The sequence below is a fragment of the Toxorhynchites rutilus genome, chromosome 1, assembly GCF_029784135.1.
Source record: "Toxorhynchites rutilus septentrionalis strain SRP chromosome 1, ASM2978413v1, whole genome shotgun sequence".
Taxonomy (NCBI): domain Eukaryota; kingdom Metazoa; phylum Arthropoda; class Insecta; order Diptera; family Culicidae; genus Toxorhynchites; species Toxorhynchites rutilus.
The window spans coordinates 108,459,102-109,035,817 of NC_073744.1; the positions used below are offsets into that span (position 1 = coordinate 108,459,102).

Here is a 576,716-nt window from a genome sequence, read left to right on the forward strand (position 1 = left end):
TGGAAAATTAACACAACATCAAACTCTTTTATTAACCATGATAGGAAACAAATATTGATTGATGAAGATATTGTGAAACAGTTACAAATTTATTAAAACTAGTTTTGTACTAAATTTATTTTCAAATGGCTCAGCAACATTAAGTAACAATGAGCCGTGTTTATGAATAGGGAAAAGCCTCTTTGAGTAGAACAATGCCAATGTTCTTTCTCAAAAAGGCATAAAAACCCTATTATCTTTTCGAAAATGTTACGCATGTCAAATCACCATATGATAAACATAAAAATCCTTCGAGCGCGCCCTCTGTTTGTTTCGTCGCATGTTCATAAATATTAAATCAAAATGAGAAATGATGTTCATAATGAATAAAGTATCTGTGACGGGGTCTCGTTGGTCTAATGTTTATGCAAGAGATTTTTCGTTAAAGAAACCCTTCTGACTTGCACTGTAGTCACGCGTATTCTAGAGCTTGCCACTCCAGAATACATTCATGGCGTATTGTTCGTCATAGAAATCTCAACTATTTAATAATAAAAATGATGCAAGTAGTACTACGTTGAGAAGGCAAACCTTGGGAACGTTAGTGCCATTGAAGAAGAACATAGCGAGGGTCGTATGAACGGTGTGTGTCAACGATGAATTACAGATTATTGTTTTTTTAGAAAATAGACGACTGCACTATTTTCCGATAAGTGCCGATCATTTCGAGCAGTACGAAATTACTCTACTGTCGTAACATTGTTACAATATAAAAGGGCGCGGCATCCATGATACCGGATCTCAGTATTTGAATGTCCAACTAACAATTGGCGCACGGCCGGCCATCATTTTGAATAGTAGAATAAGACATAGTTTTTAGTAGAATAAATGTAGTGCTAATCGTCTAATAAAGAGTTTGTGTAAATGTAACGAGTAATAAAGTTTGAAATGTTGTACTATAATTAGTGTGATCGCGTGCAATAATTAAGCTCCAATAGAAAGAAGCTTTGGAGCTGCTTTATATCAAAGTCCACGCAACAAATAAAGGGAGAGCGCGATTTAATCACCCCGGGAATCTAATACGCGTCGGGAATTGGAAAGACCACTATTTTTCGGAGGTCACAACATTGGTGCCGTGACCAGGATAGTGGTTCTTCGGAAACGTATCGACGCAGAGACGCCATTGGGTCTTTGGACAATTGAATTGGCGCCATTTTCACTCGTTACACAATCACGAGGCGCCATCACGATCAATGTGAATTCACTGGGCGCTGCGATCACGGATTTTGGAATCAGGATTAAGGAGAGATTGAAATAGGCTCATTAGACAGGCCTTCAAGGTGAGGACCTGTCCAACTATTTACATTCCGCTTTCATCTCTACCTGGTCGTTTTCTTGGTCCTTCATTTCAATCTACTTCGACGGAGTTCTTGGTGGCCGGATACTAAAACGGTTCTTACGCGTTAATTGGACTACTGGAGGACTCGTAAGGACACTTCTAATACAGCTTGGTGGACGTTAGACGATATCGAGTGTTTGAGAGCTTCTGGACTGACTGGGGAGTGCAAAATTCAAATTTGGACACCAGACGACGAAGGGAAAAGCAGAGACAACTTTTTTAATTTAATACAAGGCCTATTTGACAGGCTCACCAGGTGAGTTCCTGTCCAACGAACAATATTCTCTTCTGGGAGGTACTCTGCTGGTTTCTTTGCTTCACAGTTCTTGCTTGTTATTCATGAATTCTATCCGGTGCCAGCAGCATGTCAACGTCGAGGAAGTACAAGGCCTTGATACGCAGCAGGGACTGCGTCATCAACTTCGTGGAACGGATGGACCACTTCCTGAAAACAACACAAGAATTCGATGAGCAAGCGGTCAAGATTCGTTTGGAGAAGCTCGATCAAAAATATCAGGAGTTCGAGGATCTCCAGAGCGATATCGAAGGCATGGAGGACAACGAAGAAAGCTTAGTGGATTACCAACAGTCGAGGGCCGATTTCGAGGATAAATATTTCGAGGTAAGGGCAGGGTTGGTGAGAAAATTAACTACAGAACATGTGACACCAAATACTGCGACTACACACACAAACAACGTCCCTCATGTACATGCTTCCGTGCGACTTCCTCAAATAAACCTACCAGAGTTTGATGGCAATTTCCAAAATTGGATTCCGTTTCACGACACTTACGTGGCTTTAATCGACTCCTCGGTGGAACTAACCGACATACAAAAGTTCCATTATTTGCGTGCTTCTCTGAAGGGCGATGCTTTGAAGTTGATCGATTCTTATGCGATGAGTGAGGCTAATTACAGGGTGGCTTGGGATAGTCTGGTTGATCGGTTCTCCAACAAACACCTCCTCAAGAAACGTCATTTGAACGCCTTGTTCGAATATACTAGAATCAAGAGGGAATCAGCGACTGGCCTGCATGAACTCATCGACTGTTTCGAACGTAACACGAAGATCCTGGATCAATTAGGGGAGAAGACGAATGTATGGGGAGCGATGCTGGTGCATCTAATGGTCTCGAAGCTGGACGAGGTCATTCAGAAGCGTTGGGAGGAAAATGTCACACCGGATAGAGAACCGTCGTACACTTCATTGGTCGAATTCCTCAAGAGGCAAACTCGGGTGCTGGATGCTGTCTCTGTCGATCAGCAGATGTTCTCCACGTCTTCGTCGTCATCCAGTGGTAGCAAATTCCGTTCAACTAAAGTTTCGGTTAACTCGACGCTGAGAACTCGCTCCCAAGCTGCTTCGCCTGCAGTGAGAAGCATTGGATTACTCGGTGCCCAACTTTCGCTAGTTTTCCGGTGGATAAACGGCTGCAGCTTACAAACTCCAAGCGGCTCTGCAGCAACTGCCTGGGTCGGAATCATTTAGCGAGAGATTGTACGTCTACATTTCGATGCAAAACGTGCTCCAAAAAACATCATTCGTTGCTGCATCCTGGTTTCCCTGGTTCTGGATCTAGTTCTGCTCCTATCCCCACTCCAGCGAATGAAAACGGTAACACTTCTGCTCCATCAATTTCCGGCGGCGCTTCGAACTCTGGTCAATTGGTTTCTAGTTCGGTAGCATCAGTTTCAACCAACATGGCGATGGGGCAGCCAAGGTCATACTCATTTCTACTCACGGTTTTGCTAAACGTGAAGGACGTATGGGGAAGGGCCCACCACGCAAGGGCACTTTTGGATTCTGGTTCCCAAGTCAACCTGATGTAGGAAAATCTCTGCAAGCTGCTTCAATTATCACGGCGGGATAGGAAGGTGGAAATAACTGGAATAGGACGATCACGAAGCCGCACGGCTTTCGAAGTTTCCACCACAGTTTCTTCTCGGGTGCAGAATTTCTCGACGTCATTGGACTTTCTGGTTCTGGGGCAGGTCACCGACGACCAGCCATCTGTCTCGCTTCCACAAACGCAACGGAAAATTCCACCCGATATGGTTCTAGCCGATCCTGAATTCAACATCTCTGGTCCGATCGATTTGGTATTGGGTGCACAGTACTTTTACGATTTCCATGTACGCGATGGTGGCCGGTTGCAAATTCGCAAGGTCGACGATACGCTTCCAGTATTTGTCAATACGGTGTTCGGATGGGTGGCAGCCGGCGAAGCAAAACGCATGGATGAATCAACACGGGTCAGCTGTCACGTTGCCAAGGTAGAATCTCTGGACAAGGCAATCGAAAAATTCTGGACGGTTGAAGAGTTGACGATCAAAACGCCACGGTCACAGGAAGAGGAGGACTGCGAGACGCACTTCGTGAACACATTCACACGCGATGACACCGGCAGATATATCGTGCGATATCCCAAACGCATGAACTTCAGCAGCATGGTTGGCGAATCGAAGCAGACGGCTCTGCGACGATTTCTTCAGACAGAGAAACGATTGGAACGAGACCCAAACCTACGATCGCAGTACGTGGATTTCATGAAGGAATACATCAAGCTGGGCCACATGAAATACATCGGTGAAGCAGACGATTCTCGCTTGGATAAAGATAAAACGGTCTGCTACCTTCCCCACCACCCGGTATTTAAGGAATCTAGTTCCACCACAAAGGTACGGATAGTCTTCGATGGATCGGCGAAAACGTCCACAAATCATTCGCTGAACGAAGCTCTACTCACCGGCCCTACGATTCAGGATGAACTCTTGGATCTGATGCTCCGCTTCCGGAAACATCTTATCGCTTTGGTCGCTGATGTCACGAAAATGTACCGGCAAGTCTTAATCCACCTCGACGACATTCCCCTTCAACGAATCCTGTGGCGATGTGATCCATCAGAACCAATTCAGGTGTACGAGCTGCTAACCGTCACGTACGGCTTGTCCCCATCGTCATTTCTCGCCACACGTGTGCTGAAGCAACTGGCTTTGGATTCCGCTCAGAAGTACGAACTTGCAGCACGGACCGTACAAGAAGATTTTTACATGGATGACTTTCTCTCGGGAGCAAACACAGTAGAAGAAGTCATAAAACTCCAGAAGGAAGTCCAATCACTACTGGCCGAAGGGGGCCTCGAGCTGCGTAAATGGAGCTCCAATAGTCCAGAAGTCCTGGAGAACTTACCCATCGGAGCGCTTGGAGGAGAAACAATGCTGCACTTCGAAGCGGACCAGAAAATTAAAACGCTAGGAGTGGGGTGGGAAACTGGAACAGATCAGCTTTGCATCGAAGTACAACCATCTACGAACGAAGGCATTTGGACAAAACGCAAAATTTTCTCGGCAATTGCGAAACTCTACGACCCACTCGGATTGGTCTCACCGGTTGTGGCATGGGCCAAGATAAAGATGCAACAACTTTGGCTGTCAACTTTTGACTGGGATGATCCTATATCTGACGATATCGCCCGGAAATGGGAGGAATTCGCGGCCCAATTAACCCTTCTGAAAGGCTACAAGGTTCCTCGGTTCGTCTTTCTGGACGATTCGATCTCCACACAATTTCACATCTTCACCGATGCGTCCGAAGTTGGGTATGGTGCCTGCCTTTACACACGTTCAACCGGCAAGGGAGGTCAAATTAAAACCGAGCTCGTCGCGGCAAAATCACGGGTTGCCCCTCTCAAACGGCTTAGTCTGCCGCGGCTCGAGCTCTGTGCTGCACTTTTGGGGGCGAAACTATACGCCAAGGTTTCAGCAGCGCTGCGGATGGAGGGTATTCCTTGCTGGTTCTGGTCGGACTCAACGGTCACACTCCACTGGATACAGGCACCACCCAATACTTGGCAAACGTTTGTTGGGAACCGAACGTCTGAAATTCAACAGCTAACTCACGGCCATAGCTGGAATCACGTGAAGGGAACAGAAAACCCGGCGGACCACGTTTCTCGCGGAATGCTTCCCCAGGAATTCGTATCTAACACCATCTGGCGACACGGTCCTTCCTGGCTAGCGAAATCGGATGAATATTGGCCTAAACACATAACTGGTACTCCACCGGAAGATCTACTAGAACGGCGAAAAACGGTACTTGTGATACATCAACCACAGGAGCATTCTTTCCTATTTTACCGGTACTCATCATTCTGGCGTTTGGTTCGGATCATCGCTTTAGTTCTTCGTTTTCTGAATCGTTGTCGTCGCAAACCTAACCCCTATCCTCACCAACTCGCATCAGTAGGGGAGCTAGAGCACGCCAAAGAAACGCTTACGAAGATTGCACAGCAGGAGATGTTCACTGAAGAGTTGAAGGAGCTCGTTAAAACTCGATCCGTTTCCAACAAATCATCGTTGAGGTTACTTAATTAAATGATGATGGTCCCACCTCATTCCCCTACAAAGGTTTGAGCGGGACGAGTTATCTTATTGATAATTATTATATTACGGTATTTATATTTTTCATTAACTAACCAGTATGCAAATTGAAATTGAAAGGAAAACGGACTGGTTATCTTGCAGACATAGATTACTAATCGAAAGAACAATATAAGCCATTATCTGATCGTATTTATTCCATGGCATGTCGAGAGAATTTCCAACCCGGGAAGACCCTAGACCGATCGGGAATTGAACCCAATACCTATGTCAATATTAGCCACAAATTTACAAGGGAATTCCCGCTTTATCAGATCCCCGGCCACGATTCTATCGTTTCCGAGTTCAATCAGCTGAGCAAACCCAAGCCTAATTCTAGCCGATACTTCAGGCCCACTACTTATCCCAAGGCATGTCAAGAAAGTTTCCAACCCGAAAAAATCCTTGACCGATCAGGAATTGAACCCAATACCTATGTCAGTATTAGCCTTGAATTTACAAAGGAATTTCTGCTTCACTGGATACCCGAAAACGGTCTGTTAATCGTTTTCGAGACCAGACAGTTGAGCAAACCTAAGCCTTATTCCAGCCGATACTTCAGGTCCTACATTCAACATGGAGTATAAACGTATCAACCTGAAGTCTGCAATGAGATCCGCCACAACACAGAAAAATCTCGTTATAATTATCTGTTGAAAAGATGAATTTACGAGTATTCCGTTTGAGCTATCCCTAGCTTCATTCCGATTTCCACATACAACCCCTTGGAATGCTTTTATTTTATTCGCGATAAACTACTTTTGCTTATGCCCGATCTCAAGTATTTCTATGTTTGACAACGCGCGCGGGCTCAAACTATTACAGACTTCACAATTATTTTATTTTTTTAAATTGAATTGAAAAATTGAATTTGAATAAAAAAAAAAACAAAACAATTAATACCATCATCATCAGTCTTAAGATAAAATGAGTAATAAAAAAGGATACACTCACACACAAAAGACAATACATAATTCATTATATGAAATCATGATGATGGTCCGCTTACAAAAGTTTGAGCTGAACAAGCTCTTGTTGATAATTATATTTATATTAAAATTTATTGTACTATACAACTAACCAGTTAAAATATTGAATAAAAAAAAACAAGAAAGAGATGAACTGGTTATATCACAGGCATAGATTCCTAATCGAAAGAACTACTTAAATCATCATTTTGACACATTTATTCCATGGCATGTCGAGAGAATTTCCAACCCGGGAAGACCCTAGACCGATCGGGAATTGAACCCAATACCTATGTCAGTATTAGCCACGAATTTACAAGGGAATTCCCGCTTTATGAGATCCCCGGCCACGATGCTATCGTTTCCGAGTTCAAGCAGCTGAGCAAACCCAAGCCTAATTCTAGCCGATACTTCAGGCCCATTACTTATCCCAAGGCATGTCAAGAAAGTTTTCAACCCGAAAAAAAATCCTTGACCGATCAGGAATTGAACCCAATACCTATGTCAGTATTAGCCTTGAATTTACAAAGGAATTTCTGCTTCACTGGATACCCGAAAACGGTCTGTTAATCGTTTTCGAGACCAGACAGCTGAGCAAACCTAAGCCTAATTCCAGCCGATACTTCAGGTCCTACATTCAACATGGAGTATAAACGTATCCACCTGAAATCTGCAATGAGATCCGCCACAACACAGAAAAATCTCGTTATCTGTTGAAAAGATGAATCTACGAGTATTCCAGTTGAGCTATCCCTAGCTTCAATCCGGTTTCCACATTAAACCCGTTGGAACGTTTTTATCTGATTCGAGAAAAATTTGTTCATGTTAAATCTCATACTTCTCTATGTGTGTAAACGCGCGCGGGCTCAAACTATTGTTTAAAATTAAATTTATATGTACGACTAAAGAAAAAAAAAATACGACTTAAGTTCCGCAAACAATTAACATACCATCATCATCATAGTCATAAGTTTTTTTTTGAATGGCGTTAACGTTCCCTGTGGAACTTTTGCCGTCTCAACGTATGCATTAATTAGCGTCATTTATTAATACTTAGTTGAGATTTCTTAAGCCAAATAACACGCCTTGAATGTATTCCGAGGGGCAAGCTCTTGAATACGCGTGACCACAGTGCAAGTCGAAGGAAATTTCTTTGACGAAAAATCCTCCGGCCAGAACGGGAATCGAACCCGAACACCCGGCATGACAATGTGAGACGCTAACCACTCGGCCACGGGTGCACTACTCATAATCATAAGTCATAAGTTAAGAAACACAAATATCCGTTATAACTTCGTTATCTTACATGCTAACATTGATTAACATTGATTCTATACTGGGTTACAAATCCAAATCATGCTTCAAAAACTCTTTACAAATACTACGGAACCTTCGAAGATTTGTTGCTGCCTTTGCTTCATTTGGTAATGTATTGTAAAGTCGATATCCTCTGTAAAAAAGCGAATTTTGGGTACAAGACATTCGAAAGTTCATGGTTCTGAGGTCACTTGCTTGTCTTGTGTTATATCGGTGCATATCTCTCCCATACGTTATCGTGTTTTGTAGATAATTCGGTGTCATACCGTTAGTCATCTTATATATGAACGTAAGCGTGCAGTACTTAATACGCTGACTCACTGACATCCATTGCAGGCATTCGAGCATAAATCTTCGTGGAGTTAGTCGATCACATCTCAATATAAGGCGCATCGCCTTGTTTTGCACAATTTGCATTCTTTGCATTTGCCTCTTATTTGCAAGAAATAGCACAGATGCACAATAATCAAAATGTGGAGCAATTAGTGCCTTATAGATAGTGATTTTACTTTCAAAAGTCAAGAATCGATTAATTCTACAGAGCACTCCATATTTTTGAGCTGCCTTCTTTATAGTATAGTTTATATGTTCGTCGAAGTGCAGCATTTCGTCAAGAATAACGCCAAGATATTTGATCGATGATGCTCTTTCCACCGTTTGCCCATCAATAGTTATATTTAGACCTTCATTGTCAAGATTTCGTGTAGATACTACCATATACTTCGTTTTGTTTATGTTTAACTTGAGTTTCTTCCATTTCAACCATTCGTCTAAGTTTAGCAGTTCATGGTTCATCTTTATGTAGCAATCTTGCAATGTATCAGCTACAACGAAAATAACAGTGTCGTCAGCAAATAAGTTTACGTCACTGCCATTTAACACCTGTTTGATATCATTGATATAAAGCAAGAAAAGCAGCGGCCCCAGAACACTTCCTTGAGGCACACCCAGATCCACTGGTACCGCCGATGATTTACTGTCCCTATAAATAGTGATTTGTGTTCGCCCTTCCAGGTAACTTCCAAACCAGTTCAATACAGGTCCAGTTACATTATAATTGGAAAGCAAGTTTAGTAACTTATGTCGATCTATAGTTTCAAAACTTGGTCCACTTGGTCCATTCCTCGACGAAAAAGGTATCATCCGACTCGGTGGCAGACTTGAACACTCTTCAGAGAACTATCAGACCAAGCACCCTATGATCCTACCTAAAATACACCCACTCACACGCCTCATCACCAAACACTATCACGAACTCTGCATGCACTCTGGTCCTCGCATGACTTTAGCCACGATGAGGCAAGAATTCTGGCCGGTGAACGGTAAAGCCATCGTCAATCTTGTGTGTCGCAAGTGTCCGCAATGCTTCCGTCAAAACCCTGTCCCTGTCACGCAACCCGTTGGTCAACTACCGCAGCCTCGTACAGAACCTAGCAGAGCCTTCACTGTGGTCGGAGTGGACTACTGTGGACCCGTGTACACGAAACCAGCGCACCGACGAGCAGCACCACGAAAGGCATACATCGCCGTGTTTGTCTGCTTTACATCCAAGGCTATACATCTCGAACTGGTCTGTGATCTGTCCACGGAAGCCTTTATCGCAGCTCTACGTCGCTTCATCGCTCATCACGGAATGCCAACTGAGATTCACTCGGACAACGGTACGAATTTCCAAGGGGCAAACAACACACTCGCCGAACTGTACCGTCTCTTCGAAAATAAACGCACCCGGGAAGCAATTGTCAGCGAATGCAGCAAACATCGGATCCAGTGGCACTTTATACCGCCGAGAGCACCGTCCTTTGGTGGCCTATGGGAGGCTGCTGTAAAATCTGCGAAGACATCTCTGGTGAAAACACTCGGCAACACCCAGCTTTCCTTTGAAGAATATGCGACTGTGCTGGCCCAGATTGAGCTCCAACAGAGCTGGATGTCCTCACTCCCGGGCACTTTCTCATCGGGTCGCCGCTTATCAGCCTGCCGGATCCGAACTACACCCACGTACCAACCAACCGACTCAATCGCTATCAGCAGCTGCAGAAACTCATCCAACAACACTGGGACCGATGGAGAAGGGAATATCGGACCGAATTGAACCACCAGCGGGAGAAATCCTCGCTTCCGATGGATATCCGAGTCGGACAAACGGTCCTAGTCCAGGAAGACGGAAAATCGTCCGTTTCTTGGCCACTTGCACGCATCGAACAAATTCATCCCGGAGCAGATAGAGTGGTACGAGTCGCGACATTGAGAACTGCCAGTGGAACCTACAAGCGTCCTATTTCGCGAATTTTTCCACTTCCTTATGACAACGAACCGAACGACACTCTAGGAACACAAATAGCTAAAAAGGGAGAAGATTAGTTAGTAATTTTGATCAAAAATTGCATTCCTCGGTGAAATTGTTGCTCCGTGCATGTCATGCCTTTTGTTTTTGTAAATTTGAGCTGTCAAATTTAGGTGGCCGGCTATGTATGATACGAAACAGACTATAGTAGTCATAGCAGTAGTGTAGTAGGTAGTCTAAAAAGCTTCACGGTAGTCGTAGTCGAAAAGCTCCACTGTAGTGAATACACGACTGCACTATTTTCCGATAGGTGCCGATCATTTCGAGCAGTACGAAATTACTCTACTGTCGTAACATTGTTACAATATAAAAGGGCGCGGCATCCATGATACCGGATCTCAGTATTTGAATGTCCAACTAACAATTGGCGCACGGCCGGCCATCATTTTGAATAGTAGAATAAGACATAGTTTTTAGTAGAATAAATGTAGTGCTAATCGTCTAATAAAGAGTTGTGTAAATGTAACGAGTAATAAAGTTTTAAATGTTGTACTATAATTAGTGTGATCGTGTGCAATAATTAAGCTCCAATAGAAAGAAGCTTTGGAGCTGCTTTATATCAAAGTCCACGCAACAAATAAAGGGAGAGCGCGATTTAATCACCCCGGGAATCTAATACGCGTCGGGAATTGGAAAGACCACTATTTTTCGGAGGTCACAACAAGCAATTTTCCTCTTCCTGACTCTTCCTGTGATTACTGGATCAAATTGAGAATCCGAATCATCATCCTCTGATAAAACAGAGAAAGCATTTTCTGAAGCCTCGGGTACCTGAGGTGAAGCTGCCTTGAGCATATCAGCGAAGGATCGATTAGAACGATCCTTAAGTGATTGCTTGAGTTTCATCGAACGTAATTTGTATTTCGGACAATCCTTAATTGTATGAGGAACATCTCCACAAAAAATACATTTATCAGCATCTTTGTTACAAGTGACTTCGTCATGGTCGTCACCACATTTTGAGCATTTCGTTTTATTACAACAGTAGGTTTTAGTGTGACCTAACTGATTGCAATTTAAGCAAGTCATTATTTTAGGGGTATATAACCGAACTGGAAGACGAAGTTTGTCGATAAGCACATAATTTGGAAGTGCTGTGCCTTCGAAGGAAATTCTAAAGGAGCCAGATGGATAATACTTTTTTTCTGTACCCTCAGATATCAAAGAGTTCAGAGATCTCACCTCCAAAACTTTAATATGTGGAATATTTGCATTGTGAAAGATACCCTTAGCTTTTACAAAATCTTGAAGTTGAAGAGATTTTTCCGTAACTACACCATCGATTTCAACAATGTGAGCCGGAATATAAACTCTATATTCATTAGTGAACAAAGAGTTTTTCACTATCGCGTTAGCATCTTTGTAATTCGAGAGCACAACACGAAGTTTATCTTTATTGACTTTCGTCATTTCTAAGACACCTGAGTAGTTAGACGTCAGGTCTTTGCAAATTTGAGATACTCTTAGAGGTTTCCCTTTGGGACGGAAGAATACCACCCAACGGTTTTTCGATGATGCCGGGGCGTTCTGGTATTGTCTAATACGTGGAAGTTGAGCAGAATCAGGCAGAGATTGTGTCGAAGAGCGGAGAACAGAGTCACTATTTGGTACAGACGAAGAGTTTGACTGCGATTGTTTTTGTTTTTTTCCTGGAGAAACCGTAAAACCATCTGGAGGAGGGTCTGAGACCCTCATTTCAGCATCGGAGGGTTCATTACCCTCCATTTTTCAAAAAAAAAGTCGTAAAAATGAGAGAGAAGATTTTTTAGAACACGCAAATATTAAATGATAAAATAAAACAAAAATAAAAAAATAAATAAATAAAATAAAATGAAATATGTGTATGTATATGTATATGTATATGTATGCGTGAAAGAAAAATAAAACAAAAACTTATCTTAAATGTATCTAGATGAATGTCAGAGAACTTCTAAAATACTTGAAGTCCAATGGAAGCTTCACACTCCAAAAAACACTTGAAAAATAATTCCGACTTCAAGAAAAATCCTTTCTTTTCAGTATATCGTCCCGGCTTCTTTCGAAATTCCGTCAAAAAAAGTTTTGAATTTTGATTTTCCAGAGACAGATTTAGAGATTTTATTCCACGGCTTGCTGATGTATATGAAAAAAAAAAACTAGTTTTAAGCATCAAATTTGTGAAAATCGAAAATTATTCTACGGATATAAGTTTATTTATAGAAACAATTGGTAGGAGGGGATCTGGCGTAGTGGTAAAATCCATACCTCTCACGCTAAAGGTCACGAGTCCAATTCTCACTCCCGACATTCTTCCGAAAATGGAAGTAAAAAGCGACGAACCAGCCAAAATATGTTGAAAGTCACTATAATAGAGAAAAAAAAGAAAAAGACGGGTGGGTAATGTCGGGGACATAACCGGAGTGACGTAGGACTATGCAAAGGGGACAGCTTTTGTTAAATATATATTTTAAATATATTGTTTTATTTTCTTCACCTACGTGAATACCTACCTATCTACCTGAAAAATGGATTAGTTTACTGTTTACTCTTTATGAATATGTTAATGGTTCTGAAAAGAACCTTTGGTGTTGTGTTTTTGTTATCACTCGATATTCCCATCTTGTTCGGCTAAACCTTCCTATTTAGCGATTTGTTGTCACTCGCCACAGCTTTCACAGTTGGAAAATTTCTTCCCATCCAGCTTGTGACATATTTTACAGTAAATTACATTCAATGGCACGTCGCATTACCACCACTCAGTGCCGGATTGGAGGTAATTTTAACCTGTAATTGAACATTTGCGATGACAGTGGTACAGTGTCGACTTTCAATGTGGGATCATAATTTGGATCTCTATGTTTACAAAAATGTCCAACTAAATAAGTCACATTACATGTCCGTCCAATTAGCTAAATGTCGAACTAATTGTAGATTACTGTACTTTCAATCTGGAAACAATTTAAGAATTGGTGGAAATTGAATAATCAGGAAAGTCCCCAACTATCAATAAGCTCAGAACAACTGCCAAATTCACATACTCATCAAATCCTGGCAAACAAATTATGAAAACATCAATTTGTGTTTTATTATTATTTTGGATAATGTTTTAGAAAGCATTGAACTTTATTTCCTAAACTCTTTTTTGGAAGGTTTAATGGCCCTGAAAAGCGCCTTGTTTTATGGAATGGTTCCAATTTAGAAAACTTAGTACTCGTGGTTTTGAAAACAACCATTTCGAACGCCCTCGATGTCGCCTTGTTCTGGATTTGCCACCAAAGCAGTTTGTATAAAGAACAAACTTTTTTCTTCTGCTACCTGATGCCGTTTTGCGATTGCGTTTGCCACTCGCCATTCGCTGCAATTGCCTGTTGTCTTGATGGCCGCCGAACCGAATGTGTTATGTTCCGAATGCAGGTTTTCTTATCGTCGCGAGCAGCTTTGCCAGCCAACTCGATCACTCCGGCGGCCGAAACTATATAACGCCGGCTAGGTGGACTGGTACACAGGTACTAACGCGCTCGACCTAGCTACCTTTTCCGGTGCAACTGGCGGATACACCTACGGGAAATTGCAGACCACCACGGTTCGAGCGGGATTTTGCCTTTCCCTTCACTTTTCCTCCTTTGCCATATCCAACCATGGCTGCTTGTGTTGGTTTGTTGATGTGAGGTGATGCGAAACGATGTGGTGTACGGTTCGGATGAGAATGATCGTTACGGCAGCGGAGAGGGGATTTTTAAGCTGACTGGCTGGCTCGAGAATTACGCATGTGTGAGACTGCGACCAATGTTTCCCTCATTTTTTTCTTTTTCCTTTCCAAGGATATCATTCTATTTCGCTGCTGCTCTGGTTGCCCGTTTTGGTCGGTACGATTTGAGGAGCACAAAATGGACCAATCAAAAATGGGCACATAGTGTATTTGGACAATGCTTGATATTTCACAATTATTCAATTATTTATCTCAAGAAAAATGAAAGTTATTCGTTATGATAGATGCGTAGATATATTTCCTATCAATTGATGCAAAAACCTTTGCGATCTATTGAGAAATGCTCGAGTTATAAGCGTTCCAAATCTTGCATTTTTTCCTACTTGTTCAGTGCCTAGATTTCCATTTCACCCCCTATATCTTCCGGTTAGACGTAGTCCTACGTCAACAATTGGCAATACATACAGTTTTCTAACACATACCTTGAGGCTCACTTATAACAATACTTGCAAAACTATAACTAAACGAAAAATAGGCAACCAATCACCACTAGTTATGTTTAACTATATAAATTTCAGCCAACATCGTTCGTCGCCCTGTAGTTCGCTTTATTTGTTCTTTTCCTTAGCAAAGTGGCTAACAACATTTGTAACTGGTAGATGTAAATTGTGTTTGAATTAAGTGTATTTTTTAATTCATATAATAATATAACATGTTACGGTTACGGTTCGCTAGGTACCACCTAAGACGGCTGCAGGAGTCGAACGTTGCTGCAACATCTCGCAGCGTCTTGAAGCAGCGTTACCGGTAGACGCATGCTGGAACACCTTGAAAACAGCGATTAGCAGCACAGCAGAGACAACGAGGACAACGGAACGAATGGTTTGATGACGAGTGCCGAGCGCTCCTGAACAAGAAGAAGAAGCATGCGTAGCCATGCTGCAACGAGCAACTCGTCAAAAGGTGGAAAGATATACCCCCTTATTTCACACGGCGAGTGACGTTTAATAGCATTGTTTCTCGCTTCATTGTGCAAGCTACCTTACTTTTCAACTTCTTTTTGATAACCGAGTCGAAAACATATGAGGACACGACTTCAAATCTCACCTAGTGACAAACTATAGTCACGCCATTCACCTACGGGAATGCAGTGACCTGAGCAATCTCACCTCATTCGCCGCGTTGAATAAAGGGAATAGACTACAGCGAAGGTAGCAAACACATCTCTTTCCGGTAAAAAAGCGCCGCCTGGAAGAGAAAGAATGTGAGGGGATAGAGCTGCTTAACCGTTTTCGAGAATCGTTGAAGTTCTCCAAGAAACTAAACGCCTCGCACAAAGGCTTTGTGCCGCGAGCCGAAATGTGCCGGAACTAGGAAGGAGGCATCTCGACGAACGAACGCGAGGTGATCGAAAGGTGGAGACAGCACTACGATGAATACCTGCACAACGCGTAGACAGCAGACCAAGACAGCGTTGATGAGGACTACAACGGTGCAGTGAACAACGGCCACGTACCACTTCCGACGATGGGTGAAGTTAAGGAGGCCAAATCTGAGTCATGCCCGATTGCTCGGCGGCAGATCCTCCAAAAGTGCCGCGAGTATCAGGTCTCTACGCACCACATCTTCGTTGATTTCAAGGCCGCATATGATACAATCGACCGACGACAGCTATGGAGAACCATGGACGAACACGTGTGCGGAATCGTTTGAGACTCACAGGGGGTTTCGACAAGACGATGGACTCTCCTGTCTGCTTTTCAACGTGACACTGAAAACTGTTATGCGGAGAGCGGGCTACAACATGCGGGGCACGATTTTCAACAAGTCTAGTCAGTTTATCTGCTTCGCCGAAGACGTGGACATAATCGGAAGACCACATGCGACGGTAGCCGACTTCTATACCGAACTGAAACACAAAGCAGGACTGATTGGGCTTGGCACCAATGCGTCTAAGACTAAGTACATGCTCAGATCAATATACGGTGGTGTACAGGTAAACGGAATATGGAGAAGAAGAATGAACCACGAACTAGCCCAACTCTAAGGCGAACCCAGCACCCAGAAAGTCACCAAGATTGAACGAGTGTGATGGACAGGGCATGTTGCAAGATTGTCGGTCAGCAGCTTTGCAAAGATGGTGTTCGCATCGAATCCGGTAGGAACAAGAAGGAGAGGAACCCAGCGAGCGAGGTGATTGGACCAGATGGAGCAGGACTTGGCAATAATCGGTGCCGTCAAGATTATTGGCGAAAAATTGTGAAGAAGATCTAATCTTTCCATGGGATGTAGTACCATTATAAATAAAAAATACGGTTCGCTAGCGAAACCGGAACAAAAAAGCCACTAAATTCGATAAACTGGAATGCAGTGTTTGACAAATGATCGATTCACTGAAAAAATCGCTTTCGTTCGTTCAAATATGATCATACACAAATCATTTCCCCCAGCGGCATTCTTTTGTTGTTATGTGCTGCAAATCACGACACAAAAGAGAACGAGACAACTCTGCATCGGTTCGCACTTCATGATACACCGCCACACAAGCAGAACCATCATATACGATTTCGGTGCAGAAAGTTTATTTTCTTCTTTGCCTCTAACATATGTATATCGACCTCTCCATGCATCATGAAACAGCACGATCATACGGACTACGCAAAGCGAATAATTCATATTCAGCTAATGTAGCAGATCCTCATTTTTAAGTTTCAGAGAGCGCAAACTATATAATTATTTAGCTGGATAGAGGATAAGGGAAGGGTAGTCAGATTATATATTCCATTTATAACGCTGCTGTCCCTAGAAATATATATATTTTTTTTAATTAATTCGTTTATTTTTACAGGCTCAGTTACTTAAGTTTAAAGGAGCCGAATTCTTAAATATAATTTTAAAACTATATATATATAAACAATTTTCTTACATCTATGGTTAGTAAGGTGGAAAACCGATTACTCGCGGTGTACTCGAGTTTAGAAGGGTGACATATTGACGTAGGACTACGTCTTTCATTTCTATACCGGGGTGTAAAATCAAAGTTTCGAAAAAGAAAGCGTTACGCCGGAGACCGAGATTTTGAGCGTTAATAGCTCCTAAACAACTGAACGAAATGGTATGATAAACACTTCATTCGAAAGATAAAATGTCTACGCGTTGTATACTTGTTACATTTTGATCCAAAAACTTGTTTCAATAGTCTTAAAATTGCTATCAAAACAGGCTTTTGAAAACACCAATCGGTATATAAGCGAGCACCGCTCGGAAATCCACTCAGTTCTAATTGAACAGCGATTGGAGCATGTTGTCGCTGTTGTGGTGAAGCTCTTCGTTTATCATGAAAGCGCGGATGAACGCTGTCACCAAGAGCCTGTTTGTGCACCTTAGGCCAGAAGGGAATCCATCAGGAGGAGAGTGATGCCACAAACGGTTCCCCGGGACGACATCGGAGCAGCCGCCACACACATACACGCGAGGAACTCTTCGTTTGGATGCCATTCAGCATCGAGAAAATTCCGGAAAGATCTAATCATTGCTGAAAAATAATCTGCCAGTTCCCCTGGGAATGAGAGCACATGTGGAGTCCCCCCACAATATGGACCCTTATGCTCAGGCGCACTGCAAGATTCGCCCACATGTTGCTCTCCGCAAGTTGCACAGCGCTCCTTGTTGCCACAATAAGCTGAAGTGTGGCCGACTGACTTGCATTTTTGGCAAGTCATGGGCTTTGGCACGAAGAGTCGCACCGGTAGCCTCAATTTGTCCACCATAACGTAGTCCGGGAGAGCGGTACCAGCAAAAGTTACTCTAAACGAGTCGGACGGCGTGAATTTTGTTATTTCCTTTTCTTGGGAGACTTTACCGAGTTGGCGACAGTCCAAGATTATGACTTCCGCCGAAGGGAGCTTCTTGAACTTGCCAACTCCTTCACTTCTAATTTTTTCGCACGTCAGACCCGTTTCAGTTATCACCCCCATTTCTACGTCATTGGAGGGAATCCATACGCGATATTCGAGGATGAAATGCTTATCAGCAACAATCTCGTTTGCATCCTTCCGTTCAGACACGACAACTCGTAATTTGTTCGGTCTGACCTTGAAAATTTCTTCTACGGAAGTGTATCTGGTCAGATCTTTCATGATCTGAACCACGTTAAGGCCTTTTCCATTTGGTTTTGGCCGGAAGAAAACAACCCACGGGCCAGTTCCAGGTGCATCTTCTGGATAGACTCTGATACGTGGAGCGGAGACAACAGAGGGAGAAGACGAGGACGAGGATTGAGTTGTAACGGTAATATCAGAAGGAGGAAGCGAAACCGAGGAAGGGGGAGGGAGAGTGGGAGTATTGGAGGGCTGGGGAGGGAGAGTGGGAGAATCGGAAAGTTGGGGAGGGAGACTTGCGAGTTTTTTCGAGGGGGGCTTAGTAGGGTGAGTTGACTCGTCCCCGGAAGAGTTATCGCGTTTGAGTGCTCTTCCTGTTTCCTTTTTCATACATAAGGAGGAGTCACTTGTTTCCATGTCGGAGATCTCCATATAAGGAGACTCCCCACCACCCTCTGCCATTACGTGGAACTTTAATTCTAAATTTGCACACAGTGCGTATGATTCAATGACTGCTTCCGCTGACCACGCTATCCACACTATCGTCAGTGTATTGGTGTCGAACGGGCAATCAATGCCGATGCACGAACAAAAGATGACAGCGCTCGCTGTGGAATAATTTCTCCTCTCGTTGACTTATTCACGGATGTGGTCCGGTGCACGCAGTCGGGGCGCGTTTTCGCTTTCGTGTACGGAACGCACCACTGGCTAACTCAATTCACCAACTCAATTGTTCGAACACAGTCTGATGCGAAAGAAAAGAAACCACAACAAAAGAAACCACTTCGACTTATGAAAGAACGATGATGGACGTTTTCGTTCTAACCACCGCAGGAGCTATGAATAAATACATCCGATCCGAATGACTACCGATTACCGAATAGAAATATATATATATATATATATATATATATATATATATATATATATATATATATATATATATATATTTGTGCAGTGGGTTTCGCTATAGTAGAGCGGGACGATATATGCGGTTCAAACTTGTATGCAGGCTTCGAAAATGGTTTGCGATGTTTGATACAGCTCGAATATGCAAATAACAGTCTTCGTTCCTCACTTGGTTTAATCACTTAGTGTAACACAAGTGATTACTGTCATTCATACAAGTATCTGAATGGTCCTCATATATTTGGTTATATGTTCGTGAGAGGTTACTTGCATGACACATCGTGTATCATTCGATTTTGATCGAAATCCAAACACTGCTGGAATGAGAAAAGAAGCTGTAAGTTGAAATAAATATGAACCAATACTTACCCAATAATTATCCATACCTGCCTGTACGGCGATGCATGCTGTCAACATACTTGTGAAATTAACCAGAAGTACTACTAGCGCGCGTTGTTGATAGAGCTATGATGTCAGGACGATTTTCCACCGACTGTTCCCGTCGGTTCAGGACACGGTCGAAAGGAATTGTATTGTATTATGGGAACTGAATGACTCCTTTGCGGTTTCCGGTTGGCTCGTCTGTTTGTATCGATCAAATGATGCCTCTTCTCTGTTCCACAGTTACACTCGCTAGAACTCGCGGAACTACAATGAAGGCGAATCCCGACAAACTAGTCAAATGAAGATGTCGATTAACGTGTTGACTCGTTCACGGCTCAATCCAAAAGGCTTAGTCACTCGTCACGTATCCACCATTTGGGCTTTCGCCGAGGAGAGTCATTTCACAAATGGTAGCCGATGTAGGAATAGGACTGTGAATTTTGGTTCAGGGAATATAAGAATAAGGATAAGGATATTTTTTTTCTTCAAAATATATATTGTTCATTGCTCTTGTTGAATGATCATTGGTTTGCACAATCTACGGCCCATGTATCTGTAAAGAGTGTGTATGGGTATTGCCGTGACTAAGTAAAAGTTCATCGATCGAATAGGAGGGATATGATACAGTGATACATCGGAGGAAATATTAAACGTTGACATCGGCGTTTCTGAGGAACAGGTATACGAGAGCTACATGATAAGTACTTAGCCTACAAAAAAACAAAAATTCTGGAAAAGTGGCGATTTATTTCTCAACATAGTACTTACCTTTTAGCTCGATATTTGACCCAGAGATGCTCTAATTTCTTTAATCCGTCATTTCTTTAATCTGTTGTTGAGTGTTGTTCCGGGCGTGCTGAAGATCCCTGGTTGGTAGAAGGACCACGTAAACCAGGAAGTACTTGCTTCGGTCTATTCTCAGCACGTTGAGTTCTAGGTTTCATTCCAACTTGGGAAGTTTCGTTCTTCTTTCTGGGGAGTGATGGAAAAGAAGTAATTTTTCCTTTCCTCATGGCACCCTGCGATGTACCGGAACTTCCTGCATTGAGAGCGTCAGCAACAGGCTCGTCGTTCTACAGAATAGAGTAGAGTCCTGTAACAACGGAAATGATAGACATATAATGGTAAATAATGGGATTTCGAAAAGTCCTTTCTAGAGCATATTTAGGGTTTCTCCCTTAACTTCAGAAATATGATGAAAAAAATTCGATTTTTTCCAAATTTCTAGGCTAGAATACTGACTTAATGGTTCTGCCATAAACAACATTGAATGAGAATGTTCAGTTCAATGAGTTGTTTGAACATTGAATAATATTTTCTACACAAAACAAAGTATAAGCTGAATCGAAACGGAAGTGAATGGACCACAGTTCAATTTTCTTCTGATACCTGTTGATTAGCATTATGAACGGACATGCGCATATTGTCCCTTTATAGCTGGAAGGCCGAAGTTTTTCCAGTGCTATTCGTAACCGTTCGTGATTCTATCCCACCACATACTGCACTTCGGTGGTTAATAAAGGAAACTTAGTCAGTTGAAGAGTTCCGTCAAACTCATTTCTTACAATCTGTAGAACCAACAGAGTAATATTGCAAAAAATATTCTAAAACGGTCAGTTATCAAATCTACATAATCATAAATTTACTATTTACCATATTCATTGTAAATTGATACAAGTACGATTAGAAAAAATATTGTAAAAGTTTTTATACCAAAAAAAGTATTGAAAGTGTGAAGGAGTACTTTTCCGATATTGCTTAGAGATTATATAAATAATGCTGCACACTGTTGCGTATTCGCTCCGTGATATCCAGTGACGAGAACCTTTGGAGCAATCGAATATCACACAAAACAGCAATAAAAGGGGCTGCATTTGATTATTTGTTTCTGGAATAACATGCACTCGGATATCATTGAGGTACGGAGTAAGTACACAATTAATTGTTGCTCGATAAGCTGTGCAAAGTTTTATTCATCATTTTTTTCGCATATATTTAACACACATTAATTACACATTTTCATGGTAATTTAATTGGAGATCAATCAAATTTAGTATTTTACAATCGAATGTGGTCATAACACAATTGCGTATGGAGATGAAACCCTGAAAACGCTTCAATGTTAGGAAGCCTTAGAGATATTTACTGCTATATATTTGTTCATATGCAGCTGTTTGAAAAAAAAACGTAAAGGGGTTGAGTATCACATTGTGACCACAGTTTTTCTTCAGCCATGCTCCCATGAAGTTCAGAACAAATATTTACAATTATACTCGGTATTTTGGCGGAATCGGTGTAGTGTATTATGTGTTGTTATATTCGAACGAAACAAACCTAGGCGATCGATATCGAACGCGATTCATGTGTTTGAGCCACTAGAATGAGAATTTTGTAGCAAAACAATACATGATCTCATTTCGTGAAATTGGTCAACACTTATTTGGAAGGAAGTTCTACATCTGCTCGCGTCCCATGTATTTAGGATTATTGAATGCGCGCGATAACTGTTATTTCGAACAACTATAATTGCAAACCATTTCAATATTGGTAACAATGAAGTGCATATTATATCATATAATGTTTACAGTATAAACACATTTTCTTTTATTTTCTTAATTTGTTCTCCTATGTTTCGTATTCCGGATGATGATTCGCTGATGTTTTGGAGAATTTGTTATATAGATTTTGAATTTGTTACGAGAATATATCTTTCTCTGTCTGTTCTGTGTGATGATGATGTTGGATTAAAGAGGCTTTAAACTTTGCAGTTCATTCGCCTCTAAAAAGTTCCGTGTATTTGGCAAACTGTACGAAAAGCTATCATATGCTTTCATTTAAATGTGTCTCCTGTTTCGCTCGCTCATATTGGCTCTAGCATATATATTATACAAATGATATACATGTTTTGTGAAGTAGAACATTTTCTGTTATTTTTCAGCTCATTTAATGTAATAAATTGGGATGCCATAACATGTGCTAAAAATTAACTTTGGGTGTAGCAAAACGACGGAAATGACATGCTGTCCTCAGTGGCTTTTAAAATCGATCTTGATTCCAGCTACCTCAGCCATTTTTCTTATGGAAAGCACGGGAATGAGCGAAAATTTCTTCTTGATCCCGGAAGCAGCTTTTTTCGTTTGTGTTGACCTCAGGCGACCCGAGGAGATAGTTGTCCTCTCTTTTCTAAATCCAAAACTCTTCTTACAGTCCACCGGGACACTTTAACAGCAGCCTTAATTCCGTTTTGCGGCATTTGCGATCGGAATAAATAACGGATACGCAGCCACTTTACCATGGATCGAAATAACGATTGCAAAAATTTACGATTTCTGTTTACGTTTTGGATTCATTAGAACGAATAGAGTCCATTTCCGAACTGGGAGTAACCATTGACGCCAAAGTAAGGTTCAACGAACACGTAGTAATCACGTCCGCCAAATCTTCCTATGTTCTTGGATTCATCCGTCTGCATGGTTCCGCCTTCACCGTCTTTCTTTCCTCCCTACTGTCAACTTTGCTCCCTGCTCCAATCGTTGCTTCACCGCCTTCTTTTCCTCCCTGCAGGTGATCTAAACGCTCACAACCAGAGATGCCAACCTTCCTGATTTTTCAGGATTTCCCGGACTTTTTAGCACACTCCCTGATATCCAAACGAACACTCAATTTATCCTGATTTTTCTGGAATGATCCTGATTTTTCCTGATTTTTGTACTCTTTACATTATTCGTAATAAACATACTGGTTTCCATGTCAACGTTTTCTGTCTGACAGTTTTACGGTTCGCACTTGTATATATCTTACATTAAGTTAAATTCTCTAGACGCAAAGCTGTACTTGAAGCACTGGTTCTTCCTTTTTTTCCTTTCCAGTTAGAACATACATACTTAATTTTTTTTATCTCTTTTATTTATCAGATTGTCTGATGAATTTATGAAATTACAACGAGATTCAGTTTGAGGAACAACATTGCTTTCTTGAGGATAATGTGTATGTAGATGTATCCCAGAGTTATTAGCGTAGGAATACATTTCAGAGCGTAATATTACTCAAGTGAAAATGTTTAAATATACAGTCAATATAAATCAATAGTCAATATAAAAAGATTTTATATGTTATTTGTTCGTCTGAATTAAAGTAGAGTCAACTTTAATGATGGAACTATGGTAAACATATATATATAACCGTACTAAATATCATAAAAACAAGGAAAAATACAACAAGTCTTCCACTGCTGATAAGCTTTCCTCATTCATTCCAAAGCATGGATGATGAATTTAGTGAAAATTTCAATATTGATTTTTTTGCAATTGACTGTAGTGATGCTGTAGGTTTTTTAGGAATTAATATAAACGATCAAAAGATTAGACGAAACACTAGCATTTCCGTTTATGCGAGGATTTATACCATGCTTATTAATTCTTTTACATAGCTGGTCTTCGCCCGAAGGAAGATATACTCTGTTTCTGGTGGGATTTGGAATGGATTCTGTATTATGAGCTACAACCAAGCAACCTGTTTCTCACATGTATGGCTCGCAGCAGTTTTCGACGAGGAAGCAAACATGTTCTGGGAGGAAAGAATATCTAAGTTGTGTGAAAGATGACGAAAGATCGTGGAACTAAACCATGGATATAAAATAAAATTATAATGCTTTGATTGAAAATTATGTTTTTGTTTTCCCAAAAATCGACATTAACTATTCGGACAACCCATTATGAGCTATCCTGATTTATCCTGATATTTATTTTCTTTCTTCCTGATTTTTTAAAATTATAGTTGGCAACCCTGCTCACAACCATGTTATAAAGACAATCAACGGCGAAACTTGAACGAGACCATCTTGACAAAGGACTTCGAGGCTGGTCACTACAATATTTTAACGCTGGACAACTCAACAAGAGTTTCCAGATCTGGGATTCACTCGATTTTTGATATTATTGATATTATTGACAACGTGACTGTACCAAGTAGATTCAATTGTATACGATGACTTGTCATCTGATCACTGCCCGGTAGTGTTGAAATTGGGTGCCACTGCTGATTTGTAATTTGTCGTCCTCGGCGGGAATATCACCGTGATAACTAGGTCGTGCTTGAAAGGATTGTTGATAGCAGCATTAACTTCGATCTACCTCTGTACGAGAATGGATCGTTTCACTTTGAGATCGCTGAGGATGATCGATCGGACAACTTAGCTTCGGAGGAGACGTGGGTCACGCTAAGCTGATAGGTCGTATCAAAAGTTTTAGGTTTCGGGAGCATTAGAATGAGTGCTCCCTTGGCCGAGTGGTTAGCGTCATAACTAACATGCCGGGTGTTCGGGTTCGATTCCCGTTCTGGTCGGGGGAATTTTTCGTCAAAGAAATTTCCTCCGACTTGCACTGTGATCACGCGTATTCTAGAGCTTGCCACTCAGAATGCATTCAAGGCGTGTTATTTGGCATAGAAATCTCAACTAAGTACTAATAAAAATGACGCAAGTAATACTATGTTGAGACGGCGAAGTTCCTCTAGGAACGTTAGTGGCATTGAAGCATTAGAATGAATTAGAATGAGCACCTATTTTATGGGAGGTTGATACGCTCGTGCGAGCGGCTTTGGCTGGTGGAGATTCTTGAGAGCCGTCCAGCGTCTGACTGGAACAGCAGTTAACGAGACGAACAGCGACGGGTCTTGCGTAATGCCACGGTCCTTGATCGGTAGCAGTGAACATTTTGTATTTCTGATGCGACAAGTTTTGCACGTCTATCAAATACGGTAGCAAAATAGAAATTTATGTTGATAGATTGTGTGTTGAATTTTAAGGTATTAATTAAGGTATTTAATTGTTTACAATTCATTCGCTTCTAGAATTGAGAAGGGCCAATTTATAAAACTTAATCTAAATTCTCGGCCTTGAAAAAAGCCATTTTGGACGCTCTCGCCGTTGACTGGATGGCTGCCGAAACGTAATTGGTTGAGTTGTTGTTGTTGTCTTTAGAGGTTTCTGGAATTTTAGAGGTTTCTTCAGTTCACTCGCCTCTAGCTGCTAAGGCTATTTGGAAAACTTAACCTAAACTCTCATCTCGCGACCCTCAAAAAGTCTATTTGAAAGCCCTCATCGCCGCTAGTTGTTGCAATATTTATACTTTGTGTCTTCTTTTACCTTTTTCTTTGGATAAAATGATACTTTGTTGAATACCTACGAGTAGGGGGTCTTCGTAGCCATATTAGTTGCGCGTCCGGTTAGTGAGCGATCGATCATGAACTCAAAACTCAGGGCTCTACTTGTGTTGTTACAGAATAACTACCTTCACGATTATCAGTTATGGAGATCGATCCACGGTCGAATGAAGATCGATTCATCCAGATGTTCTGCTCTGCAAAAAGCATCGGGCTGCTGTTCTATTAACACTCTTATACTCGCGCGGAAAATCGTGATTTGTGTACTCTCGCCTGTGCGTGATATTGCTATTGCGTATTTTTAGGCGTTATTAGAATCAAAGAAAAAATATAATTCAAAGAAAAAGATAAAAATAAAGAAAAAGATTCAAAGAAAAAAGATATAATCAAAGAAAAATATATTATTAAGTGGAAAAACTCCAGAAATTTTTTTGTTCTTTAACTTCATTCAGTTTTAAAAGTCATTGAATTCAGCCACCTCATAGATGATCGGTCTGTCAGACCTATTCGCGAGTATAGGAAGGTTAATAACACATTAATAATCATATAAACTATCTCCGCTGTCCGGTGTTCTAACTGGACAATGGACAATTATATAGAAGGAATACTCATACGCCGAAAAATGGCAACTGTGTAATGTGCTATTTATTGGTATTTATCATTTATCATGTGACATGTACACGATTAAAATTCGACTCTGTTACTGCTAAAATGCTAATTAGCCTAAATAAAAAACCAGCCAACCATTATTTTAAAAAATGAGAAAGAATGAAAATAAAAATCATATTAAGTTGCCCGGAAAATTCGTGCCGATTTTTTGGGAAAATAAAAGCTTCAGTTCATAGGCAGACATGCATTCATGCACAGTTTCATTCCACAATCATTCGCTATCTTTCACGTAGTGTAAAAACAGGAAGTGGGTTATATCTATGGTATAACCGCAAGGGTGACGTAGGACTATCGTTGATTTAGAGATCATTTCTCGCGTAATTTTTGATAAGGTCCTATGTAACATTCACATCAACTCGAGAAAAACGAAGTTGAAGATCGGAACATTGTTCCGCGAATTGTTTCAAAAGGAATCGATCTTTATCACTACTTTTACCACTAGCAGTCAATAATAACTCTGCGAAACCAATCGTATCTGTTGTTATGTGATTTTAGTTTGATATTGAAACCTACGAGCGAAAAATGTTACATTGGACGTTTGTACGAAGCGGTCAGACATTGGACAAATTACGTTGTACGATGACAATTTGCAAATAACTACTGAACAACGCTTCAAATACTTGCATTTCGTGCTAAAAGCAGATCATTATTGTTATAACTCGTTGAATTGCACTAAAAACGATATCAACACCCGAAAATAACAAAAACTCAAAATGTCCGAAGTGCGACTTCGTGTTGTTTTGATTGCTTTGTTACTTCGGACGTATCGAGCGTCAGAGGAAAGAGGCGTCCGAAATAATAGTCGAGTGCTTAAAATTCGAATCTGTACATTGGACATTTTTTGTATCGGTAATAAAAAGGTGAAAAGGATAGATACTTGAACGGTTGTTTTCGCATTGCATTCAATGATTGAGCACTAATAGTATGCATCCATTAACTCGATTTGTTTACATTTGTTACTTAGGACCTTTTCAAAAGTTACGCGAGATTTGTTTGAAGTTAAATCTAAATCCATTCTGAATGAATGAATAAATGTATATTTGGGGGACTTCGAAAACGAGAGCGTTACGTTGGAGGCACAAGGTTTTATGCACCCAATATAGGATACGAAAAACCTTGTTCTGAAGAATAATCTTCAGAAGCTAACCTAACTGTACTTGATTGACAAATGACAAACCCAAATGTATTATATGGATATTTTATGGATAGAAAACATTAAAATAAACTCTTTTGCTTGAATGTAATTTTCAATTCCAAGGAACTGGCAGATTATTTTCCAGCAACGATTAGATATTTCCACATTTTCCTCGATACTGGAAGCCCTCCAGTGGTTAATACTAACTCGATAACCACCTGTTAATAGTACTTGATTTAAAAATATTTGGTCACAGTGTTACATGGATAGAAAACATTCAAATAAACTCTTTCACATGAATATATTTTTAAATTCCCAGAGGAACTGCCAGATTATTTTCCAGCAATGATTAGATCTTTCCGGAACTTTCTCGATGCTGAATGGCATTCAATTGGAAAGAATTCTGCGCGTGTATGTGTCGATCCTTCGCCGTCCACCTTCTCCAGCACGTTAGGTAACGATGTTGTCTTGTTGTCGATGTCCTCACGAAAAATGAATGTGTCTCACCACCAGAATATCGCTTAACTATGCTTTTTGTGTGTGATTGAATCGAGAGAAGGTGTGGTTTACGATGGCAATTTGGAAGGTAAACTAGAGGGGGAATGAACTCTCTGAGCTCGGAACTTTCGGCGACTGAGCAATAATCGATTGCGGGCGCATACAATATTGGATACGGAAATATCCTACTGATGGGGAAGAATAATCTTCAGAAGCTATCCTGTTAATTGCGATTGATTGAAAAATCACAAAACCAAATGTATTTGGTCACAGTGTTACATGGATAGAAAACATTCAAATAAACTCTTTCACATGAATGTATTTTTAAATTCCCAGAGGAACTGGCAGATTATTTTCAGTAACGATTAGATATTTCCACATTTTCCTCGATACTGGAAGTTCACCAGTGGTTAATACTAACTCGATAACCACCTGTTAATAGCACTTCATTGAAACATATTTGGTCACAGTGTTACATGGATAGAAAACATTAAAATAAACTCTTTCGCTTGAATGTAATTTTCAATTCCAAGGGGAACTGGCAGATTATTTTCCAGCAACGATTAGATATTTCCACATTTTCCTCGATACTGGAAGCCCACCAGTGGTTAATACTAACTCGATAACCACCTGTTAATAGTACTTGATTGAAAAATATTTGGTCACAGTGTTACATGGATAGAAAACATTCAAATAAACTCTTTCACATGAATGTATTTTTAAATTCCCAGAGGAACTGGCAGATTATTTTCCAGCAATGATTAGATCTTTCCGGAACTTTCTCGATGCTGAATGGCATCCAAACGGAAATAATTCTGCGCGTGTATGTGTGTGTAGCGATGTCTTCCCGGGGAACCGTTTGTGGCATCACTCTCCTCCTGATGGATTCCCTTCTGGCCTAGGGTGCACAAACAGGCTCTTGGTGACACCGTTCATCCGCGCTTTCATGATAAACGAAGAGCTTCACCACAACAGCGACAACATGCTCCAATCGCTGTTCAATTAGAACTGAGTGGATTTCCGAGCGGCGCTCGCTTATATACCGATTGGTGATTTCAAAAGCCTGTTTTGAAAGCAATTTTAAGACTATTGAAACAAGTTTTTGGATCAAAAAGTAACAAGTATAGAACGCGTAGACATTTTATCTTTCGAATGAAGTGTTTATCATACCATTTCGTTCAGTTGTTTAGGAGCTATTAACGCTCAAAATCTCGGTCTCCGGTGTAACGCTTTCGTTTTCGAAACTTTGATTTTACACCCCGTTATAGAAATGAAAGACATAGTCCTACGTCAAAATTCTATCCTTCCTGAACATGTTTGCTTTTACGTCAAAGTTTTTTTATTTTGTCCATAGAATCCAAGTATTGCCCTTGAGAGAATTTAGCAGGGACCTGTACCTGTCATAATCTGATGGTGCAATATCCGGTATAGCACCAGCCAGATTCCAAAATGATCAGTTGTATTGTCAAAATGACATAGAGTTTGGCGTTGCCCTGATGATATATGACGCCTATCATATTGACTAATTACGGAAGTTTGTTCTGGATCGCTGACTTTAATTAGACCAGTTGTGAGCAGTGTTTGTGAGAACATATCGTTCGATTGCTTAGTGTGAGCACATAATGCAGAATTCCTTTCTAATCCACCTTACATTTAGTTTAGTATATATTCAAAAGCATAGGAAGAGCATGATGCTGTGACAAACACATTTCATTACAAAAAGCGAGGACAATCACTTATAGTAAAGTAGCGAGAGACAAATTTTCTCCTGTGATAATTTGTGCACCTCAGTTCTACAGGGTGGGCCATTTAAAGTGGAAGCATCTGGCAACCCCATAACTTTTGACAGAGATGTCAGATTAACAAATGTCATACCGCGTTGGAAGCGTCATTTCAGTACAATTTTAACCATGGAACAATACACACCTAAACAACGCGCTGAAATTGTTCAGCTGTACATTCAAAATAACTTCTCAATTGTGTTAACTAAACGTGCGTGGAAAAATAAAAATAAAGTTAAAACATCGCCTGGAGACAACACTATACGTCGATTATATGCCAAATTTATATCGTCTGGTAGTGTTGGTAATGCCAGTCATCTGTCCAGGCAACGACCAAGACGTTTCGACGAGAATATTGATGCCGTTCGAGCCAGTGTTGCAGAGACTCCATCGAGCAACGGTAACCGTGAATGGGGAGCGTTATCGGACAATGATAACCGATTTTTTATTGCCATTTGTTCGTGAGAATGAATTGGACAATTACTGGTTCCAACAGGACGGCGCTACATGCCATACAGCGGCTGCCACGACCAAATTATTGCGCGAAATGTTCCCCGGAAGATTAATATCGAAAAACGGCGATTATGACTGGCCACCGAGATCACCTGATTTGACGCCTCCTGACTTTTTTTTATGGGGATATTTAAAATCCAAGGTATACCTGGTAAACCAAGGACCCTGGCTGCGCTGAAAGACAATATCCGACAAGAAATTGCTGCCATATCGGCCGAAACATTGGGCAAAGTGATGGAAAATGCCGAAAAAAGGGCACATTTTGCGGTCAAGGCCAGAGGCGGTCATTTACGAGATATCATAATCAAAAAGTAGTTAGAACAAATCTCCTTGGACCAAAATAAATGAATTTCAAAAAAAAAATTATAAAATTCCACTTCTTTACTTTGCTATTGCAAAAACAAATCCTTCCACTTTAAATGGCCCACCCTGTATATCCAAGCATATTTCTCGTGTATGGGATTTTGTCCTCACTGAGTAAACTTGTTACTAATTTTTGTAAAGTCATTGAGTCGGTGACAACTTCGAATGAATTGTAAAAACAATCCTAGATTGTGAGAGAGTAATCTTCCCATAAGACGGTCGGTTGACTCGTCAAATTAATCTTAGCAGTTTGGAGATGAGCTATCGGGTCTTCTTGGTACCCTTCGCCGACTACATTACAAATGATAGAAGTTACCTAAGTTCGTGCAAACTCGATTTCTTCGCAATAGCTGTATTGGGGCATGAGAGAAGCAAATTTTTCAATATTGTTAGCAGACTTATTGCGCGACGTACCTCAAGCAATCGTAAACTGTTCGATGCTCTTCGTGGATCATTTCATTCTACGGATGCGCATAAGTCGGCGTGCTTTATCGAGTCCTTGATACCTTCGGAAATGTTAACGTCCTTCTTACGTCAAAATCCGATACAACGGTCTGCACTCAGAGCCATCCAATATAATTGCTTGTCTCACTCTCTGGAAAATTTCGGACCAGTGGAGTTCAGTATGCTCATCCTAATCAAATTTATGGAAACTGGGATGAAAGACGAGTGGTTAAGCTCCCACAATCCATAACTTAATTTAGTTTGTTAAATTTCTATACATTGTCGGACCTGGGCGTAATGTCCAAAAGCAGTATGCATTTTCTATCGTTTCATGAATATGATATTCATTATATAACATTGATCATGTCTCGAAAACGGTTAGTCCTAGGATAAAACGTGATACATAGCTTTTCATGTAGAATCACATGTAGATTCCATTAACCATTACTTTTCTTAAATTGTTATGATTTCTTAAAATATTGTAATTTCATAAATTCATATTTCCATTTTGGAGAGTCCGACACCGCATCATACCAAAATTTGTTGAATTGAAAGAGTTTTCTAACGAAAATATAATTACAAATTTCGAAGGGTGGGTCTTTTAAGTTATAAAAGTTTTCAACATTCAATTCAATTTTTTGTAATATTTTTAATAGTGTACTTAAAATATTATTTTTCCTGAATATTCCAATGATTTTCAATGATTTTTCAATGCGTCATATATTAATCAGACATCTTGATTTCAAGTTATAATTTTTTGAAAAAGAAGTTCCATTTTCTGCAAACGCCCTTATAAAAAATCAGTCGTAATTAAAATTGGTTATTTCAGAAATTCATGTCTCCATTTTGGAGAGTCCGACACCGCATCACTATATATCAAAACTTGTTTAATTGAAAGAGTTTTCTAATAAAAATATAATTACAAATATGGAAGGTGGGTATTTTAAGATATTAAGAGTATTTAAGATTCAATACAATTTTTGTGTAATATTTTTAATAGTGTATTTAAAATATTGTTTTCCCGAATAACGGGTGTTAAATAAAAAAATTAGGTTTTTTTTCAATACCTTTCAGTAACTCAAATAAAGAGCGTAAAATTTTCTTTCTCCAAGAAAATTGCTCTTTGGGCTCCCTAGAAGAGTAGGCGTGTTTGGTTTTGCTAGTTTGAATTTAGTCAAAGCAAAGATGGCGTCGAAACAGCACGTGTTCCGCGAACGCATTGTACGGTTCTACGAAACGCATTTCCAGCAAGGAAAAAGTTCACGGTGGCACATTTTAAGGAAGAAAATGTACCTGTCAGTACGGTAAATCGTATCCTGGGTTCCATGAACGTAGAGCGGAAGGTCGGAAGTGGTCGTCCGGTGACGATAATGACGAAGCAGAGGAAAACATCGTTAAAGAAGCTGTTTGACAATAAGGACGCAACCAGCCTGCGTGACGCCGGTCGGAAATATGGCTGCTCCCACGTATTGATCCATCGGACCCTCAAGATGGAATGAATCGTCTGCAGGAAGAAGACGAGGTCGCCGGAGTACACGGAGGGGCAGATTGAGACGTTTAAATCACAGTGTCGGTGGATGACCAAAAAATACCGCGGGACGTCGTTCTGGACGACGAAAGCTACTTTCCGCTGTCCAAAACGCATATTCCAGGAAATGATAATTACTACTCCAGCGACAAGTCATCCACACCGCCTGAAGTGAAATACAAGTTCAAGCACAAGTTTGAAGAAAAGGTTATGTTGTACATCGCCTTTTCCGACCGGGGCATTTCAAAGCCTTGGTTTAAGCCGAGCGGTCTGGCAATCAACCAACAAATCAATCGAGAAGAGTGCCTCGATAAAATCCTGCTGCCGTTCCTGAACGTTATTTAATATTAACACATCCAGTTGTTCGACCATAACTTTTAATAAAGCAAAAAATTGTCACAAGGAACGGTTTAAACAATGTTTTCTCCAGGCATATAATTTGTTGAATGACCAATTGAAAATGCTGGAAACATCCGTAAACAAACACAATTTTGGTTTTTATCCATTTTCGAAACCTTATAATTATTGTAAACTATTTTTTTTCGGAGAAATCTTCGCCTTTGAAGACTGCGAATGCGAATGCTCAATTCTTGAGAACGCCGTGCAATTGACTGATTTGGATAATTTCGGATGGATTCACTACTTGCGGCTGCGATGTTTTTGTGCTTCGTGCGGGGTGGCTTCTCATTGACACGAGAACATCCAACAGCGAAAATGTAGATTAAAATTTGGTCACTAAACTAAAACCTGCCGGCTGTGACGATTATTACGGCCAAAAATTGGAGTAAGCGCTCTAAAAAGTTGCACCAACCAATTTTGGTAGTAATTTTTAACAATTATGAGGCGTTGCTCGTACGTGTACTTAACCAAGATGGAAGTGTTAATTTTGACTAACGTTTTGACTTTGATAAATCATTACAATGTTTTCTGGGTCGTTCACACGAAGACACAAAACTATCAAGTCGCTAAAAGATGACCCTTTACTTCTAGGTAATTCAGGAAAAAAATAATCATCTCTGATGTATTTTAACGGAGAATAATTGACTTGCATGTTCATAATTGACGATATTCCTAAAAAAAATCCACGATATTGATTGATGATACTTTACAGAAAATAAAGATAAGTATTACTATCAATTATTTAGTAACGGGTAATTATTTTTATTTTATAAAATAATTTATCTTTGAATATGTATGACCTATGTTTTTCCTTTGATCAACCCATCCTCTCACAGTCTCGGTCGCATAGACTCAATAATTTTGTTTTGAGGAGGCTGACATGACTATGATAAACTGAATGAAGATGAAAAAATATTCTGGAGTTTTTTCATTTAATTATTTATTTTTTTTTTACTTTAACGTACAAAATTGCAAAATTACAGAGCCACGCACAGTCTGTTACATAAGAGTTATAATTTAGCGCGCGAGTACAATAGGGTTAAAACTATGTTTTATTGTCTAGTACTACATTCTTTTTCTAATGAGTTCTCGATACAGTCAATGTTGGTAGATCGCGGGCTAAGATTTGAACAATTAGTCGCCCGTACTGACCAAATTTTTGGCCACCCCTGCTCTATAACGATGTGAATTTGCCTTCGGGCGCATGATTTCGATAAATGTTCATATTATACCTTCGATCAGGGCCCGAAATCTTCGAAGATGAAAAATGAGAATCGACTCTCGTCTCAGTAGCTTCGCTTCGACTAGTCGGCATTCGTCGTCAACATAATTTGAATTGACTAGAAAATGAATTGACGAGCGTTGAGAGTGAGGATGACTGTTGAACTATTCTAGTCAATGATTATTCTAATTGACGAGACTAATGAATACAAATCTGCCTCTTCATTCACTCTGACTTCAATCCACAGTTCTACTCCCCCTGATATGAATCTTGTTACCCGCGTACACTTATTTATTTTTACGCCCATATAAAGCGAAACGAAAACTTATTTTCTGATGCAAAAAAGTAGTTACAACATTGATGGGCGGTTTATTGTCTACCCACCATAAACAGAAACCAACGAACTTAGACAGTTATCAGGTATGCTTTGAAGGTGCACTCGTTGGTATTTGTAAATAGCGTGCAAAATTGCGTGCATTTTGGGAGGAATTTTAACACAATTATCTCTGAGTTAAATTTTGAGGAAAAAACTGCAAAAAAACGAGTTTCTATCTACAAAACTCACAAAATTGTTCATGTTTCTGAACACAACACTGCACGCTATTAATTTTCGTGTACGACAAAAAAAATCTAGCTCACCTGTAGTATATGTTAAATCACGTTGAAATCAAACATCGATACATGCATACATGATACATGAGAGAGAGAGGAACTAATTGATTTTGGGGGAAGTTACTTCAATATGCATTGAAGTCCATTTGATGGGGAAGAATGAAATGCGATAGCCGAGTTGTAGAGTAGATAGCAACTAAACGCCCGAATTACTGTACAGTCTTGTTGCCAGAGAAACTGCTGGTAGAAGCCAAAACTCATTTCCAATTGAATACGAAGACGACTTTCTTCATAGTCCGCTGACTATCCTCAGTTGAGCCCTGCCTTCGATAAGCATTATACAAGTGTGAACCGGAGAGCTTTCCAATATTTTATGACTCATTTCCAACCAGCAATACTTTCTCAGAAATCTTAGTCTATTCCATATGGATCATTTTTTCTGATAAATAATCAGGAAAAATCGGAATCATTTTATAAAAATCAGGCAATTGAATGTTTGGAAGGGTATCAGGGAACATACCAAAAACTTTGGGAAATCCTGAAAAAAAAAACAGGAAGGTTGGGTATCTGGCTATGAGTGTTTTTGCAATGATATGGATACATTCAAATTGTACTTGACTACTCCTTGATTCTTGATAACATGTAACCATGCAGTCTGATTCGAAGTGCCGACTTCGAGACGTTACACAAATTATAACGTTAATATTAGTGCTATATTTATAATAACCATGTTGTTTTAGAACTACAAACCATGTATTTCGTTAAATTTCGTTAAATATTCAAATTCATGAAATCAAACTCAACATAAAACAATAATTTGTCCTAGATTGAAGTATATTCCTGTTATCATATATTGCACATAAAGATTGTAGCTAAATAATTAATTTCTTGTTATTGTTGATGACAAGGTCTTCCCAATAGGGTAGTTTATTTTCAGGCATCAAGGAACAAAGCTTCTTGACGATGTTTCCTTTCCTTGTCTGCTCAATTCTTCTTTCGGATAAATTGAAGCTGAGTGTTGATTGAAGGGTGATTGTCGGTTTCTGCACTTCATTCACATGCGATTTGATGAACAGCTGCACTCTCCTCAATTCTCTATTAAAACGCGTCTTGTAGCAAAACTTAAAACATCCTCGCGTGAATTGTATCTGCTCAGCATTGAATAATTAAAAGTGTACGCGTATACTGATTATACATGCAATTTAATTAAAAGTCTCGTACTGAATATTCTCCTCTCTGGCGTTTAGGTCAAGATGCGAGATTACAGCAGTTTAGGACACACACGAGGAAGCGGGGTGTAAATTTTGCACCAATTTAGCATAAACCATTGCATTTGTCATGTCATTTAACTGAATATTTTGCCTTTGTTCCATACAAGTTGTGTGACAATGTTGTACACAAAGCGAACGGTAAACTTTGTTTTGCCAGCAAGCATATGAAAGTTCAAGCAGGAACCCATATTTATAGATTTTTGTGATTTGAAACTACATCGTAGTGTAGAAATGATAGATGTCCTACGTCAAAATAACTTTTCCCACTGGAAAGGCAAAATATTCTTCATCAAAACAATGGGACGTTTCCGAACTTCGAGATGGTTAACCCTGTACGTTGAGGGTGAGAACAAATGCGTTCTTGCATACTGAACAATCTTCTAGTTCGCTACCTTTACAGTTGATATCGATAATCAATATGGGGTATACTTAAATTGTAGGGGTATCTAAAAATAATACCACTTGCTCGTTTTCGGTCAAAACGCATGATGAAGGTTGATGTTCATTTGATGCTGATCTGAGTGTATGTTGTGATGTAATAATCTTTGATTCATTGAAGTGGATATCAGGAATTCTATCACGAATAAAATTTCACTTTTTTGTCCGGACACATAAAACATTTATTTTTTTGTTATCGAATGCAAAATTATGAAAGTCTTAAAAACGTATCCTATTTCAAGGGCTTTTTGATTAATGGTGAATTACTACAGGAATTATCACATGCTAATAATATTCAATATCACTATCATTCGCTAATTGGTTCATATCACATACTGGAAAAGGAAAAAAAACCTAAAGGAACCATGTTGTACGCGGTGAACGATGTCTCGTTTTTTGCTCCTGTGTTCGTAATAGTTTCATTAGTGTCCTGTATAGGCCTCAACCTTGAATAACATTGTGGGTGCAAACATAGCCCATTTATGTACACTTGGAACACACACGAAACACGAGGCGGTTCTGTATCATTTTTACATATATTGTACATAGAAAGCACTCTTTCATAGGAACGCGTTAGCATCATGAATTAATTAAAACCTTCCTTCCGGAGCTACCGTTGTTCTAACATCTGATCGAAAAAAATGTTGAAAGAATTGAGTCAAATATAATTGAAATATTTGACACAATTCCTTCAACATTTTAGAGTCAGTCTCGCTGAAAATATTTTCCTTTTTTATAATGTGTTCTCCACCCATTGGAAGAATACAAGAGAGCAGATTGATATGAACGTTTTGTCGATGTTCCGAACTATAAGCTTCCGAAGCTCCGGTGTCACTTTTTGTGTTAGCTTCAGTATGGTGTCGTTTCTTTGATATGAATCAATGATTTTGTTCCAGTTGACTTAACACTTGGTTACACGATTATAAATCATACAGACGGTTGGTACGGTGGCTTTGCTCAAATCATTGAACAAAGCCACATAATCTAAGGCATTTTCCGGTGTTGGACATATGACGATATGTGCTGAGTTTGAGGGTGGAATGTCAAATATCCAATGTTCGATACTTTTTTTCCCTGAATGAAATCACTTATCTAAAGCACTCCCGACATTGAACTTTGCTGAACCAATATTATACGCATAATATTACACAATTAACTACAATTTGGAGAGAAAGTCCGCCGGGGTGCTGATATTGAAACTAGTAAAGCGGAAGCAGCTAAAAGCGTAGCAGTGACCTAAAAATCTAATCACGGATAGAAGGTTCCGCGAACAATCATTATTTGTTATCGTGGAAACAAACATGGAAACATGAAGGGTGATTGTTATCTAGTGAAATACTAGTAGTAAGCCTACAAACAACCGAGTGGCTCAGCCGGGAAGGAGACAAAGTATGCATCGAAGGACAATAGTGCTTTTAACCCTTTTTAGTCGTATGCCTGCTCTCAGCCAGTTGAAGCATGTTTTCGCTGTTGTGGTGAAACTAACTTCGTTCATCATGAAGGCGCTGATGAACGGTGTCACCAAGAGCCTGTTTGTACACCTTAGGCCAGAAGGGAATCCATCAGGAGGAGAGTGATGCCAGGGAAAAGGTGACCAAGAAAGTACCAGCATCGAAAATTGGTTCCGCCTGAGGCATCGGAGCAGCCGCCATACATACATACACGCGCGCAACTCTTTCGCTTGGTTGATATCCAGAATCGAGAAGAATCCGGAAAGATGTCATCGTTGCTGAAAAATAATCTGCCAGTTTCCCTTGGAATTGAATAATACATTCAAGCGAAAGAGTCTATTTTAATGTTTTCTATCCATATAACATTGCGACCAAATACATTTGGTTTTGTGATTTTTCAATCAAGTGCAACTAGCAGGGAAGCTTCTGAAGATTATTCTTCTCCATCAGTAGGATATTTTCGTATCCAATATCAGATGCGCGCGCAATGGAAAATTTTTCGCATAGCGAAAATCGTATAATTTTCAATCGATTATTGCTCAGTCGCTGAAAGTTTCAAACTCAGAGAGTTCATTCGCCTCTAGTTTGCCTTCCAAATTGCCATCGTAAACCACACCTTCTCTGGATTCAATCACGGACAAAAAGCATACTTGAGCGATATTCTGGTGGTGAAACGCATTCATTTTTCATGAGGACACCGACTGGACAACATCGTTGCTGGACGAGCTGGATGGCGAGGGATCGAGTGATTCATTACCTGACCTGAAACGCATTCAGTTTGTTTTGAACTATGAGGGAGCGCAGAAGAGCCGATACTTCAGGAGGAGAAAAGAAGGCGACCAAGAGAGTATAAGCATCGAAAAACGGTTCCGCTTGAGACATTGGAGCAGCCGCCACACACACAAACATACACGCGCGGAACACTTTGCGTTTTGTTGCCAGTTCCCCTTGAAATTGAATAATACATTCAAGCGAAAGGGTTTTTTTTAAATGTTTTCAATTCATATAATACTGCGACCAAATACATTTGGTTTTGTGATTTTTCAATCAAGTGCGATCAACAGACAGTAAGTCAGTCAGTCAGACAGTCTCAGCTCAATAGAGGCAATCCGCTCAATGAAAGTTGATTAACGCTCATCTTATTTCCTAACAAGAATAAGACATCTATAGAGTGTTTTGGTCGAAAAATTATTCAAGATTACCTTAGCATGGGCTCCCTCTCATTGCTAGATTCCGGGGAATGAGAATGCGGGCTCGCTAGCGGAGGTGGGTGCTTCAGACGACACACTTTTTGAAAGGCAAATTGCTTATAATGAATTTTTCCACATTCCTCGTCAGCACACACTCGTAAGTTGGCAGCGCATATGGAGTGAAGATGAGTTCGGTCGTTGGTTACACATTATTATTCCTAAGGTCTCGACGAGTTGGTTCGCATGGTTCAAGGGATTGAATATAGGTCATGATTTCACGTGATATCTCGGCTTATGTTCAATCACTACAACCTAAACGCGCATCTTTATCGCATTGGGCTCGCAGCAAACAATATTTGTGATTGTGGCGAAGGCTACCACGACAACGAGCATGTTGTCTGGCCGTGTATCCGGTTCCATGTTGCCCGCTCTCAGCTCTCTAGAGCATTGAGGGCACAAGGCAGACAATCGGATATCCCTGTCCGGGATATCTTAGGTAGCCGTTATCCTGATCTTCTGATACCTGATACCTGTTCCTCAGAAACGCCGATGTCGTATCCCTGTATGCTTGTATTGCTCGTATTGTGATATGATTTGTATTCCATTTTCAATCGACAAAATATCTGTTGCATCAAATCAGTCTACATAATTTTTGCGTTCGCTCATCCTTTCTCACAACACCCATTTCTCGTTTGAGAAATTGTTGAGTAAATATCGTTTGCCAGTGCGCGTAGTGCGGGCATTTCTTCATTGCACCTCCAATAAATTGCCGAAAAACGTGGTCTTACGTTTTTTGTTTTTATCCAAAATATATATCTTTATTAAGGCTCATGTGGTGTCAGCCTTACAGGGCCGGGAGATCAATATTTCGACAATGTTTGCCTTACAACTATGTTAGTAATATGTAACCGATTACTCGCGGTTGACTCGAGGTTAGTATTACAAGTGTTCTCATAATTGGGATGTTGCAGTCTTTAATGCTTTGTACTTGTGCCCGACACGGGATACTTCCTATTGGGATGCAGCTGACCATTAATCAGCAACGCCCCCCTAGTCCGTACCCCATATCTAGCGTGGTGCGTATGTCTCGACTCGAGAAATCCAGGAATGAATGGTCACTAACCGGCAGAATCATCAGCTCGTGTAGAGTTGTCATGAGCGGTACAACCTTTGGCTCTTGTTAAATGATCGGTGGACTGCACAACCTTCGGCCTGTGTATCTGTAAAGAATGTGTGTATGTATTGCCGCGACTAAGTAAAAGTTTATAGATCGGATAGGAGGGATATGAAACAGGGACACAACGAAAGAAACATGATTAAACGTTGACATCGGAGTTTCTGAGGAACAGATACAGATGAAGCAGAAGATCAGGATCACGGCTGTTGTATGTGTAAAAGAAGCCTCTACTGTAGCCTATACTCTGTATCTGAATTACTGATAAAGCAGTTGAGTTTGTACAAGCATATTGAATACACGCTCTCTACTACCGTTCCGTAAGACATCACAACATGGCGCAGCCGGTTGTTGAGTAATGAAAATCGAAAAGGAACGGACGAACTCGGATAAGTTTGATCTTCGGATAATGTTGAAGTGGAAAATGTTGCCGTCCGGAAGCTATCTGGATAAGTTCAGAGTCGAACAGAGTGCGCGGATAGCAACGCTGCGGGAATTTGGAAAACCTCGAGGAACATTGATTTCAACATCAGAAGAGTCCGTTGGAAAGTGGTGAGGTTTAAGCTAGATACTGGATCTGACGTAAATTTTATCCCATGTGAATATCTCACTTCTTAACTAGGCGAACCTAGCCAGAATTTTCACCTGCCCCCGGGCTTCTGAATGCCAAAGGGGGACTAGGCTCTGCGGAATGCACGTATCTGTATGCTCGTGCTGTTTTAGTCCTGACCGAGGAATTGTCGGACAATCGCGCAGGTGCTAAGGATGACCGACTTTTGGATGCCGGCCAATTCCTTCTCGATGTTCAACACCTTTAGCGCTTCCAGAAGTGTCTTCGGGATAATTCCAGTTCCAGAGAGAACGACTGGAACAATTCTTGGGACCTCCCTTAGCCCCCACAGTTCCTTGAGCTCCACGGCCAATGGTCGGTACTTGCAGATTTTGCGACCGTGGGTCTCCTCCAGATTCTGGTTCAGTGGAATAGCGACATCGATGATGGTGACTTTGCGGTCGCTCTTGTCGTAAACCATTATATCTGGGCGGTTGTGGTGGATCGAGAGGTCGGTCAGAACAGTGCGATCCCAGTACAGCTTGAAACGGTCATTTTCCAGGACAGGTGCAGGCAGGTACCGGTAGTTTGGTACGTTGTCTTCCAGTAGAGCACATTGGAGCGCCAGTTGTCGATGAACAATACGTGCCACGTTGTTGTGGCGCTCGGTGTAGGCTGCGTTGGCCAAAACGGGACAGCCTCCCATAATGTGCTCTATGTTTTCACCTGGTTGATGGCACATCCGGCAAATGTCATCAACGTCTTGATGCCAGACGTACCGCCTGCAGTTTCTCGTCGGCATTATCCTGTCCTGGATGGCTATCATGTCGGCTTCTACTACTGAAGAGAGTTCACCACGCGTTAGCCACAGATTAGATGCGGCCTTGTCGACGTGTGGCCGGTCCAGTTGATGGGGGTGGGCACCATGCACTGCCTTCTGCTTCCAAGCTGCAATCTTCTCCTCCACTGTCTGCAGATTGCAGTTGAGTTGGTACTCCGCTTGCGCCAAGTGCAGAGCGCTGTATCCTCTGTCGGCGGCGCAGACAGCCCGGTATAGCGCGTTTTGGTTGGCGCGTTCTGCGAAGTACTCGCGCAGTTGTCGTACCTGGGCAACACACAGTGCAGATATGTCGACGATTTCAAGTCCCCCTTCTTTGCGTGGTAGTGAAACTCTCTCCAGTGCCGATTGAGGATGGTGCATTCCGGCCTCTTTGAATGCTTTCCTCATCCTCCTCTCAAGGTCCTCTAGGTCAGTTTTGCTCCATTTGACTACACCAAAACTGAAGGTCAGCAGGGGAACCGCGAATGTGTTGATCGCGCGTACCTTGTTCCCCGCGTTGAGGAAAGTCCTCAGGACACAGTTCACTCGACTCAAGAACTTGTCTCGCAGCTCCGTCTTGATGTCGGAGTGGCGAATCCCGGTGAGCTGTCGGAATCCAAGATATTTATAGGATTCGCCACGAACCATCTCTCTTATAAACTCGCCGTCATAGACCTCGTAGCCTCCGGATTCGGTAAGTTGTCCTTTCAGTAGGTGGACACAGCGACACTTGTCGAGGCCGAACTCCATACAGATGTCCCTGCTTATGTCTTCGACAACCCGGATAGCTACACCTAGACGCTGACGTGAATCAGCGTAGACCTTGAGATCGTCCATGTAAAAGGTATGGGTCACTTCTTCGTGGGCGCCGTCGCCATACCTTATTTTATAGCCATGACCGTTTCTATTGAGCGTCCTACTGAGGGGGTTCAGTGCCAGACAAAACCAAAGCGGGCTGAAAGAGTCGCCTTGGAATATCCCCCTCTTTATCTGCAGCGTTCTAGACTGCAACACATTTTCCCCATCACTAAGGTGCAGAGACGTGCTCCACTGCCTCATCGCATGCTGCAGGAACCTAACGACGACGGGATCAATTTTGTAGAGCTCCAATACCCGGACGAGAAACGAGTGAGGTATGGAGTCATAAGCCTTCCTGTAATTGATATAGGCCATGCTTAGGTTCCGCTGATTATAAACCGCCTGGCCGACTATGGTTGCGTCGATGATGGCCTGGTCTTTGCAGCCATGCGTATTTTTTCTGCATCCTTTCTGCTCTTCTGCGATGATATGGTGTTGTTCGCAGTGGGCAGAAACTTTGGCGGTTATGATGCTGCTTAATATCTTGTACAGACTCGATAGGCACGTTATCGGCCTGTACTTTGATGGGTTCAATGTGTTGCTGTCTTTCGGGAGGAGGAATGTGACGCCACGGGTGGCGAATTCAGGGAGGTTGTGTGGGTCACGTAGCACCTTGTTGAAGCACTCAGCTATCTTTTGATGTGCGACGGTCAGCTTCTTGTGCCAGAAGTTCTGAACACCATCGGGGCCCGGTGCTGCCCAGTTCCTCAGGTACCGCGAGGCTTCGCGGACATCGTTCTCTTCGACGATGATAGCTGGCATCTCTCCAATTTCACCACAACTCTCCTCCTCCCGTCTTAACCACATTTGCCCGTCGCGATGTTGTACTGGGGTCTCCCAAATACCAGCCCAGAAGTTCGTCACATCGCTAATATCTGGCAAACCTTCGCGGTAGTCGGGCTTCTCGTCGCTAATGTGGTCGTAGAACGCTTTTTCGTTATCTCTGAACATCCGATTTTGTTCCTGGCGCTTTGCAGAGTCAGAGTAACGTTTCAGCCGTTTAGTTAGGACGCTCAATTGCTGTACCAGTGTGTCGAGTTTTTCCGTCAGCTGGTGAGCTCCCAGCTGGCGAAGTTCAGTAGGCCGCACGATCACAGCAACTTGGCGACATAATTTCGCCGATCTGCTGCCTCTTTTGTACGCCATCAGTCTTCCAATTGCGGCGCGCTTGTTTAGGATCCGTTGCTCCAATCTCCTTCGCCATGGAGGCTCACGCCTTTCACGGACTTAAACTTTTGGCGGTCGCCACAGCAGCACAGTAAACTTTCAGTTGCAGCTCCTCCATGTTCTCAGCATCAACCAAGTGCAGCGGAAGAACGTGCTCGTTCATGAGCTTTACTGCACTTGTCAGCCTGCGGGAATGCTGCAACTTCGGGATCCTGGGGCGCGACAATGGGTCTGTGTCGCGGAACTGTGAGATCGCCTCGTCGTAGTGGAAAACCAGATCGCGTAGTAGTTGTTGATCTGGCTGTGGGTCTTCCGGCTCAGGGGGTTGTAGTACTGTGGCCTCCACTGGTGCTGATTCGCGTGCCCCACTCGCGAATGAATTGCTCAGCCGTACTGAACTTCGTCTCGACACATCGCTTGCTCTGTTGTTCCTGGAGCTTATTTCTCTCTGCACCTGCTGCTTGATCTCGTCGATTTGCGTTTGGGAGAGCATGTTGTTGCGTACTATCGCTCTACGCCTCGCGTTCATCGCGTTCTGATCAAGCCTCCCGACGAACTCTGGATACGCTTCCTCGAACATTGTTAGTATTCGAGGGCGACCGCTCATGTCCGTCTCCAAAGCAGTGCAGATGTAATAGGCGCGGATCACGAATTCATTCATTTCGTGTGTCCACATGATCCGGCGCCTAGTGGTACCCACAAGTGTGGACGACTGTCGTCTGGCAGTCGCAACACGTCTCGTAGGCGCAGCGTTTCTTGGGTGATGTCGATGGCTGCTGTTTCCGTGTGGCGGTAGCTCTTCGGGTTGAACCCGGCTGGTGGCCCGCTCTTGCACATCGCCCTCCAGCCGCTGGCCGCTCGCTCTTACGCCCGTTCCAGGACCAGCTCCAGTTCGGGGACCCTCCTCGGGTGATCGCATTCTAATTACTCTTCGTGAACGTAGCTCCATTTTCTGGGTGTATCTCCTTTGCCCGGGAGACAGCGGGTTGGCAAGGCCTCCATGACCCGGGAGGCCTTCCCCGGGAGAGATATAGCGCTCTGACTCGCTCGCACCCCCTCACTTAGCCACTTTCGACACCCGTTCTCGGAGCCAAGACCAGGTGTGTGTTTCCAGTTCACGCCCGATCTAAAAATGTCGTCATATGATCTTCGTGGAGGCGTGAGATAGGAACATTTGAGACCAACAGGCAGGCTCCTACCCTATGTTGATCCCCATTTGAGAACCTCCCATGTGACGTTTTTTTTTTTTTTTTTTTTTTATAGAGGTGAGGAACGCTCGACCAGCCTTATCTGGGAAGGGTTAACCCAGACGTCGAGTGGGGATCGCACCCACAAAAACCAAGCCCTCTACTCGTTGCCTCATTCCCCCTGGGACCACATCTAGGCGACTACTTCAGGGGGCGGCTGTGCTCATGCACTCTTCGAGTTTTCAACGCTGACTAGCGTTGTCCTTCCCTTTTTCTCAACATTTTTTCTCTCTATTCGCTTTTCATTCCACTGCGCTTATGTCCTCTTTGAGGCATCCATTTACCCGTCGAGACGTGTACCGATTAGGAATTGCCCTTAAACTTGACGCGCAACCTGTCACAGTCACCCTCGCGGGATTTCTCACCTGTCGAGACGTGGTTTCATCCTTGATGCTCGCTCCTTCGAGCGTTCGCGGTGTTCTTCCATCCAGGCCACGATCAGGCGTTGTCAGGCAAGCATTTTTCAGTCATTCGCGGCAGTATTCGATTACCTGTCGAGACGTGCACCGATTAGGAAGCGCCCTCCAACTTGACGCGCGCCCCGTCACAGTCACCCTCGCAGGATTTCTCTTCCCAGCGGAGCGCCGATTAGATAGTGCCCTCCAACATGACGCGCACTCCGTCACAGCTACTCTCGTGGGGTATGCACCATTTTGATCATGGTTTCATCCTTGATGCTCGCTCCTTCGAAACGTTCGCAGTGTTTCTCCATCCAGGCCACGATCAGGCGTTGCCAGGCAGGCATTTTTGCTCTTCTCCGTGGCAGTATCCGGTTACCTGTCGAGACGTGCACCGATTAGGAAGCGCCCTCCAACTTGACGCGACCTAGCCATCGACTCCGCCCTCATTAGCTTCCGGATTCCTCTGGTTCCCCTCCTCCTATAGCACTCGCTGTCCTCCGTCAAGATGATGTCTATGGGGACCAACCTGGCTATGACGTAGACCGCTTCTGTTGACACGGTTCTGTACGCACTCGCGACTCGCATCGCCATGAGCCGGTACGTACTATTCAGCCTCTTCGTATTCCGCTGAGTTTCTAACGCCGCGATCCAGGCTGGACCACCGTAACGTAGTGTCGATGAGGAGACACTAGCCAAGAGGTGCCTCTTGCTGCTGCTTGGGCCAAAGTTGTTGGGCATGATTCGTGTCAGTGCATTGATTGCCTTCGTTGCTTTTTTACAAGCGTAGTCACGTGACTGTTGAAGTTCAGTCGATCGTCGATCTGCACACCCAGGTATTTTAGGTCTCGCTTCGAGGTTATCGAGTGCTCTCCAATTGTGATTTCTGCACGTTGCACCGCCCTGCGGTTGCTGACAATCAACATTTCCGTCTTGTGGTGGGCTATCTGCAGTTTCACACTTTGCATCCACCTTCCGATCATGTCTATCGACTCGGTCGCGAGCATTTCGACCCGTTCCAAAGATTCCCCTGTCGCGAGAATAACGATGTCATCCGCGAAGCCAATGATCTCCACACCTCTGGGCAGATTCAGTTTTAGTACACCATCGTACATACTGTTCCAGAGCGATGGGCCCAGGATAGAGCCCTGCGGAACTCCCGCCGTAGTTTTAATCTGCGCCTGGCCCGTGTTTGTCTCGTACACCAGCACACGGTTCTCGAAGTAGCTTCTCAGAATTCTACACAGGTAGTCTGGGACTTTCATCGAGGACTTTCATCGAGCGCAGTCGCGATGGCCTCCCAGCTGGCACTATTGAACGCGTTCTTAACGTAGATCGTTATCACTGCGCAGTATCGATTTCCTCTGAGCTTCTGTTTGGATGCTCTGTTGGCTCTTTCGACCACTATGCGAATGGCATCTACCGTGGATCTCCCTTTCCGAAATCCGAATGGTTTATGGGACAGTCCACGAACTCCCTCCGTGCATTCCGTCAGCCTATTAAGGATGATTCTCTCCAAAAGTTTCCCAAGAGTGTCCAACAGGCATATGGGTCTATACGATTCTGGACCACCCGGCGTCTTTCCTGGCTTGGGCAGTAGTACTAGCTGTTGTACCTTCCATCGATCCGGAAAGTAGCATTCGTCTAGACACTTCTGCATGGCTGTCCTGAACATATCAGGGAATGCTAGGACTGCCGCTTTCAAAGCTATGTTGGGGATTCCATCTGGGCCAGGCGCTTTCTTCGTTTTTAGGCGTTTGATAGCTGCAACTAGCTCATCGTTCGTCACATCTCTGCGTTCGATGCTATCCTCATCCTCTCCATATGGCGTGGGTGGCCAGGTCGTTGGGTCGTGCTGCGGAAATAACCCTTCCACGATAATTTTTAATTTTTCGGGACACATTTCGGAAGGTGTCGTTGGGCCCCTGAGCTTCGCCATCACCATTCGGTAAGCATTGCCCCATGGATTGACGTCCACGTCCCGACATAACTCCCTGAAGCAATTAGATTTGCTCCGCTTAATCGCCCGTTTAAGAGTGGATCTAGCCTCTCTGAATTCCACTCTCCGCTCTTCTCTGGTGTCTATGCTTGACCGTTGGAAACGTCTTCTGGCGCTAAGGCAGTTGGCCCGAAGCACGCCAAGTGCCTCGCTCCACCAATAGGCTGGAGGTCGCTTCTCCACCAATAGGCTGGAGGTCACTTATACCTGGGTTCCCTTTTTCTTGGCATTGTTATATCACATGCTGTTGCTAGCGTTTCCGTCAGTTCATCCGCGTTCATGTTCAAGACGTCGCTTTCCACGCGTAGTGCTTCGATGAAAAGGTCTTTGTCAAAGGTTTTTGTCTTCCACCTGCGCGGGCATGTCCTATTTATCCGTACTGCCCGGAGTTTCGTTGGCCAATGGTATAACGGATGGCTTGATGATCACTGTGGGTGTATCCTTCACATACCCTCCACCTCATTTTCGTCATTAACGACGGACTGCAGAAAGTCAAGTCGATGATGGACTCTCGACCCTCTCGGCGGAAGGTACTAGTGGTGCCCTCGTTGCACAGGGTAACATCCAACTTGGCTAGAGCTTCTAGTAAACTAGTCCCTCTCGCGTTGGTGCATCTGCTTCCCCACTCTACTGCCCAAGCATTGAAATCCCCTCCTATAACGACTGGTTTTCGTTCGGCGAGCTCCTCGGTGAGGACATCCAGCATATAGTGGAACTGGTCCATCGTCCATCTGGGAGGTGCGTAGCAACTGCAGATATAAATTCCGTTGATCTTTGTGATCACGAAACCTTCGCGAGATCTCGAGACTACGAGACTCCTGAATGGGATATCGGCCCATGACCTGGATGGCGGCCATTCGCACTTTATCCGTCACCCAATTGCCGTTACCGGGGGGAACGCGATACGGCTCCGCGATAATTGCGACCAAGGATGGCTCCAATCGTATCAACGAGCGCTCGTTCAATTCTCTTATTTGATTCATTCAACGCACACAATAATATGTTTTAAATCACTCATGAAACAGAAAACTGATGTGTCAACGAAAACACTGAATGAACACAGCGTGAGAGTCATCGTTTGGTATTTGTGCGCGTGTTCATCGATGCTTGCTTGTATCATTTTATGATTCGTTCGTTAGTTTCTGCCGTCGCTTTACTTTCGTTTCCTGATCCGATTGGGTGCTTAGGCTTGGAGCTTTGGATCGAATCGCTTTGTGATAGAGTGGTGTCGCTCTCAGAAAAGAATTGAATCGCAAGGCAAAAATGCGATGCGATGAAAATATAACTTTTCGATGTGCTAATGCTCGCAGGTGCGCACCTAACAGTTGTGGTCTAATAATTTTTAAAAGGAAAGCCAATAGGGTTCAGTTTGCTCACTAAATAGTAACTATATATAACCTTCGAAACGCAATCTATAAATGCTTCGAGTTTTGCTTGTCCAATATTGATTATAATACAAATTGTCAAAAGCGGATTTTTGTCCAATAGTGGAGGCACAAGTTCGCAGCCTATGGGGCAAACGATCGCACTTATTGAAATAAGCTTTTGAGATAACTTGTATCAAAAATCAATGATTTATCATTGGTAGCGTGTGAAAAAATCATTAATAGCGTGTGTAGGCATCATCCAAGAGGGGATGGGTAGTTGATTACTTGCTGGCTAGACTGATTTGTTGTAAATTTCGAAAAGGCATACGATGCATCCTCATGAAGCTAGATCTCGTCCCTCTAGTTTTGTAACCTGGTTGTATCCGCGCTGAACTTTGATGGCTTTCGCAAAAACACCAAATCTTTGAAGAAATCATTTTGTCCAATGGTCTGCAATGGATGATCAGTTTCTCAGACTGCTCTCGGTAAACGTAAAATAACTATGATTTGCACTGACTTATTTGTACAAAGCAGTATCTTATCCACAAATTGACTAGCGTCCCATGGGGGAGGAATAATGTTTTGAAATTCGAAAAAAAACATTGCCTTGTTACAGCTCATGAACCAAAATATTATTCAAATGATCAAGTCCAAATACATGCAAAAGCTTGGCATCGAGGAGCCAAGGAGAGTTCGATGAAATGGTGAGGCGAATCAACATTAAGGATGCTATGTTTTGGGTGGCCGAGGCTTGGGACGAGGTACCGAATGATTCCATTGATCCTGTTGTCGGCTGTAAAAGAACGCATGAACGCATGAACGGTGATTCTATGGTTTTCGGAAAAATCAAACTTTGGCGTGTATACGACAACAGTAAGTAAAGTCTGAATGAGCTAAAATGTTGTATAGTGTATTTTTTCGAGGTAATCATTTTTTTTTCAGGAAGTCCCATTCGTAAATTTGAGATGACCATTCTCATTGGCACTCTAATGCACTCATGAATTTATTTTTAAACCAAAATAAATAATAATTTGCAAGAAAAAAATTAAATTAATTTAAATCTATTCTGCGATAATATCGTAACATATGAAGATGCGAAATAGACATCTTTTGAGAATCCAATAAATCAAAGGACTATCCAAGCGGATTCAAAGATTAATCACTTATTTTGTATTCTTTGCAACAATCTCAACACTCCTACCCCAACTTTTCCTTTTCCTTACTACATCCATGATTATTCGAAAGATCAAATGATGCACTGTTGATAACCGAATTAAAACATACTAAACAGACACTGCTCATCCTAACTACATCCATGTTTCATTAAATTATCATATTAGGTATGTTTAAATATTAAATCGATGTATTCATTTAAATTTGGAATTGCCAACGTATATAAATTTACTGCAGATAATCGAAACTAGTTGTATAGACCAACCCCTTTTCCAGCTCTCTTCTCTATCTAGCTTCGTACAAAATTTGTTCAAATAATCATATTTATAAAGTATATTAACAAATTGTTCAAAACATTCGATCAAAAAAAAATTAAAACCAAAATACTCCGGATGATCGAGTCTAAAATTCCGGATGATCAAGCCTCCGGATGTTTAAGCCCCCTTTTGTACAACTTCTATGTAAACGACATCGACAATTGCCTTACACAAAATTGCAGCCTAAGACAACTTGCAGATGATGGAGTGGTGTCTGTCGTAGGATCAAACGAATCCGACCTGCAAGGACCCTTACAAGATACTTTGAACAATTTTTCAACCTGGGCCATTGGGCTAGGGATCGAATTCTCCACGGAGAAAACAGAGATGGTGGTTTTTTCTAGGAAGCATAGACCAGCAAAACCAAAGCTTCAACTTTTGGGTAAACCGATCACTCATGCTATGTCATTCAAGTATCTTGGGGTCTGGTTCGACTCCAAATGTACTTGGGGGGCCCATATTAGGTATCTGAGTAAAAAATGCCAACAAAGAATAAACTTTCTCCGTACAATTACCGGCACCTGGTGGGGAGCCCACCCAGAAGATCTTATAATGTTGTATCGAACAACTATTCTCTCAGTGATGGAGTATGGTAGTTTCTGTTTTCAATCAGCTGCCAAAACACACCTCATTAAACTCGAGCGAATTCAGTATCTTTGTCTCCGTATCGCGTTGGGATGTATGCCCTCAACGCATACCATGAGTCTCGAGGTTTTGGCAGGCCTACTCCCACTAAAAGATCGCTTCAATTTATTATCTCTTCGGTTCTTCATCCGGTGTAAGGTCATGAACCCATTGGTGATCGGAAATTTTGAGCAGCTGATCGAGCTAAATTTTCACTCCGGATTCATATTCATATCATGAATTCATCTCCATGCAGGTTGATCCTTCTTCGTATATTCCCAACCGTGTTTGTTTCCCTGACTACATCAATTCCTCTGTGCATTTTGATCTGTCCATGAAGCAAGATTTCCATGGATATTCAGATTACCAACGATCGAGGATCGCTCCAACGATCTTCGATGAAAAGTATGGGGGTATCAATTGTGATAATATGTACTTTACTGATGGGTCCACTATAAACGAGTCCACAGGATTTGGAGTGTTCAACGAATTTTTTAGCACCTCACACAGTCTTCAGAATCCTTGCTCAGTGTATATTGCTGAATTGGCAGCAATTCATTGGGCGCTGGACAGCGTCGCCTCACGACCTGTTGAACACTATTACATTGTAACGGATAGTCTTAGCTCTGTCGAAGCTATCCGTTCAGTGAGGCCGGAAAAGCACTCGCCGTACTTCCTTGAGAGAATACGAGAAATTTTGAGTGCTTTATCCAGACGCTGTTATGTCATTACCTTTATCTGGGTCCCTTCACATTGCTCCATTCCGGGTAATGAGAGGGCTGACTCATTAGCAAAGGTAGGTGCAATTGAAGGCGATATTTATCAGCGTCAAATCGCCTTCAATGAATTTTATTTTTTAGTCCGCAAAAATACCATCGCTAACTGGCAACACAAGTGGAATGAAGATGAATTGGGCCGGTGGTTTCACTCGATTATCCCTAAGGTTAGCCTCAAACCGTGGTTCAAAAGTCTGGACTTGAGTCGGGACTTTATTCGCACCTCCTCCCGACTCATGTCCAATCACTGTTCGTTAGATGCACTACTCTTCCGTTTCAATCTTGCCAGCAGCAATCTCTGCGTTTGTGGCCAAGGTTATCACGACATCGAGCACATTGTTTGGTCGTGCGAGGTGTATCTGGTCGCCAGATCGAATTTAAAAAACTCCCTTCGGGCCCGAGGAAGACAGCCCAATGTGCCGGTGAGAGATGTGTTGGCTCGGTTAGACCTTGATTACATGTTCCATATATATGTTTTCCTTAAAGCTATAGATCTTCGTGTGTGATTGCCCCTACATCCTTATACCCTCCTTTCCTTCCTTTGCGGGTAATTCGTCCCCTTGCTACAAATAGTAGAATAAGTTGAAATGTAAATACACTATAGATATACGAATAGATTTATAAATTGAGTGTTCATCAACATTGTTACAATTTCCTTATATCCCATCCTTCTCCTAAAAATATGTCACCCTCCTAAACTCGAGTACACCGCGAGTAATCGGTTTTCCACCTTACTAACCATAGATGTAAGAAAATATATAGTTCCACCTTACTAACCATAGATGTAATATATATAGTTTTAAAATTATATTTAAGAATTCGGCTCCTTTAAACATAAGTAACTGAGCCTGTAAAAATAAACGAATTAAAAAAAAAAGAAAAAAAAATAGCCTCCGGATAATCTGGTCCGACCTGTACTTACTCTTTCTTAACTTATATTAAAATTATTTCAATATAACCCCAAAAAATCATAATTGTAACCTTTTCTGTTATTAAGTTCTTAACAGAAGAAAAGCTGTTCAATATTCCTTGCAGCATACGTGATAATCTATTAATATGTGTTCTTCGCCTTAACTCAGTTTTTAAAGTGATTTAATTCATTCTCTTTAAAACAAAATTATTGATTGTCGGTCTGGGAGACCATTTGCGCGAGTATATTAGGGTTAAAAACAGGTTAAAAACGTTTTGTTGGGAGAAGAAATGGATACAATCTGGAACGTAACGTTATTTGATGGTGTGAAAAGTTCTTTCGGATTCACATTAGAACTTCATTTCTTTCCTGAAGAAACATTCCGCAAAAACTGAAATATGTATATTCGGAAGATTACTGTATCGTATTTATTTTCCATCGATTGGTGAAACGTTATACTCCATGCGAAAACTGGTAAATATTGACCATCCGGATAACATAAAAATTCTTGCTATCAATGTCATATCATATCTGTGTGTATATTCTCATGCATCAGCCTTTTTTATTCGATGTTTTCATCTTTACGTTACCGGTGGTCCTGTTTTTTTGGACGTTAAAAGTTACTTGCTGGTGGTTTTCCAATGTCCTTTATGCTGCTATTCTTCGGAAGCAAACTAACATAAGCATTTACAAATCATAACATCTTTTATCGCATATACAATTAACCCACATTAATCTAAAATATGTATTACCCCTGATAAATTTAAAGAATAAGTAGGGGACATTCAAAAACAACTGATCGAATAAAAATCGCCGCTTTGTTCCCTGCTTATAAATATTTGTACGGTATGCATCACAATATACAGACATTTGCTGCATTGGCCCTTAAAACGCTTGCTGTCGGTATGATAATTGTTCAAATGAGTACAATCACGGGAAAATTATCGCTTGGCGAACCTTCTCTGTCTCATCCGCACACAAATCCGTTCGAAGGAGAGTGAATCATTGGTCGACAGAGCTGCTGTTCTTTCTACTTACGAGACAGAATGAACTTGTCTACTACATGTTTGGATTCGCTCACTCACTGAGTGGTATCGTATGATGCGAGACGAACACATTGATTGAAGAAGTTGTTTTCACATGCTGAAAAAAGTTGGATGCTTTCGTCGATTCTCTCGTCAATCACCAACATTGATTGCGACATCACATTTTGTTTCTGTTGTTGACTGCCACAACAGTTGCTGTGCGATGTCACAATGGTTGAGATTAATTTGGGTTATCTCCATCACTGTTGGCTTGCCCTCGCCTGTTTGTACACAGGGCAATTAAAGCCTCCCGTCATATGGTCATTACTGTCCTCTTTTTCGCAGAGCATACACCTTGGTTTTCCCTTGCAGTCGCTGGCAAAGTGTCCCTCTATTCCGCATTTCCTGCACAGTTTGGATCTATCTGGCCCCAAGCAGCCTTTCGCCAGGTGGCCGAAGTTTAAACACTTGAAACATCGCTCCAGTTGCTTGGGAACTGGCGGAATGATTCTAAAACGACCCACAGCCCAGCAGACGTTTATACTCTCTAACTTCAGCAACTTGTTCGCTGCGTCCGTTGAGAGACGAATCGTTGCGGTCTGCGTCCCGCGATACGCCTTTCGTAGTCGGATTTTCATCGGAACTTTGCCCAGAATGTTTTCCTCCTCCAACTTCTGACGTAGGTCTATCTCGGTGGTGAACAGACTGAGGTTCCTGCATTCTATCGATGCCTCGGAGGATAAGGCCCTTACGTTCGCTCCATCGCCGAGAACCCTTTCTACAAGATCCTTGAATGCTGAGCTCCTGATTTCTGGGTCTCTCTTAAGCTCGAACAGCATTTCGCCGTTCTGGGTGCGCCTGGACTTCACCACGCTCTCCTCCAGTTTCTTGAGGCCAGGGTCCTCTCGCATTTTTTTAAAGAGATCAGCGTATGATACGTTGCCCTTCGCTTCGACGAGGAGTGCATCGCCTTTGTCTCTCGCCCGCCGAGGATTAGGCTTCTTGTCTTTTGGCCCCTGCCACTTTTCATTCTCTTTCTTATTTTTTTCCACTATTTTCACTTTTCTCTCCCTCTCTTTTTCTTCGTTCCTTTGTTTTTTCTTGTTTCTTTTCGTAACCGTGCTCCAGTCGTTTCTCTTGCTATCGGTGATGATCTGGTCATCGCTGTCACCCAGCTCTTCGCTGTCGCCCTGGGCGGCACTATCGTCTTGATCATCGTTGTCGTGATCGTCCTTGCGTTTCTTGAGCATTTCTTCTTCTGCTGGTGAATCCTTTTTTCTTTTTTCCGAACGGTTTCGACGAATCTTTGGCGTCACCTGTCCAGCTGCAGCTCTTTGCAACGCTTCTGCGAGTGCCTTCTCGGCGGTTTTCGTCCTTTCGACGAGTCCATCGTGCTCCTTCAAAGCTCGTCCCAAAAGAGATCTTATACCCGACATCCTGGTCTTGAGCTCCTTATGCACGTTGGGTTTGTCCTGCACGAAGGTGTCGAGTTCTTTGACCCTCAACATGATCGTGCTCAGGATGCTATCTCCAGTCAGCCCTCCTTCCTGGGTTAAACTACCGCTGGACTTTGGCAGGAACAGGGGATTGATCCCCCGACACGCGTTGGCTTGGTCACCTGTATCCATCATACTCTCTCTTCGTTCTTCGTTGGTTTTGTAGGTTGTCTCCATTTTGGTTGGGTCCCAACTTCGGGCCGCTATCTCCGCTCGTTGTACATAGTCGCCTTTTTGTGATCCCATGGTTATCTATGCAAGCAGTGAGGCCATGCAGGGGTTGACACGGTCCTTCATGGGGACCGTGTTCAGAGCCGGATCAGCGCAAGTCAGGAATGTGACATCTGATGCCTAGTACCTAGTGCCAAGGCCTAGACGAGCATCGAACGTACCCGAAGACTTGCCAAGTTGTTACCGGGGCGGGGGCAACCGTACTATTAACCCACACGCCATTTCAGGTAGGTGTCACCCTTCCTCAGGGAGCAGAATAGCACGACTGTCGGCTTTTAGCATCGCATGTTATCCGTTTTCGTGTCTTGTCCGTTTTCCATGTCATACCAGTATGTCGTAATCAGGATCTTACTGGCGTCGATCCTGATGTGCTCGGCACTCCTCTCGTTGCTCCTGTACACGGTATTTCCCCCGTGCATTCTCCATAGGCTTTACCGCGCCCTTACTCGCGTTGTCACCCGATTAGTCGCCTTCTACGACAGGGACAGGGACGTAGACCCGAAGTGCTATTCTAGGCCGGCAGCTCCACGGCTTATCCCATGTGACGTGTTTGACAAGATGTGTTTGACTGTCAAATCTGCTTGACTGTCAAAACCTTTAATGACTTTTCGTATATATGGTGGTGTAGCTTATAAACCCAAAGCAATTGTTGAATTGAGATTTTATCACAATGGACAAGAACTAAGAGACGAATGAAAAAAGCATCGCAGCGCTTTTGAAGGAGTAGGGAAATTTAATCAACTCTGTCATCTTTCGCTCAAACCGGATGCTGTTCCTGTTTAACATCCTCCACGACGAGTGGCGCTAGCATTAAAAGAGAAACTCAAGAACAAGTTGAAGGAGATGGAGAGGTCGCAGATTATCAGTCGAGTGGATACGCCGAAAGAATGGGTTCATCATGTAACAATTGTGGAGAAAACAAATGGAGCAATTCGAGTATGCTTAGATCCATCTGAGCTCAATGCAGCATTGAGGAGAAATTTCTACCAGATTCCAACTCTGGAAGACTTGGCTTCAGCATTGAGTGGCGCTGAGGAATCGAGTGATATATGCAGTTCCAGTACACCTTTCGGTATTTTCAAATTCCTGCGACTACCGTTTGGATTAAACGTATCAGCTGAAATATTTCAAAAATGGAACGAGCACTTCTTCGGAGATCTGGATGGCGTAAAGATTTATATTGATGACATATTGATATTCGGACGAACTTGGGAGGAACACGACCGTCGATTAAATACAGTTTTACGTCGAGCTTCTGAGGTAAATGCCAAATTCAACGCAATGAAAATTCAGCTCAGGGAGCGAAAAGTGAGGTATATGGACCACTTATTTTCAGCGAAAGGAATGGAACCGCATCCAGAGCAGACAAAAGCGATTGTGGAAATGGAAATGTCGACGATGAGGTAGATTTCTTTTATGCGTTGTTAGAATATAATAACACTCCAGCAGCTGGATTAAGCGAATCACCCGCGGAGATTTTGATGGGTTGGAATTTACGGTCGAAGTTGCCAATAGCGGAGAAAGAACTGAAAGGAATTAAGGATAACATCGTCAAAATACAATTGGAAGAGAATCAGCGGAGGTATAAGCAGAACTACGATAGAACAGCACACACAAGACCTGACTTCAATGAAGGTGATTTGGTGCTTACGCAAGATCCAACAACGAAAAGATGGGTGAGGGGAGAAATATTGAGGAAATTAGCTGAACCTAGATCGTATGTTGTGAGAACCAATTCGGCAGCTTACAGGTGAAACTCTAGATTCATTAGGAAGAAAAATACTTGAAGAGGGGAGGTGTTGTATGTGTACAAGAAGCCTCTACTGAAGACCTGAATAATTGAAATAATTGAATAATTTTTCGACCAAAACACTCAATAGATGTCTTATTATTGTTAGAAAATAAGATAAGCATTTATCAACTTTCATTGAGCGGATTGCCTCTATTGAGCTGAGCATGTCTGAAAAAATTAAATAATGTTCGATGGGCAGTGTTTTAATGATCTTTTTAATTTTTAATGATCCCTAGTGTGTAATATATTGTACCCAGTTCAGCGAATCTTTGATTTGAAAGAGGCACTGGAATTTTCGTTGAAGGTGCCGAAGCCAGTGGACCCCTTTATGTATGAACCGTCAGTAAAGAACATTCTATCAGATCATTCTTTTCGATATCTTACCGAAAATAACTGCGGAGTAAAATCGAAGCGTAGATTATCTGGGATTCCATGGGTTTTTTGTCGCATGGACAGATAAAAAATGACAGAGGAATTGCAAAAGTATGGGAAGCAAACTTGGTTGGAGATGCCCGGTGAAGGGTGCACTTCATGGTATATAGACATAAAACTTGACTGAGGAGTCAGTTGGAGTAGATTTTCGAAGTTATCAATTACCAATGGATTCATGATCTTGCAACGGATGAGAAATCTGAAATCAGCGAAGAGTAAGCTGAGATACTTCTGCCAAGACTTCGAGACTCATCGTATGTGTCGAATGCAAACACCCCATGGCTATACGTAACAAACGATATTGTATCCTCTCCATCTTGAGAATATGAATCCTGGCAGCTGATCAGAAGCAAAAACTACCATATTCTAACACTGATAATATCGTTGTTTTGTACAACTGAATGAGGTCTCCTGGATGGGCACCCCACCATGTTCCGGTTGTTGTTTGCAAAAAATTGATTCTTTGCTGGCGTTTTAGTTTCAGATACGCAATGTATCTCCCCGAGGTACATTTCGAATCAAAATATACACCCAGGTATATGAAAAACATAAAGTGCTGGATCGTTTTGCCGCATAGGTGAAGCTGGAATTGGGTGGGTTCGTGCTTCCTAGAAAAAACGGGGTTAACACCCGATTTTTACAGAACGACGGGGTTAGCACCCAAGATGGAAATAACTCCATCGTCTGCAAGTTGTCTCAGCGTGCAGTCTCTAGTTAGACAATCATCCATATCATTGACGTAAAACTGTACAAGAGGGGGCTTAGGCAAAAGCCTTGCGGTAGGTCCATAAAATTGTAACGAGAAGATTTCGAGCTGCCATGAGAGAAAATCATGTGCTTTTCTGACAGTAAATTGTACAGGAAATTATTGAGAATTGGTGAAAGTACACGATTATGAAGCTTCCCTGAGAGAATTTCCATTGAAACTGAATCAAATGCCCCTTTGATATCAAAAAAAAAATAGGAGCCATTGTTCTTCACGAGCAAATGCTATTTGGATTCCAGAAGATAGCAGCGCGAGATAATCATTCGTCCCTTTACCCCGGCGAATGCCAAATTTCGTATTTGACAGCAAATTGTTCGTTTCAATCCACTTGTCCAAACGAAGTAGAATCATTTTCTCTGACAATTTACGGATACAGGATAACATTGCAATCGGCCTATATGAATTGTGAACGCAAGCCGGCTTGTTGGGATTTCGTATTTGAAGATAGACCATTGAACACTCCTTATTCCATGACCCCCCAAGTGATGGAGGACGACGTCGGGCTTCAAGTGCGCTATCGTAAATCAAACTTGATATAACTTGATTTTCAAGGGAAAAAGCTTCTACAACGAATATATATATATATATATATATATATATATATATATATATATATATATATATATATATATATATATATATATATATATATATATATATATATATATATATATATATATATATATATATATATATATATATATATATATATATATATATATATATATATATGATGAAGAAGCTTTTTCCCTTGAAAATCAAGTTATATCAAGTTTGATTTACGATAGCGCACTTGAAGCCCGACGTCGTCCTCCATCACTTGGGGGGTCATGGAATAAGGAGTGTTCAATGGTCTATCTTCTAAAATCATTCGCTTTCAAAAAATTCAGGATAATTGGATTAGTGGAATGGTACCAAGATCTAGAAATCGAACTAGAAGGTTTGATTAAAGCAAAAAAAGTGTGGATATTGGCGGAAATTCGTCAATGGTTTGTCAAGGGAGACCGCTATGAGCACTCTTTGGAATACGGCAAGGAGAATGCGTGGCTCGAACCATACAAATGAAAGTGAGGAATACTTTGACCGTTGGATTTTCAAATTTGCAAGAAAGGTTCGTACCGATTCCGTTCCTGCACAAAGCGTCGTACGCGACATTCCGCTCCAATGCGATCAAGAGAATTTTTCGATGGTAGAATTTCAATTTCCCTCCTCTCATGTAACAATTCAGCTCCGGGGTCGGACAAGATTGAATTCAACTTGTTGAAGAATCTTCCCGACTTGGCAAAACAGCGTTTGCTGAACTTGTTCAACAAGTTTCTGGAGCTGAATATTGTTCCGCATGACTGGAGACAAGTGAGAGTGATAGCTATACGCTTGCGTTCACAATTCATATAGGCCGATTGCAATGTTATCCTGTATCCGTAAATTGTCAGAGAAAATGATTCTACTTCGTTTGGACAAGTGGATTGAAACGAACAATTTGCTGTCAAATACGAAATTTGGCATTCGCCGGGGTAAAGGGACGAATGATTATCTCGCGCTGCTATCTTCTGGAATCCAAATAGCATTTGCTCGTGAAGAACAATGGCTCCTATTTTTTTTTGATATCAAAGGGGCATTTGATTCAGTTTCCATGGAAATTCTCTCAGGGAAGCTTCATAATCGTGTACTTTCACCAATTCTCAATAATTTCCTGTACAATTTACTGTCAGAAAAGCACATGATTTTCTCTCATGGCAGCTCGAAATCTTCTCGTTACAATTTTATGGACCTACCGCAAGGCTTTTGCCTAAGCCCCCTCTTGTACAGTTTTACGTCAATGATATGGATGATTGTCTAACTAGAGACTGCACGCTGAGACAACTTGCAGACGATGGAGTTATTTCCATCTCGGGTGCTAACCCCGTCGTTCTGTAAAAATCGGGTGTTAACCCCGTTTTTTCTAGGAAGCACGAACCCACCCAATTCCAGCTTCACCTATCCGGCAAAACGATCCAGCACTTTATGTTTTTCAAATACCTGGGTGTATATTTTGATTCTGAATGTACCTGGGGGAGATACATTGCGTATCTGAAACTAAAACGCCAGCAAAGAATCAATTTTTTGCAAACAACAACCGGAACATGGTGGGGTGCCCATCCAGGAGACCTCATTCAGTTGTACAAACCAACGATATTATCAGTGTTAGAATATGGCAGTTTTTGCTTCTGATCAGCTGCCAGGATTCATATTCTCAAGATGGAGAGGATACAATATCGTTTGTTACGTATAGCCGTGAGGTGTTTGCATTTGACACATACGATGAGTCTCGAAGTCTTGGCAGAAGTATCTCAGCTTACTCTTCGCTGATTTCAGATTTCTCATCCGTTGCAAGATCATGAATCCATTGGTAATTGATAACTTCGAAAATCTACTCCAACTGACTCCTCAGTCAAGTTTTATGTCTATATACCATGAAGTGCACCCTTCACCGGGCATCTCCAACCAAGTTTGCTTCCCATACTTTTGCATTTCCTCTGTCATTTTTTATCTGTCCATGCGACAAAAAACCCATGGAATCCCAGATCATCTACGCTTCGATTTTACTCCGCAGTTATTTTCGGTAAGATATCGAAAAGAAAGATCTGATAGAATGTTCTTTACTGACGGTTCATACATAAAGGGGTCCACTGGCTTCGGCATCTTCAACGAAAATTCCAGTGCCTCTTTCAAATCAAAGATTCGCTGAACTGGGTACAATATATTACACACTAGGGATCATTGAAACACTGCCCATCGAACATTATTTAATTTTTTCAGACATGCTCAGCTCAATAGAGGCAATCCGCTCAATGAAAGTTGATAAATGCTTATCTTATTTTCTAACAATAATAAGACATCTATTGAGTGTTTTGGTCGAAAAATTATTCAATTATTTCAATTATTCAGGTCTTCAGTAGAGGCTTCTTGTACACATACAACACCTCCCCTCTTCAAGTATTTTTCTTCCTAATGAATCTAGAGTTTCACCTGTAAGCTGACGAATTGGTTCTCACAACATACGATCTAGGTTCAGCTAATTTCCTCAATATTTCTCCCCTCACCCATCTTTTTTATATTTATATATATATGTATATATATATATATATATATATATATATATATATATATATATATATATATATATATATATATATATATATATATATATATATATGTACATGTATATATATATATATATATATATATATATATATATATATATATATAGATATATATATATATATATATATATATATATATATATATATATATAAGTTATAAGCGAAACCAGGCTTAACCTTCAAAACCATCAACACAGAGCACGTGTTGTCGAGCGGGTAGTCATTGAACGAGGGTAATGATTTAAAGCATGGTAGTTGAAAGTGTAGTCAACGGGTAGATTAGTCAAGTTCTCGCTGGATATAAAATATGGAGCAATGTCAAAATAAAGTAGTTCTAGCCTAGAGGTCAACCATCCAACATGTTCTTGTTCAACCATCTTTCAGAACCTTAGGTGATTATAACTGGCGCAGCTGGTAGGATCTCGTTGGTTGTTTCCTAGTGCTGGTGAGTGGAGCCTGTTCGCGACCGGAAAAAAGTGAGCATAACTTCAGGGAAGGAAGCGTCGCTAAGGGAATATTAGCGATTTGAAGCCGTTCCCCACGGGCACCGAGGGCAGCAACCGACGGGACCAACATTCTGTTTACGAGAATATCGATCTTATCATACCCGGAGAAACTTACGATTGGCACCCGGCGAAAATCGTCACCTTCTTCCAAATCCTGCAGCATACATCAGAAATCGGAACGAGACGTTCCTCGCTTGAAGAGGGAGTAGTTATAAGCGAAACCAGGCTTAACCTTCAAAACCATCAACACAGAGCACGTGTTGTCGAGCGGGTAGTCATTGAACGAGGGTAATGATTTAAAGCAGGGTAGTTGAAAGTGTAGTCAACGGGTAGATTAGTCAAGTTCTCGCTGGATATAAAATATGGAGCAATGTCAAAATAAAGTAGTTCTAGCCTAGAGCTCAACCATCCAACATGTTCTTGTTCAACCATCTTTCAGAACCTTAGGTGATTATATAACTTTTATATATATATATATATATATATATATATATATATATATATATATATATATATATATATATATATATATATATATATATATATATATATATAGTTACGCACCAGTCCCATCTAATTCGCGCCAACATCAAACCAAGCCAAGCCAAGCTACCCTTAGGAGACGCCACCATCAAGCCACGCCATCGTCATGGCGCGCATCGACCAAGCCACGCCATCATAATCAATACCAAGCCGTATCATCACCCACGCATACACCAAGCCACGCCGTCATCACCGACACACCACCACCAACCCGCCCAGAGTAAAAAGAACAAGGAAAGCAAGCTTAGGTAAAGAAGTAGGGATAAAGCTAGCATCAGTCTTAATCATAAACGCGATCGGACAAGTTGAATAAAGGATAGTTATCCTAAACGAGTTTTTTATTTCCTTTTTATTCCTTTTTTGATGATTCACCTTAAGTGAATCATGTAATTGGCGCAGCCGTACGGAGTCGGCTGAAGTGAGTGACAGTGTAAAATAGTGGAAAACAAGTGACTAGTAATCTCTTGTGAAGTGATTCCGCCGGAAAGCATCTACGACATCGAAGGCTAGGTAAAAGCCGTCAAGGAGTTGAGGATCCCCCCGCTGCACCACCTGGAGCACCAGCAGCGTCAGCCCGACCACGCTACAACACGACAGCACAAACCGTGAGTAATTTTCTGTTATTCCAACGACTTATTGCGAATTAACACAAACCGAAAGCGCACTACCAGATAGACGCATCGGAGAGCGGGTAATAAGTGCTAGGTAAACAGAATTTCTTACGTCCTCAGTAAAGTGCTACCAGATAGGCTTTCTGAGTAGAGAAGCGAACCAACACTTTTTAGTGTGCTTCTAGAAAATTTCGCACTACCAGATAGGCGATTTTTTTTCTCCTTCTTGTTCTTTTCCTTTTTATAACCCCAAGTGCGGCAGACTGGTTATCCAAATTAGATGCCAAAGTTTAACGCACTGAGAAGAGTAAGGCGAGCACTGAAATCGGCTGAATTAAAAATCGCTGATAGTAGCTCCGACTCGGATACACAAAGTATCGACTCAGGGGATTTTTCACACATTCCTGTGAGCGAGGTTCCAGCTGTAGAAAATTTATCTATAAGCGACAATATGGAACAACTGACAGCCCAAATTACAGAGCTAACGCAAGTGCTGAATGGCATGCGAGAGCAGCAAAATCAGCAGCAACGCTTACTCGATGCTTTGTCGCTGGGTAATGCGAGCACGTCTTCAGTGCAACAAACCATATGCAACGCAGTAAATGTCGATCAGCTTTTTAAGATTCCCGATCCGATCAAATCAATACCACGGTTCGATGGGAATCGCAAACAACTCTCAGGGTGGCTTTCCACCGCCGAGTACACCTTGGGTGTTTTTAAAGACTTGGTCCCGTTGAATCAATACAACATTTTCGTGACCGCTGTCATAAACAAAATAGAGGGCAAAGCAAAAGATATTATCTGCCTTGCTGGAAATCCCCAAACATTCGAGGAGGTAAAGGAAATCCTCATTAACGCTCTTGGCGATCGTCAAGAGCTAACTTATTATAAAAGCCTACTTTGGCAAACAAAAATGACAGATAATATGTCTGTCCATAAATATTACAATAGATGCAAAGAAATAATTCAAAACATCAAAACTCTAGCTAGACAAAAAGAGAAATATAGAAACCATTGGGAGGCAATCAATTCATTCATTGAAGAAGACGCATTGGCAGCGTTTATAGCAGGATTAAAAGAACCATATTTTGGATATGCACAGGCTGCCAGACCCGAGGATATGGAATCGGCATACGCTTTTGTGTGCAAATTCAGATCAAAAGAAGCCATCATCCCCCGTCCTGGAGCAATCCATAAAATGAACACAAACTTTAAATCTTACAACTATCCTGTACAAAATTGTTCAAATACTGAACAAAATAATCGCAATAACGTATTATTCAACAATAAATCACCATTTAATAATAACCACAAAGATAACGTACAACCCATGGAAATAGGTTCAACGAATTCGAGATTGACGTTGAACCGTAAACAGCTCTACAATACGGAAATAAACGACAAAATCCCCGACTCAGAAAACGAAGAAGACCTAGACTTAAATTTTTGCTGGGATCCAACGAATCAGAACGAGACCTAAATTTTTTACCCTACATTATGTGCAAAAACTCTCAAACTAAGCAAATTATTAGACTTCTAATTGACACAGGTGCAAATAAAAATATAATTCGCCCGGGAGTCTTAACAAACACGGTCTTAACAAAAAACACAAAAATTAAAAACATAGCTGGTAACTACCACATTAACAAAAAAGGAAAAGCCAATTTATTGAGCGTGGACGTTCCACCACAAGATTATTATGAATTGAAGTTCCACGATTTTTTCGATGGCATTCTGGGATCAGAATCCCTCGCGAGAAGCAAAGCCAAAATAGATTACGAAAATGAAGTCGTTATTTTTAGCAACGCCCCAATACCATTCAAGAAATATTTCCCTTCCAAGAAATTATCATGTCATACTATTGAAATTCATACATTAACAGATGGAGATTGGCTCGTACCAACCTATCAAAAAATATGTAAATCTATCGTTATTGAACCCGGTTTGTATAATTCAAAAAATAAAAAATCTACCATTAAGGTCATAACCAATAAAAACATACCTCCACTTTTAGAAGGACAATTGAAACTAAAAGTCAATAATTTCGAGACGATCACCCCTATCCCCATAAAATCGAATTCACCGATAGACAAAGAAGAGTTATCGAAAATCATTCGCACGGACCACTTGTCTAAAATGGGAAAAGATCGTCTCTTCGATATAATTCTAGACAACCAAAGTGTGCTTCTGAAACTGGAAGAAAAATTGACCGCTACCCCTGTCATAAAACACAAAATCACGACAACCGACAACGTACCCGTCTATACTAAATCATACAGATATCCCCACGCATTTAAACAAGATGTAGAGGAACAAATAAGGGAATTACTGGAGAACGGAATAATACATCCGTCTGCCAGCCCATATTCATCCCCCATTTGGGTGGTGCCCAAAAAACCCGATGCATCAGGTAAACGTAAAATCCGAGTTGTTAGAGACTACCGAAAGCTGAATGACAAAACCATCAGCGATAAATTCCCGATTCCGCAAATCGAGGAAATCCTAGAAAACCTAGGCAAATCCGTCTATTTCACTACAATCGACCTCAAATCTGGATTCCATCAAATCAAAATGGATCCCGAAGACCAACAGAAAACAGCTTTTTCCACCGGTTTGGGACACTTTGAATTTTCCAGAATGCCTTTTGGTCTAAAGAATGCACCAGCCACATTTCAGCGTGCAATGAATAACATTCTAAATGACTACATCGGTAGCATTTGTTTTGTATACCTGGACGATATCATTATTATCGGTAAAGATTTGAATTCACACTTAACCAACCTCTCAAAGATCCTAAAAAGACTCGGTACCTTCAACTTAAAAATACAATTGGACAAATGCGAATTCATGCGCAGAGAGACCCATTTCTTAGGCCATATAATCACACAAGAAGGTATCAAACCAGACCCTGAAAAAATCAAAAAGATCCTCGATTGGAAATTACCAGAAACCCCTAAACAAATTAAACAATTTTTAGGCTTATCAGGATACTACAGACGATTCATAAAAGACTATTCCAAACTCGTAAAGCCAATGACAAAATTCTTAAAAAAAGGACAGACAGTCAACATAAACGATGAAAGTTACAAAGCAGCTTTTCAAAAATTGAAAAACGTAATCGCGTCAGACCAAATTCTTGCTTATCCTAATTTTCAACTCCCATTCTTACTAACAACAGACGCTAGCAATTATGCTATAGGCGCAGTCCTATCGCAAATCGAAAACCAAATAGAAAGACCAATAGCATTCGCTAGCAGAACACTAACGAAATGCGAGATAAACTATAGCACTATCGAGAAAGAAGCACTTGCCATTATATGGGGAGTGAACAAATTCAAACCATATCTCTATGGCAATAAGTTTACACTCATCACAGATCACCAGATCAGTATATCAAAAATTGCAATAAAAATTCAAAAATTTTAAATTGGAGAATTGAACTCGAAAACTACGATTACACGATAATTTATAAGCAAGGCAAAACGAACGTAGTTGCCGACGCTTTGAGTAGGAAAATTGAAGAGAATGCAGAAATAAACCATAATAATGTTGATTCCCCCATTACAGGTAATAACCCACAGGCGGATCAAATTGATTCATTAGGTCAGGAAGAGAGCGATGGCGAAACCATCCACTCGGCAGATACTTCGGACAACTACTTCATCCATTTCACGGAACGACCAATTAACTATTACCGAAACCAAATCATTCTCAAGGTTTCCAACATTAACACAGACGTAAACGAAACACCGTTTCCAAATTTTCAACGAACAGTAATATACAGAAATAAATACGATGTCGGGAACATTACAGAATTATTGAAACAGTACCACAATAATAAACAGACAGCCATTATGGCACCAGAAAACGTAATACCAATGATTCAAGAATCATACCGACAACACTTTAACGAAAATGGTCATTTTGTATTGACACAATTCCAAGTGGAAGAAGTAACGAGTGATGAAAGACAAGACGCTATAATTAACAAAGAACACGAACGCGCACATCGTGGGATCACAGAAGTAGAAAACCAATTGAAAAGAAGCTATTATTTCCCCAGAATGGCAGCGAAAATTAGAATACTCATCAAAACATGCAAAATCTGTAATATGCATAAGTATGAAAGAAAGCCATATAACATAAAACTTTCCCCAAGACCCACTACAGATAAACCATTCGATAGAGTCCACATGGACATTTTCCAAATCCATAAACAGAACTTCCTGTCATTAGTCGATGCATTTTCAAAGCACGCCCAGCTGATACCTATGGAGACTAAAAATCTCGTTGATGTTAAAGATGCATTGGCCAAGTACTTTACCAACTTCGGCATACCGAAACAAATAGTAACAGATCACGAGACCACCTTTAGGTCTATACAACTGAAACATTATTTAAATAATCTAGACATCGAATTGAGCTATGCTTCTTGCTCTGAGTCTAACGGCCAAGTAGAAAAAACCCATTCTACAATAATAGAAACATTAAATACGAATAAACATAAATTCCCCGACTTAGAAATCAAAGCACTTGTCTTATTAGCAGTGTCCCTTTATAACACCTCTGTACATTCAGCAACTCAGTTCACCCCAAATGAAACTGTATTTAACAATAGTAATATCATTTGCCCAAACCAAAAACAAGTCGAATCCAAGAAATTATTTACAAAAATTAAGGCAAACTTAGAAATAGCTAAAAATGTTCAACAAAAAAGAAACGAAAATAAGGAAAACGCACCAATATTACAAGAAAACCAAGTTGTATACATTCTTCCAAATATAAGGAAAAAACTAGATCCAAGGGCTAAACCCGCACAAATTCAAAACGTCACAGAGAAAACATTCGAAAACAGTAGAAAAATTAAAAGACATAAACGAAAAATCAAACGTTTAGGAAAATAGTCTGCATATCTAATATACCCTTTTGTAATGCCAGATGCATCAACCAACATCAATCCTTGCAATAATACTGCTCACAGCACTGGTGAAATCACAACATTTAGAGATAAGGAACCTGTTAGAAGACCCAATCTTATTACTAAAAACAAGAAATTGTAGACTACAGACAGGAGCCATCAAAATTATACATCCAATAAACATTACCATTTTAGAAAACAATGTTCTCCAATTCACCACGTTAGCCAGGCAAATAAATAAAGAGCTTCCAATTTCTGAACTCGTTCGGCGGAAAAGTAGAGATTTAGTCAACAACTTACGTCAAATAAAACCAATGTCACCCAGGAGAACTAAACGATGGGACGCGATTGGCACCGCATGGAAATGGATAGCCGGATCGCCAGATGCTGAGGACTTAAGAATCATCAATTGCACGCTCAATGACCTGATCGATCAAAACAACCGACAGATCCAGGTCAACAACGCGATCAACACTAGAATCGACGAGATACTAGCCACCGTCAATAAGATTATCGAAAATCAATCCTTTGCGAATAAAAACCTATCGGAGGAAATGGATGCAATAACACTCTTGCTGTACATGAGCACGATAAACGACATTCTAGAGGAGATAGAAGACACAATCCTGAGGACTCGAATAGAACTCGTCAACAATAAGATACTCTCACTGAAAGAAATTCTCACTATAGAAACCCTGGTAAACGAACAAGGCATTCATACACAATCCCCCGAAGAAGCTCTAAATTTTGCCACACCGAAAATTGCCACCAGAGGCGACCTAATGTTCTACATTCTACAAATCCCCAAAATAGGAAGGAATTGTGATACTCTCGAACTAATACCTTTAACAGTCAATGACACGATTATAAGCAACCTTCCATCTCACGTTATACGAAACGGAAACGACTTATTCGAAACGAACAACCCATCAAGCATAATCCAGAGAGAATCATTTCTAAAACCACTGAAAAATAACTGTTCTACACAGATTATACTAGGCAGAGAGAGCCACTGCGATGCACATTTCGACAATAGCACGGCAATTATACTTCTAGACAACAATAAAATTTTAGTTAACAACGCCAAAGGATCGCAAATGAATTCAAATTGCGGACCACATAACCGTACACTTTATGGAAACTTTGTCATCACCTTCATCAACTGTAACGTAGAGATAAATGATAAAACCTACACGTCAGCGGAGCTCTTCAGCGACATCAAGGAGATTCAAGGCGCCTTCTCAAACCTCGCGATAAGACGGAAAATCAAGAAACAACACGACATCCCCCTTATTCATAATCAGACAATTCTGAACAGAATAGAATTAGAGCACATAAAATTGAAACAATTCGAACATCAGAAAATGTTACTACTAACAATCGGAGGATTTTCGTCAACAACGGTAATTGCAATAATCATGGTAGCAATCTGTCTTTCTAGAAAGAAAGTTATCATAAAAATGGGAAAGAAAAACCCCACTCGAAGTAATAACAAAAGTACGAGGACGTCCTTGATTCTGCCCCCGGAGGAGTTACGCACCAGTCCCATCTAATTCGCGCCAACATCAAACCAAGCCAAGCCAAGCCAAGCTACCCTTAGGAGACGCCACCATCAAGCCACGCCATCGTCATGGCGCGCATCGACCAAGCCACGCCATCATAATCAATACCAAGCCGTATCATCACCCACGCATACACCAAGCCACGCCGTCATCACCGACACACCACCACCAACCCGCCCAGAGTAAAAAGAACAAGGAAAGCAAGCTTAGGTAAAGAAGTAGGGATAAAGCTAGCATCAGTCTTAATCATAAACGCGATCGGACAAGTTGAATAAAGGATAGTTATCCTAAACGAGTTTTTTATTTCCTTTTTATTCCTTTTTTGATGATTCACCTTAAGTGAATCATGTAATTATATATATATATATATATATATATATATATATATATATATATATATATATATATATATATATATATATATATATATATATATATATATATATATATATATATATATATATATATATATATATATATATATATATATATATATATATATATATATATATATAAGTCTCGAAGTCTTGGCAGAAGTATCTCAGCTTACTCTTCGCTGATTTCAGATTTCTCATCCGTTGCAAGATCATGAATCCATTGGTAATTGATAACTTCGAAAATCTACTCCAACTGACTCCTCAGTCAAGTTTTATGTCTATATACCATGAAGTGCACCCTTCACCGGGCATCTCCAACCAAGTTTGCTTCCCATACTTTTGCATTTCCTCTGTCATTTTTTATCTGTCCATGCGACAAAAAACCCATGGAATCCCAGATCATCTACGCTTCGATTTTACTCCGCAGTTATTTTCGGTAAGATATCGAAAAGAAAGATCTGATAGAATGTTCTTTACTGACGGTTCATACATAAAGGGGTCCACTGGCTTCGGCATCTTCAACGAAAATTCCAGTGCCTCTTTCAAATCAAAGATTCGCTGAACTGGGTACAATATATTACACACTAGGGATCATTGAAACACTGCCCATCGAACATTATTTAATTTTTTCAGACATGCTCAGCTCAATAGAGGCAATCCGCTCAATGAAAGTTGATAAATGCTTATCTTATTTTCTAACAATAATAAGACATCTATTGAGTGTTTTGGTCGAAAAATTATTCAATTATTTCAATTATTTTATTATATATATATATATATATATATATATATATATATATATATATATAAGTTAACTACGAGACCAACCTTAACCCCCGAAGTGTCAACCCTGGGATGAACACGACTCCAAATTTACCTGAAGATAAGCAGTGCCCGCTCGAACAACTCAGAGCCCTACAACAGATACAACAACAACAAGCAGTTGCTCTCGAACTTTTAGAAAAAAAGGAAACGATCCTAAATAAACAATGACAATGTTTGCCACACCGTAGTTAGACAGTAAAGATAAGCAACGAACAATAAGGACCGAAATAGCAATAAACGATTTAGATCATTAGCAGTATCTCACATTCAGGGAAAACACAACACAATGCCGATAATAGCAGCAATAAAAAGGATCGAAGGATCGATAGGGAAATATAGAACAAACAGGTAGAAATAGGAAGTTAGGAGTAAAATGTAATGATGAATAAAAATCAGTTGGTATTTTAGCTTCAAGAGAACAACATCTCTTTTATTTCAAATATATCACCTCCCGAACGTAAGTTATGTAACTGGCACAGTCGAAAGCCCGGGGAGAGCGATAAATCGGTAAAAGTGTTAGTGCATCGGAAAATCGAAGTGTGTGGTTCGCGACTCAGTGCAAATCGGAAGAATTTCGCCGCGAGTGAAGTGAACAAACGCAGCGATCAGGACGGAGCAACGTCGGACGAGAGATTTATTGCCACACCCGGAGCGAGCAACCTACCTGGACGCACCCGCTCGTAAGCACCACTGGCGGAACACCAGTTGGTTCGAGGTGAGTCACCCAAAGGGTTTTCTTACAAATCTTTCGCTTCCCTCTTTTCTATCCGGCTACCTGGCAAAGGTACGCCATCCGCTATAGATAATAATTTCATTCCAACTAACACTAGGATAAGAAACAAAAAGTTGAATTCCGACCATAAATAAGAGTAACAAGAGAAGAAAAAGTGATTCTCTCTAGCTAAATTGAATACCGGTCGTGAATAAGTGCGTAAAAACGTAATTAGTGCCAACCAATTAGTTTATGATTACAAGAAAAATGGCCGACGAAATCCAGAAAAGGATTGACGAGCTTCTAGCTCAACTGGAACTTCAGAGAACAAAAATCGCCGGGTTGGAGGCAATCACTGCTTCAACTGGCGGAAATAATGGCCAATCGCCCCCTACTAGCTCATTAGGGATGATTATGGCAACAAAATTTGATGGATCCCGAGTACCGGACGCGATCAAGATGATCCCCTCCTACAACGGCGACCTTTCATCCTGGCTCAATTCAGTAGATAGCAAACTCGAGTTTGCTAAAAAAACTGTGTCCCACGCCAGAAGAGCAGAATAGAGCTTTACCCTTATGGTACAGCATTATTCGAGATAAAGTTGTTGATAAAGCCAATGACGTGTTGGTGCAGAACCACACATCCACTGATTGGCTTGAAATAAAACAAACACTCGAAGAATACTTTGGAGATAAAAGGGACTTAAGCACCCTAACCACCAAAATAAATTATTTGCAACAAAATTCAAAAACTATAGAGGAATTTTATAATGAATGTCGAGAGCTACTAGCCGACATCACTGCAAAAATATTGTTGCATCAGGAAATGCGCATTTGCGCTAGAACCCTGACAGAAAATTACGAATGTATGATAACTAATGCATTCGTGGACGGGTTAAGAGAACCGTATTCGACACTCGTTAGAGTGTCGCGTCCAGGAAATTTGAACGAAGCACGTCAAAGTGCTACCGAACAATTTAACGCGGCTCAACGAAAAAAGGAAAGGAACAATAAAACAGTAGTAGCACCACAAAAAACAGCTTTTAGACCAACAATGCCGCAGTATAACACTTGGCAAAATAATAAATACCCAGCCCCACTCCACTTTTCCCAACCATCATTCAAAAGGCAACCCTCTCAGAATCTACAATACCAGAAACCTTCTTTTCAAAACACACAATTCCAAAGGTCATTCCATCCAAATCCCCAGTTTCAAAAACAAACAATTCCATATATTAAATCTGATCCATCAGGACAGCCCAAACAACAAGTACCTTTTCAAAAGTGGGGAGCTCAATTAAACAATTGCGAAACTACGCAATATAAAAATTACGAACAGCGTCATGAGCACTCGCAAGAGCACTGTGCTTCAGAACAAAATTACGAAACAATTGTGATGCCAATCAATACAAATGAATACGAGAACACTCCAGAAAACATAGAACCAGATATGACGGAAGAATTAAATTTTCATTCAGCCTTCGACCACCAGACAGGAAACTAGCAAACAATTTTCTTCCTTTTCTTGAGATAAGTCTTAAGAATCGGAAACCGCTCCGATTACTGATTGATACGGGAGCAAATCAAAACTATATCACCCCAAATATTGTCCCAAAACCAATCAGCAATTACGAGAAATTTCTACTTCCCTCGAATGAGAGACAGGATACAGAAATTTATCAACTTTTGTGTCACCTGTCTTGAATGTAAGTACGAAAGAAATCCCTACAAAATAACCTTTTCAGATACCCCAATTCCACAAAAACCTTTAGACATCCTTCATGTTGATATCTACATTTCCTCTCCGAATCTTTTTATAACAGCCATTGACAAATTGTCAAGATACGCTATCCTTATACCTCTAAAATCCCGCTCTATACCCGATGTTAAAAAAGGCATTACCAAACTTCTCACTACTTACGGAACCCCTAAAATGATAGTCTATGATAATGAGGTTGCTTTCAAATCCCCAGAAATTCAAGGACTTCTCCAAAGACTGAATGTTGAATAAATTTTACACCTTCTGGACATAGTGAGGTGAATGGTATCGTAGAACGATTTCATTCAACTCTTACCGAAATCTTTTTATGCATGAAACAAAAATATACCGATATGTCAGCAAAAGATTTGTACAAAATAGCAACTGCATTATACAATAGCACGATTCATTCAGCAACAAAGTTGAAACCAATCGAGATCTTTTTTGGTATCAAAGATGGCGATGAACGCCCATTGAACATAGATAGAATCTTAGAAAACAGAAATCAAATTTTCGACGAAGTCATGAATAAAATTCAACAATATCAAGAAAAAACAAGAGAAAGACACAATTTAAAAAGAGAGGAAGAACCTGTCCTAAACGAAAATGAAATAGTTTACCAAAAAGCACAAGGCATAAAATCTAAACGAAAACCAAAATATAGAAAACAAAAGGTCAAGCGAAATTATAGGAAAACATTCACAGACTATAGAAACATTAAAATTCATAAAAGTAAAATTAAAAGAAGAAGAAAACGTTAGTGATTATTTTTTCAATAGATGACACTTAATATAGCAAAATATCGACATTTATCAAATTTTCTAGCCTTTCCAGAAAATGTGGTACTACATTTTGATGTTTCTTGTAACAGTCAACGCACATCATCTGGCGATCGAAAACTTGCGAGACAACCCCCTGTTATTAATAAAAGAGAGAGAATGTAAGGTCCAAGTAGGAATAATCAAGATCATCCATCCAATTAATTTAACTACAATCGAAAATACGATTGATACATTAAGTAGTACTTCATATCAAAGATTAACCAATACAAATCCACTTGCAAACATCATCAAGTACAAAGTTCAGCAACTGTACACAACGTTCTACGGATTGAAATCCAGAAAACCTCGAAACAGACGTTGGGACATCATTGGCACACTATTCAAATTCATCGCAGGAACACCTGATGCAGAGGATCTGAGAATAATTAATTGTACAATGAACGAACTGATCAACCAAAACAATGAACAGCTCAAGATTAATTTTCAAATAAGCGAAAGAGTTTCACAAATTACCAACACTATCAATAAAATCGTGGAGAATTCTTTCACAAACAAACTTATATTGGACGAAATTGAAACGATAACAACAATATTAAACATCGATAACATCAACCATCTTCTTGACAGTATCCAGGATGCAGTAACTTTATCAAAAAGCTCGCTTGTTAGCAACAAAATACTATCTTTGAGAGAAATAAACGCTATAAGGACACTGTTGCAAGATCAAGGCGTCACAGTAAATTTTCCGGATGAGGCTCTACAATTTGTAATCCCGAAATTGGCGCTGAGAGACGATATACTTTTATATATACTTAATGTTCCCCAGCTGGAAAATACAACATCAGACATCATTAGAATTTACCCATTGGTAAACAACAACCGTATCTTACACCAGAATCCAACCTACATAATTAAAAGGAACAACAATCTTTACACAACAACAAAACCCGAAGATTTTGTCCAGAAATCATCATTCCTGAACGAGTTACGCGATGAATGCGTAGCTTCGTTGATTCACGGAAGACAGGCTACATGTAGCTATGTAATGCAAAACAAGACGACCCAGAAACTTATCACGGAAAATTCGATCCTGATTTCTAACGCAAAAAACCAAATCCTACAAACGACATGTGGACCAGATAATAGAACCCTGAATGGAAACTTCCTCATTTCATTTGGAAACTGCACGATATTGTTTAACAATCAACGTTTCAAGAATGCCGAGATAATAAGCGAAGCAAACGTCATCCAAAGAGCGTTTCACAATCTCAAAATCAACTGGAAACACCATAAAAACTACGAATTAGAAAAAATCAACAATGAAACTATCAGCAACAGAAATAAACTGGAGCATGTTTACCTCAAGCAAGTTCACATTAATTTTAAACTCTGGAGTCTTTTCGGCGGATTTTCTCTCATGCAAATTACATGCTTCATTGTAATCAGTTTCATTATTTACAACAAGTTGTCGCCCACAAGAACTTATTCAAAAGCATCAGATATCGAAACGGGACGTTCCTCACTCGAAGGGGGAGTAGTTAACTACGAGACCAACCTTAACCCCCGAAGTGTCAACCCTGGGATGAACACGACTCCAAATTTACCTGAAGATAAGCAGTGCCCGCTCGAACAACTCAGAGCCCTACAACAGATACAACAACAACAAGCAGTTGCTCTCGAACTTTTAGAAAATAAGGAAACGATCCTAAATAAACAATGACAATGTTTGCCACACCGTAGTTAGACAGTAAAGATAAGCAACGAACAATAAGGACCGAAATAGCAATAAACGATTTAGATCATTAGCAGTATCTCCCATTCAGGGAAAACACAACACAATGCCGATAATAGCAGCAATAAAAAGGATCGAAGGATCGATAGGGAAATATAGAACAAACAGGTAGAAATAGGAAGTTAGGAGTAAAATGTAATGATGAATAAAAATCAGTTGGTATTTTAGCTTCAAGAGAACAACATCTCTTTTATTTCAAATATATCACCTCCCGAACGTAAGTTATGTAACTTATATATATATATATATATATATATATATATATATATATATATATATATATATATATATATATATATATATATATATATATATATATATATATATATATATATATATATATATATATATATATATATATATATATATATATATATATATATATAAGGCTGTCAAAAAAGTCCTGCGGTATTTTTTTTGAATTTTCATTTGTTCATAAAATTAGTTACAATCATCTGTTTTAAGTCAAATATGCGCCGTTTTGTTCGATGACTTGTTCCCAACGCGATGCCAACTTCATAATAGCCAATTTTCACAGGCCTCTTTTGTGGCTAACTTCTGACTACCTAGCTCGTTCGCCATGGATAAAAACATGTAGTAGTCACTTGGTGCAAGGTCCGGACTATACGGCGGATGCAAAAGAACCTCCCATCCGAGCTCCCGGAGCTTCTGGCGCATCACCAAAGAAGTGTGTGGCCTGGCGTTGTCCTGATGGAAGACAATGCGGCCTCTGTTTATCAAAGATGGCTCTTCTTCATGAGTGCTACCTTCAAGCGGTCCAGTTGTTGACAGTACAGGTCCGAATTGAGCGTTTGGCCATAGGGAAGCAGCTCATAATAGATTATTCCTTGACAATCCCACCAAACACACAGCAGAATCTTCCTGGCCGTTAATGAGGGCTTGGCCACCGTCTGAGCCGCTTCAGCGGGCTTCGACCACGACCGTTTGCGCTTCACGTTGTCGTAAGTGACCCACTTTTCATCGCCAGTCACCATTCGCTTCAGAAACGGGTCGATTTTGTTGCGATTCAGCAGCGATTCACATGTGTCGACACGGTCAAAGATGTTTTTTTGCGTCAACGTGTGTGGCACCCATACATCGAGCTTCTTTGTGAATCCAAGCTTCTTCAAACGGTTAATAACGGTTTGATGACTTATCCCCAGCTCTTGGCCGATGCTACGGCTGCTACTATGCCGGTCTTTCTCGACTAATTCAGCGATTTTGTCGCAATTTTCGACGACAGGCCTTCTGGAGCGTGGCGCATCTTCGACGACCTCTACACCAGAACGAAAACGTTGAAACCATCGTTGTGCGGTGGAAATGGAAACTGTATCGGGTCCATAAACTGCACAAATTTTATTGGCAGCTTGAGATGCATTTTTGCCTTTGTCATAGTAGTACTGTAATATATGTCGGATTTTCTCTTTATTTTGCTCCATATTTGCGACACTATAACTCACGAACGACTTAACCAAACAAAACACTGTCAAGGACTATATTATAGCGCGCAGAAATACCTTTCCAACAAGCTATAGTATATATATATACTATATACTCAAAATACTTGGTAGGTATGAGAACAGGTTGTAAACTATATATTTTATTTTTTTTATCATATGGTGATTTGACATGGTCAAGAAACGCCAATTCAAGATATCGTAAGCTGTGCCAACAATTTACGGTCGCATATACGCGAAGGTAGAGATTGAACGACTGCAATTCTCACTACACAATCAACAAAAGCGGTGCGAGGAGTAATACATTCACTTGCGAGACACTATCATGAGCAACGCCGACACAGCTTTAGTTATAGCCAAGCCAAAGGGCAATGCATTGTCATGACATTGCGCGTGTGTTCAAACACAAAATGAAGTTCGATCATATTCGTCCCCACATATTGTTGGTTGTATACTGTTGAATGGAAAAAGCGCAATTTTGCATTCTGTTCAAGCTCAAGTCCAATCGAGTTGAGCAAATGTGACAATCTTGCCACGCAATTCGACGTGAACAACATTGATCTCCATGTTCCATTTCTATGAAGCAAAAATAGTAATGGTTTTTCGGGTGGAATAAACACGCAAAATTTAGCATTCAAACACATTCAAAACAAATTTAGCATCCAAACGAAATCGAATAATAATTTTCATTCAAATTTCAACAATTTAGAATTATTTCCGGAATTATGCCGATCAGATAGAGAGTAAATTGAACCACAAATACGGATGACTTATTTCGACCATTGTTTCGCGACAAGGCGAACGAATTTAAGAGTGTAAAAGTCGATTTCGATCGAATTGTAAAATCCGATCACTCATATGCATATGTGAATATATGGCTGTGTTTCAAACTAAGATTACCGATGTGAATACTCCTCGATTGAATGACAACGATAAAATAACGCGATTCCAAACAGGCCGATTAATCAGATCCATTGAAGTTAGCTGGCGTATCGCTGTTTTCCAATTTATGAACGAGACCAAGCTGTTATAAACTAAGCCATGTTGAAAGTCACATGCATTTATTTTCTAACAAGGAGACAGCAATAAATATTAATTTTCTATATTTATTTTTTTCTACTTTACGACAAACTTATATTACTTTTTTCAGTTGACGTTTAACTTTTAAGAGATCAAACATGTCAGTTACGTTAATGAAATACAGCAAAAATCTTATATAACCTTTGGTTCAAATCATTTTTTTCGTTTTTTTATCGGTCACATTCGATTTATTTTAAAGATCGATAAAATTATTGGTAGGTGATCACTGCTGTGGGGATCTTGGATTACCTTCCGTGTGCAATCCAGGGATAATGAAGAAGAGCAGAGATATCTAGCATGTTTGCCCGTGCAGGAGGGTTGGCTGGCTATCCTAGTTGCTTCCCCAGTATTTAAAACTTTCATGTTGAAGTTGTTGCACAGATCATAAATCAACGTGGCACGTTTGTCATCGTAGAGAGACCCCCCTTGCTGTTCAATGAGAGTGGAAGTCACCTAAGATTAACCGCGACTCCGGCAATGCCTCGATGATATCAAAGAACTGATGGTGGCCTACCATAGTTCTGGGTGGAATATATATGGGGGCATTGCCATTGATTTGTGTCTGGCAAGCGACAACTTCAATGCCTGTAATCGATGGGATAGTGACTCTATAGAAGGGTGACGTTTTTTGATCCCCAATAGTACGCCACCAAACGAGTCGTTACGATCGAGGCGAATAATGTTGAAATCTAGAAAATTCAGCTCGTTGTCTGAACAAAGCCATGTTTCACAGAGAGAAAATAAATCACAGTTAGAACTGTGAACTAAAAATTTAAATCGGTCTAGTTTAGGGATGATGCTTCTGCAATTCCATTGTATGACAGTGGTCAAAATGCTGCATAGATATAGTTATTATATTATAACACAAAGATGGCCAATTGAGGGCCTTGAGTATTGGACTCACAATTGATCACTTGATCACCTTCCCTCATAAATATGTACATGTGGTGTGTAGACTGGGATCTCACAAACAGAATACAATTGAGGCGGGTTTTGGATTCAAAGGTTCTTCTTCTTCTTTCTTCTTAATGGCTCTAACGTTCCTAGATGAACTTCGCTGTCTCAACGTTGTATTACTTGCGTCTTTTTTTATTAGTACTCAGTTGAGATTTCTATGCCAGACGCCTTGAGCAGTGTTCTGAGTGGCAATCTCTTGAATACGCGTGACCACAGTGCAAGTCGGAGAATATTTCTTTGGCGCAAAATTTTTTTTACACTTTTTTCGCTACCTTTTAACTCGGTTTGCTGATGACTTATTCCGATAGAAAAGCATGTCCGAGTAAGAAACTATTGAGAACTAGAGCAGAGGGTTCAAAACCCCCAAGAAGGACGGTTATAATAGCTACCATGCATGATTTTTACGCGAAGAAATAAATGGCTAAGCCCCTGCCAAGGAGTGATGTGATCCGTACCGAGGGATTAATGATCGGGGGGTTTAATTAAATACCCAGCCACTAACGGCGCCTATGAACCGTCGCGATAGAAGTTCGATAGGCGTACGCGCGATATTGAACGGAACATACCGACGGAAAGATTATTTCAGGTTTCCAAAAGATTACCTCCTCGGGTGTCCCACAGTTAATTCTCGCCGTCGGGAGTGGATTTCCATAAAAAGTATATGCGATTCATAATTAAATATATAACCGATTATCTCTGCCGCGTGTTTCAACAAATAAGATTTTCCGATTCGCGTGTCGTCGAGTGGTCGATAGTTCGCGTTTATACAATCACATCACTTACCTCAGTGAATTTTGATTCTTATCTCCCCCCACTAACAACTACCCCTATGATGATCGCAATGGAACCACGCTATAGAGGTGATGCTCCTAACCACGAATATCATACTAACGTTCCTTTCCTCCCGGTGACTGTAAGCACGTGGCCGCCGTCGTTACAATGATCATGGCTTGCTACTCCCGAGCATTTGTTAGTGTATTTTCCGTGCAGTTTCGTTGAGTCAGTGTACCTAGCTCAAGCTCAAGCTGGTCACTTTTACGGTACACTGTTGTGTACAAAACTCCCAAATGTGTTGTATTGAAAGGTTTTGATTCCACGTAAAAGTACATTCTCGTCGTTGCTGCAGCTTCCGGATTTCAATTTCTCTTTTTCTAGATGACTTCCTAGATAAACGTTTCCTCATCACTTTATTTATGTTTGTTACAGCTGATTTGACTACATTCAACTGTTTTTTCGTGATGACTTGGGTTTTGGCGTTGCTCGAGGTAAATTTCCAATTTTTACTCCTTTTGCTTGGACGTCATTCTGGGAACTGGGAACCAAACATCGAAAACAAATTTTTCATTCATACACCAACAAAATGAGGGATGTTCAGGTTTTGTGAATGCACACTCAAAAGAAATATGTCAAATTTAACTCGAACAAATTTGGATCGTTCCACCCTTTTACATGCCTGAATCTTTTACGGTTTTTGGAGAATTGAGAACTAGTTCAGGAATATCAACTATTTCGACCGATGGAACGATTTCTCCGATCTTCTAATTGCCTTTTCCATCAATATCGTAAAAAAATATACCGTGAGAAGCTGAGAATGTAAAGAGAAGAAGTTGAACGGTCCGAAACTAAATTGTGTACGAAAAAAATTAAGTTTCTTGCCAAATTTCCTGTTTATTTAGAGCAGGGATAAGTCCAATTTGATATTTGATCCTCTAATTGGACATTTTTGTAAACATCCTTTGTGCAAGTTTCAACCATATTCTAAACATTTCACTAGATTATGTGTTTTGTGTACTTTTCTAATGGTTATTTGTTAGATTATCAACGATTTTCCTGTTTTAATTTGTTTTTCACATCGTGTGGTGTTTGTTGATATATCCAATTACAGGTCACAATCGCCTATAATGCGACACTGAGTACAATTAGAGTACAATTAGAGGCAAATCACTGTACCACATTTAATCTGTTAAAAAGTATCAAATATTTTACTTCCGGTCACACAGTGTACTTCATCTCAATGTAAATCAATGTTTGATGAAATTAGATTTGCCCTAGGCAACATTTTTGTGGTCAGGATAACTCATGTCATGTCGAGAGATCTATCTAAGAAGAAATTTCGTTAAACTTGCACTGGTGCACCCGATTTCTCGAATTTGTCATTCATAATGCAATCAACAGAACAGTTTAAGTAAGCAAAAAGCTCACCTATTGTGATGTTATGTATGATTTTTATATCGCTGTCGTCAAATCAGTGTATGGGGAATAAATTTGGTTCTATGGAATGTGCGATTTATGATGTATATATAGATGTATATAGAGCAACATTTGTATAATTTGAGCTTTTAGATGTAGATCCATATTGTTTTTTGGCGATATACTTATAGCATGCATGGGAAGTAAAGTTCAATATAATTATCTCGAACAGCTTAGGCCCGCTTTCAAAAAAGGATGAAGTGATGGAACAAAAGGTATAAGGTAAAATATTCTTCTGCTGAGCCTGAGTATGTTACTAATGATTGCTCACTGTTGAGATTTCCACCAACAGCAACACAATCAAATGGTTATCTTTAGAATGCTAATAATAATAAATATCACTTTTGGCTGAGAATGCCTCTACTTGTAATCATACGAAGGTTTCTTCTTCTTCTTCTTTTTGGCTTAAGAGGGTTTAAACTTTTTAGTTCATTCGCCTCTAGATACGAAGGTTTGTTTGAACGTGATTTTCATAGACCGATGCATTAGTTTGGGGAAAAATCTATTTTGACACAATTAGAATATTGGAACTTATATCAAATATATGCACTGTTTAATACAAAAAAAGTTCTTCGAGAGAAACTTTATTATGCCTCTTGTATAAAATCTTATGGGCACCTTACACGATCAAAATGATTGACAATAAGTGTCTTCAATATCGTGACAGCTAGGCTTTCGACATCCGATCTAACCTCAATCAATATTTTGCCACCTTACACGGTCAATATCGCCCTCAACCGGAGACAACGAAAATATCCGCGGTGTCTAGTGGCGACATTCGAGTTTGGGATCCAAACTATTCTCCATCAGATTAGAAGGCTAAAAGGCAATTTTAAATTGGTAAAATTTTAATGAGAATATCTACTTGGTATTATTTAATTAGTTGAAGCGCGTAGTCCTAACCCTAACCCTAACCCTGAATTTTCAGATATTTCTACTAAAATTTAATATTATAATATAACGTCAATTTCGGACACAATTTTTGTATGGAATTTTCTCACCACTTGGAAAAAAATGGTTTGCATTCACATAGAAAACTAATTTGAAAGTTAATTTTCATTCATAATTTACATTTTGAAACTCATTTTTCCTTCTCAAAAACACATCATAATACTCGCTTGACAAATACAGATTGTTCCCTTCAGTTTAAGAGATGCCAGATTATTTTAGTTTGCGAAAATATATGCAAGTTATATTATCTGCAAGCAAATGTTTTTATTCCATAAATAAGACTATGACAGTAGAACCCCGATTATCCGCGAGCGGGTGATCCTTCTTCTTCTTCTTCAATGGCACTAACGTTACTAGAGGAACTTCGTCGTCTCAACGTAGTATTACTTGCGTCATTTTTATTAGTACTTAGTTGAGATTTCTATGCCAAATAACACGCCTCGAATGCATTCTGAGTGGCAAGCTCTAGAATACGCGTGATCACAGTGCAAGTCGGAGGAAATTTCTTTGACGAAAAATTCCCCCGACCAGAACGGGAATCGAACCCGAACACCCGGCATGTTAGTTATGACGCTAACCACTCGGCCAAAGAAGCACTGGTGATCCGCCGTGCGGATTATTCGCGACTGCGAGTTCCATAGTAAAACAAAAGGCCTTTCCGGAATTTGTTAGAGAGTGGTAGGCTCATAATCTTTTGTTGTGGTCATGGCTTTTACATTATATAGCCACTGGCATACACGACCTTATAGATGAATAGTTTAATGATTTCTGTATTGATAAAACATAGTTTTTATGTTGAAACATCTTTTTTAGTGTTTACATTTCTTTTTTGGTTCTTTAAAGGGTCATCCGCGATTTTCGTTATTCGCGGTGAGTTTACCCGACTATTCCACGGATAATCGGGATTCTGTTGTAACTTGAATTAACACGTGATGTTTTTTCACCTGTGATTTTCCCAGATCTTCTTATTCTCCAAATTTTATAGCGGAGTGTGAAGAAACACACAACTTAGACTGAAGTGCATTCGCTAGCACAAAGAATGACCGAGTCCAACGTTAAAAAATTCCTAAGACGTTGTTAATTTTCATTCACTCTCTCACCATCACATTGTCAGTTTACTTTGAGATTTTGATTTGTATCGTGAAAAGTACCGTACTTTGCTATTTAAAGTACAGTAATTTACATTTAATGCGATAGTTTTCTAATTGGACAGACCTGTAATGCTTTCATTTATGATTCCTACAATTTCAGAAGTTTATAAATTTTAATTGCAATCGCAAAAAAGACTAACAAAAATTAAATGTCCGCTTGCAAATCTGGCAACTCAGTCTCGAAGTCCGTGAGGTAAACCGTCAACATCATGCATCCATGTGAAATGTCACGATATTGTTGCCCGAAAATCGGAAAATCCGGATTTCTGCGTTGTCGGCCATGTTCAGCTGTCATTATGCTCTCAAATGTCATCATATTGTCAATAAAGTTGACCGTGTAAGGTCCGCTCTAAATGTTAAATGTCGATCGCTCAACTGGTTGCAAAATGTTTGCAAGCAATGAGAATGGTTCAAAAAGCCTAGTAAATGAATTTCAAATTATGCAAATGCATATGTTATGAGAATCGGAAACGCAATTGAGCTCAGATGACTCTAGATGGAGTCAGACCGATAGAGTCAAAAATGTTCATTCATCAGATGGGTTTTGTGCACTATAAATTGACGAAACCATTAATGTAAATAGAAATTAAAATCCTATGCAAGTTGAATTACTCAGCTTTCATCGTCATACAGGCACATTGTTCAACGCAAAAATAGAGTTAATCAACTGCAATTTCCTGTTTCATCGTGTTTCCTTTTTCTTCTATACTTTCAGTGAAAGACAATTGAAAAACCTGCACTATGAAACGAATGGAATGTTACCATTAAGCTTGGAAATAATTTCTGTCACCTCCGTTTTGATAGGAATTATTGTAAACGGCTATATACTACTGATAGTTACCTTGACAAAGCAAGTAAGTATTGGATTGTAAGATTTTGTATATGTATATAAGATCGTTATTCTCTCAATTATATTTTTTATTTGTCCAAATTGTGTTAGTGCCTAGAGCCCAATTTAAATAGAGACAAGGTAATACATACATAATAACACGTATACTCGCGCATGGTGTCACAGACCGAAAATCCCGGTTCTTACGTTTCTGGGCGTTCCTTGGCTTTCCTCAATACTCTAAGGGGCCGCACTTAGGCTCCCGATTTTTAAACGTCGCCATCCCTTTTGCCCATAAAACAGTGTCACCTAGAGGTGAGTATTCGGGCCTTCGGTTAGCGCATGGGGAGTGTAGCGTCATGTTGCTTCACCTGTTATACATTGATATAAGCGCTTTGGTTTTCACCACAGAACCGAATCATGTCAAGTTGCTGTGACCAAGGGATTGCTAAGATGGCCACCTTTTTGTAGCCAGCATAGAAAATCATGAGCATAGAAATCATAACCTGAAATTAAAAATTAAGCGCTCCGCGCGATTCTCCAGCAGTGATTTTAATTGCAAATCGCCAAGAAAGCTTCCGGATGGGTATCCAAACATCAAAAACTATCCAACTTAATCAAATATTAACATATACGACTTCAAACAGTGAACAATACGTGAGCCCCCTAAGCGCGAGCCTGTTTTATGCTGCCTACGCTCAATTTGCATTGGTTGGGATAGGGTTGCCAGAGCCCCGGCTGTGACGGACCCGATTATTAAGCATGAAATTCACCAGTTTGTTATGCAAATTACGATCGCTCTTGACGAATTTACGCAAAGCTGAATCAGCTCATGCGACATCTACAGTAGAGCTCAGAACCACAAAAGTGAGGGTGTTTGTTTATTTTACGCACTGAAAAGCAAGATTCGGTTGTGATTATTCATTTTATTTCAATTTAGATTCATTTCAGCCATGAAATGTCGTCAGTATATGGTAAGAAAGTTGGAGTTTTGTATATTTACGATGGTTTCAACACGCGATTTGACCAAAGTCATGGATAATCTTCGAAAATTTTAAGTTTGATGATGCATACCTAGGTAGTGCGGACTGAATCAAAACGGCTGTCAAAAAAGATCCAATTGAAATGTCAAAAGAGATCCAACGATCAGGAGTGTTATTTTTCTTATGATAATCAACACTATAAAAGAGGTATTGTTGTCAAGGGCAAAAATAATTAGAATTATAAAATGAACGAGCTACATTTTTCCGTCAATTGTTTAATTAACCATTGCATCTCTGAAAGAGCATCTCAACCTTTCACTGAGCAACGCATTTTTAATCTCCCCTCCCTTTGACATAACGTTTTTTCCGAACGAAATAAAAACAAACGAAGTCAGAGTCACGTAAATGTTTACTCCTGCGATTTGAAAATATTCGATAAAAAGTGGAAGGAAGAGATGCCAGATGATTTTTGAAAAAAGTCTGTAAAAACATGTGAATGTCTGTTAAAAATGTGGAAAAGTCTGTAAAAGTGTACAGATCTATAGAAATGTTTTTTAACGTTAATTTTCACATATTCATTAATACTTTGTACATCGCGATGCACGTAAGATTGTATTTTGTATATATATACAGCCATTCCATGCCAAACCAATATAGTGATTCTCAGATCTTCGTCAAAAGTGGTAATTTTGTTCTTTATCGCAAAACATTAAACTCGTATTTTTTTATTTTTTCATTAGGGTGCCCATTTCCATTTTAGGGTGATCCAAAAAATAATTTTTTTCCACTTTTTCAAAAATGACTTTTTTCAAAAATTTATAACTTTCGAACCACTTAACCGATTTAGATGATCGACATATCAAATTCAAGCCAATGAGCTTTAATTGAGAAATATTGAAATTGCAGGTAATATGGATCCTATTTTCGCAATTATTGATTGTAGTCGTTTTTCAATGTATTCATGGCTTTGGACTAGGGGGCGCTTTTTTTCTATATTTTTAATTGAAAGCTGAGAATTTTTACATAAAATATCTCGATATCAAAGATGCTTTTTTTTCGTTTTTGAAATATGATTTTTCAGAACTAATCGATGGTTCGAAAACAATTTTTCCTCATTTTTCCCACTACAAAAAGTCATAACTTTTGAACTATTGGACCGATTCCTATCATCGACATATCAAATTGAAGCTTATGAGTTATTTTTCTATGGAAAAATTTTACTTTTGCGAAAAAATTGAATTTTTCATTTTTGTAATTATTGATTCAGTTAGTTTTTCATAGTTTTCTGGGTTAAAGATAGGAGCGCTATAATTTTTTATATTTTTCATGGAAAGCTGAGGATTATTTACCTAGCATATCTCGATATCAGAGATGCTATAATTCTCATTTTTAAGTTATAACTTTGTAAATTTAACATGTTTTAAGTCTTCGATCAATATTCCCGCTTCTAGAATCCAAACTTCCCGCAAGTGTGATATTTTTTCAAATTTTGCTTATTGGCTTCCATTTAATATATCGATCATCTAAATCGGTTCAGTAGTTAAAATGTTATGATTTTTTGCAGAATGTTATTTTTGGACAAAGGGGGAAAAATGATTTTTGAACCACCGGTTAACTTTGAAAAATCATATCTAAAAAACGAAAAAAATAGCATCTCTGATATCGATATATGTTATGTAAAAAATTCTCAGCTTTCAAGAAAAAATATAAAAAAATATGGCGCCCTCTAGTCCAAAGTCATAAAAAAATAAAAATACGATTACAATCAATAATTACTAAAACATAATCATTTTTTTCGCAAGTTAAATATTTTTCACTAAAAGGCTAGGTCATTAGTTCAATTTTATATGTCGATCTTCTAAATCAGTGATTCAAAAGTTATTAATTTTCATTTGTCATTTTTGGGAATAAGTGGAAAAAATTGATTTTTCGGGCCACTTAATAACTTATGTGTTGTAAGTGTGTTTAAATGTTTCAACAATCTACACATACATACATACACATATATACGCGTTGTTAATTTTTATAAAAATCAGTATTTCTTCGTTGATATATTGGACATCCACCAAGGCTTGCGGTCTTGTCGTTGATGAAATTTATAAGAAAATGCAGTGAATATTTTCCATCCGCCATGCAAGGCTATACAAGTTTTAGATCACCACACGGCCATGAACCATGTCTGTGGTAACAATATCGAACAGTAACCCATATTTCGTCATAAGCAGACCCGAAAGCGAATGTAAGTTGTTGAAAATAGAATGAAAATTTTTATTCGATGTTGTTTAAATACTTAGAAGACATAGTCCTGACCCTAACTTAACTATTCTTCAATAAATCTCCTTGCATTTCAGCAAAACAATCTTATCTAGAACAGAAAATAATTATCAGAGACAATTTTCATTCAAGATTTTTCCTTTCCTGCAGAGAATGCAATTTTTCATTAATTGTGAATAACCGTATTCTCTCTTTCGTCTGCAATGATGTCATGGCAAAAGTACGAGTTTCAAACTTTATACACACCAGATTGGCCAACCAGAAAGACTGCCGGGCCGCAGGTTGAGTATCGCTGGTCTAACGTCATGTGTATTGATATAAACTAAATATAATAACTTTTCTGTATTAAAACTATGGAAAAATGTCATATGGTGAGTCGAATATCTTTGATGTGATGAATAAAGCCTCTTATTTTTCAAAAACCTGTGAAATATTTTTGTATCCAAAAAGTCTACAACAAAAATGAAAAGTGTTTTACAGATGTCTGTAAATTTACAAACATATTTGTAAATCTGGCATCCCTGGTGGTCTGAGAATTTATTGCAAGAAATCGCTTGAAAACATGCATGAATTTGCTTGAAAATGAAGTGGATTGAGTCCGCACCACTTAGATGCATACCGGTTATTGATACTATGGATAATTGCGATGAAATCGATATCATATCAAATTGGCTGATATAATTGATTATGTAGAGCCGATACGAGAAGGATTTGCAGTATTTTTAGCGTAAAACACGCTATTCATCGTTTACTTAGTTGAAAAAAATTAAAGTTACAATACTTATAACAATCCATTCCTCGTAATACACATACCACATTGTAAAATGATGATTTTCTAACCTTTTCAGCGTGGAAAGAATACTTGAATTCGGAAAATTGTTTCACTTTACTTGCTGCGCCATCTGGTTGTAAATCTAACGTAAATTCGTCAATTGCTACACTGCGCGAAATGGTATTTGGGAGCAGGGATGCCAGGGGATTTTTTCAAATGTCTTCACATGATACGAAAAAATGTCTTCAAATGTCTTCACCATCATATCGGAGGAAAGTTCTTCCACAAAAACGGAACTGTGATAATTCAATTTGTTTATTTCAGCCATAAAACTTATTATTAAAACGGTATGTAACCGAAAACCCTTCGATTTGTGAAGTAGTCGTTTGAAGGATCTAGGTTAATCTATTGTATAGTATAGGCTCAAAATAATAGAAGTGTAATGTCACAATAATTCGAATTCTCGGGTGCAAATGAACTAATGTCTACTAGAGACAATATGTATTCAGACCGCTTGAAGTTCTCCAGTATTTGAAGTAAAAGTGAAGAATTCATTCTATATGCGGATTTTCTGTTTGGAATGTGAATGACTCCGAGAGAAAAGTTTGCGTTGTTTACTAAGAACAAACATAAACCAGTGACACAAAAGCCCTACTTCATTTGACGATATTTTCGGCCAATAGTTAGAATCTCATGTAAATAATATCTCTCAAAAACCTACGTAGGCTATGATACTGAAATGGCTTCACATATTTCATAATGTCTTCAAAAAATCAAATGTCTTCACAGTAAGTCAAATGTCTTCAAAATGAAGACATGTCTTCAAACTTGGCATCTCTGGTTGGGAGTTCCAGAAGGCACTTAAATCTCAACTTAATGGATGGGACGTTGGTAAAGGAAGCACTAAGGTGTGTTTCGTGGAATGACATCTTCATATCGTCAGATGATTTTGAACGTGATGAAGAAACACATAAGCAACACGCCACATCAATGTTTGAGTTCCTTAACTCATTCGATGTTTTTCACTGCGGACTCGAATGTTCTACCGTTGTATGCAACAGTACCGACAGTACTTCAACGTTATGTCGCTGTATATCGTGCTGTTCACAATTTTCGCAAGATTTGCCCCTTTTTGTAGAGATAACTCGTGATCGACAACCTCGTACTCAGAATGGTTCTCATTGGTTCTCATTCGAGTTCCTAAGAAAAACGTAAGACGCTGAAAAAAATGCATAAGAATCGAACCCCGGAAAATGTTGCTTCTTTCAAACAACTACTGCGATAGTTCAAAGAGTTACACAGAGAAGCGTATCAAGTCTACATCACTGGGATCCAGGATGGAATAAAGGAAAACCCGAAATCTTTTTGGAAGTTCGTGAATAGTAGACGAAAAAATAGTGGAGTTCCGGAGGTGATACGTTACGGTAACCGATCTTCGACGTGTGGACAGGAGACGGCCGATCTCTTTGCGGAGTATTTTAATAGCGTTTATAAAAACGACCACCCAAGTATCGTCAACTCTTCGATCGACAGGACCGCTGACTTGTTGGATCTCTCGCATCGTGAAGTGAAACAAGGTCTATCGGATCTGGATTCGGGTAAGTCAGCAGGACCAGATAAACTCCCCGCAAAACATCTGAAGGAGTTCAAGGATGAACTTGTTGAACCCCTGACTACTCTATTCAATTCCTCGCTCTCGTCCGGTTATTTCCCGCCCCTGTGAAAAATTTCGCACATTATTCTAATCTATAACGCATACCGAAAACTACCGGGGGTTGCAATCCAGTCTGCGATGCCAAAATTATTCGAACAAATTGTTTTCTCCCACCTTTACGAACGGATTATTGGTCGTGTTTCAGCAACACAACATGGGTTCTTAAAAGGACTTGTGACGAGCCTATGCGAATTTTGCTGTACCGTCACGCTGTACTATCCAAAGGTTATCAGGTGGACTGTATTTATACAGACATGAGCAAGGCTTTCGATGTGGTAGAAATAGATAGTATTGACGGAAATAAATTTCGGCATTGACCGAAAAATGTTCGAACGGATCTAGACGTATTTGGAGAGCAGAACACAGTATGTGCAAGTGCACAACAATGCATCTAGGTCCTTTGGTGTTAATTCAGGAGTTCCGTAAGGTAGTCATATGGGGTCTATTCTGTTTGTCGTGGTCATGAATAAATTACCATCATGTTTACATCATGTATACGCGGAAGATGTGAAGACTTTCCTGCATCTCTCTTGCATTTCATCCTCTTTCCACATCGATGATTGTCATCGGCTTCAACAAGACTTAATCAATTTTGGGAGATTAGTCGAGAGCAACGGACTGGGTGTAAACCCCAGCAAATGCTCCGTCATTACTCACACCAGGTAAGCTCAGCCGATAACTTTCGACTATAGGCTGGGAGGTACGGATCTTCAACGAGTGGAGCATGTTCGAGACTTAGGCGTGACGATGGATCGATCCCTCACGTTTAACTTCCACCTAGAACGAATAGTCAAGGAAGTGTTGCAACTATTGGCTCTCACCCGTCGCTTTGGGCATGAATTCACTGATCTCCATGTAATTCTGAGGATCTATACCAGCCTTGTACGGTCCAAACTAGACTTTGCGAGTGTGGTATGGCGACCGCAATACGATCTGCATATCCAAAGATTAGAGAATGCACAAAAGAAGTTCCTGAAGTTGCGCTGAGGAATCTAGCATGGAGAGGAGAACACCTGCCAGCAAACGAAGATCTCTGCTGTTTTGTAGACTTAGATACTGTTAGAAACAGACACAGAATCGCGGATATCACATTCTTCTGTTCATTGTTGAACCGACGGATAAGAAGTTCGTGTCTCTACGAACGGATCAATTTTAATACCAGCTCCGTTTCTCTTCGCTGCCGGAGGGTGTTTGATCCACCCATGAGGTCCAGAAATTATACCCAGCACGAACCTACAACTAGATTCATGCGTGAGTTTAACATGCTGCAAGAAGTGATTTCTATAAATATGACACCAGAAGAAATTCGAAGAAGACTAAGATTATTTTCAAGAGGACAACTGAATGTATAAGTAGATATCTGTTTTTTATGTTTCAATGTTTAGTTTTTAAGCTGAATTTTATTCCGTTGTTACCTTGTTTAGGATTTAAGAAGGATAACGTGCTTGCAGTCTATAGTCTTATAAACATCACATCACTGAATGTCACGATGTAAAAATCTGGTCCGTCGTTCAGCAACCGGGCATGAATCCGGCCTGATAACCTCCCAAAAATTTGTTTTATATCGGCGATAGACGGCTACAGAAGATCTTAAGCAGAATTTTGTAGGAGTAGGTATGCCTCCTTCACCTTGCGATCACCTCGCGTTCGTTCGTCAAGATGCCTCCTTCCTTGTTCCTACACATTTCGGCCCGCGACACATAGCCTTTGTGCAAGATATTTAGTTTCTTGAAGAACTTCCGCGATTCTCTAGAACGATAAAGCAGCTCCATCTCCTCACATTCTTTCTCTTCCATGTGGCGCTTCTTCCGAAAGAGATATATTTGCTGCCTTCGCATCAGTCGGCATCGTTCCACGTTTTGTTGAATCGCTCAGAAACACTCGGCACTCGGCGCTATTATAAAAATTGGCTTTTTGGCAGTTTTTGAGACCTTTTACCTACATTGACTATCAACATTTAAGAAAAAGTTAGTTCTACGAATCCCTTTAATGGGGTTTCAAAATATCGTATGGTTGAAAAACCCCCATAAGTTCACGTTTCCAATTATCACCACGAGCGGCACTGCGATAGATATACAATTTCATTAATTGTTTACCGATGCCGTAAGAGCATGCGCAACTCAACGTAATCGGAATGTCTGGATTATGATTGTATTGTTTGAATGTATGATTGTATTGTTTGTATGTATGTACAGAGCGGTAATAGCGGTAATCAAAAGAGCAAAAATCATTGGAACGGCATACATAAATTGGAAGGGGAAAAGTTCGAATCATGCCACTGTCTAACGTCTTTTTGGAGTTGGAAATTTATTCGATAGCGTATCGTTGTGCTTACCCTGTCACACAATGCAAGAGTGGATGCCGCGAAAAGACCATACAAACTATTCCGGAAATCGAGCCTAAGGAAATCACGATGACGTAGGGTGCGTTCTGGAGCATAAATGTTTAGATTAGCTAGCAAGAAAGGGGAGTCAATCTCGTTCCACAGCAGCATCGCAACAAACATGGCTTGTGCTGCAGATCGCCTGTTTTCCAGAGTATCAATTCACAGCAGTTTACAGCGTTCCTCGTAAGGACGAAATTCCCTTGGGTTCCGCCATGGAAGATTCCTCAAAGCACGACGTACGAACTTTCTTTGTACAGATTCAATACGCGCTTTCCAAATGCTGGGGAAAGGGCACCATACGACAGAAGCAAATTCCAGGATAGAACGAACCAGCGCACAGTATAGAAATTTCAAGCTATGCGAGTCCTTAAATCCATTGGTGACCTTCAAAATAAAACCGAGCTGTTTGTTTGCCTTGGAGATGATGTCGTTGTAGTTGTTGATGAAAGTGAACTCCTTGTCAAGCATTACACCCAAGTCGTGAACTCGTTGAACCCGCTCGATGGCTTTGCCGAATAACATGTAGGAGAAAATGATGGGATTCCGCTTTCTGGTGAACGATATAACTTGGCATTTCTGGACGCTCAACGTCATACAATTTCGTACACACCACGTCTCAAAAATGTTCAGCAAGCTTTGAAGATGATGACAATCATTTATGTCTTCGACAATAACGTAGACCTTAGAATCATCAGCATAGAAGAGTATCATTCCACGTGGCAGGATGAAGGACACGTCGTTTATAAACAATGCGAAAAGTAAGGGGCCTAACTTGCTCCCCTGTGGCACTCCAGATATGTTTGTGAACGACTCGGACTCATGTGACCCTATTCTCACACACAAAGCTCGATTCTTCAGGTATGACTCGAACCACTCGACAAACCCAAGGGTTACGCCACATTTCGCTAGTTTTTCGAGAAGGATTTGATGATCAACCCGGTCGAAAGCTGCCTCAAGTCCAAGTAGACGGCATCCAATTGGTTACCAGCATCCATGGCGCGAATAAAATGCGATGAGATCTGAACTAGATTGGTGCTCACGGATCTTTGTGGATAAAAACCATGCTGATTCGTTGAGATGTACTGCTTGCAACTAGCAAAAAGCGATCCATTCATAATTATCTTAAACAGCTTCGAGCAGGTGCAAAGAGAAGTAATGCCGCGACAATTTTTAGCATCTCGTTTATTTCCTTTCTTGTGGATGGGGAATAGGTACGATTTTTTTCCAGCTCGAGGGAAACACAGTGATCGCAGGGAAACTGCAGTGATCGATTAAAAAGTTTCGTCAGCGGAGAGACCAGTGCAGAACTGCATTTTTTCAACACTGCAGGTGAAATTCCATCCGGGCCTGGAGCATACGAGAATTTAAGCTTTCAAATTGCTTTGACTACATTCTGTTCAGATATTTCAAACAGTTCAACGCTACATACATCACGAAGAGGTTGAGCTGTATAGCCGTTGAAAGCGCGTTTGAACTGTCGTGCAAACAACATTTTCCTTGTAACAGTGCTCTTTTTACAATGTATGAGCCTTGTTGATAGTTGTATAGACTATTAATATAATTTTCTTCAGAATTTAATAAATTTCAATTTTGAAAATAATTTTTTTCAGCGTAATTTATATAATTTTTTCTGTATTTTTTATGAAAGATTAAATTATTTCCTATCTTTCATTCTATTGCTAAAATTTGCAATATTGCGTAGTTCTATGTTAATGGTTTTCATTGAAAGCTAAAAATAACTAAAATAGCTAAATTTAAACAAAACCGCATTGTTGACGTAGAACTAAGCTGTAGTTTAATTCTAGTCGCTTGTTTATAACTGCGGATATTATTTTATAATGCTACGAAAATTTGGAAAAACCATTCTACCAGTTTGGTCGTCCTGAAATGTTTTTTTTTATTGTAGAATCAACTGTCATCCTTAGTGAAGAAAGTTTTGAAAGCCTTTATGATGACAGAAAACAAACAATGTTAACTGCTTGGGAAAAGGCTGAATATTTGGCTGAAAAGAGATTCATTACTAATACCCTTGTAACCGTTGGTTTCAAGCGCCATTTGAGCTCCACCCAAATCCAGAAAACAGGAAATAATTTACATTGAGTCCTAATTGCCGGTTACTTGTGAGTATTCAACCCTTTTACAAATGGTTTGAGTCCTGGGTAAGCAATACCCACCGCGTTAAACTGTCCAGTTGACCTACCGTCATCAAACGGGGTTGCCAACTGGGCAGAGAAAAAGAAATCGATTGTTTCCCCACACAAAAAGCTGGAAAAGAAAAAGCTCGGTAAATGACCACTGCCGGCAAACGACTTAAAACATTTGAGGAAGTTAGAAGTGCGCGCCGGAACAAATCAAATTTTAAATTTTGAAGCTAGTGATAAGAAGTGGTGAAGGATTACTGATAGATGAAATAGTAGGTTAATTGAAATATGAAAGTGGAAAAAGTTAGTAACATATGGTTTTGTTTCACAGTAAAGTATACAAGAGAAAGAAAGATCAGAGGAAAAAAGAAAGAGAAGGAAAAAAGAAGCAAAAAAAAGGTAACTTGTGGTTTGGTGTCTCTTTAAACCTAGCTCGTATCTTAATACGCTGGACAGGTCCGTCCAGCGGGCCTTTTTTTTATGCGGTTTATTTCGTAGCTGTTTAGCTGCAGCAGTCATCGGCTACCAGAGGCACACGCGGACCCCACCATCTTTGTCCTGTTCGCCTACAGTATCCGCCATTGCGGGGAAACGCTGGCGAAAACCTGCAGAAGGTGTAACATCTGTAGTCTGTTCACGAGACAGCTGCACCGTTAAACCCATACCCCTAGGGATACACTGAGAGCCCACACCACAGCTACCGCAAGTATCATGCATGATCGAATGTGACGTCACGTATAAAATAAATTAAAGAAAGATAGGAAATAATGAGGAAATAGTAAAAATAGGAAGAGAAAGAGTGGGGTGGAAGAATAAAATAAATTTAAGGTTGTATAGTCTGAGAAAAAACTATAATTGTTTTCCTCCACTACGACTATCCTGTGAACCTTGTCGTCCTCCGGACTCAAAAGGAGTCGCCAGCCCTCGTCCTCATTTAGTTGGAAGTAGGTGTGCTGACACTGCATAGCCTTTGAGCTAGAGCGGCTTGTGGGCTTAGCAGGTGGCTTCTTTGGTGCGTGAGGTGGCCTGGCAGTGCGAGACGATAGAGGAGAGCTCCTATTTGTGAGAGGTGAATGTATTTACCAACAACCGGCTAATGAATAAGCGACCCTGAGAACCCTATCCCAAATCCTAAGAGTTACAAATTGGCGCCCAACTAAACTGTGAAAACAGTCGGTTACTTAAATTTCCACCTCCTGTTCGAGGGGGGAAAATAAATTCATATATTTATATCTTCTTAAATTCGTTCTCCAAACGAATGGAATTAGAATTTATTATAATTGGTAAACAAAATAACAAAATAGTTTTGTATATACAAGACTTGTGTTGGTTTTCTAGTGATAAGGAGGTTATGTAATTCTTTATTATATGAGTTTAATTCTCATTATTTACAATTATACTTACTTTGATGGAATATGAAATAAAAAAAATGTGATTTTTTTCGAAAAATATTAGAAGATCGCTGGAAGGCGATTGCGATTGCGATACGATTTTTGTAAGTTTCTGGAAACAGATTTACGCCTGAGAACCAAGCAGTTGTTTTCAAATCTTCCGGGAGTTAAGTTCTTTTGGAACATTGACTGAGAACGGTCAGTACGATTGGAAATCAGAGTGAGTCTGAAGAGGCCAGACGTCTAACTGTAATTGGTTAAAATTTGTTTCACTGATTTTTAGAAAAATCGTTATCGGTTCAGGTCGGAAAATGGACATGGAATTTCAAATGCAGTACAAGAGCCTTTTGGTTCACCATTTAGAGCGACATGAAATTGAATACGAACTGAAAATTAGAGCAGTTCAATTCGAATTATCAGATAGTCGTTCTGCATTACAACGTAAGTTGTGGGATCGATTGAAAGACGAAAGAGAGAAGAATCAATTTGATATTGATATCACGCGATGTGATATTACTATAGATGAGGAAGTAAGAATAATAGATAGAAATATTAAAATAATCAGAGAGTTTTTAGAAGGTGTGGTAAGGTTTGAAGGATTGAAAGACAGTCTGAAAACAAGATTAGTCCATTACTTCTCGCGAGCAAGAAGAGTGCAGGAATTTTCCGATATAGAAAATGACCTCACAGACTTAAATGAAATCATCAGTACCATTAGAGGGTTAATGAATACGTATTTTTCGCAATTTTCTGCTCTGCAAGAAATACGCGAAGAAATAACACAGCAAATTATACAATCGATATCGAACCTGGAATTATCAGTGCGTCGGAATCTAACTGAAACCAATTCGGAAGATAATAGACGAGAATCCGCAAATACTCGCGAGAAAGTAAACCCAACAAATGATGAAAATTCTGAAGTTGAGATGCAGGGGACATCTGCTCCACCTTTAGTAAGAAGAAAATTAGAATCAGTACGCGAAACAAGAGACTTATCAATTGCGGGTGGTTCTCGTTATATATTACCTCAGTTCAAAAGTAAAAACCGGGTCAGTAATGACACGATCAATAAAGAAAAGTATGTTCGTAGAATCACGCTAGAATCCAAAAATAAGGGAAAACTAGAATCTGCTATATGATGGAAGGGATGATGGACAAGGGCTAATGAGATTTATAAAGGAAATAGATTTTTATGCTAAATCAGAAAAGGTTTCTGATAGAGAATTGTTTCGCTCCGCTATTCATTTGTTCTAAGGGCAAGCAAAAATATGGTATATGACCCGTTACGAAAACGGATATTTTAGGTCCTGGAAGGAACTCGTGCAAGAATTGAAACGAGAATTTCTTAGTCCAGATCATAATCATGTAAATGAAATACGCGCCATTTTACGAAAACAAGGTTCTATAGAACGCTTTCAGGATTATCTCAACGAAATGCAAGAGATATTCAATGCTTTAACGAAACCAATCTCAGAAAGCAAGAAATTCGAGATTGTATTTCGAAACTTACGATCGGATTATAAGGGACATGCGGTGGCATCCAACATTGACAACTTAGCAGATCTCAAAAGATTGTCGAAAACTTGACGCGACATTTTGGTACAAATACTCATCAAGTTCGTACGAGACGCCCACTTCGCGAAATCGGCCTCAAATCAACGAGGTGAATTTAAGATCGAATTACAACCAAAACCCTTCTGTAAATGACGGTAAATTCAATTTCAAATCTAGGAATTTTTACCGTTCGTCAAAACCGGATGAGAAAGGGACCAGAAAACAGTTAAATATTGATCCAAGAAATAATGCACAGCCCAAAGAAAACAGAAACGAAGAGAATTTCCAAGGATTGCAAACTTTGCTGGAATATTACCAACCCCCTAAACCAGGAATTTGTTATAACTGTAAGTTACCTGGGCTCACATGAGCGAATGCGAACGCCCACGTCATAAATTTTGTTTGAAATGTGGATTTCATCAGGTAGAAACAAAAAGTTGTCCATATTGTGCAAAAAACGCAGAAGAGTCGGCTTGAAGGGGCAAGTCCGCACGTTTTCAGCTTCAAATCCCCATCAGAATCAGAGCATTAAAAATAAATTATTTCGAAGAGGTTTTCGAAAATTAAAAATCAAGGATCATATCGACCACACAGACGCAGAGGTGGAGGAACTTTTCGTGTATTTGAATCACAATGATCGACCATTTGTTCAAATCAGAATATTTGATATAGTTATCCTTGGTCTATTGGATAGTGGAGCTCACCGTACTATTCTGGGTACAGGTGCTTCTCAGCTAATCGACAGGTGCAAATTAAAAATGTTTTCTTCGAATGTACAATGAACTACAGCCAGTGGTCAAATATCAGCAGTAGAAGGATACGTAAACCTCCCAATATCGTTCAACAATACAGTAAAAATATTATCTGTATTAGTAGTACCAGAACTGCCCCGAGAACTTATACTAGGGTCAGACTTCTGGAGGGCTTTTGGAATCGTACCTTCAGTGGTGTCCGCCTCAGTCGAAGAAATGGAAATCAGTCTCAGAAGTCCTAGTTTGACAGAATCTCAAATGGGAGCATTAGAACAAACAATAACCAACTTTAAAGCAGTAGTTGAAGGTCGATTAGATGCTACACAGCTGATAAGTCATCGCATCGAATTAAACGAAGAAGCGCGGAAACAGGGTCCAGTACGCATAAACCCATTCCCTACTTCGCGCAAAAGGCAGGAGCAAATCAATGTAGAACTAAACAAAATGCTAGCGGCAGGGGTAATCGAACGGTCCTATAGCGATTGGGCGTTACGTCTCGTTCCCGTTGATAAGTCTGATGGCACTGTTAGATTATGCTTAGATGCACGCAAATTGAATGAAAAAACACTCCGAGATTCGTATCCATTGCCACATGCTGATCGAATTTTGAGCAGGCTGGGTCCTTGCAAATATATTTCCAAATCAAAAAAATACACGGCATTTTCTGTGTTAGGTAGAGAGCTATTCCAGTTCACCCGGATGCCATTTGGTCTAGCAAATAGCCCGGCTACTTTGTCCAGATTAATGGATCGTGTGCTGGGTTCAGGTGAACTGGAACCACAGGTATTTGTTTACCTAGACGACATAATTGTCATCAGCAATTCTTTCAACGAACATTTGAGTTTACTTCAAGAAGTAGCAAGGCGGCTCAAGACAGCCAACTTATCGATCAACTTATCAAAATCTCACTTTTGTGTCAAAGAAGTTCCATATCATGGGTATATTTTGACTGAGAATGGTTTACACCCCAATCCTGATCGTGTCGAAGCGATACTTAACATCGAAAAGCCACGATCACTAAGGGCATTACGACGGTTTTTAGGTAAGTGTAATTACTATCGGAAGTTCATATCTAATTATAGCGAAGTAGTGCATTCATTAACTGAGTTGCTCAAAGGCAAATCAAGAATAGTGAAATGGAACGAAAGGGCTGATGAGTCCTTCGTGAGGATCAAAGAGCGATTGATCACCGCTCCGATTCTAACGAATCCAGATTTTAGTAAGCCGTTCTACATCCGCTGTGATGCTAGTGACACAGCCATTGCAGGAGTGCTCACACAAAATCACGAAGGAATTGATAAACCAAATGCTTATTTTTCCCAGAAATTGAGTGTCACCCAGCAAAGATACTTCGCAACTGAAAAGAAAGCTCTCGCTGTATTGAGCTCGATCAGGAAATTTCGATGTTACGTTGAGGGAACATCTTTCACCGTTTATACAGATGACTCAGCATTGACCTACATTCTTCGGAGCAGCTGGAGAACTTCATCGAGATTGTGTCGATGGAGCCTAGAACTTCAAAGAAATGATATGATTATCAAACATCGTCGTGGAATTGACAATGTGGTGCCGGACACCCTATCACGATCGATTGAAGTTCTGGATATCCAGGAGAACAGTCGAAACGGAGACTGGTACTGCAGCCTACTCGGAAGGGTCAAGAAGGAACCTGAGAAGTATAAAGATTTCCGCATAGATAAGGGAATTTTAAAGAAGTTCGTATCCACAAAAATGAATCTGTTTGATTATCGTTTTGAGTGGAAAGTGTGTGTACCAATTGGTGGAGGAGCATGATGACTCTCTCCATTTGGGAGTAGAAAAAACCATAGCCCGACTACGGAAGAAATATTATTGGCCAGGGCTTTCAAATGACGTAAGAACATACATTCGTAGATGTTCGATCTGTCAACAAAGTAAGCCGGCAAACCGATCTTTACATCCGGAAGTAGGCAAACAACGGATAACCACCAAACCCTTCCAAATTGTTGCAATTGATTTCATACAATCTCTCCCCAGAAGCAAAGCTGGCAACTCACATTTGATGGTTATTATGGATTTTTTCTCCAAATATTGTTTGCTCATTCCGCTTCGGAAAATAGGAGCCGATAAGGTCGGTAGGATCGTTGAAGAGTGCTGGTTCAGACGATTTTCAGCACCGGAATATATAGTGACAGATAATGCTACAACGTTTCTGTCCAAAAGATTCAAGGAACTGTTACTGAAGTATCGGGTTCAACACTGGACTAACGCGAGACACCATAGTCAGTCTAACCCAGTAGAAAGACTAAATCGCACGATCAATGCTTGTGTACACACGTACGTTCGATCAGGAAAGATTGTGGGATACTCGCATATCGGAGGTTGAACATGTGTTAAATAATTCTCCTCACAGTACAACTGGTTTCAGCCCATACAGAATACTATACGGTCACGAAATCGTGACTAGGGGTGATGAACATCGCTTAGATCTCGATGACCTGGATATTTCGGAAAAGGAAAGAATGAAAACCAAAAACGCCATCGATCAGTTTATTTACGACCTGGTTCGAAGAAACCTAGAAAAGGGATACGAAAAAAATAGAAAATATTATAACTTAAGGTGAAGGTGGAAGCTAGCCATTGTAGTAGTATAGGTAAACCCTCGTGTAAAAATGGGGTAATAGTGTTTGTGAGAGAAGAGCAAAGCACACGTAAATAGATCAATTCACTTATCAGACTGTGTGGCGCTTCATTGACACGAGTCTTTGTATACATTTGAAAAAAAAACAAATAACAATTCAATACTAAAGTAAAATGTATGAACGATATGTTCCGATGAACAATTGCAAATATAAATATATATAGAAGGTGCATTTGCATATGATTCTGATTATACGCGAGCGTAACATGAACAAATTTATAACACATGCGAATTAGGGCTCTTTTGGTATGAACAAGTTCTTCCGCATAGTAACTCGATGTTGATAATTCCTTAATATTTTCCTTCGTTGATCGTATTGTTTTCACATATTCACGTTGGAAAGCCTTAACCCTTCTCTTCGTTGGCCGAGGCATTTAGATTGAATTTAATACTTTTCCGTTTACTGTTTTTGAAAGCATAGGCAGTGTTCCGAGCTCTGCAATACAATTTTCTTACCCAATGTTAAAGTTGCTAGAACTTACATTATAGACCCATTAAACGTAAAATAATAATTGTATTGATATCAACACAATTTTATTCTATTGATTTTCATGACATGGGACGCTATGACTCCGGAATAACATTCTATTGAGTGGTTTTATAGCTGTTTCGATGATGTTGTTTGGCATCAGTGTCGAAAAAATAACGATGCTTCCACCAATACAAACAAAACCATTGCTGAAGATTGAAAAACGAAAATTTAACTTTCAGAGCACTTGCTCGAGTTTTCCGACGTTCTTCACTATACGGTGCGAAAGCAGATGAAAATTTAATATCTTGTGAGTAATCGATTAAAGTTTGGTTGATATTACTTGATGGGAAGTGTGCAAAAACGATCATTTTCTTCACACTGTTTCGCAAAATTATTGATTTTCTGGCGAGGGGTGAGGGAGGGAGATGAAAGAAATGAGCGCCAGTGTAGCAGCCATTTGTGGCTAGCTTCCACCTTCACCTTAAGGTATAATACCCACGCACCTTCATACTCAGTGGGACAGAAAGTTCTCAAGAGAAATTTTAGACAATCGTCAGCGCCAAGTAACTACAATGCGAAATTAGGTCCTTGTTACGTTCCATGCACAGTAATCGCGCGGGTTGGCACAAATTGTTATGATTTGAAAGATGAGTGGGGTAAATCCATAGGTATTTTCTCTGCGGCAGATTTGAAGCCGGCAGACACCTGAAAAATAAGTTCATTTAGGTGATATATGATCCAGAATATTATTAGTTATATTTGTCCGTTTTGCTCATATTCCGCCGAAGTTAAGAGAGAGAATGGACCACTGAGAAAGGAAGAAACAGTAATTAGAGTTACAAACGAAAATGCCGTTACCCAATTAATAAAATTAACTTACCATGATTATTCCGAATAGGATTGATACCTCCGATGTTTCCCTAGTTGGTTCTAATAGAGCAAAAAAAAACGAATAATGATTAAGAAAACAACAAAAAAAAAAGACGGGTGGGTAATGTCGGGGACATAACCGGAGTGACGTAGGACTATACAATGGGGATAGCTTTTGTTAAATATATTTTAAATATATTGTTTTATTTTCTTCTCCTACGTGAATACCTACCTATCTACCTGAAAAATGGATTAGTTTACTGTTTACTCTTTATGAATATGTTGATGGTTCTGAAAAGAACCTTTGGTGTTGTGTTTTTGTTATCACTCGATATTCCCATCTTGTTCGGTTAAACCTTCCTGTTTAGCTATTGCGTTTGCCACTCGCCACAGCTTTCACAGTTGGAAAATTTCTTCCCATCCAGCTTGTGACATGTTGTTCAGTAAATTACATTTAATGCGACGTGCCGGAGAAACACTTTGCCACTCACTGAAACTAATTGTTGCCTTGATGAGCGCCGAACCGAAGCTGCTCTGTTCTTGATGTGGGTTTTCTAATTGTCGTGAGCAGCTTTGCAAGCCAACTCGAGCACTCCGATGGCCGAAACTCTATAATCGCTGTTAGGTATACTGGTGCTCCGGCACCAATCCGTTCGGCCTAGTTACCCTTGCGGAGCAATCAGTGAATGCGACCAACAGGGAACTGGAGACCTGCACGGTTCGAGTGAGACTTTGCCTTTCCCTTAACTTGTCCTCCTTTGTTACGTCCACGATGCCGATGCCGTACAACCACACGGGTTTACGGTTTGAAAGAAAATAAGATATTTTTTTGGGGTCCGCGTGTTTTATACTCTAGCGGTACTCACATGATGGAGACAAATCGGCAGACTCAGCCAGAGGGGCGAGTCCAACGAGACGAACGAATGAGCGTTAAAAGGGAGCGATGGCAAAAAAATACATTCATTACGATTTGTTCGCTCGTTGGATTCACATGCAGGCTAAAAAAGGTCCTTTTCAGGATCACAAAATTATCTTCAATCTAAAGAGTTTATTGTTTTGTTATCACTCGATATCCCCATCTTGTTCGGCTAAAACTTTCTGTTTATCGATTGCATTTGCCATTTGCTTTCACAGTTGGAAAATTTCTTCCCATCTAGCTTGTGACATATTTTACAGTAAATTACATTCAATGGCACGTCGCATTACCACCACTCAGTATCGGATTGGAGGTAATTTTAACCTGTAATTGAACATTTGCGATGACAGTGGTACAGTGTCGACTTTCAATGTGGGGTCATAATTTGGACCCCGAACTCTATGTTTACAAAAATGTTCAACTAAATATGTCGCATTACAGGTCCGTCCAATTAGCTAAATGTCGAGATAAGTGTAAATTACTGTACTTTCAATCTAGAAGCAATTTAAGAATTGGTGAAAATCATAAGCTCAGAACAACTGCCAAATTCACATACTCATCAGATCCTGGCAAACAAATTATGAAAAAATCAATTTGTGTTTTATTATTATTTTGGATAATGTTTTAGAAAGCATTGAACAGTATTTCCTAAACTCTTTTTTGGAAGGTTTAATGGCCCTGAAAAGCGCCTTGTTATGGTTCCAATTTAGAAAACTTAGCACTCGTAGTTTTGAAAAAAACCATTTCGAACGCCCTCGATGCCGCATTGTTCTGGATTTGCCACCAAAGCAGTTTGTATAAAGAACAAACTTTTTTCTTCTGCTACCTGATGCCGTTTTGCGATTGCGTTTTTGCCACTCGCCACTCGCTGCAACTGCCTGTTGTCTTGATTCGGTGGACCGTGTGTTCTGAATGTGAATGTGTTCTGTTCCGAATGCGGGTTTTCTTATCGTCGCGAGCAGCTTTGCCAGCTAACTCGATCACTTCGGCGGCCGAAACTATATAACGCCGGCTAGGTGGACTGGTACTAACGTGCTCGGCCTAGCTACCCTTGCGGGGAACTCCAGATCAACATGGTTCGAGCGGGATTTTGCCTTTCCCTTCATTTTCCTCCTTTACCATGTCCAGACATGGCTGCTTGGGTTGGTTTGTTGATGTGTTCTGATGCGAAACGATGTGGTGTACGGCTTGAATGAGAATGATCGTTACGGCAGCGGAGCGGGGATTTTTAAGCTGACTGGCTGGCTCGAGAATTACGCATGTGTGAGACTGCGACCAATGTTTCGTTCATTGTTTTCTTTTTCCTTTCCAATCGTGCTTCATTCTATTTCGCTGCTGCTCTGGTTGCCCGTTTTGGTCGGTACGATTTGAGGAGCACAAAATGGACCAATAAAAAATGGGCACATAGTGCATTTTGACAATGCTTGATATTTCACAATTATTCAATTATTTATCTCAAGTAAAATGAAATGTTATATGTTAAAGATTTCCGCATAGATAAGGGAATTTTAAAGAAGTTCGTATCCACAAAAATGAATCTGTTTGATTATCGTTTTGAGTGGAAAGTGTGTGTACCAACCAATATGCGAGAGAAGATATTGGTGGAGGAGCATGATGACTCTCTCCATTTGGGAGTAGAAAAAACCATAGCCCGACTACGGAAGAAATATTATTGGCCAGGGCTTTCAAATGACGTAAGAACATACATTCGTAGATGTTCGATCTGTCAACAAAGTAAGCCGGCAAACCGATCTTTACATCCGGAAGTAGGCAAACAACGGATAACCACCAAACCCTTCCAAATTGTTGCAATTGATTTCATACAATCTCTCCCCAGAAGCAAAGCTGGCAACTCACATTTGATGGTTATTATGGATTTTTTCTCCAAATATTGTTTGCTCATTTCGCTTCGGAAAATAGGAGCCGATAAGGTCGGTAGGATCGTTGAAGAGTGCTGGTTCAGACGATTTTCAGCACCGGAATATATAGTGACAGATAATGCTACAACGTTTCTGTCCAAAAGATTCAAGGAACTGTTACTGAAGTATCGGGTTCAACACTGGACTAACGCGAGACACCATAGTCAGTCTAACCCAGTAGAAAGACTAAATCGCACGATCAATGCTTGTGTACACACGTACGTTCGATCAGGAAAGATTGTGGGATACTCGCATATCGGAGGTTGAACATGTGTTAAATAATTCTCCTCACAGTACAACTGGTTTCAGCCCATACAGAATACTATACGGTCACGAAATCGTGACTAGGGGTGATGAACATCGCTTAGATCTCGATGACCTGGATATTTCGGAAAAGGAAAGAATGAAAACCAAAAACGCCATCGATCAGTTTATTTACGACCTGGTTCGAAGAAACCTAGAAAAGGGATACGAAAAAAATAGAAAATATTATAACTTAAGGTGAAGGTGGAAGCTAGCCATTGTAGTAGTATAGGTAAACCCTCGTGTAAAAATGGGGTAATAGTGTTTGTGAGAGAAGAGCAAAGCACACGTAAATAGATCAATTCACTTATCAGACTGTGTGGCGCTTCATTGACACGAGTCTTTGTATACATTTGAAAAAAAAAACAAATAACAATTCAATACTAAAGTAAAATGTATGAACGATATGTTCCGATGAACAATTGCAAATATAAATATATATAGAAGGTGCATTTGCATATGATTCTGATTATACGCGAGCGTAACATGAACAAATTTATAACACATGCGAATTAGGGCTCTTTTGGTATGAACAAGTTCTTCCGCATAGTAACTCGATGTTGATAATTCCTTAATATTTTCCTTCGTTGATCGTATTGTTTTCACATATTCACGTTGGAAAGCCTTAACCCTTCTCTTCGTTGGCCGAGGCATTTAGATTGAATTTAATACTTTTCCGTTTACTGTTTTTGAAAGCATAGGCAGTGTTCCGAGCTCTGCAATACAATTTTCTTACCCAATGTTAAAGTTGCTAGAACTTACATTATAGACCCATTAAACGTAAAAATAATAATTGTATTGATATCAACACAATTTTATTCTATTGATTTTCATGACATGGGACGCTATGACTCCGGAATAACATTTTATTGAGTGGTTTTATAGCTGTTTCGATGATGTTGTTTGGCATCAGTGTCGAAAAAATAACGATGCTTCCACCAATACAAACAAAACCATTGCTGAAGATTGAAAAACGAAAATTTAACTTTCAGAGCACTTGCTCGAGTTTTCCGACGTTCTTCACTATACGGTGCGAAAGCAGATGAAAATTTAATATCTTGTGAGTAATCGATTAAAGTTTGGTTGATATTACTTGATGGGAAGTGTGCAAAAACGATCATTTTCTTCACACTGTTTCGCAAAATTATTGATTTTCTGGCGAGGGGTGAGGGAGGGAGATGAAAGAAATGAGCGCCATTGTAGCAGTCATTTGTGGCTAGCTTCCACCTTCACCTTAAGGTATAATACCCACGCACCTTCATACTCAGTGGGACAGAAAGTTCTCAAGAGAAATTTTAGACAATCGTCAGCGCCAAGTAACTACAATGCGAAATTAGGTCCTTGTTACGTTCCATGCACAGTAATCGCGCGGGTTGGCACAAATTGTTATGATTTGAAAGATGAGTGGGGTAAATCCATAGGTATTTTCTCTGCGGCAGATTTGAAGCCGGCAGACACCTGAAAAATAAGTTCATTTAGGTGATATATGATCCAGAATAATTTTAGTTATATTTGTCCGTTTTGCTCATATTCCGCCGAAGTTAAGAGAGAGAATGGACCACTGAGAAAGGAAGAAACAGTAATTAGAGTTACAAACGAAAATGCCGTTACCCAATTAATAAAATTAACTTACCATGATTATTCCGAATAGGATTGATACCTCCGATGTTTCCCTAGTTGGTTCTAATAGAGCAAAAAAAAAACGAATAATGATTAAGAAAACAACAAAAAAAAAGACGGGTGGGTAATGTCGGGGACATAACCGGAGTGACGTAGGACTATACAATGGGGACAGCTTTTGTTAAATATATTTTAAATATATTGTTTTATTTTCTTCTCCTACGTGAATACCTACCTATCTACCTGAAAAATGGATTAGTTTACTGTTTACTCTTTATGAATATGTTGATGGTTCTGAAAAGAACCTTTGGTGTTGTGTTTTTGTTATCACTCGATATTCCCATCTTGTTCGGTTAAACCTTCCTGTTTAGATATTGCGTTTGCCACTCGCCACAGCTTTCACAGTTGGAAAATTTCTTCCCATCCAGCTTGTGACATGTTGTTCAGTAAATTACATTTAATGCGACGTGCCGGAGAAACACTTTGCCACTCACTGAAACTAATTGTTGCCTTGATGAGCGCCGTACCGAAGCTGCTCTGTTCTTGATGTGGGTTTTCTAATTGTCGTGAGCAGCTTTGCAAGCCAACTCGAGCACTCCGATGGCCGAAACTCTATAATCGCTGTTAGGTATACTGGTGCTCCGGCACCAATCCGTTCGGCCTAGTTACCCTTGCGGAGCAATCAGTGAATGCGACCAACAGGGAACTGGAGACCTGCACGGTTCGAGTGAGACTTTGCCTTTCCCTTAACTTGTCCTCCTTTGTTACGTCCACGATGCCGATGCCGTACAACCACACGGGTTTACGGTTTGAAAGAAAATAAGATATTTTTTTGGGGTCCGCGTGTTTTATACTCTAGCGGTACACACTCACAGGATGGAGACAAATTGGCAGATTCAGCCAGAGGGGCGAGTCCAACGAGACGAACGAATGAGCGTTAAAAGGGAGCGATGGCAAAAAAATACATTCATTACGATTTGTTCGCTCGTTGGATTCACATGCAGGCTAAAAAAGGTCCTTTTCAGGATCACAAAATTATCTTCAATCTAAAGAGTTTATTGTTTTGTTATCACTCGATATCCCCATCTTGTTCGGCTAAAACTTTCTGTTTATCGATTGCATTTGCCATTTGCTTTCACAGTTGGAAAATTTCTTCCCATCCAGCTTGTGACATATTTTACAGTAAATTACATTCAATGGCACGTCGCATTACCACCACTCAGTATCGGATTGGAGGTAATTTTAACCTGTAATTGAACATTTGCGATGACAGTGGTACAGTGTCGACTTTCAATGTGGGGTCATAATTTGGACCCCGAACTCTATGTTTACAAAAATGTTCAACTAAATATGTCGCATTACAGGTCCGTCCAATTAGCTAAATGTCGAGATAAGTGTAAATTACTGTACTTTCAATCTAGAAGCAATTTAAGAATTGGTGAAAATCATAAGCTCAGAACAACTGCCAAATTCACATACTCATCAGATCCTGGCAAACAAATTATGAAAAAATCAATTTGTGTTTTATTATTATTTTGGATAATGTTTTAGAAAGCATTGAACAGTATTTCCTAAACTCTTTTTTGGAAGGTTTAATGGCCCTGAAAAGCGCCTTGTTATGGTTCCAATTTAGAAAACTTAGCACTCGTAGTTTTGAAAAACAGGAAGTGGGTTATATCTATGGTATAACCGCAAGGGTGACGTAGGACTATCGTTGATTTAGAGATCATTTGTTTGAAGTTGAATCTGAATTCATTCTGAATGAAAGAATATTTGGAGAACTTCGAAAACGAGAGCGTTACGTTGGAGGCACAAGGTTTTATGCATCCAATATTGGATACGGAAATATCCTACTGATGGGGAAGAATAATCTTCAGAAGCTATCCTGTTGATTGCGATTGATTGAAAAATCACAAAACCTAATGTATTTGGTCATAGTGTTACATGGATAGAAAACATTAAAATAAACTCTTTCATATGAATTTAATTTTAAATTCCCAGAGGAACTGGCAGATTATTTTCAGTAACGACTAGATATTTCCACATTTTCCTCGATACTGAAAGCCCACCAGTGGTTAATGCTAACTCGATAACCATCTCTTAATAGCACTTGATTGGAACATATTTGGTCACAGTGTGACATGGATAGAAAACATTCAAATAAACTCTTTCACATGAATGTATTTTTAAATTCCTAGAGGAACTGGCAGATTATTTTCCGGATCTTTCTCGATGCTGAACGGCATCCAAACGGAAAGAATTCCGTGTGTGTATGTATGTGTGCAGCGGCTGCTTCGATGGTCATCTTCTCTTCTCCTGAAGGATCGGCTTCTCTGTGCTCCTTCACAGTTTCAAACAAACTGCTTGCGTTTCACGGCAGATCTCGATCCTTCGCCGTCCAGCACCTTCAGCAACGATGTTGTTTTGTCGATGTCCTCCCGAAAAATGAATGCATCTTACCACCAGAATATCGCTTAAGTATGCTTTTTGTGCGTGATTGAATCGAAAGAAGGCGTGGTTTACGATGACAATTTGGAAGGCAAACTAGAGGGGAATGAACTCTCTGAGCTCGGAACTTTCGGCGACTGAGCAATAGTCGATTGCGGGCGCATACAATATTGGATACGGAAATATCCTACTGATGGGGAAGAATAATCTTCAGAAGCTATCCTGTTAATTTCGATTGATTGAAAAATCACAAAACTAAATGTATTTGGTCACAGTGTTACATGGATAGAAAACATTAAAATAAACTCTTTCACATGAATGTAATTTTAAATTCCCAGAAGAACTGGCAGATTATTTTCAGTAACGATTGGATATTTCTACATTTTCCTCGATACTGGAAGCCCACCAGTGGTTTATGCTACCTCGGTAACCATCTGTTAATAGCACTTGATTGAAACACATTTGGTCACAGTGTTACATGGATAGAAAACTTTCAAATAAACTCTTTCACATGAATGTATTTTTAAATTCCCAGAGGAACTGGCAGATTATTTTCCGGATCTTTCTCGATGCTGAATGGCATCCAAACGGAAAGAATTCCGCGCGTGTATGTGTGTGTGTGTGTGTAGCGGCTGCTTCGAGATCTTCCCGGGGAACCGTTTGTGGCATCACTCTCCTCCTGATGGATTCCCTTCTGGCCTAAGGTTCAAAAAAAGGCTCTTGGTGACACCGTTCATCCGCGTTTTCTAGAGGCGAATGAACTGAAAAGCCTCTTTAATCCAACATCATCATCATCATGATCCGCGCTTTCATGATAAATGAAGAGCTTCACCACAACAGCGACAACATGCTCCAATCGCTGTTCAATTAGAACTGAGTGGATTTCCGAGTGGCGCTCGCTTATATACCGATTGGTGATTTCAATAGCCTGTTTTGAAAGCAAATTTAAGACTATTGAAACAAGTTTTTGGATCAGAAAGTAACAAGTATAGACGCGTAGACATTTTATCTTTCGAATGAAGTGTTTATCATACCATTTCGTTCAGTTGTTTAGGAGCTATTAACGCTCAAAATCTCGGTCTCCGGCGTAACGCTTTCGTTTTCGAAACTTTGATTTTACACCCCAGTATAGAAATGAAAGACGTAGTCCTACGTCAAAAAACCATTTCGAACGCCCTCGATGCCGCATTGTTCTGGATTTGCCACCAAAGCAGTTTGTATAAAGAACAAACTTTTTTCTTCTGCTACCTGATGCCGTTTTGCGATTGCGTTTTTGCCACTCGCCACTCGCTGCAACTGCCTGTTGTCTTGATTGTCCACCGAACCGAATGTGTTCTGTTCCGAATGCGGGTTTTCTTATCGTCGCGAGCAGCTTTGCCAGCTAACTCGATCACTTCGGCGGCCGAAACTATATAACGCCGGCTAGGTGGACTGGTACTAACGTGCTCGGCCTAGCTACCCTTGCGGGGAACTCCAGATCAACACGGTTCGAGCGGGATTTTGCCTTTCCCTTCATTTTCCTCCTTTACCATGGCCAGACATGGCTGCTTGGGTTGGTTTGTTGATGTGTTCTGATGCGAAACGATGTGGTGTACGGCTTGAATGAGAATGATCGTTACGGCAGCGGAGCGGGGATTTTTAAGCTGACTGGCTGGCTCGAGAATTACGCATGTGTGAGACTGCGACCAATGTTTCGTTCATTGTTTTCTTTTTCCTTTCCAATCGTGCTTCATTCTATTTCGCTGCTGCTCTGGTTGCCCGTTTTGGTCGGTACGATTTGAGGAGCACAAAATGGACCAATAAAAAATGGGCACATAGTGCATTTTGACAATGCTTGATATTTCACAATTATTCAATTATTTATCTCAAGTAAAATGAAATGTTATTCGTTATGATAGATGCGTAGATATATTTCCTATCAATTGATGCAAAAACCTTTGCGATCTATTGAGAAATGCTCGAGTTATAAGCGTTCCAAATGTTGCATTTTTCCTACTTGTTCAGTGCCTAGATTTCCATTTCACCCCCTATATCTTCCGGTTAGACGTAGTCCTACGTCAAAAGCATATAATGAAAACATTGGAAGGTATCGACCCGGTTAAGCCAGTTAGTCATCAACCTTTTCACTACAACCATGCTAAAATATTGACAGTTATCTACTTTAGTAACTTCGTTTGGCAAGTGTTGGCACTGCTGATGTGTCATGGAGGAAAAATTTTGCAATTAGAACTTAATTTCTAGAGATTGCTGTTCCATTTACAATATTTTCAAATTAGAGAATTGAACTTACTTACGGATAGAGAAAATAATTTTCATTTATTTTCTACCTATGCGGAGGGGTAATGTAACCGTTGGTTCCAAGCGCCATTTGAGCTCCACCCAAATCCAGAAAACAGGAAATAATTTACATTGAGTCCTAATTGTCGGTTACTTGTGAGTATTCAACCCTTTTACAAATGGTTTGAGTCCTGGGTAAGCAATACCCACCGCGTTAAACTGTCCAGTTGACCTACCGTCATCAAACGGGGTTGCCAACTGGGCAGAGAAAAAGAAATCGATTGTTTCCCCACACAAAAAGCTGGAAAAGAAAAAGCTCGGTAAATGACCAGTGCCGGCAAACGACTTAAAACATTTGAGGAAGTTAGAAGTGCGCGCCGGAACAAATCAAATTTTAAATTTTGAAGCTAGTGATAAGAAGTGGTGAAGGATTACTGATAGATGAAATAGTAGGTTAATTGAAATATGAAAGTGGAAAAAGTTAGTAACATTTGGTTTTGTTTCACAGTAAATTATACAAGAGAAAGAAAGATCAGAGGAAAAAAGAAAGAGAAGGAAAAAAGAAGCAAAAAAAAGGTAACTTGTGGTTTGGTGTCTCTTTAAACCTAGCTCGTATCTTAATACGCTGGACAGGTCCGTCCAGCGGGCCTTTTTTTATGCGGTTTATTTCGTAGCTGTTTAGCTGCAGCAGTCATCGGCTACCAGAGGCACACGCGGACCCCACCATCTTTGTCCTGTTCGCCTACAGTATCCGCCATTGCGGGGAAACGCTGGCGAAAACCTGCAGATGGTGTAACATCTGTAGTCTGTTCACGAGACAGCTGCACCGTTAAACCCATACCCCTAGGGATACACTGAGAGCCCACACCACAGTTACCGCAAGTATCATGCATGATCGAATGTGACGTCACGTATAAAATAAATTAAAGAAAGATAGGAAATAATGAGGAAATAGTAAAAACAGGAAGAGAAAGAGTGGGGTGGAAGAATAAAATAAATTTAAGGTTGTATAGTCTGAGAAAAAACTATAATTGTTTTCCTTCACTACGACTATCCCGTGAACCTTGTCGTCCTCCAGACTCAAAAGGAGTCGCCAGCCCTCGTCCTCATTTAGTTGGAAGTAGGTGTGCTGACATTGCATAGCCTTTGAGCTAGAGCGGCTTGTGGGCTTAGCAGGTGGCTTCTTTGGTGCGTGAGGTGGCCTGGCAGTGCGAGACGATAGAGGAGAGCTCCTATTTGTGAGAGGTGAAGTATTTACCAGCAACCGGCTAATGAATAAGCGACCCTGAGAACCCTATCCCAATTCCTAAGAGTTACACCCTAGCGCAAATATTTCCCTCCCGATATCTTCCCTTCTTGTTTATATTTATCATTACGGCTGTATAATTTGCAAACCCAAAACAATCGTCATTCATAGCATTTGAAAAATAAGACGATGTTGCATCGTTACAGGTCCAATGTACACGGGAGCAGATACAAATGCGGTTTCAGCGTAGCGAAGATGCACTATTTTTACGCACGGGTTATGAAGCACGCACGTACGCACACAAATATCCATATATCAATTGCTTGAAGCAACACACTTATCTACGTTTTGCGCTCTTCTCAACAGAAGCCCTTTCTGTTGATATTGCCAGTCTAGATTAGGCTAGCTGTCATCCTTTGTGGAGAGAGTTTTCCTACCGTCATGCGAAACCAAATCACTGATAAAACTCCAGAACATTTATTTTCTGGGTGCGCTGACCATAGCCTAGCTTGATGATTCCCCACACAATTGTGTAGCTCAGAACCTCAGAATGATTGCAATGCCAGAAACATCAGCGAGTGAGTAATTTGATCGCGTCCACAGCTCAATCCGAAACGAAGACATGTGATGACGCAAAATAAGGAAGAACATGCGATATTCATTGCTTTGAATACAGAACGAAACTGAAAGTTTGCCTTCTTTTCTTGCTTGTTGAATTAGAGAGACTTTAAACTTATTCAGTTCATTCGTCTCTAACCTTCAAAAAAGCCCTTGGAAAACTTAACTTCATCCATCATACTACTCCTCCACCCCCATTGCCTTGAGAAAGAATTCGATCCATTGCCGTCCAGCTCGCCCAGCGACGATGTTGTTCAGTCGATTTCCTCACGAAGAATGAACTCGAGGCAACTTTATGCTCGAGGCAAATATTCCCATTCGTTCTTCTTCTTTTCCTTTGTTCACGAAGACTTTACATCTTACGGTTTCCCCTTCGTTGCTCGTCGATAAGTTGCTCGTTATTGACAGCTCTGTTCGGGAAAACACACAAATGGACAGAACAAATGTATGAGGAAATGGGAATGCTTTCAATTTTCATCAATTCAAACCATATACAGGATTGTAATGTATAGCATATCAAACAAATCTTAGGGAATTTCCAATTTGTTTTGTTTGTAAATCGCCAAAAGCCAAAATCCATTCGCAGCAAAAATAGTTATCAACATTAACTTTATTTCATAAAAACGTGACCTGTTTTCTGATTTGACACCCTGAATGAAAGACGTAGTTCTACGTCAAAAATCCAATTAAAAAACTATAAGAACTACGTAATTTTTGTCAGATAATAAAATATAGGACATTGTTCAAGCTTTCATTAAAAATAGCAAACTAATTTTCAAAAAAATTAAATCAACGTCAACAATCAGCAGTCCGTTTGTGGCCGAGGTTACCACGACATCGAACACGTTGTTTGGTCGTGTGAGGTGTATCTTGTTACCAGATCGAATTTAGAGAACTCCCTTCGGGCTAGAGGAAGGCAGCCCAATGTGCCGGTGAGAGATGTGTTGGCTCGGTTAGACCTTGATTACATGTCCCAAATATATGTTTTCCTTAAATCTATCGATGTTCGTGTGTGATTATCCTTATATCCTTATACCCTCCATTTCTTCCTTTATGAGTAATTGGTCCGCTTGCTATAAACAGGAGAATGAAATGTAAATTCACAATAGATGTACGAATAGATTTAAGAATTGAGTGTGTGTGATTATCAACATTGTAATAATTTCCTTATACCCCATCCTTTTCCTGAGAAAAATATGTCACCCTTCTAATCTCGAGTTCACCGCGAGTAATCGGTTTCCCACATTACTAACCATAGATTTAAGAAAATTGTTCATATATATAGTTTTAAAAATATATTTAAGATTTCGGCTCCTTTTAACTTATGCAACTGAGCCTGTAAAAATAAACGAATTTATAAAAAAAAATCAGCAGTCAACGAGTTAAGACTGCCACGTCAGTCAGGGGCTGTCCACATACCACGTGGACAACTTTAGGGGGGGTAGGGGTTACGAAAATGTCCACGCTTGTCCATGGTGAGGGGGGAGGGGGTATAGATAATGTCCACGTGGACAAGTTAAATACATAAGTTGAAAAAAAATCACATCTTTTTCCAGCAGTAAATCAAATTTATTCTGTATTTCCGAGAAATTTATCGGTATTTATCAATAAAAAGATTGAGCTGGCTGATAGTGCTTACCGGACGAAAATCCATATATTTCATATCGTTGAACTTTTTTTTCTAAAATGTGTATCCTGATAGTAACGTACATCAACCGAGAGTAATCGATTTATTTTCATTGGTTTAAGAGGTTAAGGATGACAGGATGAAGACATCTTCAAAGCATGTTAGAATGTTGTAATATCAGAAATACACGACATTGTTTTCCTATATTGGGATTTTGGTTCAACACCCGCTCTTGATGTAAAAACCGTTTAGATTTCATATTTTGAAAACTTCCAAGGCGAAAATGGAATACAAACAACAAACTCTTTTATGGACGCACGAACTGTATCTCTCGAGAAGTGTACTTAGCAGCGATGCTTTGGGTGTAAAAAAACAAATTGTAGAGCGGCTAGAGAGCTTTAATTTAATTGACAGGAACAATCAAGTTTAACCCTCACGGATTCACGGATTCTCTTTTCGGATTATTCAGACATTATTTTCAATGTTCAACCCCACTAGAACGTCCTTAGAATATTTTCATCTATCACACATACACATTGGTTTTATGCTGTCAGCTTTCTGCTAGGAGTATTTTATGTTGAAAGTCGTAAGTTCGAGATAAAAGTGGAATAGGTTTTTTTAGATAAATAAAAAATATGAGTCTTAGAGGGTTAATATCAATTTTTAGGATAAAATTAATAATAACACATTAAACATTAGTAACATTTAAGTTTTCACTTCTAAAATGTTATTAAAATCAATTAATTTAGATGTTTCATTTCAATATTCTGTACACAATTTTCTCATCCTTCAAATAGAAGCAACAGAATCGTTTTCCGTAGCGCACCTTTTAATGTAGAGCCAGTTTGAGGTAACTGAGTCCGAAATAGAAAAAAAAGTTCTACAACTGTGTCATTGCTGAAATTCGAACATATGCGTAGAAGGATATTTTTCATCAAATATGATAGTTTATCACCACCTGAGGGATTCTGGATAAATCTATTTTCTTAATGTAAGAAAGGTATTATCTGATTTAAGGGGATGAATCAAAAATTAAATTTTTCTTTTATATTCAAAAATTGATAAATATATGCACAACAAACGAATTAAAAACAAATTCTTTGTTGACTCGATTATATACAGGATTCGATTACATACAGTGAAAAGAAATCGGAAACTGTATATAGTCGAGTCCGCGCTTTAATGATAATCAAATCGAGACGCTGATCATGAATCCTCAGCTCACGACACACGAATTAGAAGCTTCTTTACAAATACAGTAGAACTCCGATTATCCGCGAAATAGTTTGGCAAGCTCATCGCGAATAACGAAAATCGCTAATAACGCGATAATAGACTAAAAATGGGATACAAAAACGAAATAAAACTATTTTAACATGAGAACTATGTTTTATCCATCTACAAAATCATTAACTAATTTTAGGTCAAGTATTCGAAAAATCGAACAGCACTTTGATAATTTCTCATGGCTTTGGAAAGCATCCATATGGTAAGATTTTGCCATCAAATAATAGTTTAGTCTATTAGCCACTACCTACTATCTATTTTATCGAATTTTGTATGACTTTATCGGGGTATAAATTCGGTATAAAGCAACTATATGCGGAAAGTGCACAACAATACATAACCTAACAAAAAACAAAACCTTTCAAAAAATAATTTCAAAAATATGTAATTTTTTCTTCAGTATTATTTTGATAATAGATCACACATCACACAAAAACATTGGACTGAACCTCCAACAGGAATAAATGTAGGATTTAGCCAATGTTTTTGTTTGACGGTTTTCCAATTTTTTGTCATTTTTCGAAAAACGGAAGGACGGAAAAAATAATTCTTAAAGATTGGGGTTTCTGTATAAATAACTTCACGGGCAATGTTTGGAAACAAATAAAAAATAGAGTACAAACCGCTACTATTGATGAACTGTTAATAAACTTTTTTATCAATGTAAAAACATAGCATAGAAAATAGAAACGAACTAGAAATGGAATTTACACGCAATTCTTTTACTTTCCCGATTTGTTTCAAAAATATGGAGAAATGTCCACGTGGACAACAGGGGGAGGGGTATAGAAAATGTCCACGCTTGACCACGGAGGGGAAGGGGGGTGTCTGGAATCGTACTTTTTCTGTTCACGTGGTATGTGGACAGCCCCTCACCGGTTACTGACACCTAGTTTTCGCTCAGGCTGCGTCAGTCACCGGTGACTGACAGTATAACATATGATAATAAAGCTAACTAATGTAAGCATATAAGCTTATAAGCAATCCCTTACGAACAAAAATACCATCCACTACGATAAGAAACGTTGACCCTAATACGTTTGAAAATTTCCATAGAGTCGCTATAAAACCGTAACATTCAACGTGTTAAACAATTTTTTCAAATTAAAATTTGTTTTTCTCAATAACATCGTATACGTACCCTGTTGCAACGTTGAAATAGACGGTGTAATAAACGAAAAGGGTTTGACTCGAAAAGAGATACTCGATGGTGTTGGTCGCTTCAAGAACTCTTCACTTAAAAGTGTGAAGATTCTTGCATGCGATCGACTGAAATCTGTGTCACTTAAAAATGACAAAAGAGTTCTCATTCGGACAAACTCTTTTCGTGTGACATTTGAGGGTTCCGCTCTTCCAAACTACGTTGCAATAGGTGCACTTCGTTTACCTGTTCGGTTGTTTGTACCCCGGGTAATGAAATGCAACAAATGTATGCAACTCGGTCACACGGCCGCCTATTGTTGCAACAAAAAACGTTGCGCAGATTGTGGAGAGAGCCATGATGAGAATCCTTGCCCGAAAGAGCGCAAGTGTCTTCATTGCGGCGGGACTCCTCATGATCTTACTCAATGCCCGGTGTACATACAACGAGGGGAAAAAATCAAGCGTTCCTTAAAAGAACGTTCCAAGCGGACTTATGCAGAAATGCTTAAGAGTCCCGTTCCAACGACTCAGGACAATCCCTACTCCATTCTGCAGAACGACGAGCCTGTTGCTGACGCTCCCAATGCAGGAAGTTCCGGTACATCGCAGGGTGCCATCAGGAAAAGAAAAATTACTTCATTTCCATCACTCCCCAGAAAGAAAACCGAAACTTCCCAAGTTGGAATGAAAACTCGAATCGAACGTGCTGAGAATAGACCGAAGCAAGTACCTCCTGGCTTAAGCGGTTCTTCTACGCACCAGGGGTCCTCAGCACTTCCCGGTGCAGCACCCAACACGTCTGCTCCTTTTTCGCGGTCGAGGCAACATCCACAATCTGGCTTGCTTGCGCTCTCTGACCTGGTGGACAACATTTTAAATGCTTTAAATATAAACGACCCTCTTAAAAGCATAGTATTATGTTTGCTTCCTATTGTGAGAACATTTTTGAAAGAAAAATGTGGTTTTTTGGCAGCGTTCATTTCTCTCGATGCCTGATTCAGTGCAAGAGGTCAAGGATTTGACCACTGTAATACAGTGGAATTGCAGAAGCATCATTCCTAAACTAGATCAGTTTAAATATTTAGTTCACAGCTCTAACTGTGATGTATTTTCTCTCTGTGAAACATGGCTTTCTTCAGCCGATGAGCTGAATTTCCACGATTTCAACATTATTCGCCTCGATCGAAATGACTCGTTTGGTGGCGTACTATTGGGGATTAAAAAATGTCACTCCTTCTATAGAGTCACTCTCCCATCGATGACAGGCATTGAAGTTGTTGCTTGCCAGACACAAATCAATGGCAAAGACCTCTGCATTGCTTCGATATATATATCTCTCCCAGAACTACGGTAGGCCGCCATCAGTTCTTTGAGCCGCGGGTAATATTAGGTGATTTTAACTCCCATGGAACAGCATGGGGATTACTCTATGATGACAACCGTGCCACTTTGATTTATGATCTGTGCGACAACTTCAAATTGACAGTTTTGAATACTGGGGAAGCAACCAGAATAGCCAACCCTCCTGCACGGGCAAGCATGCTAGACATATCTCTATGCTCTTCTTCGTTATCCCTGGATTGCATGTGGAAGGTAATCCAAGATCCCCACGGTAGTGATCACCTACCAATAATTTTATCGATCGCTAGTGAATCAAGCTCTCGTGAGTCAGTCAATATTTTGTATGACCTCACGAAGAATATTGACTGGAGAACATTTGCGGAAATAATATCTGAAGCAATTGTTTCAATGCATGAACTTCCTCCACTCGAAGAGTATAACTTTATATCGAGTTTGATTTACGAAAGCGCACTTCAAGCTCAAAAGAAACGTGTACCGGCTACCACTTTCCGACGTCGACCTCCATCACTTTGGTGATGATTTTCACCAAACATGATTTTCATGATTTTCTCTCATGGCAGCTCGAAATCTTCTCGTTACAGTTTTATGGGCCTACCACAAGGATTGTTCAGGGTATCTTGCAAAGTCGTTGCAAGATACCTTGAACAATCTGTTCACGTGGGCCCTCAAGCTGGGTATCGAATTCTCTACGGAGAAAACTGAAATGGTCGTTTTTTCTAGGAAGCACGAACCCGCCCAATTCCAGCTTCACCTATCCGGCAAAACGATCCAACACTCTATGTTTTTCAAATACCTGGGTGTATATTTTGCTTCTAAGTGTACCTGGGGAAGACACATTGCGTATTTGAAACAGAAATGCCAGCAAAGAATCAATTTTCTACAAACAATTACCGGAACATGGTGGGGTGCCCATCCAGGAGACTTCATTCAGTTGTACAAAACAACGATATTATCAGTGTTAGAATATGGCAGTCTCTGCTTCCGATCAGCTGCCAGGATTCATATTCTCAAGCTGGAGAGAATACAATATCGTTGCTTGCGTATAGCCATGGAGTGTTTGCATTCGACACGTACGATGAGTCTCGAAGTTTTGGCAGGAGTACCCCCGCTTACTCTTCGGTTCACAGAATTATCCTACAGATTTCTCATCCGTTGCAAGATCATGAATCCATTGGTGATTGATAACTTCGAAAATCTACTCCAACTGACTCCTCAGTCAAGTTTTAGGTCTTTATACCATGAGTACCTTACCCACGACGTGCACCCTTCACCAGGCATCTCCAACCAAGTTTGCTTCCCATACTTCTGCAATTCCTCTGTCACTTTTGATCTGTCCATGCGACAAAAAATCCATGGAATCCCAGATCACCTACGCTCCGATTCTATTCCGCCGATATTTTCGGCAGAATATGGGAAAGTTAGATCTGATAAAATGTTCTTTACTGACGGTTCATTCATAAACGGGTCCACTGGCTTCGGCATCTTCAATGAAAATTCCAGTGCCTCTTTCAAACTCAAAGATCCTTGTTCCGTGTATGTCGCTGAACTGGGTGCGATATATTACGCATTAGGGATCATTGAAACATTGCCCGTCGACCACTATTTTATTTTTTCAGACAGTCTCAGCTCAATAGAGGCAATCCGCTCAATGAAAGTTGATAAATGCTCATCTTATTTCCTAACAAGAATAAGACAACTATTGAGTGTTTTGGTCGAAAAATTATTCAAGATTACCTTAGCATGGGTTCCCTCTCATTGCTCGATTCCGGGGAATGAGAAAGCGGACTCGCTAGCTAAGATGGGCGCTTTAGAAGGCACACTTTTTGAAAGGCAAATTGCTTATAATGAATTTTTCCACATTCCTCGTCAGTATACGCTCGTAAGTTGGCAGAGCATGTGGAGTGGTGATGAGTTCGGTCGTTGGTTACACACGATTATCCCTAAGGTCTCGACGAGTGCATGGTTCAAGGGATTCAATGTAGGTCGTGATTTCATTCGCGTGATATCTCGGCTTATATCCAATCACTACAACCTAAACGCGCATCTCTATCGCATTGGGCTCGCAGCAAACAATCTTTGTGATTGTGGCGATGGCTACCACGACATCGAGCATGTTGTCTGGTCGTGTATCCGGTTCCATGCTGCTCGTTCTCAGCTCTCTAGAGCACTGAGAGCACAAGGCAGACAATCGGATATCCCCGTGCGGGATATCTTAGGTAGCCGGGATCCTGATCTTCTGCTTCATCTATACCTGTTCCTCAGAAACGCCGATGTCAACGTTTAATGATGTTTCCTTCGTTATGTCCCCGTTTCATATCCCTCCTATCCGATCGATAAACTTTTACTTAGTCGCGGCAATACATACACACACTCTTTACAGATGCACGGGCCGAAGGTTGTGCAGTCCACTGATCATTCAACAAGAGCCAAAGGTTGTACCGCTCATGACAACTCTACACGAACTGATGATTGCGCCGGCTAGTGACCATTCTATCCTGGATTCCTCGAGTCGAGAAAGACGCACCACGCTAGATATGGGGTACAGACTAGGGGGGCGTTGCTGATTAATGGTCAGCTGCATCCCAATAGGAAGTATCCCGTGTCGGGCACACGTACAGAGCATCGAAGACTGCGACATACCAATTATGAAAACACTTGTAATACTAACCTCGAATCAACCGCGTGTAATCGGTTACATATTACTAACATAGTTGTAAGCAAACATTGTCAAAATATTGAACTCCCGGCCCCGTTAGGCTGACGCCATATGAGCCTTAATAAAATATATATTGTGGATAAAAATGAGTGGGTTATATCTATGATATAACCGCAAGGTTCACGTGGAACTACCTTAGCTTAGCAATCATTCGTTTGTATTGATTAAATTCTTGATTGAATGAAACAGTTTCCAAATTCAATTGAGTTCAATATATTTGCTCTGTGAGTGAAAAAAATGAACAAATGCAGTGTAAAGTCAATTCATTTATTGTGATTGATTGTTCTTCGTTACAAGTAAATTTAATGACGGACCTTTTACGTTTGGTATGATGACTAGAACAAAATATATGTACGGAAGAATTATCAAACGTTTGATGAACCAGCCTAAGGCTGAAAATCTTTCCAATAAAGACCAAAAAAAAAATTATCAAACGATTATTTTATTTTACATTTCCCTCTGAAGTTTACATCCCAAAAGTGTACATACTTCTCGAATCTCGAATTTGCTTGAAACTGGGAAGTTCATTCGCTTCTAGTGGCTGCACGATTTTCCCAGGTTCCTAAGTTTAGAAGATCATGTTAGGACAGACATATTCCACTCTGCACAAAGGCAAGCGAGGACAAAAGTACTCGCAGTTTGCATTTATTTGCAGAGCCGATTTCCCCAGAAACCTTGGTTTTGAAGTCTGTGTTAGGGAAACACATTTCAATCGGAACAAAAATACCCCCGATTTGTATGAATTCGCAATGCCGATTTCCCCACGCTTCATGGATTTGAAGTCTGTGTTAGGGAAACACATTCCAGTCGGAACAAAAATACCCCCGACTTGCATGAATTTGAAATACCGATTTCTCCAGGCACCTTGGTTTAGAAATCTCTATTAGGGAACACATTTCGGTGGGAACAAAAGCTCCCTCTACTTTCATGTGTTCTTTTTCTTCTTTTTGGCTTTAAGAGGGTTTAAACTTTTCAGTTCACTCGCCTCTAGGCTCTTTCGTGTGTTTGCAATGCCGATTTCGCTGCTTGGTTTTAAAGTCTGTGTTAGGGAACATTTTTCGATGAGAACAAAAGTCCCCCTACTTTCATGTATTTGCAATGCCGATTTCCCCAAGGCTGCTTGGTTTTGATGGCTGTGTTAGGGAAACCGTAAATCGGGCCAATCAAAACGATGCAGTTAGGGCGTTTAGATAACGCTTAATATTTTACAGTTATTCAATTGTTTATCTAATGAAAAACAACATTTTGTTAGTTGCGATAGATGCGTAGAAATATTCCCTATCAAGTGATGCAAACATCTCTCCTATCCAGTACGAAATGTTCGAGCTATAAGCATTCGAAATCTTTCATTTTTTCCTGCATGTTCTGTGTTTAGGTTTTCATTTTACCCTCCATATATTCCGGTTAGACGTAGTCCCACGTCAAAAAAAAAATAACATCATTAATAAATGAATATTCCATCCAACTACCAACAAGTCTCCCATACATTGGAGAAAGAGCAGAGTTATATTGATACATTTTATGAGAATTTAAAAAAAAATACTTTTCGAGAAAAAATAATTTCAATCTTCAAAATATCTGTTTTTTCAGTGTAATTTTATTTATGTATTTTTTAACTTGAAATTTTTTTAACATTTTTCTACATTTCATTTTTTGACCAAAACTTTTTAAGTATTTTTATTTTGGAGTTAATAATTTTTGTAAAAAATGGGAAAAGAAACTTTGGCCGTATCCAAAAACTAGTTTAATTATTTTTTGTTAAATCTCCAATGTTGCGAAGTTGCTCAAATGACTTTACACCCATAACGTTTCACTGCAAACTGAGATGGTCCGGATTCGTCCATTGAAAATGTGTACGTTATATCGAATGACGTTATATCGAAGTTTCCCTGTATATCCACGTTTACCACAAGTAACAAAAAAAAGAACAGTGGATTGGACATTTCATTTTCGCTGATCGTCAGATCGACCTTCTGCCGTTCAGCACCAAGTAGGTCTCGTCAACCATTATGAACATGACGTCGCGCTTTGTCAGTGAGATGTTTTTCACCTGCACCTTCAACCGCAGTCACCGAGAGCCTGCTCAGACATGGCCGGTCTCGACTGAGGCTTCAGCTTCACCTTTTAGACGGATGCTCCGACCTCCCGGCTCTAGGCTTGGAACGATGGTGCCACCTTGCTCTCAGTCTTCCTCTTCGACTCCTGCTGCACTTTACGCTCGGGCTGCTGGAACCTGGTTTCTATCCGACGTTCTCGCCATTCACTGGAGGGGAGATAATGTTGTAAATGCCGGATCGGCTATATCTGGCAGATATGAAGTGTCACTCAATGTCCAACACAATGTACAATGTAATGGAAAAGCATCGAGCGTTGCTGTGAATCAACTCAACAAAAATAGGAACCTTTGATGGACAATTTTTCTTAATTGTCTGTAATTGTCACGGATCGTCTTCAATGTCTTCTCTACTACTGTCACTGTTATATCTGGCCAATTCATATTATTTGGGAAGTTACTGTGACAATTTTACATTGTACGTTTGAGCTTTGATCCACCGAGTCTCGTTGGACGACCTGTTTGTTGAGTTACAAATTTCTTTCCTGATTAAGGGGAAACATATTTTAGGAGCTATGCTCCTCTTTTATTTCGAGATCACTTAAGACTAAATACAAGTTCGTTCTTATGCTAAGATGAAACCTCGCTCGCTGGGTGGCTGATGTTTATAAACCGCTATCTTCGCTGAGCGCGCATTCTCGGGATCGGATGGTATTTTTGCTGACCGATCGTCCGCTAGCAAAATCGTTGTTTAGATCGACTCGCATTATTTTATCGCTACGTCTGGTGCTAACTCTTCCCCTTTCGAATTACTTTGTCCTCGAAGTTTTTCAACGTAATGACCGAAGTTGTGTTGGTGTGTTGAGGAATGTCTCGATCTCTCGTTTCCTTTCTTCTGATAATTCCTCAGGTTGCTTTATTTCTGACAAAATAATTTCATCGCTGACTTTTTAAGATTTCGTTATACTTAGTTGAATATTGGTGTTTGTTTTTCTGAAATGATAGCAGAAAGCAGCAATGGCAATGGCAAACATAATTACCGATGTAATTCCAAACGATCCAAAAATATGAAGTTTCCATTTCAAAGAGTTGTTCTGTAGATGAAGAGTTTCTAATTTATCTCGGTGTTCCAGAGTTAAGTTTTGAAGATATTCCACTGGTGGTTGATCGATGGTACTAATTTCATGGACCAGCAATCCTGTTGTAGGTTGGTAAATTTTACCTGGAACTGTGACTTCAAAGTTGGTGTAGAGCTCTCCATTGATACGAAGGTTACAGCTATCGAATTGTACCAAAAATGATCCATTAAGAAATTGATTCGAATTGCTACAGTTTGAGGAAATTTCTATTAAAGCGTCATTGATAAAGAACCTCGTTGTTGATTCGTTGGATGAGTCCTCTTGAATAAACCTTTTCGTATATGCAGGTAGAATGTCTTCCTTTGATTAGCTGGTCAATGCAGGGTGTAGTAGATTCTAGATTGGTGCTCTCACAAATAAAATATTGTCCTTGTTCCTCACATGGTTGTTTTAATGCATAAATATGTGTAGCATTTCTTAGAATATGGTTCTGTTTGATAGTTATTCGTTTCTGGTTTTTGATAACAGAGTCAACGTAACTGTAATCGAATGTGACTGATGAGGAACCTTTAAGATATATATATATATATATAATATGCGTATTGTTGATCGCAACTTGTGGCTTTGATTGCGACAAGAGGTGCTCGAAGGAAGAAACATGTATGTCTTGATGATCCAAAAATGCAGCAATCGAGTTGAAGTCTTGAAAAGATAACAGTTTACTACTAGGAATGCCATGATTTGCTAATAAAACTGCTTCTTCAATCGTTTCTATTTGACTTTGGAGCGAATCCAAATTCGAAAGAATAATCAGTTGATTTATCTCCATAGAGTGTCCTACGATCTTTAATGCAAAGTATGGGCGTATCAATTGCGATAATATGTACTTTACTGATGGGTCCTCTATGAATGAGTCCACAGGATTTGGAGTGTTCAACGTATTTTTTAGCACCTCACACAGTCTTCAGTATCCTTGCTCAGTGTATATTGCTGAATTGGCAGCAATACACTGGGCGCTGGACAGCGTCGCCTCACGACCTGTTGAACACTATTACATTGTAACGGATAGTCTTAGCTCTGTCGAAGCTATCCGTTCAGTGAGGCCGGAAAAGCACTCGCCGTATTTCCTTGAGAGAATACGAGAAGTTTTGAGTGCTTTAACCAGACGCTGTTATGTCATTACCTTTGTCTGGGTCCCTTCTCATTGCTCAATTCCGGGTAATGAGAGGGCTGACTCATTAGCAAAGGTAGGTGCGATTGAAGGCGATATTTATCAGCGTCAAATCGCCTTCAATGAATTTTATTCTTTAGTCCGTAAAAATACCATCGCTAATTGGCAACGCAAATGGAACGAAGATGAATTGGGCCGGTGGCTCCACTCAATTATCCCTAAGGTTAGCTTCAAACCATGGTTCAAAAGTCTGGACTTGAGTCGAGACTTTATTCGCACCTTCTCCCGACTCATGTCCAACCACTGTTCGTTAGACGCGCTACTCTTTCGTATTAATCTTGCCGACAGCAATCTTTGTGTTTGTGGCCACGGTTACCACGACATCGAGCACGTTGTTTGGTCGTGCGAGTTGTATCTTGTCGCCAGATCGAATTTAGAAAACTCCCTCAGGGCTAGAGGAAGACAGCCCAATGTGCCGGTGAGAGATGTGTTGGCTCGGTTAGACCTTGATTACATGTCCCAAATCTATATTTTCCTTAAAGCTATCGATGTTCGTGTGTGATTATCCTTATATCCTTATATCCTTTGCGTGCAATTGGTCCCCTTGCTACAAACAGTAGAATAAGTTGAAATGTAAATACACAATAGATATACGAATATATTTAAGAATTGAGTGTGTGAGATTATCATTATTGTAACAATTTCCTTATATCCCATCCTTTTCCTGAACAAATATGTCACTACTAAACTCGAGTAGACCGCGAGTAATCGGTTTTCTACCTTACTTACCTTAGATTTAGAAAATGTTTATGTATAGTAATAAAAATATAATTAAGAATTCGGCTCCTTTAAACTTATGTAACTGAGCCTGTAAAAATAAACGAATTTAATAAAAAAAAAAAATCTCCATAGAGTGGTTTTTCAGTCTTTCCGACTCAAGAGTTAGTACTTGGTTTGCGATATTCGATATTTCGAGTAAACGATTCCTAATTTTCTCGTTGATTAGAATTTGTTTGTTATTCTGATGAATGAGGGAATTCAGTGAAGAGTTTATCAAACGAAGGTCATCAGCATCGGGATTCCCGGCGATCCACTTCCAAATGGTTCCTACTGTATCCCATCTCCGGTGTCTTCTGAGCGATTTCAGCTTAAGATACGTTTCTTTTAATTTATAATTTTTTATATCAATTAATTCATATAGTGGGTTTACAAAAGGATTATTCTGTATTTCGTAATTGACTTTTTCAATAGTAGTTCCAATTTGATCTATGTTTATAGGATGCATTATTCTCACATAGCCTGTTTTTATTTTAGCTACACCTAATGGTATAATGGCAAGCGAATTATTTGTTAAGTCATGAATCTGGAGGTGTGATCGTGCTACTGACACGAACAGGGCCAATCTGAAAATGGAATTAAAGATTTGGATTGATTCTTAAGTTTGTTTTATGAATTTTTCTTCTTGTGTATCAATAACATACGTATTATAATCTTCTCTGTAATTGTGATTTTTTTGTATCCAAAAGTAGATAGTAGAAATATCATATGTCTTTTCAAAGGCTGTTGAGTTTGAAGTGTAACTTCTATAATGTTTTTCTGGTATTTTTTCTGCATTATTTTTGTGTATGTTTTGAATCCTTTCCAAATTCTTTTCTCTTGCTTTAAGGAAATCTTCTCTTGGAAGTGCGTTAACATTAATAGCTTGGTATACATTTCGAGGTGTGTCTTCTATTACTGAATGAACTGAATTATTATACCTATGTGCGGTCAGTTGCATTAAATCATTGATTGAAATATCTGTATGTTCATGTCGTATACATCTTGTTATTTCTCTAATTGTCGAATGGCAGCGTTCAACCTGACCATTCGTTTCAGACCTGTGAACAGGTGTCTTGAAAATTGTGATTCCGAGATTTTTAATTTGTTGTTCTATTGTATTAGACACAAAAGTGCTTTCGTTGTCAATTACTATATTAGCTGGAACGTCCCAGTCATATATCAATTGCATTAGAACCTCTTTTACATCAACTATAGATTTTGATTTTATAGGTCTTATTTTAAGGAATTTGGAAAATTTGTCTAATGATGATATAAACAAGAAGTTTTGGTTGTACATAAATATGTCGATATGAACTATATCAGCGGGATATGTTGGTACAGGAGTTTTGACGGGTATAAATTTTTGAGGATTTCTGGCATATTTCTCGGTTTTGCAAATTTCACATGTCGATACATATTGCCTTATCATTTTCTTCATTCCAGGGAAATAATATTTTTTTTATCATTTGTAATGAATTTTCATTCGCATTCCTATGAGCAAATTCATGAAATTTTATAACTTTTTCTAATTGATCTTCTTCGTCATTTAAATCTTCAACTTGAATTTGTGAAAATCTAGCTCTAACTAGTTTTGGATTGTAATTTTCTTTATAAATCTCTTGGATAATAGCCATAACTGGTTCATCTGTCAATATCCCATTGAGAATGCCAGGGATTAAAAATTGTTGTAGTTTCCTAGTTAAAAACTCCTTTGAAAATTGAGGTTCTGTGAATTTATGTCTTTCGTATTTTTCAAATGGTATAATTAATTCATATGAGGGAGTATTTCCAATTTTGAAAATTAACTGATTCTTAAAAACATTGATTGGAGCTTCTGTACTCGGAATGTAGGATGAATCATCATCATCAGATGAATGTTGGGTAGGAGTAAGGGAATAAATTTGAATACGGGAAAGCGCGTCGGCTACAATGTTGGATTTGCCAGGCTTGTACAGCATTTCATGATCGTGTTCTTCGATAAAGGCCTTCCATCGTTTCAGCTTAGCGTTGTTATTTTTGGGGGATAGGGTGAAGGTTAAATGTAAGTGATCCGTGTAAATTTTTATCTTAGAGCCATAAATGAAGTTGCGCAGGGTACTCAACGCCCATACGACTGCTAAGAGTTCCTTTTCATTGGTCGCATAATTTTCTTCCGATTTTGATAAAGTACGTGATATGAAAGTAATTGGCCTTTCCCCTGCAGGGAATTATTGAGATAGTACTGCACCTAACGCTATATTGGATGCGTCAGTTGTAAGAATGAAGGGTTTTTCGAAGTCGGGAAATGCTAAGACATCTTCAGAAGAAAGAACGTCTTTCAAAGTTTGAAATGCTTTTATGGCTTCTTCATCGAATTTAATTGGGAAATTTTTAGATTGCGTTTTAGGAATCTGGCGCTAGCCATCTTCCCCTCTTAAGAATTTTGTTAAGGGTTTTGCAGTTTTTGCATAATTCTTAACAAAACGTCTGTAATACCCAGAGAGACATAAGAATGCACGAAGATCTCTCAAATTCTTGGGCTGTGGATAATTCTGAATGCACTCTACCTTTTTCATATTCGGTTTTAGACCATTCTTTGAAATAATGAATCCTAAAAATTCCACTTCGGTATTCAGAAATTCAAGATTCGTATTAATCTTGCCGACAGCAATCTTTGTGTTTGTGGCCACGGTTACCACGACATCGAGCACGTTGTTTGGTCGTGCGAGTTGTATCTTGTCGCCAGATCGAATTTAGAAAACTCCCTCAGGGCTAGAGGAAGACAGCCCAATGTGCCGGTGAGAGATGTGTTGGCTCGGTTAGACCTTGATTACATGTCCCAAATCTATATTTTCCTTAAAGCTATCGATGTTCGTGTGTGATTATCCTTATATCCTTATATCCTTTGCGTGCAATTGGTCCCCTTGCTACAAACAGTAGAATAAGTTGAAATGTAAATACACAATAGATATACGAATATATTTAAGAATTGAGTGTGTGAGATTATCATTATTGTAACAATTTCCTTATATCCCATCCTTTTCCTGAACAAATATGTCACTACTAAACTCGAGTAGACCGCGAGTAATCGGTTTTCTACCTTACTTACCTTAGATTTAGAAAATGTTTATGTATAGTAATAAAAATATAATTAAGAATTCGGCTCCTTTAAACTTATGTAACTGAGCCTGTAAAAATAAACGAATTTAATAAAAAAAAAAATCTCCATAGAGTGGTTTTTCAGTCTTTCCGACTCAAGAGTTAGTACTTGGTTTGCGATATTCGATATTTCGAGTAAACGATTCCTAATTTTCTCGTTGATTAGAATTTGTTTGTTATTCTGATGAATGAGGGAATTCAGTGAAGAGTTTATCAAACGAAGGTCATCAGCATCGGGATTCCCGGCGATCCACTTCCAAATGGTTCCTACTGTATCCCATCTCCGGTGTCTTCTGAGCGATTTCAGCTTAAGATACGTTTCTTTTAATTTATAATTTTTTATATCAATTAATTCATATAGTGGGTTTACAAAAGGATTATTCTGTATTTCGTAATTGACTTTTTCAATAGTAGTTCCAATTTGATCTATGTTTATAGGATGCATTATTCTCACATAGCCTGTTTTTATTTTAGCTACACCTAATGGTATAATGGCAAGCGAATTATTTGTTAAGTCATGAATCTGGAGGTGTGATCGTGCTACTGACACGAACAGGGCCAATCTGAAAATGGAATTAAAGATTTGGATTGATTCTTAAGTTTGTTTTATGAATTTTTCTTCTTGTGTATCAATAACATACGTATTATAATCTTCTCTGTAATTGTGATTTTTTTGTATCCAAAAGTAGATAGTAGAAATATCATATGTCTTTTCAAAGGCTGTTGAGTTTGAAGTGTAACTTCTATAATGTTTTTCTGGTATTTTTTCTGCATTATTTTTGTGTATGTTTTGAATCCTTTCCAAATTCTTTTCTCTTGCTTTAAGGAAATCTTCTCTTGGAAGTGCGTTAACATTAATAGCTTGGTATACATTTCGAGGTGTGTCTTCTATTACTGAATGAACTGAATTATTATACCTATGTGCGGTCAGTTGCATTAAATCATTGATTGAAATATCTGTATGTTCATGTCGTATACATCTTGTTATTTCTCTAATTGTCGAATGGCAGCGTTCAACCTGACCATTCGTTTCAGACCTGTGAACAGGTGTCTTGAAAATTGTGATTCCGAGATTTTTAATTTGTTGTTCTATTGTATTAGACACAAAAGTGCTTTCGTTGTCAATTACTATATTAGCTGGAACGTCCCAGTCATATATCAATTGCATTAGAACCTCTTTTACATCAACTATAGATTTTGATTTTATAGGTCTTATTTTAAGGAATTTGGAAAATTTGTCTAATGATGATATAAACAAGAAGTTTTGGTTGTACATAAATATGTCGATATGAACTATATCAGCGGGATATGTTGGTACAGGAGTTTTGACGGGTATAAATTTTTGAGGATTTCTGGCATATTTCTCGGTTTTGCAAATTTCACATGTCGATACATATTGCCTTATCATTTTCTTCATTCCAGGGAAATAATATTTTTTTTATCATTTGTAATGAATTTTCATTCGCATTCCTATGAGCAAATTCATGAAATTTTATAACTTTTTCTAATTGATCTTCTTCGTCATTTAAATCTTCAACTTGAATTTGTGAAAATCTAGCTCTAACTAGTTTTGGATTGTAATTTTCTTTATAAATCTCTTGGATAATAGCCATAACTGGTTCATCTGTCAATATCCCATTGAGAATGCCAGGGATTAAAAATTGTTGTAGTTTCCTAGTTAAAAACTCCTTTGAAAATTGAGGTTCTGTGAATTTATGTCTTTCGTATTTTTCAAATGGTATAATTAATTCATATGAGGGAGTATTTCCAATTTTGAAAATTAACTGATTCTTAAAAACATTGATTGGAGCTTCTGTACTCGGAATGTAGGATGAATCATCATCATCAGATGAATGTTGGGTAGGAGTAAGGGAATAAATTTGAATACGGGAAAGCGCGTCGGCTACAATGTTGGATTTGCCAGGCTTGTACAGCATTTCATGATCGTGTTCTTCGATAAAGGCCTTCCATCGTTTCAGCTTAGCGTTGTTATTTTTGGGGGATAGGGTGAAGGTTAAATGTAAGTGATCCGTGTAAATTTTTATCTTAGAGCCATAAATGAAGTTGCGCAGGGTACTCAACGCCCATACGACTGCTAAGAGTTCCTTTTCATTGGTCGCATAATTTTCTTCCGATTTTGATAAAGTACGTGATATGAAAGTAATTGGCCTTTCCCCTGCAGGGAATTATTGAGATAGTACTGCACCTAACGCTATATTGGATGCGTCAGTTGTAAGAATGAAGGGTTTTTCGAAGTCGGGAAATGCTAAGACATCTTCAGAAGAAAGAACGTCTTTCAAAGTTTGAAATGCTTTTATGGCTTCTTCATCGAATTTAATTGGGAAATTTTTAGATTGCGTTTTAGGAATCTGGCGCTAGCCATCTTCCCCTCTTAAGAATTTTGTTAAGGGTTTTGCAGTTTTTGCATAATTCTTAACAAAACGTCTGTAATACCCAGAGAGACATAAGAATGCACGAAGATCTCTCAAATTCTTGGGCTGTGGATAATTCTGAATGCACTCTACCTTTTTCATATTCGGTTTTAGACCATTCTTTGAAATAATGAATCCTAAAAATTCCACTTCGGTATTCAGAAATTCAGATTTATCTGGGTTGATTTTAAAATTAGCATTGCGCAAAACATCCAATATGGTTTTCAAATTACCTAAATGCTCTTCAAGAGTTTTTTCAAAGATGATAATATCACCAATGTAAACATAGCAAATTTTGCCAATATGTTCACGTAGAACATCATCCATTACCCTTTGGAAAATGCTGGGAGCATTTTTTAAACAAAATGGCGAACGAATAAACTCGTATTTCCCATTGTTTATTGAAAATGCAGTTTTATCAATATCATTCTTTGACATTAGAATCTGGTGGAAACCAGACGCTAGGTCTAAAGTTGTAAAATAGGTATTGTGACCCAAATTTGCCAAAACAACCGAAGTATCGGGAATAGGATACCTATCGCTGATTGTCTTTGAATTCAGCTCACAGTAATCTATCACCATTCTTTACTTTTTTCACCAGAAGCGTCAAGCTTCTTTGGAACAATCCATACGGGTGAATTGTATGGAGATTTGGATGGTCTCATAATACCATCTTTAAGTAATTTATCTATTTCTTTGTTAACTTCATTTTTCAAGGCTTGTGGATAAAGGTAGGATTTAGAATAAATAGGGTTTTCGTCAGTTGTTCTAATTTTCGTTTCAATTTTAGTTGTAAAGGGAAGTTTTTTGTCCGGAGGCTGAAAAATATCCTGATATTTGTTCAACAAGGTCCATAATTTTGATTTTTGGTCAGTTTCCAAGTGATTATCTCGAACATGAATTTTGTTAACTTGTGTAAATGTATGCTGTAATAGCGAAATAGTAAAACCTTTTGGAAAAATTATTTTTTCTGCTTTAAGTTGTTTCAACGTGTCATGGCCTATGACGGCGTCAAATGTCTTCAATTCTTTCATATGATAAAAACGTACATCAATACATGCTGTAAGGCCAAACAAATGTACAGCGTGAAAATCTGTCAATTGTGATGTTACCTCTTACTGATGAAACGCTAAATGGTTTTTTCAATTTGTGAAATTTTTTTGTGTATTTCGGGTGAATATAATTTTTATTCGACCCAGTGTCAGCTAATACTTTGATTGGTTTCAGTGGATTGCCGTAGTATAAAAAGTACGGCAATGTAGATTTAACCTAAAAAATTAAACTCTGTATTGTCTTCATTAAAAGCTGTGTCTTCGTCATTATGTTGGTCATATTCTCTGATGTATCTCTCGTAAGAAGAATCATTGTATACACCATCCAAAATTTCTTCTTCATATTCTTCGGTGACATCGTCTTGTTTCTCATCTTCGGGTGGAGGATTATGATTGATGTTAAACAACCTTGGTCGTTTGACAGCGTGTTGATAAGAGTTTGAGGGCCTGTTGCCATAATTTACCTGTCTTGTTTGAATAGACGGGTCAACACCCATTGGTTCCGGTCGATTTTGTTGCTGAAATGGATTTCTTGGTGGAGGTTGTGGATGATTTCTTTCTTGAAACACAGGACCATTGAGAATTGCTATTGGATTCCTCGGAGGAACTGGTGGCTTCTGATAATATTGGTTCCTAAAATTTTGATTATAGTTATTATATGGTAAATTTCTATTCATCGGTGGAAGTAAACGGGGGGCCGGTTAGGGTGGTAGACTAGGAATAAGATTCCTTGGTCTATTAGTTGAATCCGGAATATTGTTACCTGTAATATTCTTTCTGTACTCAATATCCTGAAATGTGATACAGTATTAATAAGCATTAGCCAACGAATCTGGCTCGTAATTTTTAAAAAATCTGCCTACATCGGCCATCCAAACCACGGATAAATGCATCAATGGCTTTTCTGTTGTAAGTATAAATCATAGCCTTAGTGGCTTCGGGATGTGAAAATCTTGAATCTGTTCTAATAGAATTTGCAATTAATGAAAGAATTTTATTAACATGATCATAATAGTTTTCGAGAGATTTTCCTTTTTGGAGACTATTCATTAACTGATAGTCCAAAGTTTCCAAATCACGCTTTTCACCGTAGTACGTAATGAGTATTTTTTTAATCATGTTCCAACTGATGTGAACGTTAGATGCAACAAGAGCATCGTTCGCCTCACCTTTTATTTTACGCCTAATTGATTTACACACTACGTGAAACTTGTTTTTTTCGTCAATTGAACTTCTAGCATTCGGAGAGTTGAGCTGCACAATAGCTTCTGCATCTTGAATGAAAAAACTAAGTTCGTTGGGATCATAGTAGCAAAATCTCACACTCATTTTACTGACAACGCGAGATATTGAGACAACATCAAATTCAATCACCAATGCCCCTGCAGTTCATGACAAATGACCCGATTTTAATTACATGCAGCCGACACTCCGTCACGTGGAACATTTGGTTTTTGAATTCCCCACACTCATTCGTTTCACTGTCTCACTGACAATGAACACCCGAAATATTCATACGCATCTTCGATCAGCTGACAGTGGAAGAGAACAAATATCCATCCAGAGAAATATCATCTCACTGACACGCGTCAGACGTTTAAACGCGTGTTCGTGTGTATGTTTTCCTGGTATGTTTCTAGCCCCGGTCCCATTTTTGTGCCGCTTATTGCACACACATCGATGGGCAACGGCGCATTCGAGTGCTGAGTTTATGGGTGTATGACCAACGAAAATTTCACCAGGACACAATGAAAGGTGATATTTTCGGTTTTGGCATTCACTGACATCGAGAATGGACTGATATTTCTGCCGATGGAACGAAAACTGTATCAAAACAAACGTGATGGTGATCCAGCAGTCATAGGCACCGCGGCACCGCGATAGAAAGAAGAAAAGAGTGTCGGTGGAGATATTTTGCACTGATCAAAATTACTTTTCGATTTCAACAAGTTCTTTCGAAATTTTGCATCCTTGGTTGGGATCACCAGAAAAATTTGGTAATCCTTTCACCAAGTCAGGTATATCCTCGGTGGAATCTGGGCTAACTGCAGACCCATCAGCATCTCGAGAACGCGTGTCCAGTTGATAAATCCTATTACTTCTCTACCAGCAAAGTGTTTCCAATCGTTCCAGTGTAGTGGTGGATTTCCCTTTTGTCCGGCGCTGCGGTGACTCGGGCACTCTGCTACACGTCTGCGTTGATGCGGTCGAATTGGGTTTCGGATTGTTTGAAATGTTCACTATACTTTAACGTTGTGAATCACTTTCAATTTCCTACTTACACTTCACTGGTCCCTATTCGGGCGCCAGTTACAAATTTCTCTCCTGATTAAGGGAAAACATATATTTTAGGAGCTATGCTCCTCTTTTATTTCAAGATCACTTAAGACTAAATACAAGTTCGTTCTTATGCTAAGATGAAACCTCGCTCGCTGGGTGGCTGATGTTTATAAACCGCTATCTTCGCTGAGCGCGCATTCTCGGGATCTGATGGTATTTATGCTGACCGATCGTCCGCTAGAAAAATCGTTGTTTAGATCGACTCGCATAATTTTATCGCTACGTCTGGTGCTAACTGTTGTCTTGCCCTCAATGATATTTGAGGGGCTCAAAATGAAAGGGGTGTAAGTGACATCATCGATTTCTCTGCATCGACTATCTCTGTTGGTTATAATATAGCTGCAAACACATTCTCAACTGTATTTGACATTCTAGAAGATACGTCAGAACATCATCTATCTGATTCTATAGCAAACTCAAATTGAAACGTTTTTGCAGTTGAGTTATTAAGTAAAGAAAAAGATGAAGCGAAATTGATCAAATCACTTACACCCCTCTCCTTCTAAGTCCCTCATTTGTTTTTGCTACTTACGTTACGGAAGTCGAATTGTGGCACTACGTACCTAATGCACTAACTCAAGAACATTAGCTTTACTTAAAAATCAGCCATCTTCTCCATGGCCGCACTGTATATAACAAAACTTTTTTTGATTATGTGTATAGTAATAATAGTACAGTAGAACCCCAATTATCCGCGGAATAGAGTGGCAAAGCCATCACGGGTAGCGCAATAAAGGTTTAAAATGAGGTGCAAACATGAAAACAAGATATTTCAGCTTTAAAACTATGTTCTTTTAATATCAAAATCATTAAACTATCAATCTGTAAGGTGGTGTACATCGCAGGTCAGATAATGTGAAAGCCATGGCCAAAACAACATATCAAGAGCCTACAACTCACTGGCAAATTTCGGGAAGGCCTATAGAAAAACTATAGAAATCGCTTTCGTGAATTATCTGCACCGTGAATCATCTGCTCGCGGATAATCGAGGTTCTTCTGTAATAACATATATTTCAATAACTAAGTATTGTTCGGAAAGCTGAAACTATATTTCTGAAATTTTCTATTAAACTATATTAATTGACAATTTTCATATATATATATATATATTAACGTGATTTTACTTGAATTATTTGTTTTCAGATTGCCTTTGTTAATAAGATTTTACTTTTACATTTGGGTGTAGTTAACACGTTAATATGTTTCACGTACCTAACTTTCAACGCCATGCGCTTGCTGAATTCACTCGTTTTGGTGGAAGTCGCATGCATTCTGTTTGGTTTGAGCTTTAATGTTATGCATTCGGTTGCATTATGGAATCTGTGCGCATTGAACTTTGACAGGTACTTTGCGATTGCCTCGCCTTTGCACTACGGAGCATTGATCAATACGCGCAAGGTAAGTAGTCCTCCATCGGTATTTGAAAATTGACTAAAATAGATATTCGTATATTTTCCAAAAACCAACCTGAACTAGAAATGACACTGTATGATGTACTCTACCGCAATGTCCCATAAGTATTGAACAAAACCTTATATTTCTTTGATCATGCTTTCCCACTTTTTATATCGCATTTTCCTCTTTCGCTTGCATTATATGTATAACTTTTTTTTTCTCGACATAAGTATTTGAATGTTTGTTTCGTTTTTCGATCATCTTGGGTCACATCATTATGTGTCATCACATTTAGCTACAAAGTATACAGGATTATATAAACAAAAATGGTTTATTATATCAAATTTTGTCGTGTTTTTCAGTCGTATACCTAGTATAGCCATAAGTTCTGTAAGTCTTTTGAAAAATCATTACTCGAGAAAAAAATGTGATTGAAAAGTTTTAAAGTTTTTATTGAAAAAATAGTAGGTATTCAAAATGGTCCCCCTCTTCTTCACGCAGAGTCGTAAATGCTTGGGCCAATTGTCAATCGCTGCACGGATTGTTTCAAGTAGAAGCTCGCAAGCTACCTTTTCAATACAATTCTTCAATAATTGCAAATTTCGATGAGGAAGGTATACAAACGCGCTCATCCAAATTGGTCAAAGTATATAATCCAGTGGATTGAATTATGTGCGTTATGTGAGTCAAGTTATATTCGGATGACCAATAATTTGCGGAGATGAAGTCTAACGTAGTTATTTCAGCAGTTTTTGGGTTTTTTTGCATCGTATTTATTTTAATCTGCGCGTTAATAATCACATAATCACATCGTATGTACGCACTAAGCTGTAAATGTTTATGCAAAATAAAACTTACGGTGCACTTGGAAACGTTCATTCCGACTTCTAGACGCTTTTGTTTGAGAAGTGGAATGCGTTCACGAACGGCATGGGTAACATTGTACAGCCGTACCGACCTGGGACGCTCCTCTCTGAGAGTGTCTGGTCCTTTATTCCTTTATAGAATACTGAAAACTAATCATTCATTGGTAGAAAGCGATTTGAGCATCATTTTTCCGCACTCAAATAACGCGACAGTTGCCACACGCTTCTAATACAGACCTAACTTCATCGTTGATAAAGACTGGTAAAAATTGGTCGACAAAAAATCATTTCTTCCAGTCAAAATTCATAATACAAAAATCTTCTTATTTTTCAATTGATACATGTAAAAAAATGTTCGTTTATTTTTCTGGTTTGCCAAATCCGAACTGCCGTACTTTCCGCTTAACCCCTTCCATTAAATTTTGCACAGTGGTCTCATCGACCTTATCCGCCGCCGAACGCCAGTTAGATTTAAACTGCTGCTCGTTTTCCATGGATTTATTAGAGATTTGAGATTCCGTTTGATCAAGGTATAACTTTTCTTTCTTAGTATGGGAGACAATGACCTTGCTAGCGACGTCCTGGATGGAGAGATTAGGAATCTTATATTCCGCCGTCACCTTCTTCGTCGGCGCTGCCACTTGCGGATTACGATTGCCGCCGCTTCCAGACTTCCTAGTGATCGACATACGCTCCCCGAACACTTTTAAAACGTTTCTCACGGTCGATTTGTTATTTTTTTGGGCAGATCCAGAAATTGTTCCAACTAGGCGTGCGACAATGTCGGATTCTCTCGCTTCGCGGGCAAAAATTTGACACGTTGCTCGTCTTGCTTGGACGTTATTTTGAAAACTGGAAAACTGGATTGTAAATACACTCAAATACAAAATGCTGCATTTCATGTTTTAAACGCAAATTTCAGGTTAAAACCAATTTGAAGTCGACCAATTTTTGCGCGTTACAGTCTTTAGGAAGCCAAACAAATACTGATGGGACCGTGAATCTTTCTGAGAGTGAAATAGGATCACGGAACTACACTACACCACTGTTACCACCTTTTTCCGCTTCTAATTTGGCATTTAACAGAACTCATGGTTATACTAGGCAATTAAAACTAATTGACATCTCTTAACAATAATGAAAATACGACCATTCCGTCATGAGGCGAGTTCCCCACTGACAGTTCTGCTTGAGATTCTTCTAACGATATAACATTTTCAAATTTCACATCTTTGCATCATTCATAACAGAGCCGTGATTTCTCCACATAAAAGCTGAAAGAAAATACCGGAAAACGACTTCAACCGCATAAAGAAGTCAGAAGTGCACGACGGAAAATTAAATCAAAAGTTTGAAAAAATTATAGGAGGTTGTGTTCAAGACAGGACCGCATTGTTGACGTAGAACTACGCTGTGGTTTAATTCAAATCGCTTGTTCATATCTTCGGATATTACTTTATAATGCAACGGAAATTTCTAAATAACCATTTTACCAGTTTGGTCGCCCTGAAATGTTTTTTTTATTGTAGAATTATTTGACGATAATTGTTTGATGATTCATTCTTGTGCTCACAGAACAGTACTTACTCGAGATAAGCGCAGCTGTCATCCTTAGTGGAGAAAGTTTTGCTACTAACAAGCGAAACCAAATCACATACAAAATTTCAGAACAACATTTACTTTCTTGGTGACTAAATAAACGAAACAAACTCTATCTGTTAATCTCAACAACCTCGAAAAGAGTAGCACTCCTTCATTATGATCAAGATTAGCGCAAATGTAATCCTAGTTGAGAGCAGTTTTGCAACTGTCACGCTAGCCCAAATACATTAATAACTTAATATAACTTATTGAATAACTTGGTATTCTCCAAATAATTTTTTGGTGCACAACCTGAACACCTGCTATGCCGTAGCCTCAGTTGAATGCATTGAGGACAGAAAACAAACAATGTTAACTGCTTGGAAAAAGACTGAATATTTGCCTCCATTACCAAATACCCAAGCGTAAATATTTCCCTCCCGATATCTCCCCTCCTTGTTTATATTTATCATTACGACTAAAGTTTCAGCGTAGCAAAGATGCACTATTTTTACGTACGGGTTATGAAGCACGCACGTACGCACACAAATATACATAAATCGATGGCTTGGAGATATATCGATGGCTTGAAGAAACTAAATATACACACACTTATCTCCGTTTTGCGCTCAGAAGCCTTTTCTGTTAATATTGCCAGTCTAGATTAGCTTAGCTGTCATCCTTTGTGGAGCGAGTTTTCCTACCGTCATGCGAAACCAAATCACTGACAAAATTCCAGAACATTCATTTTCTTGGTGAGCCGTCAATAGCCTAGTGATTGTCATTGCTTTGAATACAGAACGATACTGAAAGTTTGGCTTCCTTGCTTGAGACTTTAAACTTCTTCAGTTCATTCGTCTCTAACCTTCAAAAAGGCCCTTGGAAAACTTTTTTTTCCATCATATTACTCCTCCACCACGCCTTGAGAGAGGCATTCGATCCCTCGCCGTCCAGCTCGTCCAACTCACCCAGCAACGATGTTGTTCAGTCGATTTCCTCAGGAAGAATGAAAGTTTGCCTCAGCGAGATCCACTATTTATACTCTAGGCAAATATTCCCCTTCCTTTTTCTTCTTTTCCTTTGTTCACGGAGACTTAACATCTTACGATTTCCCCTTCGTTGCTCATCGATAAGTTGCTCGTTATTGACATCTCTGTTCGGGAAAGCACTCAAATGGACAGAACAAATGTATGGAGAAATGGGAATGGTTCCAATTTTCATCAATTTAAACCATATATAGACTATGGAGTTGTAATGTATAGCATATAAAACAAATCTTAGGGAATTTTCGATTCGTTTAGTATGTAAATAGCCAAAATCCGTTCGCGGCAAAAATAGTTAATAACGTTGACTTTATTTCATAAAAACGTGACCTGTTTTCTGATTTGGCACCCTTAATGAAAGACGTAGTTCTACGTCAAAAGATACAAATTGTGAATAAAAGTAGTAGAGGAAAAACGACAGAAGAAGTATAATAAAACAGGATAATAGAACAAAAGATAAGAGGAAAGAGGAGAGAAGGAGAAGAAGAAAAAAAGATCTGTTAAGCGGTCTTTTTTTCACATATTGCGTTCTTCCTAGCTTTAAAAATTGTTCAGCTTCATCAGCCATTTTGTCTGCATTCAATCGAAATCGGAATCGAAGAGGGCTTGATGCGCTGAAACAGATATTATGTTCGGAAGACAGCTTACCTGGACACAGGAAAAGAGAACAAGAAGAAATGTGACGTCAAAAAAGGATTATTAATTAATTTAAGGAAAGGAAAATAGGGATAGTTGAAAGAAAACAGGGACAGGTGAAAAGACAATAAGAAGAGAATAAAAGAATAAAGTGAGAAGAAACGTTGTATGTAATAAATAAAACATAAATGTGTTCTTCTTCTACCACCATCCTTTTTTTTGCTCTAAAGGAATCGTCAACCCTCGCTCTCAATCAGTCGGAAGTGCTAGTACTGCACCGCCTTTGATCGCATCTAGTGTGTGGGCCTAGTAGGTGGCTTCTGAGGTGCGAGAGGTTCCCTGGAGGTACAAAATATTTGAAAGGGCTCCTGCTTGAGAGAAGACGGATTTCACGCCAACTCGTCTTAGGAGTTGGCAGCACTATATCAGATTGCAGTGAAACGTTTTGGGTGTGAAGATATTGGTCATTTAAGCAACTTTGCATACTTGAAATGTTCCAAAAATAATTGAACCACTTTTTGAAAAGGGCCAAAGTTTTTTTAAATTTTTTTTTCAAAAATTTCTATCTCAAAATCTATAAGACTTACAACATTTTGATCAAAGAAGAAATTGTAGGAAATTGTTCAAATTTTCATAAGAAAATATTTAAAAATTTATGGTTTTTAAATTACACTAAAAAAAATTTTTTCCAAAAACTAAAGTTCAATTTTCTCAAAAACGAATTTTTTTTGAAATTCTCAAAAAAATTGTGTGAATAGCCTGTACAATTAACAACAAGTCGTCCATACATTCAAAGATGGGCACTTTTGCAGGAAAAAAGTTTTTCTAACAACAACTTTTTTATATTTTCTTTGAAAAATATACAACTTATCCTAATTTTGTTTAAAGTCATGATAGCAATATAGTTTAATCGACAAAGTTTTAGATCTTGTTAAAATATAAACTTTTGTCGAAGACGTCAACTTTCCATCTTTTATAGTTTGAAGAATATAAGTCAGTTTTGTATGAAGACTCCTGAAAAAAATAATGTTTCGCTCGAAACATTTTTGTGTGTAAATTCTCATGTTTAACATGCTCTTGACATGTTTCTAAATAGAGAAAAGTTTGCAGAGCATTCAAAATGCGATAATTTATACATAAAAATGTAACAAATTGAACATTAGTAGCATTTTTTCGAAAAAAACATGAACAAGTTTTTGTTTGAAAAACTTTTTCCATGTAAATGTGCCCATCGTCCGATGTATGGAAAACTTGTTGGAAATTTTAAGGGCTATTTATATCTATTTTTTTCAGAATTTTAAAAGCATATGTTTGCGAAAAAAATTAATTTTAATTCTCAAAATATTTTTTTTCAATGAAATTTTTTTTCTCAAAAAATTCTTTGATAATTTTTAAAGAAAACCAAAATAATTTCCTACATTTCATTCTTTGACTAAAATTTTGTAGGTCTGATCGATTTTTTTTTTGTAGTTTTTCGAACAAAAACTTGTTCATGTTTTTTTCGAAAAAATGCTACTAATGTTCAAGTTTTTACATTTTTATGTATAAATTACCGCATTTTGAATGCTCTGCAAACTTTTCTCTATTTAGAAACATGTCAAGAACATGTCAAACATGAGAATTTACACACAAAAATGTTTCAAGCAAAACATTATTTTTTTCAGGAGTCTTCATACAAAACTGACTTATATTCTACAAACTATAAAAGATAGAAAGTTGACGTCTTCGACAAAAGTTTATATTTTAACAAGATCTAAAACTTTGTCGATTAAACTATATTGCTATCATGACTTTAAACAAAATTAGGATAAGTTGTATTTTTTTCAAAGAAAATATAAAAAAGTTGTTGTTAGAAAAACTTTTTTCCTGCAAAAGTGCCCATCTTTGAATGTATGGACGACTTGTTGTTAATTATACGGGCTATTCACACAATTTTTTTTGAGAATTTAAAAAAAATACGTTTTTGAGAAAATTGAACTTTAGTTTTTGGAAAAAAAAATTTTTAGTGTAATTTAAAAACAATAAATTTTTAAATATTTTTTTATGAAAATTTGAACGATTTCCTATAAATTCTTCTTTGACCAAAATATTGTAAGTCTTATACTTTTTAAGATATTAATTTTTGAAAAAAAATTAAAAAAAACTTTGGCCCTTTTAAAAAAGTAGTCTAATTATTTTTGGAATATTTCAAGTATACAAAGTTGCTTAAATGACCAATATCTTTACACCCAAAACGTTTCACTGCAATCTGAAATGGTACTGCCCATGACCAGTTGAGTTGGCGTGAAATCCGTCAGAAGTGAAAATTTCTCAGGTAGCCAGCTAAGGAATAAACGACTCTGAAAAATTATCCTCGAATTCTGCTTGCTTAAAATATTTTAATTTTTGCATTGCGCCCTTATATAATCTATATAGATGTTGTCACTAGAAAATATTGTTTTATTCGTTGCATTACACGTATTCCTATTTGCTTTATTCACTCTACTTATTACTCTTCCAATAGTTAACGGTGTACTATTTACGATTGATGGATGTGAGAAAATATGAACAGTCAGATCCGGGCGGAAGCACTAACTTACAGATTTTGTGAAATTCTATTTCCAGGTACTGATTGGCCTCGGATGCAGTTGGATCATATCAATCCTGTTCAGTTTACCACAGCTGCTTCAATTCTCGTCATACCGTTATGATGAGTACTATGGAATCTGTCTACCCAATTTTGAGGCCACCGGATCATTATTATATAACACAAGTCTAACAGCAGTTACCATATTTCTTCCAATCATTCTCATATTTGGGTGTAATATGAAGGTGAGTTGACAACATATGAGAGTATAAATAGAAGAATGTATCTCTGAATGACTTTTTTCAAAAATTCAGAGCTTTTGAACAACTGGACTGATTCAGATGATCAACATACACTGCGTTTCACAACTATAGAACCCCTATATTTTTCTGAGTTTCCAGAGATATGTAAGAATCGGTTGGATTGAAGTACACTCTTTCCAACTTCTATAAGATCACCCTGATTACATTTCGTTGCAACACAAGCAGTTAAAATTTCAACAATATACATTCATACATTGTAGAATGCTTAGAATAGAGTATATTTAAAGTCAATTACACCGCTTTGCCTCATTGTAGATTCTGCGTACAAGGATCCCCCTAAAATTTCCAATAGGATTCAAGTCTGGAGAGCGAGTCGGCCAGTCCAAAAAATGAAGTTTTTGGTCCTTAATCCTTAGTTTCTTTGCTGATATGAATAGTAGCATTGATTTGCTGGAATGGAATTTTTTGTGATATTCACGCAAAAACGGTAGGAGAGAGGATTCCAGAACATGTATGTAATCCTTGAATGATGTGAAAGCTATCTTGAGCTTCTCGGTTACTCAGAATTCTGCCCAAACCATGCACGAGCCTCCGCCAAAATTCCTGGTTGAAAAATACTGTCTCTCCTTCCGTAAATCACGCCATCAGGACCATCCAAATTGAACTTCTTTTCGTCAGTGAAGATAACCGATACATTGAAGAACTTTTCGTTATGGTATAAAGCAAAATGTATTCTTTTGGAAACATCTTTGTCATAACACACCATGCCCCACTGTCGGTTCATGTGAGCTTTGGCAAATCTCAGACATCTTCCGATGTGAGATGGTGTAAGATTAGCAGCTTTAACCTTTTAAGCCCTCTTTATGTGAGGACTTTTTACCAAAACTTGACGAGAAACATTTAAATTCAAATGTTGCTTTATTTTCGTAATTTTTTGACGTAGGACTACGTCTAACCGGAAGATATAGGGGTGAAATGGAAATCTAGGCACTGAACAAGTAGGAAAAAATGCAAGATTTGGAACGCTTATAACTCGAGCATTTCTCAATAGATCGCAAAGGTTTTTGCATCAATAGATAGGAAATATATCTACGCATCTATCATAATGAATTTCTTGAGATAAATAATTGAATAATTGTGAAATATCAAGCATTGTCCAAATGCACTATGTGCCCATTTTTGATTGGTCCATTCTGTGCTCCTCAAATCGTACCGACCAAAACGGGCAACCAGAGCAGCAGCGAAATAGAATGAAGCACGATTGGAAAGGAAAAAGAAAAAAATGAACGAAACATTGGTCGCAGTCTCACACATGCGTAATTCTCGAGCCAGCCAGTCAGCTTAAAAATCCCCGCTCCGCTGCCGTAACGATCGTTCATTCTTTGTGTGGACACCGACTGGACAACATCGTTGCTGGACGAGCTGGACGGCGAGGGATCGAGTGCCTTTCTCAAGGCAAGAGGGCGGAGGTGGTAGCGCTGGAGTAGAGTAGTAGAGTAGAGTAGAGTTTTCAAAGGCCTTTCTCAAGGCTAGAGACGAATGAACTGCAAAAGTTTAAAGTCTCTATAATACAAGACCTTCCTTCCTTCCGTAACGATCATGCTCATCGAAACCGTACACCACATCATTTCGCATCACATCACATTAACAAACCAACACAAGCAGCCATGTCTGGATATGACAAAGGAGGAAAAGTGAAGGGAAAGGCAAAATACCGCTCGAACCGTGTTAGCCTGCGATTCCCCGTAGGTGCATTCGCCAATTACTCCGCAAGGGTAGCTAGGCCGAGCGCGTTAGTTCCAGTACACCAGTCCACCTACCGTTATAAAGTTTCGGCCGCCGAAGCGATCGAGTTGGCTGGCAAAGCTGCTCGCGACGATAAGAAAACCCGCATTCAGAACAGAACACATTCGGTTCGGTGGAAATCACGACAACAGGCAGTTGCAGCGAGTGGTGAGTGGCAAACGCAATCGCAAAACGGCAGCAGGTAGCAGAAGAAAAAAGTTTGTTCTTTATACAATCTGCTTTGGTGGCAAATCCAGAACAAGGCGGCATCGAGTGCGTTCGAAATGGTTTTTTTCAAAACCACGAGTACTAAGTTTTCTAAAATTCCATAAAACACGGCGCTTATCAGGGCCATTAAACCTTTCAAAAAAGAGTTTACGAAATATAGTTCAATGCTTTCTATAATAATATCCAAAATAATAATAAAACACAAATTGATTTTTTCATAATTTGTTTGCCAGGATCTGATGAGTTTGTGGATTTGGCAGTTGTTGTGAGCTTGTTGATAGTTGGGGACTTTCCTGATTATTCAATTTTCACCAATTCTTAAATTGTTTCCAGATTGAAAATACAGTAATTTACAATTAGTTCGACATTTAGCTAATTGGTCGGTCATGTAATGCGACATATTTAGTTGGACATTTTTGTAAACATAGATCCAAATCATGACCCCACATTGAAAGTCGACACTGTACCACTGTCATCGCAAATGTTCAATTGCAGGTTAAAATCGCCTCCATTGCGACAATGAGTGGTGTTTCGTCACGTCGCATTAAATATAATTTACTGTACAACATGTCACAAGCTGGATGGGAAGAAATTTTCCAACTGTGAAAGCTGTGGCGAGTGGCAAACACAATCGCTCAACAGGAAGGTTTAGCCGAACAAGATGGGGATATCGAGTGATAACAAAACAATAAACTCTTTAGATTAAAGATAATTTTGTGATCCTGAAAAGGACCCTTTTTAGCCTGCATGTGAATCCAACGAGCGAACAAATCGTAATGAATGTATTTTTTTTGCCATCGCTGCCTTTTAACGCTCATTCGTTCGTCTCGTTGGACTCGCCCCTTTGGCTGAGTCTGCCGATTTGTCTCTATCCTATGAGCGTGTACCGCTAGAGTACAAAAGGCGCGGATCCGCTGAAAAATATATCATTCTCTTTCAAACCGTAAATCAGTGTGGTTGTATGGCATCGTTTCACATCACATCGCATCAACGAATTTGTGCCGGAGCACCAGTATACCTAATAGCGGTTAAAGAATTTCGGCCGCCGGAGTGCTCGAGTTGGCTTGCAAAGCTGCTCACAACAATAAGAAAACCCGCCTACAGAACAGAGCACATTCGGTTCGGAGGCAACAACTAGTTTCAGCAAGTGGCAAACGCAATCGCAAAACGGAAGCAGGTAGAAGAAGGAAAAAGTTTGTTTATACAGACTGCTTTGGTGGCAAAACCAGCCACCGTAAAACACGGCGCTTTTCAGGGCCATTAAACCTTTCAAAGAAGAGTTATTGAAAGTTTTTCACAATACCAATGCATTCAAAGGGACATAATATGACATATAATATAAACTGATTTATTTTGTTTATGCTTGATCTTGAACTTATTGGTGGTTGGGGTGTTTTAATATGATCATTCAGTTTACACAAACCCATGCATGGTTCCCGAATTGAAAGTGGCTTCAAATTACAACACATTGTATGCATGATGGCATTCACGAATTTTCTCGGTAGCAAGAACTGCTTTCTTTGGTTGATAACTGATGTTGAAAATTGACTGACGTTACATCTGCATTGTGTAGGAACATAACTAAGGAGCAACATGATGAGCTATGTATTTCCTGCTGCTCTGTTCTTATTTTAAAGGACTTTAATCCGAAGGTCATCCGTCCCTGTATTTACTGTTGGTTTTTCAGAAAGCTTATAGCTCGCTTATTTCTCGACGGATCGTAGAGTTCGTCTCCAAAACCTCGGTTCTTTTTCATGTTTTATTTACTTTGTTTGCGGAAACTACAAATCTTACAATTCATTGAGAAAGTTTGTAAAAAAAACGCAAAAACACAACACCAAAGATTCTTTTCAGAACCCCCAACATGTTCATAAAGAGTAAACAGTAAACTAATCCATTTTTCAGGTAGATAGGTAGGTATTCACGTAGGTGAAGAAAATAAAACAATATATTTAAAATATATATTTAGCAAAAGCTGTCCCTTTTGTACAGTCCTACGTCACTCCGGTTATGTCCCCGACATTACCCACCCGTCTTTTTATTTTCGGATTTTGAGGCATTCGAAGCTGTTCTAACTATTTCCAAATTATTCCGTTCAGAGAGCTTCGATTTACGTGGAGCTCTCTCCTTGTAACGGTATCATAGAGGGTTCACTAAATAATTCAGCACTACTTGATGGGATCGTCCAACTGACGAGCAATTTTTCTGACACCAACATTTTCTTGATGAAATGCATCGATTTCTCTTTTTTCTCTCTCCGTGAGCACTTTTCCCTTCGGCGTTTTCCAGATCTATTGATCAAAACAACTAAAACTACGGAAAATGTAAATGAAAATGTAACTGGTCTTATACTCTGTGAAACTGTATCACTCTCCCTTACACTACTGCCCGTATGAGAATGAGCTCTGCTAGGTGCGGCCCAACTGAGTGTGCGAGCCCGGAGATAGTAAGGCACCAAGTTTGTGATGAGATGTTTCAATAAAATTTAACGGATGTTATCGATATAATCATGAAGCACCACACATCCCCCTCCATCAAAAAAAAAAAATGGACGAAAGACGTCATACGTAAAACACGGTTACAATTATCTTTCGTTTGACGATCATTCAACGATTTTATATAAGACTAGCTGACCCGGCAAACTTTGTCCCGCCCAAATTTTGTTTTTTGTTATCAATACTTTCAAACATTCACGTTTTCTTACTATGAGCAAGTTCATGGGTCCAATCGCAGAACTGTTCATTGTCTTTTAATAGACCCCGTTTAATTTTGTATGGCAGCTCCCCCTTAGAGAGGGAGGTGGAGTGTCTAACCACCGTAAAAACATTTATTGTACCCTAAAACTTCCACATGCCAAATTTGGTTTGATTTTCTTGATTGATTCTCGAGTTATGCAGAAATTTGTGTTTCATTTGTATGGCAGCTCCCCCTTAGAAAGGGGAGTGGAGTGTCTAACCATCATAGAATCATTTATTGCGCCCTAAAACCTCAATATGCCTAATTTGGTTTCATTTGCTTGATTAATTCTCGCGTAATTCAGAAATTTGTGTTTCATTTGTATGACAGCATGCACTATTTTTCCATGTAATTGCAAAAGTAATTAAAGGTATGTCCCTGAGTGTCCGTGGGATTATCGGAGACCGCCCGAAACCAAACGGTGACTGCCTATTGATAAGATGGCGGAGAATGTGCCGAGAGCCCAGTCCACTTGATCGCTAAGCTGACGATGCTCGTGTTGCCAGAACTGGGCATGTCACAGATCTTCTCTCTTCTCCGAAAAAAAGAATTGAATAAAAAAAGACGAAAAGAATGTAGAGCTGATTGATGACATTTAACTAACAAAATATCGTGTCAAGTTCTGTGGTCTTCCCGAGCCCGTACTTGTTCTGCGTGGTTGTCTCGATTCGCAAATAATTTTACATTCATTTTTACACAACATGATCGACTCTTATCATTATAATTTTTTTCTTACGATCGTCCCGATCCGCAAATATTTTTACTCCTATTTTTACACAGCACGGTCGTCTCGATCCGCACTCTTATCACTATAATTTTTTCATACGGTCGTCCCGATCCGCAAATAGTTTTACTTCTATTTTTATACAGCACTGTCGTCCCGATCCGTAAATAATTTTACTTCTATTTTTATACAGCACGGTCGTCCCGATCCGCAAATAATGTTACTTCTATTTTTACACAGCACGGTCGTCCCGATCCGCACTCTTGTCATTATATTTTTTTCATGCGGTCGTCCTGAGCCGCACTTGTTCTGCGCACTTCTCGTTCCGCTATCAGCAAATTCCAGCGCGGTCATCCCGATCCGCTATCGACAAATTTCATCGCGGTCATCCTGATCCGCTATCGATGAAATTCCACGCGGTCGTCCTGAGACGCTACCGAGATAATCCTACGCGGTCATCATACTCCCAATTCTAAACAACAACAATGTTCCGCTAAGATCGACCGTTCTTAGTGGATTCTGGTGATCTCCTCGCTGATGGTTTCAACTCTACTAAAATTGATCGGATCGGAAACGAGTCGACACAGGATGAATTAATGAATATTTTCCAGACTAAACTTCTCAGTCCTCCGAATGATGACAAACGACTGTCATATGGGGGAACCATCTCTTGGTACTGTGGAGAAGCATCCAACTCAGTTTCTTCTTCAGTGAAGACATTCGAAAAAAAGACCAAACCATTTCCAATATGGAACCACAATGATACGAAATTACACTTACAAAAAAATCCTCGGTAGAAAACTACATTTGGTATTGCAAACATTAGTAGAATGTTATATTTTCAAATTATTTCTCTAAGTGTATGCGAACGAAGCAAAAACAGACGGGAAAACGCAAACTGTTCGAAAGGAAAAAAAATATGATAAATGCGATGCAGCATTTTGCCCACACATCATCCAGAAGCTACTCAAAATTCATATCTTCCGGCGGAAGGCCGCTTCCGCCGCTGTAGAGAACTGTCAATTTATTCGGCTTGATTGTAAATATACATACGATAGGTCGGCAGCCATTTTTTTCCGTTCCGGATAATCACCCCTATTCTGCATTCCGTCGGATTTGCATTTCGTTCGAAACTGCGATCTCGAACGAGTTATAATTTTGCTTTCCCTATTTCGAACGTATTGCTCATTTCGATCGAATTATTTCAAACTGTTCGAAAGAAATTCGAACAGTTCGCGTTGACGACTCACCGATACTGCCACCTGCAATCAATTGCTCTGTTTGTGGGATTGCTGTGAACTATTTAAATTACTATGGCAAAAGATTGTTTTCAATTCAAAAGTGGTCAGTGAAAACTGTTACCATATGTGTTTTAAATGATTGCAATATGCATTGCCATTCCTTTACATCTATTTCATATACAATATAATCGAAATGAAAAGAAAAGTTTATATTAATATTAGGAACCATCATAAATCGCTATTTATGCAAAATTTTATTCCACTTGTTCGTAAAGAACTTGTCAAACTATAGTGTAAAATACATTTTTAATACAGCCAACTCAATTTTCTTTCATAATTTTTGTTTCGATAATTTATATTCATTACGAATGCATCATTTTGTTCAGCATAAAAATGGTCACCTTACGCAACTATCCTATATGTTTAGACATAATTAGCATTGGAGAAGATTACCCTTTCGTTTGATACTTACTTTTATTATTTGTATCACCAAAATCATACAAAACTGCACGATACAAAAGTATCGATTTTCATATATGTTTTCCTCACAAATACCAAACGTCAAAACTCAATGTCGTCGAATGGCAAAATAAGCAAAATAAACTTAAAAGACAGTTGTGCCGGGTGCTGAAATTAAAATTTATTTGAATTGTTCTTCGGTGTGAATAGAAAATAAGTGAGAAAATAAATTAGCCAAATGGATTCCGCCTTATTGTCGGTATTGGCAGTGTATGAAGAAATCGGAATACTTCGTTATAATCGACGGAATCTGCGCACATCCGGTAATTTAATGGAGCTTTCAGACGATGCGTAAGTAAAATTTATTTGTCTCTGAATTTCTTAGATTTTGACGTAGGACTACGTCTTTCATTTCTATACCGGGGGGTAAAATTAAAGTTTCGAAAACGAAAACGTTACGCCGGAGACCGAGATTTTGAGCGTTAATAGCTCCTAAACAACTGAACGAAATGGTATGATAAACACTTCATTCGAAAGATAAAATGTCTACGCGTTATATACTTGTTACTTTTTGATCCAAAAACTTGTTTCAATAGTCTTAAAATTGCTTTCAAAACAGGCTATTGAAATCACCAATCGGTATATAAGCGAGCGGCGCTCGGAAATCCACTCAGTTCAAATTGAACAGCGATTGGAGCATGTTGTCGCTGTTGCGGTGAAGCTCTTTATTTATCATGAAAGCGCGGATGAACGGTGTCACCAAGAGCCTGTTTGTGCACCCTAGGCCAGAAAGGAATCTATCAGGAGGAGAGTGATGCCACAAACGGTTCCCTGGGAAGACATCGCTACACACACATACACGCGCGGCTATTAACAGGTGGTTATCGAGTTGGCATTAACCACTGGTGGGCTTCCAGTATCGAGGAAAATGTGGAAATATCTAATCGTTACTGAAAATAATCTGCCAGTTCCTCTGGGAATTTTCAAAATATATTCATGTGAAAGAGTTTAATTGAATGTTTTCTATCCATGTTACACTGTGACCAAATATGTTTCAATCAAGTGCTATTAACAGGTGGTTATCGAGTTGGCATTAACCAATGGTGGGCTTCCAGTATCGAGGAAAATGTGGAAATATCTAATCGTTACTGAAAATAATCTGCCAGTTCCTTTGGGAATTTTCAAAATATATTCATGTGAAAGAGTTTAATTGAATGTTTTCTATCCATGTAACACTGTGACCAAATACATTTGGTTTTGTGGTTTTTCAATCAATCGCAATTAACAGGATAGCTTCATAAGATTATTCTTCCCCATCAGTAGGATATTTCCGTATCCAATATTGTATGCGCCCGCAATCGATTATTGCTCAGTCGCCGAAAGTTCCGAGCTCAGAGAGTTCATTCCCCTCTAGTTTGCCTTCCAAATTGCCATCGTAAACCACACCTTCTCTCGATTCAATCACACACAAAAAGCATACTTAAGCGATATTCTGGTGGTGAGACACATTCATTTTTCGTGAGGACATCGACAAGACAACATCGTTGCCTAACGTGCTGGAGGAGGTGGACGGCGAAGGATCGACACATACACGCGCAGAACTCTTTCCGTTAGGATGCCATTCAGCATCGAGAAAGTTCCGGAAAGATCTAATCATTGCTGGAAAATAATCTGCCAGTTCCTTTGGGAATTTTCAAAATATATTCATGTGAAAGAGTTTAATTGAATGTTTTCTATCCATGTAACACTGTGACCAAATATGTTTCAATCAAGTGCTATTAACAGGTGGTTATCGAGTTGGTATTAACCACTGGTGGGCTTCCAGTATCGAGGAAAATGTGGAAATAACTAATCGTTACTGAAAATAATCTGCCAGTTCCTCTGGGAATTTGCAAAATATATTCATGTGAAAGAGTTTAATTGAATGTTTTCTATCCATGCAACACTGTGACCAAATACATTTGGTTTTGTGGTTTTTCAATCAATCGCAATTAACAGGATAGCTTCAGAAGATTATTCTTCCCCATCAGTAGGATATTTCCGTATCCAATATTGTATGCGCCCGCAATCGATTATTGCTCAGTCGCCGAAAGTTCCGAGCTCAGAGAGTTCATTCCCCTCTAGTTTGCCTTCCAAATTTCCATCGTAAACCACACCTTCTCTCGATTCAATCACACACAAAAAGCATACTTAAGCGATATTCTGGTGGTGAGACACATTCTTTTTTCGTGAGGACATCGACAAGACAACATCGTTGCCTAACGTGCTGGAGGAGGTGGACGGCGAAGGATCGACACATACACGCGCAGAACTCTTTCCGTTAGGATGCCATTCAGCATCGAGAAAGTTCCGGAAAGATCTAATCATTGCTGGAAAATAATCTGCCAGTTCCTTTGGGAATTTTCAAAATATATTCATGTGAAAGAGTTTAATTGAATGTTTTCTATCCATGTAACACTGTGACCAAATATGTTTCAATCAAGTGCTATTAACAGGTGGTTATCGAGTTGGCATTAACCACTGGTGGGCTTCCAGTATCGAGGAAAATGTGGAAATAACTAATCGTTACTGAAAATAATCTGCCAGTTCCTCTGGGAATTTTCAAAATATATTCATGTGAAAGAGTTTAATTGAATGTTTTCTATCCATGTAACACTGTGACCAAATATGTTCCAATCAAGTGCTATTAACAGGTGGTTATCGAGTTGGTATTAACCACTGGTGGGCTTCCAGTATCGAGGAAAATGTGGAAATATCTAATCGTTACTGAAAATAATCTGCCAGTTCCTTTGGGAATTTTCAAAATATATTCATGTGAAAGAGTTTAATTGAATGTTTTCTATCCATGTAACACTGTGACCAAATATGTTTCAATCAAGTGCTATTAACAGGTGGTTATCGAGTTGGCATTAACCACTGGTGGGCTTCCAGTATCGAGGAAAATGTGGAAATAACTAATCGTTACTGAAAATAATCTGCCAGTTCCTCTGGGAATTTTCAAAATATATTCATGTGAAAGAGTTTAATTGAATGTTTTCTATCCATGTAACACTGTGACCAAATATGTTCCAATCAAGTGCTATTAACAGGTGGTTATCGAGTTGGTATTAACCACTGGTGGGCTTCCAGTATCGAGGAAAATGTGGAAATATCTAATCGTTACTGAAAATAATCTGCCAGTTCCTTTGGGAATTTTCAAAATATATTCATGTGAAAGAATTTAATTGAATGTTTTCTATCCATGTAACACTGTGACCAAATATGTTCCAATCAAGTGCTATTAACAGGTGGTTATCGAGTTGGTATTAACCACTGGTGGGCTTCCAGTATCGAGGAAAATGTGGAAATATCTAATCGTTACTGAAAATAATCTGCCAGTTCCTTTGGGAATTTTCAAAATATATTCATGTGAAAGAGTTTAATTGAATGTTTTCTATCCATGTAACACTGTGACCAAATACATTTGGTTTTGTGGTTTTTCAATCAATCGCAATCAACAGGGTAGCTTCTGAAGATTATTCTTCCCCATCAGTAGGATATTTCCGTATCCAATATTGGATGCATAAAACCTTGTGCCTCCAACGTAACGCTCTCGTTTTCGAAGTTCTCCATATATTCATTCATTCAGAAGGAATCAGATTCAACTTCATACAAATGATCTCTAAATCAACGATAGTCCTACGTCACCCTTGCGGTTATACCATAGATATAACCCACTTCCTGTTTTTTATTATAGATTTTCCTCTACTATGCAGATTCATTAAAAGCTTTCGTTTGAATAAAGAGGCATTCCGATACGTTTTGGGGGAAATTGAACACGATTTTTCCAACACAAAGAAAAGTGGCATTCATGTTAAGGAAAAGCTGGCGGCGTGTTTGAGATTTTTCGCTGAGGGAAACTACCAGCTTGGAGCGGGAAAAGATTTCCATATTGCGATGGCACAGTCCACTTTTTCTAAGGTGTTATCTGAAATGCTGAACATACTGGAGCGAAGATTATGTTCTAAGTGGATATCATTGGAAATGTCGGAAAATGAACAGCGACGTGCCAAGCTTTATTTCTATGAGAAATCTGGAATTCCAGGAATAATCATGTGTGTTGATGGAACACATATAAAAATAATCCCCCCTAATCAGAATCGAAATTTATTTTATAATCGAAAGGGGTTCTACAGTCTGAACGTTCTCATTGTAAGTACAGCATGCATTAAATAAAAAAATTGTATTTAATTTTTTTTTTTGCATTATAGATTTGTGACGATCAGCAGAGGATCCGTTTCGTTGATCCTAGCTTTCACGGATCTAATCACGATGCCCGTATATAGCGAATGAGCCCTGTACGAACGTATTTCGAGCAGATGCATCGAAACGGCGGAACACAAACTAAAATACTGGGTAAACAAAATTGTTTAAATTTCCTAGATGTGCATGATAAAATTGTTTCCCACAGGTGATGCAGGCTACCCATCGGAATCATGGCTGGTAACGCCATTCAGAGCTCCGGAAGAAGGCAGTTTGGAAAGCGATTTCAACCAGAGGCATGCTTTAGGTCGAGGCATAGTCGAACGAACAATCGGTGTTCTTAAAAATCGTTTTAGATGTTTACTTGGAACGCGACAACTACATTATACTCCTACAAAATGTGCTCAAATTGTGAATGTGTGCTGTGCACTTCATAATATATGTTTGGAATACGGATGCTCTCAGTAGGGGGCATATTTTGATGAGTCATATCAATAAATTTTTATTTTCTCCAACACTAGCAACTATCATCTATTTTCACTTTTTGTATGCGATAAATAAAATAATACGATTTGGTGATCTAATGTCTAAATCTTGTGTTTATTTTTATAATGCAATATTTGAATGTTCGGAAAAGTGTGTTCTATTTGCATTTCTAATATTCATTTTTTAACCTCCAGCTTCTCTCGAGCGATTTTTCCATTTCGCGGTTATGTCGATTTTGTTCTTTCAACATTTTTTTGAGACCAGTATCTATTGAGTTGATTGCTTTGGCGAATTGGCGTTGGTAATGTATCATATCATTGAGGTTTTTGTTTGAGGTACCCAGCAGCGATTCCATTTCCGAGTGAAATTTCTGTTGTTGTTCAATTTGTATTTGAACTAAATTGAGGGCAGATAGCCTAGGTCTCTTTGGTTGGGAGCATTGAGGAATAGCCGTATCATTCGCATCGTCGGACTCGTCAATTGGATCGCAACTTACATCTGCATTAACCTCGTTGTTTTTTCCCTTAGGTGTTCCTTGTGAAGAACAACCTGGTATTCCTTCTACGGTTTCCAACAGTCCAGTTAACTGAACCGCTTGCTCCTCTAGCTCAGACAAATGTATCGTTCTGTTGGGTCCTCCTCCAGTTGCCCTTTGTTCTCTTTTGTTGTGAGAGAGTTTGCGCTTCAACGCTGATTTATAATCCGCCCACACCTGCCGGACATTAAAAGTGAAATACATATGTATTATTTCGGAATAGTTTCAGTAAATACCTTTTTCCATCCAGACCCGTCACGGATGGGTGGTCCCAAACTGTTTAATTCAGCAGCACAATCGTTCGAAACATTCAAAAAACTAAAATTCCAGTGTTTTTAACTATATAACCAGATGGAAAAACTCTCACTCCTTCACAAAATTAACGTCAATTTCACATGAATTTCAATGAATTTCTAATTCGTAGGTCATCTTTAGTTTTCAATCAGTTCAAATAACTCATTCGGGGTCGTTTCGACCAAGCTGCGCCATGTTGTAGTGTGTATCTCGTTCTACGCAAAGAATACTAAATTATCACGGTGTTTTTCTACAAACTGGACTGGACATGTCAACTTGTTTGTCAAATCAAAACCCTGTCAAGAGCATATGAGGAGTGATCGTACGAATACACTGCGTTTCACAAGTTATTTGAAGAGCTTAAACGAGCAGTATCCTTTGCGTAGAACGAGATACACACTACAACATGGCGCAGCTTGGTCGAAACCACCCCGAATGGTTTATTTGAATTAATTGATAACTAAATATGACCTACGAATTAGAAACTCATTGTAATTCATATGAAATTGACGTTAAGTTTTTAAGGAGTGAGAGTTTTCCCATCTGGTTCTATAGTTATGAAACACTGGAATTTTAGTTTTTTGAATGTTTCGCGCCTGAACACAACAATAAAGTTCAAATGACCAGTCTTATAAATGAATATAGTGATTGTACTCTACACTATATACTTCAATTCATCCGTCTTCTTACATATCTTTGGAAACTCAGAAAAATGGAGTGGTTCTATAGTTATGAAACGAAACAGTAATTTGAAATGAGGTCTCAAAACAAACACAGCGGCATGGCACCGATTCTTCAGTCTGCGTCAATAATGCGGTCTTAGACACAAGCCTCTGTATATTTTTGGAAACACTTTACACCTCACTAATCAAAAATACTCCTTCCTTTTTCAAAATTAACGGCAGTTTTAGTTACAGGTAGTACATCTTTTTAAACTTAATGTTCTTATATTTGAAAGATCAATAATCGATATGAACCAGCACAACAATACAACTTTTTTTTCTTTATACTCAAAATACGGTACAAATTGATAAAAAGAAGGGACAATCAAAAACGATCGTAAAAACGGTACTGCAGCGCTCCCGATCAAAACGATACATTTGGTTAGCCTACCGAATTTCCAACCCCGTTACGTATAATTCTCTAGAAGGCGCTCACCATAACTCTAGTAATTGTCCATTCACGATTAGATTGTATAACATTATTTGTAAATCGATGTCAGATATCCATGAATTACTATTGATTTATAACCATATAAATGAATATATTTTAATATGAATACCTCACAAAAACCGCTTCAATCTTTTGTCATGACAGGTGCTAATGATCGCTCGCTATCAGCGTCATCGAATTGCGTCGGCTATATTGGAAGTGACACTATCAGCTCAATTAACAATCACCCATCAACGGAATCCGTTCTTCATACCGAGCATTAATAACAACAGTCAAACCCCTGCCACACTGAAAATCCACACACACAGTCCATTGTCCAATACATTTCAGCTGGTTGGTTCTGTTGTATTTATCTATTGTCCTTACTACATGTGCAATCTGTGGAACAACATAATCGAAGTTGTGCGTGGAGGAACCAGTATTGAAGGAGCATTAAAACAGAACATAGAGACTGATTTATCAATACCAAAGATTGTTCTTCAAATATCAGCAGCTTTACTATTTATAACTCCATTCGTCAATGCGTTATTTTATGGGATTAAGGATAAAATTGTAAGGAAATCGTTCCAAAACTTTTGGAGAAAACAGAGGTCTAAAATAGAAGTTCACTATGAAATACAAGCACGCACGCCATCTACTTGTGGCTCCAGGAGACCATCAATAAACGGAACGAACTCGGCACAACCCCTCCTACATAGACAACTGTCAGAAACGTTTCTGGATATTAGCAAAGCTGATATTAACATTATACAATCAGATATTAAACTCAGATCGGAATCGTTGTGGTCCTCAAATTCAAAACTATCAAGCTACTCAGTACTGAATAGTCCAACTGGAGTTTCGACAACAGCAAGTATGATACCATTGGTATCTATAAATGAGCCAAGGTTCGTTTATTCAAATTCAGGTCCAACATGTACGCCGGCATCGTTGACACTAATATCAAGTGTTATGAGTAATAGTAGTAATAGTAGCAATAGTAGTTCCAAAGTAGCATATAACATGAAGAGCGCTGTTAGACTGTACTCAAAGCCAAAGATTAGGATAACGAAAACTTCATCAGAAGAAAATCAAGCCTCACCTAACCATGAGGTCAAAAATGTAGCGAATATTACACGTAGTAATACAAAATCATTGTTTAACATAGAAAAAGCGGATGACAATCTTTTGGTAGAAAATACCGAGCCTAATCGTAAAAATGATACAATCAACAAACATAATACGCCTCAAACAATCATCTCTTCTCCGTGTAATAAATATTCATCACTACAAGAGTTATCAATTACTAGTACGACTGCTACAATTTGTGACATCCTAAAAAATTACTAAACAATCTGAAGCTATCTTTTACGAGGAAAGGACGGAATTATATTGATACACTGTAAAACTTGTTAAAATGATCAATAACTGTTGAGCAACACTAGATTTAAGCACAATGGATCCCAGCAAATGAGTAGATATCGCGTGAGTGTTATGTCCTGGCACAACTTCAACCCGTTCTGCTTTGGATGATCGTATTTGATGATGAATGTTGAAACCATGTTCAAAGGACACAAACTAAAAGTATATCAGCTTCATACACGATAGAGCATTAACAACACGTTATTTTTATTGTTATGTAGGAACTTTTGACAAAAATGCAGAAATAGATGTATATTACATGTCCCATTTTGTGGTGTGTGTGTGTGTGTGTTTCCTTGCATCGATTGTGTATCGAACTGTCGTCACATAATAATTCGAACGTATCCATTTTATCCATCTTGTTTTCAGGCTTATCAATGCACCAGTACTACACCAAACGAAATGTATGCAATGAACTCTGTCGCGGTCGGTATTGGTAGACGTCCATCATGTGTCTCAACTTGTTAATTAATCCATGCTTATCACTAATTCTTGAAATGAACGAATATATTTCGATTAACGCTGTATACGCGTGACGTGATATTACGTAATGCGTTGAAATGGGCAAAAAATCCCAAAAACTTTCTGAGCTTATTCCATGCGTAATTCAGTTCAGTTCTTCTCAAATTCTCGCTACAGCGCTACTTCACAAGCGATTCTCCACCGCGTGTCTTTTATCGGTGCGGCGATCTGTTGTCCAACTTAGTGAGTGGTGAAGAGACTGTTTATTTTTGAATTAGTGCCTTTATATCTACTACCGACAGGTCCAAGCGAAATCGAAGCGCAGTGGGTGAACACATTCTGATCAGTTATGATAGTACAGGCACATCAAGATTTGTTTGAGCACTGATAAAAGAATTTCTCACGCTAGAAGCAGTTGGAAGAAAATGACGAGGTAAATAAAATGTGTTGTTACTTTTGGTAGCAGTTCAAAGTGCAGTCAAATATCCATATATCCTATTCACAAATGTACGAAAGTAATCGCGAAGTCATATCCCGTAATATAATACTTTTGAGTTGTGAAATGTTTTGTACTGAACTAATATCGTTTCTACTCGACCAATTCACTGAGTAACCTGAAGGTTTTGTATTGACTAGATTGGATTTTTTCCTGTCATTGGCAATGAAAAAGTTATCAGTAAAGTATGAGATAATGGTTTGTTCTCAAAGTGCTTCATTATCTCGGATCTACACTGCGTTTCACAACTATAGAACCACTATTTTTTCTGAGTTTCCAGAGATATGTAAGAAGTTGGTTGAATTGAAGTATGTAGTGTTGGATATAATAACTATCTTCATTTAAAAGACTGGCCATTTGAATTGTATTGTTGTATTCAGGTGCGATATAATAAAAAAAAAAATTCAAGTGTTTCATAACTATAGAACCAGTTGGAAAAACTGTCACTCCTTCACAAAATTAACTTCAATTTCACATTGATTACAATAGGTTTCTTATTCGTAAGTCATCTTTAGTTCTCAATCAGTTCAAATAAACCATTGTTGTGACTGGGAGGGAATCCAAGCGAGACAATTTTTCACCAAACCAAACAAAATTTGAACAAGTACAAACGTGCTTGCATTGTTCGGGAAAAAGCGGGAGTAAAAATAAACCTAACCTTCGTTGTGCGGTGATCGAACTAGAACCGATTTTATTCTAACATGGGAGGGGGAAACTTGTACATTTTGCTCCTCTTGTGTATGTGTTGGTGACAGCGGATGCTAGCAAACGCACTAGAAATTTCCAGACGCAAGTGCAGCACGAATACAAGGGTAGGCCATTAAGTGGGGGTAACACTGAACGCAACATAATACCGGCCACCTTGAAATTAACAATTTCAATGTCTGTCTCTAACGATCCCTAACTCTTAAGACTAACATAGATTTTATAACGTATACAGTTTGTGTAGTTCTTCTTTGTTGATTTATTGGCTGGTTCAGGGTCATTGATCTCCAGGAGGGTCCTGTTGCTGCAGGTAGTCAACATCATCATCTTCTTCGCACGATGGCAGTGGGCAGATTTTCGATACTGCTCGCTTGAAGATTCCACTAGTAGTGCGTAGAGTAGCAACACGGGTTACACCGTCTTTCCCTGGGTGGATTTCTAGCACTCGCGCCAGTGGCCATTTCAATGGGGGCGACAGTTCGTCCTTCAAGATAACAATACTGCCAATTTTGATGGAACTCTGCTTTGGGTTAACACATGTCAAGTGATTTAGTTGTCGTAGATATTCTGACCATCTATGCCAGAAATGCTGCACCTTCTTTTGAATTCGCTGGTACCTATCAAGCCGATTTACAGGTACATTCCTTACGTCGGGGTCCGGTACTGATTGTGGAGAGTATCCAAGCAAAAAATGCGAAGGAGTCAGTACCAACGAATCATTGGGATCATCTGTAAGCGCTATTAGTGGGCGAGAGTTCATGCACCCTTCTATTTGGGTCAGTACAGTGGCCATATCTTCGTACGTTAGTGATGCGTTCCCAATTTGACGAACAAGATGTTTCTTCGCCACTTTCACAGCAGCTTCCCAGAGTCCACCGAAGTTGGGCGACTTAGGGGGAATAAGATGCCATTGAATATCCATTGTGGCAGTACTAGCAGCAATCAATTCAGAATCGGGACCAGGTTGCAGCATACGATACAATCGATTGAGTTCATTATTTGCACCGATGAACGTTTTTGCGTTGTCCGAATAAATGTGTTCTGGTTTTCCACGTCGCGCCACAAAGCGACGTAGAGCGGATATGAATGTCGGTGTTGTCAGATCACCGACAAGCTCGATATGTACTGCCTTGGTACTAAAGCACACGAATATTGCTATATAAGCCTTCGTAGGGGTTGTCTTGCGTTGAGTTGAACGAATGTATACTGGGCCACAGGAATCTATACCCGTACTAGAAAACGGTCGACTGGGAATAACACGAGAGCGTGGAAGTTGTCCAGTTGGTTGCTGAAATGGTTTTGGATCCACACGAGCACAACTGTGACATTTCCTTATGATGGATTGCACAGCACGTCTTCCGTGGACGAGCCAGAAATGATCCCGAATTACTGCGAGAGTTAGATTCGTTCCTCCATGCTTGAGAGACCGATGATAAGAGAGGATAAGCAGCTTGCTGAAAGGATGAAACCCGGGCAACAACATCGGATGTTTGGTTGAATATAACTCGTCTGACAGCCTCAACCGGCCACCCACGCGAATTACATCTTCAGAGTTGATGAAAGGATTCAGCAGCTTCAGATTCGATTTCCTGGATACTATAGCGGATTTTTGCAGTTCTTTCAAATCATCTCTAAAAGATTCAGCTTGGACTAATTTCACTAATGCTGTCCTAGCGCCAGTTAGCTCCTTCACTAAGGGAACTCTAGAGTAAATTCGCCCAGTTTTGGTTCGAGTATTGTGCAAAAATCGAAGGCAATAGGCCGTGATGGTTATAAGCTTGTGACAGCACGAATAGCGAGTGAATATTTCATTTATCTTTGGAGATGTTGCTTCAATGGCAAGAACAATCCGTTTCCGCTCGAGGATCTCGTCTTTTGGCCTGGCAACACTTTGCATCGGCCAACACTCTCTTCCTACCGCCAACCATTTGGGTCCATGAAACCACCTCTCGTTCGTAACTAAATCTCTGGGAGATACTCCGCGGGAAACCATATCAGCAGGATTATCAGTTCCAGCAACGTGCAGCCACCTACATCCATGGGTTATCGATTGTATTTCCGATGTCCGGTTTGCTACGACAGTTTTCCAATTGTGGGGAGAGGACTTCAACCATTCCAAAACCACTGTGGAGTCGGACCAGAATACAGTGGAAGTGAAAACCATGTTAATTGCTGCAGCTATTCTTTCATATAAACGAGCAGCCAGTAGAGCATCACATAATTCCAATCTGGGTAGTGTTATACGCTTCAGAGGAGCTACGCGCGATTTTGAAGCAAGCAAACTAATTTTAACTTTCCCATCTGGAGTCTCTGATCGGGCGTAGATACAGGCTCCAAAGGCTGCTTCCGAGGCGTCAGAAAAGCAGTGTAACTCTACGCCGATGAATCCGTGAATGAAGGTGAATCGATCGATGCGCAACGTAACCAGACTTGAAAGTTGTTCACAAAATACCAGCCACCTTTGCTCAATTTCATTTGGGACCGGGTCATCCCAATCCAGGGACATGCTCCATATTTGTTGCATCATTACCTTGGCTAATATTACAACCGGTGCTATCAGTCCAAGTGGATCATACAACTGAGCTATTCGCGAAAGAATATTCCGTTTCGTCGTTGGTTTGATACCTGTCTCCAAATTTATGTCGTAGCCGAAGCGATCTGTGACAGGCTCCCAGCAAATACCTAACGTTTTAATCGTTTTTTCAGGATCGAATTTCAACAGCGCTTGTGTTGCAAGTAGTTCTGCGGGTAGACCGGCTAAAACATCAGTTGAATTCGAACACCATTTACGCAAGCGAAATCCTCCCTTTGTCATTTTTTCATCCAACTCGTGGCGTAGTTGAATCGTCCGTTCTACCGAATCTTCTCCTCGAATGAAGTCATCCACGTAGAAATCATTACAAATTGCGAGGCTACCGAGGGGGTACTCCTTTCCCTCATCCTCGGCCAGCTGATGTAGCGTTCTGGTTGCCAAAAACGAAGATGATGAAATACCATATGTAACTGTGCTTAATTCGTATGTCCTAACAGGTTCAGAAGAATCGAATCGCCAAAGGATACGTTGCAAACAGCGTTCGTCAGGTGAAATGAGTATTTGGCGGTACATCTTCTCGATGTCCGCCACCAACGCCACGGGATATTTCCGGAATCGAAGTATAATATCTAAGAGCTCATCCTGAATTACTGGGCCAACGAGGAGGGTATCATTCAAGGAGTGTCCACTGCTCATTTTTGCCGAACCATCGAAAACAACACGGACCTTTGTAGTGCTGCTTTTATCTTTGAAAACAGGGTGGTGTGGCAAATAATAAGTAGCTCTAGCGTCATCAACCGTCTCTTCAACTGCTTGCATATGCCCTAACGATATGTACTCCTGCATGAAAGCATTATACTGCAAACGCAGATCGGGATTTTTCTCCAATTTCCTTTCTAGTGACTCGAAACGTCGAAGAGCACTGAATTTAGACTCACCAAACATTTGTTGAAATTCCTCGTGCTTCGGATAACGGACGATATAGCGTCCTTCACTGTTCCGGGTAGTTGAAGTTTGATAAAATTCCTCACACTATTGATTATTTCGTGATGGTCGAGTGCTATGAACGTCTTCGATTAGCCAAAATCATTCCAGTTTTTCATCTAGGGATTCCATGGTTGTAGCAGAGCAGATGACACTCGGATTAGATGTGTCGATGTCCGCCATGCCAGAAACTACCCAACCAAAATCACTTTCGATAAGCGATGGTAGTTTATCCCCAAGATTAATTCGTCCATTCTTTAAAAAATTATAGTAGTGTTCCGCTCCTATTATTATGTCAACTTCGCAACTTCGATTAAAATCAGGATCAGCCAATTCCAGATTCCTCGGAATTTCCCAATGATCGATGGGAACAGTTGCAGACGGGAGATTTCCTGTTACCTTGTTCACCACCAAAAAATCGATTGACAAAGACACCTCATGTACTCGAGAGCGCACATCCGTGGTAACATAATGCTTCACACGCGTAGTAGCTTTATCAACACCGCAGATTTCTATGTTGACCTTCTTCCCCGCCAGGCGCAGGGTTTGACGTAGTTTCTCGCTCATTAAATTGACTTGTGATGCACAATCTAACAAAGCCCGTGCAAGATGCTCCTTGCCAAAAGTATCCACCACAATAACAACCACAGTGGAGAGAAATACGATGGCATTCCGTGTAGCAGCATTCACTTGAAACATAGGCACTTCAAAGTTTTCACGTGGAAACATGGCAACCGAACAATTTGTTGGAATCACACTGAATGAACTTTCATTGGGCGAAGAATTCGAATTCACCTGCTGGCTGTGGGATGAAGGCGCAAATCCAGGATGTACCAATGTGTGGTGACGTTTGTTGCATACTCTGCAGCTGTATTTCGACTGGCGGCGACGTGCAAAGTGATCGCTCCTGAAGCAGTTGCTACACACCTTTTTTGTGTTTACCAATTCCAGTTTGTCCTTTAGTGGCATCTTGTCGAAGATGGTGCATTTTAATAGGGAGTGCTTTTGAGAGCAAGCAATACATTCAGGATAAGTTTTTTCAGTAGTCGCATGAAAAACTGTCCGTGATTGTGCAGGCTTCTTTGTCGGTTGCTGATGTTTGTCGAAGGAGGGATGCTGATAATTCGCCGATAGTGATTCTAAGACTCTTGCTCTGCGCTGTAAGAATTCCACCATTTTCGTGTACGTATGGTTTTCCTCCATAGAAGCGAAATCTTCCCAAGCCTTTAGTGTGATACCATCTAAACGGGAATTCATCAGCTCCACCAGAATAGAGCTCCAATGCTGAACAGGTTCACCGAGCTGCTGCAAGACTTTGATGTGCCGTTCGAAACAATCCAAAAGCACGCGAAGATCAGTTGTTGACTCTTTCTTAACGCGAGGGCACTCGAATAGTGCCTGAATGTGTTTTTTACGGAGGATGTATTTGTTTGAATATCGGCTACAGAGAAGTTCCCATGCAATGACGTAATTATCTGCGGTGACGGAGAGCGTCTCTATAAGTTTCGCTGGTTCCTCTCCGAGAGCTGCGCGAAGATAATGCAGTTTTTGCACCGATGTTGGCTCCGTGGATGTGTGAATGAGCGCTTGAAATGTGTCGTGGAATGATAGCCAGTCGTCAAATTTTCCATTGAACTCTGGTAAATTTATGGTTGGTAATTTGATTCCAGTCAAACCAGATTGTGGGCTAGGGCGTGAACTGGAAGAGGATTGCTCGGTTACCACTGGCAATTTCCCCATTAAAGCTGCTTTGGTGCGAAAGTATTGCTCCTCGAATTTCGCACGCATGTCCAAATTAATATTGACGAATTCATCCGCGTCGTCTAATTCTGCAAATACGATTTCAAGCGTTTCGAAAGTCTCCATGTAATGCTCCAATCGGTCCAATCGAAGCTACACTTCACCAAAATGTTGCTGAGGATCATAATTCATCACGAAATCCTCGATGCGAACCACTGCGGCCATGACATTTCACCTTGCAGCTTCAATTTTTCGCATTTTCTTCTCCTTCCGCTCCGCCATGATGTGCAATCGATGACGAACGATGCAGCCGATGTGACGCTGTGGGGTCGAAAAAGATTCCGGGAGCACCAAAAAACCGACAGTAATTTTATTGGAATGGTACTCACCTGGTACCTATTCGCAATAGGCCTTGTATTTTCTAAAATACGTAAATCTCACCAAACAGGATCTGGAATTTTCCAGATTTATAGTCTATTTTTCGAAACACTTTCGGGGCCAATATGCTTGGATCCTGGTCACGGCACCAATGTTGTGACTGGGACGGAATCCAAGCGGGACAATTTTTCACCAAACCAAACAAAATTTGAACAAGTACAAACGTGCTTGCACTGTTCGGGAAAAAGCGGGAGTAAAAATAAACCTAACCTTCGTTGTGCGGTGATCGAACTAGAACCGATTTTATTCTAACATGGGAGGGGGAAACTTGTACATTTTGCTCCTCTTGTGTATGTGTTGGTGACAGCGGATGCTAGCAAACGCACTAGAAATTTCCAGACGCAAGTGCAGCACGAATGCAAGGGTAGGCCATTAAGTGGGGGTAACACTGAACGCAACAACCATTTTGGGTGGTTTTTACCAAGCTGCGCCATGTTGTAGTGTGTATCTCGTTCTACGCAGAGGATACTGCTCGTTTAAGCTCTTCAAATCACTCATACTGCTTGTAAGCTGCATCTACTATTCGTACGATCACTCCTCATAAGTTCTTGATAGGGTTTTGATCTGGTAAAAAAAGCTGAATCTAAAGCCCCTATTGATTAAACCATGTCATATCCTTCCGGATTTTATGTATTGATGCCAAATTATCCAATTAATATGGTGTTTTCGATGGAAAAACAGTGGTAAACTATTCTGAAGTACTTCATTGCACTTCTGACTGTACATTTTTTTTCCAATTTATTTATTTGTAAGGCTCAATCGCATGAGCTTTGCGGAGCCTCTAATTCATGATTTGTTTTTACAGAATTTCAACTTAAATCTATGTTTAGTAGGTTTCGACCGATTACTCGCGGTTTACTCGAGGTTAGAGGGGCAACAATTTTTGTGGGACGGGTCAGGTTAGGGATATGGATATGAGGTATCGTTGTCTCAACCGAGAGTTGCCACACACACTGTTTTTTTTTTGTTTTTTTTTTTTATAGAGGTGAGGAACGCTCTTCCAGCCTTATCTGGGAAGGGATAACCCAGACGTCGAGTGGGGATCGCACCCACAAAAACCAAGCCCTCTACTCGTAGCTTCATTCCCCCCGGGACCACATCTAGGCGACTACTTCAGGGGGCGACTGTGCTCATGCACTTCACGAGTTTTCAACGCTAACTAGCGTTGATCCTTCCCTTTTTCTCTGTATATCTCATTTACGAATCCGTTGTACTCCGCCACGCACATCCGTTGCACAGGATTCCTTTTACCCGTCGAGACGTGTACCGATTATGAATTGCCCTCCAACTTGACGCGCAACCCGTCACAGCCACCCTCGCGGGGTTTCTCACCTGTCGAGACGTGAACCGATTAGGAAGCGCCCTCCAACTTGACGCGCGCCCCGTCACAGCCACCCTCGCAGGATTTCTCTTCCCAACGGAGCGCCGATTAGGCAGTGCCCTCCAACATAACGCGCACTCCGTCACAGCAGCTCTCGTGGGGTACACACCGATTTGATGACGCCCTCCTAGGCGCTCGCTCCGTCGAAACGACCCTCGCAGTGTTCCTCCTTCCAATCCACCAACAGGCATTGCCAGCCTTTTGTTGTCCTGCTCTCCAGATTCCGCTTACCCGTCGAGACGTGTACCGATTAGGAATTGCCCTCCAGCTTGACGCGCAACCCGTCACAGCCACCCTCGCGGGGTTTCTCACCTGTCGAGACGTGAACCGATTAGGAAGCGCCCTCCAACTTGACGCGCGCCCCGTCACAGCCACCCTCGCAGGATTTCTCTTCCCAACGGAGCGCCGATTAGGCAGTGCCCTCCAACATAACGCGCACTCCGTCACAGCGACTCTCGTGGGGTACAGTCCATTGCAGTCAGGGGTTATTACCACGCTGGTCGACCCTCCACTTCCGCTGTAGCTCGGACATGATGTGCACGATTACACTGTTCACAGCGTTCCAGGTGCCCTCCTCGCGACACATTTCCTCCACTATGTTCCCGGCATGAATGGCAGGCAGCCCCTCGCGTCTTGCGGTGAACCTGGGACACTCGAATACCACGTGTTCTGGTGTTTCCTCCACGTCTTCACACTCCGGACAGAGTGGCGACGTTGCGTGCCCGAACCGGTGCAAATATTGCCTGAAGCAGCCATGTCCAGACAGGAACTGTGTCAGATGAAAATTCACCTCCCCGTGCTTCCTGTTCAGCCAGGTCGATAGTACCGGTATGAGCCCATACGTCCACCTACCTTTCTCCGCCGTGTCCCATTCCTGCTGCCACTTCAAGAGTGATTCTACTCTCGCTGTTTTCCGGATACCTCTGATTTCCTTCAGTCTGTAGCACTCTCCGTCTTCCGCCAGAGTGATGCCAATCGGGATCATGCCGGCGATAACGCAGACTGCTTCCAACGAGATCGTCCTATACTCGCTCGCAACTCGCATCGCCATGAGCCGATACGTACGGTCCAGTTTTCTACGATTCCGGTGGGTTTCGAGAGCCGCAGACCAGGCTGGTGCTCCATACCGCAGTATGGACGAGGATACAGCAGCCAGAAGACGTCTTTTGCTACTGCAAGGTCCTGCGTTATTCGGCATTACTCTCGCTATCGCGCTAATGGACTTCTACGCTTTCTCGCAGACGTGGTCGACGTGGTTGTTGAAATTCAGCCGGTCGTCGATCATAACTCCCAAGTATTTCAAACTACGCTTAGAAGTTATCACGTGTTCCCCGACTGTGATTTCCGCTCGCTGCACGGCTTTGCAGTTACTCACCAACAATACTTCCGTTTTATTATGAGCAATCTGCAATTTCACTGCTTGCATCCAGTTCCCTACTGAGACGATGGACTCGGTTGCAAGCATCTTCACCTCTTCGAGTGTCTCGCCTGCCACTGTGAGAGCGATATCATCCGCGAAGCCCACGACCTCCACGCCTTTGGGAAGCTTCAGATTCAGTACACCGTTATACATTACGTTCCAGAGCGTTGGGCCCAGGATAGAGCCTTGTGGTACTCCGGCCGTTATATTCAACGTTGTCCGCCCCATGCTCGTCTCGTAGACTAGGACGCGATTCTGAAAGTAGCTTCCTAGAATTCTGCACAGGTACCCAGGAACCTTCATACGGTGTAGGGACTCGGCGATGGCTTCCCAGCTAGCGCTGTTGAAAGCATTCCTCACGTCGATCGTTACTACAGCACAGTGTCGGTCGCCCCTCCGCTTTTGCTGTGATGCCTTCTCTGCTTTTTCAACCACTGTCCGGATAGCATCAACGGTGGACCTGCCTTTCCGGAATCCAAACTGCATCTTTGACAGACCATGGTCACTCTCCGTACATTTCGTCAGTCTGTTGAGGATAATCCTTTCCAAGAGTTTCCCGAGCGTATCCAGCAGGCATATATGCCTATAGGATGTTGGAACCCCCGGGGGCTTTCCTGGTTTTGGCAGTAACACTAACTTTTGGATCTTCCATTTCTTAGGAAAGTGACCATCATCCAGGCATTTCTGTAGCACTGTCCCGAAGATGTCCGGGAACGCCTGAATCGCCGTTTTCAAGGCCGCGTTGGGGATTCCGTCGGGGCCGGGCGCTTTCTTTACCTGCAGTCTCTTCGCCACTGCGACCAGTTCTTCATTGGAAACTTGAGAACGTTCGGTAGCTATTTCGGCGTACGGTGTCGGTGGCCATATCGTAGGATCATGCATCGGAAATAAACCCTCCACAATGACCTTCAGCTTCTCGGGACACGATTCGACGGGCGTCACAGGTCCTCTGATCTTCGCCATCACGACTCGATACGCATTGCCCCATGGGTTGGCATCTGCCTCTCGGCACAGCTCCTTGAAACAGTTCGCTTTGCTCAGTGCAATTTCCCGTTTCAAGGCGGCTCTAGCTGCTCGGTACACCATATTACGTTCCTCTCTATCAGCACTGTTTCGTGCTCTCTGAACGCGTCTTCAGGCTCGAAGACAGCTAGCGCGAAGGTTGCGGAGAGAGTCGTTCCACCAGTAAGCTGGGTGTCTTCCATTTTTTGGTGCAACTTTCCTCGGCATGGTAGTGTCGCATGCTCTCACCAGTAGATCTGTCAACTTTTCTGCGTTCCAATCTGAAGCTCCGCTAGCTAGACGAAGTGCTTCGACGAAAAGGTCCTTGTCGAAAGCATTCGTCTTCCACTTCCGCTCACAGCTTGTTGTCCTCCGAACTAGCACGTGGTTTCGTTGACCGATTCTGTACCGGATCGCCTGGTGATCACTGTGCGTATACGACTCGCACACTTTCCACTCCGTACTCGCCAACAGCGACGGACTGCAAAAAGTAACGTCGATGATGGATTCGCGCCCATCTTTCCGGAAAGTGCTGGTGGTACCTTCGTTCAGTAACGTTACTTCCAGCTTTGCTAGAGCTTCCAGTAGACTGTACCCTCTAATGTTGGTGCATCTACTTCCCCACTCCACCGCCCAGGCGTTGAAGTCGCCTCCAATGACGATCGGTGATCTACCGATCACACACTGTAGCATTGTGCGTAATGACCAGGGATAGCATCTGGTGTTCGACTATCTGTCGAGGGTGGGCGACGGTGAGATGAGGGGACAATACAAACAAACTAATAACGAAAAAGAAAAAAACACACATGTTGCCGAGACCCCTCGTCGCGGCGAAAAGATGGTGAACCAACCTGAACCATCGCGAGCGAGTCGGGCGAAACGGGTCTAGAAACTTCCGTATCCATAGTTACGCCATTTTGTTATTTTCACTCCTCAACATTGTACTAGTTATTCGGTTCACGTTCGGAAGTGTTCATTTGCATTATAAAACATACTGTACGCTTCAATTTGCCCCGCAGAAAGTGGACAATTTAATTGAATTCAGGTATTTGAGAAGCATTATTTAATAGTAATTTTATATCCTAACATGAACTCTTGCTGTAGTAGTTTTTCTGGAATTAACCCTTCTGGTTGAAAAGTGGCGGAGAAAATCTGAAAACGGAAGAAAATACCGATAATGTAAGAGATTAATTATACTTACCTTTATAATGTTCACTAAATACCTAAAAATAAATTATAGCTTGTAGCTGCTTAGTAACGCAACTGAAGAACGGTGTTTGTTCTGACTTCGAGAACATTCTACAAGATTATCGTCCTGAGTTGGATGATATCTAGCCCGTCCGTTGCCTGCCAAGAAGAGGAATAAATCAACCTACAGTTGAAGACGCAAACCGAGCCACACCGGATTTAAACGATAGCACCGAGGCGACAGAGGTCGCAGAAAATAAAGTCGGGGCCCAGTTTATTCATTACTTGAGCCGGTCGAGAGCTGCCAGTCATTACAGTAGTTATTAAATTAATTATTAGTGTGTTGATTAACCCATTAGGGTAATCATTTTGATTCTATTATGCCGAACAAATCCGGGAAGAATAACACCCCCGCGAGCAATGCAAGAAATTGCTACAAATGTAGTCGAGCTGATAGTGAAGATGATATGGTGTGTTGCGATTTGTGCGAGCGATGGGAACACTTCCAGTGCGCGGGTGTAAGCGAGTCGATTGCAGAACCAGATAGGAGTTTCAAGTGTAATGATTGCATGGAGAATTCTGATGGTGCATCGAAGTCTGATGCATCATTCAACGAATCGTCCGTTAGCAAGAGCAGTCAAAAGTCTCATAAACTGCAGCTCAGTCTACAACTTCTCGAGGAGCCACGAAATCTGAGGAAGAAGCGGATTGAAGAGGAAGAAGAGTACTTGTGGCAAAGATACCAGTTGTTGATGCAGGCTGAAGATGGAAAGGATTCGTCGAGCAGGAAAAGCGAAGTTAGCGTGAAAAGTAAGCGTGAACAGATGGAGAAATGGCTCACCAAGAATGCTCATGTGGAGGGAAAAGGACAATCGAAGCATCCGATGGCGGGAGTGAAGGCTACCCAGTCGGTCTCAGTCGTCAGTCAGGCGAACCCGGGGATTCTGGTGCCATCATCGATCACGGTTTCTTCAAGCGAAGGAACGTTCAGTCAACCCGTGTTGAATCAAGAAGTACTAACAAATTTCGATTCCTGTGGCAGTTGTAACAACAGTTGGTGAAAGATTAGTCACGTCAGTTGGCACAGCCCCGATGATCTCTTCGTCAGTAGTCTCGAGTATGCCAATCGTGTCAACGATTTCGAATTTGCCATTGACAGTAAATCTAAATCCTTCTATTTATCCGGGCACTGCACCGGTTTACTCGTATCCCGGAACGAACACGATAAAATCCAGTGCACCTAGGATGATTCCGGCAATCCCATACGAATCGAGTAGTATCTATAGAAATCCACAACAGCATTTGGCTCAAACCAGTGTTAGTCCGTCGACGTGTTTGCAGAATTCAGCAACATCCAATCAAGTAGCTGCAGTTCCAGGGAATGTTCTTGGTCCATTTACGTCTGGTTCGTTCCAGTTACCGACTGTCACTAGCGGCAGTCTATTCGGGTATTCAACATCAATCGCTGCTGAAACACCAGTTGCGTTTCCAGCAACATCAGTAGCACCACCACTGATACCAGTCGGTGGGATTAGGATCAACTCTTCAACCCATTCGATCGGACCAACTAGTGCTCAGTTGGCAGCGCGGCAGGTCATGCCACGGGAATTACCAAAGTTCAACGGGGATTCCGAGGAGTGGCCAATTTTCTACAGCTCGTTCAAAAATACGACGGAGGTTTGCGGATATTCGGATGCTGAGAATCTGGCCCGGCTACAACGATGTTTGGGAGGATCAGCACTGGCATCAGTGAGAAGTCGTCTGCTTCTACCCGCAGCAGTTCCGTACGTGATTGAAACGCTACATAAGCTCTATGGAAGACCGGAGATACTCATCAGTTCGCTTTTGAAGAAGGTTAGAAACGCTCCGCCTCCGAAATCAGACAATTTAAATACCATCATCGCTTATGGATTGGTAATTAAAAATCTCGTTGATCATATCGTCTTGGCCGATCAACAAGCTCACTTGTCGAATCCGATGCTAATCCAGGAGTTGGTCGATAAGTTACCCACCTCGCTGAAGATGCAGTGGGGGACTTTCAAGCAAGGGTTCTCTCACGTCAACCTGGCGACGTTCAATAGTTTCATGTCGGGGCTAGTGAATTTGGCTTCTGAGTTGTGTATCGGTGTAGACTTAGAGCAAATCAATCAAAGGCAGCTTAGGGTGGAGAAAACTAAGCAGAAGGAGAAGCTGTTCACTCACGCTAATGAATCGTCAACTATTTCAAACAAACGAAGTGCAACTGCAGTCGAAGAATCTTCGTCGAAAGCGTGTTCCTAATGCGACGACGATGGGCACCAGATACGCAACTGTTCTAGCTTCAAGTCGTTGGACATTGGAGGCCGTTGGAAGGCAATGCGACAGAAGAATTTGTGTCGATTGTGCTTGATACCCCATCGTAAATGGCCGTGTCGTTCTAAGAAAGAGTTTGGAGTGGATGGATGTCGCATTCGTCATCATATACAGTATCCGAAATGACGCGTGCGATGACTCCAAATCTAGGGAGACCGTTCACAATAATCATCACCACACGAAATCGTTTTCGCTGTTTCGGTACCTGCCTGTGACGCTGTACGGAAATGGGAAGCAAGTTGAAAACTTCGTGTTCCTGGACGATGGATCATCATCAACGTTGCTCGAAGAGGGGATCGCATCACAATTAGGCATTGAAGGTGAACCAGACAACCTGTTCCTGAGTTGGACCGGAAAGATTAGCAGACACGAGAAGACTTCCAAGCGATTGAGTGTGAAGATATCTGGTTCTGGTAAAAAGGAATTGTTCCAGCTGAGCAACGTTCGAACCGTGCGTGAATTGGGACTTCCAATCCAGACGATAGATTACGCAGAGTTGGCAAAAGCGTACCCGCATCTTCAGGGTCTTCCCGTAGCCAGTTACGCAGATGCCAAGCTGGGCATAATTGTTGGTCTAGAACACGTTCAGCTGCTTACTAGTTTAAAAACTCGTGAAGGTGGTAACAGTGAACCGGTCGCAACTAAGACCCGGCTAGGCTGGTGCATATATGGGAGAAATTCCGGTAACGAAGGATCCATCGTACAGTTACACGTTCATGCCTGCGAAGAAATGACCAATAACGATCTACACGATTCGATGAGAAAGTTTTTCGCGGTAGAGGATGCCGCAGTAACAAAACAGCTTGAAGCGGAGGAAGATAAGCGAGCACGAAGCATTCTGGAAGCCACGACTGTACGAAAGGGAAGTCGTATGGAGACGGGTTTGCTTTTCCGAACAGATGTTGTGAACTTCCCGGACAGCTTTCCAATGGCGCTCAGCAGAATGAAAGGTTTAGAGAAACGGCTGGCTAAAGATCCTGAACTGCGTAGAAGAGTGAACGAGCAAATGGAGAACTACGAACAGAAGCAGTATATCTGTAAAGTATCCCCGGAAGATTTGAAAAAGATTAATCCACAGCGGGTGTGGTATCTCCCGTTAGGAGTGGTTATAAATCCCAAGAAACTCAACAAAATACGAATGGTGTGGGATGCTGCAGCGAAGGCAGGTGGTGTCTCATTCAACGATATGCTACTCAAGGGTCTACTCGTGTCTCTCGTAGAAGTTTTGCTATGTTTCAGGGAAGGCAAGATTGCGGTATGTTCCGACATCCGCGAAATGTTCCTGAGGATTCTTATTCGGGACGCAGACAAATGGTCGCAGTGTTTCCTATGGCGTACCAGCTTGGAGGATGACATCCAAGTCTACGTCATAAATGTCGCGATGTTCGGGGCAACCAGTTCGCCATGCACGGCACAATTTGTAAAGAACAAAAATGCTTATGATTACGTGAAATTGTTTCCCAGAGCAGTAGAGGCAATAGTTAAGAATCATTATGTTCATGATTTTCTCGATAGCGTCAACTCGGTCGAGGAAGCTGTCCAGCTTGTCCAGCAAGTACGGTTAATTCACGCAGCAGCAGGATTCGAATTCGGGAAAATTCTTTCCAACTCGCAAGAGGTGCTCGACCTTCTAGGTGAAACTGAGTCATTGAGCAGCAAGTCCATGAACCTAGAGAAAGATTCTATGTACGAGCGTGTTTTAGGTGTGATGTGGGTCCCTACAGCAGATCACTTCACTTTCGATCAGACAGGGTTGGAAAGCGTCTCAAACAATGGTGGAGTGGTCCCAACAAAGCGACAAGTCCTACGAACCGTGATGAAGTTGTACGATCCACTGGGATTTGTGGCGCATTTCGTGGTGCAAGGCAAAATATTGATGCAGGAGATATGGCGCACAGGAACTAATTGGGATGAACCCATAGCGGAGCAGTTACATGATCTATGGGCCAGATGGATGGAACTCTATACGAAAACGAACGAAGTGAAAGTCCCTCGAAGCTTTCTCGGAAACTACCTTCCGCAGGAGATTAACGAAATCGAAATCCACGTGTTCACAGATGCAAGCGTTGCCGCCTGCGCGTGTGTAGTCTATTTGAGGATATCGTACTATGGAGGAACCTGGTGTTCGTTTGTCGCAGCAAAAACGAAAGTGTCCCCACTTCGAACGCTGTCAATCCCTCGTCTGGAGCTTCAGGCTGCCATGGTGGGAGCACGTCTGCTGCAAAACGTTTGTTCAGCACTAACACTCAAACTTAAGAGACGCTTCCTATGGACCGATTCAGCAACAGTTTTGGCATGGCTTCGATCGGATAGCCGTCGATATCACCAGTTCGTTTCATTCCGTGTGGGTGAAATTCTTTCATTAACCAACGTTGACGAATGGCATTACGTTTCCTCTAAGCTCAACGTGGCTGACGATGCCACCAAGTGGAATTCAGGACCATCGTTTGACCCAGAAAGTCGTTGGTTCAAAGGCCCACCGTTTCTATGGGGCCCGAAGAAGCAGTGGCCGAAGCAATCAACAGCAATTATTGAATCGGAAGTGAATGCGGCGTGTGAAGAACTTCGCATGGTGGCCGTACACCGAACGGCTGAAGAAGTAATCAAAGTTGAACGATTCTCGAATTGGAATCGGTTGATTCGAACAATGACCTATGTTCACCGGGCAGTGAAAACCTTCAAGGGAATTCTGCGTGAGGAAAATTTGCAGCATGGATTAAGCCAGGAAGATTTCGCGAAAGCCGAGCAGGTACTATGGCGCCAGGCTCAATCACAGGTTTATACAAAGGAAATTCACGATCTGAGTAACGGCAGCAGCGTTGACAGAAGCAGTTCATTGTATTCACTGGTTCCGTTCATGGATGAATTCGGAGTTATTCGAGTTGGAAGCCGGATCGGAAACGCACCAAACATTCCATATGCAACGAAATATCCGGTTGTGATGCCTAGGGATCATCATATTACCCTTCTTTTGGTACATTCCTTTCACCAACGGTTTCTACACGCTAATGGCGAAACAGTCTGCAACGAACTGCAGCAGCAATTCTACATACCCAAGCTTCGAGTGCTAGTACGGAAAGTTGGCCGAAACTGTCAGCATTGCAAAATAAAGAAGGCAGTCCCCAAGGCACCGCAAATGGGACCACTGCCCAGAGTGCGCCTAACACCCTTCATCCGACCGTTCACGTACGTCGGCGTAGATTACATGGGGCCGTTCGAAGTTAAAGTCGGGCGCAGTGTTGTGAAGAGGTGGATCTGTCTGTTCACCTGTCTTACGGTACGGGCTGTCCATCTCGAGCTAGCCCACAGTCTGTCGTCGACTGCCTGCGTGATGGCATTCAGGAGATTTGTGGCCAGAAGAGGTGCACCATTGGAAGTATTTTCGGACAATGGTACGAATTTCGTGGGAGCCAATCGCCAGTTGTCTGAAGAGAAACAGAAAATCCAGGAAATCATCGAGGACTGCGCCGCCACTTTTACAAATGCGAATACCCAGTGGCACTTCAACGTTCCGGCAGCTCCGCACATGGGAGGACCATGGGAGCGTATGGTGAAGTCCGTGAAGACAGCAATGAAGGCGATATCGGATAGTCCACGACGTCCTAGTGATGAGGTATTGGAAACTATCATGTTGGAGGCTGAGGCTATTATCAACTCGCGACCTTTAACGTACGTTCCTTTGGAGGCACCCGAGGCAGAGGCACTCACGCCGAACCACTTCCTCCTGTACGGGTCGACCGGAATCAAACAACCAAGTACTGATCAGGTGAACGGAAACATGTTACAAGATAGCTGGAAACTTGCGCAACACATCAGGGACGAGTTTTGGCGTAGATGGTGTGAAATGTGGCATTACCACGGAAGAGTGTCCTGTAGCCAGCCATCTTGTACTTCACCAGAAAGCTTTACACAGAGAGACGATCACTAGATGAGAACCTACCTCTCGTGTTCCGCGTGTAAAACTGGCTGTGGCACAAAGGAAGTCAATTAACATTGCGTCAAAGCAGTGTTCCCGAATACATTGTGTAACATCTATTTGAGGGGAAAGGATAATGGAGTTAAGTCCAGTGTACATCTCACATCCTCCCTCTTCTCTAAAAAAAATATTGAAATTTCTTTCCTATAATATTTGGTTACCTTTTTTTCAATTGGATTGGGACCAATTTCATGCACTCAGATTGGAACGATTTATCATGCAAACATCACCAATATTTTCCCTAGTGTTAAATTCAGTTCAATTACACCTAGGTGGCAGATTTGATGGACTCATCAATTGCTATTATGAGTAGTTCACGTAACAAATACTAGGTGGCATGACATGCTTTGACAGCTGATAGATTGTTTACGAAATCAAAACGGAAATATTTTGCAGCTAGGAAATTTCCACTTTCCACAATAGCTGCATAGGAGGACGATGCCAAAATACTACGTTAATTATTCCCAGAGACGCAATTTGGTTCAAAATTACAAATAGTTCTTCAATAAAACGCGAAAACGTGGGAAAACGCTCATGTCAACTAAATACATATATAATCGACTTTATTAATGACGTTTCTATTTTCTTTCAGTTTGTCTCACGTATTCCGACAAATGGGTCGGTGGTCTTGTATCTCTTTTAGGACGCATGGATTCTGGAGCCGTAGTGGTCATATCATTAGATGTTCCCGTCGTCCTAGGTTCCGAGGTTCTCCATACGTGCACCCGTTTAGTCTGAGTGACATGACGACGTACCAGATGACCATTTTCGTCGCTGAGAAGTAAGCTTCCGTTGTTTACTTTTATCACTGTGTGCCGATTAGTGCCGAATCTAGCCTCCCCTTTTCCTCTTGATTGCCGTTCTATTATGACCGCATCCCCAGGACGAATTTCGCATGGTTTGGCACCCCGTCGAGCATCCTCGTGAATCTTTGAGTACAGTTTTGCCTCGGCATCTCTCGCATCTAATAACTGCTCGTCGATATTGGCCTTACCTCTGTGGACCAGTGGTAATCCCCGGCGGATCTTCCTTCCGAACAAGACTTCTTCCGGAGCCATCTTAGTTACAGTATGAGCAGAGCAATTATGGGCGTTCACAGCCGCCTGCAATTCATCGTTGAAGTTTTTTCCAGATGGTGGAGCAGTAGACATAGCTTTGTTTATTATTTTCATAAAATTCTCTACTAATCCATTCTGTTGAGGGAAAAACGGTGTAGAGAAAATTGTTTGGATGCCCCTTTCAGAACAATAGTTCTTGTACTCTTCACCATTGAATGGTGGACCATTGTCTGACTTGATTGCCTTAGGAAACCCTTCCTTATTGAAGACGTCATCCAGGATCCTTTTCGTGTTCTCGAAGGAAGTCGTTTTAACCGGTCTAGCTATCGCATACCTTGATCTGTAGTCAATGATGACCAGTATCGAAATTCCTCCAAATTTCGCATACGGCCCGTTAAAATCGATAGCTATTGTCTCCCATGCTGACTCTGGGGCGAACATGCGATGCATAGGAGTTGGTTTTTCTGGCCTCCCATTGATAGCACAGGTCTCGCACGATTTTACCCACTCTTCGGCTTCCGTAGCCATCCCGGGCCACCAGACGCGCTCGCGTAATATGCTCTTTAGCTTTGCTGACAGTGGGTGCCCATTATGAGCAACTTCCAGAGTTTTACGTCGCAACTTTTCAGGTATTACAACGCACCCAAGTTTTATCAACAAACCATCTCTCGTGCACAGGTCGCTTGCCACTTTTTGGAACATACGTAAATGTTTTGGCCATACACCAGACTCCAGTGCTTCTATAACCTGTTGAAGTGTTATATCTTGTTCGGTAAATTTCTTAACTTCCTCTTCGGTTAGAAAACTACTCGTATTCACCTCAAGGGCGGCCACTTCCCAAGGGCTCGAGGTCTCATCGAAAGGCTCGTCGCTTCCTTGATACAACCGAGAAGATGGGTCCGCTATGTTGTCTCCGCCTCTAACATACTCGATAGTATAATTATATGGACTCAGCCTCAACGCCCATCCATCGGCTCTGGTTAAAGCTCGTTTCGTGTTTTCACGGGAACGGTTGAATATGAAAGCGACACCCGTTGCATCGGTGCGTAGTTTGAAACGTCTTCCCAACAAGAAGTAAGAAAAATGCTCAACCGCCCATACAGCGCCGAGGGCTTCTCGTTGATTTTGAGCATATCTCTTTTCGGTCTCTGTCAACGCTTTCGAGGCGAAGCTTATAATACGAGAGTTCTTATTAGGGCTTTCCTGAACCAAAACTGCTCCAAGGGCATTTGGAGAAGCATCAGTGTAAAGAACAGTGTTCTCATGTTCTGAGAAATAACCCAAGGTAACAGTGCAACGAATAATTTGCTCCTTGAGATCGTTAAATGCTTTTTCCTGATTATCCGTCCAGCTCCATTGTTTCGATCTGACAATGGACCATAGAGGGTTTGATATATGAGCAAAATTACGAATGTAAGGACTTACATATGACGCCAGACCCAAAAAACAGGAAGTGGGTTATATCTATGGTATAACCGCAAGGGTGACGTAGGACTATCGTTGATTTAGAGATCATTTGTTTGAAGTTGAATCTGAATTCATTCTGAATGAATGGATATTTGGGCGACTTCGAAAACGAGAGCGTTACGTTGGAAGCACAAGGTTTTATGCATCCAATATTGGATACGGAAATATCCTACTGATGGGGAAGAATAATCTTCAGAACCTATCCTGTTAATTGCGATTGATTGAAAAACCACAAAACCAAATGTATTTGATCACAGTGTTACATGGAAAGAAAACATTCAAATAAACTCTTTAACATGAATATATTTTGAAAATTCCCAAAGGAACTGACAGATTATTTTCAGTAACGATTAGATATTTCCACATTTTCCTCGATACTGGAAGCCCACCAGTGGTTAATGCCAACTCGATAACCACCTGTTAATAGCACTTGATTGAAACATATTTGGTCACAGTGTTACATGGATAGAAAACATTCAATTAAACTCTTTCACATGAATATATTTTGAAAATTCCCAGAGGAACTAGCAGATTATTTTCAGTAACGATTAGATATTTCCACATTTTCCTCGATACTGGAAGCCCACCAGTGGTTAATACCAACTCGATAACCACCTGTTAATAGCACTTGATTGAAACATATTTGGTCACAGTGTAACATTGATGGAAAACATTCAATTAAACTCTTTCACATGAATATATTTTGAAAATTCCCAAAGGAACTGGCAGATTATTTTCCAGCAATGATTAGATCTTTCCGGAACTTTCTCGATGCTGAATGGCATCCTAACGGAAAGAGTTCTGCGCGTGTATGTGCCGATCCTTCGCCGTCCACCTCCTCCAGCACGTTAGGCAACGATGTTGTCTTGTCGATGTCCTCACGAAAAATGAATGTGTCTCACCACCAGAATATCGCTTAAGTATGCTTTTTGTGTGTGATTGAATCGAGAGAAGGTGTGGTTTACGATGTGCTCCCTTGGCCGAGTGGTTAGCGTCATAACTAACATGCCGGGTGTTCGGGTTCGATTCCCGTTCTGGTCGGGGGAATTTTTCGTCAAAGAAATTTCCTCCGACTTGCACTGTGATCACGCGTATTCTAGAGCTTGCCACTCAGAATGCATTCAAGGCGTGTTATTTGGCATAGAAATCTCAACTAAGTACAAATAAAAAAAAATGACGCAAGTAATACTACGTTGAGACGGCGAAGATCCTCTAGGAACGTTAGTGCCATTGAAGAAGAAGAAGAAGAAGAAGTGGTTTACGATAGCAATTTGGAAGGCAAACTAGAGGGGAATGAACTCTCTGAGCTCGGAACTTTAGGCGACTGAGCAATAATCGATTGCGGGCGCATACAATATTGGATACGGAAATATCCTACTGATGGGGAAGAATAATCTTCTGAAGCTATCCTGTTAATTGCGATTGATTGAAAAACCACAAAACCAAATGTATTTGATCACAGTGTTACATGGAAAGAAAACATTCTAATAAACTCTTTTACATGAATATATTTTGAAAATTCCCAAAGGAACTGGCAGATTATTTTCAGTAACGATTAGATATTTCCACATTTTCCTCGATACTGGAAGCCCACCAGTGGTTAATGCCAACTCGATAACCACCTGTTAATAGCACTTGATTGAAACATATTTAGTCACAGTGTTACATGGATAGAAAACATTCAATTAAACTCTTTCACATGAATATATTTTGAAAATTCCCAAAGGAACTGGCAGATTATTTTCAGTAACGATTAGTTATTTCCACATTTTCCCCGATACTGGAAGCCCACCAGTGGTTAATACCAACTCGATAACCACCTGTTAATAGCACTTGATTGAAACATATTTGGTCACAGTGTTACATGGATAGAAAACATTCAATTAAACTCTTTCACATGAATATATTTTGAAAATTCCCGAAGGAACTGGCAGATTATTTTCAGTAACGATTAGATATTTCCTCATTTTCCTCGATACTGGAAGCCCACCAGTGGTTAATGCCAACTCGATAACCACCTGTTAATAGCACTTGATTGAAATATATTTGGTCACAGTGTTACATGGATAGAAAACATTCAATTAAACTCTTTCACATGAATATATTTTGAAAATTCCCAAAGGAACTGGCAGATTATTTTCCAGCAATGATTAGATCTTTCCGGAACTTTCTCGATGCTGAATGGCATCCTAACGGAAAGAGTTCTGCGCGTGTTTGTGTCGATCCTTCGCCGTCCACCTCCTCCAGCACGTTAGGCAACAATGTTGTCTTGTCGATGTCCTCACGAAAAATGAATGTGTCTCACCACCAGAATATCGCTTAAGTATGCTTTTTGTGTGTGATTGAATCGAGAGATGGTGTGGTTTACGATGGCAATTTGGAAGGCAAACTAGAGGGGAATGATCTCTCTGAGCTCGAAACTTTCGGCGACTGAGCAATAATCGGTTGCGGGCGCATACAATATTGGATACGGAAATATCCTACTGATGGGGAAGAATAATCTTCTGAAGCTAACCTGTTAATTGCGATTGATTGAAAAACCACAAAACCAAATGTATTTGGTCACAGTGTTACATGGATAGAAAACATTCAATTAAACTCTTTCACATGAATATATTTTGAAAATTCCCAAAGGAACTGGCAGATTATTTTCAGTAACAATTAGATATTTCCACATTTTCCTCGATACTGGAAGCCCACCAGTGGTTAATACCAACTCCATAACCACCTGTTAATAGCACTTGATTGAAACATATTTGGTCACAGTGTTACATGGATAGAAAACATTCAATTAAACTCTTTCACATGAATATATTTTGAAAATTCCCAAAGGAACTGGCAGATTATTTTCAGTAACGATTAGATATTTCCACATTTTCCTCGATACTGGAAGCCCACCAGTGGTTAATGCCAACTCGATAACCACCTGTTAATAGCACTTGATTGAAACATATTTGGTCACAGTGTTACATGGATAGAAAACATTCAATTAAACTCTTTCACATGAATATATTTTGAAAATTCCCAGAGGAACTGGCAGATTATTTTCAGTAACGATTAGATATTTCCACATTTTCCTCGATACTGGAAGCCCACCAGTGGTTAATGCCAACTCGATAACCACCTGTTAATAGCCGCGCGTGTATGTGTGTGTAGCGATGTCTTCCCAGGGAACCGTTTGTGGCATCACTCTCCTCCTGATAGATTCCCTTCTGGCCTAGGGTGCACAAACAGGCTCTTGGTGACACCGTTCATCCGCGCTTTCATGATAAATAAAGAGCTTCACCGCAACAGCGACAACATGCTCCAATCGCTGTTCAATTAGAGCTGAGTGGTTTTCCGAGCGCCGCTCGCTTATATACCGATTGGTGATTTCAATAGCCTGTTTTGAAAGCAATTTTAAGACTATTGAAACAAGTTTTTGGATCAAAAAGTAACAAGTATATAACGCGTAGACATTTTATCTTTCGAATGAAGTGTTTATCATACCATTTCGTTCAGTTGTTTAGGAGCTATTAACGCTCAAAATCTCGGTCTCCGGCGTAACGCTTTCGGTTTCGAAACTTTGATTTTACACCCCGGTATAGAAATGAAAGACGTAGTCCTACGTCAAAACTACGCAACTCAGAGGCAGTGGCAGGCCTACGAAATTTTTTAATTGCACTGATATTCGCTTCTTCAATATTGAAACCGTTTTCATCTAGCATATGTCCCAAGAACAAGATTTGGGTTTTGTCATATTCACACTTATCATTATTGAGGGTTAAGTTGTTCTTTCTTAAAACCTCAACTACTTCGGCGACAGTTATGTGCAACTCCTCCAGACTATTCGCAAACAATAGAATGTCGTCTATATATACTAGTTTGTTTTCAACATCCTCCAGAATACGACTCATTTCACGTTGAAAAATTTCCGGTGCGCAGTTTACACCAAACATAAGTCGAGTAAATCTGAACATACCATTCTCCGCTAAAAATGTCGTCAAATCTCGGGACGCCTCGCTTAGCTCAAGATGGTAATACGCATTTTTCAAGTCGAGCTTGGTAAAATATTTGGCCCCGTGAAGTTTTGTCTTCATTTCTTCCACAATTGGCAACCGAAAGTATTCACGTTTGATTGCTCGGTTCGGAGCCCTCATGTTTACAACGAGTCTGAAATCATTCTTCCCTTTCGCCACCGCAGACATCCCACTTATCCATTCGGGTGCTGTTGTAACTTTCTCGATAATTCCACTAGATTCCATTTCCAACAATCTACGTCGAGCGCCTTCACGATAAGCCGCCGGAATATTATAGTAGGCATTCCTGGTGGGTGGGATACTTTTGTCTATGCTAAATTTGATTCTAACACCAGGCATTCGTGGAAAAGTTTTGTCTGCGGTCATTTCACAGTCGTTTACTTGCACTCCTACAATTAGTAATTTCAAGTCACTGGCCGTTGACCTGCCGAGCAAAGATCGTTTCCCTTCTTTTACGACAAGGAAAATTGCTTCCACTGAATTTGTCGACCCAACCGCTTGTACATTCGCTCTGAAAGCGCACGCTACATTCATTGGTGTTGTACACGCATACGCTCGCAACCCTTTGTCAGCGGGTAATTTGATGAACTCCAACCTTACTGACCCCGAAACATATTCTTTCTCCAACTTAATCCAATCATCTCCGCCAATTACGTTGACATCTGCTCCCGAATCAATAAGAAATTGAATGGAGCAAGATGATCCCAGATGGCACTCGATTAACACATCCTTAAGACTTAGTGCGTTGAGCTGCGTGAAATAAGGTAAGAAAAGAATTCCAAAAAATAAATATTTAATGTTTATTACTTCATAGATACACTTCAAAAAATTCATTTCACCTCATTTTGCTTCATTTCAGGTTTCGTGTCAGAAATTCGATCACGGTTGCTTGTCTCGATTGCATTTGCACGGTTTCTTCGGCAAACTACGGCAAAATGACCCTTTTTACCGCACTCGTTACATTTAAGCTCCAAAGCCGGACAAGGACGATATCGATGCATCCATTTATTGCATCTTGAACATCGCTCACGCCGGCTGCTCGCAGGCTTCTTGTCGAGATATGGTTGTTTGTTCTGCGAATTTCCTGCAGGATTGGTACTATTGCTGCGTTTGTAGGGAACACTCTGTCTAAGTTCACGCACATGATTAAGCGCTCCATCATAGGTATGAGATGATTGCACCGTTTCCATTTGATATGCTTCATCTCGCGTCGCCGACTGTACTATGAAATTCGTTTCGTGCCCGAACGTTCGTGCTGCTTTTGCCAACTCACGGTTGACCATACCTTTGAGTAACTGGGCGCGTACAAAACGGTCCTGGTCACTTGGACTGTAACGGCATAGCCGTACCTTCTCAATTAGCCTAGCATGGAATCCAACCACAGTCTCCCCTTTTCCTTGCTCCATACGGGAAAAGGCTTCGTGTTCTGCTGACGCGTCGGTCATGGAACGAAGATGCTGCTTGATGTTGTTTATAAAGATGGTGTAACAATCCCTATGGTTCAGGTTAGATCTCAACTTAGCAGCGCGAACGACTCCCTGTAGTTCTTCTCCTATTGAGATGAAGAGCCATTGCGATCGACGCGCGGGGTCAGTGATGTTGGATAACGATGCAGCGATTTCAAAGTACTCGATATATTTAGTCCACTCCTCCCACAATTTGTTAGCGGGCACGTTCTTAGGAAACGGTCTGATGTGGTCCCATTGGATAGGTGGGGCGTTTCCTTCTGCTGGCAACAATGGCGAATTGCGGAAGCAGTTCCAGCTTTCCTCCGCATCGTTAGCACCAACGTCATGATGGTGAGTACTCTTTCTCCCAGCGGAAAGTTCATCGATCACCTTCTGCATATCAGCGAGTTGTTTTTTTAAGATTTCATTCTCTCGGTTCGAGTCAACTTGAACGTAGTAGGCGCCATGTTCATGTCACTCTGACCTTGGCAATCCAGATCGACATCCTCGGAAGCAGGCGCACGGACAAACCTACCAACATCCTGACATCCGCTCGACTCCAAATCGGAATGATCGATACCGTCATCATTAGAGCGGTGATTTAAACGCACGTATTTGCCTTCTGACATTCTCTTTACTTTATGTAGATTTTTTTCTTTTTTCACGGGTGTCTGTAATTAACGTGGAAAAGAAAAAAAAAATACAATACCAATTTAGGGGTTTACTATTAAATTTCACCCTCCCGTTGGCGGTTTTCTTTACACACCACAAATTTCGACCCCAGCTGTTGCCTCAACGACTATTTCACTTGATTCGCCAAAAACAGCAATGGTTTCCTTTACGCACCTTTCACATTTCGGATCGTTTTCTTTACGCATCTCGAAATTATCAATGGCGGTTGTCTCGACTCGCCAAAAACAGCAATTTAGGTGGTTTTCTTTACGCACCCTTCACATTTCGGATCGTTTTCTTTACGCATCTCGAAATTATCAATGGCGGTTGTCTCGACACGCCAAAATCAATTCAGGTGGTTTTCTTTACGCACCCTAAAATTTAAGTTGCTGTCCTTAAGGTCAATTTCACATTTCGGATCGTTTTCATTACGCATCTCGAAATTATTAAATGGTAGTTGTCCCAACACACCAAAAACTTTAACTTAGGCGGTTTTCCTTACGCGCCATTTTTGTTGTCATAGATTTGTTTTATCGTTCTATGATTCACATCTGTTTCCGCGTAACGTCGCACAATGGCACTACTTTTTCTTTGCAAGTCCCCCTGTGTAAAGTGTCTTTCTCCTGGCAGGATCGCCAATGTGAAATGTGGCATTACCACGGAAGAGTGTCCTGTAGCCAGCCATCTTGTACTTCACCAGAAAGCTTTACACAGAGAGACGATCACTAGATGAGAACCTACCTCTCGTGTTCCGCGTGTAAAACTGGCTGTGGCACAAAGGAAGTCAATTAACATTGCGTCAAAGCAGTGTTCCCGAATACATTGTGTAACATCTATTTGAGGGGAAAGGATAATGGAGTTAAGTCCAGTGTACATCTCACAGATGGGTACGCGAATATCTTCCGACTCTAACAAGACGCACGAAGTGGTTCGAAGCAACTAAGCCGCTGGAACCTGGAGATCTGGTGATAATCATCGATGAGCAGGCGAGGAGTCGTTGGGAACGAGGACGAATATTGAAGACCTTTCCGGATACATCTGGGCAAGTGAGGCGTGCTATTGTGCAAACTGCCAGGGGAATGTTCGCAAGGCCGGCGGTGAAACTTGCAGTTTTGGACGTACGAGGAAATTAAGGGAGTCCGGAAAACGTCGCTCCGGATACAGAAGTGGTTCACGGGTCGGGGAATGTTGCCGAGACCCCTCGTCGCGGCGAAAAGATGGTGAACCAACCTGAACCATCGCGAGCGAGTCGGGCGAAACGGGTCTAGAAACTTCCGTATCCATAGTTACGCCATTTTGTCATTTTCACTCCTCAACATTGTACTAGTTATTCGGTTCACGTTCGGAGGTGTTCATTTGCATTATAATACATACTGTACGCTTCAATTTGCCCCGCAGAAAGTGGACAATTTAATTGAATTCAGGTATTTAAGAAGCATTATTTAATAGTAATTTTATATCCTAACATGAACTCTTGCTGTAGTAGTTTTTCTGGAATTAACCCTTCTGGGTGAAAAGTGGCGGAGAAAATCTGAAAACGGAAGAAAATACCGATAATGTAAGAGATTAATTATACTTACCTTTATAATGTTCACTAAATACCTAAAAATAAATTATAGCTTGTAGCTGCTTAGTAACGCAACTGAAGAACGGTGTTTGTTCTGACTTCGAGAACAACACAAAAGCATTAAATTCTTATACTAGACCGTTTCACAAACATATAGATCAACTGCATATGGCAGATGTCGCGAGTTCCCAACACGTCTCTAACAGGAACATAGGGTTGTCTTCCTTGGGCCCTAAGGGCATTCAAAAGGTACTCTCTGGCTGCGTAGTTATCCGTACATTGCCAAACTGCGTGATCGATGTCATCGTAACCGTTTCCACACCGACAGACATTGCTTTGAACAAGATTTATTCTGTGGTGATGCACACCTAGCGAGTAGTGGTTGGACATAAGTCTACTCATTACACGAATGGAGTCACGACTTATGTCCAAACCTTTGAACCACGCTCTCGAAGAAACATTTGGAATAATTGAATATAACCACCGCCCAAGACTTCCAGTGTCCCAATCGGTTTGCCAACTCAAGAGGGAACCCTGACGCAGTAATTGGAAAAATTCATCGTATGAAATCTGTCTATCAAACAATTCGCCTTCCTGGGCACCCACCTTTGCGAGAGTGTTCGCTTTCTCATTGCCAGGAATTGAGCAATGAGAGGGGACCCATACAAAGGTTAACTTATAAGATCTTTCGATCAGTGCACTCATCTGCTGCCTCACTTTTGTGAGGAAATAAGATGGGTGCCTACTAGTTTTCATCGACTGGAGATCTGACTGTACATTGATGTTGATGAAAAGCTGTCTGAACCAGGCCGTTTTGTAAATATTTGCCTCATACCATCAAACTGCTACGCGTTGAAAAATTACATGGCAAGTTCCGTAAGTCCTTCCAGTATGAAGCCATTCTATTCAAGTTGGATTTATTTTCATCATAGAAGTTATCCTGAAACAGTGAAACCCATGGCATTAGCTTCCACATTAGTTTTTGGACCCGCAGCTTTGGAGATGTGGTTTTATGGTTTGGAGAGAATTTTCTCAAAATGGCCTGGTTTAGGTAGCTTACCATCAACACGAATGAACAGTCAGAAGTGCAACGAAGTACTTCAGAATCATTTACTGCTGTTTTTACATAAAAAACAATGTGATAAATGGGTAATTTGGCATCAATTCATAAAATCTGGAAGGTCGTGGCATGGTGTGATGAATAAGGGCTTCAGATTCTGGACTGGTCAGCTTGTATACCAGATCAAAACCCTATCAAGAACTTATGAGGAGTGATCGTACAAATAGTAGATGCAGCTTACAAGCAGTATGAGTGATTTGAAGAGCCTCAACGAGCAGTATCCTCTGCGTAGAACGAGATATACACTACAACATGGCGCAACTTGGTCAAAACCCCCAGAATGGGTTATTTGAACTGATTGAGAACTAAAGATGTCCTACGAATTAGAAACTTATTGTAATTCACGTGACATTGACGTTAATTTTTTAAAGGAGTGAGAGTTTTTCCATTTGGTTCTTTAGTCATGAAACACTGGAATTTTAGTTTTTTAAATGTTTCGCGCCTGAGCAAAACAATAAAGTTCAAATGCCCAGTCTTTTAAATGAGATAGTTATTATATCCTACACTATATACTTCAATTCAACCGACTTCATACATATCTCTCGAGACTCATAAAAAATGAGAAGTTCTATAGTTGTGAACTGCGTTTCACAACTATAGTATTAAAATATTGGGTTGGGGAGAAAGAAATGTCGTATGCTGTCAATATATGGCAACACTTAAACATATCTTGTGTTGTACTTATCGCATCGGGTCATACTATACGGCTATTCAAAGACGACAATCTGTGCTACAACTGTCGTTTTGACAGTTTTGTGATTGTCCTTTTCGGTCTCAAGTTATAGCGCGTCAAAGATGGAGTCCACCAAGCAAGTAATTCGCCATATTTTACGTTTTTACTACCTGCGAGTTAAAACTGCAACGAAGGCGGCCGATGAAATTCGTGTAGTTTATGGACCCGATACTGTACGATTCGCACAGCACAGCGTTGGTTTGATCGATTTCGTTCTGGTGTAGTGGCTGTCGAAGATACACCCCGTACTGGTACTGGTACAATCGTCGTAGAAACCGATAGAATCGTTGGAATCATCCAAGTTGACCGGCATGTGAGCACTCGCTCGATTGGCCAGGAACTGGGTATAGACCATAAAACCGTTTGAAACCATTTGCAGAATATTGGATTCCAAAATTTGGATTCTGCTGAAACAGAACAAACTCGACCCATTTTTGAAGAAGATGGTGACTGGTGATGAAAAGAGGATCACGTGCGACAACCTAAAGTACAGAACCGATTTAAATGGTCGTTATATCTAATTGAAGCCAATAAGCTAGCCTTCATAAAAAATGGATTCTATTCTCGTAATTATTGATTGTAGTCGTTTATTATTGTTTTCATGGTTTTGGACTGGAGGGCGGTATTTTTTTTATATTTTGTCTTGAAAGCTGAGTATTTTTTACATAACATATCTCGATTTCAGAGATGCTATTTTTTCGTTTTTGAGATATAATTTTCCAAAGTTAACCGATGGTTCGAAAAAACAATTTTCCCTTCGTTTTCCCACTAAAAAAATTCATAACTTTTGAACAACTGAACCGATTCAGATGAACAACATTCAAACCGGGGTAACTACTTTTTTGCATCAGAAATCAAGTTTTCGTTCCTCTCTACGAGGGCCGTCCGATAAGTACGTAGCCTACAAAAAAAAAGCATAAATTTTGGAAAAGTGGCGATTTATTTTTCACCATAGTCTCTTTTTAGCTCGATGCACTTGACCCAGCGATGCTCCAATTTCTTTAATCCATCTGAAAAATACGTTTTCTCGAGGTCTGCAAAGTAGGTATCCGTGGCGACGATAACCTCCTCATTCGATAAAAATTTTTGCCCGGTGATTGACTTTTCCAAGTTTGGATACAAAAAAAAAGTCACACGAGGCCAAATATGGAGAATACGGTGGATGGGGCAGCAATTCGTAGTGCAATCCGACTAATTTGGCCATGGCGATGGCGGAATTTCCATTTTTCTAATATCCGCGAACACACCCGCTTCCACACACAAACTTCCACTACAAAATTACAAGTCCGATTCGGCTGAAATTTTGGCAGTAGCCGTTTACGAGAATGTACTACACGATAAGTACACCCAGGTTTTTTTACGCGTTTTTTTTTGCGTGGTTCTTTTTGCGAGGTTTTTTTACGCGGATTTTCCAATAACCGCGGTTTTTTTACGCGGATTCTCCAATTAACGTAAAAAAAGGCCAGTGCAATATCACATCTCCCTCTCAGCTCACATTTTTCTCTTATGTTTCCTCAGAGCATATTACGGTAAATAGTGCTTGTAACGGAGCTTAGCGCTTATGAAAGAAATTAGTGCTGCACCTTATCACGATTCTTACGTGGATTTTAGGTGTTAGGTAACGAATAGCTCAGCGGGCTGTACAACGGGGCGGGGTTTTTACGGGCAGCGATTCGTCAATGGATTTCCCTATCTACTCAGCTCTGGACGGCCCAACAGCGGTACTGCACGTGCCTCGGCAGTAGAGTGTACACATCACAAAGGAATCTTCTAGCAACAGCAGATGTCCTCATTCGTGAGGAAAACCGAACTATAGCTACCAGTAACCAACGAAATTGCAGGAAAAAACTACGCGTTTTCGGAAGCGAGTAACAATCGACTTTTTACTTCCGTTCTAGCTAAGGATAGTCCCATTTGATATCTATCATCAGGTGACATGGTTTTTTTTCACGCGGATTTTCCAATTAACGCGGTTTTTTTCTACGCGGATTTTCGAATTAACGCGGTTTTCTTTTTACGCGGATTTTCCAATTAACGCGGTTTTTTTACGCGGATTTTCCAATTAACGCGGTTTTTTTACGCGGATTTTCCAATTAACGCGGTTTTTTTACGAGGTACGTAACCCCCGCGTAAAAAAAACTGGGTGTAATCTCGCTTGCGATACTGACACCATCGGGCGATGAGGCTAAGTATTTACCGGACCGCCCTCGTATATGGACGTAAAAATAAGATTGCGTACAATTTCGTTCCTAGGGGGGTAGAAATGTGGTTTGAAATCAGTTGAATGAATAGACGGATTTGTATTCATGAGTCTCGTCAGTTAGAATAACCACTGACTGAACTAGTTCATCAGTCATCCTCGCTAGTCAACACTAGTCAATTCATTTTCTAGTCATTTCACTTTTTGTTGACGACGACTGCCGAAGCAGTTCTAGTAGAAGCGAAGCTACTAAGAGTAGAGTCGGTTTTCATTGTTCACCTTCGAAGATTTCGGGCCCTGATAGGAAGGTTAAAAACACAAACAGAAATGAAGTGTGTTCGTTGTTTATGTTGCCGGAAAAGATGGTGCGCATAAACAAACGTGAAACTTTTGTGTTCTATTGAGAAGAAAAATTCCACAGCGCTATATAATACCTGCTTGCCGTTTTATAAAATGGACGGCTAAATTTGTCACTGCTGGGTCCCATTATGGATTAGGAAGCCAACGATACGTCTGACAACTTCATTGGAGCTGATGTACCGGCCAATTTTCATCCTTCGCCTCTATACGCTGTCCTCCTGCACACCGCTAGAAATGATTCTTAAAACACATCGCTCAAAGACCCCGAATGAATGGGGTCTTTTCAAAAGCTGTGAACCGTTTAATAGGAGACATATTTTCACTACTTCCAATGTATAAAAATTAACTGTCTTATTTGTTTAATAATTTATCAAAGTTTTCCTCCGTTTTTGACCCAATCTCACCTCCATGACCCATTCTTACCCCCATAGACGGTACATAAAATACGTATCTTAATATCAGGCTGTCAAAAAAGTCCTGCGGTATTTCCGCGAGGTGTCGTTGTAAGCGCGTAGTTCTAGTTGTATTCATCATATCAAGTCATACTATAGTTTGTTGGAAAGGTATTTTTGCGCGCTATAATATAGTCCTTGACAGTGTTTTGTTTGGTTAAGTCGTTCGTGAGTTATAGTGTCACAAATATGGAGCAAAATGAAGAGAAATCCGACATATTTTACAATACTACTATGACAAAGGCAAAAATGCATCTCAAGCTGCCAATAAAATTTGTGCAGTTTATGGACCCGATACAGTTTCCATTTCCACCGCACAACGATGGTTTCAACGTTTTCGTTCTGGTGTAGAGGTCGTCGAAGATGCGCCACGTTCCGCAAGGCCTGTCGCCGAAAATTGCGACAAAATCGCTGAATTAGCCGAGAAGACCGGCATAGTAGCAGCCGTAGCATCGGCCAAGAGCTGGTGATAAGTCATCAAACCCTTATTAACCATTTGAAGAAGCTGGGATTCACAAAGAAGCTTGATGTATGGGTGCCACACACGTTGACGCAAGAAAACATCTGTGACCGTATCGACGCATATGAATCGCTGCTGAATCGCAACAAAATCGACCCGTTTCTGATGCGGATGGTGACTGGCGATGAAAAGTGGGTCACTTACGACAACGTGAAGTGCAAACGGTCTCGGTCGAAGCCCGCTGAAGCGGCTCAGACGGTGGCCAAGCCCTCATTAACGGCCAGGAAGGTTCTGCTGTGTGTTTGGTGGGATTGTCAAGGAATAATCTATTATGAGCTACTTCCCTATGGCCAAACGCTCAAATCGGACCTGTACTGCCAACAACTCGACCGCTTGAAGGTAGCACTCATGAAGAAGAGGCCATCTTTGATAAACAGAGGCCGCATTGTCTTCCATCAGGGCAACGCCAGGCCACACACTTCTTTGGTGACGCGCCAGAAGCTCCGGGAGCTCGGATGGGAGGTTCTTTTGCATCCGCCGTATAGTCCGGACCTTGCACCAAGTGACTACCACCTGTTTTTATCCATGGCGAACGAGCTAGGTAGTCAGAAGTTAGCCACAAAAGAGGTCTGTGAAAATTGGCTATCCGAGTTTTTTGCCAATAAGGAAGCGAGCTTCTATAACAGGGTGTTGGTGCACTCACCCTACGTTGTGTTTCCTTCAGCCGTCGTACCAAGCACTTGCAGGCAGCAACCAATTTCTGAGCCAGCACCGGGGGACAGCAACGGGTCTGCAATAATTCTTCCAACAGCATACAACTCAATCCACTCACAGCGGGGCAGCAGGAATTCCACACAGGTTAGAGGCAGCGGTATTTCACAATAAAACAGCATGCAGCAGGTAAGTTTATGGTTTTTCTTCGCAGGTGGACCCACAGGTGAGTATCAGAGGGCAATTCACAGGTAAGTAAGCAAAGCAACTTTATCACTACATGCACATTTATTTCAGGAATTTTAAAGCGACAATTTTCTCTTCACATGCACTAAATATTATTTACGTATTTCCTTAATGCGGGTCGAACAACTTATAATATGACTGCTCTAAGCAGCCGGTCGGTCGGGTAAGCTGGCTGGCCGGCTCGCGATGTGACAGCTGAGAGAAGAGAGGACTGGTCTAAAGTGCGCCCGCTAGCACCAGCCCCTGGTTATGATAGAAAAAAGGCTAATGCAGTGCAGCCAGAACCAACATACCCGCCGCCTTGAACTGTTATGTTCAACAGAAAACTAATAAACACGAAACATTATTTTTTCAACTATATAGGCTACGGATTTGTCTTAAAATCCAGGAACTTTTTATCTTAAGCTAACAAACAAAAATCCACTTATCTAGTGCTATGGGCATCAACGATGGTGCTGGAGTTTTCTCCAGCAGGATCGTTGAAAATGAGGAAATGAGCTGGAGTCAAAGCGGCCACGTCGTTGGGGTCTTCGGTCATCGGAAGCAATGGTCGGCTGTTCATGGCTGCTTCAATTTACGTGAGGACGGTGGCCATTTCCTCGAACGATAAGCGAGTTGTTCCCAGGGTTCGGTAGAGGTGCTTTTTCGCCACTTTGACGGCTGCCTCCCACAGGCCACCGAAATGTAGAGCTTTTGGAGGAACCATGTGCCAGGTGATACCTTCGTCGTTGCAGGTGGCAATGATTTCGTCCTGCTGGGCTCGGTCGTGGAATTTGGCGAACATCTCAGCTAGCTCGTTTCTTGCTCCTTCGAAGTTCTTCCCGTTGTCCGAACAGATGCGGGAAGGCCTTCCACGTCGGGCAATAAAGCGTCGAAGAGCAGTCAGGAAACCTTGAGTAGATAGGTCGCTGACCAACTCTAAGTGCACTGCTTTGGTCGAAAAGCACACAAAGAGGCACAGATACGCTTTTGATGACGAGGCGCGTTTGTGGATTGGGCGAAGATATACAGGACCAGCGTAGTCAACTCCCGTGATGCTGAACGGACGGCTTGGAACGACTCGATGGAAAGGCAGCTGTCCAATTTGCTGCTGAGCCGGTACTGGGTTGAGACGTGTACATCGAAAGCAGTTCCGAACCACACTGTGGACGAGCCTTCGCCCTCTGGGTGGCCAATACTCCTCGCGAATGGCAGTTAACAGAAAGCGCCCGCCGCCGTGAAGCAGTTTGCGATGGAAGTTTTCAGCGATTAGGTGGGTGAACGGATGGTTGGTAGGGATTAGGGCAGGATGTTTAGCTTGGTAGGGCATAAGAGCAAATTCAAGACGTCCTCCCACTCTCCCTCTGGATCGAAGAATGGAGTCATTTTACGGATGTGCGACTGTTTTGCGACGGGCTTCCCCTCCTTCAGCTGCTTTATTTCGGCGGAATAGCCATCTTCCTGGGCCAATCGGGTCAGATATGCTTTGGCCTTATTGATCTCCTCTGCGGTGAGCAGGTGTGAAGTGGGAGCAGCTGAGTGTGAAGGTTGTGTGCGGACTTTCGATCGGGTGTTGCTGACGAAGCGCATACAATATCCGACGATATGAAGCAGGCGGCTATAGGAGGACCAGCGAGAAAACCACGGATTGATTGTTGGTGACGTTTGAGTGACCGCCACGATGGTTTTCACCTCTAACTCTTCCTCTGGAACACCCGGAAGAATCGAAATTGGCCAGCTTTGAGATGGCTGAGATAACCAATCGGGACCACGACTCCACAAGTCGCTGTTCGGTCGTCATCATCATCGTCAGCTTCGACCAACCGCATGTGGCCGAGAGAGATATACTCCTTGATAAACTTGCGATATTCTTCTTTTAAATGTGGATCCCGTTCCAGTCGCTTTTCCAAGTGTTCGAATTGTCGCTGGGCATTGTTTCGGGATTCACCAATCATGACTTCAAAGTCGGGTTTGCGGGGATAACGCACGATGTAGCGGCCTTCTTCATTTCGGGAGACAGTAGACTGATACAGGGTCTCGCATCTTCGCTCCTCTACAGAATATGTATCGGTGTTGGTCAGCTCCTCTGTTCGCCAGAATCTCTCCAAACCTTCCTCCAGAGAAACCATGGAAACCTCAACTACACTACACGAGGCGGTTGGCATCGATGCCTGCGTGAATGGGCTAGCATACGAAGTACCGGCCACGATCCATCCGAAGACGCTATTGACCAGAAGTGGGACGTTTCTGTCAAGCTGGATGCGTTCGTTGCTGGGGAAGAAGGAGTAGAAGCAACCTGAGCGAAGACGGATTCAGTGATCGATTTCGAAAGCTGACCTGCGCCTTGGACCGTTACATTTGCAGACTGTCGACGTAGTCGTAGAATCCTCGCCATCCGATCTGTGATGAGGTTTGGTTGCGATGCACTGTCCAGGAGTGCGCGAGCGAGATATTCCGAACCGTGGGAACCGATGACCTTCACGACAACGGTGAGCAGGAAGACGTTCTCATGGGGCTGTTGTAGAGCAGTGCTGACCTCGACATGTGGAGCATTTTCGGCAGCAGCGACTATAGATTGCGTAGAAGGTTCGACCGTAGGTGATGGAGTGGAAGATGACCCTGACGAGACTGCTGTTGAACCGGAAGAAGCATTTTGGCTACTGGCTTTTCGTGAATCAGTTTCATGGAGAAAAGTGTGATGCCGTCGATTACATTTGCGACAGTTGAGAGTGGAGGAACAATTGCGAACGAAGTGTCCACTGCTCAAACAGTTGTGGCATAGCCGTTTGGAAGTCACCAACTTATGTCGATCTCTCATCGGAAGGCCTTGAAACTTGGAACACCTCGCGATGAAGTGCGCTTCGCCGCAAGCACTGCACTTACCCCCAGAGCTGGTAGTCGATGCGCAAGAAGTGAGGCGAAACTGGGAATGAGTGTGATTTCTCTTCGACGAATGAGAATGACCACTTGAAGACTCGGCGGTATGGTGATTCACCGAAATGGATTCCAGCACTCGGGTTCTCCTCTGCAGGAAATCGATGAGACAGGCGTAGTCCGGGATTTCCACTATTGACGCGTGGTCCTCCCAAGCCTTCAGTGAGTCGTCGTGCAGTCTCGTGCACAGAAGATGCTCCAAGATGGCGCTCCAGGAATCGGTTGGTTCCCCCAGCTGCTGCAGAATCTTCGTATGCCGCTCGAAGTCATCCACCAGGCTATGCAACGTTGCAGCGGACTCCTTCTTCATGCGAGGGATGTCGAAAAGTGCCTGCAGGTGTCTCTTCTTCAGCAAATAGTCGTTAGAGTAGCGGCTCTCCAAAGTCCTCCAAGCCAAAGCGTAGTTAACGGAACTGATCCCGATAGATTCTATCAGCTGAGCAGCTTCACCCTTGACAGCTGCTCGTAGATAGTGAAACTTCTGAATGTCCGGCAACTCCGGATTCGAGTGGATGAGCGCCATGAACGTGTCGTGGAATGCAAGCCATTGCATGTAATCACCGTCGAATTCGGGGAAAGAGATCGTAGGCAACTTGATACCAGAGAGAGTGGAGGAGGAACTACGAATGGGAGGAGGGCTGAGGTCTTGAATATTGGGAGGCGGAAGTAATTTTGCAAGAAGACTAACTTTAATTTCAAACAGCCGAGATTCAAACTGCTCACGAACACATGCATGCTCTGCCCTACCTTCATTCGTCGTTTCGTCGTCCTCCAGCTGTGCCTGTACTGCTTCGAGCCCGTTCCAGATGCCATCGAGGTATTGAAGACGCACTGAAACCTGCGCTTGGTCCCGTTCTGCAACATATCCTTCGATGAAAGCTTCTGCCCGACCCAGCGATGTAAGCAGCGTCTCACGCCGGGATAGAAGCTGCGCCTTCGTCCGCGCTTCCGCCATCTTCCACAGAGGCTTGATGAATCAGCAATGGATGCTCACCGGATGACCTGATCCAAGGCAAAATGTGCCTTGCGCCCGATAAATCGAGCCTTGTATTATTATTCAGCCAACAGGAACTCGATGCAGTACCTTCCGTACTGAGAATCGTCTCGGAATTGTCACGAAGGGAGCCCGAATCCACCACAGGGGGTGGCGGAAAGGGAAAATCGTCCTACAGAGCAGCGAGTATCGCCACTGACACAGCAATCCAACGAACTCGGCGATGTACTGCCACGAGGGGGCAGCTACAGGAAAATAGGTCCAACACTGCAGCGCGTGTCGCCGCAGATTTGCAGCACTGCAGCAGATCTACCGAAAACCACGAAGCAGAGGGCCACAGCACGAAAAATCCTCGATGGGGATCGTCACAGCACGTGTTGAAGGGAATTTCCAGATGAATACAAAGTGGCTAGGGACGCCACAGTGCACAATGGTCCAATTGTGTTCGGTGATCGAAGCAGCAAAATGGCGCTCTAGGCCAGAAACAATGCCACCGTCCAGTTTCAATGGCAAATTGTTAACCACGAACAAGCGAAGTCGATCAGTGCATGAAAATGAAAAAAATGGTATCTAAAGGGCACCTGCGATACTCGCAAAATCTTATCGGACAGGTCTTTACCTTGTGCCCGATAAATCGAGCCTTGTATTGTTACAAGCAGCAAACGGGAACAATAAACTCCTCTGTTGAATGTCGTCAATGCTAGCTTTAAAGATGGCGGCGCCCTGGTTCCAACAGCGCTCAGCACGTGGTTCGGACCAGATCCTGGTCACGGCACCAAAATTATGTTGGTGCACTCACCCTACGTTGTGTTTCCTTCAGCCGTCGTACCAAGCACTTGCAGGCAGCAACCAATTTCTGAGCCAGCACCGAGGTACAGCAACGGGTCTGCAATAATTCTTCCAACAGCATACAACTCAATCCACTCACAGCGGGGCAGCAGGAATTCCACACAGGTTAGAGGCAGCGGTATTTCACAATAAAACAGCATGCAGCAGGTAAGTTTATGGTTTTTCTTCGCAGGTGGACCCACAGGTGAGTATCAGAGGGCAATTCACAGGTAAGTAAGCAAAGCAACTTTATCACTACATGCACATTTATTTCAGGAATTTTAAAGCGACAATTTTCTCTTCACATGCACTAAATATTATTTACGTCTTTCCTTAATGCGGGTCGAACAACTTATAATATGACTGCTCTAAGCAGCCGGTCGGTCGGGTAAGCTGGCTGGCCAGCTCGCGATGTGACAGCTGAGAGAAGAGAGGACTGGTCTAAAGTGCGCCCGCTAGCACCAGCCCCTGGTTATGATAGAAAAAAGGCTAATGCAGTGCAGCCAGAACCAACACAGGGGTATTATGAAGTTGGCATTTCGTTGGGAACAAGTCATCGAACAAAACGGCGCATATTTGACTTAAAACAGATGATTGTAACTAATTTTATGAACAAATGAAAATTCAAAAAAAATACCGCAGGACTTTTTTGACAGCCTAATATATAAAAGAAGGATTTTCCCAGGTACGTGTAAAATTGCAAATTCAATACATCATGGTGGACATAGTGATGTGTTTTGTGCTGTGATAGTTTATTGATATTAAGTGTGAAATATTGCCTCGTGCAGCGAAAAAAGTACTCGTTCGCGTGCCTTTTGTGTTGTGAAATCAGGATAAGTAGGAGAACGGTTGCCACAACAATCGATTCTCGTTTAACTTTGCATTTTTCTGCCGGCCCCGGCGTGCTATTTATCTTGTATAGCAGCCGTGGCGGTTTATTTATTCTTTATTTCTCTTCTCTGTATGGTGTGTGTGTGTGTATCTAATAGCGTCCCGCTTTAATTTGTGTTGGCAATGGAATGTTCCGTGTGTAAATTGGGGATAGTGGTAAGTGATCTGCCGCTTTGCTGTATCGGAAAGTGTAGCGGTGTGTTCCACTACCGATGTACTTCCCTTACTAAAGCGTCGGCAAAGCTCATCACGGAGAATGTGAATGTCTTTTTCAAATGTAATGACTGTCTATCAGACCAAAGTTGTGGTGAGCAAAGCGATCTTATTTCGGATGTGCGAAAGATAGAGAAAGAGGTGATGAAATTATCTTCACTCTCTGACTCGCTTACGGGCATGCGAGATCAGATCGCTGTTCAGATAGACAGCGCGTTAAAGTGCGGGATGGAAAAATTGAGACAAGATATAAATGGGTCTCTTGATAAATTAATATGTGAGAAATTTGATTCAATGACAAGTTCGGTTTTATCACTTAATGCGCAAAATAAATTAGCTGCAATGAATGATTCGTTTAAAGAACCTGGTTCAATTATTTCAGAATCGAACCAGAACAATCCAAAACCAAAGAAACGTAAGATTCAGAATAATGGTGATGATAATGACCTACAAAGCAAGATAAGTTTCGCGGATGTTGTAAAAAGTTCTGTCGAAAATAAAATAACGGGTAATAGTATCAAGCAAAAGAATCGTAAGGCTCATCCGGTCATTGTTATAAAACCAAAAGAGTCCAAACAAGTTTGCGAGGATACTCGTAAACATTTAAAATCGACACTTAATCCAAGAACACACAAAATTAGTAATTTTAGGAATGGTAAAGATGGCTCCATCATTGTTGAGTGTGCAACTGGAGCCGACATAAATGATGTAAAAAATGATATTGAAAGCAATTTGGGTGAGAAATAAGCGCTGTTGTTCCCATATCGGTGCCGAGATTAAAAATTGTGGGCATGAGCGATCAGTATTCCTCAGATGTCTTCATTGATTACTTGAAAAATTCAAAATGAAGGCATCACAATAAAAGACGTGAAAGTTTTAAATGTATTCGAAAATCCACGCTTCACATACAATAAGTTTAATGTTGTTATTGAAGTAGATGTTGACACATATAATTGTTTATTAAATGCGAAAAAAGTTAATGTCGGGTTTGATCGGTGCTCCGTAGTTCCCGCGATAAATGTGTTGCGATGCTTCAAATGCGGAGAATTTGGACACAAGAGCACGGATTGCAAACAAAATTTTGAAACGTGCTCTAGGTGTAGTCAGAAACACAAGACATCTGAGTGCAGGTCAACTGTATTGAAATGTGTAAATTGTTTGAAAATGAATAGAGAACGGAAAATGAATTTGGACGTCAATCATGCCGCATTTAGCTCAGAATGTTCAGTGTTTCAAAGACTTTTTGATTTGAAAAAAAGCAGCTTGCATTTTAATAAATAGCAACCAGGTTCCAGAAGAATTGTGAACCAATATTATATTTTGTATTTGAATATTGCGGGACTGTCAACAAACTACGTAGCTTTACGTCAGCTTGTTGAAGAAAAACGTCCATTTTTAGTCCTATTGTCTGAAACACACATTGTTGAAATTGAGTCATTTGATCAGTACAGTATTCCGGGATATAATGTTGCTGCTTGTTTATCACATTCTAGGCATACTGGCGGTGTTGCTATTTATGTCAAAGAATCAGTTCAATTCAATCTTCGCCTCAACGAAGTTATTGAAGGAAACTGGTTCTTGGGCATTACAGTTGAACGTGGCATGAAGATGGGCAACTATGGTGTTTTGTATCATTCTCCCAGCTCTAGCGACCAACGTTTTGTTGAAATTTTAGAAAACTGGCTAGAAATATTCCTTGATTCCAGCAGATTGAATATATTAACTGGTGATTTTAATATCAATTGGAGAGACAACCATAATTCGAACCATTTGAAGCGTTTAGCTGATTTCTTCAATTTAAAACAAACAGTAAATGATTTTACGCGTATTTCCAGGCACAGTAAAACTTTGATTGATCATGTTTATTCCAATTTTGAAACAATTTGTACTGTAACTGATGAAAATTTGAAAATAACCGATCATGAGACCATAGTTATTAATATTGCAGATAATTTCGTTAATAACGACGATTTTGTGAAATTAAAGTGCTGGAGGAAATATTCGAAACATGCTGTTTCGAATCTCGTGTTGAGAAGCTTGGATTTTCCATTCGGGACGAGTAATTTGGATGAATCAGCAGTTGTTCTAACTACTGCTTTGAAAACGTATACCAATCGACTAGTTACGCAACAGTTTGTCTGTGTGAAAAACTCGAACAGCTGGTACAATTTGGATCTGTTGCGTCTTAAACGTAAGAGAGACAGGTGGTACAACAAATTTCGGAGAACAAATGATGGAAATCACTGGTATATGTACACGATCGCGCGCAATAGATATTCACAATCGATTAAGAAAACTCGTTGTGAATATATTCAGAGGAAGATTGATCAGCATCAAAACAACAGCAAAGAGTTATGGAAAATTTTGAAATCCTTATTAAAGCCTAGCAATATCAAACCGCGGTCCATAACTTTTAATGGCACATTTGAACAGTCTGAACAGTCAATAGCATCTAAGTTTAACGATTATTTCATCAATAGTGTTTCATTGATCAACCAATCCATTGAACTGGTCGATGAACCTGATGAAATAAAACAGCCCGTCAATAGTAGTTGTAGATTTGAGTGTTTTCACCCAATTACAATAGACAAACTTAGAAGTATTTACTTTTCTTTAGGAAAAACGGCTGGAGTAGATAATGTTAACGCTAGAGTTATTCAAGATTGCTTCCATGTCATTGATTACATCTTGCTGAACCTTATTAAGGTGAAGGTGGAAGCTAGCCATTGTAGTAGTATAGGTAAAACCACGTGTAAAAATGGGGTAATAGTGTTTGTAAGAGAAGAGCAAAGTACATGTAAATAGATCAATTCACTTATCAGACTGTGTGGCGCTTCATTGACACGAGTCTTTGAATACATTTGAAAAAAAAATAACAATTCAATACTGAAGTTAAATGTATGAACGATATGTTCCGATGAACCATTCCAATTGCAAACATAAATATATAGAAGGGGTATTTTTGCATATGAAGTAAAATTCTGACTATACGCGAGCGTAACATGTGCAAATTTATAACACATGCGAATTGGGGCTCTTTTGATATTAACAAGTTCTACCGCATAGTAACTCGATGCTGATAATTCCTCAATATTTTCTTTCGTTGGTCGTATTGTTTTCACATATTCACGTTGGAGAACCTTAACCCTTCTCTTCGTTGGCTGAGACATTTTGATTGAATGTAATACTTTTCCGTTTACTGCTTTTGAAAGCATAGGCAGCCGTGGCAGTGTTCCGAGCTCTGCAATACAATTTTCTTACCCAATATTAAAGTTGCTAAAACTTACATTATAGACCCATTAAACGTAAAAATAATGATTGTATTGATATCAACACTATTTTATTCTATTGATTTTCATGACATGAAAGGCTATTACTCAGGAATAACATTTTATTGAGTGGTTTTGATAGCTGTTTCGATGATGTTGTCTGGCATCAGTGTCGAAAAAATAACGATGCTTTCACCAATACAAACAAAACCATTGCCGAAGATTGAAAAATGAAAATTTAACTTTCAGAGCACTTGCTCGAGTTTTCCGACGTTTTTCACTATACAGTGCGACAGCAGATGAAAATTTAATATCTTGTGAGTAATCGATTAGATTTTGGTTGATATTACTTCATGGGAAGTGTGCGAAAACGATCATTTTCTTCACATAGTTTCGCGCAATTATTGATTTTCGGGCGAGGGGTGAGGGACGGAGATGAAAGAAATGAGCGCCATTGTGGCAGCCATTTGTGGCTAGCTTCCACCTTCACCTTAATAAATCTTTATCAACTGGGCATGTGCCTCTGGTATAGAAGGAATCCCTAATAGTCCCCATTCAGAAGGTTGCTGGAACGATTAAATCCGAAGAGTTTCGTCCCATCAACATGTTGCACACATTAGAGAAAATATTGGAACTAGTTGTTAAAGGCCAGCTGTTGGACTATTTAAACCGCAACGCTTTGCTAATACCAGAACAATCGGGATATCGGGAAGGTCATTCCTGTGAAACCGCATTGAATTTGGTGTTAGCAAAATGGAAAGAGAAATTAGAATCTAAAGATACCATCATTGCTGTTTTCTTGGATCTAAAACGCGCTTTCGAGACAATTTCTCTAGGCCCTTGTTGTTGAATACGATTAAGCGCTTTGGAATTACGGGTACTGCATATAAATGGTTTGAAAGCTATTTGTATGACAGAACTCAAAGGACTATTTTTAACGGTTTCATTTCCAGTCCCGTAGGGAATAATCTTGGAGTACCTCAGGGAAGTGTATTAGGGCCCCTTTTATTCATTATGTACATTAATGACATGCGACGAGTTTTACGATTTTGTGACATCAATCTTTTTGCAGATGATACTGTGTTATTCATTGCAGCTAATGATTTAAATCAGGTCGTGCTACATTTGAATGGAGATTTACATTCTTTAAGTAGATGGTTGAAGTATAAGCAGTTAAAATTGAACATAAATAAAACTAAATACATGGTAATCTCGCGAAATCGTTCTAATGAAAACGTCTCTATTGTAATTGATGATGAGACTATTGATCGTGTTCGGGAAATTAAATATCTTGGCGTGATTATTGATGACAAACTCAAGTTCAACACTCACATTGACAATGTCATCAAGAAAATTGCCAAAAAGTATGGAATCTTATGTCGATTGAAAAACGATTTGACCATTCACAGCAAAATACTACTGTACAAATCAATCATCTCTCCTCATTTAGACTTTTGTTCTTCCATTCTATTTTTAGCCAATGACACACAAATATCGAGGTTACAGCGCTTGCAGAATAAAATAATGCGATTGATTCTAAAATGTAATAGGTTCACTTCCTCATCTTTGATGCTGGACGCTCTGCAATGGTTATCCGTGAAGCAAAGAATTGTTTATTTAACTATGGTGTTCATTTTTAAAGTAGTAAACGGTTTGCTGCCTCGATATTTGAGTGATCGAGCTGAAAGAGGAAGTGATTTTCATAGATATAACACTAGAAACGCGAATGAATTAAGAACATCTCATTTCTTGTCATGTGCTTCACAAAATTCGTTGTATTTCAAAGGAATAAATGTTTTCAACTCGATGCCAAGACATATTAAATGCGCAACAACACTAACAGAATTCAAGAGGCACTGTATTTCACACATTAAAGCTGTATTTTCTTAACAGCCGAATAATGTTTTTTTCTTATTTCATCAAAAAAATATATAAATAAAATCTACAATAAACTGTCCACACAAAGTTATCCGTTCGTATAAAACTTCGTCTTCGTCAGTTACTATAATTAGTCAAAACTAATTATAGTAACTGACGAAGTTTTATACGAACGGATAACTTTGTGTGGACAGTTTATTGTAGATTTTATTTATATATTTTTTTTAATGAATACTTTATCTGACGAAGTTTTTTTAACGGATTATATGTGGAATTTGTTTTTTTTTTTCAATATTATTTGTTTTTTTAATTTGTATTTATCAGTATTAAGTCTGTCATGATCTTGGTGATGATGGACTATTTTTATTTTTCATTTTGTTGTTTTCTTATGTATTAGTTTAAAAAATAAATAAAAGTAGTCTACATAAGTTTGAGCCTCGCGCGCGTCTCACAGATATAAAGGATATAAAATAAAAGTTTTTGTGAGAGCCGGTCTAGGATTTTTCCGTAATGGAAAATTTCTCGACTTCTCTGGATGGGGATAGTCATTGTCTGTCCAAAACTAGGCTGGCGGTTGGACTCGTGCTCTGGTGGACCAATTGGCTGCAAGGGCCTCGTCGGGACCGTATCGGCTCAGTGGAGGATGAGACTGAGTATTGGCTTCTCTTTTGATAATGTAATAAAATGACATTTTTTGAATTTATATCTGTAGGTAAAATCAGTTTTTTTTGGTAAACTGATTTCAAAGCTAAGAAAAAAGTTAATATCTTCTAGATAACTCGTCTTGCTCAAACCTCTGTAGGGGAAGGTGGCGGGACCATCATCATCATCATCATCAATATTATCACGGGAGAACGGCTGATCAGATCTGCGTCATCCATATATTTTGTGAGTTTGTCTTCACACAAATTAGAACTTTGATAAATATTTAAGATGATTAGAAAAAAATGACTATGCGTTTCTTTATATATAATAAGAAGGATATTTAAAATAAAAAGGGAAAATTCGGAAATAAGAGGTACGCATATGTATGTTTCGCAATGAAAATCATCACTTGGATCAATTTTACAGATCTGAACGATTGCATACAAACACTCTCGAAATCTATTCGTTTTTTTTTTTGCTAACCAAAAATATTCTCCAGAAATAGATTATATGACAGAACAACGTTTGCCAGGTTAGCAAGTTTGATATATAAAAGTAATATTTCATTCATAACTTTTAGCAGATGAATTGACTGGATCTGTTGAAAATCGTGAAATGCAAACTAAACACTCGTCTCATCCTCTAGCGCAATGTTGAATAGCAGGCTAGATAGCTTGATAGCCATTACCTTGACGGGGCTCGAATGAATAAGACAATCTACCCGATATTCGCACACAGCACTGTATTCTATCCAAACTGATTAAGACTACAGTTTTGTCAGCTTTCCGAGGAAGCCGTTCTCGTCCATGATTTTACGTAGCTCTTTTCGTGTTATTGAATCGTATGCGACATTAAAGTCGATGAACGGATGATGCGTAGGGACTCTGTACTCACGGCATTTCCGGACGATCCGCCGCAAGGTGAAGTAATAGACCGATCTTCGATGAAGCCGACTAGATAACTTCCTACGAATCTGATCGTAAGTGGCGATAGAGGACGGAAGATAATTTGGGAAAGCATTCAAAAACGGCATTGCATGAAAGTTTCTAGTTGCCTTTCTTGAAAATAGAGCAAATAATCATTCTATTGTCTTCGTTCCACGTGACCCATAATGTTCTCTGCTACGCTGTTAACCCTCCTGTACTCGCGTGCAAAATCATAACACGTATACTCGCGCACGGTGTCACAGACCGAAAATTGAACTTCTCTGTCATGTTGCCATTGTGTATTTTTCAGGCTTTATTGGCATTTATTTGAAGAAGAGGGTATGATTGGATGAAAAAACTCCAAAAAATATGTTTTCTTCGTCTTTATTATGTTTTAATAGTCATCTAATTCAGCCTCCTCAAAATAGAGTAATTTTTGATACTCCAACACAAATAACGAAATTCGAATTTTTCACTGTTATTAATTAAAAGTAAGCAACTGAATATAATTCATGGAAGTATAAAGACCTATAAAATAACATAAAAACGTATTAATCCATTGTGGTTTCATTGGAGTAAGAATCAGAATATAGCATAACTGCATGCTAGAAACAAACATATTTTTTACATTTCATGCAATTGTTGCGTGTTTTTCGGGTCTTTTATCGAAGAGAAGAATGTAGAACGACCTTCTAGATAACTACCAGATGATAAAGGTTTTGGAATATAACGTTTGCATATTTCTAACATTCTTTGTCTCTGTTTTCATGGTAAACTAAGAATTAATGCCTTTTTTAGATGGGACATAAAAAGATGATATAAAAGGATTTCTAGGAACTTCCATTTCTTTTTCTTGCTTTCTTGTCGATATTGTCCATTATAAAAAAATATTCCCGAAACTGTAACTGTTCAACATTACCATAAGCTACCGATTAGTTTATAGTTTACTGTTAACAATTCTTCCACAAGTGTGTATATGTATGAACATTATATTTAACGGATGACTATACGAAAGTCAAACCTTTATATTTTGCTTTTGAACGTATGAATCTAACGACGAATATATCGACGAATAGTTACTATATGGATCCGTTCAATCCAGTTACAAAAGGGACTGAAATCAAATAAGAATAGTCCGGTAATGATCTTATACATTATTCAATAAATATTCCACGCCACTAACATTAATTCAATGCCACTAACATTAATTCAATGAAAATTTCAATCAATATTCTAGAATATGAAAAAAGGCACTTGTCCAAAAAAGTTACTCCTATACTCGCGTCGGTGTGTCAGACCGAAAGTGTTAAAAAAGTGGCAAACGTCCCCTTCGTACCAACACATGCAATACGCTAAACGATGACGAACGACGAATAACGAAGCTAGAAAGAATCGCAAAGTCGTAGTGTTGATATTTTCTTAGAAATGAACGAATTATTGATTTCTCGGTCTTACAGACCAATGCGCGAGTATAGTGTTAATGGCTGTTTCAACCATGTTCCAGCAGTTCTCAAGACGAGCATCGTTAAGTGCGTTCGTCCTCTTCCGGCAGCACTGTATTTTTAAGAAAGTTGTTGTTTTTGATAAAAACAGGAAGTGGGTTATATCTATGGTATAACCGCAAGGGTGACGTAGGACTATCGTTGATTTAGAGATCATTTGTATGAAGTTGAATCTGAATTCATTCTGAATGAATGAATATTTGGAGAACTTCGAAAACGAGAGCGTTACGTTGGAGGCACAAGGTTTTATGCATCCAATATTGGATACGGAAATATCCTACTGATGGGGAAGAATAATCTTCAGAAGCTATCCTGTTGATTGCGATTGATTGAATATATTTTGAAAATTCCCAAAGGAACTGGCAGATTATTTTCAGTAACGATTAGATATTTCCACATTTTCCTCGATACTGGAAGCCCACCAGTGGTTAATGCTAATTCGATAACCACCTGTTAATAGCACTTGATTGAAACATATTTGGTCACAGTGTTACATGGATAGAAAACATTCAATTAAACTCTTTCACATGAATATATTTTGAAAATTCCCAGAGGAACTGGCAGATTATTTTCAGTAACGATTAGTTATTTCCACATTTTCCTCGATACTGGAAGCCCACCAGTGGTTAATGCCAACTCGATAACCACCTGTTAATAGCACTTGATTAAAACATATTTGGTCACAGTGTTACATGGATAGAAAACATTCAATTAAATTCATTCACATGAATATATTTTGAAAATTCCCAAAGGAACTGGCAGATTATTTTCAGTAACGATTAGATATTTCCACATTTTCCTCGATACTGGAAGCCCACCAGTGGTTAATGCCAACTCGATAACCACCTGTTAATAGCACTTGGTTGAAACATATTTGGTCACAGTGTAACATGGATAGAAAACATTCAATTAAACTCTTTCACATGAATATATTTTGAAAATTCCCAAAGGAACTGGCAGATTATTTTCCAGCAATGATTAGATCTTTCCGGAACTTTCTCGATGCTGAATGGCATCCTAACGGAAAGAGTTCTGCGCGTGTATGTGTCGATCCTTCGCCGTCCACCTCCTCCAGCACGTTAGGCAACGATGTTGTCTTGTCGATGTCCTCACGAAAAATGAATGTGTCTCACCACCAGAATATCGCTTAAGTATGCTTTTTGTGTGTGATTGAATCGAGAGAAGGTGTGGTTTACGATGGCAATTTGGAAGGCAAACTAGAGGGGAAAGAACTCTCTGAGCTCGGAACTTTCGGCGACTGAGCAATAATCGATTGCGGGCGCATACAATATTGGATAAGGAAATATCCTACTGATGGGGAAGAATAATCTTCTGAAGCTATCCTGTTAATTGCGATTGATTGAAAAACCACAAAACCAAATGTATTTGGTCACAGTGTTATAGAAAACAGTGGATAGAAAACATTCAATTAAACTCTTTCACATGAATATATTTTGACAATTCCCAAAGGAACTGGCAGATTATTTTCAGTAACGATTAGATATTTCCACATTTTCCTCAATACTGGAAGCCCACCAGTGGTTAATGCCAACTCGATAACCACCTGTTAATAGCACTTGATTGAAACATATTTGGTCACAGTGTAACATGGATAGAAAACATTCAATTAAACTCTTTCACATGAATATATTTTGAAAATTCCCAAAGGAACTGGCAGATTATTTTAAGTAACGATTAGATATTTCCACATTTTCCTCGATACTGGAAGCCCACCAGTGGTTAATGCCAACTCGATAACCACCTGTTAATAGCACTTGATTGAAACATATTTGGTCACAGTGTTACATGGATAGAAAACATTCAATTAAACTCTTTCACATGAATATATTTTGAAAATTCCCAAAGGAACTGGCAGATTATTTTCCAGCAATGATTAGATCTTTCCGGAACTTTCTCGATGCTGAATGGCATCCTAACGGAAAGAGTTCTGCGCGTGTATGTGTCGATCCTTCGCCGTCCACCTCCTCCAGCACGTTAGGCAACGATGTTGTCTTGTCGATGTCCTCACGAAAAATGAATGTGTCTCACCACCAGAATATCGCTTAAGTATGCTTTTTGTGTGTGATTGAACCGAGAGAAGGTGTGGTTTACGATGGCAATTTGGAAGGCAAACTAGAGGGGAATGAACTCTCTGAGCTCGGAACTTTCGGCGACTGAGCAATAATCGATTGCGGGCGCATACAATATTGGATACGGAAATATCCTACTGATGGGGAAGAATAATCTTCTGAAGCTATCCTGTTAATTGCGATTGATTGAAAAACCACAAAACCAAATGTATTTGGTCACAGTGTTACATGGATAGAAAACATTAAAATAAACTCTTTCACATGAATGTAATTTTAATTTCCCAGATGAACTGGCAGATTATTTTCAGTAACGATTAGATATTTCCACATTTTCCTCGATACTGGAAGCCATCCAGTGGTTAATGCTAACTCGATAACCATCTGTCAATAGCACTTGATTGAAACATATTTGGTCACAGTGTAACATGGATAGAAAACATTCAATTAAACTCTTTCACATGAATATATTTGGAAAATTCCCAGAGGAACTGGCAGATTATTCTCAGTAACGATTAGATATTTCCACATTTTCCTCGATACTGGAAGCCCACCAGTGGTTAATGCCAACTCGAAAACCACCTGTTAATAGCACTTGATTGAAACATATTTGGTCACAGTGTAACATGGATAGAAAACATTCAATTAAACTCTTTCACATGAATATATTTGGAAAATTCCCAGAGGAACTGGCAGATTATTCTCAGTAACGATTAGATATTTCCACATTTTCCTCGATACTGGAAGCCCACCAGTGGTTAATGCCAACTCGATAACCACCTGTTAATAGCCGCGCGTGTATGTGTGTGTAGCGATGTCTTCCCAGGGAACCGTTTGTGGCATCACTCTCCTCCTGATAGGTTCCCTTCTGGCATAGGATGCACAAACAGGCTCTTGGTGACACCGTTCATCCGCGCTTTCATGATAAATAAAGAGCTTCACCGCAACAGCGACAACATGCTCCAATCGCTGTTCAATTAGAACTGAGTGGATTTCCGAGCGCCGCTCGCTTATATACCGATTGGTGATTTCAATAGCCTGTTTTGAAAGCAATTTTAAGACTATTGAAACAAGTTTTTGGATCAAAAAGTAACAAGTATATAACGCGTAGACATTTTATCTTTCGAATGAATTGTTTATCATACCATTTCGTTCAATTGTTTAGGAGCTATTAACGCTCAAAATCTCGGTCTCCGGCGTAACGCTTTCGTTTTCGAAACTTTGATTTTACACCCCGGTATAGAAATGAAAGACGTAGTCCTACGTCAAAACTTGTTTCATTGAATTATTCTTCGTAGTTTTTTCATCGTTATCCTAAATTAGTTCATTTTTAATACATGCGTTACATGAAAGTTGAATGATTGTATTTATTAGATTCATTATTGGTTGGGTTATAAAAAATATTGTCAACAAAAAAATGAAAAAACGAAAAAAAAACCTTTTCCAACATTTTAGTTCACAACGGTTCCCGGAATAAATCACCACAGAAAACAACTGCAACAGGAACAACCGCTCAGAAGAAATTGCAGTAGGCTAGAAATATTGTGGCGCGAAAACACAACTGTGATACCGAGCGCGAGTATACGAGTTATGATTTTGCGCGCTAAATGCCCAAACAAAAATAAACTGGATTCTTTTTTATGCAATTTTTTTCGGTGATTTCATTTCATTGAAATTACACGATTCATCGCCTCGTTTGGAAGAGAAATTCTGCGAGTATGGTTGTGATTTTTTTTGCGCGCACTCATCAGTCACGTAAAGAAAGAGTTTAGTGTGCCCATAATTGTGGAAATTTCTTCAGATCGTGGTGCAATAGTTTTGCACTGAATGATATAAACAAAAACATGACTATGCGGGGGTGTTTGCATTCGACACATACGATGAGTCTCGAAGACTTGGCAGGAGTACCCCCGCTTACTCTTCGATTCACAGAATTATCCTACAGATTTCTCATCCGTTGCAAGATCATGAATCCATTGGTGATTGATAACTTAGAAAATCTACTCCAACTGACTCCTCAGTCAAGTTTTATGTCTTTGTACCAAGATTTCCTTACCTATGAAGTGCACCCTTCACCGGGCATCTCCAACCAATTTTGCTACCCATACTTTTGCAATTCCTCTGTCAATTTTGATCTGTCCATGCGACAAAAAATCCATGGAATCCCAGATCATCTACGCTCCGATTCTATTCCGCCGATAGTTTCGGCAAAATATGGGAAAGTTAGATCTGATAAAATGTTCTTTACTGACGGTTCATTCATGAACGGGTCCACTGGCTTCGGCATCTTCAATGAAAATTCCAGTGCCTCTTTCAAACTCAAAGATCCTTGTTCCGTGTATGTCGCTGAACTGGGTGCGATATACTACGCACTAGGGATCATTGAAACATTGCCCATCGACCATTATTTTATTTTTTCAGACAGTCTCAGCTCAATAGAGGCAATTCGTTCAATGATAAACGCTCATCTTATTCCCTAACAAGAATAAGACATCTATTGAGTGTTTTGGTCGAAAAATTATTCAAGATTACCTTAGCATGGGTTCCCTCTCATTGCTCGATTCCGGGGAATGAGAAAGCGGACTCGCTAGCTAAGGTGGGCGCTTCAGAAGGCAAATTGCTTATAACGAATTTTTTCACATTCCTCGTCAGGACACACTCGATAGTTGGCAGCGCATGTGGAGTGAAGATGAGTTCGGTCGCTGGTTACACACGATTATCCCTAAGGTTTCGACGAAAGCTTGGTTTAAGGGATTGAATGTAGGTCGTGATTTCATTCACGTGATATCTCGGCTTATGTCCAATCACTACAACCTAAACGCGCATCTCTATCGCATTGGGCTCGCAGCAAACAATCTTTGTGATTGTGGCGATGGCTACCACGACATCGAGCATATTGTCTGGACGTGTATCCGGTTCCATGCTGCTCGCTTTCAGCTCTCTAGAGCACTGAGAGCAAAAGGCAGACAATCGGATATCCCCGTCCGGGATATCTTAGGTAGCCGTGATCCTGATCTTCTGCTTCATCTATACCTGTTCCTCAGAAACGCCGATGTCAACGTTTAATGATGTTTCCTTCGTTGTGTCCCTGTTTCATATCCCTCCTATCCGATCTATAAACTTTTACTTAGTCGCGGCAATACATACACACACTCTTTACAGATACACGGGCCAAAGGTTGTGCAGTCCACTGATCATTCAACAAGAGCCAAAGGTTGTACCGCTCATGACAACTCTACACGAGCTGATGTTTGCGCCGGCTAGTGACCATTTTATCCTGGATTCCTCGAGTCGAGAAGACGCACCGCGCTAGATATGGGGTACAGACTAGGTTGCTGATTAATGGTCAGCTGCATCCCAAAAGGAAGTATCCCGTGTCGGGCACAGGTATAGAGCATTGGAGACAGCAACATCACAATTACGAAAACACTTGTAATACTAACCTCGAGTAATCGGTTACATATTACTAACATAGTTATAAGGCAAACATTGTCGAAATATTGAACTCCCGGCCCCGTCAGGTTGACGCCATATGAGCCTTAATAAAAATATATATTTTGGATAAAAAAAAACAAAAACATCCGCTTTCAACGGCGGGCCGGCGATCGACTCGGGTCGCGTCTCGATATGTACGGTTGCGGCTCAATATGTACTGTGAATGTGACTAGGAATGCATTGCTCGGTTCCAACAATCACATCAGAAATAAATGCACAGCCGCAAACGCATTCTACCATTCGTGGTCATAACCATCCTTTTTTTCCGGCTAATTTGACTGTGGTTATAATGTCATTTGACATTAAAATTACAGTGGTATGTATTGTCTTTTCTCTTTATTCTGCTTTCAAGCGTTGCTGTATCCACTCCTCACACACCCATACACGATGGATGGTATTTAACACCTTGATCGCCTCGTCATCCAGATGCGAGTGACACTTTTCTCGTTCAATTTGAATAGGATTTTTGAACGGAATTTGATAGAATAGACACTCAAATGTAAATATGGGTTATGTAGAATAATCAAAAAATCAAAAACATAAAATATAGTTTTTATACTATACTTTTAAACGGATTTATTTAGCACTAGCTGACCCGGCAAACTTCGTCCCGCCCAAAACTTGTTTTTTGTTATCAATACCTTCGAACATTCACGTTTTTCTACTATGAGCATGTTCATGGTTCTATATGGGTCTAGTCGCATGGGCCCTTAGAAAGGAGGGTGGAATGTCTCACCACCGTAAAAACATTTATTACACCCTAAAATCTGCACATGCCACATTTGGTTTCATTTGCTTGATTAATTCTCGAGTTATGCAGAAATTTGTGTTTCATTTTTATGGCAACCCCACATAAGAGAGGGGGAGGAGTATCTAACCATCATAGAATCATTTATTGCACCCTAAAACCCCCACATGCAAAATTTGGTTCCATTTGCTTGATTAATTCTCAAGTAATGCAGAAATTTGAGTTTCATTTGGATGGCAACCCCCTTTTAGAGAGGGAGGTGGAGAGTCTAACCATCATAGAAACATTTATTGTGCCCTAAAACTTCAATATGCCTGATTTGGTTTCATTTGCTTGATTAATTCTCGAGTAATTCAGAAATTTGTGTTTCATTTGCATGGTTGCCCCCTCTTAGAGAGAGTAGTGGAGACTCTAACCACCATAGAATCATTTATTGCACCCTAAAACCTCCATATGCCAAATTTGGTTTTATTTGCGTCTCAAACTATCACGAAAACCTTCCCCGGCCTCAAAAGCCCCTACATACCAATTTTCATGTTGATCTGTTCAGTAGTTTCCGAGTCCATAAGAATCAGACAGACAGACAGAAATCCATTTATATATATATATATTATATTTATATATATAGATATATATATATATATATATATATATATATATATATATATATATATATATATATATATATATATATATATATATATATATATATATACCATTATATATATACTCGTATACTCGCGCTCGGTATAACAGTTGTGTTTTCGCGCCACAATATTTCTAGCCTACTGCAATTTCTTCTGAGCGGTTGTTCCTCTTGCAGTTGTTTTCTGTGGTGATTTATTCCGGGAACCGTTGTGAACTAAAATGTTGGAAAAGGTTTTTTTTTCGTTTTTTCATTTTTTTGTTGACAATATTTTTTATAACCCAACCAATAATGAATCTAATAAATACAATCATTCAACTTTCATGTAACGCATGTATTAAAAATGAACTAATTTAGGATAACGATGAAAAAACTACGAAGAATAATTCAATGAAACAAGTTTTTATCAAAAACAACAACTTTCTTAAAAATACAGTGCTGCCGGAAGAGGACGAACGCACTTAACGATGCTCGTCTTGAGGACAAATTTGAGTTTCATTTGGATGGCAACCCCCTTTTAGAGAGGGAGGTGGAGAGTCTAACCATCATAGAAACATTTATTGTGCCCTAAAACTTCAATATGCCTGATTTGGTTTCATTTGCTTGATTAATTCTCGAGTAATTCAGAAATTTGTGTTTCATTTGCATGGTTGCCCCCTCTTAGAGAGAGTAGTGGAGACTCTAACCACCATAGAATCATTTATTGCACCCTAAAACCTCCATATGCCAAATTTGGTTTTATTTGCGTCTCAAACTATCACGAAAACCTTCCCCGGCCTCAAAAGCCCCTACATACCAATTTTCATGTTGATCTGTTCAGTAGTTTCCGAGTCCATAAGAATCAGACAGATAGACAGAAATCCATTTATATATATATATATTATATTATATATATATATATATATATATATATATATATATATATATATATATATATATATATATATATATATATTTATATATATATGTATATATTATAGATTACCTACTGTATATATGTTTGTATATGTATCTGCATGGTTTTTTTCCAAAATATATATTTTATTAAGGCACATGTGGCGTTAGCCTGACGGGGCCGGAAGTCCAATATTTTGACAATTTTTGTCCCACATCAATAGAAATTTAACCTCCTTCCTGTTGATCTATTGATCTGAAATTTGGAACACGTCTTTATCTCTGCTGTCGTTATAAAACTGCGTACTCCATTATCTTGAAAATCCAAGATGGTGGCCGCTTAAAAATGGTGGACTACATATTTTATCAAAAGCCTATCAATATAGGTATCAAAAGGGCTTGGCTAGTAGATCACAGTTATTTATGAAAAATGTAAATCCAAAACGACCGCCATCACAAAATGGGATTTTTTTTTTCATTTCATCAATATGAGTATCAAACGAAAGGCTAGTAGAACATATTTATTTGTGAAAAATCACATTTTAAATGTACTGTTTAAACATCAATATCTTTATGTCGTCTATAGTAAGTTCTTCTAACATGTCGTCCAGGTCTTCACTTGCGTATAGTTCCTCAATATCCTAATCGGAACTCGATGAAGTAATACTCGAAACTTTTCTTTACTACTTTCCTCGCTTTTAGTTTTAATATTACGCCGTCTGGTGAACATTTTAAAGATGAAAAAAACTCATGTGCGTCTAAGAAAAAATGTTTCGGGCCTATCCGAGTTGTGCAATTATTATTCTCATTCTCAGAAAAACTTGTAGCTTACTCCTTTTTTCAACTTTTTACCTACCAAGCGCAAAGAACAATCAAAACGATTCACGTGAAAAGTCGGAGTTGCCGAATGTGATATGGTTTGTGATGATTATTTTCCCACAGAAGTGACATATGTTCTTGGTATAATATATTCACAGAAACTTCGCAATCGATTGAACAGAATATTCCATATTCTACAATTAAAACACAGTTGTTCATCGTCATCGAATATAGTATATAGAGTAAGTACGTTATGTTGAATTTCATTTTTTATTATCATTGGCAACACTGTACAATTGGCTGAAAACTTACTTTTATAAGTTTTCTAATCAGCACAGCAGTCAGTTGATTTCATTCGGATTCAACAGAAAAGTAGTCCTGAATCTAACCCGAATTCATTACTATCATTGTCCGCTTATTTCCCTAGCGCAACGCGGGTTGAACTTGGGCCACGCAAGAAACTCGACCAAATCGCTCCGGGCGACGAAAGTGTTAAACGGATTGCTCATATCAAAGCAACCATCAAATTCTCCCCTATCAATTACGAATGTGTTGAATTAATGTTTCAAGCGGTGAGAGCTCCCCGTGAACACTGATGTTTAATTATAGGACGATGAATATCTAATGTATAAGACGAAAAAAAGTCGAATTGTCATATGACATTTTTAGTTCGACGGTCGTTTGACTGTTCATTTTATGATGTTTATTAATGGCACATCGCATACGTCTCCGTAAATAGTGATACGGTGGTGACCACTAGCAAGATTGGCCGTGAGCGAGGTTTTGGCTTGTTGCTGGTGTGCAAACGAAAACACTCCACGCCGGCGATATTTGTACTTCTCCGCTCTTCTCTTGCATAGTAGTGTTATAATTTATAACTGCGCGCATTTTTGCTAGAAGAAAAAAAATCGATATCTTCAGGATTTGCGTGTATCGTGTAGTAATACATTTGACAACATGAAACGAGGACGCCGAATGTGAATCTACACAACCAAATATCATTCTGTCATTCTACACACACACATTGCCTTTTTTCATAAAACATACCGATGACACGCCGTTGGCACGGTGCCCCGTTGCAGTGAAAACAAGGCCTAAATATCTTTAGGAGCACGGACCGACTCTGATATTGTGCGAGAAAGCAAGACAAGGTTCAACGTGTTAATACCTTTAGAGGCTTTCAAAAATTCCTAAAAAATCTTGGTGTTACATCTTGCTTCTCTAATTTTTTGTCATGTGCACAATATTTTTGTTTACTTTTCCTAAAACTTCTTTTCCTGCTCGTTTGAAATGGTCAGATATAACCCAGCAAACACTAAATCGTATAACTTTTACACAAGCTAGGTCGCATATATATTATCAAATTACAATCGTAAAAAATATCATTAAAAGGATGCATAATGTGTATCTGAAATCGTATAAATTCAAAAAACACAATTTTAAATTTAATTGATGAATTGAGTCGTATATCGGTATAACAATCATCCTAATATCGCGATGTGCGGTATTATATACGTACATTCCATTCATTTCATATAACATTGTCAGATCAAATCGCAAATCAGTGTGACAAGCATCGTCCATCGTTATATATGGCTTCACATACAAACATAATATGACCTATTCTTAAATCGCCTCAACATTTGCATGTATATGCCAGTTGCTGAGAATCTATTGTTTTAAAGAAAACATATAATCTAGTTACTACATTGACCAAAAAATACCACGAACGTCAAAAAAGTTGAAGAAATCATATGTGTATGTGGACCATGCACACGTGGTCATACGCATGCGCAATGGAAGGCGTTTACAATTTTTCCAAAACAAATCAAAACACAGTCAGAAAGAGTAAATATGAGTTCTCATTGGAGAATCGAACATTTGTAAAAAAATATAATTATGAACACTGAACACTATGATGTCTGATTTGTAAGTATCCATTATCATACTATATAATGTAGAACAATTGTTTAGTAGTAGACTATTAGAATCAGCTCTTACAATTAAAAAAAACGCATTGACATAGAGAAACATTTTCGCTGTTTGCAGCACCAGCACTCTCAGCCGACGCCAAAAAACAAATGCAATCTCGAGCTCTGGTGGGTACAAAGACAATGAAGAAACAGATAGTAAAATACCACTTCTTCAAAAAAGCAGAAAATCCAACCAGTAAGTTTACCCTCAAGTATGAGCAAGATGTTATTGCTTAATATACATTATTTTTCAGATACGTTTCGAAAAGCCTCATTGCAATATTCTTGATATCGCTGTTCACGCTTGCATTGTTATATATAAGATCAGTGAAAGATAATCCTCAAGATGCCAAATTGTATCAAAAACTAATGCCACCTGATCCACAGCGTACGGATACGAAAATCATACCTTCATATACGCCGTTACATCTTTATAAGCAAGCGGCGGTTTGTTCGGATTCAGAAGTATGCAGTAGCATAGGAAGGTATGATACTATTTGCATGTCTTATGGAGGGCTCCTATCCTCAACGTGGAATTTATTTGCTCATGGAAACAAGTAGAAAATTTTTGAGGCTCGTATGTGGCTCTCTTCAAATTACTGCTTATTAAATCAAAAATTAACGTGTATTGCAAACATAACAAAAAAAAACGACAAATGTTGTCTCCCAAGATATCAATCTTCTACAACTTATCGGCATAGACCAGAGACTTCACATAGCCCTACGAAAATAGTCTAACGATCTTAAATCCCATGATCCAAAGCCATTTGACGGGTCCATTACGCGAAATTATTTATAGTCGAACGTTTCATTCAATTAATCAATTGTGACACGCGGGGTTTGTTTGCGAGAGGCCGCCGCTTCCGACGGTGGATCGGCGGCAGACTCTTTGTTTGTCGCCTTTTTTGCATTGTCTCAGAATAAATTTCAATAAACTAATAAACGCAACTTCAAAACAGTAAGGTTTTGAAGGTTCGAATTATGTTGGTTAAGTGCAGTACGTAGGAAATAATCGGTGTAACATGGAACTGTTGGCGAATTCTACTTCAAATAGGTTTACCATCGACGAAGTTAGTAAGGTTTCGTTGCAGACGTCCAAACTTCCTCAAAATTCGTGAGCATCAGATGAAAGCATCGAAGCATCAAGTGTTGGAAAAAAAAGCAGCTTGAGGATGGGTTTAGCATTAGAGAAAAAGTTATTGGAACTGGGCGACTCTGAAAATTTCGATCGTTACGTCAAATCAATAGTTTGTTTCGAGCTATGATGAATTCTAATTAGATGTATCTTTGCGGTGGTATGATTCTGCGCATATGCATTCCTTGATGCTGGAACAAACTCTACTTTGATGGAACACAGTTTATAGAAGAAATTGAGTTTGGGTGGCGGAAAAAACTCAGGTGTTGGTCATTTAAACTAGTAGCAGTGGCGCTCGCCCCGAGTGACACCCTTAGAGGGGTGCTAACCATGATAAGTATATCATACGGAAAAAAAAGTGGTTTTGGTTATTATTTATGGTATTATTTAACAAGGCACTAAACCAATGTTATAGGCACTAAACCCATGTTATAGAATCGTTCTTGGTTTTTAAGTAGAACTATGTCTTTCATTCAGTACTGGGGTGTAAGTTCAAAGTCTCGAAAACGAGGTGGCCACGTTCGGAGTACAAGGTTTCGAGCGGTCAAATCTCTCTGTCGGATGAACAAAGGATGAACAAACAAAGCGGCTGGCCAATTTCTGTCAGTTTCTTTTTTGCTGCCATGATAAACAAACATGCAAAATCGTTTGCTTGTGAATGCACCTAAGGGGTAGAATATGATTTTGCACACATTTGGGCAGTCAACTGGGTTTTTCCGTTATGGTTTTTTACATAACGGAAACGACAGTCTTGAGGATTTAAAGGCCCATTTATACGTTGCTAGTAGCTGACTTGACAATGAGCAGCTACTGACCCGGTGGACTCGCTTGACAATTGGTTGACTCGCCTTGTCCGTTCACACAGTGTGAGCTGCTGGCGAGAAACTAGATACTACGGCACGGGTTTACCAGGGATGCCAGGCGACTTTTCAAATGTCCATCAAATAGTCAGAAACAGCAATCAGGTCCGAATTTGTCAAATGATTGGTCCAAAATCGACTTCTTTATTGGCAGTTTTCATCTTAGGTTTTCAGTTGAATGTATCATCACACAATTTTATAGCAAAACAAACGCTGATCGTGTTTAAAAATACATACTTTGTGCTGAATTTCTTTGAACTGAAGGTACTATCCGAAAAAGCAGAAAGAGAAAAGGATTCGGGCCAGGAATTAGATGCAAAGAAAAGGAGCAACAAATACAATATTGAAGGAACTCTACGATGAGGATCCCCGAGATTACAGAGCAGTGTTGATAATAACACCTGAACAAGTGAAAAAACTGTTGGATTTAATTGCTCCACGAATACAACGCCAAGATACAGTCATGAGGGATGCTGTACCTGCAAGAGTTAAATTAGAAATGACATTGATGTGCCTTTGTTTTGGAATATCGTTGGGATTGTTGTCGATATTTTTTAGAATCTCGAAAACATCCATAGCTCAGATAATTCCGAAAGGATGTGATGTTATAAATGGTAGTCTAAAAGATTTTTTTTTTTATTTTATTTATTTTGTGAAATGAAAATGATAGTCGATTTGCAGGTGCAATAAATACGCTTCAAAAATTTTAATAATGAATGAAAATGTACTTTTTTAAATCGAATATGTATTCTGTTTCTTAGAACAATACTTTTTTTTGTAAGTTGTGATCTGATAATGATTCTATATTAGAGATTCTCAAGAAAACTATCTCAAAAAGAAAGCGTGCCCCGCCAGCGTGCAAAACGAAATAACAATTATTTCGTTTAGAAACTATGAGGGTTTTATTTGTTTTTCCAATAATTTTCAAGTCTATAAATATCTTCACATATTTTCAAATATCTTAAAAATTGAGACATTTCATTACATTTGGCATCACTGATTCGAACGCTAAATTCTGTTTTTGACGTTGTGAAGCATGCAAGTGCGAGTAAATTCAAAAAACTTTGAAGTAGCTCGCACGCCGGATCACACATGACAATAACTGGCATGATGTGTTCACACGGTGTGAGTAGCTGCACTGCAGTAACTGACTAGACCGACTCGTATGCTTACTCGCACCGTCTGAACCCGGCTTAAGTGTCAAAAAGAAACCTGCTCCCAGTTTATTTATTTTATATGTTCTCTATGCGTTACAAAAGTTATGATGACGTTATGATGACGTTTCGAACATTGTTAGTTGCTTTCATTTTACAGTCGTTACTGTACCCTACAACGATATCGTACACAAGCGAAGGGATATTATTTCGTATACATTTGAACAGACTATAAGACGATTCCAAGGTAAAACAAAATATCCATTTATTAAGCATTGATTTAGATGCAACTTCAAACAAACCGTTACTAAGCCAGTGACGGAGGCGTTCTGTCGTAGTGGTAACATCCATACCTCTCACGCTAATGGTCACGAGTTCAGTTCTCACCGACATTCTTCCAAAAATGGCAAAGTGACGAACCAACTTAAAGTGTTGAATGTCACTTTAATACAAAAAAAAACAAAAAAGCCTCCTACCAGCAGTTCATGATTTAATACCAGGGACAGACATACAGCTGTACTTGCGTTGTACGTGTACAGCGTTGTACTGGTACCATCGTAGCATGACAGACATACTTTGGTTGTACATTGCACCGCATGTCAAATTGACAATCAGAAATTCGACCTAATGTTTCAATAAAAAAGTTTTTTATTTAGCGTCTGAACTATCAAACACAACACACAAGTTTCCAATCTGAGTTATTAACTTAAGAGAAAGTGAATGAAAAGAATATTTACCAAGTGTTTTGATTCAGTTTGTTCATGCTACCCACCACTACGTTTGTGGCGTTGCGCACAGTACGACTGTAGTCATGTACAACGGTGAAACAGGTCGGTACAGATACAGCGATTGTACCGAGTTACTTGCATGGTTCTAGCGCTGTACATGGTGACAGACATGCATTTTTCGAAGTACAGCGCAAGTACAGCTGTATGTCTGTCATAAGTATAATACTTCAGTGTTATATGTACTCTTGGTTTGTTGTACTACATGAAGTAGAACTAAGAATATTCGAATCCCAAAGAACCATCTCGGATTAATGTTGTGATCTGGCGGTTTTTTGTTTTTTGCTGTTGAAAGAAGCAGTCTAGTCGGAAGGGCCATTTAAAGGGTTTTATGAAGATCAATCGATTAACCGTTTGCTACTAAAAGGAGAATTCTACATTAGATAAGCAAACCAGGCGAAAGACTTTCCGGACCCGAGCCAACAATTGTGTGGCATGTCCAATTCTAGCAACACGGGCATCGTCAGTTTAACGATCAAGTGCGCTGGGCACTCGGCACATCTTCCGCCAGCAGGCAGTCACCGTTCGGATTCGGGCGGTCTCCGATTATCCCGCCGATGCTCAGGGACACACAACAATGAAGGAGGAAATGTTGGAATGCATTGGACATTTTCATGGGGAATTACAAGAACGGTCAAAATCGTTAAAACAAGAAGTCGAAATTGTTTAACTATTTTATGCTCGACACAAGTTATGAGTATCTGACAGCGAACTGAAAACATCGATTTGACAAGCTCATACAATATCAGTGTCGGGCTCAACTCTCAAAGAATTTATTTTTAAAACAAGACGATAGTCTGAAATTCGACTATAAAATGGTCACATCAGGGTTGCCACACATACAGAATATTCTGTATTTTACAGATTACAGATCGGCCAAATTTTAGATACAGAATCTTTATATACAGAATTACAGATTTTCAGTAAAAATACAGAATTTACAGATTCTTTTTTTAAATTCAATATTTGAATATTGAATTTGTTTAAGCGAGAACCAAATAATCGCAAACAGCATCACCACGTTGTGGATCGCGTGTATAGAATAGTGCTATCTCTTTCAGATGCACAGTGTTCTACAGTCCATTTCACAAGCACGTATTCAGGACGGACAGGTGCTAACATTTGTTTACCGGTCAGCTGTGTTCTTTTTGTTGGGATGGCAACCACTGCACTCATTGTGCCCCCACTTCTGCGGTGCACCACTGTGTAAACGAACTGTCACTTGGTAGCCATCATGATATTCATTCCAATAATAAACCTTAACCAGTTAATACACGTTATATTGTTTGCTACTCAAATCGCGTGTTTTGCTTTTCTTCCTGGCTCATCCGAAACCTTTTAGGTTATGGGCCCAGGTAACGTTTTGCGAAAGTAGTTATCGGGAGTGATTCGGAAAAATGCAGGAGGAAACTTCGGACCGTTTGTTGTGGCCACTTTTTGATGGCTCTAATTTCGCTGCATGGAAATTCCGCATGAACGTACTTCTCGAAGAGCGAGAACTGTCAGAGTGCGTGCTGAATAATGTGGCGGATGTGGAGGAGCTGAAAGAGGATCCGGCTGACACACTAGCGGAAAAGACTCGAAAAACGAGAGCACGGGAGGATCGAATGAAACTTGACCGACGCTGTAAGGCGCTGCTGATATCGCGAATTCACGACTCGCAGCTTGAGTATATACAGGAGAAAAAGTCTCCGAAGGATATTTGGGAAACATTGCATCATGTTTTTGAGCGTCGGAGCATCGCTAGCAGGATGCATTTAAAGAGGCAAATGTTGTCGATGCGGTTTGAAGTTGGAAATTTGCAGCAGCATTTTTTGAAATTTGACAAAGTAGTGCGAGAATATCATGCCACCGGTGCTCAGTTGGATGATTTAGATGTTGTTTGTCATCTCCTCCTGACGCTAGGTTCGTCGTATGCCGTGGTGGTGACAGCGCTAGAAACCATGCCTGAGGAAAATTTGTCTATAGAATTCGTGAAGTGTAGACTTTTGGACGAAGAGACAAAACGAAAAGGCATCGAATCGTCATCCGTATCAAACAGTGATGCTGCTTTTTTCGGTGGAAAGAAAAAGAAACCATTGAAATATTTTGGTTGTCACAAGGAAGGGCACAAGCTGATGGATTGCCCAGAGAAAAAGAGATCGCAATCCGGTTAGAAGGGACCGAACTCGAAGGCAAATGTTGCGAAATCGAATAAGCGAGGAGACATATGTTTCGTTGGTGTACGTGACGGGATTGGATTGCAAGAATCAAATCGGACAAGATGGTTTGTCGATTCCGGAGCAACGGATCATCTGGTGCGTGACCAAAAACTGTTCAGTGAGCTGCATAGCTTGGAAAAGCCCATCGAAATAGCAGTTGCTAAGGATGGCGAGACGATTATTGCGGAACACTTTGGTACCATAAAGGTAGTATCCATAGTAAATGGTAAGTCGATTGACTGTATTATTAAAGACGCACTGTATGTACCGAAATTGCGCTGTAATCTGTTCTCAGTACTGAAAGTAGAGCAGGCTGGAATGCGTGTTGTTTTCGAATGCGGAGAAACAAAAATCTATCGTGGATCCGAAATCGTCGCGAGTGGTTCTTTGCGGAATAAACTCTACGAACTTGATTTTTATACGGTGAGGAATAGTGCGGATAATTCCTCTTTAATGTCGTGCGGTCGTATTCAAAAGAACATTGAACTCTGGCATAGAAGATACGGACATTTAAACGAGAAAAGCTTGAAGTCTCTGATAAGAAATGAAATGGTTTCGGGAATATCAGTGAACGTCGATACGGACAAAAGTGTTATATCGTGCGAATCATGTCTCGTCGGTAAACAAACGCGGAAACCGTTCTTATCGCGCGAAGGTAAGCGTACGTCGCGAGTGCTTGAACTAATACACACCGATGTGTGTGGCCCAGTGACGCCGGAAGGGCTTTTCGGGCAGAAATACTTTGTTACGTTCACGGACGATTGGAGCCACTTCGCGATGGTGTACCTGATGTCGTCTAAGGATGAGGTGATGCAGTGTTTCGAGGAATATGAAGCTCTTGTTACGGCTAAGTTTAACCGGAAGATTTCGCGTTTAAGGTGCGATAACGGAGGCGAATACACGAGCAAACGATTCAAGAAGTTCTGCAAGGCTAGAGGGATCCAGATTGAGTGGACTGTACCATATACCCCCGAACAAAACGGGGTCAGCGAACGTCTAAATCGGACACTTGTTGAAAAGGCCAGAGCGATGTTAGCAGATTCTGGTATTGATAAGCAGTTCTGGGGGCAGACTGTAGAGACAGCAGCTTACTTGACGAACAGAAGTCCAACGGTTGCAATTGAGTCGAATCAAACTCCATACGAGCTGTGGGAGTCACGGAAGCCAAATGTATCGAATATACGAGTCTTCGGGAGCAGAGTTTTTGTTCATGTGCCGCAAGATCTAAGAAGGAAACTTGATGCTAAGGCCTGGAACGGTATTTTCATCGGTTATTCCCATAATGGGTATCGTGTCTGGGATCCCGTGAAGAAGACGATCGTCACGGCACGAGATGTGGACTTCATCGAAGGTACGGAAACTGCAAATCAATTCATAGATGTATCAACAGTAAATACGAATGTTGAAATACGTAACATTGAAGCTAAGGAGAGCAAAGATTCGTCAGATGACGAAAACGACAATCAAGAAGAGGATGTTCATTCACGAGAGGTTACAGAAATACCGGAAATAGGAAAAGAAAGGCCTAAGCGAACGACGACCGTACCGGTTTGGCATCAAGATTTCGACATGGAATATGCCGGATTCGCCCTTAGCGCGATGAATTTCGTGGAAGACATTCCAAGCACTATTGAAGGATTGAAGCTGCGGGACGACTGGAAAATGTGGAAAGCAGCTATCGATGACGAAATGAGTTCGTTGACGCGGAATAATACATGGTCTCTGGTGAAGCTTCCGGAAGGACGATCATCTGTAACCTGTAAATGGATTTTTAAGGTCAAGAGAGGTGGTCCCGGAAAACCAGATAAGTACAAGGCGAGGCTTGTAGCGAGGGGTTTTTCTCAGAAGCAAGGCTTCGATTATACGGAGACGTATTCCCCGGTAGCGAAACTCGACACTCTGCGGATGGTGCTGGCATTAGCAAACCAAGAACAGCTGTTGATTCACCAGATGGACGTCAAAACTGCGTTTCTGAACGGCGAGTTGAATGAAGAAGTGTACATGACTCAACCTGAAGGGTTTAAGCAGGGGAACGGATTGTTCTGTCGATTGAATCGGTCGATTTACGGGCTGAAGCAGGCGTCTCGTACTTGGAACGAGAGATTCCATGGTTTTGTGGATAAACTAGGATTTGTTCGAAGCAGAAACGATCAGTGTCTCTACACGCGTGGCGTAGGAAAGAAGATGTTGATTTTAGTGCTATATGTTGACGATATTTTGTTGGTGGGTTCATCGCTGAAAGATCTTGTTGCTGTGAAGGAAAAATTTGCTGATGAATTCGAAATGACCGACGATGGTGAAATCCGTCAGTTTTTGGGGATGTGCATCAATCATGATTTGCAGGCAGGTGTCATGAAAATTAGTCAGCGTAGATATTTCGAAGGACTACTAGAACGCTTTGGGATGATGGAGTGTAAACCTGTTTCTACTCCGATAGAGAATCGTTTGCGATTAAAGAGGGGAGAAGAACAGCAACGTACGACGAAACCATATCGTGAGTTGGTTGGCTGTCTTATGTACGCATCCCTCACGACCAGACCAGACTTGTCAGCGGCTATAAATTACTTTAGCCAGTTTCAGTCATGCCCGACCGATGAACACTGGGTTCATTTGAAACGGATGTTGCGGTACATCAAAGGTACGTTGGATGTAGGATTGGTGTACAAGTTAAGCGAAGCTTCGCCAGCTCTGGAGGTACATTGCGATGCAGATTGGGCGAACGATCTGGTAGATCGGAGATCTGTGACTGGGGGAGTCTTCAAGCTGTATGGTTGCACTGTGGCTTGGTTAACCAGGAAACAGCAGACAGTTGCACTCTCTTCTACGGAGGCAGAGCTCTCAGCTTTGTGTACGGCTGCTTGCCATGCGATGTGGACGGTTCGAGTGCTCCAGGACTTGGGAAAATCTTTGGATGGACCGATTCCGGTTTTCGAAGACAATCAGTCTACAATCATGATAGCTGAAAATGAACGGGACTGCAAGAGGCTGAAGCACGTGGATACAAAGTCCCATTTCCTGCGTGATTTGTTGAAGCAAGGTTTCATTGAAATTAAGTTCGTACGCTCGTCTGAACAGCAGGCCGACGTGATGACCAAGGGTCTTCCAGCGGCCACCTTCAAGGGACTGTGCTCCAAAATAGGACTGGAGACATGCTGTGGTTGAGCAGGGGTGTTGGGATGGCAACCACTGCACTCATTGTGCCCCCACTTCTGCGGTGCACCACTGTGTAAACGAACTGTCACTTGGTAGCCATCATGATATTCATTCCAATAATAAACATTAACCAGTTAATACACGTTATATTGTTTGCTACTCAAATCGCGTGTTTTGCTTTTCTTCCTGGCTCATCCGAAACCTTTTACTTTTATTTATTTCTATTTATTTATTTATTTATTTCAACACCGTCTTCTATTAGTACAGACTGAATTATTTACTTATAAACTAGATGATGTATTGTCAGTCGGAATAAAACCTCAGAGAGCACGGATCGACTTGATCAATCACTGTGTTAAATGTTGAATGTTAAATGTTAATAAAATTGTGAAGTTGGTTGAACAGAACTTTTCCGGTTATTAACGCGCAATCATAATTTGGTCCTTCGAACCGGATTAGCAGTACAAAAAGAGTCGCGGACACTTGTTCGAATAATAGAAAATTGGACAATAGTGTAAAAGGCTGTAATGGTGGACAATAATATATTTTGAATCAGCTGGAAATTCAAAAACGTCATTGTGTCAGTGAAAGGAGGAAATAAATTACGGAAAGCGGAATAAGGTTGCAGATTTACATCGCAGCGGTTTCGAGGTGCCATTGCAGTCCAGGGTTACATCATCGCAGCGGGTTCACGGATCCGTCGATACAGAAAGGGTGCTGATACAAAAACGGAACTAGAGAGAATTTTAGAAAAGGCAGGGAAGTAGCAAACCCGGTGGTTTATTGCATGTGGCTAAAACCAAAATAAAAACAGAAATAAAAACAACATATTGCATGCGAGTTTGTTTTATTTTGCATGAGTGGTGTCCCTGTTTGGCCGTTGGTTTAGTGAGTTGCGAGCATTGGTTGGCTACTTTTCTTATCCACCTCCCCCGAGTATTGTATTCTGCGGGTTTATAATTCTGAAAATAAATATAATCTGTCAAGCGAGGCCGTGAGTAGTGGAACGTTGAGTCGATCGATTCTGTCCTGAAAGTGAAAAGTGAAGTGAAAAGAGTTACGTAAAATGCCGACTGATCTGCGTACGTTGCAGAAACGCGAGCGACTGCAACGAAGTAATCTTTCATTGATCGCACGTTTTGTAGACGGATTTTTGGATACAGGAGATGAAGCGCAGATCAGTGTCCGCCTGCAGAATCTTGAGGAGATGAAAAAGGAATTCTACGAAATCCGTGAAAAATCGAGAGGATCAGTTTGCGGGTGAAAATGTCGACTCATGCAACAACAGGAGATGTCTAATTGCCAGGTATTGCAGGACTTCGATGACAGATATTGTGAGCTGAAATCGAAGCTATTGGTGTTCCAGCGTAGTACTACTCCGAATCTGACCAGTTATCGCGAAGGTTCATCAGCAAATTTCACAACGTATTCGAAAGTCAAACTTCCCGAGATCCGGCTACCCTCCTTCAGCGGCATAATCAGCGACTGGATTACCCTCCGAGACACTTTCCGAAGCCTGATTCATCAGAACAGTTAACTCACCGAGGTGGATAAGTTCACCTACTTGAAATCGTCGTTGGTGGGAGACGCGTTGCAGGAAATTCATGCTATTGAATTGTCGACTGCAAACTACGAGGTGGCTTGGAGTGCGCTACAAAATAGGTACGAAAATAAAAAGTTGATAGTTAAAAACTATCTGGATGCACTCTTTGCCGTCGAACCGCTGAAAAAAGAGAACTTCGAAGGCCTCAGTCGTCTGATCGGCGATTTTGAGAAAAACCTGCAAATGCTAGATAAAGTCGGCGAGAACACCGCTGGTTGGAGCACCATTCTTGTGCACATAGTGTGCGCGAGATTAGATGATGCTACGCTCCGTCGTTGGGAAACGCACCATAGTTCCAAAGACGTCCCAAAATACGAAAATATACTGTCTTTCCTTCGAAATCTGTGATGACAACCAAGAGTATTGTTTTCGACCAACGATCGATGAAGCCATCCACCTGCTATACCCTAGTGAATACGGGGAAATGTTTTTCTGCAAAGGTCCCTTTCATTCTGCGTTCTTGTGTGCGAATTTCGTGGCTCGTAAGGCTCGTGTGCTCCCGTGGCCGAGTGGTTAGCGTCATAACTAACATGCCGGGTGTTCGGGTTCGATTCCCGTTCTGGTCGGGGGAATTTTTCGTCAAAGAAATTTCCTCCGACTTGCACTGTGATCACGCGTATTCTAGAGCTTGCCACTCAGAACGCATTCAAGGCGTGTTATTTGGCATAGAAATCTCAACTAAGTACTAATAAAAAATGACGCAAGTAATACTACGTTGAGACGGCGAAGTTCCTCTAGGAACGTTAGTGCCATTGAAGAAGAAGAAGGCTCGTCCAGTCATTGTGGTAAAGCCAATAGAGTCTGACAAGAAAAATGATGATACAAGAAAAATGTTGAAGACTAAATTAGATCCTAAAATACACAAAATAGAGAATTTCAGGAACGGTAAAGATGGCTCGATTATTGTTGAGTGTGCAGAAGGGGATAATATTGAGCAAGTGAAAAGTTGAATTGAAAGCAACCTTGGAAAAGGGTTTAGTACTTTTATTCCGAAGCCAATAAAACCAAAATTAAAAATTATTGGGATGAGTGATCGATATTCCTCTGATGTTTTCATTGACTACTTAAAGAGTCAAAATGAAAACATTTCGATCAAGGATGTCAAGGTCGTTGTTGAATATGAAAATTCACGCTTGAAGTATAATAAATACAACACGATAATTGAAGTTGTGATATCCACGGAAATAAGGATACTTAAAGCGTTAATTATAATAATGTTTATTCTATTCTTGTATAACGTTGCGTCTACAATTCAACTCCATTGACAACTGACTGAGGGGTCAGTCAACGGTTTTCTCTCTACGATTACATCATTACATCCCCAATCTGAGATTTTTATGATCTTCTTGAAGACATACTCGAAGACAAATGTTAGAATTCAATGTCTGAAAGATAAATATTGTAGTTAATCATCTATCTCTTAAAAATTTTACCTCTCCAATCTCTAAGCCTCCAAAACCCTCTATCAAAACCACTCACTGCCAAATCCTCCTCACTATCATCTGATAAGTTGACTTCATGATTATCAGCATTGTATATACTTGATCTACCTGACTGAAGGTGTAAACTATCTAGGCTGCTTGAAAGATTATCTATTTGCTGTTCAATGAGGCTTGATTCTGACATTACAAATGAACACACCGCTTGGTCAGAATCACGATCAGTAACGCTTGTATCTGCTTCATATGACGCGCTTCTTTCCTGGTCAACTACCGCATAATCAGGAGAGTTCACCATGGCCGATGAATTAACTTTATCTTCGATGTTTATAACGGGAACGCTCGGATTAACCTCAGAACCTGGCTGGTTATAAATGTCTTGAACGGCAATACTTGAGTTCATCTTGAGAGGTCGTTTAACTGGAACCGAATATTTTTTATCAGCACCAGTACGACATGGTTGACTGGTAGATACACCCCCTGCTCCAGCTTGCTTCCCGGTATCAACTATGGAACGGGTATCCGCCTTCATTTGATCTAGATGACGCTTGATTATTCGCCCCGACATCGATAACTGAACTCCATAATTTCTTTCTCCGAAGATCTCACGTACCACAGCCAGAGTCCAAGCAGGTTTATTTGGATTCCTGTAATCTCTTACAATGACCCTATCACCGATTTTAAAAGTAGTTGTTCTAGTGCCTCGGAAATTTTTAATTTGGGATTTTTGACGATTGCAAATATTACGAGCAGCTAAAGACGCAGATGCTGTACCTTGAGGTTCCTTGTACGGATTAAGTAAGTCCAGTGTCGTTCTAATATCTCGTCCTAGCATGGCTTTTGCTGGAGAGATTTGAGTCGTGCAGTGTACTGACTTACGATATCCAATCAAAAAGTTTTCCACTATTCCCCGAACATCTTTCTCACCTACATATAAACTTTTTATCAACGCTTTCTTGAAGGTTTTGACGAAATTTTCGGCTTCTCCATTTGTAGCCGGGTGTCCGGGACTAGTTAAAATTTGTTTGATACCGTTAGCCACAAGAAAAGTTTTAACAGACTCTGCTATAAATTGCGTGCCATTATCACTGACAAGCTCGTCGAATAACCCAAAGCGTGCTATGCATTCCATCAATTTATCCAACACAAATTCTGCTGAGCAATACTTTGTCGGGAATACTTCAGACCATTTAGAGAGTGCGTCGATAAGGATTAAATAACTCCATCCATTCACCGGACCTGCGAAATCTACATGTATTCTACTCCATACCGCAGACGGTGGCCTCCAAGGTCTTAGCTGTGCTTTAGGTGGAGACTGGTTGTGCAAAACGCATGCCGAACAATTTTTCACAGTACTTTCAATGTCAAAGTCAACATTGGGCCACCACACATTTGCTCTAGCAATGTTTTTAGATTTCCCGATTCCTAAATGCGATTTATGAATTTGCGTTAATACATTCTTCCTTAAAGATGTTGGTACCACTACTCTATGTCCCCTCATGATAACACCTTCTTCTAAGGATAGTTCGTCGATTACTTTACCATATGGTCCTGCCTTAATCTTATTCATTTCAATTTTTCCATTTAAATAATCCATGACCATTTTAAGATGCGTATCTGTGTCAGATTCTTTTCTGAACTTCTCCATTGACAGTAATCCGCATACATCTCGATTAATAAAATTTAGATACGAATCTTCTTCCTTCCATAATCTCCAGGATTCCGTGGGAAATCGTGATGCAAAATCTGCTACGTTCAACTGTGATCTAACATGACCGATCTCATAATTGAAACCAGATAGGAAGTACGCCCATCTCTGCATACGGCTGACTGCAATAGTGGGGATTCCTTTACGCGGATGAAACAAACTCAATAACGGTTTATGATCCGTTCGAATGACAAACTTGTTACCCACCAAGTATAAAAAATATTTATTCAAACCGTACACTATTGCAAGGGCCTCCCTGTCTATCACACTATAATTCACTTCTGACGCATGGAGTATTCTGGAAGCAAATGCTACTGGTCTTTCCACTCCGTTAATAGTCTGGCTTAGCACAGCCGAAACTCCCACATTTGATGCATCACATGTTAAAACCAATTCAGCCTTCGGATCAAAGTGAGCCAAGGTAATGTCACGACAAATTTCCAGCTTTACTTTCTTGAACGCATCACTACATTTGTCTGTCCACTGGAATTTGACACCTTTTTTCAATAATTTATATATTGGGCTCATCAAAGTAGCTAAATTTTTCACGAATTTGGCGTAGTAGTTCACTAACCCTGCAAAAGCTCTGACTTCACTAACATTCTTTGGCTCGGGCGCATCTCGAATTGCTCTGATACGCTCGTCCGTTTTCCTTAATCCGTCTTTGTTAATAACATATCCCAAGAAGTTAACTTCACTCTTAAAAAATTGGCACTTCTCTTTGTTCAATTTTAAACCGGACTCTTCAATCACTTTAAATACACGTTGAAGCCTTTCCAGATGTTCTTCATCTGAGTTTCCAGTGATAACAACATCATCCAGGAAATTTTGTACTCCCGGGATCCCACAAAGCAGTTTTCCAATTTCACGCTGAACGATACCAGATGCCGGTTTTACTCCGAAGGGCAAACGATTCATTTTGTACACTCCTTTTATGGTTGAAATTGCACACAGCTCTTTTGCTGACTCCGTTAACTCTCGACTCCGCCTTTGACAAGTCCAGCTTTGAGAACTTTTTTCCTCCATTCAGCTTCCCGCAAATTTCCTCAGCTGTTGGTAAAGGATGCCTGACATCCTTGATATGTTTGTTGACAGTCACTTTATAATCCCCGCAAAGTCTTAACCCACCATTCGGTTTGAGGACAGGCACTAACGGGGTGCCCCACGGTGAACTGTTGCACCTGGTTATTATACCTGATTGTTCCATTTTGTCCAACTCGGTGATCAACTGCTCTTGAAATTTAAAAGGAACTTGCGAGGTTTTTTGAAAATCGGTTGCGCTCCATCCTCTACATCGAGAAAAATGGTTTGGTACTTGTAATGTCCCAATTTGTCTGTAAAAAGCTATTCATGCTTCTTCAATAATTTTTGTAAGTTTGTTTCAGTGCCAGATATCACTTTGTTCACTAAGGCAAGACGAATGCCGAAAGCCTGCATGAAATTTTTGCCTAAAAGCGGAGGGCCCTCCTCCTCGACTATTGCTACTAGAATATTTCTACAGGTACCATTGTATTCCATTACTGGTCGTATCGCTCCTACTACTTTTAACTTTTCACCTGAATAGAGCATTAACTTCAAGGATGTTTTTTCCAACTTGCAACTGCTCAACCATTTTTTATATAACGAGTTCGGAAAAACACATACGCCTGCACCTGAATCTATTTCCATTCTGTGTGCTGATTTGGCAATCCTGACATCAACCTTGAATCCTCCATCAACTTCATTACACATTAATTTGTTCACATGTAAGCTCAACTCACTTATAAAATTCTGCTCCAATTCAATTTTGCCACCGTTACCATCGTTGTCCTCTCGATCGCTTACTTCCACATTTGCCACATAATTGGCATTCTGATTGCTACATGCTGCTTGAAGATGACCTTTCGTGTTACACTTCCGACACGTCAAATGCTTATAACGACAGTCGTTCCTCTGGTGTCCAACCCTATTGCAAACTAGACATCTTTTCATTTGGCTGGACGGCTGTTGTTTATCCGACCAACGTGTTTGTTTAGAATCCTTTCCTGCTCGGTACAGCTCGCGTTGTCTCTCATTCTTCGTGTAGTTCACCTCTGCACAGGCTTCTACCTCATACTTCAGTGCTATTTCCTGTGCCTTTTCCAAAGTTAGCTTTTCATCTTCTTCGCAAATTCGGTCGAAAGCTTTACCAGTTAGCCACAAATTTATTAATCAAGTTATGTTGCAGTTTGTCTCCAAATTTGCAGTTAGAAGCCAGATTTTTTATTCGAACGATCCATTCATTTACAGTTTCCGGTCCACCTTCTCCACGTTGAGCTCGAAGGAATACTCTTTTTTCCTTGTGAACTATTACCGGAGGGGTGAAATGAGTTGACAGAGCTGTACACAAGAAATCATATGTTTTTGCTTTCGGTTGATCCGGTGTACACAAATCCCTTAGCAACTTATACGCCTTTGCGCTGAGATGATTTATAAGCACCGCTTTCCACATCGCCTCTGGAATCTGGTTGGACACAAAAAACTGTTCCAATTGTTCTTTGTAAAGTTCCCATTCCTCGGATTCACCTTCGAAATATGGGAAACTCGTTGAAGACGCCATTTTGTAACAAACTGAAACTGGGTTGTTTTTGTGTTTTTTTTTTTTTGTTTTACTGCTTTCATTGCTTCACGATATTTCCGGATCCCTCACTCGTCGCCAATGTGATATCCACGGAAATAAGGATACTTAAAGCGATAATTATAATAATGTTTATTCTATTCTTGTATAACGTTGCGTCTACAATTCAACTCCATTGACAACTGACTGAGGGGTCAGTCAACGGTTTTCTCTCTACGATTACATCATTACAGAAGTTGACCATGATACTTACAGAAACCTGATGACTGCTAGTAAAGTAAGTGTCGAGTGGGATAAATGTAGCGTGGTTGAGGCCTTTAGTGTTTTGCGCTGTTTTAAATGTGGAGAATTTGGGCATAAGAGCACAGATTTCAAGAAAGAACAAACATGTTCAATGTGTAATGAGAAACATAAAACATCTGAGTACTCATCAACTAAATTGAAATGCATAAATTGTATCAAATTTAATAATGAACAGAAGTTGAATTTGGATGAAAATCATCCAACATATAACACCCAGTGTTCTGTCAATCGGAGACTGCTGGAGAAGAAAAAAAGCGTCATTTTTGAAACCAAATAGCAATTCAAAAACAATATATGTGTGAATATGTTAGCAATAATTTATCTGAATATAGCTGGGCTTTATACAAATTACGCAGAAATGCGATATCTTGTAGAAAACATGCGTCCTCAGATGGTTTTTCTTTCTGAAACTCACATAATCGATGGAGAATCATATGATCAGTACAAAATTCCGAGCAATAAAGTTGCTTTTTGCTTGTCGCACTCCAAACATACTGGAGGTGTTGCAATTTATGCAATAGAATCAGTCAATTTCAACATTCTTTTAAACGAAGCTGTTGAAAATAACTGGTTCTTGGCTATTTCAGTTGAAAGAGGCATGCAGATGGGAAATTATGGAATTATATATCATTCCCCCAGTTCTAGTGACCAGCGTTTTCTAGATATTTTGGAAAACTGGTGGGAAAGCATTGTTGATTGCAGTAAGTTAAATATAATTACTGGTGATTTTAACATTGACTGGCTTAATGCCCGAAGGTCGAATCAATTGAAACAATTATCACATTACTTTACCTTAAAACAATCTGTTAACGAAGCCACTAGAATATCTAAATATAGTAGAACTCTAATAGATCACGTGTATTAAAATTTTGCTACTGTCCATTCTTCTACACAATTAACGAGATTGCAGTGTTTACAAAATAAGATTATGCGTTTGATTTTAAGATGTAGTAGATACACTTCCTCTAATTTGATGTTGGACGCGCTACAGTGGCTATCTGTGAAGCAAAGAATTTATTACTTGACAATGGTGTTCGTCTTCAAAATTTTAAACGGTATGCTGCCTCGATACTTGTGTGATCGAATTGAAAGAGGAAGTGATGTTCATAGATACAATACTAGAAACGCGGATGATGCAAGAACACCTAACTTTATATTCAGTAGGTCGCAAAACTCGTTGTTATACAAATGAATACATTTTTTCAATTCGATGCCCAGAGAAATGAAACGTGCGGCAGCAATGGCAGAGTTTAAGAGAATGTGTATTTCCCACGTAAAATCTGTTTTGTAAACAGGTTTTCGTAATTTTTTTTGTTAAATGTTTTATTTATGTTTCATATCAATTGAAATTAGAAAAATTATTCACAGGTATCTCAAACTGCCATGTTCGTACTGATGATGATGATGTTTTTTTTGTTGTTAAATTTGTTAAAATTGTAGATTATTATTAAAAAAAATTAGCGTTGTCTACGAAAGTTTGAGCCTCGCGCGCGTTTGGTGGGCCTGGACGAATGTTAATAATGAACACTGGCAGAAAAAATCTTTCATCAGATGGTTATATCGATTATTTCTGATTGTAGCAGATCTCTTTTATGTTCTAAGTAGAAACTTTTAGATATTGGGTTCAATTCCCAATCAGTCAAGGATCTTCTCGGGTTGGAAATTTTCTTGACATGCCTTAGAAAAAAACATTGGGCCTGAAGTCGAGACTATGAATATGTCAATGTCAATATGGATAGGAACATTGTTTGTTTTTTCGCAGTTTGTGCCTATTTTTACTGTTCTATTAATAGATGTTTATGCCTGCAACAGATCCAGTTCGCTTCGTTTTTTTTATAATACTGGTCTCTTGATATTTTTAAACTTTATTATTATCTATAAGATAAATCGTCCTGCTCAAACCTTTGTAGGGGTATGAGGCCATCATCATCATCATTGTGTGCGAATTTTCAAGGTATGAACATCACGGAACGCAACGAAGAATCAACTCTGTCGCAACTGTCTTCGTACTGGTCATCAAGCTTGGATGTGCGGAAGAGGTGTCTGTCATCACTGTTCACAGAAGCATCACTCCCTACCCCTACAACTCCCTAAGCCCTACATCACCTTTGGGTAGATCCTCCGTTCCACTGCCACCGTCCGGACCTCCAACAGTACACCCACAACCGCCACTGCCACCATCTCAACAACACAACCCGAACCAACAAACACACACTAACACTAGAACATGCACTCACCGCTACAGACTCGCATAGCTTACAATCACCGTCCACATCATACAATGCCACCTCTAGCAACACATGACAAAAAGTTTTGCAAACAAGTTGCAGTTCCGGAAATTTCCAGCATATTTTTCGCTGTTTCTACGATGGTGGTGAGCGCCAAAGTGGGTGCGAGGTCGAAAAGCTTACCAACATTTTCCGAAGAAATGCAGTTTTACGTGCTGCCAAGGCTGACGGCTGAGCTACCAACTGCAAGTTTCGATCCAACAGAGTGGAACATACCGGATGCTTCTCTTCTCGCCGATCCGTGGTTCAACAGACCTGCAACTATTGACTTAATCATCGGAGCGGAGTATTACTTTGACTTATTGACAGAAGAGCAATCCCAGGCAACGTGTAAGGGTCTTACACATCAGAATACAGTGCTGGGATGGATCGTTTCCGGCCGAGTTCCCAACAATCCTGTTGATAATCCTACTAGAGCTATGAATCTTTGCGTGACTACAACTATTCAAGATCAGTTGACCATGTTCTGGGAACTCGAGACCTGTAGAACGAACACTACTAACTCCATAGAAGAATCAGCGTGCGAAACGAGGAGGCCTAGCCCGACTTCATCCACGAATACTAGCTACTTGGACGCATGAACGAGGTTTTTGAACAGTCCGCTAACATTGTCTACTACCTGGCACATCACGCTATATTGAAACCGGAGAGTACAACTACAAAATTGCGTGTTGTTTTCGACGCGTCTTGCCCTACGGACACGGGAGTTTCTTTGAACGATGCCTTGATGATTAGCCCTGTAATTCAAGACGATTTAGTCAATATCGCATGCAGTAGTAGCAGACATTGCTAAGATGTATCGTATGATAAGAGTCCATCCTGTTGACTGTGCACTACAACGGATACTATGGAAAGATTTTCAACCGACGATATTCGAACGTATGAGCTGACCACCGTAACGTACGGTACCGCATGTGCACCATACTTGGCAACGAAATGCCTACAGAAGTTGGCCGATATCAGCGAAGAAACCCATCCGACGGCGGCAAAAATTCTCAGAAGGGACTTCTATATGGATGATCTTTTGTCAGGCGTAGACCAGATTCCAGAAGGCAAGCAAGTTTGTGAGCGAATTGATCAGTCTGCTAGAATCCGCTGCATTCTCCCTCAGAAAATGGAGTTCGAACTGTGGTGAACTACTATCGGACATTCCTGAGCATTTGCGTGATGATCGCTCCCACCTTCCACTGGATTTATCCAATTCTGTCGTCAAAACTCTTGGTCTTGTATGGGAATTTTCAACAGACTCCTTCCAGTTCAGCACACCGAAATGGTCATCGTCAACCGTCATCACCAAACGTACAGTTCTGTCAGATGTGTCTAGACAGTTCGACCCATTAGGACTGGTTGGTCCAGTTATAGTACAGGCCAAGATATTCATCCAAGAGTTGTGGAAGCAGCAGTATGGGTGGGATGAATCTCTTCCGAAAGAAATGCAGGATCAATGGCACGAGTACCGGAGAAATTTGAAGGGCCTTGAAGGGCTGACAGTTCCTCGTTGGGTTGGGTTTAGTAAGACATGGAAGATTGAGGTCCATGGATTTTGTGATGCTTCTGAAAAGGTTTATGGGGCCTGCATATTCGTCCGCTCAATTTCCAGTTGTGGATCGGTGTTAGTGCACCTATTTATTTCTAAGTCGAGAGTAGCTCCTTTAGACAACCTGAAACGAAAAACCAAGAGGCAGTCCATCCCCAGGTTAGAGTTGTCCGCGGCATTGTTATTAGCACACTTGTACGAGAAGGTAGAGTCCAGCACGAACCTCAAAGCAAAAGACTTTTTTTTGAAAGATTCCATGATCGTGAGGTGCTGGTTATCGTCCACACCTTCTCGGTGGAAGGAGTTCGTCGCCAACGGAGTTTCAGAGATTCAGCACATCACGAAGAATGGAGTATGGAAACATGTTCCTGGGCTGGTTAACCCTGCAGATATCATCTCCCGTGGCATGACTCCTGCACAGTTGCACCATCATTCACTATGGTTTAAGGGTCCACCATGGCTGATGTTCGAAAAGAATTATTGGCCACAAACACAGACTGTTGCTGAAGAAGACATACCCCGATCAAATTTAGAGGAAAAAAGTGTAGCTGTGGTTCTTCAAACCATCCGTTCTAGCGAATTATTCAGTTCGCGATCATCCCTTACTGAATTGGTACGGCTGACCGCAATGATTTGCCGATTCCGATTCAACGCTCAAACGTCCAATCGAACACGCCGCAGGCTTGATATTCTTCAGCTCGATGAACTCGATGCAGCACTCCGGTTACTGGTGAGGCTTGCTCAGAAAGAAAGCTTCCCTCAAGAAATTGCAGACCTATCCCAGCATGATCAAGTCAGAGCGTCGTCTAGAATATGAACGTTAAATCCACGATTGATAGACGGAATACTCTGTGTCGGCGACCGGTTAGAAAATGCAGCTGTGTCTACAATTCGAAAACATCCGTATATTCTGGATCACCATCATCCCCTAGCGCAGTTGATCATGGTGCACTACCATCGGAAATTATTTCATGCTGGACAACAACTGTTAGTCTCTGCCGTGAGAGAGAGATTTTGGGTGATGAATGCTCGGAACTTAGCCAGAAAAACAATTCACAAATGTGTCCCGTGCTTTCGGGTCAAACCCAGAGTCCAAGAGCAATTGATGGTGGATCTTCCCCCAGAAAGAGTTACTTCGTGTGGTTCGTTTCAAAAGGTAGGAGTCGATTACTGTGAACCATTCCAAATTGCGTACACGCAACGCCGCAGCCGTCCTGTTAAATGTTTTGTGGATATCTACGTATGCCTAGTAACAAAGGCAATACATATGGAACTGGTAACTGATTTGACGACTCAAGCCTTTCTTGCGTCCTTAACACGATTCAGTTCACGCCGTGGGAAACCATCACTCATAATGTGCGATAACGCAAGTAATTTTGTCGGTGCTAGAAGAGAGCTTCATGATCTTCACCGCCTTTTTAACAGCCAGCAGTTTCAAGAAGCCGTGATTCATGGAGCGACGGATGATAATATTGAATTTCGGTTTATTCCTGCCGGTTCGGAACCCAATTTCAGAGGCCTGTGGGAATCAGCAGTAAAGTCCTTCAAGATGCTGTTTAAGAGAACTATTGGAACGCGCACACTTCTCTACGACGAGATGCAGACGGTGCTAGCTCAGATTGAAGCGATTCTGAACTCCCGACCTCTAACGCCGATAAGCAATGATCCAGCAGATTACGAAGCCCTTACTCCGGGTCATTTCTTGATTCAACGTCTGCTTACAGCTATCCCAAAGCCGAATTTGGAACATCTTTCAGAAAATCGCCTGTCGGCCTGGCAGAGAATCCAGCACTATACACAGCAGCTTTTGAAGAAGTGGTCCTGCTTGTACTTGTCCAATTTGCAAAACCGCATACGATGGACCCGGCAGCGAGACAACATATCTGTCGGGACGATGGTCGTTTTAAAAGAGGATAATTTACCCCCCTTAAGATGGCAATTGGGACGGATAATTGAAACTCATCCAGGTTCGGACGGCCACACCCGAGTAGTAACGGTGCGCACTCCAGATGGTAGTTACAAGAGAAATCAAAGGTTTGCGTATTACCAATCCGTGATAACAACAATAACAGTCAACAGTGTATCACACTCAACCTTCAGTAAAGAAAATCCAGCGCCAAGAAGGTCTACAACAAAACCGACAGCCACATAGTAAACAACACCAATATACAGCAGCGACAATCAACAGCATATGTGGAGGAATTAAAGTCATCATGCAAAACATTAGAACAACACGACACTCAATACAATGCTCCAACCAGTCGTAAACAAACTCAACTTGTACACGAGATCGTTTCCGATCAGCTGATTCCATAGCGGTAGTATAACGGCAAATTTCCAAATCAAAACAATCATGCAGTTCGGTCAGCTGTTTCTGCAACTGTAGTAATACCACACGAACCGCCAAGGTTATCGACCCTAACTGATTAGCAAGAATAGGTTTAACTGTTAGGATGCGAAATGGGAGCAAAACAAAATCCAGGATAATACTTATGACAGACATACAGGTGTACTACCGTTGTACTTCGAAAATTGTGTGTCTGTCACCATGTACAGCGCTAAAACCATGCAAGCAACTCGGTACAATCGCTGTACCTGTACCGACCTGTTTTACCGCTGTACATGGCTACAGTTGTACTGTGCGCAGCGCCATAGATGGTTAGTGGTGGGTAGCATGAACAAAACGAATCAAAACATTTGGTATACATTCTTTTCATTGACTTTCTCTTGAGTTAATAACTCAGAGTGGAAACATATTTGTTGTGTTCGATAGTTTAGACGCTAAATAAAAACCTTTTTCATTGAAATATTGGTGAAAATACAATGCAATAAATTCAAACTTCTATTTGTCAGTTTGACATGCGGTACAATGTACAACCAAAGTATGTGTGTCATGCTATCGTGGTACCTGTACAACGCTGTACACGTACAGCGCTAGTACAGTTGTATGTCTGTCCATGGTTAAACTATACAGATAAAACAACCGCTAGTTATTAGAGCAGGAGAACACTCTTACAGAGCTCAAGGCGGCCGGCGTATGTTTAAGCGAGAACCAAATAATCGCAAACAGCATCACCACGTTGTGGATCGCGTGTATAGAATAGTGCTATCTCTTTCATATGCACAGTGTTCTACAGTCCATTTCACAAGCACGTATTCAGGACGGACAGGTGCTAACTAGAGATGGGCAAAACAGTTCACTTTGATGAACGGTTCACTTACTAACCGTTCATCTAAGTGAATCAGTTCTTTTGAACCGTTCTTTCGCTCTTTCGTTCAGCGGTATTAAGAACAACATAGAATGTTCGCTGTAACCCATCATTAATAGACAGCTATTAATTGATATCGTTGGACTGGATAGTGTACGTATGGGATTTATATTTTTGAAATTTAATGGGGAAAGATAAGCTGCTCCATTAAAAGTCGCAAACTGTATGTGAAAATATGTTTATCGGTCGACAAAAGTTTATGTAATAATTTGATGCGGACAAAATATGTGCAATTTTTCATGTTATGTTTTTGGAAAACACACAGGTTCCATGTAAGATCATATTTCATAATGTTCATTCAGAGAAAAAAATCATCACCGATTTTCACTAACAATCAATCATACATAAAATCACGATAACACGTACACGCCAAACAATGAATTGAAAGCAACGAAAAACCTTTTTTTTCTCAACATGCCCTCACTATAAAATTTTATGTTTACCTAATCCTATATCGCCCCAGCTTCCTCCAGATTTTGTTCTGATAATCAGAAAGTATATGATTGTTACGCGGAATTGAAAGAATACATGAAATTGAAAATATATAGCTTGCTTTTAAAACTACGAAAATCTAATTTAATTTTTAACCCAAAATTGAGTATACATTAACAAAATAAACCCTGCGTTACATGCATTTTGCTCATAAATGACAAATCGTTTTATTTTCCTTAAGCGGACCTTACACGGTCAACTTTATTGACAATATGATGACATTTGAAAGCATAATGACAGCTGAACATGGCTGACGACGCAGAAATCCGGATTTTCTGATTTTCGAGCATCAATATCGTGACATTTCATATGGATGCATGATGTTGACGTTTTACCTCACGGACTTCCAGACTGAGTTGCCAGATATGCAAGCGCACATTTAATTTTTGTTAGTCTATTTTGCGATTGCAATTAAAATTTATAAACTACTGAAATTGTAGGAATCATAAATGGAAGCTTTTGGTTTGGAAAACCGATAGTTTGAATAGCAAAATACGATACTTTTCACGATACAAATCAAAACTTCAAAGTAAACTGACAATGTGATGGTGAGAGAGTGGATGAAACTTAACAACGTTTTAGGAATTTTTTAACGTTGAACTCGGTCATTCTCTGCGCTAGTGAGCGGGTTGTGTGTTTCTTCACACTCCGCTATAAAATTTAGAGAATAAGATGATCTGGGAAAATCACAGATGAAAAAACATCATGTGTTAATTCAAGCTACAGTAGAATCCCGATTATCCGCGGAATAGTCGGGCAAACTCACCGCGATTAACGAAAATCGAGGATGACCCATTAAAGGACAAAAAAATGCAAACACGAAAAGAGATGTTTCAACATAAAAACTATGTTCTATCAATACAGAAATCAATCAACTATTCATCTATAAGGTCGTGTACACCAGTGGCTAGATAATGTAAAAGCCATGACCACAACAAAAGAGCATGGGCCTACCACTCACTAACAAATTCCGGAAAGGCCTATTGATTTACTATGGAACTCGCAGTCACGAATAATCCGCAGGGCGGATCACCCGCTCGCGGATAATCGGGGTTCTACTGTCATAGTCTCATTTATGGAATAAAAACATTTGCTTGCAGATAAAATAACTTGCATATATTTTCGCAAACTATCTCTGCATCTGGCATCTCTGAAACTGAAAGGAACAGTCTGTATTTGTGAAACGAGTATTATGATGTATTTTTTAAAAGAAAACCCGAATTCTAAAGTGTAAATTATGAATGAAAATTAACTTTTACGAATCAAATTAGTATTCTATGTGAATGCAAATCACTTTTTTTCTGCAAGTGGTGAGAAAATCCCATACAAAAATTATGTCTGAAATTGACGTTATATTATAATTATACATTCTAGTAGGAATATCTGAAAATTCAGGGGAAATAGGTTAAGTTAAGGTTAGGACTACGCGCTTCAACTAATTAAATAATACCAAGTAGATATTTTCATTCAAATTTTACAAATTGCCTTTTAGCCTTCTAATCTGATAGAGAATAGTTTGGATCCCAAACTCAAATGTCGCCACTAGCCATCGCGGATATTTTCGTTGTCTCGGGTTGAGGGCGATATTGACCGTGTAAGGTGGAAAAATATTGATTGAGGTTAGATCAGATGTTGAAAGCCTAGCTGTCACGATATTGAAGACACTTATTGTCAATCCGGTTGATCGTTATTCGTATCGTGTGTTTTTCTTTCCGCGTCATAAATTGGACGCTTCGCGTAGTGTATGATGAGCAATAAGAAGAGGAAGGCAGGCTCGAGCCCTGCAAAAAACGAACGCATTGCCAGGGGCAATAATATTTCGAGGCAAGTGTCATCCAATGATGCACGCGATGTTGGTGCAGTGAAAAGCGCTCGCACTGAACCGAGCCTTCGTGAGTGTGACACCGCATCGCACAACAGCGAAGTAGGCGATTTCGGCGCGTCGGTCGAAAATGTAAACGCCATTACCCAGGCAGCAACCAAAATCAAGCTCCCCCCGCTGCTGGTGGTTAAGGCGGTCGCTCTTGACAAACTCATTAGCGAATTCGCATCGATGGGTGTTGCAGCAGAGTACAAGCCGTGTGGCATAATTCAGTCTTTTCCCAAGCAGTTAACATTGTTTGTTTTCCGTCATCATAAGGGCTTCGTTGGTGCCTTTGAGAATGCATCAATGCATTAAACTGACGTTATGGCGAAGCAGGCGTTAAGGTTGTGCGTCAAAAAAATATTTGGGGAATACCAAGCATCTTGAATGTCTTACTGGAATGTTATAAGTTATTTGGGTTCGCGTGCCAGTTGCAAAACAGCTAGGATTGCATTAGCGCTATGAAGCATTGCTACTGTTTTCGAGGTTGTTATTAACAAAAAGAGTTTATTTCGCTTGTTTATTCACCGAGAAAGTAAATGTCGTTCTGGAATTTTGTATGTGGTTTCGCTTGCCAGTAGCAAAACTTCCTCCACTAAGGGTGATAGCTGCGCTTCTCTCGAACATGAGAAAGAAATACAACTTTTGACGTAGGACTACGTCTTTCATTTCTATACCGGGGTGTAAAATCAAAGTTTCGAAAACGAAAGCGTTACGCCGGAGACCGAGATTTTGAGCGTTAATAGCTCCTAAACAAATGAACGAAATGGTATGATAAACACTTCATTCGAAAGATAAAATGTCTACGCGCTCTATACTTGTTACTTTTTGATCCAAAAACTTGTTTCAATAGCCTCAAAATTGCTATCAAAACAGGCTATTGTAACCACACCAATCGGTATAAAAGCGAGTGTCGCTCGGAAATCCACTCAGTTATGATTGCGCAATGATCGAGATACCATCGGTGGAATGAATGGATGTTTCCCTAACACGGACTTCAAAACCATGGAGCCAGGGGAAATCGGCATTGCAAAATAGATACAAGCACCGGGTACTTTTGTACTCGTTTGCATTTCTGCAAATCGGAATGTTTCCATATCACAGACTTCAAAACCATGGAGCTTGGGGAAACTGGCATTGCAAATGAGATGCAATCAACGGGTACTTTTGTACTCGTTTGCGCTTTTGCAAATCGGAATGTTTCCCTTACACAGACTTCAAAACCATGGCGCCTGGGGAAATCGGCCTTGCAAAATAGATACAAGCAGCGGGTAGTAGTTTTAGTGCTCCCGTGGCCGAGTGGTTAGCGTCATAACTAACATGCCGGGTGTTCGGGTTCGATTCCCGTTCTGGTCGGGGGAATTTTTCGTCAAAGAAATTTCCTCCGACTTGCACTGTGATCACGCGTATTCTATAGAGCTTGCCACTCAGAATGCATTGCAAGGCGTGATATTTGGCATAGAAATCTCAACTAAGTACTAATAAAAATGACGCAAGTAATACTACGTTGAGACGGCGAAGTTCCTCTAGGAACGTTAGTACCATTGAAGAAGAAGAAGAAGCGGGTAGTTTTGTACTCGTTTGCATTTCTGCAAATCGGAATTTTTCCCTACACAGACTTCGAAACCATGGAGCCTGGGGAAACTGGCATTGCAAATGAGATGCAATCAACGGGTAATGTTGGACTCGTTTGCGTTTCTTCAAATCGGAATGTATCCCTAACACGGATTTCAAAACCATGAAGCGTGGGTAAATTGGCATTGCAAATGAGATGCAAGCTGCGAGTACTTTTGTACTCTACTATACTTTGTTTGCAAACCGGAATGTGTTTTCCCAACACAGATTCCGAAACCAATAAGTTGGGAAAATCGGCATTGCAGATCTTGGCAGTACTTTTATACTCCCATGTATTTTTACACTTCGGAAATGGTTTTGCTAACACGGTCTACAAAAGCGGGTACAAATGCAACGCTTTGGCTCGGTTATTCAAGACTGCATATCCCTTAATGTCACTGGCTCACTGAACCTTCGAGCATACCGTTTGATGATTAGGCAAAATGTTGATAACTATTTGCTGCGATAACCAGTACCATTATGCATGAATTGACCTAAATTAGAATTTGTTTGCAATTAAATTCGTAAATTGTTTCATTCATTCACTAGTTTAATCAATACATGCAAAAGATAGCTCTGCGCAGCGGCGATATCGTACCCAATGAGGAACATCCGAGGTGCGATTATTGCTAATTGAAAAAACACAAATGATAGTTAGCGCTCAACTTCCGAGTTGATCAGTCGATTTTTTAGACGAGCAAATTTCGGAAGTCGTTCACAGACTATTTAATACGTTCTACATTCTTTTCATCTACGCTTTTCGCGACGTCACATTCCGTGATGCCGCGCCGCGAAAATACGTTTCGCGTCGATTACTCGCAGTTTCCGAAACTGCTTTCTCATGATGAGATTCATAAGTTCGTCGGAAAAGAACTCGGTCTCACACGTGAAAACGTTCTACAACTCCAGCCAAGCAAACGACTTGCATGTACCTTCGTAAAGGTTAACAACCTGCAACTTGCTGAACAAATAGTTGAGCAGCACGACAACAAGCATGAGTTCGTGTTTGAAGGAAAACCATACAAATTACGAATTGCGATGGAGGACGGCGCGGTCGAGGTAAAACTACTTGAGCTACCCGAAAGCATCACTAATGAACAGATTGCTGATTTTCTCGCCGAGTACGGCGAAGTAATAAGTGTTCGTGACCTTCTGTGGGATGACCGATACAGCGACTTCGGTGGTGTTAAAACCGGGGTTCGTATTGTTCGCATGGTGGTCACGAAGAACATTCCTTCTCTCGTGACGGTTCAGGGAGAAGAAACTGCGGTGAGATATAAGGGGCAGCGGCAAACTTGCCTACACTGCCACGAATTTGTACACATTGGCATTCCATGTGTACAGAACAAGAAACTGCTGGTGCAGAAGCTCGCAGCAGATCAATCGTACGCTAGCGTAACGAAGGGAAACCCGACTAAAACTCAACACACCAAACCAACGAACCTCCGTAAACTATCATCAGTTTCGTCAAAACGGATGGCAATAAGTCCACTCGATATCGGACAACATGATAACTCGAGTCTGAAGCCGAATCTCCTTGGAATGAGTGAGACACAATCTGCAACACCACAACAAAAAAAGACGATGCCACCTCCCGCTACACCTTCAATAACGAAACCGTCCACATCACAAGCTGTAATCCAGCTCTCGCCTATTTCATTCCCGAACGCCATCACGTCGCATCGTAGACCCGATGGCAACGAAACAGACACCTCACAAACTTCTCAAACCTCGAACGCCAGCCGGCGCTCGCGTAGACAACCACCAGGCAAGAAAATGCGCCACTTCGGAGAAGATATCATCGTCACTGAACCAATACACGTTAGAATCTCCGACGAAGAAATTCAATAAAATGGAGTACGTCAGTTGTAACATCGGAACGATAAATATTAATACCATCACCAACCAAACCAAGTTAAACGCCCTTCGCACGTTCGTTCGCACCTCCGAGTTGGATATTGTGTTTTTGCAGGAGGTTGGGAACGAACAGCTTCTCTTGCCAGGCTACAACGTTATTTGTAATGTCGACCATTCAAGAAGAGGAACGGCAATCGCTTTAAAAGAACACATCAAATTCTCACATGTAGAGAAAAGCTTAGACGGGAGATTGCTCGCTCTCCGTGTCCACAACACTACGTTATGTAATGTATACGCCCCATCTGGTTCTGTTCTTCGTGCTGAAAGAGAGCGGTTCTTCAATAACACTATTGCATACTACCTTCGGCATCGTACCGATCACGTCATCTTAGGAGGCGACTTCAACTGCGTAATTCGTCAATGCGATGCGACGGGACAAAATTCGAGTCCCGCTCTTTTAGCCACCGTACAGCAGTTACATATGCATGATGTGTGGCAGCGGCTCCGTCCACGAGAGACGGAATACACTTACATCACACATAACTCCTCGTCTAGACTCGATCGATTTTATGTGAGCAACGGTCTCCGAGAACAGCTGAGAACAACAGCTGTACATGTGTGCTGTTTTTCGGATCATAAGGCCGTCACCGCGAGAATTTGCCTTCCCCTCCCCGACAGAGCACATGGTCGTGGATTTTGGTCCCTACGTCCGCATCTACTGACCGTAGAAAATATTACCGAGTTCCAAATACGGTGGCAGCACTGGACTCGTCAACGCCGAAATTATCCGTCGTGGATGGAATGGTGGCTGTCGTGCGCAAAGCCTAAAATAAAGTCCTTTTTCCGATGGAAGTCCAAAACAGCTTTCGATAACTTCCATCGTGAACAACAACGTCTATATCAGTTACTACGGCATGCGTACGATGGCTACCAAAACAACCGGTCCATGCTCACCACCATCAATCGGATAAAGGCAAAAATGCTAACACACCAGCGAACTTTCTCCGAAATGTTCGTGCGTATAAACGAAACCTTCGTTGCTGGTGAGCCGCTATCGACTTACCAGCTGGGCGAGCGAGTGCGCCGAAAAACTATCATCGAGCGGCTGCGAAACGAAAGAGATGAAATCATCGGCGATTCTGCTGCGATACAAAACCATATGGTTGAGTATTTTAAAAATCTATACGCACCCGGGCATGTAGAAGAGGAAGAAGGCCACCCGTTCCAGTGCGAGAGAATCATCCCCGAGCGGGACGATACAAACGAAGCCTGTATGAATGAAATTACTACGAGTGAGATATTTTCAGCTATCCGCACAAGCGCATCGAGAAAATCACCAGGACCCGACGGACTGCCAAAAGAGTTTTATATGCGAACTTTCGATGTGATACATCGTGAGCTGAACCTGGTTATCAATGACGCTATCAGGTCAAATTTCCCATCCCAGTTCGTCGATGGGGTGATCGTACTGGTTAAGAAACGAGAATCGGGAGACAGCGCACGTTCCTACCGACCGATTAGTTTAGTCAATTACGACTACAAAATTCTGTCGCGGGTTTTGAAGCAGCGACTTGAAAATGTGCTTCGAGCTCATAGCATTTTAACTCGCTCACAAAAATGTTCAAACGGCAGTCGCAATATCTTTCAAGCAACGCTAGCATTGAAAGACAAAATTGCTCAGCTGAAAGCGGACAGACAAAAAGGCAAGCTGATCTCTTTCGATCTCGATCATGCTTTCGATCGTGTGGACCATCGTTTCTTATTTACCACGATGCGAGCTCTGGGCTTCAATCCACAACTTGTAGATTTGCTCTCTCGTGTATCAGCGGCCTCTTCGTCTCGCTTGCTCATAAACGGACACCTCTCCGCACCATTCCAAATTCAACGATCTGTCCGACAAGGAGATCCTCTTTCGATGCATCTTTTCGTGCTCTATCTTCACCCACTTCTGCAGCGATTAGAGCACGTGTGTGGAGCAGACCTAATTACCGCTTACGCTGACGACATTAGTGCAATTGTATCAAGTGTAGATAAGCTTGATGCGATGCGTGTTTTGTTCCGGCGTTTTGAAAAAGTAGCAGGGGCACGCTTGAATGAGAATAAAACCATCGCAATAGACGTTGGATGCGTAAACGATCCAATCACTACAACGTGGCTTCGTACGGAAAACACCGTCAAAATACTCGGGATTATTTTTACCAATTCGGTCCGATGTATGGCAAAGACAAATTGGGACTTACTCGTGACGAACTTTTCGCGTCAAGTATGGCTGCATTCTTCACGAAATTTATCATTAACACAGAAGGTAACGCTGTTGAACATTTTTATTTCCTCGAGGACATGGTATATGGCAGCGAATCTGCATCCAACGGCAGCACACGTGGCGAAACTGACGACCATTATGCGACGCTTTCTATTCCGTGGTGCATGTGCAACCATACCAATGGAGCAGCTAGCACGAAGACGGGAGAATGGTGGTCTCAATCTTCAATTGCCAGCGATAAAGTGCAAGGCATTGTTGATCAATCGGCACCTACACGAAATGAGTTCCCTTCCCTATTACAATTCCTTCCTCTCCCAAACAACCACTCCCCCTTCAGATCTTCCTTGCCTAAAGCTTATCCTAAACCACATTCCAAATTTCCCCTTCCAAATCCGACAGCAACCATCCGCCAATCTCATCCACCGTTTCTTCATAGAACATACAGCAAAACCGAAAGTAGAAATAGCAAATCCTGCAACTAACTGGCCCCGTGTGTGGAAGAATATTGCTGTTCGGGACTTATATCCAACACAACGTAGTCTTCTATACATGTGGGTAAACGAGAAGTTCTCGCACCGGCGACTGATGTTCGTTATGAGGCGAACGGACGATGAGAATTGTATACACTGTTCTTCGAGTGTGGAAACAATACAGCACAAATTTTTTGGGTGTCCGAGAGTACGAGATGCATTCAATGTGCTACAACAACAGCTGCTAGTGGTAACTGGTGGACAACGCGCACTCCATTTAGAGAATCTCCTTCGGCCATCGCTGGAGGGGATAGCAATGAATGAACGAATTTTGATAATGAGATTGCTGTTGACATATATCACCTTCATTGATAGCAGCAATGGTAGAATTGACATAGATGAACTAAAATTTAGTTTCGAAGTCGAGGTTGAATCAATTATGTAAATAATTTTTACCAAACAAAAACGAAAAATAAAAATATTTATAAAAAAATTAGGCAAAATGTTGATAACTATTTGCTGCGATAACCAGTACCATTATGAATGAATTGACCTAAATTAGAATTTGTTTGCAATTAAATTCGTAAATTGTTTCATTCATTCACTAGTTTAATCAATACATGCAAAAGATAGCTCTGCGCAGCGGCGATATCGTACCCAATGAGGAACATCCGAGGTGCGATTATTGCTAATTGAAAAAACACAAATGATTACTAAGCCAACGGCAGTCCTACGTCAACCTTGCGGTTATATCATAGGTATAACCCATCCATAGTTTTTTGTACATCTCAACAGCACTTACCAAATGGAAACAAATATTCTTATTGTAATAGTAAGTAATCAAATAATACTGTCTCTTGCATGTGTTATTATGTGATGTGATTTCGTGTTTTTAATGACAGTTGAGCGAGAAAGAGAAAAACCAAAAGCTGCAGTGATGCCGTTTCGCTCAGTACATGTTATCCCGTACATTTATAGCTGAAGCTGTAGGCAGTGCTGCTTGCGGGGGGCAAAGTGAGGTTAGATTCCGGCACTTTTGTAGCACTTTATGGCGTTCGGTCGACATCGGACCGATAACCACTCGAAAATAATTTAGAGCGGGTAATGACAGACTTTCTCGAAGTTATCGAGCACAATATGGTATAATATAAAAACATGTAACTTTCGTACCCGCCGACGCGGCGGCCTTTCGCAAACAAACCTGTGTTTCATAGATTGCCCGGATAGTTTGAAACATAGGAGACGATTCATTAGTTAGGTCCGACCGAGCGTCGGACAGCATACGTTTACCCGGTTAAGTAATTGCTATCTATTGTATTTCGGCTCCGGTGACGCTAATACGAAAGTACCAAAAACATTTCATATCAGCGACACAAATTTTTATTTACTGCTGAAAAATACTGTTTGAATCGTTTCGCTTTCAACTGTTTTTTTTTGTGAGGTAGATTTGCATATCTTACTGAAATGTTAGGCTGTCAAAAAAGTCCTGCGGTATTTTTTTGAATTTTCATTTGTTCATAAAATTAGTTACAATCATCAGTTTTAAGTCAAATATGCGCCGTTTGGTTCGATGACTTGTTCCCAACGAGATGCCAACTTCATAATACCCCTGTTATAGAAGCTCGCTTCCTTATTGGCAAAAAACTCGGATAGCCAATTTTCACAGGCCTCTTTTGTGGCTAACTTCTGACTACCTAGCTCGTTCGCCATGGACAAAAACAGGTGGTAGTCACTTGGTGCAAGGTCCGGACTATACGGCGGATACAAAAGAACCTCCCATCCGAGCTCCCGGAGCTTCTGGCGCGTCACCAAAGAAGTGTGTGGCCTGGCGTTGTCCTGATGGAAGACAATGCGGCCTCTGTTTATCAACGATGGCCTCTTCTTCATGAGTGCTACCTTCAAGCGGTCCAGTTGTTGGCAGTACATGTCCGAATTGAGCGTTTGGCCATAGGGAAACAGCTCATAATAGATTATTCCTTGACAATCCCACCATACACAGCAGAACCTTCCTGGCCGTTAATGAGGGCTTGGCCACCGTCTGAGTCGCTTCAGCGGGCTTCGACCACGACCGTTTGCGCTTCACGTTGTCGTAAGTGACTCACTTTTCATCGCCAGTCACCATCCGCTTCAGAAACGGGTCGATTTTGTTGCGATTCAGCAGCGATTCACATGACGGTCAAAGATGTTTTTTTGCGTCAACGTGTGTGGCACCCATACATCGAGCTTCTTTGTGAATTCAAGCTTCTTCAAATGGTTAATAACGGTTTGATGACTTATCCCCAGCTCTTGGCCGATGCTACGGCTGCTACTATGCCGGTCTTTCTCGGCTAATTCAGCGATTTTGTCGCAATTTTCGACGACAGGCCTTCCGGAGCGTGGCGCATCTTCGACGACCTCTACACCAGAACGAAAACGTTGAAACCATCGTTGTGCGGTGGAAATGGAAACTGTATCGGGTCCATAAACTGCACAAATTTTATTGGCAGCTTGAGATGCATTTTTGCCTTTGTCATAGTAGTACTGTAAAATATGTCGGATTTTCTCTTTATTTTGCTCCATATTTGCGACACTATAACTCACGAACGACTTAACCAAACAAAACACTGTCAAGGACTATATTATAGCGCGCCTTTCCAATACCTTTCCAACAAGCTATAGTATGACTCGATACAATGAATACAACTAGAACTACGCGCTTACAACGACACCTCGCGGAAATACCGCAGGACTTTTTTGACAGCCTAATATTTATCCTCAACTTAAAAATATGAAATTAAAACTTAATTTGATAAATAATCGAACAACCCAATTTAAGAACCATCGTATCCTTAAATAATGCATTTTATTATGAAAACAAAAATACCGACATCTTATTTTTGTTATTTCATGGGGCTATCGTTTGTTTCCATTCGTTAATTTGAGGACTATTTACCTTGCGGCAGAATTTGTCTATCACTCGTTCGCTCGCCTTCCTATAACACACCGATCACCATACACAGTTCGTTCTGAACTGTATGCACAGTTCAGCCAGTGGCAGTTCGTTCTGAACTGTATACACCAGGCCCCGGCCAAGAGGATATGATCCGCGAGTCAAGATGTGTCGCAAATTTAGCTGTCATTGCCAAACTATCAAACTTCTCGGTGAGCTCAAGGCAGGTCTACGTAACAAGGTGCGCCCATCCGCTAATCATATTTAACTCGAAACAATCGTCAAATTGGCGAAAATTTAAAGAAGGCAGTTTTGCAATTCTAAAATTTGAATGGAGATTCTTAAGTTATTCGATTGCTTCAAACACGACGCTCTCTTAACCATTTAGCTATATATTTCACAACACACAACATTTACATAAACTCGCCATTATAATATAAAATCATCATCAGACACAATTCCAGTTCAATATTACGTAATACTGTATTGCATAGAATACATATTCGAAATAGAAAAGCAAATTTTCATTCATTATTTTTTAATTTAGAAGTGTGTTAATGTCATCCTGTAAATTAATGGCTGTAGAGTGGATTTCGCATTTTGACCCACCTGGTAGTATGTTAAGCGCTAGGTAGTGCGGACTGAATCAAAACGGCTGTCAAAAAAGATCCAATTGAAATGTCAAAAGAGATCCAACGATTAGGAATGTTATTTTTCTTATGATAATCAACACTATAAAAAAAGGTATTGTTATCAAAGGCAAAAATAATTAAACTTATAAAATGAACGAACTTCATTTTTCCGTAAATTTTTTAATTGACCATTGCATCTCTGAAAGAGAATCTCATATTGCAAGGTATCAGAACCTGACCGATCATCAACAAACTACGAATAACGCTTAGTTCACTCCAAGATTTTAACGTGGGAGCGAAATTCGACATTGGCGAATTTTGATACGTACATACATAGCAAAAGTGAAATGTTTTGAGGACTATTTTTTCTAACGTCGGTGAAAACAGTTTTACTAGTGAAGCTGGCTGAATGAAATCCGCGTAATTATGATCCGCTAGTACTGGTTATGAATATAACGGTAAAGCAATCTGCGCTTCGAGGTTTCTTTTCCGGTTGAAATGTAACGATGTATCTCTTTCAAAAATGTACAGTCGCAAGCGCACTGAAGAGAGAACAGATGCATGCGATGCAATCCCTCGACGCCAGATCCTAAAGTGCAATCCTCAGCTCTCCTGCAAAAAGAATCGAACATGCTCCGCCAACGGATTGGACAGCACACTAGTTCGATTAAAGACAGCAGAGTGTACGCAACAGCAGTAAATTTGAAGCAGAATTTAAGAAGAAATTTAAGTGCTTGTATAATTTATAACTCTGTATAATTTCATATATATTTCTATAGTATTAAGTAAAATACAATGTACATAGTTATAGTTTAAGCATGTGTTGTGTTTTGTCTCCGATGAAACGAGTCCCTCAATCTGCCACAGTGATGTGAAGTTCCATGCGAATGGAAAATCCTCGCTGCATCACTGCAATGAAGGCAGTCTGCATCGCGCCCACAGGGGGAATTTGGTTTCTCACGCTGGGCAATCCGCATAAAGGCTGCTTTGGTATCGCGCAGCGGGATTAAGTAGCAGTTTTTACAGTCCACTGTATTAAGACGCTATAAAAATAATCCTGAAAATGTGTATGAAAGGTTTGCTACACTTTTGATTTTCAATAATTCAAACATCGTACTTACTCCACAGATACGCGAATCCTTATTCGGAACTAGTTTGTTGTCTCCTTAAAAATCGACCCAGCGCGTCTGTAAATACGTTTCCGAGTGAATACAATAAAAGCTAACGCGAATATTTTCACTCGTATTCGGGCAGCCTTACACTGAGCAACGCATTTTTAATGTCCAATTTCCGTGATATAATATTTCTCCGAACGAAATAAAAACAAACGAAGTCAAAGTCACGTAAATGTTTACTCCTGCGATTTGAAAACATTCGATGAAAAGTGGAACGAAGAGTTACCAGATGATTTTTAAAAAAAGTCTGTAAAAATATGTGAAAGTCTATTAAAAATGTGGAAATGTCTGTAAAAGTGTGCGGATCTGTAGAAATGTCTTTTAACGTTAATTTTTCCAGATTCATTGATGCTTTGTACATCGCGATGCTCGTGAGATTGTCTTTTGTATTATATATTATTGTATATTTTGTATATGTACATCTTTCATATATACAGCTATTCCATGCCAAACCGATATAGTGGTTCTCAGATTTCGATGAAAAGTGGTAGTTTTCTTCTTTATCGCAAAGCATTAGACCCTTTTTTTATTTTTTCGTTAGGGTGACCATTTCCATTTTAGAGTGGTCCGAAAAATCATTTTCCCCAGTTTTTCCCAAAACTGACTTTTTTTCAGAAATCCTTTACTTTTGAATCACTGAACCGATTTAGATTATCGGTATATCTAATTGAGGCCAATGAGCTAGCTTTTCATTAAAATATAATATATTGAAATTGCAAAAAAAAGGATTTTGTTTTCGTAATTATCGATTGTAGTTTTTTTTTATTATTTTCATGGCGTTGGACTAGAGCTATATATTTTTTATACTTCTCTAGAAAGCTGCGGATGTTATACATAACATATCTCGATTTCAGAGAAGCTTTTTTTACGTTTTTGAGATATGATTTTTAAGGTAAACTGGTGGTCCGAAAAATAATTTTTCCCCTTGAGCACCACTTTATTTGCATGAAATGACTGTATACTGTATATACAGTAGTTTACATTTAATGCGACATTTAGCAAATTGAACAGACCTCTAATGCGGCACGTTGTGGGCAGAATACCATAAATACAATAAAATGAAGACAGCTCAAAAGGGACCTTTCCTTCATTGGATTTTGGGATAAGCAACAGATTTAGTCTTCCATTTTTATTTAAATAGATAGATAAAAGATATAGGAATGCGTTGTTTTGTCTGAAAATCCATTTCCACTTTCGAACAACGATCAACTTCGCTAGCGCATATATTGAATGGACTAAAAACGCGTATCATGTTGTAATTTTCGGTCATATGGGAATTCATTTGTCAGAATTTTTTGACATTCCTTCTGAGTTTTCTGGAAACTTTCCGATTTTGCTCTCCACTATAATGGTCTACAGGAAGAGACGAACACAACAAAATAAAGAAGGCTAAAATCGGATCATCCCTCCTTCGAGGCCCGCTTACGAACATATTTGGCCTTACATTTTCATTTATATAGATAGATATAGGCTAACAGTGCGAGGTTGAAGGGATGCTCAAGGACTGGGATGAAACGGTTTCCGTTTTCGCTCGGATGTAGTCAATCTCAATATTACTCAAAGTTGTTCAATTAACCCTTTCATTACGGCAGTGTGCTCCGCCACAGTGCTACACGGAATACTGCGCCGAAAAGTATGCACATCGCGCTGGTGTGATCGAAGAGCAGTATGAATTTCATGACGTCTAAAGACGACGCTTGTACACACAGCTCGTCACGCGGATGTCGTTTATAGACGACGCTCGTAACGAAAGGGTTAAAGCTTTGAGAATCAACTCATTGTCGTTTGCTAAAAGATACCACTCTAGTAGAGTCATTTTTAAGGGAATTAGCGACGCACATGCTGCACCGTATGTTTGCTAAAAAATTATTCGCTTGGCGGCGGCAGCGCTAATTCGGTTTACTTGGTTTGTCGTCGGCTGTTCTCGATATTCTCTGAAAATTACAATTACACGTTTTACCAATCTTATCGATAGTTCTCAGAGGTTCTCGACTCTGTTCCCTCACTGTCATGAAATTTTGAAGTATAGTATAGATACATTTAAAGCAATTTTAACGTAGGACTACGTCTTTCATTTCTATACCGGGGTGTAAAATCAAAGTTTCGAAAACGAAAGCGTTACGCCGGAGACCGAGATTTTGAGCGTTAATAGCTCCTAAACAGTTGAACGAAATGGTATGATTAACACTTCATTCGAAAGATAAAATGTCTACGCGTTATATACCTGTTACTTTTTGATCCAAAAACTTGTTTCAATAGTCTTAAAATTGCTTTCAAAACAGGCTATTGAAATCACCAATCGGTATATAAGCGAGCGCCGCTCGGAAATCCACTCAGTTCTAATTGAACAGCGATTGGAGCATGTTGTCGCTGTTGTGGTGAAGTTCTTCGTTTATCATGAAAGCGCGGATGAACGGTGTCACCAAGAGCCTGTTTGTGCACCTTAGGCCGAAAGGGAATCCATCAGGAGGAGAGTGATGCCACAAACGGTTCCGCTTGAAACATGCGAGCAGCCAACACACACACACATACACGCGCGGAACTATTTTCGTTTGGGTGCCATTCAGCATCGAGAAATTTCCGGAAAGATTCAATCGTTGTTGAAAAATAATCTGCCAGTTCCCCTGAAAACTGAAAAATATATTCATGCGAAAGAGTTCATTTTAATGTTTTCTATCCATGTAACACTGTGACCAAATATTTTTCAATTAAGTGCTATTAACAGGTGGTTATCGAGTTAGCATTAACCACTGGTGGGCTTCGAGTATCGAGGAAAATCGGGAAAGAACTAATCGTTGCTGAAAAATACTCTGTCAGTTCCCCTGGGAATTGAAAAATACATTGATGGGAAAGAGTTTATTTGAATGTTTTCTATCCATATCACAATGCAACAAAATACATTTGGTTTTGTGATTTTTCAATCGATCGCAATTAACAGGAAAGCTTCTGAAAATTATTCTTTTTCGGCGAGGAATCAAGGGATCGAGCGATTCATTACCTAGCCTGACCTAACCTGAAAGACATGCAGTTTGTTTGGAACTGTGAGGTAGGGCAGAAAAGTCAGGAGGCAGGAGGAGGATAAGAGAAGGTGACCAAGAGAGTATCAGCATCGATAAACGGTTCCCCGGGAAGACATCGAAGCAGCCGCCACACACACACACATACACGCACGGATTTTTTTTCGTTTGGATGCCATTCAGCATCGAGAAAATTCCGGAAAGATTCAATCGTTGCTGAAAAATAATCTGCCAGTTTCCCTGGGAATTGAAAAATACATTCACGTGAAAAAGTTTATTTTAATGTTTCCTATCCATGTAAAACTGCAACCAAATACAGTTGGTTTTGTGATTTTACAATCAAGTGCAATTAACAGGTGGTTATCAAGTTAGCATTAACCACTGGTGGTGGACTTCGAGAAGAATCCGGAATGATGTCATCGTTACTGCTAAATAATCTGCCAGTTCCCTTGGAATTGAAAATTATGTTCAAGCGGAAGAGTTTATTTTAATGTTTTCTATCCACATAGTACTGCTGCGATCGAATACATTTGGTTTTGTGATTTTTCAATCAAGTGCAACTAATTAGCAGGAAAGCATCTGAAGATTATTCTCCCCCATCAGTAGAATATTTTCGTATCGAATACAGTTCGAAAATGTTTCGCATCGCGAAAATCATATAATTTTCAATTATTGCTCAGTCGCCGAAAGTTTCAAACTCAAAGAGTTCATTCGCCTCTAGTTTGCCTTCCAAATTTCCATCGTAAACCACACCTTCTTTCGATTCAGTCACGGACAAAAAGCATACTTAAGCGATATTGTGGTGGTGAAACGCATTCATTTTTCGTGAGGACATCGACAAGACAACATCGTTACTGAACGAGTTGAACGAGCTGGACGAGCTGGACGGCGAGGGATCAAGGGATTCATTATCATTAAGAGAAGAGATTATCACACACACACACATACACATACACGCGCGCAACTCTTTACATTTGCTGATTATCGAGAAGAATCCGGAAAGATATCGCTGCTGCAAAATAATCTGCCAGTTCCTCTTGGCAGATATAAAAACATGCAAGCGAAAGAGCTCTCGTTTTCGAAGTGCCTCAAATATTCATTTAGTCATTCATTCAGAATGGATTCAGATTCAACTTCAAACAAATGATCACTGAATCAACGATAGTCCTACGTCACCATTGCGGTTATACAATAGATATAACCCACTCCCTGTTTTTTTCGAGGCCAGTAATATTAACAGAAGCGTTTCTTTTGAGAATAGCGCAAAATGATGAGAAGTGTTTTATATTCCTAGTAGTTTCAAGCCACCAATGTATGGCTCTGTATGCATGCTATGGCGAACGCTTGTTTGGCGCTTGGTTTACGTTGTACGAACGATGCCTAGAGGTGCGATTACTTTAAGGCAATACTAAATAACATGTAGCATGATATTTGATACTTGCAAGTGTTGTCATTGTTGTTGTTTCCATGCGGTGCCAAAGATATATTGATGTAGTTATGGGATGTGGAATAATGGTGCTGGTGCAACATGTATATAATCGACTCTAGCCGAGTCTATGTTGCGAAAAAAGCAAAAAAAAAGAAGAGCGTTCGAGGTAAATTTTCATTGCATTGACATGAAATAAATTGCGACTTACGATCAGCTAGTGTATTGTTTTGCGAGGGCAAGAATGAATCATCAATCAATTATCGTCAACAAATTCTACAATGAAAAAATCATTTCAGAGATTATTCTACTAAGCAGTTGTTTCTAAAATTTCACAGCATTATAGAATAATATCCGAAGGTATAAATAAGCGACTTATATAGAATAACAGCGTAGTTCTACGTCAACAATGCGGTCGTATCTTGGACACAACCTCCTATAATTTTTTTAGTATGATATATAGATTCCATGCCAAACCGACATAGTGGTTCTCAGATTTTCGTGTAAATTGGTAGTTTTGTTCCTTTTCGTTAAATATTAGATCTCATTCCATTTTAGGGTGGTTCGAAAAATCTAGTTTTTTCCTTTTTTCCAAAAATATTTTTTTTTAGATTCATATCTTTTGAAATACTAAACCGATTCAGATGATCGACATATCAAATTGGTCAGCTAGCCAGTTTTTTTTAAATACTATACTTGCAAAAAAAATAATTTTGTTTTCTTGATTATTGATCGTAATTGTTCTTTATACTTTTCATTCAAGGGCGCTATATTTTCTATATTTTTTCTCGAAAGCTGATAATACAGGTTCAAAGTCATTTTTCTCCTTTTTTCCAAAAATGACGTTTTTTAAAAATTCATAACTTTTATCTACTGAATCGATTCATATAATCGACATAGTTAATTTAAGTCAATAATATCACACGTACAAATTTTTTTTTTATCCAAAATTTATTTTTCGTTTTATTATTTCTCGAACAACTCTGAATTCTTGGCTTTAATTTGATATATCGATCATCTGAATCGCTCTAGCAGTTCAAATGTTATGAATTTTTGAAAATAGGAAAAAGGGGAAGAAATTAATATTCCGAACTTTAACCGATAGTTCGGAATATTAATTTCTAATTTCTAATAAAAAAAAAATTATAACTCAAAAAAGAAAAAAGGTTATATCTAATTTTGAGTAAAAAATATAAATGTGTAAAAAAATCCTCAGTTTTCAAGAAAAAATATAGAAAAATATAGCGCTGTTGGTCCCGAAACCATCTAAACTATAAAAACGGATACAATCAAGAATTACGAAAACAAAATTCAAATTTCCTGGAAGTTTGATATTTTTCCAAAAAGACTAGCTGATTTACTTCAATTTGATGTATCGATCATCTGAATCGGCTTAGTGGTTCAAAAGTTATGAGTTTTTGATAAAAGTCATTTTGGGAAAAAGTGAAAAAATCGAATCACCCAAAAAATAATAATACAGGTTCAATGTTTTACCATAACGAAAACAAGCTACCAATTTTCCAAAAATCTGAAAACCAATATATCAGTTTGGCATGGAATGGCTGAAGTAATACTGCAATAGTTCACAAATTTCAAAGTTCGCGTTTTTTTTGTTGTTTTTCATGTCTTTTAGTGCGGCCATAATAATAATTATAATTACTGCATTTGGATTGATGCTAGAAAATATCATTAACTTCCTTGAATAGTGGCTGTGATATAATTCACTTTATATATGTATATATATTAATAAATGTTTTCAAACGAACACATTTGTCAAACAAACAGCAAAACTAAATACTTTTATACTGTGCCTTCATTTTTTTTGAGTTCAATGTTCAAAAACCCTTTAATAAAAATGGCATTGGAACAACATAGTGAAACTGACATACAATTATGACAGATGATTGCTTTTTGATTGTCGCGTGCTCCAACTGGTGAACCGCCAATTAAAAGGCACTCCAACTAAAAAAACAGGAAGTGGGTTATATCTATGGTGTTAGGATTACAACTAACAGCAAAGACCCCTCGACCGTTCGCCTCACGCATGCATTGCCAACATCTACACACAAGACATACAAAACAATAGTGAATTCCACACAAAGGAAAAAAGGTTCAATTACAACAATAGGATACACAGAGTAAACACATAAGTTATTATAATACCCTAAAATTTGCATGCAAAGTTTCCTAAACGCAGAATAAGTGAAATTGTATTTGTTGCTGTTTATTGTTATTTGTGAAGATTAAAAGTAAGTAATTGTCCATTGTTCTGTAAGCATATAAATTACAATAAATATGTTTACAGCTTCGAGCTAACTTTGAGCAAAAATCAAGTTTGCTTCGGGGAATCCGAATCTTCAGCAACAAAATCTCGAAGTTTTATGGTCGAGAAATAATGCATCGGAGGTCCAACGTTCGTCAAACGAGATCCCAAGCGAGGGCGTTGCGAGAGCGACAAGCAAACCTCCACATCGGCAGCGACCAAGCGCTATTGCGTGATCCAGCTAAAGATAACACCCGCGTTAAGTTATCTTCCGACAATGAACGCGCAGAAGCGTTCGATTGTGCTGGATGTCAGCGACCGAACAATAGTGAACCAATGGTGCGATGTCGAGATTGTCAGTGCTATTGGCACTATTCATGTGCGAATGTGAATTCAACAACAGTTCATATGGAACCATTCGTCTGCGCAACATGCATTCAACCAATCCGTTTTGCCCCAATTCGTCCTCCTTCTAGTGCCTTGAGTACCCACAGTGTACGACAAACACGAATATCCCGTGAACTAGAGAGGTTGGAGGAAGAGAGACAATTGGAGGAACAAATTCATCGGGAACGAGTCGAGCAGGAGAAATTGCTCCAAGAAAGGGCTAGACGAGAAACACTTGATCGGCAACGGCAATTCATTGCCCGTAAATATGAGATCTTGAGTCAAGGGGATGAAGATAACGACGATCTGAGGAGTGGTAGTAGTAGTTTTCGCAATAGTAAAATCCGGAACTGGCTGGATGAACAAGCAGTTTCTGCGGTCCTCAAACAATCAACTCCGCGCACTCCAAAAGAAGCCACTGGTGGACAAAATATTCGTATGCTCAACTTAGCGGACCAGCTAGCCGCAGTAATGGATGTCGAGACCACTGGTAGCATAACTATGGAAGACTCGCTTGGCCAAAGAGATGAAGGTGCACACGCTGTGGAACGTAAATTACTCCAGGATCCTGTCTACCCTCCGTTATCACCGGTAAACGTTCGAACCTACTACGAGTTCTTAGAGGAACCTACAACGGGGGCCATTCCTAAGGTGATCAAGAATGAGACGTTGTACGAAAAGTGGCGGTCTGAAACTCACAATATTCGGAGACTTCAGGATTTAAAGGCAGAGCACAAGAAGGAAAATGATATACGACGGAATCGTGAATTGGATTTAATTGAACAGATGAAGCAGATGGAGCTTCAGAAGCGAGAAGAACTGGAGGATCAACGAGCGAAAGAGGCTGATCTGAAAGCGAAACTAGAGCAGCGGGAACGTGAACAGGCGCTCATTGAGGAGAGGAAACAGAACGAGATGGCCGCAGTGCAGAACGAACTGAAGCGGCTGAGGACAATCGAGCAGCGGTTCCTGCAGCAGAACTATTTTCATCGACAGCAGCAGATGGTTGACGGCCACTTAAGTGGGACTGAATTTGTTCCAGATGGATTGTGTCCAAGGTTTCATCAGCGAGCAGCATCAGTGATAAATGTGCAGTCATCGGTAGCGAACAACCGACCAGCAGGAACAGTAGGTAACACCCCCGTACCCCTTCGTACCAACATGCCACCGGTGAGTGTTCAGAATTTGATTCCAAACAATTTACCTCACACTCAAATAAACACTAGCCCCTCGTATTTGTGTCATTCTTTTATTGAAAATGGTTTCCCATCGCCGATCAGTACCCCTATGGGTGATCGCAGCTGTTACAATATAACAGAAACTCCTCCAATATTGCCGTCCCCCCATGTTGCGTCTGGTCAACCGAACCATTGGTCTGTCCCGAGTTCATTTGTGATAAATCCACCTATGTCGAGTAGTGAAATTTTGTCAGCAGAAGTTGCCCCATCGTCCCAGCAGTTGGCAGCCAGGCAAGTCGTGTCGAAGGACCTGCCTGTTTTCTCCGGAGACCCAGTGGACTGGCCACTCTTCTACAGTAGCTATCAACACTCGACTCAGGTATGCGGCTATTCAAATTCGGAGAATCTACTTCGTTTGCAACGAAGTCTCAAAGGTCGTGCCAGAGAGGCGGTTAGCAGCTTTCTACTTCATCCCACAACGATACCTCAAGTGATATCAACGCTGCAAACTCTGTTTGGGAGACCCGAACATATCATCCACAACATGATTTCGAAAGTGCGAGCAATCCCTGCACCGAGGGCGGACCGACTCGAATCGCTTGTGAGCTTCGGTCTTGCGGTGCAAAATCTGTGTGGACATCTAAAGGCGATCCGGCTGGAGAAACACCTGTCGAACCCCATGCTGTTGCAAGAATTGGTCGATAAGCTGCCGGCTAATGTTAAACTTAGTTGGGCGCTACACCAGGAGCAGGTGCCGATGATCGACCTCAGTGTGTTCGGCGAATACATGGGGAAGATTGTATCAGCCACTAGCAGTGTAACCGGTTTCAGCACATTCTCGCAGAAACCATCGAAGGATTCCCGATCCAACGAGAAAGCTTACGTGAACTCTCATACGACTTCAAATGAACGAGTAGGCGAACGTGACGAGAACGCATTCAATCATTTTTCAGACAAACAAACAACAGGAAACAATATGTGCCCGGCATGTGGAGTTGGAATTCATCAGGTGGCGCGATGTCTGTCCTTCAAAAGACTTTCTCTCGACGATAGGTGGAAACTGGTAAAAGAATACAAACTCTGTCGTCGCTGTCTAACGCCACACGTTCGGTGGCCTTGCAAAGGAGAAGCCTGTGGGATCAACGGTTGTCAGAAAAAACATCACTGTCTTCTGCATTCGGACTGCCCGTTAGCAGCAACATCATCAACCCAAAAGTCAACGAACGCGACTGTTACGGTTCATCGTCAAGTCAGCTCATCTACATTGTTCCGAGTTCTTCCGGTGACGTTATATGGGAAAAATGGCCAGGTTAACACATTGGCATTTCTCGATGACGGCTCATCAATCACTCTGGTTGAACAGTCGTTGGTTAATGAACTTGGAGTGAACGGCCCATCGGAATCTTTGTGCATTCAGTGGACGGGGGGTGTGAAGAAACAAATTGCAGATACAAACCGAATACAACTCCAGATTTCCGCAGTAGGTAGTAACAAGCGCTTCAAACTTGGTGAGGCGTATACTGTGGAAGATCTTGGACTCCCAGAACAGTCCTTGGACTTCAGCGACATGTCTTCACGATTCAAACACCTCGAATGCTTGCCGGTACAGAGTTTTGACGCAGCAGCACCGGGAGTTCTAATTGGCTTAAACAACACACACTTGTTGTCTACACTCAAGCTTCGCGAAGGTCGACCAAATGAACCGATAGCGACGAAAACGCGTATTGGCTGGTCAGTTTACGGAAGTCAGCGTGGAACTGAAGGCAATATGCAGCATCGACAGTTACACATTTGTGCGAAGACCGTCGACGAAAATCTGCATGATTACGTGAAGAATTTTTTCTCCGTTGAAAGCCTTGGAGTAGCACTTGTCCCTCAGGTGGAAGGAGTCGACGAACAACGAGCTCGTAGAATCCTAGAAGAGACCACGGTGCGTACGACTAGTGGAAGACTTCAAACAGGGCTGATATGGAAGTATGATGGAGTAGAATTACCTGATAGTCGACCTTTGGCGGAGAAGAAGTTGAGGTGCTTAGAGAAGCGGCTGTCCAGGGATCCTGTACTGTACAGCAAAGTTCGTCAGCAAATGTCAGACTACTTGGAGAAAGGCTATTCACACAAAGCAACCGTCGAGGAATTGAGTCGCTTCGATCCACGTCGCACATGGTATCTCCCTATTGGTATAGTTCTCAATCCCAGAAAACCGGACAAGGTGAGAGTAATCTGGGACGCTGCAGCCAAAGTCGAAGGTATTTCATTGAATTCGATGCTGCTAAAGGGCCCAGATCTTCTAACTTCGCTTCTGTCTGTATTGTTCGGGTATCGTGAACGTGAGGTGGCAATTTCTGGAGATCTTAAAGAAATGTTCCATCAACTTCTTATCCGGGAGGAAGATCGTTGCGCGTTACTGTTCCTATGGAGAAACTATCCAGAGATGCCAATCGAAGTCATGGTGATGAATGTTGCGATCTTCGGCGCGTCGTGTTCCCCAACACAAGCTATATTTGCAATGAACCTGAACGCTGAGGAAAACGAAGTCGACCACCCAAGGGCAGCCATCGCAATCAAGCACCATCACTATATGGACGACTATTTGGATAGTGTCGATACGGACGTGGAGGCTGTTAAGTTGGCATTGGAAGTAGCGGAAGTTCACTCAAAGGCTGGCTTCGAAATCAGGAATTGGTTGTCGAACAAGAAGACGGTGCTTGAAAAAATCGGCGAAGTGAATCCTAAGTCCGTAAAATGCTTCACTACCGACAAGGAAATGGACAAAGAGAGACTCCTTGGGATGATCTGGCTGCCGGAAGAAGACGTATTTTCGTTTGCGCTCAGTTTCCGGGAAGACCTGCTGAAAATAGTATCAGGAGAAACAATTCCGACTAAACGGGAAATGCTAAAAGTTACAATGAGCATCTTTGATCCTCTAGGTATCGTGGCAGCCTTCGTTATACACGGGAAGGTTCTTGTTCAAGATGTCTGGAGGTCCAAAATCGATTGGGATGAAAAAATTCCCTGGGAAATCTTCTGCCGTTGGAAACAGTGGCTTGCTGTGCTCCGCAAGATGAATACAGTCAAAGTCGATCGCTGTTATTTCCCAGGGTACAACCCTGACTGCTATAACTCCCTGAATCTGCACGTCTTCATAGACGCTGGCGAGGAAGCCTACGCTGCAGCAGCCTATTTTCGCGTTGTGGACAATGGTCGTGTTCGTTGTATTCTGGTGTCTTCGAAGACGAAAGTCGCTCCACTCCAACCCCTCTCCATACCTAGATTGGAGTTGCAAGCCGCAGTACTTGGGGCTCGTTTGCGGAAGACGATTGAGGAGAAGCATTCGATCAAAATTCAACGCACCTTTTTCTGGAGCGACTCCTCTACAGTCATCGCATGGATTAAATCGGACGCTCGTCGCTATAGACAATTCGTGGCCTTTCGAGTTAATGAAATCCTCAGCCTGTCATCCGTTCAAGAGTGGCGGTGGGTGCCCACAAAACTCAACGTAGCTGACGAAGCCACTAAGTGGGGAAAAGGACCATCTTTTGATCCAGACAGCCGATGGTATCGTGGACTTAAATTTCTGTATGACAGCGAACACGAATGGCCAAGGGATTGCAGAGAAGAAAATAGCACTACAGCGGAGGAACTTCGTACAGCTTTTGTTCATAAACATCACGTTATCGAGCAAGTGGTAAAGTTAGAGCGATTTTCTCGGTTGGAACGACTGCTACGGAGCATGGCTTACGTCGTGCGATTCATCGACAACGGAATCCGGTTGATCAGAGAAAAACCGTTGCAGTTGGACGCGTTAACTACGGAGGAGCTGCAGAACGCCGAACGGTGTCTATGGCGAATTGCTCAGAGCGATGAATTCCCGGATGAAGTGGCAGTGTTCAAACATAATCTTCAGTCGGACCCAACACATCGTCGTAAACTGGATCGAAATAGTCCCCTGAAAAAACTCACTCCAGCAATCGACGAGTTCAACGTACTTCGTGTTGACGGTCGTATTCAGGAAGCAGATTTCGTTGACTACGACACCAGAAACCCAATCATCCTGCCTAGAGGACATCCGGTAACCGACCTCCTACTGGACTGGTATCATCGAAAATTCCAGCATGCAAATGATGAAACAGTAGTAAATGAAGTCAGGCAGCGTTTCTATATACCGAAGCTGAGAGTACAGGTGCGATTGGTGAGGAAACGATGTATGTGGTGCCGAGTGTATAAGGCAGCCCCGGCTGCACCCAGAATGGGACCACTTCCAAAAGCCAGACTGATGCCTTTCCATCGTCCGTTCACTATGGTTGGAATTGATCTTTTTGGACCTTACATCATCCGACCACCGACAGGAAGAAGTTCCCTGAAACGGTGGGTCGTTTTATTCACCTGCTTGACAACCAGGGCGGTGCACTTAGAGATTGCAGCCAACTTATCGACGGATTCCTGCAAGAAAGCGATTCGTCGATTCATCGGCCGCAGAGGTGCTCCACTTGAAATCTACTCAGACAACGGGACAAATTTTGTCGGTGCGAGTAGAGAGCTAGTGAAGGAAATTAAAATTATCAATAAGGATATCAGCAGCACGTTCACCGACACCCAGACTCAGTGGCGGTTTAATCCGCCGTCCGCACCACACATGGGGGGATGCTGGGAAAGGATGATGCGTTCAGTAAAAGCCGCTTTTGGAGCTCTCCCAACCGTTCGCACACTCGACGAGGAGTCATTCGCAACTGTACTCGTTGAGGCGGAGTTCATGGTCAACTCAAGACCTCTCACTTTCGTCCCGCTGGAAACCGCTGAACACGAGTCGCTCACACCAAACCACTTCCTCCTCCTCAGCTCATCAGGGGTACGACAGCCGATCAAGACTCCTGTGGACGAAAAAGCCGCAATCCAAAACAGCTGGAACATGATTCAGAACACGCTTGATCAAATTTGGCGGCGATGGGTCAACGAATACCTCCCAACCATTACTCGAAGGACTAAGTGGTTCGAAAATATCAGACCTATACGAGAGGGTGAGCTAGTTGTATTAGTCGACAATAATGTTAGGAATCGTTGGCTAAGGGGTCGGGTGGTACGAACATATCGAGGTAAAGATGGTACAGTACGAAGGGCTGATGTACAGACATCCGGCGGCATTATATCACGACCGGTCATCAAACTAGCTGTTCTCGATGTGAAGGCAGAATGTGACGCCGAAGCAGGAGTTCTGGCGACACAAGGGGGGGAATGTTAGGATTACAACTAACAGCAAAGACCCCTCGACCGTTCGCCTCACGCATGCATTGCCAACATCTACACACAAGACATACAAAACAATAGTGAATTCCACACAAAGGAAAAAAGGTTCAATTACAACAATAGGATACACAGAGTAAACACATAAGTTATTATAATACCCTAAAATTTGCATGCAAAGTTTCCTAAACGCAGAATAAGTGAAATTGTATTTGTTGCTGTTTATTGTTATTTGTGAAGATTAAAAGTAAGTAATTGTCCATTGTTCTGTAAGCATATAAATTACAATAAATATGTTTACAGCTTCGAGCTAACTTTGAGCAAAAATCAAGTTTGCTTCGGGGAATCCGAATCTTCAGCAACATATGGTATAACCGCAAGGGTGACGTAGGACTATCGTTGATTTAGAGATCATTTGTATGAAGTTGAATCTGAATTCATTCTGAATGAATGAATATTTGGAGAACTTCGAAAACGAGAGCTTTACGTTGGAGGCACAAGGTTTTATGCATCCAATATTGGATACGGAAATATCCTACTGATGGGGAAGAATAATCTTCAGAAGCTATCCTGTTGATTGCGATTGATTGAAAAACCACAAAACCAAATGTATTTGGTCACAGTGTTACATGGATAGAAAACATTCAATTAAACTCTTTCACATGAATATATTTTGAAAATTCCCAAAGGAACTGGCAGATTATTTTCAGTAACGATTAGATATTTCCACATTTTCCTCGATACTGGAAGCCCACCAGTGGTTAATGCCAACTCGATAACCACCTGTTAATAGCACTTGATTGAAACATATTTGGTCACATTGTTAAATGGATAGAAAACATTCAATTAAACTCTTTCACATGAATATATTTTGAAAATTCCCAGAGGAACTGGCAGATTATTTTCAGTAACGATTAGTTATTTCCACATTTTCCTGGATACTGGAAGCCCACCAGTGGTTAATGCCAACTCGATAACCACCTGTTAATAGCACTTGATTAAAACATATTTGGTCACAGTGTTACATGGATAGAAAACATTCAATTAAATTCATTCACATGAATATATTTTGAAAATTCCCAAAGGAACTGGCAGATTATTTTCAGTAACGATTAGATATTTCCACATTTTCCTCGATACTGGAAGCCCACCAGTGGTTAATGCCAACTCGATAACCACCTGTTAATAGCACTTGATTGAAACATATTTGGTCACAGTGTTACATGGATAGAAAACATTCAATTAAACTCTTTCACATGAATATATTTTGAAAATTCCCAGAGGAACTGGCAGATTATTTTCAGTAACGATTAGTTATTTCCACATTTTCCTCGATACTGGAAGCCCACCAGTGGTTAAAACCAACTCGATAACCACCTGTTAACAGCACTTGATTAAAACATATTTGGTCACAGTGTTACATGGATAGAAAACATTCAATTAAACTCTTTCACATGAATATATTTTGAAAATTCCCAAAGGAACTGGCAGATTATTTTCCAGCGATGATTAGATCTTTCCGGAACTTTCTCGATGCTGAATGGCATCCTAACGGAAAGATTTCTGCGCGTGTATGTGTCGATCCTTCGCCGTCCACCTCCTCCAGCACGTTAGGCAACGATGTTGTCTTGTCGATGTCCTCACGAAAAATTAATGTGTCTCACCACCAGAATATCGCTTAAGTATGCTTTTTGTGTGTGATTGAATCGAGAGAAGGTGTGGTTTACAATGGCAATTTGGAAGGCAAACTAGAGGGGAATGAACTCTCTGAGCTCGGAACTTTCGGCGACTGAGCAATAATCGATTGCGGGCGCATACAATATTGGATACGGAAATATCCTACTGATTTTTTTTTTTTTTTTTTTCCAAAATATATATTTTTATAAAGGCTCATATGGCGTTAGCCTCACGGGGCCGGGAGTTCAATACTTTGACAATTTTTCTTATTATCTATGTTAGTAATATGTAACCGATTACTCGCGGTTGGCTCGAGGTTAGTATTACAAGTGTTTTCGTAATTGGGATGTTGCTGTCTCCAATGCTCTGTACGTGTGCCCGACACGGGATACTTCCTATTGGGATGCAGCTGACCATTAATCAGCAACGCCCCCCTAGTCTGTACCTCATATCTAGCGTGGTGCGTCTTTCTCGACTCGAGGAATCCAGTATAGAATGGTCACTAGCCGGCGCAATCATCAGTTCGTGTAGAGTTGTCATGAGCGGTACAACCTTTGGCTTTTGTTGAATGATCAGTGGACTGCACAACCTTTGGCCCGTGTGTCTGTAAAGAGTGTGTGTATGTATTGCCGCGACTAAGTAAAAGTTTATCGATCGGATAGGAGGGATATGAAACGGGGACACAACGAAGGAAACATCATTAAACGTTGACATCGGCGTTTCTGAGGAACAGGTATAGATGAAGCAGAAGATCAGGTTCACGGCTACCTAAGATATCCCGGATCTACGATTGTCTGCCTTGTGCTCTCAGTGCTCTAGAGAGCTGAGAGCGAGCAGCATGGAACCGGATACACGACCAGACAACATGCTCGATGTCGTGGTAGCCATCGCCACAATCACAAAGATTGTTTGCTGCGAGCCCAATGCGATAGAGATGCGCGATTAGGTTGTAGTGATTGGACATAAGCCGAGATATCATCCTACTGATGGGGAAGAATAATCTTCTGAAGCTATCTTGTTAATTGCGATTGATTGAAAAACCACAAAACCAAATGTATTTGGTCACAGTGTTACATGGATAGAAAACATTCAATTAAACTCTTTCACATGAATATATTTTGAAAATTCCCAAAGGAACTGGCAGATTATTTTCAGTAACGATTAGATATTTCCACATTTTCCTCGATACTGGAAGCCCACCAGTGGTTAATGCCAACTCGATAACCACCTGTTAATAGCACTTGATTGAAACATATTTGGTCACAGTGTAACATGGATAGAAAACATTCAATTAAACTCTTTCACATGAATATATTTTGAAAATTCCCAAAGGAACTGGCAGATTATTTTCAGTAACGATTAGATATTTCCACATTTTCCTCGATACTGGAAGCCCACCAGTGGTTAATGCCAACTCGATAACCACTTGTTAATAGCACTTGATTGAAACATATTTGGTCACAGTGTTACATGGATAGAAAACATTCAATTAAACTCTTTCACATGAATATATTTTGAAAATTCCCAAAGGAACTGGCAGATTATTTTCAGTAACGATTAGATATTTCCACATTTTCCTCGATACTGGAAGCCCACCAGTGGTTAATGCCAACTCGATAACCACCTGTTAATAGCACTTGATTGAAACATATTTGGTCACAGTGTTACATGGATAGAAAACATTCAATTAAATTCATTCACATGAATATATTTTGAAAATTCCCAAAGGAACTGGCAGATTATTTTCAGTAACGATTAGATATTTCCACATTTTCCTCGATACTGGAAGCCCACCAGTGGTTAATGCCAACTCGATAACCACCTGTTAATAGCACTTGATTGAAACATATTTGGTCACAGTGTAACATGGATAGAAAACATTCAATTAAACTCTTTCACATGAATATATTTTGAAAATTCCCAGAGGAACTGGCAGATTATTTTCAGTAACGATTAGATATTTCCACATTTTCTTCGATACTGGAAGCCCACCAGTGGTTAATGCCAACTCGATAACCACCTGTTAATAGCCGCGCGTGTATGTGTGTGTAGCGATGTCTTCCCAGGGAACCGTTTGTGGCATCACTCTCCTCCTGATAGATTCCCTTCTGGCCTAGGGTGCACAAACAGGCTCTTGGTGACACCGTTCATCCGCGCTTTCATGATAAATAAAGAGCTTCACCGCAACAGCGACAACATGCTCCAATCGCTGTTCAATTAGAACTGAGTGGATTTCCGAGCGCCGCTCGCTTATATACCGATTGGTGATTTCAATAGCCTGTTTTGAAAGCAATTTTAAGACTATTGAAACAAGTTTTTGGATCAAAAAGTAACAAGTATATAACGCGTAGACATTTTATCTTTCGAATGAAGTATTTATCATACCATTTCGTTCAGTTGTTTAGGAGCTATTAACGCTCAAAATCTCGGTCTCCGGCGTAACGCTTTCGTTTTCGAAACTTTGATTTTACACCCCGGTATAGAAATGAAAGACGTAGTCCTACGTCAAAACGCCAATAAGCAAATGGTACTGTAAAACTGTGAAAAATATATAAAAAATATACAATAAGACTCTTTTTGTCGTTTATGAGTTTGTTTTTTTTTTAAGTTACTGCTTGGCATGTTTGCGGATAACGGAAAGATATGATATGTTGGTTTGAAAGTTAAGAATTGGAAAAAAATATAGAACTCATGTGAATGGAGACAACTTTTGTGTATAGCACATGCCACTAGGGCCTTTTGCTGATTAAGTAAGTAAGATTTCTTACAAAACGTCATAACTTTACAACCATTGAGTTGATTTCAAAAATCGTCATATCAAATGAAATCTTATTCTTTTATGAATCAACTTTAATCTGTCATTCAAACAAACTCGAAAATTAAATACTACAGAAAAATTTAATTATAATGCTTAGAGAATTTGCGACTTAATTTTCCACAATTCGCTCTTTCACACCAAATTTTTATCTTGTCGCAATTTTAAACCTCTCAAATTGAATTGTTAAAATGATAGGTCAAAGAACGAAAAGCAGGAGAAATTAACAAATAATGGAGGGTAAATAATAAAGCAATATTAATCATGGATTTTTAATAACCATCTCAGAAAAATATTGAAAAAACAATCCTTTTTTAATTTCTCTTCCAAATTTTGATAAAATTGCACTGAATAGTTAAATAAGAGCAATATTAATATTTGAATAAACTTATGTAATTATAAACATGTTTATATAAACCTTCCCATCTTCTCATTCTTCATTAAAGACCTTGAGTCAAGACAGCTAGAAATCCATACACTCTCAAATCAAGTGTGCCTGAAAAAATTATATTCTTCACGTAAACAAGCGATGAAAATGTGGACACTTTTTAGATAGTGAATTGTATCACGGCAGTGGAACTTCATACAAATCACTCGTCGAAAAGTGTCTCCTTTTTCACCGCTTGTTTACATCGACGAATATATTTTTTTTCCACTAGGTTTCGTAGGAGAGTGTATGCATATTGACAGATTTCTACTACGAGGTGTTTAATGAAGGATGAAAGGTGGGAATGTTTATGTTTATATATGATTTATCGTATGATTTAATTGAATGCATAAAAGTTGTCAACAAAAGTGGAGTTAAGCTCATTTTTAAATTTGAACAAATATTGATAAGAGATTCCCAGCAATTCTTGATGCGTGATTTGGTTACTGTATAAGTTGTTCGAAACGAAGGTTTAGTGTAATGTAATTTTATTTTGAGGACTATATTTACAAACATACAAGTATGATTAATATAAATTGCATGTATATGATGCACCTAGCATGCAAACGTGGAGTCGATATACATACATCCTAGAAAAAAATAAATCGTATAATTATTGTTAATATTACATCATATACCCCATATACATGTATATGGCCTCCAATTTCATATGCATATGCCAGTTATACACATCATACAAGGAATGTGTCTTGGATGTATGTATATCGCCTCCAATTTTAGATTTTTGACGTAGGACTACGTCTTACATTAAGGGTGCCAAATCAGAAGACAGGTCACGTTTTTATGAAATAAAGTTAACGTTAATAACAATTTTTGCTACGAACAGATTTAAACGATTTGCATACCAATCGAATTGGAAATTTTCTAAGATTTGTTTGACTTTGATTACAATCCCATAGTCTGTACAGTTGAATTTCACTCGTTGGGCTATCTTTAGTTGGGCTCCCGTTCGTTGGGCTATAGCCCAACTAAATCGAAAACAAACGTCAATTCTGACAACGTAAAATTTTTTTCGAGGGGCTCGTGGATGGTGTTTTTAGGTTTAAAATAAATTTTAAATGAATCATTGAAATAAATAAAATCGAATATTATTCAACAAAAACAATATTTATTTTAAACGTTTCAAACAAAATTAAACAAACCACATAAATTCATTTTCAACAAAATGGTAGAGTTCTTCAACATGCTCGTTTTAGCCATTCAACTTCAGTGATTTTCGAACGTAGCGCGTTCAAACGGCATACTTCTGCAACATCATGCTTCATATAGCGAACTAGGCAATCAATTGACTTGATTGCATCGCCAAAATCAGGATCTCCGGTACTAGTAATGGAAGTATCAAACGAATTACTTCCATCTTCTGTGTCTACCAACCATTCTTCTTGCATTTCAGGTTGATCTTTCTTGAGAACTGATGACAAAATCTCGTCATCAGAGAACACTTCACTGGTTACCCAATCTGGATTATGATCAGCATCATACACCTGATCTTTGATCCACAGATCAATATCTTGCTCAGATGTTTTTGTTCCTGCCAAACTGTCAATCCTGGACACAAGCGCTTTGAAGTCATCATCGGCCGCTTTCGAGTCTACATTAACAGCATCCTCCGGCAATACATCGATCAATTTCTTCCACGAATTACGTATAGTTTTGTCAGATATCTCCTCCCAAGAGGTTGCCAACCACGAAATACACTGTTGAAGATTAATCTTCTTCAATCGTTCATCGAAACTAAAGAGGAAAGTACATAAATAAAACCTCAATTAGAATTTGAATTTAAATTTTGAAAAAGCACAGACGAAAAACTATCGTGCGCATAGTTTTGTGTTTATATTTGGAATTAATTACAAAAATTTAATGTTTAATATTTGGAAATTTACCTTAAGTGTTCGTTTTCCAGAATTAATGCGAGCATCAGTTTTCTTTTATACTTTCGCTTGATTGCATTGATGACCGCTTGGTCCATCGGCTGGCATTCAGCAGTTACATTTGGTGGGAAGTAGATCACTTGAATCAGTCCATCGTCACTCTGTAGAGATTCGTCAACGTCATAATGACTGGTGCAATTATCAAGAACCAGCAATGCCTTTGGCTCCAATCCTCTCTCGGCCGAAAATTTTCGAACAGCGGGGACAAACTCTTCGTGGAACCATTGACGGAACAACAGTCTGGTCATCCAAGCCTTTTTGGAATGATTATATGAAACGGGAAGTTCTTCGATGTTGATTCCTCGTGGTTTTGCAGCAGTGCAAATGAAATACAACGGAAGCTTTAGGGAACCATCTATGTTGGAGCAAGGCATAAACGTATACCTTGTCTTGTTTTGCTTCCGTCCGCTTGCCACGGTCTCATCACAGGTAACGACAGAGCGTGTGGCTAGGAGCTTGATGAACAAGGCAGATTCATCTGCATTAAAGACTTGGGATAGTGATAGCTGCATTTCCTGAATCTTCTTCTGTAGAACCTTCTTGAAATTTAGGTACGCTTCAACGTTTACCGATGCCTTTTCTCCTGTTACGGCTTTCACGCGCAATCCAAACCGCTGCTTAAAACGATGCATCCAGCCATCCGAAGCAGAAAAACCGTGCACCGCATAGAGCCCCCGGTCCTGGAACATCTTAAACAGCAGCTCCGCCTTTGCTTTAAGAATATCCACTGTCAACAAAATGTTGGACTGCCGCTGCTGTAAAATCCAGATGTAAATAGCTTCTTCCAGCAAAGGGAACGTCTGCTCTTTCAATGTTTTTCGATTATTTACACCATATTCCTTGAACTTGTCCACCGCCTCACGAATTGCTTCTTTCTTTTGGATTATTCTCGTGACCGTAGAAGATCCTACGCCGTACTTCTTCCCAAGAAAGTCATGCGTACCACCTCCTGCTTCAAAATCTTCAATTATGCGAACCTTCTCCACCAGCGTCAGGAAATTGCTCCTCCGTTTCCGGTTAACGTTCGTACTGGATCCTTGCAAACCATCCATTTTGAGCCTGGCGATCGAAATGAACGTATATTAAATCTACGCTAATTTTAATATCAAACTTCATTAAGAACTTACCAATTAATCCAACCTAGAACGAAACTCAACCACGAATGAAATAAACGTCAGTGGTGTGAAAACTTTTCTGCGTTTCCCATAACAACAAACAATCGGTGTGACCCTCGATCGATTTTCGACTTTGACAGCTCAGCCCAACGAGTGAAAGTCTTTCACAAATTGGGCTAAGAGCTTAGTGCAACGAGTGAAATTCGACTGTATATGGTTTAAATTGATGAAAATTGGAAGCATTCCTATCTTCCCATACATTTGTTCTGTCCATTTGTCTGCTTTCCCGAACAGAGCTGTCGATAACGGGTAACTTATACAGCCAGCTTATATCGGAACAACGAAGGGGGATAGCGAAAAGAGAATATTTGCGAAGTAAACTCCACCCTTGCATAGTAAGTAAGCTGTCGCTAGCGTACAAGTATTGCATCTCCTCTGAAGAAAATTCTCAGAATCTTTCTGTGCCCGAAGCAACAAAGGTCGCTTATTCTGCTCGTTTTGTGTTTTATGTTTCCCCTCGAGCTGTGAACGCTAGCGAATATTTCACTTGAAGTGCATCTGGCATTTCACTTAACACAACTATCCGAGTCATGGTAAAGCAGGCGAAAAAAGAGAAGAGTGCAAAAGATTATAGGTCGCTTCTAAACATCAGTGTTTGGTTTTGTGTGTTGCTTGTTTTCATTGCTCGAAACTTAGAACTTGTTCATTTCCTGTACATGTGAATTGCACACCTTCGATACTTTTAGTTGTCATTCGTATTTGGTCTCGTGCGCATCGGCTCTGTCCTCCTAGCTTTGTTGACGGTTTTGACCGAGAGTCGAGAAACGATTTTTCATAAACGGTGATTCTCGCGATGTTTCATTTTTAGCACTGCAATTGTGTGCATCTGTTAGACGCGTGTGTGATGCTTGTTGAATGGCGATGCACTTCTTCTTCTTATTCTTCTTTTGAATTATAGAGACTTGAAACTCAGAGAGCTCATTCGTCTTTGATGGCGATGCACGAAAGATGCCTCTCATTGATATTCAGTGCAATGCGTGCATTGATATAAAGAAACAAGTTGCGACATATGACCAATTAGTGCATTGTTCTCGCAAAGGCAAAAAAGGATCGTTGCTTCTCGAAATGATTCTACAAAACTACGCAAGCCATTAAACCTTTTCAGAGTCCCCGGAACTTTTTACTAGAGAGTTATTTATGAAATTTCGACGTAGTCGCAAATAATATTCGAAATGATAAACCATCAACTTTCAAAAGAAAAATGATTGCGTAGTCCTACGTTCTAAGCGGTCGTGTCTTGGATACAACCCCTCGAATTGGCCCGAAGGAAGTTTTAAACTGTTAAAATATGAATGAAATTTCTTACTTCATGTTATTTGATTACTTGAAACATGTAGTACTGAACATTATTTAACCATTTCTATATAAACTTTGCGATATTTCCACTAAAGCACAATAAATACTGACGCATGACGTATCCGATTGCAACTCTTTCGTATCATATGTAAGAGCTTTAATTACCCTAGAATCATATTTCAGATAGCCGTACGAGATATCTGCGGCTTGATAATACAAACAACCGGAGCTCAATTCCCATCGGAGCAATTTTATAACCGTCGCCACCACTCATATCAAACATTTATATCCCTAAAAGTCAATTGATTAATTCCTATTTGTACAAACATAAATGTTTATAAAGGTTCTATATACATACAAAAATGGTGATTCCCCGGACTGAACATTTTACTTTAATATATTCCGCCATTTTTTATGTCAGTGATGAACCGTATATTCGTATGACAACAGACTTATTATGTTATTGGGTATTGCCTAATAACCTTGCATGTACAGTAAGTTACCTCTAATTTGACATTTAGTTAATTGGGATACAAATAATTGGACATTTTCATCTCTAATTGAATATTTTTGTTAACATCGAGTTTGGGACCCAAAGTATGGCCCCAGATTGAAAGTCGCCACCAGACGTCGACATTGTACCACTATCATCGTGAATGTCCAATTATAGGCCAATCACGTCTAATGCGACACTGAGTAGTGCCTCGGTATGTCGAGGATTAGAGGTAACTTACTGTATATGCTTTTTGGGCGCATCACATACCACCCAAAATATCAGATATTCGATGCTCTATATACGATTTAATGTTTGCTGGGTTGGCATACTTGGCAGCTTGGTTTGTCAAGTTCATACTCTCATGTTTACAGTTTTGAGTTAAGTGCAATTGAATGACGAAGTTGAACTAATTTATTTTTGTCACTATGTATATCAGAAAGCAAAAGACCGGCAAACAGATAATCTTTCGTTATTAAATATTAAAAAAAAAATTGCAACTTTAACTTTCACTTTTCTTTAAACCGGAAATAGTCGGACTTAAAAATATTTTTTAACGTAATATTCCAAACATACATGCTTTTAAAAAATCTATAATAATTATTATAATTATCAGGAACGTTTTCCGCTTTTCGTTTTTTTGGTTGTGTGTAGTAAATCGTATATACGCATGATAATAGTCGTACTAGATACATATATAAGTCGTATATTCATCCATCCAATCATCGTGAATACTGTTGCAAGTGGGAATTAAATGTATGTTCGTTGCTAATGATGCGAACATAAATAACAATATAATACAGTAATTTAAATTTAATGCGACATGCCGAGGTACCACTCAGTGTCGCTTTGGAAGCGATTTTGGCCTGTAATTGAACATTGGCGATGTGAGTGATACAGTGTGGAAGTCTGGTGGCAACTTTAATGTGGCGCCATAATTTGGGCCCCGAACTCGATGTTTACCCAGATGATTCCCAGCTATTTTGAGGCATCTCGCACAAATTGACAATATCATTAGGTTGTCAGTGCAAGTCGGTGCAATTTTAAGAGTGTAAAAAAAGTTCACTGTTTACATAAAAGCAATCTCGAATCGGTCCCACTTTTTTGCTTGAAGTTACTATCCCTTGATTGTATGGAGTTCCACTGCTGTAGGTCAGCTGTGTTCTTTTGATGTATTCGCGTCATCGAAGGTACGGTGTCGCCACCTATGAAAGTTTAGCGTGTGAGTGAAAAATATGTAAACAAACCGTTGCATATTTTCTCTGTAATCAATATACTGTTTTCTCGAAAACTTGTACCGTGTTTATCTTACAATTAGTGGAAATTGTTGAAAAATAGTTTTCCTTAGCTGTTTCGATGCTCCGAACCAAAATTTATTGTCATTTAGTAGTGAAAAAAGCCGTTGAAGTACACCCTCTGTCAATCTACTTGCGAGAGAGGTAAACCGAATTAATGAAATTTGATATAAAAATATCCGCTTAGTGTTCATAAAATACCTAAAATACAAAGATCTGGCTTCTATTCAATCAGTGCTCTAATATTTTTCAAAATATTTTCCTTAGAACGTGTGAAATATGGACGTCAAAAGCTGCGTAAATTGCCCGGAGAACATGCAAGTCGGACGAAACTAGCTTGAAGCTGACTCCGAACAATCTGCAAAATTCAAAAGCTGTATTGTTTGTGTCGTCCCCGGATGTAAGCAGAGATATCGCCCCGGAATTTCTTTTCATGCCTTCCCTCCGAAAACGGACGAACCGCGGTATCTAGACTGGATCCAACGACTACGGCTAAAGATAGAACCTACAAAAACCTCCCGTATTTGTAGCCTCCATTTCACCGTGTCGAACTTCTACTCTCCAAGTATTCACATTCACATTTTCGCACTTTTGAAAAAGTGTCCAACTTGGTGCAAAGTGTGCAATAATAAAGAAATAAAATAAAACATACTTAAGCAAATGACACAAAACAGCCATGACGTGTTTGCACTTCCGTTTGCCAGCTTTACAGGAACACGAAAACAACTATTTTTGACGTAGGACTACGTCTTTCATTTCTATACCGGGGTGTAAAATCAAAGTTTCGAAAACGAAAGCGTTACGCCGGAGACCGAGATTTTGAGCGTTAATAGCTCCTAAACAACTGAACGAAATGGTATGATAAACACTTCATTCGAAAGATAAAATGTCTACGCGTTATATACTTGTTACTATTTGATCCAAAAACTTGTTTCAATAGTCTTAAAATTGCTTTCAAAACAGGCTATTGAAATCACCAATCGGTATATAAGCGAGCGGCGCTCGGAAATCCACTCAGTTCTAATTGAACAGCGATTGGAGCATGTTGTCGCTGTTGCGGTGAAGCTCTTTATTTATCATGAAAGCGCGGATGAACGGTGTCACCAAGAGCCTGTTTGTGCACCCTAGGCCAGAAGGGAATCTATCAGGAGGAGAGTGATGCCACAAACGGTTCCCTGGGAAGACATCGCTACACACACATACACGCGCGGCTATTAACAGGTGGTTATCGAGTTGGCATTAACCACTGGTGGGCTTCCAGTATCGAGGAAAATGTGGAAATATCTAATCGTTACTGAAAATAATCTGCCAGTTCCTTTGGGAATTTTCAAAATATATTCATGTGAAAGAGTTTAATTGAATGTTTTCTATCCATGTAACACTGTGACCAAATATGTTTCAATCAAGTGCTATTAACAGGTGGTTATCGAGTTGGCATTAACCACTGGTGGGCTTCCAGTATCGAGGAAAATGTGGAAATATCTAATCGTTACTGAAAATAATCTGCCAGTTCCTTTGGGAATTTTCAAAATATATTCATGTGAAAGAGTTTAATTGAATGTTTTCTATCCATGTAACACTGTGACCAAATACATTTGGTTTTGTGGTTTTTCAATCAATCGCAATTAACAGGATAGCTTCAGAAGATTATTCTTCCCCATCAGTAGGATATTTCCGTATCCAATATTGTATGCGCCCGCAATCGATTATTGCTCAGTCGCCGAAAGTTCCGAGCTCAGAGAGTTCATTCCCCTCTAGTTTGCCTTCCAAATTGCCATCGTAAACCACACCTTCTCTCGATTCAATCACACACAAAAAGCATACTTAAGCGATATTCTGGTGGTGAGACACATTCATTTTTCGTGAGGACATCGACAAGACAACATCGTTGCCTAACGTGCTGGAGGAGGTGGACGGCGAAGGATCGACACATACACGCGCAGAACTCTTTCCGTTAGGATGCCATTCAGCATCGGGAAAGTTCCGGAAAGATCTAATCATTGCTGGAAAATAATCTGCCAGTTCCTCTGGGAATTTTCAAAATATATTCATGTGAAAGAGTTTAATTGAATGTTTTCTATCCATGTTACACTGTGACCAAATATGTTTCAATCAAGTGCTATTAACAGGTGGTTATCGAGTTGGCATTAACCACTGGTGGGCTTCCAGTATCGAGGAAAATGTGGAAATATCTAATCGTTACTGAAAATAATCTGCCAGTTCCTTTGGGAATTTTCAAAATATATTCATGTGAAAGAGTTTAATTGAATGTTTTCTATCCATGTTACACTGTGACCAAATATGTTTCAATCAAGTGCTATTAACAGGTGGTTATCGAGTTGGCATTAACCACTGGTGGGCTTCCAGTATCGAGGAAAATGTGGAAATAACTAATCGTTACTGAAAATAATCTGCCAGTTCCTTTGGGAATTTTCAAAATATATTCATGTGAAAGAGTTTAATTGAATGTTTTCTATCCATGTAACACTGTGACCAAATACATTTGGTTTTGTGGTTTTTCAATCAATCGCAATTAACAGGATAGCTTCAGAAGATTATTCTTCCCCATCAGTAGGATATTTCCGTATCCAATATTGTATGCGCCCGCAATCGATTATTGCTCAGTCGCCGAAAGTTCCGAGCTCAGAGAGTTCATTCCCCTCTAGTTTGCCTTCCAAATTGCCATCGTAAACCACACCTTCTCTCGATTCAATCACACACAAAAAGCATACTTAAGCGATATTCTGGTGGTGAGACACATTCATTTTTCGTGAGGACATCGACAAGACAACATCGTTGCCTAAGGCCGCTCGCACACCGGAGCAATAAGCAACTAGCAACTGTAAACATGCAATAAGCAATATTATCGCCAATGGATTTTTCCATTTAATTTTTGTTGATCTCGCACACCGACGCAATACGATATTGCTGTCGCCTTTATAGAGCAACACATGTCGCTAGCAACACGGCGTGTTGGTTGAAGAGCAACTTATCGCACATATTTGGCAAGTTTCGTACATTGAGCCGATTGTTTACATAATGTCAGGGGTTTTTATTGCTCTGGTATGCGAAGAACAACAATATATGTTGCCTGTTGTATATTGCGTGTTGCAGTTTGCTAGTTGCTTATTGCTGCGGTGTGCGAGCCGCCTAACGTGCTGGAGGAGGTGGACGGCGAAGGATCGACACATACACGCGCAGAACTCTTTCCGTTAGGATGCCATTCAGCATCGGGAAAGTTCCGGAAAGATCTAATCATTGCTGGAAAATAATCTGCCAGTTCCTCTGGGAATTTTCAAAATATATTCATGTGAAAGAGTTTAATTGAATGTTTTCTATCCATGTTACACTGTGACCAAATATGTTTCAATCAAGTGCTATTAACAGGTGGTTATCGAGTTGGCATTAACCACTGGTGGGCTTCCAGTATCGAGGAAAATGTGGAAATATCTAATCGTTACTGAAAATAATCTGCCAGTTCCTTTGGGAATTTTCAAAATATATTCATGTGAAAGAGTTTAATTGAATGTTTTCTATCCATGTAACACTGTGACCAAATACATTTGGTTTTGTGGTTTTTCAATCAATCGCAATTAACAGGATAGCTTCAGAAGATTATTCTTCCCCATCAGTAGGATATTTCCGTATCCAATATTGTATGCGCCCGCAATCGATTATTGCTCAGTCGCCGAAAGTTCCGAGCTCAGAGAGTTCATTCCCCTCTAGTTTGCCTTCCAAATTGCCATCGTAAACCACACCTTCTCTCGATTCAATCACACACAAAAAGCATACTTAAGCGATATTCTGGTGGTGAGACACATTCATTTTTCGTGAGGACATCGACAAGACAACATCGTTGCCTAACGTGCTGGAGGAGGTGGACGGCGAAGGATCGACACATACACGCGCAGAACTCTTTCCGTTAGGATGCCATTCAGCATCGGGAAAGTTCCGGAAAGATCTAATCATTGCTGGAAAATAATCTGCCAGTTCCTCTGGGAATTTTCAAAATATATTCATGTGAAAGAGTTTAATTGAATGTTTTCTATCCATGTTACACTGTGACCAAATATGTTTCAATCATGTGCTATTAACAGGTGGTTATCGAGTTGGCATTAACCACTGGTGGGCTTCCAGTATCGAGGAAAATGTGGAAATATCTAATCGTTACTGAAAATAATCTGCCAGTTCCTTTGGGAATTTTCAAAATATATTCATGTGAAAGAGTTTAATTGAATGTTTTCTATCCATGTAACACTGTGACCAAATACATTTGGTTTTCTGGTTTTTCAATCAATCGCAATTAACAGGATAGCTTCAGAAGATTATTCTTTCCCATCAGTAGGATATTTCCGTATCCAATATTGTATGCGCCCGCAATCGATTATTGCTCAGTCGCCGAAAGTTCCGAGCTCAGAGAGTTCATTCCCCTCTAGTTTGCCTTCCAAATTGCCATCGTAAACCACACCTTCTCTCGATTCAATCACACACAAAAAGCATACTTAAGCGATATTCTGGTGGTGAGACACATTCATTTTTCGTGAGGACATCGACAAGACAACATCGTTGCCTAACGTGCTGGAGGAGGTGGACGGCGAAGGATCGACACATACACGCGCAGAACTCTTTCCGTTAGGATGCCATTCAGCATCGGGAAAGTTCCGGAAAGATCTAATCATTGCTGGAAAATAATCTGCCAGTTCCTCTGGGAATTTTCAAAATATATTCATGTGAAAGAGTTTAATTGAATGTTTTCTATCCATGTAACACTGTGACCAAATATATTTCAATCATGTGCTATTAACAGGTGGTTATCGAGTTGGCATTAACCACTGGTGGGCTTCCAGTATCGAGGAAAATGTGGAAATATCTAATCGTTACTGAAAATAATCTGCCAGTTCCTTTGGGAATTTTCAAAATATATTCATGTGAAAGAGTTTAATTGAATGTTTTCTATCCATGTAACACTGTGACCAAATACATTTGGTTTTGTGGTTTTTCAATCAATCGCAATTAACAGGATAGCTTCAGAAGATTATTCTTCTCCATCAGTAGGATATTTCCGTATCCAATATTGTATGCGCCCGCAATCGATTATTGCTCAGTCGCCGAAAGTTCCGAGCTCAGAGAGTTCATTCCCCTCTAGTTTGCCTTCCAAATTGCCATCGTAAACCACACCTTCTCTCGATTCAATCACACACAAAAAGCATACTTAAGCGATATTCTGGTGGTGAGACACATTCATTTTTCGTGAGGACATCGACAAGACAACATCGTTGCCTAACGTGCTGGAGGAGGTGGACGGCGAAGGATCGACACATACACGCGCAGAACTCTTTCCGTTAGGATGCCATTCAGCATCGGGAAAGTTCCGGAAAGATCTAATCATTGCTGGAAAATAATCTGCCAGTTCCTCTGGGAATTTTCAAAATATATTCATGTGAAAGAGTTTAATTGAATGTTTTCTATCCATGTAACACTGTGACCAAATATATTTCAATCATGTGCTATTAACAGGTGGTTATCGAGTTGGCATTAACCACTGGTGGGCTTCCAGTATCGAGGAAAATGTGGAAATAACTAATCGTTACTGAAAATAATCTGCCAGTTCCTCTGGGAATTTTCAAAATATATTCATGTGAAAGAGTTTAATTGAATGTTTTCTATCCATGTAACACTGTGACCAAATATGTTTCAATCAAGTGCTATTAACAGATGGTTATCGAGTTAGCATTAACCACTGGTGGGCTTCCAGTATCGAGGAAAATGTGGAAATATCTAATCGTTACTGAAAATAATCTGCCAGTTCCTCTGGGAATTTAAAATTACATTCATGTGAAAGAGTTTATTTTAATGTTTTCTATCCATGAAACACTGTGACCAAATACATTTGGTTTTGTGATTTTTCAATCAATCGCAATTAACAGGATAGCTTCTGAAGATTATTCTTCCCCATCAGTAGGATATTTCCGTATCCAATATTGGATGCATAAAACCTTGTGGCTCCAACGTAACGCTCTCGTTTTCGAAGTTCTCCAAATATTCATTCATTCAGAATGAATTCAGATTCAACTTCAAACAAATGATCTCTAAATCAACGATAGTCCTACGTCACCCTTGCGGTTATACCATAGATATAACCCACTTCCTGTTTTTTGACGTGGGACTACGTCTAACCGGAGTATATGGGGGGTAAAATGAAAACCTAAACACAGAACATGCAGGAACAAATGAAAGATTCCGAATGCTTATAACTCGTACATTTCTTACTGGATCGGAAAGATGTTTGCATCAACTGATAGGGAATATTTCTACGCTTCTATCGCAATTAATAAAATGTTATTTTTCAATAGATAAACAATTGAATAGCTGTAAAATGTTAAGCGTTATCTAAACGCCCTAACTGCCTCATTTTGATTGGCCCGATTTACGGTTTCCCCAACACAGTCATCATAACAAAGCAGCCTTGGGGGAATCGGCATCGCAAATACATGAAAGTATAGGGATTTTTTTTCTCACCGAAATGTGTTCCCCAACACAGACTTCAAAACCAAGCAGCGTTGGAGAAATCGGGATTGAAAATACATGAAAGTCGGGGGTATTTTCGTTCCGACTGAAATGTATTTCCCTAACACAGACTTCAAATCCATGGAGCGTGGGGAAGTTGCAAATTCATGCAAGTCGAGGGGCATTTTTGTTTTGATTGAAATATGTTTCCCTAACACAGACTTCAAATCCATGGAGCGTGGGGAAATTGGCATTGCAAAAACATGCAAGTCGGGGGCATTTTTGTTCCGACTGAAATGTTAGGTAAATACAGACTTCTTAACCAAGGTGTCATCATATCAAACGTAAAAGGACTGTCATTAATTTTACTTTGAACGAAGAACATAATCATGAAACATGTACCGTAGGAATAATATTTAACTTAAGAAAATATTGTATCATTAATATATAAGTATGTAGCCTACATTTGTTTGACGAAAATGAACAAATAAATCTATCACAATTCATGAATTGACCTTACATGGCATTATACAATCTTTTTACTCACAAAGCAAATATATTGGGTTCAATTGAATTCGGAAATTATTTCATTCAATCAAAAATTTAATCAATACAAACAAATGATTGCTAAGCTAAGGTAGTCCCACGTCAGTCTTGCGGTTGTATCATAGATATAACCCAACCATTTTTTTTTTCCAAAATATATATTTTTATCAAGGCTCCTATGGCGTTAGCCTGACGGGGCCGGAGTTCAATATTTTAACAGTTTTTCTTATTATCTATGTTAGTAATATGTAACCGATTACTCGCGGTCGGCTCGAGGTTAGTATTACAAGTGTTCTCGTAATTGGGATGTTGCTGTCTCCAATGCTCTGTACGTGTGCCCGACACGGGATACTTCCTATTTGGATGCAGCTGACCATTAATCAGCAACGCCCCCCTAGTATGTACCCCATATCTAGCGTGGTGCGTCTTCTCGACTCGAGGAATCCAGGATAGAATGGTCACTAACCGGCGCAATCATCAGCTCGTGTAGAGTTGTCATGAGCGGTACAACCTTCGGCTCTTGTTGAATGATCAGTGGACTGCACAACCTTTGGTCCGTGTATCTGTAAAGAGTGTGTGTATGTAATGCCGCGACTAAGTAAAAGTTTATCGATCGGATAGGAGGGATATAAAACGGGGACACAACGAAGGAAACATCATTAAACGTTGACATCGGCGTTTCTGAGGAACAGGTATAGATGAAGCAGAAGATCAGGATCACGGCTACCTAAGATATCCCGGACGGGGATATCCGATTGTCTGCCTTTTGCTCTCAGTGCTCTAGAGAGCTGAGAGCGAGCAGCATGGAACCGGATACACGACCAGACAATATGCTCGATGTCGTGGTAGCCATCGCCACAATCACAAAGATTGTTTGCTGCGAGCCCAATGCGATAGAGATGCGCGTTTAGGTTCTAGTGATTGGACATGAGCCGAGATATCACGCGAATGAAATCACGACCTACATTCAATCCCTTAAACCAAGCACTTAAACCAACCTTAGGGATAATCGTGTGTAACCAACGACCGAACTCATCTTCACTCCACATGCGCTGCCAACTAACGAGTGTGTCCTGACGAGGAATGTGAAAATATTCATTATAGGCAGTTTGCCTTTCAAAAAGTGTGCCTTCTGAAGCGCCCACCTTAGCTAGCGAGTCCGCTTTCTCATTCCCCGGAATCGAGCAATGAGAGGGAACCCATGCTAAGGTAATCTTGAATAATTTTTCGACCAAAACACTCAATAGATGTCTTATTCTTGTTAGGAAAAACAGGAAGTGGGTTATATCTATGGTATAACCGCAAAGGTGACGTAGGACTATCGTTGATTTAGAGATCATTTGTTTGAAGTTGAATCTGAATTCATTCTGAATGAATGAATATTTGGAGAACTTCGAAAACGAGAGCGTTACGTTGGAGCCACAAGGTTTTATGCATCCAATATTGGATACGGAAATATCCTACTGATGGGGAAGAATAATCTTCAGAAGCTATCCTGTTAATTGCGATTGATTGAAAAATCACAAAACCAAATGTATTTGGTCACAGTGTTTCATGGATAGAAAACATTAAAATAAACTCTTTCACATGAATGTAATTTTAAATTCCCAGAGGAACTGGCAGATTATTTTCAGTAACGATTAGATATTTCCACATTTTCCTCGATACTGGAAGCCCACCAGTGGTTAATGCTAACTCGATAACCATCTGTTAATAGCACTTGATTGAAACATATTTGGTCACAGTGTTACATGGATAGAAAACATTCAATTAAACTCTTTCACATGAATATATTTTGAAAATTCCCAGAGGAACTGGCAGATTATTTTCAGTAACGATTAGTTATTTCCACATTTTCCTCGATACTGGAAGCCCACCAGTGGTTAATGCCAACTCGATAACCACCTGTTAATAGCACATGATTGAAATATATTTGGTCACAGTGTTACATGGATAGAAAACATTCAATTAAACTCTTTCACATGAATATATTTTGAAAATTCCCAGAGGAACTGGCAGATTATTTTCCAGCAATGATTAGATCTTTCCGGAACTTTCCCGATGCTGAATGGCATCCTAACGGAAAGAGTTCTGCGCGTGTATGTGTCGATCCTTCGCCGTCCACCTCCTCCAGCACGTTAGGCAACGATGTTGTCTTGTCGATGTCCTCACGAAAAATGAATGTGTCTCACCACCAGAATATCGCTTAAGTATGCTTTTTGTGTGTGATTGAATCGAGAGAAGGTGTGGTTTTCGATGGCAATTTGGAAGGCAAACTAGAGGGGAATGAACTCTCTGAGCTCGGAACTTTCGGCGACTGAGCAATAATCGATTGCGGGCGCATACAATATTGGATACGGAAATATCCTACTGATGGAGAAGAATAATCTTCTGAAGCTATCCTGTTAATTGCGATTGATTGAAAAACCACAAAACCAAATGTATTTGGTCACAGTGTTACATGGATAGAAAACATTCAATTAAACTCTTTCACATGAATATATTTTGAAAATTCCCAAAGGAACTGGCAGATTATTTTCAGTAACGATTAGATATTTCCACATTTTCCTCGATACTGGAAGCCCACCAGTGGTTAATGCCAACTCGATAACCACCTGTTAATAGCACATGATTGAAATATATTTGGTCACAGTGTTACATGGATAGAAAACATTCAATTAAACTCTTTCACATGAATATATTTTGAAAATTCCCAAAGGAACTGGCAGATTATTTTCAGTAACGATTAGATATTTCCACATTTTCCTCGATACTGGAAGCCCACCAGTGGTTAATGCCAACTCGATAACCACCTGTTAATAGCACATGATTGAAACATATTTGGTCACAGTGTAACATGGATAGAAAACATTCAATTAAACTCTTTCACATGAATATATTTTGAAAATTCCCAGAGGAACTGGCAGATTATTTTCCAGCAATGATTAGATCTTTCCGGAACTTTCCCGATGCTGAATGGCATCCTAACGGAAAGAGTTCTGCGCGTGTATGTGTCGATCCTTCGCCGTCCACCTCCTCCAGCACGTTAGGCAACGATGTTGTCTTGTCGATGTCCTCACGAAAAATGAATGTGTCTCACCACCAGAATATCGCTTAAGTATGCTTTTTGTGTGTGATTGAATCGAGAGAAGGTGTGGTTTACGATGGCAATTTGGAAGGCAAACTAGAGGGGAATGAACTCTCTGAGCTCGGAACTTTCGGCGACTGAGCAATAATCGATTGCGGGCGCATACAATATTGGATACGGAAATATCCTACTGATGGGGAAGAATAATCTTCTGAAGCTATCCTGTTAATTGCGATTGATTGAAAAACCACAAAACCAAATGTATTTGGTCACAGTGTTACATGGATAGAAAACATTCAATTAAACTCTTTCACATGAATATATTTTGAAAATTCCCAAAGGAACTGGCAGATTATTTTCAGTAACGATTAGTTATTTCCACATTTTCCTCGATACTGGAAGCCCACCAGTGGTTAATGCCAACTCGATAACCACCTGTTAATAGCACTTGATTGAAACATATTTGGTCACAGTGTAACATGGATAGAAAACATTCAATTAAACTCTTTCACATGAATATATTTTGAAAATTCCCAAAGGAACTGGCAGATTATTTTCAGTAACGATTAGATATTTCCACATTTTCCTCGATACTGGAAGCCCACCAGTGGTTAATGCCAACTCGATAACCACCTGTTAATAGCACATGATTGAAACATATTTGGTCACAGTGTAACATGGATAGAAAACATTCAATTAAACTCTTTCACATGAATATATTTTGAAAATTCCCAGAGGAACTGGCAGATTATTTTCCAGCAATGATTAGATCTTTCCGGAACTTTCCCGATGCTGAATGGCATCCTAACGGAAAGAGTTCTGCGCGTGTATGTGTCGATCCTTCGCCGTCCACCTCCTCCAGCACGTTAGGCAACGATGTTGTCTTGTCGATGTCCTCACGAAAAATGAATGTGTCTCACCACCAGAATATCGCTTAAGTATGCTTTTTGTGTGTGATTGAATCGAGAGAAGGTGTGGTTTACGATGGCAATTTGGAAGGCAAACTAGAGGGGAATGAACTCTCTGAGCTCGGAACTTTCGGCGACTGAGCAATAATCGATTGCGGGCGCATACAATATTGGATACGGAAATATCCTACTGATGGGGAAGAATAATCTTCTGAAGCTATCCTGTTAATTGCGATTGATTGAAAAACCACAAAACCAAATGTATTTGGTCACAGTGTTACATGGATAGAAAACATTCAATTAAACTCTTTCACATGAATATATTTTGAAAATTCCCAAAGGAACTGGCAGATTATTTTCAGTAACGATTAGTTATTTCCACATTTTCCTCGATACTGGAAGCCCACCAGTGGTTAATGCCAACTCGATAACCACCTGTTAATAGCACTTGATTGAAACATATTTGGTCACAGTGTAACATGGATAGAAAACATTCAATTAAACTCTTTCACATGAATATATTTTGAAAATTCCCAAAGGAACTGGCAGATTATTTTCAGTAACGATTAGATATTTCCACATTTTCCTCGATACTGGAAGCCCACCAGTGGTTAATGCCAACTCGATAACCACCTGTTAATAGCACTTGATTGAAACATATTTGGTCACAGTGTAACATGGATAGAAAACATTCAATTAAACTCTTTCACATGAATATATTTTGAAAATTCCCAGAGGAACTGGCAGATTATTTTCCAGCAATGATTAGATCTTTCCGGAACTTTCCCGATGCTGAATGGCATCCTAACGGAAAGAGTTCTGCGCGTGTATGTGTCGATCCTTCGCCGTCCACCTCCTCCAGCACGTTAGGCAACGATGTTGTCTTGTCGATGTCCTCACGAAAAATGAATGTGTCTCACCACCAGAATATCGCTCAAGTATGCTTTTTGTGTGTGATTGAATCGAGAGAAGGTGTGGTTTACGATGGCAATTTGGAAGGCAAACTAGAGGGGAATGAACTCTCTGAGCTCGGAACTTTCGGCGACTGAGCAATAATCGATTGCGGGCGCATACAATATTGGATACGGAAATATCCTACTGATGGGGAAGAATAATCTTCTGAAGCTATCCTGTTAATTGCGATTGATTGAAAAACCACAAAACCAAATGTATTTGGTCACAGTGTTACATGGATAGAAAACATTCAATTAAACTCTTTCACATGAATATATTTTGAAAATTCCCAAAGGAACTGGCAGATTATTTTCAGTAACGATTAGATATTTCCACATTTTCCTCGATACTGGAAGCCCACCAGTGGTTAATGCCAACTCGATAACCACCTGTTAATAGCACTTGATTGAAACATATTTGGTCACAGTGTTACATGGATAGAAAACATTCAATTAAACTCTTTCACATGAATATATTTTGAAAATTCCCAAAGGAACTGGCAGATTATTTTCAGTAACGATTAGATATTTCCACATTTTCCTCGATACTGGAAGCCCACCAGTGGTTAATGCCAACTCGATAACCACCTGTTAATAGCCGCGCGTGTATGTGTGTGTAGCGATGTCTTCCCAGGGAACCGTTTGTGGCATCACTCTCCTCCTGATAGATTCCCTTCTGGCCTAGGGTGCGCAAACAGGCTCTTGGTGACACCGTTCATCCGCGCTTTCATGATAAATAAAGAGCTTCACCGCAACAGCGACAACATGCTCCAATCGCTGTTCAATTAGAACTGAGTGGATTTCCGAGCGCCGCTCGCTTATATACCGATTGGTGATTTCAATAGCCTGTTTTGAAAGCAATTTTAAGACTATTGAAACAAGTTTTTGGATCAAATAGTAACAAGTATATAACGCGTAGACATTTTATCTTTCGAATGAAGTGTTTATCATACCATTTCGTTCAGTTGTTTAGGAGCTATTAACGCTCAAAATCTCGGTCTCCGGCGTAACGCTTTCGTTTTCGAAACTTTGATTTTACACCCCGGTATAGAAATGAAAGACGTAGTCCTACGTCAAAAAGTTCCATTAAAATTTCAACGGTAATGAAACCAAGGAAAAATAGACACCCCTAATTCCAACGTTTGCCGATTTGGTTAACACACAGATGAACAATGGTGTAAATCGAGCACAGATGGTAGAAGGAATGATAGGACAAAAGAAAAATAAACTTATACTTGCCGTTGCTGTGTGGCGTGTGTGATGAATCTGTCTGAATTGTATCCTCAGCGTCTCGGTCGCGCACCACTTTGAGCTTCGCTCTACTCGCAAGCGCAACCGATGAAAAACAATCACAGTCTAATTCAATGTGGAAAAAAACACCTTTGTTGGATCGTTTCGAAAACTTGTCCGATCTACTTGCGAGTTGTCGAACGAATGAACTATTTGGAGAAAGAGATTTTCGTACGAATTTTTATTGTATGGGGTTCCGAGCTTGGGGATGATGACTGGAGGCAGGACGAGAAAATACTGAAGCCTTCATCGTGAACTTCTTCAACACCAACTATTAAAATATATCCAGCTTTGAATACTCTTTCGCCTTCAACGACTAAACGGCTTCCACCCGCAGCGTAATCGAACACATCCGCAAACTCCACAGCCACGTAGCAGGTTTCATTTTCTCCGGCTGATGGCTCCTGATAATGCATGAAACAAGGTCACAGAAAAACACTTATAAGCTAAATTCAGCTTAAGCTACGGCAAAGTTTTTTTAACTGCATAAGGAAAACTCATTTTCCAACCGTTTGGAAGTTAAATTTTGCACACAATTATTAATTTTCATTAAAATTTAGTATCCTGAAAGTTTGTTTACTTTTTCACAAGTAAAGACAGTGTCTTTTGGATGCGGTAAGAAAACGTTTTCCCCTGCAGTAAATTTATGTGATTTAACTAAATTAGCATCCTAGAGGATAGTTCTTTCGATACATACTCACCATTACGAAAATTTCTGCATAAAACGTTAAAAACGGTGCGTTTAAAAATCACATTTTTTTTGCAATTCCTTGTTGATATTCGCTTCACGCACACAAGCTGTCAAATTCAGCTTCGTAGTCGCGAATTGTCAGTCGGAATAAAACCTCAGAGAGCACGGATCGACTTGATCAATCACTGTGTTAAATGTTGAATGTTGAATGTTAAATGTTAATAAAATTGTGAAGTTGGTTGCACAGAACTTTTCTGGTTATTAACGCGCAATCAGAATTCATTACAGTGGGCTCCGGAATGCGTATTGGCAGTCCTACCCGCTATAACGATCTCGCCATACTCGTTCATCCTACCATTCATATATACCCCTTTTATAGCAACCCGACGAGCAAACCGCGAGCTCGTTTTGACAACTCATCTGACCACGACACACACGAAAAATGAGTCGATCGTGGTTCCAGCCACAGCAGAGATCAGATATGGTTTCCGAGTCCCGGGGCAAAACAGAATACTGCAAGGAGCCCGGGTATGCACATTGGCGATCCTGCCAGAAGCTGGAGTTCTCAGTATCACGGCTACTCGTTTGAGATTGAGTTAGGTCGATTGTATAAAGTTGTGATAAAGCGAATCCTTCAATCAGTGTCGAAGTGGAAAAAAGACGGGTGGGTAATGTCGGGGACATAACCGGAGTGACGTAGGACTATACAAAGGGGACAGCTTTTGTTAAATATATATTTTAAATATATTGTTTTATTTTCTTCTCCTACGTGAATACCTACCTATCTACCTGAAAAATGGATAAGTTTACTTTTTACTCTTTATGAATATGTTGATGGTTCTGAAAAGAACCTTTGGTGTTGTGTTTTTGTTATCACTCGATATTCCCATCTTGTTCGGTTAAACCTTCCTGTTTAGCTATTGCGTTTGCCACTCGCCACAGCTTTCACAGTTGGAAAATTTCTTCCCATCCAGCTTGTGACATGTTGTTCAGTAAATTACATTTAATGCGACGTGCCGGAGAAACACTTTGCCACTCACTGAAACTAATTGTTGCCTTGATGAGCGCCGAACCGAAGCTGCTCTGTTCTTAATGCGGGTTTTCTGATTGTCGTGAGCAGCTTTGCAAGCTAACTCGAGCACTCCGACAGCCGAAACTCTATAATCGCTGTTAGGTATACTGGTGCTCCGGCACCAATCCGTTCGGCCTAGTTACCCTTGCGGAGCAATCAGTGAATGCGACCAACAGGGAACTGGAGACCTGCACGGTTCGAGTGAGACTTTGCCTTTTCCTTAACTTGTCCTCCTTTGTTACGTCCACGATGCCGATGCCGTACAACCACACGGGTATACGGTTTGAAAGAAAATAAGATATTTTGTTGGGGTCCGCGTGTTTTATTCTCTAGCGGTACACACTCACAGGATAGAGACAAATCGGCAGACTCAGCCAGAGGGGCGAGTCCAACGAGACGAACGAATGAGCGTTAAAAGGGAGCGATGGCAAAAAAATACATTCATTACGATTTGTTCGCTCGTTGGATTCACATGCAGGCTAAAAAGGGTCCTTTTCAGGATCACAAAATTATCTTCAATCTAAAGAGTTTATTGTTTTGTTATTACTTGATACCCCCGTCTTGTTCGGCTAAACCTTTCTGTTTAGCGATTGCATTTGCCACTCGCCACAGCTTTCACAGTTGGAAAATTTCTTCCCATCCAGCTTGTGACATATTTTACAGTAAATTACATTCAATGGCACGTCGCATTACCACCACTCAGTATCGGATTGGAGGTAATTTTAACCTGTAATTGATCATTTGCGATGACAGTGGTACAGTGTCGACTTTCAACGTGGGGTCATAATATGGACCCCGAACTCTATGTTTACAAAAATGTCCAACTAAATATGTCGCATTACAGGTCCGTCCAATTAGCTAAATGTCGAGATAAGTGTAAATTACTGTACTTTCAATCTAGAAACAATTTAAGAATTGGTGAAAATCAATAAGCTCAGAACAACTGCCAAATTCACATACTCATCAGATCCTGAAAAATCAATTTGTGTTTTATTATTATTTTGGATAATGTTTTAGAAAGCATTGAACTGTATTTCCTAAACTCTTTTTTGGAAGGTTTAATGGCCCTGAAAAGCGCCTTGTTTTATGGAATGGTTCCAATTTAGAAAACTTAGTACTCGTGGTTTTAAGAAAAACCATTTCGAACGCCCTCGATGCCGCCTTGTTCTGGTTTTGCCACCAAAGCAGATTGTATAAAGAACAAACTTTTTTCTTCCGCTACCTGCTGTCGTTTTGCGATTGCGTTTGCCACTCGCTGCAACTGCCTGTTGTTGTCTTGATGTCCACCGAACCGAATGTGTCTGTTCTGAATGCGAGTTTTCTTATCGTTGCGAGCAGCTTTTCCACTTCGGCGGCCGAAACTATATAACGCCGGCTAGGTGGACTGATGCACTGATACTAACGCGCTCGGCCTAGCTACCCTTGCGGGGAACTCCAGATCAACACGGTTCGAGCGGGATTTTGCCTTTCCCTTCACTTTTCCTCCTTTACCATGACCAGACATGGCTGCTTGGGTTGGTTTGTTGATGTGTTGTGATGCGAACCGATGTGGTGTACGGTTCGAATGAGAATGATCGTTACGGCAGCGGTGCGGGGATTTTTAAGCTGACTGGCTGGCTCGAGAATTACGCATGTGTGAGACTGCGACCAATGTTTCTTTCTTTTTTTCCTTTTTCCTTTCCAATCGTGCTTCATTCTATTTCGCTGCTGCTCTGGTTGCCCGTTTTGGTCGGTACGATTTGAGTAGCACAAAATGGACCAATCAAAAATGGGCACATAGTGCATTTTGACAATGCTTCATATTTCACAATTATTGAATTATTTATCTCAAGAAAAATGAAATGTTATTCGTTATGATAGATGCGTAGATATATTTCCTATCAATTGATGCAAAAACCTTTGCGATCTATTGAGAAATGCTCAAGTTATAAGCGTTTCAAATCTTGCATTTTTTCCTACTTGTTCAGTGCCTAGATTTCCATTTCACCCCCTATATCTTCCGGTTAGACGTAGTCCTACGTCAAAAAACATGGCTGTTGTCCCAGCTTGGTAATCGTGATTGTTTTGTTGTCGTCGGTGGTGAAAAAGTTGTTGAACGCGAGTATTCCTTTTTCACCTTTTCGTTTCGTGATAGAGGGTGTGACTGCGGTAATATAACGCAGCAAGTGATGGGATGTAAATAGATTTTATTTCATCCTCTTGTGGAATCCGGGGATAAGTTCTGCTGCGACTGCTGTTGCTGGTTGATGACAATTTTCTCCTGTGAACTTCTCGTTCCTCAGGCCGAGGGCGGTGATTTAATGATTTACATTAGCGGACGGTTATTTGACACTGGGATATAATGTGCTCCCGTGGCCGAGTGGTTAACGTCACACCTAACATGCCGGGGGTTCGGATTCGATTCGTTCTGGTCGGGGGAATTTCTCGTCAAAGAAATTTTCTCCGACTTACACTGTGATTCCGCGTGTTCTAGAGCTTGCCACTCAGAATGCATTGAAGGCGTGTTATTCGGCATAGTAATCTCAAATAATTACTAATAAAATGACGCAAATAATACTACGTTGAGACGGCGGAAATTCCTCTAGAAATGTTAGTACCATTTAATAAGAAGAAGATGATATAATTTTATGCGGATCGCGACGACCGCGCCAGGTTCAATTGAAAGCGGATTGAGACGACCGCGCCAGGTTTCATGAAAGCGGATCGTGACGACCGCGGCAGGTTTAATTGAAAGCGGATCGAGACGACCGCGTCAGGTTTAATGAAAGCGGATCATGACGACCGCGCCAGGTTTAATTGAAAGCGGATAGAGACGACCGCGCTAGGTTTGAATAAAGTGGATCGAGGCGACCGCGATTGGTTTGAATAAAGCGGATCGAGACGACCGCGCCAGATTTAACTGAAAGCGGAACGAGACGACCGCGCCAGGTTTAATGAAAGCGGATCGTGATAACCGCGCCAGGTTTTATTGAAAGCAGATCGAGACGACCGCGCTAGGTTTTATTGAAAGCGGATCGCGACGACCGCGCTAGTATAAATTGGAAGTGGATCGAGACGAACGCGCTATGTTGAATAGGAAGATAATCGCAACGACCGCGAGTGATTTGAATAAAGTCGCGGTTGTCAGCAAATTGGAGATCAGACATGCTAAAACGGATTATGTACAGCTCGAGAAGGTAGTACATGCTCATGGAACAACCAGTGAAGAATGGAAGAGATTTGAAATGCTGGCAGATGACTTGACTGTAATCGGCGGAGTTTTTGACGTAGGACTACGTCTAACCGGAAGATATAGGGGGTGAAATGGAAATCTAGGCACTGAACAAGTAGGAAAAAATGCAAGATTTGGAACGCTTATAACTCGAGCATTTCTCAATAGATCGCAAAGGTTTTTGCATCAATTGATAGGAAATATATCTACGCATCTATCATAACGAATAACATTTAATTTTTCTTGAGATAAATAATTGAATAATTGTCAAATAACAAGCATTGTCAAAATGCACTATGTGCCCATTTTTGATTGGTCCATTTTGTGCTCCTCATATCGTACCGACCAAAACGGGCAACCAGAGCAGCAGCGAATAAGAATGAAGCACGATTGGAAAGGAAAAAGAGAAAAAGGAACGAAACATTGGTCGCAGTCTCACACATGCGTAATTCTCGAGCCAGCCAGTCAGCTTAAAAATCCCCGCTCCGCTGCCGCAACGATCATTCTTTGTGTGGGCACCGACTGGGCAACATCGTTGCTGGACGAGCTGGACGGCGAGGGATCGAGTGCCTTTCTCAAGGCAAGAGGGCGGAGGTGGTAGCGCTGGAGTAGATTAGAGTAGAGTTTTCAAAGGGCCTTTCTCAAGGCTAGAGACGAATGAACTGCAAAAGTTTAAAGTCTCTATAATACAATACCTTCTTCTCATTCAAACCGTACACCACATCGGTTCGCATCACAACACATCAACAAACCAACCCAAGCAGCCATGTCTGGACATGGTAAAGGAGGAAAAGTGAAGGGAAAGACGAAATCCCGCTCGAACCGTGTTGATCTGGAGTTCCCCGCAAGGGTAACTAGGCCGAGCGCGTTAGTACCAGTGCACCAGTCCACCTAGACGGCGTTATATAGTTTCGGCCGCCGAAGTGATCGAGTTAGCTGGCAAAGCTGCTCGCGACGATAAGAAAACCCGCATTCGGAACAGAACACATTCGATTCGGTGGACATCAAGACAACAGGCAGTTGCAGCGAGTGGCGAGTGGCAAACGCAATCGCAAAACGGCATCAGGTAGCAGAAGAAAAAAGTTTGTTCTTTATACAAACTGCTTTGGTGGCAAATCCAGAACAAGGCGGCATCGAGGGCGTTCGAAATGGTTTTTTTCAAAACCACGAGTACTAAGTTTTCTAAATTGGAACCATTCCATAAAACAAGGCGTTTTTCAGGGCCATTAAACCTTCCAAAAAAGAGTTTAGGAAATACAGTTCAATGCTTTCTAAAACATTATCCAAAATAATAATAAAACACAAATTGATTTTTTCATAATTTGTTTGCCAGGATATGATGAGTATGTGAATTTGGCAGTTGTTCTGAGCTTATTGATTTTCACCAATTCTTAAATTGCGCTAGAGTATAAAACACGCGGACCCCAAAAAAATATCTTATTTTCTTTCAAACCGTAAACCCGTGTGGTTGTACGGCATCGGCATCGTGGACGTAACAAAGGAGGACAAGTTAAGGGAAAGGCAAAGTCTCAGATCTCCAATTCCCTGTTGGCCGCATTCACTGATTGCTCCACAAGGGTAACTAGGCCGAACGGATTGGTGCCGGAGCACCAGTATACCTAACAGCGATTATAGAGTTTCGGCCGTCGGAGTGCTCGAGTTGGCTTGCAAAGATGCTCACGACAATCAGAAAACACGCATCAAGAACAGAGCAGCTTCGGTTCGGCAAGGCAACAATTAGTTTCAGTGAGTGGCAAAGTCGCATTAAATGTAATTTACTGAACAATATGTCACAAGCTGGATGGGAAGAAATTTTCCAACTGTGAAAGCTGTGGCGAGTGGCAAACGCAATAGCTAAACAGGAAGGTTTAACCGAACAAGATGGGAATATCGAGTGATAACAAAAACACAACACCAAAGGTTCTTTTCAGAACCATCAACATATTCATAAAGAGTAAACAGTAAACTAATCCATTTTTCAGGTAGATAGGTGGGTATTCACGTAGGAGAAGAAAATAAAACAATATATTTAAAATATATATTTAACAAAAGCTGTTCCCTTTGTATAGTCCTACGTCACTCCGGTTATGTCCCCGACATTACCCACCCGTCTTTTTATTAAAACTAGCAATGCAGTCATTGCACACATCTTACGCCAGAGAACGATATCGCTCATGAGGTTCACCCAGCTACGACCAAGTTTGCTAGAACGCGTATAGTGGCCTTGAATGTCGAAGTGTGCAGAGACATGAGCGACCTCGTGTGCGGTTTGTGCAACTAGCGGGGAACCTGAAAGGCCACGAGTGTTTACCCGTGGGGGAAACAATTAGTGATTGCACTACCGTGCCAATATTTTAATAACCGGTTATTCGGTAATGAAAACTTTTGGGCATTACGGACGACTAATTGCTCAAATGTTAGGCTGCGGTAGTACAAAACGATAAAACAAAGTTTTAACTAGTGATGAAATGGATAGTAGTTTGCCCGGATACCGAATAACAGATACCTGGCTAACCTCTTGCCTCAGCCCTTTATAAGCTTATACACGACTAAGAGAAATGACAGGCGAATACAGGTAAACTTCGATAGAACGTACATTTCACTTTCAAAATTGTACGTTGTATCGAATTGTACGTTATATCGAAGCATAATAAAGTACTCACAAATGTAGTCTATAATACATTATTGTGTTGCTGTTTTAGTAAAGTCAATGAATAACTTCAATCAGAAGACGAAGCCAGCCTTTCTCATGATGTTTTCCTTCGTACTGTTGATTAAAGAACGATTCATTTAGAATCCGGAATTACAAAACCAGCTGTATTTCGGGATTGATTGAAGGTACAAAACTTGTTTTAGCATCACAATACAGATAATTCATTGTTCTGTCAGAAAAAAATATTGGATTTTTTTTTCCTCAACACTTTGGGATTGTGTACGTTATATCGAGTGACGTTATATCTAGGGTACGTTATATCGAAGTTTCCCTGTAATGTGTTATGAGTTTATTATATATTAAATATTAATTATTATCAACTCATAACAGTATTAACTTTATAACAGTACTCAAAATCAACCAGTGGTAAACTATGATGAAAAATGATGATGATGAAATAATGAATTTCCAGCAGAACACCGAAGCGAAATCGGTGTTCTTTGGGCGGTCTTGTCTCTGTCCAGATACTTTTTTGATGCAACAACATGCAAAATTACCTTGAATATATAAAAGCTATAATAAAATATATAAAAGCGAAATACTTCAACCGCCGGTCGCCGGTCATAATAATTTAAATTTGATTTGTAGTGAAGTAAGTGTACCCCCTCTCAGATTACCATCTCTGAAGACAACTCTAAGTACAACTTACAAAAATCTCAATATTATGATATAAAATCATTATAAGGAAAAAAACTGTCCCAGATTCCTTGATACACTATTTTATATTTTTTATTTATTTCTAAAATTTAACGCTTCAAATCTCATCAATCGATATAGTTGATTTTTTAAGAAATTTAACCGAGAGGTATAAGAACTATCTGTCAGAAATGTTGACCCCTATTATGAAAATTGAATCGAACGGTCAATTGCATATTTTGGAACGAAATTTGAGATTTTTATCCCAAAGCAAAATTTTAGAAATACAACAAGTAAACCAAATAGCTCGATGAATTATAATGACAGCTTTCACCCGACTGCAAAATAGAGCATAATTCTATTATTCATAATTCAATATTCAATTTTAGAAATTTCTAATTTCTCGTTCATCAATGTTGTTCCATTCATGATTATATTTCATGAAAGAAATCTGCATAATTAAATCACATTTACATAGTTTTAAAATAAAAATAACAATACTTCATTAAAACTCGCATTCGCAGTCTTCGAAGTTTTCTCCAAAAATTAAGTTTTTATTGATTTTTGAAACCTTATGCCGGATGTTTCCAGAATTTTGACCTGGTCATTTAACAAACGATATACTAACTAAACTAACGATCAATAACTAACAATCTGAGAAAAAATATTTAATCGAAAACTTTTAAGAAGAAATATCTAGTTTTACATCTGAATCCATTGCGTTTGGACAGTGTCACCATCCTAGACCTAGGAGTACCTACGCGGGCGTAATATTTTATATACACCCATACCTCGCTTTACGTCCTAGATACGTTCCACGAAATTTGGCCGCAAAGCGAAAAGCCGTATAAGGAATCAATTATTCTAATATAAATTCATACAAATTCAATCAGATCGGTTCCAAATTTGTTGAATTTGTAACATGGTTTATCATTCAAAATGCATTTTATCTTTTTATTTTCATTGAATTTGAATCAAAAATACATACAATACATACAACATACATACATAAAAAACAACAGTAATCTATAAACAAAAATGAAACAACTTCATGTTACATGGAATATATGTATGTATACCTATACATAATACATACCTAACTTTTTTGTCGCTTGAGTTATTATCTCGCAAATATTTTTTCACTTCTGTACAAAAGTGATTTTGAATCTTTCCTCAAATTTTCTTGCCATTATAACGAAACATTTTAGGTCGTAAATCGAAAACGTGCCTGAATTGAAGAGACCTGTTATAGCGAAATGCCGTATAAAGAGCGACCATATAGCGAGGTATGGGTGCATATTCCCTCGCAGTCGGGCCGCCGTAAAAAGACCACTTTGAAAAGCAACACAGAAACAACACATCCTGGGTACTAGCTCCGTTATTTTAACTTTAATGGTTCACTAACTCCTCTATTTCACGTATTGACGTATTTTCAAATAAAAAGTAGCAAAACACGTAATATTCGCAACAAAAAAACACTTTTTTTTCCAAAATATATATTTTTATCAAGGCTCATATGGCGTTAGCCTCACGGGGCCGGGAGTTCAATACTTTGACAATTTTTCTTATTATCTATGTTAGTAATATGTAACCGATTACTCGCGGTTGGCTCGAGGTTAGTATTACAAGTGTTTTCGTAATTCGGATGTTGCTGTCTCCAATGCTCTGTACGTGTGCCCGACACGGGATACTTCCTATTGGGATGCAGCTGACCCTCAATCAGCAACGCCCCCCTAGTCTGTACCTCATATCTAGCGTGGTGCGTCTTTCTCGACTCGAGGAATCCAGGATAGAATGGTCACTAACCGGCGCAATCATCAGTTCATGTAGAGTTGTCATGAGCGGTACAACCTTTGGCTCTTGTTGAATGATCAGTGGACTGCACAACCTTTGGTCCGTGTATCTGTAAAGAGTGTGTGTATGTATTGCCGCGACTAAGTAAAAGTTTATCGATCGGATAGGAGGGATATAAAACGGGGACACAACGAAGGAAACATCATTAAACGTTGACATCGGCGTTTCTGAGGAACAGGTGTAGATGAAGCAGAAGATCAGGATCACGGCTACCTAAGATATCCCGGACGGGGATCTCCGATTGTCTGCCTTGTGCTCTCAGTGCTCTAGAGAGCTGAGAGCGAGCAGCATGGAACCGGATACACGACCAGAAAACATGCTCGATGTCGTGGTAGCCATCGCCACAATCACAAAGATTGTTTGCTGCGAGCCCAATGCGATAGAGATGCGCGTTTAGGTTGTAGTGATTGGACATAAGCCGAGATATCACGCGAATGAAATCACGACCTACATTCAATCCCTTGAACCATGCACTCGTCGAGACCTTAAGGATAATCGTGTGTAACCAACGACCGAACTCATCTCCACTCCACATGAGCTGCCAACTTACGAGCGTGTACTGACGAGGAATGTGGAAAAATTCATTATAAGCAATTTGCCTTCTAAAGCGCCCACCTTAGCTAGCGAGTCCGCTTTCTCATTCCCCGGAATCGAACAATGAGAGGGAACCCATGCTAAGGTAATCTTGAATAATTTTTCGACAAAACACTCAATAGTTGTCTTATTCTTGTTAGGAAATAAGATGAGCGTTTATCAACCTTCATTGAGCGGATTGCCTCTATTGAGCTGAGACTGTCTGAAAAATAAAATAGTGGTTGATGGGCAATGTTTCAATGATCCCCAGTGCGTAGTATATCGCACCCAGTTCAGCGACATACACGGAACAAGGATCTTTGAGTTTGAAAGAGGCACTGGAATTTTCATTGAAGATGCCGAAGCCAGTGGACCCGTTTATGAATGAACCGTCAGTAAAGAACATTTTATCAGATCTAACTATGCCCCCATATTCTGCCGAAAATATCGGCGGAATAGAATATGAGCGTAGATGATCTGGGATTCCATGGATTTTTTGTCGCATGGACAGATCAAAATTGCTTTGCGATTGCTGCTTTCCGTCAAAGCTAAGATGTCATAGTTGAGAGTGTATAAGTGAATTGTGTCGGACACACTTCGAGTCCAGGATACCTTCTTATAAACGTACCCTGGAGTCGATCGTGGTTCCAGCAACAGCAGAGATCAGATGTGGTTTCCGAGTTTCGGGCCAAAACAGAATACTGCAAGGAGCCTGGTATTCACACATACATTGATACATTGATTTATAAAAAATGTTGTACGCAACGCAACGAGATGGCTTTCGTTGAAGATAGTTCTTAAGCGAAATCGTCAGCGATTTGAAGAGCTTAAACTATTCTTTTCGTTTCATGTTAGATATGACCATAATCTTAATCAATCGTATATTGACTCATTCAAACGATCCTATGACTAAGCCGATTATGCTGTTCCTAAACTTTGTTCTACTTGCCATCAATAACGTCAATTGCACTTTTCAATCAGAAAGTTCTCAATTTTGCGAACTTTATGTTGAGACAAGAATGTTATTGTAGATCATGTTGGGTAACTTATGTTTTTAAAGCTACGTGCAACGATTTACTGACGCTAACCTTGATGTGAAAGATTTGGAAGACTTTCTGAAGAAGCCTGAGGATGTTTACGTTGGTATTGATGCAGAAGAAGCTGAGAAGGGTTAGATGCAGCTAGGAAGCTGACCTTCAAATAGATTTGCCGTGACTTCTATATTGAACTCGTGAAACAGATTTCAAAGCGATTTATTTTAGCAGTCCGGTTATCAAAACTTTGATAAACCCTCAAAATTTCGTCTAGCTACAATAAAACTTCAATGATTTGATGTGCCAATTTCCTCAATTCATTGAAGTAGGTAATATACAAGACTTAGACAACGAATTTAGGCTACTCAAAACGAATGTCAGGGGGTCTTCGTAGCCACTTGGTTACGCGTTCGCTTACCAAGCGATCGATCGTGAGTTCAAACTCAGGGCCCTCAATTGACCATCTTTGTGTTGTTATAGAATAACTACGTCCACACAACCATCATCAGCGATGGAAATCGATCCACGGTCGAAATGAGATCGATTCATCCATACAATGCTCTGCTCTGCAAGACACATCGGGCTGCTGTTCTATAAATAACTCAACAATGATCAATATCAACTGTCTTCGCTGTCCGGTCTGCTGAACAATGGAAGAACAGAAAGAATACCCTTACGCCTAAATGGCTACTACTGAGTGATTTACCATAATGTAATGGAACAGAATACTTAACGCCTAAATGGCTACTACTAACTACTGTATAATTATAATTTATAGAAACATAAACATATGTACATGTACACGATTAAAACCCGGCTCTGTTACAGCTAAAATGCTAATGAGCCTAATAAATAAATAAATGAGATAAAAAAAAAACAGACGAATGTCATGGGGCAAAAATTGAGTTACTCAGATATAACTAGGTCCCAGCTGTTGGATGTCAAAAAACGTGATGAGAAATTTTTGTATCCATTGCTAAGGTCGTTTGTTAGACACTTTCCGCTAACATTCATAAGCGTGTGTTGAGCTTTTCGCTTTACAATGCCAACAAAGTTCAGAAATCGGTTGGCGACTACAATTATCAACCGATTTCAAGGATGAAATTGACGAAAAATCAACAAACGCTATCATAATCTCGATCATGAAACAAGGCCAATCAATTGCGCACATCGTGACTAGTCATTTTTGAAAACTAAGAAATAAAAAAGATTTTTTCACTTGTACCTTTTTCTTCATAAATAACTTCATAAAGTTTTGATCGATTCATTTTAGTTTATTGCGATAAAGGGAAAACAGTATTCGATTCTGTCTTCGCATACTAAAACATCAATTCTTTTGTTTCTTTAATTTATTCTGTTGATTTCTTCCAATTTGGGAAAAAAGATACTTTTATGACAAGTTATCTGTTAGTTTTTGTTGTTTGTTGAGACTTATCTCTGCCCACGGTATCTATATTAAAATTATTAACAAAAAGGAAAACACATATCTATGGAAAAAATGAAAAAACACTAGATAGGGCCCTTCGCATAAACATGAAAACTATATAAGGTACACAGAGGCAAGTTGAAACACTGGGTATGTTAAAACGGAAGCCTTATTTTTTTCTAGGAAAGATGGATTGACGTGATATATTTTTTCAACCCACCTTATGACAGCCATTACCAGAATATTGGAATGCCTTAACGCAATCCGCTCCTTTGTTTATTTTTTCTTGTTTGTGAATTTGACGAAATTGCACATCTCGGTCTTAACCAAATAAATCATGTAAAAAATTTCCAAAAATATTATCTAGACCTATTATTCACTAACATCACCGACGACTTTTGTGTGAATGAGTCCATGACTCCTCTTTGGAAAAATGAAAAATTTCACACAGCAATTGAATACTCAATCTTTATACATAATAGACAATTGCCCATCGACTGGGAGTATGAAGAATTACCGGAATATAACAAGACGAACTTTGAAGCAATCAAATGTAGCCTACAAGCCATAGAATGGCAAACTTTATTAAACAGCGAACGAGATGTCAACTTAACTGTACATATTCTTCACGAAATTATGAATAACATAATATCAGAATTTGTGCCGAAGAAAAGAAGACGAAGAAATTCAACCAGCAAATATCCTATTTGGTTTAACGTTCAAATAAGAAATCTAAAGAATAAAAAACAAAAAGCACATAAAAAATACAAAATAGACAAAAGTCATCAAAATTTGCTTGAATATCAAAATATTTCCCAAGAATTAAATTTTGCAATTAAAAGTGCACACGAAGAGTACAATAGAAAGGTCGAAACTGAAGTCAAATCATGCCCGAAGAAATTCTTTAATTACGTAAAGTCTAAGCTCAAAAGCAATAACTTCCCATCGCAGATGCATCTCGATGAGGATGTGAGGAATTCTTCGAACGAAATTTGTAATCTCTTTGCAAATTTCTTTCAGGAAGTATATACCACATTTTCCGAAGAAAATCGCGATCGGAACTACTTTTCATTTTTACCGGATTATCCAAATGACATATCGGTGAACTATCTTTCACAACAGGAAATATGCCATGCACTAAAAAAATTAGACGGAACAAAAGGACCAGGACCTGACGGAATAGCACCTATATTCCTAAAGAACCTGGCTGAGGAACTCACCCTTCCCTTACATTGCATTTTCAATATGTCACTACAAACTGGAATATTCCCAGAAAAATGGAAACAATCTTTTTTGGTACCTATCTTTAAATCAGGCGCTAAATCTGACGTACGTAATTATCGTGGAATTGCCATTATCTCTTGCATTCCTAAACTATTCGAAGCAATAGTCAACGAAAAAGTCTTCCAACAAGTAAAGAATAGAATTACGTGTATGCAACATGGCTTCTTCAAAGGCCGTTCAACTGCAACTAATCTGTTGGCTTTTGTGACTTTTATTTTGAATGCAATGGAAAATGGCAATCATGTAGAAACTCTTTACACTGACTTCAGTAAAGCATTTGACCGCATCGACATTCCATTACTACTCTTCAAATTGCAGAAAATAGGAATGGAACAAAGACTCTTAAACTGGCTCAATTCTTATCTAACAAACCGTGAACAAATTGTTCATTTTCAAAATTCTCTTTCAAATCCAGTAAAAGTCACATCGGGAGTCCCACAAGGCTCTCATTTGGTCCTCTTCTTTTCATTCTGTACGTTAATGACATCTCCTTCGTTCTCAAGCGTATCAATGTACTTGTGTATGCCGACGACATGAAGCTTTTCGCGGAAATTGGAAATGAAAACGACATCGAAGCATTTCGAAACGAAATACATGTATTCCATACTTGGTGTGATAAAAATCTACTAACACTGAATGTGAAAAAGTGCAACTCTATAACATTTAGCAGAAAAAAACATGTACCAAATATTGTAATATGTCTTGGAAATAAAAATGTAGAAAAATGTGAAATAGTTAGAGATCTAGGCGTCGTCCTGGGCTGTAAACTCATATTCATAGAACACTACAACTCTGTAATAAATAAGGCGAATAGTGTGTTAAGTTTTGTCAAACGCTTCTCACATAACTTCCAGGACCCATACACAATAAAGCTTTTATATATTTTTTTTTTTTCCAAAATATATATTTTTATCAAGGCTCCTATGGCGTTAGCCTGACGGGGCCGGAGTTCAATATTTTAACAGTTTTTCTTATTATCTATGTTAGTAATATGTAACCGATTACTCGCGGTCGGCTCGAGACCGAGCTTTTATATATTACATATGTAAGGCCTATTCTGGAATACTGTAACATCGTTTGGAACCCGTATATGGTCGTACATGAAGAACGCATTGAGTCAGTCCAGAAACAGTTTCTTCTATTTGCACTTCGTAAACTCAACTGGACCTCATTTCCACTTCCTTCATATGAAGCACGTTGCATGCTCATAAACATCCAAACACTAAAAGAACGCCGTGAATTTGCAATGCTTTCTTTTGTTAATGACCTAATTTCGCAACGAGTACAGTCAGCTGAATTACTAGAAAAACTAAATTTCTATGTACCTGGGCGTCAACTAAGAACGCGAAATTTGTTTCTAACCAAAACATCCAGAACAAATTATGCAAATAACGCCCCTATCAATCGCATGATGCGTATATACAATCAGCACTGCGAAATAATTGACACAACAATGAATAAAAAACAGCTAAAAAGAAACATGTACCGCAAAAATAATATTTAACCTAAGAAAACATTGCAACATTAGTGTATAAGTGTGTAGTCTACATTTGTTTGACGAAATGAATAAATAAATAAATAAAAAAAAATCAAACCAAACATTTTTACGCGCTGATTCAATCGGTCCGAAAACACAGTTTTTTCCAAAAATATCGCCAGAACTGCTAGTCAGGTTATCGAATAGGGATAATCAAGTGTAGTGGTTTTGAAAACTAAACTGAAAAATCTTTTTCCGTATAGCTCTGATCATTTAAACTCACTCCATGTTTTTTTCAACCCCTGGGTAAATTGAAACCAGACTATTTTTTAAACTTTGCTGCAGATGCCGGACGTTATTTGTCAGTCATTGCTGTGTGAATGAATGATGATAAATTCAAAAAATAAGAATCATTCATATTTCGTTCCTCAGTATGTTCTACGTATTTTATGAATACACAGACATAAGGCAAGTCAAATTTGAAAATTTTGCAACTACGGATCGTTTAAATATTATGTAACGCATGTTTTTACTATTTTACACTTCCTCTTCATTACTTATATGATATGATATGATTATTTGCATAAAAAATGTTTAGACTTATTTGGATTTATTTCTTAACAAGTTTCCACAAAACTTCTCCGTGATTGATCTGAATCAGCGAAATTGCACTAATAACATACTGAATAGTATTTGGGAATAGCAAATCGTTCTCACTATGCAACTACGAGCTTTAAATAGTCAATAACGACGCCGGACACATCCTTACAGTCACCAGGGGAAGGGAAGGAATCTTAGTATGATATTCGCGCCCAGAAGGGTCGCCTATATAGCATGGTTCCCATGCGATTATCACGAAAGAAAAAATTGTTAGTGGGAATGGGTATGAAGAATCAGAATTCACTATGATGAGTGATGTGATTCTGAAAACGCGAGCTCTCAACTATCCGGCGAAACGAGATTTCGAAAATAGTATCCATTCTGACCAGAGAAGGTCACAGAGAAAATTCATTTAAAACCTCTCGAACTGTATATTTTTATTCATTCAATTTTTAGCATTTCTCGGCCGAGGTTATTTTTGGCCTTTAGGAATATTCCTCGAAAAGACGGTATGGTTCTTGTTCTCAATAGTTTCAGGTTCTTTTTCGGACATGCTAATATAGAGATCCGCCATTCGCAGGCGAAATTGCGAAAGAAGCGTTTATATTTTGAACATGGCATAGAGTCGGAGTCGGGGTGATGTTAATTTTTTTATTGACAATGCGAACTAAATGGGAATAATACTTTGCAAAAACACCGTGGAACAGCAAAATTATCCATTTTAACGATACACCCGATCAGGGACAAAGTCAAAAATTGGATTGTATCTGTCAATCAATGTTAAAAATATGTAAAAAAAAATGGGTCTGGGCCAAGAGGCCCACGCACGGGATCTTGACATAGGACTGGGATTGTGTAGTAATAGCCTTTGAATTGAGATTTTCCAATGTTCAAAATCTATATTTTTTCTCTGATACTTCAAATGGAAGCCCTGAAAAAAACCATTTCCTGTATGAACTTGTATCCTTTACGGTGAAGGTGGAACGAAATCATTGTGTCTTTATGGGGTAATAGTGTTTGTAAGAGAAGAGGAAGGCACACAGTTTGTTTTGATTTTTGTACGTAAATAGATCAATTCATTTATCAAACTGTGTGGCGCTTCACTGACAAGAGTTTAATACATTTGAAAAAAAACTATTCAATACTACAATAAAATGTATGAACGATGTGCCAAACGCGGTTCCACTAACCTCGAGCCAATCGCGAGTAATCGGTTACATATTACTAACATAGTTGTAAGCAAACATTGTCGAAATATTGAACTCCCGGCCCCGTTAGGCTGATGCCATATGAGCCCTAATAAAATTATATATTTTGGATAAAAAAAAAAACGATGTGTTCCGATGATGGATTGCGAATAAAAATATATATAGAAGGTGTATTTGAAAATGAAGTGAAATTTTGATTATACGCGATCATAACATGAGCATATATATAACACATGCGAATTGGGGCTCTTTTGGTATTAACAAGTTCTTCCGCACAGTAACTCGATGTTGATAATTCCTTAATATACGAGGGTCGTTCAAAAAATAAGTTTCAGTGCCCCAGAAATCACGGAAAAATAAAGTTAGGACAAAAAACTAGGTGATTTTCGTAATCTACGTTTCATTTTCTATTTTTATACATAATCGCCATAACGTTCGAGACATTTTTCATAGCGTGGTACGAGTTTTTCTATTCCGAGCGCGAAGTGCGTAGCGTCCAACTTTTTGAAGTATGATGTAACTGCGTCACAAATTTCTTCAGTGTTATCGAATCGTTGACCGCCGAACGCCTGTTTCTTCACCGAGAATAAGTGATAGTCGCTAGCGGTCTGGGGACTAAGGAGGATGCTCGAACACAGTCCAATTGAATTTTTTTCAATTGCTCTTGAGCTACGCGAACAGAATGGGGCCGCGCATTATCGTGGATGAGGAACACTCCTTTCGTCAATAAACCTGACCTTTTGTTCATAATCACGGTTCTTAATCGATCCAAAACTTCACAATAGTACGATGATGGAACAGGCGTTCGGCGGTCAACGATTCGATAACACTCAAGAAATTCGTGACGCAGTTACATCGTACTTCAAAAAGTTGAACGCTACGCACCTCGTGCTCGGAATAGAAAAATGTCTCGAACGTTACGGCGATTATGTAGAAAAATAGAAAATAAAATATAGATTACGAAAATCACCTTGTTTTTGTCCTAACCTTTATTTCCGCGATTTCTGAGGCACTGAAACTTATTTTTTGAACGACCCACGGTTGGGGAAAAAGTTATCCAAAAGCTGAGATCTCTACTGTCAACAAATGGACCGTTTGAAGCTAGCGATTGACCAGAAACGTCCAAAACTTGCTCACAAAAAGGTTTTGTGTTCCATCAGGATTACGTAAGGCCACGCAATTCCGAGAGCTTGATTGGGATGTTTTAATGCATCCACCATATAGTCCCGGCACCAAGCGATTACCACCTTTACCACGCATTGCAAAATTTCCAGAGTGAGAGTAAAAATCTATTGCTAGAGTTTTTCACCAATAAGGACCAAGACCTCTACGATAGAGACATTATGAAGCTACATTTAGAATACCAACAAATTGTGCAACAAAACGATGCACGATGCATCCCAAATTGGACAATCCGAAGCATATAAAAAATAGTTTTGAATTTCACCCAAAAATAATGGATTACTTTTTCCCCAACCTAATACCTGATTGTATTTTTTCACATATTCATGTTGGAGAGCCTTAACCCTTCTCTTCGTTTTGATTGAATGTAATACTTTTCCGTTTACTATTTTTAACAGCAGAGGCAGCCGTGGCAGTGTTCTGAGCTCTGTAGTACAATTTTCTTAACCAATGTTGAAGTTGCTAAAACTTACATTATAGACCCATTAAACGTAAAAATAATAATTGTATTGATATGAACACAATTTTATTTTATTGATTTTCGTGACATGAAATACTATGACTCAGAAATTACATTTTATTGAGTGGTTTTTATAAAGGGTGTGTCACATCAAATTGCATCACGGAAAAAACGCTGTAGAAATTCGCCCAGTAGACCGATCCTTTTGAAAATTTTAGACAGTAAAATAAAAACTATTAAACAACTTTTGGCATTTTCTTTTTATTCATACTTCGAGCCCAAGCCCTTATGCTCGCACCTTCCTCTTTACCCCGTCCATAAGGTTCTGTACAACGTCAAGTTGTAGTTTTTTTTTGAACAGAAATCCATTTTCTCTTGAAGTCCGCCTCCGATTTGACAACTTTTGGGTTCTTCCGGAGGGCCTGCTTCATAATCGCCCAATATTTCTCTATTGGGCGAAGCTCCGGCGCGTTGGGCGGGTTCATTTCCTTTGGCACGAAGGCGACCCCGTTGGCTTCGTACCACTCCAACACGTCCTTTGAATAGTAGCACGAAGCGAGATCCGGCCAGAAGATGGTCGGGCCCTCGTGCTGCTTCAATAGTGGTAGTAAGCGCTTCTGTAGGCACTCCTTAAGGTAAACCTGCCCGTTTACCGTGCCGGTCATCACGAAGGGGGCGCTCCGCTTTCCGCAAGAGCAGATCGCTTGCCACACCATGCACTTTTTGGCAAACTTGGATAGTTTCTGCTTGCGAATCTCCTCCGGAACGCTGAATTTGTCCTCTGCGGAGAAGAACAACAGGCCCGGCAGCTGACGAAAGTCCGCTTTGACGTAGGTTTCCTCGTCCATTACCAGGCAATGCGGCTTCGTCAGCATTTCGGTGTACAGCTTCCGGGCTCGCGTCTTCCCCACCATGTTTTGCCTTTCGTCGCGGTTAGGAGCCTTCTGAACCTTGTATGTACGCAGGCCCTCCCGCTGCTTGGTTCGCTGGACGAATGAACTTGACAAATTCAGCTTATTGGCGACATCCCGGACCGAACTTCTCGGATCACGTCTAACTATAAAACGATGCTTTCACCAACACAAACGAACCATTGCGGAAATTTGAAAAATGAAAATTTAACTTTCAGAGCACTAGCTCGAGTTTTCCAATGTTTTCCACTACACATTGCGACGGCAGATGAAAATTTAATATTTTGTGAGTAATCGATTAGAGTTTGTTTCATATTACTTGACTGGTGCGAAAACGATCATTTTCTTCGCACTGTTTCGCAATATCATATAATTTGTCAAATTCCAGATCAAAGTTCAGTAATTACAACTGGCACGGTTCTTTGTTCCAACTTATTATCTCATTAATTATACTTCCTTTAATCATTGTCCGCTTATCAAACAAAATGTTTTCATCTATCTGAACAGGAAAGTATTTACTAATGCTACTTTAAAACAATTTCAAGAAATTTTACCTCCTGTATTCCACCTGAATCAACTTTTTTGATTTTTTTTGACGAACAGACTGAAAACAAATTTCGGGCATCCAATAACTGAATATTTGATGTGTTTTGTATCGAATATATTTGGTCATCACACGTGATCAAATTTTATCTGTCAAAAAGAGTTAAATATTTGGCTCTCTTCAAACAGCGTATGAGCACTCTTAGAGGAATAACTAAGTCCATGCGGGAGGTTAGGGCATAGAAAAACATTTATTACACTTTCAATGACAATTGGAACTGATCGAATGGGCTTTTTCATCGCATGTGAAAGGGCACTCGCTTAGTTGAACAAACAAGACTCATTTCGCCAAAACTGAAAAAAGTGGAATTAAAAGAGGCATGTAATCGCCCAACAAACATTGATGAACGAATGACCTTTGGGTTAAAGTTCCTCAAAAACAAGAACAGAATCAACAAACATTAAATCGTATGAATAGCCATAATTGGAGGCGATATACATACTTCCAGGACACATTTGGATGATATGGGATGCATATAACTAGCATATACACACAAAAGTGGAAAAAAATCTATATTTTATACGCATGTAAAGCCGTATATAACGATATACGATGCTTTTTACACTGTGTTAACTACGGCTTTGGCCGTACTGCCCGGCTTAGCTCACCTCGTGGTTATTCACTCAGGGTCGGCTTTGGACCTCGGGAAGAATGCTTCGATCTTTTTTGAATACCTATAAACGAACAACAGAAAGCGAACACAAGAAGTTGCCTAAGCAACAAAAACCTGGCTTCGTGGATAGTGCGGAAAGAGAGATATTTTTTTATATATATTTTCTAGTTTTTTGGGGATTAGTAACAGTACCGTGTCGTTGGAGCCTTTCGAAGTCCTCGATGCTCGATGTCGTTGAGCTGGAGATGTAGTCTCTGTCGTTAGAGTGAAGTCCTCCTTCTTCGATGCATGGCGTGGTGTGGTGTGACCGGATCAAACGGCGGTGTGGTGTTTTCCGTAACACTTGGCGGTTTTGGATGACTCTCTATGAGCATGAGCTGGAAGTATTCTTCTCTCGTTCCACTCGGCTGCTCAAGCGACTTTCCACTTCACTGTATAATCTATCACTCCTTACTATACTTTCTTCAACTTTGTATTAACTCTTTCTTAGTTTACCTGGTTCGTGTGCTGGTTCCAACAAGAATGACCGAGCGAACTCATTCTTTCCTCTCTCGTCGTCTTCTTTTGTTTTTTTCCTTTTTCCTTTCCCGTTTCTTCTTCAGTTTCCTTCAGTCGCTGCCGGAACTTCCTCTCGTTCTGGCTGTCAACGCTAACAGCTTAGATCTCACAGTTCATCGTTGTCGGACTCACGTAGTGTTAGTAAAATACAATGGTTGTGCTCAAATGACTCTACGAGGGCGGTCCGAGTACTTAACCTCATCTCCCGAAGTATCGTATCGCAAGAGAGATTACTTATCGTGTAGTACATCCCCGTAAACGGCTACTGTACTCGTAGTTGTTTTGACCGTTTGTGGAAGCGGGAGTGTCCGCGAAAAGAAAGAATTTCATTTCCCACTTAGAAAAATGGAAAAAATGGAAATTCCGCCGTCACCACCGCCAAATTGGTCAAATTGCACTACGAACTGTTTCCACATCCACCGTATTTTCCAGATTCGGCCACGTGCGTTTTGTTTCCAAACTTGAAAAAATCTCTCGCCGGGCAAAAAAATTAGTGGGTTATATCTATGATAAAACCGCAAGGTTGACGTGGGACTACCTTAGCTTAGCATAATTCGTTTGTATCGATTGAATTCTTGATTGAATGCAACAATTCCCGAATTCAATTGAATTCAATATACTTGCTTTGTGAGTAAAAATATTGAACAAATGCCATGTAATGTCAATTCATGCATTGTGATAGATTATGATTTTCGTTACAAGTAGGTTTAATGACAGTCCTATTACGTTTGGTATGATGCCTAGGACAAAATATGTGAACGGAAGAATCATCAAACGATTATTTTATTTTACATTTCCCTCTGAAGTTTGCATCTCTCAAGTGTACGAACTTCTCGAAACGCGAATTTGCTTGACACTTGAAAGTTCATTCGCCGTTAGTGTACGAACGATTTTCCCAGGTTCCTATTTTTTTTTTTTTTTATCTTCGCTTATTTTTCGTCGGCCTATTTCCGCCACTTTAGTGCCAATCACCGACATCAGGGAGGCGACTCCACCTGTTCCTACCTATCAGACTCAACAACTCATGAGCCGGGCCAACTTCTTTTACTTCCGCTCCGAAGGAAGACGTAACCAGAGATTTTTCGCCTAAGAAAATCCCAACGACGCCAGCTGGGATTGAACCCAGGCCGATCGGATTGTGAGGCTGTTACGCTAACCATACAACCACTGGCGCCGTCTCCAGGTTCCTATGTTTAGAAGACCGTGTTAGGGAAGCATATTCTAGTCTGCATAAAGGCAAGCGAGTACAAAAGTACTCGCAGTTTGCATTTATTTGCAAAGCCGATTTCCCCAGACAACTTGGTTTTGAAGTCTGTGTCAGGCAAACACATTTCAGTCGGAACAAAAATGCTCCCGACTTACATGTATTTGCAATGCCGATTCCCCACGCCCCATGGATTTGAAGTCTGTGTTAGGGAAACACATTTCTGTCGGAACAAAAATACCCGTGACTTGCATGAATTTGCAATGCCAATTTCCCCACGCTTCATGGATTAGAAGTCTGTGTTAGGGAACACATATCGTTGAGAACAAAAGTCCCCTTACTTTCATGTATTTGCAATGCTGAATTCCCCAAGGCTGCTTGGTTTTGATAGCTGTGTTGGGTAAGCCGTAAATCGGGCAAATCAAAACGAGGCAGTTAGGGCGTTTAGATAACGCTTAACATTTTACAGTTATTCAATTGTTTATCTTATGAAGAATAACATTTTATCAATTGCGATGGATGAGTAGAAATATTCCCTATCAATTGATGCAAACATCTTTCCGATCCAGTAAGAAATGTTCGAGTTATAAGCATTCCAAATCTTTCATTTGTTCCTGCATGTTCTGTGTTTAGGTTTTCATTTTACCCCCCATATATTCCGGTTAGACGTAGTCCCACGTCAAAATTTGAGTTGAATGAGGAGATCTTTCAGATTGATGAAAGAAGTTGGAACAAAGCTGGGTCAAGTGTATCGAGCTGAACGGAGACTATGTTGAAAAATAAATCGCCACTTTTCCAAAATTTTTGTTTTTTGACGTAGAACTACGTCTTTCAGGAAGGGTGGCAAATCAGAAAACAGGTCACGTTTTTATGAAATAAAGTTATCGTTAATAACTATTTTCACTGTGAACGAGTTCTCATGATTTGCATACCAATCGAATGGGAAATTCTCTTTTTTGACGTAGGACTACGTCTTTCATTTCTATACCGGGGTGTAAAATCAAAGTTTCGAAACCGAAAGCGTTACGCCGGAGACCGAGATTTTGAGCGTTAATAGCTCCTAAACAACTGAACGAAATGGTATGATAATCACTTCATTCGAAAGATAAAATGTCTACGCGTTATATACTTGTTACTTTTTGATCCAAAAACTTGTTTCAATAGCCTTAAAATTGTTCTCAAAACAGGCTATTGAAATCACCAATCAGTATATAAGCGAGCGGCGCTCGGAAATCCACTCAGTTCTAATTGAACAGCGATTGGAGCATGTTGTCGCTGTTGTGGTGAAGCTCTTCGTTTATCATGAAAGCGCGGATGAACGGTGTCACCAAGAGCCTGTTTGTGCACCTTAGGTCAGAAGGGAATCCATCAGGAGGAGAGTGATGCCACAAACGGTTCCCCGGGAAGACATCGCTACACACACACATACACGCGCGGAATTCTTTCCGTTTGGATGCCATTCAGCATCGAGAAAGTTCCGGAAAGATCTAATCATTTCTGGAATATAATCTGCCAGTTCCTCTGGGAATTTAAAAATACATTCATGTGAAAGAGTTTATTTTAATGTTTCTAACCAAATAACACAGCGACCAAATACATTTGATTTTGTAATTTTTCAACCAAGTCTAATTAGCAGGAAAGCTTCTGAAGATTGTTCTTCCCCATCAGTAGGATATTTCCGTATCCAATATTGTATGCGCACGCAATCGATTATTGCTCAGTCGCCGAAAGTTCCGAGCTCAGAGAGTTCATTCCCCTCTAGATTGCCTTCCAAATTGCCATCGTAAACCACACCTCTCGACTCAATCACACACACAAAACATACTTAAGCGATATTCTGGTGGTGAGACGCATTCATTTTTCGTGAGGACATCGACAAGACAACATCGTTGCCTAACGTGCTGGACGAGGTGGACGGCGAAGGATCGACACATACACGCGCGGAATTCTTTCCGTTTGGATGTCATTCAGCATCGAGAAAGTTCCGGAAAGATCTAATCATTGCTGGAAAATAATCTGCAAGTTCCTCTGGGAATTTAAAAATACATTCATGTGAAAGAGTTTATTTTAATGTTTTCTATCCATGTAACACTGAGACCAAATATTTTTCAATCAAGTGCTATTAACAGCTGGTTATCGAGTTAGTATTAACTACTGGTGGGCTTCCAGTATCGAGGAAAATGTGGAAATATCTAATCGTTGCTGGAAAATAATCTGCCAGTTCCCCTTGGAATTGAAAATTACATTCAAGCGAAAGAGTTTATTTTAATGTTTTCTATCCATAAAATATCCATATAATACATTTGGGTTTGTGATTTGTCAATCAAGTACAGTTAGCCGAAAAGCTTCTGAAGATTATTCTTCAGAATAAGGTTTTTCGTATCCTATATTGGATGCATAAAACCTTGTGCCTCCAACGTAACGCTCTCGTTTTCGAAGTCCCCCAAATATTCATTTATTCATTCATTCAGAATGGATTTAGATTCAACTTCAAACAAATGATCTCTAAATCAACGATAGTCCTACGTCACCCTTGCGGTTATACCATAGATATAACCCACTTCCTGTTTTTTTTTTCATACATACATTTATTGAATCTTCCATAATGTGGAAATAACAATAATTGGTTATACATTTAGTTCTAACATAATAAAGTATTACGTTTGTTGTCAATTCTTACAGTTAAAATTTCACATGTGTGCTGGACCACAACACTAACGTTTGACCACGTTCAAATAATTAAGGTTTTTTCTTCAGACGTGTTATCATAGGTTGACCGAGTCGCCTTGTTAGTGGATTTGGATGATTCTTCACCTTTTCCGCATATTTCCTCCTCGTTTTATTAAGTTCTTCTTTAACCGTCGCCATCCTTAAGTCTCGATGTATGACACTATTGCGGATGTACCAAGGGGCGCCAGTAATTTGTCTTAGCAGTTTATTTTGTACTCTTTCGATAATTTCGATATTACTTGCTGAAGCTGTTTGCCATAGTTGACAGCCGTAATGCCAAATAGGTTTCAGCATGGATTTGTATAGAAGTAGTTTGAACTCTAGTTTTAATTTCGACTTCCTCCCGATTAGCCAATGTATTTGTTTTGCTCGCATCTTCAAGCGTTTTCTTCGCATCTATGTGTTTCTTCCAGGTTAGACGACGATCTAGATGTACACCAAGATATTTAATTTCATTCGATTGAGGTACTGCAGATCCATTGAACTTGATTTGTGGGCATGAGTTCTTATTAAGCGTGAACGTAACGTGGACACATTTTGTTTCATTTACTTTAATTCTCCATTTTTGAAGCCACTTTTCCACGACCGTTATGTGTTCCTGGAGATCCCGTGAAGCAATCGTTCTGTTTTTGTGACTGCTGAGAATAGCTGTGTCATCTGCGAATGTTGTAGTCATTAAGTTACGCGCGGTCGGGAGATCAGTTGTGTAGATGAGATAGAGAACTGGTCCAAGAACACTGCCCTGAGGAACGCCAGCATAAATTTCTTGCTCTGGTGATAGAGTTTGGTTATACCGAACATGAAACTTTCTTCCCAGTAGATAAGAACGCATAATTTCATATACTTGTGGTAGCATATTTTTAATTTTATAGAGCAGTCCTTTGTGCCAGACTTCATCGAAAGCTTGAGCTACATCAAGAAAAAGCGCTGAGCAGTATCCACGGCCTTCATATACTTTACGAATTTCTTCTATAAATCGGTACACTTGTTCAATAGTGCCATGTTTTGCTCGGAATCCGAATTGATGATTCGGGATTAATCTTTCAATCTCGGGCGCTGATTTTATCAGGATAATTTTTTCGAACACTTTTGAGAAGATAGGAAGGATGCTGATAGGTCTATAAGATTCCACTTTCTGTGCGTCTTTCCCTGGCTTAGGAATCATAATGATGGTCGAAATTTTCCATGCTTGTGGGAAATATCCTTTATGGGTCATTGCGTTGAAAATTCTCGTGAGATGTTTAATTGCTAGGTCAGGTAGTTCCTTGATCATATATCCGTTGATGTGGTCGATACCGGGTGACTTTTTCACATTGATATGATTATTGATAACATGTCTCACCAGCCGATGTTTGATTTTCATTTTGTTTTGGTTTATAGCACCAGAAAATTCGAGCGTTTCTTGATTAGGTCCGGATTGATTCGGAGTGAAAACTTTTTGAAGATGGTTTGCAAAAGTTGCTGCTTTTTCATCGTCACTTCTGGCCCAATTACCAGAAGGCATTCTAAACGGCGGGACCTGTAACTGAGGTCGTTTTAGATTCTTAGTTGCCTTCCATAGTGAGTAATTATTATATTGATTTGGCGATAATTCAGTTAAGTAATTATGGAATTTTTCATCTTTCTCGTCTTGTAATAGCTTTCTTAATTTACGTTGTGCCACATTGAATTGGTTTTTAGATTCTGGCGATCGTTTGTTTTGCCAGATACGTCTTAGTCGTCGCTTTTCTGCAACTGCTGCTTTTATGTGGGAGGCAGTAATAATTTTTTTGTGTTTCTGAGGCTTCATAGGTGGGGTAGCTATCTTCGCAGCGTTCTTCATGAGTACACTGAGCTGGTTAACTGCTTCCTCGATATGATGTTCGTTATCCAGAGGTAGATCGAGGATGTTAGAGGAGATATATTTCTTATATTTTGTCCAATTCGTTGAAAAGTTAGTGAGATTAGATGACGTCTGCTTCACTTCCTTTTCTATGAAGTATTCCAGGAGTATTGGTGAGTGATCAGATGATAAATCCAGAAGAAGCTTCGATCGAATTCGTTCACTATTAATATTTTTTGTGACAGCGAAATCTAGCAGGTCCGGAATTCGTGCGAGGTCCTCTGGCCAGTGTGTCGGTTCACTGCATGATGCAATGTCATAGCCAGAGTCAGTGATAACGTTGTATAATACGCGTCCACGAGTGGTAATCAGCCTTGATCCCCAAAAGGTGTGTTTTGCGTTAAAGTCACCAGCGACGATAAAATTCTCTAAGATTTGTTTGATATGCTATACATTACAATTCGCTAATCTCGAAAACGTTTAAATTCATGAAAACTGGAAGAACTTCCTTTTTTCCCATACATTTCTGCCGATTTGTGTGCTAACCCTACCCGTATTTCGAATGCTTATAACTCGAATATTTCTTAACAGATCGGAAAGATGTTTGCATCAATTGATAGGAAATATTTCTACGCGTCTATCACAACTAATAAAATTTTATTTTTCATAAGATGAACAATTGAATAACTGTAAAATGTCAAGCGCTATCTAAACGTCTTAACTGCTAAGATTCGATTGGCCCGATTTACGGTTTCCCCAACACAGACTTCAAAATCAATGTACTTGTGGAAATCCGCTTTGCAAATATACATGCAAAGTTGGGGGTATTTTTTGTTCCCACCGAGCTGTGTTTCCCTAACACGGACTTCAAACTCAATGTGCCTGGGGGAATCCGTTTTGTCAAAACATGCAAGTCGGGGGTATTTTTTCCCACTGAGCTGTGTTTCCCTAACATGGACTTCAAAATTGAAGTGCCTGGGGGAATCCGCTTTGCAAATACTTGCAAGTCGGGGGTATTTTTTGGTGTTGAGTACTTTTGTGCTCGCTTGTCGTTGTGTAGACCGGAATATGTTTCGCTAAAACGTAATTTTGTACTGAGAAGCCTGGGAAAATCGTCATTTCAGATACTAGAGGTGAATGAACTTTCGCGGTTCGAGAACTACGTAAACATGAGATGTGCAATAATTTCACAGGAAAATGTAAAATACAATGATGGTTTGACACATCTGTTCATGTTGGGGCTGCAGTGGACTGTAATTGCGCCGGTCGAATATGGTGCTCGAGTTCCCAGAGGAAACCGAGCCGGGAGAGAGCAGGAACCGCTTCATTCCTTCCAAAGAGGGCAACTGGGCCGTGTAATGTTTAGATTTTATCGTATATATTGTTTTCTTTAGATCTTACAGGTCGGAATGTTTAGATCTTGTCGTGTGCCCAATGCGGAGGCGGGAGAGGATTCGACGATATCGTGGAACGGGATTGTCAGGCCAACCAGATGTGACCGGTTTGATTCGCCGCAAGGCAGTGTTATGCCTGCTGAACCATTCCGAGTCCCAGGATTCTCTTATGGCAATTTTGGTCCAACGAACAGCATCAATAGAAGGCACAGGAACCATCTCCATTTCACAGTCCCGACCTAAACCCGCCAGTCTGTCAGCTTCTTCATTACCGAGAATTCCAGAGTGACCTGGAAGTCTCGGTAGAAAGAAGCCAAGGGTGTTTGGAGGAAGCTGATTTCAACTCTTTTAGACAACTTGCTGAATCGCTGAAAATAATCACTGGTTTTCCAGACTGGGGAGGGTTGAGGGTGGAAGCTTTCAAAAGAGCATAGGCCTCCGTACTGAAAATGGAACATGTTGAGGGTAGGAAGGAACATATATTTTTACACTCACTGGTAATTCCGTAGCCAACTTTACCGTTACCGGAACCATCAGTGAAAATATAATGAAAGCCTTCATACCTCTCGTGCACAATTTGAGGAAATGTTGTTGGATTTTGAATGGAGGATCTCCGATTTTAACTTGATTTAGTAGGGAAAGATCTATTCTAGGAGGGGATTGGTTCCAGGGTCTGATTTTGGTTCTGGGTAAAGTAGCTATGGAAGGAAGGTTGAAGTTGGTTAAGGAGTGTAGTAGTTGGTTGGCTCTCAGTACCAGGGGAACATCTTCGCGACCACTGAGGCTAAGCCATCGCACAGCCTTAGTAACCACACTGACTTCCAAATAGTGCTTGAACGGTAACTGGCCACATTCGGCCATCACTGCAGAAGTAGGGCTTGTTATAAACACTCCAGAGGCAGTTCTGAAAACTTTGTTGTACAAAGGACATAGCTTCTTTTCAACATGAATACCTCTGCTGAAAAGGCCAGCGCCATAGAACATTTTGGATAGAAGTCAGCAGTTGACGATTTGCATGATAGGTGTTCTATGGGCACATGGAACTCTAGATGCAATCGTTCTAATTATTTGGAGGCGTTTATCCGAAGTACTCCTCACATAGTCTATGTGGGGTTTAAAGCTGAGCGTTCGGTCAAGATAAACCCCAAGGATCTTTAGGGATGTACCTTCTACTATAGTGGTTTGATTAAGCATGAGTTTTGGTAACTTGCTGATTTTTTTTCTATTGTTGCTAATGTGTAGGAGTTGGGATTTTTCTGGGGAAATTGTGAAGCCTGTTTCATCAGCCCATTCTGCAACGGAGTTGATAGCGGATTGAAGTTTTCTCCTGGCTATCGGTTTGAAGTGATTGAATGAGATGAGAGTGATATCATCTGCAAACACCAAAACATGAACATTAGGTGGAATATTAACGAAGATGGATTGCATACAGATCAAGAACAATGTAGGAGCAATAACCGACCCTTGAGGAATACCGTTCTCCTGGATCCTAATCCCGGAACGGTGATTGCCGATTATGACTCTACATCTTCTGTTATCAAGGAAGCTTTGTACGTAACGACCCATACGATCTTTGATTCCCTATTCCTCGAGAGATTTGAGGATCGGGAAACGCCAGGCGCGATCGTATGCTTTTGACAGATCTAGAGATACAATGTCACCATGCATGCATCTTTCCAGGTAGGAATCAAGAACCTTACCTACTCAGTTCAGTAGAGTGATTGGATGGTAACTGTCGGCAAAAAAATTGTTTTTACCGGGCTTCGGGAGAGGAACCATTAGTCCTTCCTTCCAGTCTATAGGGATTTCTCCCTTATCCCAAACTTTGTTGAAGAGCGATAGTAGGATGGTTTTACCGATTAGGGGAAGATTCTTGAGAAGAGGATAACCGATACGTCAGGACCGGCGGATGAACCATGTACTCCACGAAGAGCCCATTCAAGCTCTTCAAATGCAAACTCCTTATTATACTCCGCGTCAAGATCTGTATCAAAGGAAGGAGGGGAGGATTCTAAACTTATTTTTTGAGATAAAAACTGTTGGGAGTAATTGGAGGATGGTGAAGTTTGTGAAAAATGGTCAGCTAGATGTTTTGTAATGGTGGATGGATTATCTGTGAGAGCATTATTGATGGATAATTTGATACAGTGACGACTTTTACTGCCACTCAAACGATTGATCGTGTCCCAGAGATCCTTTGAGGTACTGTCGGGGCCAATGGCGGAGATGAATTTCTCCCAGCTGTCCTGTTTGGCTTGACGAATTATACTTCTGGTCGCGTTTCTAGCAGCTTTAACCTCTGAATGAGCCGTTGAGTTTATCCTATCTTCTTGTGCAAGTCTCTGAAGAGCTCGAAGTTTTTTGCGATGCAGTTTTATAGCTGCACGCACTTCGGGTCCCCACCAAAGAACTGTTTTTTTTACCAGGTGAACCGCTGCTTCGAGGAATGTGATTTTTACCGATATCAAAAAGTGATTTGACGAAATCCTCAGGAGTGGAGGGCGGTGTACAGGTAAAATTGTCGAACACTTCATTTTGGTAATCATGCCAATCGGCCAGGTCATAATTCCATCTGGGACGGCGAGTGTTGACTGAAGTTGCTCGGTTCAGAGAGATGGTAATGGGGAAGTGATCACTACCACAGCTGTCATCCAGGACCTTCCAGGACAACTGAGAGGAAAGGTTGTGTGAGGATATGGTCAGATCAATTGTAGATGATTTACCAGAAGAGAAACAAATTCTAGTATGATCACCATTATTGAGTAAAATGAGACCGTTCTCGTCAATGAATTGCTCCAATAAAATACCACGATGGTCAGTGGAAGAATCACCCCAAAGCGTTGAATGACTATTGAAATCACCCATGAGCAGAACAGGTGATGAAAATTTATTTAAAATCTGATTGAGGCTGGATTTTAGTGTGGGGTTTGGTTGTGAATGAGGAATATAAATGGATAGGAGTGTAATTTTCTACAGCTATTGCAAGAGAATAGGTAGAGAGGTTGATTCGATGGTGAGGAATATTTGATTTGATTGCTAGACCTAAACCTAGTTTGTGCGGATCATCAGAATTTTCTTTAATATCATAATCTTTGATGAAGTTCGGAGGGATGAGGGATTCTGGAAGCATGGTTTCCTGGAGGGCTATTGCATATGGATTGTGTTGATTAATTAAAATTTGTAATTCTGAAAGTCTTCCTCTAAGACCCAGTATATTCCATTGCATAACAAGGGTTTGAAAATGGGACTGGTTATGGTTGGCTGTTTTATTTCTTGGTGCTGTGTTGTTGGCCATTTTTGGTTAAATTACGGGAGGAGTCAAGGGAGCGAAGGGAAGAAATTGAGTGGCTTGGAGTGGGAGGAGGGATGGAGTGGCTCGGGATATGTTGGTAATTATTATTTATTTCAGGGACTTTTTTGTAGGGCAAAAAATTTCGGTAGAATTTTGCCTTGTTAGTGCTTTCAAAACGTTCGACTTAGAAGAACTTCCACTAACCTGAATGTTTGACTCAGCCGTCTTCGAAGATTTGTTGATCATGCTGGTATTGCCTTGCTCGATAATTGGGTCGGTTTCCATCTCGCTGCTGGTTTCTATGTCGGTCTGTGGTTGCTGATTGTTGCGTTTCTTCTCTTTTTTGTTCTTTTTTCTCGAGTTCTTTCACTCGTTTAGAAAGTGCAGCGATGGTTTCGGTAAGTTGTTTTATTAGTTCGTCCTTCTGCTTTAGTTGTTCTGATTCTGGGGAGGTTTCACGGGTTGTGACCAAACGTTGCTGAATTTGACTAACAGCCGCGTAGGAACCTGCTCCTGCCTTCAATTGTCTTGTCGCTTCTTGGTGGGAGATTCCCTTGGTAAAGCGAAGGCGAACGAGCTCCTTCTCCATCACGTAGGTGGGACAAGTTCGACTTGTCGAGCTGTGCTTTTCTTTACAGTGTATGCAAAATGGATCTGCGCTACAAATACCATCCAAATCGTGCACCTCTGAGCAGTTTCGACATTTTGGCAGTTTAATTGAGCAGCGCAATTTTGTGTGCCCATATGCGAAACTTTTGTAGCACTGCCCGGGATGTACAAACATGTCCTAATGCGCAGTGGTCCAATTTTTATGTGTTCAGGTACTGATGTACCGTTGATGGTGAGGATGAGCGTTGGGGTGTTAATTTTCACCCCCTTTTCCATGCGAGTAATGCGCCTAATGGCAATCACTCCCTCCTTGTCTAGATACTTCATTAGTTCTTCCTCCGTCTCCTCAATAATTTCGCGACACGAAATGACACAACATCGCTTGTTAAGGATCGGATGGCGTTCTACTGCCGTACCGTCTATTAATTTCTCCATGGCGAGCAGCTCTTCAGCCTGCTCCGCATCACGAACACGCAGCACATATTTCAGACCATTTGCTTCTGTTAACGTGCTTTCGATTTCGCCAACGAGATCCTGCATGGATTTACCCACTATGAAGGGACTGAGTTTTTGTTCACCGTTAGCAGCCTGCAGCGAGAGAATTTGCAGCTGCCCGATTCCTATGCCACCCATCCATTTCGGAGCTGTGGGTCTGCCATCCATCGCTAAGGGAGGCAGCCCCGTGTCCCAGGCCGGACCAGATGCCATCTTCAAACTGACACCAGCACTGTAAATTTGCTCTACTTTTACTACTGAGCAATAAAATTGAAACACATTAAAAACCACAAACAAGTGCTTGCACAAACTTGTTCAAACGTGTTCTGTCTCTACCACACAGGGCAAATCAAATAATGATCACGAATCACTTTGAATATTTATCGAGAAGAAATTAATCGACTTGTTATAAACCTTCTGAGCAAATGGAGATGTGGTTCTATTGGAAACAATATCATGCGAACTGGTAGAACTATTCTCTCTGCTCTTAAGTAGAGGAATCCTGGACGAGGTGTAAATTTATAGACGGCTTCTATCAAGATTCGTGGCCATGAAGCATTCATCAACATGTTTAATTGTTGTACTTGAACAAAAACACATCAACAGAACCTAGAAATTGATGTTCTGATGAGCACTGATCTTGAAGCCGCTTTAAATCCGCATCATTCGTCGTAACTTTCAAATCGATTGATCAAATACAATGGATTATGATTTTAATAATTTTTTTATACTGGTGATATATCACATCAAATTTCAATTGTATCACAATATAACAAACAGCATAACCGATTCGTTTGAAATGAATTATCAGAAAAATCAACATGGAAGTAAGAATCTCTGTAATCATAAAACTTCTGTCAGTAAGAAATATATAAATTAATACATGCATTAAAAAAATTTAGATATTCGACGGTTATGTTTTCTCATTACTTTTCATTTGATCTGACGATTAAACGCATATCAAATAACATAAATTAAACGCAATCAAATAATGATCACGAATCACTTTGAATTAGGGATATGCCTTCAGAAAGGCAGTTGTATCGCAGTAATTTGAGCCGAATAATAGTTGCTATCGCGACGACGGTCAAAAAACGAATCTGTGAATGTGAATGCCGTCCCGCGGCAACCGTGCATTTTTATGCCGTCGAGCACAGCGTGCTTTAGCGATGGCTGGCTCATAGTTGCAATGTGGAAGGGATGCACGTGGTGTGTGGTGTGGTGTGCAAATTCGGCATGCCACGAGATGCTGTCACTTCAGTTCGGTTAGTATGGAACTGAACAGTTCACATATTTGGTAGTCCTAGGCATCATATCAAACGTAAAAGGACGTTCATCAAATTTATTTGTAACGAAGAACATAATCTATTACAAAAATTTCGATGCATTCTAAAATAATATTCGAAGTGGTAAACAAGTGGATTCCATAATGTAATTGCGTAGTTCTACGTCGAAAATATGCGGTCGTGTCCTAGATACAACCTCTTACATTTTTTTTTGTAGGCTAAGTACTTATCGGACTGCCCTCGTACATTTATCGACAATTCCAACAGTCCAAAACAAGCAAAACTTAACATAAATACTAAACAGAAAACATTGAACATAGAAGTGACCGTGACCGACGATAATTGATCGGTAACAACTGATATGCGATTTGGCCCGAATGCTATATAAAATGAATAGAATGTGCGTATATAATACGACTTAATCCATCAATGATATAGAAAATCGTGTTTTTGCATTTTATACAATTTCGGACACAAATGATGATTGCTATTTTATACGATTTTAATTTGATACGAACTTATATGGGACCTAATACATGCAAAAGTTATACGATTTAATGTGTGCTGGAAATAACTGGCATATACACGCAAGAGTGGAGGCGATATCCCAGCAAATTTATCAACTCGAGAAGATTTTGGCCAAATTAGCCAAACATTTTACAAGTGCTAAAATATTATTTATAAACAAACACAAATGTATACAAATAAGAATATTTTGTTAGTTTATTTTATATGTCGGAAACAACAAACTTTGATGAATATTAAACTTTGTTATTAGTTGACACTTCAAATCGACCGGGCGCCGCAGAAGCGCCGTTCATGTGCAAAGAGTTAAAATCATATACTTGTTTTAGTTTTTTCAGATCCATGTTACATACAAAACCATTCAGTTTGATTTGAAAAATAGACTGTTTGAAAGAATATTTACTGACACCACGTTTATGGACGACCTGTACAAAAGCTATAAAGTAAAAGTCTTTCAGATTAAACGCTCACGCAAAAAAAACGAATAGCTCCTTATATGTTTGACGTAGGACTACGTCTTTCATTTCTATACCGGGGTGTAAAATCAAAGTTTCGAAAACGAAAGCGTTACGCCGGAGACCGAGATTTTGAACGTTAATAGCTCCTAAACAACTGAACGAAATGGTATGATAAACACTTCATTCGAAAGATAAAATGTCTACGCGTTATATACTTGTTACTTTTTGATCCAAAAACTTGTTTCAATAGTCTTAAAATTGCTTTCAAAACAGGCTATTGAAATCACCAATCGGTATATAAGCGAGCGGCGCTCGGAAATCCACTCAGTTCTAATTGAACAGCGATTGGAGCATGTTGTCGCTGTTGCGGTGAAGCTCTTTATTTATCATGAAAGCGCGGATGAACGGTGTCACCAAGAGCCTGTTTGTGCACCCTAGGCCAGAAGGGAATCTATCAGGAGGAGAGTGATGCCACAAACGGTTCCCTGGGAAGACATCGCTACACACACATACACGCGCGGCTATTAACAGGTGGTTATCGAGTTGGTATTAACCACTGGTGGGCTTCCAGTATCGAGGAAAATGTGGAAATAACTAATCGTTACTGAAAATAATCTGCCAGTTCCTCTGGGAATTTTCAAAATATATTCATGTGAAAGAGTTTAATTGAATGTTTTCTATCCATGTAACACTGTGACCAAATATGTTTCAATCAAGTGCTATTAACAGGTGGTTATCGAGTTGGCATTAACCACTGGTGGGCTTCCAGTATCGAGGAAAATGTGGAAATATCTAATCGTTACTGAAAATAATCTGCCAGTTCCTTTGGGAATTTTCAAAATATATTCATGTGAAAGAGTTTAATTGAATGTTTTCTATCCATGTAACACTGTGACCAAATACATTTGGTTTTGTGGTTTTTCAATCAATCGCAATTAACAGGATAGCTTCAGAAGATTATTCTTCCCCATCAGTAGGATATTTCCGTATCCAATATTGTATGCGCCCGCAATCGATTATTGCTCAGTCGCCGAAAGTTCCGAGCTCAGAGAGTTCATTCCCCTCTAGTTTGCCTTCCAAATTGCCATCGTAAATCACACCTTCTCTCTATTCAATCACACACAAAAAGCATACTTAAGCGATATTCTGGTGGTGAGACACATTCATTTTTCGTGAGGACATCGACAAGACAACATCGTTGCCTAACGTGCTGGAGGAGGTGGACGGCGAAGGATCGACACATACACGCGCAGAACTTTTTCCGTTAGGATGCCATTCAGCATCGAGAAAGTTCCGGAAAGATCTAATCATTGCTGGAAAATAATCTGCCAAATACATTTGATTTTGTGGTTCAACAGGATAGCTTCTGAAGATTATTCTTCCCCATCAGTAGGATATTTCCGTATCCAATATTGGATGCATAAAACCTTGTGCCTCCAACGTAACGCTCTCGTTTTCGAAGTTCTCCAAATATTCATTCATTCAGAATGAATTCAGATTCAACTTCATACAAATGATCTCTAAATCAACGATAGTCCTACGTCACCCTTGCGATTATACCATAGATATAACCCACTTCCTGTTTTTTCGCTCCGTCGATGGTAACACTGAATTCCCCACTTCGGGACGATAATATTCAACATTTCAACATTTCTCGTCGTCGATTACTTCCTCTGGGGATACGTGAAGGACCGTTGCTATGTTAATAAGCCACAAATCTTGAAGGAACTTAAAGAAGAAATAACTCAGATTTGTCGTAATGTTAGAGTTGTGCCTGAAGAATTTTGATCACCGTTTAAAACGCGTTATCGAAAAAAGGGGTGGTCACATCGAAAATGTCCTAAAATAAGCTTTCGTTTCGTTTTTTTAAAATTAAAATCGGTTCACTTTTTTAGTGGGTATTGAAATTTGTCGCGTGAGCGCTTAATCTGAAAGACCCTGTACTTTTAAAAAACCGTTGATCGCAATCAAATTAAAACAGTGTATGATTGAAAACGTTCAACGATAATTCACGTAAAACTCAACCCCAGTTTGGAGAGCTTTCTCGCACACGGTACCGAAATATTGCTATAAACAGAAAGAAACTTTTGTTTGTCAAGTTTTCTATTTTATTTTCGTGCTTCAAGTTTCATATTTTATAGCAATTCACATAAATGCTTTTTTCGGATTTACATCGAAAGCTTTTTTATCACGTATGATTTTTTTTATTCATTATTACTGATATGATCACAAAAGTAAATAGAAGAATTGACAACAGAACGTTTGACAACTACAATGTATATAAATCAGCAACAGCACCGATTTCTTCAAATTAGTCACACGTCTCAAGGACATCTCAATCTTCATTTGCATCTGGCTTCGTCGGTATAGGTCGGTATATACGCTTCAAAGATTTTTAGGAAACATACATACGCAACATACACCTGGTCAATGTGAATAGTCATTGGACGCAGAATCATCATTTCATGATTCGTAGCAGCAATGTATGCGTAAACACAAATATGTTGTTCAATAACACCAACACAGTGACGGCAGTTATCACGCAAAACAAAGAGGAGGCATAAAGAGTGAAAAATTGAAGTTCAGAGGCAGTCGTTTCAGAGCCATTTCATAGAAAACAACTATTTGGTAAAGGCTAAAGCTGATATATATTTTTGTAAGCAATTTCAAGTGAGTATTCAGCGTTTGAGAAGAACACAATCGCATCTTTGTATTGTGACATTTGGAGCTTTAATTCGCTTTTTTTCAATTCTTGCTACAGTTGACGTGATATTTACGGCGCATTTTTGTCTGAATAAAATTAAAACAAGAGCGAAACAAGATGTCGGAAGTACATTTTGATGAGTATGAAAAATATAATTTCGAATTCGACAAACACATCTACTCGGGCCACTCAGGCAAGCAACGATCCAAGAAGGAAGCTAGCGAGCACACTAACCATTTCGATCCCAATGGCCACTCCCGGAAGATTATGACCAAACTGCGAAACACGGAACAGAATAAGAAGGACAAGCCAAAGAATTAACGGAAAAGGAAGACGTCATTGAATTATTAGCAGCAATACAAAACGCAAACGATTGAGTATGGAAAAAATGAAGGTGTTCTGGCTATACTTTAAATGGTACCCGAGGTGATTTCGCCATATTTATATTTATCGAGAAGAAATGAATCGACTTGTTATAAACCTTCTGAGCAAATGGAGATGTGGTTCTATTGGAAACAATATCATGCGAACTGGTAGAACTATTCTCTCTGCTCTTAAGTAGAGGTATCCTGGGCGAGGTGTAAATTTATAGACGGCTTTATCAAGATTCGTGGCCATGAAGCATTCATCAACATGTTTAATTGTTGTACTTGAACAAAGACACATCAACAGAACCTAGAAACTGATGTTCTGATGAGCACTGATCTTGAAGCCGCTTTAAATCCACATCATTCGTCGTAACTTTCAAATCGATTGATCAAATACAATGGATTATGATTTTAATCATTTTTTTTATACTGGTAATATATCACATCAAATTTCAATTGTATCACAATATAACAAACAGCATAACCGATTCGTTTGAAATGAATTATCGGAAAAATCAACATGGAAGTAAGAATCTCTGTAATCATAAAACTTCTGTCAGTAAGAAATATATAAATTAATACATGCATTAGAAAAATTTAAATATTCGACGGTTATGTTTTCTCATTACTTTTCATTTGATCTGACGATTAAACGCATATATTTGAAACACTTTTCGAATATTTATGTCTAATTTTTAGAAATAAGTAAATCAATTATGTACGAACTATATTCTGATTCAAATTATCTGTGATAATATTGTTTGTTATTTTTTTGCGTGGGATAAGTTTATCTGTTGTAAGTATTGTTTCTACATGATTTTTGCTTTTAATGTAGTCATCTGATCGGTCAAATCCGTATTGATTTAAAGCTTGTTATTGTAGGTTAATGTTAATTGAAAACTGTAATGTAAGTATTTTGAATCAAATTCCAATAAGATAAGTTTGATTATTGACTTTGGAAATGTGCTTTCTTTTTACAACATTTTGAATAGTATTTCTTATTTTCAAAATACCTGTACATAGTGTACATAAACACAACGTATCAATAATAAGATTGCGTGTCCTTCAATGAGGTTATCGGTGCACAATGCATTGCTTTGAATAAAGGTAATACATTGAGCAAACACATTGAATTGGAATGTTATGTATTATACCTTGTCGAATAATATTCCGTTAACAAGAAGAGACTTTGCTGAAGTTGAAGCTTCACAGAATATACCGAAATTATGTATCCGGAGAAAATGAAATCATGCTAACGCCAATAATATTTTGTTTATCCAAAATACATACGCAGAAAAAAAACTTGAGATTTGCAGTGAGGTATTGAATTTAACAAAAATACATCGTGAAAAAAGAAATTTCGCATCGATATCTTGCTAAAAAAAATTAGGAAAAATGTAAAATGAGATGCAAACAATACTCATACCCTACGTTACAAACATATACATTTATATACATTCAAATTACATAAAAGAATATTGGAGTATTTCATTTGTTTTTACTGAGTTATACTAGACTTAGCAGGCCGCATGTGACCCGGAGGGCTCTCTGGGTCGGCCATCTAGTGTTACTTTATTTTGAATTATTTTATATGTATAACAATCAGAGCCCGAAATCTTCGAAAGTGAAAAGTGAAGACCTACTCTACTCTCCGTAGCTTTGCTTCGACTAGAACTGCTTCGGCAGTCGCCGCCAACAAAAAGTGACTTGGCTAGAAAAAAGATAGACTAGCGTTGACTAGCGAGAATGACTGGTGAATTATTCCAGTCAGTGGTTATTTTAACTGACGCGACTAAAGCGCGATTCACATGCAACGTCCACGTCACGTTCACGTTCCGTCACGTCACGTTGCGTCAGTTATTCTTCCATGCAACTCCTATTGAAGCATTCACATACACCAGCAACGGCAAGTCGAAGTTGCCGTTGCCGGTGTATGTGAATGTTTGCATAAGATCTGCTTGATAATTTCGGGAACGTGAACGTGTCGTGGATGTTGTATGCGAATCGCACTTAATGAATACAAATCTGGCTCTTTATTCAACTGACTTCAATCCACCCTTCCATTTCCCCCTGACACTAGTTTTATAGCCGCGTTCGCAATCTTATTTTTACATCCAAAAGAGGAACGAAAACGTGATTTCTGATGCAGAAAAAGAGTTACCCCATCAATGGACGGTTTATTGTCTACCCATCGTGAACTCAAACCAACGAACTTAGACATTTATCAAGAATTCTATAAAGGTCCTTGCGTTAGTATTAGTAAATAGCGTGCAAAATAGCGCACACACACTACACGCTATTTTATACGTGTGAGTGATTTTCGTGTACGATACAAAATAATCTAGTTCACCTGTAGCGTATGTCAAGCCACGTTGAACTCGAACATTGATGCATGCACACGTACATGGGAGTGAAAAAGAAAGGAACGAATTTTTGGGGGAAGGGTTTGGGTTTTGGTTTTGGGGCAAGTCACTTCAAAATGCAATGAGGACAAGTTGACTGGGATGAATGAAATGATATAGTCGGTAGAGGGAGATAGCGACTAATCGTCCGACTGACTTTTTAGTCGTTTTGACGGAGAAACTGCGTGAAGAAGCCAAAAGTCATTACTAGCTGAATACGGATATAGTCAGTCAGATAGTCAGCTGACTATCCTCAGTTGACTATGACTATGCAGAGCCCTGATAACAATTACAAGTATCTAAAAAAATTTACCTACTTGTTTGACGTAGGACTACGTCTTTCAATAATTATACTGAATCAGCAAATGGGCACGTTCTCATGAAATAGAAAAAGCAAATGCAACGTTCGTTCTACTGACAGAGAGAATATTTAGGTTCTTCCCATACTAGCCGCTGCAACAGAATCCCTCTACTCGTCAAGCTCGGGAGGTTTATCAGGGCACACCGTTGCTCGTACGATGGCAGTCGGACAGGATCATTCCACGGTAGCAAACGAAGCGCATAACGAAGAAAGTTCCGTTGAATTCTCTCAATTGGGTTTGTCTGTACGACATGGTATGTCGCCCAGAGGAGCACGCCATATTCAAGTACACTGCGTACAAGTGCACAAAAAAGTGTCTTCAAGCAATAGATATCTCTAAACTGCTGCGTGTTCCGTTTCACAAACCCAAGTACTGAGTATGCTTTGGCTGTTGTTGCTGATACGTGCTGAGCAGATTTTAACTTACTGTCGAGTAGCACACCGAGATCCTTAACAGTGCTGACTCTGACGATACTGGTTGTGGACATTTTATAGTCATAGTTTATAGCGTTCCGACAGAAAGAAATTGCGTTACATTTTCGAATATGGACGTCCATTCCGTTTAGTTTACACCAGATTAGTAATGCATCGATAACATTTTGGATGGCATGACATTCAACTAATGATGAGACTACCCGGTAGAATTTCAAGTCGTCGGCGAACATCACCTTTGGAGAACTTATGGTGTGGCAGAGATCGTTGATGAACAGTACAAATATAAGTGGGCCCAGAAGACTGCCTTGGGGCACACCGGATGTAATGTCAAACGGGGCTGAGTTTGCTCCACCAATGCGCACGTAAGCACAACGTTCTGTAAGGTAAGAAATAAATCATTAAGTTTGTTGTGGTCGAGCGTTTTCTCACGAACCCATGCTGGTGGTCGGAAGTGATCCGATGTACGTGCGGATAAAGCGAATCATGAATGAGACTTTCGAAGGCTTTAGGCAAGCAGCTTAAATTAGAGATGCCACGGTAGTTTTCGACGTTATGCATATTGCCAGCTTTCTGTATAGGAGTAACAGCAGCAGTTTTCCATAAACTTAGGAAAATAACCTCCTTCATGGAACGATTAAAGAGGATGGTGGCAGGAACGGTAATTGAGTCGGCACAGTTGTTGATGAATAGCAGAGATAAGCGATCTAGTCCCGCACCTTTGGTAGCATCTAGTTGTTGCAATTTGTTCAACACATCACAGGCAGAAATATTGAAAGGCGCCATGTTCAATTTATATCGAGGCAAACTGTCCAGGTACGCTTCAGACGAAGGTGATCGGTTATTACTTAGCATACTCCGAAATAAAGACGAGAACAAGTTTATCGAGTCGAGTGGGGTTTTAGCTGAAACTCCATTGTAGAATGCATGCTGAGGAACTCTATCTGTTTTCGATTTCTCACGAATGACCAGAACGACTTGGGAACCTGTTTCAAACTTTCTTCTGTGCGATGAATGTAGCTGCTAAAGCATCGCGCATGCAAAGAGTTATATACGCTCTCTAAGGCACGCAGCTCAACTTTGCGCAGTTCACTCCTCGACCGAAAATAACGTTTTCTAGCTTTGCGAAGATGATTTCGTAGATGCTGCAATTCGTTGTTTCACCAAGGGTGTCTCTTCCCACCGCATTGGCGTCGTTCCTTCAAAGGGAAAACATCTCGGACTATTTAAAACACTCGTTGATAAAAAATTGAAACAAAACGAAGGGCTTATGATGTGGATCGATGTTGAGCATTGGCAACGGTGGATCGAATAAATCGACATTCTTGTCCTCATTAACAAACACCAAATCAAGCAGTCTCCCATGCACGTTTGTCAGATCATCGATCTGATAGAGACCGCAGCCTACAACAGACTCTATTAAAACAATCTCCTGCTCGGAGGAAGCATGAACTGGCAAAATAGAGTTAATGTTTTCATCATACATCCAACGTAAATGAGGAAGATTGAAACCCCCTAAAACCAATTCACGACCTTTGTCGACGGCATGTTCCAGTAGGTTTTGCATACATGCAGAATGGTTCTCATATAGAGCTGTTTCCCTATTGGGTGGGAGATAAACGGCGCATACAAATAGATCGAAATTCGAAAGTACAATGCGAGCGACGATTAACTCAAGTCGTAGAGGTAGAGGTTTATCGATCGGGAGAGGAATAGTTTAATTTAACAAAGTTCTCAACTCATCACGAATGTCCGGTCAATGATGAAAAAATCGAATTAATACACCTTGAAGTGATATCGTTCTTTTCATCAGTATAAACGGACAGATCCTAAACTATTTTGCTTTTGGTTCCAGTCAGTTTCTAAACAGTCTACATCTGGTGATTTTATTTCAATTTATAGACGCAGGGAATTCCTTAGGAATAGATTAAACAGACTTTTCACAGTTCATCTCACTCCCACTGGCAACTGTCCGTTTTACCCCACCAGTACAATTATATTATTTATTTTTTTCCACTCAAAAATGAATTTACTTTTCCGTACATACTTAATATCGCTTCTCTGTTAACTCACAAACCGAAATCTAACCATCAGCGAATTCAATTTTGATATTAAACCACTCAAAATGCTTAATATTGAAGCAGTTAATATTACATCCTCACTCGGAATCATGTATGATTTTCGGTTTTTGTTTCCCTTTTCCACTTCTGATCAGTATTCATCGTCATAGAGTGGCTTAAATATTATAGAATAACATGTCGAAGGTGTTCTCATTAACAGAAATCGGAATGTCAAAATGTAATTATACAAATCAACTACCTGTCCATATTACCTCCACTGTCCGTATTACCCGCGGTTCCCCTAAAGAGTATGTATATGTATTGCCGCGACAAAGTAAAAGTTTATCGATCGGATAGGAGGGATATTTTTTTTTTATTCTTCATTATAGAGACTTTCAAGCATAGGAGGGATATGATACAGGGATACAACAGAGGATACATCATTAAACGTTGACATCGGCGTTTCTGAGGAACAGGTATAGATGAAGCGGAAGATCAGGATCACGGCTACCTAAGATATCCCGGACGGGGATATGCGATTGTCTGCCTTGTGCCCTCAATGCTCTAGAGAGCTGAGAGCGGGCAGCATGGAACCGAATACACGACCAGAAAACATGCTCGATGTCGTGGTAGCCCTCGCCCCAACACATAGATTGCATGCTGCGAGACCAGTCCGATGAAGATGCGCGCTTAGATTGTAGTGATTGAACGTAAGCCTACATTCCTACAATCAATCCCTTGAACCATGTACTCGTTGAGACCTTAGGGATAATCGTTTGTAACCAACGACCGGCCTCATCTTCACTCCATATGCGCTGCCAAAAATTCGTTATAAGCAATTTGCCTTTCAAATAATATAACGGTCGATGGGCAATGTTTCAATGATCCCTAGTATGTAGCTAAGTGGTGTGGACTCAATCCACTTCATTTTCAAGCAAATTCATGCATTTTTTCAAGGGATTTCTCGCAATAAATTCTCAGACCACCAGAGATGCCAGACTTACAGATATGTTTGTACATTTACAGACATATCTGTAAAATACTTTAATTTTTTTTGCAATTTTTTTGGATATAACAATATTTTACAGGTTTTTGAAAAATGAGAGGCTCTATTCATCACATCAAAGATATTTGACTCACCGTATGACATTTTTCTATAGTTCTAATATTTAATAGTGGACGTCCAATATATTGGGCTGTCAAAAAAGTCCCGCGGTATTTTGACGTGGGACTACGTCTAACCGGAGTATATGGGGGGTAAAATGAAAACCTAAACACAGAACATGCAGGAAAAAATGAAAGATTCCGAATGCTTATAACTCGAACATTTCTTACTGGATCGGAAAGATGTTTGCATCAATTGATAGGGAATATTTCTACGCTTCTATCGCAATTAATAAAATGTTATTTTTCATCAGATAAACAATTGAATAACTGTAAAATGTTAAGCGTTATCTAAACGGCATAACTGCCTCATTTTGATTGGCCCGATCTACGATTTCCCTAACACAGCCTTCAAACCCAAGCAGCCTTGGATAAATCAGCATTGCAAATACATGAAAGTCGGGGGTATTTTTGTTCCGACTGAAATGTGTTTCCCTAACACAGACTTTAAATCCAAGGAGCGTGGGGAAATTGGCATTCCAAATACATGTAAGTCGGGGCCATTTTTGGTCCGACTGAAATGTGTTTCCCTAACACAGAGTTCAAATCCATGTAGCGTGGAGAAATCAACATTGCAAATACATGAAATTCAGGTGAATTTTTGTTCCGACTGAAATGTGTTTCCCCAACACAGACTTCAGAACCAAGGTGTCTGAGGAAATTGACATTGTAAATTCATGCAAGTCAGTGGCATTTTTGTTCCGACTGAAATGTGTTTGCTTAACACAGACTTTAAAACCAAAATGTCTGGGAAAATCGGCTCTGCAAATAAATGCAAGCTTCGAGTACTTTTGTACTCGCTTGCCTTTGTGCAAACTAAAATATGTTTCTTTAACACGGTCTCCTAAACTTAGGAATCTGGGAAAATCGTGCAGACATTAGAGACGAATGAACTTTCAAGTTTAAATCCTTTATAGTATAAAATGTAGAAGTTGAAGTTTTTGATTCATGCAAGTCGGGGGTATCTCTGCGCCCGCACGTGGGACTACGTCTAACCGGAATATATGGGGGGTAAAATGAAAACATAAACACAGAACATGCACGAAAAAATGCAAGATTTCGAATGCTTATAACTCGAACATTTTCTACTGGATCGGAAAGATGTTTGCATCGATTGATAGGGAATATTTCTACGCATCTATCACAATTAATAAAATGTTATTTTTCATTAGATAAATAATTGAATAACTGTAAAATGTTTAGCGTTATCTAAACGCCCAAACTGCCTCGTTTTGATTGGCCCGTTTTACGGTTTCCCCAACACAGACTTCAAAACCAAGCAGCGTTGGAGAAATCGACATTGCAAATACATGAAAGCAGGGGGAGCTTTTGTTCCCACCGAAATGTGTTTCCCTTACACAGAATTCAAATCCAAGGAGCTTGGGAAAATTGGCATTGCAAATTCATGCAAGTCGGGGGCATTTTTGTTCCGAATAAAAAGTGTTTCCTCAACATAGGCTTCAGAACCAAGGTGTCTAGGGAAATTTGGATTGCAAATTCATGCAGCTCGGGAGTATTCTTGTTCCGACTGAATCTGTTTACCTATAAAGACTTCTAAACCAAGGTGTCTGGGGAAATCGGCATTGCAAATACATGCAAACCGCAAGTACTTTTGTACTCGCTTGCCTTTATGCAGACTAGAGTGCGTTTCCCTAACACGGTCTCACAACGCAAATATATTAAATTCAATTAAATTCGGAAATTGTTTCATTCAATCATAAATTTAATCAATACAAACAAATGATTACTAAGCTAAGGTAGTCCCACGTCCACTTTGCGGTTATATCATAGATATAACCCACCCACTTTTTTTTTGAATTTTCATTTGTTCATAAAATTAGTTACAATCATCTGTTTTAAGTCAAATATGCGCCGTTTTGTTCGATGACTTGTTCCCAACGAAATGCCAACTTCATAATACCCCTGTTATAGAAGCTCGCTTCCTTATTGGCAAAAAAACTCGGATAGCCAATTTTCACAGGCCTCTTTTGTGGCTAACTTTTGACTACCTAGCTCGTTCGCCATGGACAAAAACAGGTGGTAGTCACTTGGTGCAAGGTCCGGACTATACGGCGGACGCAAAAGAACCTCCCATCCGAGCTCCCGGAGCTTCTGGCGAGTCACCAAAGAAGTGTGTGGCCTGGCGTTGTCCTGATGGAAGACAATGCGGCCTCTGTTTATCAAAGATGGCCTCTTCTTCATGAGTGCTACCTTCAAGCGGTCCAGTTGTTGGCAGTACAGGTCCGAATTGAGCGTTTGGCCATAGGGAAGCAGCTCATAATAGATTATTCCTTGACAATCCCACCAAACACACAGCAGAACCTTCCTGGCCGTTAATGAGGGCTTGGCCACCGTCTGAGCCGCTTCAGCGGGCTTCGACCACAACCGTTTGCGCTTCACGTTGTCGTAAGTGACCCACTTTCCATCGCCAGTCACCATCCGCTTCAGAAACGGGTCGATTTTGTTGCGATTCAGCAGCGATTCACATGTGTCGATACGGTCAAAGATGTTTTTTTGTGTCAACGTGTGTGGCACCCATACATCGAGCTTCTTTGTGAATCCAAGCTTCTTCAAATGGTTAATAACGGTTTGATGACTTATCCCCAGCTCTTGGCCGATGCTACGGCTGCTACTATGCCGGTCTTTCTCGGTTAATTCAGCGATTTTGTCGCAATTTTCGACGACAGGCCTTCCGGTGCGTGGCGCATCTTCGACGACCTCTACACCAGATCGAAAACGTTGAAACCATCGTTGTGCGGTGGAAATGGAAACTGTATCGAGTCCATAAACTGCACAAATTTTATTGGCAGCTTGGGATGCATTTTTGCCTATGTCATAGTAGTACTGTAAAATATGTCGGATTTCCTCTTTATTTTGCTCCATATTTGCGACACTATAACTCACGAACGACTTAACCAAACAAAACACTGTCAAGGACTATATTATAGCGCGCAAAAATACCTTTCCAACAAGCTATAGTATGACAACAATGAATACAACTAGAACTACGCGCTTACAACGACACCTCGCGAAAATACCGCAGGACTTTTTTGACAGCCTAATATCAACGAAGAAATATTGATAATGACGCACAATCATACATATAAGTTAACAACGCAGTCATCAACATGGAAATCGTTCGGCAGTGCCATATTCACATTCAATGCTATATATATATATATACAGCTGTGCCATGCCGAACCGATATAGTGGTTCTCACATTTACGTGAAAAGTGGTACATTCGTTCTCTATTGCAAAACATTAGACACGTATTTTTTGCATTAGGATGCTCATTTTCATTTAAGAGTGGTGCGAAAAATCATTTTTTTCGCAAATGAGAATTCATAACTTTTGAGCTACTACACCGATTCGGATGGTCTGCATATCAAATTAAAGACAATCAATTGATATTTCTCAGGGAAATACCACGCTCGACTCTGTTTCCGTAATTATTGACTGTATTTTATTTTTATGAATTCATGGCTTTGGACTAGGAGCGCTATATTTTTTTTATTTTTTCTTAATAGCTGTGGTTTTTTACATGATATATCCAAAAATCAGAGATGTGATTTTTGTAGTTTTAAAGTTATGATTTTTCAAAGTCTTTTTGTCTTTTCTTCTAAACATAACCTTTTCAAAAATTCATAACTTTTGAATTACTGGACCGATTCAGATGATCGACCTATCAAATTGAAGCCAATGAGCAATGAGCTCTTTTTTATAATTATTACACTTGCGAAGAAATTGAATTCTAGTCGCATAGATCTAGTCTAGTTGCATATAAATTTTTAACGAATATTGAAAACAAGTTATAACTCAAAAAACCAGAAATATCTTTGATTTGCTCAGCTTTTAAGAAAAAATATTAAAAACATATATACAGTGAACTTCGATTATCCGCGAGCGGATGATCCGCGGTGCGGATTATGCGCGACAGTGAGTTCCATAGTAAATATTTAACCCTTCTCGGAATTTGTCAGTGAGTGATAGGCTAATGCACTTTTGTTTTGATCGTGACTTTCACATTATCTGACCACTGGTGTACACGACCTTCCAGATGGATAGTTTAATGATTTATGTATTGATGAAACATAGTTTTCATGCTAAAATATCTTTTTTTCTCATTTTTAGTCCTTTATTGCGTTAACCGCGATTTTCGTTATTCGCGGTGAGCTAGCCAGACTATTCCGCGGATAATCGGGGTTATCTGTTATCGTTATTATTGATTGTATTCGTTTTCTTATTGTTTTCATAGTCTCGAGACCAAGGGGTTATATTTTTTTTATCTTTTGTCTAAAAAGCTGAGGATTTTTCACATAACATATGTCGAAACCAAAGTTTTTTTCGTTTTCGAGTTATGATTTTTCAAAGTTAAGTGATGGTTCGACAAATAATTTTTTCCTCTTTTTTCCAACACGAAAATTCATAACTTTTGATCTACTGGACCGATTCATATAAAATAAAAGCCAGTTAGCTAGAATTTTTTGAAAAATATTAGACTTACGAAAAAAAAAAGATTTTGATTTCGTAATTATTTATTGTATTGGTTTTTTATAGTTTACATGATTTCGGGACCAAGGATGCTGTATTTTTGTATATATATTCTTGAAAGCTGAGGTTTTTTTTACATAACATATCCAAAAATCAGAGATGTGTTATTTATTCGTTTCTAAGTTATTTTTTTTCAAAGTTCAAATGTTTTCAGTCTTCGTTCAATATTTCTATGCGACTAGAAATCAATTAATTGGCAAATGTGTCATTTTTTCAAAAAAGACTGGCTAATTGGCTTTAATTTGATATATCGATCATCTGAATCGGTTCAGAAGTTCAAAAGTAATAAATTTTTGAACAAAGTCATTTTTGGAAAAAAAAAAAAAGTTGATGGGTCTGAGCCTAGGAGCACGGACGGGATCTTGACATAGGACTGTGATTGTGTGTAGTAATTGCATTTAAATTGAGTTTTTCATTGTTCAAAATCTGTATTTTTTTTTTACTTCTGATACATCAAATGGATGCCCTGGAAAACCCGTTTCCTGTATGTACTTGTATCCTTTAAACGGGTTAGATGACATAACGTGGTAGAATTCAGTACCGCATTCTGTTCAAAAATGTACACAAAAATACCATTAAAGCCATTACTACCCTTTTCTTCTGTTTATTCAATCATGAAGAAGAAGATAAAGAGTCATCATGTATCATTTTTAAACACAAGTTTAATAGTTAAGACCTTCATAAATATAAGACTGAGTCAAATCAATCTATGACTACAAAAATATATCATAGATAAAAATAGCAATTACAGGGGCATTTCTACCTTATGCACCACTTCAAAGCTTTTCGAACTCGTAGTTCTGCCGCCTACGTTGTTCCATTGTAAGCAACAAATTAGTAACAATCAGCACGGGTTCATGTCCGGTCGCTCTACAATTACGAACCTGCTCGCCTTTGGCTTGTCTTTATTGTCTTTATTATTATTTATTCATCATTTGACATCAAGGTCTTTATGAAACTTACTACATAAATTAAAATGGACACGCGGAAAATAAACGTTGACGAAATGTACAAGTAGACACATTAAAATCAAACAAATTGTATGCTACATGAAGACGTCTACAAACAAAATTAATTGGATCGTGTGAGCCATATCGGGTATTCCTGCGTGTAGCTTGGATAATTTGCCTAGATCGCAGAACTCGTTCAGGTGCATATATGCGCATGCGACCCAGTAGCTCAGAACTGTCAATTTCAGCCCGTAGGATCTTCGCTCCGAATACAGCTTGATTGATAGCACGCCGAATTTGAAGGGGTTCAATATGCAACAGCGCGCATCGATCCTCATAAGGTGGGAGATTCATCGGGTCACGCCAAGGCAGGTTATTCAGTGCCCGCCTCACAAATCTCCTTTGAACGGACTCAATTCTCGCAATCCACACTGCTTCAAATGGACACCAAACGACAGATGCATACTCCAGAATTGGCCTGACTAGCGAACAGTAGAGAGCACGCAAACACAAGGGATCAACAAAACCTTCGGCGACTTTTAAGGTAAACCCTAATTGACGATTGGCTTTATCAATTATAGCAGTGTATTGCAGTTTGAAAGAGAGTCGATAATTCAATAACACTCCAAGATCCTTAACTTTCTCGATGCGTTCAAGTAGTTCTCCACGAATGGTGTAGTTGTATATGATAGGCCTTTTACATCTCCGGAAGGTTATAATCGAACATTTAGCGACACTCACTTCGAGAAAGTTTATAGTGCACCAATACACAAAACGATCCAAGAGCTCCTGCAGCTCTCTGCAGTCAGCTTCATTTTGAACAATTAGAAAAATTTTAAGATCGTCAGCATAAATCAGTAGCCCACCGTTTCGCAGAGGAGTTACCACATCATTGAAGTACAGTGTGAACAGCAATGGACCTAGATTACTGCCTTGTGGTACACCAGAACGTGGCGAGAAAAGCGCCGATTCACAGGATCCAGTTTTGACGCAAAGTTGCCTGTTGCGCAGATACGAATGAAGCCAGTTGCACATTCTCTCCGAAACTCCGAGTCGAAATAGTTTAGCCAGTAGGATTTCGTGATTTACGGTGTCGAAAGCAGCTTTGATATTCGTGTACACTGCATCCACCTGTAATCCGTCGTCCATCGCACCGATGCAAGTCGAAGTGAATTCGCAAAGATTACTCTCTACTGATCGCTTTGGATAAAATCCGTGCTGAAAAGCACTAATGTAGCTTCTGCATGAACTAAACAAGACAGCATTCATAATAGATTCAAGACATTTTGATCCCGCCGACAACGATGTTATGCCACGGTAGTTCGAGATGTCGGTTTTGTCGCCTTTACATCGCATATCACCGACGGCTTCTCGCAAAGATGCCAGACAGACGCCATATATACCGACATGCCAGCTGCCTTCGACAAATTCAACCACGCCATCGCAGTGGCCAAGCTGGAACGCATGGGAGTCTGCGGTAGTCTGCTGCAATGGTTCTAGTCTTATCTGACTGGCCGAACAAATTGCGTGAAAATTGGAGAGCTTCTGTCTTCGTACTTTCCATTGTCTTCAGGTATACCACAGGGCAGCCACCTCGGTCCACTTATTTCTGTATGTCACCTCAATGACTGCAATTATTCATTAGAGGGTCCCCGATTAATTAACGCGGATGATATGAAAATATTTCCCCACATCAGGTCCATTGACGACGCCATATTTCTGCAACGACAGCTTTGTGCGAGGCGAATAGGATGATTCTGAATCCCAGTAAATGCTCGGTCTTGTCGTTCACAAGGAAACGGAGTCCTATCTACATTGACTACCGACTTTCAAACGTCGTTATACCTCGCCCGAATTGCGTTAACGACCTTGGTGTGCTTCATACAGGAACCATATCGCACACATTGGTAATAAGGCATCGAGACAATTAGGTTTTATTTTTCTAGCTATTTTTTGTGCAAAGACGATTCATTCGCTTCGCTCTGCGCCTACTGCCATGGCAATACTCGTATTGTCTATCTAGCTTTGAAAGCCGGTGCCAGCTTATCAATTTAGACACTTCGGAAGCGCGTAGGAGTACTGCTCCAGCCATTGTGATATCTGATGCAATCACATCAAGAATCAACTACCCTGAAATTCTCCAAAGAACGAATATGCTGGCTCGCCCAAGACAGCTTCCGAATTCTGCACCTCTCTGGATGCCAATGCGGCGAACGAACTACGGTGCTCATGGTGCTATTACTGGACTGCTGCGTATATTCAACAGTGTAGCTTCTATGTTTGATATTCATTTGTCACGTGATTGTATTAAGCGTAAGTTTTTAATGTTTTTCAGAACTAGCCAACATATTTAGGCAATGCAAATTAATTTATGTTAGAATATAAAAAAAATAGATATTAAGCTACCAATGGGGCCCCGAGCCTGTTGGCGAATAAGTATAAATAAATAAATTATCTTCTTCTTTACCACGTTGTCCGGAACATTGTTTGTAATAATTTTATAGCCTTGTACGATCGCAACTACTCAAGCTAGCATAATCTGATTTAAGTGGGTAAAGGGTGTGTCACATCAAATTGCATCACGGAAAAAACGCTATAGAAATTCGCCCAGTAGACCGATCCTTTTGAATATTTTAGACAGTAAAATAAAAACTATTGAACAACTTTTGGCATTTTCTTTTTATTCATACTTCGAGCCCAAGCCCGTATGCTCGCACCTTCCTCTTTACCCCGTCCATATGGTTCTGTACAACGTCAGGTTGTAGTTTTTTTTAACAGAAATCCATTTTCTCTTGAAGTCCGCCTCCGATTTGACAACTTTTGGGTTCTTCCAGAGGGCCTGCTTCATAATCGCCCAATATTTCTCTATTGGGCGAAGCTCCGGCGCGTTGGGCGGGTTTATTTCCTTTGGCACGGAGGTGACCCCGTTGGCTTCGTACCACTCCAACACGTCCTTTGAATAGTGGCACGAAGCGAGATCCGGCCAGAAGATGGTCGGGCCCTCGTGCTGCTTCAATAGTGGTAGTAAGCGCTTCTGTAGGCACTCCTTAAGGTAAACCTGCCCGTTTACCGTGCCGGGCATCACGAAGGGGGCGCTCCGCTTTCCGCAAGAGCAGATCGCTTGCCACACCATGTACTTTTTGGCAAACTTGGATAGTTTCTGCTTGCGAATCTCCTCCGGAACGCTGAATTTGTCCTCTGCGGAGAAGAACAACAGGCCCGACAGCTGACGAAAGTCCGCTTTGACGTAGGTTTCGTCGTCCATTACCAGGCAATGCGGCTTCGTCAGCATTTCGGTGTACAGCTTCCGGGCTCACGTCTTCCCCACCATGTTTTGCCTTTCGTCGCGGTTAGGAGCCTTCTGAACCTTGTATGTACGCAGGCCCTCCCGCTGCTTGGTCCGCTGGACGAATGAACTTGACAAATTCAACTTATTGGCGACATCCCGGACTGAACTTCTCGGATCACGTCTAAACTGCTTAACTACGCGCTTGTGATCTTTTTCACTGACGGAGCATCCATTTTTGCCGTTCTTCACCTTCCGGTCGATGGTTAGGTTCTCGAAGTATCGTTATAGTACTCTGCTGACCGTGGATTGGACGATTCCCAGCATCTTACCGATGTCCCGATGTGACAACTCCGGATTCTCGAAATGAGTGCACAGGATTAATTCACGACGCTCTTTTTCGTTCGACGACATTTTTCCAAATTTACGAAAAATTGACAGTGAAACATGGCCAACGTGATCTATACACTCTTATCTGATTATAAGCGAAAGCTGAAGATGTAATTCCTAAAAATTAAATTTCTACAGCGTTTTTTCCGTGATGCAATTTGATGTGACACACCCTTTATACCCTTTCGATCGTCGAAATCAGCAGCCATTTAAATTCATTTATTGCATATTTGACGTAGGACTACGTCTAACCGGAAGATATAGGGGGTGAAATGGAAATCTAGGCACTGAACAAGTAGGAAAAAATGCAAGATTTGGAACGCTTATAACTCGAGCATTTCTCAATAGATCGCAATGGTTTTGGCATCAATTGATAGGAAATATATCTACGCATCTATCATAATGAATAACATTTCATTTTTCTTGAGATAAATAATTGAATAATTGTGAAATATCAAGCATTGTCCAAATGCACTATGTGCCCATTTTTGATTGGTTCATTTTGTGCTCCTCAAATCGTACCGACCAAAACGGGCAACCAGAGCAGCAGCGAAATAGAATGAAGCACCATTGGAAAGGAAAAAGAAAAAAATGAACGAAACATTGGTCGCTGTCTCACACATGCGTAATTCTCGAGCCAGCCAGTCAGCCTAAAAATCCCCGCTCCGCTGCCGTAACGATCATTCTCATTCAAACCGTACACCACATCGGTTCGCATCAAAACACTTCAACAAACCAACCCAAGCAGCCATGTCTGGACATGGCAAAGGAGGAAAAGTGAAGGGAAAGGCAAAATCCCGCTCGAACCGTGTTGATCTGGAGTTCCCCGCAAGGGTAGCTAGGCTGAGCGCGTTAGTACCAGTGCACCAGTCCACCTAGCCGGCGTTATATAGTTTCGGCCGTCGAAGTGATCGAGTTGGCTGGTAAAGCTGCTCGCGACGATAAGAAAACCCGCATTCAGAACAGAACACATTCGGTTCGGTGGACATCAAGACAACAACAGGCAGTTGCAGCGAGTGGCAAACGCAATCGCAAAACGGCAGCTGGTAGCAGAAGAAAAAATTTTGTTTTTTATACAATCTGCTTTGGTGGCAAATCCAGAATAAGGCGGCATCGAGGGCGTTCGAAATGTTTTTTTTCAAAACCACGAGTACTAAGTTTTCTAAAATTCCATAAAACACGGCGCTTATCAGGGCCATTAAACCTTTCAAAAAACAGAAAGTGGGTTATATCTATGGTATAACCGCAATGGTGACGTAGGACTATCGTTGATTCAGTGATCCTTTGTTTGAAGTTGAATCTGAATCCATTCTGAATGAATGAATAAATGAATATTTGGGGGATTTCGAAAATGAGAGCGTTACGTTGGAGGTACAAGGTTTTATGCATCCAATATTGGATACGAAAATATCCTACTGATGGGGAAGAATAATCTTCAGAAGCTATCCTGTTAATTGCGATTGATTAAAAAATCACAAAACCAAATGTATTTGGTCACAGTGTTACATGGATAGAAAACATTCAAATAAACTCTTCCACATGAATGTAATTTTAAATTCCCAGAGGAACTGGCAGATTATTTTCCGGATCTTTCTCGATGCTGAATGGCATCCAAACGGAAAGAATTCCGTGCGTGTATGTGTGTATGTAGCGGCTGCTTCGATGGTCACCTTCTCTTCTCCTGAAGGATCGGCTTCTCTGTGCTCCCTCACAGTTTCAAACAAACTGCTCGCGTTTCAGGGCAGATCTCGATGTTGTCTTGTCGATGTCCTCACGAAAAATGAATGCGTCTCACCACCAGAATATCGCTTAAGTATGCTTTTTGTGTGTGATTGAATCGAGAGAAGGCGTGGTTTACGATGGCAGTTTGGAAGGCAAACTAGAGGGGAATGAACTCTCTGAGCTCGGAACTTTCGGCGACTGAGCAATAATCGATTGCGGGCGCATACAATATTGGATACGGAAATATCCTACTGATGGGGAAGAATAATCTTCTGAAGCTATCCTGTTAATTGCGATTGATTGAAAAACCACAAAACCAAATGTATTTGATCACAGTGTTACATGGAAAGAAAACATTCAAATAAACTCTTTAACATGAATATATTTAACATGAAAATTCCCAAAGGAACTGGCAGATTATTTTCAGTAACGATTAGATATTTCCACATTTTCCTCGATACTGGAAGCCCACCAGTGGTTAATGCCAACTCGATAACCACCTGTTAATAGCACTTGATTGAAACATATTTGGTCACAGTGTTACATGGATAGAAAACATTCAATTAAACTTTTTCACATGAATATATTTTGAAAATTCCCAAAGGAACTGGCAGATTATTTTCCAGCAATGATTAGATATTTCCACATTTTCCTCGATACTGGAAGCCCACCAGTGGTTAATGCCAACTCGATAACCACCTGTTAATAGCACTTGATTGAAACATATTTGGTCACAGTGTTACATGGCTAGAAAACATTCAATTAAACTCTTTCACATGAATATATTTTGAAAATTCCCAAAGGAACTGGCAGATTATTTTCCAGCAATGATTAGATATTTCCACATTTTCCTCGATACTGGAAGCCCACCAGTGGTTAATGCCAACTCGATAACCACCTGTTAATAGCCGCGCGTGTATGTGTGTGTAGCGATGTCTTCCCAGGGAACCGTTTGTGGCATCACTCTCCTCCTGATAGATTCCCTTCTAGCCTAGGGTGCACAAACAGGCTCTTGGTGACACCGTTCATCCGCGCTTTCATGTTAAATAAAGAGCTTCACCGCAACAGCGACAACATGCTCCAATCAATGTTCAATTAGAACTGAGTGGATTTCCGAGCGCCGCTCGCTTATATACCGATTGGTGATTTCAATAGCCTGTTTTGAAAGCAATTTTAAGACTATTGAAACAAGTTTTTGGATCAAAAAGTAACAAGTATATAACGCGTAGACATTTTATCTTTCGAATGAAGTTTTTATCATACCATTTCGTTCAGTTGTTTAGGAGCTATTAACGCTCAAAATCTCGGTCTCCGGCGTAACGCTTTCGTTTTCGAAACTTTGATTTTTCACCCCGGTATAGAAATGAAAGACGTAGTCCTACGTCAAAAGAGTTTACGAAATACAGTTCAATGCTTTCTAAAATAATAATAAAACACAAATTGCTTTTTTCATAATTTGTTTGCCAGTATATGATGAGTATGTGAATTTGGCAGTTGTTCTGAGCTTATTTATGGTTGGGGACTTTCCCGATTATTCAATATTCATCAATTTTTAAATTGCTTCTAGATTCAAAGTACAGTAATTTACATTTAGCTCGACATTCAGCTAATTGGACGGACCTGTAATGCGACATATTTAGTTGGACATTTTTGTAAACATAAAGTTCGAGGTCCAAATTATGACCCCACATCGAAAGTCGACACTGTACCACTGTCATCGCAAATGTTCAATTACAGGATAAAATCGCCTCCAATGCGACACTGAGTGGTGTTTCGGCACGTCGCATTAAATGTAATTTACTGTACAACATGTCACAAGCTGGATGGGAAGAAATTTTCCAACTGTGAAAGCTGTGGCGTGTGGCAAACGCAATCGCTAAACAGGAAGGTTTAGCCGAACAAGATGGGGATATCGAGTGATAACAAAACAATAAACTCTTTAGATTGAAGATAATTTTGTGATCCTGAAAAGGACCCTTTTTAGCCTGCATGTGAATCCAACGAGCGAACAAATCGTAATGAATGTATTTTTTTGCCATCGCTGCCTTTCAATGCTCTTTCGTTCGTCTCGTTGGACTCGCCCCTTTGGCTTAGTCTGCTGATTTGTCTATATCCTGTGAGTGTGTACCGCTAGAGTACAAAAGGCGCGGGTCCGCTGAAAAATATATCATTCTCTTTCAAACCGTAAATCAGTGTGGTTGTGTGGCATCGTTTCACATCACATCGCATCAACGGATTGGTGCCGGAGCACCAGTATACCTAATAGCGGTTATAGAATTTCGGCCGCCGGAGTGCTCGAGTTGGCTTGCAAAGCTGCTCACAACAATAAAAAAAACCCGCAAAACCGAACAGAACAGAGCACATTCGGTTCGGTGGCAACAACTAGTTTCAGCGAGTGGCAAACGCAATCGCAAAACGGAAGCAGTTAGAAGAAGGAAAAAGTTTGTTTATACAGACTGCTTTGGTGGCAAAACCAGCCACCGTAAAACACGGCCCTGAAAAGGCCATTAAACCTTTCAAAGAAGAGTTATTGAAAGTTTTTCACAATACCAATGCATTCTAAAGAGACATAATATGACATATAATATAAACTGATTTATTTTGTTTATCTTGTTCTTGAACTTATTGGTGGTTGGGGTCTTTTAAATTAATCATTCAGTTTTCACAAACCCATGCATGGTTTCCGAATAAAAACAGGAAGTGGGTTATATCTATGGTATAACCGCAAGGGTAACGTAGGACTATCGTTGATTTAGAGATCATTTGTTTGAAGTTGAATCTAAATCCATTCTGAATGAATGAATAAATGAATATTTGGGGGACTTCGAAAACGAGAGCGTTACGTTGGAGGCCTTGTTCTGAAGAATAATCTTCAGAAGCTTTCCTGCTAACTGTACTTGATTGACAAATCACAAACCCAAATGTATTATATGGATATTTTATGGATAGAAAACATTAAAATAAACTCTTTCGCTTGAATGTAATTTTCAATTCCAAGGGAAACTGGCAGATTAGTTTTCCAGCAACGATTAGATATTTCCACATTTTCCTCGATACTGGAAGCCCACCAGTGGTTAATACTAACTCGATAACCACCTGTTAATAATACTTGATTGAAAAATATTTGGTCACAGTGTTACATGGATAGAAAACATTAAAATAAACTCTTTCACATGAATGTATTTTTAAATTCCCAGATGAACTGGCAGATTATTTTCAGTAACGATTAGATATTTCCTCGATACTGGAAGCCCACCAGTGGTTAATGCTAACTCGATAACCATCTGTTAATAGCACTTGATTGAAACATATTTGGTCACAGTGTTACATTGATAGAAAACATTCAAATAAACTCTTTCACATGAATGTATTTTCAAATTCCCAGAGGAACTGGCAGATTATTTTTCAGCAATGATTAGATCTTTCCGGAACTTTCTCGATGCTGAATGGCATCCAAACGGAAAGAATTCTGCGCGTGTATGTGTCGATCCTTCGCCGTCCACCTCCTCCAGCACGTTAGGCAACGATGTTGTCTTGTCGATGTCCTCACGAAAAATGAATGTGTCTCACCACCAGAATATCGCTTAAGTATGCTTTTTGTGTGTGATTGAATCGAGAGAAGGTGTGGTTTACGATGGCAATTTGGAAGGCAAACTAGAGGGGAATGAACTCTCTGAGCTCTAAACTTTCGGCGACTGAGCAATAATCGATTGCGTACGCATACAATATTGGATACGGAAATATCCTACTGATGGGGAAGGATAATCTTCAGAAGCTTTCCTGCTAATTACACTTGGTTGAAAAATTACAAAATCAAATGTATTTGATCGCTGTGTTATATGGGTAGAAAACATTAAAATAAACTCTTTCACATGAATGCATTTTTAAATTCCCAGGGGAACTGGCAGATTATTTTCAGTAACGATTAGATATTTCCACATTTTCCTCGATACTGGAAGCCCACCAGTGGTTAATGCTAACTCGATAACCATCTGTTAATAGCACTTGATTGAAACATATTTGGTCACAGTGTTACATTGATAGAAAACATTCAAATAAACTCTTTCACATGAATGTATTTTTAAATTCCCAGGGGAACTGGCAGATTATTTTCAGTAACGATTAGATATTTCCTCGATACAGGAAGCCCACCAGTGGTTAATGCTAACTCGATAACCATCTGTTAATAGCACTTGATTGAAACATATTTGGTCACAGTGTTACATTGATAGAAAACATTCAAATAAACTCTTTCACATGAATGTATTTTTAAATTCCCAGAGGAACTGGCAGATTATTTTTCAGCAATGATTAGATCTTTCCGGAACTTTCTCGATGCTGAATGGCATCCAAACGGAAAGAATTCTGCGCGTGTATGTGTCGATCCTTTGCCGTCCACCTCCTCCAGCACGTTAGGCAACGATGTTGTCTTGTCGATGTCCTCACGAAAAATGAATGTGTCTCACCACCAGAATATCGCTTAAGTATGCTTTTTGTGTGTGATTGAATCGAGAGAAGGTGTGGTTTACGATGGCAATTTGGAAGGCAAACTAGAGGGGAATGAACTCTCTGAGCTCGAAACTTTCGGCGACTGAGCAATAATCGATTGCGTACGCATACAATATTGGATACGGAAATATCCTACTGATGGGGAAGAATAATCTTCAGAAGCTTTCCTGCTAATTACACTTGGTTGAAAAATTACAAAATCAAATGTATTTGATCGCTGTGTTATATGGTTAGAAAACATTAAAATAAACTCTTTCACATGAATGCATTTTTAAATTCCCAGGGGAACTGGCAGATTATTTTCAGTAACGATTAGATATTTCCTCGATACAGGAAGCCCACCAGTGGTTAATGCTAACTCGATAACCATCTGTTAATAGCACTTGATTGAAACATATTTGGTCACAGTGTTACATTGATAGAAAACATTCAAATAAACTCTTTCACATGAATGTATTTTTAAATTCCCAGAGGAACTGGCAGATTATTTTTCAGCAATGATTAGATCTTTCCGGAACTATCTCGATGCTGAATGGCATCCAAACGGAAAGAATTCTGCGCGTGTATGTGTCGATCCTTCGCCGTCCACCTCCTCCAGCACGTTAGGCAACGATGTTGTCTTGTCGATGTCCTCACGAAAAATGAATGTGTCTCACCACCAGAATATCGCTTAAGTATGCTTTTTGTGTGTGATTGAATCGAGAGAAGGTGTGGTTTACAATGGCAATTTGGAAGGCAAACTAGAGGGGAATGAACTCTCTGAGCTCGGAACTTTCGGCGACTGAGCAATAATCGATTGCGTACGCATACAATATTGGATACGGAAATATCCTACTGATGGGGAAGGATAATCTTCAGAAGCTTTCCTGCTAATTACACTTGGTTGAAAAATTACAAAATCAAATGTATTTGATCGCTGTGTTATATGGATAGAAAACATTAAAATAAACTCTTTCACATGAATGTATTTTTAAATTCCCAGATGAACTGGCAGATTATTTTCAGTAACGATTAGATATTTCCACATTTTCCTCGATACTGGAAGCCCACCAGTGGTTAATGCTAACTCGATAACCATCTGTTAATAGCACTTGATTGAAACATATTTGGTCACAGTGTTACATTGATAGAAAACATTCAAATAAACTCTTTCACATGAATGTATTTTTAAATTCCCAGGGGAACTGGCAGATTATTTTCAGTAACGATTAGATATTTCCTCGATACAGGAAGCCCACCAGTGGTTAATGCTAACTCGATAACCATCTGTTAATAGCACTTGATTGAAACATATTTGGTCACAGTGTTACATTGATAGAAAACATTCAAATAAACTCTTTCACATGAATGTATTTTTAAATTCCCAGAGGAACTGGCAGATTATTTTTCAGCAATGATTAGATCTTTCCGGAACTTTCTCGATGCTGAATGGCATCCAAACGGAAAGAATTCTGCGCGTGTATGTGTCGATCCTTTGCCGTCCACCTCCTCCAGCACGTTAGGCAACGATGTTGTCTTGTCGATGTCCTCACGAAAAATGAATGTGTCTCACCACCAGAATATCGCTTAAGTATGCTTTTTGTGTGTGATTGAATCGAGAGAAGGTGTGGTTTACGATGGCAATTTGGAAGGCAAACTAGAGGGGAATGAACTCTCTGAGCTCTAAACTTTCGGCGACTGAGCAATAATCGATTGCGTACGCATACAATATTGGATACGGAAATATCCTACTGATGGGGAAGGATAATCTTCAGAAGCTTTCCTGCTAATTACACTTGGTTGAAAAATTACAAAATCAAATGTATTTGATCGCTGTGTTATATGGTTAGAAAACATTAAAATAAACTCTTTCACATGAATGTATTTTTAAATTCCCAGATGAACTGGCAGATTATTTTCAGTAACGGTTAGATATTTCCACATTTTCCTCGATACTGGAAGCCCACCAGTGGTTAATGCTAACTCGATAACCATCTGTTAATAGCACTTGATTGAAACATATTTGGTCACAGTGTTACATGGATAGAAAACATTCAAATAAAATCTTTCACATGAATGAATTTTTAAATTCCCAGGGGAACTGGCAGATTATTTTCAGTAACGATTAGATATTTCCACATTTTCCTCGATACAAACGGAAAGAATTCTGCGCGTGTATGTGTCGATCCTTCGCCGTCCACCTCCTCCAGCACGTTAGGCAACGATGTTGTCTTGTCGATGTCCTCACGAAAAATGAATGTGTCTCACCACCAGAATATCGCTTAAGTATGCTTTTTGTGTGTGATTGAATCGAGAGAAGGTGTGGTTTACGATGGCAATTTGGAAGGCAAATTAGAGGGGAATGAACTCTCAGAGCTCGAAACTTTCGGCGACTGAGCAATAATCGATTGCGTACGCATACAATATTGGATACGGAAATATCCTACTGATGGGGAAGAATAATCTTCAGAAGCTTTCCTGCTAATTACACTTGGTTGAAAAATTACAAAATCAAATGTATTTGATCGCTGTGTTATATGGTTAGAAAACATTAAAATAAACTCTTTCACATGAATGTATTTTTAAATTCCCAGAGGAACTGGCAGATTATTTTCCAAAAATGATTAGATCTTTCCGGAACTTTCTCGATGCTGAATGGCATCCAAACGGAAAGAATTCCGCGCGTGTATGTGTGTGTAGCGATGTCTTCCCGGGGAACCGTTTGTGGCATCACTCTCCTCCTGGTGGATTCCCTTCTGGCCTAGGGCGCACAAACAGGCTCTTGGTGACACCGTTCATCCGCGCTTTCATGATAAACGAAGAGCTTCACCACAACAGCGACAACGTGCTCCAATCGCTGTTCAATTAGAACTGAGTGGATTTCCGAGTGGCGCTCGCTTATATACCGATTGGTGATTTCAATAGCCTGTTTTGAAAGCAATTTTAAGACTATTGAAACAAGTTTTTGGATCAAAAAGTAACAAGTATAGAACGCGTAGACATTTTATCTTTCGAATGAAGTGTTTATCATACCATTTCGTTCAGTTGTTTAGGAGCTATTAACGCTCAAAATCTCGGTCTCCGGCGTAACGCTTTCGTTTTCGAAACTTTGATTTTACACCCCGGTATAGAAATGAAAGACGTAGTCCTACGTCAAAAATGGCTTCAAATTACAACACATTGTATGCAGGATGGCATTAACGAATTTTCTCGGTAGCAAGAACTGCTTTCTTTGGTTGATAACTGATGTTGAAAAATGAATGACGTTACATCTGCATTGTATAGAAAAATAACTAAGGAGCAACATGATGAGCTATGTATTTCCTTATTCTTCTTTCTTTGTTTTTAAGAGGCTTTGAACTTTGCAGTTCATTCGCCTCTATGTATTTCCTGCTGCTCTGTTCTTATTTTAAAGGGCTTTAATCCGAAGGTCATTCGTCCATGTATTTACTGTTGGTTTTTCAGAACGCTTATAGCTCGTTTATTTCTCGACAGATCGTAGAGTTCGTCTCCAAAACCTCAGTTCTTTTTCATTTTTATTTACTTTGTTTGCGGAGGCTACAAATCTTACAATATATTCGTCTCCGTAACACGGAAACAGTTTAAGGTACGGTAATGTGCTCAATAGTGAAATATATGATAGTGAATGAGCTGATGACCACCTATGCATCCCCTATCACAGCCATCATTTTGATTGTACGATATGTGCATACGCCGAAAGATGCCCGGCGTTGAACATTTAATAAGTACAAAGCCTTCGGAAAAAAATCAAGAATTAACTATAAGACAGCGAGAAAAAATTGAGAAAGTTTGTAAAAAAAAACGCAAAAACACAACACCAAAGGTTCTTTTCAGAACTCCCAACATGTTCATGAAGAGTAAACAGTAAACTAATCCATTTTTCAGGGAGATAGGTAGGTATTCACGTAGCAGAAGAAAATAAAACAATATATTTAAAATATATATTTAGCAAAAGCTGTCCCCTTTGTATAGTCCTACGTCACTCCGGTTATGTCCCCGACATTACCCACCCGTCTTTTTACATAACCAAACAACATACTCGATATTATGACATCCTGGACCACAATCACAAATTGTTAGTAGTGAGACCTACACGATAAAAACATTAATTGAGCACAAATTAATTGGACAACATACAATATAATATAAAATTAAATCCTATTATCGGTAAATGGAGAATAATTCATTTTACGCATCAACTCACATTATGAGCTAACGCACGAATTTAGGCAAAAAGATTGCTCGTTGCGTCGGGGAGGAAGTGAGTGGATAGTGCAATCGAAAGAAAACATACCCAATTAAATCGTCAAATTTTTAACTTTTTTACTATATTCACTGTTCATGTTTCAAGCAAAAAAACAGAAAGTGGGTTATATCTATGGTATAACCGCAATGGTGACGTAGGACTATCGTTGATTCAGTGATCCTTTGTTTGAAGTTGAATCTGAATCCATTCTGAATGAATGAATAAATGAATATTTGGGGGATTTCGAAAATGAGAGCGTTACGTTGGAGGTACAAGGTTTTATGCATCCAATATTGGATACGAAAATATCCTACTGATGGGGAAGAATAATCTTCAGAAGCTATCCTGTTAATTGCGATTGATTAAAAAATCACAAAACCAAATGTATTTGGTCACAGTGTTACATGGATAGAAAACATTCAAATAAACTCTTCCACATGAATGTAATTTTAAATTCCCAGAGGAACTGGCAGATTATTTTCCGGATCTTTCTCGATGCTGAATGGCATCCAAACGGAAAGAATTCCGTGCGTGTATGTGTGTGTGTAGCGGCTGCTTCGATGGTCACCTTCTCTTTCCTGAAGGATCGGCTTCTCTGTGCTCCCTCACAGTTTCAAACAAACTGCTCGCGTTTCAGGGCAGATCTCGATGTTGTCTTGTCGATGTCCTCACGAAAAATGAATGCGTCTCACCACCAGAATATCGCTTAAGTATGCTTTTTGTGTGTGATTGAATCGAGAGAAGGCGTGGTTTACGATGGCAGTTTGGAAGGCAAACTAGAGGGGAATGAACTCTCTGAGCTCGGAACTTTCGGCGACTGAGCAATAATCGATTGCGGGCGCATACAATATTGGATACGGAAATATCCTACTGATGGGGAAGAATAATCTTCTGAAGCTATCCTGTTAATTGCGATTGATTGAAAAACCACAAAACCAAATGTATTTGATCACAGTGTTACATGGAAAGAAAACATTCAAATAAACTCTTTAACATGAATATATTTAACATGAAAATTCCCAAAGGAACTGGCAGATTATTTTCAGTAACGATTAGATATTTCCACATTTTCCTCGATACTGGAAGCCCACCAGTGGTTAATGCCAACTCGATAACCACCTGTTAATAGCACTTGATTGAAACATATTTGGTCACAGTGTTACATGGATAGAAAACATTCAATTAAACTCTTTCACATGAATATATTTTGAAAATTCCCAAAGGAACTGGCAGATTATTTTCCAGCAATGATTAGATATTTCCACATTTTCCTCGATACTGGAAGCCCACCAGTGGTTAATGCCAACTCGATAACCACCTGTTAATAGCCGCGCGTGTATGTGTGTGTAGCGATGTCTTCCCAGGGAACCGTTTGTGGCATCACTCTCCTCCTGATAGATTCCCTTCTAGCCTAGGGTGCACAAACAGGCTCTTGGTGACACCGTTCATCCGCGCTTTCATGTTAAATAAAGAGCTTCACCGCAACAGCGACAACATGCTCCAATCGCTGTTCAATTAGAACTGAGTGGATTTCCGAGCGCCGCTCGCTTATATACCGATTGGTGATTTCAATAGCCTGTTTTGAAAGCAATTTTAAGACTATTGAAACAAGTTTTTGGATCGAAAAGTAACAAGTATATAACGCGTAGACATTTTATCTTTCGAATGAAGTTTTTATCATACCATTTCGTTCAGTTGTTTAGGAGCTATTAACGCTCAAAATCTCGGTCTCCGGCGTAACGCTTTCGTTTTCGAAACTTTGATTTTACACCCCGGTATAGAAATGAAAGACGTAGTCCTACGTCAAAAAGTGGATAAATTTCTTGTCTAATGATATAAAACACAACATATGTCGCAATAACCATTTTGAGTAATATGCGTTTGAAAACTATTAATAAATCGTTACATTTTTCGTAGAGTGATTATTTTATCAAATCATATGATATCAAAGAAAGAGGACATTTTAAATGCGTTGCTCAGTGAAAGGCTGCCCGAATACGAGTGAAAATGTTCGCGTAAGCTTTTATTGTATACCCACGGAAACGTTTTTACAGACGCACTGGGTCGATTTTGCGGAGACGACAAACTAGTTCCGAATAAGACCGAGGACATAGTGAATGCGATGCGATGCGGGCGCGGGCTCGTTTGCAGGAAAGCTCTTTCTTTCACGAATGCGGAAATCAAATGCAAACCGCCTGGACCTGACATAGTAAACGCGTCTTCTGCAAAAATGGACAATTATGTTCGATGTCTTCTGAAAAAATTATATTAACTACATATCAAAAAAAGATCAAAGATTGGACCATTTTTGGATGGAACTTACTCCTCAGTCGAAGAAGGAGCTTCCAAATTTTACCTTGTTTATGAAAAAGAAAGGTCTGATTCTATCGCATGGCAATGCATCATTGGAGAGAGATTTTTCTATCAACGAAAAGAACTTGATAGTAAACCAAACCGAGGAAAGTCTTGCGGCACAAAGAATCGTGTACGAAAAAAGACGGGTGGGTAATGTCGGGGACATAACCGGAGTGACGTAGGACTATACAAAGGGGACAGCTTTTGTTAAATATATATTTTAAATATATTGTTTTATTTTCTTCTCCTACGTGAATACCTACCTATCTACCTGAAAAATGGATTAGTTTACTGTTTACTCTTTATGAATATGTTGAGGGTTGAAAAGAACCTTTGGTGTTGTGTTTTTGTTATCACTCGATATTCCCATCTTGTTCGGTTAAACCTTCCTGTTTAGCTATTACGTTTGCCACTCTCCACAGCTTTCACAGTTGGAAAATTTCTTCCTATCCAGCTTGTGACATATTGTTCAGTAAATTACATTTAATGCGACGTGCCGGAGAAGCACTTTGCCACTCACTGAAACTAATTGTTGCCTTGATGAGCGCCGAACCGAAGCTGCTCTGTTCTTGATGCGGGTTTTCTGATTGTCGTGAGCAGCTTTGCAAGCCAACTCGAGCACTCCGACGGCCGAAACTCTATAATCGCTGTTAGGTATACTGGTGCTCCGGCACCAATCCGTTCGGCCTAGTTACCCTTGCGGAGCAATCAGTGAATGCGACCAACAGAGAACTGGAGACCTGCACGGTTCGAGTGAGACTTTGCCTTTCCCTTGACTTGCTTAACTTAACGGGCTGCTGTTCTATAAATAACCCAACAATGATCAATATCAACTGTCTCCGCTGTCCGGTTCGCTTGAACAATGGAAGAACAGAAATAATACCCTTACGCCTAAATGGCTACTACTGTGTAATTCACCATAATGTAATGGAACAGAAAACTTAACGCCCAAATGGCTACTACTAACTACTGTGTAATTTACAATTTATAGAAACATAAACATATGTACATGTACACGATAAAAACCCGGCTATGTTACAGATAAAATGCTAATGAGCCTGATAAATAAATAAATGGGATAAAAAAAAACGTACCGAAGCGCCACTCAGTGTCGCATTGGAGGCGATTTGAACCTGTAATTGAACATTTGCGATGACAGTGGTACAGTGTCGACTTTCAATGTGCGGTCATAATTTGGATCTCTATGTTTACAAAAATGTCCAACTAAATAAGTCGCATTACATGTCCGTCCAATTAGCTAAATGTCGAACTAATTGTAAATTACTATACTTTCAATCTGGAAACAATTTAAGAGTTGGTGAAAATTCAATAATCTTGAAAGTCCCCAACTATCAATAAGCTCAGAACTACTGCCAAATTCACATACTCATCAGATCCTGGCAAACAAATTATGAAAACATCAATTTGTGTTTTATTATTATTTTGGATAATGTTTTAGAACGCATTGAACTTTATTTCCTAAACTCTTTTTTGGAAGGTTTAATGGCCCTGAAAAGCGCCTTGTTTTATGGAATGGTTCCAATTTAGAAAACTTAGTACTCGTGGTTTTGAAAAAAAAACCATTTCGAACGCCCTCGATGCCGCCTTGTTCTGGATTTGCCACCAAAGCAGATTGTAAAAAGAACAAACTTTTTTCTTCTGCTACCTGCTGCCGTTTTGCGATTGCGTTTGCCACTCGCCACTCGCTGCAACTGCCTGTTGTTGTCTTGATGTGTTCTGTTCTGAATGCGGTTTTTTTTATCGTCGCGAGCAGCTTTACCAGCCAACTCGATCACTTCGGCGGCCGAAACTATATAACGCCGGCTAGGTGGACTGGTGCACTGGTACTTACGCACTCGGCCTAGCTACCCTTGCGGGGAACTCCATATCAACACGGTTCGAGCGGGATTTTGCCTTCCCCTTCACTTTTCCTCCTTTACCATGTCCAGACATGGGTGCTTGGGTTGGTTTGTTGATGTGTTGTGATGCGAACCGATGTGGTGTACGGTTTGAATGAGAATGATCGTTACGGCAGCGGAGCGGGGATTTTTAAGCTGACTGGCTGGCTCGAGAATTACGCATGTGTGAGACTGCGACCAATGTTTCGTTCATTTTTTTCTTTTTCCTTTCCAATCGTGCTTCATTCTATTTCGCTGCTGCTCTGGTTGCCCGTTTTGGTCGGTACGATTTGAGGAGCACAAAATGGACCAATCAAAAATGGGCACATAGTGAATTTTGAGAATGCTTGATATTTCACAATTATTCAATTATTTATCTCAAGAAAAATGAAATGTTATTCGTTATTATAGATGCATAGATATATTTCCTATCAATTGATGCAAAAACCTTTGCGATCTATTGAGAAATGCTCGAGTTATAAGCGTTCCAAATCTTGCATTTTTTCATACTTGTTCAGTACCTAGATTTCCATCTCACCCCCTATATCTTCCGGTTAGACGTAGTCCTACGTCAAAATCACGAATGCAGGAGGAGTTACTGGTGTTGTAACGAAATCGCTCATCCATTACGGGTGCAATACTCATTCAACATACGTGGAGCCCTTAAAGCGAAGCAAAGTCCTTAAAGCGAAGATGAGAAAGAAATCGCTGCAAAAAGGAAGCGGGAAGCAAAAAAGAAGCTTCAGGTTAAAAAAATTAAAATTCCACGGACACTATACGCCTGGAACTATGCGCAACGAGTGAGGTTCGATGTTGTACGTTCTGGCACAATCTGATCGCCACGAGTGTCGTTCGACGTTGTACGCGAAAGGGGTAATATACATAATATGATTAATTCACATTCTTTTCTCTTATGGTTTTCTTATGGCATCCAATAGAAACATTCGTATCTATGAAAAAATATTAGTTAATAGTTGAAATGAAGATCCAGCACAGGGGTCAAAGTCATAAAAATAAATCAATAAGTGCCACTTACTCCGTGTTTGTGACGTCGAGTCAAGCTTTCGCACCCAGGGCGGAAGAGTTGATTTGAACCTTTTTGAATTCTGAGCAAGGATGGAAAACAAGGGAGCATGATGAGATTTATGATTAATCGCAAACTGCACAGATCGTAATCTGTGCAAACTGCGACTAACTATTAATACTCTCCCATCATAACCAAATGATTTTCGCTTGGTAACTCTGAGTTGACTAAAGCATTGCTAGACTGAAACTAGTTAGAATAGTTGAGTTACTCTCCTTCCTCGTTTTGTTTACAACTCCTAACAAGAATTTGCTCCATGGGAATGAGTATCTCTATGACGTACGCTTTACGATTCTCGCTATCTCGTTCGGGCGTTCAATTTTTCTCTCCGAGCGCATTTACTTTCATGAAACTAGGTAAAGTAAAAAAAATGCGCTACAGCAGATAGGACGACATTAATGTTTAATGTTCCACAGAGGATTTCTCAGATGGTGTTTAAATTCATCTACAAGAGACTACAAAAAATAATCCCCCACAAATCACTAATTTTATGAGTTAATGTAAATGCGTCATTGGAAAAGGCTGTTACGATATCGAACACGTGGTCTTGCGAGATATATTTTTCCGCCAGCACAAATACAGAACACTCCTTTCGGGCCCGAGTAAACTTTTGGCTAGATAAGCCCTTAATTACCTTGAATTAATCAAAAACATAAATTAGCGCAAATATGTCAACATGTGTTTTTTGTGTAAGCACGTAAATATTTACTCATGAAATTTTAGGATTGTGGAACTCTACATAATTTGTATGCAGATAGACTATCGACAATTTGTGGGGGGAATACTCATACAACTCAAATGGGTAATGATTATCTGCTATCACAAAGCTGAGAAATTTTTTGACGTTTTGTTTTACTACTGATTCATTAAAAAAAATTAAGCTTTATTTTAAAATGTTTTCTTATCCTGAGACTGGCTCACCATATTTCACTGCTACTAAAACCGTAGGCTAACCTCAAGGATATTTTCGGCGAATAATCAATAGAGTGCCGTGCTATGAAACATCAGAACAATAGCAAAAACAACATCACGATCATAAGGTGTTGGTTCGGTTATTCCAGACGACATTGGAATATATTCCATCTGATCATCTTTAGGAAGGTTAACGACCTTCAAAGGATAAATTTATCTTGGGAACATTAAATTGATGTTCATCACTTCGAGTCGGACGTTTATTCGCTCTGATAATAATTGTGTGGTCCTCACAAAGCATATATTCCAATGCCGTCAGTTCACTTAAATTCTTCGCATACCGTTTGATGATTAGGTAGGATGATGATAATCATTTTCTGCGATACCGATTGTTCCAACAGTATTTATTCGACAATATGGAGATTGAATACCTGAAATTACCCAGATTCAACCAAACAAGTCTGCGGATAAAGCATTATGTACACTCAAGAGATGCAACAAGTTTGAAGGGATATGAAAAAAAAACATTGGTCGTTCAATAAATCTATTGCCACATATGTCGGAAGTCCACGATATATGAATAACATATGTCCATACTAATTCATTACATTTATTTGCAACGAAAAACGTAACCACACAGAATTGAATTAATCAAATATGTGATCCGTTTTATCTACAAAATAAAAAAGGGTCTTAAATTCCATTGAATTCGAAAAGTGTTTCGTGAAATCACTAATTGAATTATTATTAGAAAAAATATTTGAAGAGAAATGTGAATGTTTAGAATTATTGGAATCTAAAAAACGATTTTGGGCGGGATGGGATTCGCCCAAATCTGCTGGTAAAAAAATTAATCAATTGCACCCATTACCCGTCTGCTGTTTATCGGGCGGGAGACGACAGCAAAATAAAGTCGACACGAGACTGAGTCAGCCACTCACTGCGGACAGTGCAATAGAGAATTAAAAATCCCTCGATGAGTGTCGTAAGATTTCAGTTGATCGTCTCTCGTACACTTTCCGATCAAGAACTCATCATCCGCTCTATGGGATGGGATTAATCGTTTGTGGCTTGCACTCACGATAAACCTTGAGTAGTAGAAGTAATACTTCGAGAGTGCATACAGTGGGGATTCCTCTTTCATATTGCTTTTTTGAGATCTTGGTAGCTCACCGTTCCAAGTATTCTCTCTGTGTGCTTCCCAGCAGCAACAGGAAATCTTTCTGAGCGCAATACAATCCATTCAAGTGAACGTTCCGCCCAATCCAGAAATTATATTAATTTCATTGACTACAATGGAACTCAGGAACATTATCGAGATATTTGCTGCATCCTGCCAACCATCCCAAAAAAACCAAAAATTCAAAATGTGCGTAGAATTTGAACTGTCCAAGATGTCAGAAGCTCAGTTCAAATGTCTGATGTTTGTTTGTGGCCTAAAATCTGAGCGCGATTCAGAGCGGCGAATGAGGCTGCTTTTCAAAAGCACAGGTTCTCTCAATGAGTCCGTGAGTACTGGGAATCGATTTCATCGATAAGCTGAACCTCTGATCTTTACCGATGAACAAATTCTACATTATCGTTAGCGGTGAGGGAACAATCGATGCAGCTTAATTGCTGCGGGATTATCCTAGACTATTCAGTTCAACTCTGGGACTCTGTACCAAGACAAAAGTTAGCTTGGCTTTCAAGGAGCCATGTAAGCCAGCTTTTCGAGGCAGCTCCTGGGGCGTTCCAGCAAATGATAGACATCATGTTGGCAGGACTTCGCTTCGCAATGATGTTGTCGTCGGTGGTAAGACCCCTGAAGGACATCAGCAAAACTTGCACGGAGTTCTCCAGCGCATTCAGGAATTCGTGTTTAAGAGTCGTCCAGAAAAGTGCTCTTTCGGACGGGAACAACTCGGATATTTTGGGCTTTTGCTCGATAAAGACGGACTACGCCCGGATCCGAATAAGATCAAGGCAATCCAGGACATGTCTCCCCCTCGCGATCTAACTGGGAGCTGTGAATTACTACGGAAAGTTTTTCCCGAACATGCCCTCGCTGAGATATTCGTTAGACGAACTCCTCAAGACATCGTCACCCTGTAGGACAAAGGAGTGTTAAAAGGCTTTCAACAACTTTAAAGCGATTCTATCTTCTGAACTTCTTTTAGCACATTATGATCCACAACGAGAAATTGCTGTATCAGCTGATGCGTCATCAATCGGCATCGGGGCTACTATCAGCCACAAGTATCCGGACGGCAAAATGGAGGTGATACACTCATGATTCCGGAGCACTAACGCTCACCGAACAAAAGTACTCACAATCGGACCGTGAATGATTAGCAATTGTATTTGCGATAACCAAGTTCCACAAATTCATCTTCGGCAGACACTTTCGTCTACAAACAGATTATACTTCACTCTTGCGGATCTTCGGATCAAAGAACGGTATACCGGTGTGTAGAGTATAGAATAGGATGAAATAATAATAATAATAATAATAATAATAAATAAATCATGAGAAACATTCCATGAAACCGTAGATCAATCAGATGAGAGGAAAATACCGAAGTTAATCCGGGAAACCAACGATCGAGCTAAGCGTCACGTCGGTCTACTTAAGCAGCAACAGCAGCAGCAGCGGTAACGAACATCGAATTTAATCCGAGGAACGAACAATCGAGCTGTGTCTCGCATCGGTCTTCTTTGGTAGCAGCAATAGTAACATCAGGAGTAGAACATGTCGGCACTCTCTCTCCGCTGACAGCGCGAAGACGCGCTTCCAATGAGCTGAGAGAGTGTCGCAGTGTGTGAAAGAATCAACGCCGCTTTACGTGATTAGCACCCACGTACTAGCCGACTATATAAAAGAGTTTATAAAGTTTTCCTCCCTGTATAGAGACGAATGAACTGCAAAAGTTTAAAGTCTCTATAATACAATACCTTCCTTCCTTCCTCCCTGTAGCAAGCAAAGAAACTTCTGGACTGAGGCTTCAAGTTTCAGTCTATCTATCGGTCACAATGATGGCGACACGGTGTATACAGCCAATCGCCTCAAACGTTGGGCCCTTTCAATGTTGTCCTACGACTTTTCAATAGAATATGTTCCAACGGACAAAGTTGGGAATGCGGATGTATTGTCATGTCTAATTCACCAGCATATCAAACCTGATTGAGATTTTGACGTAGGACTACGTCTAACTGGAATATATAGGGGGTGAAATGGAAATCTAGGCACTGAACAAGCAGGAAAAAATGCAAGATTTGGAACGCTTCTAACTCTAGCATTTCTCGATAGATCGCAAAGGTTTTTGCATCAATTGATAGGAAATATATCTACGCATCTATCATAACGAATAACATTTCATTTTTCTTGAGATAAATAATTGAATAATTGTGAAACATCAAGCATTGTCAATATGCACTATGTACCCATTTTTGATTGGTCCATTTTGTGCTCCTCAAATCGTACCGACCAAATCGGGCAACCAGAGCAGCAGCGAAATAGAATGAAGCACGATTGGAAAGGAAAAAGAAGAAAATGAACGAAACATTGGTCGCAGTCTCACACATGCGTAATTCTCGAGCCAGCCAGTCAGCTTAAAAATCCCCGCTCCGCTGCCGTAACGATCATTCTCATTCAAACCGTACACCACATCGGTTCGCATCACAACACATCAACAAACCAACCCAAGCAGCCATGTCTGGACATGGTAAAGGAGGAAAAGTAAAGGGAAAGGTAAAATCCCGCTCGAACCGTGTTGATCTGGAGTTCCCCGCAAGGGTAGCTAGGACGAGCGCGTTAGTACCAGTGCACCAGTCCACCTAGCCGGCGTTATATAGTTTCGGCCGCCGAAGTGATCGAGTTAGCTGGCAAAGCTGCTCGCGACGATAAGAAAACCCGCATTCGGAACAGAACACATTCGGTTCGGTGGACATCATGACAACAACAGGCAGCTGCAACGAGTGGCGAGTGGCAAACGCAATCGCAAAACGGCAGCTGGTAGCAGAAGAAAAAAGTTTGATCTTTATACAAACTGCTTTGGTGGCAAATCCAGAACAAGGCGGCATCGAGGGCGTTCGAAATGGCTTTCCAAAACCACGAGTACTAAGTTTTCTAAATTGGAACCATTCCATAAAGCAAGGCGCTTTTCAGGGCCATTAAACCTGTCAAGAAAGAGTTTAGGAAATACAGTTCAATGCTTTCTAAAACATTATCCAAAATAATAATAAAACACAAATTGATTTTTTCATAATTTGTTTGCCAGGATATGATGAGTATGTGAATTTGGCAGTTGTTCTGAGCTTATTGATAGTTGGGGAATTTCCTGATTATACAATTTTCATCAATTCTTAAATTGTTTCCAGATTGAAAGTACAGTAATTTACAATTAGTTTGACATTTAGCTAATTGGACGGACATGTAATGCGACTTATTTAGTTGGACATTTTTGTAAACATAGAGATCCAAATTATGACCCCACATTGAAAGTCGACACTGTACCACTGTCATCGCAAATGTTCAATTACAGGTTAAAATCGCCTCCAATGCGACACTGAGAGGCTCTTCGGCACGTCGCATTGAATGTAATTTACTGTACCACATGTCACAAAGTTGGATAGGAAGAAATTTTCCAACTGTGAAAGCTGTGGCGAGTGGCAACAAATCGCTAAACAGGAAGGTTTAGCCGAACAAAATGGGGATATCGAGTGATAACAAAACAATAAACTCTTTAGATTGAAGATAATTTTGTGATCCTGAAAAGGACCCTTTTTAGCCTGCATGTGAATCCAACGAGCGAACAAATCGTAATGAATGTATTTTCTTCTTCTTTCTTTGTTTTTAAGAGGCTTTAAACTTTGCAGTTCATTCGCCTCTACTGGTGAATGTATTTTTTGCCATCGCTCCCTTTGAACGCTCATTCGTTCGTCTCGTTGGACTCGCCCCTCTGGCTGAGTCTGCCGATTTGTCTCTATCCTGTGAGTGTGTACCGCTAGAGTATAAAACACGCGGACCCCAAATAAATATCTTATTTTCTTTCAAACCGTAAACCCGTGTGGTTGTACGGCATCGGCATCGTGGACGTAACAAAGGAGGACAAGTTAAGGGAAAGGCAAAGTCTCACTCGAACCGTGCAAGTCTCCAGTTCCCTGTTGGTCGCATTCACTGATTGCTCCGCAAGGGTAACTAGGCCGAACGGATTGGTGCCGGAGCACCAGTATACCTAACAGCGATTATAGAGTTTCGGCCGTCGGAGTGCTCGAGTTGGCTTTCAAAGCTGCTCACGACAATCAGAAAACCCGCATCAAGAACAGAGCAGCTTCGGTTCGGCGCTCATCAAGGCAACAATTAGTTTCAGTGAGTGGTAAAGTGTTTCTCCGGCACGTCGCATTAAATGTAATTTACTGAACAACATGTCACAAGCTGGATGGGAAGAAATTTTCCAACTGTGAAAGCTGTGGCGAGTGGCAAACGCAATAGCTAAACAGGAAGGTTTAGCCGAACAAGATGGGAATATCGAGTGATAACAAAAACACAACACCAAAGGTTCTTTTCAGAACCCCCAACATTTTCATAAAGAGTAAACAGTAAACTAATCCATTTTTCAGGTAGATAGGTAGGTATTCACGTAGGAGAAGAAAATAAAACAATATATTTAAAATATATATTTAACAAAAGCTGTCTCCTTTGTATAGTCCTACGTCACTCCGGTTATGTCCCCGACATTACCCACCCGTCTTTTTTAGTAGCAGCAGGATCGTACGGACTACGCAAAGCGAATGATTCATATTCAGCTACTGTATCAGATCCTGATTTTTAAGTTTCAGAGAGTGCAAACTATATGATTATTTAGCTCGATAGAGGCTAAAGGAAGGGTAGTCACATTATTTCCATTGTTAACGCTGCTATCCCTTGAAATATGTATAATCATTTAGACCGCATAGTTTTACTAGCAACACCGTTCTCTTTTCCCATTCGTTGCTCTCCGCAAACGGTGACCGAATGATGACGTAATTTTTCTTGTATCATTTATTTCTTTCACTTGTCTGTGCAGTGGGTTTCGCTATAGTAGAGCGGGACGATATATGCGGTTCAAACTTGTATGCAGGCTTCGAAAATTGTTTGCGATGTTTGATACAGCTCGAATATGCAAACAACAGTCTTCGTTCCTCTCTTGGTTTTATCATTAATTATCATCATTACCCTTCTCCTCGTTGGCCGAGGCATTTAGATTGAATTTAATACTTTTCCGTTTACTGTTTTTGAAAGCATAGGCAGCCGTGGCAGTGTTCCGAGCTCTGCAATACAATTTTCTTACCCAATGTTAAAGTTGCTAAAACTTACATTATAGACCCATTAAACGTAAAAATAATAATTGTATTGATATCAACACAATTTTATTCTATTGATTTTCATGACATGGGACGCTATGACTCCGGAATAACATTTTATTGAGTGGTTTTTATAGCTGTTTCGATGATGTTGTTGGCATCAGTGTCGAAAAAATAACGATGCTTCCACTAATACAAACAAAACCATTGCAGAAGATTGAAAAACGAAAATTTAACTTTCAGAGCACTTGCTCGAGTTTTCCGACGTTCTTCACTATACGGTGCGAAAGCAGATGAAAATTTAATATCTTGTGAGTAATCGATTAGAGTTTGGTTGATATTACTTGATGGGAAGTGTGCGAAAACGATCATTTTCTTCACACTGTTTCGCAAAATTATTGATTTTCGGGCGAGAGGTGAGGGAGGGAGATAAAAGAAATGAGCGCCATTGTGGCAGCCATTTATGGCTAACTTCCACCTTCACCTTAAGTGTAATAGCTGATTTACACATTGACCAGTAATTGGCGCCAGTTACTTGAACGTCAACGGCACGCCATATTTAGATCACCAGTTGACTGGTGCTGTGCGTTTATACACATTTTCAGCAACTGGACAGCTTGGCTGTCACTTTATCCTCGATGACGAATGACAGTGGCGACATCTGGTGGCGATAACCATTTTGGGAGGCAAACTAATCTTTATCGGTTTTGTAGGCCCGGAAGCAGTTTTAAATTGTCAAAATTTGAATGAAAAATTTTACTTCTTGTTAATTTACTAATTTAAACACGTCGTACTGAACCTTCATCAGCTGTTTTTATATAAATTTCCTGATATTTCCATGATTTCATTGTCTATTATCATTTTCGCTTCACAAATCGAACACATGAAGCACAATGCCGTCAACGCGAATGGAGATTCTTCCATGTATACGTTGAGGGAATTGAATTTGATGTTCCTTGTACCGTCGAACCATCCAGTTTTGACAAATGTACAGATTTATGCGGAAATGTATATTTTTTCAGTCTTTTTTTTGTTCTGTTCTGTACAGTAAGAACACAGATTTTTCTCATAAAGCACCGATAGGAACTGTTTTAAAACGGTTTTATTTAGCTTGCCCTGTAATTTGCATGTTTGTATGTTTGTACGTTTATATGTTTGTAACATGTTTGTCTGTAGCGCATTACCACATCGATAGAAAATTGAGCCCCTTCCTGTTGACCGATTGATCTAAAATTTGGAACACACCTTTATCTCTGCAGTCATTATAAAACTGGGAATTTCATCATTTTAAAACTCCAAGATGGCTGCCACTACAAAATGGCGGATTACATATTCTCCCAAACTCCTTCAATATGGGTATCAAATGAAAGGGCTTGGCTAGTAGAACACAATTATTCATGAGGAATGCAAATCCAAAATGACCGCCATCACAAAATGACGGATTACATATTTTCTCAAAACCCCATCAATATGGGTATCAAATGAAAGGGATTGACAGTTATTTATGAAAAATACGAATCAAAAATGGCCGCCACCACAAAATGGCGGATTACATATTTTCTTTAAACCCGATCAATATGGATATCAAATGAAAGGGATTGACTAGTAGAACACAGTTATTTATGAAAAATGCGAATCAAAAATGGCCGCCACCACAAAATGACTGATTACACGTTGTCTCAAAACCCCATCAATATGGGTATCAGATAAAAGAGCTTAACTAGTAGAACACAGTTATACATGAGAAATACAAATCCATGATGGAGACCACTACAAAATGGAGGATTACACATTTTATCAGAACCCCATCAATATGTATATCAAATGAAAGGGATTGTCTAGTAGAAAACAGTAATTTATGAAAAATGCAAATCCAAAATGACCGCAGTCCCCAAACAACTAATTACTGTTTAAATAGTTTCATTCAGCTTGACCTGTTTGTATGTATGTTTGAATGTTTGTAGGGTTGTCCCATATTAATAGAAAATTGCCCCGTTCCTATTGACTGATTGATCTGAAATATGGAACATACTTTTAATTCTACTGCCATTATCAAACTACGTATTCTATGACCTTGAAAAATTTATTTTGGCCTTCGCTAAAAATGGCTGAATAACTTGGCATGAAGAACACGAAACATAATAAACAACATAAATTCAAAAAGGTCGCCGCCACTAAATGGTCGACTGTATTTTTCGCAATTTCCTCAATATCGGTATCAAATAAAATGATTTGACTAATAGAATACAATACATCATGAGAATATTCCGAAGAAAATTAGGTAAGAAATAAACGTTGGATTTCCATTATCCACAGTTAGTTGTTTCATCATATACCCCATGATGTTATTTTAGTCTCATCATTGCCCTAGATCAATGAAAGAACGGATGTGATAATTACTAACAGCTACTTGTCAAATTATTTTCTAGCTCTTAGTACATTAAACCGTTTAACTTAAAAAGGTTTTTGACGTAGGACTACGTCTAACCGGAAGATATAGGGGGTGAAATGGAAATCTAGGCACTGAACAAGTACGAAAAAATGCAAGATTGGGAACGCTTATAACTCGAGCATTTCTCAATAGATCGCAAAGGTTTTTGCATCAATTGATAGGAAATATATCTACGCATCTATCATAACGAATAACTTTCATTTTTCTTGAGATAAATAATTGAATAATTGTGAAACATCAAGCATTCTCAAAATTCACTATGTGCCCATTTTTGATTGGTCCATTTTGTGCTCCTCAAATCGTACCGACCAAAACGGGCAACCAGAGCAGAAGCGAAATAGAATGAAGCACGATTGGAAAGGAAGAAGAAAAAAATGAACGAAACATTGGTCGCAGTCTCACACATGCGTAATTCTCGAGGCAGCCAGTCAGCTTAAAAATCCCCGCTCCGCTGCCGTAACGATCATTCTCATTCAAACCGTACACCACATCGGTTCGCATCACAACACATCAACAAACCAACCCAAGCACCCATGTCTGGACATGGTAAAGGAGGAAAAGTGAAGGGAAAGGCAAAGTCCCGCTCGAACCGTGTTGATATGGAGTTCCCCGCAAGGGTAGCTAGGCCGAGCGCGTTAGTACCAGTGCACCAGTCGCCGCCGTTATATAGTTTCGGCCGCCGAAGTGATCGAGTTGGCTGGTAAAGCTGCTCGCGACGATAAGAAAAACCGCATTCAGAACAGAACACATCAAGACAACAACAGGCAGTTGCAGCGAGTGGCGAGTGGCAAACGCAATCGCAAAACGGCAGCAGGTAGCAGAAGAAAAAAGTTTGTTCTTTTTACAATCTGCTTTGGTGGCAAATCCAGAACAAGGCGGCATCGAGGGCGTTCGAAATGGTTTTTTTTTCAAAACCACGAGTACTAAGTTTTCTAAATTGGAACCATTCCATAAAACAAGGCGCTTTTCAGGGCCATTAAACCTTCCAAAAAAAGAGTTTAGGAAATAAAGTTCAATGCGTTCTAAAACATTATCCAAAATAATAATAAAACACAAATTGATGTTTTCATAATTTGTTTGCCAGGATCTGATGAGTATGTGAATTTGGCAGTAGTTCTGAGCTTATTGATAGTTGGGGACTTCCAAGATTATTCAATTTTCACCAACTCTTAAATTGTTTCCAGATTGAAAGTACAGTAATTTACAATTAGTTCGACATTTAGCTAATTGGACGGACATGTAATGCGACTTATTTAGTTGGACATTTTTGTAAACATAGAGATCCAAATTATGACCGCACATTGAAAGTCGACACTGTACCACTGTCATCGCAAATGTTCAATTACAGGTTCAAATCGCCTCCAATGCGACACTGAGTGGCGCTTCGGTACGTTGCATTGAATGTAATTTACTGTAAAATATGTCACAAGCTGGATGGGAAGAAATTTTCCAACTGTGAAAGATGAGGCGAGTGGCAAATGCAATCGCTAAACAGAAAGGTTTAGCCGAACAAGATGGGGATATCGAGTGACAACAAAACAATAAACTCTTTAGATTGAAGATAATTTTGTGATCCTGAAAAGGACCCTTTTCAGCCTGCATGTGAATCCAACGAGCGAACAAATCGTAATGAATGTATTTTTTTTGCCATCGCTCCCTTTTAACGCTCATTCGTTCGTCTCGTTGGACTCGCCCCTCTTGCTGAGTCTGCCGATTTGTCTCTATCCTGTGAGTGTGTACCGCTAGAGTATAAAACACGCGGACCCCAAAAAAATATCTTATTTTCTTTCAAACCGTAAACCCGTGTGGTTGTACGGCATCGGCACCGTGGACGTAACAAAGGAGGACAAGTTAAGGAAAAGGCAAAGTCTCACTCGAACCGTGCAGGTCTCCAGTTCTCTGTTGGTCGCATTCACTGATTGCTCCGCAAGGGTAACTAGGCCGAACGGATTGGTGCCGGAGCACCAGTATACCTAACAGCGATTATAGAGTTTCGGCCGTCGGAGTGCTCGAGTTGGCTTGCAAAGCTGCTCACGACAATCAGAAAACCCGCATCAAGAACAGAGCAGCTTCGGTTCGGCGCTCATCAAGGCAACAATTAGTTTCAGTGAGTGGCAAACTGCTTCTCCGGCACGTCGCATTAAATGTAATTTACTGAACAATATGTCACAAGCTGGATAGGAAGAAATTTTCCAACTGTGAAAGCTGTGGCGAGTGGCAAACGTAATAGCTAAACAGGAAGGTTTAACCGAACAAGATGGGAATATCGAGTGATAACAAAAACACAACACCAAAGGTTCTTTTCAACCCTCAACATATTCATAAAGAGTAAACAGTAAACTAATCCATTTTTCAGGTAGATAGGTAGGTATTCACGTAGGAGAAGAAAATAAAACAATATATTTAAAATATATATTTAACAAAAGCTGTCCCCTTTGTATAGTCCTACGTCACTCCGGTTATGTCCCTGACATTACCCACCCGTCTTTTTTTACTTATTTTATTTCCTAGTTTCTCTACATTAAAACCATTCAAAAAAATTGTTTTTTCAATTTTTGTTTCTTACCTAACTTTCTTCGGAATATTTCGATGGTGTACTGTATTCTATTAGTGAAATCATTTCATTTGATACTAATATTGAGGGGATTGCAAAAAATACATAGTGGACCATTTTATAGCGGTGACCTTTTCGAAATTATGTTGTTCATAGGGTAGTGTATTCTCCAAGTCAAGCCATTCAGCCATTTTTTAGCGGCGGCCAAATCAAATTTTCCATGAACATGGAATACGCAGTTTTATAATGACAATAGAATTAAAAGTATGTTTCGATGTTTGTTGGGATTTTTCATGATCTACTGTGTTCTACCAGTCGAGCATCTTCATTTGATACCCATATTGATGGGCTTTGAGAAAAACATGGCGCCATTTTATGATGGCGGTCATTTTGGATGTGCATTTTTCATAATTTTCCATAAATTTCTGAAAATATGTAATCCACCATTTTGTAGTGGCCGCCATTTTAGATTTGCATTTTTCATAAATAACTGTATTCTACTAGTCAAGCCCTTTCATTTGATACCCATACTGATGGGGTTCTGAGAAAATATGTAATCCGCCATTTTGTAGTGGCCGCCATCTTGGATTTGCATTTTTCATGAATAACTGTGTTCTACTAGTCAAGCCCTTTCATTTGATACCCATATTGATAGGGTTTTAAGAAATTTTGTGATACGTCATTTTGTGGTGGCGGCCATTTTGGATTTGTATTTCTCATGAATAACTGTGTTCTACTAGTTAAGCTCTTTCATTTGATACCCTTGTTTATGGGATTTTGGGAAAATATGTAATCCGCCATTCTGTGGTGGCCATTTTGAATTTGCATTTCTCATGGATAACTGTGTTCTACTAGTCAAGTCCTTTCATTTGATACCCATATTGATAGGGTTTTGAGAAAATATGTAATCCGCCATTTTGTGGTGGCGGCCATCGTGGATTTGCATTTCTCATAAATAACCGTGTTCTACTAGTCAAGTCCTTTCATTTGATACCAATATTGACCGGGTTTTGAGAAAATATGTGAACCACCGTTTTGTGGAGGCGGCCATTTTGGATTTGCATTCCTCATGCATAACTGTGTTCTACTAGTCAAGCCCTTTGATTTGATACCCATGTTGATGGGATTTTGAGAAAATATGTAATCCGCCATTTTGTAGCAGCCGCCATCTTGGATTTTTAAAATAATGAAATACCCAGTTTTATAATGACTGCAGAGATAAAGGTGTGTTCCAAATTTCAGACCAATCGGTCAACAGGAAGGGGGTTAAATTTCTTTTAATGTGGTGAAGCGCTACAAACAAACATGTTACAAACATACAAACATACAAATTACAGAGCAAGCCAAATAACACCGTTTAATAATTGTCTTCACCATAGCCGAAAAAGATTTTTCCCCTTCCAGTACAAATAAATATATGGCACCACTGAAACTGCCTGGCATTTCGATTTCACACAAATGTCTAATATGACGCACTGTTTGGAGGCAATTGTCATTTATCTATTGGCGCCAGTATCTAGAAAATTTTCTATTCGCTGGCGTGGCCAATTACTTGTGCGATACTTGCGCAAGTAACTGGAGCCGGGTGTTTACATGGCTCTAATAACTAGAATCTAGTGATTGGAATCTTCTACTAGCGCGTTGACTGGCACCGTCTAATGTGCGATTCACATAGCACGTTACGGAGAAGAACGTCTACGTTCCGTCATCGTCTCCACCAATTCACACATGCAGTCAATGCTTCCACCAGCACCGTCACGTCAAATGCCAAACGAATGATTTATTTAATTTTATTCATGGTGTCGCCACCTACAACAATTTTAAATTGCAATGCCCTCTTTCAAATCAGCATGCCTAGAATCAGTTCTAAATTTTGAAAAATTCAATGAGAATCATTGAATTCAATTATTTAAATGCTTAAACCCCGTAGTCCGACCCTTATGCAACAATAATAATAAATAGAATAATTCTTTCAACTAGTCGCGAATGATTTCCACTCCGAAATTTGGAGCTAAGAGATATGTTGGCATAAAAGGTACAGTAAGTTTCTTATAAAGCGATATGCTGAGGCACCACTCAGTGTCGCATTGGAGTCGGTTTTGGCCGGTAATTGGACATTTGCGACTGGTGGCGACTTTCAATGTGGGGCCATAATTTGGGCCCCGAACTCAATGTTTACAAAAATGTCCAACTAGAGGTAAAAATGTCTAATTAAACGTGTTGCATCACAGATCTGTTCAATTACCTTAATGTCGATGTAGATGTAAATTACTGTACAACCAAATCAAAACAAAAGCCGAGACACAAAGCCCAGACAAAAACCAAACGAGCCGTCCGTCTCCGTCAATTATTCTTTTCTACAAACCCTGCCGGTCGTTTTCGTTGAACGTATGCTGACGGGTCGTTACGTTGCTGGTGTATGTGAATGTTTTCATGAGAATTGCATTGTAGAATCATTGACGTATCGTAACGTGGCGGGACGTGAACGTGACGTGTATGTTGTATGTGAATCGCACTTAAATCAGCCTTAACACAAGTGATTACTGTCATTCATACAAGTATCTGAATTGAGCCGTGGAGTTGCCGGCCTAGAATAGCACTTCGGGTCTTGGTCCCTGTCCCTGTCGTATGAGGCGACTAATCGGGTGACAACGCGAGTAAGGGCGCGGTAAAGCCTATTGGAGATTGCACGGGGGAAATACCGTGTACAGGAGCCACGAAAGGAGTGCCAAGCACATCAGGATTGACGCCAGTAAGATCCTGATTACGACATACTGGTTACGACATACTGGTTACGACATAGAAAACGGACACGATACGGAAACGATTTCAACACGACGCTAAAGGCTGACAGTCGTGCTATCCTGTTCCCTGAGTAAGGAAGGGTGACACCTTCCTGAAACGGCGTGTAGGCTAATAGTGCGATTACCCCCGTCCCGGTAATAACTTGGCAAGTCTTCGGGTACGTTCAATGCTCGTCTAGGCTCAGGCACTAGGTACTAGGCGTCAGATGTCACATTCCTGACTTGCGCTGATCTGGCTCTGAACACGGTCCCTATGAAGGACCGTGTCAACCCCTGCATGGCCTCACTGCTTGCATAGACAACCATGGGATCACTGATAGCGACTATGTACAACGAGCGGAGATAGCGGCCCGAAGTTGGGACCCAACAGACATGAATATCATCGAACAATTCAACAGACGAAACGACGGTAATGAAGACACACCAACGGGAGAGGCGAGCGTGTTCGCAAGGAGCGGTAAGCTCCAGAGATCACCAATTCGCAACCAGACAACCATAGCGAATCCTATAGGACACCAACAGCATCCACAACAAGGAGAGACTAGCCTGATACAAGTGCATAAAGCCAACACCACCACTTCTTTAGAAGGGCTGCAGGTCGGGAGGTCAAGCTTGATGGAGGTCAAGAAAAAAGTGAACGAGCTCTACGAGTTCATTAAGGACAAAAAGACGGGTGGGTAATGTCGGGGACATAACCGGAGTGACGTAGGACGATACAAAGGGGACAGCTTTTGTTAAATATATATTTTAAATATATTGTTTTATTTTGAATACGTGAATACCTACCTATCTACCTGAAAAATGGATTAGTTTACTGTTTACTCTTTATGAATATGTTGATGGTTCTGAAAAGAACCTTTGGTGTTGTGTTTTTGTTATCACTCGATTTCCCATCTTGTTTGGTTATACCTTCCTGCTTAGCTATTGCGTTTGCCACTCGCCACAGCTTTCACAGTTGGAAAATTTCTTCCCATCCAGCTTGGGACAAGTGGTTCAGTAAATTACATTTAATGCGACGTGCCGGAGAAACACTTTGCCACTCACTGAAACTAATTGTTGCCTTGATGAGCGCCGAACCGAAGTTTCTCTGTTCTTGATGCGGGTTTTCTGATTGTCGTGAGCAGCTTTGCAAGCCAACTCGAGCACTCCGACGGCCGAAACTCTATAATCGCTGTTAGGTATACTGGTGCTCCGGCACCAATCCGTTCGGCCTAGTTACCCTTGCGGAGCAATCAGTGAATGCGACCAACAGGGAACTGGAGACCTGCACGGTTCGAGTGAGACTTTGCCTTTCCCTTAACTTGTCCTCCTTTGTTACGTCCACGATGCCGATGCCGTACAACCTCACGGGTTTACGGTTTGAAAGAAAATAAGATATTTTTTTGGGGTCCGCGTGTTTTATACTCTAGCGGTACACACTCACAGGATAGAGACAAATCGGCAGACTCAGCCAGAGGGGCGAGTCCAACGAGACGAACGAATGAGCGTTAAAAGGGAGCGATGGCAAAAAAATACATTCATTACGATTTGTTCGCTCGTTGGATTCACATGCAGGCTAAAAAGGGTCCTTTTCAGGATCACATAATTATCTTCAATCCAAAGAGTTTATTGTTTTGTTATCGCTCGATATCCCCATCTTGTTCGGCTAAACCTTTCTGTTTAGCGATTGCATTTGCCACTCGCTACAGCTTTCACAGTTGGAAAATTTCTTCCCATCCAGCTTGTGACATACTTTACAGTAAATTACATTCAATGCGACGTGCCGAAGCGCCACTCAGTGTCGCATTGGAGGCGATTTCAACCTGTAATTGAATATTTACGATGACAGTGGTACAGTGTCGACTTTCAATTTGGGGTCATAATTTGGATCTCTATGTTAACAAAAATGTCCAACTAAATAAGTCGCATTACATGTCCGTCCAATTAGCAAAATGTCGAACTAATTGTAAATTACTGTACTTTCAATCTAGAAACAATTTAAGAATTGGTGAAAATTGAATAATCAGGAAAGTCCCCAACTATCAATAAGCTCAGAACAACTGCCAAATTCACATACTCATCAGATCCTGGCAAACAAATTATGAAAAAATCAATTGGTGTTTTATTATTATTTTGGATAATGTTTTAGAAAGCATTGAACTGTATCTCCTAAACTCTTTTTTGGAAGGTTTAATGGCCCTGAAAAGCGCCTTGTTTTATGGAATGGTTCCAATTTAGAAAACTTAGTACTCGTGGTTTTGAAAAAAACCATTTCGAACGCCCTCGATGCCGCCTTGTTCTGGATTTGCCACCAAAGCAGTTTGTATAAAGAACAAACTTTTTTCTTCTGCTACCTGATGCCGTTTTGCGATTGCGTTTGCCACTCGCCACTCGCTGCAACTGCCTGTTGTTGTCTTGATGTGTTCTGTTCTGAATGTGGTTTTTCTTATCGTCGCGAGCAGCTCTACCAGCCAACTCGATCACTTCGGCGGCCGAAACTATATAACGCCGGCTAGGTGGACTGTTGCACTGGTACTAACGCGCTCGGCCTAGCTACCCTTGCGGGGAACTCCAGATCAACACGGTTCGAGCGGGATTTTGCCTTTCCCTTCACTTTTCCTCCTTTACTATGTCCAGACATGGCTGCTTGGGTTGGTTTGTTGATGTGTTGTGATGCGAACCGATGTGGTGTACGGTTTGAATGAGAATGATCGTTACGGCAGCGGAGCGGGGATTTTTAAGCTGACTGGCTGGCTCGAGAATTACGCATGTGTGAGACTGCGACCAATGTTTCGTTCATTTTTTTCTTTTTCCTTTCCAATCGTGCTTCATTCTATTTCGCTGCTGTTCTGGTTGCCCGTTTTAGTCGGTACGATTTGAGGAGCACAAAATGGACCAATCAAAAATGGGCACATAGTGCATTTTGACAATGCTTGATATTTCACAATTATTCAATTATTTATCTCAAGAAAAATGAAATGTTATTCGTTATGATAGATGCGTAGATATATTTCCTATCAATTGATGCAAAAACCTTCGCGATCTATTGAGAAACTCTCGAGTTATAAGGGTTCCAAATCTTGCATTTTTTCCTACTTGTTCAGTGCCTGGATTTCCATTTCACCCCCTATATCTTCCGGTTAGACGTAGTCCTACGTCAAAACAATGTCCATACTAAGATCAAACATTTAGTCACAAGCATCAAATCCGCCGTTACGGCTGCTGACCGCGAACAGAAGGAGATGATCACGCGAGCAGAGGTTGTTGAAAAAGCACTCGCTGAAGCAAGGGAGAAGATGTCCGTCGAGATACAGGAGACGCCTAAGACGCCACGAAACCCACGATCGGACAAAAGGAAGAGGGATACCCCAGGGGATGAAGAAGACCTGAAGAAGGTTAAAAATGACAACCTGGAAAACAAAAAGGAAGGTGAAGGCAGTGGATGGCGAACTGTCGAAAAACAGACGGAGAAACGGAAGAAGAAAGAAGAAAAGAAGAAAGGTGTGCAGGAGACAAAAAAAACCAGGCCCAGACGCGAGCGAAGTAAGGGAGATGCTCTGATCGTCGAGGTGAAGGAAGGAGTGACTTACGCATCACTCCTGCGGAAAGTGAGAGACGATCCGGAGTTGAAAGAACTGGGAGAGAATGTGGTGAAAACCAGGCGCACCCAGAAAGGAGAGATGCTCTTCGAGCTCAAGAGGGATCCGGCGGTCAAAAGTTCAGCCTTCAAGGAACTGGTTGCGAAGTCGCTCGGTGAGGAGGCGAAGGTGAGGGCTCTATCCCAGGAATCAGTGGTCGAATGCAGAAATCTCGACGAAATCACGACAGACGAGGAGTTAAGGCGCGAGTTAATGGAACAGTGTAAGCTGGACAATACACCAATGACGATCCGTATGAGGAAGGCGTATGGTGGCACGCAGACGGCGTCGATACGGCTCTCAACAGTCGCAGCCAATAAGATGGTAGAAACGACCAAAATAAAAGTTGGCTGGTCGGTTTGCTCGCTGAAGATGGTGCCCCGGGTGGCCAAGCGGATGGAGAGATGCTTCCAGTGCATGGGCTTTGGACATCAGGCAAGAAGCTGCACAGGCCCCGACAGGTCTGAACTGTGCAGGAGATGCGGTGAGAAAGGGCATGTTGCGAGAGACTGCACGAAGCAACCGAAATGCTTGCTCTGCAAACCAGAGAACGGCAGCGACCATGCGACAGGAAGCTTCAAGTGTCCCTCGTATAAGAAGGCGTTAGCAGAATCGCAGTAACGGAGATAATTCAGATCAATCTGAACCATTGCAACACAGCTCAGCAACTGTTGTGGCAGTCGACAACAGAGACAAAATGCGACGTTGCAATCATAGCGGAGCCGTACCGAGTACCCCGTGATAATGGCAGCTGGGCGACGGATAGCTTAGGGATTGCTGCAATACAGGTGATGGGCAGATATCCTATCCAGGAAGTGGTTGGAGGTTCACATGAAGGTTTCGTAATCGCCAAAATTAATGGAATCTTCATGTGTAGTTGCTACGCACCCCCGAGATGGACAACTGAGCAATTCCACCAGATGCTAGACGCAATGACCGAGGAACTAATCGGTAGAACACCGATCGTCATTGGAGGCGACTTCAACGCGTGGGCGGTGGAGTGGGGAAGTAGATGCACCAACATCAGAGGGTACAGTCTACTGGAAGCTCTAGCAAAGCTGGAAGTAACGTTACTAAACGAAGGTACCACTAGCACTTTCCGGAAAGATGGGCGCGAATCCATCATCGACGTTACTTTTTGCAGTCCGTCGCTGTTGGCGAGTACGGAGTGGAAAGTGTGCGAGTCGTATACGCACAGTGATCACCAGGCGATCCGGTACAGAATCGGTCAACGAAAGTTCGGAGGACAACAAGCGGTGAGCGGAAGTGGAAGACGAATGCTTTCGACAATGACCTTTTCGTCGAAGCACTTCGTCTAGCTGGCGGAGCTTCAGATTGGAACGCAGAAAAGTTGACAGATCTACTGGTGAGAGCATGCGACACTACCATGCCGAGGAAAGTTGTACCAAAAAACAGGAAGTGGGTTATATCTATGGTATAACCGCAAGGGTGACGTAGGACTATCGTTGATTTAGAGATCATTTGTTTGAAGTTGAATCTGAATTCATTCTGAATGAATGAATATTTGGAGAACTTCGAAAACGAGAGCGTTACGTTGGAGCCACAAGGTTTTATGCATCCAATATTGGATACGGAAATATCCTACTGATGGGGAAGAATAATCTTCAGAAGCTATCCTGTTAATTGCGATTGATTGAAAAATCACAAAACCAAATGTATTTGGTCACAGTGTTTCATGGATAGAAAACATTAAAATAAACTCTTTCACATGAATGTAATTTTAAATTCCCAGAGGAACTGGCAGATTATTTTCAGTAACGATTAGATATTTCCACATTTTCCTCGATACTGGAAGCCCACCAGTGGTTAATGCTAACTCGATAACCATCTGTTAATAGCACTTGATTGAAACATATTTGGTCACAGTGTTACATGGATAGAAAACATTCAATTAAACTCTTTCACATGAATATATTTTGAAAATTCCCAGAGGAACTGGCAGATTATTTTCAGTAACGATTAGTTATTTCCACATTTTCCTCGATACTGGAAGCCCACCAGTGGTTAATGCCAACTCGATAACCACCTGTTAATAGCACATGATTGAAATATATTTGGTCACAGTGTTACATGGATAGAAAACATTCAATTAAACTCTTTCACATGAATATATTTTGAAAATTCCCAGAGGAACTGGCAGATTATTTTCCAGCAATGATTAGATCTTTCCGGAACTTTCCCGATGCTGAATGGCATCCTAACGGAAAGAGTTCTGCGCGTGTATGTGTCGATCCTTCGCCGTCCACCTCCTCCAGCACGTTAGGCAACGATGTTGTCTTGTCGATGTCCTCACGAAAAATGAATGTGTCTCACCACCAGAATATCGCTTAAGTATGCTTTTTGTGTGTGATTGAATCGAGAGAAGGTGTGGTTTACGATGGCAATTTGGAAGGCAAACTAGAGGGGAATGAACTCTCTGAGCTCGGAACTTTCGGCGACTGAGCAATAATCGATTGCGGGCGCATACAATATTGGATACGGAAATATCCTACTGATGGAGAAGAATAATCTTCTGAAGCTATCCTGTTAATTGCGATTGATTGAAAAACCACAAAACCAAATGTATTTGGTCACAGTGTTACATGGATAGAAAACATTCAATTAAACTCTTTCACATGAATATATTTTGAAAATTCCCAAAGGAACTGGCAGATTATTTTCAGTAACGATTAGATATTTCCACATTTTCCTCGATACTGGAAGCCCACCAGTGGTTAATGCCAACTCGATAACCACCTGTTAATAGCACATGATTGAAATATATTTGGTCACAGTGTTACATGGATAGAAAACATTCAATTAAACTCTTTCACATGAATATATTTTGAAAATTCCCAGAGGAACTGGCAGATTATTTTCCAGCAATGATTAGATCTTTCCGGAACTTTCCCGATGCTGAATGGCATCCTAACGGAAAGAGTTCTGCGCGTGTATGTGTCGATCCTTCGCCGTCCACCTCCTCCAGCACGTTAGGCAACGATGTTGTCTTGTCGATGTCCTCACGAAAAATGAATGTGTCTCACCACCAGAATATCGCTTAAGTATGCTTTTTGTGTGTGATTGAATCGAGAGAAGGTGTGGTTTACGATGGCAATTTGGAAGGCAAACTAGAGGGGAATGAACTCTCTGAGCTCGGAACTTTCGGCGACTGAGCAATAATCGATTGCGGGCGCATACAATATTGGATACGGAAATATCCTACTGATGGGAAAGAATAATCTTCTGAAGCTATCCTGTTAATTGCGATTGATTGAAAAACCAGAAAACCAAATGTATTTGGTCACAGTGTTACATGGATAGAAAACATTCAATTAAACTCTTTCACATGAATATATTTTGAAAATTCCCAAAGGAACTGGCAGATTATTTTCAGTAACGATTAGATATTTCCACATTTTCCTCGATACTGGAAGCCCACCAGTGGTTAATGCCAACTCGATAACCACCTGTTAATAGCACATGATTGAAACATATTTGGTCACAGTGTAACATGGATAGAAAACATTCAATTAAACTCTTTCACATGAATATATTTTGAAAATTCCCAGAGGAACTGGCAGATTATTTTCCAGCAATGATTAGATCTTTCCGGAACTTTCCCGATGCTGAATGGCATCCTAACGGAAAGAGTTCTGCGCGTGTATGTGTCGATCCTTCGCCGTCCACCTCCTCCAGCACGTTAGGCAACGATGTTGTCTTGTCGATGTCCTCACGAAAAATGAATGTGTCTCACCACCAGAATATCGCTTAAGTATGCTTTTTGTGTGTGATTGAATCGAGAGAAGGTGTGGTTTACGATGGCAATTTGGAAGGCAAACTAGAGGGGAATGAACTCTCTGAGCTCGGAACTTTCGGCGACTGAGCAATAATCGATTGCGGGCGCATACAATATTGGATACGGAAATATCCTACTGATGGGGAAGAATAATCTTCTGAAGCTATCCTGTTAATTGCGATTGATTGAAAAACCACAAAACCAAATGTATTTGGTCACAGTGTTACATGGATAGAAAACATTCAATTAAACTCTTTCACATGAATATATTTTGAAAATTCCCAAAGGAACTGGCAGATTATTTTCAGTAACGATTAGATATTTCCACATTTTCCTCGATACTGGAAGCCCACCAGTGGTTAATGCCAACTCGATAACCACCTGTTAATAGCACTTGATTGAAACATATTTGGTCACAGTGTAACATGGATAGAAAACATTCAATTAAACTCTTTCACATGAATATATTTTGAAAATTCCCAGAGGAACTGGCAGATTATTTTCCAGCAATGATTAGATCTTTCCGGAACTTTCCCGATGCTGAATGGCATCCTAACGGAAAGAGTTCTGCGCGTGTATGTGTCGATCCTTCGCCGTCCACCTCCTCCAGCACGTTAGGCAACGATGTTGTCTTGTCGATGTCCTCACGAAAAATGAATGTGTCTCACCACCAGAATATCGCTTAAGTATGCTTTTTGTGTGTGATTGAATCGAGAGAAGGTGTGGTTTACGATGGCAATTTGGAAGGCAAACTAGAGGGGAATGAACTCTCTGAGCTCGGAACTTTCGGCGACTGAGCAATAATCGATTGCGGGCGCATACAATATTGGATACGGAAATATCCTACTGATGGGGAAGAATAATCTTCTGAAGCTATCCTGTTAATTGCGATTGATTGAAAAACCACAAAACCAAATGTATTTGGTCACAGTGTTACATGGATAGAAAACATTCAATTAAACTCTTTCACATGAATATATTTTGAAAATTCCCAAAGGAACTGGCAGATTATTTTCAGTAACGATTAGTTATTTCCACATTTTCCTCGATACTGGAAGCCCACCAGTGGTTAATGCCAACTCGATAACCACCTGTTAATAGCACTTGATTGAAACATATTTGGTCACAGTGTAACATGGATAGAAAACATTCAATTAAACTCTTTCACATGAATATATTTTGAAAATTCCCAAAGGAACTGGCAGATTATTTTCAGTAACGATTAGATATTTCCACATTTTCCTCGATACTGGAAGCCCACCAGTGGTTAATGCCAACTCGATAACCACCTGTTAATAGCACTTGATTGAAACATATTTGGTCACAGTGTAACATGGATAGAAAACATTCAATTAAACTCTTTCACATGAATATATTTTGAAAATTCCCAGAGGAACTGGCAGATTATTTTCCAGCAATGATTAGATCTTTCCGGAACTTTCCCGATGCTGAATGGCATCCTAACGGAAAGAGTTCTGCGCGTGTATGTGTCGATCCTTCGCCGTCCACCTCCTCCAGCACGTTAGGCAACGATGTTGTCTTGTCGATGTCCTCACGAAAAATGAATGTGTCTCACCACCAGAATATCGCTTAAGTATGCTTTTTGTGTGTGATTGAATCGAGAGAAGGTGTGGTTTACGATGGCAATTTGGAAGGCAAACTAGAGGGGAATGAACTCTCTGAGCTCGGAACTTTCGGCGACTGAGCAATAATCGATTGCGGGCGCATACAATATTGGATACGGAAATATCCTACTGATGGGGAAGAATAATCTTCTGAAGCTATCCTGTTAATTGCGATTGATTGAAAAACCACAAAACCAAATGTATTTGGTCACAGTGTTACATGGATAGAAAACATTCAATTAAACTCTTTCACATGAATATATTTTGAAAATTCCCAAAGGAACTGGCAGATTATTTTCAGTAACGATTAGATATTTCCACATTTTCCTCGATACTGGAAGCCCACCAGTGGTTAATGCCAACTCGATAACCACCTGTTAATAGCACTTGATTGAAACATATTTGGTCACAGTGTTACATGGATAGAAAACATTCAATTAAACTCTTTCACATGAATATATTTTGAAAATTCCCAAAGGAACTGGCAGATTATTTTCAGTAACGATTAGATATTTCCACATTTTCCTCGATACTGGAAGCCCACCAGTGGTTAATGCCAACTCGATAACCACCTGTTAATAGCCGCGCGTGTATGTGTGTGTAGCGATGTCTTCCCAGGGAACCGTTTGTGGCATCACTCTCCTCCTGATAGATTCCCTTCTGGCCTAGGGTGCACAAACAGGCTCTTGGTGACACCGTTCATCCGCGCTTTCATGATAAATAAAGAGCTTCACCGCAACAGCGACAACATGCTCCAATCGCTGTTCAATTAGAACTGAGTGGATTTCCGAGCGCCGCTCGCTTATATACCGATTGGTGATTTCAATAGCCTGTTTTGAAAGCAATTTTAAGACTATTGAAACAAGTTTTTGGATCAAATAGTAACAAGTATATAACGCGTAGACATTTTATCTTTCGAATGAAGTGTTTATCATACCATTTCGTTCAGTTGTTTAGGAGCTATTAACGCTCAAAATCTCGGTCTCCGGCGTAACGCTTTCGTTTTCGAAACTTTGATTTTACACCCCGGTATAGAAATGAAAGACGTAGTCCTACGTCAAAATGGAAGACGCCCAGCTTACTGGTGGAACGACTCTCTTCGCAACCTTCGCGCTAGCTGTCTTCAAGCCAGAAGACGCGTTCAGAGAGCACGAAATAGCGCTGATAGAGAGGAACGAAATACGGTGTACCGAGCAGCTAGAGCCGCCTTGAAACGGGGAATCACACTGAGCAAAGCGAACTGTTTCAAGGAGCTGTGCCGAGATGCAGATGCCAACCCATGGGGCAACGCGTATCGAGTCGTGATGGCGAAGATCAGAGGACCTGTGACGCCCGTCGAATCGTGTCCCGAGAAGCTGAAGGTCATTGTGGAGGGTTTATTTCCGATGCATGATCCTACGATATGGCCACCGACACCGTACGCCGAAATAGCTACCGAACGTTCTCAAGTTTCCAGTGAAGAACTGGTAGCAGTGGCGAAGAGACTGCAGGTAAACAAAGCGCCCGGCCCCGACGGAATCCCCAACGCGGCCTTGAAAACGGCGATTCAGGCGTTCCCGGACATTTTCAGGATAGTGCTACAGAAATGCTTGGATGATGGTCACTTTCCTAAGAAATGGAAGATCCAAAAGTTAGTGTTGCTGCCAAAACCAGGAAAGCCCCCGGGGGTACCAACATCCTATAGGCCTATATGCCTGCTGGATACTCTTGGGAAACTCTTGGAAAGGATTATCCTCAACAGACTGACGAAATGTACGGAGAGTGACCATGGTCTGTCAAAGATGCAGTTTGGATTCCGGAAAGGTAGGTCCACCGTTGATGCTATCCGGACAGTGGTTGAAAAGGCAGAGAAGGCGTCACAGCAAAAGCGGAGGGGCGACCGACATTGTGCTATAGTAACGATCGACGTGAGGAATGCTTTCAACAGCGCTAGCTGGGAAGCCATTGCCGAGTCCCTACACCGTATGAAGGTTCCTGGGTACCTGTGCAGAATTCTAGGAAGCTACTTCCAGAACCGCGTCCTAGTCTACGAGACGAGCACGGGGCAGACAACGTTGAATATAACGGCCGGAGTACCACAAGGCTCTATCCTGGGCCCAACGCTCTGGAACGTAATGTATAACGGAGTACTGAATCTGAAGCTTCCCAAAGGCGTGGAGATCGTGGGCTTCGCGGATGATATCGCTCTCACAGTGGCAGGCGAGACACTCGAAGAGGTGAAGATGCTTGCAATCGAGTCCATCGTCTCAGTAGAGAACTGGATGCAAGCAGCGAAACTGCAGATTGCTCATAATAAAACGGAAGTATTGTTGGTGAGTAACTGCAAAGCCGTGCAGCGAGCGGAAATCACAGTCGGGGAACACGTGATAACTTCTAAGCGTAGGTTGAAATACTTGGGAGTTATGATCGACGACCGGCTGAATTTCAACAACCACGTCGACTACGTCTGCGAGAAAGCAGAGAAGTCCATTAGCGCGATAGCGAGAATAATGCCGAATAACGCAGGACCTTGCAGTAGCAAAAGGCGTCTCCTGGCTGCTGTATCCTCGTCCATACTGCGGTACGGAGCACCAGCCTGGTCGGCGGCTCTCGAAACCCACCGGAATCGTAGAAAACTGGACCGTACGTTTCGGCTCATGGCGATGAGAGTTGCGAGCGCGTATAGGACGATCTCGTTGGAGGCAGTCTGCGTTATCGCCGGCATGATCCCTATTGGCATCACTCTGGCGGAAGACAGAGAGTGCTACAGACGAAAGGAAATCAGGGGTATCCGGAAAACAGCGAGAGTAGAATCACTCTTGAAGTGGCAGCAGGAATGGGACACGGCGGAGAAAGGCAGGTGGACGTATGGGCTCATACCGGTACTATCGACCTGGCTGAACAGGAAGCACGAGGAGGTGAATTTTCATCTGACACAGTTCCTGTCTGGACATGGCTGCTTCAGGCAATATTTGCACCGGTTCGGGCACGCAACGTCGCCACTCTGTCCGGAGTGTGAAGATGTGGAGGAAACACCAGAACACGTGGTATTTGTGTGTCCCAGGTTCACCGCAAGACGCGAGGGGCTGCCTGCCCTTCATGCCGGGAACATAGTAGAGAAAATGTGTCGCGACGAGGGCACCTGGAACGCTGTGAACAGTGTAATCATACACATCATGTCCGAGCTACAGCGGAAGTGGAGGGCCGACCAGCGTAGTAATAACCCCTGACCATAGAAGAGGAACAAATGCGAGGGCTGTTGCAAAGTGTAGTACCCCACGAGAGTCGTTGTGACGGAGTGCGCGTTATGTTGGAGGGCACTGCCTAATCGGCGCTCCGTTGGGAAGAGAAATCCTGCGAGGGTGGCTGTGACGGGGCGCGCGTCAAGTTGGAGGGCGCTTCCTAATCGGTTCACGTCTCGACGGATAAGCGGAATCTGGAGAGCAGGGTCAAGAAAATGCTGGCAATGCCTGTTGGTGGATTGAGAGAGGAACATTGCGAGGGTCGTTTCGGCGGAGCGAGAGCCTAGGAGAGCATCATCAAATCGGTGGGTACCCCCACGAGAGTTGCTGTGACGGAGTGCGCGTTATGTTGGAGGGCACTGCCTAATCGGCGCTCCGTTGGGAAGAGAAATCCTGCGAGGGTGGCTGTGACGGGGCGCGCGTCAAGATGGAGGGCGCTTCCTAATCGGTTCACGTCTCGACAGGTGAGAAACCCCGCGAGGGTGACTGTGACGGGTTGCGCGTCAAGTTGGAGGGCAATTCCTAATCGGTACACGTCTCGACGGGTAAAAGGAAGCCTGTGCTGCGGATGTGCGTGGCGGAGTACAACGGAAACGTAAATGAGATGTATAGAGAAAAAGGGAAGGATCAACGCTAGTTAGCGTTGAAAACTCGTGAAGTGCATGAGCACAGCCGCCCCCTGAAGTAGTCGCCTAGATGTGGTCCCGGGGGGAATGAGGCTACGAGTAGAGGGCTTGGTTTTTGTGGGTGCGATCCCCACTCGACGTCTGGGTTATCCCTTCCCAGATAAGGCTGGAAGAGCGTTCCTCACCTCTATAAAAAAAAAAAAAAAAAAAAAAAAAAAACAAGTATCTGGTAATAAATATTTGGTATATTTATTTTATATTAATATTTATTATATTTTATATTTTATATAATATTTGGTATATTTATTATTATTATATATTATATATTATTATATTTTATATTTATTTAGTATTTGGTTATATGTTCGTGAGAGGTTACTTGCATGACACATTGTGTATCATCCAAACACTGATAATAGGAGTACCGAAGAATACGAATACGGCGGGTGGGATAGGACCTCCTATTGTGACAGATCTTGATCGAGTAAAACATCCAATTCTTCATCTTAAAACTTTTTTGGCGTTCCGGAACGTTCTTCGTCTTCCAAGTCAAAATAATCACTTTTGAACCGTGCAACCACGTCAGACACATTCGCTCAGTTGGAGAATGGTCACCATAAACTTCCATCAAAATGCGATGACTTTCCGCAGCTTTTTTCTTCATATTGAAGTAGTGACGTAACGTAACTCCCCGAAAAAACACTCGTTGGTACGAAATTCGATATATTTAAAGTGGCAAAAAACTATGTTCATTACGCTTCAGCTTGATATATACCGAAAAAGACGCGCAATTACAGTATCTTTCCAACGAATGTCTGAAAATTTGATTACCGGTACACATAACGGTACGCCGGTACACCTAACAAATGTAACGGAGATTATAGGTGGCGATGTTATCATCGAACGGATTCAGTATTCAGTATTTAATATATTCAATATATCTTACGTATAATCATTTGAGATATTTACTTCTGTTTGGGAATCCATTAGAAATTGTATTTATGAACATGTAACATTAAGGAAAATAATAGATTGAATATTATGTCCTACTTATTTCAGTCAAATATTCAAGAAAAATGGATCAATAGTCGACGCAACTCTGGCCACAATGTTCTGTGCAGGTATGATTTAACGTTTCTCGTTTAAAAAAATGCTACATCTTAATCAAAACTTATTTTAAAACAGGTTTGACCAATATGCAGTCAATGGGAATAGGCGGTGGCTTCATTATGAACATTTATATAAAAAAAGATAATAAAGGTACATTCTTTTTTCCACCGCGTTCATTATCTCTAATATATTAAGCATGTGGATTGCAGCATATACCTTAGATGCACGTGACATATCGGCCAAAGCTGCAACGGAAGATATGCATTTGCATGACCCTTCAACTACCAACGAAGGACCGCTATCGATAACCACACCTGGTGAACTAAAAGGTTACTGGGAGGCACATAAACGATTTGGCAAACTTCCATGGAAAAAAATAATGCAGCCTAGTATAGATCTTTGCAAAGATGGTAGGTATTCCATGAATAAAAAGACAAAATAATCATCATCAACTATTGCAGGGTTCGAAATGTCCAAACACATGTACGATTCCTTGCACACCAATGCAAAAGTTAAATTTGATGAGCAATTACGGTAAGATAATAATTTTCCTGATAAATTGAGTTTTATGATCATTGAATTTTTTTTATTACAGTCAAATGTATGTCGATGAGCAATCCAATGAATTTTTCAAACCTGGAACTATCATCAAACCGAATCTGTTATGTAAAACGCTCGAATATATCGCCGAAAATGGTGGTAACTCGCTCTATGAAGGAGAACTAGCCGAAAAATTCGAACGTGATCTGAAGGATGTAGGAAGTATCATAACTAAGGAAGATCTCGAATCATACAAGTATTGAAATTAATCTATGATAATTGCTATTGATTCGATTCTTGTTCGATTGTTTCAGAGTGCGATGGAACGATTCTATTCCAATCGATGTAAATGGTGATATCATGTATGTAATTCCACCACCAGCCAGTGGCATTCTAGTTAGTTTTATAATAAATATTTTGAAGAACTATAATTTCAAGCCCCAAGATTTATCATCAATCAACACTACTGTGTTGACATACCATCGCATTATAGAAGCATTTAAATATTCTTACGGTAAACGCACACAGATAGGTGATCCAATGTTTACTGACATCGAAGATGTGAGTATTGAATAACTTTGTTGGAGAAATACTCACTTACTTTTTTACTTAAGCTTGTGAGGGATCTTACATCGCCTGAATATGCTGAACAAATAAGACTGAAAATTGTTGATGACAGTACCAAGAATGACCCTCGAGACTATGGTGGACAATTTCATATGAAGAACAACCACGGAACTGCTCACATTTCTGTGATAGGTAAGATAGAGCATAGCTATAACGTTGATAGCGTTTAGTATTAACCATTTTATCAGACTTAATCGTTTCATAGTAGATCAGGCATTAAAGTCAAACCATTATAACTCTACTCAACACATTGGCGTTTTAATCGGCAAAATATATATACAGTAGAGCCTCGATTATCCGCGAGCGGATGATCCGCGGTGCGGATTATTCGCGACACTGAGTTCCGTAGAAAATTTCTAGGCCTTCCCGGAATTCGTCAGTGAGTGGTATCCTCATCCCCTTTTGTTTGGGTTAGTTTAGGAAAGCTCTACCAAAGCTTATCTGGGACGGGTTACCCAAGACGTCGTGTGGGGCTCACGTCCACTAAGAACCAAACTGACGTCCACTAAGAACCAAACTCTCTACTCGTCGCCTCATTCCCCCCGGGACCACATCATGTACTTCATTTGTTGTTAATACCCCTTTTCTTTCTTCATTTCATTCCAATTGTGTGAATTGTGACAGCATCCGCTCAACCGTCGAGACGTGCACCGATTAGGAATTGTCCTCCAGCTTGACGCGCAATCTATCACAGTCACCCGCGCCGGATTTCTTATCTGTCGAGACGTGTACCGATTGGAAGCGCCCTCCAACGCGGCACGCGCTCGTCACAATCACCCTCGCAAGATTTCTCTTCCCAACGGTGTGCCGATTAGGTAGTGCCCTCTAACATGACGCGCACCCCGTCACAGCTAATCCCGTGGGGTATCATCCATTACAAAAGCCCTCGTAGTTGTTCATCTTCCACCGTCAGGGATTGTCTGCACGCTGGTCTCCAATTTCCCTTCACTTCCGCTGTAGCTCGGACATTATGAGTACGACTACTCTGTTTGCTGCAGGTATCCTCGTCGCGACACATTGCCCCCACGATATTCCCAACATGAAGGTCAGCCAACCCCTTACGTCTTGCGGTGAATCTGGGGCATACCATTCTCCTTGAACAAATCTATTGTGTAAACAGCTTGTGTAAACTAGCTGTTGTTTTTGTTTGCTTTTTAATGTGTTTGGTGTAGTTAAAAATTTAACTCAATTGACCAAGTTATTCATTTCCATTTTCTGGACTATCCTGTTAAAAAATATCTATATATATAAAAATGGAAGTGCCAATTAAGAAGAAGAAGAGGAGAGTTTTTGGGTATGAGAAATGTTTCTATAATGATAAAACACCCCTCCCTCCTCTGAAATAGAGAGGGGGTCCCATAAAAAGACGGGTGGGTAATGTCGGGGACATAACCGGAGTGACGTAGGACTATACAAAGGGGACAGCTTTTGCTAAATATATATTTTAAATATATTGTTTTATTTACTTCTCCTACGTCATGTTGGGGATTCTGAAAAGAACCTTTGGTGTTTTGTTTTTACGTTTTTTTACAAACTTTCTCAATTTTTTCTCACTGTCTTATAGTTGATTCTTGATTTTTTTCCGAAGGCTTTGTACTTATTAAATGTTCAACGCCGGGCATCTTTCGGCGTATGCACATATCGTACAATCAAAATGATGGCTGTGATAGGGGATGCATAGGTGGTCATCAGCTCATTCACTATCATATATTTCACTATTGAGCACATTACCGTACCTTAAACTGTTTCCGTGTTACGGAGACGAATATATTGTAAGATTTGTAGCCTCCGCAAACACAGTAAATAAAAATAAAAAAGACGGGTGGGTAATGTCGGGGACATAACCGGAGTGACGTAGGACTATACAAAGGGGACAACTTTTGTTAAATATATATTTTAAATATATTGTTTTATTTTCTTCTCCTACGTGAATACCTACCTATCTACCTGAAAAATGGATTAGTTTACTGTTTACTCTTTATGAATATGTTGATGGTTCTGAAAAGAACCTTTGGTGTTGTGTTTTTGTTATCACTCGATATTCCCATCTTGTTCGGTTAAACCTTCCTGTTTAGCTATTGCGTTTGCCACTCGCCACAGCTTTCACAGTTGGAAAATTTCTTCCCATCCAGCTTGTGACATGTTGTTCAGTAAATTACATTTAATGCGACGTGCCGGAGAAACACTTTGCCACTCACTGAAACTAATTGTTGCCTTGATGAGCGCCGAACCGAAGCTGCTCTGTTCTTGATGCGGGTTTTCTGATTGTCGTGAGCAGCTTTGAAAGCCAACTCGAGCACTCCGACGGCCGAAACTCTATAATCGCTGTTAGGTATACTGGTGCTCCGGCACCAATCCGTTCGGCCTAGTTACCCTTGCGGAGCAATCAGTGAATGCGACCAACAGGGAACTGGAGACTTGCACGGTTCGAGTGAGACTTTGCCTTTCCCTTAACTTGTCCTCCTTTGTTACGTCCACGATGCCGATGCCGTACAACCACACGGGTTTACGGTTTGAAAGAAAATAAGATATTTATTTGGGGTCCGCGTGTTTTATACTCTAGCGGTACACACTCACAGGATAGAGACAAATCGGCAGACTCAGCCAGAGGGGCGAGTCCAACGAGACGAACGAATGAGCGTTAAAAGGGAGCGATGGCAAAAAAATACATCACGGCGCTTTTGGATCTCGGACTGGAACGTCACCCTCTGGCGCCTTGGAAGGAGTTTGCAGATTTTACCTGTTTTTTCACACCTAAAAAACTAACTTTTGCTTCTAGCAGCCTTTCTGAAGGCTAAGTTAGTCCTCAATATAGTTTTAGTTTACAGATTTGCTGCAGCAGACGACATCCGTTTATTTCGACCGCAGTGAGCGGTGCTTACCGGCGTGCCGGAAAAGCGCGCGCTTTTCGGCGTCACCAACGCCACGCCCACTTTTGACGTAGGACTACGTCTAACTGGAAGATATAGGGGGTGAAATGGAAATCTAGGCACTGAACAAGCAGGAAAAAATGCAAGATTTGGAACGCTTATAACTCTAGCATTTCTCGATAGATCGCAAAGGTTTTTGCATCAATTGATAGGAAATATATCTACGCATCTATCATAACGAATAACATTTCATTTTTCTTGAGATAAATAATTGAATAATTGTGAAACATCAAGCATTGTCAATATGCACTATGTACCCATTTTTGATTGGTCCATTTTGTGCTCCTCAAATCGTACCGACCAAAACGGGCAACCAGAGCAGCAGCGAAATAGAATGAAGCACGATTGGAAAGGAAAAAGAAGAAAATGAACGAAACATTGGTCGCAGTCTCACACATGCGTAATTCTCGAGCCAGCCAGTCAGCTTAAAAATCCCCGCTCCGCTGCCGTAACGATCATTCTCATTCAAACCGTACACCACATCGGTTCGCATCACAACACATCAACAAACCAACCCAAGCAGCCATGTCTGGACATGGTAAAGGAGGAAAAGTAAAGGGAAAGGCAAAATCCCGCTCGAACCGTGTTGATCTGGAGTTCCCCGCAAGGGTAGCTAGGACGAGCGCGTTAGTACCAGTGCACCAGTCCACCTAGCCGGCGTTATATAGTTTCGGCCGCCGAAGTGATCGAGTTAGCTGGCAAAGCTGCTCGCGACGATAAGAAAACCCGCATTCGGAACAGAACACATTCGGTTCGGTGGACATCATGACAACAACAGGCAGTTGCAACGAGTGGCGAGTGGCAAACGCAATCGCAAAACGGCAGCTGGTAGCAGAAGAAAAAAGTTTGATCTTTATACAAACTGCTTTGGTGGCAAATCCAGAACAAGGCGGCATCGAGGACATTCGAAATGGCTTTCCAAAACCACGAGTACTAAGTTTTCTAAATTGGAACCATTCCATAAAGCAAGGCGCTTTTCAGGGCCATTAAACCTTTCAAGAAAGAGTTTAGGAAATACAGTTCAATGCTTTCTAAAACATTATCCAAAATAATAATAAAACACAAATTGATTTTTTCATAATTTGTTTGCCAGGATATGATGAGTATGTGAATTTCGCAGTTGTTCTGAGCTTATTGATAGTTGGGGACTTTCCTGATTATACAATTTTCATCAATTCTTAAATTGTTTCCAGATTGAAAGTACAGTAATTTACAATTAGTTCGACATTTAGCTAATTGGACGGACATGTAATGCGACTTATTTAGTTGGACATTTTTGTAAACATAGAGATCCAAATTATGACCCCACATTGAAAGTCGACACTGTACCACTGTCATCGCAAATGTTCAATTACAGGTTAAAATCGCCTCCAATGCGACACTGAGAGGCGCTTCGGCACGTCGCATTGAATGTAATTTACTGTACCACATGTCACAAAGTTGGATAGGAAGAAATTTTCCAACTGTGAAAGCTGTGGCGAGTGGCAACAAATCGCTAAACAGGAAGGTTTAGCCGAACAAAATGGGGATATCGAGTGATAACAAAACAATAAACTCTTTAGATTGAAGATAATTTTGTGATCCTGAAAAGGACCCTTTTTAGCCTGCATGTGAATCCAACGAGCGAACAAATCGTAATGAATGTATTTTCTTCTTCTTTCTTTGTTTTTAAGAGGCTTTAAACTTTGCAGTTCATTCGCCTCTACTGGTGAATGTATTTTTTTGCCATCGCTCCCTTTGAACGCTCATTCGTTCGTCTCGTTGGACTCGCCCCTCTGGCTGAGTCTGCCGATTTGTCTCTATCCTGTGAGTGTGTACCGCTAGAGTATAAAACACGCGGACCCCAAATAAATATCTTATTTTCTTTCAAACCGTAAACCCGTGTGGTTGTACGGCATCGGCATCGTGGACGTAACAAAGGAGGACAAGTTAAGGGAAAGGCAAAGTCTCACTCGAACCGTGCAAGTCTCCAGTTCCCTGTTGGTCGCATTCACTGATTGCTCCGCAAGGGTAACTAGGCCGAACGGATTGGTGCCGGAGCACCAGTATACCTAACAGCGATTATAGAGTTTCGGCCGTCGGAGTGCTCGAGTTGGCTTTCAAAGCTGCTCACGACAATCAGAAAACCCGCATCAAGAACAGAGCAGCTTCGGTTCGGCGCTCATCAAGGCAACAATTAGTTTCAGTGAGTGGTAAAGTGTTTCTCCGGCACGTCGCATTAAATGTAATTTACTGAACAACATGTCACAAGCTGGATGGGAAGAAATTTTCCAACTGTGAAAGCTGTGGCGAGTGGCAAACGCAATAGCTAAACAGGAAGGTTTAGCCGAACAAGATGGGAATATCGAGTGATAACAAAAACACAACACCAAAGGTTCTTTTCAGAACCCCCAACATTTTCATAAAGAGTAAACAGTAAACTAATCCATTTTTCAGGTAGATAGGTAGGTATTCACGTAGGAGAAGAAAATAAAACAATATATTTAAAATATATATTTAACAAAAGCTGTCTCCTTTGTATAGTCCTACGTCACTCCGGTTATGTCCCCGACATTACCCACCCGTCTTTTTTTCTTTTGGGCAGTGTTGGCAGTTTATTTGTAGCGATTAGTGATTTTAAATATAAAAAATATAATTTAAAAAGAAGACGTGCGCTTACGGACAGTGAAGTGACTGGTGAAATCAATTTCAAAAGCTTATTCGCGATATTGGTGGTTTTTACAAGTGCTCTGGTTAAAAAAGTGTGAATTTCTGGGCACATATCCCTAAGTGTAGCCCCCATAAATATTATATAGTGTTTTAACCCGAAGAAAACCTCAGTCATCGGCTATACCTAGGGTGTAGCCAGACAACAGCATGGCTTCAAGTAGCTCCGGGCCTCCGGGAGGCCGAGCTACAAACATGTACGAGGGTAAACCTACCCAACGTACCGCTCCAAGGTGGGCCGACCCGCTAAACGGAAATCTTCAAATCCTGCTACTTCGTGCAACAGGAGAGAAAGTAATCCCGACTAATCCGTTCGTAGTAAGTAAGACGATCGCCAACGCTGTAGGCAAAAAATATTACACAGCGCGACCGCAACGAGACGACAAGAAGAGGACTCAATATATCCTTACGGCCAAGGATGAGGATATCATCGGTAAGCTCCTTCTAATTAATCAACTGATTGACGAAACCCCTATTGAAGTGATTTACCACCCAACCCTTAACCAACGCAAATGTGTTGTTACTTGCCGTGATGTCATGGACATCAAGGAATCCGAACTGGTTACAGAGCTTTCCGATCAAGGTGTGATCGATGTCAAGCGCATCACCAGGAAGGAGAATAATATTGTTGTGCCAACTGCCACTCTCATTTTAACTATTCGTGGAACTGTTGTTCCAGACTTCATTAATTTCGGATTTATTCGGGCTGGGACTAGAAATTTCTATCCCAACCCAATGCAATGCTTTAAATGCTACAAATTTGGGCATACAAGCAAACGATGCAAACGCGATAACCCGCTTTGCAGAAATTGCGGTCAAGAACATCCAGAACAAAAGGATGGAACTCAAACCTGCAACGCTTCAGCATTTTGCGTGAATTGCCAAGGAGACCATTCCTCTTCGAACAGGAAATGCCCTGTATGGCAATGCGAAAATAATATTACCAAAATCCGAGTCGACTATGGTATCTCCTATAAAGAGGCAAAGGACAAATACAATGGACAAATTAATGGACCATCATATGCAAGTGTCTCGCAAGACAAACTCTCCAACTTGCAAAAATCAGTAACCAGCTGCAACTGTAAATGCAACTGCGCTGCAACTGCCTCGTTTCGGCCTCTTCCAGCCGCGAAAGCACCCCTTCAATTGATACTACACTCGACACTACCATGACAGATTCGACAACTGATAGTTCAACAGCTGAATCTGAGAGCGAATCAGTCCTCTCCATGGATACTTCCGATGCTCCAAACAAAAATAAAAATAAAAGAAAGATTGCGAAAGGCTCATCTTCAGATTCAGATCAAAAATCTGAAGATGAAACCCTAACTAATAAAGACAAGAAAAGAACAAGAAATGAACAAAAACAGACACCAACAACAAATAACAATACAACCTCAACAGAAAACAACAACAACAACAACAACACTCATCAAACAAAAAACAACAATAACAACAACAGCAACGCACATTCAACAAAAAACAACACAAACACTCCAAAGACTTCTACACCAAACAAAAACAACACCAATACCTCAAAGAAAGCTTCTCTTTCCAAGGGTAAAGGACCATCGAACTAATTCTCTTTGAATAGTTCAAACATACACACAATCAAGACTTAGGAATTAGAGTTAAAAACACCAACACATTCACTCCAATACAGAAATTCGGGATACAATGGAACATCAGAAGTATCCGACAAAATATTTTAGAACTAAAAATTCTTATTTCGAGCTCTAATCCCACAGTCATAGCCCTTCAAGAAACTATGACACCAAACAATTTCAACAAACACTTCATCCCAAAGTACATCACATACTTCAAAGAGGGTCCCAACCCCTCAAAGCACGGAGTTGCAATCGCAATCAAGGATGGCACTCCACATGATCTTCTTGCAATTACCACCGACCTTCAGGCAGTGGTAGTACGCATTAAACACCCCTTTCCAATCACTGTCGTCAGCATCTACATCACTAATAATTCTAATCCGGCCACTCTACGAGGCCAACTGGACCATCTGTTCTCCCAACTTCCCGCCCCAATCATACTTATGGGTGATTTCAACGCCCACTCTTACGCCTGGGGAGGCGCATACCTCGATCAAAAAGAATCTATAATCGAAGATTTTATCTCCGAACATTCCCTACACCTTCTAAACAACGGCCAACACACCAGAATTCATCATACTGGTACTACTTCGGCCATTGATCTTACTATGGTATCACACAAACTCTCTTCAAAACTTTCATGGAACATTCACGATGATACCTGCGGCAGCGATCATTTTCCAATTCTCATCTCCTTCGGCCAATCTTCTCCAGAGTTTCCAACAAGGCCAAGATGGAAATTTGAATATATTGAAAACCGCCTTTCCGCTAAACAAGACTGGACAGCCGAGGAATTCTCCAAAGTTGTCCTTGAGGTTGCAATGTTGCACATCCCTAGAACCAGTGACATCCCTGGCAGGAAATGCGTCCCATGGTGGTCGCCTGAGGTGAAGGCAGCGATCAAAGGTCGACGTAAGGCCTTACGCAAACTCAGAAAAGCCCATCCGGATAACCCCCATAAGCCCACTCTGCTCACAGAGTTCCAAAGGGCTCGCAACGAAGCTCGAACTGCCATTAATTCAGCCAAACACAATAGTTGGGCTAAATTCGTCAGCGAAATTAACCCTAACACGTCGACAAAGGAGTTATGGAGTAAGATTGGTAGGCTTCATGGCAAGAAAAGAAGCAAAGAGTATAATCTTCTTATTAACGGTCAATACACCAATGACCGGAAAATCATCGCCGAGGCGTTCGGAGATTTCTTTGCATCTGCCTCCTCCAATCAAAATTACGACCAAACCTTTCAAACCCACAAAACGGAATGCGAAAAAATTCTCATCGATTTTCATACCGATGTGGAATTTGACTTCAACAAAAACCTCTCCCTCAAAGAGCTCGATTGGGTACTGAACAAAGTCAAACAAGGATCCACCGGACCCGATGACATCAGCTACCCGATGCTAAAGAAACTACCCCATCTCGGGAAAAAAGCACTTCTGAAGCTCCTCAACAAAGTCTGGGACAGTGGAACCCTCCCCAGTTGCTGGAAAGAGGGTTTAATGATCTGTATCCCGAAACCAGACATGAACAACCATCTTCTCGACAATTTCCGCCCCATCACTCTTCTAAGTTGTGTTGGGAAAGTCATGGAAAAAATAATAAATCCAAAACTGGGCTCTAAAAACAGGTTTTAAAATTTCCCCGGAGAAATCCAAGCACATGTACATTGGAAAACATCTCAGTAGGAGAACCTATCTTCAACTTAACAAAATCCCGATCCCCACAACGAGGACATTGAAAATACTAGGAGTTACTTTTGATAAGAAAGTCAACTTCCTATCACATTCCCAAAAGACCAAAATAGCCACCAGAAAGAAACTGAATATCATCAAGGCTATTGCAGGCAACCTAGCCTCTGGTCACAGAAAAACACTGCTGAATATTGTAAACGTTTGGTTGGTCCCAAAAATCCTATACGGAATAGGCACCTTCAGCCGCGGAGGGGACGGTGTGTTAAACACCATTCAACCAGTTTACAATAAAGCAGTCAGGATTGCAATCGGAGCTTTTCCCACTAGCCCCACTCTTGCCGTAATGGCTGAAAGTGGTCAACTTCCCTTCAAACACCTGGCGACAAAAGACATCACAAATAAAGCCATCCGTCACCTGTCACTTCCCGACAGTGACCACAATGTCCCACTAATACGCAGGGCCAAAACATCATTCAACAACCTCACAAACAAAGACCTCCCCAATATTTGTGAACGGCCATCTGCTACGGGAAGAAATTGGAACGTCAAACCGCCGAACATTAACCTTGATCTTCTTAAGGCTGTCCGAGCGGAAGACCCTTCTCCAAAAATCAAAGCTTGCTTCAATAACCTCATTGCATCCAATTTTCAAATTAATCACCAGGTATATACATATGGTTCAGTCAATGCCGATGGAGTTGGATGTGGAATTTTTGAGAGTAGATACATAGGTAGCTTTTCTCTTCCACCGCAATGCTCCATCTTCAGTGCGGAAGCATTCGCTCTTTTAATAGCTACCCAAGAATGCACCCATGACTTCCTTCCTACCACAATATTTTCCGACTCAGCTAGCTGTCTCCATGAAACAGCAAACACCCATGGATAATACAAACAGAAGAGGCTGCTTCAGATAAAAACATCTCCTTCTGCTGGGTTCCTGGTCACTCAGGAATCCGCGGAAACACAGCCGCCGACATATTGGCCCGCAAGGGCAGCAAAATGGAACCCCCAGACATGCCCTGTCCTCCATCTGACATTTCCGCTGGGTAAAACAGCAAGTCCGTGAAAGTTGGGACATAGACTGGATAAACAGCCGTCCCACTCATCTTCATCAAATCAAAAATTCCACTTTCCCTTGGGAGGACCGTCTCAATAGTAGGGAAAGGCAAGTCCTTACCCGTGTTCGAATTGGGCACACTAACTTCACCCACTCACACTTGTTCTACAGAGCCGAAAAACCCCAATGTGCTTGCAACGTAGCACCCGTTTCCGTTAGCCATCTTCTATTAGAATGCCAACATACCAAAGATGCTCGAGCCCGACACAATATAGGTCAGAGTCTCCGAGATATCCTCAGTAGAGACGAGACCCAAGAAACCAATCTTATTGCGTTTCCGAAAGAAACCGACTTCTTTGGTAAAATCTAAATCGAAATACTAAGTACTTTTGAAATTGTTTATTTATTACAGTTCGCCACTTCACGGTCATGTATGCGTGTTCGTGTGTGTATATACATGTATGTAACTACATACATATATATACACGCATCTATTAATACATATTCTCACATATATATTCCATTTATTACATTACTTAACTGATTTCCTAACTTTACAGCCACACTCACCAAGGAGGATAAATTCATTAAATAAACCTCTCCATTTTTCAGCTCTACTATAACCATTAAATTCAAAACCACTATATTTTATTATCTATTCAAACTGTATTTCATTTCATTTCACCCCACCCCACACCCACTCCTCCCCTCTTTCCTTCCCATACCACTCCCACCCCCTTCCACTCCACTAATCCCACCCAAATCCTTCCTATCCTCCTGAGAAGGGCCTTTTTGTTTTTTTGCTTTGGAACACGCCTTTCGCTGGGTCACTTGTGCTTCGTTACTGCTTTGGTCCTCGGATCAGTAAATTTTTACTTTTCTTTACGGCATATATTAAATATCTTATGAAGCATAGGATCCCTTCCTACCTTCTTCTTTAACCGAGAGTCGAGCGGACAGGTCTGATGAGTGATTTTTTTGACGTAGGACTACGTCTTTCATTTCTATACCGGGGTGTAAAATCAAAGTTTCGAAAACGAAAGCGTTACGCCGGAGACCGAGATTTTGAGCGTTAATAGCTCCTAAACAACTGAACGGAATGGTATGATAAACACTTCATTCGAAAGATAAAATGTCTACGCGTTATATACTTGTTACTTTTTGATCCAAAAACTTGTTTCAATAGTCTTAAAATTGCTTTCAAAACAGGCTATTGAATTCACCAATCGGTATATAAGCGAACGCCGCTCGGAAATCCACTCAGTTACAATTGAACAGCGATTGGAGCATGTTGTCGCTATTGTGGTGAAGCTCTTCGTTTATCATGAAAGCGCGGATGAACGGTGTCACCAAGAGCCTGTTTGTGCACCTTAGGCCAGAAGGGAATCCATCAGGAGGAGAGTGATGCCACAAACGGTTCCTCGAGAAGACATCGAAGCAGCCGCCACACAGACATACACGCGCGGAACTCTTCGTTTGGATGCCATTCAGCATCGAGGAAAATCTTGAAAGACCTAACGTTGCTGAAAAATACTCTGCCAGTTCCCCTGGGAATTGAAAAATACATTGATGCGAAAGAGTTTATTCTAATGTTTCCATATAACACTACAACCAAATACATTTGGTTTTGTGATTTTTCAATCGATCGCAATTGACAGGAAAGCTTCTGAAAATTATTCTTCTCCATTAGTAGAAAATTTTCGTATCCAATATTGTATGCGCGCGCAACGGAAAATGTTTCGCATCGCGAAAATTATATAATTTTCAATCGATTAATGCTCAGTTACCGAAAGTTTCAAACTCAGAGAGTTCATTCGCCTCTAGTTTGCCTTCCGAATTGCCATCGTAAACCACACCTTCTCTCGATTCAATCACGCACAAAAAGCACACTTGAGCGATATTCTGGTGGTGAAACGCATTCATTTTTCGTGAGGACATCGACAATGCAACATCGTAATTGAACGAGCTGAACGTGCTGGACGAGCGGACGGCGAGGGATCGAGGGATTCATTACCTGGCCTGACCTGACCTGAAAGACATGCAGTTTGTTTGGAACTGTGTGGGAGGGCAGAAAAGCCGAGCCATCAGAAGGAGAAGAGAAGGTGACCAAGAGAGTATCAGTATCGAAAAACGGTTCCCCGGGAAGACATCGAAGCAGCCGCCACACACACATATACACGCGCGGATTTTTTTCCGTTTGGATGCCATTCAGCTTCGAGAAAATTCCGGAAAGTTCTAATCGCTGCTGAAAAATAATCTTGCGAAATACTTTCATGCGAAAGAGTTTATTTCAATGTTTTCTATCCATGTAACACTGCGACCGAATATTTTTCAATGACGTGCTATTAACAGGTGGTTATCGAGTTAGCATTAACCACTGGTGGATTTCGAGAAGAATCGAGGAGAATCCGGAAAGATGTCGTTGCTGCAAAATAATCCAGTTCCCCTTGGAATTGAAAATTACATGCAAGCGAGATAGTTTATTCTAATGTTTTCTATCCATATAATACTGCGACCAAATACATTTAGTTCTGTGATTTTTCAATCCAGTGCAATTAGCAGGAAAGCTTCTGAAGATTATTCCCTATCAATAAGATATTTTCGTATCCAATATTGGATGCAAAAAACCTTGTACCTCCAACGTAACGCTCTCGTTTTCGAAGTCCTCCAAATATTCATTTATTCGTTCATTCAGAATGAATTCAGATTCAACTTCAAACAAATGATCACTAAATCAACGACAGTCCTACGTCATCATTGCGGTTATACCATAGATATAACCCACTTCCTGTTTTTGGTTTCCCTTTCGCCAGTCCCCTCGGGGCTGGTTTTATTGTGGCTCTTCACTGGGCTAGAGGCGAATGAACTGCAAAGTTTAAAGCCTCTTAAAAACAAAGAAAGAAAGAAAGAAAAATACATTCATTACGATTTGTTCGCTCGTTGGATTCACATGCAGGCTAAAAAGGGTTCTTTTCAGGATAACAAAATTATCTTCAATCTACAGAGTTTATTGTTTTGTTATCACTCGATATCCCCATCTTGTTCGGCTAAACCTTTCCGTTTAACGATTGCATTTGCCACTCGCCACAGCTTTCACAGTTGGAAAATTTCTTCCCATCTAGCTTGTGACATATTTTACAGTAAATTACATTCAATGGCACGTCGCATTACCACCACTCAGTATCGGATTGGAGGCGATTTTAACCTGTAATTGAACATTTGCGATGACAGTGGTACAGTGTCGACTTTCAATGTGGGGTCATAATTTGGATCTCTATGTTTACAAAAATGCAACTAAATAAGTCGCATTACATGTCCGTCCAATTAGCTAAATGTCGAACTAATTGTAAATTACTGTACTTTCAATCTGGAAACAATTTAAGAATTGGTGAAAATTGAATAATCAGGAAAGTCCCCAACTATCAATAAACTCAGAACAACTGCCAAATTCACATACTCATCAGATCCTGGCAAACAAATTATGAAAAAATCAATTTGTGTTTTATTATTATTTTGGATAATTTTTTAGAAAGCATTGAACTGTATTTCCTAAACTCTTTTTTGGAAGGTTTAATGGCCCTGAAAAGCGCCTTGTTTTATGGAATGGTTCCAATTTAGAAAACTTAGTACTCGTGGTTTTGAAAAAAAAAACCATTTCGAGCGCCCTTGATGCCGCCTTGTTCTGGATTTGCCACCAAAGCAGTTTGTATAAAGAACAAACTTTTTTCTTCTGCTACCTGATGCCGTTTTGCGATTGCGTTTGCCACTCGCCACTCGCTGCAACTGCCTGTTGTCTTGATGTCCACCGAACCGAATGTGTTCTGTTCCGAATGCGGGTTTTCTTATCGTCGCGAGCAGCTTTGCCAGCTAACTCGATCACTTCGGCGGCCGAAACTATATAACGCCGGCTGGGTGGACTGGTGCACTGGTACTAACGCGCTCGGCCTAGCTACCCTTGCGGGGAACTCCAGATCAACACGGTTCGAGCGGGATTTTGCCTTTCCCTTTACTTTTCCTCCTTTACCATGTCCAGACATGGCTGCTTGGGTTGGTTTGTTGATGTGTTGTGATGCGAACCGATGTGGTGTACGGTTTGAATGAGAATGATCGTTACGGAAGGAAGGAAGGTATTGTATTATAGAGACTTTAAACTTTTGCAGTTCATTCGTCTCTAGCCTTGAGAAAGGCCCTTTGAAAACTCTACTCTATTCTACTCCAGCGCTACCACCTCCGCCCTCTTGCCTTGAGAAAGGCACTCGATCCCTCGCCATCCAGCTCGTCCAGCAACGATGTTGTCCAGTCGGTGTCCACACAAAGAATGGATCGTTACGGCAGCGGAGCGGGGATTTTTAAGCTGACTAGCTGGCTCGAGAATTACGCATGTGTGAGACTGCGACCAATGTTTCGTTCATTTTCTTCTTTTTCCTTTCCAATCGTGCTTCATTCTATTTCGCTGCTGCTCTGGTTGCCCGTTTTGGTCGGTACGATTTGAGGAGCACAAAATGGACCAATCAAAAATGGGCACATAGTGCTTTTTGACAATGCTTGATATTTCACAATTATTCAATTATTTATCTCAAGAAAAATGAAATGTTATTCGTTATGATAGATGCGTAGATATATTTCCTATCAATTGATGCAAAAATCTTTGCGATCTATTGAGAAATGCTCGAGTTATAAGCGTTCCAAATCTTGCATTTTTTCCTACTTGTTCAGTGCCTAGATTTCCATTTCACCCCCTATATCTTCCGGTTAGACGTAGTCCTACGTCAAAAGTGTTGCACATCAGAACTGTGTTCAATTCCGAAGACTGGCCGAAACTATATAACGCCGGCTATGTGGACTGGTGCACTGGTACTAACGCGCTCGGCCTAGCTACCCTTGCGGGGAACTTCTGACCAACACGGTTAGAGCGGGATTTTGCCTTTCCCTTCACTTATCCTCCTTTGCCATGTCCAGACATGGTTGCTTGGGTTGGTTTGTTGATGTGATGTGATGCGAAACGATGTGGTGTACGGTTTGAATGAGAATGATCGTTACGGCAGCGGAGCGGGGATTTTTAAGCTGACTGGCTGGCTCGAGAATTACGCATGTATGAGACTGCGACCAATGTTTCGTTCATTTTTTTCTTTTTTCTTTCCAATCGTGCTTCATTTTATTTCGCTGCTGCTCTGGTTGCCCGTTTTGGTCGGTATGATTTGAGGAGCACAAAATGAACCAATCAAAAATGGGCACATAGTGCATTTGGACAATGCTTGATATTTCACAATTATTCAATTATTTATCTCAAGAAAAATTAAATGTTATTCATTATGATAAATGCGTAGATATATTTCCTATCAATTGATGCAAAAACCTTTGCGATCTATTGAGAAATGCTCGAGTTATAAGCGTTCCAAATCTTGCATTTTTTCCTACTTGTTCAGTGCCTAGATTTCCATTTCACCCCCTATATCTTCCGGTTAGACGTAGTATATTACACATATTTCAAAAATTAAATTTCCATACGTCTACAATTACATGGTGACAATGGCTGTTAGTCCATTTGATGTTTGCGGTAGCGAAATTGATCTTTGTTCGAAACTGGAAATGGGTTTGAATGTGATGAAACGCACTCCTATATTTTCTTCTATCTATACCAAAAAAGGATCGCTGGATGTGTTTGATAAGAGCAGAACTAGAAGAAGGAATTTAACGATATAGGGCTATCTTGATTCTATCATATTTTATGTATAAAACATTTATTCCATGTAACGGAGAAACATGTTATTTGCAAGTGGTTGAAAAATCTTGAACGAGAATTGTGTCTGAGAATAATTTGATATTACAGCGCGGACTCGATTATATACAGTTTCTGATTTCTTTTCACTATATATAATCGAATCCTGTATATAATCGAATAAAAAAAAATTTTTTTTATTCGTTTTTTTTGCATGTATTTTTTTTTGTTTTAAATATAAAAGAGGAATTTGATTTTTGATTCATCCCCTTTGTTCGCGCCACGTGTAGCGAGCGCTTACGTGTTCTGACATGTCAGGACAAATAAATTGAAATCCTCCATTTTGTCAGCAACATAAATTTTCCATTCACTACCCGAAGCAAAGGCTCTCCATTTCATTCCATCGTATCACCCGCAACGTGCGAGAGCGAGATGAAATAAGTAGCAACATTACAAACGAACAGCACCCGAGCGAGCCGAGTCGAGCCGACAGGATAATCACCAACTTCCGACAAACATAAAAGCAACGCACAACGTGATTCATGATCCCAGTTATTTTCCTAACCGCCAACGACAAAGTGATTACCAAATGTTGTGTAATGAGTGAAATATAAAGAGAAAATTTGGACTCCAAAAACTTGTGTTTTTTCAATTTCCACAGTGTGCTTAGCCAGAACCATCCAACCGCAGTTAGCCCGGTTTATGCGCTAACATTTGGTCCTTCGAGCCGGATTAGCTTCTGCTACCCTGTGGAATTAGAATGAAATTCATTCACAAGTGTTTTACGTGAAATTAATTAGTTGAAAAAACATTGCGTAGCAATTGATCAACATGTGTGAAATTCTCTTGCGGTAGTGTTTCTGCGTGAAACTGCCCTTCATTTGAGAATAAAGTGTGTTGCGTGAAGTGAATAAGTTGAAAGAACATTGCGTAGCAATTGATCAACTTATTTGAAAATTTCCTGTGGTAGTGCTTCTGCGTGAAGCTGCCAAACAACGATAGATCCCTTCATTTGTGAATAGAGGTGTCGAAAGAACATTGCATTACAATTGATCGATATCCTCCTGCAATAAGTTTTTTTTGTGAACTTGTGATAAATATTATACCAGTAAGCGTCTCTCGTGGCTTGGACAACGAGGGCTTTTGTGAAAAGGAACATTTGTGGTTTTTTAACGTGAGGAACAGTGTTGAACGATTAACAAACTATACCGTAAAAAATTACGACGCAATATATCCCAAACAAAGCCACCAGTGCTGAAGGCTCTAAGACAGTGCCGACACTTACACAGTGTGCAGATGAGTCTGCAAGTTTTATAAGTTTTGTTAATTGGGAGCTCGCTGTCGATTCTGACAGCCAAATACTATTAGCGTCTTTATTTCGTCAACGTGAGCAAGCGAATCAGAAGATTGTTCGTGTGCAGGATGCTCTTATAGCTGCAAGGAACCAAGTCAGTATGGCGCAGCTGAAAACGTTTTCTAAAAATGTCGATGCGGCATACTCGGAGTTCAGTGGTATCCACAGCGAAGTAATTGCGATTATTTCCGATGAAGCGATTCAGATTCAAGAGGAAATCTACATTGACTTTGAAAGCCGTTTCAATTCAGCGTCAACCACCATCGAGGAACTACTGCAAGCTTATGTCACTGATCCAGGTGGTGTGCAGAACAACTCAGCAGGTAGTAATCAGCTTCCAGTCATAGTACATCAACAAACAGAAATACATTCGAATGAGGTAACAACTGAAGATTTTATACAAAGCATTCAACGTCTGTGGGAGATAGAAGACGTCGGATTCAGCCCATTACACACAACCGAAAAGGAAAGAACTGAAGAGCTTTTCCAGCGAACACACAGTCGTAATGAAACCGGGAGATTCATCATGCAACTTCCACTCAGAGAAACCGAAAGTGATCTAAGTAGCATCCGTCAACCAGACATCAAGCGTCAGTACTGCAGTTTCATTGATGAATATCTCAATGTTGGTCATGGTAACAAAATCGATGATGGGCAGGATCCGCCAAGTGTTCAAGTCTATTATCCTCCTGTTCATGCTGCTTTAAAACCTTCTAGTACAACAACTAAGCTTCGAGTTATGTTTAATGGAACAGCAAAATCATCTCAACATTCTTTAAACGACGTACTGAAGGAAGGTCCCACGATACAGAGCCATATTTTTTCGATGGTCCTGAGATTTAAAAAACATCGTCGTGCATTTATCACTGACATCAGCAAGATGTATCGACAAATTAATATTGATGAACATCAAACTCGCTTCCAGCGCATATTCTGGCGAAAATTTCCTTCAGAACCATTAAAGGTGTTAGAGCTCACTACTGATGTATTGTCTGGAGCTGAAAGTTACAATGAAGCAGTCCGTTTACAAGAAGAATTCCAGAAGCTGTTGGCGAGAGAAATCTGCACTACATTCGATGAACTTTCTGTGTATGGATCAGTTGAATCACTCGGAATATTGTGGGATTCAATTCCTAATAGTTTCCGATTCGAAGTCGGTGATGCTATCATTGACAAGCTTGTCACTAAGAGGTACGTTTTCTCAGAAATCGCTAGATTATTTGATCCGTTGGGACTAGTGCCTCCTGTACTAGTACTTGCTAAAATACAGATGCAACGTATTTGGACCTCCGAAATTGATTGGGGCGACATGTTCGATTCTGACTTGCTTCGAGAGGGGATTATTTTTAGAGACTCATTGTCGGAGATTGCTGAACTGCGGACGCCTATATGCATAGTTGAATCAAACTCCACTCGTATAGAAATACATGGATTTGCCGATGCTTCCATTAAGGCATGTGGGGCGTGTGTCTACCTGCGATGTTTTAAAAAGGATGGATCAGTAACAGTTAATTTACTGTGCATCAGTTCTAAAATTGTTCCGATTATCGAGATGACCATTCCCAGAAAAGAATTATATGCTGCATTACTTCTGGCTCGATTGATGGAGAAGGTTTCTGCCGCAATGAAACTATCCATTGATGATATTTGGCTGTGGTCAGATAGTCAAATTGTGTTGTGCTGGCTGAAGAAGTCGGTTCATAAATTAGAGGTTTTCCAACGCAACAGAGTTATCGAAATGAATCGCTCAACAAATAATTGCGAATGGAGACACGTTCGCACAGAATTCAACCCAGTTGATATTGTTTCGCGAAGTCAGTATCCTGTTGATCTAAAGAAGAATCGATTGTGGTGGGAAGGACCAGACTTCTTGCACCTTAGGAACTATGATGTTGAAGCAATTCCTGACATTCTTGATGAAGGTCTTCCTGGAATTAAAGAACATGTTATAGTTGTTACATCTAGCTCCACTCAATATTTACCAGTGTTTGAAAAATTCAGCAATTTCCGGAAATTACAAAGAGTCATCGCTTATGTTCAACGCTTTACTCGAAATTTACGATCAAAACCATCGGAAAGAATCAAAACCCTGTTTGTTATGGTTTCCGAAATGAGACAGTCCTTAGAATGCATCGTGAAGGTGATTCAAGGAATCGAAATTTCATTTGTGGTGAATAGTACAATCAATGGCGAAACTCTAAACAAATTATCTTCACTATGTCCGATCATAGATGAAAAAGGATTGTTACGAGTTGGTGGTCGTCTTCAAAACTCGACTCTACATAATGATGCAAAGGATCAATTACTTCTACCGCATGGTCATCCAGTTACCGAATCACTACTTCACGCATTACATGTCGGAAATCTCCACATCGGGTCATCAGGACTTATAGCTACGGTTCGCCAGAAATTTTGGTTGACAAGGGCAAAGTCAGGGATCGTCCGCAGCTGTGTTACTTGTTTTAAAATGAATCCGAAAGGCGTTCAGCAATTAATGGGCAGTTTGCCGAAAAATCGTGTGGTTCCAGCTTTGCCTTTCGAATTAACTGGTGTTGACTACGCTGGTCCAATCACTGTGAAGGAAGGGAAACATAAGCCAAAACACGTGAAGGCTTACATCGCGCTATTTGTATGTCTTACAACAAAGAATATCCATCTAGAACTGGTGACAGATCTGAGCACTGATGCCTTCCTAGCCTCCATGGATCGTTTCGTAAATCGAAGAAGTTTGGTGAAAACTATTTTTTCCGATAGTACAACGAATTTCACAGGAGCCGCTCGTGAATTGCATTTCTTGTATTCATTTCTAAAGGACGAATCATCGCAATCAAGAATTGTCAATTTTCTTCATCCAAAGGAAATCGAATGGAGTTTTATTCCGCCAAGAGCACCGAACATCGGCGGTCTATGGGAAGCCGGAATAAAAAGTGTGAAAAATCACTTGAAACGAACTCTTCAGACCGCTGTTTTAACATTTGAAGAGTTTTACACTATGCTAACCCATATTGAAGCTATACTAAATTCTCGTCCATTATATGCACATTCAGATGATCCAAATGACCCGCTGTCGATAACTCCAGCTCATCTCCAGCAAAGAAAACCGTTGGAACCAGTACCAAGACCTTCTTATTTAGACGTCCAATCAAATCGTTTATCTCGTTGGCAGTATCTCAACCGGTTACGGGACCAGTTTTGGAAACGATGGTCCAAGGAATATTTGTCCACACTACAAACTCGTGTAAAATGGTCAAGGAAACGTCCGAACATACAGCCGAACATGATAGTCATCATAGCTGAAGACAACACACCTGCCCAAACATGGAAGCTGGGAAAAATCGTAGCTGTACACCCAGACAACGAACAGTTAAGAATAATTGAAGCGAAGGAATAGTCACATTTCGCCCCGGGAGAATGTTCGCGCCACGTGTAGCGAGCGCTTACGTGTTCTGACATGTCAGGACAAATAAATTGAAATCCTCCATTTTGTCAGCAACATAAATTTTCCATTCACTACCCGAAGCAAAGGCTCTCCATTTCATTCCATCGTATCACCCGCAACGTGCGAGAGCGAGATGAAATAAGTAGCAACATTACAAACGAACAGCACCCGAGCGAGCCGAGTCGAGCCGACAGGATAATCACCAACTTCCGACAAACATAAAAGCAACGCACAACGTGATTCATGATCCCAGTTATTTTCCTAACCGCCAACGACAAAGTGATTACCAAATGTTGTGTAATGAGTGAAATATAAAGAGAAAATTTGGACTCCAAAAACTTGTGTTTTTTCAATTTCCACAGTGTGCTTAGCCAGAACCATCCAACCGCAGTTAGCCCGGTTTATGCGCTAACACCCTTAAAGTCAGGAAATACCTTTCTCACATGAAAAAAAAATTATCCAGATTCTCTCAGAGGGTGATAGACGATCATATTTGATGGAAAAATCCTTCTACGCATATGTTCGAATTTCAACAATGACAGAGTTATAGAACTTTTTTTAGTTTTGGACTCTGTTGCCTCGAACTGGCTCCACATTACAAAGTATGCTACGGAAGACGATTCTGTTGCTTTCATTTGAAAGATGAGAAAATTTGATACAGGCTATAGTAGTGGAACATCTAAAATCCATTAATTTAATGAAATGTTGTGAAAAACTTAAAAGTTAGTAATTGTATTATTATTAATGTCATCCTGATTTTTTTTATTAAACTGTATTGTTTCTATCAATCAAATTGAAGCTCTCTAACCGCTTTACAATTTGTTCTTTGACACCCAACTTCTATCTATCTTAATTTGGCTGCAATATCGATATAATTAATTCTTGGTGAAAATTCAAGCAAAATCTTCAAAAATCTTTTTACCCCACTGTATATGAATTAGTCACTTAAATTACACCTTAATGTTGAAAGGTAACATTTCTTCTTGAAATAAGTCAAATTTGAAATATAAAAAAAAAATTTTTTTCAAACTCTAATATTAGGCTAATATTAGATATTAGCTAATATTAGGAAGAAACCGCTATGCTTTATTGGATGGCCATACCGAGGAGGAACCAAATACCAAGAAAGTCAATGTTGAGAAAAAGGTGAAAGTACCACCTTATTTTACAACATCGAGAGATATAGGAACTTTGAGGTCTGAACTGCTGGCGCTGAATTTGCAGCTAGTTTTTAAAATATGCAGCATCGGGATTAAAATTACTAGTCCCACTCTGGAGCAATACAAAATAATTGGATCATACATGAAATCAAAAAATCGTGAGTTTTACACTCACGATACCCCGTCTGAAAACTCATTTGAGGTGGTGCTGCGAGGTCTTCCTGCTATTGAGTTGGAGGATATTAGAAAGGATCTGGAACAATCACACAATATTCATCCGTTGGCTGTATATCGGATGACTCGGCATAAAATACCAGACAATGGGTATTCCAATGTCTTGTACCTGATCCACATCAAGAAAGTATCAGCCAACATAACTCTTCTTCTTCTTTAATGGCGTTAACGTTCCCTGTGGAACTTTTGCCGTCTCAACGTGTTCATTAACTAGCGTCATTCATTAATACTTGGTTGAGATTTCGATGCCGAATAACACGCCTTAAATGTACTCTGGAGTGGCAAGCTCTAGAATACGCGTGACCACAGTGCAAGCCGGAAGAATTTTCTTTGACGAAAAATCCCCCGGCCAGAACGGGAATCGAACCCGAACACCCGGCATGATAGTGTGGGACGCTAACCACTCGGCCACGGTGCCAACATAACTCGCCTGAGATAAATCTGGGAGATCTTTAACATCTCGGTACAATGGGACCGATACAAACCTCAACATGGGGACATTACCCAATGTTCGAATTGCCTTGGTTTTGGCAACGGAACAAGAAACTGTCACATGAAAACTCGTTGTGGCAAGTGTGCTGCTAACCACCTAACAAGCACTTGCAGCCTTCCAGAGGAAGATCCTCGCAAGTGCGTTAACTGTGGCGAAAGTCACCAAACCACCAGCCGTAGCTGTACAAAACGTGCGGATTTTAAACGAATCCGGAAGCAAGCTACTGATAAGACGCAGAATAGGAAGAGGGTTCCAGAACTTACTGACAAAGAGTTCCCTCCAATGGTTTCTCGTACGATTCCTGTTCTTCCTTTTCCACTCCCTACAGGTCGCCCCCAAACGGCCTCTTCTAGCGAAAAGCCAAAAAAGGTGCAACCGAGCTATAGTAATATTGCAGCTATTGGTTTACCACCTACGCCAACATCTTCACCTCATTCCTCCACTACTGAGGATCTTTATAGCATGCAAGAACTTGCAACCCTGTTTCTTGAACTAGATCGACAGACTAGAAGTTGTCGCAGGAACAGGAACAAGTGCAAGTCATGCTTCATTTTTATTACAACCATGGATCGGTCATCTCTCAGGCTAATTAATTGGACTTCTTAGTGACAAACAGCATCGATGTAGCTATCGTTACCCAGACGCATCTTAAACCGAATATTAACCTTCGGGTTCCGAACTATCGTCTATTGTGAATGGATCGTACTGGTTCTGGTGGAGGGGGTGTTGCCTTAGCCATCAGAAATAACATCAGATATCGACTTTTGCCATGCCTGAAACTCAACATCATCGAAACTATAGGAGCGGAAATCACAACATCGATTGGGCCTATTATCGTGATTGCGGTCTACTATCCCAAACAGACATCAATCCGAGATGGCTCGGCGTTGCTTCTTAAAAACGATATTATCAAGCTAACACGAAGGCAGTTGAAATACGTCATCGGTGGGGACATTAATGCTCGACATCAGTCCTGGGGAAACCAAAGGAGGAATCAAAATGGAGTGACTCTAAATGATTGAAACATTGTGGACACTACAGGTTCTTAGCCCAGCAACCCCCACTCGCATTTCTCGTTCTGGAGTACATTCCAGAATTTATTTCTTCATTACCAACATGGATCACCACATCGGTGATCCTACTGCCCTTAACGAGTTCAGTTCGGATCACTTCCCAGTGAATGTTGTAGCAAGCAGGCCACAATGTAGACGCGTTTATATCGTCAAATTGGGTGGAATTCCAGCAGCTTATCCACAACAACATTGATCTCGATCAGCCTCTTGAATCTCCCGAAGATATCGAAGCAACAGTCAGCTATATTCAAACTTCAGTTATTGAGGCTCGCCAAAACCACATCCCAGAAACGATTCCGGTGAGTGACTCTGTTCAAATTGATCCAATTACTAAACATTAGATTAGACTTCGGAACCTCTATCGAAGGCAGTACCAACGTACTGGTATTCGAGAGAGGAAACGACAGTATAATCAGTTAACCTAGGTTTTCCAGGCCAGAATGATTGATCTCCGTAACAAAAAATTCTCAAAAGATATTAGTAAACTTCCGAACAACTCCAAGCCATTTTGGAGGCTCACTAAAATTCTCTTCTTCAACCTGATAATTCAGAACGATTGATAACACCTGCCGAAAAGGCAAATGCAATTGGCAACCATTTCGCTAGTTCACACAATCTTGGCCAGAACTTTACAAGTCCATTTGAAGCTTCGGTGAATGATACTGTAAGAGCTATTGACAATATCCATTCTGTACCTCAAGAGAATGAAATCATCTCGACTGAAGAGGTTGTCTCAATTATTCGCTCGTTGAAGAATATGAAGGCCCCCGGCTTCGATAGTATATTTAACATTGAGTTAAAACATCTTAGTAACAACTTATATGAAATTATGACTTCTGTCTTCAACAGACTACTGTCTTTACTTGGCTACTTCCCCTCGAGTTGGAATTGGTAAAAGTGATCCCGATACTAAAACCCGGAAAAGATCCTTCTTCAAAGAGCTATCGACTGATTAGCCTCCTCCCAGCATTTCCGAAAGTATTCGAAAAATTATATTAAAATGCATTCTTGCTTTTGCAGATGAGCACAATATATTTTTGGATGAGCAGTTTGGGTTCCGAAAAGGACACTCTACTATTCACCAGCTTCGTAGAGTATACAACATAATCAGACGAAATAAGTCAGTTTCAAAATCATCTGCCATGGCATTCCTTGATGTTTTCAATATCTACATTTCAGATATTCCGAACTCCCATCTGATGGGAAATTGTCACTATTTGCAGATGACACTGCCATCATTTACAAGAGCAGAAGTATCACAGAACTAAGATCTAAACTTCAAAGAGGATTAGACGCTTTGTCTGGATATTTCAGTAATTGGAAAATATGCATAAATGCAACAAACAATATAATATTGTTTCCCCACAAGAACACTTCAAAGCTTGTTAATGGCAGTAGTATTGAATGGTCTTTAGAAGTAGTGTATCTGGGTCTAACTTTCGATCGAAAGCTTATCTTCAGAGCACACATTGACAAAACAAACACAAAATGCAACATTTTAATCAGGTCATTGTATCCCCTGATCAATAGATACTCTCGATTATCTCTAACGAATAAACTTGCAGTATACAAACAAATAATATTTCCAGTTATCGCATATGCGATACCCGTTTGAGAGTGCTGTGCCCCAACACACAAATTAAAACTTCAACGAATACAAAACAAAATCCTTCGTATGATTCTAAACTCTCCTCCCAGAGCGCGAAATTCGGAGATACGTCTGCTGGCCGGGATTAAAACCTTGGATGAAATTATCAATAATAATTGTATGAAATTTGAACAGAGTTGCGCTCTCTATACACGGAATAATACAAAATCTGTATGATTAGGCTACCTGACTTTCTAGTCGTTACTTTTCAAGGTTATTCAATTATTCAATTGTTCTTCTCATGAAAAATAATATTTTATTAATTGTAATAGACGTGTAGAAATATTTCCTACCAATTGATGTAAACATCTTTCCGATCTGTTATGAAATGTTCGAGTTATAAATATTCGAAATACGGGTAGGGTTAGCACACAAATCGGCAGAACAAATGTATGGGAAAAAGGAAACTCTTCCAGTTTTCATGAATTTAAACCGTTTAGAGATTAGCAAATTGTAATGTATAGCATATCAAACAAATCTTAGAGAATTTCCGATTCGATTGGTGTGCAAATTATGAGAATTCTCTCACAGTGAAAATAGTTATTAACGTTAACTCTATTTCATAAAAACGTGACCGTTTTCTGTTTTGGCACCCTTCCTTCCGTAGTTCTACGTCAAAAAAAGCACTCCACAACAGTGTTTCGATAACCATCGTCCAGTATTCCGATTGCTACCGAGCAGTTAAGTGCAGTATTCGGCAATCATCGTGCAGTTTTCTTTCCACCACTAAGCGGTAACCAGCATTACATCAACCACTGCGCAATAAGAAGTAGCAGGAACAACAACAACAGCAGCAGCAGAAGAAGAATGCAGAAGCAGAAAGTACAGTTGCGTTCTCCGATGGTGCAGCAATTCCACGTGTGAACGAAATGGTGTAATCCCTTCCAGACCTTCCATTCCTTCCGTGAATGAAAATACAATTTGTTAACCAAGACACCGTTCGTTCTTCCTTCCAACGCAAAAACCCAGAGTTTCACCGCAATTATCACGAGCAGTTCATCTTTAAACTACTTTTAAGAATTTAAGTTTTATAGCGAGTGATAATTTGCAATTATTTCTGACGGGTTGCGCCTGCGCCCGAACAACAATCTTTCTGCTGCTTCAAAAATATTTGAGATAATTGTGAAAGATGCTATCTTCTTTTATGTCAAAAGCTGCATCTCTCCATCGCAACACGGTTTTATGCCGGAGCGTCATCAAATTTGTTGGAATTGGAAAACCATTGCTGTTCATAATCTTCTTCAACGACGTGACGCTCACCCTTCAGAGTGGTTGTGTGCCAATGACCTAGAAATCTACATGCATCGAAGATTGTCTTCGGCTTCAAGAAATGTTCATTCTCTTTGTTAACTGGTGTCACTTGAACAAACTTTCTGTCAGTATATCTAAATGCGTAGTAATGACTTTTCAACGAACATGGACACAGATCACATTCGACTACTCGATTGATGAAGTTGTACTGGATAGAGTTGAACAAGAAAGTGACTTGGGGATAATGTTAGACCCATAGCTTTCGTTTGATTTGCCTCAATCAATGGTAGTCACTAAAGTGAATCGGCAGCTAGGATTTATATCAAGGGTTTCGAGGGATTCTTCCGACCCGTACTGCTTAAATGCACTATACTGTTCACTTGTGCGACCAATTGTCGAGACTGCGTCTGTCGTTTGGATTCCGTACAAACTATCCTGTACCATCAGAATTGAACGTATCCAAAGAACTTTCATTCGTCGAGCCCTAAGGCATCTTCCGTGGAGAGATTCTTTCAATTTGCCTTGGTATGCTGAAAGATGTCGTTTGCTGAGTATGGACATATTAGAAAGCCGACCGAAAATTCGACAAGCAACTTATGTCGCAAAGATTTTGAAATCGACTCCTTTTACCTACTCTCACGCTTAAATCTGCGTACACCAAGCAGATCTCTCCGTTCGACGTACCTGTTGCGGCATGACCCACATCGCACTTCTTATGGACAGCACGAGCATGTTATTAGTATGATCCACACGTTTTCTGCCGTTGAGCAGCTTTTCGAGTTTGGAGAACTTTCTACTCGTTTCCAGCGACGTATTACTGGTTTTAGGCTCATATGATATTAAACCCTCTAGTTCATTAAGACATATGTCAACTTATGTAATTTTTTTTTCCCAAATATATATTTTATTAAGGCACATGTGGCGTTAGCCTGACGGGGCCGGGAGTTCAATATTTTGACAATTTTTGTCTTACATCTATGTTAGTAATATGTAACCGATTACTCGCGGTTGGCTCGAGGTTAGTATTACAAAGATTCTCATAATTGGGATGTTGCAGTCTCCAGTACTCTCTGTTTGTGTGGCCGACACGGGATACTTCCTATTGGGGTGCAACTGACCATTAATCAGCGACGCCCCCCTAGTCTGTACCTCATATCAATCGTGGTGCATCTCTCTTGACTCGAGGAATCCAGGGTAAGATGGTCACTGGGCGGTACAATCTTCAGCTCGTGTAGAGTTGTCATGAGCGGTACAACCTTTGGCTCTTGTTGAATGATCAGTGGACTGCACAACCTTTGGCCCGTGTATCTGTAAAGAGTGTGTGTATGTATTGCCGCGACTAAGTAAAAGTTTATAGATCGGATAGGAGGGATATGAAACAGGGACACAACGAAGGAAACATCATTAAACGTTGACATCGGCGTTTCTGAGGAACAGGTATAGATGAAGCAGAAGATCAGGATCACGGCTACCTGAGATATCCCGGACGGGGATATCCGATTGTCTGCCTTGTGCTCTCAGTGCTCTTGAGAGCTGAGAGCGAGCAGCATGGAACCGGATACGCGACCAGACAACATGCTCGATGTCGTGGTAGCCATCGCCACAATCACAAAGATTGTTTGCTGCGAGCCCAATGCGATAGAGATGCGCGTTTGGGTTGTAGTGATTGGACATAAGACGAGATATTACGCGAATGAAATCACGACCTACATTCAATCCCTTGAACCATGCACTCGTCGAGACCTCAGGGATAATCGTGTGTAACCAACGACCGAACTCATCTTCACTCCACATGCGCTGCCAACTTACGAGCGTGTGCTGACGAGGTATGTGGAAAAATTCATTATAAGCAATTTGCCTTTCAAAAAGTTTGCCTTCTTGTGAGGCCCAAACTCCAGACGAGAATCATCCGACACATCAGAGCACTTGTTCGCTGCGCAGGTTCACATGTCTTACCTCGAGGTTGGTCCGTAATCGAAAGAGGCCTGTGCAACAACGTGTCAGATCTTCTCGCCACTATGAAGTGTTGCCAGTATCGATAACAAAAGCCACATTATGGTGGTGCTGATTTCCCAAGTAAGCTACTCTTATCGAGGGGCATATTTAGCTCACTCACATCTTCCCTCTCCTCCATAAAAACATTTGCTAAACCATAGAAAAAAAAATCAAAACTCATAAAGTTTTCAAATTATGAAAAACTCATGCAAATCCTAAAACAATACTTCTGTCAGTGCAACACCTAAAGGCCCATTTATACGTTGCTAGTAGCTGACTTGACAATGAGCAGCTACTGACCCGGTGGACTCGCTTGACAATTGGTTGACTCGCCTTGTCCGTTCACACAGTGTGAGCTGCTGGCGAGAAACTAGATACTACGGCACGGGTTTACCAGGGATGCCAGGCGACTTTTCAAATGTCCATCAAATAGTCAGAAACAGCAATCAGGTCCGAATTTGTCAAATGATTGGTCCAAAATCGACTTCTTTATTGGCAGTTTTCATCTTAGGTTTTCAGTTGAATGTATCATCACACAATTTTATAGCAAAACAAACGCTGATCGTGTTTAAAAATACATACTTTGTGCTGAATTTCTTTGAACTGAAGGTACTATCCGAAAAAGCAGAAAGAGAAAAGGATTCGGGCCAGGAATTAGATGCAAAGAAAAGGAGCAACAAATACAATATTGAAGGAACTCTACGATGAGGATCCCCGAGATTACAGAGCAGTGTTGATAATAACACCTGAACAAGTGAAAAAACTGTTGGATTTAATTGCTCCACGAATACAACGCCAAGATACAGTCATGAGGGATGCTGTACCTGCAAGAGTTAAATTAGAAATGACATTGATGTGCCTTTGTTTTGGAATATCGTTGGGATTGTTGTCGATATTTTTTAGAATCTCGAAAACATCCATAGCTCAGATAATTCCGAAAGGATGTGATGTTATAAATGGTAGTCTAAAAGATTTTTTTTTTTAATTTTATTTATTTTGTGAAATGAAAATGATAGTCGATTTGCAGGTGCAATAAATACGCTTCAAAAATTTTAATAATGAATGAAAATGTACTTTTTTAAATCGAATATGTATTCTGTTTCTTAGAACAATACTTTTTTTTGTAAGTTGTGATCTGATAATGATTCTATATTAGAGATTCTCAAGAAAACTATCTCAAAAAGAAAGCGTGCCCCGCCAGCGTGCAAAACGAAATAACAATTATTTCGTTTAGAAACTATGAGGGTTTTATTTGTTTTTCCAATAATTTTCAAGTCTATAAATATCTTCACATATTTTCAAATATCTTAAAAATAGAGACATTTCATTACATTTGGCATCACTGATTCGAACGCTAAATTCTGTTTTTGACGTTGTGAAGCATGCAAGTGCGAGTAAATTCAAAAAACTTTGAAGTAGCTCGCACGCCGGATCACACATGACAATAACTGGCATGATGTGTTCACACGGTGTGAGTAGCTGCACTGCAGTAACTGACTAGACCGACTCGTATGCTTACTCGCACCGTCTGAACCCGGCTTAACGCAGGTCGCTTGCATTGTTATCAGCCTGAGGGCATCCGTATACTAGCACATAGGATTTGACAGCGTCAAACACGTCACTGTCACTCGCGAGAACTGCCAAACTCTCAAGCTGGTGTAAAACAAGGCACTTAACATACTACCAGGTGGGTCAAAACGTGAAGTGGTTTTCTGCAGCCATTTAAAAAATACACAAAAGTAAATTAAGACGATTGAGCACAATTTGTGGAATATACTGATACTTTATGAAATACTCATTGCTATATTCATTATATTCATTACGTTTTACGCTGCAAGCGTTTCATTTATTGTCTTTGCGTTGAAGGCACCATAATGATTTGCGCCATTTGGAAAACGAAATTAAGGACGAAATTAACACACTTCTAGAACAAAAAATAATGAATGAAAATTTACTTTTCTGTCATGATCATTACATTTCACATAAATTTTTTTTTCAAAAAACAATTCTTTTTTTAGTTAGCGAATGGGCGCACCTTGTTCCATAGATTTGCCTTGAGTTCGCCGAGTAATTTGATAGGTTTGGCAATGACAGCTAAATTTGTAGCACATCTTGACTCGCGGATCATATCCCCTTGCCCGGGGCTTGATTGTTATCGATATTCAGTGCAACCTACTTATGATGGTATTGGTCCAGCACTCGCTCATTCAGCTATTCAGCGTATCTGTCAAATCACAAAACCAAAACAAACGAGAATAACAGAATTGGAAGGGTTTTATTCGTTTTATTTCAGTGATGGCTTGGTTTATTCTCATCACTTTTATAAAAAAAAAACAATCAAATTATTTATATTTATTTACATTTCCAGTTCGAAGGATTACACAGCAAGGACGAATCATTCATGTATTCTGGTACCTTTGGCGAGTGGAACGTTGCTGTGCTGCCTAGTTCATCTGATCACCATTCTGTTTTGCTGATGTTTCAACGCCTACGCCTTTAAGGTCACGTCACTGGTGCATCTTTTTAGTTTGCGATGCATGCCGGTGCATTCCCCAGAGATTGCATCACTGATCGTAGAGTCTCATCTAGCACTAGCTTCCGTTAACTTTATATGAATCAGAAATTCAACCGCGTATACCTCTTCCAGGGACTAGATTCTTCATCAAACGGATTATCAATTCACTGTATCACCGTGAAGATGCGTCCGCGATGTTGTCACTTCCGTGGACATATTCTATGTCATAATCATACGGACTGAAACGAAGTGCCCAGCCATCTGCTCTGGTGAGGGCTCTCTTCAACTTTTTCCTAGTATCGCTTGGACGGATGCTGGTCGTCTCGATTATCTTCCCTTCCGCGTTCTCGACGAACTTCGCTGGACTGTCTCCAACTCCTTCGATAAACTGCGGAAATCTTGAAACCATTGTGCCGTGTAGGCCTCTCCCTTTGTAGCCGATTGAACGATGAAATCAACATCATGGCGTAAATTCTCGCTGTGAGTGAGTGAGTTCGTTTTTTCGAAGCAACTGGGTTCTAACGAACCGCCTTTGTTCAATGGTGCTGTAGCCGCATGCCCTAACTTTCTCCTGAAGTCTGACGTGAAAGGGAACATTCCTGCGAACGCCTCGTGTTCTGCTGCTGCGTCCGTCATAGACTGCAGGTATCGCTGGACATTGTTCACGAAGTAACAGTCGGGTTCTGCCAGGCTTAGCCACAATTTTGCTGCTCTTAAAATGAAGCTGCTCTTGAAGCTCTCAGCCCAAGCAAAGAAACAGAAGTTTTAATCGATATGCTACATTCACAATATGTTGTAGGGCTGCCGCTATTTCGAATTTTTCAACGAAGAGGTTCCATTCTTCCCACATTTTGCTGGCAGGAAAGTCCTAATGATCCCATCTCACAGTGGCTTGAATACCGTCACCACGGTCGTCACTCCAATTCTCGTCAACGTTGAGACACGTTTTGCTTACCGGTCGCGGTCATTCGTACATGCTCAACTTTTGAGTAGTTTTGATATGGTTTTCTCCAGGTGCACGATCTTCTCAGTAGTCTCTGATTTTGCTTCCTCCGGTGGTATCTCGCTGATTGCCTATGTTCGCGGTCCGAGACAACCGAATCTGAGCGTTCGTAGTGCTCTCGATCGCTATTTAGAAAGAAATCACGCTCGCCAAACTCGCGTTCTGTCGAAGCCAACCGATAGATTTGGTTCTAGGTGCCAAGCATTTTAACGCCTTTTTTATCACTGCTGTTCGACTACAGATCGACGACCGATTACCGTTACTAGTGGAGAGCGTTTTTGGGTCGCTGCTTTCACATTCGTTCGGATCCTGGTCACCCAAGCAAATCGATTTGTAGTTGTTATTCGACTCTCCTATCTCGCTATCCGAGTTACCACTAGCTTGTACGTACTTTCCTGTATTTTCTGTTTGCATTCCTCTCATGTCAGAGATTCTTTCATGGTTCTACTCGTAGCCGCAATCTGTAGTTTCACAAACCTTTTAATGTTAAAATCATTTCATTTGCTCTCTTGAATACTTTCTAGCATTTTCTCATTGAACTCCGCAGTTCACCGACAGACTGGAAACAGTCCACATCGCTTTTTCAACTCGTTATACTTTGGAATCATTCCTAATATCCAGCAACTTTTTATAGCGAACTTCACGGTGGATACAGTTCGCCTCGTCTTATCAACTCGATTTATTTTTTCTCGACCTCCGCGGTCTACCGACGGAAGTGGAAACAGTCCGCCTCGTCTTATCATCACGTTTTAATTTTTTTTATCTCCGCAGTCTACCAACGACAGTGAAAACAGTCCACCTTGTCGTCGTATAATTTTCGACCTCCGTGGTCTACCAAAGTCGGTGGAAACAGTCCAACTCGTCTTATCTACTCATTATTTTATGACCGCCGCGGTCTACCGACGAAGGTGGAAACAGTCCGCCTCGTCTTATCATCTCGTTTAAATTTGTCTCGACCTCCGCGGTCTACCAACGACGGTGGAAACAGTCCGCCTCGTCATATTAATTCGTTGAATTTTTTCTTGACCTCCGCGGTCTACCGACGACGGTGGAAACAGTCCACCTCATCTATCTCGTTGTTGTAATTTTTGTGTTACAAACAAAAAAAACTTGTATTTCCCTCCAGTTTTTGGAGGTAAGGATTGATTCGTGCTTTTCCACCAATTAATCACCGTATTTTTTTATTTTCATGCCGAGTGATTCTCGTCATGTTTAAGTAAGTCCAGGTTAAGTACAGTCCAATTATCCAGAATTGAACTCCTGGCAGGATCGCCAAAATGTAAGGCCCAAACTCTAGACGAGAATCATCCGACACATCAGAGCACTTGTTCGCTGCGCAGGTTTACATGTCTTACCTCGAGGTTGGTCCGTGATCGAAAGAGGCCTGTGCAACAACGTGTCAGATCTTCTCGCTACTATGAAGTGTTGCCAGTATCGATAACGAAAGCCACATTATGGTGGTGCTGATTTCCCAAGTAAGCTATTCTTATCGAGGGGCATATTTAGCTCACTCACACTTCTGATGCACCCACCTTAGCTAGCGAGTCCGCTTTCTCATTCCCCGGAATAGAGCAATGAGAGGGAACCCATGCTAAGGTAATCTTGAATAATTTTTCGACCAAAACACTCAATAAATGTTTTATTCTTGTTAGGAAATAAGATGAGCGTTTATCAACGTTCATTGATTGGATTGCCTCTATTGAGCTGAGACTGTCTGAAAAAATAAAATAATGGTCGATGGGTAATGTTCAATGATCCCTAGTGCGTAGTATATCGCACCCAGTTCAGCGACATACACGGAACAAGGATCTTTGAGTTTGAAAGAGGCACTGGAATTTTCATTGAAGATGCCGAAGCCAGTGGACCCGTTTATGAATGAACCGTCAGTAAAGAACATTTTATCAGATCTAACTTTCCCATATTCTGCCGAAAATATCGGCGGAATAGAATCGGAGCGTAGATGATCTGGGATTCCATGGGGGCCATGGGATTCCATGGGACCAATGATAACGCACCGGCTGGTGCTTGAAATGAACACCGGACGTCGAAGGTTTTACTGCTCGGCACACAGATGAACCGATCTGGAAACCGTACCGTTTTTCGGATGAATTAAGAAGAAGCGTTTGAATTTTGAACTGAGTTCTCTCGAGTCTACTTTTTGTATCTTATAATAATAAAAAATAAAATAAAAAATACAAAAACAACGTGCTCCGGAGTTCCCTCCACATTCCGGACAAAGAGGCGATCTTGCGTGTCCAAACCGGTGCAGATACTGCCTGAAGCAGCCGTGACTAGACAAAAACTACGTTAAGAAGAAATTCACCTCTCCAAGTTTCTTGTTCATCCAGCCCTTTAGTGTCGGTTTGAGCCTGTGCGTCCATGTACCGTTTTCAGCCGCACTTTTGCTGGCACCTAGTCATCGACTCCGCCCTCATTATTTTCTGGATTTCTCTGGTTCCCCTCCTCTTATAGCACTCGCTGTCCACCGCCAAGATGATGTCAATGGAGACCAACCTGGCTATGACACAAACCGCTTCTGATAATATGGTTCTGTATGCGCTCTCGACTCGCATCGCCATTAGCCGGTACGTACTATTCAGCTTCCTCGTGTTCCGCTAAGTTTCTTACGCCGGCTGAACCCCCGTATCGTAGTGTCGATGAGGAGACACTAGCCAAAAGGTGTCTCTTGCTGAGGATTGGGCCAGAATTGTTAGGCATGATTCTCATCAGTGCATTGATTGCTTTCGTTGCCTTTTTATAAACGTAGTCGACGTGACTTTTGAAGTTCAGTCGATCATCGATCTGCACCCCCAGGTATTTTGAATTTCGCTTCGAAGTTATCGAGTGCTCTCCAATGGTGATTTCCCGTTGCACCGTCCTGCGGTTGCTGACAATCAGCATTTCCGTCGTGTGTGCTATCTGTAGGTTGCATCCATCTTTGATATCCTGTAACCAATCTTTCAGTTATCCTACCCAGTACCGTAAACAATCCACCCATGACGTTTACTCCTCTATCAGCTTCACTCTCGTCTGACACACTTCATGTATTTTACGCAGTGTTGTGTAGACATTCTTATCAGGATGCCTCAATATCTTTCACATTATCTGGCTACTGGGGTACACCACCATAGCATTGTTTTCATGAAAAAAACGATAATGTCCCAAAGCGTCGATTTTTGACAAAAAAAATTTTTCGAGATGACAGTAGATCTCGACCTTTCATGCAATTTGAAGACACTTGGCATCAAATTTTTTTTTCGAAAACCTCGATTCCCCTTGGGTGATTTTACAGTTTTCAAAAAACTCAAATTTCGACCGCTGTGCGACACTAGAAATGAAGTCCGATTGAGCTTATATTTTGCACATGGTAGTTTTTCGTGGGAATCAACATTTTTGATCAAGTTCGCTTTGAAAATTCGAGATGGTCATTTTCATTGGCACTCTAATGAACATTATACAATTTGGAGGATAATAAGAAAACCTGTTTATGGTTTATTTTGTTGCATTGATACGACTTTAACACTCCTATACTCGCGCATTGATCTGTCAGACCGAGAAATCAATAATTCGTTCATTTCTCAGAAAATATCAACACTACGACTTTGCGATTCTCTCTAGCTTCGTTATTCGTCGTTCGTCATCGTTTAGCGTATCGCATGTGTTGGTACAAAGGGAATGTGTGCCACTTTTTTTACACTTTCGATTTGACACACCGACGTGAGTATAGGAGTAACTTTTTTTGACAAGTGCCTTTTTTCATATTCTAGAATATTGTTGAATGAAATGTTAGAGGCGTGGAATTTTTATTGAATATAATGTATAAGATCATTACCGGACTATTCTTATATGATTTCAGTCCATTTTGTAACTGGATTGAACGGATCCATTTATTAACTATTCGTCGTTAGATTCATGCGTTCAAAAGCAAAATATAAATGTTTGACTTTCGTATAGTTATTCGCTAAATATAATGGTCCTACATATACGTAATTGTGAGATAATTTCACTTGTGGAAGAATTGTAAACAGTAAACTATTAACTAATCGGTGGCTTATGGTAATTTTTAACAGTTACAGTTTTTGGGATATTTTTTTTATAATGAACAATATCGACAAGAAAACAAGAAAAAGAAAAGGAAGTTTCTAGAAATCCTTTTATATCATCTTTTTATGCCCCATCTAAAAAAAAGGCATTAATTCTTAGTTTACCAAGAATACAGAGACAAAGAATATTGGAAATATGCGAGCTTTATATTCCAGAACCTTTATCATCTGGTGATTATCTAGAAGGTCGTTATACACTCTTCTCTTCGATAAAAGACCCCAAAAATACGCAACAACTACATGAAATGTAAAAAATATGTTTGTTTCGAGCATGCAGTTATGCTATGTTCTGATTCTAACTCCAATGAAACCACAATCGATTAATACGTTTTTATGTTATTTTACAGCTCTTTATACTTCCATGAATTATATTCAGTTGCTTACTTTTAATTAATAACAGAGAAAAATTCGAATTTCGTTATTTGTGGCTATTAAAACATAGTAGAGACAAAGAAAACATATTTTTTGGAGTTTTTTTCAATTTAATAATACCCTCTTCTTCAAATAAATGCCAATAAAGCCTGAAAAATACACAATGGCAACATTACAGAGAAGTTCAATTTTCGGTCTGTGATCCCGTGCGCGAGTATCTTCTTCTTGGATGGCACTAACGTTCCAGTGGAACTTTTACCTTCTCAACGTAGCATTACTTGCGTCATTTTCATTAGTAGTACTTAGTTGAGATTTCTATGCCGAATAACACGCCTTGATGTACTCTGGAGTGGCAAGCTCTAGAATACGCGTGACTACAGTGCAAGACGGCAGAAGTTTCTTTGACGAAAAATCCCCCGGCCAGAACGGGAATCGAACCCGAACCCCCGGCATGATAGCCCCCGCTGACTGTATTCTTTTTATCGCCAGAAAGTTTGATCGTGTTGGCCTGTTAGTGCAAAAGCCGACCCAACTAAATCGATATAATGTGCGCATATGTACATCTCTCCATACTGATTAAGTAGGCTGATCAAACTATCGGCCGTAAATAGTCTGCAGCCTGCGGGGGCTCTTATTCCTCTTACGCGCTTTCGGTCGCGAACACACAGCCTCATCTAATGATAATTATAATCGCGTGATTCTCCGTCGAGAATACAGTGATTCGAATAGATTTGTATTTAATAGATGAATATTGGGTTGATGAAAAAAGATCACGAAAACGAGATTGTTCCATTCATACAATTAATAAACTTTTTTTTTCTGTACTTCCAGGACCTACAGGAGATGCCGTTTCAGTTACGAGTTCAGTTAATTTTTAGTAAGTAAATTGTGACTCGACATCATTGTTCTGAATAGTTGTTCTGTTATTTTGAGTTACGAAGATTTTCTCGGAGTCGTTTCTTCGTGTTACTCCATGATATAAGGTTACCATTATTTTTACGAAAGCTTCAAAACTTTATTCAGTATAGCTATGATTATCCGATTCAAGTCAAATATGCACCGTTTGATTCAATAATTTGTTGTCATTTTGAAGGTTTCATCATAGCTCGGTTTTAAAAACTCTCTTTCCTATTTGCAAGAAACTTGTCGAATTTCGCAAGGTTATATTGAAGTGGTTTCTTCCAGCAAAATCATTCGCCTCGGATGGGAACAGATTCCAATGACTTGGTGCCAGGTTCGATTTATAAGTAGAGTACGTAAGAACCATACAACCAAACCACTGGAGCTGTTGGGGAGTCGCTATCGATGTGTGTGACATGGCCCTTGATAATATAGATTCCTCTTCTATTGGCCAAAGCTACCTACTTTAGAACTACTCACTTTAAAGCGGTTGCTCCCATCAAAATGTCGCTTTATCGGCAGTCCCGGCCCAAATTGAGAGTTTTGCTGGAGTGGAGCACTTCATAGTAGATGATTTCCTGTCAAACCTATTGAAAAACCTTCCAGATCGTCAAGCCTGTCAACCGTTGCCGCCAGTTCATCGCGTTTCAACCACGATTATTTTCCTTGACGCTGTTATGAGCGATCCGCTTTGCATCACCAGTTACCATCCGCTTCAGAAATCGGTAGATTTTCTTGAGATTCAGCAGCGATACGTAAATGGAAATTCAGCCCATGATTTTTTTACAACGTCATCTCAGACACCGCTGTATCGAGCTTCTTTCTTTATCTAGTCTTATTCAAGCTGTTTTTCCAGACTTATTCAATCTTCGAGGTTTATTTTTGACTTTAAAAATTACCGGACCGGAATCGATGATACCAAAATTGCGCACGATCGACTGTTAGAGAATTTGGATCAGAAATATCGTCCACAATTTCTACCGCCTGGCTTACATTTTCGCCTTTGTAAAAATAACTGTAAGTGTACGGAATTTTATGCGTAATTTTACCCTTCTTACGTTCAATTTGTCCCATCCACTCTAAGAGTAAAGAAAACCAAAAAGAAAGTCACATGGAGTAATATCCACGGAATAAGGGGATGTGGACTTGTTCAACCTCCAGCCAGTCTTTCGTGTTTCTCATAAAACATTACGTACGAGACGAACAATGTTCACGCTGTTGTCGCAGTTTTATGTTTGCAGACAAATATAATTTTTTCATACCTGTGCTTGAAAACGTGACATGTTTGTATTCGTAGTATGTTTGGATAAACAATGTTTGATCCCAGTGTTTCACATGATGTTCAAACATGGTGTACAGTTTCTTTTGCATTTTCACCCCAGGCAACGGCAGCGTGTAGAGTAGAAGAAGCGAATCCCAGCAAACATTAAATCGTATAATATTGCATGTGCCAAGTCTTACAAGAAATCCGAATAAATCATAATCGCATATAATATCAATCAAAGTATGTATCGTGTATATTTGAAATCGCATAAAATGTAAAAACTCGATTTTAAATACCAAATTATCAAATTAAGTCGCAATTCGGTATAATAAACATCAATTTTATGATGCACATTGTCGTAAATTATATTTAATCTGCATCATATGCGTATATTACGCTGATGCAGTTTGTGTGTTCTATAAGCGTATAATTTAAATCGATTTAGTACTGTAGTGAATCGTGTTGCATGCTGAAGAAAATCATGAAACAGTGAATCGTATTAGATCCTAATAAAGAGCATATTACATCATATTGAAATGTCAATGAAATGCTGATGCACTCGAAAGTTTTAACCGCTGTTGAACTAAATTTCAGATAGCCGCGCGAGATAGAACCCACATCGGAGCAGTTTTCACCAAACATCAATCTGTGCCATTTCAAACATTCATATTCCACTCCCAACAGAAGTCAATCAAACAATTATTATTTCTACAAACATAAATACTCATATATAAAAATGGTGATTCGTGAGGCTATAATAAACATTTCACGAAAATATTTTGCGCCATTTGTTTTTTTTCTATGTCTGTAATAAATCGTATATGGGTATGACAAAAGTCGTATTTGGTGCTTTGACAATTCATGAATATATTCATATTAGATCGCAATCCAATTTCAACATAATCGTTATTATAGCCGGTCAAAGTTACATATTCATCCAAACAAATTCGGTAAGCATTTGCCATGTATGTATATGGCCTCCACTTTTGCATGCATATGCCAGTTAGGCGCATTATATGCCAACCAAATTTTAGGGCATATGATGTTATATGTACGCTTGTTATGCGATTTAATGTTTGCTGGGATTGGACACCACACCACCTCCACTCAAAATACGGTGTGTTGGTGTGTTGACTTGGAAAAAGTGCTTCCCTATCATGACAATGGGTGCTTCGTCTAAATTTTGGGGAATCGAAGGACGCATCATGTGTATCCGAAACAGCATAAAATGCAAAAACACGATATCATTGATGGATTAAGTCGTATATCGGTATAACTATCATCGTAGTATTGCGATATGCAGTAAGGACCGTATCGTTATTTATGGGTACGCCTTAGAGTCTCCGTCTGAAAAAGACTATAGCTTGTTTTGACAGCTGTTTATTTTTCTCCTGTTGTTGACACAGTTAGCGTTCAGTTAGCATTGTTAAAAGATCGTTTTTTCCTAAAAGTGCAATCATGAGAGGGCTAACAGAAGAAAAACGAAAATCCATTGTGACCAGATACTGCTCCGAAACAGGAATATCAATGAGAAAATTGGCGAAGGCGGAAGGAGTAAGCGTCCATGCGGTCCAAAACGCTATCAAGCGATTTGGTATGTATAATACATTGAAGGATCTACCCGGTCGCGGCAGAAAACCTGGGCCATCCAAGCCAAACTTGGATAAAAAGATTTGCAGGCAATTTGAAAGAAAAAAGGAATTATCGATACGGGATTGCGCAAAAAAGTGTGGAACATCAATCGGTATGGTTCAACGTGCCAAAGAACGTAACTCACTGAAGGCATATAGAAAGCAAAAATGTCCCAAACGCAGCCAAATTCAGGCAAGTTCCGTGAAAACCCGTGCCCGTAAGCTTTACGATGGGATTTTAAGCAAACGCGAACTGTGCATCGTCATGGATGATGAAACCTACGTCAAACTGGACTACAAAACTCTTCCTGGGGCACAGTTTTACACTGTAAAGCAAGGAACAGATGTCCCGAACGCGGAGAAGTCAATTTTTTGCGAAAAATTCGGTAAGAAAGTGCTGGTTTGGCAAGCTGTTTGTCAATGTGGCATGAAATCATCTCCTTTCTTCACTCTCGGGAATATGAATGGTGAAATTTACCGGAAAGAATGTCTCCAAAAGCGTGTGTTACCGCTCATCCGAAAGCACACTGGTCCGACACTATTTTGGCCTGATTTGGCATCATGCCACTATGCACGTTTGACCTTGGATTGGTATCGCGAGAATAATGTCGATTTTGTGGAAAAGGAGATGAATCCTCCAAATTGTCCGCAAATAAGACCTATTGAAAAATTTTGGGCTTTGATGAAGGGACGACTGCGGAAGAAGGACAAGGCAGCCGATGACCTTGAGCAGTTCAAAAAGGATTGGATAAATGTGAGCAAACAAGTCGATGAGACGGTTGTCCAGAACCTAATGAGGGACATCAAGAAGCAGGTGCGATCATTGGCGCGAAAATCAGAATCTTGATTATTTTTTACTGTTACTCCTTTCTTTCATTCATAAGATACAATATTTTGATATCAGAACTGAAAAATAAATGCAATATTTGAAATAAAGCTGTGTTTTGAGCGTACCCATAATTAACGATACGGTCCTTATTATATACGCACCTTCTATTAATTTTATACAGCACGGGCCAGGTCGGGCCAAATCGCATATCAGTGTAAAAAGCATCGTATAACATGATATAGGCTTTATATGCGTTTAATATGTGGCATAAACGTATATCGCTTTCATTTTTACGTGTATATGCCAGTTATATGCATCATATATCATCCAAATGTGTCTTGGATGTATGTATATCGCCTCCAATGATGACTATTCATGCGATTCAATGTTTACTGCGCATGAAATCATACTCTCTGAGTTCATGCAATTTTTACAAAACTAAATTTCCAGTTAGTTTCTGTGAAAAAGTATCCAACAAGGAGATGTTTTAAAAGGAATTATTTTTCTCCGTGCATGAAAAGGAACGAAGAGCAATAAATACTGCGATAACGGGTGTTATGTTTCGTACATGATGTGTTTGAATTATAAACAACTTTTGTTTATGATGTTATGATGTAAGAAACGCATGTGATCTAAACATGTTTTTGTTTGTGAATCATTGGGTGTGTTGGGGATCAACATTGAACACTAGCACGAAGCATGTTCATGTTAAACAAAAACATGGAATTTGAACATCGCGTTGACATGTGTAAAGGTTTTGCGGAATACACGCTGTTCTACTCGCAATGACATAGCACCAACACACGTGTCTATTTTTTGTCGTCTGAAAATGCCCTAGATGGATGCAGCGAGTTCAAATCGTGCATGCGTATTTATGGAAAATGCTCCTGGCTCACTTTCGGAAGTTCTTCGTACTATGCAATTACAATTTAAACACAAATCTATGAACATTTTCAAACTTTTTAATGAGATGATAATCATTTCTCATATATTTTTTTCAGTTTCGGAGCAGCCTTGACTGGTAAACGAACAGGAATTATTTTCAATAGTGGGATGGATGATTTTTCATCTCCTGGGCTGAAAAATTACTTCGGACTACCCGGATCAGAGCCAAATTATATAAGACCGCAAAAGCGAGCCCTTTCATCAATGTCCCCAACCATTGTAGTTGGTAAGTATTCAACAGCAACGAAACTAATTATAATTTAATTATCACTTCCAGTTCCAAATACAGAAAGCTGTTTACTCGATTGAATCATATATGAAAAAAGACGGGTGGGTAATGTCGGGGACATAACCGGAGTGACGTAGGACTATACAAAGGGGACAGCTTTTGTTAAATATATATTTTAAATATATTGTTTTATTTTCTTCTCCTACGTGAATACCTACCTATCTACCTGAAAAATGGATTAGTTTACTTTTTACTCTTTATGAATATGTTGATGGTTCTTAAAAGAACCTTTGGTGTTGTGTTTTTGTTATCACTCGATATTCCCATCTTGTTCGGTTAAACCTTCCTGTTTAGCTATTGCGTTTGCCACTCGCCACAGCTTTCACAGTTGGAAAATTTCTTCCCATCCAGCTTGTGACATGTTGTTTAGTAAATTACATTTAATGCGACGTGCCGGAGAAACACTTTGCCACTCACTGAAACTAATTGTTGCCTTGATGAGCGCCGAACCGAAGCTGCTCTGTTCTTGAAGCGGGTTTTCTGATTGTCGTGAGCAGCTTTGCAAGCTAACTCGAGCACTCCGACAGCCGAAACTCTATAATCGCTGTTAGGTATACTGGTGCTCCGGCACCAATCCGTTCGGCCTAGTTACCCTTGCGGAGCAATCAGTGAATGCGACCAACAGGGAACTGGAGACCTGCACGGTTCGAGTGAGACTTTGCCTTTCCCTTAACTTGTCCTCCTTTGTTACGTCCACGATGCCGATGCCGTACAACCACACGAGTATATGGTTTGAAAGAAAATAAGATATTTTGTTGGGGTCCGCGTGTTTTATACTCTAGCGGTACACACTCACAGGATAGAGACAAATCGGCAGACTCAGCCAGAGGGGCGAGTCCAACGAGACGAACGAATGAGCGTTAAAAGGGAGCGATGGCAAAAAAATACATTCATTACGATATGTTCGCTCGTTGGATTCACATGCAGGCTAAAAAGGGTCCTTTTCCGGATCACAAAATTATCTTCAATCTAAAGAGTTTATTGTTTTGTTATTACTCGATATCCCCATCTTGTTCGGCTAAACCTTTCTGTTTAGTGATTGCATTTGCCACTCGCCACAGCTTTCACAGTTGGAAAATTTCTTCCCATCCAGCTTGTGACATATTTACAGTAAATTACATTCAATGGCACGTCGCATTACCACCACTCAGTATCGGATTGGAGGTAATTTTAACCTGTAATTGATCATTTGCGATGACAGTGATACAGTGTCGACTTTCAACGTGGGGTCATAATATGGACCCCGAACTCTATGTTTACAAAAATGTCCAACTAAATATGTCGCATTACAGGTCCGTCCAATTAGCTAAATGTCGAGATAAGTGTAAATTACTGTACTTTCAATCTAGAAACAATTTAAGAATTGGTGAAAATCAATAAGCTCAGAACAACTGCCAAATTTATATACTCATCAGATCCTGGCAAACAAATTATGAAAAAATCAATTTGTGTTTTATTATTATTTTGGATAATGTTTTAGAAAGCATTGAACTGTATTTCCTAAACTCTTTTTTGGAAGGTTTATTGGCCCTGAAAAGCGCCGTGTTTTATGGAATGGTTGCAATTTAGAAAACTTAGTACTCGTGGTTTTAAGAAAAACCATTTCGAACGCCCTCGATGCCGCCTTGTTCTGGTTTTGCCACCAAAGCAGATTGTATAAAGAACAAACTTTTTTCTTCCGCTACCTGCTGTCGTTTTGCGATTGCGTTTGCCACTCGCTGCAACTGCCTGTTGTTGTCTTGATGTCCACCGAACCGAATGTGGTCTGTTCTGAATGCGAGTTTTCTTATCGTCGCGAGCAGCTTTTCCACTTCGGCGGCCGAAACTATATAACGCCGGCTAGGTGGACTGATGCACTGATACTAACGCGCTCGGCCTAGCTACCCTTGCGGGGAACTCCAGATCAACACGGTTCGAGCGGGATTTTGCCTTTCCCTTCACTTTTCCTCCTTTACCATGACCAGACATGGCTGCTTGGGTTGGTTTGTTGATGTGTTGTGATGCGAACCGATGTGGTGTACGGTTCGAATGAGAATGATCGTTACGGCAGCGGTGCGGGGATTTTTAAGCTGACTGGCTGGCTCGAGAATTACGCATGTGTGAGACTGCGACCAATGTTTCTTTCTTTTTTTCCTTTTTCCTTTCCAATCGTGCTTCATTCTATTTCGCTGCTGCTCTGGTTGCCCGTTTTGGTCGGTACGATTTGAGTAGCACAAAATGGACCAATCAAAAATGGGCACATAGTGCATTTTGACAATGCTTGATATTTCACAATTATTGAATTATTTATCTCAAGAAAAATGAAATGTTATTCGTTATGATAGATGCGTAGATATATTTCCTATCAATTGATGCAAAAACCTTTGCGATCTATTGAGAAATGCTCAAGTTATAAGCGTTTCAAATCTTGCATTTTTTCCTACTTGTTCAGTGCCTAGATTTCCATTTCACCCCCTATATCTTCCGGTTAGACGTAGTCCTACGTCAAAATAAAACTAGGTTGGAGAACTATTTTTTTACAATATTTTATTAATTACTTTACTTTATATCACAATGTATCTAGTTCTAACAAAATGTAGATACATTGTGATATATCTACCTAGAAATTATCTGCAATTATCCACGTTGTTTAATGAGAACGTGTTTTTTTTTGACGTAGGACTATGTCTAACCGGAAGATATTGGGGTAAGATGAAAATCTAGGCACTGAACAAGTACGAGGAAGTGAAGGATTTCTAACGCTTATAACTCGAGCATTTCTTAATAGATCGCAAGGATTTTTTTGACGTAGGACGTAGGAAAGATAAAATGTCTACGCGTTATATACTTATTACTTTTTGATCCAAAAACTTGTTTCAATAGTCTTAAAATTGCTTTCAAAACAGGCTATTGAAATCACCAATCGGTTTATAAGCGAGCGGCGCTCGGAAATCCACTCAGTTCTAATTGAACAGCGATTGGAGCATGTTGTCGCTGTTGCGGTGAAGCTCTTTATTTATCATGAAAGCGCGGATGAACGGTGTCACCAAGAGCCTGTTTGTGCACCCTAGGCCAGAAGGGAATCTATCAGGAGCAGAGTGATGCCACAAACGGTTCCCTGGGAAGACATCGCTACACACACATACACGCGCGGCTATTAATAGGTGGTTATCGAGTTGGCATTAACCACTGGTGGGCTTCCAGTATCGAGGAAAATGTGGAAATATCTAATCGTTACTGAAAATAATCTGCCAGTTCCTCTGGGAATTTTCAAAATATATTCATGTGAAAGAGTTTAATTGAATGTTTTCTATCCATGTTACACTGTGACCAAATATGTTTCAATCAAGTGCTATTAACAGGTGGTTATCGAGTTGGTATTAACCACTGGTGGGCTTCCAGTATCGAGGAAAATGTGGAAATAACTAATCGTTACTGAAAATAATCTGCCAGTTCCTCTGGGAATTTTCAAAATATATCCATGTGAAAGAGTTTAATTGAATGTTTTCTATCCATGTTACACTGTGACCAAATATGTTTCAATCAAGTGCTATTAACAGGTGGTTATCGAGTTGGCATTAACCACTGGTGGGCTTCCAGTATCGAGGAAAATGTGGAAATATCTAATCGTTACTGAAAATAATCTGCCAGTTCCTTTGGGAATTTTCAAAATATATTCATGTGAAAGAGTTTAATTGAATGTTTTCTATCCATGTAACACTGTGACCAAATACATTTGGTTTTGTGGTTTTTCAATCAATCGCAATTAACAGGATAGCTTCAGAAGATTATTCTTCCCCATCAGTAGGATATTTCCGTATCCAATATTGTATGCGCCCGCCCGATTATTGCTCAGTCGCCGAAAGTTCCGAGCTCAGAGAGTTCATTCCCCTCTAGTTTGCCTTCCAAATTGCCATCGTAAATCACACCTTCTCTCGATTCAATCACACACAAAAAGCATACTTAAGCGATATTCTGGTGATGAGACACATTCATTTTTCGTGAGGACATCGACAAGACAACATCGTTGCCTAACGTGCTGGAGGAGGTGGACGGCGAAGGATCGACACATACACGCGCAGAACTCTTTCCGTTAGGATGCCATTCAGCATCGAGAAAGTTCCGGAAAGATCTAATCATTGCTGGAAAATAATCTGCCAGTTCCTTTGGGAATTTTCAAAATATATTCATGTGAAAGAGTTTAATTGAATGTTTTCTATCCATGTAACACTGTGACCAAATATGTTTCAAATAAACATAACTAATCGTAACAGTAACTAATCGTTACTGAAAATAATCTGCCAGTTCCTCTGGGAATTTTCAAAATATATTCATGTGAAAGAGTTTAATTGAATGTTTTCTATCCATGTAACACTGTGACCAAATATGTTTCAATCAAGTGCCATTAACAGGTGGTTATCGAGTTGGCATTAACCACTGGTGGGCTTCCAGTATCGAGGAAAATGTGGAAATATCTAATCGTTACTGAAAATAATCTGCCAGTTCCTCTGGGAATTTTCAAAATATATTCATGTGAAAGAGTTTAATTGAATGTTTTCTATCCATGTAACACTGTGACCAAATACATTTAATACAGAATTACGCATGTGTGAGACTTTTTCAATCAATCGCAATTAACAGGATAGCTTCAGAAGATTATTCTTCCCCATCAGTAGGATATTTCCGTATCCAATATTGTATGCGCCCGCAATCGATTATTGCTCAGTCGCCGAAAGTTCCGAGCTCAGAGAGTTCATTCCCCTCTAGTTTGCCTTCCAAATTGCCATCGTAAACCACACCTTCTCTCGATTCAATCACACACAAAAAGCATACTTAAGCGATATTCTGGTGGTGAGACACATTCATTTTTCGTGAGGACATCGACAAGACAACATCGTTGCCTAACGTGCTGGAGGAGGTGGACGGCGAAGGATCGACACATACACGCGCAGAACTCTTTCCGTTAGGATGCCATTCAGCATCGAGAAAGTTCCGGAAAGATCTAATCATTGCTGGAAAATAATCTGCCAGTTCCTTTGGGAATTTTCAAAATATATTCATGTGAAAGAGTTTAATTGAATGTTTTCTATCCATGTAACACTGTGACCAAATATGTTTCAATCAAGTGCTATTAACAGGTGGTTATCGAGTTGGTATTAACCACTGGTGGGCTCCCAGTATCGAGGAAAATGTGGAAATAACTAATCGTTACTGAAAATAATCTGCCAGTTCCTTTGGGAATTTTCAAAATATATTCATGTGAAAGAGTTTAATTGAATGTTTTCTATCCATGTAACACTGTGACCAAATACATTTGGTTTTGTGGTTTTTCAATCAATCGCAATTAACAGGATAGCTTCAGAAGATTATTCTTCCCCATCAGTAGGATATTTCCGTATCCAATATTGTATGCGCCCGCAATCGATTATTGCTCATTCGCCGAAAGTTCCGAGCTCAGAGAGTTCATTCCCCTCTAGTTTGCCTTCCAAATTGCCATCGTAAACCACACCTTCTCTCGATTCAATCACACACAAAAAGCATACTTAAGCGATATTCTGGTGGTGAGACACATTCATTTTTCGACATCGACAAGACAACATCGTTGCCTAACGTGCTGGAGGAGTTGGACGGCGAAGGATCGACACATACACGCGCAGAACTCTTTCCGTTAGGATGCCATTCAGCATCGAGAAAGTTCCGGAAAGATCTAATCATTGCTGGAAAATAATCTGCCAGTTCCTTTGGGAATTTTCAAAATATATTCATGTGAAAGAGTTTAATTGAATGTTTTCTATCCATGTAACACTGTGACCAAATACATTTAATACAGAATTACGCATGTGTGAGACTTTTTCAATCAATCGCAATTAACAGGATAGCTTCAGAAGATTATTCTTCCCCATCAGTAGGATATTTCCGTATCCAATATTGTATGCGCCCGCAATCGATTATTGCTCAGTCGCCGAAAGTTCCGAGCTCAGAGAGTTCATTCCCCTCTAGTTTGCCTTCCAAATTGCCATCGTAAACCACACCTCTCGATTCAATCACACACAAAAAGCATACTTAAGCGATATTCTGGTGGTGAGACACATTCATTTTTCGTGAGGACATCGACAAGACAACATCGTTGCCTAACGTGCTGGAGGAGGTGGACGGCGAAGGATCGACACATACACGCGCAGAACTCTTTCCGTTAGGATGCCATTCAGCATCGAGAAAGTTCCGGAAAGATCTAATCATTGCTGGAAAATAATCTGCCAGTTCCTTTGGGAATTTTCAAAATATATTCATGTGAAAGAGTTTAATTGAATGTTTTCTATCCATGTAACACTGTGACCAAATATGTTTCAATCAAGTGCTATTAACAGGTGGTTATCGAGTTGGTATTAACCACTGGTGGACTTCCAGTATCGAGGAAAATGTGGAAATAACTAATCGTTACTGAAAATAATCTGCCAGTTCCTCTGGGAATTTTCAAAATATATTCATGTGAAAGAGTTTAATTGAATGTTTTCTATCCATGTTACACTGTGACCAAATATGTTTCAATCAAGTGCTATTAACAGGTGGTTATCGAGTTGGCATTAACCACTGGTGGGCTTCCAGTATCGAGGAAAATGTGGAAATATCTAATCGTTACTGAAAATAATCTGCCAGTTCCTTTGGGAATTTTCAAAATATATTCATGTGAAAGAGTTTAATTGAATGTTTTCTATCCATGTTACACTGTGACCAAAAATGTTTCAATCAAGTGCTTTTAACAGGTGGTTATCGAGTTGGCATTAACCACTGGTGGGCTTCCAGTATCGAGGAAAATGTGGAAATATCTAATCGTTGCTGAAAATAATCTGCCAGTTCCTTTGGGAATTTTCAAAATATATTCATGTGAATGAGTTTAATTGAATGTTTTCTATCCATGTAACACTGTGACCAAATACATTTGGTTTTGTGGTTTTTCAATCAATCGCAATTAACAGGATAGCTTCAGAAGATTATTCTTCCCCATCAGTAGGATATTTCCGTATCCAATATTGTATGCGCCCGCAATAGATTATTGCTCAGTCGCCGAAAGTTCCGAGCTCAGAGAGTTCATTTCCCTCTAGTTTGCCTTCCAAATTGCCATCGTAAATCACACCTTCTCTCGATTCAATCACACACAAAAAGCATACTTAAGCGATATTCTGGTGGTGAGACACATTCATTTTTCGTGAGGACATCGACAAGACAACATCGTTGCCTAACGTGCTGGAGGAGGTGGACGGCGAAGGATCGACACATACACGCGCAGAACTTTTTCCGTTAGGATGCCATTCAGCATCGAGAAAGTTCCGGAAAGATCTAATCATTGCTGGAAAATAATCTGCCAGTTCCTTTGGGAACTTTCAAAATATATTCATGTGAAAGAGTTTAATTGAATGTTTTCTATCCATGTAACACTGTGACCAAATATGTTTCAATCAAGTGCTATTAACAGGTGGTTATCGAGTTGGTATTAACCATTGGTAGGCTTCCAGTATCGAGGAAAATGTGGAAATAACTAATCGTTACTGAAAATAATCTGCCAGTTCCTCTGGGAATTTTCAAAATATATTCATGTGAAAGAGTTTAATTGAATGTTTTCTATCCATGTAACACTGTGACCAAATATGTTTCAATCAAGTGCTATTAACAGGTGTTTATCGAGTTGGCATTAACCACTGGTGGGCTTCCAGTATCGAGGAAAATGTGGAAATATCTAATCATTACTGAAAATAATCTGCCAGTTCCTTTGGGAATTTTCAAAATATATTCATGTGAAAGAATTTAATTGAATGTTTTCTATCCATGTAACACTGTGACCAAATATGTTTCAATCAAGTGCTATTAACAGGTGGTTATCGAGTTGGCATTAACCACTGGTGGGCTTCCAGTATCGAGGAAAATGTGGAAATAACTAATCGTTACTGAAAATAATCTGCCAGTTCCTCTGGGAATTTTCAAAATATATTCATGTGAAAGAGTTTAATTGAATGTTTTCTATCCATGTAACACTGTGACCAAATACATTTGATTTTGTGGTTTTTCAATCAATCGCAATCAACAGGATAGCTTCTGAAGATTATTCTTCCCCATCAGTAGGATATTTCCGTATCCAATATTGGATGCATAAAACCTTGTGCCTCCAACGTAACGCTCTCGTTTTCGAAGTTCTCCAAATATTCATTCATTCAGAATGAATTCAGATTCAACTTCATACAAATGATCTCTAAATCAACGATAGTCCTACGTCACCCTTGCGGTTATACCATAGATATAACCCACTTCCTGTTTTATCCAAAATATAAAGGGTGTGTCACATCAAATTGCATTACGGAAAAAACGCTGTAGAAATTTAATTTTTAGGAATTATATCTTCAGCTTTCGATTATAATCAGATAAGAGTGTATAGATCACGTTGGCCATGCTTCACTGTCAATTTTTCGTAAATTTGGAAAAATGTCGTCGAACGAAAAAGAGCGTCGTGAATTAATCCTGCGCACTCATTTCGAGAATCCGGAGTTGTCACATCGGGACATCGGTAAGATGCTGGGAATCGTCCAATCCACGGTCAGCAGAGTACTATAACGATAGTTCGAGAACCTAACCATCGACCGGAAGGTGAAGAACGGCAAAAATGGATGCTCCGTCAGTGAAAAAGATCACAAGCGCGTAGTTAAGCAGTTTAGACGTGACCCGAGAAGTTCGGTCCGGGATGTCGCCAATAAGTTGAATTTGTCAAGTTCATTCGTCCAGCGGACCAAGCAGCGGGAGGGCCTGCGTACATACAAGGTTCAGAAGGCTCCTAACCGCGACGAAAGGCAAAACATGGTGGGGAAGACGCGAGCCCGGAAGCTGTACACCGAAATGCTGACGAAGCCGCATTGCCTGGTAATGGACGACGAAACCTACGTCAAAGCGGACTTTCGTCAGTCCCCAACCATCAATAAGCTCAGAACAACTGCCAAATTCTCATACTCATCATATCCTGGCAAACAAATTATGAAAAAATCAATTTGTGTTTTATTATTATATTGGATATTGTTTTAGAAAGCATTGAACTGTATTTCGTAAACTCTTTTTTGGAAGGTTTAATGGCCCTGAAAAGCGCCTTGTTTTATGGAATGGTTCCAATTTAGAAAACTTAGTACTCGTGGTTTTGAAAAAAACCATTTCGAACGCCCTCGATGCCGCCTTGGTCTGGATTTGCCACCAAAGCAGTTTGTGTAAAAAACAAACTTTTTTCTTCTGCTACCTGCTGCCGTTTTGCGATTGCGTTTGTCACTCGCCACTCGCTGCAACTGCCTGTTATTGTCTTGATGTCCACCGAACCGAATGTGGTCTGTTCTGAATGCGGGTTTTCTTATCGTCGCGAGCAGCTTTGCCAGCTATCTCGATCACTTCGGCGGCCGAAACTATATAACGCCGACTAGGTGGACTGGTGCACTGGTACTAACGCGCTCGGCTACCCTTGCGGAGCAATTGGCGAATTGCCTTGCCCTTCCCTTCACTTTTCCTTCTTTGTCATGTCCAGACATGGCTGCTTGTGTTGGTTTGCTGATGTGATGTGATGCGAAACGATGTGGTGTACGGTTTGAATGAGAATGATCGTTACGGCAGCGGAGCGGGGATTTTTAAGCTGACTGGCTGGCTCGAGAATTACGCATGTGTGAGACTGCGACCAATGTTTCGTTTATTTTTTTCTTTTTCCTTTCCAATCGTGGTTTCATTGTATTTCGCTGCTGCTCTGGTTGCCCGTTTTGGTCGGTACGATTTGAGGAGCACAAAATGGACCAATTAAAAATGGGCACATAATGCATTTGGACAATGCTTGACATTTCACATTCATTCAATTATTTATCTAAAGAAAAATGAAATGTTATTCGTTATGATAGATGCGTAGATATATTTCCTATCAATTTATGCAAAAACCTTTGCGATCTATTGAGGAATGCTCGAGTTATAAGCGTTCCAAATCTTGCATGTTTTTCTACTTGTTCAGTGCCTAGATTTTCATTTCACCCCCTATATCTTCCGGTTAGACGTAGCCCTACGTCAAAATCGCAAATCTCTCCTCTCCACCTCTTGACGCTCCCACCCTACCTTCGACTTCGGGTTCCCTTTCTGTTATCTCCGCTACCACTCAATCCTTACCTACTCCCCATGTTGTCTCCCTTCCCACTCAATCCTTGTCCTCGTCTTCCCCCTCTGTTACCTCCTCTCCCCGTGTCAAGGTCTATCCAGAAGATGCATCTGGAACTGGCCCATGGGTTGTTTTCTTTCGGCCCAAACCAAATGGAAAAGCTTTGAAAGTCATGCAGATCGCGAAAGATCTGGCAAGGTATACCTCCGTGTCGGAAATTTCGAAGGTTAGACCAAACAAATTGCGAGTTGTCGTGACTGATCGAAAGGACGCAAACAAGATTGTTGTCGACCAGCATTTTACAATTGAGTATCGGGTTTACATTCCCTCTCACGTAGTTGAAATTGAGGGTGTGCTAACCGAAACGGGTCTGACGTGCGAATACATTACGAGTGAAGGTACTGGCCGTTTTAAGAAACTGCCCTCGATGACTGTTAAGATCTTGGGTTGTCGCCAGCTCGGAACAGTCTCCCGTGAAGGGGGTGAAACCAAATTTACGCGGTCCGACTCGTTTCGAGTCACCTTCGCTGGTTAAGCTCTCCCGGACTACGTGATGGTAGAGAAATTGAGGTTAGTCGTGCGACTTTTTATTCCGAAGCCAAAAGTACAAGTCAGTGGGTCATACGGCTGCTTATTGTGCCAATAAAGAACGCTGTGCCACTTGCGGAGAGCAACATGTGGGCGAAGCCTGCAGTGCGACGGTAAAAAACAAAAATATAGGAGGTTGTGTCCAAAATACGACCGCATTGTTGACGTAGAACTACGCTGTTATTTTATATAAGTCGCTTGTTTATACCTTTGGATATTATTCTATAATGCTGTGAAATTTTAGAAACAACTGCTTAGTAGAATAATCTCTGAAATGATATTTTCATTGTAGAATCAGTTGACGATAATTGATTGATGATTCATTCTTGCCCTCGCAAAACAATCGTATGTCGCAATTTATTTCATGTCAATGCATTGAAAATTTACCTCGAACGCTATTCCGGTGGCCTTTTTCGAAATTGACATAGACTCGGCTACAGTCGATTATATACATGTTGCACCAGCACCATTATTCCATACCTCATAACTACATCAATGTATCTTTGGCACCGCATGTAAACAACAACAATGACAACACTTGCAAGTATCAAATATCATGCTACATGTTATTTAGTATTGCCTCAAAGGAATTGCACCTCTAGATATCGTTCGTACAAACTAAGCGTAAACCAAGCGCCAAACAAGCGTTCACCATAGCATGCATACAGGGCCATACATTGGTGGCTTGAAACTACTAGCAATATAAACATTTCCCATCATTTTGCGCTATTCTCAAAAGAAACGCTTCTGTTAATATTACTTGCCTCGAAAAGAGTTGCATTACTTTCTCATGCTCGAGAGAAGCGCAGCTGTCACCCTTAGTGGAGGAAGTTTTGCTACTGGCAAGCAAAACCTAATCACATACAAAATTCCAGAACATTTACTTTCTTGATGACTAAACAAGAGAAATAAACTCTTTTTGTTAATAACAACCTCGAAAACAGTAGCAATGCTTCATTATGATCAGCGCAAATGTAATCCTAGTTGAATGCAGTTTTGCGACTGGCACGCGAACCCAAATAACTTATAACATTCCAGTAAGATATTCAAGATGCTTAGTATTCCCAAATAATTTTTTGGTGCACAACATTAACGTCTGCTTCGCCATAACGTCAGTTTAATGCATTGATGCATTTTCAAAGGCACAAACGAAGCCCCTATGAAGACGGAATATAAACAATGTTAACTGCTTGGAAAAAGACCAAATTATGCCACACAGCTTGTACTCTGCTGTAACACCCATCAATGCGAATTCGCTGATGAGTTTGTCAAGAACGACCGCTTTCACCACCAGCGGGGGGAGCTTGATTTTGGTTGCTGCCTGGGCGTTTACATTTTCGACCGACGCGCCGAAATCGCCTACTTCGCTGTTGTTCGGTGCGGTGTCACATTCGCGAAGGCTCGGTTCAGTGCGAGCGCTTTTCACTGCACCAACACCGCGTGCATCATTAGATGACGCTTACCTCGAAATTTTATTGCCCCTGGCAATGCGTTAGTTTTTTGCAGGGCTCGAGCCTGTCTTCATCTTCTTCTTGCTCATCGCACACTACGCGTTGACGCGTTGACGAAATGGAAGCGGATACAGCTAACGGGGGCACGCCGCTTATTTCTCAAGGGAATCCCCGGCGCAAAAATGTGACCACTCCCATCGTTCAAGGACAAGTCCCTCCGGTGATACCCACAGTTAGTTTGCCTAAAAAACGAGTGCAGCGGACAAGCAAAATCAGGTTCCTCCTGGCTTCCGTGGGAATGGTTCACCTTCGAACGACCCAGCATCAAAAACCCCAAATGTCCCTGTTTTTCCGTCAAGTTCAACTTCCCAATCGGGATTTATAAAGTTGTCCGACCAAATTTTCACGTGTTTTAATGTTTTCGACTCACTCAGAACATTTGTCACCGCGATGCTTCCAGTATTAAAAACAATTTTGCAGCAATTAATGCAAACATGGCCCCTCCTTGCAATGATTATCTCTCTTGATGTCGAATTTAAATAGAGAGGTCGGAGATATCACTGTTTTACAGTGGAATTGTCGTAGTCTTATCCCTAAATTGAATACATTCAAATTTTTAATTCAAAAGTTCAATTGTGATGTTTTTGCTCTGTCCGAAACTTGGCTTTCTTAGCAAGATGATCTCTCTTTCCACGATTTTAATATTATACGCTTGGACCGATATGACAGATACGGAGGGGTGCTATTGGGGATCAATAAGTGCCACTCATTTTTCCGAATTGATCTTCCACCTATTGGTGGGATCGAAGCTGTTGCTTGTCATGCAAACATCAGAGGCAAAGACCTCTGTATTGTCAGCTTGTATTGGCCTCCGAGAGCTGCGGTTAGCCGCAAGCAACTTGCTGACATGTGCGCACTCCTTCCTGAGCCACGGTTGATCTTGGGAGACTTCAACTCTCACGGAACCGCCTGGGGGGAACAGTACGATGACAACCGTTCATCGTTGATATATGACCTTTGTAACAGCTTCAATATGACCGTTTTGAATACTGGGGAAACAACACGTGTACCTAAACCACTTGCTAAGCCAAGTGCTCTTGACCTCTCGCTTTGCTCGAACTCACTATCGTTAGATTGCAAGTGGAATGTAATACAAGATCCCAACGGTAGTGATCATTTGCCAATCAAAATTTCCATCACCACTGGGTCGAATTCTTCTGAATCTATAAATATGGCATATGACCTCACAAGACACATTGACTGGTAAAAATATGCGGACGCGATTGCTCCAGCCATCAATTCCAGAGATGGTTTATCTCCATTGGAGGAGTATAACTTCCTTTCTCGTTTGATCTGTGACAGCGCAGTTCGCGCTCAAACGAAACCCATCCCAGGTTCCACCATTTGCCGAAGGCCTCCCACTCTATGGTGGGATAGCCAATGTTCCAAGCTTTATATAGAAAAATCGAATGCATTTAAAGCTTTTCGGAAACGTGGAACCCCTTGAGAATCAGTTCAAAAATTTGATCAAAGGGAAAAAACGTGCTTATTGGCGAAATTTCGTGGGAGGTTTATCACGAGAAACGTCAATGGAAAATTTATGGAAAGTGGCTCGAAACATGAGAAATCGCTCTTCAACGAATGAAAGCGTAGAATATTCACATCGATGGATTTTTAATTTTGCACGGAAGGTTTGTCCCGATTCCGCTCCCGTGCAAAAAATTGTTCGAGATATACCACAAGATAGGTGCGATCTTGATTCCGAGTTTTCGATGGTAGAATTCTTTCTTGCTCCCTTTCATGTAACAATTCTGCTCCGGGATCGGATAGAATTAAGTTCAACTTGTTGAAATGATGTTGCGAAACATCGCTTGTTGAAATAATTCAATCGGTTTCTGGAGCATAATATTGTTCCAGATGATTGGAGACAAGTACGAGTTATAGCTATCCAAAAACCCGGAAAGCCCGCGTCCGACTGCAATTCGTACCGCCCAATAGCAATGCTGTCTTGTATACGGAAATTGTTGGAGAAAATGATCTTGTTTCGCCTTGATCGATGGATTGAAACGAATGGCCTACTCTCAGATACACAATATGGGTTCCGCAGGGGCAAGGGGACGAATGATTGTCTTGCGTTGCTTTCTTCAGAAATTCAAATGGCTTACGCCGAAAAAAAACAAATGGCTTCAGTATTCTTGGACATAAAGGGGGCCTTTGATTCTGTTTCAATAGAGGTTTTGTCAGACAAATTACTCTCTCGGGGACTACCGCCTCTATTGAATAAGATGTTATATAACTTGCTTTGTGAGAAGCATTTGAACTTTTCTCATGGAGATTCGGCAGTAAGCCGGGTCTCCTACATGGGACTCCCCCAGGGCTCATGTTTAAGCCCCCTTTTGTACAACTTCTATGTAAGCGACATCGACAATTGCCTTACACAAAATTGCAGCCTAAGACAACTTGCAGATGATGGAGCGGTGTCTGTCGTAGGATCAAACGAATCCGACCTGCAAGGACAATTACAAGATACTTTGAACAATTTTTGGCTAGGGCCATTGGGCTAGGGATCGAATTCTCCACGGAGAAAACAGAGATGGTGGTTTTTTCTAGGAAGCATAGACCAGCAAAACCAAAGCTTCAACTTTTGGGTAAACCGATCACTCATGCTATGTCATTCAAGTATCTTGGGGTCTGGTTCGACTCCAAATGTACTTGGGGGCCCATATTAGGTATCTGAGTAAAAAATGCCAACAAAGAATAAACTTTCTCCGTACAATTACCGGCACCTGGTGGGGAGCCCACCCCGAAGATCTTATAATGTTGTATCGAACAACTATTCTCTCAGTGTGGAGTATGGCAGTTTCTGTTTTCAATCAGCTGCCAAAACACACCTCATTAAACTCCAGCGAATTCAGTATCTTTGTCTCCGTATCGCGCTGGGATGTATGCCCTCAACGCATACCATGAGTCTCGAGGTTTTGGCAGGCCTACTCCCACTAAAAGATCGCTTCAATTTATTATCTCTTCGGTTCCTCATCCGGTGTAAGGTTATGAACCCATTGGTGATCGGAAATTTTGAGCAACTGATCGAGCTAAATTTTCACTCTGGATTCATGAGTTCATATCATGAATTCATCTCCATGCATGTTGTTCCTTCTTCGTATATACCCAACCGTTTTTGTTTTCCTGACTACATCAATTCCTCTGTACATTTTGATCTGTTCATGAAGGAGAAAATCCATGAAATTCCAGATTATCTTCTATCGGGGATCGTTCCTACGATCTTCAATGCAAAGTATGGGCGTATCAATTGCGATAATATGTACTTTAATGATGGGTCCTCTATGAATGAGTCCACAGGATTTGGAGTGTTCAACGTATTTTTTAGCACCTCACACAGTCTTCAGTTTCCTTGCTCAGTGTATATTGCTGAATTGGCAGCAATACACTGGGCGCTGGACAGCGTCGCCTCACGACTTGTTGAACACTATTACATTGTAACGGATAGTCTTAGCTCTGTCGAAGCTATCCGTTCAGTGAGGCCGGAAAAGCACTCGCCGTATTTCCTTGAGAGAATACGAGAAGTTTTGAGTGCTTTATCCAGACGCTGTTATGTCATTACCTTTGTCTGGGTCCCTTCACATTGCTCAATTCCGGATAATGAGAGGGCTGACTCATTAGCAAAGGTAGGTGCGATTGAAGGCGATATTTTTTTTTTTCCAAAATATATATTTTTATCAAGGCTCATATGGCGTTAGCCTCACGGGGCCGGGAGTTCAATACTTTGACAATCCGGCGCAATCATCAGTTCATGTAGAGTTGTCATGAGCGGTACAACCTTTGGCTCTTGTTGAATCGTCAGTGGACTGCACAACCTTTGGCCCGTGTATCTGTAAAGAGTGTGTGTATGTATTGCCGCGACTAAGTAAAAGTTTATCGATCGGGTAGGAGGGATATAAAACGGGGACACAACGAAGGAAACATCATTAAACGTTGACATCGGCGTTCCTGAGGAACAGGTATAGATGAAGCAGAAGATCAGGATCACGGCTACCTAAGATATCCCGGACGGGGATCTCCGATTGTCTGCCTTGTGCTCTCAGTGCTCTAGAGAGCTGAGGCGATATTTATCAGCGTCAAATCGCCTTCAATGAATTTTATTCTTTAGTCCGTAAAAATACCATCGCTAATTGGCTACGCAAATGGAACGAAGATGAATTGGGCCGGTGGCTCCACTCAATTATCCCTAAGGTTAGCTTCAAACCATGGTTCAAAAGTCTGGACTTGAGTCGAGACTTTATTCGCACCTTCTCCCGACTCATGTCCAACCACTGTTCGTTAGACGCGCTACTCTTTCGTATTAATCTTGCCGACAACAATCTTTGTGTTTGTGGCCAAGGTTACCATGACATCGAGCACGTTGTTTGGTCGTGCGAGTTGTATCTTGTCGCCAGATCGAATTTAGAAAACTCCATTAGGGCTAGAGTAAGGCCTGTAAAAATAAACGAATTTAATAAAAAAAATAATAACACGATATGATATGGTGTAGTGGATATTATATTATACATCAATATTTGTTTACGAATGCTGTAATCGATCGTCGTTATCGGGGGGTTATCGGGTATTTCCGAGGAGGAATCGATTGCCCCCTTTGAGCGTTGATAATTCTTTTCCGACTAAACGAAGTGGTATGATAATCACTTTATTCGAAAGATGAAACGTCTAAGATTTATATGCTTGCTACTTATTTATTGCTAAGGCAACCATAGTCCTAGTCCACTTTGCGGTTATATCAAAGATATAACCCACTTCTAGTTTTTTATAAATTTCCTCCAGAGCATATTTGAACAATACATTTAAATAAGTATGCTCTATCACTAACATACGTTTGAATATATTGAATTGTTAAGATAGAAGTTCACTATTAATATTAAATTTTAGAATCTAATAAATTCCCATTCATCTTTGCTGTTATTTACATGACTATTTTTCATAATCAGCCATTCCATGTCAAACCGATATAGTGTTTCTCAGATTTTCGTAGTTTTGTTCCTTTAAAGAATATTAGACCTGTTTATTTTTATTTTCCACTAGCTGACCCGGCAAGCTTCGTCCCGCCCAAAATTTGTGTTTTGTTAACAATACCTTCAAACATTCACGTTTTCTCACTAAGCGAAAATTCATAAGTCCAATCGCAAAACTGTTCATTGATTGATCTTCTAATCGACCCCGTTGAATTTACCTTTTACTATAAAATTCCTAGTACTTCTACTAAAACTCATCATTATAATATCAAATATAAACTTCAGACACAATTCTCGTTTAAGATTTTTCAACCACTTGCAAATAACATGTTTCTCCGTTACATGGAAAAAATATTTGATACAGAAAATATGATAGAATAAAGACAGACCCTTCCCTCTTCTCCTCTTAGAGAGGGGGAAGGAGTGTCTATTCACCATAGAAACGTTTCGTGCCTCCTAAAATCTTCACATGCCAAATTTGGCTCCATTTGCTTGATTAGTTTTCGAGTTATGCGGAATTTTGTTTTTCATTTGTATGACAGCCCAGCAGTTACATCGTACTTCAAAAAGTTGGACGCTACGCACTTCGCGTTCGGAATAGAAAAACTCGTGCCACGCTATGAAAAATGTCTCGAACGTTACGGCCGTGCTCCCGTGACGAGTGGTTAGCGTCACACCTAACATACCGGGATTCAGGTTCGATTCTCGTTCTGGTTAGGGGATTTTTTTGTGAAAGAAATTTCCTCCAACTTGTACTGTGGTCATGAAGCTTGCATTCGGCGTATTATTGACGTAGGACTACGTCTTTCATTTCTATACCGGGGTGTAAAATCAAAGTTTCGAAAACGAAAGCGTTACGCCTGAGACCGAGATTTTGAGTGTTAATAGCTGTTAAACAACTGAACGAAATTGTATGATAAACACTTCATTCGAAAGATAAAATGCCTACGCGTTCTATACTTGTTACTTTCTGATCCAAAAACTTGTTTCAATAGTCTTAAATTTGCTTTCAAAACAGGCTATTGAAATCACCAATCGGTATATAAGCGAGCGCCGCTCGGAAATCCACTCAGTTCAAATTGAACAGCGATTGGAGCATGTTGTCGCTGTTGTGGTGAAGCTCTTCATTTATCATAAGCGCGGATGAACGGTGTCACCAATAGCCTGTTTGTGCACCTTAGGCCAGAAGAGAATCCATCAGGAGGAAAGTGATGCCACAAACGGTTCCCCGGGAAGATCTCGAAGCAGCCGCTACACACACACACATATACGCGCGGAATTCTTTCCGTTTGGATGCCATTCAGCATCGAGAAAGATCCGGAAAATAATCTGCCAGTTCCTCTAGGAATTTAAAAATACATTCATGTAAAAGAGTTTATTTGAATGTTTTCTATCCATGTAACACTGTGACCAAATATGTTTCAATCAAGTGCTATTAACAGGTGGTTATCGAGTTAGCATAAACCACTGATGAGCTTCCAGTATCGAGGAAAATGTGGAAATATCCAATCGTTACTGAAAATAATCTGCCAGTTCCTCTGGGAATTTAAAATTACATTCATGTGAAAGAGTTTATTTTAATGTTTTCTATCCATGTAACACTGTGGCCAAATACATTTGGTTTTATAATTTTTCAATCAAGCGCAATTAACAGAATAGCTTCTGAAGATTATTCTTCCCCATCAGTAGGATATTTCCGTATCCAATATTGTATGCGCCCGCAATCGATTATTGCTCAGTCGCCGAAAGTTCCGAGCTCAGAGAGTTCATTCCCCTCTAATTCCAGTATCGAGGAAAATGTGGAAATATCTAATCGTTACTGAATATAATCTGCCAGTTCCTCTGGGAATTTAAAAATACATTCATGTGAAAGAGTTTATTTTAATGTTTTCTATCCATGTAACACTGTGACCAAATACATTTGGTTTTGTGATTTTTCAATCAATCGCAATTAACAGGATAGCTTCTGAAGATTATTCTTCCCCATCAGTAGGATATTTTCGTATCCAATATTGGATGCATAAAACCTTGTGCCTACAACGTAACGCTCTCGTTTTCGAAGTTCCCCAAATATTCATTCATTCAGAATGAATTCAGATTCAACTTCAAACAAATGATCTCTAAATCAACGATAGTCCTACGTCACCCTTGCGGTTATACCATAGATATAACCCACTTCCTGTTTTTGGCATAGAAATCTCAACTAAGTACTAATAAAAATGACGCAAGTAATACTACGTTGAGACGGCGAAGTTCCTCAAGGAACGTTAGTGCCATTTTAGAAGAAGAAGAGCTATACATTTTATTAATTTTCGAGGGTCGTTCAAAAAATATGTTTCAGTGCCTCAGAAATCGAGGACAAAAAACAAGGTGATTTTCGTAATTATCTATTTTTCTACATAATTGCTGTAACGTTTGAGGCATTTTTCATAGAGTGGCACGCGTTTTTCTATTCCGAGCGCGAAGTGCGTAGCGTCCAACTTTTTGAAGTACGATGTAACTACGTAACGAATTTCGTCAGCGTTATCGAATCGATCGCCGAACGCCTGTTCCATCAGTAAGTGATAGTCGCTAGGGGCGAGGTCTGGGGAGTAAGCTCGAACACAGTCCATTTTTTCAATTGCTCTTGAATTACGCGAGCAGAATGGGGCCGCGCATTATCGTTGATAGGGAACACTCCTTTCGTCAATAAACCTGACCTTTTGTTCTTAATCGCGGTTCATAATCGGTCCAAAACTTCACAATAGTACGGTGATGAAACAGGCGTTCGGCGGTCAACGATTCGATAACACTGAAAAAAATTCGTGACGCAGTTACATCGTACTTCAAAAAGTTGGACGCTACGCACTTCGCGCTCGGAATAGAAAAATTCGTGCCACGCTATGAAAAATGTCTCGAACGCTACGGCGATTATGTAAAAAAATAGAAAATAAAACGTAGATTACGAAAATCACCTTGTTTTTTTGTCCTAACCTTATTTTTCCGCGATTTCTGATGCACTGAAACTTATTTTTTGAACGACCCTCGTATATTTCGGATTGTTTGTACTATAATTTCCTACGAAACCCTTATAATATGACATCGGCATGTGTTTTTGTAGACAGTTCGTCAAAAAAAACAGGAAGTGGGTTATATCTATGGTATAACCGCAATGGTGACGTAGGACTATCGTTGATTTAGTGATCATTTGTTTGAAGTTGAATCTGAATTCATTCTGAATGAATGAATAAATGAATATTTGAGGGACTTCGAAAACGAGAGCGTTACGTTGGAGGTACAAGGTTTTATGCATCCAATATTGGATACGAAAATGTCCTACTGATGGGGAAGAATAATCTTCAGAAACTTTCCTGCTAATTGCACTTGATTGAAAAATCACAGAACTAAATGTATTTGGTCGCAGTATTATATGTATAGAAAACATTAAAATAAATTCGTTCGCTTGCATGTAATTTTCAATTCCAAGGGGAACTGGTTGATTATTTTGCAGCAACGACATCTTTCCGGATTCTCCTCGATTCTTCTCGAAATCCACCAGTGGTTAATGCTAACTCGATAACCACCTGTTGATTGTACTTGATTGAAAAATCACACAATTAATTGTATTTGGTCGCAGTATTAAAAGGATAGAAAACATTACAATAAACTCTTCCGCTTGAATGTAATTTTCAAGTCCAAGTGGGACTGGCAGATTATTTTACAGCAACGATCACTTCATTCCGGATTCTTCTCGATAACCAGCGAACGTAAAGAGTTGCACGCGTGTATGCGTGTGGCAGTTGCTTCGATACCTCAAGCGGAACCAATTTTTTGATGCTGGTACTCTCTCGGTCGTCTTCTCTTCTCCTTCTGATGGATCGGCATTTCTGCCCTCACTCACAGTTCTAAACAAACTGCATGTCTTTCAGGTCAGGTCAGGCCAGGTAATGAATCCCTCGATCCCTCGCCGTCCAGCTCGTCCAGCACGTTCAGCTCGTTCAATTACGATGTTGTCTTGTCGATGTCCTCACGAAAAATGAATACGTTTCACCACCAGAATATCTCTTAAGTATGCTTTTTGTCTGTGATTGAATCGAGAGAAGGTGTGGTTTACGATGGCAATTTGAAAGGCAAACTAGAGGGGAATTAACTCTCTGAGTTTGAAACTTTCGACGACTGAGCAATAATCGATTGAAAATTATATAATTTTCACGATGCGAAACATTTTCCGTTACGCGCATACAATATTGGATACGAAAATATCCTACTGATGGGGAAGAATAATGTTCAGAAACTTTCCTGCTAATTACACTTGATTGAAAAATTACAAAATCAAATGTATTTGGTCGCTGTGTTATATGATTAGAAAACATTAAAATAAACTCTTTCGCATGAATGTATTTTTCAGTTCCCAGGGGAACTGGCAGATTATTTTTCAGCAACCATTGGATCTTTCCAGGTTTCTTCTCGATAACCAGCAAACGAAAATAATTCCGCGCGTGTATGTGTGTGTGGCGGCTACTTCGATGTCTTCCCGGGGAACCGTTTTCCGATGCTGATACTCTCTTGGTTACCTTCTCTTCTGCTTCTGATAAATTGGCTTTTCTGCGCTCTCTCACAGTACTGCTGGCGCTGAAATTGCAGCCAGTTTTTAAAATATGCAGCATCGGGATTAAAATCACTAGTCCCAACCTGGAGCAATATAAAATAATTGGATCATACCAGAAATCAAAAAATCATGAGTTTTACACTCACGATACGCCGTCTGAAAAACCATTTAAGGTGGTGTTGCGAGGTCTTCCTGCTATTGAGTTGGAGGATTTTAAAAAAGATCTGGAACAATCATACAATATTCAGCCGTTGGCTGTATATCGGATGACTCGGCATAAGACACCAGACAATGGGTATTCCAATGTTTTGTACCTGATCCACTTCAAGAAAGGATCAGCCAACATAACTCGCCTAAGAGAAATCAGTGAGATCTTCAACATCTCAGTACAATGGGACCGATACAAACCTCAACATCGGGATGTAACGCAATGTTCAAATTGCCTTGGTTTTGGACACGGAACAAGAAACTGTCACATGAAAACTCGTTGTGGCAAGTTTGCTGCTGACCACTTAACAAGCACTTGCAGCCTTCCAGAGGAAGAACCTCGCAAGTGCGTTAACTGTGGCGAAAGTCACCAAGCCACCAGCCGTAGCTGCACAAAACGTACGGATTTTAAACGTATCCGGAAGCAAGCTACTGATAAAACACTGAATAGGAAGAAGGTTCCAGAACTTACTGAAAAAGAGTTCCCTCCAATGATTTCTCGCACGATTCCTGTTCTTCCTCCTCTTCCACTTCCTACAGGTCGTCCCCAAACGGCCTCTTCTAGCGAAAAGCCAAAAAAGGAGCAACCGAGCTATAGTAAGGTTGCAGCTATTGGTTTACCACCTACACCAAAACCTTCACCTAATTCCTCTTCTACTGAGGAGCTTTATAGCATGCAAGAACTTGCAACCCTGTTTCTTGAACTAGATCGACAGACTAGAAGTTGTCGCAACCAACAGGAACAAGTGCAAGTCATGCTACACTTTTATTATAACCATGGATCGGTCATCTCTCAGGCTAATTAATTGGAATGCCTGCTCTCTCAAGAGTAAGGTCATCGAATTCACTGACTTCTTAGTGACAAACAGCATCGACGTAGCTATCATTACCGAGACGCATCTTAAACCGAATGTTAACCTTCGGGTTCCGAATTATCGTCTATTGAGAATGGATCGTACTAGTTCTGGTGGAGGAGGTGTTGCCCTAGCCATCAGAAATAACATCAGATATCGACTTTTGCCGTGCCTGAAACTCAACATCACCGAAGCTATAGGAGCGGAAATCACAACATCGATTGGGCCTATTATCGTGATTGCGGTCTACTATCCCAAGCAGACGTCAACCAGAGATGGCTCGGCGTTGCTTCTTAAAAACGATATCATCAAGCTAACACGAAGGCAGTCGAAATACGTTATCGGCGGGGACATTAATGCTCGACATCAGTCCTGGGGAAACCAAAGAAGGAATCAAAATGGAGTGACTCTAAACGATGATCTACAGTGTGGGCACTACAGGATTCTTAGTCCAGCAACCCCCACTCGAATTTCTCGTTCTGGAGTACATTCCATCATTGATTTCTTCATTACCAACATGGATCGCCACATCGGTGATCCTATTGCCCTTAACGAGTTGAGTTCGGATCACTTCCCAGTGATGGTTGAATTAGGAGTGAATGTCGTAGTCAGGAGGCCACAATGTAGACGAGACTATCATCGTGCGAATTGGGTGGAATTCCAGCAGCTTATCGACAACAATATTGATCTCGATCAGCCTCTTGAATCTCCCGAAGATATCGAAACAACAGCTATATTCAAACTGCAGTTATTGAGGCTCGCCCAAACCACATCCCAGACTCTGTTCAAATTGATCCAATTACTAAACATTTGATTAGACTTCGGAACCTCTATCAAAGACAGTACCTGCCTTCGATAGAGGTTCCGAAGTCTAATCAAATGTTTAGTAATTGGATCAATTTGAACAGACTTACTCACCTGAATCGTTTCTGGGATGTGGTTTTGGCGAGCCTCAATAACTGCAGTTTGAATATAGCTGACTGTTGCTTCGATATCTTCGGGAGATTCAAGAGGCTGTTCGAGATCAATATTGTTGTCGATAAGCTGCTGGAATTCCACCCAATTCGCACGATGATAGTCCCGTCTACATTGTACAACGGGACTATCATACAACGACATTCACTCCTAATTCAACCATCACTGGGAAGTGATCCGAACTCAACTCGTTAAGGGCAATAGGATCACCGATGTGGCGATCCATGTTGGTAATGAAGAAATCAATGATGGAATGTACTCCAGAACGAGAAATTCGAGTGGGGGTTGCTGGACTAAGAATCCTGTAGTGCCCACACTGTAGATCATCATTGAGAGTCACTCCATTTTGATTCCTCCTTTGGTTTCCCCAGGACTGATGTCGAGCATTAATATCCCCGCCGATGACGTATTTCGACTGCCTTCGTGTTAGCTTAATGATATCGTTTTTAAGAAGCAACACTGAGCCATCTCTGATTGACGTCTGTTTGGGATAGTAGACCGCAATCACGATAATAGGTCCAATAGATGTTGTGATTTCCGCTCCTATAGCTTCGATGATGTTGAGTTTCAGACACGACAAAAGTCGATATCAGATGTTATTTCTGATGGCTAGGGCAACACCTCCTCCACCAGAACCCGTACGATCTATTCTCAACAGATGATAATTCTGAACCCGAAGGTTAATATCCGGTTTAAGATGCGTCTCGGTAATGATAGCTACGTCGATGCTGTTTGTCACTAAGAAGTCAGTGAATTCGATTACCTTACTCTTGAAAGAGCAGGCATTCCAATTAATTAGCCTTAGAGATGACCGATCCACGGTTATAGTAAAAATGCAGCATGACTTGCACTTGTTCCTGTTGGTTGCGACAACTTCTAGTCTGTCGATCTAGTTCAAGAAACAGGGTTGCAAGTTCTTGCATGCTATAAAGATTCTCAGTAGTGGAGGAATGAGGTGAAGGTTTTGGTATAGCTGCAACCTTACTATAGCTCGGTTGCTCCTTTTTTGGCTTTTCGCTAGAAGAGGCCGTTTGGGGGCGACCTGTAGGGAGTGGAAGAGGAGGAAGAACAGGAATCGTACTAGCCACAATTGGAGGGAACTCTTTGTCAGTAAGTTCTGGAACCTTCTTCCTATTCAGTGTTTTCTCAGTAGCTTGTTTCCGGATACGTTTAAAATCCGCACGTTTTGTACAGCTACGGCTGGTGGCTTGGTGACTTTCGCCACAGTTAACGCACTTGCGCGGGTCTTTTTCTGGAAGGCTGCAAGTGATTGTTAGGTGGTCAGCAGCACACTTGCCACAACGAGTTTTCATGTGACAGTTTCTTGTTCCGTGTCCGAATCCAAGGCAATTCGAACATTGCGTTACATCCCGATGTTGAGGTTTGTATCGGTCCCATTGTACCGAGATGTAGAAGATCTCACTGATTTCTCTTAAGTTGGCTGATCCTTTCTTGAAGTGGATCAGGTACAAAACATTGGAATACCCATTGTCTGGTGTTTTATGCCGAGTCATCCGATATACAGCCAACGGATGTATATTGTATGATTGTTCCAGATCTTTTTTAATATCCTCCAACTCAATAGCAGGAAGACCTCGCAACACCACCTTAAATGGTTTTTCAGACGGCGTATCGTGAGTGTAAAACTCATGATTTTTTGATTTCAGGTATGATCCAATTATTTTGTATTGCTCCAGGTTGGGACGAGTGATTTTAATCCCGATGCTGCATATTTTAAAAACTGGCTGCAATTTCAGCGCCAACAATTCAGACCTTAAAGTTCCTATATCTCTCGATGTTATGAAATAAGGTGGTACTTTCACCTTTTTCTCAACATTTACTTTCTCGGTAGTTGGTTCCTCCTCGGTATGGCCATCCAATAAAGCATAGCGGTTTCTTTCTAATATTGGCTCCTTGCCGGTGTCCGATCGATGACGTTTGTTGGTACCATGTGGTATGCCTGGGTCGGTTGACCGGGTTTTCCCCATTGTAGTCCTCAAGGGCAGACAGGTGGTTGATGAATCGCAGGTAGACAATCTGAAAAGAGAAATAAATAGCTTTTTAAAAATCAGGTAATGAATAGAGCTCCAAACACGTCCGTCTCTGTCGACGGTCGGAGTGGAATGATTGAGTGGACTTCCAAGCGGCGTTAGCTTATATACCGATTGATGATTTCAATAGCCTGTTTTGAAAGCAATTTTAAGACTATTGAAACAAGTTTTTGGATCAAAAAAGACGGGTGGGTAATGTCGGGGACATAACCGGAGTGACGTAGGACAATACAAAGGGGACATCTTTTGTTAAATATATATTTTAAATATATTGTTTTATTTTGAATACGTGAATACCTACCTATCTACCTGAAAAATGGATTAGTTTACTGTTTACTCTTTATGAATATGTTGATGGTTCTGAAAAGAACCTTTGGTGTTGTGTTTTTGTTATCACTCGATTTCCCATCTTGTTTGGTAATACCTTCCTGTTTAGCTATTGCGTTTGCCACTCGCCACAGCTTTCACAGTTGGAAAATTTCTTCCCATCCAGCTTGTGACATGTTGTTCAGTAAATTACATTTAATGCGACGTGCCGGAGAAACACTTTGCCACTCACTGAAACTAATTGTTGCCTTGATGAGCGCCGAACCGAAGTTGCTCTGTTCTTGATACGGGTTTTCTGATTGTCGTGAGCAGCTTTGCAAGCCAACTCGAGCACTCCGACGGCCGAAACTCTATAATCGCTGTTAGGTATACTGGTGCTCCGGCACCAATCCGTTCGGCCTAGTTACCCTTGCGGAACAATCAGTGAATGCGACCAACAGGGAACTGGAGACTTGCACGGTTCGAGTGAAACTTTGCCTTTCCCTTAACTTGTCCTCCTTTGTTACGTCCACGATGCCGATGCCGTACAACCACACGGGTTTACGGTTTGAAAGAAAATAAGATATTTTTGTGTTTTATACTCTAGCGGTACACACTCACAGGATAGAGACAAATCGGCAGACTCAGCCAGAGGGGCGAGTCCAACGAGACGAACGAATGAGCGTTCAAAGGGAGCGATGGCAAAAAAATACATTCATTATGATTTGTTCGCTCGTTGGATTCACATGCAGGCTAAAGAGGGTCCTTTTCAGGATCACATAATTATCTTCAATCCAAAGAGTTTATTGTTTTGTTATCACTCGATATCCCCATCTTGTTCGGCTAAACCTTTCTGTTTAGCGATTGCATTTGCCACTCGCCACAGCTTTCACAGTTGGAAAATTTCTTCCCATCCAGCTTGTGACATATTTTACAGTAAATTACATTCAATGCGACGTGCCGAAGCGCCACTCAGTGTCGCATTGGAGGCGATTTCAACCTGTAATTGAATATTTACGATGACAGTGGTACAGTGTCGACTTTCAATTTGGGGTCATAATTTGGATCTCTATGTTTACAAAAATGTCCAACTAAATAAGTCGCATTACATGTCCGTCCAATTAGCTAAATGTCGAACTAATTGTAAATTACTGTACTTTCAATCTGGAAACAATTTAAGAATTGGTGAAAATTGAATAATCAGGAAAGTCCCCAACTATCAATAAGCTCAGAACAACTGCCAAATTCACATACTCATCATATCCTGGCAAACAAATTATGAAAAAATCAATTTGTGTTTTATTATTATTTTGGATAATGTTTTAGAAATCATTGAACTGTATCTTCTAAACTCTTTTTTGGTAGGTTTAATGGCCCTGAAAAGCGCCTTGTTTTATGGAATGGTTCCAATTTAGAAAACGTAGTACTCGTGGTTTTGAAAAAAAAAAACATTTCGAACGCCCTCGATGCCGCCTTGTTCTGGATTTGCCACCAAAGCAGTTTGTATAAAGAACAAACTTTTTTCTTCTGCTACCTGATGCCGTTTTGCGATTGCGTTTGCCACTCGCCACTCGCTGCAACTGTCTGTTGTTGTCTGTTTTCTTATCGTCGCGAGCAGCTCTACCAGCCAACTCGATCACTTCGGCGGCCGAAACTATATAACGCCGGCTAGGTGGACTGGTGCACTGGTACTAACGCGCTCGGCCTAGCTACCCTTGCGGGGAACTCCAGATCAACACGGTTCGAGCGGGATTTTGCCTTTCCCTTCACTTTTCCTCCTTTACCATGTCCAGACATGGCTGCTTGGGTTGGTTTGTTGATGTGTTGTGATGCGAACCGATGTGGTGTACGGTTCGAATGAGAATGATCGTTACGGCAGCGGAGCGGGGATTTTTAAGCTGACTGGCTGGCTCGAGAATTACGCATGTGTGAGACTGCGACCAATGTTTCGTTCATTTTTTTCTTTTTCCTTTCCAATCGTGCTTCATTCTATTTCGCTGCTGTTCTGGTTGCCCGTTTTGGTCGGTACGATTTGAGGAGCAAAAAATGGACCAATCAAAAATGGGCACATAGTGCATTTTGACAATGCTTGATATTTCACAATTATTCAATTATTTATCTCAAGAAAAATGAAATGTTATTCGTTATGATAGATGCGTAGATATATTTCCTATCAATTGATGCAAAAACCTTTGCGATCTATTGAGAAATGCTCGAGTTATAAGCGTTCCAAATCTTGCATTTTTTCCTACTTGTTCAGTGCCTGGATTTCCATTTCACCCCCTATATCTTCCGGTTAGACGTAGTCCTACGTCAAAAATAATGGGCACCGCAAAAAAACTATAGTGTATAGTGTATAGTATAGTGATTTAAACAAGTTAAACATTTGCTATCATTTTGTTTGAGCTTGAGCTTGAGTAGATTGTACTCTTCATACTTGCTCTCCGTGATTGAACTGAACCAGCGAAATTGCCCAAAGAACACACCGAATGACGCTTGGGAGTAGCCAATCATTCTCATTGTTTCTGAAGTTTCGGTGAATCGAGCTTTAAATAGTCAATAACGACGCCGGTCACATCCTTGCAGTCACCAGGAGAAGGGAAGGAATGTTAGTATGATATTTTAGCGATTATCAAGGAAGGGATAGCTGTTAGTGGGGGGAAGTAAGATTCAGGATTCATTGTGGTGAGTGATGTGATTAGGAGTTTATCCATTTCTTTCTTTCCATAATAACTATGGATAACAGCTATTACAACTATCCTCCTTAGGGGCTTTGGACCCTCTGCTCTGGTTCTCAATAGTTTCAGGTTCTTTTACGGACATGCTACTGTAGAGATCCTTCATTGGCAGGCGGAGCTCATTTGTTATCATTTTGCTTGAGCTTGAGCTTGAGCTTGGGTGGACTGTACAATTCGTAGTTGCTCTCCGTGATTGACCTGAACCAACCAAATTGCACAAAGAACACACAGAATGACGCTTGGGATCATTTGTTATCATTTTGCTTGATGTAATAAATCATATTTTCCAAACTCTTTTCAGGAAAAAACGGAGAAGCTAAACTGGTTGTTGGGGCTGCCGGGGGAACAAAAATAACGACAGCAGTGGCTATGGTAAGCAAATTGTGCATTCTTATTGAAAGATCAATCGAGGGGAATTAAAAGACAAAAGAAATATCCAAAATGCACATGTCATCTTCGCATCATTTGTAATTGTATTGATCGTAATTATTATTCTTGCAGATCATAATGAAATCACTTTGGTTCAATAGCGATATCAAAGAAGCTGTTGACACTCCCCGAATTCATCATCAACTAATCCCGATGTCACTTCAATATGAATACGGGAACTTAGAGGTGAGTTGTTTGACCATAAACATAGTATGTCCACAGCACTGTTGATGTTGTTACGGAATCCAAAATCCGACTTTTTAGCGTTACGTAATTTGTGCACCACGTCTTATCGATACATAAATTTTTATCTTTTATTTGTTTCTACACTTTTTTTTAATGTAATGTATATGTTTGTATATTTTATCCAGGGCGTCTTAAAAGGACTGGAAAAAAAAGGCCATGAGGTAACACGTTACCGTGAGAGAGGATCGATAGTTTGTGGTATAGCGAAGAATGAAACGGGTATTTATGCCAATGCAGATTTCCGCAAGGGTGGTGATGTTGTAGGATATTGAATTATTGCTTAAATATCAATAAAAATAGCAAACGAAATTGATTGACCAATAACCCAATTGTATTTTAATTTATATCCGAACCATCGCCACAAATCATGTTTATCAATAACTCCGATTGAAGAGTTTTATTGCAACTACATGGTTTTCAAGTATAACTATTAACAGTTCAGACAAGATATTCTTTGGCGATATTTTTATTCACGTGGCGTTTGTTTAGATTTTTTTTTTTTGCATTAAATTCATATTTATTTAACAGTACACTTAGTCTTTCCTATTATTTACATAGCAAGTGATATAATGATTTTTCACTTTTCATCTTTGTTAAACATTGGTATTTACATATTTGTATGAGGTTTATGTTTTGCCGAATGCATGTTTTACAAAGCGCTAATTACATAGTTTTTTTTTTTGGTTTTGAATTTGATAACCTACCTAACCTAAAATTCCAAATGCTACTTAACACTAGTCTACCTATAAAGGTTATTTATCACTTGATGTTCCGAGTGTAAGCAGCCCTCTCGAAATTTGTTTAATTTGACAGCGAACCAGTCTTCCAGTGTATCGATTCCAGCCAGGTCATGGGTCTCAGATGTTCTTGACCAGGGAGGAAGATTGAGGATCATTTTGAGGATTTTATTCTGGATTCGCTGGAGCTTGAGCCGATGCGTCTGGGCACAGCTATTCCAAATCGGCATGCCGTATTCAATCACCGGGAAGATGATTTGTTTGTAGACAGCAAGCTTGTTATTCAGACACAGAGCAGACTTTCTGTTCAGGAGTGGATATAATGATCTGATCATTATACCGCACTTAGTCACAATTTTATCGATATGTTGTCTGAATAACAGCCTACTGTCTAGTGTAACACCGAGATATGTTACCTCCTTGGACCAGCCTAAGGAAGTATTTCCTAAACTGGTCCTGAGGTCATCAGACGGAACAAGTCGGGGGGATTTTGAATAGGGAAAAAGGATAGTCTGGGTTTTCGCCGCATTCACCCGAATCTTCCAGGTGTTGTAGTATTCAGACAGGACATTAAGGCCCCGCTGAAGTTTTTCCGTCAGAGCACGTGTTATTCGTCCCTTATAGATAATAGCCGTATCATCTGCGAACAGAGATAATTGGCCATCACCTGGTAAGGGAGGAATATCTGACGTGTATATGTTGAACAGCAGGGGTCCCAGGATGCTGCCTTGGGGCACCCCTGCAATGATGTTCAGTTCCCCTGAACAGACATTATTCAGCGATACCCTGAATGTTCTGCCTAAAAGGTAGTCTCTGATAATTTTTATCAGAAAACCTGGAAAACGTCGCTGATGCAGCTTAAACACCAGACCATCATGCCAGACATTGTCGAACGCCTTTTCGACGTCCAACAATGCCATTGCAGTTGTTTTGGAGACTGTTTTGTTCCGTCTGATGTTGTTCGTTACTCTGACGAGTTGATGAATTGTGGATCGACCACTCCGAAAACCAAACTGCTCGTCAGGGAGAATATTATTTTCGGTCGCGAAATCCGCAAGCCTGGAGTGGATCAGTTTCTCAAAAACTTTGGAGAGAGCAGAGAGTAAGCTGATAGGGCGATAGCTTCCAGATGATGTTGGATCTTTCCCCGGCTTCAGGATAGGAACAACTTTAGCTAACTTCCACTTCGAGGGGAAGTAGCCAAGTTGTAAGCATCGATTAAAAATCGATGCTAGATGTTCATATAACCTGGGACTTAGATGTTTCAATTCCAGGTTGAAAATGTTATCAAAGCCGGGGGCCTTCATATTTTTGGAGGATTTTATTTTAGCTTCCACCTCATCAGCAGTTACTCGCTGCTCATCACTCAAAGTTAATGGAACCCGATCCACTTCAGCTACAGCTTCCGCGACATCAGCTTCCCGGGGACTTGACATAGCCTGCCCAATGCTATGCGAGCTGTAGAAGTGCTGTCCCAATGCATCCGCTTTCTCAGCGGGGGTTATTAAAATATCAGGACTTGGGGAACTGGGGATTAAAGGTGGGATACGTTTAGGCTTGGTTTTAAGGATTTTCGTCAGCCTCCAGAAGGGGCGGGAATAGGATGGGAGCTGGCTCAATTTTCTTGAAAAATTTCTGTTTTTGAGATCCAAGATCCTGGCCTGGATCACTCTGGAAAGTTGGTTCGCTGCCAATTTCTTTTCCAGAAGGCGAGTTCGTTGGAACTGCCTCCGAAAAATGTTTCGCAAACGGATGAATTTTTTTGTTTCATTATCAATTTCAAGAAGGCTACTCACACTTGGAACTTGTTGGACATGCTGCTCTCGGGCGACTCGCAGTGCGTCTTCCACGCTACCCAGCGCGTTGTTGATGTCCTCTGGAGTCTGAAGGTGATGATCAAAACGTACCTCCGCGTCTACCGTTTGCTGAAATGCCGACCAGTTGACCCGATGATAATTTCGACGCTGCAATCTTCTAGTTTCCGCTTGTTCACCGAGAATCAACATCACTGGATAATGGTCGCTGCTCAGATCGTGCACCACCGATGGCTGCTGAACGTTCCCCATGTTGGTGACGAAGATGTCGAGAATAGAGGGGACCCCGGCAGGTGAATAATACGTTGCTTCCTCAGGGCTCAGGATGTTGTAGTGCCCGCAAGGAAGATCGCTGAAAATAACTGTGCCGTTCATATTCCGCCGGAGATTCCCCCAGGATTCGTGCTTTGCGTTGAGGTCTCCAGCTAGGATGAATTTTCCACGGTTTCTTGTGAGCGCGACTAGATCTCTGCGTAGTAGCAAACAGGAACCATCTATTTCCCTCACTTGACGGGGACAATACACTGCGATGATGTTAATTGGCCCTATTGATGTTAACAGTTCGATGCCGATGGCCTCAACGATTTTAAGGTTGAAGCTCTTCAACGAAAGGAACTTCAAACCTCTTCTCACTGCTACAGCGACTCCGCCCCCGCGTGAGCTGGTACGATCCAGTCGGACGATTGTATGTTCTGGAAGACTGAAGCTGATATTTGGTTTCAGGTGAGTTTCCGTGATTGCTGCAACGTCGATCTTGTGGTTCCTGAGGAATTCTGCAAGTTCAACCTGTTTCTTTGCGAGGGAGCATGCGTTCCATGTAATAATTCTAAGGTTGGATGGATGGTCTGCCATATTGGTATAAGAAATTCATCATCGTGGTGACTTGGTCCTGTTTGGTTTTACAGGCACTTAATAGTCGCGAGAATTCGACGCAGAGGGCACTCATCTCCGCCCATGAATACAGATCATCTGTGTCTGCTGTTGTTTGATTGGCACCTGCTACTACCTGGGCGAAACTCATCACTCCAGGGGGATGTTGTACCTCACGCGATGTTGACTGAACCGGCGTATTTTTTGTTAGACTCGTTGGATTAACCGATTCGTTCATCCTCGATGTGGGAAGAGGGAGAGGCGCCAGGATTGGAATGGATCTCCTAATTTGATTGTGCGGTGGGACCGGTTGCTGAATCTGTAGACTTCTCTTGCTTGATTTCATATTCAACGATGCATTTCTGCGTTTTTCAATAAATTCTGCCCGCTTAGGGCATTGACGGCTGGTTGACGGATGTTCTTCATCGCAGTGTATGCATTGTGTGGTTACATCCTCTTTGATACATTCACTAGTACGATGATTTCCTCTGCAAGAATTGCATCGGCTGCTAATATGGCAATTTTTAGCACCATGCCCGAAATTCAGGCAGTTTGTGCACTGGGTGACATCTCGATGGATGGGATCGCTCCCATTTAATTATAAAATGATCAAACGAATCGATTTCCTTCAGTCCGACCATGTTGATGGATCCACGTACAAGGTGTATCAGGTACAGTTGATCACGATACCTGATTTTTTTATTCCGTCGGTTCATTTTATGCACAGCCATCACTTTTAAATTTAGTTCGGTCAATCCATCCTGCACCTCTTTTATTTCCATGTCCGGGAGCCCCCGAAGCACAACCTTGAATGGCTTGTCAGCTGCCATATCGTGGGTGAAATACTCCACACCTTTTCTTTTTAAGTATTCTTGGACGGCTTTATAATGGTTCAGCGCGGGAACCATAATTTTATAGCCGTCAGTGCACAGGCTAAATTTCACTTGTAGCCCCCTCGAGATGAGCAGCTTCATTTCCTCACGAAACTTGTCCGGGAAACCTTTCGTATAAAATGGCGGCATTTTTTCTTTCCTTGTTGTATTTCCGCTATCCTCCACCGGGAACGCTGCAAATTTATTGTTTGCAAGCAGCTGTTGCTGTACTTCAGCCGGTTCATCACCTAATTCCGCTTCAGAACGGGTCCGCTTCGCAGCAGTTGATTGCCCTTTATTAGAGCGTGGTTTCCCCATATCTTGGGTGAATGCACTTGCCGAATGCAACGTGCCACGAACGAGTTTAACTTTGTCAAAAAACACGAGCTCTCCAAAAATGCGACCGATCAGCACGGGAGCAGATACTCGAATGCGTTTGTTTAGATCCAACCATACGGTTAAAAGGTTTTTTCTAAGACCCCGCAAACACTAAATCAAATATGTCATATTGACGTAGGACTACGTCTTTCATTTCTATACCGGGGTGTAAAATCAATGTTTCGAAAACGAAAGCGTTACGCCGGAGACCGAGATTTTGAGCGTTAATAGCTCCTAAACAACTGAACGAAATGGTATGATGAACACTTCATTCGAAAGATAAAATGTCTACGCGTTATATACTTGTTACTTTTTGATCCAAAAACTTGTTTCAATAGTCTTAAAATTGCTTTCAAAACAGGCTATTGAAATCATCAATGCGTATATAAGCGAGCGGCGCTCGGAAATCCACTCAGTTCTAATTGAACAGCGATTGGAGCATGTTGTCGCTGTTGCGGTGAAGCTCTTTATTTATCATGAAAGCGCGGATGAACGGTGTCACCAAGAGCCTGTTTGTGCACCCTAGGCCAGAAGGGAATCTATCAGGAGGAGAGTGATGCCACAAACGGTTCCCTGGGAAGACATCGCTACACACACATACACGCGCGGCTATTAACAGGTGGTTATCGAGTTGGCATTAACCACTGGTGGGCTTCCAGTATCGAGGAAAATGTGAAAATATCTAATCGTTACTGAAAATAATCTGCCAGTTCCTCTGGGAATTTTCAAAATATATTCATGTGAAAGAGTTTAATTGAATGTTTTCTATCCATGTTACACTGTGACCAAATATGTTTCAATCAAGTGCTATTAACAGGTGGTTATCGAGTTGGCATTAACCACTGGTGGGCTTCCAGTATCGAGGAAAATGTGGAAATATCTAATCGTTACTGAAAATAATCTGCCAGTTCCTTTGGGAATTTTCAAAATATATTCATGTGAAAGAGTTTAATTGAATGTTTTCTATCCATGTAACACTGTGACCAAATACATTTGGTTTTGTGGTTTTTCAATCAATCGCAATTAACAGGATAGCTTCAGAAGATTATTCTTCCCCATCAGTAGGATATTTCCGTATCCAATATTGTATGCGCCCGCAATCGATTATTGCTCAGTCGCCGAAAGTTCCGAGCTCAGAGAGTTCATTCCCCTCTAGTTTTCCTTCCAAATTGCCATCGTAAACCACACCTTCTCTCGATTCAATCACACACAAAAAGCATACTTAAGCGATATTCTGGTGGTGAGACACATTCATTTTTCGTGAGGACATCGACAAGACAACATCGTTGCCTAACGTGCTGGAGGAGGTGGACGGCGAAGGATCGACACATACACGCGCAGAACTTTTTCCGTTAGGATGCCATTCAGCATCGAGAAAGTTCCGGAAAGATCTAATCATTGCTGGAAAATAATCTGCCAGTTCCTTTGGAAATTTTCAAAATATATTCATGTGAAAGAGTTTAATTGAATGTTTTCTATCCATGTAACACTGTGACCAAATATGTTTCAATCAAGTGCTTTTAACAGGTGGTTATCGAGTTGGCATTAACCACTGGTGGGCTTCCAGTATCGAGGAAAATGTGGAAATAACTAATCGTTACTGAAAATAATCTGCCAGTTCCTTTGGGAATTTTCAAAATATATTCATGTGAAAGAGTTTAATTGAATGTTTTCTATCCATGTAACACTGTGACCAAATATGTTTCAATCAAGTGCTATTAACAGGTGGTTATCGAGTTGGCATTAACCACTGGTGGGCTTCCAGTATCGAGGAAAATGTGGAAATATCTAATCGTTACTGAAAATAATCTGCCAGTTCCTTTGGGAATTTTCAAAATATATTCATGTGAAAGAGTTTAATTGAATGTTTTCTATCCATGTAACACTGTGACCAAATACATTTGGTTTTGTGGTTTTTCAATCAATCGCAATTAACAGGATAGCTTCAGAAGATTATTCTTCCCCATCAGTAGGATATTTCCGTATCCAATATTGTATGCGCCCGCAATCGATTATTGCTCATTCGCCGAAAGTTCCGAGCTCAGAGAGTTCATTCCCCTCTAGTTTGCCTTCCAAATTGCCATCGTAAACCACACCTTCTCTCGATTCAATCACACACAAAAAGCATACTTAAGCGATATTCTGGTGGTGAGACACATTCATTTTTCGACATCGACAAGACAACATCGTTGCCTAACGTGCTGGAGGAGTTGGACGGCGAAGGATCGACACATACACGCGCAGAACTCTTTCCGTTAGGATGCCATTCAGCATCGAGAAAGTTCCGGAAAGATCTAATCATTGCTGGAAAATAATCTGCCAGTTCCTTTGGGAATTTTCAAAATATATTCATGTGAAAGAGTTTAATTGAATGTTTTCTATCCATTTAACACTGTGACCAAATATATTTCAATCAAGTGCTATTAACAGGTGGTTATCGAGTTGGCATTAATCACTGGTGGGCTTCCAGTATCGAGGAAAATGTGGAAATATCTAATCGTTACTGAAAATAATCTGCCAGTTCCTTTGGGAATTTTCAAAATATATTCATGTTAAAGAGTTTATTTGAATGTTTTCTTTCCATGTAACACTGTGACCAAATACATTTGGTTTTGTGGTTTTTCAATCAATCGCAATTAACAGGATAGCTTCAGAAGATTATTCTTCCCCATCAGTAGGATATTTCCGTATCCAATATTGTATGCGCCCGCAATCGATTATTGCTCAGTCGCCGAAAGTTCCGAGCTCAGAGAGTTCATTCCCCTCTAGTTTGCCTTCCAAATTGCCATCGTAAACCACACCTTCTCTCGATTCAATCACACACAAAAAGCATACTTAAGCGATATTCTGGTGGTGAGACACATTCATTTTTCGAGAGGACATCGACAAGACAACATCGTTGCCTAACGTGCTGGAGGAGGTGGACGGCGAAGGATCGACACATACACGCGCAGGATGCCATTCAGCATCTAGAAAGTTCCGGAAAGATCTAATCATTGCTGGAAAATAATCTGCCAGTTCCTCTGGGAATTTAAAAATACATTCATGTGAAAGAGTTTATTTGAATGTTTTCTATCCATGTAACACTGTGACCAAAAATTTTCATCAAGTACTATTAACAGATGGTTATCGAGTTAGTATTAACCACTGGTTGGCCTTCAGTATCGAGGAAAATGTGGAAATATCTAATCGTTGCTGGAAAATAATCTGCCAGTTCCCCTTGGAATTAAAAATGACATTCAAGCGAAAGAGTTTATTTTAATGTTTTCTATCCATAAAATATCCATATAATACATTTGGGTTTGTGATTTGTCAATCAAGTACAGTTAGCAGGTTAGCTTCTGAAGATTATTCTTCAGAACAAGGTTTCGTATCCTATATTGGATGCATAAAACCTTGTGCCTCCAACGTAACGCTCTCTTTTTCGAAGTCCCCCAAATATTCATTTATTCATTCATTCATAATGGATTTAGATTCAACTTCAAACAAATGATCTCTAAATCAACGATAGTCCTACGTCACCCTTGCGGTTATACCATAGATATAACCCACTTCCTGTTTTATATTTGTATATAAAGCAGCATATAACGATATACGATGCTTGTCACGCTGATATGCGATTTGAAATGATAATGTTATATGAAATGAATGTAATGTACGTATATAACGCCGCACATCGCGATATTAGGATGATTGTTATATTGATGAAATAGTGAAAATAGTGTTTTTGCATATTATACGATTTCAGATACACAACTTCCTTCAAAGAGGAGTTGGTCCGTTCATAACCGAGGTAAAAGCGTAGCTTTAATTCACTCTAAAATATTTCACAATGTAGTGCTAGATATACGCTCTTTCACGCAATGTATCCTTTGAATGATATTTTATAAGATTGTAATTTGATACGAATTTATATGCGACCTATCCTGTGTAAAAGTTATACGATTTAATGTATGCTGGGATCTTTCTGTTATGTTTTCTGAGCACTCATTTTAGCTCCGGTTATTACTCTCTTACAGCCTTGGAAAAAGTCAGTTAAAAGATAAATCAATGGGAGGTCTTGGGACTGAACTCACGATCGTTCGTTTAGAAAACGAACGCGTAACTATTGGGATACAAAGACTCGACCCCTCCCTGGTCACGAGCTCTTCTCTCATGGAAGTATTACAACTCACAAAGCAAAAACCAAATAACCGCCAATTTTCAAATTCAACATACACAGTGCATTCAAAAAGTTCCGGGACTACCGCGCGCTAAAATCGGGAAGTAGCGCTATCTCTGCTCCAACGCGCGAACTACTTTCCGCCAACTTCTGGCCAGCTATCACGGCCATTTCAAACAGCTATCTCGATTCAGTAGCTAGTTTCGGCTGATAAGAGTATCGCAGTGATTTTTTGTCGCGTCAATTTTAATTATGGAGCAGAGAACCGCCATCAAGTTTTGTGCCTCCAACCAACCAACCAAATCATTCGTTCGACAACTCGCAAGTAGATCGGACAAGTTTTCGAAACGATCCAACAAAGGTGTTTTTTTCCACATTGAATTAGACTGTGTTTTTTTTTCATCGGTTGCGCTTGCGAGTAGAGCGAAGCTTAAAGTGGTGCGCGACCGAGACGCTGAGGATACAATTCAGACAGATTCATCACACACGCCACACAGCAACGGCAAGTATAAGTTTATTTTTCTTTTGTCCTCCTATCATTCCTTCTACCATCTGTGCTCGATTTACACCATTGTTCATCTGTGTGTTAACCATATCGGCAAACGTTGGAATTAGGGGTGTCTATTTTTCCTTGGTTTCATTACCGTTGAAATTTTATTGGAACTTTTTTTCATTTTATAATTTATATAAATAAAATAAATTAATATAAAGATTATCCCCAGCATAACCTTATAATATATTTTTTTACTTATTCATTTTGATAATCATTATATTCTGTTCATATCGAACAGTTGGCCGATTTTTCTGATATGGCTGAGGGTGGAAAGGACCCCCCGTTGACACAATTGAATATTTCTGATACCGAACCTCCTCCTGAAGAGCAGGAGGATGAAGCAGAAATTGAGGTAGAAAATTTTGTTTACGAAGTTGATAGTTCCGAAGATGAGGAAATCGACGAGAAACAGGATTTTCGTCCTAAAGAATACCCTGAAGGCTCCAAAGGCCCATTCATTGTGTTCTTTAGACGAAAATCCAAACCTCTCAATGTCATTCGCATCTCGAAGGAACTAACTAAAAAACAGGAAGTGGGTTATATCTATGGTATAACCGCAAGGGTGACGTAGGACTATCGTTGATTTAGAGATCATTTGTTTGAAGTTGAATCTAAATCCATTATGAATGAATGAATAAATGAATATTTGGGGGACTTCGAAAAAGAGAGCGTTACGTTGGAGGCACAAGGTTTTATGCATCCAATATAGGATACGAAACCTTGTTCTGAAGAATAATCTTCAGAAGCTAACCTGCTAACTGTACTTGACCCTGTACAAACCCAAATGTATTATATGGATATTTTATGGATAGAAAACATTAAAATAAACTCTTTCGCTTGAATGTCATTTTTAATTCCAAGGGGAACTGGCAGATTATTTTCCAGCAACGATTAGATATTTCCACATTTTCCTCGATACTGGAAGCCAACCAGTGGTTAATACTAACTCGATAACCATCTGTTAATAGTACTTGATGAAAATTTTTGGTCACAGTGTTACATGGATAGAAAACATTCAAATAAACTCTTTCACATGAATGTATTTTTAAATTCCCAGAGGAACTGGCAGATTATTTTGCAGCAATGATTAGATCTTTCCGGAACTTTCTAGATGCTGAATGGCATCCTGCGCGTGTATGTGTCGATCCTTCGCCGTCCACCTCCTCCGGCACGTTAGGCAACGATGTTGTCTTGTCGATGTCCTCTCGAAAAATGAATGTGTCTCACCACCAGAATATCGCTTAAGTATGCTTTTTGTGTGTGATTGAATCGAGAGAAGGTGTGGTTTACGATGGCAATTTGGAAGGCAAACTAGAGGGGAATGAACTCTCTGAGCTCGGAACTTTCGGCGACTGAGCAATAATCGATTGCGGGCGCATACAATATTGGATACGGAAATATCCTACTGATGGGGAAGAATAATCTTCTGAAGCTATCCTGTTAATTGCGATTGATTGAAAAACCACAAAACCAAATGTATTTGGTCACAGTGTTACATGGAAAGAAAACATTCAAATAAACTCTTTAACATGAATATATTTTGAAAATTCCCAAAGGAACTGGCAGATTATTTTCAGTAACGATTAGATATTTCCACATTTTCCTCGATACTGGAAGCCCACCAGTGGTTAATGCCAACTCGATAACCACCTGTTAATAGCACTTGATTGAAACATATTTGGTCACAGTGTTACATGGATAGAAAACATTCAATTAAACTCTTTCACATGAATATATTTTGAAAATTCCCAAAGGAACTGGCAGATTATTTTCAGTAACGATTAGTTATTTCCACATTTTCCTCGATACTGGAAGCCCACCAGTGGTTAATGCCAACTCGATAACCACCTGTTAATAGCACTTGATTGAAACATATTTGGTCACAGTGTTACATGGATAGAAAACATTCAATTAAACTCTTTCACATGAATATATTTTGAAAATTCCCAAAGGAACTGGCAGATTATTTTCAGTAACGATTAGATATTTCCACATTTTCCTCGATACTGGAAGCCCACCAGTGATTAATGCCAACTCGATAACCACCTGTTAATAGCACTTGATTGAAATATATTTGGTCACAGTGTTACATGGATAGAAAACATTCAATTAAACTCGTTCACATGAATATATTTTGAAAATTCCCAAAGGAACTGGCAGATTATTTTCCAGCAATGATTAGATCTTTCCGGAACTTTCTCGATGCTGAATGGCATCCTAACGGAAAGAGTTCTGCGCGTGTATGTGTCGATCCTTCGCCGTCCAACTCCTCCAGCACGTTAGGCAACGATGTTGTCTTGTCGATGTCCTCACGAAAAATGAATGTGTCTCACCACCAGAATATCGCTTAAGTATGCTTTTTGTGTGTGATTGAATCGAGAGAAGGTGTGGTTTACGATGGCAATTTGGAAGGCAAACTAGAGGGGAATGAACTCTCTGAGCTCGGAACTTTCGGCGAATGAGCAATAATCGATTGCGGGCGCATACAATATTGGATACGGAAATATCCTACTGATGGGGAAGAATAATCTTCTGAAGCTATCCTTGTTAATTGCGATTGATTGAAAAACCACAAAACCAAATGTATTTGGTCACAGTGTTACATGGATAGAAAACATTCAATTAAACTCTTTCACATGAATATATTTTGAAAATTCCCAAAGGAACTGGCAGATTATTTTCAGTAACGATTAGATATTTCCACATTTTCCTCGATACTGGAAGCCCACCAGTGGTTAATGCCAACTCGATAACCACCTGTTAATAGCACTTGATTGAAACATATTTGGTCACAGTGTTACATGGATAGAAAACATTCAATTAAACTCTTTCACATGAATATATTTTGAAAATTCCCAAAGGAACTGGCAGATTATTTTCAGTAACGATTAGTTATTTCCACATTTTCCTCGATACTGGAAGCCCACCAGTGGTTAATGCCAACTCGATAACCACCTGTTAATAGCACTTGATTGAAACATATTTGGTCACAGTGTTACATGGATAGAAAACATTCAATTAAACTCTTTCACATGAATATATTTTGAAAATTCCCAGAGGAACTGGCAGATTATTTTCAGTAACGATTAGTTATTTCCACATTTTCCTCGATACTGGAAGCCCACCAGTGGTTAATGCCAACTCGATAACCACCTGTTAATAGCACTTGATTGAAACATATTTGGTCACAGTGTTACATGGATAGAAAACATTCAATTAAACTCTTTCACATGAATATATTTTGAAAATTCCCAAAGGAACTGGCAGATTATTTTCAGTAACGATTAGATATTTCCACATTTTCCTCGATACTGGAAGCCCACCAGTGATTAATGCCAACTCGATAACCACCTGTTAATAGCACTTGATTGAAATATATTTGGTCACAGTGTTACATGGATAGAAAACATTCAATTAAACTCGTTCACATGAATATATTTTGAAAATTCCCAAAGGAACTGGCAGATTATTTTCCAGCAATGATTAGATCTTTCCGGAACTTTCTCGATGCTGAATGGCATCCTAACGGAAAGAGTTCTGCGCGTGTATGTGTCGATCCTTCGCCGTCCAACTCCTCCAGCACGTTAGGCAACGATGTTGTCTTGTCGATGTCCTCACGAAAAATGAATGTGTCTCACCACCAGAATATCGCTTAAGTATGCTTTTTGTGTGTGATTGAATCGAGAGAAGGTGTGGTTTACGATGGCAATTTGGAAGGCAAACTAGAGGGGAATGAACTCTCTGAGCTCGGAACTTTCGGCGACTGAGCAATAATCGATTGCGGGCGCATACAATATTGGATACGGAAATATCCTACTGATGGGGAAGAATAATCTTCTGAAGCTATCCTGTTAATTGCGATTGATTGAAAAACCACAAAACCAAATGTATTTGGTCACAGTGTTACATGGATAGAAAACATTCAATTAAACTCTTTCACATGAATATATTTTGAAAATTCCCAAAGGAACTGGCAGATTATTTTCAGTAACGATTAGATATTTCCACATTTTCCTCGATACTGGAAGCCCACCAGTGGTTAATACCGACTCGATAACCACCTGTTAATAGCACTTGATTGAAACATATTTGGTCACAGTGTAACATGGATAGAAAACATTCAATTAAACTCTTTCACATGAATATATTTTGAAAATTCCCAGAGGAACTGGCAGATTATTTTCAGTAACGATTAGATATTTTCACATTTTCCTCGATACTGGAAGCCCACCAGTGGTTAATGCCAACTCGATAACCATCCGCGCTTTCATGATAAATAAAAAGCTTCACCGCAACAGCGACAACATGCTCCAATCGCTGTTCAATTAGAACTGAGTGGATTTCCGAGCGCCGCTCGCTTATATACCGATTGATGATTTCAATAGCCTGTTTTGAAAGCAATTTTAAGACTATTGAAACAAGTTTTTGGATCAAAAAGTAACAAGTATATAACGCGTAGACATTTTATCTTTCGAATGAAGTGTTTATCATACCATTTCGTTCAGTTGTTTAGGAGCTATTAACGCTCAAAATCTCGGTCTCCGGCGTAACGCTTTCGTTTTCGAAACATTGATTTTACACCCCGGTATAGAAATGAAAGACGTAGTCCTACGCCAAAAATTTCTGACGTTACCGAGATTACACGGATGGGGCCAGACAAACTACGAGTTGTCGTCTCAAGCAGGACCCAAGCGAACAAAATAACGCGCTGCGACCTCTTTGCGATTGAGTATCGTGTATACGTACCCTGTTGCAACGTCGAAATAGACGGCGTAATAACCGAAAAGGGTTTGACCCGAAAAGATATAATCGATGGTGTCGGTCGCTTCAAGAACTCCACACTAAAAACTGTGAGGATTCTTGCATGCGATCGACTGAAATCTGTGTCATATAAAAATGACAAAAGAATTCTCAATCGGACAAACTCTTTTCGTGTGACTTTTGAGGGTTCCGCCCTTCCAAATTACGTTGCAATAGGGGCACTTCGTTTACCTGTTCGGTTGTTTGTACCCCGGGTAATGAAATGCAACAAATGTATGCAACTCGGTCACACGGCCGCCTATTGTTGCAATAAAAAACGTTGCGCAGATTGTGGAGAAAGCCATGATGAGAACCCTTGCGCGAAAGAGCACAAGTGTCTTCATTGCGGCGGGACTCCTCATGATTTTACTCAATGCCCGGTGTACATACAACGAGGGGAAAAACTCAAGCGTTCCATAAAGGCTTAAAGGAACGTTCCAAGCGGACTTTTGCAGAAATGCTTAAGAGTTCCGTGCCAACGACACAGGACAATCCCTACTCCATTCTGCAGAACGACGAGCCTGTTGCTGACGCTCCCAATGCCGGATGTTCCGGTACATCGCAGGGTGCCATCAGGAAAAGAAAAATTACTTCTTTTCCATCACTCCCCAGAAAGAATACCGAAACTTCCCAAGTTGGAATGAAGCCTCGAACTGAACGTGCTGAGAATAGGCCGAAGCAAGTACCTCCCGGTTTACGTGGTCATGCTACCAACCAGGGGTCCTCAGCACTTCCCGGAACAACAACGAACACGTCTGTTCCATTTTCGCGGTCGAAGCAACAGCCACTACCTGGCCTGCTTGCGCTTTCAGACCTTGTGGATAACATTTTAAATGCTTTAAATATAAATGATCCTCTTAAAAGCATAGTATTATGTTTGCTTCCGGTTGTGAGAACATTTTTGAAAGAAAAATGTGGCTTTTTAGCAGCGTTCATTTCCCTCGATGCCTAATTCAGCGCAAGAGGTCAAGGATTTGACCACTGTCATACAGTGGAATTGCAGAAGCATCATCCCTAAACTAGACCAATTTAAATTTTTAGTTCACAGCTCTAACTGTAATGTATTTTCTCTCTGTGAAACATGGCTTTGTTCAGCCGACGAGCTGAATTTCGACGATTTCAACATTATTCGCCTCGATCGTAACGACTCGTTTGGTGGCGTACTATTGGGGATCAAAAAACGTCACTCCTTCTATAGAGTCACTATCCCATCGATTACAGGCATTGAAGTTGTCGCTTGCCAGATACAAATCAATGGCAAAGAACTCTGCATTGCTTCGATATATATTCCTCCCAGGACTACGGTAGGCCGCCATCAGTTCTTTGATATTATCGAGGCATTGCCGGAGCCGCGGTTAATCTTAGGTGACTTCAACTCCCATGGAACAGCATGGGGGTCACTCTACGATGACAACCGAGCCACGTTGATTTATGATCTGTGCGACAACTTCAACATGACAGTTTTAAATACTGGGGAAGCAACTAGGATAGCCAACCCTCCTGCACGGGCAAGCATGCTAGACATATCTCTCTGCTCTTCTTCATTATCCCTGGATTGCACATGGAAGGTAATCCAAGATCCCCACGGTAGTGATCACCTACCAATAATTTTATCGATCGCCAATGAATCAAAATCTAGTGAGTCAGTCGATGTTGCGTATGACCTCACGAAGAATATTGACTGGAGAAAATTTGCGGAATTAATATCTGAAGCAATCATTTCGATGCATGAACTTCCTCCCCTTGAAGAGTATAACTTTATATCAAGTTTGATTTACGAAAGCGCACTTCAAGCTCAAAAGAAACGTGTACCGGCTACCACTTTCCGACGTCGTCCTCCATCACTTTGGTGGGACAGGGAGTGTTCAAAGGTCTACCTTGAAAAATCATCCGCTTTCAAAAAATTCAGGAAAACTGGATTAGTGGAATGGTTTCGAAAGTACCAAGCTCTAGAAGCCAAACTAAAAGGTCTGATTAAAGCAAAAAAGCGTGGATATTGGCGGAAATTCGTCAATGGTTTGTCAAGGGAGACCGCTATGAGTACTCTTTGGAATACGGCTAGGAGAATGCGTGGCTGGAGCCATACCAATGAAAGTGAGGAATACTCTGACCGTTGGATTTTCAAATTTGCAAGGAAGGTTTGTCCCGATTCTGTTCCTGCACAGAGCGTCGTACGCGATATTCCGCTCCAATGCGATTATGAGAATTTTTCGATGGTAGAATTCTCAATTGCCCTCCTCTCATGTAACAATTCAGCTCCGGGGTCGGACAAGATTAAATTCAACTTGTTGAAGAATCTTCCCGACTTGGCAAAACAGCGTTTGCTGAACTTGTTTAACAAGTTTCTGGAGCTGAATATTGTCCCGCATGACTGGAGACAAGTGAGAGTGATAGCCATACGGAAACCCAACAAGTCGGCTTGCGATCACAACTCGTATAGGCCGATTGCAATGTTATCCTGTATTCGCAAATTGTTAGAGAAAATGATTCTACTTCGTTTGGACAAGTGGGTCGAAAAGAACAATTTGCTGTCAAATACGCAGTTTGGCTTCCGCCGAGGTAAAGGGACGAATGATTGTCTCGCGCTGCTATCTTCTGAAATCCAAATCGCATTTGCTCGCAAAGAACAAATGGCTTCCATTTTCCTCGATATCAAAGGGGCATTTGATTCAGTTTCCATGGAAATTCTCTCAGAGAAGCTTCAGCTTCAGAACTTTCACCAATTCTCAACAATTTCCTGTACAATTTACTGTCAGAAAAGCACATGATTTTCTCTCATGGCAGCTCGAAATCTTCACGTTACAGTTTTATGGGCCTACCACAAGGCTCCTGCCTAAGTCCCCTCTTGTACAGTTTTTACGTCAATGATATGGATGATTGTCTAACTAGAGACTGCACGCTGAGACAACTTGCAGACGATGGAGTTATTTCCATCACGGGTACTAATCCCGTCGCTCTGCAAAAGTCGTTGCAAGATACCATGAACAATCTGTTCACGTGGGCCCTCAAGCTGGGTATCGAATTCTCTACGGAGAAAACTGAAATGGTCGTTTTTTCTAGGAAGCACGAACCCGCCCAATTCCAGCTTCACCTATCCGGCAAAACGATCCAACACTCTATGTTTTTCAAATACCTGGGTGTATATTTTTATTCGAAATGTACCTGGGGGAGACACATTGCGTATTTGAAACAGAAATGCCAGCAAAGAATCAATTTTCTCCAAACAATAACCGGAACATGGTAGGGTGCCCATCCAGGAGACCTCATTCAGTTGTACAAAACAACGATATTGTCAGTGTTAGAATATGGCAGTTTTTGCTTCCGATCAGCTGCCAGGATTCATATTCTCAAGCTGGAGAGGATACAATATCGTTGCTTGCGTATAGCCATGGGGTGTTTGCATTCGACACATACGATGAGTCTCGAAGGTTTGGCAGGAGTACCCCCGCTTACTCTTCGGTTCACAGAATTATCCTACAGATTTCTCATCCGTTGCAAGATCATGAATCCATTGGTGATTGATAGCTTCGAAAATCTACTACAACTGACTCCTCAGTCAAGTTTTATGTCTTTATACCATGAGTACCTTACCCACGACGTGCACCCTTCACCAGGCATCTCCAACCAAGTTTGCTTCCCATACTTTTGCAATTCCTCTGTCATTTTTGATCTGTCCATGCGACAAAAAATCCATGGTATACCAGATCACCTACGCTCCAATGTTATTCCGTCGATATTTTCGGAAAAATATGGGAAAGTTGGATCTGATAAAATGTTCTTTACTGACGGTTTATACATAAACGGGTCCACTGGCTTCGGCATCTTCAATGAAAATTCCAGTGCCTCTTTCAAACTCAAAGATCCTTGTTCCGTGTATGTCGCAGAAATGGGTGCGATATACTATGCTCTAGGGATCATCGAAACACTGCCCATCGACCATTATTTTATTTTTTCAGACAGTCTCAGCTCAATAGAGGCAATCCGCTCAATGAAGGTTGATAAACGCTCATCTTATTTCCTAATAAGACATCTATTGAGTGTTTTGGTCGAAAAATTATTCAAGATTACCTTAGCATGGGTTCCCTCTCATTGCTCGATTCCGGGGAATGAGAAAGCGGACTCGCTAGCTAAGGTGGGCGCTTCAGAAGGCACACTTTTTGAAAGGCAAATTGCCTATAATGATTATTTTCACATTCCTCGTCAGGACACACTCGTTAGTTGGCAGCGCATGTGGAGTGAAGATAGACTTTTTACGTAGAACTACGTCTTACATTAAATCAGAAAACAGGTCACATTTTTATGAAATAAAGTTAACGTTAATAACTATTTTTGCTGTGAACGGATTTTCGCGATTTACATACCAATTAAATCGGAAATTCTCTAAGATTTGTTTGTTACTATCCCACAATCTGTATATGGTTTAAATTGATGAAAATTGAAAGCAATCTATTGAGTGTTTTGGTCGAAAAATTATTCAAGATTACCTTAGCATGGGTTCCCTCTCATTGCTCGATTCCGGGGAATGAGAAAGCGGACTCGCTAGCTAAGGTGGGCGCTTCAGAAGGCACACTTTTTGAAAGGCAAATTGCCTATAATGATTATTTTCACATTCCTCGTCAGGACACACTCGTTAGTTGGCAGCGCATGTGGAGTGAAGATAGACTTTTTACGTAGAACTACGTCTTACATTAAATCAGAAAACAGGTCACATTTTTATGAAATAAAGTTAACGTTAATAACTATTTTTGCTGTGAACGGATTTTCACGATTTACATACCAATTAAATCGGAAATTCTCTAAGATTTGTTTGTTACTATCCCACAATCTGTATATGGTTTAAATTGATGAAAATTGAAAGCAATCTCATTTCCCCATACATTTGTTCTGTCCATTTAAGTGATTTCCCGAACAGAGCTGTCAATAACGAGCAACGGAGAGGAAATCGTAAGATTTAAAGTCTCCGTGAACAAAGGAAAGAAGAAGAACGAAGGGGAATATTTGCCTACAGTATAAACAGTGGATCTCGCTGAGGCAAACGTTCATTCTTCGTAAGGACACCGACTGAACAACACTGTTGCTGGGCGAGCTGGACGGCGAGGGATCGAGTGCCTTTCTTAAAGCAATTAGGGTGGACGCGACCAAGTTACTCACTCGCTGATCGTCTCTGGCATTGCAATCATTGCATCAAACTGATGCCATTGCATTAATGTTTTGAGCTATACAATTGTGTGGGGAATCATCAAGTTAGGCTATCGTCGGCTCACCAAGAAAATAATTGTTCTGGAATTATCCCTGTGATTTGGTTTCGCATGGCAAAACTCTTTCCAGCAAGGCTAACAGCTAAGCAAAAACAGCTAACAGCCAATCTAGACAGGCAATATTAATAGAAAAGGCTGTAGAGAAAAGCGCAAAACGGAGATAAAAGTGTGTATATTTAGATGCTTCAAGCCATCGACATATGGATATGTGTGCGTACGTGCGTGCTTCATAACCCGTACGTAAAAATAGTGCATCTTCGCTACGCTGACACCCCATTTGTATCTGCTCCCGTGTGCATTGGTGGTGCAAATTATGTAGCCGTAATGATAAATTTAAACAAGGAGGGGAGATAGTGGGAAGGAAATATTTGCGCTAGGGTATTAGTAATGAATCCCTGCTGAGGCAAATATTCAGCAATGCTACTCTTTTCGATGTTGTTGAGAATAACAGAAAGAGATTATTTCGTTTATTTAGTCACCATGAAAGTAAATGTCGTTCTGGAATTTTGTATGTGATTTGGCTTCGCTCGCCAGTAGCAAAAACTTTCTCCATTAAGGATGACAGCTACGCTTATCTTGAGCATGAGAAAGTAATGCACCTTTTTTCGAGGCCAGTCAATATTAACAGAAGCGTTTTTTGAGAATAGCGCAAAATGATGAGAAGTGTTTATATTTATAGTAGCTTTGAGCCACCAATGTACGGCTCTGTATGCATGCTATGACAAACGCTTGTTTGGCGCTTGATTTACGTTGTACGAACGATTCCTAGAGGTACGATTCCACTGAGGCAATACTAAATAATAGGTAGCATGATATTTGATACTTGCGAATATTGTCCTTGTTGTTGTTTCCATACGGTGCCAAAGATATATGGATGTAGTTATTAGATGTGGAATAATGGTACTGATTCAACAAGTATTCCCAGCAAACATTAAATCGCATAACAAGCGTATATATAACATCATATGCCCTAAAATTTGGTTGGCATATAATGCGCCTAACTGGCATATGCATGCAAAAGTGGAGGCCATATACATACATGGCAAATGCTTACCGAATTTGTTTGGATGAATATGCAACTTCGACCGGCTATAATAGCGATTATGTTGAATTGAATTGCGATCTAATATGAATATATTCATGAATTGTCAAAGCACCAAATACGACTTTTGCCATACTCATATACGATTTATTACAGACATAGAAAAGAAAATACAAATGGCGCAAAATATTTTCGTGAAATGTTTATTATAGCCTCACGAATCGCCATTTTTATATATGAGTATTTATGTTTATAGAAATAATAATTGTTTGATTGACTTGTGTTGGGCGTGGATTATGAATGTTTAAAATGGCACATATTAATGTTTAGTGAAAACTGCTCCGATGTGGGTTCGAACTCCGGTCGTCTGGATTATCATCCACCAGCTATCTCGCGCGGCTATCTGAAATTTAATTCAACAGCGGTTGAAACTTTCGAGTGCATAAGAATTTCATTGACATTTCAATATGATGTAATATGTTCTTTATTAGGATCTAATATGATTTACTGTTTCATGATTTTCTTCAGCATGCAACACGATTTACTACAGTACTGAATCGATTTAAATTATACGCTTATACGACACACAAACTGCATCAGCGTAATATACGCATATGATGCGGATTAACTATTTTTTACGACAATGTATATCATAAAATTGGTGTTTATTATACCGAATTGCGACTTAATTTGATAATAGTATATAAAATCGAGTTTTTGCATTTTATGCGATTTCAAGTATACACGACACTTACTTTGATTGATATTATATGCGATTATGATTTATTCGGATTTCTTGTAAGACTTGGCACGTGCAAAATTATACGATTTATTGTTTGCTGGGTTTAATCGACTGCAGCCGAGTCTATGTCAATTGCGAAAAAGGCCACCGGAATAGCGTTCGAGTTAAATTTTCAATGCATTGACATGAAACAAATTGTGACATACGATAGGACTAGGGTATTGTTCTGCGAGGGCGAGAATGAATCATCAATTAATTATCAACAACTGATTCTACAATTTAAAATACCATTTCAGGGCGATCAAACCATTCTACAGTTATTTCTAAAATTTCACAGCATTATAAAAAAATATCCGAATTTATAAACGAGCGACTTGAATAAAATAACAGCGTAGTTCTACGTCAACAATGCGGTCGTGTCTTGGAAACAACCTCTTATAATTTTTCTTGTTCCCCAAGCTAAAGAACGCTATGAAAGGGGACCGTTTTGACGATGTTCCAGACATTCAACGAAATGTGATGCGTATTATGAACTCGATACCGGTTGAGCAGTTTTAACGCACCTTCCGATATCTCTACGAACGTTCAAAAATTTGTGTGGAAAGAGAAGGCCTATATGTAGAAAAATAATACTAAAACTTTTGAGTATCTCGTTTTTCTTTGTTTTAAAAAATAGTCCCGGAATTTTTTGAATGCACTGTGTAGCTTACGAAAATAGATTATTTTGAGAACAACGTACAATGGCGAGGCGTGACGAACTTAGCTAAACTTAACAAAAACGAAAATATGGCGAAAGAAACACTGAATTGTGTAGGGTATGATTTATATTCTGCAACGAAATATTCGGCGAATTTGGTTAATTGTACCCAGTAAATATTAAATCGCATGAATAGCCATGGTTGAAGGCGATATACAAACATTCAAAACACATATGGATGATGTATGATGCATATAACTGGTATGAACACGCAAAAGTGGGGACGATATACGAATAAGTCATATTTTATACGCATATAAAGCCGTGTATAACGATATACGATTCTTTTTACACTGATATAAGATTTGACATGACAATGCGATATAAAAGGAATAGAATGTGCGTATATGATACTGCATATCGCGATACTAGGATACTACGAAAATCGCGTTTTTGCATTTTATACGATTTCGGATACACATGATGCATCCTTAGATTGATATAAAATACGATTTTAATTTGATACGAATTTATATGCGCCCTAGCATGTGCAAAAGTTATACGATTCAATGTATGTAATGTATGAATATACCCGATTCTCCTGCAAAAAAAGTGCTATTTCGAATAAAATGTCCACGTCGCAAACAATATGGATTTTTTTTCGACACAGGACTTATACCCATAATCCAACTGACAAGGCATGAAATACATATTACAATCAAACATGACAATTGAAAATTTGCAGAAAATTCTGAAGGAAAATTCGGAAAATTGAATTCCTACATGTTCTACAATTATATCGTGGTATGCGTTGTTTGTCAATTTGATGTTTACGTCAACGACTTTTTTTCATTCCATCTATTTTTTTTTTATTAGGCTCATTGAGCACTTCAACTATAACGGAGCCGAATTTATTCTTTTTTTATCCCTTTTGTCTATTTTAGGCTCATTAGCATTTTAGCTGTAACAAAGCCGAATTTTAATCGTGTACATGTCACAAGTTTATCATATCTATAATTAGCACATCACACAGTTGCCATTTTTCGGCGTTAGAGTATTCCCTTCTATACCATTGCATATGGTACACATTTACACAGTAGCCATTGAGGCGTAAGAGTTTTCCTTCTGTTCTTCCATTATCCAGTGAAAACGGACAGCGGAGGCAGTTGATTGATCATTGTTGAGTTATTTATAGAACAGCTGCCTGATGTGTCTTGCAGAGCAGAACAGTTGTATGGATGAATCGATCTTATTTCGACCGTGGATCGATCTCCATCGCTGATGATTGTTGCGTGGACGTAATTATTCTGTAACAACACAAAGATGGTCAATGAATTGGCCCCCGAATTTATTCTTGTACATTTTCTATTTTATCGATAATTTTGTTACACAGTATCCATTTGGGCGTAAGAGTATTCCTATCTCATCGATAAACATATTGTACATTACACAATGTCACCTTTTTCGGCGTAAGAGTATTAGGGTGCTCATACAGTGTTTGACCGACGTCAAATATTTGACTATTATTTACAGAAAAAATTTTGACCAAACCTTTTTCGTCAAAAAGTATCAAATATTTGACCTTCGGTCAAACAGTGTACGGCCACCTTCACTATTGTTGACAGTTGTTCACAACGTGGCAGTTGATGTGGGGCTTCCATTGTTGTGGTAGACCGCAAGTTCTGGGATCACATGATAATTGTTGCGTGGACGCAGTGACTAGAATAAAAAACAAAGATGGTCATTTGAGAGTCCTGAGATTTAAGCCCATGATCGCTTATTTATTTATTTATTTTATTTATACTTCAGTAACATAAAACGTGCTGTCTTTTGACGTAGGACTACGTCTAACCGGAAGATATAGGGGGTGAAATGGAAATCTAGGCACTGAACAAGTAGGAAAAAATGCAAGATTTGGAACGCTTATAACTCTAGCATTTCTCGATAGATCGCAAAGGTTTTTGCATCAATTGATAGGAAATATATCTACGCATCTATCATAACGAATAACATTTCATTTTTCTTGAGATAAATAATTGAATAATTGTGAAATATCAAGCATTGTCAAAATGCACTATGTACCCATTTTTGATTGGTCAATTTTGTGCTCCTCAAATCGTACCGACCAAAACGGGCAACCAGAGCAGCAGCGAAATAGAATGAAGCACGATTGGAAAGGAAAAAGAAAAAAATGAACGAAACATTGGTCGCAGTCTCACACATGCGTAATTCTCGAGCCAGCCAGTCAGCTTAAAAATCCCCGCTCCGCTGCCGTAACGATCATTCTCATTCAAACCGTACACCACATCGGTTCGCATCACAACACATCAACAAACCAACCCAAGCAGCCATGTCTGGACATGGTAAAGGAGGAAAAGTAAAGGGAAAGGCAAAATCCCTCTCGAACCGTGTTGATCTGGAGTTCCCCGCAAGGGTAGCTAGGACGAGCGCGTTAGTACCAGTGCACCAGCCGGCGTTATATAGTTTCGGCCGCCGAAGTGATCGAGTTAGCTGGCAAAGCTGCTCGCGACGATAAGAAAACCCGCATTCGGAACAGAACACATTCGGTTCGGTGGACATCATGACAACAACAGGCAGTTGCAACGAGTGGCGAGTGGCAAACGCAATCGCAAAACGGCAGCTGGTAGCAGAAGAAAAAAGTTTGATCTTTATACAAACTGCTTTGGTGGCAAATCCAGAACAAGGCGGCATCGAGGGCGTTCGAAATGGCTTTTTTCAAAACCACGAGTACTAAGTTTTTTAAATTGGAACCATTCCATAAAGCAAGGCGCTTTTCAGGGCCATTAAACCTTTCAAGAAAGAGTTTAGGAAATACAGTTCAATGCTTTCTAAAACATTATCCAAAATAATAATAAAACACAAATTGATTTTTTCATAATTTGTTTGCCAGGATATGATGAGTATGTGAATTTGGCAGTTGTTCTGAGCTTATTGATAGTTGGGGACTTTCCTGATTATACAATTTTCATCAATTCTTAAATTGTTTCCAGATTGAAAGTACAGTAATTTACAATTAGTTCGACATTTAGCTAATTGGACGGACATGTAATGCGACTTATTTAGTTGGACATTTTTGTAAACATAGAGATCCAAATTATGACCCCACATTGAAAGTCGACACTGTACCACTGTCATCGCAAATGTTCAATTACAGGTTAAAATCGCCTCCAATGCGACACTGAGTGGCGCTTCGGCACGTCGCATTGAATGTAATTTACTGTACAACATGTCACAAAGTTGGATAGGAAGAAATTTTCCAACTGTGAAAGCTGTGGCGAGTGGCAACAAATCGCTAAACAGGAAGGTTTAGCCGAACAAAACGGGGATATCGAGTGATAACAAAACAATAAACTCTTTAGATTGAAGATAATTTTGTGATCCTGAAAAGGACCCTTTTTAGCCTGCATGTGAATCCAACGAGCGAACAAATCGTAATGAATGTATTTTTTTGCCATCGCTCCCTTTGAACGCTCATTCGTTCGTCTCGTTGGACTCGCCCCTCTGGCTGAGTCTGCCGATTTGTCTCTATCCTGTGAGTGTGTACCGCTAGAGTATAAAACACGCGGACCCCAAATAAATATCTTATTTTCTTTCAAACCGTAAACCCGTGTGGTTGTACGGCATCGGCATCGTGGACGTAACAAAGGAGGACAAGTTAAGGGAAAGGCAAAGTCTCACTCGAACCGTGCAAGTCTCCAGTTCCCTGTTGGTCGCATTCACTGATTGCTCCGCAAGGGTAACTAGGCCGAACGGATTGGTGCCGGAGCACCAGTATACCTAACAGCGATTATAGAGTTTCGGCCGTCGGAGTGCTCGAGTTGGCTTTCAAAGCTGCTCACGACAATCAGAAAACCCGCATCAAGAACAGAGCAGCTTCGGTTCGGCGCTCATCAAGGCAACAATTAGTTTCAGTGAGTGGCAAAGTGTTTCTCCGGCACGTCGCATTAAATGTAATTTACTGAACAACATGTCACAAGCTGAATGGGAAGAAATTTTCCAACTGTGAAAGCTGTGGCGAGTGGCAAACGCCATAGCTAAACAGGAAGGTTTAGCCGAACAAGATGGGAATATCGAGTGATAACAAAAACACAACACCAAAGGTTCTTTTCAGAACCCCCAACATTTTCATAAAGAGTAAACAGTAAACTAATCAATTTTTCAGGAAGATAGGTAGGTATTCACGTTGGAGAAGAAAATAAAACAATATATTCAAAATAAATATTTAACAAAGGCTGTCTCCTTTGTATAGTCCTACATCACTCCGGTTATGTCCCCGACATTACCCACCCGTCTTTTTTGGTAACAAACGAAAAAAATTAATATACATGAAGTGCGCCACGAATTATTGAGACAAAAAAAAAACTAGTACAAAAATAACAAACTAATTCGCTTAGTAGCGGATAAGCAACCAAAGATCCCCCGCTAAGGAAATTGATCTAGAAATTGAAATAAAAATTATCAAGTAAAAAACCCACTCCTATTCTATCTACAAATATAAATAAGAATAGATCGCCAAATGTGCTGGTAAGCGCAAAACTCGAGTAAGGAATTGTCCGATTTGAGCTTTATTTTTTTGTATCAAGCATATATTTCATGTAACGGAGAAATATGTTATTCGCAAGTGATTGAAGAATCTTGAACGAGAATTGTGTCTGAGAAGAATTTTATATTATAATGACGATTTTTTAATAGAAGTTGTTAGAAATTTATAGTAAAGGGAAATTGTAAAGGATCAAATGAAACTAATCAGAGAAGAGTTCTGCAATTGAACCAACGAATGTTCGCTTGGTGAAAACGTGAATGAAAATCATTTTGGGCGAGACGAAGTTCGCCGGGTCAGCTAGTTGAAAATAAAACATGATGAAATATAGCATAGCATCGATTCATTTTTTTACTGTTGAAATGATAACACTAACCGTCATATGGAAAGCATTTTCTGTAACAACCAAATATGACATGCCTAGCATGAAGCTACGCTCAAAATGTGCGTCGTGTTGGATGACATTGCACTTAGGAGATATGAAAAAGTGGCGAGACGAGCGCAAGATTATTACCACAAATCGAAAAATTACGACGAACGATCGTTTCGGCAAGCTTTGACAGCCGACACTCATGAAACAAAACGCGGCATTCAGAGCACCGCTTTTCAGAATTTGATTCACACATCTAGTACACTTGGTAAGTGTTTTTTCAAAATTATTACACAGACCATCCAACATCCCCCCGATACAAATGTCATGTAAAAATTGAAACATTTGATCATTTATCAAATTTTCCTGCGAAGTGAGGTAGAATTGTATTTCGAAAAGCAGGACGATACATAATACGATAATGTCTCTTGTGAGCCATATTTTTCGACGAGCTATTTCACAATCTGCCGCTCGTCATGCAGTTGCAGGTCCTTCAGCGGTTTCAGGCCATGAGGGTAAGAAAAACAATTACTATCAAGTTATGTAATAACAAGTTTCTTTGCAGGCGGAGGAGGATACAAACTGTGGAAGAAACTTTCATTCTTCGTTGCATTGCCCGGAGTTGGTCTGTGCATGTTGAACGCATATTTGAAGCATCAAGAGGAACATGGCCATTCGCGTCCAGAATTCTTACCATACGAACATATGCGTATTAGAACCAAACGTTTTCCGTGGGGAGATGGAACCAGGAGTTTGTTTCACAACCCTCATACCAATCCCCTTCCAACTGGTTATGAAGATTAAACCATATATTCTAACGCGCTTCAAGTGCAGACATGTGCATAGAATGTGAACTAGGAATAGATTCACTACAGCCAAGAGCTGACAGCGTCAAATATAATGCAGTGAACGATAAACTTGAGATATTTCAATTTCTTATTTTTTGTTTTTAGAGAAACCCAATCGGGTCTTATGCGAATACTATCGTGGATGGTTGACGAATATACAGAGTTTTCACTACAAATGGTTCGCTTATTTTATAGATTTCTGATCAGACTAAAATTATGGCTAACATTGAATTAGCTTTTTATACATTTTCATTCATTATTTTCATTTAAAAAAATCTTTCTCAGTCCTATCGTAAACAAAGCGTATAATACTGGAAGCGTATGACATTTAATTGCGGTCATGTGAGCATGAAAGCATCTATTTTGGTAAATTTGGTCAAGAAAGTTCGTGAAAATTCTAGTTTCTGGGTCTTTTTGACTACATACATGTCAAAATTTTTCAATGGAGCATGATAAAAGCAAATAAAAGTACAGTGTTCGTCCGCTAACTGGGCTGAAGCCGCCTCCAGCGAATTCCGCTCGTTAACTGTGCTGACTTTTCAAACGCCAAAAAACACTGAGGGGAACGTCAATGGATACACTCAGAAAAAATATGTATTGAAAAATATGGAAGCGCAAAATGAAAACTACACTAAGAGAAATAATTTGTAAATATAACGATTTTTTTGGTAAATGCAACCAATCTTGTCATTTTCTACCGTACTAGTAATTGGATTAGCCTACGAGCATCTCCTTTTTTTCACCGAGTGTCTCCTTTTTCACCGCTTGTTTACATCGACGAATATATTTATTTCCACTATGTTTCGTAGGAGAGTGTATGCATACTGACAGATTTCTACTACGAGGTGTTTAATGAAAGTGGAAAGGTGGGAATGTTTATGTTTATATATAATTATCGTACGATTTAATTTAATGCATAAAAGTTGTCATCAAAACCGGAGTTGAGCACATCTCTAAATTTTAACAAATATTGTTAGGGGCTGTCCACATACCACGTGGACAGAAAAAGCATGATTTTAGACACCCCCTCCCCCTCCGTGGACAAGCGTGGACATTTCTTATACACCTCCCCCTGTTGTCCACGTGGACATTCCTCCGGTTTTGAGGAAAAAATCAAGAAATTTTATCTTTTCGTATAAATTTCATTTCAAGTTCGTTTCTATTTTCTATTCCATATGTTTATTGATAAAAATTATAGCCTTACCAATGGTAACGATTTGTCTTGAAATCTTCGATGTTTTTCAACATTGTCCGGGAGTTCATTATTTTCTTCCGAATTCAATTCACGTTATATCCATATCCATTTTAAAATACCCTTTGTGAGCTTATTCTCGAGTATTTTTATTAAAGCTGGCTGGCTGTTTGAGTTTTCAAAAAATCAGACAATAAAATCAACCACTTTGTTTGAAAACAGAATTTTCTCGTCTAAACATCAATGACTTTCGCTTTTACAGGTTCGGTAGTGCCTGATGGCTATAATGAACCTAGTAAAAACAAAACATCTGCAATATCATCGTGATCGATGTTTCCGTTGACCTACAACCCTTAATTGTTAAATCATGCTGAATATTGTCCTTAAAAATTCATGCCGATTCTAAGGAAAAAACCAAAAGCATATTTTTGTAGGCATACATCTTTTCGATCATAGATGCACGGTTTTTTCCTGAATATTTCAGCATCCTTCATGCAACTTGAGAATTCCATCCTCTCTGAACTTATGCTATACAGTAAGTTAACAGTTAATAATCTGAAGATGCAATATCTGGTGTGTAAGGCGGGTGGAGTTTTAGAAGTGCCCTAGAAGCGTTCTGGATCGTTGATTTTCATACGTTCAGCTGCTAGCAGTACTTGTTGGAATTCATCGAAACTAGTTGCTTGGTAAAAGCTCATGATACAGATTTTCTTCCAGTCCTACCAGACCCAGCCATAACTTTCTTCAAGCGAAAACCTGCTTCGGGGTTCCATTCACTTGCTTAGATTTTTTTCAACTCAACATTCTTGTAAATGATTTGCCCTTTACAATTCGCTACAAATATGTATTTTCGTCGCGTTTATGAAACGAATCGCAGATTGAGATAAGTCCCTTCAAGTGTTTTTCGGTAAAATAAACCCTTATTCCTGAATCCGGTCGGATTTGAAATTAGCACAATGTTGCGTTCTTTAAGAGGGAATTCTAGTCTAGAAATTTGAAAAAAATATATTTTTTCTTCATATTTCTCTAATTCAGACATTTAAGAATATACCATAGAAGAGACTTTTTGAAAATCTCATTATTTACCAAGTTATAGCCATTTTAGTGATGCGATATCTTATCTAGTACGGCCATAACAATTAACTTCAAACGCGTTTTTCTCGAAATATGTTTTTCAAACTGGTTTACACGATATCTCAAGTTCTACTTATCCGATCTATGTTTATATTAATACAATCTGTATGTATCTTTCTATCGCATGAACCTAATAAAAATCATAATTTCGTAACTTTCTTCTTCTTCTTCTTCTTCAATGGCACTAACGTTCCTAGAGGAACTTCGCCGTCTCAACGTAGTATTACTTGCGTCATTTTTATTAGTACTTAGTTGAGATTTCTATGCCAAATAACACGCCTTGAATGCATTCTGAGTGGCAAGCTCTAGAATACGCGTGATCACAGTGCAAGTCGGAGAAAATTTCTTTGACGAAAAATTCCCCCGACCAGAACGGGAATCGAACCCGAACACCCGGCATGTTAGTTATGACGCTAACCACTCGGCCAAGGGAGCACAATTTCGTAACTTTACTATTTTAAAAAAATCAAGAAACTCAGAAAAAAAGTTTTTTAACAGCATTTTTTTCCTTCAAATTTCCGCCATTTTATCAAAAAACACGTTTTTGACTTGTCCGAGGTTTACACGATAGTGGCATCTTTACTGATTCAGAATATGTTCGATTTGTTTGTTTTAGAGAACCAGATGGTGGAATCTTGTACGCCATGGCACAACTTTTTTTTTAACCCCCTCACTCGATCAGCTTCTAATTATGGATATATATTTTTCCGTTCAATTTTTGTTTTGTTGATATAACAAATAGTGATATGATGGATGGTAAAAATATTCTTTGTTTTACTTTTTCGGAGCTCGAACAAACGTCCGAAATTCGTGTCTCTATCCCCCTTAATTTGATCGAGTAAAATCCTATCGGATTGTACAAATAATGCAACCTTGAAATGCAGAATGCAAAAGTTTATTTCGTTCGGATTGCGATTTGTCAAATCCGATCGGGTTCCGTAATATGGGTTAATATGTAGTCCATGCATTGCCCCATTCCCTCTATTACCGGGTGGAATAAATTGGATCCTAGTTCATGTGCGTTACCTTCAGAATATACATTTCAGGAAAGAGGTTGTCATATGAAAAAATATGGATGTTTGACCGAGCAGCACTCTCAGGCAGTTCAGTATTTTTATTGATGAATACTGAGCACTCAGGGCGGGCGTGAAGTTCGAAAAATCGTGTAAATACAAAACAGATTTCATTCAACTTTGACTTCTAACTTGAATGTTCTACTTTAAAAAATACTTAACGTTTCCACGTGGACAATATCAAAACCCCCTCCCCCCTCACCGTGGACAAGCGTGGACATTTTCGTAACCCCTACCCCCCCTAAAATAGTCCACGTGGTATGTGGACAGCCCCTTAAGAGATTTCCAGCAGTTCTTGATGTTTAGTGTAGTGATTTTATTTTGAGGTTTATATTCACAAACATACAAGTATGACTAATAGAAATTGCATGTATATAGTGTGCCTAGCCAGCCCATATATGCAAACGTGGAGGCGATATACATACATCCCAGGAAACAATAAATCGTATAATTATCGTTTATATGACATCATATACCCTATATACATGTATATGGCCTCCAATTTCGTATGCATATGCCAGTTATACACATCATAATTAGCGTCGCCTGGGTGGTGCGGCCCACCCCCGGGTGCAAGGTTTTAGGGATGCAGAATGAACCGAATTTATATGAAGAAATTGGATAGATATGATTTTTGATGGGGAGTGGGGATGCAAATCAATTCTCCCGCCCCGGGGGCAAAAGCTTCACTCGACGTCACTGCACATCATACAAGTAATGTGTCTTGGATGTATGTATATCATCTTCAATTTAAGATTTTTTTAGGATTTAATGTTTGCTGGGTATATGCTGGGCAGGCACGAAGGCAGTTTTAAATGTTTAAAGTATGAATGAAATTTTTTACTTCATGTTATTTGATTACTTGAAACATGTAGTACTGAACTTTATTTAACCATTTCTATATAAAATTTTGCGATATTTCCACTAAAACACTTTTCACTTTTCTTGAAACCGGAAATATTCGGACTTAAAAATAATTTTTAACGTAATATTCCAAACATACATGTATTTAATAGTTATTATAATGATCACGGCAATATGTGGAAAGATATTTAATCCATTGCGTTTTGAGGTGACACTATCCTAGACCAGCTGGTGGGCGCCTAGAAATACCTACGTGGGCGACCAGTAGACCGCGGACTACCATTTGGCCCTCCCTGGTCTATACTGATATGTGGTATATTTGCGACTGAACGAAGTAGAGATGGACAAATCGTTCAAAAGAACTAGTTCACCAAAAAGAGTGAACGAACTGTCGTTCTTTTTTGCTGGGCAACAGTTCATATGAACTGTCGCCCCAGTTCCCAGTTCCCATACCCAGTTCAGAACGAACTGTGTACGGTGAACGATGAACTGATAATACAACTTAGAACGAACTGACCGCTGACTGAACTGTGTATACAGTCCAGAACGAACTGTGTGAGAAGACCGCCGAATGAACTGTGCATGCAGTTCAGAACGGACTGTGTATGGTGAGTGGTGTATAAGAGGAAAGAAAACGAACGAGTGATAGATGAATCAAATCAAATCAAAATGAAAAATCAAATATGAATCAAGGTAAATAGTCCTCAAATTAACGAATAGAAACAAACGATAGCCCCATGAAACAACAAAAATAATATGTCGGTATTGTCGCTTTCATAAAAAAGCGCATCATTTTCAGGATTTAAATTGGATTGTAAAATTATTTATCAAATAAAAATTTAATTTCGTATTTTGGAGCTCAGGGTAAATATTTCAGTAAGTTGGTATGCGAATCTACCTAACTTGGAAAATAAGTTGAAAGCGGAAAGATTTAAACAGTTAAACATTAAAATTCGCGTCGCTAATATGAAATATGTTTTACGTTTAAATTTACAATTTACGTTTAAAATTGTTGCTCGATAATTTTGAGATGGACGTTCGCGGTTTGGGTACAGTTTTGCTATAGCATTTATTGCAATACATCGTAAGCAAAACATCACAATGTTAAATAACGACTCAAACAAAATCGAGATTTCAAAATCAAAGTTTGATTTTCTATTGTGCTAAGTTATTTCTAACAAATATCGGACGAATAATGATTAATACGGCATTTAATGAACGAACAATCCTACATAACATCCCACACTTTTTATACTTGCTTTGACATATCCCTCCACTGTACAAAAGAGTGAGTGAACTGCTCAAAAGAACTAGTTCACTTGAGTGAACGGTTGGTCACTGAACGGTTCATTAAAGTGAACTGTTTTGCCCACCTCTAGAACGAAGTACTGAACATTTCGTGCCCTATACGGCTATTTTATACGGTGAATTCTATTGTTGCATTCTTGCTCGGGTATTCTGGGATATTTGCTATAAACAATAGAGCTTTGTTTTATAGCAATACGAATTTTTTGACAATGTCCAATATCTTTCTCGAAACGTCTTGTCAGTTCTACTGGTATTGTTTTGATTCTTTTGTTGAGGTAAGTTATTTGTTTTTTCAATAAAACTTTTGATTTTTATTCGTTCTTTTTCAGTTAAGATAGCAACTAAATACGAGTTTGAGAGGAGATTGAACACAGATTATTAAATATTAATCAAGAAAATTAAGGCAGGAATGTAAAAGATATAAGCAAATTCATTATTGGAACTGCTAACTGACAGTTTTTATAGGTAGAAAAGCCATAGAAGCCTAGCCCGCATAAATTGGGAAATTTTATCAAGAAACTAAACGTGAGTAGTTCATTATTTTCCATAGCAAAGACCTGAAAACAAAAGAATTGTTAATATAAATGCCATATACGAAGTTCATTCCAACTCGACTGGACTTTGGCAGCAACATCTTAGACTGCAGTGAAACCTTGTGTATAGACATTGGTCATTCAAGCAACATTGCATACTTGAAATCATTAAAAAATTATACTACTTTTTGGAAAGGGTCAAAAAAAATTTCTTAATTTTTTGCATAAATTTATAACTTAAAAACTGTAATACCTTCAAAATTCTGGTCGAAGGATGGAATGAAGGAAATTGTTTAAATTTTCATAGAGAAATACCAATTTTTTTTATTTTTTTCAAAAAAAGTACGCTAAAGAATATTTTTTCAATTGAATTTTTGTTTTCAAAAACTTATATTTTTCAACAAGTCACTCATGCATCGTTAGATGGGCACTTTTTCTAACAACACCTTTTTCATGTTTTTTGAAAAAAAAAAACATAATTAAAAAAAATCCCAATTTTCTATAAAATTAAGATAGCCATATAGTGGATTCGACAATGTTTTAAATCTTATTAACTTTTGTCTTATTTGAACTTTTGTTGAACATGTGAACTTTCTATCTTTTATAGTTTCTGAAATATATGGCATGTTTGTATGGAGAATCCAAAAAAAAATTATGTTTCACTCTTAACATTTTTGTGTAAATAGAAAATCAATAGAAAAATGTTTGCAGAACATGTACATCGCTATAATCTATACATAAAAATTTTACGAGTTCAATATTAATAGTAATTCAAAAAATCATGAAAAAGTTGTTCCAAAAATTCTTTTTCCGCAAGAGCGCCCATCTTCCGATGTATGCTGAGATTTGTCGAATAAAAAACAGGAAGTGGGTTATATCTATGGTATAACCGCAAGGGTGACGTAGGACTATCGTTGATTTAGAGATCATTTGTTTGAAGTTGAATCTAAATACATCCTGAATGAATGAATAAATAAATATTTGGGTGACTTCAAAAACGAGAGTGTTACGTTGGAGACTCAAGGTTTTATGCATCCAATATTGGATACAAAAAACCTTGTTCTGAAGAATAATCTTCAGAAGCTTTCCTGCTAACTGCACTTGATTGACAAATCACAAAACCAAATGTATGTGGTCGCAGTATTATATGGATAGAAAACATTAAAATAAACTCGCTTGAATGTAATTTTCAATTCCAAGGAGAACTGGCAGATTATTTTTCAGCAACGATCATTTCTTTCCAGGTTTCCTCTCGATAACCAGCAAACGAAAAGAGTTGCGCGCGTGTATGTGTGTGTGTGTGGCGGTTGCTTCTATGTCTTCCCGAGGATCCGTATTTCGATGCTGATACTCTCTTGGTCACGAGAGTATCAGCATCGGCTTTTCTGCGCTCCCTCACAGTTAAAACAAACTGATTGCATTTCAGGTCAGGTAAGGCCAGGTAATGAATCCCTCGATCCCTCGCCGTTCAGCTCGTTCAGTAACGATGTTGTCTTGTCGATGTCCTCTGGCGTCGTGCACAAATTACGTAACGCTAAAAATCCGAATTTTGAACCGCCTCCCCCCCCTTTCGTAACGCAATTTCCTATCTCTAATAAACAGAAAGTAACGCAACATCTACCCCCTCCCCCCTTATCGCGTTACGTAATATGTGCACGACGCCTCACGAAAAATGAATCGGTTTCACCACCAGAATATCATTTCAGTATACTTTTCGTGCGTGATTGAATCGAGAGAAGGTGTGGTTTACGATGGCAATTTGGAAGGCAAACTAGAGGAGAATGAACTCTCTGAGTATGAAAATTTCGGCGACTGAGCAATAATCGATTGAAAATTATATAATTTTCGCGATACGAAACATTTTCCGTTTTTCATGTTATGCATCCAATATTGGATACGAAAATATCGTACTGATGGGAAAGAATAATCTTCAGAAGCTTTCTAGCTAATTACACTTGATTGAAAAATTACGAAATCGAATGTATTTGGTCGCTGTGTTCGCCATATAATTAGAAAACATTAAAATAAACTCTTTCGCATGGATGTATTCTTCAATTCCCAGGGAACTGGCAGATTATTTTTCAGCAACGATTAGATCTTTCCGGAATTTTCTCGATGCTGTATGGCATCCAAACGAAAATTCTCGTTTCAGTTTGGCCTGCAAAAAACTTTTCTAAACTCTAATCCATCAAATTTGGAGCCCTGAAAAGGGCCGATGATTATATGCTAAGCTAATATAGCACCCTCTCCTTGGATTCGATGGGCCAGCTGAATGTCCTTGGGCATGATGTGACGCGTTTTGCGTGGATAGCACACAAATTTGTATCTTCGAATAAGCCTCCTGCAGAGTCATAACCGCGGAACTTTGGAAGCGCAAGTCGGTTTTGAAGTCGTGAGCAATTCCACGATCCAAAAGCTGCAAAGGTAGCTTGCGGATCAGCAATTCGGTCGACTTCCGATAGCGATGAATTTCACGCAAAGTTCCCGGTCGATAGCGATGTGGCTTCTTCACCTATCCTGCGGCTGGTGCGCTTATCCGAGCTGCTTTCGTGTGCCTTACCACTGAAAGACCAACTATCTATCTGCTTGGTCCCAAACAAACGAGTCGTCACGGTTCGAGAGTAGAGTAAGAAATGAACGAAAGCAAAGGAAGCGTCATTTTATAAACCATAAAAGTATAGAATCTAAACCCCACCCTTATTATATTCGTTGCTTACCCTGAGAGAGAAACGAATAACATCGAAGTAAGTATACAGTAATGTATTTGAATCCGGACACTTTGCGTTACATTTAATACCATACCGCAGCCACAACATTTTCTGCATGTTGAATTAATGCGATTGATAAGTAACTATCAAGAAACTATCAGTAACTATATTAGCAACTATTAATCGCATAAATTCAACATGAAAAAAATGTTATGGCTGTGGTATGATATTGAATGTAATGCAAAGTGTCCGGATTCAAAAGCATTACTGTAAAAAAGAGTTAACTCGAATGAAATTTTTTCGGTTCGGCCTGCAAAAACGAAATTAAGAGCCCCCGCCGACTGCAGACTGACTTGTCGACCTATAGTTCGGTCGGCTTCTTAATCAGTACGGAGAAAAAAAGTCTGTAGTGTACAGCATAATGCATAGACGTAAGTATGAGCTTCCCCATCTCACATTCCAATAAGATTAATGGGTTTCCAAGTGGGCGCGCTACATACGGATACGAATGATTTCAATAACCTGTTTTCGAAGCTATCATTAAGCTATTGAAACAATTTTTCGACTCAATAAATAGCAATCATATAACTCTTGGACATTTTATCTTTTGTATGAAATGATTATCATACTGTTCCGTTGATCCGAAGCAGAATGAATCACGCTTAAAGAAGGAATGGATTTTTTCTTGGAATTTAGTCAGCAGAAATAATGCCCTTTCCCAACAATTAAAAACGACAAACGGTAAACAGTTTCATCAAAGTGATTTCTTCGATATGGGGATATATTCACTACATCATGTCATATATTTCATATTTTTCATTATGAAATCCTTATCCATGGCACCTATCGGTATCGAATTATCATCGACACCACGATTTTCGCTAAATGCTCCTTTCAGTTCGGCCTGTAAAAAACTTTTCTGAACTCTAATCCATCAAATTTGGAGCCCTGAAAAGGGCTGTTGATTATATGCTAAGCTAATATAGTACGCTCTCCTCGGATACGATGGGCCAGCTGGATGTCCTTGGGCATGATGTGACGCGTTTTGCATGGATAGCACACAAATTGGTATCTTCTAATAAGCCTCCTGCAGAGTCATAACCGCGGAACTTTGGAAGCGCAAGTCGGTTTTGAAGTCCTGAGCAATTCCACGAACCAAATGCTGCAAAGGTAGCTTGCGGATCAGCAATTCGGTTGACTTCTGATAGCGACGAATTTCATGCGAAGTTCCCGGTCGATAGCGATGTGGCTTCTTCACGCTTCCTGCGGCTGATGCGCTTATCCGAGCTGTTTTCGTGGTGCCTTACCACCGAAAGACTAACGAGCTGTCTACTTAGTCCCGATGAAACGAGTCCTCACGGTGCGAGAGTAGAGTAAGAAATGAAAGCAAGGGAAGTGTCATTTTATAAAACATAAAAGAATCGAATGTAAACCCCACCCTCTTTATTGTATAAGCTTACTGTATACTCACGAATATAATAAGGGTGGGATTTAGATTCTATACTTATATGGTTTATAAAATGACGCTTCCTTTGCTTTCGTTCATTTCTTACTCTACTCTCGCACCGTGAGGACTCGAGCTCGTTAGTCTTTCGCAGACAGCTCGTTAGTCATTCGGTGGTAAGGCACACGAAGTCAGCTCGGATAAGCGCACCAGTAGCAGGATAGGTGGAGAAGCCACATCGCTATCGACCGGGAACTTCGCATGAAATTCGTCGCTATCAGATATCGACCGAATTGCTGATCCGCAAGCTACCTTTGCAGCATTTGGTTCGTGGAATTGCTCAGGACTTCAAAACCGACTTGCGCTTCCAAAGTTCCGCGGTTATGACGCTGCAGGAGGCTTATTCGAAGATACCAATTTGTGTGCTATCCATGCAAAACGCGTCACATCATGCCCAAGGACATCCAGCTGGCCCATCGTATCCGAGGAGAGCGTGCTATATTAGCTTAGCATATAATCAACGGCCCTTTTCAGGGCTCCAAATTTGATGGATTAGAGTACAGAAAAGTTTTTTACAGGCCGAACTGAAAGGAGCATTTGGCGAAAATCGTGGTTTCGATAATAATTCGTTACCGATAGGTGCCATGGATATGAATTTCCTTATGACGAATATGAAATACATGACATGATGTAGTGAATATATCCGAAGAAATCACTTTGGTGAAACTGCATTATAAAATTATTTGTGTACGAATGCCGCAATCGATAGTCGACTCTAATTTGCGCTGGGTAATTTCCTCGGAGGACTCGATTCCTCCTTTGAGCATTAATAATCTCTTTCTGGCAAAACGATGTGGTATGAATCACATTATTTGAATGATAGAATGAAGAAGTTTTCTGCCAATTTCCTTCAACCTCCAAACGTATCTTTCTCCCGTTTGTCGTTTTCGCGTTCGCTAATCCTCTCTCACAACACCCATTTCTAGTTTGAGAAATTGTTGAGTAAACATTGTTTGCCAGTGCGCGTAGAGCGGGAATTCCTAAAGATTCATTGCACCTCTAATAAATTGCCGAAAGACGTGGTCTTACGTTGATCGCACTTGATTGAAAAAATCCAAAACGAAATGTATTTGGTCGAAGCATTATATGAGTAGAAAGCAAATAATCGCTCGAAAATGACTTGATTTTCGCGATGTGAAACATTTTCCGTTTTCCATGTTATGCATCCAATATTGGATACGAAAATTTCCACTGATGGGGAAAAAAATATTCAGAAGCTTTCCTGTTAATTGCGATTGATTGAAAAATAACAAAACCAAATGTATTTGGTTGCAGTGTTATATGGATAGAAAACATTAAAATAAACTATTTCGCATGAATGTATTTTTCAATTCCCAGGGGAACTGGCAGATTATTTTTCAGCAACGATGATAGCAACGAGAATTCCGCGCGTGTATGTGTGTGTGTGTGTGGCGGCTGCTCCGATGTTTCAAGCGGAACCGTGGCATCACTCTCCTCCTGATGGATTCCCTTTTGGCATTAGGTGCACAAACAGGCTCTTGGTGACACCGTTCATCAGCGCATTCATGATAAACGAAATTAGCTTCACAACAACAGCGACAACATGCTCCAATCGCTGTTCAATCATAACTGAGTGGGTTTACGAGCGGCGCTCGCTTATATACCGATTTTTGATTTCAATAGCCTGTTTTGAAAGCAATTTTAAGACTATTGAAACAAGTTTTTGGATGAAAAAGTAACAAGTATATGACGCGTAGACATTTTATCTTTCAAATGAAGTGTTTATCATACCATTTCGTTCAGTTGTTTAAGAGCTATTAACGCTCAAAATCTCGGTCTCCAGCGTAACGTTTTCGTTCTCGAAACTTTGGTTTTACACCCCGGTATAGAAATGAAAGACGTAGTCCTACGTCAAAATTGAAAAAACTATAAATTTCCAAAAAAAATTATCCATACACTATGAGACCTACAAAATGTTGGTTAAAGAATGAATTGTAGATAATTATTTGAGTTTTCATTAAATAATATCAAACAAATTTAAAAAATAAATAATTGAAATAAATAAATAAAATAATAAAAATAAATGAATATTAATTTTTCCTCTTTCCTTTTTTTTTAGCTCTTTTATAGTCAGCTTTTCGCTTTTTCATGTTTTTTTATTGAAAAATTACTATTAATTTCCAACTCGTAACAATTATATGTATAAACTATCGCGATGTACATGTTCAGGATTTTTTTTTCCTATTTAGAAACATGTCAAGAACATGTCAAACGCAAAAATTTACACAAAAAGAGTAGAATATTATTTTTTGGGAGTTGGAGACTCCTGAAATATATATCAGAAACTATAAAAGATAGTAAGTTGTGGTCTTCGACAAAAAATCATATTGAAAAAGATCATCGTCGCGTCAAATGTCGAACGAATAATTTATTCAATGTTATTTATAGTGTTGCCACCTACAACAGTTTTAAATTACAATGCCCTCTTTCGAATCAGCATGATTAAAATCAGTTCTAAATTTTTGATAATTCAATGACAATCATTTTTCACGATTTTTTAATGACTTCAAGAAAACTTGTTACACTTTTACATACAATATTCATTTGATACGGAAAATTTGATTTTCAATCATTATTCCGTTCCTGAAGATGTGTTTATTTTTCCCGTCGCAGAGAAAACGTAATTTTATACACCGAAGAAGTGTGTTTCTAACGTTGCTAATTTGTTCTGCAGTTCTGCAGCATCTTATACTTTTGTTTTATACTTACCATTATAAAAATTAAATTCATTACTCGTGTAAAATTACATGTACTTTTTACTTTCCGTTTTATTTATTTTATTTCATGTAAAATTCAAAACTGTCAAATTCAGCTTCGATGTCCCGAATTGTATGGGAGAATAATTGACGTAACGTGATGTGACTTGACGTAAACGTGACGTGGATGTTGTATGTGAATCGCACTTATATCGTTATTTTGACTTTAAATAAAATTAGGATTAGTTATATTTTTTTCAAAGAAAACATGAAAAAACTGTTGATAGAAAAAAAACCTTAAACCTCTAAAAGTGCCCATCTTCTGATGCATGGGTGACTTGTTAGAAATTGTAATGACTATTCACATAATTTTCTTGAGAATTTAAAAAAAATTGTTTTTCACAAAAACTCCTGGGACGAGTTGGCATGAAATTCGTCAATAGCTGCTTGATCATAGCCGTGAATAATAAAATCCGACAACGGACCTGATCACGAACGTCACTTCACTGTGAAAAAGCAAAGTATGTAGAATAGAAGGTATCTGATTTGTTCAAGTAGTGGTAGGCAAAAAAAAAGCAAAAATAATAATAAACCATCGATCGAATTCATGTTAATTCGAACATTTTTTTTTAAATTGTCACACAAGAACTGTCTCAAAATTTGTTTCGAAATAATGAGATAGCAGTTTACTTAATTATTTTGAAAATTAAAAACAGTGAAGTAAAAACATAAAAACAGCAAATAAACAGTATTATGAACATAATGCAAAAACCGGTGAACAAATGTGTGTAGAATGTGCAGTGTCGTTCCCGGTAATTGGTAATATGATGAAAGATTAAGTCCCACACTGCTGATTTTTTGTCTTTCATTATAGCATCCATCAAGAGTCAACACGACGCTTTCATTGGTTTCGGTTCTGAGTGTTCAGCCGTAGTGAGCCCACTTGAAGGGACCAAAATGGCGTTTTTGGAAACGAGAAAAACTTTTCCTCCATCCCGGGTTATATTCCGAAGTGATTGCAAATTAATATTTTGCACTTTTACAAAAAGAAGTGGAGTAAAGTGAAAGTATAAAATTGGAATTGCGTGTGAAACTATTTGAATTATGTGCCAAATGTTATGCTACCATTCAAAATTATTCTGCTCCGGCATCGCGGGACATTTTGATGAAGTAAAAAAACTGTTCAGTATGAAATCGAAAAAACATCACATAAAACCTTAAATAAATGCGGTAAACTATCGTGTTTATCGTCGGCTCGACTTGCGATTTTGTCACTTTTTATGGTTTTTAGAACTTTTAAAATCAAGAAATATTGTAAAAAGCTTCAGATATTCGAATAAATTGAGGAGTTCTTATTACTAACTACTTTGTGTGTGTAACACATGCTCTCTCCGTGTGTATACAAAGGAAATTTCCCTTACCTTCTATTCTACGTACTTTGGTGAAAACGAAGTAAAGTGTACATAACCTTGTATACAAATCATTTCGTTTTTATCGTGAAGTGACGTTCATGATCAGGCCCAATGTTATACCTACCTGAGATATAGTGATCCTGAAAATTTTCATACTTACCTGAGACGTAGGTTACCTGAAAAATTGAAACTTACCTAATATAGCTTTCATTGTAATGACGACAATGAATCTAACGACAATGATCTACGTATTCTAGGGATATTTTTAACCTAGAATTGTAATAAAGTCATGAAATCGGAAACGGCGAAAAATGTCTCACAATGATCATATTAAGTTTGATTTACAGTGTACTATTACCACAATGGACATCGCATCTGGATCAGGTTTGAATCAAAAGCGTAAGCAAAAAACGCTTACTTTGGTGGAGAAAGTTAAAATCATCGAGGAGTTTGAGAAAGGGGGATGTACTCACGAATCGCTTGCTCAAAAATATGGCGTAGGATCATCATCCGTGTCGAGATTCATTCAACAAAAAGATGAAAGAAAAGATGACCTACGAGCAAAGATGGAACAGTATAGAGAACACGGAGTTAACAGCAGGAAGACGATGAAAACGCAAAACTTCCCATTGATGGAAGAATCCGTATATGTGTGGATTTTGCAACAGCGAGAGGCCAACATAATCGTCACTTCCGAGGTTCTGCGGGTCAAAGCGGAGTTACTTTTCCGAGAAATCCAGAAACGTGGACATTATGTGAACCAAAAATTTTCATTCTCGGATGGCTGGATGCGTAGATTCAAAGAACGATTCGGTCTGCATGTCAAGCGGGTTGCGGGAGAAAAAGCTTCTGCTGACGTGGATGCTTACATAAAATTTAAGGAAATATTAGCATCAAAAATAACAGAAACAGGACTTCAAAAGTCGCAGGTGTACAATGCAGACGAATCGGCAATTTTCGTAAAGCTGCTTACGTCACGAAGTCTGGCACTTTCCAGCGAGAAAAATGTTTACGGTCGGAAACTAAATAAAATGCGATACACATTTATGCCATGTAGCAACATCGACGGTTCAAACAAATTAAAACTAATGTTTATCGGAACCGCTGCAAAGCCACGATCATTTCCGACCAAAGAACTGCTCCCGGTGTCATATTACAATTCAAAAAAAGCATGGATGACGCGAGAGCTTTTCCGGGAGTGGTTCTTTAACGAATTTGTACCTGCAGTAAGAAAGTTTTCCGGCGAAAAGAGCTTAGAACCGAAGGCTCTCCTGGTACTGGACAACTGCACGGCCCACTATACAGGAGGAGACAATTTAATTTCTGATGATGAATTGATCAAGGTGAAAACCTAATTAATCAAAGTGAGAAACTTTACATTACCTCTTTTTCCATACAGGTGATTTATCTACCGCCGAATGTCACATCACAGTGTCAGCCAATGGACCAATCCGTTATCAATGCAATAAAAACCCGGTACAAGCGGAAACTCATGCTGAAACTGGTTCTTGAAAACGAAGAACTCAAGTTTGAGGACCGTCTCAAGAAGATATCTCTGATGCAAAGCATTGATTGGCTGTCTGCTGCTTGGGATGAAATTTCACCAAGCACAATCGAAAATTCCTGGAAAAAGCTCTTGGATCAGTTTCCAGGATATGCGTGGAGTTCTGATACACCAGATGAGTTTCAAGATGATACGAGAGCGCTTGTTGTTGCCATAGATACTCTAACTAACACAACTACAACCGACGAAGATATTAATTTATGGCTAAAAGATCAGGTTTACGATGGTGACAACAACCCAACTTGGCTCACCAGTGCGGTCTTTACGGATACGGAGATCATTGATTCCATTTTGCAAGAAAGCGTGGCTCAAGAAGATGACTCTTTCACCGAAGATTCAACAGACAATATTTCCCTTGAGATGTCATCCGGAACTGTGAGTGACATTGCAGAAGAACCAACATTTTCTGATGCCATGAAGTCTATAGATTGCCTACTGAAATTTGTGAAGAACGATGCAGCAGACGTTAGCCGACTTAAAGTGTTGCGCACAAAACTTATTGACATGGAATGGCATAAAAAAAGCATGTGAGCAAGCTATTGTTGTGTTTTGTTATTTTTTATTCGATTTTTGAAATATATTTCTTTAAAATTCTTATTTAATGTAATAATGGTTATTTCTTCCTTTGAAGACGAGTCTGAATCGGTTAAAAATAAATTGCTTCGCTGGGTAACCAGGTAACCAGTAAGCACTAAAAAAGTGTCTCAAATCAGCACTGTATCCACATATTGAATACTGAATAAATGCTTATTACACTCTATAAACCAATATAGGGTGGATATAATGCTGGAAAGGCGAGATATAGGGCTCTTTAAATGCTTCAGTTACAGCCTTAAATAAGCATTACTAAAGCTTACTTACGGCTAACTGAGAACGTCACTTGTGATGGCAGCCTTCACTAAGCTGTTGTATTTGATTCGTTTTTTTCTAGGAAAAAGTCATCGAATCTATCGGGACTCGACAGAAAATTAAAACAAATAATCATGTATTTAATGGGCCCACACAGATTTATTGCAGCCATTTTATGGATGATATTGATATATCATTTATTTAGATTTACGGCGCACTGTTTGGAATGAGAAATAATTGTTATATGAAAATTACCCTACGAGATTCGAACCGAGGTACTTCTGCAACATGTCTGTTTTTCTGTAGTGTCTTTGCTATCTGGACCACTGTTGATACATATAAATGAATGGAAAATAGTCCTATTTCAATAACCGCGCTCAGATACCTGCTCAAAAAGATCATGTATGTGTGGGTCTGGAAAAAATGATAGCATTAAATGCGCTTATAGGACTTCTATTAATGCCTATTTTCATATGTTTTATCCTAATGTTTGTTAGCATTATATGGTAGCACTAACTGCGCATATCTTATTCTTCTTTAATGGCGTTAACGTTCCTTGTGGAACTTTTGCCGTCTCAACGTGTTCATTAACTAGCGTCATTCATTAATACTTGGTTGAGATTTCGATGCCGAATAACACGCCTTAAATGTACTCTGGAGTGGCAAGCTCTAGAATACGCGTGACCACAGTGCAAGCCGGAAGAATTTTCTTTGACGAAAAATCCCCCGGCCAGAACGGGAATCGAACCCGAACACCCGGCATGATAGTGTGGGACGCTAACCACTCGGCCACGGGTGCACATGCGCATATAGGGCTTTCATTAATGCTTATTTTCATTAATCTTTATATGCATTAATTATGTTGATATAAGGCCTATAAGCATCAAAAAAGCAGATATACTGCCATTTGGTATTAGAGATGCTGAATTAGTGCTATAATAGAGCTATACGTTAATGCTTATGGTTACTTGGGTAATTTCAATTAAGTTTCCATTAGCGATACGGTTGTTTATGTTAACGTTTTATGTGGTTTTTCAACATCGGATTAAAAATTCTCCCCGATAATTTGGTAAACTAGAACGAATCAAGGCGTCCCTGAAACATCATTAGATCATTTTCTTTGGGTGACACAATTCATCCAAATCACAATTAACATCAAACACATATTAAAACGACCGCTACTAAATATATCACTGAGCAGCAGCGGTGGTTCAAAACGGAGCAGATGTGTTCCACTGTTCGTATTGGTGTTTATTCGATTGACTCTTCAATCCCAACGAAAGTGCATTCCTATGCCTATCGATCGTAAAACCATTGGTATGTGCACATATACTATGTACATTCCGGACCTACTTATGATTCCCTCGAACTAAACGGGATCAAATCTGTCCTTTCGTTTTCCTTCTAGGTTAACTTGAAGAGTTTCTGGGAGCCGTTTATGCCAACTTTTTTATAAATCTTCAGCTGGCCCACTTGATCTATCGCACAAATATTTTGCCAATGAAATTCATCCGATTTTTGTGCTACGCAAACTCGCCAGACAGCATCGACAACAAAACACCAACGCAGATATGCATTAGCAGCAAAATTCTCCGAGCGTGGAAGTGAACCCATCTGCAAATTGTGTCAGCATAAACAAGTGCTCAAGTCCGAAAGTCTCGGACCATCGCCAAAAAGTTCATTCGCACCAAGCTCCGATTTTCTGCTTCTCGAATTAATCGATTACATTTTGTATGTTGAAATTTTATTCGATGGAAATAGATGAACAAAAGATAACCTTTTATGTCTTCATTACAAGAACTGAAAATGCATTCGTATTGCAACTTGATATTAATAAATTGGACGATGGTCCGAAATTCCGAAAGCAGGATCGATGTTGGGCCGATATTCTGGAATATATTTTGACACTTGTATTCACTATTTATATATACTAGAATATACTGATTATTTCTCTCAGTGTATTGATGATCATAGATCCGTGATGCATTGGAGTACCCCTCACCAATGTTGTTGTTTACATTATATTTGACGTTTAACTGATTTTTAACTAGGCTATCGCCCAGTTAGCGAGCGCCCAGTTAAAAAGCAGCTCAGTTAAACAACGCCCAGTTAGCGAACGAGTGCTGTATTTGCTAAACAACCTCTAATGTGTTTCTTTATTCCAAAAAATAATATTTGCTAGGCTCCTTTGGTGTTCGCCAATGTGAGCCTGGATTCATGTTCTGGGTGGCTGGGATGCCACCCCTCCATTTTTCTGAAACATTCTTGAGCTTGGTTAAACTGTATAATCCGTAATTGGTCTCCGTGACACACAGAACTGTACCGAACTGTACACCGAACAATTGACTAGTAGTTTTGCGGGATCGACTGTATCGGCGTATTGGACCCCGGCGGTAATAATGGGGAGTTGATCGTGCTGATCCGCAGCACGGCAGATCCTGCCATGGATGACAATGGCAAGGGCAAAGTGCTTTCTACCACACCCTTCGTCATCCGTAAGTTCAGGGGGCAGGGGAAATCGAAAGCGCTATCGTCGGAAATAGTAGCGCGTCATACGCTCTAAAAGTGCGAAACCGGTAACAAGAGGAGAGACTTTTAGAAATGACCAATCTAGCCGACCGAACGAAGGTGAGGGTTACGTATTACCAATACCTAAACTGTGTCAAGTACGTTGTGAGTTGTAAACAAACCATTGAAATAACCGAGGAGCAAATCGTTAGCTCTCTCCATGACCAAAAGCCCACAGGTGCGAAAAAAATTAAGCGGCGAATCGGGCCGACTACCTCCGTGAACACTCCATCAATAATCTTGACAGTGGATGGTACGTACACGCCAGATTTCATAAACTTTGGCTATTTGTGAATGAGACACTACTACCCGTGGCCCATGCAATGCTTCAAATGCTGGGCTTTCGATCACACCAAGGCAAAACGTAGACAAGACACGGTAACATGCGGGAACTGCTCTGAGAACCACACGATTTCTGCGGAGGGGTCCAAATGCCAACGGCCCCTGTTCTGCAGAAAATGCCAATCCAACGAATACAGTCTCGCCTTCCGCTTTGGTCCGAATTATCAAAAAGAAAACAATCCAAAAAATCAAGGTTGAACGAGAAGTGGATTTTAGGACTGCACGTCTAATCTTCGAGGCAGAACATGTCCAGCAACAAAGCTACGCTAACGTCCACAGAGTGACAAGTGGATTGAATCAAACGTCTAAAACAGAAGTTGTTTCGGATAAAAGACATGATGATCTAGTGAAAACAATTGCGGAAAAAGATCTCATAATCGCGAACATGGCCACTTCAATTGAAGCACAGCGTACAGGAGTTGCTCTAAATGCAGCGGCTATGAAGTCGTTGTTCGAAAGAATGGATCAGATGGCTATCATTTTAGCAGACTGGAGCAATAACTGATCCTAAGGAAGGAAGTCATCGCTTCTCAACAAAAATAAATTGTTGAAACTAGATCATTGTTGACCCGCACCAGTACCACTAGTGCATCCCCCTCGCCTTTGATGAACACTCCCACCCCAACCACGCCAATAGAAACGATTTGAACAGTTGAAATCATCCCAGAAGAAGCGACAGGTACAGCAGCGCAATGGCCCCCGAGTCCGGTTCCCACGAAGTCTATCGCACCGGTAACACCGCACAGTTTTTTACCAAATTTCTTCCGCCGCCGGGTCAGGGAGACGGTCACTTGGTGGCTTATTGCTGCCTAACCTCTGTCCTTTTCCTTCTCGTTCGGTCACCGAGAGCACACCTACACCAGCATCGTCTACGATGACCCACATGGGATTGACTAGATTTCAAACATCCGCAACGGCACCGCCATTCTTAACCATTCGTAGACCAAAGAGGATCTTCGACTAAACGGATGGACCTGAAGTAACAATCCAACGAACATCGAGAACAACTGCATTAACCTATCAACGACCAAGCTGAAATCCTTATCTTCAAGAATTTTTTTTCCGTTCTTCCGTTTTTGGGAAAATGACAAAAAATTCAAAAAAGCGCCAAACGATTTTTGTTCCTGTTGGAGGTTCAATCCAATGTTTATTTCTTCCTACATCACAATGTGTTATCTTTCATCAAAATAATATTGTAGAAAAGGTTGCATATTTTTAAATTTGGTAAGATTTGTTTTTTTTTCAAAATATATATTTTTATAAAGGCTCATATGGCGTTAGCCTGACAGGGCCAACAATGTTTGCCTTAGGGGCTGTGCACATACCACGTTTTCAGAAAAAGTACGATTTTGGATACCCCTCTCCCCATCCGTGGACAAGCGTGGACATTTCTAATACCCCTCCCCTCTTTGACCACGTGGACATTCCTATCTTTTTTTGGAGAAAATCGATTTTTTTTTGGAAAACCAAGAAAGTTGTAGGGTTGTATCCGTACCATGACGAGCCGTAGTTGACGTAGTTGATTATCTTCGTCGAAAAATATGAGACTAGATTCGAACAACATCATCGTGAAATAGGGCCCTATTATAGAAATCGAGGCGATAGAAATTTTGCTCGTTAGCTCTATTTTACTATTATAGAAATCGAGCAATTCGATAGCACCGAGCGAGTGATTACTATCGATGCAAGTGTCAGAAATTTTCGAGTTGTTTGGTTCACTTGTTGCATATCTTCGGAGAATTATTTTGTTTTGGTTTGCGTCCTTGATATTTCCCTTTGGGAAACATTTCAGAAACCCTTAGATATATGCAATTTTCAACACATGTTCGTTTGTTTTGATCAGTATTTGTTTTACGGTGCTGCCAGAATAGTCTTTACAAGGTAAGTGTACAATCCAGCATTATTTATATTAATCATGTTACAATTTACAATGCAGAACTTACTTCCAGCGTATATTTCAGTGGCTAAAAATGAATAGACAGACAAATCACCAGCAGTTTAAACGACTCGTTGAACTAATAAAAGCGAATGTAAACATTGCTCGAGGTTTTTGTGGAGGCAGTTCAAATAGAATCCCGGTTAATGAAAATTGGGAGAAATTCAGTGAGGAGCTTAATGCACTGAGACAATCAATGCCTCTTGGTTCAGAATGGCAGAAAGTAAGCGTTTCTTCTATGATACATATAACTTCATAAGCAAATTTTATCATTCTTTAAATTACCTAAAAATTGCTTATTCCTGCTAGCGTACATTATTACGTGTTACTTTTGTCAGAAATTTTCTTTTTTATTGCTATACTATACCTAGCTTTCTATACCATATGCTAAAGCTGAAATGTTCTGCAAAACAATAATGGTTCTTTATAAATTAAAGATTTGGATTGATATGTTGTGAAGGGTAAAGGAAACACTAGCACACAACAAGCGAGAATTTAGGGCCACAAATGGTGGCCCAATACAATAAAGCTATTGACGCCGCTACAACAAGAAATCGACGCTAAAAGAAAATTACATACAAAAAAAAAATTGTTTTGCTAAAAAAGTGAAATTCATGCGTGACTCCTTATGGAATTCCATAGATTGCAGTTGTGAGAATACATGAAAAAGTTCATTTTCCAATAATTGTATTTTTTGTGAAGCAAATTGTTCCATGATGTCGTTTTTATTACACATCCATTTATGCATTACGCCTATTAAGTTTCATTTGTTGAGGGAATATCAGTTTTCGCCAAAACATAACCATATCAACACTTTTGGAAATATAGATATTTATAATTTTCATAGCAGATGTCTCAAAAAAAGATTTGGCATCCTTTCTATAGTGCTTTGCGAAACATTTCAAACTCGTTTCAAAATATATCTGCTCCACCACTGACATTCGAGCAGAGTAACGAGTCGAGCTGTATTCCTCGATTTCTATAATTCGAGATTTTACTCGGTATGATAGTGATAGTGATTGTATCGAATCCTCGATTCGATTTCTATAATAGGGCCCATAATCAAGGGGCAAGATTGTGTTATATTTCAGGGGTATAGTTTTGGATACGTTAAGGAGGAGGGAGGTCCAAAATCCATATTTTCTGGCGTTATGAAATTTGTGAACAATGCCATAATATCGATCCATTCACTATTCTTTTCTTTCTTCAATATTACCCGGTAAGTTATTTGTATCACTCTTCAGTGTCTTCCGAATTCCATTTATGCTGTCTACAGTTAGCTTCTGTGCCTGAAAAAAACAGGAAGTGGGTTATATCTATGGTATAAACGCAAGGGTGACGTAGGACTATCGTTGATTTAGAGATCATTTGTTTGAAGTCGAATCTAAATCCATCCTGAATGAATGAATAAATAAATATTTGGGTGACGTCAAAAACGAGAGCGTTATGTTGGAGGCTCAAGGTTTTATGCATCCAATATTGGATACAAAAAACCTTGTTCTGAAGAATAATCTTCAGAATCTTTCCTGCTAACTGCACTTGATTGACAAATCACAAAACCAAATGTATGTGGTCGCAGTAGTAAAGGGTGTGTCACATCAAATTGCATCACGGAAAAAACGCTGTAGAAATTCGCCCAGTAGACCGATCCTTTTGAAAATTTTAGACAGTAAAATAAAAACTATTAAACAACTTTTGGCATTTTCTTTTTATTCATACTTCGAGCCCAAGCCCGTATGCTCGCACCTTCCTCTTTACCCCGTCCATAAGGTTCTGTACAACGTCAGGTTGTAGTTTTTTTTAACAGAAATCCATTTTCTCTTGAAGTCCGCCTCCGATTTGAGAACTTTTGGGTTCTTCCGGAGGGCCTGCTTCATAATCGCCCAATATTTGTCTATTGGGCGAAGCTCCGGCGCGTTGGGCGGGTTCATTTCCTTTGGCACGAAGGTGACCCGGTTGGCTTCGTACCACTCCAACACGTCCTTTAAATAGTGGCACGAAGCGAGATCCGGCCAGAAGATGGTCGGGCCCTCGTGCTGCTTCAATAGTGGTAGTAAGCGCTTCTGTAGGCACTCCTTAAGGTAAACCTGCCCGTTTACCGTGCCGGTCATCACGAAGGGGGCGCTCCGCTCCGTCCATTACCAGGTAATGCGGTTTCGTCAGCATTTCGGTGTACAGCTTCCGGGCTCGCATCTTCCCCACCATGTTTTGCCTTTCGTCGCGGTTAGGAGCCTTCTGAACCTTGTATGTACGCAGGCCCTCCCGCTGCTTGGTCCGCTGGACGAATGAACTTGACAAATTCAGCTTATTGGCGACATCCCGGACCGAACTTCTCGGATCACGTCTAAACTGCTTAACTACGCGCTTGTGATCTTTTTCACTGACGGAGCATCCATTTTTGCCGTTCTTCACCTTCCGGTCGATGATTAGGTTCTCGAAGTATCGTTTTAGTACTCTGCTGACCGTGGATTGGACGATTCCCAGCATCTTACCGATGTCCCGATGTGACAACTCCGGATTCTCGAAATGAGTGCACAGGATTAATTCACGACGCTCTTTTTCGTTCGACGACATTTTTCCAAATTTACGAAAAATTGACAGTGAAGCATGGCCAACGTGATCTATACACTCTTATCTGATTATAAGCGAAAGCTGAAGATATAATTCCTAAAAATTAAATTTCTACAGCGTTTTTTCCGTGATGCAATTTGATGTGACACACCCTTTAAGATGAGCGTTTATCAACTTTCATTGAGCGGATTGCCTCTATTGAGCTGAGACTGTCTGAAAAAAAAGGTCGATGGGCAGTGTTTCAATTCCCTAGAGCATAGTATATCGCACCCAGCTCAGTGACATACACGGAACAAGGATCCCTGAGTTTAAAAGAGGCACCGTTTATGTGTGAACAATCAGTAAGGAACATTTTATCAGATCTAGCTTTCCCATATTCTGCCGAAAATATCGGCGGAATAAAATCGGAGCGTAGATGATCTGGGATTCCATGGATTTTTTGTCCCATGGTCAGATCAAAAATAACAGAGGAATTGCAAAAGTATGGGAAGCAAACCTGCCAAGACTTCGAGACTCATCGTATGTGTCGAATGTAAACACCCCATGGCTCTACGAATGCAACGATATTGTATCCTCTCTAGCTTGAAAATATGAATCCTGGCAGCTGATCGGAAGCAAAAACTGCCATATTCTAACACTGATAATATCGTTGTTTTGTACAGCTTATTGAGGTCTCCTGGATGGGCACCCCACCATGTTCCGGTTATTGTTTGGAGAAAATTGATTCTTTGCTGGCATTTCTGTTTCAGATACCCAATGTGTCTTCCCCAGGCACATTTAGGCCGAGGACATAGTGTGATGCGGGTGCGTGAGCGGGTCCCAGCTTGAGGGTCCACGTGAACAGGTTGTTCAAGGTATCTTCCAACGAATTTTGCAGAACGACGGTATTATTACCCGTGATGAAAATAACTCCATCGTCTGCAAGTTGTCTCAGCGTGCAGTTTCTAGTTAGACAATCATCCATATCATTGACGTAAAAACTGTACAAGAGAGGGCTTAGGCAGGAGCCTTGCGGTGGGCCCATCGAACTGTAACGAGAAGATTTTGAGCTGCCATGAGAGATATTCATGTGCTTTTCTGACAGTAAATTGTACAGGAAATTATTCAGAATTGGTGAAAGTCCACGATTATGAAGCTTATCTGAGAGAAATTCCATGGAAACTGAATCAAATGCTACTTTGATATAAAAAAATAGAAGCCATTTGTTCTTTGCGAGCAAATGTAATTTGAATTTCAGAAGATAGCAGCGCGAGACAATAATTCGTCCCTTTACTCCGGCGGAAGCCAAACTGCGTATTTGACAGCAAATTGTTCGTTTCGACCCACTTGTCCAAACGAATTAGAATCATTTTCTCCAAAAATTTACGAATACAGGATAACATTGCAATCGGCCTATATGAATTGTGAACGCAAGCCGGCTTGTTGGGTTTTCGTTATGGTGCAATTCCAAATGAAATCGTCCAAAAAATGCAGATTTTAAACATGTATTTTTGATTCGAATGAAAGTTTGTATTCCGTTTGGGTTGGGGGAAATATAAGTTTTCCACAGCAATTGGGAATTTTTTGACTCAAGCGTAACTTTTGAAAAGGGCGTATCGATTTTAGTAGACGAAATCTTTGATAATTTATATCTAAAAAACTATGAGTCGTACCGAAATAAGTGCGATTCACATACAACATCCACGTCACGTTCACGTCCCGTCACAATACGTTACGTCAGTTATTCTACCATGCAACTCTTATGAAAACATTCACATACACAGGCAACGTAACGACCCGTCAGCATACGTTCAACGAAAGCAACCGGTAGGATTTGTAGAAAAGAATAATTAACGGAGAGGGACGGTTCGTTTGGTTTTTGTCTGGGCTTTGTGTCTCGGCTTTTGTTTTGATTTTGGTTGTATTTTTAATTCCAACATGTCTCTTGTCATTGGTTCGACAACTCGCAAGCAGATCGGACAAGTTTTTAATCGATCCAACAAAGGTGTTTTTTTCACATCGAATAATAGTGTTCTTTTTCACCGGTTGCGCTTGCGAGTAGAGCGAAGTTTAAAGTGGTGCGCGCTGAGGATCCAAATCAGACACATTCATCACACACGCCACACAGCCGCGGCAAGTAGAAATTTATTTTTCTTTTGTTTCCCTATCATTCCTTCTACCTTCTGTGCACGATTTACACCATTGTTCAACTTTGTGTTAACCAAATCGGCAAACGTTGGCATTAGGGGTGATCATTATTTCTTATATACCGTTGAACTTTTATTGGATTTTTTTTTCATTTTATCATTTTATTTAACATAAAATAAATTGAATTTAATATTCGCATCATAACCTTATAAAAAATATTTTTTTCACTTATTTATTTATTTTGATTATCATTATATTCTATTCATATCGAACAGTTGACCGATTTTTGACGTGGGACTACGTCTAACCGGAATATATGGGGGGTAAAATGAAAACATAAACACTGAACATGCAGGAAAAAATGCAAGATTTCGAATGCTTATAACTCGAACATTTTCTACTGGATCGGAAAGATGTTTGCATCAATTGATAGGGAATATTTCTACGCATCTATCGCAATTAATAAAATGTCATTTTTCATTAGATAAATAATTGAATAACTGTAAAATGTTAAGCGTTATCTAAACGCCCTAACTGCCTCGTTTTGATTGGCCCGATTTACGGTTTCCCCAACACAGACTTCAAAACCAAGCAGCGTTGGGGAAATCGGAATTGAAAATACATGAAAGTAGGGGGACTTTTGTTCTCTCCGAAATATGTTCCCTAACACAGACTTCAAAACCAAGCAGCATTGGCGAAATCGACATTGCAAATATATGACAGTAGGGGCAGCTTTTGTTCCCACCGAAATGCGTTTCCCTAATGCAGACTTCAAGTCCAAGGAGCGTGGGAAAGTTAGCATTGCTAATACATGCAATTCGGGGACATTTTTGTTCCGACTGAAATGTGTTTCCCTACCACAGACTTCAAATCCATGGAGCGAGGGAAAATTGGCATTGCTAATACATGCAAGTCGAGGGCAATTTGTTCCGACTAAAATATGTTTCCCCAACACAGGCTTCAGAAACAAGGTGTCCAGGGAAATTGGGATTGCAAATTCATGCAGGTCGGGAGTATTTTTGTTCCGACTGAAATCTGATTACCTATAAAGACTTCTAAACCAAGGTGTCTGGGGAAATCGCCATTGCAAATACATGCAAACTGCAATCAATACATACAAATGGTTACTAAGCTAAGATAGTCCCACGTCAACCTTGCGGTTATATCATAGATATAACCCACCCATTTTTTTTTTGATATGGCTGAGGGCGGGAAGGATCCCCCATCGACGCCATTGAATATTTCCGATACCGATCCTCCTCCTGAAGAGCAGGAAGATGAAGCAGAAATTGAGGAAGAAACTTCTGTATATGAAGTTGGAAGTTCCGAAGATGAGGACATTGAAGAAAAACAGGATTTTCGTCCAAAAGAATACCCTAGAGGCTCCAAAGGCCCATTCATTGTATATTTAGACGAAAATATAAACCTCTCAATGTCATTCGTATCTCGAAGGAACTTACTCAGAAGTTTTCCGAAGTTACCGAAATTACACGGATGGGGCCAGACAAACTACGAGTTGTCGTCTCAAGCAGGACCCAAGCGAACGAAATCACGCGCTGCGACCTCTTTGCGATTGAGTATCGCGTATACGTGCCCTGTTGCAACGTCGAAATAGACGGCGTAATAACCGAAAAGAGTTTGACTCGAAAAGAGATTATCGATGGTGTCGGTCGCTTCAAGAACTCTTCACTAAAAACTGTGAAGATTCTTGCATGCGATCGACTGAAATCTGTGTCACAAAAAAATGACAAAAGGGTTCTCAATCGGACAAACTCTTTTCGTGTGACTTTTGAGGGTTCCGCCCTTCCAAACTACGTTGCAATAGGTGCACTTCGTTTACCTGTTCGGTTGTTTGTACCACGGGTAATGAAATGCAACAAATGTATGCAACTCGGTCACACGGCTGCCTATTGTTGCAATAAAAAACGTTGCGCAGATTGTGGAGAGAGCCATGATGAGAATCCTTGCGCGAAAGAGCACAAGTGTCTTCATTGCGGCGGGACTCCTCATGATATTATTCAATGCCCGGTGTACAAACAACGAGGGGAAAAAATCAAGCGTTCCTTAAAGGAACGTTCCAAGCGGATTTATGCAGAAATGCTTAAGAGTTCCGTTCCAACGACTCAGGACAATCCCTACTCCATTCTGCAGAACGACGAGCCTGTTGCTGACGCTCCCAATGCAGGAAGTTCCGGTACATCGCAGGGTGCCATCAGGAAAAGAAAAATTACTTCTTTTCCTTCACTCCCCAGAAAGACGACCGAAACTTCCGCGGTTCTTCTACGCACCAGGGGTCCTCAGCACTGCCCGGAGCAGCACCCACCCCGTCCGTTCCATTTTCGCGGTCGAGGCAACAGCCACAATCTGGTTTGCTTGCGCTTTCTGACCTGGTGGACAACATTTTAAATGCTCTAAATATAAATGACCCTCTTAAAAGCATAGTATTATGTTTGCTTCCGATTGTGAGAACATTTTTGAAAGAAAAATGTGTTTTTTTAGCAGCGTTCATTTCCCTCGATGCCTGATTCAGGGGAAGAGGTCAAGGATTTGACCACTGTAATACAGTGGAATTGCAGAAGCATCATCCCTAAACTAGATCAATTTAAATTTTTAGTTCATAGTTCTAACTGTGATGTATTTTCCCTCTGTGAAACATGGCTTTCTTCAGCCGACGAGCTGAATTTCCACGATTTCAACATTATTCGCCTCGATCGAAATGACTCGTTTGGTGGCGTACTATTGGGGATCAAAAAATGTCACTCCTTCTATAGAGTCACTCTCCCATCGATGACAGGCATTGAAGTTGTCGCTTGCCAGACACAAATCAATGGCAAAGACTTCTGCATTGCCTCGATATATATTCCTCCAAGAACCATGGTCGGCCGCCATCAGTTTTTTGATATCATCGCGGCATTGCCGGAGCCGCGGCTAATCTTAGGTGACCTCAACTCCCATGGAACAGCATGGGGGTCACACTATTATGACAGCCGTGCCATGTTGATTTATGATCTGTGCGACAACTTCAACATGACAGTTTTAAATACAGGGGAAGCAACTAGGATAGCCAACCCTCCTGCACGGGCAAGTATGCTAGACATATCACTTTGCTCTTCTTCATTATCCCTGGATTGCACGTGGAAGGTAATCCAAGATCCCCACGGTAGTGATCACCTGCCAATAATTTTATCGATATTGCGTATGACCTCACGAAAAATATTGACTGGAGTAAATTTGCAGAAATAATATCTGAAGCACTTGTTTCAATGCATGAACTTCCTCCACTCGAAGAGTATAACTTTATATCGAGTTTGATTTACGAAAGCGCACTTCAAGCTCAAAAGAAACGTGTTCCTGCTACCACTTTCCGACGTCGTCCTCCATCACTTTGGTGGGACAAGGAGTGTTCAAAAATTCAGGAAAACTAGATTAGTGGAATGGTTTCGAAAGTACCAAGCTCTAGAAGCCAAACTAAAAGGTCTGATTAAAGCAAAAAAGCGTGGATATTGGCGGAAGTTCGTCAATGGTTTGTCAAGGGAGACAGCTATGAGCACTCTTTGGAATACGGCTAGGAGAATGCGTGGCTGGAACCATACAAATGAAAGTGAGGAATACTCTGACCGTTGGATTTTCAAATTTGCAAGAAAGGTTTGTCCCGATTCCGTTCCTGCACAAAACGTCGTACGCGACATTCCGCTCCAAGGCTATTATGAGAATTTTTCGATGGTAGAATTCTCAATTGCACTTCTCTCATGTAACAATTCAGCTCCGGGGTCGGACAAGATTAAATTCAACTTATTGAAGAATCTTCCCGACTTGGCAAAACAGCGTTTGCTGAACTTGTTCAACAAGTTTCTGGAGCTGAATATAGTCCCGCATGACTGGAGACAAGTGAGAGTGATAGCCATACGAAAACCCAACAAGCCGGCTTGCGATCACAATTCGTATAGGCCGATTGCAATGTTATCCTGTATTCGTAAATTGTTAGAGAAAATGATTCTACTTCGTTTGGACAAGTGGGTTGAAACGAACAATTTGCTGTCAAATACGCAGTTTGGCTTCCGCCGAGGTAAAGGGACGAACGATTGTCTCGCGCTGCTATCTTCTGAAATCCAAATCGCATTTGCTCGCAAAGAACAAATGGCTTCCGTTTTTCTCGATATCAAAGGGGCATTTGATTCAGTTTTCATGGAAATTCTCTCAGAGAAACTTCATAATCGTGGACTTTCGCCAATTCTGAATAATTTTCTGTACAATTTACTCTCAGAAAAGCACATATTTTTCAATCATGGCAGCTCGAAATCTTCTCGATACAGTTATGGGCCTACCACAAGGCTCCTGCCTAAGCTCCCTCTTGTACAGTTTTTACGTCAATGATATAGATGATTGTCTAACTAGAGATTGCACGTTGAGACAACTTGCAGACGATGGAGTTATTTCCATCACGGGTACTAATCCCGCCGTTCTGCAAAAATCCTTGCAAGATACCCTGAACAACCTGTTCACGTGGGCTCTCAAGCTGGGTATCGAATTTTCTACGGAGGAAACCGAAATGGTCGTTTTTTCTAGGAAGCACGAACTCGCCCAATTCCAGCTTCACCTATCCGGCAAAGCGATCAGGCACTCGATGTTTTTCAAATATCTTGGAGTATATTTTGACTCTAAATGTACCTGGGGAATACACATTGCGTATTTGAAACAGAAATGCCAGCAAAGAATCAATTTTCTCCAAACAATAACCGGAACATGGTGGGGCCCCCATCCAGGAGACCTCATTCAGTTGTACAAAACAACGATATTATCAGTGTTAGAATATGGCAGTTTTTGCTCCCGATCAGCTGCCAGGATTCATATTCTCAAGCTGGAGAGAATACAATATCGTTGCTTGCGTATAGCCATGGGGTGTTTGCATTCGACACATACGATGAGTCTCGAAGTTTTGGCAGGAGTACCCCCGCTTACTCTTCGGTTCACAGAATTATCCTACAGATTTCTCATCCGTTGCAAGATCATGAATCCATTGGTGATTGATAACTTCGAAAATCTACTCCAACTGACTCCTCAGTCAAGTTTTATGTCTTTATACAATGAGTACCTTACCCACGACGTGCACCCTTCACCAGGCATCTCCAACCAAGTTTGCTTCCCATACTTTTGCAATTCCTCTGTCATTTTTGATCTGTCCATGCGACAAAAGATCCATGGAATCCCAGATCATCTACGCTCCGATTATATTCCGGAGATATTTTCGGCAGAATATGGGAAAGTTAGATCTGATAAAATGTTCTTTACTGACGGTTCATGCATAAACGGATCCACTGGCTTCGGCATCTTCAATGAAAATTCCAGTGCCTCTTTCAACTACGCTTTAGGGATCATTGAAACATTGCCCATCGACCATTATATTATTTTTTCAGACAGTCTCAGCTCAATAGAGGCAATCCGCTCAATGAAAGTTGATAAACGCTCATCTTATTTCCTAACAAGAATAAGACATCTATTGAGTGTTTTGGTCGAAAAATTATTCAAGATTACCTTAGCATGGGTTCCCTCTCATTGCTCGATTCCGGGGAATGAGAAAGCGGACTCGCTAGCTAAGGTGGGCGCTTCAGAAGGCACACTTTTTGAAAGGCAAATTGCTTATAACGAATTTTTTCACATTCCTCGTCAGGACACACTCGTTAGTTGGCAGCGCATGTGGAGTGAAGATGAGTTCGGTCGTTGGTTACACACGATTATCCCTAAGGTTTCGACGAAAGCTTGGTTTAAGGGATTGAATGTCGGTCGTGATTTCATTCGCGTGATATCTCGGCTTATGTCCAATCACAACAATCTAAACGCGCATCTCTATCGCATTGGGCTCGCAGCAAACAATCTTTGTGATTGTGGCGATGGCTACCACGACATCGAGCATATTGTCTGGTCGTGTATCCGGTTCCATGCTGCTCGCTCTCAGCTCTCTAGAGCACTGAGAGCAAAAGGCAGACAATCGGATATCCCCGTCCGGGATATCTTAGGTAGCCGTGATCCTGATCTTCTGCTTCATCTATACCTGTTCCTCAGAAACGTCGATGTCAACGTTTAATGATGTTTCCTTCGTTGTGTCCCTGTTTCGTATCCCTCCTATCCGATCTATAAACTTTTACTTAGTCGCGGCAATACATACACACACTCTTTACAGATACACGGGCCAAAGGTTGTGCAGTCCACTGATTATTCAACAAAAGCCAAAGGTTGTACCGCTCATGACAACTCTACACGAGCTGATGATTGCGCCGGCTAGTGACCATTCTATCCTGGATTCCACGAGAAGACGCACCACGCTAGATATGGGGTACAGACTAGGGGGGCGTTGCTGATTAATGGTCAGCTGCATCCCAATAGGAAATATCCCGTGTCGGGCACAGGTACAGATCATTGAAGACAGCAACATCACAATTACGAAAACACTTGTAATACTAACCTCGAGCCAACCGCGAGTAATCGGTTACATATTACTAACATAGTTATAAGGCAAACATTGTCGAAATATTGAACTCCCGGCCCCGTCAGGTTGACGCCATATGAGCCTTAATAAAAATATATATTTTGGATAGAAAAAAAAATTTCTCTTAGTTCTAAATTTCGGAGTCAAAATCATTCGCGACTAGCGGAGAAAAATAGTGTACATATTATTATTATTGATGAATAAGTGTTGGGACTACGGGGGTTAATGATTTTCATTTAATTTTTTCCAAATTTAGAACTGATTTTAGGCATGCTGATTCGAAAGAGGGCATTGCAATTCAATACTGTTGTAGGTGGTGACACCATGAATGACATTGAATAAATCATTTGTTTGACATTTGACGTGACGGTGCTTCTGCAAGCATAGACTGTATGTGTGAATTGGTGTAGACGTTGACGGAACGTGGATGTTCTTTTCCGTTACGTTCTATGTGAATCGCCCAATAGTGTTTTAGAAAGAGTTATAGCGTATTGATGTCTAAACATGAAAAAAATATATACTGAGAAAAAAAATAGTACTCTTTTTTTATTTACAAAAAAACTTTAATTTGCAATATCCAAAATTCATATTTTTTAATTTTTTTTTTCATATGTTATGCCTAGTTTATACCTGAAGTCAGGTATCTCTAAGCTACCTCTGTATAGGTATATAAAGCCAGGTATCTTTAAGCTACCTCTGTACAGGTATATAAAGTCATGTACCTTTAAGGTACTGTAATATGACTACTAGACCACCCGCGCGATAATAAACAAAATTCTAAATTGTTCAATGCCCCTAAGGCAATAAATTCCCCACGAAGACGCCGAGCAACGCAAGCATAAGTATTATTCGACTACAAGCCTCGTTACTGGGCCAAGGGTCTGTTTATTATTTATGGTTGCGTAACTCGCTGCGAACCAAGCGTGATTGTACATTTGCTTTCTTTCCGCTTTGCCGCTAGCCTCGGCAAGGCCACGAATAGTAAACACATGTGCAAGAACCCCGCTGGGTGCCGGTCTTCCTTGTTATTAATTCTGGCATACGGAAGAGATGTTCCGCACATGGTTTGTTTTAGAGTGCGTCTGACCACGCCTAGAAATTATTATATGTAAAATAGATAGGTACATAGAAAATAAGACAATTGAATAAAACCAAACGTGCGGCACTTGGGCCGCACAGTCGAGAAAGCTACACCAAACGTAGCAGTTAATTATCTCGATCCGAAAGACTAAAAAGTGACTTGCTTACATGGCGACCTGTGACATCGGACCGCAGTGAGGTCGTGAACGAGTGTGAAAGTGAATTCTAAAATGCATTTTTTAGACCCTAGCGGTTACATTCCGAAGAACGTAACGGTAAAACAGTTAAACTGTTGAAACAATCGAGTGTAGTGTAGCACGAACAAGCAAGCTGCAGAAACAGAGTGAACGTTGAGTGAAAAAAATAATAATCGGTTTTTGTGCCTACACGGAAACACTCCCCCGTCCGAAGCACCTGAGTTGGTGTGGATATGCAACAATTGCTAATTGAGAAGAAATAGAAGAAAAGTTATGGTGAAAAAAAAAACAAGATGGATAACATGACTCCAGCAAATATGACAAATTAGTTATCAAGTGTTACGAAGGATTAATTTTCCAACATCGTGGATTGCACGAGGAATTAGATGCTGGATTTTATGTGAGACACATTACATCTAGAAAGCTAAACATGGAGAAACACACAGTTGATGGAAAAATCAATTTGATCACCGTGAAATAGACCCGCCTGTGATTTCGTGGTCATCGTCCATAACACACACATCATACACTACCAACACCGTGTGAAACAATATCACAACGGTAGAACGTTTGTTCGCACATCAGCCTACAAAACCAGGCGCACTACATCTCGTACAATTTGGATGCTGGATTCACCTGCCAGACACCCCCCCCCCCGGAGTCGAGCAGCAGCGAAATCAGCAGCAAGGCCAGCAACGAGGACAGCAACGAGGACAGCAGCGAGGACGGCAGTGAAATAAAGTGGAGTAAGTCAGATTCGATTAAATGAAAACAAAACCATGAAAAGCGAAAACTAAATGTAAAGCGAAACAAAGAAAAATAGTCCATATAACCTTTCTTGCAAAAAAAAAAAAAAAGTATTATATAAATGTACAAATTCCTTTTTCCTGACATAATTGGATCATTATGGGACTATTTAGTACAAAACCAGTTACAAACACGGGCGATGCCCAAGTTCAGATACTCAACCATCTTGACAACCACAGCACCGTTCACGAGGCTCAAGGAACCATTATTTGTATTATCTTAGCCATAGCTATACTGTTATTAGTAGCCAAGGCATACAAAGCCTACAAAGGATGCATGAATGCGCATGCCATGAAAGCCATGAAGGCGGCAAAAACGTTAGCGACAGTAACTGACTCTGTCTAAATTGTTAAAAAAAAAAAAAAAAAAAAAAACTTGATGGTCAACAAGCAGGACTACGGCTAGAACAACAGTAACAATTATACATATGTACGAATAACTTTTCACCATTATTTTTTTTTCGTTTCCTTAAATAAACCGATTTTGAATGGATGAGGTCCTTCAACAGATATACATAAACCTGCAACAATTAAAAGCAATTCACGATACAATCCAAAAAGAAGTCGTTAAGAAGTTAAGAAAGTCCACCTTGTTAATACGTATCAGGGAAGCGGAAGCTCTTGTGAAAAATATAAAAAGATTGTCTTCATTCAAGTTAAATGACAAACCAAAACCAGAACTCTTAATCTGCATTGAAAAAGCAAATTCTTTATTAAATGCGATCAAATTAACAATCGAAAAAGGAAAATCAAGATCGTTAAAAGAAATAGTTTTAGCAATTATATTCACGTTAAAATTATCAAGACGTTCTAAAATGGCGAATTTACTTGAAATTATTAAAACCACATCCTCAATTGTGCCACAATTCGATGGAAACGTGGATAAAATTAAGGCATTTACAGACGCCGTAAATTTAGTCAAGACAATAGAAACGGCAGAAAACAGAGCAACTATAATTCAAGTAATCTTAACAAAATTGGAGGGTAAGGCGAGAAACGTTTTTGCCGAAGTTCCAGAATCGATTAACGATATATTGAAAACATTGCAAGCAAAAATTTCTGCGTGCCCTCCGGAGCAAGTCATTGCTAAAATGGCAAATCTATAGCAAATCGGCCCTATAGAACCGTTCTGCCTAGAGCTCGAAAAGCTGGTTTTCAGTCTGGAAACCGCTTATATAGCAATGGGTATTTCGCCTCAGATTGCCAAGTCAATGGCTACCAAAGAAGGCATAAAGTACTTAGCCAGAGGTTTGAAATGCGAGAGAACTTCTTTTGTGGTGAGAGCTGGAACTTTCGGTTCATACTCCGATGCAATGACAAAAGCATTGGAGGAGAATTTAAATAATCCGAATACGTCCATATTTACGTACTCGCGGGTAAATCAAAGTCGAAACTTCAACAATAACTTTCGACAACCAAACACTAGATTCGGCTATAGGGGTCGAAATCAAAATAATAATCACCAACCATCCAATTTTCGTCAAAACTATGGGCAGAATAGGCCAAATTTCAATCAACCAACACCAAACCACCAATACACCCAACCAAACTATCAGAGAACCCAAAACTTCAGAGGCCAGCGTGGAAATAACAATTCCAACCGAACGACACGATTTGTACGGATTGCGGGAAACGCAGGGACGCCGGCGGACAACCTCCAGTCCGTCCCGGAGCAAGAACAGGAGGAAAGGACATTAAGGGAAAGGCCGTTTCAAAGCGAACATAACATGTTCTATGTTTGTTACAATAAAATTGAGCATGTGCGAAAAGCCATGCACCCTCATAATTGACACTGGAGCAGACATCTCCCTCATAAAGGAACATATAATAGACAGAGACCAACTAGTAAACTATAGCAACAACTGCGTAATAAACGGCGTGACGGAGGGAAAAATCGAAACTCTTGCCAGTACAAATACCACTTTAACTTTGGATAATATTGAAATACCCCACCAATTTCAGGTGGTAACACAAAAATTTCCGATACATACTGATGGAATTTTAGGCCGCGATTTCCTAACTAAATATGAATGCAATTTGTGCCTTAAAACTTGGTTGTTATCCTTTACCTTCGACAATACTTATGTTGAAATACCCATACAAGATAACTGGGACGATCACTATATCATACCAGCCAGATGCCAAATCATCAAAAACATTCAAATACATGCAGTTCAAGCTAATTCGGTAATCGTAGCACAAGAAATTAAACAAGGCGTTTTTTGCGCCAACTCGATAATAAACCCTGACTCCTCTTTCATCAAAATCATCAACACTAATACCCAAGAAGTATCCGTTCCTAAATCTTTCAAACCTACTATCATCCCTTTAGAGCACTACACAATAAACCATACCAAATCGACACAATTCGAAAATACAAAAATTAGACATGACAAACTGGCTAAAGAACTTAATCTAAGCCAGACCCCACAACAAGCGCAAGCGAAATTGACAAAATTATGCACGGAATATAATGATATTTTCGCACTAGAAGACGATATACTAACAACAAACAATTTTTACAAACACAAAATTCACCTGCAAGACAACACACCCGTTTATATTAAAAATTACCGCACACCAGAGTCACAAATTTCTGAAATTAGCAATCAGATTAACAAACTACTAGACAATAGAATAATTCAACACTCAGTATAGCCCTACAACTCCCCAATCCTTTTAGTACCCAAAAAGTCCAACAACCAAGATAAAAAGTGGCGTCTAGTAATCGACTTCCGGCAATTAAACAAAAAGATTACTCCCGATAAATTTCCTCTGCCCAGAATAGACGAAATATTAGATCACCTGGGTAGAGCTAAATATTTTTCAACACTAGACTTAATGTCTGGTTTTCACCAAATTGAATTAGACAAGCATTCAAAACAGCTAACAGCATTTTCAACATCAAATGGCCATTATGAGTTCAACAGACTGCCATTTGGACTAAATATCTCACCTAATAGTTTTCAAAGGATGATGACTATAGCACTAAGTGGTTTACCACCAGAGTGCGCCTTTTTGTACATCGATGACATCATCGTCGTTGGTTGCTCAGTGAATCATCATTTAAGTAACCTAGAAAAAGTATTCAAACAGTTGCGAAATTACAATCTGAAATTAAATCCACAAAAATGCTCATTTTTCAGACCCGATGTTACGTATCTCGGGCACAATATATCAGCATCTGGAATACAACCAGATAAATCAAAATATTCAGCAGTAGTGAATTTCCCCACACCCACCAGTGCAGACGAAGTAAGACGTTTTGTTGCATTCTGTAATTATTACAGAAGATTTATCCAAAATTTCGCAGATATTGCCCATCCGCTAAACAAACAATTACGGAAAAACACAACATTCGAATGGACCACCGAGTGCCAAAATGCGTTCGAACAATTAAAAAATGCCCTTATAAGTCCAAAAATTTTACAATTCCCTGATTTTACTCGGGAATTTACTCTAATAACAGACGCATCAAAAACTGCATGTGGTGCAGTCCTAGCGCAAACCCATGACGGAGTAGAATTACCAATCGCGTATGCCAGTAAAGCTTTCACTAAAGGAGAAGCTAACAAATCGACAATAGAACAGGAATTGACAGCAATTCACTGGGCCATTACTTTTTTCAGGCCATACTTATACGGCAGAAAATTCACTGTGAAAACAGATCACAGACCATTGGTTTATCTGTTTTCAATGAAAAATCCGTCATCAAAACTCACAAGAATGAGACTTGACCTAGAAGAGTTCAATTTTGAGGTACAATACGTACAGGGAAAACTGAATGTTGCAGCAGATGCACTATCAAGAGTTAATATAAATTCAGAAACGCTGAAATCAATTAACATTTTAGCGGTACAGACAAGAGGAATGACCAGAAAGTTGAACGAGAATAAAAATGAATCTGAAAAACGAACCACTGTTGTCGGAAGCAATGAGCCTGATCAACTCAAAGCATACGAAGCAGTCGAATTAAACGAATGGTATAACTTACCAAAACTCCAATTCGGACGCGTATTGGAGAAAAACGGAACAAACGCTAGCGAGAACATAGATAACCAAGTGAGTCATGAATTTAAGTGCGCACTAACAAAGAAATCAGGTACAAAAGAATTAATGTCGACAAGAATTAAAATTGCAAGCAATAATGAAGAAAACCTAGGGAATGTACTGAAACAAGTAGAAAATATGGCCAAGAAATTGAGAATTAGTGCGATAGCTCTAGCGTTATCAAGCATTATATTCCAAATATGCAATGTACAGCTTTTCAAGAAAAGCTGTAATGACGTGCTAAAAGACTTGCAAATAATATTGTACACACCCAAGCATGTGATACGGAATCCAGATGAAATTAAAGAAATCCTGATAAATAATCATGACACTCCAACCGGAGGACACATTGGAACCAACAGACTATATAAGAAACTAAGTAGACTCTACACCTGGAAACATATGAAAAACGACATAAGAAATTACGTCAAAAACTGCATACAATGCAAACAGAATAAACATACGATACACACTAACGAAAATTTTACGGAAATCAAAACACCTCAAAAGGCATTTGACTGCGTATCTATTGACACAATTGGTCCCTTTAATAGATCAAATTCAGGAAATAGATATGCACTCACAATACAATGCAATTTATCGAAATACGTAATCATCAAACCCATAGTTGATAAACAAGCAACAACTATAGCGCGAGCATTTGTCGAGAACTTTATTCTCATTTACGGAATTCCAAAAATAGTGCAAACTGATCAAGGAACCGAATATAAGAATGAATTATTCGAAAAACTGTCTACGTTACTGAAGTTGCATCATAATTTCTCCACACCCTATCACCCTCAAACCATAGGAAGTTTGGAACGCAATCATCGTTGTCTCAACGAGTATGTAAGGCAATTTGTCAACCAAGCACATAGTGATTGGGATGAATGGTTACCTTACTATGCTTTTTGTTACAATACAACACCTCACACGGACTTTGCTTATACTCCATACGAATTAATTTTTGGTACAAATGCTAACTTGCCCCAAAATTTGAAATCAGCTACATACATCGAACCAATATATAATATAGACCAATACCACAAAGAATTACAATATAAATTAAATCTTGCATCCAACACAGCTAAGGAAATAATAAACAGAGTTAGAAGTAAAAGAAACGAAGCACAGAACAAGATATCAAACCCCATAGAGGTCAATATTAATGATTTAGTTATGCTTACGAACGAAAACAGAAAAAAGTTGGATAAAATATACGATGGACCGTTTATAGTCAAAAACATAGACCATCCTAATGTAACAATTCAGGATGAGAAATTATTGAAAACACACACTGTACATAAAAATAGACTAATAATGTACAAGCACCACCTCACCTAAGGAGGAAGGGGTCATACATTTAATGTGAAAACATAAGCAATGTAAAAATATACTTTATTACACGTAATACATGAACAAGAACATTGTAAATAAAATCACACTTGAAATTATAATTTTTTAATCTACTTTTATGGTTCAGCCAAAATAATAAATAAAATAAATACACAAAATAATTAAAAAGAAAAAAAGTTTCTGTTATTATATTTCACCTATTATACATTAAAATGCAGTACTCAATAAATAGGAAATTTTAATGTCACAAAGCTAAAAACTTATAATTGCAAGGTCAGACGAACTCCCTAGTTAAATACGTACGATTAATTCCATGTCATTACATCAATCTCCAAAAGGGGGAAGGTGTAATATGACTACTAGACCACCCGCGCGATAATAAACAAAATTCTAAATTGTTCAATGCCCCTAAGGCAATAAATTCCCCACGAAGACGCCGAGCAACGCAAGCATAAGTATTATTCGACTACAAGCCTCTTTACTGGGCCAAGGGTCTGTTTATTATTTATGGTTGCGTAACTCGCTGCGAACCAAGCGTGATTGTACATTTGCTTTCTTTCCGCTTTGCCGCTAGCCTCGGCAAGGCCACGAATAGTAAACACATGTGCAAGAACCCCGCTGGGTGCCGGTCTTCCTTGTTATTAATTCTGGCATACGGAAGAGATGTTCCGCACATGGTTTTCTTTAGAGTGCGTCTGACCACGCCTAGAAATTATTATATGTAAAATAGCTAGGTACATAGAAAATAAGACAATTGAATAAAACCAAACGTGCGGCACTTGGGCCGCACAGTCGAGAAAGCTACACCAAACGTAGCAGTTAATTATCTCGATCCGAAAGACTAAAAAGTGACTTGCTTACAGTACCTCTATAATGTATATAAAGTTACTCATATTCAAACATCGTTCATCAGTCGAACAATTTTCCTTATAGAGTAAATAACAGTATATCACAATGGACTACAAAAATTTTTATCGTATTGTTGACCGTTTCCGAAAAACGGTAAGAAATGTTCATCTGAAGAACGTTTCTTAACCGTGTCAATGATTGAGAAACTTAAGTCAATGGGATGCAATATCCTTTTAGCCACATCTTTAAAAATTTGCGGATCATGTCGTTTATCTGTATACTCTTCCAAACCAAAGCAGTGTAATACTGAGGAGCAGATCAGTACAGCAATAGGAAATACTTTAGAAGAAGTACCATCAATAGTTTCAGTTGTTTCAGCATTTTCGCAAGATTCCCAAAACAGCAATATACCAGAGTATTCCCTAGCGTACAACATTGCTATTCAACAATCGAATCGCCGGTATTAACGTTTCACCAATAATGACAAAAAGACTTGGACAGGCTAGTTACCCCGAACAAAAATTCAAAGAAATTTCTAAAGGTATTAAAAGAAATCTATTTTCCTTTTCACATGAAGAAGACGAAGAGTCGAACTTTAAACAATAGGCAAAAGAGTTTGATGAGATTATCAATCAGCTCAAAGAGAAATTTGACCACACAGAGACAACAAGATCAGAAAAAGTTAGAATTTTAACAGTTATGCCTAAGTCTTGGTCCGTGCAAAAAATGGAAGAAAAATTTGGCGTTAATAAATATATGGCAATTTAAGCCAAAAAATTGACAAATGAAAAAGGTGTATTGTCGACACCACATAGCAAATATGGACCAAGTTTAAGTGAAGATGTTAAAAATTATGTTTCGGAATTTTATAATGACTACGATATCAGTCGATCATTACCTGGAGAAAGAGACTATGTTCCTGTAGCCAAAGATGGGAAGCGTCAACACATCCGAAAATGGGTATTAATAACATCTTTACGGGAAACTTTCAACAGATTTAAGGAACTTAATCCAAATTGCAAAATTGGGTTTAGATCTTTAGCATCAATGCGTCCGAAGCATTGCAAATTGCTGAGTAGTTCAGGAAATCATAACGTTTGTGTTTGTACATTCCTTGAAAATGTAAATCTTATGCTTCATAGTCTCAAAAAATATTCCTTTAGTATTGAATGCAAAGAATATATGGAAAAAATACTATGTAACATATCAAATAGATCAAAATACTGTTACCTTCGTGAATGTAAAAAATGCCCAACAATGGACGAGTTTGGAAACTGGTTTCTAGATGAGCTTCAGGAACGCAATTTAATTGAAATCACTTATGCACAATGGATTTCTACTGATCGATGCGACATAGAAACACTTGTGAAACCAGTGGAAGAATTTGCATCGTATTTTTGCGAAAAAATAAAAAAATTGCGAGAAAATAGAAAAAAGTATTTTTGCGAAAAAATAGAAAAACGTTATTTGACTGGGCTAGCAAACGAAAAGAAGACTATCTTACAAAATTGTCATTTTCATATATGTCACAAGAAGAATATGATCAGGGTGTGGAAGAGTTGAGTAGCATGTATGATAACACCAAACAAATTCCAGGTACCCAAAAGTATCATTCTTTTGTACCTGTATCCGAGAATGAAGTAGCAGCAAAGTTGTACTCTAACGACAATGCAGCAAATTATCATAATGTGTATAGAAACATAAGAAAATAATGAAAAAAATAAATTATATACAACAAAATTGTTAGTTGATAAAAATAAATGTTGATAAAAAATAAATGCTAAAAATTCTAGTATTATTATTGGTATTATTATAGGAATTATTTGACCAAATTGTAGAGAATTATATTTTTTCCTTTTATAATTGTCTTGTTTTGTTGGCGCAACATGTATAATATGTTAAAAGTTTGTATTAAGATAACAAAAAAACATTTTTCAATATCGCTACGTTTTATATTAACCCACATGTGTTCAAATGATTTTCATCGTAACTCCTGAACATATATTTATTTTTATTTATTTTATTTTATTTTACAAACATCGACAGGCTTTACATGTTTGCCCTAATGGCCGAGAATTAATTATTAAATAATAAAACTAATAATTAAACTATAGAACTAAATATTAAACCTATAACAATTATAACTACTTAAGAACAGCAGAATAGAGCGCTTTGAGGGACGAACGGGAAAGGTGATAATCAAAAGACGAACTACAAAGATTGAACACACGACACATACTGGTTACGGGTTCATTGTAGCCGTAATTTGTTCGAGATGGTGGAAGGTACAAGTAGTAACGGGTACGCATATTGCGACGACTAATGTTAAAATTAATTAAGTATAGCAATTCGGGGAATCGATATTTGATAAAATAATATCAGATACAAAAAGCGCTTTGGTTAAATTCCTTCGAGAGCCCAATGAATCCAATCCGATGAGACTACAGCGATCCTCGTAGCTGGGCATATTAAATGGGTCATTCCATGGCAGATTACGCAAGGAAAATCGAACAAATTTTCGCTGAATCGATTCAATACGTTGTACACTATTTTGGTAATATGGTGACCATACAACGCAAGCATATTCTAGAACGGATCGAACCAATGTACAATATAGGGCCTTGATGCAATGTACATCTGTGAATTGCTTCGTGACACGGAACATAAAGCCGAGGACTTTGGATGCTTTAGAAGTAATGTAATATCCAATACGATGATTTCGAATAGCTTGGAGATGGCACAAAGGTACGCGATTCCTCTATAATTAGTTACATCCTTCCTAGAGCCTTTTTTGAAGATAGGGAAAACAAAAGAATTTTTCCAAGCAGTAGGGAAAGTCCCACTCAGGATGGAGCGGTGGAACAAAATACTCAACGATAGCGAGAGGCTACTGGAACACATCTTCAGTACGATAGATGGAATGCTGTCGGGTCCAGCATTCGTAGATTTCTTCAATCTAGAGCAAGCATCTTGTACAACATTACGATTAATCGTAGGGCAGGCTCCGACCGATGACAGGCTGGGTACATTTTTAACGGTTGCAGAGACTTGATCACTATCAAGACTTTCACTGACAAAAACTCCACTGAATTGCTTACGAAACAACTTTCACTGGTGGAAGCTTCAGTATCGTTACGTGTCATCACGGTGGGTAAACCAAAATCTTTCCTTTGTTTATCGACGTATTTCCAGAACCCACTTGGGTGATCACGCAGATTCGTTTGAATGCGATTTAAATAGTCGGCGTGTAAAACTTTGTTTAGGCGTTTGTAGGTTTTGTTCACAAAAGAGTACTGACTTCTCCAAAAATCATTGCGACACTTAGTAAATTTTCGAAGGTATGATCTTTTCAGTGACTTCAAGCGTTTGAGATTAGCATTTGTCCACGGAGGGTTGAGCGACTTCTTAGCCTTCCTCTTGGGAACAAACTGTTCAATCGCGTAAAGAAAACATTGGACATTGATGACGTGGCGTTGTCTATTCCCTGGTTCTCCAAAATATCATTCCAGTTGATACCAAGAAAAAAAAAACGGTTCATTGACGAGTAATCAGCTTTTCGATAATTGTAATAAGTTGATTCAGCAGTGTTGGCGAAGACGAGCGGTGGCGAAATAGATATAGATATCAGAAGTGGGGGATGATGTCGACATAATTTCACCAGAGGAGCGGGTGCTTCAATGACTACCGTGTTGTGAGCGAGTTCTGAACTGATAAAACACAAATCAAGAATGTGGTTGTTGTTATTGAAGATATGATTCTTCTGACATAAACCGGCCGTGCTGACACTATCAAGAAGCCGTTCCGACAAACGATTCAGAGTAGAATGTGAATGAACTGGATACAAGTAAAGTGTGATTCACATACAACATACACGTCACGTTCACGTCCCGTCACGTCACGATACGTCAATGATTCTACCATGCAATTCTCATGAAAACATTCACATACACCAGCAACGTAACGACCCGTCAGCATACGTTCAACGAAAACGACCGGCAGGGTTTGTAGAAAAGAATAATTGACGGAGACGGACGGCTCGTTTGGTTTTTGTCTGGGCTTTGTGTCTCGGCTTTTGTTTTGATTTGGTTGTACAGTAATTTACATCTACATCGACATTAGGCTAATTGAACAGATCTGTGATGCAACACGTTTAATTAGACATTTTTACCTCTAGTTGGATATTTTTGTAAACATTGAGTTCGAGACCCAAATTATGGCCCCACATTGAAAGTCGCCACCAGTCGCAAATGTCCAATTACTGGTCAAAACCGACTCCAATGCGACACTGAGTGGTGCCTCAGCATATCGCTTTATAAGCAACTTACTGTACTTTTCATGCCAACATATCTCTTAGCTCCAAATTTCGGAGTGAAAATCATTCGCGACTAGTTGAAAGAATTATTCTATTTATTATTATTGTTGCATGAGGGTCGGACTACGGGGTTTAAGCATTTAAATAATTGAATTCAATGATTCTCATTGAATTTTTCAAAATTTAGAACTGATTCTAGGCATGCTGATTTGAAAGAGGACATTGCAATTTAAAATTGTTGTAGGTGGCGACACCATGAATAAAATTAAATAAATCATTCGTTTGGCATTTGACGGGACGGTGCTGGTGGAAGCATTGACTGCATGTGTAAATTGGTGGAGACGTTGACGGAACGTAGACGTTCTTCTCCGTAACGTGCTATGTGAATCGCACATAATCCGAGGCGCTCTGTGTCCAATCGATAAATTAAAATCTCCGAGCAAGACTATGTTGTCACTTAATTCCATTTGTTGAGTGATCCAGCGAAGCGACACGATATGCGTATCTATTACAGCTGAATCATTGGTTCGATCAGGAGGGATGTAAACTGCACCAATAAAAATCGTACGATTGTGCAACGAAACAGCTGCCCAAACTTGCTCAATAGTGCGGCCATCGGGGGGGAATAATTCACGGGATTTTATATTCGAGCGGACTGCCAGCAGAACTCCACCCCCAGTTACTTTCTTGCTGTTCTCAGCAGATCGATCTGAACGGTATACCATGTACGAAGAATCAAAAATTTGTTGCGACAGCGTGTTATCGTTGAGCCACGTTTCAGTGAAAGCGAATACATCAAATAAGGTATCGGAGCAGGCGAGATAGTAATCAGCCGTTGAAGTATTCATACCACCTACATTCTGATAATAAATCAAAAGTTGATAGCTCACACCAGACTCGTTCTCGTTACTCTCAAAATGTTCAGTTGCGGTGGAGGGGGTGATACTCTTCGAGGGAGAGCGCGTTGCGGGTCTAGATTGGCCAATGGTTCCGAATGCGCTGGGGTACTGTTCGGGCTCAACCGACGGCTATGTTGGACATTGATTTGATGTTAAGTTTGAGGAGTCGTTAGATTTCTGCGAGCACGCACTGGCGGATGCTCTAAAAAAGGACTAATCGAAATACCGGATGGCCAGAAATTCTTGGAATTTATCAAGCTTTCCAACGGTTCAGGAACATTCAATTTGAACGATATAAAAGTTATCGGTCTACTATCCTCCCTATTTTGACGAACTAGTTTATATTTAGCACCTGACCAAGGCTGGATCGCATTTACATTTTGCAGAAATATACAAAGCTATATTTTCGCACGTTTCATGAGGTTGGAAACGGGTTATATGAAACCATTTAGAGCGTTTCCCGGAAGGAGCGACAGAAAGTGCAGGCAGGGCGGACGCGGGTGTAGTATTCACAATAGCAGAATTATAGCCGGAAAAATATGTTGTTCTAACTACCGACCCAGATGTGTTTGCCGATTGAGACACAATAGGGCGATCATTCGGAGCGGTGAGGTTTCTTCTCTGTTGAGATCGTTGTGTTGTTGATGATAACATAATTAAGTTCGTAGGTGCCTTTGAGCGCGGGTTGTTACCGGTTACCCCCGGTTGCGATGGTACTAATGTGGTAGCTGCGGTACATTCCTGTCGGTCGTCTTTTGTGGTACAGGTGTTGTTCATGTTGGTGGAATCTGGCGTCAGTGAGGAATGGATCAGATGAGTAGTATCAAGCCCAGCTGCGGCTGGACATGTACCATTGTTAATATTACCCGTGAAAGAAGAAGATGTAGCTGGCGCAGGTGAGAGATGCTGCGCACTATTCGTGTTAGATGGATTTTTACCATGATGGTGTATTTGGAAAAGTTGTTGGAAATTATAAGCAAATTCATAAAATTTCATGAACATGACGGTATAACACGACAAACATATTAAAAGGGAATATATATATATATATATATATATATATATATATATATATATATATATATATATATATATATATATATATATATATATATATATATATATATATATATATATATATATATATATATATATATTTAAATGGAGTGATGTCTGTCTGTCTGATTCTTATGAACAGTTCTGTGATTGGACTCATGGACTTGCGCTTAGTAAGAAAACGTGAATGTTTGAAGGTATTGATAACAATAAACAAATTTTGGGCGGGACGAAGTTTGCCGGGTCAGCTAGTTTACTATAAAAAAGACAATATATTAGAAATATTAGGCTGTCAAAAAAGTCCTGTGGTATTTTTTTTGAATTTTCATTTGTTCATAAAATTAGGTACAATCATTCGTTCGAGAACTCGCGAGCTGATCGGACAAGTTTGAGAATCGATCCGATAACGGTGTTTTTTTTTCACGCAGATCTATATTGTGCTTTTTTTCATCAGTGCTTGCGAGTGAAGCGAGCTCAATTGAAAGTGGTGCACGATCGAGACGCTGAGGATCCAGTTCAGATCCACACACATTCATCACACGCTACACAGCAGCGGCAAGTAGAAGTTTATTTTTCTATTGTTCCATATATCATTCCTTCAACCTCCTGTGTACGATTTACACCATTGTCCAACATTGTATTTACCAAATCGGCAAGCGTTGGCATTAGGGGTGTACATTTTTCTTACGTTACCGTTGAACTTTTGTTGAAATTTTTTTTTCATTTTTGAATTTTATACAATAAAAAATTGAAATAAATATAATTTATATATACCTTGAATACAAATATAATTTCCACGTCATTGAATGTTTCTGATGCTGACCCACCTCCTGAAGAGCAGGAGGATGAAGCAGACGTTGAGGAGGAAAATTCTGTGTATGAAGTAGAAAGTTCTGAAGATGAGGAAATTGATGAAAAACATGATTTTCGTCTAAAGGAATACCCGGAGGGATTCAAAGGTCCATTCATTGTATACTTTAGACGAAAATCAAAACCTCTTAATGTCATTCGCATCTCAAAAGAACTAACGCAGAGATTTTCCAAAGTTACTGAAATTACTCGGATGGGGCCAGACAAATTACGAGTTGTCGTCTCTTGCAGGACCCAAGCGAATGCAATAACGCGCTGTGATCTCTTTGCGATTGAGTATCGCGTATACGTACCCTGTTGCAACGTTGAAATAGACGGTGGAATAAACGAAAAGGGTTTTACTCGAAAATAGATACTCGATGGTGTCAGTCGCTTCAAGAATTCCTCACTTAAAAGTGTGAAGATCCTTGAATGCGATCGACTGAAGTCTGTGTCACTTAAAAATGACAAACGAGTTCTCAATCGGACAAACTCTTTTCGAGTGACATTTGAGTGTTCCGCCCTTCCAAACTACGTTGCAATAGGTGCTCTCGTTTACCTGTTCGGTTGTTTGTACCCCGGGTAATGAAATGCAACAAATGTATGCAACTCGGTCACACGGCCGCCTATTGTTGCAATAAACAACGTTGCGCAGATTGTGGAAAGAGTCATGATGGGACTTCTTGCGCAAAAGAGCGCAAGTGTCTTCATTGCGACGGGGCCCCCCATGATCTTTCTCAATGCCCGGTGTACATACAACGAGGGGAAAAACTCAAGCGTTCCTTAAAGGAACGTTCCAAGCGGACTTATGCAGAAATGCTTAAGAGTTCCGCCTCAACGGCTCAGGACAATCCCTACTCCATTCTGCAGAACGACAAGCCTGTTGCAGACGCTCCCAATGCAGGAAGTTCCGGTACATCGCAGGGTGCCATTAGGAAAAGAAAAATTACTTCTTTTCCATCACTCCCCAGAAAGAAGACCGAAACTTCCCAAGTTGGAATGAAAACTCGTATCGAACGTGCTGAGAATAGACCGAAGCAAGTACCTCCTGGTTTAAGCGGTTCTTCTACGCACCAGGAGTCCTCAGCACTTCCCGGAGCAGAGCCCAACACGTCTGTTCCTTTTTCGCGGTCGAGGCAACAGCCACAATCTGGCTTGCTTGCGCTTTCTGACCTGGTGGACAATATTTTAAATGCTTTAAATACAAATGACCCTCTTTAAAGCATAGTATTATGTTTGCTCCCGATTGTGAGAACATTTTTGAAAGAAAAATGTGGTTTTTTAGCAGCGTTCATTTCCCTCGATGCTTGATTCAGTGCAAGAGGTCAAGTATTTGACCACAGTAATACAGTGGAATTGCAGAAGCATCATCCCTAAACTAGATCAATTTAAATTTTTAATTCATAGTTCTAACTGTGATGTATTTTCCCTCTGTGAAACATGGCTTTCTTCAGCCGACGAACTGAATTTCCACGATTTCAACATTATTCGCCTCGATCGAAATGACTCGTTTGGTGGCGTAGAGTCACTCTCCCATCGATGACAGGCATTGAAGTTGTCGCTTGCCAGACACAAATCAATGGCAAAGACCTCTGCATCCTCGATATATATTCCTCCAAGAACTATGGTTGGCCGCCATCAGTGTTTTGATATCATCGAGGCACTGCCGGAGCCGCAGCTAATCTTAGGTGACCTCAACTCCCATGGAACAGCATGGGGTTCACTCTACGATGACAACCGTGCCACTTTGATTTATGATCTGTGTGACAGCTTCAAATTGACAGTTTTGAATACTGGGGAAGCAACTAGAATAGCCAACCCTCCTGCACGGGCAAGCATGCTAGACATATCACTTTGCTCTTCTTCGTTATCCCTGGATTGCACGTGGAAGGTAATCCAAGATCCCCACGGTAGTGACCACCTGCCAATAATTTTATCGATCGCCAATGAATCAGGTTCTCGTGAGTCAGTCGATATTGCGTATGACCTCACGAAAAATATTGACTGGAGAAAATTTGCAGAAATAATATCTGAAGCACTTGTTTCAATACATGAATTTCCTCCACTCGAAGAGTATAATTTTATATCGAGTTTGATTTACGAAAGCGCACTTCAAGCTCAAAAAAAAACGTGTTCCTGCTACCACTTTACGACGTCGTCCTCCATCACTTTGGTGGGACAAGGAGTGTTCAAAGGTCTACCTTGAAAAATCATCCGCTTTCAAAAAATTCCGGAAAACTGGACTAGTGGAATGGTTTCGAAAGCACCAAGCTCTAGAAGCCAAACTAAAAGGTCTGATTAAAGCAAAAAAGCGTGGATATTGGCGAAAATTCGTCAATGGTTTGTCAAGGGAGACCGCTATGAGCACTCTTTGGAATACGGCTAGGAGAATGCGTGGCTGGAACCATACAAATGAAAGTGAGGAATACTCTGACCGTTGGATTTTCCAATTTGCAAGAAAGGTCTGTCCCGATTCCGTTCCTGCACAAAGCGTCGTACGCGACATTCCGCTCCATTGCGACTATGAGAATTTTTCGATGGTGGAATTCTCAATTGCCCTCTTCTCATGTAACAATTCAGCTCCGGAGTCGGACAAGATTAAATTCAACTTGTTGAAGAATCTTCCCGACTTGGCAAAACAGCGTTTGCTGAACTTGTTCAACAAGTTTCTGGAGCTGAATATAGTCCCGCATGACTGGAGACAAGTGAGAGTGATAGCCATACGAAAACCCAACAAGCCGGCTTGCGATCACAATTCGTATAGGCCGATTGCAATGTTATCCTGTATTCGTAAATTGTTAGAGAAAATGATTCTACTTCGTTTGGACAAGTGGGTTGAAACGAACAATTTGCTGTCAAATACGCAGTTTGGCTTCCGCCAAGGTAAAGGGACAAATGATTGTCTCGCGCTGCTATCTTCTGAAATCCAAATCGCATTTGCTCGCAAAGAACAAATGGCTTCCGTTTTTCAGTTTCCATGGAAATTCTCTCAGAGAAGCTTCATAATCGTGGACTTTCACCAATTCTGAATAATTTCCTGTACAATTTACTGTCAGAAAAGCACATATTTTTCAATCATGGCAGCTCGAAATCTTCTCGATACAGTTTTATGGGCCTACCACAAGGCTCCTGCCTAAGCCCCCTCTTGTACAGTTTTTACGTCAATGATATAGATGATTGTCTAACTAGAGACTGCACGCTGAGACAACTTGCAGACGATGGAGTTATTTCCATCACGGGTACTAATCCCGCCGTTCTGCAAAAATCCTTGCAAGATACCCTGAACAACCTGTTCACTCAAGCTGGGTATCGAATTCTCTACGGAGAAAACTGAAATGGTCGTTTTTTCTAGGAAGCAAGAACCCGCCCAATTCCAGCTTCACCTATCCGGCAAAAAGATCAAGCACTCGATGTTTTTCAAATACCTTGGAGTATATTTTGACTCTAAATGTACCTGGGGAATACACATTGCGTACTTGGAACAGAAATGCCAGCAAAGAATCAATTTTCTCCAAACAATAACCGGAACATGGTGGGGTGCCCATCCAGCAGACCTCATTCAGTTATACAAAACAACGATATTATCAGTGTTAGAATATGGCAGTTTTTGCTTCCGATCAGCTGCCAGGATTCATATTCTCAAGCTGGAGAGAATACAATATCGTTGCTTGCGTATAGCAATGGGGTGTTTGCATTCGACACATACGATGAGTCTCGAAGTTTTGGCAGGAGTACCCCCGCTTACTCTTCGGTTCACAGAATTATCCTACAGATTTCTCATCCGTTGCAAGATCAAGACTTCGAAAATCTACTCCAACTGATTCCTCAGTCAAGTTTTATGTCTTTATACCATGAGTACCTTACCCACGACGTGCACCCTTCACCAGGCATCTCCAACCATGTTTGCTTCCCATACTTTTGCAATTCCTCTGTCATTTTTTATCTGTCCATGCGACAAAAAAATCCATGGAATCCCAGATCATCTACGCTCAGATTCTATTCCGCCGATATTTTCGGCAGAATATGGGGGCATAGTTAGATCTGATAAAATGTTCTTTACTGACGGTTCATTCATAAACGGGTCCACTGACTTTGGCATCTTCAATGAAAATTCCAGTGCCTTTTTCTAACTCAAAGATCCTTGTTCCGTGTATGTTGCTGAACTGGGTGCGATATACTACGCACTGGGGATCATTGAAACATTGCCCATCGACCACTATTTTATTTTTTCAGACAGTCTCAGCTCATTAGAGGCAATCCGCTCAATGAAGGTTGATAAACGCTCATTTTCCTAACAAGAATAAGACAACTATTGAGTGTTTTGGTCGAAAAATTATTCAAGATTACCTTAGCATGGGTTCCATCTCATTGCTCGATTCCGGGGAATGAGAAAGCGGACTCGCTAGCTAAGGTGGGCGCTTTAGAAGGCACTCTTTTTGAAAGGCAAATTGCTTATAATGATTTTTTCCACATTCCTCGTCAGTACACGCTCGTAAGTTGGCAGCGCATGTGGAGTGGAGATGAGTTCGGTTGTTGGTTACACACGATTATCCCTAAGGTCTCGCATGGTTCAAGGGATTGAATGTAGGTCGTGATTTCATTCGCGTGATATCTCGGCTTATGTCCAATCACTACAACCTAAACGCGCATCTCTATCGTATTGGGCTCGCAGCAAACAATCTTTGTGATTGTGGCGATGGCTACCACGACATCGAGCATGTTGTCTGGTCGTGTATCCGGTTCCATACTGCTCGCTCTCAGCTCTCTAGAGCACTGAGAGCACAAGGCAGACAATCGGAGATCCCCGTCCGGGATATCTTAGGTAGCCGCGATCCTGATCTTCTGCTTCATCTATACCTGTTCCTCAGAAACGCCGATGTCAACGTTTAATGATGTTTCCTTCGTTGTGTCCCCGTTTCATATCCCTCCTATCCGATCGATAAACTTTTACTTAGTCGCGGCAATACATACACACACTCTTTACAAACACACGGGCCAAAGGTTGTGCAGTCCACTGATCATTCAACAAGAGCCAAAGGTTGTATCGCTCATGACAACTCTACACGAACTGATGATTGCGCCGGCTAGTGACCATTCTATCCTGGATTCCTCGAGTCGAGACAGACGCACCACGCTACATATGAGGTACAGACTAGGGGGGCGTTGCTGATTAATGGTCAGCTGCATCCCAATAGGAAGTATCCCGTGTCGGGCACACGTACAGAGCATTGGAGACAGCAACATCCCAATTACGAAAACACTTGTAATACTCACCTCGAGCCAACCGCGAGTAATCGGTTACATATTACTAACATAGATAATAAGAAAAATTGTCAAAGTATTGAGGGCTAACGCCATATGAGCCTTTATAAAAATATATATTTTGATCTGTTTTAAGTCAAATGTGCGCCGTTTTGTTCGATGACTTGTTCCCAACGAGATGCCAACTTCATAATACCCCTGTTATATAAGCTCGCTTCCTTATTGGCAAAAAACTCGGATAGCCAATTTTCAAAGGCCTCTTTTGTGGCTAATTCTGACTACCTAGCTCGTTCGCCATGGACAAAAACAGGTGGTAGTCACTTGGTGCAAGGTCCGGACTATACGGTGGATGCAAAAGAACCTCCCATCCGAGCTCCCGGAGCTTCTGGCGCGTCACCAAAGAAGTGTGTGGCCTGGCGTTGTCCTGATGGAAGACAATGCGGCCTCTCTTTATCAAAGATGACCTCTTCCTCATGAGTGCTACCTTCAAGCGGTCCAGTTGTTGGCAGTACAGGTCCGAATTGAGCGTTTGGCTATAGGGAAGCAGCTCATAATAGATTATTCCTTAACAATCCCACCAAACACACAGCAGAACCTTCCTGACCGTTAATGAGGGCTTGGCCAACGTCTGAGCCGCTTCAGCGGGCTTCGACCACGACCGTTTGCGCTTCACGTTGTCGTAAGTGACCCACTTTTCATCGCCAGTCACCATCCGCCTCAGAAACGGGTCGATTTTGTTGCGATTCAGCAGCGATTCACATGCGTCGATACGGTCAAAGATGTTTTTTTGCGTCAACGTGTGTGGCACCCATACATCGAGCTTCTTTGCGAATCCAAGCTTCTTCAAATGGTTAATAACGGTTTGATGACCTATCCCCAGCTCTTGGCCGATGCTACGGCTGCTACTATGCCGGTATTTCTCGGCTAATTCAGCGATTTTGTCGCAATTTTCGACGACAGGCCTTCTGGAGCGTGGCGCATCTTCGACAACCTCCACACCAGAACGATAACGTTGAAACCATCGTTGTGCGGTGGAAATGGAAACTGTATCGGGTCCATGAACTGCACAAATTTTATTGGCAGCTTGAGATGCATTTTTGCCTTTGTCATAGTAGTACTGTAAAATATGTCGGATTTTCTCTTTATTTTGCTCCATATTTGCGACACTATAACTCACGAACAACTTAACCAAACAAAACACTGTCAAGGACTATATTATAGCGCGCAAAAATACCTTTCCAACAAGCTATAGTATGAATGAATACATCTGGAACTACGCGCTTACAACGACACCTCGCGGAAATACCGCAGGACTTTTTTGACAGCCTAATATGTTTCAAAATATTCAATAGAATGGCTTCATTTAGAAGGAGATTAATTTTTTGTTTTTGTTTGTGCGTTTTTGTTTTAAATCACATCAGGAATCATAATTTGTGGCTAAAAATGATTGTTAACATACAAAAATTCGAAGCTTCGAAAATTCATAAAAATTCGATGTTCCACAAAGTTCGTCAAAAATAGTTTTACCATCTTGGACCCATTTTTAAAATTTTTATACATGACTTCTATTTTATATGAAAAATTAAAAAATATGTATTTTGGATATTGCAAATTAAAGTTTTTTTTTGTAAATAAAAAAAAGAGTACTATTTTTTTCACAGTGTATATTTTTTTCATGTTTAGACATCAATACTCTATACCCTTTTCTAAGACACTATTTCGGTACGACTCATAGTTTTTGAGATATAAATTATCAAAGATTTCTCCTACTAAAATCGATACGCCCTTTTCAAAAGATACGCTTGAGTCGAAAAAATCCCAATTGCTGTGGAAAACTCATATTTCCTTCAACCCAAACGGAACACAAACTTTCATTCGAATCAAAAATACTCTTGTTTTGTCATTTGTCGATTTCATTTGGAATTGCTCTATGGCTATCACTCTCACTTGTCTCCAGTCATGTGGGACAATATTCAGCTCCAGAAACTTGTTGAACAAGTTCAGCAAACGCTGTTTTGCCAAGTCGGGATGATTCTTCAACAAGTTGAATTTAATCTTGTCCGACCCCGGAGTTGAATTGTTACATGAGAGAAGTGCAATTGAGAATTCCACCATCGAAAAATTTTCATAATCACTTCCACGTATTTTCCTAGCTGTATTCCAAAGGGTGCTCATAGCGGTCTCCTTTGACAAACCATTGAAGAACTTCCGCCAACAATGTTGGTGATTGACGAGAGCATCGACGAAAGCATCCAACTTTTTTCAGCATGTGAAAACAACTTCTTCAATCAACGTGTTCGTCTCGCATCATACGATACCACTCAGTGAGTGAGCGAATCCAAACATGTGGTAGACAAGTTCATTCTGTCTCGTAAGTAGAAAGAACAGCAGCTCTGTCGACCAATGATTCACTCTCCGTTGATCGGATTTGTGTGCGGATGAGACAGAGAAGGATCGCCAAGCGATAATTTTCCCGTGAATGTATTCATTTGAACAATTATCATACCGACAGCAAGCGTTTTAAGGGCCAATGCAGCAAATGTCTGTATATTGTGATGCATATCGTACAAATATTTATAAGCAGGGAACAAAGCGCCGATTTTTATTCGATCAGTTGTTTTTGAATGTCCCCTACTTATTCATTAAATTTATCTTTTAATTTACTTATGATTCGATTATCCGGAAAATTCGATCATCCGGAGTGAAAATAAAATCAACATTCCGTTTCATCTCTAGTCGAGAGTGAGCAGTATGAGAAACTGATCATCCATTGCAGACCATTGGACAAAACGATTTCTTCAAAGATTTGGTGTTTTTGCGAAAGCCATCAAAGTCCAGCGTGGATACAACCAGGTTACAAAACTAGAGGGACGAGATCTAGCTTCATGAGGATGCATCGTATGCCTTTTCGAAACTTACAACAAATCAGTCTAGCCAGCAAGTAATCAACTACCCATCCCCTCTTGGATGATGCCTACACACGCTATTAATGATTTTTTCACTCGCTACCAATGATAAATTGTTGATTTTTGATACAAGTTATCTCAAAAGCTTATTTCAATAAGTGCATGGCCCCATAGGCTGCGAACTTGTGCCTCCACTATTGGACAAAAATTCGCTTTTGACAATTTGTATTATAATAAATATTGGACAAGCAAAACTCGAAGCATTTATAGATTGCTTTTCGAAGGTTATATATAGTTACTATTTAGTAAGCAAACTGAACCCTATTGGCTTTCCTTTTAAAAGTTATTAGACGACAACTGTTAGGTGCGCACCTGCGAGCATTAGCACATCGAAAAGTTATATTTTCATCGCATCGCATTTTTGCCTTGCGATTCAATTCTTTTCTGAGAGCGACACCACTCTATCACAAAGCGATTCGATCCAAAGCTCGGAGGCTAAGCACCCAATCGGATCAGGAAACGAAAGTAAAGCGACGGCAGAAACTAACGAACGAATCATAAAATGATACAAGCAAGCATCGATGAACACGCGCACAAATACCAAACGATGACTCTCACGCTGTGTTCATTCAGTGTTTTCGTTGACACGTCAGTTTTCTGTTTCATGAGTGATTTAAAACATATTATTGTGTGCGTTGAATGAATCAAATAAGAGAATTGAACGAGCGCTCGTTGATACGATTGGAACCATCCTTGTCCGCCAATATACACGCTTTTTTGCTTTAATCAAACCTTTTAGTTTAGCTTCTAGAGCTTGGTACTTTCGAAACCATTCCACTAATCCATTGCCAATAAGCTAGTCTTGTTTGAAAAAATATTACACTGTGAACAAAAATGGATTTTGTTTTCGTAATTATTGATTATATTTGTTTTTTATAGCTTACATCGTTTCGGGACCAAGGGCGCCATATTTTTTTATATTTTTATGAAAAGCTGAGCATTTTACGCATAACATATCTCGAAACCAGACAGGCGTTTTTTTCGATTTTAAGTTATGATTTTACAAAGTTAACATATTTTCAGTTTTCGTTCAATATTTCTATGCTACCAGACTGGATGTATGTGACTATAATCCAACTAATTGGCAAGTGTGTTATTTTTTTTAAAAGGCAAGGCTAATAAGCTTCAGTTTGATATGTCGATCATCTGAATCGGCCCAGTAGTTCAAAAGAAATAAATTTTCGAAAAAAGTAATTTTTGGGAAAAAAAACCATCCATCGGGTACCATCGGGTAACTTTGAAAAATCATAACTCAAAAACGAAAAAAAAGCCTTCCTTGTTTCGAGATATGTTATGTGAAAATGTAAATCTTATGCTTCATAGTCTCAAAAAATATTCCTTTAATATTGAATGCAAAAAATATATGGAAAAAATACTATGTAACATATCAAATAGATCAAAATACTGTTACCTTCGTGAATGTAAAAAATGCCCAACAATGGACGAGTTTGGAAACTGGTTTCTAAATGAGCTTCAGGAACGCAATTTAATTGAAATCACTTATGCACAATGGATTTCTACTGATCGATGCGACATTTTTGCGAAAAAATAGAAAAACGTTATTTGACTGGGCTAGCAAGCGAAAAGAAGATTATCTTACAAAATTGTCATTTTCATATATGTGAAAAGAAGAAAATGATTAGGCTGTGGAAGAGTAGGCTTGATATGTTATTTGAAAAATCCTCAGCTTTTCAGAAAAAATATAAAAAATATAGCGCCTTTGGTCCCGAAACCATGTAAGCTATAAATAATAAATACAATGAATAATTACGAAATAATTACGGTAAACTTTGAAAAATCATAACTTAAAAGACGGGTGGGTAATGTCGGGGACATAACCGGAGTGACGTAGGACTATACAAAGGAGACAGCTTTTGTTAAATATATATTTTAAATATATTGTTTTATTTTCTTCTCCAACGTGAATACCTACCTATCTACCTGAAAAATGGATTAGTTTACTGTTTACTCTTTATGAAAATGTTGGGGGTTCTGAAAAGAACCTTTGGTGTTGTGTTTTTGTTATCACTCGATATTCCCATCTTGTTCGGCTAAACCTTCCTGTTTAGCTATTGCGTTTGCCACTCGCCACAGCTTTCACAGTTGGAAAATTTCTTCCCATTCAGCTTGTGACATGTTGTTCAGTAAATTACATTTAATGCGACGTGCCGGAGAAACACTTTGCCACTCACTGAAACTAATTGTTGCCTTGATGAGCGCCGAACCGAAGCTGCTCTGTTCTTGATGCGGGTTTTCTGATTGTCGTGAGCAGCTTTGAAAGCCAACTCGAGCACTCCGACGGCCGAAACTCTATAATCGCTGTTAGGTATACTGGTGCTCCGGCACCAATCCGTTCGGCCTAGTTACCCTTGCGGAGCAATCAGTGAATGCGACCAACAGGGAACTGGAGACTTGCACGGTTCGAGTGAGACTTTGCCTTTCCCTTAACTTGTCCTCCTTTGTTACGACCACGATGCCGATGCCGTACAACCACACGGGTTTACGGTTTGAAAGAAAATAAGATATTTATGATGATGATGATGTTGAATTAAAGAGGCTTTAAACTTTTCAGTTCATTCGCCTCTAGCCTTGAGAAAGGCCTTGGGTTTTTTTTTAAATCAAATTTCGCGCATGCTCCCTCTGCTCTCGTTTCCGGTAAATCATGTATATAGTGTAATAATTGTATAACATATGCTGGAAGAGAAGTACGTTAGTAATGGGAGGCATATTTGGTCACCTGGTAGTAGAAATAAGAAATAATTATATCAAACACGCTGAAAGAAAATAAAATGAGAAATGATGTCTAGCCCAGGAAGCTGAAAGTGAATTATATGGTAATTAAAAGATATTAATTGACTTGTGTGCCATCCACGCAAAATTTGTATTCGTATGTCGGAAAAGAGCCTTTTTTTTTAACAAAAAATCAACATCTGTGTATTTTGTTGTGAGTGTGTGTCTAAGTGTGTGTGTGGGTGTGTTTGGTTTGTGATATCTAACTACATATCTAACTAATTTTTTTTTTGCAGACTTATCTCACTTCTTAACTAGGCGAACCTAGCCAGAATTTTCACCTGCCCCCGGGCTTCTGAATGCCAAAGGGGGACTAGGCTCTGCGGAATGCACGTATCTGCATGCTCGTGCTGTTTCAGTTCTGACCGAGAAATTGTCGGACAATCGCGCAGGTGCTAAGGATGACCGACTTTTGGATGCCGGCCAATTCCTTCTCCATATTCAACACCTTTAGCGCTTCCAGAAGTGTCTTCGGGACAATTCCAGTTCCAGAGAGAACGACTGGAACAATTCTTGGGACCTCCCTTAGCCCCCACAGTTCCTTGAGCTCCACGGCCAATGGTCGGTACTTGCAGATTTTGCGACCGTGGGTCTCCTCCAGATTCTGGTTCAGTGGAATAGCGACATCGATGATGGTGACTTTGCGGTCGCTCTTGTCGTAAACCATTATATCTGGGCGGTTGTGGTGGATCGAGAGGTCGGTCAGAACAGTGCGATCCCAGTACAGCTTGAAACGGTCATTTTCCAGGACAGGTGCAGGCAGGTACCGGTAGTTTGGTACGTTGTCTTCCAGTAGAGCACATTGGAGCGCCAGTTGTCGATGAACAATACGGGCCACGTTGTTGTGGCGCTCGGTGTAGGCTGCGTTGGCCAAAACGGGACAGCCTCCCATAATGTGCTCTATGTTTTCACCTGGTTGATGGCACATCCGGCAAATGTCATCAACGTCTTGATGCCAGACGTACCGCCTGCAGTTTCTCGTCGGCATTATCCTGTCCTGGATGGCTATCATGTCGGCTTCTACTACTGAAGAGAGTTCACCACGCGTTAGCCACAGATTAGATGCGGCCTTGTCGACGTGTGGCCGGTCCAGTTGATGGGGGTGGGCACCATGCACTGCCTTCTGCTTCCAAGCTGCAATCTTCTCCTCCACTGTCTGCAGATTGCAGTTGAGTTGGTACTCCGCTTGCGCCAAGTGCAGAGCGCTGTATCCTCTGTCGGCGGCGCAGACAGCCCGGTATAGCGCGTTTTGGTTGGCGCGTTCTGCGAAGTACTCGCGCAGTTGTCGTACCTGGGCAACACACAGTGCAGATATGTCGACTATTCCAAGTCCCCCTTCTTTGCGTGGCAGTGAAACTCTCTCCAGTGCCGATTGAGGATGGTGCATTCCGGCCTCTTTAAATGCTTTCCTCATCCTCCTCTCAAGGTCCTCTAGGTCAGTTTTGCTCCATTTGACTACACCAAAACTGAAGGTCAGCAGGGGAACCGCGAATGTGTTGATCGCGCGTACCTTGTTCCCCGCGTTGAGGAAAGTCCTCAGGACACAGTTCACTCGACTCAAGAACTTGTCTCGCAGCTCCGTCTTGATGTCGGAGTGGCGAATCCTGGTGAGCTGTCGGAATCCAAGATATTTATAGGATTCGCCACGAACCATGTCTCTTATGAACTCGCCGTCATAGACCTCGTAACCTCCGGATTCGGTAAGCTGCCCTTTCAGCAGATGGACACAGCGGCACTTGTCGAGGCCGAACTCCATGCAGATGTCCCTGCTTATGTCTTCGACAACCCGGATAGCTACACCTAGACGCTGACGTGAATCAGCGTAGACCTTGAGATCATCCATGTAGAAGGTATGGGTCACTTCTTCGTGGGCGCCGTCGCCATACCTTATTTTATAGCCATGACCGTTTCTATTGAGCGTCCTACTGAGGGGGTTCAGTGCCAGACAAAACCAAAGCGGGCTGAAAGAGTCGCCTTGGAATATCCCCCTCTTTATCTGCAGCGTTCTAGACTGCAACACATTTTCCCCATCACTGAGGTGCAGAGACGTGCTCCACTGCCTCATCGCATGCTGCAGGAACCTAACGACGACGGGATCAATTTTGTAGAGCTCCAATACCCGGACGAGAAACGAGTGAGGTATGGAGTCATAAGCCTTCCTGTAATCGATGTAGGCCATACTTAGGTTCCGCTGGTTATATACCGCCTGGCCGACTATGGCTGCGTCGATGATGGCCTGGTCTTTGCAGCCATGCGTATTTTTCCTGCATCCTTTCTGCTCTTCTGCGATGATGTGATGCTGTTCGCAGTGAGCAGAAACTTTGGCGGTAATTATGCTGCTCAGTATTTTGTACAGACTCGATAGGCACGTTATCAGTCTGTACTTTGATGGGTTCAATGTGTTGCTGTCTTTCGGGAGGAGGAAGGTGACGCCACGGGTGGCGAATTCAGGAAGGTTGTGTGGGTCACGTAGCACCTTGTTGAAGCACTCAGCTATCTTTGGATGTGCGACGGTCAGCTTCTTGTGCCAAAAGTTCTGGACACCATCGGGGCCCGGTGCTGCCCAGTTCCTCAGGTACCGCGAGGCTTCGCGGACATCGTTCTCTCCGACGATGATAGCTGGCATCTCTCCAATTTCACCACAACTCTCCTCCTCCCGTCTTAACCACATTTGCCCGTCGCGATGTTCTACTGGGGTCTCCCAAATACCAGCCCAGAAGTTCGTCACATCGCTAATATCTGGCAAACCTGCGCGGTAGTCGGGCTTCTCGTCGCTAATGTGGTCGTAGAACGCTTTCTCGTTATCTCTGAACATCCGATTTTGTTCCTGGCGCTTTGCAGAGTCAGAGTAACGTTTCAGCCGTTTTGTAAGGACGCTCAATTGCTGTACCAGTGTGTCGAGTTTTTCCGTCAGCTGGTGAGCTCCCAGCTGGCGAAGTTCAGTAGGCCGCACGATCACAGCAACTTGGCGACATAATTTCGCCGATCTGCTGCCTCTTTTGTACGCCATCAGTCTTCCAATTGCGGCGCGCTTGTTTAGGATCCGTTGCTCCAATCTCCTTCGCCATGGAGGCTCACGCCTTTCACGGAGATGTTGGAGCAGTCCGCCTCTTGGCCTAATACGGTATCCTAAACTTTTGGCGGTCGCCACAGCAGCACAGTAAACTTTCAGTTGCAGCTCCTCCATGTTCTCAGCATCAACCAAGTGCAGCGGAAGAACGTGCTCGTTCATGAGCTTTACTGCACTTGTCAGCCTGCGGGAATGCTGCAACTTCGGGATCCTGGGGCGCGACAAAGGGTCCGTGTCGCGGAACTGTGAGATCGCCTCGTCGTAATGGAAGACCAGATCGCGTAGTAGTTGTTGATCTGGCTGTGGGTCTTCCGGCTCAGGGGGTTGTTGTACTGTGGCCTCCACTGGTGCTGATTCGCGTGCCCCACTCGCGAATGAATTGCTCAGCCGTACTGAACTTCGTCTCGACACATCGCTTGCTCTGCTTGTTCTGGAGCTTAGTTCTCTCTGCACCTGCTGCTTTATCTTGTCGACTTGCGTTTGGGAGAGCATATTGTTGCGTACAATCGCTCTACGCCTCGCGTTCATCGCGTTTTGGTCAAGCCTCCCGACGAACTCTGGATACGCTTCCTCGAACATTGTTAGTATTCGAGGGCGACCGCTCATGTCCGTCTCCAAAGCAGTGCAGATGTAATAGGCGCGGATCACGAATTCGTTCATTTCGTGTGTCCACATGATCCGTCGCCTAGAAGTACCCACAAGTGTGGACGACTGTCGTCTGACAGTCGCAACACGCCTCGTAGGCGCAGCGCAGTTTTTTATTTTGGCAGACTTATCTCACTTCTTAACTAGGCGAACCTAGCCAGAATTTTCACCTGCCCCCGGGCTTCTGAATGCCAAAGGGGGACTAGGCTCTGCGGAATGCACGTATCTGCATGCTCGTGATGTTTCAGTCCTGACCGAGAAATTGTCGGACAATCGCGCAGGTGCTAAGGATGACCGACTTTTGGATGCCGGCCAATTACTTTTCCATATTCAACACCTTTAGCGCTTCCAGAAGTGTCTTCGGGACAATTCCAGTTCCAGAGAGAACGACTGGAACAATTCTTGGGACCTCCCTTAGCCCCCACAGTTCCTTGAGCTCCACGGCCAATGGTCGGTACTTGCAGATTTTGCGACCGTGGGTCTCCTCCAGATTCTGGTTCAGTGGAATAGCGACATCGATGATGGTGACTTTGCGGTCGCTCTTGTCGTAAACCATTATATCTGGGCGGTTGTGGTGGATCGAGAGGTCGGTCAGAACAGTGCGATCCCAGTACAGCTTGAAACGGTCATTTTCCAGGACAGGTGCAGGCAGGTACCGGTAGTTTGGTACGTTGTCTTCCAGTAGAGCACATTGGAGCGCCAGTTGTCGATGAACAATACGGGCCACGTTGTTGTGGCGCTCGGTGTAGGCTGCGTTGGCCAAAACGGGACAGCCTCCCATAATGTGCTCTATGTTTTCACCTGGTTGATGGCACATCCGGCAAATGTCATCAACGTCTTGATGCCAGACGTACAGCCTGCAGTTTCTCGTCGGCATTATCCTGTCCTGGATGGCTATCATGTCGGCTTCTACTACTGAAGAGAGTTCACCACGCGTTAGCCACAGATTAGATGCGGCCTTGTCGACGTGTGGCCGATCCAGTTGATGGGGGTGGGCACCATGCACTGCCTTCTGCTTCCAAGCTGCAATCTTCTCCTCCACTGTCTGCAGATTGCAGTTGAGTTGGTACTCCGCTTGCGCCAAGTGCAGAGCGCTGTATCCTCTGTCGGCGGCGCAGACAGCCCGGTATAGCGCGTTTTGGTTGGCGCGTTCTGCGAAGTACTCGCGCAGTTGTCGTACCTGGGCAACACACAGTGCAGATATGTCGACTATTCCAAGTCCCCCTTCTTTGCGTGGCAGTGAAACTCTCTCCAGTGCCGATTGAGGATGGTGCATTCCGGCCTCTTTAAATGCTTTCCTCATCCTCCTCTCAAGGTCCTCTAGGTCAGTTTTGCTCCATTTGACTACACCAAAACTGAAGGTCAGCAGGGGAACCGCGAATGTGTTGATCGCGCGTACCTTGTTCCCCGCGTTGAGGAAAGTCCTCAGGACACAGTTCACTCGACTCAAGAACTTGTCTCGCAGCTCCGTCTTATTGTCGGAGTGGCGAATCCCGGTGAGCTGTCGGAATCCAAGATATTTATAGGATTCGCCACGAACCATATCTCTTATGAACTCGCCGTCATAGACCTCGTAACCTCCGGATTCGGTAAGCTGCCCTTTCAGCATATGTACACAGTGGCACTTGTCAAGGCCGAACTCCATGCAGATGTCCCTGCTTATGTCTTCGACAACCCGGATAGCTACACCTAGACGCTGACGTGAATCAGCGTAGACCTTGAGATCATCCATGTAGAAGGTATGGGTCACTTCTTCGTGGGCGCCGTCGCCATACCTTATTTTATAGCCATGACCGTTTCTATTGAGCGTCCTACTGAGGGGGTTCAGTGCCAGACAAAACCAAAGCGGGCTGAAAGAGTCGCCTTGGAATATCCCCCTCTTTATCTGCAGCGTTCTAGACTGCAACACATTTTCCCCATCACTGAGGTGCAGAGACGTACTCCACTGCCTCATCGCATGCTGCAGGAACCTAACGACGACGGGATCAATTTTGTAGAGCTCCAATACCCGGATGAGAAACGAGTGAGGTATGGAGTCATAAGCCTTCCTGTAATCGATGTAGGCCATACTTAGGTTCCGCTGGTTATATACCGCCTGGTCGACTATGGCTGCGTCGATGATGGCCTGGTCTTTGCAGCCATGCGTATTTTTCCTGCATCCTTTCTGCTCTTCTGCGATGATGTGATGCTGTTCGCAGTGAGCAGAAACTTTGGCGGTAATTATGCTGCTCAGTATTTTGTACAGACTCGATAGGCACGTTATCGGTCTGTACTTTGATGGGTTCAATGTGTTGCTGTCTTTCGGGAGGAGGAAGGTGACGCCACGGGTGGCGAATTCAGGAAGGTTGTGTGGGTCACGTAGCACCTTGTTGAAGCACTCAGCTATCTTTGGATGTGCGACGGTCAGCTTCTTGTGCCAAAAGTTCTGGACACCATCGGGGCCCGGTGCTGCCCAGTTCCTCAGGTACCGCGAGGCTTCGCGGACATCCTTCTCTCCGACGATGATAGCTGGCTTCTCTCCAATTTCACCACAACTCTCCTCCTCCCGTCTTAACCACATTTGCCCGTCGCGATGTTCTACTGGGGTCTCCCAAATACCAGCCCAGAAGTTCGTCACATCGCTAATATCTGGCAAACCTTCGCGGTAGTCGGGCTTCTCGTCGCTAATGTGGTCGTAGAACGCTTTCTCGTTATCTCTGAACATCCGATTTTGTTCCTGGCGCTTTGCAGAGTCAGAGTAACGTTTCAGCCGTTTTGTAAGGACGCTCAATTGCTGTACCAGTGTGTCGAGTTTTTCCGTCAGCTGGTGAGCTCCCAGCTGGCGAAGTTCAGTAGGCCGCACGATCACAGCAACTTGGCGACATAATTTCACCGATCTGCTGCCTCTTTTGTACGCCATCAGTCTTCCAATTGCGGCGCGCTTGTTTAGGATCCGTTGCTCCAATCTCCTTCGCCATGGAGGCTCACGCCTTTCACGGAGATGTTGGAGCAGTCCGCCTCTTGGCCTAATACGGTATCCTAAACTTTTGGCGGTCGCCACAGCAGCACAGTAAACTTTCAGTTGCAGCTCCTCCATGTTCTCAGCATCAACCAAGTGCAGCGGAAGAACGTGCTCGTTCATGAGCTTTACTGCACTTGTCAGCCTGCGGGAATGCTGCAACTTCGGGATCCTGGGGCGCGACAAAGGGTCCGTGTCGCGGAACTGTGAGATCGCCTCGTCGTAATGGAAGACCAGATCGCGTAGTAGTTGTTGATCTGGCTGTGGATCTTCCGGCTCAGAGGGTTGTTGTACTGTGGCCTCCACTGGTGCTGATTCGCGTGCCCCACTCGCGAATGAATTGCTCAGCCGTACTGAACTTCGTCTCGACACATCGCTTGCTCTGCTTGTTCTGGAGCTTAGTTCTCTCTGCACCTGCTGCTTGATCTCGTCGACTTGCGTTTGGGAGAGCATATTGTTGCGTACAATCGCTCTACGCCTCGCGTTCATCGCGTTTTGGTCAAGCCTCCCGACGAACTCTGGATACGCTTCCTCGAACATTGCGAGTATTCGAGGGCGACCGCTCATGTCCGTCTCCAAAGCAGTGCATCTTGTGGTGAAAAAGGTATTTACTGTGGATGTGGTTGTTGAAAATGGCCAAAACTATGCTGCTGTTTTCACCAGCTCGCACAGAGTTTTTAATTGACCAATCAATCTGAGGTTCCCGTTTATACCATGGTCGAAGGTTAATAATGGGAATTGGTGCAATCGTTGGAAGAGTGGTTCGGCATGTATCCTGCAACCAGTTATTCACTCTCTCAAGAGAGGATTCAAATGTTGGATGTTTCTCGAGCGTTCGTATTGCGCGCGTGCTGTAGAATCTCGTGAGGAACAATTTGAAGGGTAAATTGCCTGACTCAGCGAGTAACGCTTTACTTGGGCTAGTTCTAAAGGCCCCTGATGCTAGTCTTATTATCTTTTGATAGCTAGGCCTCAGTTCTTCAAGCGTTTTCCAGGTGGCACGGCTGAAGAGTTCAATACCGTAAGTAAGTTTGGAATAGACTAAGCTTCTTCCAATGTTGAAGATAGTTTTGCGGGATCCTGTTCGGCTTCGACCGCTTATAACGCTAACTAAGTTAAGGCGGTTTTTAATGTCCGATATTGTACTCTTTATATGTTTATTGAACGTGAGTTTTTTGTCCACCATTACACCGAGAATTCGTGCAGAATTGACTCGTTTAATGGGACTACCGTTCAGAAGATAAGAACGTAGTTTTTTCCTGTGATGCTTATTGTTGCAGCAATGAAAAACTTGAGATTTTTCAGCTGAGATCCTAAATCCCACGGAATTCGCCCAGTTATTAACAGACGAGATTCCTTCTTGAAGTCTTCTTCTTGCTAGTACTGGGAATGAGTTTTTTGAAATTAGCAGAATATCATCTGCGTATAGCAAAGCGTCAATATTTTGGGGTATGGCATCAAATAATGATTGCATCGCTATCAGGAAAAGAGCAACCGATAGCACAGAACCCTGTGGCACTCCATTTTCTTGCAGTTTACTGGTGGAGGTGACTCCTCCGAGAAGAACTTTGAAGCTACGATTTTGTAGAAAACTGCGAATTATCTCGAACAAATTACCTTCGATACCCCATTGATGGAGTTGGTCCAAGATATTATATCTCCAGGATGTATTGTAGGCTTTGGATATGTCCAACAGAGCGAGTTCCCCGTGGAGGTGGTCTCGCGTGATCACGTGAAGGTGTTGATCAAGTTGACTGAAATACGTGTTGGTACCATTGCCTTGACGAAAAGCATGTTGTCGAGGATCCAGGAGATGACGTTCTTCAAGGTTCGTCATCAATCTCCGTTTGATCATTCTCTCGAAGACCTTACCTAGGCAATTGAGAAGGGTGATGGGTCGAAAACTAGTGGCTAGTGGTTTTTTCTCCATCGGTTTAGGGATGGGGATGACTAGCCCTTCCTTCCATGAGTCGGGGAAACATTTGCTAGCCCAAAGGTTATTATAAATTTGGAGCAGCGACGTTTTGACGTGGAAAGGTAAATGTTTTAACATGCTGTATTCTATTTCGTCTGGTCCGGCTGATTTGCCTTTGGACTTACTAATGGAACACAACATTTCTTTCATAGAGAACCTGATATTGTAAATATGAGGTTCCCCTGAGTCCGAGGGAAACTCTGTAGTCTCCGCGGCAGTTTTACGAGCTTTGAAGTCGCTTTTGTAGTTGGAGGTGGCAGAAGTACTAGCAAAATGGTCAGCTAAATGTTCAGCAATGGTTCCGGGATCATCGGTAGTGGTACCATTGATCATAATGGAATAGCCTCGCGATCTTTTTTTGCCACTGATTGCATTAACCTTGCTCCACAGTTCACTAGAAGTTGTCTGAGGGCAAAAGCTATCAAGAAATTTAAGCCAGCTATTTTGTTTAGCTTCCGCTATAATTTTCCTTGCTCTAGCTCTAGTAGATTGAAAATCAGCTAGGGCAAGTACTTTTGTCTCACTACCGTCCAGTTGTCTTCTAAGCTTCCTTAGCGCTTTTCTTCTGGATTTAATGGCCTGTTTGACATCATTATTCCACCATGGGACTGCCTTCGGCCGGAGATACCACTAGTGCGGGGTATATTAGCTTTCGCTGCTGCGAAAACGGCTTGGGAAAACTCCTCTACTGAATAGTTACCCTGTGCAGGTAACAGATGCGAAATGGTTGATTCGAAACCATCCCAGTCGGCAAATTGGTACAACCATCTCCTTCGCAGGAGGATTTTCGGATTACTGGTCAGTGTTCGGATGTGAATGGGAAAATGATCACTTCCTCTTAGATCATCATCGACACACCATCTGACTCTGGGCGCAAGGTCCCATGAGGTAATCGTTAAATCAATTGAAGAAGTAGAGCCAGAGTGTTCATCCATACGAGTATGTTGGAAGTCGTTCAGGATGATGAGGTTAAGTTGTTCAACGATTTTTAAAATAATTTTACCTCTTAAATTGCATCTTTGGCCACCCCATACAGTATGGTAGGCGTTAAAATCACCCATGATTATGAAAGGGTGTGGTAATTGTTGAATGGCATTGTTCATTTCTGCTTCCAAATTACTGTTACTATGCGTTGGGGAAATGTATATAGAAGCGAGGGTTAACCGTAACGGTCCCGTGAGTTGAATTGCGCATATCTGTAACTGTGATGAAATTTGGATGAGGGTATGTGGGAGATGGCTCAAAACAGCAAGGCATACTCCACCCTGGCGTGAGGTTAGTCCCTCACGGAAGTACCATTTGTATTTACCTTGTAGTGAAAAATTAAAATCGGGTGAAATCTTAGTCACTCTGGCTTCTTGGAATGCAAGTGTTAGTGGGAGATGTTTCTCCTCAGCTAACATTAATGGATGAAATTAACATTGACCTACTAAGCCCACGCAAATTCCATTGAATGGCAAGTTTTCGGTTGGATGTTGAATCTTGGACAACAGGTGTACTGTTTTTGTGTGGAGTGTTGAATTTTAAGAAATGTTATGGAGGCTCTTGAAGGGTTTAATTAATTTGGAAGGAGGTATATCAGAAATTATTTTGACTGTTTGTTACCTTTGGAAGTCTTGGTCTTCAGTCTAGGGTCAAATTTTAAATAATTTGGTATTGTTCGATTCGTATTGGGTACTGTTTTGTATGAAGTGGATGGTTGAGGGTCGGCCTGTTGTGGGGCGGCCGGTTGAGAGATTTCTGGTTGTTGGTTTTTATATCTTTTCCTTGTTTTATCATTAACGCGGAAATTTTCATCTTCAGATGATTTCAAATCATCTGAAGTTGAATTTTTTGAATTTTTGATCTTACGTTTATTTAATTTTGCTGATTCAGTTTCCATGGGAATTTCTGAATCAGTTTCGGAATCGGAAGTTGAGATGGTAAATTCAATGTCTGGCTGGTTAACTATCGGTGTGGAAACCGTTTGGATGATTGGGGTAGGGTTGGGCTGTGTGCAGTTGCACTTACAGCGATTGCATCCCGTGCTTTGGACTAAGTTAAGTCTCTCTTGGACTTTGCTTGCGTACGAGGATCCATTTACTTTGGCCTGGTAGCTTTGTTTGGCTTCCTTGTAAGATATTCCTTGGTCTACCCTCACTTTGGTAATATTGTTCTCTGCAACCCATGCGGGGCATTTTCTATTCGTAGAAGGGTGGTTGCCACTGCAATTTACACAGAAGGCAGGAGCGTTGCAAATGAAGTTCTTGGCTGTTTCTTCATTGCCTAGTTCTGGGTGTGCTTGTCCACAGTTTCGGCATAATTGGATCTTGGTTCTACATTTTTTTGAAGTATGTCCGAATTTGTAGCAGCCGAAGCACTGCATAGGATTCGGATAAAAATTGCGCGTGGGGGCGCGGATGAAGCCAAAGTTAATATATTCCGGAATTACAGTACCTCTGATGGTCAAAATCAGGGTTGGAGTTGGAATTAATTCCTTCTTGGTTGGGTCCATACGGGAAATTCGTTTGATGGCAATAACTTTTTGGTCAGCAAGCTCTTTTAAAAGTACGGCTTCTGCCATATCAATCACATCCCTACAGGATACCACGCATTTGCGCTGGTTCAAGGTAGGGTGATAAGTTATCTCCACAGGGGTTTTGTCAATTAATGACTTAATACCCAGGAGCGCATCTACATATTCCTTGTTACGAATATGGATCACGTATTGCAAATTATTGTTTTCATCACGCTGTGGTCTCGCGTCCTTGAAATCGCGATCCGTAACAGCTTGGATGGTTTTTGATACTACAAACGGGTTTGATGGTAGGGTTTTATCATTTGATGCTTTGAGGAGTAAAATTTGAAGCTCCCCGCATAGGGGGTCAGCCCAGAGAGGAGAGGTGCGTGTGGTGGGCACGCCATTATAAAGATTTGTTGACTTACCGGCACTGCTGGAAGCCATGGTAAAGGCTGGCTATACCCGGGAGGTACAGCCAGGGGGGTTGATGTAGAGATACACACTAAAAATGACACTAATGCAGAATAAAGAAAAGGCTCAATAGTTTCGGAGCTTGTTTCAAAAAAGTTTTTTAAATTTCACTAGAAACACTACTTTTAATACAATGAAACACTACTATAATGTCTATGAGGTTTAAAGAAAAACTGTTAAAATATCACTAACACTATGTACTGCTGCTGGGGGGGTGCGCCCCCGCACCGGAGAAACGGTAGTGTGGGTACACCACCACTCTGCAATCCAGGATCAAACACCAGCTGAAAATAAAAACCACCACCAGAGATAAGTAACCAGTAATAATAATGTGGGGTATATATAAGTGAGCTGCAAAAACGCGCCAAAAACAGGGACCGACGCTAGGGGCAGTGAAAACTGCCGGTATCGAAAGCCACCAACCGTCTAGGCTATTCGGTGGCCTCCTCCTTGTCCTCGTCTTGTACACCTGTGAGAAAAAACTTTATTTAGGACTGATAAGAGCCTCAAGGAATTTCCTTTAACATTTAATTTTTCTTGAGATAAATAATTGAATAATTGTGAAATATCAAGCATTGTCAAAATGCACCTTGTGCCCATTTTTGATTGGTCCATTTTGTGCTCCTCAAATCGTACCGACCAAAACGGGCACCAGAGCAGCAGCGAAATAGAATGAAGCACGATTGGGAAGGAAAAAGAAAAAAATGAACGAAACATTGGTCGCAGTCTCACACATGCGTAATTCTCGAGCCAGCCACTCAGCTTAAAAATCCCCGCTCCGCTGCCGTAACGATCATTCTCATTCAAACCGTACACCACATCGTTTCGCATCACATCACATCAACAAACCAACACAAGCAGCCATGTCTGGACATGGTAAAGGAGGAAAAGTGATGGGAAAGCGTGTTGATCTGGAGTTCCCCGCAAGGGTAGCTAGGCCGAGCGCGTTAGTACCAGTGCACCAGTCCACCTAGCCGGCGTTATATAGTTTCGGTCGCCGAAGTGATCGAGTTAGCTGGCAAAGCTGCTCGCGACGATAAGAAAACCCGCATTCGGAACAGAACAAATTCGGTTCGGTAGACATCATGACAACAACAGGCAGTTGCAGCGAGTGGCGAGTGGCAAACGCAATCGCAAAACGGCATCAGGTAGCAGAAGAAAAAAGTTTGTTCTTTATACAAACTGCTTTGGTGGCAAATCCAGAACAAGGCGGCATCGAGGGCGTTCGAAATGGTTTTTTTTTTCAAAACCATGAGTACTAAGTTTTCTAAATTGGAACCATTCCTTAAAACAAGACGCTTTTCAGGGCCATTAAACCTTCCAAAAAAGAGTTTAGGAAATACAGTTTAATGCTTTCTAAAACAATATCCAAAATAATAATAAAACACAAATTGATTTTTTCATAATTTGTTTACCAGGATATGATGAGTATGTGAATTTGGCAGTTGTTCTGAGCTTATTGATTTTCACCAATTCTTAAATTGCTTCTAGATTGAAAGTACAGTAATTTACACTTATCTCGACATTTAGCTAATTGGACGGACCAGTAATGCGACATATTCAGTTGGACATTTTTGTAAACATAGAGTTCGGGGTCCAAATTATGACCCCACATTGAAGGTCGACACTGTATCACTGTCATCGCAAATGTTCAATTACAGGTTAAAATTACCTCCAATCCGACACTGAGTGGTGGTAATGCGACGTGCTGGATGGGAAGAAATTTTCCAACTGTGAAAGCTGTGGCGAGTGGCAAATGCAATTGCTAAACATAAAGGTTTAGCCAAACAAGATGGGGATATCGAGTGATAACAAAACAATAAACTCTTTAGATTGAAGATAATTTTGTGATCCTGAAAAGGACCCTTTTTAGCCTGCATGTGAATCCAACGAGCGAACAAATATAATGAATGTATTTTTTTGCCATCGCTCCCTTTTAACACTCATTCGTTCGTCTCGTTGGACTCGCCCCTCTGGCTGAGTCTGCCGATTTGTCTCTATCCTGTGAGTGTGTACCGCTAGAGTATAAAACACGCGGACCCCAAAAAAATATCTTATTTTCTTTCAAACCGTAAACCCGTGTGGTTGTACGGCATCGGCATCCTGGACGTAACAAAGGAGGACAAGTTAAGGGAAAGGCAAAGTCTCACTCGAACCGTGCAAGTCTCCAGTTCCCTGTTGGTCGCATTCACTGATTGCTCCGCAAGGGTAACTAGGACGAACGGATTGGTGCCGGAGCACCAGTATACCTAACAGCGATTATAGAGTTTCGGTCGTCGGAGTGCTCGAGTTGGCTTGCAAAGCTGCTCACGACAATCAGAAAACCCGCATCAAGAACAGAGCAGCTTCGGTTCGGCGCTCATCAAGGCTACAATTAGTTTCAGTGAGTGGCAAAGTGTTTCTCCGGAACGTCGCATTAAATGTAATTTACTGAACAACATGTCACAAGCTGGATGGGAAGAAATTTTCCAACTGTGAAAGCTGTGGCGAGTGGCAAACCCAATAGCTAAACAGGAAGGTTTAACCGAACAAGATGGGAATATCGAGTGATAACAAAAACACAACACCAAAGGTTCTTTTCAGAACCATCAACATGTTCATAAAGAGTAAACAGTAAACTAATCCATTTTTCAGGTAGATAGGTAGGTATTCACGTAGGAGAAGAAAATAAAACAATATATTTAAAATATATATTTAACAAAAGCTGTCCCCTTTGTATAGTCCTACGTCACTCCGGTTATGTCCCCGACATTACCCACCCGTCTTTTTACATTCACGAAGCTAACAGTATTTTGATCTATTTCATATGTTACATAGTATTTTTTCCATATATTCTTTGCATTCAATATTAAAGGAATATTTTTTGAGACTATGAAGCATAAGATTTACATTTTCACATAACATATCTCGAAACAAGGGAGGCTTTTTTTTTCGTTTTTGAGTTATGATTTTTCAAAGTTACCCGATGGTACCCGATGGATGGTTTTTTTTCTCCAAAAAATACTTTTTTCGAAAATTTATTACTTTTGAACTACTGGACCGATTCAGATGGTCGACATATCAAACTGAAGCCTACTAGTCTTGCCTTTTTAAAAAAATAACACACTTGCCATTTAATTGGATTATAGTGACATACATCCAGTCTGGTCGCATAGAAATATTGAACGAAAACTGAAAATATGTTAACTTTGTAAAATCATAATTTTTTTTTTTTTTATCCAAGATATATATTTTTATTAAGGCTCATATGGCGTCAGCCTAACGGGGCCGGGAGTTCAATATTTCGACAATGTTTGCTTACAACTATGTTAGTAATATGTAACCGATTACCCGCGATTGGCTCGAGGTTAGTATTACAAGTGTTCTCATAATTGGGATGTCGCAGTCTTCGATGCTCTGTACGTGTGCCCGACACGGGATACCTCCTATTGGGATGCAGCTGACCATTAATCAGCAACGCCCCCCTAGTCTGTACCCCATATCTAGCGTGGTGCGTCTTTCTCGACTCGAGGAATCCAGGATAGAATGGTCACTAGCCGGCGCAATCATCAGCTCGTGTAGAGTTGTCATAAGCGGTACAACCTTTGGCTCTTGTTGAATGATCAGTGGACTGCACAACCTTTGGCCCGTGTATCTGTAAAGAGTGTGTGTATGTATTACCGCGACTAAGTAAAAGTTTATTCGTTTGGATAGGAGGGATATGAAACGGGGACACAACGAAGGAAACATCATTAAACGTTGACATCGGCGTTTCTGAGGAACAGGTATAGATGAAGCAGAAGATCAGGATCACGGCTACCTAAGATATCCCGGACGGGGATATCCGATTGTCTGCCTTGTGCTCTCAGTGCTCTAGAGAGCTGAGAGCGAGCAGCATGGAACCGGATACACGACCAGACAACATGTTCGATGTCGTGGTAGCCATCGCCACAATCACAAAGATTGTTTGCTGCGAGCCCAATGCGATAGAGATGCGCGTTTAGGTTGTAGTGATTGGACATAAGCCGAGATATCACGCGAATGAAATCACGGCCTACATTCAATCCCTTGAACCATGCACTCGTCGAGACCTTAGGGATAATCGTGTGTAACCAACGACCGAACTCATCTTCACTCCACATGTACTGCCAACTTACGAGCGTATACTGACGAGGAATGTGGAAAAATTCATTATAAGCAATTTGCCTTTCAAAAAGTGTGCCTTCTAAAGCGCCCACCTTAGCTAGCGAGTCCGCTTTCTCATTCCCCGGAATAGAGCAATGAGAGGGAACCCATGCTAAGGTAATCTTGAATAATTTTTCGACCAAAACAATCAATATTTGTCTTATTCTTGTTAGGAAATAATATGAGCATTTATCAACTTTCATTGAGCGGATTGCCTCTATTGAGCTGAGACTGTCTGAAAAAATAAAATAGTGGTCGATGGGCAATGTTTCAATGATCCCTAATGCGTAATATATCGCACCTAGTTCAGCGACATACACGGAACAAGGATCTTTGAGTTTGAAAGAGGCACTGGAATTTTCATTGAAGATGCCGAAGCCAGTGGACCCGTTTATGAATGAACCGTCAGTAAAGAACATTTTATCAGATCTAACTTTCCCATATTCTGCCGAAAAGGAGCGTAGGTGATCTGGGATTCCATGGATTTTTTGTCGCATGGACAGATCAAAAATGACAGAGGAATTGCAGAAGTATGGGAAGCAAACTTGGTTGGAGATGCCTGGTGAAGGGTGCACGTCGTGGGTAAGGTACTCATGGTATAAAGACATAAAACTTGACTGAGGAGTCAGCTGGAGTAGATTTTCGAAGTTATCAATCACCAATGGATTCATGATCTTGCAACGGATGAGAAATCTGTAGGATAATTCTGTGAACCGAAGAGTAAGCGGGGGTACTCCAGCCAAAACTTCGAGACTCATCGTATGTGTCGAATGCAAACACCCCATGGCTATACGCAAGCAACGATATTGTATTCTCTCCAGCTTGAGAATATGAATCCTGGCAGCTGATCGGAAGCAAAAACTGCCATATTCTAACACTGATAATATCGTTGTTTTGTACAACTGAATGAGGTCTCCTGGATGGGCACCCCACCATGTTCCGGTAATTGTTTGGAGAAAATTGATTCTTTGCTGGCATTTCTGTTTCAAATACGCAATGTATCTCAAATATACACCCAGGTATTTGAAAAACATAGAGTGTTGGATCGTTTTGCCGGATAGGTGAAGCTGGAATTGGGCGGGTTCGTGCTTCCTAGAAAAAACGACCATTTCAGTTTTCTCCGTAGAGAATTCGATACCCAGCTTGAGGGCCCACGTGAACAGATTGTTCAGGGTATCTTGCAACGACTTTTGCAGAACGACGGGATTAGTACCCGTGATGGAAATAACTCCATCGTCTGCAAGTTGTCTCAGCGTGCAGTCTCTAGTTAGACAATCATCCATATCATTGACGTAAAAACTGTACAAGAGGGGGCTTAGGCAGGAGCCTTGTGGTAGGCCCATAAAACTGTAACGAGAAGATTTCGAGCTGCCATGAGAGAAAATCATGTGCTTTTCTGACAGTAAATTGTACAGGAAATTATTGAGAATTGGTGAAAGTCCACGATTATGTAGCTTCTCTGAGAGAATTTCCATGGAAACTGAATCAAATGCCCCTTTGATATCGAGAAAAACGGAAGCCATTTGTTCTTTGCGAGCAAATGCGATTTGGATTTCAGAAGATAGCAGCGCGAGACAATCATTTGTCCCTTTACCTCGGCGGAAGCCAAACTGCGTATTTGACAGCAAATTGTTCGTTTCGACCCACTTGTCCAAACGAAGTAGAATCATTTTCTCTAACAATTTACGAATACAGGATAACATTGCAATCGGCCTATACGAGTTGTGATCGCAAGCCGGCTTGTTGGGTTTCCGTATGGCTATCACTCTCACTTGTCTCCAGTCATGCGGGACAATATTCAGCTCCAGAAACTTGTTGAACAAGTTCAGCAAACGCTGTTTTGCCAAGTCGGGAAGATTCTTCAACAAGTTGAATTTAATCTTGTCCGACCCAGGAGCTGAATTGTTACATGAGAGAAGGGCAATTGAGAATTCCACCATCGAAAAATTCTCATAATCGCTTTGAAGTGGAATGTCGCGTACGACGTATTGTGCAGGAGCGGTGTCGGGGCAAACCTTCCTTGCAAAGTTAAAAATCCAACGGTCAGAGTATTCCTCACTTTCGTTTGTATGGTTCCAGCCACGCATTTTCCTAGCCGTATTCCAAAGAGTGCTCATAGCGGTCTCCCTTGACAAACCATTGACGAACTACCGCCAATATCCACGCTTTTTTGCTTTAATCAAACCTTTTAGTTTGGCTTCTAGAGCTTGGTACTTTAGAAACCATTCCACTAATCCAGTTTTCTTGAATTTTTTGAAAGCGGATGATTTTCCAAGGTAGACCTTTGAACATTCCTTGTCCCACCAAAGTGATGGACGACGACGTCGGAAAGTGGTAGCCGGTACACGTTTCTTTTGAGCTTGAAGTGCGCTTTCGTAAATCAAACTCGATATAAAGTTATACTCTTCGAGTGGAGGAAGTTCATGCATTGAAACAATTGCTTCAGATATTATTTCCGCAAATGTTCTCCAGTCAATATTCTTCGTGAGGTCATACGAAATACTGACTGACTCACGAGAGCTTGATTCATTAGCGATCGATAAAATTATTGGTAGGTGATCACTACCGTGGGGATCTTGGATTACTTTCCACATGCAATCCAGGGATAACGAAGAAGAGCATAGAGATATGTCTAGCATGCTTGCCCGTGCAGGAGGGTTGGCTATTCTGGTTGCTTCCCCAGTATTCAAAACTGTCAATTTGAAGTTGTCGCACAGATCATAAATCAAAGTGGCACGGTTGTCATCGTAGAGTGATCCCCATGCTGTTCCATGGGAGTTGAAATCACCTAAGATTAACCGCGGCTCCGGCATTGCCTCGATAGTATCAAAGAACTGATGGCGGTCTACCGTAGTTCTGGGAGGGATATATATCGAAGCAATGCAGAGGTCTTTGCCATTGATTTGTGTCTGGCAAGCAACAACTTCAATGCCTGTCATCGATGGGAGAGTGACTCTATAGAAGGAGTGACATTTTTTAATCCCCAATGGTACGCCACCAAACGAGTCATTTCGATCGAGGCGAATAATGTTGAAATCGTGGAAATTCAGCTCATCGGCTGAAGAAAGCCATGTTTCACAGAGAGGAAATACATCACAGTTAGAGCTGTGAACTAAAAATTTAAACTGATCTAGTTTAGGAATGATGCTTCTGCAATTCCACTGTATTACAGTGGTCAAATCCTTGACCTCTTCCCCTGAATCAGGCATCGAGGGAAATGAACGCTGCCAAAAAACCACATTTTTCTTTCAAAAATGTTCTCACAATCGGAAGCAAACATAATACTATGCTTTTAAGAGGATCATTTATATTTAAAGCATTTAAAATGTTGTCCACCAGGTCAGAAAGCGCAAGCAAGCCAGATTGTGGCTGTTGCCTCGACCGCGAAAAAGGAGCAGACGTGTTGGGTGCTGCTCCGGGAAGTGCTGAGGACCCCTGGTGCGTAGAAGAACCGCTTAAACCAGGAGATACTTGCTTCGGTCTATTCTGTGACAAGTCACAAGACAAGTCAGTGGGTTTTCGTTGTTGGTTTGAGATTCACTCCACCCACGGTATTTATTAAAATTATTGTTAAAAAAAAAAAGAGAAAACACTACAGCAAAATTTAAAAACAGCTAGATAGGGTCCTTCGCATAAATTTTAAAAAAAATATCTTTATTATTCCAATAAATAAAAACCTAATAAAAATAAAATGACAGATTAAAAAAATATATAGATATCTAGGGTTAAAAGGACGGCACATAGTCATACACAACACGAATCAAGGTTTGTATACGGCACAATCAACATTACACGACACATTAAAAACATCGCACAGGTTGGCACGACTGAAGGCGGTAAAAGGAACCCGAACGAGTAGATTTTGGCGGGGCGAGAGAGTTCCGGGGGGATCGATTCGGGACTGACTGGAGCGACCGCACAAAGACCAGACGTGTTCTAAACGACTCCAAATACAAAAAGTTTTTTCGTGGAATAAATTTCCCAAAAGATCAAGTCCCTTCACTAATTGGGAGTCGTAAGCCGTCCCACTAATCAACACGAAGTTGTGTGGCGGTTTCATACTGAGGTTCATCGAAATCGAAATTCATCAGATGTTTGTTCCTGGTGAGACGTGGTGGACATCATCGATCGAGCCGAGAATCAGAGCTGAAATCCCGGGGAAGAGAATCCCTTAAGACAACTCAGTGACGAGCCGGATCTAAATCTCCGCCGGAGAGACGAGCCAACGCGAGCAACCAAGTAAGGATCAACGGCGGGCCCTGACACTGACACACGACACTTGTGAGTACCCTGTAAAGAGTGAGGAGCTAGGGAAATAGGGCAGGAGAGAATTTTTAATAAAAAGTCCGTCTTGTTAGGAAACCTAAGAACGTGGTGTTTTCCCTTTTCATAACCTGGCGAGACAATAGACGACCCTGGGAGGTCAATGAGGGCCAAACGGGCTAAGTTTCACTGGCGCCTAACGCAAAAAAAAAGTAGTTTACTTCCCAAATCGGAAGTAAATCCCTTTTTTTACCGGTCTCCCGGAGAAATTTCAACGAATTAGAAATTCTTTTCAATTGTCGCGTAGTGTGATTCTTTTTTTTGTGGAACGATTGCGGAAGGAAATTTGCAGGTTAAAGCGGATGACGATAAAACAACTCGCCGATACTATATACTGTGTTGTTGGAAGTGGTCATTCATAGGAAACAGAGTTGAAAATCCTGTATTTACTCCGTCAGTCATCGGTATTGAGTTTCGGATCAGGTTTTGTTACACGACATTCGCAATAATCGTGATATTTGATAATATTTTCTTGAAATTTTGTGAGTTTTCGGATTTTTGGTTGAATTTTTGGGTTTTTTCGGATATGCATGCTTACCTTTTTCTTATTTTTAACTTCACTAAAAAATTTGTATTGAACCAAGAACTTCAGGTTCGTGGTTCAATACAAATTTATTTCTTTATTCTGTTCGTTAGTTGATTCATTAGGTTTTTCGTAATAAAAAAAAAAGATAAAAATGGCACAATCAGTTCTTACTTACGACGAAGCAAGTACTCGTTTGATGAAATGGTACTATCTCACTGAAGAAGAACTCGATTATGAGTTAACGGCAAGATGCGTTATTATTACCAGAGACATGAATCTCGCTCGTAGACGGAAGTTTTTGAGAGATCGCTTGAAGGTGGAGGGAGAAGGGAATAGCGAAACTTCTATGTTCCTTCCAGCCGATCCCACGAACGACCTTACTGAATGTTCGAATCAATGTACGAATCTTATTAACATGGTAGATTTAGAACAAGATGAGGAGAAACAACATGTTTTGCATCACCGATTAGTACACTACGGAGCGAAAATAGTTCGGTTACTTACAAACTCCAGAAGTTCACCTAACCTCCACAGTGGGATACAAAGCTTGCTAGTAAAAATTGTCGGAGTTTTGGGTCAGTTTTTAGGTCAACAAGACGATGTTCAAACACCGGAGGAAGTTCAGAATCCATCTCCTTTCGCAGAAGCGATTAACGAAGTTGACATAAGTGAGGACGATAGTGATGAGATAAATCAACAGAACACTAGCGGACAGAAAGCTATTCAGCCAATGGTTAACAGACAAATCAATTTTGATTGGATCCGTTCATTACATGCAAGGATCTACGACATCGAAAGAGAGTTATCAAAACGAAAGGAAGTTAGAAACATTGCTGTACAAACTGACCGTATCTCTTCTTCTTTCCACAATCCTTTTGTATCTTGTAATCCCAGTCAAAATTTTCCACCTTTCAATCTAACCGAAGGACTTTCTCATCCTCGGAATGAGCCAAAGCTCTATCCATTTGATTAAAATTCACTTCATCCATTTGTATCTCGCACGCAAAATACCGCCACTGCGGGTGCTTCGGTGCCCAATCCGCAACCTGTTCATAATAGCGTACCTATTTCGTATTTTTCACCTTATCAATCACGTCATACTTTACCGGTATCCAAATGGAATATCACAAAGTACAGTGGAAGTGATCAAGGTTTAGGACTGAACGAATTCCTAGAATTAGTTCAAGCCCTATCACTTGCCGAACATGTATCCGATCGGGAATTGTTCGAATCTGCTATACATCTCTTCACGGGATCAGCCCTGAAGTGGTATATGACGCAACGATCAACCGGACGGTTGATGAATTGGGAGCATCTAGTGTTCGAATTGCGTCGAACATATATGCACCCGGACCTAGATGCGCTAATCAAAATGAAGATCTATCAGCGGAGACAGCAGAAACAAGAATCGTTTCACGAATACTATTTTGAAATGGAAAAGTTATTCAGAACGATGTGCATACAGATTCCAGACCACGAGAAGGTCCAAATTTTGCAGCAAAACATGAGAGTCGACTACAAAAGGCAAATGACTTTCATTCCGATCGTTAGCCTCGAAACACTTGTGGCAGCGGGTCAGAAGCTAGACGCTCTGAATTTCTCAGCGCATAACAAAATTTTTGGAAATGAGAAGACGGTGCAAGCGATCGACAATCAGGACACGTCTCGTAG

At 40.4% G+C, this 576,716-nt stretch overlaps 7 protein-coding genes, 1 long non-coding RNA gene, 1 other non-coding gene and 1 pseudogene across 11 annotated transcripts; 9 read left to right on the forward strand and 1 right to left on the reverse strand.

The window, feature by feature from the left end:
- Nucleotides 1-1,742: 1,742 nt before the first annotated feature.
- On the forward strand, nt 1,743-2,867 carry LOC129761299 (uncharacterized). Its single transcript, XM_055759016.1, has one exon. It carries the CDS (start codon nt 1,743-1,745, stop codon nt 2,865-2,867), a length of 1,125 nt encoding a protein of 374 aa, XP_055614991.1.
- A 277-nt stretch (nt 2,868-3,144) lies between these two features.
- LOC129761300 (uncharacterized) lies at nt 3,145-5,752 on the forward strand. Its single transcript, XM_055759018.1, has 2 exons — nt 3,145-3,204; nt 3,332-5,752. Exons 1-2 carry the CDS (start codon nt 3,145-3,147, stop codon nt 5,750-5,752), a joined length of 2,481 nt encoding a protein of 826 aa, XP_055614993.1.
- A 3,624-nt stretch (nt 5,753-9,376) lies between these two features.
- Nucleotides 9,377-10,177, forward strand: LOC129761301 (uncharacterized). Its single transcript, XM_055759019.1, has one exon. It carries the CDS (start codon nt 9,377-9,379, stop codon nt 10,175-10,177), a length of 801 nt encoding a protein of 266 aa, XP_055614994.1.
- Nucleotides 10,178-19,215: 9,038 nt separating this feature from the next.
- Nucleotides 19,216-20,888, reverse strand: LOC129763527 (uncharacterized). Its single transcript, XR_008740955.1, has 4 exons — nt 20,753-20,888; nt 20,279-20,603; nt 19,513-20,220; nt 19,216-19,440 (listed from the first exon to the last, which is right to left on the reverse strand). It is a non-coding gene; the product is annotated as an uncharacterized LOC129763527 (long non-coding RNA).
- A 139,440-nt stretch (nt 20,889-160,328) lies between these two features.
- On the forward strand, nt 160,329-467,625 carry LOC129763521 (glutathione hydrolase 1 proenzyme-like). Of its 3 annotated transcripts, XM_055762668.1 has the most exons (16): nt 160,329-160,428; nt 160,488-160,618; nt 219,711-219,830; nt 219,889-220,119; nt 394,291-394,352; nt 394,417-394,491; nt 394,551-394,751; nt 394,803-394,875; nt 394,937-395,137; nt 395,196-395,442; nt 395,496-395,640; nt 432,690-432,735; nt 437,484-437,653; nt 466,938-467,008; nt 467,138-467,251; nt 467,437-467,625. In XM_055762668.1, exons 2-16 carry the CDS (start codon nt 160,611-160,613, stop codon nt 467,581-467,583), a joined length of 1,911 nt encoding a protein of 636 aa, XP_055618643.1. In that variant the 5' UTR covers nt 160,329-160,428; nt 160,488-160,610; the 3' UTR covers nt 467,584-467,625. The 3 variants fall into 3 exon arrangements, with proteins under 3 accessions (XP_055618643.1, XP_055618642.1, XP_055618641.1); XM_055762667.1 differs by lacking the exon at nt 160,329-160,428 and having other exon boundaries at nt 160,472-160,618; XM_055762666.1 differs by lacking the exons at nt 160,329-160,428; nt 160,488-160,618 and adding an exon at nt 218,489-219,590.
- LOC129763689 (U4 spliceosomal RNA) lies at nt 248,208-248,352 on the forward strand. Its single transcript, XR_008741014.1, has one exon. It is a non-coding gene; the product is annotated as a U4 spliceosomal RNA (small nuclear RNA).
- LOC129763744 (U4 spliceosomal RNA) lies at nt 252,857-252,933 on the forward strand (annotated as a pseudogene).
- LOC129763526 (nuclear protein 1) lies at nt 333,327-334,304 on the forward strand. Its single transcript, XM_055762672.1, has 2 exons — nt 333,327-333,487; nt 333,579-334,304. The coding sequence occupies exon 2, from the start codon at nt 333,639-333,641 to the stop codon at nt 333,840-333,842; it is 204 nt and encodes a 67-aa protein (XP_055618647.1). The 5' UTR covers nt 333,327-333,487; nt 333,579-333,638; the 3' UTR covers nt 333,843-334,304.
- A 26,873-nt stretch (nt 467,626-494,498) lies between the features above and the next one.
- Nucleotides 494,499-495,089, forward strand: LOC129761793 (cytochrome c oxidase subunit 6A, mitochondrial-like). The gene is made up of 2 exons (XM_055759566.1): nt 494,499-494,682; nt 494,733-495,089. Exons 1-2 carry the CDS (start codon nt 494,589-494,591, stop codon nt 494,969-494,971), a joined length of 333 nt encoding a protein of 110 aa, XP_055615541.1. The 5' UTR covers nt 494,499-494,588; the 3' UTR covers nt 494,972-495,089.
- A 14,733-nt stretch (nt 495,090-509,822) lies between these two features.
- Nucleotides 509,823-530,330, forward strand: LOC129761302 (jerky protein homolog-like). Its single transcript, XM_055759020.1, has 4 exons — nt 509,823-510,803; nt 510,860-511,399; nt 529,744-529,924; nt 530,110-530,330. The coding sequence occupies exons 1-4, from the start codon at nt 509,823-509,825 to the stop codon at nt 530,328-530,330; spliced, it is 1,923 nt and encodes a 640-aa protein (XP_055614995.1).
- The last annotated feature ends 46,386 nt before the right edge of the window (nt 530,331-576,716 follow it).

What these genes read in the sequence shown, in the direction of transcription:
- LOC129763526 (XM_055762672.1), top strand. Translation starts at nt 333,639, where the DNA reads ATGTCGGAAGTACATTTTGATGAGTATGAAAAATATAATTTCGAATTC.
- LOC129761302 (XM_055759020.1), top strand. Translation starts at nt 509,823, where the DNA reads ATGGACATCGCATCTGGATCAGGTTTGAATCAAAAGCGTAAGCAAAAA. An exon ending in CTGATGATGAATTGATCAAG is followed by an intron (nt 510,804 to 510,859) that starts GTGAAAACCTAA and finishes TTTTCCATACAG; the next exon opens with GTGATTTATCTACCGCCGAA. An exon ending in TTGAGATGTCATCCGGAACT is followed by an intron (nt 511,400 to 529,743) that starts GTGAGTGACATT and finishes TCACAACGGTAG; the next exon opens with AACGTTTGTTCGCACATCAG.
- LOC129761300 (XM_055759018.1), top strand. Translation starts at nt 3,145, where the DNA reads ATGGGGAAGGGCCCACCACGCAAGGGCACTTTTGGATTCTGGTTCCCA. An exon ending in GGTTCCCAAGTCAACCTGAT is followed by an intron (nt 3,205 to 3,331) that starts GTAGGAAAATCT and finishes TCTCGGGTGCAG; the next exon opens with AATTTCTCGACGTCATTGGA.
- LOC129761299 (XM_055759016.1), top strand. Translation starts at nt 1,743, where the DNA reads ATGTCAACGTCGAGGAAGTACAAGGCCTTGATACGCAGCAGGGACTGC.
- LOC129761793 (XM_055759566.1), top strand. Translation starts at nt 494,589, where the DNA reads ATGTCTCTTGTGAGCCATATTTTTCGACGAGCTATTTCACAATCTGCC. An exon ending in AGCGGTTTCAGGCCATGAGG is followed by an intron (nt 494,683 to 494,732) that starts GTAAGAAAAACA and finishes GTTTCTTTGCAG; the next exon opens with GCGGAGGAGGATACAAACTG.
- LOC129763521 (XM_055762666.1), top strand. An exon ending in AAAAGCAGAAAATCCAACCA is followed by an intron (nt 219,831 to 219,888) that starts GTAAGTTTACCC and finishes ATTATTTTTCAG; the next exon opens with ATACGTTTCGAAAAGCCTCA. An exon ending in TGTTTACTGACATCGAAGAT is followed by an intron (nt 395,443 to 395,495) that starts GTGAGTATTGAA and finishes TTTTTACTTAAG; the next exon opens with CTTGTGAGGGATCTTACATC.
- LOC129761301 (XM_055759019.1), top strand. Translation starts at nt 9,377, where the DNA reads ATGAGGCAAGAATTCTGGCCGGTGAACGGTAAAGCCATCGTCAATCTT.